The sequence below is a fragment of the Mus musculus genome, chromosome 10 (genome assembly GCF_000001635.26).
Source record: "Mus musculus strain C57BL/6J chromosome 10, GRCm38.p6 C57BL/6J".
NCBI classification, from domain to species: domain Eukaryota; kingdom Metazoa; phylum Chordata; class Mammalia; order Rodentia; family Muridae; genus Mus; species Mus musculus.
In genome coordinates, this window is record NC_000076.6 from 24,123,362 (window position 1) to 24,614,737 (window position 491,376).

The window sequence follows — 491,376 nt, forward strand, 5'->3', positions numbered from 1 at the left end:
ACTGTGGCTTGTCCCTCCTGCAAGTCTGTGTGTCAGTACTCCTGTGAGATCAGTTGTCTCTGGGAGGAATTTGGGTATGGAGAGCTGTGTCACAGGGTCAGCTCCAGGGTGCAGATGGAAACCAGAAGGATCCTCTTTCTGAATGTTCTTAATATGCAAAGATGCAAGTGGATGCATGCGCAGAACCTGCAGGGGTGATCCAAGCATTGTTACTGAGAGATCTTCACATCTGCTAGCACATGATGCGCCATGTCCACAGTGACAAGACAGACCTGACGTTCAATGTTATAGTGTGGCTTTCCCACTAGACCTCTGAGTTGTGGGATCTTTATTGACTCTTACCTAATCAATAACAGGTTCTACTGCCTGAGGCTGTTTCCCAAGCAAGCTCTTCTACTTCAAAACAGCCTTGATGATATGGATGAAAAAATGATTAAAATTCCAGAACAAGTCCTAATATTCTATCCTAGATGAACTACTGGAGGAGTAAGTATGTATAATCTGAAGGAGACAGAATCTCCAGTTGGAAATACTGAATTATTGATTTCAAGATGGCCAGCAAAGAGATGAACAGATTCATATGTATTCCAAATACAAGACAGATTTATTTAGAAACCATATTCTCTCTTTGCCCCTTACCCTCTCTCCTCTCTCCTTTTTCTCCCTTTTTCTCTCCTTTTCCCTCTCCCTCTCTCTCTCCTCCCCTTTCTCTCTTCTCTCCCTCCTCTCTCTCCCCCTCTCTTTCTTCCTCTCTAGAGAAAGTAGATTTAATTGATATGGTGGTGTTTGGAACAGGCACAGATAAAATTGTTAAATGACAAGAAGTTTTCATTTGTAATATACATGGGCTTTAGACTTAAATAGAGGAGGGAATGAGGTCATAGGCAAGGGACGTACATGTGTAATTATGTGGTCTGTGTTAAAGTATGATCTAGTTCTTTAGGATGGTTCTAAGAAGTAGTTATTGCTCAAAGACACACCAGTTGCTATAAGATAATGTTCTTGCTTAGGAATGATCTCATCACAGGGAGATCTGTCTGGGAGTCTCTGCTGTTACGGAAATCCAAGGTGACATCAGGTTTTGAGTAATGGCTAGTCTTTTGGACCCAGATTTGGGTTGTCTAGAAGTTTACGTCATAATGATTCTCAGTAAAATGTGGAGGCTATCATTCTGTATGTCGGAATTAATCACCCAGGTACTAAGAATGAGAATAGGGTAATTCATAATGAACCTTCACTTTCTGTCACTGTAAGATAATGAAAATGCCAGGTCACATGGAAACAGATTAGTGACTTTACAGTTCTGCACTATGACCTGAGAAAAATGTTACCCAAAAGTTTGTTATTTGGGACACTGAACAAGGTAAGCATGGTAAGAAACTTCAGGAAGATTTAGTTGGTGAGCATGTCTAGGATGTCTAGGGTGCGGTGGGGTGGGGCAGTGGGGCGGTGGAATGCCAGCGTAGCTCCAGAAGTTCTCAGGAGGGATGGCTTGACAGAGCCAGCTAGAGAAACCAGCAGGATCTTGGAGCTAAGTCCTGAGGAGCCACGGTACCAGGCAAAGAGACTGGACAAGGAGCAAGTGTGCTTTTGAAAATTACACACAACATATTATAGTGAAGTTTGTTTGCTGGAGATGAGTTACGGGTGGGTGGGTGGGTTGTATTCTTTGTTGGTTTTGTATGTTTTGCACATCTGGAGTGGTTTATATTTTAATTTTAACTTCTCCCTCTTCTATTTGGTTGTTTTGGTTTTGGTGACACATTTGGTGATATGTATATCATCTTAGCTTTAGATACCGGTCAAACTTGATGCTTATTGTCAAGTGTGGTTGCTAAGGTTATACCGACTTGGCTATCTGCCAATTTGGCCAAATTTCAAGCCTAACCATAAAGCACCAAGGCAACCAGGAGTGTAAAATCCTGAATCATTCTTTGGAATCTGTTAACCTGCTGCAGGCATAGTACTATCAGACCCACTAATGTCTGTCTACTACTGTTCAGAGTGAGGCAGAGCTGTACTTAGAACCACAGGTCTGAAGTAACCTCTCAGACCACAGGAACATCGACTCCCAGTGCTACACTGACTATGCAGACCCCAAAAGTAAAATCTCCAGAGCCATACTTTACCACTGCTATAGCCAAAGCCCAAGTCTTTCAGGAGATCCTGGGCAAGTGCACCTGGATTTCCACCTTGCACTGAGTAGGGGCCACTGGGGCTACAGGCACGGTCATAGAAAAATCAGAGATCTAGACATGGCGTTGTCTTCTCTCGATGGAGCTGAAGGCCTTGTCCTGCTTTCTGATTCCATGAAAGCCAGAAATCTGATACTCAGTATTCTTTGGTCCAATAGAAATGGAAACCTTCTATTGAATACAAGAATACATTTAGTAAGTAATGATTCAAAAAGTTCAATATCAAAGGATGGAAAACAATTTACCAAGAAAATGGAAACCATAAATAGACAGGTGGAAAGGAATTTAATCTAATAACGTGGCTGCTCTGGCAAGAATCACATCCAAAGATAAGATCTGGCTGGAATGCAGACATGCCACGCACCCTTAACCCCTCTGGCTGGAGTACGTACCTTCAATCACAAACAGTAACATCTAATTGAGGCACGGACAGAGTAAAGAATCAGAGAAAGATTTGAGAGAATGAGACAGAAATGGGATATGCCAAACACTCACGAGAATAGACAGGAAAAGAGGCTACTTAAGAGCAGTGCAGGGACAGAGAGTTCAATTACATTCAGTTCAGTTTGGTGCAGTCAGTTGGGTGTCATTGTGCGCAGTTCAGTTCAGAGGAGAGCAGTTGAGTTCATTACTGCTCAGCTTGAAGAGGAGTTTGAGCCAGAACAGCTGAGTTGAACCAGCCAGGCAGAGTTCAGAAAGAAGTAGAAAGATTGAGTTTATTTAGCAGTAAGTTTCAGGGGCTGAAACATTCTAGGCCTAGGTCAGCAGATGGAGGCTGGAAGCTGAAGCCTTCAAGGTCCAGACTTGCAGAAGATCAGGATGGAAACACTCTGGGCTCAACCCAAGCTGTTTGCACAGCTCTGGAGTGGCTCTCATCTCATCTCTTCATCTGAGGAAATAAAAGTGACATTTACATTTACAAACAGACATGAGAGTCATTGTGTCAGATAGACACCAAGTCAAAGCTAGTTAGAGACAATAAAAGGGTATGCTGGCATTATATATTATAAATGGAGCAATTCACCAAGATAACGTGAAAATTGTAAACATTTATGCACTAAAAATCAGTGTCTAATTTCATCAAACTAATACTAAAGGCCACATACATCTTGACACAATATTAGGGATGGGACTTCAATACCCCTCCTCATATTTAGCTAGGGCTTACAAACCAAAAATAACCAAAGAAACATTGGAGCTAAAATACAGTGTGGGTGAACTAGACTTGTCAGATACAGAGAAATGTTACCAGCAGTTAGGGAATATTCATTTTCTCAGGAGAATGCATCCTTCAAAGTTGATCAAGTTATGAGACACAAGTCAAACATTCACAGATTTAAAAATCGAGATAACTCTTTGTGCTCTATCATATTAAAATGGAATAAAAGTTAAAAAAAATAACAAAAGAAACTACAGAAAGACTTGGAGACTTATCTTTGAACAATGGTTCATTCAAAAGAAATCATAAAGAAAATTCTAAAAGTTCTTAGAGACAGTGAAAATAAAAAAGACAGTTTCTCAGAACATCTGGGGCACAACCAAGGCAGCCCTAGAGGAATCCTTATGGCAATGAGTGCCCCACTCAAATATCTGAGGAATCCCAGATAAATCCCCTAAGGATGAGCCTAGGGAAAACAGCAAGCAGCCACTCACAAGCCCAACAGACAGCAAAGGATAGCAAGAATTAAGAAAGTAACGGAGCCTAAAATAACCAGTCATTTTTGTAAAAGTCAGACTGACAAACTCTTAGCCAACCTAAGTAAGAAAAAACAGAAATTAACGTTAGAGCTGAAAAAGAGATTATTAAAACAAACAACAATGAAATATAGAACATTATTGAAAAATCTATACTCTCAAATGCTGGAAAAAAAGAAGAAATAGGTAAATTCTAAATCCGTATCACCTACCAAAGTGAAAAGCCAGAGGGCCCAACCATTTAACAGACTCATAACATGCTGTGAGGTTGAAGCTAGGTTAAAAAGCCTCCCTTCAAGCTGGGCGGTGGTGGCGCACGCCTTTAATCCCAGCACTCGGGAGGCAGAGGCAGGCGGATTTCTGAGTTTGAGGCCAGCCTGGTCTACAAAGTGAGTTCCAGGACAGCCAGGGCTATACAGAGAAACCCTGTCTTGAAAAAAAAAAAAGAACAAAAAACCAAGAAACCAACAAACCAAAAAGCCCCCCTTCAAAGAAAAGCCCAGGGTCAGATGGATTCACAGCTGAATTTACTAAGCTTTTTAAGAAAGAGCTGGTGTTAAGTCTTCATTTTCAAAATACAAAGTGAAGGAACACTATCCAGTTCATTACACAAAGGCAGATTATTATGATACAAAAACCAGGTAAAGACCAATTTTTCTTGAACACAGACACAGAAATTCTAAAAAAAAATACTTACAAATTAAATTCAGAAACACATTAAGATCACACAAAATACTTAAAACAATAAATGCAACAATATATATATATATATATATATATATATATATATATATATATATATATATATATATATATATATATAACTTGAGGACAGAAGCTACCTAACCGTTTCTTTTAGTGCCAAAAAGGCACTTGGCAAAATTTAATATCCCTTCATGATAAAAGTCCTGGAGATATTAGGAATGACTGGAGAATATCTCAAAATAATAAAACCAAAGCAACTGTGGTGGTTTGAATGAGAGTGGTCCCCACAGGCTCCTATATTTGAAAGCTTGGTCTCCAGCGAGTAGGGCTGTTTGAGCAGAACTGGGAGGTGTGGGTTTGTTGGAAGAGGTGTATCACTAGGTGTGTGCTCTAAGGTTTCGAAAGCTGACGTTAGGCACAGTCTCTCTATGTCCACAACTTATGAATCAAATGCCCCAGTTACTGCTCCAGCACTATGTCTGCATGCCACCATGTTCCCTGCCATGATGTTCATGAACTAACCCCCTAAACCTGTAAGCAAGCCCCCAGCTAAATACTTCCGTTTATAAGTTGTTTTGGTCATAGTGTCTCCTCACAGCAATAGGTTGATAACTAAGATGTCGACCTTATAGCAAACAAAGACAAGTGGATATTCTCTACGATCTGGAAAGAGGTAAGCATGCCTGCTCTCTTTCTTGTTCAATATAGGACCCGAAGCTTTAGCTATAGCAATCAGAAAGATATGAATAAATCAAAATAGGAAAGTAGGAAGCCAAACTATCCGTATTTGCAGATGCCATGATTCTACACTTAAAAGACTCTTTAGGATCTACTAGAAAATGTTTTGATTTGATGAACATTTAAAGTTGCGTAATCCAAACTCAAGGAAAACTGGAGGCCCCATATTTGAATTTCCATATTGAAACAAATAATGTGCTCTCAGAGAAAAAGAATTAAGAAAAATATCCCAGCCAGGCGTGGTGGAGCACACCTTTAGTCCCAGCACTCGGGAGGCAGAGGCAGGCAGATTTCTGAGTTCGAGGACAGCCTGGTCTACAAAGTGATTTCCAGGACAGCCAGGGCTACACAGAGAAACCCTGTCTCAAAAAACTAAAAAAAAAAAAAAAAAATTCCTTTATGGTGTTATAAAAAGTTACAAACACATGTAAACAAAAACTTCAAGGCAGTAGAAAAGGAGGTCAAACAAGATAGTAAAGAATATAGGAAGCTTCCACCCTCCTGGACTGGCGGAATTAATCATGTAAAAATTGCTGTAACCGTGTACAGCCTAAACTCATGTGACCATCGTTTATTTGAACTGGCTTAACGCTCATAATGCCCTCAGAATATAAATTGTCTGATACTCAGAATAAAGTTGGCTATTGCATGAGACTTTAGTCCACCTCAGTTTTTGGCTCCATTCTTCCAGGTTCAGGCCACCAACTAGAGCAATAAAAATATATAACCATGAATAACCCAAACAGTCATAAGATGCAAAATCATAGCTAGTGGTAGCATAATACCTGACCTCAAACTATACTCCAAAGCTATAGTGACAAAGACAACCTGGATCCAGCATAAAAATAGACAGGAAGGCTAATGGGACAGAATATAAGACCTGGAAATAAACAGACAAAGTATGGTCACTTAATTTTTGACAAAGGGGTAAAAAACATGCACTAGAAACAAAGCCCCTTCAATAAAGCATGCTTGCAAAATTAGATAGTCACCTGCAGAATAACGGAATTAGACTAATAACTCTCACTTTGTATGAATAAATCAATAAAAAAATGGACCAAAGTCCTTGTAGAAGTGGATGGGGAGGAAGAGGGAGGCGACAAGGGAGGGAAGGACAAGGAGCAGAGGAACGGGAAACTGCAGTCAGGATGTAAAATAAATAAATAAAATAATAAAACAATATTTTAAAATCTTGAAATGCTAAGACTATCAGATAAAAGCCTAAAAAATAGTCTCCAAGGTGCTGGGGAAGGCAAGAATTTTCTGCATAGCATAGGAACTAGCCTAAGTATCAATAGTGAGTCTACATGGAAGCAAGGCATTTCTGCACACACAGCAAAGGAAACAGTCAGCGTCATGCGCAGACAGCCCACGGGAAGGGAGAAAAATCTCTGTATGCTTCACACAGGGACCTCCAAAAGCTGAGGAAATTAAATACCAAGTGATAAGACTGCCGATCAGCAAACCGGCTAGAGTACAGAGCAGACATTTTTCAAAGAAAGACCAAATGGACAAAAGCCGTTTAACAAAATGTTCAACATCTCCAGTCCTTCTTGTCTTTGTTTTTTAAAACTACTTTGAGGTAGATACCACCTCACCCTAGTCAGAATGGCTACCATCAAGAAAACTGGCAATGGAGAAGATGTGGAGAAAGATCTTTATTCCCTGCTGTTGGTAGTTCAAATTAATGTGACCATCATGGATATCAGGGTGGCGGGTCTTCAGAAACTTAAGTCTAAAACTGCTATGGTGGTTTGAATGAGAGCGGCCCCCATAGACTCATAGATTTAAATGTTTGGCCTCCAGCACTATATGAAAGGATTAAGAGGTGTGGCCCAGTTGGAGGAGGTGTGTCACTGAGGGTGGGTTTTGAGGTTTAAAAAAAAAAACCAAGCCAGCACCGTGTCTGCATACGCACTGCCGTGTTCCCACCATCAGGACAATGGACTGAACCTCTGAAACTGTCACAAACCTCAGTTAAATGACCCCCCTTTGTAAGAGTTCCTGTGGCTGTGGATTCTCTTCACAGCAACACAACAATGACTACAACCCCTACCACATGACCCAGTGATTCCACTCCATATCCTACACAGAGACATTTTTGCACATCCGAGTAGAATTCTGTTCTGTGTACTATAGCAAGGAAACGTTAACAACTTAGATGCCTGTCAACAAATGGATGGATAAAGAAACCCTAGTACATATATAAAATGGAATATTATTCATCTATGAAGAAGAATGAGATCAGAATTTCCCAGGAAACTGAACTCAGAATGAATACTATTCCGGGGGTGGGGGGCGGGGGGGCGGTACACACAACTTCAGAAAGAGAAAACGTGCTTGCTTATTCTCTCTCACATGCAGATTCCAGCATATAGCATAGACATGTATTTATGGAAACATTTAAGTGTAAGCATAGCATAATATTTACAATGGAGACCCCAAAAGGGTCCTCTTAGGTGACAGGGCAGGACAGAAAGCAGGCAAAAGGACACAGAAGCTGTGAAAAGGGAACAAAAAACTACTTGGTTTTCTAATTTCAACTCTGGAGTGTTTGTTCTTGTTTTTATTTTTGTTTTATTTTTTATAATTGATAATTAATGTGTAAAACCCCAAGGGAAGACCCACGGCTTCAGAATGACCATTCTAACCATGCAGTGTCATATTTTTATTTGAGTTTGTTGCAGTATGATTTTCACTAAGAAAGAAAGAAAGAAAGAAGATGTTTTCTAAAAGACAATAAAACAAAACCATGTATCCAGGCACTATTGTTTCATTCCTGAGGGAACTCCTCTAATAACTTAGAAATAATGTACATAACGACAGTATGAACTAAGTTTGAGAACAATAGCTAAAAGTGGATTAGGACATGAGTCTTTTTTAAAGGCTGTTTCAAGCTTATTGCATACATAAGGACCTCTACTTCTGCTGTAATTTGCTGCCCCCTAGTGGTCAATTTGAACAACCGTAAACTGATCAAAAGGAACCGAAAGCAAGAGAAACCTGGGCTATTTCTTTCAAAGGTACGAAAACTTTGGCTCTAACAAGATGGACTCCAGGGTGAGAACAGACAAGATCTCAAGAAGAAGCCATATTGGGTCCTGAATTCCGGGAACAGCTCCCCCCCACCCCCACCCCCACCCCACCCCCAGTGTTACTCCTGTCTAGTTTTACGTCCCAATTCCTGATTGCCCATGGATTTGTGTGTTAAACTACAGTAATTGTAACCATACCTCTGGGCACCATTAAAAAAAAAAATCTTTAAAAGAAATTAGACCTCTCCTCCACCCTGATCCTGCAACAAAACACTTTGAAAATGTGCCAGAATAAATAACACTTAAAAATATTAGTGGACTCTAGAATCATGTCATTGAACTCGAAACGACTCTCCCTTCACCTGCTGTGACTAGCTGTCCTGAGCTAAAGCATCTGCAGGCCAGTCGCCAGCTAAAGTGTACCAGCCCACAGCTCCAAGGTCCTCTCTCTGCCAAAAAAAAATCATAATCATAATGTCTTCATAAAAATGAGCTAAGAGTTTGAAACTCTTCTCTTCATCAGAATCACATTAGTCTTCACTAAGGGTACCTGCTTCAGATCTCCTGGTGTTCTGCAGACATTTCCCTCTTGAATCTAAACTGGATCCTGAGTAAGCTTTTCTCAACAGCTTTTCCATGGGATCCTGACACGGTTTTAAAGGAGAAGTCTCAACAAGGACTTAGGAAAGTCAGGTAACATCCACTGAGACAAGCTTGCTAAGCACTTTAGAGGCCAGGCGTCCTTCCGCGCAGGTGCTAAGAATGCAGGGAGCAGCTGAATAAGTTCAGAGTCTACTTAGGGAGGGGCCAAGTAAACAATAGTTTCCTTCAGGCTAGAGAGCAGCAAGGGCACCCGGGAGCTGGAGAGACTGGCCTTGGGGAGAGCCTGGTTGAAGACATTGGGGGTTTTTTGTTTTGTTTTTGTCTTGATTTTGTTTTTGTTTTTTGAGTGCCTCCTATCAAAGAGGCTCCTGAGTAAACTGTAAGAAATGGCATTCCTCTTCCAATCTGTGTGACCCCGCACCTTTAAAAGGCTAAATGTGAACTTATATTTGCTTGGTTGTTTGGAGGATTTTCACTGTCGCTGGATGGTTAGTCACAGACTTTACCGAGTTTGTAACTGTTATCAGAGCTGACTCTGTAATGCTGCTCACAAACTTTTTGCTAGTCAACGTGGGACTATAAGAGTCCAAATGGAGAACTGTGTTTGGTAATGTGAGGGGGCTGTGAGAGCCACAAATGGAAACAGAGTATTTAAAAGGGAAAAGTGATGGAAAGACAAAGAAAGGGCCGCAAGGAACAAGAGAAAGTATGTTTCTAAATGGCTACCTCCTTGTTTGGGTATTCTGCTGCTGCCGCCAGATATTTGTTCTCTCTCTCTCTCTCTCTCTCTCTCTCTCTCTCTCTCTCTCTCTCTCTCTCTCTCTCTCTCTCTCTCTCCCTCCCTCCCTCCCTCCCTCCCTCCCTCCCTCCCTCCCTCCCTCCCTCCTTCCCCTCCCCTCTCTCTCATCTCCTCACTTCTCACTTCTTTCTTCCTCCTCTCCCTCCCCACTCCCTCCTGCAGTATCTGTCACTTCCCCATTCTCTTTCTGAGTCTGTCCACTTCCTGTGGTCCTTCCGGAAGCAACACTCACACCCACACGCAGTGCCATACCTTGCCTATCACTCTAGAAAGCAGGAAGTTTTAAGAAAAACTGGAGCCAACTGGTCATGAGCAGAAATATCCAAGTGCAGTTTCAATTGGCTATCTCCTAACCTTTAAATTGAGGGTTAGCTTACTATCACAGGCAGTCCTCCATGTTAAAAAAAATATTTAAGACTTAAATAATAAACTCAAGGGGGACCTGGGAAAGCTCTTTTTGTTAAGAGGACCCAAACTGGGTTTCCATGACCACCCTAGTAGCTCCCGTTCCAGAAGATCTGATGTCTGCTTCTGGCCTTAGCAGTCTCTGCACACATTTAGCATACAGACATACATGCAGAAAAGAGCACACTATACATAAACAAAAATAGATAACATTGGAAAAACATTAATGAACATAGAATAATTTCACTGCACCTCATTCAATTTCTGTGACCAGAGAGTGATTCTCTCAGGACCACGTCATCCTGAGCCATTTCCAGGACACCATTCTCTCAGAGTCTACATGGTTCATTTGCTTTCAAATAAACAGACTTGTTCTTCCTCATGTATCTCACTTAAAGGGAAAAAAATTCAGAAGCAAATAGAAAAAAAAATTAACCATAAGGATGTTTATAAGTATATTCTTCCAGATTTTGACTCCCTGCCTGAGTGTGTGTATGTGTGTGTGTGTGTGTGTGTGTGTCTGTGTGTCTGTATGTCCATGCTTTATAAAATAAAATCATAACACACTGATAATATTAGTTATTTTCTTGAATTTATACTGGTGATCATCACAGAGAACCTTTGAAATATCTTTGTCTCTATTTCCTGGGTGAGGAAACAGGAGTTTGAGAGATTAAGTATATTAGCCAAGCCTCCTTTTTGTGAATTCCAGAGCTGTTTGAACGGGCCCTCTGGCTCAGTGAGCACTCTGTTATCTACAGTCTTGTGTGTTTATCTGTGCCCCTGGCTAGGTGTCTTAAATATGTAAAAAACGCCCTTTAAAATCCCCTTGGGCAGGCTTCTACACTCTTCACAAATGTCCTGAGGTTTATTTTGTTTTACTTTTTAACTTTTATTTGTTTGGGGGAGGGGGGCATCTGCACCTTGACGTTTGTGTGGCGGTCAGAGGACAATGTTATGGACAAAGTTCTCTCCTATGGTGTGAGTGCTGGAAGTCAAAGTTAAAGAGCCAGACGTGGTGGAAGGAGTTCCTTACTACCAAGCCATCCCTCAGGTCCTGTTGGGTTTTTAAAGTATGTGACACGTCCTTTCAGCGTGCTTTTCCAACTGGGGCTGGGCAGAGGACTTGGTTGACTACGGCTATAGCTTCCATACACTTGCAGAAAGGCTACACTTACCACAGGGCTACAGTACTGTACACAGCTGGTCCCCAGTACCCAGACCTGTCAATACAAATCGCATGCTTTATCATGTGGCTGTTTTTGGGCTATTTCACCTGGGCCCCCTGGCCCCTCAAAACAGTAGTGTTTAGGAACCTCTGTCCTGTTCTATTCTGTGTTCTAGAAAAGACAGCCCCTACACGGCTGAGACAATGTTCTCCATCTTTTCCTGTATTACACTTGGTACAAAGAAAGTGCCTCACCCTGACCCCCAACCCCTGCGCACACCATTTATAGTTAGCTCAACTTCAACTTCAGCTCTCCACTGACCAACAAGAACAAAACTTGTATTAATGAACCTCAGTGGGGACTTTGTTCTCCAAGTCCTAAATTTCAGTCTAGTGGCCTGTGCCAGCTAACAGAGCTTTCTGAGAACAAGAAGGCCTGGGGTTAGGCATTATCTGATCAGTTACTCCCATTCATCCCATTTCTCCACACCCAGTCTTCTCTGGCCCCGTTTCTATACAAGGAAACTCCTTTGTGTGAGAATCAGGGCTCAAGATTTTGAAAACCAAGAAACTTCCTACTTGCAATAGTCCCTACCCTGCTGTGATAACTTCTTTTTGTTTGTTTTTATTTTATTTAAAAGTTATTTTGTTTTTTTAATTTGATATTTTATTTGTTTACATTTCAAATTTTATCCCCTTTCTGAATTTCCCCTCTGCAAACCCCCTATCCCATCCCCCCCCCTTACCCTGCTTCTATGAGGGTGCTCCCCCACCCACGTACCCACTCCACCCTCACTACCCTAGCATTCCTCTACACTGGGGCATCAAGCCTTCACAGGACCAAGGGCCTCCCCTTCCATTGATGCCAGATAAGGCCCCTTTAGCTCCTTCAGTCCTTCCCCTAACTCCTCCCCTGGGGTCCCTGTGCTCAGTCCAATGGTTGGCTGCAAGCATCTGTACCTGTATTGATCAGGATCTGACAGAGCCTCTCAGGAGACAGCTGTATCAGGCTTCTGTCAGCAAGCACTTCTTGGCATCAGCAGTAGTGTCTGGGTTTGGTGTCTGCAAGTGGGATAGATCCCCAGTCTCTGGATGGCCTTTCCTTCAGTCTCTGCTTCATTCTTTGTCCATGTATTTCCTTTAGACAAGAGCAATTCTAGGTTAAAATTTTGGAGATGGGTGGGTGGTCCCATCCCTCAAGTGGGGGTAGGCTGGGGAGGGGGAGGGCATGTCTAATCTCTGGATATGATCTCAACAGGTTCTCCCTCCCCTTTGTGGGGTATTTCAGCTAAAGTCATCTCCATGGGGTCCTGGGAGGCTCTTGCTTTCCTGGCATCTGGGACTTTCTGGTTGCTACCCCCAGTTCCCCATCCCCCATTGCTATACACCTCTGTTCAATTTCCTGACCCTTCTCCATGTACATCTCCTCCATGTCCTCCGATACCTGATTATTCTCCTCTTTTCCCCTCCCCCTCCTCCTTTCCTCCCAAGTCTCTCCCACCCTCTACTTCCTTTGATTATATTGTTCCCCATACTAATAGAACTGAAGTATCCAATTTTTCGTCTTCCTTCCTCTTGAGCTTCATGCGGTCCATGAGTTTTATCATGGGTATTCCATGCTATTTGCCTAATATCCACTTATCAGTGAGTACATACCATGTGTGTTCTTTTGTGACTGAGTTACTTCACTCAGAATGATATTTTCTAGATCCATTCATTTGCCTGCGAATTTTGTGAAGTCATCATTTTTAATAGCTGAGTATACTCCATTGTAAGTGTACCACATTTTCTCTACCAGTTCCTCTGGTGAGGGACATCTGGGTTGTTTCCAGCGTCTGGCTATTATAAATATGGCTGCTATGAACATAGTGGAGTATGTGTCCTTATTACATGTTGGAGCATCTTCTGGGTGTATGCCCAGGAATATTGCTGGGTCCTCAGATAGCACTATGTCCAATTTTCTGAGGAACCACCAGACTAATTTCCAGAGTGGTTGTACCAGCTTGCAATCCCACCAGTAATGGATAAGTGTTCCTCTTTCTCCACATCCTCACCAGCATCTGTTGCCATCTGAATTTTTGATCTTAGCCATTCTGACTGGTGTGAGGTGGAATCTCAGGGTCATTTTGATTTGCATTTCCCTGATGACCAAAGATGTTGAACATTTCTTTAGGTGCTTCTTGGCCATTCTAGTTTCCTCAGTTGAGAATTCTCTGTTTAGCTCTGTTCTCCAATTGATAGGGTTGTTTGGTTCTCTGGAGTCTAACTTCCTGAGTTCTTTGTATATATTTGATATTAGTCTCCTATCTGATGTAGGGTTGGTAAAGATCCTTTTCCAATCTGTTGGCTGCCATTTTGTCCTATTGGCAGTGTCCTTTGCCTTACAAAAGCTTTGCAATTTTATGAGGTCCCATTTATGAATTCTTGATCTAAGAGCATAAGCTCTGTTCTGTTTAGGGAATTTTCCCCTGTGTCCATGTGCTCAAGGTTCCTTCCCACTTTCTCTTCTATTAGATTTAGTGTCTCTGGTTTTATGTGGAGGTCCTTGATGCACTTGGACTTTGCACAAGTTGATAAGAATGCATCAATTTGCATTTTTCTACATGCTGACTGCCAGGTGAACCAGTACCCTTTGTTGAATATGCTGTCCTTTTTCCACTGGATGGTTTTAGCTTCTTTGTCAAAGATCAAGTGACCATATGTGTGTGGGTTCATTTCTGGCTCTTCAATTCTATTCCATTGATCTACCTGTCTATCTCTGTACCAATACCATTCAGTTTTTATCATGATTGCTCTGTAGTACAGCTTGAGGTCAGGGATGGTGATTCCCCCAGATGTTCCTTTATTGTGGAGAATAGTTTTTGATATCCTGGGTTTTTTGTTATTCCAAATGAATTTGAGAATTTCTCTTTTTACTCTATGAAGAATTGAGTTGGAATATTGATGGGGATTGTGCTGTATCTGTAGATTGCTTTTGACAAGATGGGCATTTTTACTATATATACATATATATATATATATATATATATACATCGCCATACATATACACACACACATATCATAATTAAAACTCCAGTGCTGAAGAAATTCAAAGAATAAAAAAAATTAGTAAAGATTCAAATTTTAAATTTCTTTTTTTACCAGAAACATCTTATTATCCACTAATTTCCATAATCAAACCCCAGGGGTATTCTTTGATTTCACAAGCACCAAGGAAAGGAAGGGACAGGGTGCAATGGTAACCCCCACCCACCCATTCTCACATGCTTCTGGATTCTGTCTCCAGTTTGCTGATTTAATAACCCTAATCTAGGTGCCCCAGGTGGCTGCGCATGGATTTGGAGGGGCTCTACCACGATGTGTCCTTTCCTTCTTTCTATTCTGGCCTCTGTCCCCTTCACCCTTTTCCTCTTCCCCTGGGAGTACTGTAAAATCTTAGCATGCCTGTTTTCTTAGGCTCTTATGTTTAAGAAAGGTGCACTAACACTTCTCTGGGTTGTCTGTTCTCAGATTTTGGTAATTTTTCTAGTGTAGCCCTTAAATTGTCTTTTTTCTAAAGACTAAAGTGAGAAAAGAATTTGGAAGAATGTGCAGAGGAGACCCAGGCCAGGGAAAGTTGGATATTAAAAAAGAAAAGAAAGAAAAGAAAACAACAACAACAACAGAAAACAAAACAGCTAAGACAGCATCCTCGGGGGCTGGTCAGAGGGATAAGTGGGTAACAGGGCTTGCTGCAAGGATCTCAGTTCAGAACCACAGCACCCACATCACAAACCACTCACAGCTATGTGCCCCTTCACCCCAGCATTGGGGACGTAGAGACACATCGATTCCCCCCACCCCACCCTAGGGTTCACTGATCAGCCAGTATAGCAAATGGTGAGTACCAGGTTTAGTGAGATATTGCCTCAAAAAATAAAGTGAAGAGCAATTGAAAGAGGACAAGTGGATGTCAACCTTTATCTTATACACATGCCCTCATGGACGCTCTCATGGGCAGGCACACCACACACACACACACACACACACACACACACACACACACACACACTCCACAGATACCCCACACAGAATCCAGGTACAGCTGGAGACTAGTTTTGGCCAAAACCCAGAGACTCTCTGGAGCATGAACAGAGCCACAGAATTAGCCCAGCTGTAAGCCTGGGATCTGATGTTAACCAATTCAAATAAAGAGAAATAAGTTACTAGAAGATTTGGCAATCCTATGTGTGTATTCACTCTGTCAAGCATATTCAAAACACCTGAGGTAGATCTCAAGAGATCAAGAAGGGAAGTGAAGTATATTCTGACTGACACAGAAGGAAAAGTAGAGAAAATCTGCAATTAGCTGGAGACTTTGACCCTTGTTTCTTAGTAACTGATGCGAGGAGTAGGTAGGAAACTCAGTGAATTCCTCAAATACTTGACCCACCTTGAGCTCACTCATGTTTGTAAACCACTCCTTTTAATGGCAATTGGTTTTTTACTTTAAAGTTTTATTTTTATGTGTGTGTGTACCATTCAATCCCTCAATCCCATTTCTAGATAATTAATCAAATTTAAAAAAAAAAAACCCTCCTGTTGTTAAAAAAATGAATTCTGGTATTTATAGACATTTTATTGATAACAAGTGTAAACTACTAGTAGCCATCTGGCAATAATAATAAGCTATGTCATACCCAGACAGTCAGCCAGAAAAGAGCACAGTATTGATTCCTACAACAATGTGGAAACATCTTAAGTGCATTGTGCTAAGTAAAACACGATAGTCTAAGGGTGAGATCGTGTACTCCAGCTCTGTACTGGTGCCATGCTGAGGGGTCAGATCCACCCTCGCACCCTGGGCAGCCTCAGGAGTAGCTTTAATACCTTAGGGAACTTGACTCAGGTCAAACTTGGATTTGTGGCTTCGATACAGAAAAGCGTTTCTGGCTAGCTAGTTTGAAATTGAGCTGAGGAGTTTAGAAAGAATATGAAGAAGCTTAGGGGAGGAGAAAAGTCTCGCCTGAGAGCATGCGCAGAGGCTTCTGGCTGAAATCACAGGGTAAGACATATCCTAGTGCGGGTGCTCGTTCCTGTAGGAGCTTTGAGACTCACTGTCTTAGTATATCACCATGTAGGGGGTCGGGGAGCTGGTTCTCAAGCTATATCTGAAAAGGTGCAAAGAACAAAGCCCCACCCCTTTAACATGTGACGTCTGTGGATCCCGAGATTCCTTGTATGGAATTATAATCTGATAAACTAAACCCAGGAACCACTAGTGTTGCACAAGGTGTTAGTACCATCATCTTTCTGTACATCGTGTTTCTGGGGAGATTCCTAGAAAACAGCGCATTTACTGCTAGGAAGGGAGAGAGACTTTGTGCAGTTGTTGATTGTGCTGGATGCTTGCTTCATTGATGCTAAATTCAACATGGTTCCTGGGTAATGAGTACCTTATTTTCAAGTGCCCATAAAGTGCCTTGTCTTTCTATCTGCCTTATCAGGAACAGAAGATATCATACCTGTCCAGGTTAGAGGAGAAAGCATATTGGTTTAAAAGGAGCAGAAGGAGATATTTAGGACAGTGGAATGTTCTGAACAGTACTGAAAGATTCACTGTGTGTTTGTCAACAATCCTTTTAATTATATATTACTATATGCCCTCTCTCTCCCTCTCCCTCTCCCTCTCCCTCTCCCTCCCCCTCTCCCTCTCCCCCCTCTCTCCCTCCCCCCCCTCTCCTCTTTGAAAATAAATCAATACCTCAGGAAGGAATGCAAACCTACAACAAGCAAACACTGCAGCAGGTAGGGGCAAAGAGCTAACCTAGATAAAATTTGGGAAGGTTGTTTTGACTTAAATTCTCTATGGCCCAAAAGAATTGTCTATGGGCACAATATTACAGATTTTACTTTTGTCACATGTGTATGAGCCAGCAACCCTGAAGCAACCTTTACATTACACAAACTGTAGCTCAAGCCAGATAGGTTCCCCCCTGTTAGAGAAAGAAGCCTACAAAATCCCAGGACAGCTCGGGTGAAGCATGGGTTGCCACCTTTCAGTAAAATAGACTGGCACAAACTCCTGTGCGCAGATGCAGAGAAAGGAGATGGAATTATAAATATGTGTCTATGGAGAAGCTTACAGAATATATTTGTTTCCTAGCTTTATCTCCAAGAGAATCCCTTACAATAACAATAGGCTCTCTGGTCTTGGTTTCTAAGTACTTTTTAATAATAATAAAAAAGAACAGATATTTATATTAAAATGAACAGGCATAGAGTTGACCTAAAAATAAAAGTTAAACAACTGTGAAGTAAAATTAGAAGACCTGGCAAATGGACAAAGTAGCCAATAGAAGAGAATTCTCAGTGGGCTGGGGTGATCGCAAGCTCAGGCAGTAGAGTGCTTGCCACACAAGTGGGACGGACTGAGTTTGACTCTTCAGCACGAGCACCTGCGAAGAAAGGCAGGTGGCACAGCAGCCCATGTTTGTCCTCAGCGCTGACGAGGATCCCTGGAGCATGCTGGTCACCATCCTAGCTGGACCAAGGTGCTGTCGGCTCAATAAGAGACATTGTCTCAAAGCAGAACAATCAAGAAAGATACCCAAGAATGACTTCTCTCTGCACATAAATACACATATATGGGCATGCACAAGTAGCCCCCATGAACATGTATATACAGAGAAATCCAAAATGATGCAGCAATGAAGAGATAACTGAATTAAAAGGACAAAGAATAAAATAAAGGTCCATAAAGCTATGCTTATATAATAGATGATTAAAAAATAAATCTGGGGGTAGTGACAAAGTCCTCCTTATATATGCATAGACAGAAATAGAAAGCCAGCTCTAGGAAAATAATCACAAGAGTCTTGCTGGATGCTGCTCAAAATTCACTGATAAATTTTTAATGGATTTACAAAACATTAAGGAAATATAAAATACCTGTACTATCTCAAAATGTTTCTCCCCAATGATTGGCTACTTAGTGTTATGTTTTCAGTTTAGTCCCATGAACTTTTGTTACTCTTGTTCACAATGGTGTTTGAGACATTGCTTCACTATGTACTCCAAGCTGGCCTCAAACTCACAGCAATTCTCCTGCCTCACCCTCCCAGGTACTGAGATTTCATGTATATGCCCAGGCCATAAGCTTAATGTTCTAAATATGGAGTTCAAATCTACTCCTCTTGTGTTTGAGAAGACATGGGATGCTTCTGTACTTTTACATGGAAATTAAAACAGTCTTTTGCCCTTGGGACAGACACACCACCATAACTTAGAGATTGAAGCTGCCATCACTAACAACAGGTCATGCCCATGTCCCCTCCATCTGAGGTGACATAACATGAAGAGAAGGCCACTTTCTCTGTGGCTTGCTTTCCAAACACCTCTGATCCTGTCCATTTGCATAACCCATCAGAGAAAGGTAAGCTGAGATATAGTATGCAGAACTCTTGACTTAAAAAGTATCAAGGTCCTGACAAAGAAAACCAGAAATAGTCACAGATGGGAGGAGACATAAGGAATCACTGTAAAAACACGGTGAGGACTCCTAGGTTGGTTCCCAGAACAAGCAGACCAGACGTTAGTATAACGGTTGAACTGAAGTCAGTAGTTTAATTGATGCTACAGTACAGAGATTCACTGCTTATTCCCAACAAATGTCATACTAGTTGCTACCTTTAAGCATCTGAATGAGCTTCACATGTGAAATCTGCAGAATCTTCAGGCAGCCTTCTAAACGTCTGTCTACATCGTTTACTTATTGTGTGTGCATCGGGCATACATGAGTTTAGAAGGCATGGGAGTCACTTCTCTTCTTGTACCAGGTGAAAACTGGGGATTGAACTCACATTGCCAGGCTTGATGGCACATGCCATTACTTATAAAACCTATTCCCTGCCTCTGGCGAATCTGTCTGTCTGTCTATCAGTTGAGTGCAAGGCCTCACTCCATAGCTCATTCTGGTCTCTAGCTTTCTATGTAGGTCAACTGGGTCTCAAATTCACAGCAATCTTGCCCCAACCTCCAGAGTTCTGGGATTTCAGGCATGAGGTATCATGCTCAACTTGTCATTTTCCTATGTCTAAAATTATTCTAAAATTAAAAATAAACACAGAAATATTAAAATGAGGAAGTAGGAACAGGAGATGATAGTTAAAGATAACTCTGTGAGCCAAGGGCAGAAATAAGAAAGCCGCCAGTGTGTGGCCATGCTGTTGCCAGGAGGGAGGGAGGAGCAGAGATTGAAGTTCCTTAAAGCAATGTGTTATAGTACACGGAGAGCCAGGATCGAAAGCATGTGATCCTTAGGTGTAATGTGACTCACCAATGTAGTGTCTGAACTGAGGTACCTTTAAGAGTGAATGGGTTGTTCAGCAGACAGGATACTGGGATCAAAACTTAAAGTGGGACTGTCTGAAGCAAAGTAGACATGATCAACCCTGTTCTGTAAGCAAAAGAAGCTTAGAGATAATGTTGGAAGTTTACCACAATAAAAGGTTTAGATTTGGGAGCGGTGTTTTCTATAATGCACATTGAAAGCTCTTTTAAGAGTTTCTATTGTTGTGAAGATAAAACAATATTACCAAAAGCAGGTTGGCCAGATTGGGAAAGGATCTTTACCAATCCTAAATCCGATAGGGGACTAATATCCAATATATATATAAAGAACTCAAGAAGTTGGACTCCAGAAAAACCAAATAACCCTATTTTAAAAATGGGGTACAGAGCTAAACAAAGAATTCTCAACTGAGGAATACGGAATGGCTGAGAAGCACCTAAAAAATGTTCAACATCCTTAATCATCAGGGAAATGCAAATCAAAACAACCCTGAGATTCCACCTCACACCAGTGAGAATGGCTAAGATCAAAACCTCAGGTGACAGCAGATGCTGGCGAGGATGTGGAAAAAGAGGAACACTCCTCCATTGCTGGTGGGATTGCAAGCTGGTACAACCACTCTGGAAATCAGTTTGGCGGTTCCTCAGAAAATGGGACATAGTACTACCAGAAGATCCAGCAATACCACTCCTAGGCATAATATGCCCAGAAGATGTTCCAACATGTAATAAGGACACATGCTCCACTATGTTCATAGCAGCCTTATTTATAATAGCCAGAAGCTGGAAAGAACCCAGATGTCCCTCAGCAGAGGAATGGATACAGAAAATGTGGTACATTTACACAGTAGAGTACTACACAGCTATTAAAAACAATGAATTTGTGGTGTATGCCTTTAATCCCAGCACTTGGGAGTCAGAAGCAGGAATTTCTGAGTTCGAGGCCAGCCTGGTTTACAAAGTGAGTTCCAGGACAGCCAGGGCTACACAGAGAAACCCTGTCTCAAAAAACAAAACAAAACAAAACAAAACAAAACAAAGCAAAACAAAAAACCCAAAACAAAACAAACAAACAAAAAAACAATGAATTTATGAAATTCTTAGGCAAATGGATGGATCTGGAGGATATCATCCTATGTGAGGTAACCCAATCACAAAAGAACACACATGATATGCACTCACTGATAAGTGGATATTAACCCAGATGCTCAGAATACCGAAGATCCAATTTGCAAAACACATGAAACTCAAGAAGAAGGAATACCAAAGTGTGGACACTTCAATCCTTCTTAGAAGGGGGAACAAAATACCCATGTAAGGAGTTACAGAGACAAAGTTCAGAGTAGAGACTGAGGCATGACCATTTAGAAATTTCCCCACTTGGGAATCCATCCCATAAACAGCTGCCAAACCCAGATACTATTGCAGATGCCAACAAAAGCTTGCTAACAGGTGCCTGATATAGCTGTCTCCTGAGAGGCTCTGCCAGTGTTTGGCAAATACAGAAGTGGATGCTCACAATCATCCATAGGACAGAGCACAATGTCCCCATTGAAGGAGCTAGAGAACTTATCCAAGGAGCAGAAGGGGTTTGCAGCCCCCTTGGAGAAACAACAATATGCACTAACCAGTAACCCCAAAGCTCCCTGGGACTAAACCACCAATCAAAGAAAACACAAGGAGGGACTCATGGCTCCAGCTGCATATGTAGCAGAGGATGGCCTAGTTGGTCATCAATGAGAGGAGAGGCCCTAATTCCTGTGAAGGCACTATGCCCCAGTATAGGGGAATGCCAGGTCTGGGAAGCAGGAGTGGGTGGGTTGGTGAGCAGGGGAAGGGGATAAGGGATAGGAGATTTTTGGAGAGAAAATTAGGAAAGGGGATAACATTTGAGATGTAAATAAAGAAAATACAACAACAACAACAACAACAATAATAATAATAGCAGGTTGGCAGGGGAAGGGTTTACTTCATCTCATAACTTTTACTCCATAATCCAAGGAAGTCAGGGTAGAGACTCAAGGCAGGAACTTGGAGGCAGAAACTGAAGCAGAGGCCACGGAGCAATGCTGTGTCCTGCCTTGCTCCTCATGGCTCGCTCACCCTGCGCCCTAATACAATCCAGTATCACCAGCCCAGATGTGACACCATCCACAGTGAGCTCTGCCTTCCCCACATCAATGACTAATCAAAGACATGCCCCACAGGCTGGCCCTCAATCCAGTCTGATGGGGGCGTTTTCTCAATTGATGTTTCCTTTCCCCAAACAACTCCAGCTTTTCTAAAGGTGACATAAAGCTAGCCAGCGTAAATGTATTCTCCAATATTAAATGTAAAATTATTGATAATGGAATATTTTTAGAAATGTGGGATCAAATAAAGCCACACCTGCTTCTTTACTGAGCTACTCTGACATATGCATGTGCAATGTGCTCTTTCATCCTCAAACTGTCATCTGTTGCTCAAGCATTTCTCTGTAGACCAAGTCCCAGCTTCTTTCATCTACTCTTTTATTTTTTAATTTATTTTATGTATGCAAGTGCACTGTAGCTGTGTTCAGACACACCAGAAGAGGGCATTGGATCCTATTACAGAAGATGGTTGTGAGCCACCATGTGGTTGCGGGGAATTGAACTCAGGACCTCTGGAAGAGCAGTCAGTGCTCTTAACCGCTGAGCCACCTCTCCAGCCCCCCTTTCATCTACTCTTAAAGCTCCACCCTCTCACTGCTGGGCATTTCCATCCTGAAGTGGCTTACTTTGGGGTTTATGGCAATCAGCGTCATGGAGTGCTGGTTTCGGGGTCAGGCTTCCAGTGCGTGAGTAGCTGCTATGGTGGTAAGAAAATGGAGCAGAACTGAATTGACCACTTTCATTGCTACTAAAACAGACAGGGAATAGACAATGAGACAAGTAGAAGAGGCCCGTGGAAACTGTTTAAAAAGTAATGACAAAACAAAAAACAAAAACAAAAAAACCAGGTAGCTATGTTTGCTGTGTCTCCTAAGGTTTATGTGTTAAAGATGGAATTCCCAGTTCATACACGCCATGGCTAATCTCAACTATCAATTTAGTGAAATTGAGAATCACCTTGTAATAGGCCTTTGAGCATGCCTGTGGGAGACTGTCTTGATTTGATTAAGGGAGGTGGGAAGACCTGTCCACTATGGGTAACACCATTCCCTAAGCTGAAATCCTGGACCGGAGAGGTGAAAGTGAGGAGGGCACAGGCATTTGACAGTCCTTGCCACTACTGCCACTAGACATAATGTGACCAGCTGCTTCATGTTCCTGCTGCTGCTACGTCTTTGTCATGATAGATTGTAACTCAAAAATGTGAGTCAAAATAAAACCCTCCTTTAATTTGCTTTTGCCACAGTATTCATAGAGTCACAGGAAAAATAACTAAGATAATATGCTAACATTACTTAAAGGGTACCTAGGGAGTTACCTGGGATTAGGAACAATCATGAGGACATTAGCAGCTTTGAAGATTGCTGTCTTGTTATATGCTTCTTTAAACCTCAAAATGTCATATGTTTCATATTAAGTATAAAAACAGTCATAATGAAATATATTCAGAAATGTTGGATCAAATTAAGTCATGCTCATTTCTTTACTGAGCCATTAAATAGCCACTAAATAATAAAATACAGTACTACAATTGTCAGGAATGTCTTTGGGATCCATTTACTCTCTGAGCCTCTACGTTTAGCCGAGTATTATACTTAATTTTTCTCTTTGAATTAAAATGACTAGGAAGGAATCCAATTATTATACTTTTTAAAAAATGACAACTTGGAGCAATCTCAAAATTTGATTTGGAATGCCCAGCTTTGGCCCCAGTATAGCCAGTGACTAGTAGGACAACCTAGAGGTCTCTGAGTTCCAGGGCCCTCTCTACCCAGCCCAAGATTCCAGCAAGAGTGGTAGGGAAGGGCGTATGGAAAGCACGCTAGATATCAGGTCCATGTCACAAATCCTCTCTTTAGCTCTCCATACCCAGCTGTTGTACAAGTCTTCTTAAATATTTGTCACATTAACCTCACCCCTTCTCCATCTTATTTGCCTTAGTGGGGCCCTTCAACCTCTCCAGCCCTGATGAAGTTTTTTATGGAGGCCTGCTATTGTTACATTATGGGTATAGTATTGTTACATTATGGGCACGGTATTGTTACATTATGGGCATGATATTGTTACATTATTGCCTTTCTTCTTTGTAGTATTTCCCTTTAATTTTCTTCTCCCAGACTTTCCTATGTGGCAGGGAGTAAGAGAACTTAGTACCTTTCCTCAATATCTTGTAGTAGCTCAACTCCCATCAGTCATTTAACGTGGGACAGAGGCTATTTGCTTTAAGAATCTCATTTGCATTTTTAGGGTCTTGACTTTTGAGTTCACGCAACATGCTTTATCCAAATAAAGTAAACATTTACACATTATAAATTATACACATGAAAATAAACATGCACACTTCTTCTTTGGCTGAGATGTTCCTTTCCATGTTGTCTTCCAGTGAAACTTTTATATAACTTTTAAAAATTTCGTTCCTGTTTTTACTTCAAAAACCACTACTGACACTACAGCGAGGCAGTCATCTTTTGGGTTACCGCTAGGCTCTGTATAAATCTCCATCTCAGCATGTGGTGTCATGTGGAGGGTACCACTGCCAGATAGGAAAACACCATATTCTACTCAATTTGAAATCTGTAGTGCAAGGCTTGATAGTTGCTTCAGAATAGACTCTCAGCAGATATTAGTTGTCTGGATCCGGTGGCAGGAAGGATTCAAGAGTCTGGACAGGACACTTAAGGCTTTGTTGTTCCTAATTACCTGTGTGACTTAGAAGTGTTTGGTGTTTCAGGTTCCTTAATCTGTATTATGAGGAAACAGAACCAGATTTTCTAAAAGGGACTCTGTAGCTTTAACAGCTAACATGACTTTCTATTAGAGGTTATTGCCTTGTCAAAGAATGATTTTTAAAAATAAAACAATTTTGAAAAAGGGAGAGATTTCAAAGAAAAACTTGAATTTCCTCTGTATCTTGGAAAACATACAATGTCACTATGATGGACTAATACTTCTAAAAGTTCACAGTGGAGATGATAGGTAGAACTCAGGGGTAGATCAACTACCTGAAATGTGAGGCCTTGGGTTTGATCCCTCATTCCTCAAAACAAAACCACAAACAACCCGGGACAATGATACAGGTCTGTACTCTGAACGATGAGGCAGGTTGCAAGTTCAAGGTCTACCTGGATTACAGAGTGAGTTCAAGGTTAATATCTGGGTAACCTGTGTAGACTTTGTTTCAAAAACAACAACAACAACAACAAAAACCACTGGAGATAGAGGACAGAGTGAAGGCCTCTCATGTCCAAGGACCTTGGTTCAATTTCCAGTGCTGGACAAAACAGCAAACCTCAACAGTTCACCATGGCCCGAGCTGAATCACATGACTTTAAATGAGTACATGTTCTTTGATCCACTGGGTGGATCCTACTGAGAAGACGCTGTGTTTGAGTCTGACCTAAGTCATCTACGTATGCTTGCAGGTGTAAAACCAACCAACATACAGTTTGCTCTGTGGTTCTGATTCACAATAGTATGGATTCCCCCTACCTCCACTTGAAGTCTATCGAACTTTTGGTATCATGTGTTTTCATGCTCTTTCCAGAAATAACACCATCTTAATTATAGGCAAATCCAAGGCAATCTATTCTAATTAATTTGGCAAAGTATTTCTTTCACATGAACAACTGATGTTTCTCATCCGAGAGGTCACATGCTTGAAGAGTTATTGTTGGAACAGTGTGTGCTCTTAAAGCCTGGGAAAACCACATCCTGTATTTCAAGGATGCGATACCAACTATGAGCCAGGAAAACATCTTTATCAAGTGGGCATTAGGAGATTATCTTTCATTTATCCTTCCGGGGCTTTAGCTAGGATTGCCTTGACATTTTTGCAGTGACATTTTAAAAATGGAGTTGTCAAGTCTACCACAGAGCTGAGGGTTAGGAAACAGAACCTTTAAAAGCTGAGAGTGCTCCCTCAGTCCAGGGAGTCTGGCGCCTCCGAATAAAGAACCCAGCTCTTCTCTATTGTATTGCTTCCTCTTCTGTTGCCCATAGACATCACTTTGTCACCCATCAGAGCTTGGCTCCCCAGCAATTTTGCCAGTCCCTCCAAGCTTCAGCTGTCACTGGCCAATGGGAGAGACGCAAGCCCCGCCTCCTCCTTCCTGGGGCTGTGCCCCGAGCATGCGCAGTGGGCGTGCTTGTGCCGCCGCCCATCAGCTGAGACCGGCTGCGCCAGGCAGTGGGCCCCCGGGTGACAGCGGCTGGAGGTGGCCGAGGAAGCCGGCGAGGTCAGGGTAAGAGGAGACTGCAGAGGCGGGGGAGAGGGGGGCGGGAGGGACACCTCAGAACTGCAGCTCGCTAGTGGTTGCTTTGGGGTGCGCAGAGCGGGGCTCCCCAGGGCGCAGGGCCGGCGCCTCCCTCTCGGGCTCCCACGCCCCGCTCCGGACTCCGGGACGCGACGTGCGAGCACCGGGGCGCGCGGCAATGGAGCCTTGGGGACCGGATACTACCGCCAGATCCTGGCAGGCTACGACCGTGTTCCCATTCTCTGTCAACTTCTCCTCCGAAGAACAGAAAGGGAAACGCGATGGGCCCTGGTCATCTGGCCACAGGTTCGTTCCGCGGCCCAGGGCCTTTGCTTGGCTGTTGGCCTTACTCACACAAGCTAACTTTCTTTGACCTACCTTGTGCTCGTTTCAATTGATTTATGCAAGACACATAACAAGGTAACAAGGTATTTCGAGAATTCGCATATGTGTTTTCTAGGTTAAATTCAGACCAAAAAAAAAAAAAAAGCTTGGACGAGGGTGGGAAGAGGAAGGAAGCTTTACAGTCAAATGCTAATTTTTCCTTATAGCTGTTAAAATTTTGCTTGCATTTTATATGCATATATCAATTTTTGATTGCGTCAGATCTCGTATTTTGTCAGGAATTATTATTTACAAGTTTTCCACAATCAGGAAAATAAAAGGAATTAACTGTGAAACACTGGTTTGGTCCTGTTGGAGGTAGGCATTTCTTTTAGGTGTACTCTGAGCCGCAGTGAACAGAGATTGATAACACTGTTAAATTGTGCCTTGTGGTGCCGATGGGTCTTCGGCTTTGCAAGCTGCTTTCGAAGTTGGCCCCCAGGCTTGTGACTAGTTAAGAACGAGGCTGTAGTTTCCCAGTGTCTGGGGAAGTTAATAGAACACAGTATTAACTCACTGACCTCTGGGTTCTTTTCCTTCAGCTAGCTCACTTCTTATGCTGCTCCTGATTAACAGTCGTTTCTAATTCTGATTATTATCCCAAGTTCATCCATACGCTGCTGGTGGAAAATTATGAATAATTATGTTGAGCTATATGCCACTAAATGGTGTGTGCACAAGGCCCTGGTTCAGTCCCCAGTACTGCAGGGAAATATTACCTCTATGTCTACTAGTACTGCTAGATAAAACTCCCACAGTTAAGTCTGTGTGGATTTTTCTCTGGTTCAGTGTAACTTGAAATATTAATGTGTGAAACTGTGGAGGAAAAAAAATCTTGGTTAATTAAGCTGAAACCAAACAGTGTAGCGTTTGGATTGATGAAGGAGCTGGGCAAAGATGCACTTGTGGACCGAATACTCATATGGAAGATTGAGCACCCTCATGATTGATTGTCTCCTATGATTCCTCTCCTGTTTGTTTTAGGAATTGAAAACAAAGAGTGTGAATGCTCCCATCTTCTAAGTATGATGCATCGCTTGAAGTAGAAGTTACATTGATAGAGACTTCTCATTTCAGACCTGGCATCTTTAGTGTGTGATAACACCTTACTGAGACAAAGAGCTAGTCCTCAAAGGGGCTGGGTGTGTATCATGGAAAGGGCCATCTACAGATAGAAAGGGACACTGAGAAAAGCCCAGGTAGCAATAAGCCTGAAACAGTATTTTAGAAATGTTTATATTTACTCTTAGGCTGGGCATGTGTTCATAGGAAATCGGTACACTTGTTCATTCAGACTTACAACATTTATTCAGGATCTACTTTGTAGCCAAGTACTTAGAGAATAGACTAAGTCCAAGATTTACACTCCCCCACACACCACACATACACACACACACAAACACACACATACACACAGCACACACACACACCATACACACACTCCACACGTACACACCACACCCCACACACACATATACACCACACACGCAATACACTGCACACACATACCACACACACTCACACACCATACACACACATCATACACACCACACACACACACACACACACACACACACACACACACACACACAAAAATTAAAACCTGGGGAACAAAGGAGGAAACTCATATTTTATGCTGGGCTTCATGATTAAGAAAGTGAAACTGACCATTTGATTTGAGCAGGCTAAATTTTAAGCCAGTGTCTGCTCAGAGGAAGTCTTCAAGATTCTACAGTATGTCCATTAGTAACTACAGGGTAGTGTTTTACATTCAAGACTCTGTATCAAAATCCCCTTTGTTCATTTTTAAATTGCCCTTTCCACACAGTCTTGAGACAGCGCTCACTATAGGTGTTACTGTTTGACTCTCCCGTCTCCTCTTTCACCTTAGTGTTTATCTTCATAAAAAGATAATTACTGAGCTGTTGAGTTGAACCCTGCCCAGTAGTACTTTCTGTGGGGGATGAAGGGAATATGTGAGCTGTCCCAGCTGCTGGCCACTGGCCACATACAGTTTCTTAGCACTTGAAAGGTGGCCGAGGTGGCCTTCTTCTACCTTAGTTCATTTTGATAGTTGTGTGCAGGCAGTGCAGGTGCACATGAGGAGTGATGTAATTATTTTGAGCAAAGACACTAGGACACAAATGCTTTGAGTATTGCAGCTCAAGCTAGGCAATGCAGATGGTTATAGAGTACAAACATTTTATAAGCATAGAGTTAATTAGCTCACATGTAAAAACAGACTTCAGAGCCATTTGTCAATAACTGTCTATAAACATAAGTGTTTATTTCTTTCCAACAAAGGTAACCACTGTCCTGGTTGTTCTGTGTTTTATCTGAAGAGCCAACTCTTATCTTTTAAACGTCATCATAGCCTAACAGGACAGAAAGGGAGAGTGCCACTCAGAAGTGTTACCTCCATCCAGGCTTGTTTCCTTGATGTGAAGAAATTACCCCTGGGCCTGCAGCAAGGTAGCAAGTTTGGTTGTGTAGTTGCCCAGGTCCACCTGTGCTAAGTTGTTCTACAGAAGCAATGGGGTTTAGTCTAGTGTTTGTGACAATGTGAGCTTCCAGATTTACTTTCAGAGTTTAAATCCTCTGTTCATCTCAGCAATGCCTCCATTTCTTTGTGAAAAACTACAGTAGCAGTTATGCCTCCTGCAGAGCCTTTCGACATTGAGGGACACAGCCATAAAAGTCACCACATACAGGAAATTCCTTTCTCAAATTCCTGTTCACCACTCGAGACAGAACCGGGGTGGTCATCTCCATACCCCTTCTCTAGGTAGGTAAGCTACACATAGATGAAAAGGGGAAGCTCTTAGAATGGGTGAAGCCCACATGTCTCACCAACAGCCGCATCCTCTAGTTTGCTTGGGTACAGAGATGAGAACAGCTGGCTGTGCATGTGACTGTCTGACTTAAATTATGGGAAGAAAAAAAACCCTTTAAAGGAAAACACTGAGAAGCTTTGGACTATATGTGTATGAATTTTGAGAAGAGAAAGCTGGAATCCTTTGCAAGAATTAACGGTATTCTGACATTAGTCTCTGTGTGAGGGGTGTAGGTTCAGGGCAGTTTATGGCTGCATGCCTCTGATGAGAGCCCACAGGTGCAGGAGCACATCAGACCTGTCCTCTGTGTACAGTAACAAAGCACTTGGTCCCATTATCTTATTTTGATCTTGGCAGGAGGCCCAGATGCTAAGGATCTTGCCCAAGGTAGAGATTTCTGGTTGCCAGTTATCCTGGCAACTGAACAGTCAGGTGATGAGTTCTAGTAACTTCAAAGATATAGGAGAGAGGGAGGGAGGAAGGGAAGGAGAGGGAGAGGGAGGGGAAGGGGGAGGGGGAGGGAGAGAGGGAGGGAGAGGGAGGGGAGAGAGAGAGAGAGAGAGAGAGAGAGAGAGAGAGAGAGAGAGAGAAAACATTAAAGGTGTCTTTTGTAGGTAGAGATGTGAGACTTATTCGTGCCCATGGTTACAGGAGAAGTTACTCACAGGGTGTTGGTGTAAACTGAGAGCACTTTTAGAAGCCTGATGATGCCACTGATCCAAGAGAAAATTGTCTTTATCCATTTAGTATATTATTTGTCAATAAAAGGCATTGAGATACTCACAGATCCTACAAGGATCTTGAAAATACATAGAAGACAAACAAGTCAGTCACAGAGAAAACACACACACACACACACACACACACACACATACATATATAAAACATTCCACTCATGTGAAACATCTAGAATACAAAAACATACCAAGTGGATTAATGGTTCTAATGGCTGAAAGGTTGGGCACAAACAGGAGATGAAAAATGATGGGAAAGAACTTTCTTCTCAGAGTAATATGCATTATAAAAGTCACACATTGATTATCACAGACCTTTGTTATCACATTAAAACCATTGGATTATATGATCTGAATGGTTACAGTTGTATATGAATTATATCTTAATAAAGACCTGTTTTAAAAGGATGGGATTAGCAAAATGGCTCAGCAGGTAAGGGCACTTGTTCCTCAGCCTGATGACCTGAGGTTAGTCTCCAGGGCACACATGGTGGGAGGGGAGAAACAGCTCTGGAAAGTTGTTCTTTGGATGTGATAGGGTGTTTCCCAGAGGGAGGGAAACCGGGATAACATTTGAAATGTAAATAAAGAAAATAGCCAAGAAAAAAAAAAAAAGAAATTGTTCTTTGGTCTTGATGCACTCACAGTAGCATGTGTGTCACACACACACACACACACACACACACAATGTAAAGATATAATTGATTTGTAGACTGCATAGAACGTTGCCAGGGAAGTTGATGCTGCAGGCTAAAGCTTGAGTTTGAGATTGAGCACAAGCTAAGTGGCTCCTGTGCTGGGATTGCAGGTATAGAACATGACACCTAGCTTTTCAGAACTGCCCTACTCAGTTTCGCCCAGCTCTTTCCATGGCTGCAGTCCTAACTCAATGCTTCCCAGAAGGCAGCTTATTCCTGCTACACTGCCATCGGGGGCCAGCTGTTAGTTACGTTTTTGACTTTGCTTTTAAGTTGGTTGAGTCTATATCCTCGACCTGGTTTGTGTAGAGCAAGGACGGAGAGTGGAGAAGACACCAGAGCTCCTGAGACTGTCTGATGTCCAGGGACATCCCATGATGCGCAGAGCCTGCTGTACCAGCTCGGCTACTCTGTTTCCTCCCAGCACTGTCCCCCTGTGCCTTCCCTGCACTCGGGTTCTTTGTAGATTCAACCCAGCATTGCATCAAAAATGTCATTTAATTGTATCATGGTAGAACATTCATACATGTTTCTCTTTTTAGCATATTCCCTAAACAGTGCATTATAACAACTATGTACATAGCCTGAGACTTGAGCATAGTCAGAGGTTAGTAACTCTATACCCTTATCTGTTGGAAATCTCGTGGTTTTTTTTTTATTGGATTATGGTCAGGCTAGACCTGGAAACCAAGACATGTGCTGGAGGTGTTTATTCCCAGTGTTAGCCAGCATGGGTAACTTGGGCATCTGAACCCTGGGCTGAGACCTCACCTGCATCAGTTGATAGTTTTCTTCCTTGGGATCATTGTAAGCCACAGTCCGCTCAAAAGAACAGAAGAGGGGGACTTTAAAGAGGAGGTTGTGAGGTTACGTTATACAGCCAGTGTGAAGTATTTCCATTTCACTTCCGCTTCCTTTGATAAATAATATTTACCTTTTCCACATGGTCTAGATCTGTCGGATTTGTCTTCCCATCTAAGCCTTTGTTCTCCATCTTAATCATACCTAAATATACAAAGTGTATGTTTGTTTTATAAATGCTTTCTAGAAAATAGCAGTAATAATTTTCCTTTTTCAACCGTATAATATCCCAGGTGTACAATTTGGGAAATGTACATGAATAACTTTTAAGAATGTAATTGTACAACATTTATGTTCTTTTAGGTGACTCCTAGAAATCCACATAGCCTACCTGCATCTGATGAAATCAGCCAGCCAGCCAACCAGCCATGTCTTACACTCCGGGGATTGGTGGGGACTCTGCGCAGCTAGCACAACGCATCTCCTCTAACATCCAAAAGATCACACAATGCTGTGAGTTCAGTTTCAAATTGACTTCATTGCTGTTCTCAATTCTTACTCGAAGTTGTTGGTAGTTGATAAACCTCGAGCAATTAAGGGAAGAGGGAAGGGGGAGCATTATAAGAACACAATTGAAGTAGCTAGAAGGCGTCAGAGTAAATATGGAGGGAGTTTAATAGAAATGCAGAGTGCTACCAAGGCCTGAGTTGCACTGTTTTTTAGTGAGATAAAGATCACAGGTCGGTGTTTACATTTCCTCTAAGGCCGTCTGGATATTGATGGTGAGGTCTGCTGGCTCAGTCTCATAGCTTAAGATGCAGTGAGCTCTGCTCAGAGCTCAAAAGATTGATATCTGTTAGGAATAAAATCGGAATAGATTGTGCTCAGATTAATTTTGTACTTATGAATATACAGTATGAAATTAAAAGAGGCAGGAAAGACAGAAGCAGGTGTTTAAGGTTTTGGTTGTTACTGTTGTTGCTGTAACAAAATACACACAGATGGATAGGCTATAAAGGAATACGTTATTTAGCCACAGTTTTGGAGACAGGAGCACAGCTCAGCATCTTGGCTTCCGGTGATGACCTCTGGACACGAAATATCACCTGGTGGGAAGGGAAGCTGGTGAGGGGAGGTAGCAACACTCACCATAATGACTGTCACCTTCATGAAGACCAGTCTAGTTCCAAGACCTAGAAATGTACTGATGACCTTTCAGGGGCATCCTAACACCCTGACCCTGACCAACTCTAACCCTAACGCACTTGGGAATCAAGCCTCAGCATAGCATTCAAACTGTGGCAGGATGAGACACTTTAATCTGTGGAGAAACGTATTCTAGAAGATGGTGTAGATTCCCCAAGACTTTCCCTTATTACAGAGACAGCCAACCAAAAGAGCCAATGTGACGTTTACCCCTCAGCACATACACATGTGCATGTGTATTCATATGCATACAGATTTAGGTTTTTAATTCCTGAATTACAGATAAACACACACTCTAGAATACTGTAGCCATCTTTTTGTTGGTGCTTTGACTTTAAAACATTGCCAGATTCTATTTTTTTTTCTTTTGGAGATAGGGTCTCACTAAGTATAACTGGTCCAGAACTTGCTATGCAGACCAGGCTGACCTCGAACTCACAGAGATCTACCTGTATCTGCCTCTGGAGTGCTGGGAATAAAGGCACCACTGTATGTGCCACCAGAACTTCTTGACGGCATGTTAATTCTCTTTATTCATCATCAACCTTACCAGTACGCTAACACACTACCAAAATGCAGAATGTTTTCAAATGATCTTACCATATTTTAAATTTAATCGTTGGCCTCTCAATGATAGTCTACCCAAGTGATTTAAATGAGATGCCACTGTACATTGAAGGTAGAGGAAATAAAGCTACAGCTTTATTTCTAATATAGATGGTTCTAGAAGGTGCTGGTGTCTACTCTGATTTGGAGTAGTGTTTTCTCTGGCTACAGTCTGGAGAGCCCAGAAAGGGTAGCATTGAGCGTCATGCCGTTCATGGCCGACAGCTGAGAGTGCTACATCAAGACAGTGATTCCGGCATCTTGTCCTCTTGGATGCAGATTGCTCTCATCTCTCCATGGCTCCCTTGCTGCTGGTTGTCTGTGTGTTGCTGATTGGCCTCGGCTGAGTGTGGTCACTTGTGTGGAATATAAGGAACTTATGTTCAGTTTACACATGTGGAAATCCAGTTGTTTTCCAAGAAAAGATGCCAAAGTAGACTAGGTCTCTTGGTTTCTATTTTTAAACAGTGCCAGGAGTTCAGGAGGCTGAGGAGTGACTGTACCACTGTGAGATTAGAGATGTGGTAAGCAGCAGACACAATAGACGAGACAGTGGCAGCGTGGAGTGGAAGGGCCAGTTTAAATCAAGCCGTGCTTACTAAGAGAGAGATTGGTTGATTCAGCCAGAAAAGACGTGATAAACTGAGCCAGGCTTCAATACTACAGTGTGGATGACAGCTAAATAAACAACCTAATAACCTATATAACCTATAGCAATATTGGATTGTGTATAGGGCTTCCCCCAACTATCCCATGTCCAGGATTCTTAAAATGGGACCAAGCTGAGCCTCGTTGTTCAGGCCTTTAATTCCTGATACTCAGAAGGCTAAGGCAAGAAGATTACAAGTTCAAGGCTTGCCTGGGCTACTGAGGAACTTTAAGGCCAGCTTGTGTAACTTAGTGAGATCCCTGTCTCAAAATAAAAAGCAAAAAGAGGGCTAGAGATATAGTTCAGTAATAGGACCCTTGGCTAACATGTGCATGGCCCTAGCTTCAATATAATTAAAATATTTTTTAATGAAGACTGAGGTCATTAAGGAAAGGTCCAGTCACTGTCTTCAGCTATGCAAAGTACTGTCCATTGGGGCCACCACACAAGTTCAAAGCTACTGGGAGTTAGGCCCCAAGCTAAAGTGGGGAGGGGGTATTGTTGACTAGAAATAGTGGTCAGATGATTCCCAAGTCATTTATTCAGAAATTTACATATTGTGAGGATAGTTCAGACAAAGTGCCTTTTAATTGTGGTATTCTGTGTGCATGTATTACATATTAGATTCCTTTTCAGAGGATATGAACGTAGCCCTAAATAAATCTATAGGGTCCTGTCTTCATGTGGTTTACCGTTGAAAGTGAAAGAAAATGAGATTTTTGTATCTTGTGATTCATGTAAAAGAGTTGTCTATGAGCTGGAGGCCTGGGGCCGAGAACAAAGCAGAACAGACAGGGCTGTTGTTAAGACATTCCTAAGAACAGCTTGATTGTACAAGCAGGGCTATCTTGTCTGGGTCAACACCACCTGGCCGGAACCTCCCCTCTGTCTACTGCCCCTTGACGCCGGGTAAAGTCATACATCAACTGGTTGCTATGTGAACAAGATAAGCCCCCAGCCCACAGGAACAAAGTCCTGATGCCCTTTTGCTAACATATAATCTTTCTGTTAATGTTTAAATAAGCCAATAGTGTGTCGCTATGCTGAATTCCACACCCCTAAGCCCCTTACCCCATAAAAACCCCTGGCTTTCGAGCCTCGTGGCCGACATCCGTTATCTCCTGTGTGGGATGCATGTTGGTCCGGAGCTCCGTCATTAAATGTCCTCATGTAATTACATCAAGAGATGGTCCTTCGTGATTTTTTGGGTGCACACTGAATCGGGAATTGGGTGGGGGTTTCCCCACTAGGTCTAACAAAAGCAGTGTGTGGTATGACAGTTAAAAGCAACACAGCCTCCCGTGAGGAGACAGACTGAAAGTGATGTGGGAGCAGCTGGGTGCTTTGTTGCTTAGATGGGCCCTGGATACAGGAGGAGAAAGGCCTGGTAGAGAGAGCTACCAGGGCAAGTCACATGAAGGTGATCGCAGCAGTAAACACCCCAAAGCAGTCTAGAGCTTGAGTTGCTCAGAAGAGGAGAACAAAGAAGCCTCATGTCTAATGCACAGTACTTGAGACTAGAGTAGCCAGAGGGGAATTCAGGGGGGGGGGGGGGCTAGAGGTTTGTCTGTGCTGTGGAGAGTTCAGATTTCACTGTACAAGGCAGTGGAAATCACCGAACGCTTAAGAAGAGACACAGTCAGATCTGCGCTTTGAGAGGATCACTCGGTTGCTATTTAGAGAACAGACATTAGGAGAGTGAGGGGCATATGTTGCTCTTGGCAGAGGTCTGTTGAGAGAGACTTTGTCATGTATCAGTGGGAAAGAGAGATGTGACTAGAGCCAGAGCCAGGAGGACTTGCAGGTGCATGTGGGTGGGCCTGGAAGGGAAGGGGCGGAGCCTGTGCACACAGTGCGGGAGCAGGTGGTTGCAAGTATGAACTGGGTGAGACAGACTATGCCCAGGACTAGTTGGGGAGGATTTTGTTTCCTTCAGGTAAATGTTTTTATTTTTACAAGAGTTCCAGCGTAAAGTACATCACCCCTGGATCACTTCACCTTTAGTCAAGTAAAATTTGAAATGTCACTGGGGCATCTACATGGAGATACCAGGCAGTTGAGATACATGGAAGTCGGGATCCGTATCACAGTTTGGGATTTGGGATCATAGCACAACTGGTACTTAGAACCTTGAATCTGAGTTAAGCCCAAAAGATTAGTAGACGGGGATTGGGATGTAGAAACTCTGGACATCAAGAAGAAAGAAGCATGGAGAGTTTGAGTGACCAGAGAAGGAAGAACAAAATCCAGAGGGAGATAAGATACATATTTATCTTCAAGACAGGGTTTCTTTGTATCCTGAAACTTGCTCTGTAGACTGGGTTTGAACTCACAGAGATCTTCCTGCTTCTGCAACCTGAGCACTAGGATTAAAAGTGTGCGCCACCCCCACCAGCAGCAGCCCTGGCTCTCTCTTTTCACTTTCAGTGTCTGTCTGACCTCGGGTCCTTCCCTGGATAAACAAAACAAGTCACTTTCCCTGCCTTCTCCTGGCTCATTGCCCAGGATTCAAGACGTGAGTCCCCACCACTGGCGAAAGATTATGTATGGTCTCAGAAGGAGCTGCAATTTTCTCCTCGAAAAGGGAAAACTCTAAAATTGTATAGTTGTAAAAGAAAAGTCTTTCAAGGTCAGAGGGGACTGGAAATGTACAATTTAGAGCAGCGGTTCTCGACATGTGGCCCGTGACCCTTTGAGGGGTCAAACAAACCTTTCACAGGAATTGTCTAAGAGTATTGAAAAACGCAGATATGTGGATTCGGATTTATAACAGTAGCAAAAATTCCAGCAATGAATTAGCAATGAAATAATGTTATAGCTGGGAGTTACCCCCACGAGTGTATTAAACGTTGCAGTGTTGGGGAAGTTGAGAACCACTGCTCTAGAGAACAGCTTGCCTTTCATCTACTCTGCAAGGCAAGGCAAATGTGTTGTGGGGACTGGGCTGTGTGCAGTCTGCTTCTGAGTATGTCTGCCTTTAAGTGCAATATGAAAGAAACGCATCAGATAAGGAAAGGGAGGGAAGAGACTCGTGGGTATGGCTTGAACAGTTGATATAGCAATGTGCCATCCAGGAGGAGGTTTAGTTGGTTGATGCAAGCTTGACTTTGTGACCAGCAGTGCTGTGCATGTTTCCTGATTCTAGCGTTCAGTGTCTGAATGAAAAGAGGTTTAGAGAGAAACCAAGTGGCTGGTAGAAATGTAGCCTACCACTCTGATACGAGCTGCATCGAAACCTGTGGAAATGAAAGACAGAAGTGCGAAATCTCACTTCTCTTTTCCCGGTCTGAAGATGCTATTAATATAGAAGGGTGGACAGAATAGGGCTCTGCACCGTAGGTAAGTCCTTCCTTTGAAGTCTGTGATCTAGCAGAAGACCTGGTTTTATAAATGGGTCTAGGGAGGGTAAGTAAGGTAGCTACGTGGTAAGGTCTTGATCAAGCAGAACTCAAGGCTTCCTGGGACTGCAAGGAGAAAGGTTTGCATTCCTGCTAGTCTTGATCAGATAAATAAAGGCCTGAATGAATATTAACTCTTGCAGTTTATTTTGTGCCAAAACAGAAAACAACAGTTTGGTTTTTTTGTTTGTTTGTTTTATTTATTTATTTTTTAATTAGAGGAAGTCAAGAATAACGAATAGCAAGAATATAAATTTGTCTTCTTTTACCAGTATTCTGACCCTTCTATTGTGCAAAGCCTAAGAGAGATGAAACTTTTTTCCCCTGAGGTAGTGGGTGTTGAATTGAGGACCTCATTCCTGTGAGGCAAGTGCCCTGCCACTGAACTGTGTCTCCAGAACCCTTGGCTCTGAAACAGTAGTTTAAACTTCAGTGGATTTGCTGTTAAATCACGTCTTACTGAAGGGGATCTACACTGTTATAAATCTGCTTCAATAGTAACTATCGTCAAGTATACTATGACAGTTATAGAATATTTAGGTAAGTGTTTACATACGTGTAACAGGTATGTGCTGCATATTGTAGATGCTTACTTTTAACATCGCAGCAGCAATCTCACAAGTCAAGATGGAGCAAACTAGAACTTGATGGATCTCCTTGTGAATCCAATACGGAACGTTAAAACGACGTAGCTGATCTTTTAATCCCTTGGTGTAAGCTGCTGGTTGTTAGCAGAGCTGGTACAACATCTGTGCTGCCAGCCCTCCTTCCTGTGCCTGTGTGCTAAGGCCATGCTTTCTGTCCCGGGCCTGATAGCCTGATAGTGTCTAGTCCTTCTTAGCTCAAGCTTTCTGACTGCTGTTCCCAGAAGGTCTCCTAGGACGAGGTCTCAGCATGCATCTCAGAAATAATATTCTCTCAAAGCTTGAGTTCATGTTCAAAAGTAGCATTTTTATTAAAATATCTGGAATTGGGCTATCCAGCCATTACCTCCTGCCGTCCTTAGTCAAGTCCTACCTGTGATACGGGAGGTCAGTGTTTGTGGACTGACTAGAGAAGGACATTTTTGCATGCACACACACACACACACACACACACACACACACACACACAGAGAGAGAGAGAGAGAGAGAGAGAGAGAGAGAGAGAACTTGTATTTTTGAAGAGCCAAAGAAACATACTGAGATCTTCAGCGTAACGTTTTGTATCCTTAAAAGCTGGCTTACGTTTATTACTAAGGAGTGCATGTGAGGAGTGTGCAGCCCAGCCACAGTCCGCCAGATACTGTGCAGGTCACAGAGCGCATTCTGAGCCCAGAGCCCTTCACCAGCTTAGGCTTCCTCCATGCCCATCACTGTGCATTTTCAGTACCACTAATCAATTTACCTGATTCTTAAGCTTCATCTGATCGAGTCAATAACGTGGGGGTTTTGTGTGTGTTGAGCTATACTCTCGACTCTGTGGACTCATCTATGTGGAAATGGTGGTTCATTTTCCTTTGAAGTAAGTAGTCCTTATTCAGACATGTATACCAGTTTACTTTAACACTGTTGGCAAACATTCAAAGTCTTTTCCAGTTTATTGTTTTGTTTTGTTTTGTTTCTGTGCTTTTCTGTTGATGCTGCTTCTGTTCCTGGGTTGGTGGATCTTAGGATTTGTGAGTAGTCTGCATTGGTAGAAACAAGAAGAGCTTCCTGAAGTGCTTGCTTCCTCCAGCCAGAGCTGACCTAGCTCCAAATCCTTGCCAACAAGAACAGCCTAAAGTTTAATCCATTTCAGCCACATTCTTATCTCATAGTGGCTTAATTTGCATTTCTAATTTGAGTCAGGTTTTTGTGAACATAGCTCTTAAGAAATTCAGTGAACATAGAACATTCTGTAATTCAGCAAGCTCTGTGTGTGTGTGTGTGTGTTTGTGTGTGTGTGTGTGTGTGCGCACACGCATGCACACTGGATTAATCTCTTCCAACTTTATAAAGTTAAATCTCAGCCAGAGTTTCAAGGACTCCTGAAAACTCTCCTATCATGTGCAGGTTTTAGTGTTAAGAGGCCATTTGTCATGGGACTTATACATTATTTACAGATTCTCATAATGGAAGCAGCCATTTGTAAGAGCTACTAGAGCAGTGATCGTCAACCTTCCGAACACTGTGACCCTTTAATACAGTTCCTCTTGTTGTGGTGACCCCCCAGCCATAAAATGACTTCACTGCTATTTGATAACTGTAATTTTGCTACTGTTATGAATCATAATGTAAATATCTGATATGCAGGATATCTGATCTGTCACCCCCACACAGGGGTGACACCCGCAGGTTGAGAAGCACTAGGCTAGAGTACCACCAGGATTAGGAGGTATTTTCTGATACTAGAAGATGGGAGTTATTGACATAAATGTTTCAAGAGTGAGCCATGCAGTGAATTAACTGAATTAAGAATTGAAGAAAATTAATAAATAGAATTTAGAACAGTTAACTGTGAAACAGTATTTGACTAAAAAAAAAAAAAATCCATACATAGTTGTTCTAGTGAACTCTCTGCCATTAATGGGTAGTTACAAACCCAGGGTCAAACAGATGGGCCTAGTTACATTCTGTGGGACCAAACAAAAAGGAATGGGTGTGGGAAGATTTGTAAAGAAGTGTGGCTGGCAAGGCAGAGGGAAGGGGAAGGGGAAGAGAGAGCAGCCATAGTCATTACATACAAGTGTGAGATTGCCAAAGAATAACATTTCCAATAAGAAAATTCTGGCATTTAAGTATTCTTTGTTTTTAAGGAGACTCTAAGGTGGCTAAGAACTTTCTGTAAACAAACTAATCATATACATTGGTAACAAAATCTTCTTGTTGTGGGGCTGGAGAGGTTGCTTGCAGAGAGTGGGATTTAGTCCCCAGCATCTACAAGGTGACTTACAAACATCTGTAACTCCAGTTCCAAGGGATGTGACACCCTCATCTGCCCACCCTGGGCACATGGTACACATACATACCTGCATACATACATACATACATACATACATACATATATACACACACACATATAGGCTAAACATTCGTGCACACAAAATAAACAGCAAATAACTAGAAAAAGAAAAAAAATCTTCCCATCAGAATTTGAGTGTAGACATTTCTGCTAAAGCTTGTATAATAATATTAAATGTGCTTTTCTGTGTATGTTTTCTGGAGCTCTCTGGGAAGATACTCGGTAAAAGCTTGAGCCTTTGCTATAAATGTTAGAAGAAGATAACAGAAGCATGTTTTATGTTGAATCATCTGTCTGTCTGTCTAAAAGACCCACATTGTCTCCATGCAGTGCAGTAACTGTTCTTACTTCACACTCACTGTCCCTGTTTGTTAATAAGAATCTCTGTTTAGCTCTGGGCCTGCAAGGTTCTGAGGGGGTTCTTAAGTTGGTTCTGGGAGGAACTGAGGGAGTGAGTCTAGTCAAAATTTATTGTCTGAAATCCTCAAAGGATCAATAAAAATAGTTTTTAAACTATAGGTCATCTTGTTGTTCTGGGGGGAAGTGCGTTCTGGTCTAGTGAAGAGACGTCCATTTTTGCCTCTGAACACATGAGTGCACAAAAGGGAAGCGAGTATTTGGACTTTTCTCTTTGGCATCACAGCAGGCTTTTCTGTAAAAAGGACTCCAGTCCCCAGAAGTGAGCAGATCTGCTGTCACATCTGAAAATAGATGGCTGACATTATTTACCCCCTGGAGTACCCACAGTTCTGGTATTATAATTTTCTCATGTCCAACTGTTGACGCAGTCCAGATACAGGTAGGAGAGAGAGTATTTCTCCTGGGGGAATCTCAGTGAGAAGGGCAGTTCTGGTTTCTATGGTGACTTGCCCTATGGGGTAGAGTGTCTGCTCTTGGCGGTGGGAGTATACTCTTCTCACTTCATACACCAGTCTTAATCAGTGGCCGAGGTGCTTCCTGGAACTCTCTCTCTTGCCTGTGTGTGAATCATCTGCCGGCTCATGCCCTGAGCGTGAACTCTCTTCCCTTTGGTTCCTGTCCTGCCTTGTGATCTGGGAAACTCCCCTGCCTGGATCCAGTCGAAGTGCACAGAAGTGCACAGCCCGCTGGTCCCTTCTCTCCTTTTGTGGCCACCGGGTCCACACTGTTCTTACTACTTCAGATGACAGCAGCCTCCACATTGTCCTCTCTGCCCCCTTTCTTGCCCTCTTATCTTCTCCACAGTGACAACAAGGCAGATTTTTAATGCATGAGCACACGTCACACCCAGATTTCAATTCATCTGTGACTCTCTTGGCCCTTGCAAGGAAGTGTGAGCCTTGTGCTGTTCACACCCGCATCCAACCTGCCTCCCCCACTGCCCACCTCAGGTTCTTCCTGAGGCTTCTTGGGCTGACCCTTTCACACCTCAGGGCCTTGGAACCCGCTTCCCACCTGTGCCTGCAGAAAGGTAACACTGAGTTCTCCGTAAACAGGCTCAGTAGGACTTTCCGAATGGCTCTCCCACTCCTAAGGGGAGAACAATGGTTCATGGGCTGCAAGCAGCCGCATGTGTATTACCCTTTTGTGTATTCAGGTGACCTCAGTACATTTATCTAAGGGATGTCTTACTTGGCTATTCTTTATAATCATTTTCTCATCATCTTGCTTTCATTTTATAATGCCTTTTATCAGAAAAATAAAAATTTAATTACGATTTCCGCCCTGTGTTCCCCCATTAAAATGTTAATCTTTGAGAGAAAGGTTTGAATGCCTCAGTCACCAAAGTATTAAAAAAAAAATTAAGAGCATGAGGTTATAATATGCAAAGGGTATTTTTTATGATTTACCTTTTCTCCTGCACCTGCTAGCTTCATGTATTCCATTAGTGGGTGTTAACATCAATATATTCACCACCCTTTATTCATGAAAATTTTATCTGAAGACTGAATGTTTGTTTATGAGCCGGGGATCTTGGCACCTATCCTGTTTCCAGAATGCATGCTTAGAGATCTACATGGATAAAGTGATGCAGTCCATATGCCAGCATCCCCATGTGAACACAGCAGGCTACATTCAGATAAATAATCACAGTTACTTTTAGCCTTATTTACCATGAACAAAATCTATGCACAGGGATTGGTTGGATCACAGTGTTGCTTCCCTTTTATGAAATTACAGTTTGTGGTTAGTTGGGCAATGGTCCTACATGTATTTGGTTGCTTGAAGCTGACTAGTTTTTGTTTCCTGGAATTATTTTGACAATACATCTCTTTGAGTTCTTTATGAAATCCCTTGCCTGTTTGTTCTGTAGCCATTCCTGAGCAGCACTTTTCATTACAGAGTAACTGCCCTGCATGTGTATACCAGAGTTCCTTTTTTAAAAGTAGTTGATACTTTTAGTTACTTTGGAAGAATTCACATAGGACATGAACTGTGTTCTGCTTTGGTGTGTTTATTGTCTATAGTCTTCCCTCAATATTACTGTTACCAAGATCGGTGAAGAAACCACGGCTGAGGTAGTAATGTGTTTGTGATCAGAGTTGTGACCATTTAACTTCTGCGGGGGAGGGTTGTCTTCATCCCCTTTGAAGTCAAAGAGAACACCCACAGACATCACCGAGGGCTGGCTGGCTGCAGCTGCTTGCAGCCCATGAACCATTGTTCTCCGCTTAGGAGTGAGAGAGCCATTCGGAAAGTCCTGTTTACTGAGAACTCAGTGTTACCTTTCTGCAGGCACAGGTGGGAAGCAGCTCTGCAGGAAACATCCCCGTGATCTTAGTTACATTGTCTTTCTGGAAGGTACCTAAACTCTTTCGGTGTTTGTGATTCCTGCTGTATGGCCTTTGTTGGTCTTGAATTTGTAATCCATCAGCCTCCAGAGTGCTAAGAGCACATGCAATTATAGCACATGCAATTGTGACTGCTGTCTTAATCGAGTATTTTATTTTTTAATTTTTAAAATTTTGTGTGTGCATGATATGTATATGATTGTGTGTGTATGTGTGTGTCTTTATTTATGTATGTATGTACAGTCATATGTCCCATAGCGTAGAAGTCAAAGGACAACAACCTCAGAAACCAGTCCTTGCCACCTTCCAGCTAGTTCACTTAGGACAGTGTTTATGCTGTGTTATGTAGCTGCCCAGTGAACTTGTGTGGAGCCTCCTGTCTCAGCCTCCCACCCTGGCATGGGAGCAACGGGAATATAGATGCATGGATACGGTGCTTGCTGTGCATGCATGTGTTCTAGCGATCTGAATTCAGGGTCTCAAGCCTGTGTGGCAAACATTCTACCCACCGAGCCATCTCCCTAACGTTAACCTAGAAAGTTGTAGCTCTCTCTTTAAAACTGAATATTCTGGTTCTGTAGGAGGACCAGAAGTCTCAATTAATCTGGACCCCCGAGATCTCTCAAACAGTAGACCGCCAAACAGACAGCATACACCAGCTGATATGAGGCCCCCCAACACACATACAGTAGAGAACTGCAGGGTCTGTGTCCATTCAGAGATGATGCACCGAACCCTCAAGAGACTGGAGGCCCCAGGGAGTTTAGAGGTCAGGAGGGATGGGGGTTGGGAGCGTCCACGTGGAGACGGGGTAGGGTTGGGAGGAGGTGTGGGATGTGGAGCAGTCAGTGTGGATGGGGAGGGGCGGGGAATGGAATATGGAGTGTAAAAAATGAATTACACATAAAATTAAATTAAAATAAATAAATATAAAAACAAAAATAAATAAAATTGTATATTCTCTACCTAAAATTAACCATTGTGTATTTTTTAAAATGTTCTTATCAGATTTTGTCATCGAGTCTATCAGATGAAAATTTAGTTTTGGAATGCTTAAGTCACTTGCCCAAGTTTATACAGTTGGGTGAGGTTTGTGTCAGATCTCCGAAGACTCTGATTCATATAATAGTATGCATTTAGATTATGTCATATTGTATGAGAGTGTAACTTGTGTGTCTGTGCAACTTGCCCCAATTTATGAAGTATCTGTGGTGTGCTAGAGAGTCTGGATGCTAGAATCCTGCCAGTGAGTACAACACAACGGCAATGTTTGCATCTGTAGAGTCAACCTTAGAGAGAAAAGGATATGGTGAAAGTGAGTTAAAAGGAAAGACTGAGTTGACCAAACAACAAAAGCATGCTGTGAGCTGGAGAGGGATGGCCCGTACAAGGGGGTACCTGAGGGCCAGGGAGGCACGCTGAGGACTTCGTGGCTGAGATGATAGTTGAACTCATCACTGAAAGGATTTGTAGAATGAGCCTTGCAGTATCTGGGAATGTTTTGAATGGGGAAAGCCATAGGGTGAGCTGTTCAGATGGCAGCTCCCTTGAGTTATTAGAGACGAGGAGGGGGCCAGTCCCAGTATAGACAGCCCTTTACCATGGTTAGAACAAGGTTTGGGGCAGAGGTTCACAGTGGCAGTGCAGAGGCAGAGGGAGCATGGTCGGAGATGTGTCAGAGATAGTTAAGCTGGCGGATGTGTGCAAGAGAGAGCAGATACAGTGACAGACGGTGGAGTGTGCATTCCGTCAGGTGGTCACGGAAGAGGAAGGTGAGAAGAGGCAGGGCTGATGCCGAGGAGGCACATGAAGTCAGCATGCTAGGGGGAGGTGGACGCACAGGATGGCTGTAAGTGAGGAGCCTGGCACAGCGCTGGAGCTATGGAGGAGGCACAATGGCACACTTGTGTGTTGAAATCAACAGGAATTAAGACAGGAGTCTGGGCAAGCAAGATAAGAGTCAGCCAAGAAATATGGATATCAAAAGAGGCGAGTGTGGCAGAGACACCAGAATATGCCAAGCCACTCTGGATGGAGGAGATGATTTTGGCACTTCCTGCACATTGGTTCTTTCTGGTACCCCAGCCGCCCCCAGACCTCATTTTAGAATTTGCCGCTTCCCTTGTTCCCCCAGTGGCTATCACCTTAACCTTTTTAGTGTTTATTACTTGGCTAGCTCTCCTAGTCCTCTTGTGACCTTCCTTTTCATGTGTAGGATCTTATGTGTAATCAAAGTGCTTCTTCGACATTCTGTGGGGTGAATTTGATTTTCCAGGCAGCAGGTTGGCCTGTGGAAAAGAAAGTGACCATGTCCCCACCCTGCTCAAGAACTTTGTTCTAGTTTGTGCCTATGTCCCGGATGCTTAAGTCCCTCCTCCTTTGCTTCTCAGGATTAGAGGATTTTCCTCAGTCTTGATCACTCTGTCATATATAAGGGTCCCAAGATACTAGACAGCTCTTTCCAAGCTGCCTCTCTCCCTTTAGGGAATACTTTGCCATCCATTTATGTTCAGATCTCCTCTACCCTCCTGCCTTGGCCACTTGCCCAGGACTTTAACTGCCCAGCAAGATCCAGCAAGTCTGGATCTCCCTCTTTCTTCCTCTTCCTCTTTCAGGTTGAAACTTAATTGTGTTGCATGTCTACCTTGAACCTGTGGGCTAAAGACAGTGTATACAATGGTTCCAGAGTGACTTTGTACAGGAAAAATTCATAGCATGCAGCTTTCTGCCGTGTCACTATGTAGATGCTCAAAAGTTTTCAATTTGGAACATTTTTTGTTTTGTTTTGGATTATGGATTACGAGTGCTCCATTCATAGCAAAGTTCTGTGAGTGACATTCACAGCTCTGCTTCCCTTACCTGACTGGGCATTCTCTGTGGTTGCCCACCTGGCTTATTCCTGTTTCTTTCATTCACGGCTACCCAATCTTACAGGATTTTTAATAGCTCTGAAAATATAATCTATACAAAATCTCCAAGTCTCGGCCCCATGCCCCGGTTCTGTGCATCACACATGTGGAGGGGAGGGAGGAAAGGACTCCAAGTCAAGCTTCTGCTGCCTGCTTAAAGAAACCACACGTCTATCGTTAGTGACTCTCATGAGTGGTGTTTTGGCAGTGAGCACAGATCAGAAGTTGGAACAGAGGTAAAGGAGTGTTTGGAAACCATTGCCATAAATACTTGAGTTCATATGGCTTGTCCCCTGCTACCTTCAAGCAGAATGACTGGTGTGTGTGTGTGTGTGTGTGTGTATGTATGTATGTGTGTGTGTGTGTTTGTATGTGTGTGTGTGTGTGTTGTGGCAGGGGGAGGTAAAGAGGAGAGAGAAGCTGGAGATATGATATCATGAGCAATCAGATATCAGGAGCTCTGGGCTACTTCAAGGTGTAGGACAGCCCCGCCCCACTCCAGCCCAGTCCAACTCTGTTGATTTGAAGTTCCACTCTGCAGAGACCAGGACCTCACAGAACAACTCAGCAGTCCACCCGAGAACAGAGCAGCCCGGCAGTGCATGTATTAAAGTGGGGACACAGAGTGTCTTAGTCAGGGTTTCTATTCCTGTACAAACATCATGACCAAAAAGCAAGTTGGGGAGGAAAGGGTTTATTCAGCTTACACTTCCATACTGCTGTTCATCACCAAGGAAGTCAGGACTGGAACTCAAGCAGATCAGGAAGCAGGAGCTGATGCAGATCCATGGAGGGATGTTCTTTACTGGCTTGCTTCCCCTGGCTTGCTTAGCCTGCTCTCTTATAGAACCCAAAACTACCAGCCCCGAGATGGTCCCATCCACAAGGGGCCTTTCCCCCTTGATCACTAATTGAGAAAATGCCTTACAGTTGTATCTCATGGAGGCATTTCCTCAACTGAAGCTCCTTTCTCTGTGATAACTCCAGCTGTGTCAAGTTGACACAAAACTAGCCAGTACAATTGACCCCTTGTCAACTTGACTCACAATCACATCACTGGTAAGCTTCAACCCTTAATTTCTTATTCATCCCCAAGATCTAAATAACTTTAAAAGTCCCACAGTCTTTACATATTAAAAGTCAATCCCTTTAAAATGTCCAATATCTTTTAAAATCCAAAGTCTTTTTACAATTAAAAGTCTCTTAACTGTGGGCTCCACTAAAATAGTTTCTTCCTTCAAGAGGGAAAATATCAGGGCACAGTCACAATTAAAAGCAAAAATCAATCTCTAACCATCCAATGTCTGGGACACAACTCACAATCTTCTGGGCTCCTCCAAGGGCTTGGGTCACTTCTCTAGCCATGCCCTTTGTAGCACATACGTCGTCTTCTAGGCTCCAGATGCCTGTACTCCACTGCTGCTACTCTTGGTGGTCATCTTATGGTATTGGCATCTCCAAAACACTGCATGACCCCTTCAGTCCTAGGCCATCAATTGCAACTGAGGCTGCACCTTCACCAATGGCCTTCCATAGTCTCTCACAGTGCCGAGCCTCAGCTGCTCTGCGTGAATGGCCTTCCATAGTCTCTCACAGTGCCGAGCCTCAGCTGCTCTGCATGACCCCTTCATGCCTTCAAAACCAGTACCACCTGGGTGACTCTTACACATTACCAAGTCCCGCTGCAGCAGGAGTACAACCTTGGCTATCTCTGGAACACAGCCTCTTTGTGCTTTCAGAAAACACTTCCCAGAAGATGTCACCTCAACGATGCTTGTCTCTTCTTAATCACCGCTAATTTCTTAGCTCCAGCTAACCAGCATCAATAGTCCCAGTAATGCAAAAGTTTCACTTTAGTAGTTCTGGTATCTTGTTAATCACAGCAGATTCCTCACCCCAGCTAACCAAAACCACAGAATCTTCCCAATCAGAATAGCAATGGCCCTGAAAAGAGTCTTTAATTTTCCCTCTGAAATTTACAAGCCAGACCTCCATCTTCTGCACTGTTCTCAACATTATCTTCCAAGCTCCTACACAACATCTGACAGAGCTCTTAACAATTAATGGATCTTCAAGCCCAAAGTTCCAAAGTCCTTCCACAGTCCTCCCCAAAACATGGTCAGGTTGTCACAGGAATACCCCACTATGCTGGTACCAATTTGTCTTAGTCAGGGTTTCTATTCCTGCACAAACATCATGACCAAAAAGCAAGTTGGGGAGGAAAGGGTTTATTCAGCTTACACTTCCATACTGCTGTTCATCACCAAGGAAGTCAGGACTGGAACTCAAGCAGGGCAGGAAGCAGGAGCTGATGCAGAGGCCATGGAGGGATGTTCTTTACTGGCTTGCTTCCCCTGGCTTGCTTAGCCTGCTGTCTTATAGAACCCAAAACTACCAGCCCCGAGATGGTCCCACCCACAAGGGGCCTTTCCCCCTTGATCACTAATTGAGAAAATGCCTTACAGTTGGATCTCATGGAGGCATTTCCTCAACTGAAGCTCCTTTCTCTGTGATAACTCCAGCTGTGTCAAGTTGACACAAACTAGCCGGTACACAGAGCATCCCTAATAAGAGGCACTGCCTGTCTTGTTCCGCTCACCTGGAAATCCAGTCGAAGAGGGCACTTTTCTGTGCGTTATGGTTAAGAACAGAACTACCCTCTATTATTCTAGTGTAGCAGTAAGCTGCTACTTTGGTGACTTAATGCTGATGAGAAACCTAGACATGTTCTAGACCCAATTGCTTTACAGACAAAGGGTGATCTGTCTGGGCAGCAGAGTGCTGGCAGCTAGGGACTGGGCCATCTCTCTCCACTCCCCCAGAAAATGGTCTCTATAGTGTACTCAGGGCTTGAATTGTCCCAGAAGATAAACTCTTTTCTGCTGAAGTCACAAGACAGGACAAGAGATAAAACACTTCAAAAAGAGGCCACTGTTTTCAGCAGCTGGTTTTGTGGTCTCCAGAAGACTTTTCTATTTGAAGCCAGAGTACAGTTTTATTGATATTAAATAGGCCAAGTTCACTTGACTTTTTCCCTTAAGGCTAACAGGACTTTAAGTGAGCATTCCCTGTTCTCTGCACCTCATGCTCCACACTGAGTCTGCTTTCGGCTCCCAAACTTACTAGTACTTGTTATGCATCATTCTAGAGGACCCAGGCCACTTCCAGAGTCCTTTCTTTCAAATATTCTAAACTACTCTGTAACTCAGGAAGGAACTGATAGGTGAGGGAAGATTCAAGTCTTTAAACATTCAACCTTTGTCTCCTCCTGTTTCAATCTTGTCTCTAGTATGCAGCTGCAATGTCCATGCCACTGGTAGGCACTAGCCGAGTCTTGGCTCTTCTAATTAAGATGTAACTCTCGTGCTATCGTTATCATTACTGCCGACTCAGGCAGTACATTGTAGACTGTTGTCTTAGTTAAGGTAAGCATTGCTGTGACAAAACACCATGACCAAAGGCAGCTCGGAGAAGAAAGGCTGTATTGATTTACATGTCCTGGGTCACCGTCCATTTTGGAAAGCCAAGGTAGAAACTCAAACCAGGCGGGAACCCGCAGGCTGGAGCTGATGGAGAGGCCGTGGAGGAGCGCTGTTTACTGGCTTTCTCCTCATGACTTGCTCAGCCTGCTTTCATATGGAGCACAGGACCAACTAGCACATTAAATACTGTTGCACCATGTGCTTGCATACAGCCTGAACTTATGAAGGCATTTTCTCAATCGAGAGTCCCTCTTCCCAAGTCCTTCTAGGTTGTGTCAAATTGATATGAAACTAGCGAGGACATTGCTACTACTGAATTCTTCTTAAACATGAGTCACAACAGTTTATAAGGATATTCTTACTGTTTACTCGTAAGAGAAAAAAACAAACTGCTTGCTTCTGTTTGCCCATTTGATGGCTTACACTGTCCCCAGTTCAAGCCACTTCCCGCTAAGTTAATGACAACTGGGAATTAGGTGGTTTCTGTGTGAGAGACTGTCAGGCAGCTGTGGCTGGAGCAGTGCTGTAAATGCAGAGTAAGCAGCAGGAAGTGGAATCGAGTTTCCAAGCCTGGCTGACTCAGTGCCCTTGCTGGCGTCCTTTCCTGGTAGGCACTGACTTGCTTGTCCTCTGGGAGTGAAGCCTGAGTCGGAGCACTAGCATCGCACCAGGGTCTCACCAGTCGTTTTATCTCTGACACACTGCCACTCTGTTATTGCAGATTCAGTGACAGAAAATTTTTCTGCTAAAAGATGGTAGCGAATTCTTCCTTTGGCTGTTTGGGAAGTTAATTGAAGGTGCTTTATGTGGGCTAGGGCCGGTTCTGTGCTCCCCAACGGCCTGATGCACTCACTTGTCAAACATTTGCAAGAATTCCACAGTCCCTGAGCTGCAACTCTATATAGGCCCCATCCAGTGTACCTGCAATCCTATGACTAAAAAGTACATACACTATTCATGCCCCAGTCCACTAGAGGGCAGCATACACACACTTACTTAGCAGGAAAAGACTGCAAAAACTAACTTTTTGATGGAAGAGAAAGCCCTTTGGGGTGGATGTGTTGAAAATACTGTCATATTTTTGTTAAAAATTATATTTCATAAATCCCCATCCCTGAAGTTAATGATGCAACAGTAAAAGTTGGCCAATGATAGCGAAAGCAGCTTATGTATTTCATTCTCATAGAAGTCTTGACTTACGCTTTCCTCTGTGTAGTAAATTAGAAATTTCTAGAATTCCTTTTGAAAGTTGAAAAGTATTAGTTAATATTTATGCATCATGTTTTTCTTTAGTTGAAGTTCTTCCAGTTGAAATAGAATATGACTGTCCTGTGAGCTCAGAACACCTTCCAGACTATAAACTGAAATGGAGCCCAGCAGGGATGGGGCAGATTATCAAAGAGTGACTGTAATCCAGCTCCTAGCTTACAGTAAGGACTTAGAATAACCTGCTCAAGCCTGACTTCTCAAGCCCTGGTAACACACACCTTCTGAAACTACAGGAACCCAGCTTGGCGCTCAGGCAGCATCTGTGGAAAGGCAGCAGCACTGTTGAGTATTTATTCCAAGCAGACATAGTTACCTAGGAGTTCTTAGCACCTCAGGGCTGAGTGGGCTTTCGAATTCAGAGTTTAGTAATATTTAATAATTCACAGCAGGGATAAGTCAGCTTTTTCATTAAAGCCTCAAATAGCAAATACTTTGGAGGCAATGCAGGAGTTCCTGTAAACCCCTCACCTTGTGGTTTGTGTTTAATCTGTATTTAATACCCGTAATGGTACAGCTCCAGATCCTGGCCTCATCAGGCCATGGATGGCCTTGGTACAGGGTGGTAGTGATGGTGATACGTAAAGTCATGTCTCTAGAAGTTTGTTAGGTTCACAGCACCTTAGGGAACAATAGCAGGCCAGTTTCACCTGCATGGAGCGGGCTTCAGCACCCCGTACTCAGAGTGCTGGGTGCACACGGCCTCCACCTAGCCTCTTTCCATAGCTTCTTGACTTTTGTCCCTGTTGGTCACACACTCAAAACATGAAATCACCTTTTTCAGTGTGCTACCACACTGAAAGAATAACTGTTTTGAAAGCCAGGAAATCACTCTTTTAGTCCTAGCACCTTTATTAAATAGAGTTTCTTAGACTTCAGTTACTCCCTGTGGCTGTCAACATCTTTGTAAAATGGGGTTGACTCAATTTCGATAGATGGATGGGGAGGTGGATGGATGGATGGATAGATAGATAGATAGATGGATAGATAGATAGATAGATAGATAGATAGAAATGGACTTGGTAATTTCAGATTTATGTATCCCTAGCCCTTTATCCAATACTCAGTGATTTATTTGATCTTCAAGTACACACCTACTCGAGTAAAAGAACATTGCAGAAATGATATTCATGTCCAAAACCTCCTACTGTGTCTGGCCCTCAGTAGATGGCCAGTAATTACTGAATGGGTGAATTAATTACAATTGAGCACTTAGCTACTTTAAACTCACCTTCTGCTTTGGCCTTATGTTTTATAAATGCATGCAATTTATTATATAAATGTTTTATCTCTCTAGGGCTTTAAAAAAAGTTGTTGTGCTATAGAGAGATCTACTGAATGTCAGCAATAACAGTATGGTAAATCTTGTGTGCACAACAATGGATACAGAATAGTTCTGGTCCTTGGCTGTGAAGGGCTTACTTTCTGCTTGTAGTGTCTAGTGGGTAAACTGGTCATTTAACTCTGTTTCTAAGTATGGAATTAGAAATCCAAGTCTCCAAAGTGACAGCACACAGCCAGACAAGGCCAGTAGCTTAGCAAAGCATAAATGAGAGATGGTCAGAGGGGACTTCAGTATCTCCTAACCAGGTGGGTAGCCAATGGACAGGGCATGGTCATCAATCTGGTTGGGCCAGGGGATACGCATAGTGTGTTCTGGCTCTCAATTGCTATTGATAGCCTCGAGAAGTCACCAGTCTCAACGGGTACCCCAGCCTTTGTGCACTCTGCCATAGCCACGTAAAAACTCTAGAAAAGGAGGCTCAAAGGCCTCCTCCTCTCTCCGAAGCCTCTCTTGCTTTCTCCTTAATTTCTTACTTGTCTGTTTTCTCTTTAATAAAGTGAGTTTCCATTTCGCATACTCCCAGGAGTGTATATCTTCAGTCTACATCAGAATAAGGCAAGGAGCAGTCTTTGGTGACCACAGTGTCTGAACCCCTGGGTCCTTGGTCCCACTGGGCTGTGAAAGGTCTCATCACGTGAAGTCAGTGTATCACTGCCAGTTTTACAAGTCCAGACTGGTTGTCTTGTAGATAATCCCACTGTCTAGATTGGTCCAGTTCTTCCTCATGATTTTAAACTCAGGTGAAACATTTTGGAAGTAAACTATGTAAGGACTGTAGGGACTTTTCATCCACACCGTGCCATACACTTCCTAATGCCACTTTGTCCCATGTTGGCGCTGACTTTGAGTTTTTAATCAATGGAAACATTGTCTCTTAAACATTGTCTCCCAGGAATACCTTGAGATTTTGACATATTTTAATTAACTGTCCCTTGCAAATTGAATCGGGGTTAATAACAGAGGCGGAAAGTAAATCCTCGAACTTGGAGGAAAGGTTCTAACAGCTTATTTATTCATAACAGCAATAACCAAGTAAATGGCGAAATGGGACCTCACTCGTGTACACACACACACACACACACACACACACACGCAACATGCTTTCTATGGTTTGGTGTTCATAGTTATCCAGGGCCGTGGGCACGGTCCGGGTCCGCAGCAGCAGGTAGCTTTGCAGCGCCAGGAAAGTGCCTTCTGGGGCCATGTGTTCCTTACACCGTCTCTTGTCGGTTCTCTCACAGATGACTGAACATAATTTTTCTAATTCTGATATGCATTTCTCATCTAAAGCTGTATCGTGTGCTTTATATTAAAACAAAATATATGATTTCCACAGCTATTTATTGTTCAATAACTTTTATGCCAGTAGACTCAAGTACATTTTCTATGTATTACTTATATCACAGTCCTTGTAGCATAGGAAAGAGACGGCCATTTTGGGTCATGAGCGCAGTTTCACAGGTCAACTTTCCACACGGTTTGCTCTTGGAAAAATCAGTCTGTCAATTAGACATTAATAAACCATTTACTTTTTCTTTCTTTTTTTCCAGATATTGTTATTATCCCCACAGTTTTGTTTTTCTTTCTTTTACTCATGTAATTACCTAATTGATTCTAGTGTAGCATTTTATGTGGCTATAGCTTTTATAACAGTTATTCGTTAATTTCTTATTATGATAGCCGTGGAAATACAAAGGACTCTGAATCAACTTGGAACACCTCAAGACTCACCGGAACTGAGGCAACAGCTGTAAGTCATTGTTTCCTACGACAGAGAGAAGAGCAGCCATGCAGACTTCTCTGCTGCATCCGTAGTGGCTTTCTATTGGAAACATTGATGGAAATGTAGTGAGCTTTCTCTGGTACCAGTGCCCTGCTATATGAAACTTGGCTGATCTAGTGTACACAGGTGGTAGGTTTCTCCTTTAAGAATCTGGCTCACTCTATCAAGGCAAAATTATGTATTTTACATTCCTATTAGTTTTAAAATAGATTTTCGGTGGCTTTTGAAGATTTGGACTTAGAGCTTCATATATATATATGATTTATTTCTTGCTTTTTTGTTGGTTTCAACCCAGTATATGTTCAATGTTATGAACTATCCTCCTCAAACAAAACAGAACTAAACCAGAAAATGTGCACAGTGAGAACTTCAGAAAGCAAGTAGCAGCTGCTTAGCGTGTGTGCAAAGTGAAGCAGTGCACATATGGCAGCTCATGACGGCAACTCCAGGGCCGTAGCTGAGAGGTGGAGTAAGTTCCAGACCAGCCTGTGCTACTCGGCAAGACTTTGTCTCACAATTTCCAGTCATGCATGCATGGTCACATACACATGTACACACTCATGCATACACACACTAAACATCATGAACATATTGCAATTCACTAAAACAAAAGTACAAAAAGATATGAAAAGTTATGCCAAAACTCACGGTTTTTAGAAGTACCATTTGAAGTATTTGTAGTTACCTGTGGTTTATATTTTATTTTTCTATAATAAAAGAGATGCTTTTAAATCATAGTTACTACACCGTCACTCATTGAAATACAATTCAATGCAAGTTCGTAATAAGTAGCGACATTATTTTGGTAGAATTAATGCTGGAAGTTCTGAATTCGCAGACATGATCATGCAGGTTCCCTTTTGAGAACTTTGAGAGTTAGGAAAGCCTGTCTAAGCAGGGGCATGTGCTGTGTAGAGCTGTGAGCTGGTTCTTAGTTTCCTCACTAGCTCTATATAGACATCTCCATCTGAGCACTTTGTTACTGTGAGTCCCACTGACTGTCCACGTGTGCAGTAAGAAGTGTACAGGGGAGGCCTGGTGTCATTTCTAAGCATTCCTCTAATTCAAGATTATATTGTTGAATATTCAGTTTTTTATTGAAATTTGTATATTTTTCTCTGTATCTAGGAAAACTCAGGTATAGGTTTAATTTACCCCCTTTTTTTGTATTCAGATCTATTTATAAGGAAGTCCTGTTAGGTTTCCCACTTCACGTTTAACTACTGGCTAGTCTGTACTACTGGCCTTCCCTTCCATATTTGTAAGTGTTTGAGAGTGTAAGTGTTCACATAAGGAAATACGGCCTGCATATATACCTCAGGCCTGAGGACTGGACAAAGACAAATAGTCTTTCCTTCTCGGATGTCCTCCCAGAGGAGACACAGATAACAGCTGTCCATACTTTCAGTCCCTTGGATATAAAGGAACAGCCAGCCAGCGCTATCCTGAGCACAGCCCTTCTCACTCCAGCCCTCTACATGTATAGCTGATGACGTTGACTGATAGGTAACACCAATTCGTATTCATTTCTCTAGGCTTGGGTACTCTGGGTGAATGAAGACCCTCCTATGTCATATTTCTTAGTATCTTCCAAAACCTAGAACCTAAAGATTTGGTTTAGCAGAAGAACTTGACAGCCAGTTCAAAAAACTATGAGTACTTTTACAGTTTGTTGTTGAAATAAATACTTCGACGAAACTAGCTTTTCTGCAACCATTTACCAGGGTTGGTACAGGTGGTGTAGAGCTTTTCTTTGGCTATACACACCTTTGCTTTCTGATTTTGCTTTATTATTATTATTATTATTATTATTATTATTATTATTATTATTTTCCCTTTTCACTTTAGGCAGCAGAAGCAGCAGTATACTAACCAACTTGCGAAAGAAACCGATAAGTACATTAAAGAGTTTGGCTCTCTGCCCACCACCCCCAGTGAGCAGGTATGCAGTTTCAGGTGTGAGTCTTGATGTACTGGATGTGAGAGAAATTAAATGCATGGTCGGATCTTTGAACTGGGATTCTACAAAGGAAGTGAGGCAGCCAAAAAAATGATTGTATTTGAGATTAGTTACAGTACACAAAACTATATTTAGTGGTTCAGGTAGTATCATGTGCTTCCATAAAGCAGAAATTATTTCCATGTCGTTGCCCTGACCCATAATTAAGTGTACGCTGAGAAAATGCCTCCTGTGTAATTGCTTCCTGGCTTTGCAGGACTGCTCCCCCACTCTCCTACCCCTCACCCCCACCTTCCCCACCCTCACCCCCACCTCCGCACCCCCACCCAAGCATGCACACACTCACGATGCTCCTGGGAACACAGTTATCTGCTTGCTTACTTACTACAAGTTATGAGGTATAGGTTTTATTTTCCTAAAAATGGTATTACTTAAAATTAACCTTAACACCACAACCGACTTATCAGCAGCTAAGAAAGCCTAAGGCAGAGGTCCTGCAGAGTTGGCCTTCTGTCTTACGATCAAAATACAAGTGCCAGGAAATGTGCGTGAGAGGCCATCCGAGGGTTACTGTGGCTGGAGAGTGAGTGACAGTTTTCAGGGCCCAATGGAGTCAGACAGTGAAGCAAGCACTGTGGGTTCTAGCAAGCTTCTCAGGCTGATTTACTTCCGCCACGCTTCTCTCTCGTCCGTCTAGCGTCAGAGAAAGATACAGAAAGACCGATTAGTGGCAGAGTTCACCACATCGCTGACAAACTTCCAGAAGGCCCAGAGGCAGGCTGCTGAGAGAGAGAAAGAGTTCGTTGCTCGAGTGCGAGCCAGCTCCAGGGTATCGGTAGGTACTGAGAATGGCTGAAAGCACGGTTCTCGCAGCATCCCGATGTGTGATGTCGTAGAGCCCGGTAGCGCTCTTAAATCTGTGACTGTTTTTAATGATCTCTCCTTGGGTTTTAAGAAGCCCATTGTTGTGTATTAAGTGTATTGTTGTGTATTGCTGTCGTTACCCCTCATGCAACAGTAGCAGAGCACAGACTCCATAAACACAGAAAACCCTGGAACGGATCAGGGAATGGATGCTCTAATGTGGACTTGAGTTAATCCAGTTTTAAGTCTCTCAGGAGTTGCCACTAGTTGATGTTTCATTCTTTAATGCTCAGGTCCCACAATGACATTAAGTATGAGCTGAATGGTAATTATTATTTGGGGCCTTGTAAATAGTGAATCAGTGAATTCCCTCCTTGTCAGCCTAAGATATTATTTTGACATTGCATTTGCAGTTGACCTTGAAAATTAGAACAAGGACTTAGTTTCCCCTGCTCCCATTGCACATGTGTGCATACACCCATATGTATTCACACACACACATGTATACCCATATATGCATACACGTGCACACACCCATACATATGCTCAAATACACACACCCAAATATATGTACATGTACATACACATGCTCACATGCACATATATACACCCAAATGTATGCACATGCACATAGGTATGCACACACTTGTATGCACACACACCTGAACACATATATAAAACACAGATAGGCTGTCTTCAGGGAAAATGTGAGTGTTTTGTTACTTTTTCTTATTCTTGCTTTCTTTCTGTCCTCCAACTAAATTATTCAGGGTGGTTTTCCTGAAGACAGCTCAAAAGAAAAGAATCTTGTATCCTGGGAAAGGTAAGAAATAAGAAAACTGCCTTGTAAATCAAACATAACTTTTGAGGTTTTACATATTATAGTCCATGATGCAGAATGAAACCTTTTATTATAGCATGAGTAGTCTATTATTTATAAGTGAAATAGTAGATTTGTGGAAATGTAAATATTTATAAACTATTTATTATGTAATATATAAATAGATCCTGTTAATAAACTTATTTTCTTACTTTTAAGAACAAAATATTCTTATATGAATTTACCAAGTATGACTTTTAATAAGTAAATCAAAAGCAATATAAGCTGAAACCATGAGTAGAATGAAAATAGAGTAAATTTGGATAAAATGTCTATTTATACCTAGAAGTTTTTCTTTATTTATTGAGGCTTTTTGGAGATGGGATCTCACTGTGTTATCCCGGCTAGCCTGGGATTCACCATGTAGCCAGGACTGGTGTTAAGTTCCTTACCCAATGAGAACTGGGATTATAGGCACGTACCACCATGGCTACTTATTTTAGCACCTTTATAAATGAACAATATTCTGATCTTAAAGATCAAACTATCCAGTTTTCGTAAGAGTGTCTTTAGTAAGTAAGTTTTATTTCTGTTTGTTTTTATAGCCAAACACAGCCTCAAGTGCAGGTCCAAGATGAAGAAATCACAGAGGATGACCTCCGACTCATTCATGAGAGAGAGTCTTCAATCAGGCAGCTGGAAGTAAGCCTTAGAAGGCCGTGCCAGTTCACATACCTGGAGAACGCTAGAGAAGAAAACTCTATAAACATCTGGCAGTTTGGTGAAGTTTCTAGTGTAGAATTTAGAATAACTCCTGTGTAAGAAATGATGCTGTTGGTACTAGAATGAGAAGAAGCCATTCCTCCCACATTGTTAATCACCCAGAGTTCTCTTTAGTATTGAGAAAGCTCCACTCTAGAAATAAATGCCCTCCTAAAGAGCCTGGGCAGCATCCTGAAATATATCCACACCATCCCTCCACGAGGGGGACTTTGGCAGTAGCATTAAGAGAACTGTAATTTTCTTAGTGTGTCTACCACCTCACAGAGATGAAGGATTAGTTAAATTGTAGTTCTGTTGAACTGACCCTGCTCCTAAAAGTGGGCTAGTGATAGCTACCAGTGACTATAGTTGACCGACGGTCTTCCATGTGACAAGGCACCGTGATAACTGAATTTGTTTATTCCTTCCTCACAAAAGCTCTTTAAACTTACTAAATATGTCATTATCATTGACATTTTACAGATGGGGAAGCTAAGGCCATGATAGATATACAAACATCCTTACACACTTGCAAAAAAGAGTCTTTAGTCAGGGAATAGGTATATATTGAGGAAAATAAAGTTACAATTTCTTTATCCAGTAAATTTGTAATCTGTTTACACATTAATGATATTTATAGTTTCACTATGATCTACTAGATATTCAAATTTATTAATACAAGGCTTTAAATTTATACAGGTTTTATTCATTGTAATTGTCAAGCTGATGGGTAGATTTTTATTGAAATACAGGAATATACATATTCTTCTAGCCAAGTATTGATTATGACAAGAGAAATTGTCAGGTCGACCTTAGCACTGCATGGCCTTCCTCAGTTTCTGTCACTTGAGGTAGTGGATGTCACAGATTTACTTTGGACAACTAGAAGCCATCCAGAGGATGTTAGGTTAGAATTGTTTACAGTAGTGTATTTTTCAGATATTCCTAAAATGTATATATTACTTCTAAATGCATGCTTATATATGTGTGAGGGTGTAAATTTGTTTGTTTCTTTTCTTTTGAATTTCCCCATTGGAGGAATGGGGGCCATGTTTCTAACAATACATAATAATGTGTGTGTTTTTTTGTCTTAGGCTGATATTATGGACATTAATGAAATATTTAAAGACTTGGGGATGATGATTCATGAACAAGGCGATATGATTGGTATGTACGGCTGCTGTGGCCTGTGAGGTGGGAGTAAGCGACCTGCAGTTCACCTGCAGCAGCTTTCTCCATCAAGAGTACCCTCTTGCTTTCCGTTTCTGTAGTCTGCAGCTGGCAGGCTGCTACCCTTGCCTCTGTTCGCATTCCTGCTGATGGAAGGACGCTCTGCTTGCTTCAGAAGCTCTGAGTGTAGTCAGTGGCTCCTCATGGTGGAACATAAGGCCCCACGTGGCATCGCAACCTACTTCCAGTGCTGGCTTTTCATTTTTATCCAAATAGGACTGGAGGATCTCATGATATTTGTAATTGTGTGTGCACTGTCTTGTTTTGTGGGAAATAGCTATTTTCCTGGTCATTTGTTCTACCAATTACCAAATAGTTTTTGATAGATTAATATAGCTCATTTAGGTGCTAAAGGATTGAGACCTGTGGCATTAAAGCTTTAGGTTTGGAATGTGACTGTGGAAGTGTGTAATAGATGAGATCATTAAAAAGTAAAAGTATGGGAGCTGGAGGGAGAGTGCAGTGGGTAAGAGCTCTTGTTGTGTAAGCTGAGGCTGAGATCAGACACCTGGGAAAAGAGAGCTGGCCGTGGCAACACGTGTTCCTAACCCCAGAACTATCAAGTGCCAAGACTAGATCTTTGAGGTTTGTTCCTTGCCTGGCATCAGGTCCACAGAGACCATGTCTCAAAGGAATAAAGTAGAGAGTAGTGAATCAGGACACCTGGCATCCTCCTGTGGCCTCTGTGCACACAGATGCAGGTACCCAAATAACACATGTGCACATACACCACACATACATATGCCATAGTCATACATATTTGCACATCCACAGTGCATACATGTGCATGTACACAACTTGCACACACACACACACACACACACACACACACACACACACACACACACACACACTATGGTAGGGCTGGAGAGATGCCTCAGTTAATAAAACAGGTTGATACACAAGCTATGAGGACCTGAGTTCAGATCTCTAGCATCTCCATAAAAAGACTGAGTGTGGGCACATGCTACCCTCGGCCTAATCGGAGAACTGAAGAGGCAGAAGCACAGGTATCCCTGGAGCTCACTAGCCGATTAGTCTCGCTGAATTAATGAGCTCTAGATTCAGTGAGAGGCTCGGTGTCAAAAAGTAGTGAGGAAGACATCTAAGGAAGACACCTGATGTCAACTTCAACCTCCACACGCGTGTTTACAAGTATGTGCACATCAGACATGTGTGGTCAGTTTATAGAAAGACCAAGGTGTAGTTAGAAGGTTCTGCTACTGCAGAATGCAGACACCAGCTCTGACACCTAGAGAAGTGTAGAAAAGACCATCGCTGCGTCAGGAGCCAAGATAGCCAAGAAATGAAGAAGCCATGAGATCTTTGAGTGTCTGCTGCAGAGGAAGGATTGATTGGCAACTGTGACACAGTGGCCTTTGAGAGTCTGCAGGGAGGAGGAAGAGATGAGATCTCTGGTCCTGTAAACCAGTGTCAGTTCTACCCTCAGGTTAGAACAGAGTGGAAAGGAGGGCTGCAAAGGCCTGTGGGCCCTGGGTGAGGTTTACACCTCTCTGTAGCTAGAAGAAGGAAGAAACCAGAATGCTACCAGATTCTTACAGTGAAGTTGACCACTGCACCACGCAAAGTAGGTAGCACACTGCATGTATGTGAATGACTGGAGGGAAGCTGCCCTTACAGAAATACACACAAAGCCGACAGACCCCTAGGACTGGCAGGACATTTTGATTAAATCAACATAGGAAGGACCAAGGTTGAGTGGGCTCATCCATTGCTCTTGGGGAGACGCCATTTTTGAGAAGCTGAGGTGGGTTTTTTTCGATGTGATGATGAAAGCCTTTGGGACTGGGCAGAAGGGGCTCAGTTTGTTTTGCACTTTGATCTTGAGACAGTGAAACCTCTGTGGTTAGAAAGCGGCAGGTGCTTGTGCTGCCGCTGATTCAGTAGCTGCAAAGTGACAGGACTGTGTTGTGTCCAGGTAGAACTGGAGAAGGTCTATATATTCGTATATTGGTTGGGTTGTGTCTTTTCCTTAAATGTCTGCTGCATGAAGTTTAGTGATTTATTACCAGAGCATCAAATGTGTTTAACAGTGCTGTGTGCGTGCATTTTATTTTAAAGACAGCATAGAAGCCAATGTAGAAAGTGCGGAAGTTCACGTTCAACAGGCAAACCAGCAGCTGTCAAGAGCGGCAGACTATCAGGTAACATGAACAGTAATACAGTTCCTTATCACTTGGAGTTTTGACTTAAGATACAAGTATATAACCAGTTTGAAGTAGCTGTGTATGCTACTGTTAGAATTATGTGGAAAGTTAGTAGTGGCAGTGGTCAGAAACAAGCCAGTCAATTTGAACTGCCAGTCAGTCTGTTTTCTCAGGGTGATCCACAGAGATAGAAAGTCATGAAGCTTGCAAGAGATTACTACTACAGGCTTTACTTCTTGTGGGGGTTCCTGCAAGCATCGTAGCTGGTAAGGAAGCTATATGGATAAGCTAAAAGTGGAACTTGAGTCAGCACGACATGGCCATGGCTGATGCTGGGTCAAAAACTTCTGCAGTCTGACACCAAGCAATGTGTTCTTCATATATTTAGATACAGTAAAAATGGACAGCATTTGGATAAAAGTGATTCCTTGGACAGTTATCTCAACAGAGCTTTAGGCGTGGCTACACTGAAGAGCATCTCTTTAGCAAAGCACGTGTGACCTTTACATGAATAAGCATGGGTTCTCTTGACAGATGAGCAGAGCTCAGGACAAGGGCCTAGGGAGGGAGGGTTTAATGAGCATAAAGATGGATTCTATGGACTGAGGTACAATGCTCGGGATTCTGGAGGATTCAATGAGGGCTGGCTTTACAGAATAGCAGAGATCACTAGGTATTGACACATACGATCCCAGATGTATGGATGGCAACCAGTGCCCGTGTCTTTCATTGGAAAACAAATCCACGCGTTTAAGAATTCTAGTGTTCCTCTGCATCCATGATGGTTTATGATGTGACAGCACATGGAGAGACCTCTTGAGTGGTCTGTTCCCCTCCATTTCCCTTCCTTCCCTGTGACTTTTCTTTTTTAAATGGTTTTTCAAAACAGTATCTACACAGCCCTGGCTCTCCTGGAACTCACCATGTAGACCATGCTAGCATCAAACTCAGAAACCTATCTGCCCCGGTTGCCCAAGTGCAGGCATTAAAGGGGTGCCTCACCATCACCCAGCCCACTTTCTCTTTCCTCTTGCCAGGCTGACGTAACAAAGGTCCTCACACTAGAAATGTCTCTTCAAAGTCTCTGAAACTACATTATCTGGGAGTGTCATTAATCACTGCATAGTATGTCAACATGTAGCAGACCCTTCAGTCGATACAAATTTATTTCTCAAGGGAATGTCATTAATGTGTGGAGACTCTATATATCTGTGAAGTATGAGTCATGCTTCAGGTACTATACAGATGTTACGGCTGTGAATTACTAATGATTGCACGGTGTGCAGACCTTTGCTCAGTAAGAGCAAGGTTAGACTCTTTTGAAGATTCTGAACATCATAACACATCATTTGATTCCCCTCTAAAAACATCGGATTTTGTTGTCCTTCATAATTACCACTGTCTTGAATCTTGACTACAATCCTGTAACTTCTTAGATATTTTTCAGCTGCTTTTTACTTTCATGTTAGCGCCATTCATCAGGTGAGCCACTGTGCACTTGGCAGCTTGTAACACTGACACTTTATGGGGCTATTCTTTGTTTCATTTCTAGGTATTCTCAGTCTACCACATAGCTGGTAACTTTTATTTCTTTCTGTCTTCCTTTGCATTATTGGGGATTGAGGGAGAACAGGGAATCTAACCCAGGACCTTGCATACCAGCAAATGCTTTGCCACTGAACAATAGATATACCTAACACAGTTTCTTCTTTCTTTTCTAAACATTTTTATTTACTTATTTTATGTGTGTGTCTGCTCTAAAGGTAGTTAGACCTGGAAGAATAGAGCTTAAGCATGAGACAGACTCATAAAATCTCATGCAGTAGCCAACTTTATTCAGAGCATCAGACAATTTATACTCAGGGTTAAGAAGAGTCACATGAGTAAAGTGTACAGTCTCAAGGAGAAGCCAAATGTAAACATGCGTTTTTCCATAGTAGCACACAAACAAATAACAATACCTAGTTGTAATGAATAATCTAAGGTAAACTCACTCCTATCCACTCTACCTGGGAGGGGCACAGAAACACATTCCAAGAACAACTAGTTGCGTGTTTTTGAAGCAACTGAGGTTCTTGTTTTCTTGGCATTTTCTCGAAAGCACTCCGAGTTCCCCTGACATGGCTCCATTCCTGCACCATGTCCCGACAGTGTGTATTGGCGTTTGTCTGTGTACCACATGCTTGAGCTACAGGAAGGTGTGAGCTGCCATTCGGGTACAGGGAATTGAGCCTGGGTCCTCTGGAAGAGTGTAGTCAGTGCTCTCAACCACTGAGCCATCTCTCCAGCCACTGATTTCTTCTTTCTCAAGTTCAACCATACTCCCAGGAGAACTACCAGCAATTAAAACATTGCCCCTTGAATTATAGCATTACTTCAAGAAAAATATTTTTTGAAAAAACACCACCGTGTGTGTTGTAAAGGTTTTTTAGAAGAAGAATCTCAGCCCCAAATATGAGGTCTCCAAATTGTTCCCCAAGTTCACTGGGTGGTGTTCAGCTGCTGTGGCATCCCCTCACTGACGTACTCACCGTGTCGTCTTCTTGCTTCCGCAGCGCAAATCCAGGAAAACTCTCTGCATTATCATTTTTATCCTCGTGGTCGGAATCGTGATCATCTGTCTCATCGTATGGGGACTGAAAGGCTGAGCCCCGAGGGCGTGGACGACTGCATGATGCTGTCTGAGCGATGCAGGCAGATTCTTGCGATCACTTTCTCTTATCGTTATCTTGAGGCTGTTGTGTAAAATGATGGTTCCATACTTTGCCATTTTTACTAGGGTGGGGGGATTCTTTTTGGATTCAGTCTGATATTTTCTAATACCCAAGGCTTTTCTAAACACCCTTACTGGCACAGCTTCCCTGCTTTTTAGTTCAACAACTGTTAGGTTTTGCTCACGTTGTATATGCCTTTCATTTGTAATTTATTTATTGTAACTTTTTGACTGAGTTTTGGGAATTATTTGATTGGCGTGTATACTCTGCCTGCACCTCTGTAACTGTGTAACATGTGTAACATGATTGCATTATCTTATTTAAAAAGAAAGCCCAAGTTTAAATTTCATTTGTCCAGTAAATGTTCTCAATAGGAAACCCTTAACATAACTGTTTGTGGGATGTTTTATCCGCTGTGGTCCACAGCAGTGCAGATCGTTATTGCTCTTTCATTATTGGATTGTTGTTTTCGTCTCTGAATAAAATCAGTGAATCTTTTCCTGATGTGTATGTATATATGCATTTGCTGTGGATTACCTAGTAAAGACAGTAAGGATAGGTTGTTTTTAACATTATGGACTGTTTAATCCAATGCATACTAAAGAAAGCTTAGTTACTGTATTGTTCAGTGAAAGTTGGAGGAAGTGGCTGAAAGGTCCATACCTGCATCTATTCTGTTCAGATGCTAAAGATTCCAGTCTCTTACTGCACTGAACCACTTTCACCATATGGTCTGGCTTTGTGGCCATTATACCTTCCCTCGTGCGCCATGGAACACTTCTTAGGCCTGTATCTTTGGGTCCTGTCTTCACAAAGTAATGTTCCCATAGTTACAGATTTGGGATTTCATTTTATATTTAGTTTTTGACACTTAAGTTTTAGAGTTTATTTAGATGCCATTTTTTTATTATTCTTCATTCAAATAGGAATCAGACGTCTGCCAATGAACACACTTGTCTTTTTTGAATCAATGTTTTAATGCACTAATATGAATGCTGTAAGAGGGGTTATCTTAGTTTATCATTTGTGTTTTATAATGTTCTTACACAGCAGTTTGCTAATGATGGCACTGTTTAATGTGGCTCTGAAACCTTTAAATGGGAACAAGTGAAATATTAACAAAATAATTGTATCTTTGCAAGCAGAATAAAGATGATTCTGGAGATGTCTGCTAATTCTGAGTCCCAAGAACTCTTTCCCTGGAGCCCAGGCTTCCCAGACATTTGCTGCTGACTATGCACCATGGTGGGACATTCCACATATTTCTGCTGGGAGGTTTTGTTTTTTGTTTTTTTTGTTTTTTTTTAAATATTATTTCTTAGAGTTCCTCTTCCTCCTCCTCTTCTTCTTCTTCTTTTTCTTCTTCTCTTCCTTCTCCTCCTCCTCCTCCTTCTTCTTCTCCTTCTCCTTCTCCTTCTCCTCCTCCTCCTTCTCCTTTTTCTCCTCCTTCTCCTTCTTCTCCTCCTTCTCCTTCTCCTTCTTCTCCTCCTCCTCCTTCTCCTCCTCCTCCTCCTTCTTCTTCTCCTTCTCCTTCTCCTCCTCCTCCTTCTCCTTTTTCTCCTCCTTCTTCTCCTTCTTCTCCTCCTTCTCCTTCTCCTTCTTCTCCTCCTCCTCCTCCTCCTCCTCCTTCTTCTTCTTCTTTTAAGATATATATACATATACACATTGTAGCTGTCTTCAGACCAGAAGAGGACACTAGAACCCATTACAGATGGTTGTGAGCCACCATGTGGTTGCTGGGAATTGAACTCAGAACCTCTGGAAGAGTAGTCGGTGCTCTTGACCGCCGAGCCATCTCTCTAGCCCCCACATATTTCTGGATCACTGGTTAACATGTTTAATTTTAGAGTGACGAATGGGTTGTTCTCACAGAAACCATTTTTGTGGGGGTCTGGAACACTGAAGTTTTCTGGTGCCCGGCTCCTACTGTTTTCATGGGTGGTCAGGAGCAATGTATACACATGCTTCCAGATGAGTGCCAGCCTGCCAGGCCGGCTCCCACAAGGTCTTCTCTTCCACCTGCCCCTGTAGCTTGTGTGTCAAACAGTGTGCTGCCATCTCCTAGCTGGAGGAGAGTCTCAGTGGCATCTGTTAAATGGCTCTGTGCTCCCAAGGCAGTTAATCCTCGTGGGACCACACCCATTTGTTCCTGTTCTCTTCATAGTGGATGCCCCACAACAGCAGAGCTCTTTCAAAAATCGGGGCGTAACTTAGCAACTTTACTTAAAATTGGAACTTAAATTATTATTTTGCCTGGTCCACTGGCCATTGATCTATGACAGGAACTTTAGTTGCTGTATTCTTTTAAAAAGCTTTAATTTGAGGAAATGTTCACAAAGATATTTAGAACATGAAACTGACTTTTATTGACAATATTTAAATGTAAAACAAGGGAATTGCTAAATGAGAAAAATAAAGCTTAAGCTTTTCCTCAATTCAGTTTTAGAATTGCTCTGAAATGTTTTAAATTTTTCTTTAATATTGAGAATATCACGCACTGGACAATGAACTGTGATCATATTTACCCTTTATCACCTTCTCTGACTCTTCCCACATCCTCTTCCACAATTCCTTCCCAACTTTATGGGTTTTTTTTATTATTCATTTTAGGTTTTTTTATAGCTCACTAAGATTAGTTAGTGCTGTTTATATGTGCTTGGGTGTGAAGCTACCTGTGAGGGCATGGGAATTCTACCCATGACCACATCCTTAAAGTGATTACCCCCACCCCAAGCAACTATAACCTGCCACTAGCTTCTCAGTAAGAGGCAGGAGGTGGCGCTCCTCCACTGCACCCGTGCCAGAAGTTCGGCCGGTGTGATCTCATGCAGACGTTCCCGGGAACTGGGAGTTCATGAGTGTGATGTGCGTTTCATATCCAGAAGACAGCATTGTGCATGGCATTCCTCTTCATCCTCCAGCTCTTACACATCATATCTCTGCACTGGAAAATGAAACAGGAAGCTTTTTTGACTATGTCTGCATCTGGTTCAAACCAAAGGAATCCCCTCACCGAGTGCCTTGTGTTCTCAGACAGGACTGAGATTAACTGGCCTCTTAGATTGAACGGTAGTCTTAACATTAGGCACGTAGGTTATTAAAATATGGCAAAGATACGGTTTTGCAGAACAGTTGATAGTCTGAGTAACTGTTCCCTCTGGTTATAGGGAAGTGTTTCCCAGAGAGAATGGGCATCTTCTGCTATAGATATGGGCACAGACAGGGCCCAGGATAGAGCAGCAAGCCATGTGCACTGTCTGAAGGCACCCGCGTGAGCATGCCAAGGGCCACAGCAGCACCTATGGCAGGCACCACTTGCACCACACCTTGAAGATGTTAGCACTGGGACTGTGAGCATCCTCCCTGCTTTGGATAACAGTGTCCGGGTGCTTTTATATCCATAATACTTTGAACACTAGCCTGTTTAGGTAAATCTATAGTGAAAGCAGGTTGACTCAGTTCATGTGGGACCCAAGAAACAGGTACATGATTTTAGCAAAAGCAAACACACAAAAACCACTCGCAATACTTTGGAGTTTGTGTACTGTTTGTTTCTTTGTGCAGAAAAGTGGAGTTCATGGTGGAAAAATAAGAACTTGAGAGAGAAAGAGTCGCTGTCACATCTGAGAAATACATTTGACGTGGTTTTCACTGGACACTGAGTAGTCTGCTCCTGGGGGCTGTCCTCACTGGACAAGGGTAGTGGCTTTCCACCAAACCCAACGAGACGTTTTCTTATTAGGACAGCAGCATCCAGAAGTTTCTTCCTGCTTCACTTCCTTGTTTCTACCCTATTTCCATCCCATAATAGTTCCTCAATACATACTTGACCATTTGGAGTCAGCTTTTTCCCAGGGTACTACAGGTCTGGGCATAAAGATTATGAACGAGCCAAATGAATGTAGGTCTTCTCACAGAGAGCATTTATCCTGACATTTGACATATAAAAAGTGCTTACTATCACGCCAGGCAATGTAGCTCAGTTTGGCAGTATGCTACGTCAGAACTCTGGGAATTAAGGCAGGATGGTCAGAAGTTCAAGGCCATGTTCAACCACAGTGAGTCTAAGGCAAGCCTGGGCTGTACTTTATTCATCATAAGAAAATGCAGCGTGGAAAAGGAGGAAGTGTACAAGGATGAATTCACTTTGGGACCACTGGGCGCTTCAGCAGTTGGCCAGACTCTAAGGACCACTCTCTCCTGTTGATCTTTTTTCCTTCTGAAAGTGACAGAAATTAATTTTTTAGAAATCAAGTTTTCTGGAAATAATCAGTTTTGATAGCCTATCTAAGCTATCACCAAGTGGAGTTGTTGTGGTGGTTGTGACTGGGATTCAGGGTATCTTGGATACCAAGGTCCTGTGTTTGGAAGACATTCACAGAAGGCTGCTGCTTCCAGTAGAGGGCAGAGATACATAAAGAAGGGAGGGAGTAAGGGGAATTTGCAACATAACAGCCTCAAACAAATACATTGAGTATCCTCTGTACAAAATGTATCACAGAATGTATATATTTAGCCTTACCCCACCCCGCAGCAGTTGTTCTTGTTTGTTATTTTGTCTTTAATGAAAAGGGAGTGTAGAAGGAAACCCTGCTGCAGGCGGTAATCTACCCTTGAAATCCCAGCACTTAGGAAGGGAAGGCAGGAGGATCAGGGATTGCGTATCTGATCAGCTTCCACTGGCTACCCAGCAAGAGCCCAGGCCGGTTTGAGATCCCTGTGACCCTGTCTTCAAATGAAGCGAAGTGGAGAGGAAGGGGATCGAGGCAAGGGAGGAGCAAGAGAAAGAACAAATGAAGATTAAGCTGATGGCTGATGCCAGTCTAATTTCCTGTAATTCCGATGCATGCCTCAACATGCTGATCTTAACGCCTTGTCTTGGTGATCAGTTTGATTGACGCAAAAAACGTTAACCAGGAAGCATTATTATCCCAATAGTCCTCTCAAACACTGAAATTGAGCCGAGGAGCCAACACTGTTGCTTCTTGCAGGGTTTTAAGAAGTCTGTCACCTACTTACTCCCAGTGGGTTCCTGGAGGTTGTGAAATATTGGGATTTTTTTTTTTTCCTGAGCGTGGTGGAAGGCAAAACCAGATTTCCTGTGTGGGCCCTGCATGCATAACACCTCTACTTGTTTTCAGGGGAGTCTTCTAGAACTGAACCAAGGAGTCTTTAAATAACCTTGAAAGAGCATTAATTCCCACTTGGGCCAACCCAAAGTACAAAATTTTAAGTGTTTACTGTAAGTACCGTTACACAGTAGTTGCTCACTCTGAAAGCTTTAGACGTGGGCAGACGGCTGAGCAATGAACTCACTTAGCCCCAGCTAAGGCGCACTGATTCCAGCTTTCCCTTCAGAATGCTTGCTTTGTATCAGTGCTGTAACAGGAGAATGGAAATACTGACCTCACCGAAGGAAAAATAGTACTAGAAATTAGGGATCTACCCCAAATAATGTGAAAAATTTATTCTTTTTAAAATTTTGTATCACTAAAGGCTTAATGGTGAAGACTTCCAGGTCCAAGCTAGTCTTCCTGTCAGTCGACCCAGGAAGCACAAGGCGTGTTTTGGTGATGAGCATGTTATGGCTTAGTCCATTTTCCAGTGTTACATAACCAGAGCTATATAGCTTGTAGCTTTTATGGTGGACATTTTAAATCTCAGTTCTTAGGAGAGTCACCCCAGTGTGTGTGTGTGTGTGTGTGTGTGTGTGTGTGTGTGTGTGTGTGTGTGTGTGTATACACACACACACACACACACACACACACACACACACATATAGTCAGCTAGCATTTTCTTTGTAATGTGAGTATGGTTTCATAGTGTGGGCTTTACCCTGGCACATTTACTTGCTGAGGAATATCTGACCAGTCCTGTGTTAATATGGTTGAAATAGGCATAAGCATTCATGTGTAAGTTTTATAATAATATATTTTTTCTTTTTATGGGATAAATGTCCCACAGTGCAATTGTTAGGTCACATGCTAGTTGAATAGTTTTTTTTTTTTAACTCTTATTATCTTTTAGGTGAATGTGTGCTTTGCTTGCATGTATGTCTGTGTACCACATACATGCCTAATGCCCATGGAAGACAAAATATGGTGTTAGAGCCCCTGGAACTGAAGTTACAGATGTTTGTGAGACACCATGTGGGTGCTGGGAACTAAATCTGGGTCCTCTGGAAGGGCAGTTGGCATATTAAACAATGAGCCACTTTTCTGGCCCCTGAATAGATAATTTTACAGAAAATGTGAAAATCACTGGTTGCCACAGTTTATATTTGCAAGATAGTCCTTCACTGGATGTATGGCTTGTACTGGCTGGTTTACTGTCAACTTAACTCAAGCTGGAGCCATCTGAGAGGAAGGAACCTCAGTTGAGGAAATGCCTCCATGAGATCCAGCTGTAAGGCATTTTCTCTGTTAGTGATCAATAGAGTGTGTTTGATGCCATCCCTGGACTTGGGGTCCTGCATTCTATACAAAAGCAGGCTGAGCAAGTCAGGGGGAACAAGATAGTAACTAGTACCCCTCCATGGCCTCGGCATTAGCTCCCACTTCCAGGATCCTGCCCTGTTTGGATGTCCGTCCTGACTTTGATGATGAATAGCAATGTGGAACGGGTAAGCCAAATAAACCTTTTCTTCCCCAACCTGCCTTTTGGCCATGATGCTTTGCTGCAGCACTAGAAACCCTAAGATGCAGCTCATGGATTTTTTCCCCCAGTCAGTGGCTTACCCTCTAAACCTCTCATCTGCGGCTTTTGCAGAGTGAAAGATTTTAATCCCTCTTATCCATGTTTATTTACTGCTCAAGTTTCTGGTACTAAGAATTCTTTGCCTAGCCCTAGGTTCCAAAAGTTTTCTCCTTTGTGTCTATTAGTAATGTATCTCTATATCACCTTTAAATAAAGAGGCATTTTAAGTTAATTCTGCATAAAGTCAGACTTGGATCTAGATTCATTTCTTTGCCGTGTTTCATTGCTGTGTTTGTTTAAAATGTTTTCTTTCCCCTGTCCACTGGGTTAGTTTTCCTTCTCCACCAAAATCGGTTAGTCAAGTGAGGTAGAGGACACAGTTGATTTGGAGATGTGGGTGGGGATGTGAAAGGAGTCCACTTCTTGGTTATCTGCTGTGATCCACTGAGCTGCCACTGTGCATGTGTTCCAATGCCAGCCGTCTTGGGTACTGCAAATAAGAAGTCTTGAAATGGGCGAGAGGGAGGGCTCAGCGTTTAAAAGCAATAACTGCTCTAGTTCTAGAAACCATGTATAATGGGATCTGATACCCTCCGCTGTCATGCAGGCATACATGCAAATAGAGTATCAATCAGTCAGTCAGTCAATCAATCAATACATACATAATTTTCAAAAGTTTTGAAATTAAAGGGAGGCATTATTTCTGCTTTATTCTTCCTTTCTGAGACTAGCCACTCTTTTTTTGTTTGTTTTGTTTTGTTTTGTTTTGTTTTCGAAAACAGAGTTTCTCTGTATAGCCCTGGCTGTCCTGGAACTCACTTTGTAGACAAGGCTGGCCTTGAACTCAGAAATCCACCTGCCTCTGCCTCCCGAGTGCTAGGATTAAAGGCATGCGCCACCATGCCCAGCAAGACTGGCCACTCTTATTTTCAGTGTCTCGTCATTTGACTATTTTCATGGCAGCTCTGTCTTTCAAATTTTAAGTGTCTAACTCTAGATATCTGTAGTGTCTCCACTTTGCCACCTGGAGTCATGAACAGTCATTGAACTCTCATTTATGTCTCCTATTATTTCCTATGTCTGTTATAAGTATTCCCTCAGTACACATTCAGAACCATACTTAAGGTCATAGTTATAAAAGTATCTTTTGTTGCCTGATCTAATTGTGGTCTCCAAGGCTTACTGCTGAAGCTTCCAGCCTCCATACAATCTTGTCTAGGCCTAGAATGTTTTCAGCCTCTCGAGACTTTCTGCCGAATAAACTAACCCTTTCTAACTCTTTCTGAACTCTGTCTGGCTGATCAACTCAGCTGTTCTGGCTCAAAACTCCTCTCCACACTGATTAAATCTTGCTTCTCTCTCAGTCTCTCCTGCTCTGCTTGGCCTCATACTTAACTTTGGCAGTCTGTCCTAATCTTCTGGCCCCTTCTCATTTTCTGGATCATTCTGTCTTCACCTATGTCTAGCTTGCTCTCTATTCAACCTTTCTCTGTAAAACTCCCCCAGTACCAGTAAAACTGCCTTGTTCCTTTTTTCTGCACTGCCTCTCAAGTAGCTTCTCTTTCCTCTCTCTTCTCATGAGAGTTGGTCAGATCTTTTTTTTTTTTTAAAGATTTATTTATTTATTATATGTAAGTACATTGTAACTGTCTTCAGATACACCAGAAGAGGGAGTGAGATCTCATTATGAATGGTTGTAAGCCACCATGTGGTTGCTGGGAATTGAACTCAGGACCTTCAGAAGAGCAGTCAGTGCTCTTAACCTCTGAGCCATCTCTCCAGCTCCCTGTTGGTCAGATCTTATTCTGTCAAATCTTTCCCTGATTCGTCACTTTGTCTGCCACTCAATTAGACGTCACTTTCAAATGTGGTGCTTCTTCTACCAACTAACTTTGCCTTCATTGCTTGGGATTAAAGGTGCATACTAAGGGTGAGCCACATGACAACTCGAAACAACTTTCTCCAGTAAATAACACAATCTCGGGGTTCCCAGTGTGATCAAATATCCCGAAACACATAGTTGTTATTTAACCTCTGAACACAGGTTAGAAGCCTTTTCAAAAGCAAGGGTGTGAGGATGGTTCCTCATACTCTCCGTGTTGGGTTCATTTCTTCCTGATAGCCCAAACGTCTGTGGTTATCATTACATTTCTGTGTGACAGGCTTCCTTTGACCTATACTAGTTACTGTCATTGCGGCTCTGTTAACATTCAGTTCTGTCAGCTCTTTTTCATTGCCGTCTGCATTTTCCCTTTATCTTTGAAAGACCCATCCTTTTCCCTAGACATAGAATTCAAGGTTAGTAATTCCTGAATGCCAGCACTTGGCAAAGTTTGACCCTCTCCTTTCATTTTCTAGCTTCCATGGCTCCTCCTATGAAATGCACCCGTTTTCAAATTTTCTTCTATAGGCATGGTATCTAACTGTTTTTTTATTTCATTCTTTTGTCTTCAGTTTCCTTTTCTTTTCTCTTTTTTTTTTTTTTTTGTCTTCAGTTTTCAAATGCTTAAACCTGAACATGGTTGTGGGAATTGGTGGCACTTTGGAACTTGCAATGTTTGAGAATTTTCAACTTATCTGTGTATTTATGTCTTTGGAAAAATTGGGCAAATTTAGGGTCATCATTTCTTCAAGTCCTTTCAAAATGGACCCTTTTCCTCTCCTGGGCACTCCCATATGAATGCCAGTCCTCTAACTGTAGTCTCTTGGGTCTCCAAGGTCTGTTGGAGTTGCTGCCCATCTTTTACCTGTTGTTTGAGTGGGAATTAATATTTATTGTTTTATCTTAAAATATATTGCTTTTTTCCCCCTCTGTATCTTTTATTTTGAATTCATCAATTTGATGAATAGTATTAGGATGCTGGAGTAGATATCTCAATGAAGAGTCAGATTTCATCATTTTAAACAGATTAGAAAAATTAATATAACTACAGAGGAAACCAGAGAAGCCTCTTACTTTAAAACCCTCCTTCCAGTTTTAGCTCAAACATCAAAATACAATATAAGTGTATAAAGTAGTAGTGTGTTCCTGTGTTGTCTCTCATGTGAACTGCAGACTCTTAACTGTTAAACACGTATACCTCGGTGAGGTTGAATGTGAATGGAAAGCAGCTGACTAGAAAGGGGCCCTTGAGACTGTGATGGAGGCTGGACAGGACAGGGTGGGGACAAGAGAGCAAAGTGGAAGTGAGAATGACAAAGGACGGGGACAGGGAGATGGAGATGTCAACAATAAATAAACAAAGAGCCACAGTGACCAGACTTGACTCGATTAATTCATAAAGATGCACATTCTCTGAAATGAAAGAATGCTCATTTCCTTAAAGCTTGTGTGGAAGGCTTAAGTGCAGTGTGTGCACATCCCTCTGCTTTCAGAAAGATTTCCTTAAACATATGCAAAACCAGCAAACATCATCTACATAAAACCATTTTTCTTAAAATTTTGGTGTAAGTAATGTTAATTGGTTAAATAGCAACCTAGTCAGTTAATCAACACTCTCTTAATCTAAAGCATTTATTTTACACAATGGATACCACAGTGTCTTAGAGTCCCTTCTTTAAAACAAAAATGTGGTGTAAAATGTCATAGTGTTGCTTTTAGTATTTTGTTCTTACCAACATGAAGGAGATTTTCTTTACTACTTAAGAAATGTGGGATTTTTTTCTTATTCATATCACATCCTTAATTTCACATTGAGTCATACTAAATATACCAAATTATACTGTATTATTGGTGGCCCAACCAGCACCCACAGGACACTTGTCCACTCTGTTTCACTTACATGTATGAGTGTTCTCACATGTGTGAGTGCATGGCTATGTATGAGTGTCCACACATGTGTGAGTGCATGGCTATGTATGAGTGTCCTTGCATGTGTGAGTTCATGGCTATGTATTAGTATCCACACATCTGTGAGTGCATGGCTATGTATGAGTGTCCACACATCTGTGAGTGCATGGCTATGTATGAGTGTCCACGCATATGTGAGTGCATGTGCACATGGATGCATGTGCCTGTGGCGGCCAGAAGTCAACGCTGTGTATCTCCCTTGCTCTTTTACCACCTGTGTATTGAGGCAGAGCCCCTCAGTACCCAGAGTTCTCTGATTGGGCTAATCTGGCTAGCCAGCTTGCTCTTGGGAATCACCAGTCTCTCCCTCTAGAGCACTAGGCTTGTAGGCTGCCACCATGCATCATGCCTGCCTGTAGTACTCACAAGGGTGTTGGGATACAAATTCCAACCTCATGTTTCTGGGTCAAGCGATTTACTCACTAAGCGGTCTCCTCAGCTTGTCAGTTCTTATTGGTGCTCAGGCTTCTTTCTGAAACTATCTTTCCTTTTGGTGAGTAGATTCTTTAATCTGGAAGGCTGTAGGTGGAGTTGACGTTGTTCTAATGGCCAAGATTGGCGATGCTGCTTTACCACTTATTTTGTGTCAGTGATGGTTTAGAGATAGGCAGAAACCCAGTCTCAGTGGTCCATCAGCATACACCGTTTCCTTTAACCTCTGATGTAAACTGGGAGAGATGCAGAGCAGCATTCTCGGATGGGGAAGCCAGACCCTAAAGAGACGTTTCCATTTTATGATGAAAAGACATCTGCCAAAAAGGCATGAATGGGAAGAGCCCTTCCTTGCTTTATTCATCCAGAAAGCATTTGCTGGGTTCTTCTTGAATGCTGGGCCCTCAGAGCAAAGTCTCATTCACTAGTTTCTAACACTGGCAGTAATAAAATAATCGGTAGTTTTCCATACTTAATTAGAAACAAAAGAGTATCTCCCAAAGTTTCATCGTTGTATCTAGGAAGACTTGTTTTTCCAGGCAGGAATTTTAGTTCCAATAAGGAGAATAAGACAATGAGAACAACGCATAAAAAGTTCTTTTCAAACGTCTCCAACCAACAGTCTTCCTGCTCGCCTCACCACGGTGCAGAGAGGCCTCGGAAACACAAACAACGCTGTGTTCAGACAGAGTACTTGACCCGGGGAAGATGAATGACCAGACCTAGTCACCATATGATTATAAGGGTCAGGTAGTTTAAAAAGAAATTACAATCTGAATCGAAGCAAGGATGAACAGCGCTGCTATTGATCAGGGTTGCTACGGATCAGCAAATAAGCATAACCCCGTGAAGAAAGGCTGGTGTTAGGGAAACTGCGTGTTCCTGGAGATGGGCAAAGCTTGTGTAGGGGAGCTAGCTTTTGTCTGTGATGCCTTTGCCCTCTTGGTTAAAGCTGTTTTGGGTCTATGTTGAGAATTTTAGAAATCCCAAACATTATGATGATGGCTCCACTTATAATTCAAAAGCAAACTTTCTTTCTTTTTTTTTTTTTTTTTCAAAATGGTCTAAACTCACATGGATACTGGCATTCAAATGGTCCTCCATTATTTCAAAATAATGAGTAAGCGTTTCTCGGCCATTTCTCCGCGCTCCGTTTTGTGGGTGCCCTGAATGATTACTTAGTCTGTTGACTAATTCAACACTGATTGCATTTCAACCAATTATAGTCTTTCTATAATTTTGTAAAATCTACATAGAGAGGAATGCTATTATTTAGACAGGAATTTGATCACTATCTTAGTTATTCGATACTGCTGTGAAGAGATTCCATGACCAAGGCAACCTCACAAAGGACAACATTTCATTGGGGCTGGCTTACAGTCTCAGAGGTTTAGTCCATTATCATCACGGTGGGAAGCATGGTGGTGTGCAGGCAGACATGGTGCTGGAGAAGGAGCGGGGAGTTCTACATCCTGATCCACAGACAGCAGAAGGAGACTATGCCACACTGCCTGTGGCTTAATCATATGAAGCTTCAAAGCCCACCCCTGCAGCAAGGCCACACCTACTCCAACAAGGCCACCACCTCCGAATAGTGTTACTCTCTATGGGCCTATGGGGCCCAATTACATTCAAATTACCACAATTACTCATAGGAAGCCATATGTTTTGTCTTGGGCTCCTCTAGGCTAATTGTATTGAATGGCATGCATATACAGTGGAATGTTTTTCAGCTATAAAGAAAACGTGAAATGCTTGTAACTTGAAAAGATCATACTGAGTGAGGCACCATGAGGGGGCGGGTGGGCAGGGCGGGCAGTAGCTGGCATTAATGCTGTCCTAAAAAAATGTGATCACCCCTGCAGTCCTTTCATGACATTTGATTGCAGTCTACCCCAATCTGAATCAGTGCAGGAAAAAGCAAACACAGTTTTTAAAAAATCTACTTGAATAAAAAAATGTCTTTATGAAACCCATCTCTATGTGCAACGAATATATGCCAACAATTTTTTAAGTCTCTTATGCCATAGGGTAAAAATCTACTTCAAAGATGTCTTTTGTTTTTAATTTGTTAAAATACTTGGGAAATTTATATAACTTCCCGAAAAGAAACTTTTCTTTTGTCCCCACTGAGTCTTTTATTAAACAATACTGATTTTAAGATAATTCTAATTTGTTCTTTTAGGTATAGTTTTCTCTATGAAAAGGTTACTATTAATTAGCTGTTATAGTAAAACAAATAGATTATCAGGAAGAAACCTCTAGTGTTGATTTTTCACATGTATCATTTACATTTTAGGGACATGAAAAATTAATAAAAAGCATTAAAAAAATCAAGATAATGCCAGTGTTGCATGCCTGTATCCCATCCAGCAATTGGGAAGCTGAAGCAGGAAGATTCCAGCAAGTTTGAAGTTAGCCTGAGCTACATGATAAGCAAGTTACACAATAAGACCTTACCTGAAACAAAAGAAGCAATCAATACATATGTCCAGGTGTGAGGGTGCATACTGTTGCAGTAGGTGAGCTTCCACTAGGGGTACCACCCACCGCAAAGTACAAGTGCAGATTCTCCTTCACTAAGATCTGCTGTCTGCGGGCTCACATCCAGCAAACATCCGTGACTTGGGGAACTAAGCGGCTGGTTACAGATCAGATTTCTCCACCTCTCTTTGAATACCTAGAGCAGCCCTTAATTTGATTCCTGAGATGAGAAGATGAGATGCGTTGAGCTTTTCCACTCCCTACTTCCCCCAAACACATTGCCTTTCATGCTCTCTGCCTGAGGCCACACTGCTCCTACTGCTCTCCTGTAAGACAGAAACAAGGTCTATGCTCATTTCCGGTTCCATCTGTACATTTTGAGGACATTCAAGTGTTAACACCTGTCTCATGCTTGAGTCTTCATGGATCACAAGAGTCCATCATCTCCCTTAAAATGACAGTGTAACAACTTTTGCAAGGGGTTTATTGGACCAGTGATAGTCTCTGCTCCAATAAAGATCCAATGTGTCGTTGGATCTTCCATTTCCTGGACTGCCTGGTTGGACTGCACTCCTCAGTGGGAGAGGAGTGCTCAGTTCTGCTGGGTATCCTAGGGTAGGGTGTTACCCAAGGTGGGTTCTGTTCTCTAAGGAGAAGAGGAGGGTGCAATGAGAGGAAGGATTTTATAAGGGTGGGACTGGGAGGAGAGAAGGGAGGGGCTGCAATTGGGATGTAATGAGAATAAAAAAATAACAAAATTATGGGGGGAAAGATGGCAGCAATTCATAAGACCTAAGGTATGGGAATGATGTAGCTGTTTGCCAACAGCTGAATGCATAAAGGAATACAGTTACGATGAATTCATTGGAAGATGTGTGTCATTAGGGGTTGGCTTTGAAAAACCTATGCTATGTGCAGTCTCTCTCTCTCTCTCTCTCTCTCTCTCTCTCTCTCTCTCTCTCTCTCTCTCTCTCCTTCCCGGCCCCCCTCTGCCTGTGGATCAGGATATATGTTTCAATCACTGCTCCAGTGCCTGCCTGCCTGCAGCCATGCTCCCCATCATGATGATAATGGATAAAACCTTTGAAACTGTAAGCCAGCCCTCAACTAAATCTTTCTTTCCTAAGAATTACCTTGGTTGTGGAGACTCTTCACAGCAATAGAAGAGTGACTAAAACATGGATGGAACTGGAGATCATGTTAATAAAAATAAATTGGGCCCAGACAAACATATTTTCTCTCCTAAATGGAATGTAGTCATAAGGTATAAATATTATTATGAGGGGGGAAAAGGGCTAACAAAAGGGGGACCAAGAAAGGGAAAGAGGAACAGAAATTCATATTACTTCTCAAGTGAAATCTAGAGGGGTATGTGTGTGTGTGTCTATGTGTGTGCCTATGCATGTGAGTGTGCATATCCGTGTCTCTCTGTGTGTATATATGTGTGCACATGTGTGTTTGTGTGTCTCTGTTTATGCACATGTATGAATGTGTGTATTTGTGTTTGCACATGTGTATGTGTGTATGCATGTGTATGTTTGTGTATCTCTGTGTATGCATGGATGTGTACATTTGTGTGTCTATGTGTGTGTGTGCGCACGCGCATGTGACACAAAAGCAGACAGAGAACTATTTGGAAGAAGGAAGTGGGGGCAGGGAGAGAGTGAGAAGAATGTGGAGGCACAATGAAGGGAGATGAATAGACACATAATACAATCATTTATATATGAGCATGTCATGCCATACTGAAACACACTATTTTGCACAATAACATTTTTTGTTTTCTCATGTTTGTATTTTATAATTTTTATTAATTATTTTATTTATTTACATCCCAAGTGTTGCCTCCCTCTTGGTCTCCTCTCCCAAAGTACTTCCCCTTCCTCCCTTCCCCTTTGCCTCTGAGAGGGTTCCCCCCTTCCTCGGGCATCAAGTCTCTACTCACTCCCATCTGAGTATCCTCTCCCTCTGAGGCCAGAGAAGGCAGTCTTCTGCTACATATGCCCCAGGGCCTCAGACCAGCCTGTGTATGCTCTTTGGTTGGTGGCTCAGTCTCTGGGAGCTCCCTGGGGTCCAGGTTAGTTGACACTGTTGGTCTTTTCATAGGGTTGCCATCCCCTTCAGTTCCTTCAATCCTTCCCCTAACTCTTCCATAGGGGTCCCCAAGCTTAGGCCAATGCTTGGCTGTGAGTATCTGCATCTGTCTCAGTCAGCTGCTGGTGGAGCCTCTCAGAGGACAGCCATGCCAGGGTCCTCTCTGCAAGCACAACATAGCATCAGTAGTAATGTCAGGGATTGGTCCCAAGTTGGCCCTTTAAAAGTCTAACTCGACAGCTTGATCAGAATGGAGCATGTAGTTCCCTTTGCTTCAAAACAGGATCTCCCTCTGTAGAACAAGCTCTCCCGCGTGACAGAAGGCCTGACGCTGGTCATAGGCAAGGATCACTCCCTTTTCTGAGACTGGAGGAGAGCCCACTATCACTAAATGATGATGAGTTCAAGAGGAAGTATCTGCAGGTGTGTGGCTCCTCTTCCTCCCGTCTGAAGGGCCATGAGTGATGTCAGTAGATCAGGTCATATGTCACACTGGCTATGTTCGTTTCAGTCCCATACAGGGTGGCTTTTGGATGCCATGGATGTACATGGCTCTAGAAACATTTAGTCATGCTTGCGGAGATTTTTTCTTTTTACAATCTTAGGGGTAGCATCTGAGAAAACTTGCTTTAACCTGTTTGTAGTTTTGAGGGTGTTTGCATGGTATTATTATTCTTAAACATTCATGTTTGAAGGATGGATAACTCTGAAGAGTTTCAAGTATCATACGACAAGTTCTCTCTAAGACAGCGCTTGGAAGATAGAATGATGTTTGCTTCTTCTCAGTTAGGAAACTTACTGTTTAAAAATTGAATAGTCCACATTACTTGGCATCTCATTTGAATCAGTTGACTCAAGGTAAAATGAGCATAGGTACCCAAGATATTACACAGGGGGGGAATCAGTGAGATTAATCAAGTGAGTTACACATCTAGTCTCATTTAAGATTGTCACCAATAAATGACAGAGATGTTTACTACTTATAGAAACCCAAACATTAGATGCTACAAACTATTAAATGTTTCTATAGTTTAGAAATAAGAGAGAAAATGAGGTGTTCATTGTTTCCAGCCCCATACATTGTTTAAAATAATTGTGTTTAAGGGCAGCTACTCATTCACTTGTTTCTGTTTAAATGAAGAACATTCTAGCAACTTTTGACATTTAAAAATTAACTGTTTACATGGAGATAATCTGCTAGAATGTTTTCTCCCATGAATTTAAAGAGATTGATAAACACTTGGGTAAATTGTGTTGCATGTTCATATTACTGCCTTTCAATTATATTTTCCTATAACTATATACAGTAAAAATGAAGCCATCTGTCCATGGCAGGCAATGGTTATCATTCTTGTTTATTTTATTCTTAAGCTTAAAGCATTTCTTCAGCTGAAAGATAATTTTAGAAATTAAGACAAAGGTAAAAAAGATACTGGATTCATAGTAATGAAGAAAGTTATGAACTGAGTAACCAGTTGAAAATGTATATCCAGGACATTCAAAGAAAGCAAGTGTGTGCAGTTTACTTGACTAAGCTATTGAATTTCCAACACGAAACAAGGCATTAAATATGTGCAACAGAACACATTATGTATGGGCATATTTTACCATTTTGATCATAGAATGTTTCAAAGGTTAAACAGAGTGAGAATTATTCCAGTTAGTGTTTGGATTTCATGCTCATGTTTTGCAGTTTTTCCCTTGGCTTTTTACAGTCTCTCAAATCTTTGAGTTGGCAATTTGCAGTTGGTTGATATATCTCTATATCTCTATATCTATGTATCTATATATATCCAAACATTGGATGTTATATATATATATATATATATATATATATATATATATATATACACACATATATTCAGTTTTAAGAGAATAGATTGGGTATTTTAGTCAACAAATGCATGTCTTGGGTAACCATATCTAGGATTTCCATATTAGTTACTTTTCTCTTTTTCATGATAACATTCCTGCCTACAACCATTTAAGGGAGGAAGGACTTACTTAGGCTCACAGTTTGAAGAATACAGTCTGCCCACCACAGTGGAGAAGACATGGTCAGCAGGTGGCTTCATGGTAGCAGGAGAATGCAGCTACAATGTTCTACCTCCTCACTTGTTGGCAGAACAGGAAACAAAGACAAGAAAGGAAGTGGGACTCGGCTATACATCTCAAGGCTTCAGTGATTAACCTCCTCCCTTGAAGCTCCAGTACCTGAAGTTTCCACAGCATCTGAGAACCAAGCACCTGCATCAAGATCATGAGCCCATGAGACAGATTTCTTATTCAAATCGTAATAAGTCCCAACTGGGACGTGGGGACAGAGCTTGTGTCAATGGGATCCATATATGAATAAGCATAAGGACCCTTTAGGCCCTGGGGAGAGCATCAACTTCCTTTTCTTGTACTGAAAAAAAAAAAAAAACAACTCACGAGAAGAAGACCTCTTGAGCTTCTCTCAGGATTATGCTTGGTCGGAGGAGTTCAGAAAGTTAAATATCAGGTATTTTCATGTAAGCACTTGGGGTTCCACTTGAATCTGGTCCTGTCCTATAGCCATTCCCACATTCAGTGCAGTTCACTGCCCCTTATCAAACTGGTATCCAATGGCCTAATAATTAGCACTGAGACGTGAATCTTTGATTTCTCACCAGCTGTCATCTCTGTGATCCCAAAGCAATCACTGACTAATATCTCTATATATATTTTTAATATTTCCCCATGCTAAATCAATATAGTTTTGATTTCCCAGCATACCTACTGAAATAGCATATGTGGTCACAAATGACCTGGCTTTTCCAGGGTGGTTACACATCCATACGTTTTGTACAACCTCACTGAAAGTATTCAATGTACTGTAGGAAATGGGGGCCTAACAGCTCAAACCCAGGGCAGCAAAGATGTGATGGAGGGAAAGTGTTCCCCTCTGAATTATCTCTTTAGTTGCAAGCACAGTCACAGACATGTTCCTATTTGCTGCTGCAGACACTTCAGAAATCTCTGGGAAGTTGGGGACACTCCAGAATCTTTCAGAGTTCATTGTCACAAAATAGCAGGACCGATGCACAAAAGGAAAAAAAAATCATTTTGTATATTTTGTATGTAATCATGAATAGTTAAAATGTATCACTGATTCCATTCATTTTGATGGCAATGGTTGGTTATCTCCTCTTTAGATTATACTGTGGGAAACTGGCTAATATTCTCTCCCTAAATTTCCTTATGACCATGGCAAATCCCCAGGGAACCGTCTCCAATGTTGGTAGATACACAACTGATTTCGATTGGTTTTTCATCCTCCTACCGTGGTGCTCCGTCTCTGTGACCGCTAAACCAACCTCAAAACAGTGAACATTCCACGTGTAATTGGCTTGGTTCATTTGCCATGTGGAGATCTGACTTTAGCCAGCAGAAGGGCAGTCTTATGGTATACTTCAAACATCCAGATGTTCTAAGAACCAGAAATAGCTTCCCACCCATATTCTACCCAAGTAAATATTTCCTAGTAGTATTTCTAAGAGAATTGTTGCTTAAGTTGAAACAACTGTTCCTTTGTATTGCTCTTAGTGGCAAAGTGGCAAGCTTTGATCATGTTCTGCTGGCACAACAGAACTTGGCTAGGGGAGGCTGAAGAGTGAGCCTAATTAGGTTACATTCTTATTTGGTAACCCACATTCTTCTATTCCTCAATATTTATAATGACAATCCTAGCTTTTCTGCCTTCTTTGTTGTTGTTGAAGAACAACCAAATTGACATACTTTTTTTGTGGTATTTATGCCAAAACAAAAAAGATCATCTCAGAGTGCAAGGAGGTATAAAATTCTCAAAATTATTTATACTCATTTTTCTTCCTGGAATTTTTCATTGTTATTTTGCACAGATGTTTTAAGAAATTGAATATCTTGAACACTGGGGTTCCTACTGTCTATATTTAAATTTTTGGAAGTTTATGAAAAAATGCTGAACCCTGATAAATGTTATGTGAATGAGTCACCCCCTTTCCTATGCAGAGATCTGAAGAGGGTTGACTCTTACATATGAACAAGATCTAAGAGGCATCAAAGATGTTATCAAGCAAGCAATAGAGAAATAGGAAAGTCAGGGAAACTAAAATAGCTGGTTGTTTTTGGTGACTGAGACCCAGATGAGGAGTATAGGTCTTGAGAGGGGTTGAAAGGAACATGAGAGAGAGCACGGTGCACACACCCCTATATCTGTAAGGCTTCACACTTGATCTTCTTGGAAATCTTTGGGGATAGATCAGAGTTCTCAGGAGAGACATTTATCAATGTAGCCTGAATGAGGCTCATGTTAGCATTTCTCCTGATTTCTTACTGGTCTAGACACAATTACTGGATACTTACCATTTTTCCAGGAATAGGTTTTATATTACAAAGCATAGCAATAACTTATCAGGCCCAAATCTGCACCTCTGGAATGTATATGTTCTAGTAACGTATAGACAAGTTAAAGCTATTGGTATCTTTAATAGTGATAAGTACCTGGGCGGAGAGTGTGGAGGTCAGGGATGGAGGTTAAAAGAAAGAAATATTAAAATTTTAGAAACAGAAGCACAAAAGCCAAGCAGAAGCAAAGCTGTAAGATGACCTAGCTTGGAAATCAGACTGTTGTTTCCACATTACCCATAGGTCAGCCATTCAAAGTGGAGGGGGGCAAGCAGCACAAGAGCTGAGTACCAGCAGGCAGAGAACACCAATATTGCCTTCAGAGCCAAACATGGCGCTGATGCTCAGATGGCAGGCTCCTGAGAAAGAAGCAAATAAAAGTAGGAAAATACGTTAGTAAAAACATCATGGAATTGGTCCTTACCATCTCCTGGGTCTAAAGCACACTGAGCTCAAAGATAGCAGAACTTATTTAATAATCCCAGAAAGACAAAATCAGAAACATGTCACACAGTGTGAGGAAAACCTAAAAATGCTGAATTTGTAGGAAGATGAAGACAAGAAGCACATGATAACCAAGAGGACCACAAAAAGATCATAGTGACATGTCGTCTCTACTGCCCTGTGTGCTGGTGGAAGAATGCTCCAGACGGGCTTGTACTCACTAGACTTACACATAACTCTGGGGTTGTGAAACCCCACTTCCTGAAGAACCTCAAAACCCGAAACTGAAAAATATAGTCCAGAGCCAGTAGCTTTGAGATACATGGAGGCGTCAATTGTGTATTTTATCAGTACCATGGCTGCTGCTGTGAGAAAATATCACGAGACGCAACTAATGGAAGGAGGAGTTTATTTTGGCTTGTAGCTTCATATGGGGTGACCTATTATGGTGGTAGGCATGGCAATAAGTGGTAAGCTTGGTCGTACACTTACAGAGCTGAGAGATCACATCATTACCCATACGTGTGGAAGCAGAGAAAATGACTTAAAAATGGGGTGAAGCTATAAACTCTCAACGTCCTCCCTCACTGATGCACCTCCAGCAAGAATGGCCTCCGGAGCCTTCCCAACAGTCCTACTGAGCTGTTCAAATACACAAGCCCATGGAGCATTTCTCAAACCACCACACAGAGCAGCAAGTCTTCGGTTACGGCTTCCGTGATTCCTCGTGGTAAACCTGAGAACACGTTACAAAGTTATAAAACACTCCGACAAATAAGGCATTCTGGGTGAGAATCACAGGAATAATAAACAACAGAACCAAACACTAATACATTGGAATTAGCATGTTAAATTAATAATGAAACTGTATAAAATAGTAAAAGAAAGTACATATAAAAATCACTCCGCTTTCCAAAACCATGAACACGAAGAACAAAACACTAGTATAAATAATATAACCAATATGGTCATATAATGGGGGAGGGGGGTGAGAAAATATTTTTTTTTTCTGAAGGTAGACAGAGCATCTGATCTAGCTAGATGCGGTATTTTCCTGAAGCAGCAGCAATGGCACTAACATACTTCTTTAGATATGATTTACAACCAATGCTTTCCATGTAGAAACACATTTGACAAGACCAGTACTCACGTATGATAAAATATCTCAATGAGACAGAGATAAGAGGAAGAGATAATATGCACCCATGAAAATATCTAAGGAGCATCCTATGCAGCTGAATGACTGGATATTTCTTCTTGAAAATCACCTTCAAGGCATAGAAAGCTACTGGTGTTCCTTTATTCAACACTGTGATGGAGGCCTCTGCCAATAAATAAAACAATCATTTGCTCCCCTTCCTTTTATTAGTTTTGCTGTTGTTTTGGTCTCTGGCTTTCCTTTGGGGTAGCTGGCTTTCCTACAATACTCGTAGGATGTGCACTTTTCCGCTCTGAGAGCTGGGGCCCGGAAAGAGCAAACACTGAGACTTAGTGGGACTTGCATTGTGCTGGAGAGGCCAAGGTGGCAGTTTCAGTAAGAAGCCCTAAATCCAGGCCTCAGGCTGAGTGGGTCTTCTAACAAAGAAGGTTCTGGCTCCCAGCCTCAAAGTTACAGCCCACTCCCAAAAATCTAGACACAAATTTGTAAAACGCAAGACCTCACTTACTCTCCTCTTCCTTCCCTCACAGATTCCTTTGGCCTCATCAGTCTCTCTGACACTCTTTCTGAAGAGTAGCCTTTCAGTATGGGGCTTCAGTAGACACAGGTCTATAGGTACAGTTGAATGGGATTGATCAGTTGGGCTTTGGTTGTGTTTTCTCTAAATTTCCTCTGTCCTATTTTGATGGATGTCTCTGCTCCCCATCTCTTGAGGAAATGCCTGGAATCCCTGAAGCTGATGAATCATTTGGAGAATGCACGATTGATTTAAGAAGTCACCCACTCCTGGGTAAAGTTGTTCCCCAAATGTGGTAAGCACGTGAGCATTGGTCTGTTCCCGACCCAGTTGCCCCGAGAGTGTTGCTCTTTCTTTTCTTTCTAGTCTTCTTCCTGGGTTTCAGGCTCTGCAGAGTGAAACAGCTGAGGCTTGGGAGGGATCCAGGTAAGTCTAGACTAAAGGTGACTCAGCTTGCCAGCTCCACTCAGTGGCATTTCCCTATTCTGCACATATTTTCACATGCCGGGAAGTTTCTGCAGTTTAAATTAGTTCATTGAAAACCTCTCATGCTTAGAAATAGATAAAGTCAGGGTGAGCCCAATGATCACCTTTGCTTGTCGAAGCACATCTCAGTCTCTGGTATGGCCCCATAAGAAGTCCCTTCTCCTGTCATACAAAAAAAAAAAAAAAATCACACTTCTGGTATTGGAAACCTATTGTTCTTTCCTTGGCAAATGTAAATAAAAACACTTATCTTACCCTACATCTTCACATTTGACAATTCCTTTGGCTTATTTATTTTTGAAAGTGTAAGACACAGAATAGTGACTTATGAATTCAGCAATAAACAAATCAACAATGCACATTCTAAACTCTCAGGATTGCTGCCTAGCTCCGGATGACTTACTTAGACTTGGGTTTTCGCTTCCTTACAAATGAATGGCTATTTCAGAATTCCCAGGAACTAGATCTTTCCATTTGGTCAAAGGTCAACTTGATGCAGCTCATAGAGGGTGAGTGTTTTGTGAGTGATGTCAAAGCCCTCAGGGGAGTCTGCCAGTCTGAGAGGACCTTATTCAAGGATCTCACACAGCAGTCTCATGGCTCATGAGACATCTGCTGTCTAACTTCAAGAATTTCTTAGTTGGTCCGTAGCAGTTACATTTAATAAAGCCTCTTGCGTGCTTATGGGGCAGGGCTGGTGAAAAAATCCACACTTAGCATCAAAGCTGAAGGTTTGGTTAGTACACTGGAAAATCTAGTTGGTCCAGGGGGAATGGGTGGGCCCGTTGGCCTCTTACACTTTCCCTTTGCCTTTGATGCTATTCACGATGTAACTCTTCATCCTGTATTTATAGCTAATGACTCAGGAAAGGGCCCATGTCTCTCCCAGCCGTGTGATGGGAGGCAGGCAAGGTTAACAAGGCTCATTAGATGCTTTTAATCGAAGCATTTGTAAATATTTTTTCTTGCTTCACTGCCTGTATTTGAAGGGCACTTATGCTGCATTCATCTTTCAATCCACCTAATTTCTGAAGAGCCCCTGCCTCTCCGTAATTGCTGCTGCAATGGGAGCAGTAGGCCCTTTATAGAACTTGTATGTGCATATATGAATTCAATGGGTGAAAAGAAATAACTTTAGATTGTTTAAACAATGCATTTGTTGTGTAAGGACAGGATTAATGTGGGAGGGTCAATGGAAAAAATCTGGTGTCTTCCCAAACTTTCCATGCCTCTGTGCTAGGGAAACTATTTCCAGGAGTGAAGATGAATTTTGTCTTTAGTGTTATTCTTTAATTTTATTAACTACATGCTTGCACATTATTTCCCAGTGCCAAACTCTGAGGATTTGGAAGATGAGTCTACTTTTTCCTAACAGTCCCTGTGATAGGTAATTATTATCACCTACATTTTACAAAGCAGAAAAATGAAGCACAGAGAAACTAATTGAAGCTGCAGATTGTAGGTGGCGAGGCTGAGACCCAATTGCATGAATTCACCCCGTGTACCAACATCCATGTTCGACCTAACCTAAACTCTGAACGGATGCCGTATTGTCACCTATAGCCGTATTGTCACCTACAGCCCTATTGTCACCTACAGCTTTACCTGCTTACAGAACTCAGAGAAGGAAGGCAAGGAAGAAAGAAAGAAAGAAAGAAAGAAAGAAAGAAAGAAAGAAAGAAAGAAAGAAAGAAAGAAAGAAAGAAAGAAAGAAGGAAAGAAAGAGGAAAGAACAGGAGAAGGAGGGGCAGGGAAAATAGGGAGAGAAGAATAAAAAAATGGAGGGGTGAGGGAGATCACAAGTGGTAATCATCTGTCTCTGTCATCACTCACACACACACACACAGACACCATATATAACATATAAAACATATAAAATATATATGATCAATGCATATTGATCAGAACAGAAGGAAAAGTTTAAGTTTCAGCATTTTTCCTAAATGCAGGATTCCGCTTTAAACTGCAGACCCAATAACTGAGGTTTATCTCTTGCAAAATTGGACTAAATTGACTTTAGCCAGATGTTGTAGATGTGTGTGTTTTCCAGGAAGATTCGGCTATTCTGTAAAGCGCGCTGTTTGTGTGCGGGCTCAGTCTGCAGTGGGATGGAGGCTGCACAGGAAATGAGGTCGGGAAAGGCAGCTTAAACACTGAGTCTTATAGAAGGAATGCTCACCATGACTGTGTGCTACCATCAAATAAACACAGGGGAGAAGCTGAGGCCACTTTTATTTCCACAATAACTAATGATAAAGTGATTTACATATATGCAAACAATTAATTGCTCAGCAGAATTTGCTTCCTAATGAATTAACTCGATAAATAGCTATATTTTGAGAAACTATCACACTCACTCACACACACACACACACCTGACTTTGGTGAGCTAAAACCTTACCCAGAATGACACTTTCTATTTGTCCCCTTAGAGCCCGAGTGCATGACATTTTGCTGGTTAAAACTTTGTGTCTTGCTCCATGCAGAGTATCTTGATGCAGTTTTATTTTATGTAAATATTCTTCTCCACAGTTTTTGTTTTGTTTTAGTTCTAATACTACTTACCACATGGACAAAACAATTCAAGTTTTATTTAGGAGAACGAAGGCCTTGTTTTGGACTTTTACTTTGTAGCACTCAAAATAAAGAAAGTAGGTCAGCTGAATTAGAAGACAAGTAGAAATATAGGTAGATGATGGGCAGGTAGAGAGAGAGAAAGAGATAGAGGGAGGAAGGGAGGGAGGGAGAAATGGAGAGAAAGACAGAAAATGAGAGTGAGATAGAGATGTGTGTGTGTGTGTGTGTGTGTGAGAGAGAGAGAGAGAGAGAGAGAGAGAGAGAGAGAGAGAGAGAGAGGACAGACAGATTTCATGTGTTCCAAACTGACTTAAGTTGGCTACATAGCTAAGGCTAGCCTTGTGCACCTGGTTCTCCTGCCCATATCTCCTAAATGAATCATCACTCCCAGCTATAATAGATAATATCTTAAAAATTATTTAATGTTAATAAAAATGTATTTCACATTCACTTTAAAGGGGTAGTTGTCAGGTCTGTGACCAGCTATATTTATTTGTTCCAATACAGGCTTCAAACTGGCAGTTCAGGAGACTAGGCCCGTATCTCTGTCTCCAAGAACTGGGCAAGTTCAAACAAGTCCAGGTCTCAGAAGCTGCCCTGCCACCTGGCCTGAGGCAAGGCCTGGTGTAAGACTCTGGCGAGACCCTCTGAGTGAACAACTCGGACCCGGAATCAATGCAAAAGCAAGAGGGATTTTATTGTTCCAACATTCTGGGATCACTGCACATAAAAAGAGAGAATGACCACATGAAGCTCACTCAGCGAGTTTTTAATTCAGTTTTCAGAGCACATTAGGCAAATGTGATTGGCAGAACCGTGTGACTTTTAAACTGATTGGTCTCTAGGGAATGAGGTGGCAAGGACTTCCCTTGTCTGTAGGTGACCAATGGTTGGTCCACCTTGTGGAATGTGTCTACATGCTCTGGGCCTCCCCCACCCACAGGTGTCCAATAATCGCCCCCCCCATCCCCTTGGGGTCTGAGGAATGTAATTAAGCCTCTCCCTTCTGGAGGGGAGGGGTGCCTACGTGTTCCATGACCTTTCTCTCCCAGGAGGGGAGGGGTCTGGTGGAATTTTCCAAAGGTCCTGAGCTGACCTCCTCACTGAGGGCTCCCTTGGGCATCTCCCTCATTCTTTGCTTTTACTTACAATTCCAGGATATGAGTCTTCGGGCGGATCGTGGACTTGTATAATAGTAGTAAACATTTGTCTGACATTGTCACCTTGAAGTAGCATGCAGCTCTGGGGCTAATTTCTCAGGTTCACCATGTGTTAAAGAGTCAAGTTTAATGTTCTTTATCCTAAACAACTTACGATTTTCACAGGACCCAGACGATGCACACATCTCTGCATGATCATGATGAGTTTTAAAGTAGAAGGAAGGTTGGGACCAGGACCTGGTTTGACTGTGTAAAATTTTTGACTTCTTTGTCAGACACAGAAAAAAAAACAGTTTCCAAAAATCATCTCCAGGTTCCTCCCCCGAATAGTTATACATTCAAGCTTCTTTAAATGGCTAAATCTCACAAAAGTTTCTTATTTTTCACATCAGTCTTCGTTCTGCTAGGGAAGCAAAGACGCTCTTTAATAGTACTGGAGATATAAAATTAATGTGGATTTCCTGCATTCTACCCCAGGGGAGAGTTCTTTCCCTGCTTTGGGTTTGTTGGTTTTTCTTAGTTATTCGTCCTGACATGTAAATATCAATAATGAAACCTTATCAGTCAGGTCCATTAATGAATTTTTTTTCTTTTTAGATTATATGTTCAAAATGACAAGAATTTAGCAGACAAAGATAATAGAGTAGGGAGGAAGGAGAAAACCTGGCAAGAGAAATGGGTAGCGGGTCAGTATGGTAGAAATAGGGCATGTGCACATCAAAAAACATACAGAGAAACCCAGTGATCTGCATAGTAATTATACTGCAATAGAATGTCAAAACTGTAGCCAGTGATGGGTTAAGGGATAGTTGCAGTTATGGTCTGAATGATCTACATGCCTTTGCTTTCAGATGCTGCTGCAGGTCACAAGATAAACACATAATTTAAAACATTTGATCCTGGCAATTTTCTCCATAATGTTTTTGTGCTATGAATTCTAAGCAGTTATTACATACCTGGATTTCTTTTGTTTCTAAAGTTGTATGTTTCAAGATATCCTCTCCCAGTCTATGCTACACGAAGTTTACATTTTCAACTTGCGCATTCTTAACAGCTAAAAGAAAATAGATTCAATAGTAGCATGCCCCTTTAAAAGAATAGCTGAATTAATTATCACTGGTGTGTGTGTGTGTGTGTGTGTGTTCTCTGTGACTGACTTGTTTTTCCTCCATGTATATTCAAGATCCTTGTAGAATCTGTGAGTACTTCAAGGCCTTTTATTGACGAATAATATGCTAAATGGATAAAACCAATTTTCTCTTTGCACAGTGGTATCTTTCTATCACACACAAAGAGAGGGAAATGATTCTTTTTGAAAACCAAACTATAGTTATATGAAGACAGCTATATAGTTTGGATCTTAAAAAGTAGACGTTTCTAAAAATAATTGAGAGTAGAGGTTAGATTTAGTTATGAAATAAAATCATACAGCAAATAAATAGGCACACACAGTTTCCCTCTTTATCCCCATGCTGACCAGCGTGCTTCAAAGCCTTAGCCCTCAGCCCCAAATATGCCCGATATCTGTCACTTTCCATACAAAGATAAATGCTTGACTCTAGATTTTTCCTCTTCAGAGGAAACTTTATTCGTTATTTGTTATTCTTTGTAATGGCCATAATGACTTCAGTTAAGATCTTGGATATTAAAATTTAGTTTTATATTTCTGGTCTTCATGTTCTTTTATTACAATACAGATTATAGTCTGTTATTTCAGTATAGTATAGATTTCACTAAATTTCCCCAAACAACGTGTGGAATTCTGGAGTCAAGTGAGTTACCCTAGACCTGCCTGTCAAATGTGGTGTTAAATTTGCCTTCAACTTTGAATTGAAATCATTATCCTATTTTGATAGAAGGCATGCTTTCTTTAAGTTGATGGCTACAGAAATATAAGAGATCAAAATATTAAGTGCCAAGTCTGGCAGAGAGGATGATGAGTGGAGAGATATAGGCTTGGGTGAGGAAAGTGTCTTCCCCCCTCTACTCTCGACTCCACATCTCTTCCAATCTGTGAAATCACTGCAAGGGGAGAGGCTAGTCTAGTCTCCTCTGAGAGGAGGACATGGAAGAGATAATATTGATTGTGTTGGGCAACCCATTTTCCTGCTTATTTAATTTAAAATCTGTATTCTGGATCAGTTCGCTTTTCCATAGGCCTCATTTCCTTTATCTGCAAGATGATAATATGGAAATTTCTTTTAAGGTTCTTTACAACCATAGTCCTTTGGTCACCCCCTCCTCTCTCTTCCTGCGGTCTCTGACCGCTCAGGTTGTCTGGTCCCCTCAGAAGTTAGATCTAACGAGACACGAGAATATGGCGTTCTAAGGTTAAGGATCGGTCGGGTAAGAGCACAGCCCCGAGGCCTGGCCTCACCGGCCCACAGGCATCTTTTAGACATGGCTCCATGGTAACACAGCTGCGCACTGGGAATACGTTGCTGATGCCCCGCTGCTTCCTTGCAACGAAGAATTCTACCAAGCAGCATCATTAGTAGAAAAAAAAAAAATTTTTGCTTCCCCACCCCACAACCCCAACCTTTTAAAGTTCAAGCTGCTGACTTTCAGAGCATGGCTCACTAGCAACACGGAAGAATATGTCTTGACTGAAGTGGTTTGCTTGCTGTGAGTCCCAACAGGCAGAGCCCAAGAGTGGTTTTCATTGTCAAGTCGCACCCATTTCAAAGCCACCTCTAGACTCACGGTAGTAGAAGCAAATCCACTTGATCCTCATCCTTTTCCTTACCTATCTCTACTGTCACTCACAGCAGCAGTGACCTCAGTGAGGAGCACACAACAACCCACATGGTCCACAGCACCTCCTGCCGGACCCACATGGTCCACAGCACCTCCTGCCTAACCCACATGGTCCACAGCACCTCCTGCCTAACCCACATGGTCCACAGCACCTCCTGCCGGACCCACATGATCCACAGCACCTCCTGCCTGACCCACATGGTCCACAGCACCTCCTGCCTGACCCACATGGCCCACAGCACCTCCTGCCTAACCCACATGGTCCACAGCACCTCCTGCCTAACCCACATGGTCCACAGCACCTCCTGCCGGACCCACATGGTCCACAGCACCTCCTGCCTGACTCGTGGGGAACCGACCAGCCCTACCAGTAGAATGCTCCAAGGCAAAGACCAGTGACTTTAAATGTTATCACTGCTTTTACTGGAGATGAACTGAGAGCTGGAGAAAGGATATTTCAGGAAGACATCTCATTTCTGCTTCAGTCTTTTCTGTCACTGACTTGGGGATGAATTTGAACTAGAACACTTACCCACCAATGCAGACTGGTTATAAAGTGAGAAAATGCTTCAAGTTTCCTATTCTAGAGTTGAAGAACGGCTGATCACTTACATAAATATTTTTCTTTGTGCTCCCTAGAAAACAGAAACTTTATAAATATTTAGTATTATTGTTACTCCTTAGGTACAGAGAAACAGGGAAATTATGATCGTCTCAAGAAGTACACTCTTTCAGACCTCCTAGTGTGCACCCAATGACTTTGTTTTGACTTACCCCACTTGCCAGTCTGCTGGCTTTCCTATTCTCCATCCTGCAACCAGCCCTGTGTAACTGACTAACATAACAAAATAAATAAACTTTAGCAATAGAGGTTTGGGGTGGGGATGAGGAAGCTCAGCTTGGGTACTGTCACCCCAGCTGATGTCCAGCTGTGTATCATCACAGGATGAGTATCAACATAAATATTAAGTTTTGAATTCCTGAATGAAAGCTCTGAGAATTGATCTGGCTGAATGTGAGATCCCACACAATTCTAGTTCTCTCCCCACCTCCTGCCTTCCCTCCTTCCTTCCTCTTTCTTTTCTTTTATCTTCTCCCACAGCCCGATCTAGCCTTGTGTTCCGAGGACATGGAAAGAAAATGAGCCCTATCCAAGGGTTCCAGTCACTCTGTTTATTTCAAGTGGCGTCTTCACAAAATTAATTCACTTGTCGGCACATTCTTGCCCAGCAGGCTGTCCTGGGATATTTCAGTGCAAGCAGGTCCTGGAAATGGTCCAGAAATGCACAGAGTTATCTTTGGAGGACAGATTTTCAGGGTTTTTTCAAGTTTACTTCCTTAACTCTGCTTTTCAGAGTTTCCTGGCTGTCACATTTCATTTTTACAAAATCAATAGCATAAAAGATGACCGTGAACTCTCTCTACCTTCAATCCCATTCTTTCCTCTGCTATTCACCAAGTTTTAATGCACCTTCCTCTTTCCTCCCTTACCTTTTTTCCCCCATTGCTAAAGACCAGATCTTCTTAACCACACTATACAACTACTGAGCCACACACTAGGTCCCCTTCTGATTTCCTTATACATTTAAGACAGGCATTAGTGCAGTAACCTCTTTCTAAATGAGTTGACAAGAGTGGTTTGACCTAGGAATCTCAGGTAATTACAAGGGGAACATAAGACAATTTTTCCATTTTACCTTAAGTACTTGGCTACTTCAAAGCAAAGTAGAGTAAGTAGAGTGTCTCTCCTGAGCAGGCACTGTGCCGATCGACCTTTGTGCTCAATTAAGCTCAAGATGAACACATTAGTGTTACTGCTTCTCGAGCCCCCAGAAGACTGAGTCATAACACCAATCATGATAGACAAAATACAGTAATTTCTTTTTATAAAAAATTTTGTGTCACCAAACTGACCTTTCCATGAAATATGTAGATCACTGTATCAATCAGCACGGTTGGTGGGAGCTGCTCTGTTGATTGACACATACACACAAACCCAATGTTGTTTAAGTGAGTATTAAATACATACAACTTTAAATTGTTATCTTCTTGTCTATGGATTATTTGTGAAACTATTTTATGTATTTTTCAACAGCTTATATATGTAATTTTTTTTTCGAGACAGGGTTTCTCTGTGTAGGTCTGGCTGTCCTGGAACTCACTTTATGGACCAGGCTGGCCTCGAACTCAGAAATCTGCCTGCCTCTGCCTCCCAAGTGCTGGGATTAAAAGAGTGCACTACCACCAACCACCCGGCTACATATGTAATTTTAACTTCATCATATTAATGATATTGACATGTAATGTTATCATTAAAATCTATTTTCTTCTTGGAAAAAGAGAAACAAAAACTTCATGCTCCTTGATCTTCATGAATCCAACTTACAGCTCTCTCTGTTGTGTATTCATGTGTGGTCTCTTTTATTTTGTCCTAGTTTGGTCAGGGTTCCTATTGCTGTAATGAGACTCAGTGACCACAGCAAGTCTTATAAAGGAAAATGTTTAATTGGGGCTGGTTTAGAATTCAAAGGTTTAGTCCACTAGCATCATGGTAGGAGTCATGGCAGCAAACAGGCAGACCTGGTGCTGGAGAGGTAGCCGAGAGTTCTGAATTCTGATCAGTAAGCAGCAGGAAGAGAATGAAACATATGTCTTCCAACAAGGCCACACCTACTCCAACAAGGCCACACCTCCTAAGAATGCCACTCCCTATAAGCTATGGGGCTATTTCTTTCCAAACCATTACAATACCCATGTAAATTACAGCATTCGATCACAGTACTAACGCTTGCCCTCTCTAGCCCACTTAGTTCAGGACTCTTAGAGGATAACCTAGAGATGTTTGGACTTGGTTTTCCTGCAGATACTCATTAAGTATCCATCCTCTGCCTGTCTGTTCGCTAGGCAATGGGGCAGGTAAGAGACCAAGCATGCACACAGACTACACATGCACTAAAGTGTTCTGGGTGATATAGGACACCTGAAACTGTTCATGCACTGCCAATGAGGAATTGATACCACTTGAATGAGACATGTACAAAGAGGCTCAGGAAATATTTCCAAGAACAGAGGAGAGAAAGGACAATCCTGGCAGAGCAAGCAATCTGTAAAGGTGTTGGAACATGAGCCAACACCTCTGTCGGCTGAGAGTGGTAGGCTGTGGGGCAAGTGGGACAGTGTCACCAGACAAAAACCAAGAACCTTGAGTGGATTCGGAAACCCCGCCCGGTAACTCTCATATCTGAGAATGGTTGGCATTTCATCTACTCCTAACTCGGTTCCTGTCCTGGAGCATGTGACCATGACACCCCACATGAGGATCATGACAGCTAGTCACATAGCATAGAGCCCGGAGTTCTCCATCCTAATGTGGTAACTAGGTTGGCCGACTCCCAGTGTTTAGCCAATAAGATTACCTTCCCAGACATCCCTTCCTACAAAAGGTATTTAACCACCGGTCCACCCTGATGAAGTTGTATTCACACATTTTCCATGATGAACAATGAATAAACAGTTTGGGCAAGCAAGGACTGTCTCTCTTCTCAAGAACCGCAGTGGGGGGAAGCCTTTGTCATACAGAGCCACCTAAGTCTCCCACAGAAGGTCCCTCTGTGCTCTGTATACTCACCCTTGAACTAACCCAACCCCCCCCCCCCACCCTTGCCCAGTGCCTACCACCCTCTTTGTGGTTTCCAGCGGCATCTGGGTGTCCTGGAGTTTGGGAACCCCAACTTTAGGCCCAGCTTGTGTCATTTCTTACCTGCGCTGGGACCCCCATCTTAGGCTACTGTCCGCTGGGAACCCGGCATCCCGAGGATGAAATGGAATGTAGCACCTTCTTGTTTTGTCTGGCAGAAAACAGACCCACACTAGAGGCAGTGTTCATGTACCCAGAGCCAATGGTTAAGTGGGGCAAGCAATGGGATGAAATCTTATAAGGTGTGGCATCATTGTGTGACAAGACAGAAAATGTCCTGGCAGATGTGAATTTGGAATTTTAATGGGAATGCACAAGAAGCACATATAACTGATGTGTTCATTTCCAGGGTAACAAAACGGTTACAAAACAGAAAGCTTAGCTTTCATTATTCTGACATCCCTGCCATTGAGGGCACAGGATACTCAATATAGGAAGCTTGCCTCCGGTGACATAGCAGCCCATTTCTCTTGTCTCCATCGTTGGCTTTCTTACTCTTTCTAACGACATCACTCCTTCTTCCCGGTGGAATCCAGCAACATCAGCCAAAGCCTGGTAGATGGTTGAAGTTGGAAGGCTGCCACCATCTGTTGCTGTCCTCAGTACCTCCCCAGAGTTGCACTGGGGCTCTGTTCCCTTTGCTCCACTTCTCTCAATACTCTGCTAGCTCTAACTTGACCCAAGATCCTCACATCCCTCTTTTCTCATGCTGTCCTGTTGTCACCGGCTAACCTTGTGAACAGTGGCCCCTTCTTATCTGGGAACAAATTATTTCTCCAGACAGCTGCCCAAATCCTTCAGGAGGCAGTTCCATCTCAAAATTGCCTTCAGAAAAGACTATATTTATATATAATGTACATATTAATATAAAACTTAATTGACATCATTGTGGCTATTTTAGGAATAATAAACTGGAAAACTAGAACAATAAACATTTCTCTTCATAGAGAAAGTGGCAGATTTGGGGCATACTTGAGAAATAGATCAGAAGGTTTTGAAGTACTCTAGTCAACACAGGTAAAAAGGAGTTAAGTGTGTATAGTTATTTCCCGTGTTGCAAGATTTTACTTCATCTTTAAATCAGAGCTCTAACTTCAATATTTTGAAATTTTCTACAACATCAGCTCCACACTAAATAGTTAACTTCATATAAATATAAATTGGTTTTCAGAAAGAATTAAGCTTGATACCTTCTAACAGAGTTTAAAGATATACAGGTTTTGCACAGATACATACATATATACATGCATACACACATATGTACACAAAATATACATACACAAACATACACACACATACAAACCTACATACACAAACATACACACACCACACACACATGCACAGATACATACAAACATACACATATACCCCACACACACAAGCACACATACTACACACACACACACAAACACACACACCACGAACTCTCTCTCTTTCTCTTTCTTTCACACACACACACACACACACACACACACACACACACACACACACACACACACTGTGTTTGTTTGAAGCTTTGTGTCAACTTGACACAAGCTAAAGTCATCTGAGAGGAGGGAACTTACTTCAGTTAAGAAAATGCCTCCATCAGATGGGGCTGTAGGCAAGCCTGGAAGCCATTATCTTAATTAGTTATTAATAAGGGAGGGCCCAACCCGTTGTGGGTGGTGCCATCCCTGGGCTGGTGGTCTTGGGTTCTATAAGAAAGCAGGCCAAGAGGAGCAAGCTAGCAAGCAGCACCCTTCCGTGGCCTCTAATATCAGCTCCTGCATCCAGGTTTCTTTCCTGCTTGACTTTCTGCCCTGACTTTCTACATGATGAACAGCAATAAGTCCAATAAACCCTTTTATTTTTCCAGCTTGCTTTGTCGTGGTTTCGATTGAAGCAATAGAAACCTTAAGCAATAGAAACATGCGTGCGTGCGTGTGCACGCACGCACGCGCACACACACATCCTATACTGACATCTACATACACTTGGATAGAAATAGTACAGAGAGCAACAGTGTGCTTTATCTATATTCTTATCGGTATTTTGGTCTGTCCTCCCGGTATTTGTTATCCTATTTGGTTTTTGTTTTTGTTTTGTTTGTTTTGTTTTGTTTTTTTTTTAAATCAGACAAGAGTTTGCTTCTGAAATATGGTAAAGTGTATATAAACTAATGAGGAATCTAATGTGCCCTCAGTATGAGTACTGAGCATCTGGAATACAGGAGTGCTGTGTTCAAAGACCAACAAGCCAAGCAAGACTTGAGACTAACAAGACCATGGCCAGAACTTAAAAGGATCAGTGGCGGCAGCGGCTGGAGAGTGAGGGATAAAGGGACTCAGAGGAAAGCTGACCTTGACCTAATCCTCTTCTGTATAGGCAGAAATCATTCCTTCACCACCAAACTGAAGAAATCAAAACCCGACGGAAAGCTAAATCAGCAGGAGAACTAAGAATTGCACCCCCCCCCCTCCCCAGCCCTGCCTCCTCCCAGAAGAGGAAAGACTGAAAGAAGGGAGAAGAAGATGAGGGTGTGCCTTCCTTGCTGGATGAGCAGGCATCACTACGAGCTCCAGTGAGGAAAGTCAAAAGTCAAAAGTTTGCCAGGGATGCAAACTGCGCAGTTTCCATCTGGGGGGTGGGGGTGCTTTCCCTTTCTCTCCTCCGCACCCCAGATTTTCCCAGCTGTCTCTTCCCTCCCATGGTCCCGAGAGGGATGCTTTTCTATCCCATCACTTTCCAATTCCTTTCCTAGGTCCCTCCCAGTCTGCACATCGATTCCTTTTTTTCCCTCCTTTCTTCTACCCGGCTGGGTCCCCTTTTCTCCGCCTCTTCCAGGAAGCTCCTTGCCTTCTTGCCCTCTTAACCCAGACTTCAGGGACAAAATAGGATACACGGTGGCAGCAGGTGGATGCCTGGGGAGAGGCTGGGGAGTCTCCTGGTAGGACCCAGAACCAGCGGGGGCGGGGACAGCGGGCGGGCGCGGCCAGCCCCGGGGCGGTCCCAAGTTGGGCTCCCTGGTCTTCGCCCCCCAGTGGCTGCAGCCCAGGTGCGGCGCGGGACAGGAGGATGTGCGGCTGGCCACTGCTTGTGCTGTGGGCGCTGCTCCCCGCGACGGCTGCGGGAAGCCCGGGCCGCTCGTACCCGCACCGCGTGGTCCTCGATCCCGAAGGCAAGTACTGGCTGCACTGGGGCCGGCAGGGCGAGAGGCTGGCCTTCCGTCTGGAGGTACGCACGAACGGCTACGTGGGCTTCGGCTTCTCGCCCACCGGGAGCATGGCCGCGGCAGACATCGTGGTAGGCGGAGTGGCCCACGGGCGGCCCTACCTCCAGGTAAGCTCGGGTCCCTTCGGGGAGCTCCCTGCGCTGGGATCGCCCTAGAAGGGCGATGGGCAGCGCAGTCCACCCAAAGGTGAGGCTGATACGGGCTCCGTGCAGCAGAGTCCATCTCACCTCCTTTGCCACTTTTTGCCCCAGGGTCATCCGAGCCTGCCCTGGGGTCCCTGCCTGTGTCATTTGCAGTCTTCGCCCGGGGAAGTTTACCTCTTCGGGAAGCTCGCATCCTGGTGCCCCACTTCACCGACCATTGTGCACAGACCACACATTCCCCTCCATCCACCCCATCAAAAAAAAAAAAAAAAAAAAAAACCCACAGCTTTTGAGACCTAACTGGTCGGACCTGTGTGCACTTGCCTGTCTAAGGTTGGGAATCGCAGTCTCCAGTGGTTGGCTTTGGGGGCATCCCAGGAGCAGCACCAACATTTACTAGAGCATGCACGAGATGAATGAAGGGCCCTGAAAACTTGCTTAAGGAAGTTTTGTTATTAACAGCTCTCGAGGAAGCCAGGTTTAGCGACCCATGCACAACCTAGAGTCTCCAAGCAGAGCCCTCTATTCAGGGATAGGTTTTCCGCTTTAATAGGCGACAAATTCATCTGATTCGCTCCCTGCCCATTAGCTCTAGGGGAGAGAGTTCTGGTAGATGCTACCTGATCCAGGCATCTTTATGTGTAGGGAAACGAACAGAATTCTGTAGCTCGACTTCCTGGGTACTGAACTTCATATGGGTCATAGTGGATATACACACTTTCTTACGGGCCAACTCCCATGCAAGAATGCAAACCTTAGCTAAGAAGCCTCAGGAAAACTTCTGAGCAGCATAAGAATGCCCCTTGTGAATTTCAGCGTGTATAGCTCAATACTTCCTCCAGTCTTCTAAGATGGAATTTCACAGCATTCTGACTGAGGGGCTATCGTATTATAGCTTCGGTTCTGACGCTGAAATGTTTGGCTGGAAACAAATTGACAGCAATTCGAATTTTCAAGCCACCCTGCCGTGTGTGTTTACTTCTCCCCAAGTCATCACTTCCTTGCTATCCCCTGTAAGCGCTGTGCACCTCTGCTAGAGTGCAGCCTGCTGACCTCCCTTACATGAGCCTTTCTGATGCTGCATCATCTCTGATATGGGATTTGATGGCTGAGAATTTGATCCCAGGCCTCACTAGCCAACTAGCTTACTCTACCAGGATCTGAGTAAGATGCGACCTTATTTTAATACCTATTGCAACCAAAGGGGGGGAAAATAAAGCTGTTTTTGTAGAGTATCATGATCCCAGCACAGCCTATAGAAGTGGGCATGAGGCATCTTGCTGTGTAACAGCGATCTGGTACACTTTAAAATTCAACGTGATACTACTTTTGTCCAAACAGCAGCATTTCTAGAAAGCCCATACAATTAGTTATCAAATGAAAGTCCAAGGGAAGGATCCTGACCCAACTGCTGCTAATGCGCCCATCACAAACATCTTGCTAAACCAAAGAGTATTTGCTTTTTATTTTTGTACGAATCAAGTGTTTTTTCAGATTGATTTAGAAACTCTGAACTCTTCTTAAAGCAGTAGTTATATATTAACGTGAGACGCATTAAGAATGGACAACTGTATGTGCAATGGATGGGAAATCGCCCTTTCTATTTTCCGGTGCTTCAGAAATACACTCTTTGATTTCATATATGAGCTACACAGCTTCTTATTTGCCTGACTTCCTTTACCATTTCATTTAATTAGCGATTCTTCTGATTTTAGGGCACACATTAAGTAGTTAGGTGGCAAGAGAGCCTATTTGAAACCTCTCTAATAAGGTAAAATATTAATAATATCAATAAAAAAGTTCTGATTACAGCTGGCAATCTAAAGTGGGAGATTTTATTTTCTAATCCTTAAAGCCTTTTTTCCTCCCTAGATATTTATTTAAGATTTCTCATACAGTGGTATGATAGGTGTGCCTTAGTTAACTATGCTCAAACCAATGCTTCTTTAATGGGACATATGATTTTATTAGTAGACTTTGTATTTCATGCAATTTTGCTTCCAGTGAGAAGAGACTTTGCATAGAACAGTGACACAAAAAGCATCGGTTCCTTGGGGCGTTAGTGTTAAGTACAGCATGCACCAAGAGCTGGACAACAGTATCAGGCTGTGTGATTTAACCCAAGCTGACATCTCAGTCACTCCCCTTTATAGCTCAGCCCTTTCCATGGAATTTTGAACTTAAATTTTCATGTTTTTAATATTTTGATTTTATTTTTAAAAATTACCTCTAAACACTCCTTTGCAAATGGGTATGACTATGGGTGATTGCTAAGCAAAAAGGAAGAGGATTTTTGGCTCCATGGATGCCACAAAGCCAAATGCCTGGAGAAATCAAGAGGGCAGGCAAAGCGGGGCATGGCCTGAGGAGAAGAGGTGAGATGCAAGAGCAGCTGGAGCGTGTGGGATAGCCAGGCTTTGTCAGTTATGCTTTCAGGGGAGCACAAATTCACCATTGCCAGATATTTTGTTTGTATTGTTTTAGAGAGAACACAGAAATTCAGTGTGTGTGTGTGTGTGTGTGTATGTGTATGTGTGTGTGTGTGTGTGTGTGTGTGTGTGTGTGTGTGTATGTATGTATGTGTGTGTGTTTGCTGCTATTCACTCAAGTCTACACACAGTGCACACATGTATATTTTCTACTGGGGTCTAGCTGACAGATGATGTAATCTTGGACCAAAAAGGAAAAAAAACTTAAGTTGAATCAACTGTTAACATAAATCAGGAAGGTCCATGGGACAACGAAAGGCAAGTCTTAACTTCCTTCCAGGGTGATTTTTCTATGCCAGGAGATGATTGCAGTATCTGGGAGTCTTGGCCATTATCTGGACTAGTGACTCTTATGGTTAAAAAAAAATTACCACAAACATAGTATTTTAGCATATGACCTTTATTTTACTCAGACATATATGATTTGAGCAGGGCTTGGTAGAAGCAACTGCACTCCTCCATTCTGGGTCAGCTCTAAGAGGAGCGGTTGGCAGTATCTGAAGACTTACTCACCTTTCTGTCTGTCTGTCTGTCTGGGACTGAGGTTGACCAGTGACTGGGCCCTCACTCAGCCAGCTCTGTAGTGTGACTGTGGCCTTTCCACCTGGCTGCTTGGCTTCCTCACAGCAGAGTCGCTGCTCTCAGACTGATCATCCCCAGAGGCCACGGGAGAAACTCAGTGTAGCCATCTGTGATCTTCCTTCCATCTGAGTCAGTCACTGATGGAGTTTTGCTGTTGTCACAGACTCATAGACTCATATAGGAGCAGACCTTATCTTGATAGCGGAGTGTATCAGTGTAGCCATTTTTGTAAAGTGGGTCCCACCACCCCTCTCTCCTTTCACCATGCCTCTGGTCACTCTAAACACCGATGTATGATTGTGTACTCTATTTTGACATTGCTTACATCAGTAGACAATGTTCATTCATTGACCAGTCCTCTCCTTCTAATGGTATTCGCCCCACCCCCACCTCCTGTTTAGCCACTCAGTTCCCTCTCTGTGAACCTTGGCAAACTTGTCTTTTTTAGTGATTCCCAATCACTTGTTCAGGTTAGACCCACGGGAACTACCTGTAGATGACACTGAAACATTTGCTGGCTGGCTTACAGAGGGACTGTGTTTATATGTATATACATATATAATATTAATATATAATATATAGAAAATATATTATATATGACATATAGTATGTATAATATATAATCATTATATCATATATAACATATAATCATTATATATCATATATAATATATGTTGTAAATATATTGTATACAATATTTTGTATATGGAATATATACACACACACACACACACACACACACACACACACACACATGGATTTCCATGAATCATCAAGGCAAATGGCTTAGTTAGTTTTAAATATATATTTGGGGCTCCACATGGTGGCATACACATGTAATTCCTGCACTAGAGAGACTGAGGCAGGAGCATGCTGAGGTTGAGACCAACCTGGGATACATAATAAGATGCTGTTTCAAAGCAAACAAGTGAATGAACAGCACAAAGACCGAAGGGCCTGTTAATTCTGGAAGTTCAATTTGCCTATTTGGGGATCTTTTGGCCTTCTGAGAGCTATCATCATCTGTACTGCTCCAGCTATAGTCAAAATGGGAAGGAAGAGGGGAAGGGATTGCTATAAAGGGAAGCCTGCCTCTAGGAAATCTACAGGATAAAGTATGAAGGATAAAAAGGGCTTTACACTTACAGAATTACAGTCCATCTGGGGTGCTGGACAGGTCATTTTCTAGTCTGTCTTTAACAGCAGGACCCGGGTCGGGTGGGAAACACTCTGTCCTGTACAACTGGCTTCTCAGAACCACAGTAAAAATACTTGTCTCTTGCATCAGCCAGACTTTCAATCCTCCTGCCCTTCCCCTGTTCTTTGCCCCTTTGACACAACTCCACCCCCATCGGGATCCTTTAGCAACTGTGAGTGCCCATTCGAGGCTAGTAATCCCGTATATGAATGCCCAGTTTGTGTGAGCGAGAGAAGAGGGCATCATTGTCAGATGTGCTCTTGATTTGCACAAAAATGGATTCACCCCTTCCTATGGGGGGTAGACATCCCCAGTGAATGGAGTCTGACACATGTGTCATCATTTGTGGTAACCTTGCTCGTTGGCCCATTCAAAAACTGAAGCTTTTCTGTGTGGAGCAGTGTGGAGCATCTGGGTCATTGCTGTCAGGCCTCTCACTGAGGAAATTCCTGCAAGAGATCTGAAATCACAGAAAACAGGGAGCATTCTTCTTGGCTAACGATGTGCTTCTTTTTAAGCACACCCCAGCCAACTGCAGCAAAACAACATTGGCAAAGCACCCTGAGAGGGTGCAAGGCTGACCCAGCTCAGCTCAGCTTCGCTAAGAGATAGTTATAAATCTGAGATGATGCCCCCGACTGCCAGATGAGGGAGGGACCTTTCCAAGCTTCTTGCTCTCAGCACTGCTCAACAAGGAGACAAGTCCAACTGTTCAAATGCACGATGGTGGTGCTCAGATGTAAGCTGTGTGTCTCTCCTGGCAGGAGCAGGAGGTTTCATAATTAGCCTGGAGAAACAAGCCAGTCTCAGAGCCAAGGAAACAACGCACCTGAATTGACAAGCAGAGTTCAAGGCTTTGGGCTTCCAGAGGCAGATTATGGCAATCTTGGAAGGAGAAGCCAGAGTCCACTTCAAAGGAAATGAATGGCGCTTGATTGATTGATAGTTTGTAAAGGAGTGTTGTTGAAGTTGCTCACGAAAGAGATGACTTCATTACCCAGTACTGTGTTCCTGGGAATGTTAGAGCCATGTATAGCAACAACAATAATAAAGCAGTGCACACTGATGCCTCACAGTGCTTTGCTGTAGTAGAAATTAATCACTAGTGAAGAACTTTTAAATAGAAAGATCCTTCAAGTAGGAACAACGGATTTCTTTAGGAAGCTTCTTCCAAATTTTTCCCTCTTTGTCTCTGTCTCTGTCTCTGTCTCTGTCTCTGTCTCTGTCTCTCTCTCTCTCTCTCTCTCTCTCTCTCTCTCTCTGTGTGTGTGTGTGTGTGTGTGTGTGTGTGTGTGTGTTAACTACCTTGTTCCAAACCTGAGAGAAGTGAATCACAGAATGGGTTACATATAACATGACTAAAAAAAAAAAAAATAAGGTGACACATAAAGCATAGCTTCTTTCCCATCCAGAATTTTGTTTGTTTTGCTTTTTGAGACAGGGTCTCTCTATGTAGTCCTGGCTGTACTGTAATTCACTATGTAGATCAGGCTGGCTTTGAACTCACATAGACCCACTTGCCTCTGCCTTTCAAGGGCTGGGATTAAAGGAGTGGACCACCATACCCAGCTTCAAACTTGGATTTTTTTTTAACTTGCTAAACTCTAGGGTAAAAATAAGTGTTTAAAAGACAGCATAGAGCAAGCCTATGAGAAAAGGCTGTAATTGTAGGATGCTGCTCAGTACACAGCTTGAGGACCTGCGTTTAGTGTCTGGAAGCTGCGTGGAGGCAAGATAACTAGCTCTGGAAAGTTGTCCTCTGGTCTCTCCATGTGTGCACTCACCTCACACACCTCTCCTCCCTCCCAGGAAAACAGTAACAAAAAAGGTATAACTTTACTAACGGTTCTGGGATCATCAATTTGACTGCTATATAAAGAAATGGTTTATGAAGAAGGCATTGTTTGTTCACCGATGAGCCTAAGAGTAATGGGGTCTTTCTGCTGCTTTTGCAGGCTAAATGTTAGTGGTTTGTGTATTTAATCATTACCCCATCAGAGTTTGATGGCTTCCTTTCAAACTTCTTACTCCTATTTTGCTCTCCTCGTGTTGTAGGTGAGGAATAGGCCTTAGGTAACTGTTAAGTGGCTTTTTGGTGCCTTACAGATAGAGCCAAAGCTACAATCATTCCCTCTGAATCCTGATTTGGTGCCACTTAGACTTCTGTAAGAAGCCTCCATAAAAACATACTCTAGTTTCCTTTCTAAATAACAAGAGTGCATGTACACTGTGAATTATGTTTCTTACTATATTTATCCTACTATAAATGTCACAGACATGTACCCCTCATTTTGTTAAGTCTTTTAGATGTGCTGATCATGCAACTCTCAAACGGCCTATCTGAGACCAATATCTTAGGTGGAAACTCTGGGCTCTGGGTTCTTCATCATGGAAGCCACCCGTGGTTTCCATACCGTGGCTTCAGTGAAGGCCTCACCTATAGGCAGAAGATGCTGGGATGCTTGATCTTACATTCAGGCAATATTGATTGACAGTTCTAGATGCTGAGGGGGGGTGGGGGGCAGATCCTAGAACCAGAGGGCATCAGAAGTCTTATAAGCCTATATTATAGTATAGAGGTTTCCATAAGCAAATAATTGTAAAAAAAAAAAAAGTATCAGGAAGTGATAACTGTTGAGCGAAGAGCTCAAATGAAGGGATGTGAGAAGGTGTGGTGGCCTGACTAACTCACACAAGCAGGAGGAAAGCAAGTGCCCTCGGGGGTGAGGATTGTCTTTGGCGGTTGACTATAGTGTTACCAACCCAGTGTGTCATATACTAGGAAGAAGGTGGTGTTGTCTGTGAATAAATGACTCTGAAGACCTTGAATGCAGGAAACTATTTAGCTGGAGAAAAGGTAATGAATTGCCCTTTGTTGTAAAGAATTTCTGAACCACACGGGCTCTTTCTCCATCTCAGTGTTGGGTGCCATGATGGCCCATAACAAAGAGGATTCATGTAATGGCAGACTACAGAGCTGTGATAAGATGCCAGATAGCTGAGAATCAGGAAGGATATCGTCTAGCTCAACCTCAAAAAGTAAGTGATTTGATCTTCTTTTAAAAAGTTCCCCCAGCAACTGGGAATATTATCATTTGGAAAAGTAGTTGCTTTGCCAGCAGAAGGACTTGAGCCTGTTGCTCAGAACCCACGTGAAAAAGCCAAGCATGGTGTCAAACGTGTAACCCACTGCTCTGGAGTAATGGAAAAAGAAATGGTCCCCGAGGTTTGCTGGCCGGTCAGCCTAGCCTACCCTGTGAGCACTAGCCTCCACTGTAAGAGCTTGTCTCAGAACTGAGGTGGACACTCTTGAGAAATGATGATTGAGACTTTCCTCTGGCCTCCATACACATGTGCACACTCTTGCAAAGGCATTTCTGCCACAGTTTCCAAATCCTCATTACCCACCCATGACTGAAGAAGACCACATATGGATACAGGGAAGCCATATTTCAGGTTCCTACGGTAAGTCTAGTATGAAGGCAAGTCTGCTCGTTATTGATTTTCTGTGGTCAGGCTCTGTGATGGAAATCATGGGTCTTAACCTGCAGTGGCCTGGAAGATTCCAGGGAAAGAAGTTCATAGAAAGTCATTTCACAGTGTCCATGTGATGGGGTGATACCTGTGTGGTTGTTCAACAGTATGTTTTAAAATGGAAACACAAGGTCGTTGTTCTTAGCATGCATTTAATAAATTTGCATATAGTTCTAAGCATTTCCCCAAATTCCTATGCTGTGACCGTAGCAGCAGCTTTTACCCTCTGAGTATAAGTGTGTTTCAGAGTATGCCTAGCAAGAGGTCTTTCTCTCCTCCCCATAACCCTCTTTATAACTACACACCTTATGCAGGCTTGTACTAGTAGTATTTCTAAGCAAGAGTAATATCTACCCACACAGAGTGTAAAAGGTAACAGTTATGTGTTGCCACAGGCTACCTTATTTTTTTTCATTATTAACTGAAGGTCCCAGGCCCTAGGTTATACCTAGTCTATAATTTCACCAAGATGAGGGTTCTGATTAGAAACTTTTGATTAGAGCTAACAGTAAATGCTTTCTTTTATATTTGAACATACTCTCTAGTGTTTTTCAATACATAAATAGACAACCTTTACCTCCCTCACCCATCCTGCAAGATGGCTAATAAGCTTAAAAATACCCTCAGGTTATCCTTGCAGAGCGAGACAGAGAAGAGGCATAGGAGTGGTAGATAATTAGTATCTTATTAGGGCCTGGATGGAACACTGTAGGTTGATGACTGTGTCAGCGCTGCCAAACCTCCCTCAAGGTAGCAGGAACAATTCCATGTGCTTGGCAGGATCTCAAGAGAGACGGTTGGGTAACTGGTGTGGATAAGACCAGGAGTCTCCTAGGCTGGGTATGAACCTCACCAACACTTGTGCTTAATTCTTGTGTGGCCCTTGGCAAACCCTTAACCCTCCCTAAGTGGCAGCTTCCTTTTGTGCAGGAGGGAGATCATGTTCTTTAGCTCGTGGGTTTTGCCAGGATTAAACAAAATAGGCATTAAAGCTCTTAGCAGAACTTTATAATTGAGAGCTATGGCTGTAATGATTCCGTAGTGAATTATGGGAACTTCCCAGCTTTTGAAAAGGCATTCACTAAGTATAGAGATAGGGGGCTTAAAAATGTGAGGAAGTCTGGGGACAAAGTGCAGGCAGTTGGGTGGTGATTGTTTCGATCATTAACAACTGGAGGCCAGCTTATTTCCATAAACATAATTTATAGGATGTGACTGGGTTTTCCTTTGCTTTTGAATTGTTCTTTTAGGTTAAGGCCTTAAAGAAAAGGTGCACTCGAATAACACAGCAAAGCATCTGGTTTAGGTTGAATAAAACTAACTGTATATGCACAACCTTGTAAAATTGTACTAAATCTGCTTCATGTGGTAAAGGCCTTCGTGACATTAGTAGGTAGATTCCAGTTCACTGTAATGGGGCTGCTAAACAGAGGTTGAATTAGCTAGTGATCCAAGCTGTTCGCATCAAAGGATTCAGCAGTGACTATATGACTAGTGACTAGTGTACTATATCTCAGGAGGTTTACACCAAAAGGCCTTTTCTAGGAATAGCATTTTCAAAGGACAGGTGGGTAAAGGACAGCATTCTGAAGGCCACTGAAACTTCTGGAAATCTGGATGCCCAAAGAGCTGACAGTGTTTTCACAGAGAAAGAATAATCATTATTATCATGTGGTGGACAGACTTCCTCCGGAAACATGGAGGAAACATCACTTGTAATACTCCAGTTGGCACACCATAGGGGTGGAAGAATACTGTAGCTTAGCATCAGTGTCTGTGTCCGAGATGCTAACCTGGAATGGTTGGCCCTGTGAGGTTGTAAGATCCTGAACTTCATGCTTCAAGTGTTCATCACTGTGTGCTTATATCTTAGAGCCATCTCCATGGACCTGGAGCGAAGGACAGACTAGGTAATGAAGTGCTTGCTGCACACGCAGGAGGCCTGGTGTTTGGATCTCCAGAACCAAATAAACAGCTGGGGAGGTGGAAGTTGGAGGGGTGGGGCTGCAAGCCAGTCGAGTCACTCTGGAGAGCTTTAGCGGTGGATGGCATCTGCGGAAGGACACTGTAGCACATGCGCACTCCATTCCCAGTCACAAATGCATGCTCAAACACGTGCTAGGAACGCTTTTGGGAGAAAACGTGCTTGGTGCCAGCCAAGATTAGGTTTACCTCAGAATTAGTTTCCAGCTATAACCCAGTGCTGAAGACACCTACGCGTGCTCTCAGATAATCCAAGAAATGAGCAGAGGAAGATTTAACCATTAGAAAAATCCATGAAATGTATCAAAAGATGGCCTAGTCAGCCATCACTGGAAAGAGAGGCCCATTGGACACATAAACTTTATATGCCCCAGTACAGGAGAACGCCAGGGCCAAAAAATGGGAATGAGTGGGTAGGGAAGTGGGGGGGAGGGTATGGGGGACTTCTGGGATAGCATTGGAAATGTAATTGAGGAAAATACGTAATAAAAAAATCCATGAAGTTTTAAAAATGACAGTTTTTCCTGTTTATTTTTAAAAGTGTGTGTGTGTTTGTGTGTGTGTGTGATAGTTATGTATTGTGTTTTTACAGTGTTATGAAAGCACCTCATCTCCAGCCTTTTAATAAAATTCAGTATATTTAACAATATGTAGTGGATCTGTTCATCTTTAAATCTGAAAAACATAAAAATAAGAATATCTCTTGGAGGGCCTCCAGAGCAAAGCTGTTGAGTTTCCGAGGCCTGTCCCCAATTGCCTCGTTGCTTTCACCTTTCTTGAAATACTTCCTGCCTCCTGACCTGCCCACAGAGTACAGATACTACGCTCAAACCAGTCTCCTTGCCAGCCTTTCCTATCTCAGTAAGTGGCAGCTTTTGCTAGCTACAGTTAAAAAGTAGGAGCAACTGTTTTTTCTTCCCTTTCCTTTATCCATGGTCGAAACCCTATCTTCAGGTCCTCATGTCTTTCCTACCAGAATCTAAAATCCTCCAATTCTCTTCGGCTAACCTAAAACCAGTGGGATTACTGAGAGATTTTTGTATCTCTGGGTCGCAGTCTACCTCCCTCCTCCTCTTCCATTTCAACACAGTAGCCACAGTAGTCTGTGAATACTTTATTCATAGGCACACACACACACACACACACACACACACACACACGTGCACACACACATGTGCACACACACATGTGCACACACACATGTGCACACACACATGCATGTGCACAAACACATACACATGCACACTTGCATGAGAGGAAGCAAGGAGAGAAAGGGCAGTAGAAATGGAAAGGGAGAAGATAGAAAAAGAGGGGACAGGAGCTTAAAACAAAGAAAAAAAACCTGCTGTTCTAAAGATTCTCATTACTGTTTGGATACAATAAACCTAGGTTCTTAAATGAAGTCCTCTAAACTTTTTTTTTTTAATTAAAAGATAGGTTAGGACAGAAGGAAAATAATGTTACTTTAATGATTACAACAGATATCTTTCCCCCAAAGCATATGGTTAGAATTGAAGGGTCTAACAATTAACTTTATTAAATATGTCTCGTAATTCTATAGATGACTTTACATGCAAGCTGAAATGACTGACCTCGTGCAACACTGTCAGAAAGTCATGCTCCTCAGGTGGCACCTTAAAGAAGCACAGGTTCATATTTTGCAATCCCGATAGGTATTTAGTGACTCTCAGGAGACCGAGGGAGAAGCCTGCCTGATACTGTTTCCTAAGCACAGTCAAGGTCGATTTTGAGACTTCATTTTGATTTCTTAGTGACGAACTTCCTTTTGAAAGTTAATGAGACGTGAAGATTTTGTTCATGCCGCCAGCCAGAACAGCTTCGTGCAGCCTCCTGATCACATAGGATCGCAGGTGCTTCTTAACTCAACAGTATTTATCACACTGTGAATATTATAACACGGCTTTAACAGCATCGCAGAAGTTGACATCATAAACAGAAATGTGGGGTGCGATAGGCTTCTGGGTATTGGGAACAGAAGAGGAACTGCAGGCACCTGTTGCAGGAGATGTTGACAGATGAACACGCTTTTCTCAAGACCTCCTTGCAGCTGTGCTTACATCCAGCGCCCCAAGCTGAAGCAGTCTATTCATAGCTTTTATTACACCCACCAGAGTTGCTGCTTCATCCTGTTTAACGCAGCGGCCGTCAAAGCCCTATTCTATAGCAGAGATTTCATTTCCGAGAGGAGGAAAGAGACTGACGATGAGCGAGAAGCAACTGAACATCTGTGTGATCATGTTTCTGAACAAGAGACCTTAGCAATCCTGACAGCAAAGCTAGCTTTTGGGGACATTTTCTTACTTTTGGAAATGGCAGCCAGGGTTCACGGTACCCTGTGAAATAAATACTGCCAGCTCCCTGCCAACGGCTGGTGGGGGCAGCTCGCTTTATTGTTGCTGCACAACATTTTAAAGCCTCAATTACACACTTCATGGCATCTTTTTTTCAAAGTTTAAGTGTTGCAGAGGGGAAATATCGTGTGAGAACACGCTTCTGCAGAGAGACGTTCTGGAGCACAGCTAAGGAAGATCTTCATTGTTGGGTTTAATTAACTCATTTTTGGATGATATCTTATTAGGAAAATAGGAACAAGGTCAGTGTATGATTTACTAATAAATAATAATAATAATGATTTACTAATAAATAATAATAAAATAATCCACAATCAAAATAATGTGAGTCCATCTGGAAGCTGGGCTGAGTGTCTGTGGCAGGATCAATGGAGACCCACACAAAACAAGCAAAGAGGAGGGAGAGCCATGCTTTGTACCTGTTCTGAAGCTGACTGAGCACAGCCAAGCCTGGCTTCTGTATGTCAGCACTTCTGCTGGCATTGTTTAGTGACTTCTGCAGAATCCCAGTCATAAACTATTCCAACTTTCGTGAAATTATGCTTCTCTTTATCCTCACTAGCTCCCTCGTGCTGCAAGATCCTATTTTAATGAATCAATGAAAAGTGTGGGTCTCTTTGTGTGTGTTTGTGTATGTATGTGTGTGTGTATGTGTGTGTATGTAGTCAGTATGGGTATGCACATATGGGTGTGTGTGTTTGTATACATGTGTGTATGTATGTATGTGTGTGTGTGAGTGTGTAGTGTGTATGTCTGTGAGTGTGTGTGTGATTGTGTGAGAGTGTGTAGTATGTGTGTATGAATGAGTTTGTGAGTGTGTGTTTCAGTGTGTGAGTGTGTACTATGTGTGTTTGTTGTATGAGTACCTGTGTGTAATATGGATGTGCATCTGAGTGAGTGTGTGTATAAACGTGTAATGTGGGTGTATTGTATGTGTGTAGATTGGGCATGTGAATTTGTGAGTGAGTGTGTTTATGTTAGTGTGTAGTTCATGTGTGAGTATGTAGTATGAGTGTGTATGAGTGTGTGTCTTTGTGTGTATAAGTGTGTAATGTGAGTGGGTGTGTAATGTTGTAGTATGGGTGTGTGAGTGAGCATGTTTGTGTTAGTGTGTATTATGAGTATGTGTGTAGTACCAGTGTATATGAGCGTGTGCTTGTAGTATGAGTATGTGGTGAGTGTGTAGTATACATGTATATAATGTGTTTGTGTGTGTGTGTGTGTGTGTGTGTGTGTGTGTGTGTGTGTGTGTGTAGTATGGATGTGTGTGGTGGTGGTGGTGTTTGTATAGAGGCCAGAGATGGACATCAGGTATCTTGAGTCGGCTCCCCTTTTTTATTTTGTTAACTGTTATTAAGAGTCTCTCACCGACTCTAACTCTAATGCTCACTGATTCTGCTGGGCTGGCTAGCCAATGAATGTAAGGGAGCTGCTTATCTCTGCCCCTCTCCACTCATGGTGTTGGAGTTACAAATGCACACTACCATGCCTGGCTTTTTTCACAGGTGTTAAGGATCCAAACCCAGGCCCTCATCTTGGGCAGCAGACACTTAATGATTGAGCATCTCTCTAGCCACTCACTTGTAATTCATCTTAATTGGAAGTTTTATTTGTCACTATTTACGTGATATTTAGAATAGATGCACTTAATGCATAGAGGGTACAATTAAAATGTTATAACAGCTTCAGCATTCTACCATGGCAGTACCTGTGTACTGTGAGCCACACTCCTGTACTTATTTGAGGTCTCAGACCATCATGTACTACAGGAAGATGCCTGAGTAATTACTCCTCTTGCATGTGCAGTGCAGGTGTGTGTGTGTGTGTGTGTGTGTGTGTGTGTGTGTGTGTGTGTGTGTGTGTGTAGATCAGGGAGTGGCCAGGGCATCATTTGGTTTAACTATCAAGAAAGAAATAAGATACAGTGAAAACAAGCTGGGAAATTTAATATCACAAGTATTATACAGTATCATTTTATCAATATCAACCTGTAGGTTATTTTACCCATATTTGAATTCTCAATTGGTTAATGTTTGAGTATTCTAGTGTCATTTTCTTCTCTCTAGAGGACAATAATGCTCCTTTGATTGGCAACCCCTACCCCCAAACAGCACTTTGTCCTGTTCTTACTAAGCTGTCAGTAAACAAACTCTTTTAAAAACAGATTAACTAATCTAACTCTCAGCACTGTGTTAGCTTTCTTCCTCTTTTTCCTTTGTTTTTCCTAGTAAGAATGTCTGAAGGGCATGAAGTTTGAGATGGCTTTGTCCTCTTTTTTCCCTTTTCCCTCCCTTAATTGCATCTGAAGATTTTCCAATGTGCCATTTATGCTGTGCAGCACCACACTACGAAGTCTGGGCTTGGCTCTTGTCCACACACTTTCTTGTGTTCCCGTTAGTTCAACTTTTCCACTCCTACAAAGACACACACACCAGATGTGTCTTTTTCTTTGTTCTTATTTCAAATGTCCTCATTGTGTAGAGTAGTCACCTCATAGACTCCCCCTGCTAGATTGTGATAGTTCAGACTCCCAAGATACTTTTCATCTAAAGGCTGAAAGATCATGACAGCATTTCAGAGTGTCACAGAAAGCTGAGCTTCCCAGGGGCTAATCTATTCCAGCATCTTCCACACCAGGTCATAAAGATGTAATTGACAGGATGGATCAACATAATATATTAGATCACCTTTGGGTGGTTCCATTTAAAATATGGCCCAACCATTTTAAATGTAGAAATATATAATTTGATTAAAAGGATTAGTTGTCCATCTCTTGGCAGTTGCCTCTGGCTTGAGATGGTTTTGCAGTTTCTAGAAAGTATTACTTGTTACGTAGGAATGCAAGGAGGGAACTAGAGATTCAGAATGGTAGCAAACTCTTTCCGCTGGGATGACCAGTGTAAACTGTAAAGAGAAATAGAACTATGAGTTTTGAAGCAAAGAGCAAGCTTCCGCAGGTGATGTTCGTGGAGAGGATCTCAGTTACAGAGACTAGAAGATAGAGAGAAAGAGTGTAACCAAGGCAAAGGTGGATATTTAAATATTTGAAAGAAATAATACAGAGCAAGCATGTATTATTATTAATCATAACAACTGTAGAAAGCTAGGTTAGGCTAAGTTTGAGGGAAACAAGGAAACTGTAACCTAGATTTTAGCATGTCATAGTGCATGCAGTTGGATAAAGTGCATTGGCATACTGAGAGCAATGCTGTGACATCTCCCAGCAAACCTTGATAGAACCGTTTAATTGATAGGGTCAGAACTGAGTTGTTGAAACGAAATAAAACAAAACCTTTCAAAATCTGACTTCATAGGAGGAGAAGCTGTCTGTACAGAGAGGAGCCAGGGGAAAAAGTAAAAACAATGAAAGCTTGAATTTGGGTAGTTGGAAGAGTGTCAGATTATTAAAAACATTCTGGAAAACACATGCACACATTGGGCATGGAAATACAAGATTGGAGTTGGATTCGTTGCACTTGAAGTAACAGCAAGACTTGCAAGTCAAAGGGGCTTTGGTGATATAGATTAAAAGATGACAATCTGAAGCCATTCCTTAGAGGATGGGAGGACTCAATAGGACCAGAGAGCAATGCGGGGATAGACTAGGACTCTAATAGTGTCTCAACCTTGGGCAGGAGGATGATTTTGTCCCTTATCATTAACTATAGCTATATCATTGGTGACCCTTCTATGGTTGAAAGTTGAAAGTACTACCCTTCTACTGCATGGTTATTGAGAGGTTGTGAATAATCTCTTCTAGTGACTTGAAGGCTTTTCTTGAAATATGAATCTTCTTGGTTAGACCTTTTATAGGACACTTAGATGACTGTTTCTCTGTTTTTGATTAAAGTCTCTATATACATGATATATTATTTGTATATTGCAGCAATGGTTTTCTAATTATTTCTGTCTTTACTTTTATTAACATAAATACCTAGTTCTATGAGAGATATCAGGTTGCAATTTTTAATAATGTCTTTCACATTGGTATCAGGGTAATACTAGAGATTTAAAAGTATGACTTATAAACTATTCTCTTATTTTCTAGGAAAGCTTAAGAGGGCTTGGTACCCATGTTAGGTGCCACCTGTAGGCTTATATTTTTAAATCTACTTTAATAAGGGTTCTTAAGTGCTTTAACCTCCCTTCTAGGCTATTACCCACCAGAAGTACTGGAAAGTTAAGTAAAAGGATGAAGGATGGTGTGGACATCTTTAGAAATAGTTCTTTGAAGCAAATCCAATCTTCATTGTCAGGATTTCAGCAATTCAGTTCGCACACGTCAGCAATGGTTGCTCAGTCCACTCACAAACAGCATTGACAAATCAGCAAGGGCTGTTTTATCCAGAAAAAAAAACCTCAAGTCTCTGCCAATCAGTTAAGTCCACAGAAGTGGCAAGAAGCCATCAGAATATCACGAGAAGTTCTTTGGTGCGTTTCTGTCTACAAAGTCAGTGAACGAAAGGTGAACCAATGCTACAGAATCATCCGTGAAGACCAGTGTCAGCAGAGCCCAATGAAGACCATCAAAGACTGGCAAGGTGAACCAATGCCACAGAATCATCCGTGAAGACCAGTGTCAGCAGAGCCCAATGAAGACCATCAAAGAGTGGCAAGGTGAACCAATGCCACAGCATTGTCCACTGTCTGTTGGGTTATACTTATACCGTTTCCTCAAGTGCCTGCTCCAGCATAACACGCAAGCCCCTTTTCCAGGTACCTTCCAGAAAACATCACATGGCTGTTTTCAGCAAAACATCCTCTCATAAGACAGTGTCCAGTAAAACATCACATGTCACAACTTAGAAAACAGAAATCTGTATTGGTTTCCTTAAGATACTTGATAAAATCTCAAGTGAAATCATGATAGCCTGGACTTCTTTTGTAGGAAGGCATTTCACTTATGAGACCACTTTGATTGTCTGTTCTCCTGAATGACTTTTTTGGCTTATGACTTCTTATTTTCGTCTAAATTTTTCCATCTTTTCATTAAGAAGTGCATGTCATAAATGTTGGATGTCTGTATAATCTGAAGTGATTTTTTTCCTTGTATTTCATTTATATTCATTTTCATCCCACCTGTTCTATATACTTCTCTTAGATGTAGTACATTTTAGGATTTATGTAAGTTGGTATTTTCTAGGATAGAAAGAAGGTGAGGAAAGAGCCTTCAAGTGTTATGGCTGAGATTTTCACTACGAGAAAGAAGGCACAAAGGGTAAAGGTAGGGAAATGTTGACATCTTGTAAAGATGCCTGTGGTTGGGAGGCCTGAAGTCATGTAGACCTTCAGTCTTTGATGATCTGAACTAAATATATATGTGGTAACACCATTTGGACACCTGATAAATAAGGTTCTAAAAAGGGGTAAATGGGGAAAAACCATTATGTGGTTCAATTATTTTACATATCAATATTTAATTTTATATAAAATTTAATTTAGTTTTAATAACATGCAGCCATATTTTGGTCCACTAATGTTGTGATTATCAGCCTTTGTTAGACAGTGTTGCTTAGGTCCTGAAATCCTCAAGAATCTTCCGGTCTCATTCTTCTGCATGCTGGCCCCACAGATGAATGCCATCACACAAAAGTTCACTCCAACATTAAAGTCTGCATAAGACCTACAATTCTAGCTTCTTGAGGAGCTGAGGCAGGCAGACTGCAACTTCAGATTCAATACCATCCTGGGCTACAGAATAAATTCAAACCCACCCTTGGCAGTAAAGCTCTGTTGCAAAAATAGAAAGAAAGAAAAAAGGGGAAAAGAGTACTGGGGACATGCCTTCATATTAGAGCACTTGCCTGGCACATGGTACCACAAAATCCATCATACGTACATATATACACACTTCTTATTGATTTATCTGTGACAGAATGAAAGGATCTACAGTGGTAGCAAAGGGAGTCTTCTCCTCCTCTTTCATAGCTAATTTTTCTGAGAAGTCAGAGAAAAGTAGATAATAGGAGTTAGTCTCTGGAGAGCAGGAATGAGATGAATGTAATCTTGGCAACCAAGATGGATATTTTCTACAACTATAGGTTTGGAAAACATTTGCAAGATCAGGATAATTGTTCTACCCTTTGAACTGATTATGGTTTGCGTTGTACTGATTTTGTTCACAAGATGAATTATATAAGGAACATTACAAATATGAGCCAGTGTAAAGGCACAACTGGCTCCCAGTCCCTTCTTTCTACAGGCACTGGGGTGTCACTGTAGGGCTCAAATCTATGTGATTGAAACCAGTAGGTACAAAATCATCATCCCAGGAGATGTGTTTTAAATCACTTTCATGTTCACAACATTAGTTCTCAGAATGAACAGTCAGCCCTCATCTTTAGCACAAATAGGGAATATTTTATATAAAACCTAATATAATAAGTTTCTACAGGCAGGGAAAATAAAATTAATGAATCCATCACATTCCAGCAGTGGGCATTACAGAGAAGGACACAGACTGTGAGCTCTGGCTGACAGCATCTGAATGTTTTCAGTTGGATGCACCTTGCTTCCTGTGCACCTTGCTTCACTATTGTTTGCAAACGGGAAAAATGGTTCTGTCTCATCAATTTGTTGTACATATAGCACACTGCAGCAGACCCTGGAGTATAGTGTACATACAGGTTGCAGTTGTTACCCACTACTGGAATGTGACATAAATAAAGGCAGTTAGACTCTGTTGTTAGTTATCTGAGGCATTCTTGAATTACAAGACCTTGTGTATCTAGACCTTGGATGTCAACTTCTACACAATTGGTAATTATGTTAAAGTGTACTCAGAATAAATTTGCCAAGCGTCAAGCAAGTGCCACTCTCAAATGTAAAGGCTTTTCTTGTGTTGAGTTTTCTGAGTCTGGCACAGCAATCAATTCTTCAGATGTAATTTAATGTCATTATAGTCATCAAAGTTATATTATTCTTTTTTTATTGAATATTTTATTATTTACATTTTAAATGTTATCCTCTTTCCTGGTTTCCCCTCCAGAAGCCTCCTATCCCATCCTCCCTCCCCCTGCTTCTGTGAGGGTGTTCCCCCAACCCACACACCCACTTCCACTTCTCAGCCCTGGCATTCCCTTACTCTGGGACATCAAGCCATCACAGGTCCAAGGGCCTCTTCTCCCATTGATGCCTGACAAGGTCATCCTCTGCTACATATGCAGCTGGGGCCTTGGGTCACTCCATGTAGACTCTTTGGTTGGTGGTTTAGTCCCTGGCAGCTCTGGGGGGTCTGGTTGGTTGATGTTGTTGTTCTTTGGTATGTATATTCTCACACAACATGATTTTTTTTCAAAAATGGAATACATTAGAATTTGAAACACATAAACTATATAGAAAACTATATTTTTGTTAAGCAATAGAAATCAACACCTTTATTTTGATCCTTTTTAGTATGGTAAGCTGTATACTATTTCTTAATCTACAACATAAATACACGCTACCCCTACTTTGCTATCTTTCAAAGATCTCAGAATTTTGACTTCTAATACCCTCCAAAGCCATTCACCAGGACCGCTGGGCATCAAATTAAGGTCATTTGGCTTCAAGCCCATTGTTCCTGTCTGCATCCCAGAAATAATCCACAAAACTAAATTTTTTTCAGTTGTCAATACCTCATAATTTAGTAATTTATTTTCTTTGTATATTTTGCATTTCATCATAATGAGCATGTGTCCTCACAGCTTATTTTGAAATTACCCATGGCTCCCCTCCATGCTCGGGCTATGACTGATGGGATGCTGCAGGAGGTCTAAGAGCAGAGAGGGCTGAACTTGGGGTTGGCTTTGGCTTTGCTGCTGAGTCTTGATGGTGGGGATAAGCCATTACACACTGTCTGTCTCCCCCTTTTCATTTGTACACCAGAAGAAATCCACACAGTGACCTCAAATAGGCACTCATTTCTAATGCTTTGTGGGTACCATGAACCTCTACTGCTTGTCCACAAAAGGCCAGTTCTTTAAATGTAGACTGGTTTCCTAGATAATCAACTCTCAATGTGTAATAATCCAACCCATTAGGAAGTCCCAGGATTCATAAAGTAGGATTACATAAAGGGTATTATCATAAACGAACCAGGAATGGACTTTGAACAGTCCTTTAAACTCTTTCAAACTATTTTCATATTTAAGAGTACGTATTTTAAATATCCTGATTTTCTATTCCGGTTTTCCACAGGACTATTTCACAAACGCAGACAGAGAGTTGGAAAAAGATGCCCAGCAAGATTACCACCTAGATTACGCCATGGAGAACAGCACACACACAGTGATCGAGTTTAGCAGGGAGCTGCACACGTGCGATGTCAATGACAAGAGTCTCACGGTAAGACACGTGAGAGTGACGACGCTCACAGGCAGTGTGTGTTCACACGTGGGGGGAAGTGCTTGCTACAACTCGAAGAGGAGCTCCTGAAAAACAGGATCACCAGAGTCACACACTTCTCAGGCATCTCTTGAGCTCTCTACAAACTTGACAAACACCCACAATTTTAAAACTGTAATTTTCATTCTTTGAATTTATACGCAAAGTTAACATTTTAAAAATCTCTTTGAAGGTTGTCGATTTAAAAGAAATAAATATACGCCTTAGCTTTTTCCCTATAAAAGTTGAAAATGGATAATAAAGGTTGAAGAACTGTACTACACAAAAGATAATCATGCTGCCGGGTGGGAGGGGATAATTCCTCTGATCTGTAACCGATTTGGCTTTGTAAATTTCTAAAATCCAGATGAATAGTCAGTTGATTATAATCACCTATTGGCATGCTATATGAGGTTTCTTATTTTCAGATTTGATACAAAATTATATTCATGAATATGCAAATAAATATCTAGAAGAGACACATTCCTGTGACACTTTCAATGGGTTGCATGTGCCATTTCATTTTCATAGAACGATAACATTTTTTATTTAATTCACTAGAGCTTCAAAAAAGATAATATAAAAATCTGAAGTAATTCTGATTTCCCTTCAACCTAAGAGCCAAAGAGGAAAAGAACGTACATGAACGGGCTGGCTTTGCTTTTCATGTAACACATAGAATAATTACAGTTCAGTTGGAAAACTTATAAGCATCACACAGTAGAGCAAAGAGAACACCTAAAACAAGTAGCTTTCTCTTTATTATGCATTCTCAGAGTTTTCACTGTAAGGAGATGGCAACCACCCTTACTGCAGAAGGAAGGAAGAAAGAAAGGAAGGAAGGGAGGGAAGGAGAGAGGGAGGGAGAGAGGGAGGGAGAGAGAGAGGGAGGGAGGGAGGAAGGAAGGAAGGACTAAGTCATTTTCCCACTCTCCTGCAAACTTTTCCCTTCCCACCCCAGAGCCCCTCAGGCAGTTTCTCTCCTCGGTTCAATCAAAACCAGTTTCACTTGCTTCCCCTTGGAAATTCCCGGAATTCATATACTCAGTACAGATTTGAGATGTGAAGTAAACAAGCTTGAACATACAACTGTCTTCTTCTGTATTGGTACTTCCTGTAAATCCATTGTAGAAAACAGTCTTAGGGTAATTTAATGTCTTTTAAAAGTATCTTTTATGCTAAAATTACTTTTAAGTTAGTGTACAAAGTAGTAGATTTAGTTGTAACATTTTCATACAAATATGTTGTTATATTTTGTTGTTTGCCCCCCTTCCCTGCTGCCTCCCCCATTGCCCTCCCCCACTGCCCTCCTCCACTGCTTCCCCCATTGCCCTCCTCCACTGCCCTCCCCCACTGCCTCGCCCATTGCCCTCCTACACTGCCCTTCCCTGCTGCCTTCCCCCACTGCCCTCCTTTCTGCATCCAGCTCTTTCTGGCTCATTCCTTTCTTTCTCTTGAATAGTTTTTTTTTTTTTTTCTTTGTTTTCTGTCTTTCCCTTGTCTTGGAAGATCTCATCCAGCTCTCTCATGATGCCCAGTCTAGTCTTTTCAAGTCCGCAAACACACACACATATATAATTTAAACTCTAGTTCTACTTACTACAGAGAACATAGAGATGATTTCTGAGTCTGGTTCATTTTGTTTAACATGGCGATTTTCAGTTGCATCCGTTTTCCTAAAAATATCAGTTTCCTTTCAGAACAGCTATGTAATGTTCTATTGTATGTAATACAACATTTTCATTCTCCACTCATCAGTTGGACATCTAAGCTGATTTCATCTCCTAGCTTCTTAGAATAGACTAGAAATGAGCATCTATAGGCAAGTGTCTCTGTAGCAGGATAAAGAGTCCTCTGAGGGATGCCCAGGAGTGGAATAGCTGGGTCATATGATTCTGTTTTTCTGCTTTTTGAGCAAACTCTATGCCAACTTTCAAGATGAAAGTTGAATTAAGGGCTGAATTTTCTCACACCCTCACCTATAGTTGTTGTCCTTGGTTTTCTTGGTGATGGCTGTTCTGACTGAGAAATAGAATCTCAAGACTAGAAGGGAAAGAAGAGAGGGGTAAGGGAAGAAAGATGGGGAGGGACAATTAGCATTAAGAGCCATTGGGGGCCATAGGGACTGTAGACATCTTAAGTCACTAAGTAAAACCACCATTGTCAGGATTGGCTTACATATAGTAAATTCCTTAATCAAGGTGGCATCAAGGAAACCCCCAAAGATCTCAAAGTTTAATTTGAAATTCTCTAATGGCAAGGGATTTGAAACTCCTGTTTCAAGTATTTGTTGGTCATTTGCATTTATTCTGAGACTAGTCTATTCTATCCAATAGCTGATTTGTTGTTTGGCTGATTTGGAAACTTGATAGTTAATTTTCATAGTTCTTTATGTAGTCTTTTACCAAAGACACTATTCCCCTTTCTGATGAGTCGCTCCTTAAGGCTTTTTCCATTATAAAGTCAGGCAGTCACTTTGCCCTGACAATTGTTTCTTTCAATGTGCAGGTACTGTCTGATTTCCTGTCATCCCATTTCAATTTTGGAATCATTTCCAGTTCTATTTAAAAACAGTCCTTGCCTAAACCTAGATTGTGAAATGCTTTACTCGTGTTTTCCCATAGCAGTTTCAAAATTTCAGGTCTTACATTAGGACAATATTTGATCCATTCTGAATCAATTTTCTGTTCCAGATGAACTATTAATTTTTTTCATCACGTGGAAATCCAGCTTCTCTTATCTGTTTCTTAAGGATGTTGTATCTTCTGCAGTGCGTGCTTTGAGGACACTGTTGAAAAGTGGCTATCAGTAGCTTTGTAGATTTATTTCTAAGTGCTCTACTATATTGGCCTACATGTCTGCTTAATATTAATTTATATACATGCCAATCTATGAGTATGGAAGGTCTTTGCATCTTCCAATGACTTTCTCAATTTCTTTCTTTAGTGGCTTAAAGTTTTGACTGTAGAGGTCTTCCACCTCCTTGCTTAGTTTTATTCCTAGGTATTTTTTATGTTTGAAGCCATTGCAAATGATGTTTTTCCTTAAATTCATACTCAACAAATTTATTCTTGACATAGATAAAAGCTAGTGATAATTGTGTATGGATTTTATATTCTACTACTTTGCCCTTTGTGTTTATCAGGTATAAGAATTTCCTGATGGAATCTTCAGTGTCTTTATAATATAAGAACATGTCATCAGCAATACCAACATTTTGCTTATTTATCTCTTACTTGTGTAATGTTGTTTCCTTCTCAGTGCTCTATCTAAGGCTTCAATGCTACAGCAAATAAAGGTCAAGTGGGCACACTTATCTCTCAGAACTTTAGAGAATGTTCTCAGTTTTCTTTTATATTTTGCGTGGGTTATAGTTTTGTCCTATACAACCTTTATTTGGCTGAGATAATGTTCCTTCCATTTCTGGCAGCTTCTGACATGAAGGGATATTGAACTTTATGGAAGGCCTATTCTGAACTGATTGGTATGCTTAGATGATTTCTGTTCTTACATCTATGGTCTATATGATGTTTACTGGCTTGTGTATATTGCACCAACCTCACAACCTGTGTATTAGGGTTCTCTAGAGTCACAGTAATTATGGAATATTGTAGTGACTGCAGTCTGCAGTCCAGCTAACCCAACAATGGGCAGCTGTGAATGGGAAGTCCAAGAATCTAGTAGTTTCTCAGTCCCACAAGGCTAGTTATTTCAGTTGGTCTTCTGTATAAGCTGGAATCCTGAAGAAGTAGGTTCCAAAAGATGAGCTGGTAAGCAAGTACAAGCAGGCAAAGAACTGTGTAACTTCCTTCTTCTAATGTCCTTATTGTAGGCCTCCAGCAAAAAGGTGTGACCCAGATTAAAGGTGGCCCAAATTAAAGAGTACACCTGGATCTGGAACTTGCTTTGTCCCTGGCTGACCTTGAACTCAGAGATCTGCTTGCCTCAGTCTTTGGGGATTAAAGGCAAGTACTACCTTGCCTGAGCCTAAGCTTTTCATGGCCAGTATGCTTCAAGATCCAGGTCATAAACCTGTGTTTTCCAGTCTCAAGATCTGGATCCCAGCTGTGGCCTCCATTTATTCCTTCCTTTCTTTCTCTTTTCTTTCTTTCTTTCTTTCTTTCTTTCTTTCTTTCTTTCTTTCTTTCTTTCTTTCTTTCTTTCTTTCTTTCTTTCTTTCTTCCTTTCTCTCTCTCTTCCTTCCTTTCTCTCTCTCTCTCTTCCTTTCTCTCTCTTTCTTTCTTTCTTTCTTTCTTTTTTTCTTTCTTTCTTTCTTTCTTTTTTATTAGATATTTTCTTCATTTACATTTCAAATGCTATCCCCAAAGCCCCCTATACCCTCCCCCAACCCTGCTCCCCAACCCACCCATTCCCGGTTCCTGGCCCTGGCATTCACCTGTACTGGGCATATGATCTTGACAAGACCAAGGGCCTCTCCTCCCATTGATGGCTGACTAGGCCATCTTCTGCTACATATGCAACTAGAGATACAGCTCTGGGGAGTACTGGTTAGTTCATATTGTTGTTCATCCTATAGCGTTGCAGACCCCTTTAACTCCTTGGGTACTTTCTCTAGCTCTTTCATTGAGGGCCCTCTGTTCCATCCAATAGATGACTGCGAGCATCCACTTCTGTATTTGCCAGGCACTGGTATAGCCTCACAAGAAAGACCTATGTCAGAGTCCTGTTGGCATAATCTTGCTGGCATATGCAATAGTGTTTGGGTCTGGTGGTTGTATATGGAATGGATCCACAGGTGGGGCAGTCTCTGGATGGTCCTTCCTTGTGTCTCAGCTCTGAACTTTGTCTCTGTAACTCCTTACATGGGTATTTTGTTCCTCATTTTAAGAAGGAGCGAAGTATCCACACTTTGGTCTTTCTTCTTGCATTTCATGTGTTTTGCAAATTGTATCTTGGATATTCTAAGCTTCTGGGCTAATATCCACTTATCAGTGAGTGCATATCATGTGTGTTCTTTTGTGATTGGGTTACCTCACTCAGGATGATATCCTCCAGATCCATCCATTTGCCTAAGAATTTCATGAGTTCATTTTTTTTAATAGCTGAGTAGTACTCCATTGTGTAAATGTACCACATTTTCTGTATCCATTCCTCTGTTGAGGGACATCTGGGTTCTTTCCAGCTTCTGGCTATTATAAATAAGGCTGCTATGAACATAGTGGAGCATGTGTCCTTATTACAGGTTGGAACATCTTCTGGGTATATGCCCAGGAGAGGAATTACTGCATCTTCCAGTAGTACTATGTACAGCTTTCTCAGGAACCACCAGACTGATTTCCAGAGTGGTTGTACAAGCTTGCAATCCTACCAACAATGGAGGAGTGTCCCACTTACTCCACATACTCACCAGCATCTGCTGTCACCTGAATTTTTGATCTTAGTCATTCTGACTGGTGTGAGGTGGAATCTCAGGGTTGTTTTGATTTGCATTTCCCTGATGATTAAGGATGTTGAACATTTTTTCAGGTGCATTCAGTATTCCTCAGTTAAGAATTCTCTGTTTAGCTGTGTATCTGTACCCCATTTTTAATGGGGTTATTGGATTTTCTGGAGTCCATCTTCTTGAGTTCTTTGTATATATTGGATATTATTCCCCTGTCCAACTTAGGATTGGTAAAGATCCTTTCCCAATCTGTTGGAGGCCTTTTTGTCTTATTGGCAGTGTCTTTTGCCTTACAGAAGCTTTGTAATTTTATGAGGTCCCATTTGTCAATTCTCAATCTTACATCACAAGCCATTGCTGTTCTGTTCAGGAATTTTTCCCCTGTGCCCATATCTTAGAGGCTTTTGCCCACTTTCTCCTCTATAAGTTTCACTGTCTCTGGTTTTATGTGGAGTTCCTTAATCCACTTAGATTTGAGCTTAGTACAAGGAGATTAAAAAAGCAAAAAACAAAAATCAAAAAACAAACAAAACAATAAGCCCTAAAACCTCACTGGACTCCTCTCAGAAAAAAAAAAAGAATAATAATAAAAAAGAATAGATCAATTCATATTCTTCTACATGATAATCGCCAGTTGTGCCAGCACCATTTGTTGAAAATGCTGTCTTTTTTTCCCACTGGATGGTTTTAGCTCCCTTGTCAAAGATCAAGTAACCATAGGTGTGTGGGTTCTTTTTTGGGTCATCAATTCTATTCCATTGATCTATCTGTCTGTTGCTATACCAGTACCATGCAGTTTTTATCACAATTGCTCTGTAGTACAGCTTTAGGTCAGGCATGGTGATTCCACCAGAGGTTCTTTTATTGTTGAGAATAGCTTTCGTTATCCTAGGTTTTTTGTTATTTCAGATGAATTTGCAAATTTCCCTTTCTAACTCAGTGAAGAATCTAGTGGGAATTTTGATGGGGATTGCATTGAATCTGTAGATTGCTTTTGGCAAGATAGCCATTTTTACTATATTGATCCTGCTAGTCCATGAGCATGGGAGATCTTTCCATCTTCTGAGATCTTTGATTTCTTTCTTTAGAAACTTGAAGTTCTTATTATACAGATCCTTCACTTCCTTAGAGTCACACCAAGGCATTTTATATTATTTGTGACTATTGTGAAGGGTGTTGTTTTCCTAATTTCTTTCTCAGCCTGTTTATCCTTTGAGTAGAGAAAGACCACTGATTTGTTTGAGTTATTTTAATATCCAGCTACTTCACCGAAGCTGTTTATCAGGCTTAGGAGTTCTCTGGTGGAACTTTTATGATCACTGTGACCTCCATTTCTAGATTGTAGTTCATTCCAGATGTAGTGAAGTTGACAACCAGGAATAGCCATCACAACCTGGGAATAAGTAGACTTAATCATGAAGTATGGTCTTTGTAATGTGTTTTTGAGTTTGGTTTGATAGAATTTTCATGAGAATTTTTGTCTATATTTAATATGGAAAATGGTTTGGTAGAATTTGACAATGAATCCATATAGTCACAAGCTTTTCTTTGTTGTGTTATTATTTAAATCTTGTTGGTGGTTATACATATATTTAAACAATGTATATCCTCTTAGTTTAGTATGGGTTGGTCATCTTATTGTGCAACATTATCCATGAGTACGCATGAACAAGCATGTACTTACCTGGCAAGGAACTAACAATGGATTAAAGATAGTACCAAAGTTAAACTTGGTGAACCAATGCATTTCACTGGAATTATGAACAGGAATATAGATCAGAAGGTACTTAGAGGGACTGAATTGCTCAGGCAGGTACATTAGTAAAAACTGACCTCAGCATATGTCATAACTTACTTGGAGTACACTGGACAATTTGCAGGCAGTTCAACAGTTTGGACTCTTTCTTTTAATCATCTCAGCTGGTCTCTGCTTCTTTCAGATGTATGGGCAGATGGGGTCTGAGCCTTTTCTAGACAGCTCAGCTTGTCTAAGCCTTTAAGTGGTTCAGCAGATTAGAAAGTATTCTCAGAAGCCCCTCTTGTCTGAGTGTGCCTCTTAGAAGTCCTTAGAGCTTACATACATTTGGGAATGAGGAACCCACAGTATCTGGTCAGTTTTAGGAACTTCATGAGATTGTAGAGTTTTTTACCTCTGGAATTTAAGGAAATTACTTCCAGGATAGAATGTTTCACCACACTTAGTGCATCCTGTACTTTATAAAATGTCCCTCAAAGATGGAAGGTTTTATTCTAAATGAAATTGCTACACAACACATGTATTTCTAGAAATTTATCATTTCTTCTAAATTTTCCATTTTTTGAATACCAATCTTCAAGGTATTCTTTAATGAGTTTCTGGATTCTATTTTGATAACATTCTCTCTTTTAATCACCAATTTTATTAATTTGAGTATTCTTATTCTTTATTTTGGTTAGTTTCACTAGTGATTTGTCAATTTGGGGTTTTTTTGGTGGGGAGGAAGAGGGTAAGAATCAACTCCCTGGGTATTCTAAATATATTTATTCTCATTTCTTCATTCCTATGTGCTGCTTTAAAGAGAATTCTTTAAGTGTAAGTTAATGGCAAGGAAAGTGCTGTTATGAGACATAACATACCCATGTATGATTACTAGGATAGCACCGTGAGAGTTATCTGGGCCTACCACCATGACGATCCCGGAGAATCTGGTCCCAAGTACCATGACTTAAATAGGGGCACAAGGAGTCTACGGTTACTGAATCCTGAGAAAGCCAATGTGGTGTCTACAGTCTTACCGTACTTTGATCTGGTAAATCAAAACGTAAGTTCCCTCTTCCTTTCTTTCTTTCTTTCTTTCTTTCTTTCTTTCTTTCTTTCTTTCTTTCTTCCTTCCTTCCTTCCTTCCTTCCTTCCTTCCTTCCTTCCTTCCTCTCTCCCTTTCTTTCTTTTTCTTTCTCTCTTTCTCTCTCTCTTTGTTTTTTTCTTCTTCTTGTCCTTTTCTGTTTTTAAACAAAAAGGTGGGTTAACCAAAAGTGTATAAGACTGCTTGCTTATGTTATTGAATTTATTGTCATCTCAACCAAATGTGACTTTTTATTTTCTTCCCCTTTTTCTTAAGACAGGTTCCCATTCCAAACAAAGGCACAACATACTGGTGCCAAATGTTTAAGATTCCTACATTCCAAGAAAAACATCATGTGATAAAGGTATGTGACTGTCATGTGGGTCAAACTTCAACGATATGAGTGGAAAAAATCTTAAAAAAAATGAAAATAGTAAATATACAGAAATGATTTCTAAGTAAATGAGAGTATTTGATAGAGAAGAAACAGTCTTTAGAGACCGAAAGCTTGTAGTATTCCATCTATCTTCTAACTTTATACATCTAAGGTAATTAGGCACTATTTCTGTAATAGGAATTGCTATTTTAAATAGTATATTACATATTAATAAATCCTATGCGGGAGAGTGACACTTCTCACATTGTTTGAGACTATCTGATTCATTGAAAATACTAGATCTTGTCATTTAAGAAAATGCTGTTGCGTTTTCTTGAAGATAGGAAAAAAGATTAGTGAATTTCTATCAAATTGTGAAAATGAAAACTTATACAAGCTCAAAATGAATGAGCTCAAATTGCCCCTGACATGCAGTTCTCTTTTCTTGTTCCCTGGGATTGGATCTCCCCAGATTCTTACATCTAATTAATGAATGAACTCTCCTCTGGCCCTGGTTGTTATTGGCAGTACCAAAGAGATTGAACATTATGCCATATGCTCTCCAAAACCTCACTGGGTATTGTAGAATAAGACAGAGTTAAATATTGCCAGCTGAATGATGCGGACCCTTAGGAAGCCTGATGTTGCTACATTTGTCTTGGCACCCAGAGTGAGTAATGAAACAGTGTGGATGTAAGAGAGGAGCAAATGGTTAGACTGTGGCATCAAGATGGCTCCTGCGTCTGAATCAGTGTTCTCCCATTCATTAGCATTGGTCTCCCAGGTAAAGGACTCTGAATACAGTTGTAGCTACAGTTCTCTCTGCTGTAAACATCTCAGCCTTAACATTCACTCTACCAAGCTCACAGTATTTAACCTGAGGTAGAAACACTCATAACTCAGAGTGACTAAAACATGTGGATTTCAAATATATTCATCCAGGTGTCCAGATCGGTCTCTGTTTTGGGAGGCTCCACAGCTGTGTAGGATACAGAGCATGTATGAGTTACTAGATGGTCCCAAACTTTTACCGCATATATTTTGCCAACAGATGTCTTAGCAACGATATAACTGTGAATACATTGCTTGCCTCTACAAAAAGTTTTTTTTTCTTCATGTAAATAGAAAGTGAATGCAAATCTATGTACTTAATGCAGGGTCAAAGTTCTTCAATTATATCAGTAAAATCTTTCCCAGAAAATAGAATATTCATAAACACTATGTGCCATTTACCAGTAATTTTACAAGCTTCTGGCTTAAGAAACAAGTATAAAACCAGGTTCCAAAATGAAAACACGCATTTCACAAAATAGGCCCTTTATTCACTTTAAACTTTGATAGATGGTAAAATGCATAACTGCTTCCACTCACATGTTTTATCATTATAATTACTAATGCAAAAGATGGAGTTGAATGAAATAAAGATAATTGTGTCGTCTGTGAGATGCCAGTATGGATTTCCTTTGCCTGAAACCTCATCAAGAATTCCTAGCTAGCTTTTTTTGTCACAAGCATATCACAACACACAGACAAAGAAGCCCTTGGATAGGTACTTTGTAATCCGTTTATGTCTTTACTATATGTTTGTAGCAAGCAGAATTAGTGGCATGTAAGACTTTTGCAGTATTTGCAGTCCTACCAAAACCCAAGAGATCTTTACGTTGAGGAAGACAGGCTCTGAAAGAGGGTCACCAAGTTGAAGGAGGTTTCTGTCATATTTTGTGAGAGGGGAGAGTTTTGGTGACTAACACCTTAAAATTGAATTATTTAGATGAAAATATCTCTCACAGGATAGATTTCTGCTCTTATCTCTAAGCCCCCAAAGTAAAGTTTACTTAATATTATGAAACACCATCCTCCAAGAAAGACAGCATACAAAGAATCAAACCCTGCCAGGAACAGGGTCAAAGAAAATATTAGTGTTGTACAAGTTGTTAGAGTCCATATTTCAAAAGATGGTTTACTTTTTGATAAATGATACAGTAAAATTCTAGGAAGTTTATGAAGAAGAATTTTTAGATCTAGAGCTCTCCTGGAGATATCTTGTTTCCAGTCTCTTTGTCCTAGAAGAGATGATATCTACTACTTTATGGGCAATATGTTATCTTCCCATACAAAAAGACTCATGGTTTGAAAAGCTATGGGTCAGATGTTTGTCATTCCCTCCAGGTGCTTGCCCAACAATGTGCTAACACTGTGTGGAAAGGGCTCCACTCGGCTGGAGAGATGTCCTTTCAGGACATTGACGTTGACATTTTAGCATTGGCTGGGAAGCCTTACAAACCTGAAACACAGGGTGAAAAGAGATAGTCAGCTCCCACAAGTTGTCCTTCCATTTCTATACATGAGGTTCAATACCTCCTACTTTTGCATATTTCTGCAGTGCCTGCACATACCTCCTAACAGACATGCAATAAATAAACAAAAAATATTTAAAAAGTAGGCCTCAGTCCTTCTCTGATACAAAGTACTTTAAAGGAAGATTGTTTTTGAACTATCAAGTATGTGATTTTGAGTGAACTTCAACAATGTTGATTATAGAATATTTTTTGTAAGATTTAAATTTTACTGTAATTCAAAGAGAGTTCCTATTTGTGGCATAAATGTTAATGCTATCTATTTTATGGCTGTAAACAATAACAAAACTAAACAGATAAAACATATCAGTCATCCAATCATGACTTTATTTAATTGGAATACTTAAAGTTAATGATACTAGGTTAAGTCTTAAATTTTAATTTTACTCATGTAAACATGATTCAAAATTAGGGTTATGCTGCAATGAGGTAAATATTGAATTACTAAGATCACAAAATAAATAATTTATCTGGAGGAATATAGGATTACAATAAAAGTTATTAGTTGTTCAAATCCTCTGGTGACTCTAATATATTGACTTCTATTTGATTGTGGAAACAACTGGCTGAGTTGTAAGTGGGAGGCTGGTATAGTGGCATCCCTGTATTCCAAGTACTCAGGAAGCTAAGGCTGGAGGAGTGTCACTTCAAGGTCAGCCTGGGCTACTTTCAAGACACAGTCTGAAAAGAAAATATTGTGAGTTTGAAAATGTGTGTGTTAGATGTTGGCATTTCATTCTTACAAATTAATGTGTAAATTGTAGACAGCTTATGGTAGTTTCTATTACACCCACTCTCCTCATCTTGGATCATCTGTTTGGATCACCTGCTCTGCCTACTGGCAGCCCACACTCAGCCCACATTATCTCAGGCCACATTACCTCAGGCCAACATGGCTTTTCTTTATTTAGCCTTCTCATGCTGTGTCTTTACCTTCAGCTTGGAATTTATTTTAATAGATGATTCCTTCAGCTGGTGCACTCAACAATGATGGAATTGTCAGGACTAATAATACTTAAACATGCTGCCTTCGAAATTCGGGTTATTACTTGGTTTAATACAGTTTCTTTTAAGGGTTGTTTTGTTTTGTTTTTATCACCAGAGAATTCTCTTCCCAGAAAATCCATACCATGAGTTTATCTGTTTAAACAAGACATATCATTGGCCTAACAAATACTCAGTGATAGCTGGATATTTTAGAGAAGAAAATACTCACCATGTAACCCAGCATAATCATGGTCCCCCCATCTTCTTGGAAAATTACTTTCCTGGTTACCAATAGGGAGCTGAACGCATCTCTGAACTTGAATCCTTTTACCATGATTTGCTCGTCAAGTTTAAGGGAAAGTTGTAAGCCATTCCTTAGTCTTCTTTATTAAGTGGAAATAATACCTTCCTTGGGAGGTTTTTAGACTAAGGGATAAACAAGATTTTGAGTGGTTTGGGGTTTTGTTTTGTTTTGTTTGTTTGTTTGTTTTTAATTTTTGTTTTTCTCAATACAGCAGACTCAGAAACTCTTTGACAACATGACAGCTGCTGTTGGGCAGTTTCATTGATTCTCATAGAATGACTTTTCTCTGAAAACTACATTTTCCCGAAAGCCTAGGAAAGAACAGATTACTGGGCTAAAAGTTCAGTCAGATCTGAGTCTCGTTTAGGGCTGCTTTGACTAATTATAAACTGTTTGCCTTTGTATGCTAATTTCCCCTCCTAAAAACTGGAGAAATCGATCATACTTTACTGACTTAATTAACTTTGAGCATAGGCGTTACTAGGACTTATGAGTGAATCAAAAGAGGTTAATATTTAGTACCATGGCCAAACTGACACATTTAATAAGCTGATAGATTATTTGCAACATATAGTTGCAATTTTATATATTGTCCATCTTGTTCAGTGTCTGGGATACTGAAGGGTTTCCCATCAGCCTTTTTAGATGTTCAGGGATTTAAATAAAAGCTACGTTGTGAAGTTGGGGAGAAAGCTCCCTGAGTAACACACTTGCTGAGCAGACATGAGTAAAGAGTTTGCTCTCCAGCATCCGTGTAAAATGCCTGTAGCTTCATTTCTGGGGAGACCGAGACAGGAAGAGCCAGTCTTGCTGACTAGACAGTCTAGCTGAAAACTTCAGGTTCAGTGTTAGATCTTGTCTAAAAACCAATAAAGTTGAGAGCCATTGAGGAAGCCTGTTAATGGTGACCTCCACATGACCTCTGTGCGAACACATATACCACACAACAGAGACATCTACATTATCAGTCACATCACCTAGGGAGATCACCTTGAAAAATAAATGCTTTAGTGAATCCACAAAAGAAACATCGAAGTAAAACAAAGCACTGTAATCTTTAATACACACTGGAAGAGAAATGCTATGCTTTATGTGTGTCCCTGAATATATGTATTTATTTCCATGAGATCAGACTTTATTGCTGCTAAATCTCAATGATGGATTGTAGAAGATGCTTCCTAGGGAAACCCAGGCATAACTGCTCTTAAATAGGCATGAAGGGTCCTTGAAACCTGAATACTGTATGACCATAAAATAGTTACTGGACACTTGATTCCTTGTTATAGGCATAGAGTAAATGTTTCTGTCATTATATCATAGATTAAATAGATTTGGCTGTGTTCATTCATTTCTTAGAATGAAAGGACATTGTTGAGTGGAGAACTTCATCATTAAAGCATGTCACAGAACATCAAATGTCCTAATAGGTTACTATTTTAAGAGAGTAAACGGAGTCGATTTTCATAATCATGGGAATTTGACCCTGACTGATATAAAACTACTCGATCCTCTGAGGATCAGAGTTAGCTTTTCTCTCTCAGTGTATCTCACTCCTGTCTTCCTCCTGAAGTGGCATCTTCACTGATGCTGACTGCCTTCCCTCCCCATGGCGATGCTTGTTGGTCTTGTCTTCAGGGTGTGTGCCCACACTGTTATCAGTCTTTGCCATGTGCTCACGTTACCATGTGGGAACAAGATGTTTGCTGTCGACTGACTCGGTGGTCCAGTGTGCTTTTTCCAGATCTGCTCTGACCACGGGGAATGGCTTTTGCTCACCACTGTCTAGCTTTCATCCCTGGCTCTCTTACTGTACTCCCTGGAGGCAGATCTTTGGATCTGTCGATGGATCTGTTTAACAAGTTGAGACAAATGCATTTTCACAATAAGCCTCATGTTAAGCCATGTTCCACTTCTTCTAAAAACTTTGCAATACTCATGATTCCAGTAAAAGTTCATGCTGTAAATAGAAAAGTTTCAACAATCCACATTTTAGTAATTTGTGCTACATAGAGAATCAGTGACAAATAATTATATCCCTTATATTTAAAGCATCTGATTTTATACACGCACACACACACACACACAAATATATACAGATACATACACACATATATATGAAAAGATGAGAAGCCCAGGGTATTTGTGCTGGCTAAACCTAAGCTTTTGGTTGGAGAGATATTAGTAGGAACATCAACCTTACTGGTAATGATGTGACTTAGAGAAGCAAATTTTAAAGATTGCTGATACAGGCAGGGTAATCAATGTTGAAGACTGCTCAGTATCCTCCTGGGCTACATCTATGTCAGATATATCAGGGGTTTGTCTATCTACCTGGGTGTTCTTTATAGTCACATAAACTACAAAGGGATTGAATTCACTCTGAATGCATGTCTATTCATGACCGTGATTTATTGCCCCGATAATTAGCTTGCTGACCCTAGAGAAAGCACTTAACCTTGCCTGCTCCTCAAATTCCAGCCCAGTCAGATAAAGAGATTTCACCGCATGATTTCAGTGGGTTCTTTCTGCCTCTAAATATCTGTGACTTGCTGAAAACTATGACTGAAGTCTGTGTTAGAGATCACATGTCCTATGGTCTGAGTTTCCCACACTCTGATTTCTCACAGGTCTATGGCAGGTTCAGAGTGAAATGTGCCCCTTTCCCCAAGAGGCCTTCATAGGGGCTTCATAAGCATAGATTTTGATGCATCTCCGCCCTCTCTAGGGCATGCCACCAAGAGAACCTGGGAAGTCTATACACAGTCGTAATAGCTCAGTATGTTAACAGACTCAAGTTTTAAAAGAGAGACCAGGAGACTTTATTCTGCCTGGGCTATAAACTGTTCAGTTTAATCCTTACACCCACAATTGACTGAGCTTGTTGCTATTATTATTCGATGACTATTACATTTCTATAAAATTTGGGAACGCATAAAGAATTTACATTAAACTAAACAATAAAATCACACATGTTCAGTCTCTTTATTGTGTAGTGGCTCAAGCACAGTCTATGATGTAGGACGTCACGATTCAAATCTTGACTCCTCAGCCAATAGATGTTGATTCCAAGCGAGTTCCTCACTTAATTAAGTCTTAGGCTACCATTTGTAAACACGGCTAATAAAAGTACTTGTTCCAATTGTTAGCTGTCATTACCAAATGAGTGTTTACGTGTTTAGCATGTATTGGCTTAATAAGGACTAAGCCATGTTACCAATTTACATGGTTTTCAAACCTCTTAAATCTTGGGATAAGACAGAGGCAAGGCTTTACTGAAATAGGCTAGAACAGAGCACACTGGTATATCCTGACTCTGCTTTTCATTAGCTAAGTACCCTTGGGCAAAGAAAACTCTCAGAGCTGGCCTCTTCAGTCGTAAAGTAGGAAAAGTAATTCTTGGTGAAGATTAAATGAAGACAAGCAGGAACACCTGTTGCATAACAGGCTCGTAATTGCTTGTTTTCTTCTCTTGAAGGGGATTATAGAGACGGATGACTAAAAGTTCTAGTATTTTCTCATATAGGCTTGCCATATAGGATTTTCTTAAAGGCTTCGCAGAGGTCATGGTAAGCAGTAAGTCACTATATTATTTTGAAAGCTTCCTTAGGAGTTAGATTTCATTGCTTGCTTCCATTACTCTAAACCAAATGAAATGTAAGCTGCTTCTCCAATGCTATTTTCTAAGTAAGGACAAAGACCAGCTGGTGACTCTCCCTTGGGACATTCTTGGACATTCTTAGAGCTCCCATTAGTCTTGCATTTGGTGACTTTAAATAAGGACATTTTTCAGCAGACACTGGATATTTATTTTCCTTAGCTTTTCTTCTACCACCCAACCCTTCTGCCTCCATCTAGTGTATCATTTTCAATTGTGCAGAAGGTCAGATGAGAACACACTAAAGCATTAGCACATATGATGGGAGTTAATGGCTGTAAAATTCTCAAGTAACTTAATCATCACTTCTGTTGACAGAATACAAAAAATGTTTATATTAAATTCTAGGTGTGGGTGGTACCGTCACGTTAGTAGAAATGGTGACGCCGAGGTATGAGTGACTTTAGTTTGTGACACTGGGAAGTATTAAGTAAAACTTCTGTTTATTTTTGCTACTTAGATATATCATCTCATCAGGATTTCACAGTTTCTCAAGATAAAACCAACTTTCTAGAACTTTCTGGAGTCAGGCAAGGTCAAAGTAACTTATACAACCTCATACAATTCATCAGAAACAGGACCGAGATTTGAGCATAGATCCTCTGAGAAAAACTAACAGACTGTTGTCTGTATGGTCTTACTAACTCAAGCCTTCTGCCTCCCCCACCTCCAAAGATATTTGTGGTAAAATGAGAAAAAAGATCCACTCGAAAAATGTCAGATAGCACAGATTCAGCGTTGAGTCTTTTCAGTAGACTTCTGAGAGCACAAGCTACTTTTGTTTTTGTTCTGACAGCTTTACTGAGACTCGTGATATATAAAGAACTGCGTGTGTTTAATGTGTACTACTTGGTGAGTTTGAACACATGTGCGCACCCCTGACCTTGTTCCCAAGCCGAGGGAAAGGACATCTGCACCACCTCCCAAAGCTTGTTAATGTTCCTTTTCCTCTGTTTTAGTAAGAACACTCAACATGGGTTGTGCCATTTTAACAAACTTTGAAGTATACAGAACCATTTTGGGCAAGGTTGCTTCTGAGTCCCATAGAATGTGAACATACTTCATGGGCTACATAAGGCAACCCTACCAGAACCTTCCGAGACTTTGGGTTAAAAGTCCTGCAAGCTGACAGACTTTACGTGGCATCCGAATACACAGAAGCCCAGAATTTTACTGCTTTGCTAAAAAATAAACACATTTATCAATAATGATACATAGAAAACCTCATGAGTGATTTAGGAAATGACTTAAGGTCAGAGTTCAGATGTTCAAGCTAAAGATTATGCATATGTTTCTAGAAAGGGGCAGAATGCTGAGCCTGAGATGATAGTGCAAGGAAAAGAATTAAATGAGAAGGAGGCCATGGGCTCTAACTCACGGAGCATGTGCTGTAGCATAAGGCCTAGCTCTAACTAACTGAGCATGTGCAGTAGAATAAAGGATCCTGGGAAACAGGCCAGCAGCTTTTTGGTGGAGTTTAAAAAAAAAAAATCTTCCTTGGAAATGAAAACACCGTTATTGGGTCAGTTCATCCCCATTCCAACAATGGTCTACATAAAGGGACCCATGAGATGAAACACTAACGTTTTCATTTGGTCTTAAGTTTGTGGCAAAATGCCTGTAGTGCCATAAAACAAGAAAAGACACGTTGGGAAGAAAGCTAGAGAGACTGGCTGCCTAAGACCCACTGGTAGCACAGATTTCAGTCCTACTCCAACCACTGGCAACATGAAAACTAATACCATGATTCCTCCAGGAGATTAAATTCACATTACCCAAACCACTGGAAAACTAAATCTGAGAAACTGAGAGGTGATGAACAATCCTTAAGAATGTTGTTTCTTCATTCATGAAATATTGGAATTCCGAAAGCTGAGGATTTATAAACTCATTAATTTATAAGTACTTCTTTGCATTTATTGGTAAATTAAGTTATAATGCAAAATTATAATTACAAAAATAATGCAGATAGCTTTGTGTGTTCCTAAAGAGGATTATATTACAATTTTCTGTTTTAAAAAATCATATTAGTATACAACCAGGATGGCATCATAGAATTGACACAATTGAGGTAACAACAAAAATTATTATAGTTTTTATGAATGGAACTTTTGTCACGCTTGAAGTGAAAACTGACTTGTAATAAAAGAGATGTTTGCAATTTAAGTTTGTATAACTCATGAGTTGAATATATTTCACAGCTTTCTACTTGGCATTCTCAATGCTGAATTTACACATTATTAAGCTATTATCAAAATAGCTTAATAATACAACATAATACAACTATTTTAGAAAGGGGAATTATAGCAAATTTAAAAGTATTATGGATTTGTCTTGCTCTGGTGAGTCACTATTGTTCTGCTTGGTTCATATCCTTAGGGTACAGCTTAAAAATTATCTAAGTTAAATCTCTTAAGTAGGGTGCCAACCCCTGTGTGAAGGGGTGGTTGTTGAAATTCTTTGGAAAAGTTCTACAATTAATCCTGATGCCAACCTATTGTTTGAGAACCACTGCTTTGTTCTTATTTAAAATTCCCAGATGGCTCTTATAACTTTTTTTTTCAAACCTTATTTTTAATGATGGTTCTTAAATGCTCTAACCACCCTTGTAGCCCACCACCCAGCAGAGGTAGTAGAAAAGAAAGGATACTGGGTGTGGGGGACAAGTATGGACTTGTTTAGAAAGGTTCTATGGAGCAACTCCCATCTGTGTGATCTGGAAATGAGCAGTTCAGTTCACAGATTAGCAGTCAGCGGCAGCTTGATCCACTTGCAAATAGTTCACGGATACACCAGCAGTCCAGTTCGGCAGGGGCCGGTTAGAAGCAGAGGTGACACTACCAGGCAGAGACAGTCAGGCCTCAGCCTCAGCTCGAGTCAGCAGGGAGGAACACCAGGAGAAGTTCTTGGCTGTGCTTCTCTAAGGGAAGCAAAGATCAGTGAAGACAGGAGACCCACAAGCATTGCACAGCTCACTGTACCAGCAAGCCAAGCTCTGTCTCTTGCTCCATGGAGTCCTATTTATACCCTCCAAACATCAAGTGTCCTCCACAGGCCTTTCCTCGGCGTGGTTTTGCCTCAGCAAGTGCATCCAATCAGCCCAAGTCTGCAGAAGTGGGAAGAAACTGCAGCACACCACCAGAGGTCTTTTTGGTGTGTTTCTCTTTATGGAGTCCCAACAAATGCAGCTCCATGCTACAATGTAAGGCAGAGCAATTCATGCGTGCTCTTAGTAAAGAATCCCTCATCACGTGTCCTTTCACATGCTTGTTTTAGCAGAACATCCTCTCTTCTGTGTCTGCTTCAGCAAAATGTTCCTTCACGAGTTGGCCTTAGCCTTTCACACCTGTGTCCACTTTAACAAAATGTTCCTTCATGTGTTTGCCCCAGCAAAACACCATCCAATGAACTTTCCAAAGAACCCTTAAGTTTCAGGCTTTTGCTATATATTTTATAGAACACAGTACAATGTTTTTCATAGTAGAATTAATACTCTCTTTTATAATATGTCTCAACACATACTGAAGGTTGAACAAACACTGAGCATCTACTATCAGAATGTGGTACTGTGCCCATGAAGAAGAACCCAGGTCACTAGAGCAATGGCTTAGTGATTAAGTGTACCTACTACTTTTAGAAAGGACTCAGGACTGATGTCCAGAATCTACAATGGTGGCTTCCGGTGCCATGCAACTGCAGCTCTAGGCCTCTGTGGGATGCTGCAACGTGGGATACAGTACACCTGAACTTAGGCAGACACGGCCATGCCCATAGCATTATTAAGAACAAATCTTTATAATTCAACAATTATGGTGTTGACATCACTTATTCCTTGGTGCATTGTGTATTTATTTGTAGAAATAGAGACACCGAAAACCCAGCTACTTCCTGGAGCTACAGCTTCTGGTTTCCGTTATAAAACTTGTGAGCTAGAGGATGCTTTCTTCATGTAGGGAAAAATTCATGTTCTCGTGAAACTGGTGCACCACAGTTATATCTGTACATTAATGTTTACAATATAAGGGCAGGTTAGAAACAATACTGAAGGCTATTTAGCTGGCTTTTAAAAGAATGTCTTTAAGTCATTTTGTTGCCAAATTTTAAGGAAATCATTTCCTCATTGAAACCAAATTCTCATTGAATCTCACTGTATCAATATTTTAAATGGTGAGTAAAAGCAAGACCATGTAGATAGCTTTTAGCATGCGCCAGATATCTATTGCTTCTCAGCCTGAAGAATCGTGAAAACACAGCAGCGCTAGCCGACAGTGCCAGAGTCTCGGTGTGTGCTCTGCCCACTGTGTATTTAACTGCCTGGCACCAGCCTTTCATCCACACCTCTGAATGCAAAGGACAAGAGAGTATCTGCCTGAGACAGTATTCAGTGCTGTCCGGGCCTTTCATCACGTAAAGTGATGCCTGTAATGTCAAATCTGAATGCCCACTGACTTCTTTTTTTTTTTTTTTTTTTAAAGATTGATTTATTTATTATATGTAAGTACACTGTAGCTGTCTTCAGACACACCAGAAGAGGACATCAGATCAGATTACAGATGGTTGTGAGCCACCATGTGGTTGCTGGGATTTGAACTCAGGACCTTTGGAAGAGCAGTCAGTGCTCTTAACTGCTGAGCCATCTCTCCAGCCCCCGCCCACTGACTTCTTGTAAGGAAAACCATTTTCCTTAAAACCACTGACTGCCTCAACCATACCAAGACTCCTATTGTGAGATATCGAAAGGGAACTGTAGCCTTTTACGCCTACATGGGATTACAGTTTTGTCTTAAATGGTAACAGTGTGTGAGGTTAACACCATCCTTTAGTCTTAAAACTTTGGCAGATTGCATCACACTTTCCAAAAGAGAAATCAAGGCTGCCTCTTAATTACATGTATATGCACATGGGTGTCAGAAGGGAAGCTGTGACTGTTCCTACAATTCTGCTTTTGACCCTTCAGTTCTTGTGAAATAAGGGAATCTTCTTTAGGGACTATAACTTGAGTTTATTGGAATATTCAAATAATGTCTGTTCCCATGTCAAGGCTGTTCAACCTTTCCTAATAGTTTAAATGTACATGATATGCATGGGCTTCTTTAGAGATGTATGTATATATATGTGTGTGTGTGTGTGTGTATGTATATGTATATATGTATATATATATATGTGTGTGTGTGTGTATGTATACATCTTTATTTATGGACTTAGCTTTCCATTTGATGACATATATACGAGCTGGTTTTGTGTGTTAATTTGACACAAGCTATAGGCATCAGAAGGGATGCCTCACTTGAGATGTCTCCATGAGACACAATTGTCAGGCATTTTCTCAAGTAGTGATCAGCCCAGCCAATGGTCAGTGGTGCCATCCCTGGGCTGGTGGTCCTGAGTTCTATAAGAAATCAGGCTGAACAAGCCATGAGAAGCAAGCCAATAAGCACCATCTCTCCATGGCCTCTGCATCAGCTCCTGCCTCAGGTTCCAATCCAATTTAAGTTCCTGTCCTGGCTTCCTTCAGCAATGGACTATGGTGTGGAAATATATGCTAAATAAACCCTTTCCTTTCCAACTTTTTGGTCCTAGTGTTTCTCACAGCAATAGGAACCCAAATTGCGGCAATATACAAACCTAAAATGATGTCAAGATTATTTATTTGCTTATTGTCCACATTTAAGAAGCATATTCCTCCAAGCAGGCACACTACTAGCTACTACACATTTATAACTCAGGACTCCAGAGGTGGCGGCTGGAGGATCATGGCTTTGAGGGCAGCCTGAGGTATTATAGCAAAATTCTGCTTCAAAGATGAAAAAGAAGAGATTGCACCTTAAATCCACCCAGCTAAAAGTACCTTTGGTTCTCTTGACTATTAAACTCTTCATGTAATTTTGTTGTTCCATGTATGCATAACTGTGTGGTATATGTAAGCATATACCATGTGTATATGTACAAGCTCCTCAACACAACTGTGGCTATGACAGCCATGAGCAAAGATCTGTCTTAGCTTTTTCCTTTAACTGCCATGATCTTGGTATCAGCATGTATATCCACGTGTAAGTGTAAATGCTTCGTAAGTGTCACGTTTTAGACAACACACGCTGACAGATTGCTTAATGTATGCCAGACACTGCTTCACTTAACAGTCATGCCATTTCCCAGAAGAGCAAACCAAGGCTCAGGAAGGACGGATATCTTCTTCAAAGCCACAGAGCTGGAGGTGAGATAGGATGGCTGTTGGAGTCTTGATACCCTGGTCTCCATGACTGCTGTATACATAGGTAATATGAACAAAATGAACCACAAGAATAGGATGATTTAATTTTATTTAGTTAACTGAAGTTGAAGGGCCTTTTCTTTCAGCTCTCAGAAAAGCTTTCAAATACTTGGCTCACCCTTGACCTATAATAACTTCTCTGAATCTTGTTTTTTTGGGTTTTTTTTTTGTTTGTTTTTTTTTTTTTTTTTGTATTGGCAAAACAGATATAGTACATGTTTACAAATGACCCTGGAACTTATTTGAAAATGCTTAGCAAGCACTTGAGGCCGAGAAATGCAAGAGCATTGTTACCTTATTGTCTTTTTTCTTCTCTGACAGTCTGGACTAGCTGTCTGATTTTGTCAACATTTTATTTTATGGATGTTAGAAAATGAAATCTAGTGAAAAAAAATCTCATTATCAATTAAACCAGAATTTAAATTTAAGTCATAAATTGCTGTTATTTATCTACCTCTTCGTTTTAACATGTAAAAATTGAAAAGAATCTCCATATGTATATATAATTAAAGAATTTTCTATAATTAAAGAATTTTCAGAGCTTTTGAAAAAGCTCTAATTACTTGAATGCAATTACCCAATAATTCAAAGAAATTCACTTTGATTTTGTTGATCCTTTCAAGATATTCCAGAGTAGAAAGTTGAAATGTATTTGTTTATAGCTGACTGGATTCGCTGAGGTATATCAATTCCTTTATATTTTGGCATTCAATACTTTGACCATTTTTTGCTTTAGATTTCTATGTTCTAAGCAGGTAGGAGATTGCTACCAAACACACCTTGTTGTGCAAGCTCCCTTCTACTGAGGTTCGGTTTGTAAGATTTACAGCCACTGAAGTTACAAGGTCAGAGAGCTAAGCTCTTCTGTGCAGTGCTACATAGGGAACAGTAGCTTTCTGAGTAATGATTTCCACGTATACAACAATGAAAATTTTCCAACATTTTTTTGATGTGATTACATATTTTCCAAATACTATTTATTGGAGTGCTAAGATTACCGTTATGGGATAATTTACATCTTCAGCTTGAGGTAGTCATAATAGGAGATTCCATTGTCAGGCCTTGTTCCCTGCACTGGAGGTCTTGACAGGAAGTCACAACAGCTGCATTCTTGACCCCTCCCCCTGGGAGGATGAGGGACAATGGCCTCAGCTCTGTCTCTTAAGACAATGCTCTTATGTTCCAACAGGAGACTGCATTCCTGTTGCTTCCTTGCCAACATAATAGTACTGGTTTTTATTTTAATGCCTCAAATATTTTTCTCGTTTATTCTTTAATTTCATTGATTTTATCATTAAAAATCTTGCAAATAAAAAATTACACACCAAAATTACTTACACCCAAAGTCTACCTAACTTCTAAACAAGTAGGAGTGAAACACATTAAAAAAAATTTTTTTAAATGAGTGATGCCTCTCTCTAAGTTAACAAATGGTGACGTATATCTATAGTCTATATTTTTACGCTCAAAGAAATACTTATAATATTACATAGGTTTTTATTGGTTTAATTTACCTTCTTTTTAAAGTTACTTTGAAAATCATTTAGTAATTTTATCAAATTACCACACTTTTTTTGCAGGTTAAAATATAGTAAGCATTTAGTTCCTAATTCAGTCCTCTGCTTTGTATAAGCCCATTTTTTTGTGGTCATCTTCCACTGATGAGCGTTCAAAGTGACTTGAGGACTTTGCTCATCAGTTATAAGGTTATAAGCATAACCTTAATTATTGATAGTTCCACTGATGGTTGGATTACAAGATGCTGGTCAAGGGTATAGATATTATGCATTTTAATATACTTACCAGGTTAGTTTCTAAACATGTATCTCACATCACCACTGATGTGAGATTATCTTTTCAGTATCCTTTTAGCACTAGGAAGGTTGGTCATTGCCACCTGATGGCTAAAAACATAGATGGTTGTAAGGGATACCTTGTTACCTTCTGTCAGAAGCTCAAGTATTAAGTGGTCCAACTTTGTTTCGTCAGATTTGGGCTTTAGAAGTTTATAAGTGCATGACCAAAGGGTTGGAGGCAAAGATAGTGCTGGGGGTCTTTGAAGGGCTCATGAAAGGACCAGAAAAGTCATGCAAGGTAGGCCACTAAATAAGGTCTGGATTTTTTTAAAAGCATCTTTATGTGTGTTTTTCTTCCCCTTCTTTTTTCCTCATCCCCGTTCCTGTATGTGTGTGTACATTTAGATTTGTGGGTGTGTATGTCCCTGTGAATATATACAGAAGACCAAGCAGGACATTGGGTGTCCTCCCGTATGCCTCTTTTATGCTGGGGTTATAGGTACACTCAGCAATGTCTAGCTTTTTACATGCGTGGTGGGATTCAAGTTCTGCCCCTCATGCTTGCAGAAGCATATTTACCTACCAAGACATCTCCCTAGTCCCTGAAATGAACTGTTTTTTTTATTTGTTATTCTTTTTTCAGCAGAAACAAAGCACATATATATGTGAGTACATGTGTGTATGAGTACATGTGTACATGTGTATGTGAGCACGTGTATGTGAGCACAAATGTATGTGAGTACAAGTGTATGTGAGCACATGTGTATGTGAGCACATGTGTATGTGAGCACATGTGTATGTGAACACATGTGTATGTGAGCACATGTGTTTGTGAGCACATGTGTATGTGAGCACATGTGTATGTGAGCACAAGTGTATGTGAGCACAAGTGTATGTGAGCACAAGTGTATGTGAGCACAAGTGTATGTGAGCACATGTGTATGTGAGTCCATGTCTATGTGAGTACATCTGTATGTGAGCACAAGTGTATGTGAGCACAAGTGTATGTGAGCACATGTGTATGTGAGCACATGTGTATGTGAGCACAAGTGTATGTGAGCACAAGTGTATGTGAGCACATGTGTATGTGAACACAAGTGTATGTGAGCACAAGTGTATGTGAGCACATGTGTATGAGAGCACATGTATATGTGGGCACATGTGTATATGAGTCCATGTCTATGTGAGCACATGTGTACAAGCATGTGATTTTAGAAGTGAAACTTCAACAGGGGATGTCCATTGTTTCTCCATCTGATTTTTGAGACAGGGTCTCTCTTTAAACCTAGTGCTCAGTAATTTGTCCAGACTGCCAGGCCAGTAAGCCCGGGAATCCTCCTGCTGGCCTTAGGTTATGGGCATGCACGACTGCATCCAGATTTTTCTTGGGCACTGAGTATTAGACTTTGATTTTCATCCTGGGGAGACAAGTGCTTCCAGCACTGCCTTTGGAGAAATGGAATGGTCTGCTGTAGAATTTAGAAATCGGCTCACTGGAGCTAGGAGTTCTGCCGTGGGTATTTGGACAGGGTAGGGTGGGAGGAAAGGCAGCTGCTGCTGGGGGGAATGACCTTGGCAAGGGGCTCAGAGGGTCATGAGAGCTGCTGCAGAGGACGAAGCTCACATGCTCATTCATTTGATGTTAGGCATTGGGATCATAATAACATCTAAAAGAAACTGATGGTTCAAAGCTCAGAGGGTATGGCAAGTTCTTCCTTAGAACCATGGTTATAACTCAGTTTATCATCTCTTCAGATCTCTTCTTCATCTGCCAAGAAGAGAGCTCTACCATAGTTCTAAGATTGGAAGCCTTTTCTCTGAGCACCTAAGGAGAGTGAGTTACAAAGTTAAATGTAGTTTTGCTTTTATATGCCTGGGAAAATACCCAAATATAGAATAAATCACCAACGAGTTTTATGTTTCATTTGTAAGTAGACCCATTTTTCAATGTAATTTTTATGGCTCACAGCCTAAGAATATTTAAATTCTAGCAAACTATTGCATTTGTTTTGTTTAAAAGGAAGTGACATGTTTAGGGAAAAATAGAAAAACAAAACAAAAATAACAGAAGACAAATAATAACAACAATGAAACAAAACCAGGTTAAGTCTATTGAGACTAAAAATCTCCAGTTTGTGCTTGAGACTGACCTGGAGCATCTGAGGGGATGCACTGAGTTCCACTGGAAGGCTAAGATGAGTGGCAAATGTTACACAGCCTGAATTCATGGGATAGTTCTTATGTAGAGAATGCTAAAGTGTTTTCCCTATGCTTTAATTTATTCAATAAAACACAAGCAAACATCTGCAAAGACTAAGAAGACATTGACCTGAGAGGACTGAGTCAGTCAGAGCCAGGCTGACTCCATGACGGGCTACAAACTGGTAGTTTGGGAGACCAGGCCTAAATTTCTGTTTCCCAGAACTGGAAAAGTCCAAAGCAAGTCAACACCTCTGTCTTCCATCCTGATGTGTGGTGAAATCCTGCATGCAGTTTCTCTGCAGAATAAATGCTCCCTGCTGTTACCCGAGTCTGGGGAAATTATCTTTGTGAATCACAAACCCTAACATACCTAGGTCTCTGAGTGTTGACATCTGTGGGAGAAGAGTAACTTCAGCACATATCTGGAAGGCATCAGGAGCCTTCCAAGGTTTGAGAAGGCAAATGCAGTGTAGAGCCATTTATGAAGACGACAAACTTACTAGAGTAGGAGTTAGTTACCTCTGCAGACAGGAGACTCACCCATAGACAGTAACAGCAGTGTTTAATCCGTCAGGTCCTGATATTCCTAAGACTGTGTTATGCCATCTTTGAGCTTCAGCACTGCTCGCAGATCCCAAGAGCTCAGTAAGTCTTTGTAGAATCTATGAGTGGAGGAGGGAGAACTGGTGAATTGTTACAGTGTTCAACCCATCTGTTTTCTCTCTGTCTCGGACAAATGAACTTTAAAAGGCTGCCCTATATCTGAGGAGTCTGTGTTTAACTGAAAGGCGAGGCTGCTGAGCTCGGTTGCACAGCTGAAACCAAAAGTCAGGAAGCAGACAACTATTGCATAAGCTGGATGGTTATCAGGTCAAAAGCAAGTTTATTTGGGATCTTAGAGAATAAAACAACATCAGTATCTCCTGCCTTTGTTACTGAAAAGGAGAATTTACTTTGCAGGCCTTTAAGTGAGTAATGAATTCTGGGCTTCTGGATAGAGTCTGGAACAGACTTTTCCAGGAAGCAATGTTGCTAATTTGTATTGTGTGAAATTAGATCTCATTTTTAGATTATGTCTGAAGATATAAAGACAGCCATAGTCTCATTTCCTTCCTCTCAGAAGTAAAAACAAGACACCTCATTTATTGAGTTCCTCTAGCAAATAAACCTTTAAATTATGATGAATAAATGCTAAAAGAGTGTGCTTTGTTTAGTATTACCAAATTATTATGATAAATTATACTTAATATAGGCAATCGAAGTTTGAAAATGAGTTTCTATGTTTTCTTACAAAGGAGGTAAGAGTCAAAACATGAAGAATTTAATTGATATGTTTAACTTGTTTTTTTTTTTTGAAAGTCATATTGGATTGGATGAAAAAATTTTCCACTTCTAATTTGGGGCTGTGACATTTTATTCTGAGAGCCATCTGTTGGTAATTAAGTTCTGTCCTGTCCTGTTGGCATTAAGACCCTGAAATCATACATTTAAAAAAATAATAAATGGGACACATAAGAAAGACAAACAGGATGAGCCCATCAGGAAGATCTTCCAAGGAGACCTGGAATGGAACTAAAACTTAGAGAGTAGGAAATACTCAACTCAGAATCCAGGAGAGACTGTGGTACACTTGTGGCATCCTCCTGCAAGGGGATGAAGCTGTCAAGGGATCCACACATTTGATCTGCGAAGGTTTTACAGCAGCTTTCAGTAATAAAACCATGTTGGTGAAATTAAGAGATGAATGCCTCAGGGGCCATAATTGAGTTTTCAAATGGAGTATATACACTGTTTGACAAAACCTATCATAGTTAATAAACTAAATATAAAATTTAAAAACAAATTACAAGAAGAGATTAATTGTGTTGTATTAACTCAGTATTTGGAAACTAAACATCTATAACATTTAAATTAGAAAGTTTCCCTGATATATAAAAACCTAGAAAGGGTGTATATGTGAGCACTCTATAATGACCTAGATTCATATACATGTTTGAATAATGTTTAAATCAATACATGTATGCCTGCCTTCTCAAACACTGTTCATTTCGTTATGTTGAAAACATTTTAAATCTTTTCTTCTACATTCGTGAGAAATACAATGCACACTATTTCCTGTAGTGTTTCTCCTGGGCCATAGCCTGTCAGAACCTGCATGGATCTAACTGTAATTCAGCATGCAGAGGGTTGATTGATAGAAGTAAATACTTTGAAGGTTGGTGCGAACTCTTGCTAATTAACTATGATGGCCCATAAGAAATATAGTTTAATTTTTCAAAGAAATAGAAAGTTATGGAGAGAAATTGAGCATCGATATTGGGTTGTTGCTCTCTAATGTGGGGGTTTCTATGGCAACATGTCCTCGTGAGCATCTCAATGATGGGAAGTGGAGGCCAGAATGTTAAATAACTTCTTAGAGGCCATTTATTGATAAAATAAGAATTTTAAATATATATTGTGAATTAATGTTTTCTTCACAGCAAAACAAATCAAGCATACAGAATTATTAAATGAATAGCAAACTGCTCTGGATTCTAAAGTCAGAACTTTATTTTTCTGCAAATTCACACACACACACACACACACACATACACACACACACACACACACACACACACATGAGAGAGAGAGAGAGAGAGATGCATGCACACACACGTGTATATAAAATGCTACTTCCAATTCTTTCTTTTGTTGCATTTAGTTTTCTTCTCTGGGATGGAGGAGCGGGACACATAATAAAGTTGGGACACGAGTGCACCTCATTCCATAGCTATGTCTTCTCTGTCACTTTCTGATGTGTGGTTGTGTAAAAGGTTCCCTGTTTCTGCAGCGCTCATGCCCCGTATAGCTAGTTCACCCATGTCTGTCTATCCATCCTGAGTAGACTTGTCATAAATCTAGCTATACTATCTCATTGACATAACGGCTGCACTGAAGACCATACCCTGGTTAAAAATAAACCTGTTTAAATATTTTCTAAACCATTTTTCTATTATATGAAAGATATATATGAGCCGTATACACACTTGACTCTATAAATTTCCAGAATTTGAAATGTACCAAACAAAAATCTATCTTTCAAAGACAATGCATATTTAAATGGACACCAGCATTGCCATGTCAGAGAATATACAGTGTGCCCATGTGTGTGTGTGTGTGTGTGTGTCTGTGTGTTGCACATACTTATTAGTGTAGATGTGTGTACATGTATGTGCAGGAGTTGGTCTTTATATTTCATTAACTCTCTTACAAGTGTATGCACTGAACACACAAACACACACACATACACACAGGTGTGCACACACACGCTCTCACAAGATTCTGAAAACCTTTGCTGTATGTAGCAAATTGGCAGCATGAGAAAATCAATGAGTTGCTCCTCAAAGTTGGGGAAAACACAGGTAAAACAATGGCGTTCAATGAAAACTGTAAATATCCACTAAGTTGGGCTGAACTTAGTACAACTTCACTAGTGTTTACTGTAAGCTTTGCACTGTGTGAGAGCTTTATTTTTTTTTTATAAGAGACGAAGATTTGATTTGAATATCCACTCATTAATAAGAAAACTAACTTTGGCCAAGGTAGAGAAAGGGACATCAGGAGCCAAAGCTCACAAAGGGCAGATGTAGGATTCAAAACCCAGACGTGGGCATCAGGCTATGCACAGCACTGCATCCTGAGGAAAACAGAGAGATAAGATGTGCATGAGCCAGAATCAGAGGAGGCAGCCAAAGAAACAAAAATGGCTCTCAAACATGAGGAAGATGTTATTAAGTAAGGTTTGATCAAGAAGACTGATGGATGAGATGGGCAGATGAACGAGTTAGATGACGGTGGTAAGAATGAACATGTGTGAGAAGAAACTGGAGTCTCATGCCTGAGACGTCGTGTTAACAGAACTGTGAGGGTACTGGGCAGCTGGTAAAGGAGAGAAGGCCGTGACTGTTGGAGAGGAATGTTCATCTGATCAGCTGCCGTACATGGCTCAGCATTACTGGTCGGGATGCCAGTGTACACAAAACATTGTCTTGGGGAGCCCAGTTGGTACCCGGAGTGTCCTTCTCCTAACATTTTCCTCAGATTGCTTTTGTTGCTATAAAAATACTTCAGACCTTGGAATGTATAAAATGTAGAAGTTTACTTATAATTCTGGACTGTGGAAAGTCCAAAGTAAAGACACTAAAATGAAGATCTGGAAGATTGACCCCGGATGAGTCCAAACACAACAATAAAGAAGGAGGACTTGCTAATCCCCTTGATTTGATCAGTGTTGTGCACATGAGTTGGAACATCACACCAAACCTCCAAGACACATACCATCAATACAGCAAAGTTTTATTTAAAAAACAAACAACATCCCTCAAAAGACCATGAGCATTGATAACTACTGCAGCTGCTCTCTGTAAGCAGTGGGTCCTTCCTCCATGTATGCATGAAAAGTGTGAGACAGGATTAATTGTCTGAGGAGTAACATCATGAAAGACCTTTTGAAGATGTCTCTTAGTGTATCCTCAATACTCAATTTTTAAAATAATGTTTTTAAATTCATTTCAGATATAAATTTGTTACCTTTCATAAGGGAGTTTGCATGTTCATCAAGTAAAATACCTTGGTGGAGAAATGCAGCAGTCGATGAGCAGGAGAGAAAAATGTAGACACTAGAGGCAGTATTTTATTCTCTCTCTCTCTCTCTCTCTCTCTCTCTCTCTCTCTCTCTCTCTCTCTCTCTCTCTCTTTGTCTCTCTCTCTCTTTATCTCTCTCTCTCTCTCTCTCTCTCTCTCTCTCTCTCTCTCTCTCTCTCTCTCTCACACACACACACACACCCTACACACACATATGGCTCTTAACAGGAAATTTACTGAAATGACTGAAACCCTTCCCAGGTCCAGTTAAAACAGTATAAGAACAACTTTAGGTGGCAATGTTTCTGAGATAAGAAAAAAGGCAAACTTCAGGTGGTGTGTGTTCAGGAAACACAGATGAACTGGTGACCTGTGGTTTTGTTTGATAGCTTTCTATCGCCAGAAAGAAGGTGGCGGGGGAAGAAGGTGAACCAGCTTGGGAGGAAAAGATGACTAAATCTCAGAATGGCAAGAAAGGACTGATAGAGAAACCTTGGATGGAAAAGCTCCCCTGGGTCTGGGTCTTCTCTGTGCTGTCTTTGTGGAGCCCACTGTACCAGGTCATCAACATGTCACTTGTGACATCTGCTGACCTCCTACTATGGCCTTTCAGGGGCAGTGAAATATTTCTTAGAGTTTAAGAAACCCAAGGACAGCTTGATAGGCTGGGTACTCATCCCTGAGCTCGTCAGTTGTGGTGCGTATAGGACAATGATTCTCATGAGAATTCTAGATTACAGTAAAGGGGGATGGTTTCCAAGGATTCTCATCTCCACTCCCACTCCTGGTTTTTTTTTTTTTTTCATTTTTTTTTCTTTTCCATTTCTTCCCTAGTTCAGTCTCCTATTGTCACCTCCCTTAGATGCCAAATTCATTCTTGTTGATTTTTAAATGTCACATCAAGACATGCTTCATTCTCATTCCTGACTTGTTCTCAGAGTGGAATATTTATGGGATGAAGTCTCCATTCCACACTCAGTCAGGTTGAACGTATTGTTAGTCTCATGCCATCCACTTCAGAGATGAGGGTGAGGCCAGGCTGTTAAGGGGTGAGGGCAGACATTTCTCCTACCGTCTTCTCAGGAGCATGTCAACAGAATCGTACAGAGACCAGCCTAAGTGCTAGTTCCAGCTCTTCCCTGCTTCCTCCCATCTCCCCTCCCTTTGTTTTACGTTTTGATTTATTGAAGTGCACGTTGTTTTTGGAGAGCTCCTTTCCACTCCTCCACTCATGTTCCAACAAGCAAGGAAGCACATCTTAGGCAGATAACTTGGAAGGACAAGAAAACAGAAACTGTTCCAAAGAATTCTAGTCACCGGTTCCCTGCGGTTGGAGAGGACAAGAAAGTTCCTTCTCCCCTCTTTACTACCACATTAGAGGAAAGCAAAATACACCAAGATTTACTCTGAGATAAAGATGGTATTAATCACAGCGGACACATGTAGCCATGTGTTTTCTGTGTAAACAATTGCAGGGGCAGTCATGACCTCCATATAAATGTACAGATCTGAAAATTGTTAATTTATGGTACAAAATTCAGAACAGGTGATACATCAGCTCTCTAAGATGCTATAATAAATAGGTGCAAGCAGGACATCCTGAAACCACAAAGACATTCTAACCCAGCTCAAGGTGGGGCAGGGCTAGACTGCTCGCTGCCTTCTCTTTTCTCTTTCTCTCTCCCGCTTCTTTTATGTTTCAAGGGTCGCTGCTTCTTCCAAACTACTCTTCATTTCCTTTCTCAATCAGTACCCAGGTCTGTATCAAGTCTCCTGTCTGCCTTATAAGTAGTTTCCTCTTCAAAAAAAAAATTTGTTTTTTCCTTTTAGGTTTTGCCCTCCTCAATTTGTAATCTATAAATGGAGTTATAATCAGATTCTCCACGAAGCTCTGGCAGGTTCACTGGAGACACGCTGTCTTCTGTCCTCTTTAAGGAAAGAACATAGTAACAGTAACATAGAACATAATAAGGACTTGGGTAGTGAGGAGATCAGTCATCCCCAGCACCGGACTTCCAACCTGATGCCGCTTCTCCAATGGTAGCTTTGTGTGCTTGTGGTTTCCCAAAGAACCTCCTGGCGTTAACCTGTGACGCCGTTTCTCTTGCACCAGCTGTCTCCAGTTACCTCAGCCTTTCATCTCTCTCCTGCTGGTAGTGGCTTGTAGCATTGGTGACTTTCCAACACACCTTCCTGCCACAGCACATTCTCATCAGAAGAGCTGTCAGAGTCAGAACAGTCCGGTTTCTCATCTCTGTCCCCTTCTCCATAAGTATCTGTGACCTGTTTGTTGCCTAATCTCTGTGAATCTCTCTTTATATGATGGAGACAGTAACACTTAGCCAATAGCTATGCCGTTAATATTAAGTATGTAGACCAGATATAGAAATAAAGAATGACATTGAGGTTGGGACATGGGGGTTGCTGGATAAAGGATAGGTATTATTATTCCAAGAACGCATTGTAATCTGGAGGCTTTAAATATTCATTTCAATATTTCTCAGGACAACAAAAATTTGCTCTTAATTTTTTAAAGTAGTATTTGAGCTTCCCTAAACTCAACCACCCCACAGTATCACAGACTCTTAGCTCCCTCTCACTATGCCATGACCAAGCTGTCTTGGCAACACCCGCTCTTTTCTTGTTCTGTGGCTCCTTTCTGAGTTCTGTTTTGCAGAATTCAGTGCAAACTTGGAACTCTTCCAAGGCATAGAACAAAACCCTCACATGGCTTTGAACATCTGCCTGTTGAGATCTTCGTTTTGTTTTGTCTCTGGGGGTGAACAGAAGCACTCAAGTAAGTCTATAACATTATAGGACAGCACAAACTATATATGAAAACAAAATTTTGATAGAAGGTCTGAATTAGAGTTCTGTGTAATCACGGCTAATTTTATAATCACGTTTGAACCATCACCACCATTTTCAAACAAATGAAAAACAGTCTCTGCCTTCAGGCTTGTGACCTTTTAAAGATAAGCACAAACAACGCCACGTGCTTCCTTATTTCCATAAATGGGGGTCCGAAATGTACAAGTGGATAATACAGAACTGAATTTACAAAGTTGAATCTCTAAGCAGCCCACTTCAGACCTCTACCTACTACATCCCTGTGCTTGGATTTTTTCCTACCAAAAAGAAAATTCACAGAAGTTACAAATGCAATGTCCTAGGAGAAAACGGCTGAAGATGCTGCATCTATGTCCACAGTCCGACGTAGAGAGCAAGCAAGGGTTTCTGAGTGTAGTGCCTGCGAAAGCAGAAGCATTGCTGAGCTCCGAGAATGCGGGGACTGCAGCAGCATCATGAGGACCTCTTTAACCGAGGCTCATACCCACGGCCCAAACTCCCATTTCATCTGGGTGCAGAATACATGTCTGGAATGGTGACGCTCTTGGTACATTCTGGGTTCACATGTTCCTGACTAAAATAGACAAGTGCTGAGAAGGAGAATTGCAAAGAATTCAATAGAAAAGGGTGGGCTCACATGGGCCTTTAGTACTTATTGACTTTTCCTGTCTTAATTGGCTTCAGACTCCCCCTCACATTTCAAGAAGTGACATAATCATCCATCACCAATAGTTGTTGTTTTTTTTTTAAACTCTCAATTTAATCTGTCATTAAAATGTGACCTTATTAAAATAAAAATACCCATTATTGATCCCTACTTTATGCCCCACTCACATATATATAAGTGACTAAGACATGATCTGTCACCTCCAGTAGGGTAAGAAAAGAAGAAGACAGAGAGTTTGTGCTGGTATCCTTGATTTGAATTTTCTATATGCAGGGACAATGCATATAATAACAATGCATTGTGAAGGCCTTGGGAAAGAGGGGGGGCATTGCAGAATGGATGAGGGAAGCAGACATGAGTTATACATGCAAAGAGAAAGTTGGTGAAGTTCTGCAACTCTTGAAGTAGATAGTTGTCTCATCGTTGTTGTTACCCTCTGTCCGCTATCATCATCATCATCGATAACTTCAGAACAACTCATGTTTGGATCTCAGTGCCTTTTATATGGCAGAGAAGGCTATGCCTTTGAAGACTGAACAATCTCTGCTGCTGTTTCCATGCACACTGTAGGATGCAGGAAGGCTCTCTTATTTATGATACTCTCCCTGTTATTTGTATTTGTGTAGGTGGAGCCAATAATAGAGAGAGGCCATGAGAACCTGGTCCATCACATCCTGGTCTATCAATGCAGCAGCAACTTTAATGACAGCGTTCTGGACTTTGGCCATGAGTGCTATCACCCGAACATGCCCGATGCCTTCCTCACCTGCGAAACTGTGATTCTCGCCTGGGGCATTGGTGGGGAGGTGAGGCTATTGATGGTGACCAACCCATAGACAGTTATTTGATTGTGCTTCTCTCATATGGATGGAAACATGTAGTAGAAACACACTGCTCTTACACAAAAATACATAAAGATTTACTCATATTTCTACTTTCATAGGAAAGTCTTCTTCCCTTCATTAACTGCATTATCTGTGTTTAATGAGTGATGGTGTTCCAGAAGCTGAAGGGTCTTGAAGGGATGGTTGGGTTTGAGCACCGGAACTCTTAGGGACTTCCACAAGTCGCTGTCTCCTGAAATTGTTTTTCCCCATGCTTAGGGCTTTACCTATCCACCTCACGTTGGCTTATCCCTCGGCATGCCACTGGATCCTCGTTATGTGCTTTTAGAGGTCCACTACGATAATCCCGCACGGAGGAAAGGTAAGTTCCTTATTTTACCTACCAACTTCAAAATGTCTTTGTAACGATTGTCTGTCCATAGCATAGTTGAAGTGAAATAGGAAATGTATTAGAAAATGTTAACTTCTAAGTCCAAAGTAGGATGCTTGTAATAGCAAAGCAGGTTACTACTCAGAATCACACTGGGACAGTATCTGTGAACCAGAAGCATCCGTGCACATGGGTATCTAGGGTCAACAGATCCTAAGAATACATTCTCCTATTTGATGCCAGAAACTAGGAAAGCAGGCAGCTCCTTTGTCATATAAATTAGTTCCAAATACATGTGTTTAAAAGACTCTCTCTCTCTCTCTCTCTCTCTCTCTCTCTCCCTCTCTCTCTCTCTGGTGTATATGTGTGTAGATTAGATGTGAAATCACCAATGACAGCAATCTTAATTATTTTACTATGTAACTATTAAGTAAACATTAAACATGAACTACATCATTATTCTGGGCTTGAAGAGTAATATGAGTGGAAAAGGCACTTTCTCATCCATGGAAGTTATAGTCATGGCTATGTACAATGGTGAATGCTTGTAATCCCAACACTTGGGGTCCAACAGCAAAGGACTGCCTGTGTGAGGCCATCTTGGTCTACATAGTAAGATCCTGAGTCAAAATAAAACAAAATGAAACAAACAAAATTTATAGTCTAGTAGGAAAGAGAAACAATTAAAATAAAATGACATGTTTCTGCCAGTTGATACAACAGGGGTGTACCTGACAGTGTGAAAGTATTTAATTGTTGACCTAATTAATCCTGGAGGATGTGATGGTGGTCTATAAAACTTTCCTTGTAAAAACAGAGTCTTCGTAGATCTGCGTCTAGGTACCTGTGGGAAAGATTTCAATTAATTAAAATTAATTACAGGTTTATAGTATCTGGGTCACATATTCTCCCTCCCTTTAGTAACATGTCATAGCAAAGAATGTGTTATTTGTCTTTTAACCCTGTAATGCTCACTACATATCAACTCTCAATCACTGTCTAATGACTTTGTTGAGGAGTAAAATGATGCTAATAACCTGTACAGAGTTTAGCTTTAGTAGCTCTCTGTATCGGTAGCTTAATTGTTTTTTAAGTAAGATTTGAAGTCACCCCAAAACAATATAAAATAAAACTTCTAGGGTTCTCAATCTTATAATGAATGACTTTAATTTTGTTGTTATTGTTGTTCTGTCATTGTGTTAGATAACAATGAAATATGTCTGCTAGATAACTCAAGCATATCCTCCATGGCATGTTGTGTGGGTGTATAGTGGATATAGACAGTACGGTGATTTGTGTTCTAGTTTCTGTTCACAGAGGTAATGTTTGCCTTCCATTCATTTCTGCTTGCATTCCTTTTCCTCATGAGATTTTTTAACAGAAATGAATGATCCATTTCAAATGAATGTGAAAACATTTTGGGAGTACTCAAATCCTCCCTTCCTTATGTGTTCTTGTTACAGGCTTAATAGACAGTTCGGGGCTGAGGGTTTTCCATACTACAGATATAAGGAGATATGACGCAGGGGTGATTGAGGCTGGCCTCTGGGTGAGCCTCTTCCACACAATTCCCCCAGGGATGCCCGAGTTCCATTCTGAGGGTCACTGCACTCTGGAGTGCCTAGAGGAGGTAGGTAGTGTCCCAGTCCACAACCGGACATCTCCAGATTAGCCCCTGCTCTCAGACGCGGTGTTGTGAAAGTTTCATGTTTATGATGTGTTCAGCGATGGCTTCTTGCAAAGCCATTGATGTCATTTGGGCAGGACCTTTGGCTGCCCATTCAGCATGAAGAAGGATGTAAGAGAAGAATTAGGGGGGCAGAATGACCTGTGAGATGATTTCTTCCTTGGCTATTTTTCTTCCTACTTCCTTTGGACATTTTATGAGTTTTCTTCATTTGTGTGATTTCCTTCTCCTTTTACCTGTCATCTCTGTACTTTTTCATGACTCACAATGTTTTTTTCTGTTTTTCTCTGCTTTATAGTTTTATTTTTTTTAAAAAGAAGAAATGTGAAAAACACCATGCACAAGGGAAGCAGTAATCTGCAGGCTTTTCACTACTACCCCCATTAACAGATTTTTCTCTTGAATCAAAGTGTTTCAATATGGGTCGTGTTATTTATGAAATATGGGATTCTGTGACCGTACAATGGTGAAGTGGAAAGAACATGTTCTGCTCAGTCATTTAGACCCTGATTCAAATTACCATGACAACACATAGAGGCTGCAGAACCAGGGCAAATCACTTAATTCCACTCGGAAAGATGCTTTCTTTTATAGGGGAAAGTGGGACCAGGTTTTCTTTTGGGGAGTTTGCATTTAGCAGTTATTGACCTGCTGTTGTAATCTTTTCACTGGGGCCATTGTCTGACTTTTCATCGCCCAGAGGAAGGGGAGAGAAAACTAAGTCAGTGTGGCTTGTTACCTTTCCGGTCCTTCTTCTGGAATGCTGGTCACAGAGAAGTCAACAATCCAAATTCAAGGTGTTTGGCACCTTGGGGTTTCACTTAAGTTGCTTCATCTTTTTGTTCATTGTACCTCAAGTATGCCTGAATTGTCTGAGCATGCCCTCCAGTAGCTAATCAGGTCTTCCTCCCTGTCCTGCAGGCCCTGGGAGCTGAGAAACCAAGTGGAATCCACGTGTTTGCGGTCCTTCTCCATGCTCACCTGGCAGGCAAAGGCATCAGGCTGCGTCATTTTCGAAAAGGAGAGGAAATGAAGTTGCTGGCTTATGATGACGATTATGACTTTAATTTCCAGGAGTTTCAGTATCTGAGGGAAGAACAAACAATCTTACCAGTACGCATGTGTGTTCCTCTCTAGAGGCTGTCATGAAGTTTAGCTTCCAAGATGCAGTAGGGCTCCTGCTAGCCAAGAGAATTGCTCACTCATAGTCTTAAAGCCACCCACTGTGGGTGTTGCTTACATCAGAGTCGGGAATGTGTTTGATCTGCTTCCCAAACTAGAAACTTGCTTTTCTTACCATTCCCGGGGCAATGCAAGTTCTTGATGAAAGAAAGAAAGAAAGAAAGAAAGAAAGAAAGAAAGAAAGAAAGAAAGAAAGAAAGAAAGAAAGAAAGGAAGGAAGGAAGGAAGGAAGGAAGGAAGGAAGGAAGGAAGGAAGGAAAAAAGATCAACTGAAGAGTGCAGATTCAGATCACTGGCTTGGGAGCCTTTAAGTTGCAATTATGATAATGGGAAGATTGCCCTTTATGATGTGCCATCTTGAAGAGGGGACACATTTTATTAGTTTTCTTAGAGTGAATGATGAACCTAGGATAAGTCTTCCAGAAGAGCAGAGCTGGAGAAATGGCTCAGTGGGTAAGAGAGCTTGCTCTGCCAACATGAGGGCTTGAGTTCAAATCTTCAGCAACCTTGTAGGAACTGGACATAGTTCTGAGTCTATGACCTGTGTGTTGGGGGAAAAAGCTGTGAGGGTCAGTCACCACCAACACATGCATGTGTGTGTGTGTGTGTGTGTGTGTGTGTGTGTGTGTGTGCATTCCTTTTTGTGTTGTGAGTCAAGTTGTATCAATACTTAGGGTTAGGGTGGAAGATAAGAATTTTATGTCTTACAATAATGGAAGTTTTCATTTTCCCTTTAACTTTATAAGGCATTGTCTCCCTTCTATGCCCACCAGGCTCAGTAGTCATACAAATTCCTATCCTTAGACTATTAAAAGTTAGATGTTCACACAGTTTGTTAGATGATCATGACACACAAGGCTTGCTGTAGAGTTTTTTAGAAGTTATGAGCTGTCAGGAAGAAGACAATCTTTTGGAGGACACTGGAAAAAACAGAAGTAACTAATGGAGAAAGAGGGACCTATGTGTTTTATTAATTAATCATACTTTACTCGTAACTTGTACACTTTTATAACTTGTATACCTCAGCAGGCATAAGATGCTTTGAGAAGGAATACTTCGTTGCAATTCCCTCCACACTCTCCTTTCACTCCTTGTGTTGATCTCCCTCCTAGGCCATCTCTTCCTAACTGTGATGTATACTTATGCTGGGCTCAGGGCTGGGCAAGCTGAGAAACTTCAGGTGCAATGCAGAAAACCCAGGGTCTGGGGCCAGAGATGCCTACCTCCGGCCCTTGTACTTACAGGGTTCTTCTTTTTCTCCTTGTATCACGTAGGCCCTAAGAATCAGACTTGATAGCAAGAGTTTTAATCCACTGAACCATCTTCTCACTGGCCCTTTAAGTCTGCTCTCCAAAGTGAAATGATAACCAGCAGAAATATCTTATCTACATGGTGGAAAGCTATATAAAAAAATCATTTTTTAATGTCTGCTGTAATGCTCAAAAAGTTGGAAAGCACTAAAACAATAAATTACCCTTAATGTCTAAGGAAGTAAGACTGTAACTAAAGAGCTTTAAGGATGTTAATGGATGTGTATGTAAGCGCAGTACAATTGTGCCTAATATTTTGCTAAATAATTTTCTCCACTAAAGTCTAAATACTAATTATGACATCAAGTGTTCTCATAACAGCTGTGTAAAGTAAGTGCTATTTTACTCACTGTCCTCAGATACACAAATTGTATCCAGATTTTTTAGTTTCTTATCTAGTTGTCAATCTGGAATACTGAAGAGTCTGGTCTGAACTTGGAGGGTCCTCTTGTTTGCTTGCTTTCTGAGTGTATTAACAAACAAGTTAAGCAGGGCAGAGTCTTTGAATCTATCTGCTTCATGTTCTCCTTCACACCGTAAACATACATTGTTTGTCTAAGGATGGCTTAGATAAGCAAAGTGGTCTAAAACCCTGACCTGAAGGCTCTTGCTTTTGTTCCAGGGTGATAACCTGATCACTGAATGCCGGTATAACACCAAGGACCGAGCTGTGATGACTTGGGTAAGAAAATGTTAGTCTTAGAATTCATTTTAAGACGGGAAGAAATAACATTTGATTGTAAAAGAAGTAAAATAAAAAGCAAAGTCCGTTCCTATCTTGAGACAAAACCCTGAACTACTTCAGCTTGAAGCATCATTAGGTGAAGTAAGAACTCTGTTAGTGCTTTATCAGGCTTCAAAACCCCAGTGGCACCGCGGCAATAACCGCGGTGTAATTTACTGGTGCTTTGCGGAAGCTTCCCTTCTTTATCTTTTACTTTGTCCCCATCAAAGAGACAAGGCATTAGCTCATCTCTGTATCAGTTGGGCCTACTTGGGTGTTTATTTAGATAAATCCGGACTTCTAAAAGAAGAAGGGAGCATATGAACTCGGAGCTTCTGGCCCAAAGAGAAATGTAGTTCCCCACAGATTTATTGGGGACTTCTGGCAAGCTTTCACGAAATGAATATTCTTGCCTTGCTCAGTCCCTTCTAGGAACACAAGTAGAGGTCATCTCTCTCCAGCTTGTTCTATGAAGGCAAAATCTTCGATCTAAAGCTATATACTAAGGCATGAGCCAGGGCAATGCATACCTCTGGCAAAATATTGACAGATTGCATCCTGTTTTACGTATAAATCTACAGTTATAACTGGTTTGGGTTTAGATAAAGAATATATAAAATCGAATTAAATCAGAAAATATATCCTGCCATCCCATGTTAAGTGACTGAAAGAAGAAGATATGATTTCTCCAAAAGAGGCAGAGAAAAACTTCCTAAAACTTAAGCCTATCCCAGGGGGATGAAAAGGTCATAGCCAGGGATAGGAGAGAACTGCCTGACTCAGAGCAAAGGTGACTCCGATCAAATCTGCTGTCAATGTTAAATTAAAAATATTTGCTCACAATTGTAAAAAATGCAAGGACAACAAACCTACAATCCTACATTTGTGAATGTGGGTGAGGGTTCACGAGGCATTTGGATAAGTGAGGCATTGTGGGGGTTTTTGATTTAAGTTTGGCGGCATGATTGAAGAATGCCCATAGTAAGAAAAATAAATGTGCCTTTTTACAAGTTTCTTTCCTAGGTCATAGCAAATGTGCTGTTGAGTGCTTTCCATGGGTGTTTCCATGGACCTTCCCGTGGACAGTCCGTGGAGTGGACGTCCCATGGGTGTTCCTGTGGGCACTCATAGGGACAGTTTACTCCATTTTGTACTTTCAGAGCTTGACGTCCCACCTTTTGGGTTTTCTCTTTCCAGTGGCGCTTCTGAAGTCTTCTCTCATTTTGACCGTATTTGCCTTCAATTACTTGGCCTTTGACAACTCTAACATCTGTATCGTCTTTCAGTGTGTGACTAATGACTTCTTTGTCTTGAGTAAATATCACAGTTCACCGATTCTTTAATAATTTTTGGTTGAAAACTGGACAATAGAAAATGTTGAGGTACCTCCCGGTTCCTCAGATAGCTGAAGTTTTGACTAAAACAAGGTGGAATATCACGTGTTGCCTGTCACCACTGTGGCACATGGTTGCTGATAATAATATACATAATTGATATATACATAATAATAATATCACAGAAAATTCAGTTCAGCTAAGAAACCACTCCAACAGTACATGGGAGGAAGATGCAGGAGGGTAAGAAATTCAAAGGAGCCGGACCTTCACAGGACCCTCTCTCTCCCTCAAAACCCTGAATAATTCCATCAAAGGGATTTCTTAACATGGGCACATCACCAGGAACCTCTGAGATCTCTACTGTGGCCTGGTTTATATCAGAGCAATAGAACTCTTAAGGGCTTTAATAGGTTATCTAGGAAGGGGACCCCTTAAAGAGTTAGAAATAATACTAATATTTAATGTTTCAATATATTTTGAAAGTTAAGAATTTTGTTAATTAACAATTTTCAAGCCAGCTATTTAGAGGCAGAGGTAAATTGTAGGCTCATGGACAACCTGAGAAACTTAGTGAAACCCGGTGTTAAAACATGTTAGAAAGAGGCTGGATCAAGAGCTTAGTAGTAGCGGTTTGTCCAGCAACTCTGAGGCCCAGATTTGACCCTCAGTACCACAAGAAATAACAAAAACAAGCCTCTCCTTGCAAATGATAACGATTGAATGCATTTCAGAATTGAGTGGATCTGTGTGACACTGTCACCTTTGTCTTCTGTGTCTGAGAACTCTGCAAAATAAAATATCTCATTTTTCAGGGAGGACTAAGCACCAGGAATGAAATGTGTCTCTCATACCTTCTTTATTATCCAAGAGTTAACCTGACCCGGTGCTCCAGCATCCCAGACATCATGGAACAGCTGCAGTTCATCGGCGTGAAGGAGATCTACAGACCTGTCACGTGAGTGGTGTTGGACTATGGGCTTCCAAGAGGGCTCCTGTCTTCATACTGGACAACTACTATATTATAACCATTTTATGTGCTGCCCCTTTGGATTGCTTGGCACTCAGGAGACCAAGTAAACTTGGTTGCCATGTCCAGGGTCCTACAAAACAGCCTTGCAATCAGCAGTTGCTAGGAAGACCTAAGCCATTAGCTGAACTCCTGGGTAAGTTATTACAAGGAAATGATACAAAGGAAAAGCAAAGTTCAGAGCAGCCAAACTAGCAGCAACCTCTCTGGGTTGCCACACAGTGCACAGCCAATTGAGATAATGTCTCTGAATTAGGGTCTCTTAGAAAAGCTCTGTAGAGCAGCTGTGCCAGGCCTTATTCTTGGGATGCTCCCTGTAGTGCAGTCTGCCTAATGTGTGCCCAATTTGCTGACTTGATAATAGAAAGCAAGCATTCAGCACAAAGCACATCGACTATAGTGCCGAGGTATGCTGAGCCTTCTGATAACTTATATCACCTTAGGGAATTCCCAATTATTTAAGTTCCTAGGCAACAGCCAAAAACGAGCCTTTCAAGCAGGTTTTCCCACTTTAGATAGGGCCTTCCTACAGGACTTGGGTTGGCTTCAAATGTGTGATCCTCTTAGCTCTGCCTCCCAGGTTCTGGGATTCTGGTTGTGTGCTTCCATATGCAGGTAAGATCATGATTAGGAAGGCATCAGATTCAGGCCTGCTCCATAAACACTGTGCGTTCATATCAGAGAAACTCGTATGATTAAATACAAAGATTATTCTTTTCTTCTTAAGGTTATATTCTAGACTTTGGGAGGGATATAAGAGACAAAATGGATGGACATTACATTTGAAATAGTAGTAGATGTATTAAAATGGTGAGAAGAAGGAAGGGAGAGAGTAACTGGCCAGCAGAAGAGTCAGAAACTTTCATGGAAGATGGTATTTGATCAGGACACTGCAGGTCGAGGAGCCAGCAACAGGAAGATAGTCAAGGGCATTGGATGCAGAGAGAAAAGAGAACAGTGTGTGTGTGTGTGTGTGTGTGTGTGTGTGTGTGTGTGTGTGTGTGTGTGTGTGTGTGATGAGTCTGAATGTTTGAGCAAGAGGGTGTCTTTGGCTAGCACAGAGTGAAGTACGGCAGAGACTGTAAAGAGGCAAGGTTAGGAGTAGACTGGGCCACAGAGACCACTATATAGTAGTACAAAAAGAAGCCAACATGGCTATGACCCTTTGGCTAGGCCTGCACTGGCTCTCACTCTTCCTAATGCTGCCACCCTTTAATACAGTTCCTCATGTCATGATAACACCCAACCATAAAGTTATTTTGTTGTTACATCATAACTGCATTTTGTGACTCTTGTGGATTATAATGTAAATATCTGATATACAACCTCCAAGGGGGTTGTGACTTAAAGATTGAGAACCACTGGGCTAAGGTGACAAGAAAAGACTGTAGAAGGATAAGATGGAAAAGAGCGAGTCAAAAATTTACTGTGATTGGTCCCTGAAAGCCAAGAGCACCTCGGGCCTAGGTGGTGACACTAGTTTTGACAGGAGAAATGTTGCTACATTCAGGTGTCCAGTTGAAAGTGGCCTCCGCATGGCTAGTTAGCTGAGTGCATCTGAGGGAGCAGCAGGAGGAAGAGGAAGAAGAGCTCAAGGAGCGGCAGCAGGACATCCAGCATGGTGGAATGATGCCAAGGATACATTACAGGAGATGCTAAAAAGGAGTCTGTATTCTCTAAGACATCAGCACAAAGCAGGAGGATGGTTGATGGGAATTTAGAGGCAATGTAATTTGTCTTAACAAGAAGATCTTTCTGATAATTAAAACCTTTGAAAATGAGAAAGACTTATGCAAGTTAGAGAAAACTATGCACAGACTTCTGAGAGGTTTTTAAAGAACAGGATAAAAATAAAAAACACTCAATGAAGACATGATGAAATACAGAAAATATAAACACAATCTAATTTATGTTCCAAATAACACAAGGATCAGAAACTGTGAACTAAGTACTTTATTGTTGATCATGTATAGACATGTTTTCTTCTGTTCCTTTCCGAGCTATGCTGTGACCATGAGAGCATAAGGCATATTCTAGTGATCACAAAACATTTGTATTTGTTACTTAGTAACAGTAGTTACTAAGTATGCTCACATACATGGCTTAATTTAACCTCTGTTGGCAACAGGACTTGGAACAGCTCTGTAGAGGAGAGGACAGAAACTAAGATTAAGAGACTACTCACTACCACAGAGTAGGTCATAAAAGAAAGAGTGTTCCCAGTCTGTACCAGGAAGAACTTTCTGAATGTTTAAACCTTTCAAAATGAAAGATTATGATATAATTTCACAAAGGTACATAGGATCAATAAGATATTAATAGATGTTAGAGCAACACACAAAATATGATTCTGAGATAACACTGAGATAGGGAACAATGAGAAGACTTGGTGGGAACAAGCACTTGCCACCAGGTCTAAGAACCTACATCCAACCCCTGGACGTGTAAGGGCAGGATTTGTTTAAATATTTTGATTGTTGGGTTTTGGCATGTGTGTGTGTGTGTGTGTGTGTGTGTGTGTGTGTGCATGTGTACATGTTGGGTGTGTTGCAATGCTAAAGATCAAATCCCAAGGCTGGCATAGGTAGGCAAGTGCTGTGCCATTGTTTTACATCTCCAGCTTCCCAAATATTGGTGTCGTATTGTTTTTCAATTTAAGTAGATTTTTTTTCTCTTTACTTTTTAGACACTAAACAGGAAATGTGTGTGTGTGCCTGTGTGTGTATGTGCCTGTGTGTGCCTGAGTGTGTGTGTGTGCGTGTGTGTGTGTGTGTGTGTGTGTGTGTGCCTGTGTGTGTGCCTGTGTGTGTGTGCCTGTGTGTGTGCCTGTGTGTGTATATGTGCCTGTGTGTGTGTGTGCATGTGTGTTTAACAAAGACAGAAAAACCAAATGGTCATAGATTTAAAAATGAACGGATGCTTCTTTTTCTTTTTCATTTTTTCTTTTATTGGATACTTGCTTTATTTACATTTCAAATGTTATCCCCTTTCCAGTTCTCCCCTCCACAACTCCCTATCCCATCCCCCCTCCCTCTGCCGCTATGAGGGTGCTCCCCCATCCATCCACCCAATCCCACCTCCCCACCCTGGCATTCCCGTACACTGGGGCATCGAACCCCCTCAGGCCAAAGGGCCGCTCCTCCCACTTATGTCCAACAAAGGACATCCTCTGCCATATATTTGGTCTGAGCCATGGGTCCCTCCATGTGTACTCTTTGCTTGGTGGTCCAGTCCCCAGGAGCTCCGGGGGGTTGGCCAGCTGACGCTGTTGCTTCCCCCATGGGGCTGCAAACCCCCTCAGATCCTTCAGTCCCTTCTCCATTCATGCAGTCCAATGGTTGGCTGCAACCATCCACCTCTGTATTTGTCAGGCTCTGGCAGAGACTATCGGGAGACAACCATATCAGACTCTGTCATCAAGCACTTCCAAGCATCCACAATAGCATCCAGGTTTGGTGACTGTATATGGGATGGATCCCCAAGTGGGGAAGTCCCTGGATGGCCTTTCCTTCAGTCTCTGCTCCACACTTTATTTCCATATTTCCTCCTGTGAGTAATTTGTTCCCCTTCTAAGAAGCACTGAAGCATCCACACTTTGATCTTCCATCATCTTGAGCCTCATATGGTCTGTGAATTGTATCTTGGGTATTCTGAACTTTTGGGCTAATGTGCACTTATCAGTGAGTGCATACCACGTGTGTTCTTTTGTGACTGGGTTACCTCACTCAGGATGATACATTTACACAATGGAGTACTACTCAGCTATTAAAAGCAATGAAATTTTCAGGCAAATGGATGGAACTTAAATGGATGCTTCTTGCTTCATCCTCTATGCTCACCTTGGAGCATCTCCACAGACTCTCTCATTGCCTGATGGGCTTTGCCAATACCCCTAATTTCTATCTTCCCAGGAAATGGATTTTTACCACTTGGAACAGCAGGGAGAATTGCCTTGCAAAACAAGGCTAGCGGGGTGGGCTATCATTACCCAGAAAAATAACATTTTATTTTATGTTCAAATTTATTTTTAAAACAATGAGAAGAGGACCTCTATTCTAAAATGAGATGTTTCAATTTTAATAAACATTTTTTCACTGAGTCCGTCATCATTCAGACATAAGTAATAGTGAAGGCAAAACCAACTAAGTGCAGGATTACAGTCCAGAAGGTAGGACACGGGTTAGATGCCTTGTGATCGCTACTTTGATTAAAATGATGCACTAATAACTCTTTAGGATCCAGTGCTAGAAAAAGAGTACACTCCATCATGTTGCCCCAACTCCTCTCCTCTGTGCTTTTAATATCTTGATGGACTAGACAGGATGTTCTTTGTAAACATTTTGTAGCAATCTTGAGACTTAGATGGTGGTTTGATATCAAAGTTGAAGCATTTACATCTTGACTCGTTTTACTGTTTATTCGAGGGTGGGGGGAAGATGCAGTTTCTTTTTGCCTTCTACAGAGCTGGCAAAGCACAAGGAAAATCAAAGCACTCACAATGATAAGATCAAGAGTAGATGATAAAAGTGCACGGTCTGTGGTCCCACACCCCAGCTTTACATATGTACTGCGGGGAGGCTGTGACCGGAAATGAGGGGAGGCTGTGACCGGCAATGAGGGGAGGTTTGGCAGGAAATGAGGGGAGGCTGTGGCCAGAAATGTGGGAAGGCTTTATCTGGAAATGAAAGAAGGTTGTGATCGGAAAGGTGAAGAAGCTATGAAAGGAAATGTGGAGAGGCAGTGACCAAAACTTCCCTAGATTGTCAGTTCTGGAATCGAGAGGCATTTATAGGTGGTTAGAGGCTTGAACTCACACAAACTTCCTATAAAGAACCAAGCATGGCAGAGCATTTGTTTCAAAAGAAGGCCGAAGCAATCAGCTCAACTCTTGTCCCAAATAAACAATTCGGGCATCACCTGTATGTTACTACAGATTCTTTGTTATATGGATACCGATATGAAGATGAGTAGATTAAATTTAAAAGTGACAGTTTGAGCACTTCTCAAACAAAAGCTAACTGGTTATAATTTTGTTTCCATCTATCTGAACAAAGAAGCTGAATTAAAATAGAACTTTGTTGAATCAAATATATTTTGCTGTTGTTCTAACTCTGAGATGTTATTAGATAAAGGGGATTGAAGCAATCCTAGAGACATTAAGGTATCACAACGAAATTTTGTCACAAGTTTCACTTTTAGGACATACAAAGTGATAATGTACCTTCTATGGTCTCGTTTCTCACACCTTATGTCTATAATTTACAACTTTTGTATTTTCAAGATGTTTAATTTTCCATTTAATAGTGAAACAAACATTGCTACAATAGTTACCATGTGTATTTAAACCAATCCAGTGATTTGTTTTTTATTATTTTAAATTATGTGTATGGGGGAGGTTATGTACACATGAATGTAGATGGTCACACAGGGCAGAGGCATCAGCTCCCCCTGAGCTGAGTTAGAGGCAGTTGTGCACTGTGAGACTTGGATGCTGGGAATACAACTTGGGTCTTCTGAAGAGCAATACATACTCTCAACCACTGAGCCATCTCTCCCCCACTTTCCTGTAGGGTGTAAGTTGTACCACATGGTTTTCTTTAGCCTTGCGGTTTCAAGGTTCCCATCTCTTTTCTTGCTTATTCTGAGGGCTCTGCCCAAAACCTCATCAAACAGATTTGAACCTAGGCTTTCTTCTCACCATACCACAGCTGAAGGGTTAGATGACTCATTTTCTGTACACATACTTTCATATTTTGAGGGGAAAGGGTTGTGGAGTGGGACTGGATGCTCCCCAGTTCAATGTGTACATTGTTTCTGTCTTGGCTTCATTACCACTGTTGGAAGCTACCTTAACTTTGATGGGCTGAATCACTTTCATGGGGAACATGTCAGCTTTGGACCGGGTTGTCCAGTCTCTTGCCACTCTGGAGCCTGCCTCCTGTCTGGGAGACTCCCGCTGGCGGAGTTCTTTCCAGTCATTCACAAGAACATATGAGCAGATTAGGAGACACTACTGAGACTATTTTGCCATCTTTCTCCATTAAGATCAGCTTGTGACGGTCATGGCGTGGTGTCCCATCTTGGTTTTGTTTTCTGCTTCATGACCTGCTTCCAGCTGCCGTGTTTATCTTTTATGTCAATCGCTTGAGGCATCATTTAAAAATCAAGGTGTGCCAATTTTAAATGCAATCTTAGAAAATGTCGTCGATGTCATACCCATCCTATCTAATTAGAACATGAAGAGGTTTGGCAATCCTACCTCCTCCATAAAGTTCTGGGAAGCTGAATGTGTGTGTGTGTAAATTTGTTATTTCCTGTATTTTTTATGCAAGTACAGTTATGGCATGTGCTTCTGTGTCTGGCTCCTTTATGAAGAATGCTTCTGAGATTTGTCCCTGTTTGTGGCGGTATCAGTCAGTGCCTTTTCCTTACTGAGTAATATTCCCAGAGTGGATTCATCCCCTACATGCCTGTCACTATGGAAACACAGTTCCAGTGAGCTGTAAACGTTCACGCCACATCAAGGGCTACTGGGACCACTGCACCCCTTCCCAGCCAGCCTGCATGTCCCTTGTTTGGTATGTTGCATCCCCAGACCATTCTGCAGCTAATCTTCAGAAGTACAGCAAGAAAGGTCGTTCCCTGGAGTCATTTGTGAGTCTGTGAGATTCCTTTTTGCTTTTTGATACATGTTTTGTATATTGTCCGATTGGACTGTTTGTTTTCTTATTGAATTATAAGTGCTCTTTATATTGTGGATACTCATCGTTAGATACTGAGCCACAGGTCATTTCTCTATATATTCCATTCTATCTATGGTTTCATTTTCATTGTTTCACTGTGATTGTCAAGGTTCTGTCTGTCATTTTGTGTCTCGTTTTGACTTTTGTAATCACCTCCATGCAATCTTTGTAAACTGTACATCATTTTCCTCTCTGAAACTTTATAGTTTACCTTTCACATTTCGACAGATGATTCATTTTGATTATATTTTTCTTATAGAATAAGGCAAATTTAAAGCTCGTTGGTTTTCAAAGAACCATTTTGTATCTTTAAGTTTTTCAAACCCTACTTTCAATGATGGTTCTTAAATGTTTTAATCTTCATGTAACCCACCACCCACCAGAGGTTGTGGAAAAGAAAGGATACAGGGTGGGGGAAGTGGACCTGTTTAGAAACGTTCTCAGCAACTCAACTTCCATCAATGTTGTCTGGGAATTGGCAGTTCAGTTCACAGGTTTGCAGGTGGCAGAGCTCAACTCACTCTCAAACAGCTCACAGGTACACCAGCAATCCAGTTCGGTAGAGTCTGGTTAGCAACAGTGGTGGCACTGCCTAGCAGAGACAGCCGGACCTCAGCCTTTGGCTCAAGTCAGCAGGAGGGACCAGAGAGGAACACCAAGAGAAGCTTTTGGCTGTGAATGGTCAGTGAAGAAGAGAGTCCCACAAGCAACAAGCATTGCACAGCTAGCTGTACCAGCAAGCCAAGCTCTGTCTCTATTGCTCCATAGAGTCCCATTATAGCATCACGTGTGCCTTGTCTCAGCACGGGTCTTGCCCCAGCAAGTGCATCCAATCAGCCCAAGTCCTTGGAAACAGCAACAAACTGCAGCACACCACCAGAAGTTTTTTGGTGCGTTTCTCTCTAGGCCTCCCGACAAATGTAGCTCAACTACACAATGTAAGGCAGAGCATACTCGTGTGGTTAGCAAAGAATCCTTCATCAGGTGTCCTTTCACGCGCTCGCTTTAGCAGAACATCCTCTCTCCTGTGTCTGCTTCAGCGAAATGATCCTTATGAATTTGCCTTAGCCTTTCACACCTGTGTCCACTTTAACAAAATATTCCTTCATGTGTTCGCCCAGCAAAACACCATCCAACTGACTTTCCAAAGAACCCTTAAGTTTCTGTTTTACTATTTAGTGAAAGAAAACTGCCTTTAAGGTATTTTTCAGTGTGTGTGTGTGTGTGTGTGTGTGTGTGTGTGTGTATGTGTGTGTGTGTGTGTAGGACAATGTGCAGGGGTTAGTTATTTCCTTCCACCTTGTGAGCCCCAGGTATAGAATTTACACTGTAAGGCTTGGTGACAGGCATGTGTGCCCTGAACCATCTTGGAGTCCTGAAACCCACCTTTTTACCATGAAATTTGGAATTTTAGTTATTTGATGATACGTTGACTCTGGAAGGGACTCTATTTCATGGCTGTGTATGTATGATACTTCAGTACCACACTTGACTATTATAGATTTAAGTAGGAAAATAAAGTCTGTAAACTCCTATTTGTTGTTACCCTTTCCCAAATTAATTTGATACTCTAGGTTCATTATATTTTTATAGAGATGATTAAGACAATCTGTTAGTTTCTTAAAACAAATAACCAAACAAAAACCTACAAACCCTACTTGGATGTGCTATAGAAATCTCAGGACATGCAGAAGGAAATGACTAGCCACCAAATAAAGACTAGACATCCCCAATTAGCAATCTAACATCCCCTGTTTCCAACCCTGGACAAGAAGTTTAAGAAACAAAGAAGCAAGCAAGCATTAGAGACCAGTGGGGATCCATGCGGTGTATGGAGCCCTCTGCGAACATGAAGTGCTGCACTCATTCAAGCACTTTCTCGCTTTCCTCAGTTCTGTTTTATAGTTTCTAGTGTAAATGTCCTTCACCTGTTTTGTAAATAATATTTTAATACCTTCCTGTGCTAATCATTAAGCTGACTGCAATTTTCAAAGCTTGGTATTTCTCTAAATTGTCTATAGATTAAGCTTATCTTTATGTAGTTGTTCACATGCTTAATAATTTCAGACTGTCTCTAACTCTTTAATATCCTTGTCAGTGTGACTGGTCAGGATGTTTAGGACCATGCATGCAGCTTGACTACTGAGGCCTGACCCGGTCGCAGGTGTCTGAGTTGGATCCCTGAATACCTGACCTGTGTCATCAGCAAATACCTCCACTCTTACTAGTTGGAACTTAAAAAATCTACCAGCTCTGGGAGCTCTCCAATTTTTTTAAAAATATTTCCCTAGTTCCTCTTTGTCTATCTTGTGCGATTTCATCCCGCACTTAGTTGTCCCTAATATGGACTTAAAGAGCAATCTGTATGCCAGGCCCCCTGTTCTCTACATGGAAACTCGTCACCTCTGACTCCCTTAACTCTGATTTTTGTCTCTTGAATTCCTTGCGATGGTCATTTTATTGTTGGAAATTCTCCTTTCTGTATTGTGATCCAAGGAGTGCTCACAGGCAGAGCTCTGGAATGAACACAGCGTTCAGACGTGACATGTCTTCATTTCCTCTGGGTCAGAGTTTTCTCATGCCTGTTTTCCAGTCTCCTAAGCAGGCACTCTGTACCGCTCTGTTCATGTGTGTTGGCTTTTTCCCCCCTGCACAGTAAGCTGGTGTTAGTTGCTCCATGTGGCCAGGAGTGAAAGTCTATTAATGAACATTCTGTTTGTTTTACTAATTTTTGACCATATGTTTATTTGTGCTATAGAAGGCAGTCTGTAGTGCTATTCATTCGGCTGTATGGACCCGGGGCTGCTTCTTGGCTGGGTTAACCCACTTCCCTTCCTTCTCCCCACACCTCTTCCTGCTCCTAAGAACGACTCCAGCGGGAAGACCTTTAAAAGAACAGTGTGGTTCCAGGCAGATAAGAAGTCTAACAACTTACACATACAGGATATTTTCTTCCATCTGGTTTTATATTACATGGAGCAGGAAAGCCATGTCTAAAGTCATTAAATTTTAAATGCTTCCCTGAGTCAACTGAATTTACAAATAAAATTGTTAATGTTATGCAGAAAAAAATTAAAATACAAAATTAAAATATTGTGTGTTGCTGTAAATTTTGCTGTGTTATAAGACAAGCATACCTCAGAGTTTAAACTCAAGTTACAAAGGAAAATGATCCATCAGTACTAAAGTATAGTATTAACACAATTTTTTCAAATCAACTACAGTGATTATTGGTATTGTTTACTTACTTATAAGTGTGTCTAGGTAGACACACCCTGTACTTACTCGGGTGTTTTAGTTTCTGTAAGATTCTCCCTTCTTCTAACTTGACCCTACCCCAGTGATAGCAGGCTCATACATTATTCTTCATTTGTTTATTTGTTTTTTGTTTCCAAGATAGAGTAGCCCTGTGTAGCCCTGGTTTGCTCTGTAGACCAGGTTGGCCTCGAACTCAACTCCAAAGTGCCGGAAAAACAGGCAAGATCCACCAAACCCCGTCGGTACTTGTTACTTTCAGGGTGAATGTTTCTGCTAGAAGGCATAGACTTTTTTTTTCCCAAGCAAATAATTAGCATATTTGCTTTTGTTAAGGCTTCTCTCCTTCTCTCATGGTTCTGTAGGGATTTGAATTGCACTCTTAGAGAAGCTGGAAAGGTTAGAGGTGACAAAAAGGACATTTATTACCAGGGGTGGAGAGAGACAAAGTATGTGGCAAAGAGGCTCAGGGAGACTGGTACTGCGTTTTCAGATTCCCAGTCTTCAAGCCTCATCTCCAAGGCATGAACCATTGGGTTTGCTCCCGTCCTCTGGTTGTCCTACCAGCTCATGTAACTTCCACTCTTTTCTTTCTGTGAACTCTCCATAAACATTAACTTAATGTTTTTTTTTTTTTATAGAATCAAAGATTTTAAAGTCATCTCTGCAGAATGCTTACAGTGTTCACTTTGGCCAGCAAAGCTGCACAAAAGTCAATTTTAGAACTTTAATCACATCAAATGCCTTAGTAAAAGTTCAGGCGTCCCCTTGTGGTCTTTCCTGGGATTGCAGGCAGATACTTCCAGTGCCCATCCTGCAATTCCTGTATTCCATTTACATACATAGTTTAAAATTTTTTTGCAACATATACATCTTCTCCCTTCAAAGGTAAATGTTATTATAATATTTAATATCAAATTAACTTATAATAAGTAAAATAAATAATAAATATCATTAAATAAAACTAGGAGCAAATTTTAAATGCAGAATATGCAAATTTAACAGGCTTCTTTCCAATCAAGGTCTGCTCTACCGCAATTCTTGGTTATATGTCACCAGAATTTGCTGAGAAAATGCTATAGGTCTGAGAAAACTGTGTGATATATTTAATGTAGAGAGATGCAGATTATTCCTAAGTTACTGGACTCAATTTTAAAGACAGTGTGAAGTAATGCATTTAAGACTCTACAAAGAAATTTTTACTTTAGTTGGGGGTGGGGGAGGTGAGGGCTGAAGGATATAACCCTGCTCAAATCCTACCCACTCTTCTCATGGTCTCGCTTCTTAGACTAGAGAAAAAGAATGTTCAAATTTGACCTGAAAATATTACTTTTATAATCCCTCCCCTCAGATCCATTGCACTGGCCTAGCTTATTTAAAATGGTGACACCCACTGTGCCTCAGGTTAGACAACAAATGGTCAGAGTGTCTTGGCCATGTGTTTAGACTGGATTCCTCCTCAGCAGGCAGGAATCTGTGATTACCAACAATCACCAAATCACCCTGCGGGCTATCACAAGTCTGACACCTAGTGGTCACTCATGGCAAGCTCATGTAACAGCTGTAGGTTAGTTAAGGGAAAGTTTTGGCTGCATAACTTATGCTTTTCTTTATCCAGAAGCCAATAGTATACAATATTGACAGGAAGCAGTCTCCTGAATAGCCTTTCAAGGAGGCTAAAACCCTCTTGTGTTACCTTTTCATTCTTTGCCATTTAAAACCAATGTGCCTGTTTTTAGGGTGTCTGTGGAAGCAGAGTATATTGTGTGTGAAGTATAATTTTCTCAGTATATGTATATATTTTTGACACAGGGTCACATGTGGCCCAAGGCTGGTCTTGAACTCTCTGTGTAGTGAAGGTTAGACTTGAACTATTTATCCACCTTCTGTCTGGATGCTGGGGTTACAGGCAGAGGCCACCACAGATAGCTTCCATGCTTTTAATGCTGATTCAGAACTAACTCTTTTGTACTGGTTTTCTCAAGCAGCCAAAGCAGGAGATCTGCTGCTGAGGCACCCATCCCCACTGGGTATTCTACACTTTGTACCCGGTACAGTAACGTTCAAGAACGTAGACTGTTCTTAATTATATCATTAGAACAACATCCTGTTTAGACATTACCTCTTATGTTAGGGTGTTCAGTGGAATTCTCAAACCCTGGGAAAGCTTTCTGAAGAAAATTAATCTGCCTAAAAGTTAAAATTCCCATGCTCTGATGGAGGGCACTATATCCACCTACATAGGCAGAGCACTAACTAGATTTAGTGGATTATAAACAAGGGAAAGAAAAAGGCATGAAGTTGGGAGGGGTGTGCTGGGGATGAGGGTGGAGAGGTGAAATGGATATAAAGGTATAGATAGTTATATGTTGTTTTGTTGTATATATGTATGAAATTTTCAAGAGTAAAGAAAATTTGAACAAAAAGAATTTCTCTAAAAACAAAAGGATGCAAAAACAAAACACCGAGCAACAAAATTTGATCGAGCAACAAAATTTAATCAACGTGTGTAACTGAAAATTACAAATAAAAATTACATATGATTTCACCTAAAATAGTAAAAACAAGAAATAGAAACTTGTGTCTAAGGAAAAATCATTCTTTTAGAAGCCTCCGTATTTGTTCACTAGAGAGATCGTTCAACAGTTAAGAGGGAACCATGTTCATTTCTCAGCATCCAAATGTCGGCTCATCACCACTTGGTTCACATCCATACATGCAGACAAAGCACTCATACACTTAAAATAAATAAGTGTAAAAGGGAAAAAAATTCCAACTTTATTTGGACTGGATTTCTCCTAACAACTAGTGATTCCCTAAGTGTTTATATGGGGTTATTTTTATATGTGAAAAGTGAACATGCATAAAGTCTATGTTAAAATGATAAAACACTTCAGGAAATATAATGTAATGCAATTGTGATCATTTAATTTCAGGACATGGCCTTTCATTATCAAAAGCCCTAAGCAGTACAGAAACCTTTCTTTCATGGATGCAATGAACAAGTTCAAATGGACAAAAAAGGAAGGGCTGTCCTTCAACAAGCTCGTTCTTAGCCTGCCTGTGAATGTGAGATGTTCTAAGACAGACAACGCAGAGTGGTCGGTAAGCCCAGCTTTTCATCCTCTGGGAACCTGGTTGTCACAGTTTACCTGATTCCCAAAAATGAAAATTTAAGCTTCAGACATTTATCTATAAACTAGTGGTCGGGGTGTCCTTTGATGTTTGATTATGTAATTTGTTCAGCGATCATTTGAGGTGACAGACAACCTCTGATTCCCGAGAGCTCCCTTTGAAGAGAGATGTTTATTCTGAAACTTTAGTTGTGAAATGGTCATGCATGGGGCAGCTTTAGATACCATGGGGACCAGCCTGCCTGGGACAGCTTTAGACTCCATGAGGACCTGCCTGTAGCTCTTTCCAAGGACTCTTGGCTCCTTTTACTCCACCCCCTCCCTGCCAGGCCTAGAGTTTCTGCATCCTTTGATGCTTGGCTTCTTCAGCAAACACAGCCTATCCCCTAATCTCCAGCAGAAGTGGAGGTGACCAGGCAGGATCTTGCTATGATAAGATGATGTGACTATGACAACATACAGAACAACAGTTCTCAGCCTGTGGGTCACAATCCCTTTGGATATTCTGCATGTATTTATATTATGATTCATAACAGTAGTAACATTAGAGGTATGATGTATCAATGAAATAATTTTATGGTTGGGGGTCACCACAACATGAGGAATCATATTAAAGGATCTCAGAAGGTTGATAATCACTGATACAGAAGAGTTTTTTCGGAGGCTTACAGTTTCAGAGGGTTAAACCCTGACTATTATAACGAGGAACCTGGCAGGTATGGTGCTGGAGCGGCAGATGAGAGATTACATTCTTATCTAAGTAGAAGTGGGAAGGAGAGAGGGAGGGAGGGAGAGAGAGAGATGGAGGGAGGGGGAGAGAGAGATGGAGGGGGGGAGAGAGATGGAGGGAGGGGAGAGAGAGAGAGAGAGAAAGAGAGAGAGAGAGAGAACTGACCGAAACCTCAAAGCCCACTCGCAGTGACACATGTACTCCAACAAAGAAAAATAAGCCACACCTTTTGATCCTTTTCAAACAGTTTCACCAACCAAGGATGAAGTATTCAAATATATGAGTGTTGGAGTCCCTTCTGATTCAGACTGATGAAGGAAGCTAGGCCACAGCCCTGCTCTTATATGGCTGCTCACAAGAATGGCCTTTTTTCTTTTTCAGATTCAAGGCATGACAGCAATACCTCCTGATATCAAAAGGCCTTATGAAGCAGAACCTCTGGTGTGCGAGAAAGCAGCTTCCCCACCTCTACACGGCATTTTCTCCCTCCGCTTGCTCACGTGCGCTCTGCTTCTTGGAAGTATGCTGAGCAGCCAGGGCTTGTGACTTCTGTCATACTCGAGTCTGGAATATGTGACTGTCCCTTAAAGTCAGGTTAAAGACCATGTTTATGTGAGGCCTGGAGAGATGGGTGGGTACGAAGAGCCTGGACACTTAAATTTCTGCACACACAAGTTCTTTCTGTTTTCCTTCCCAGGCTACCTAAGCCATGTCACTGTGGTTCTCTGGGTTTCTCGACCAAAGTTGATGTTCCGTGTATATGATTAGTAGAATAAAAATGGACCTGGTTTATCCACTTAGCAAGCCAGCACATCAAGTGGAAAGCAAAGAGTCTTTAATTTTTCAGAATTCCATGTGATTTCAACATGACACTCAACATCCTTCTCACAAACATGCTGACCTTAATAACACTAGTGGACTTACTCTCCGATCCCATTTGCTCTTCATCCTTTCTGGGTGTAACTCGCCAGGGTGAGCATAGCCCTCTCTTCGACAGGTCCCAGTCCCTGTGGTTTCTCTGATTTTACTCATGGTCCTCTGACCTCAGTGTTTATCTCTGCATCTTTGGCTTCCTCCATCCACCAAGTCTGTTGATACCCAAGCCCACATCAAAGTATTTCCCAGTCTTTCTAGCACTGTCCAGCCGAATGTGTTTCTTACTCTACAACTCTCTTAAAGAAGAGAGATGTGAGTAAGTGTGGGGATGATGGGGGCTGATTGTTAACTGGGGAAGAAAATGGAGAGCAGTGAAGGGTTCTAGATGGGGTGAGATCCCCAAGACAGGAGGCAGGGCCACAGGGTCTGTAAGGTTCCTCACCACTCAGTGCTACCCTCTGGGTCGATCTGAGTCCCATGTCCTATAACAGATTCATTTTTATATTAGTTAATAAACTGACTTCCAATACAAAACTGCCACCAACTGAAGGTCTTATTCTTTTGGTTCTCTTTGTATTATCTGCCTAAATCTTGTTTTATGTCCTATCTTCATCCATTAAGCTGAATGTCTGGATCAAATTCACAAGCTTAAAGGAATAAAGGTTTTATATGGTGTCTTATGTGATTCATGAGAGAATCAAGTTGTTGTGTACTGATGTCAATAAAATCAGCCGAGAAACTGTATTTTTCCACTTTAAGCCCTTTCTGTCTTACAAATATCATCTATATTGTCATTTAAATAAATATTCTGCTTTAGAGTCTTCACTTCTTGATTCAAAGAATTTTTACACTTGAGGAAATATCGACCTATTTTGTGTCTAATTTTACTTATTTTTATTTGTATGTATGGTCTGTATCAGATTCTATGATTTTTTTCCTATATATTTTTTCATTTGACTGTTTGCCTGAGGAATATGATCACCTCAGACACACCTATTTGAAATTTCATGTTTATTTCTACTTCAGAATGTCTGGGATCTGAAGTATCAAAACCAAATGGCTTCTGTTGGGAGTGATTCAGTACTGTGTTTAGTCATTGTTATTTATTATAACTTACTTCTTGTTATCGTGCTTGGTAAGTGAGGTGAGCACTGTAAGCATGAAGCACTTCAGAAGTGTGCATGAGGAGCCAGCCCAGGAGACCTCTTCCCACTGCCATTGCGGGGCACAAAGCTGGAGCTATGTTCTCCTAGTCCTTGTGACTATATAGCCCACATATAGAGTGGGATTAGGAGAGATTAGGCCGTGAGAATACCATGCAGTACTCACATCCCGTGATGCTAAGTAGAGCCTCTGAAACTGCCTGTGCTTACTCTTTTTCACAGTCTTTGCGATGCTGCCTTGGTCAACATTAGCTGCTTCCTAAGACTGTCTGTCATGGAAGCCTGACACCTGAGGAAGAAGAGAATCCAAACAGATGAGATGACCTCTGTTTTGATCCTCACCTACAGGGCCTGTGAGGGAGACATGAAATTCAGAATTCATCCTGGTGGTGGGGACCTTGAATGGTAACACTCTTCTGAACATGTTCAGGGACCTAGCAGTGAGAAGAGCGATGATGCAGTTAGCTGAGACAGAAATGGCGCAGCTTTGATGTGACCCTGATTCTAATGGCTGCAGAGACCAAGGGAAGGACACTTGGAAGCAGGAATAAACACATTATACAGTTTGTTTAATCAAACTCGCTACTGAGCATGAGGGATATTTCTGGCTTTCTATGTGCTGAGCATCATTTCACGTTCTTATAAGAAAAAAAATTAATAGTCTGAGTATCTCTGTAGAACTGGTTCAGTATAAGAGGAATCAGGGAAACAATCACATCATGTCCATGAACTCTGGTGAATATTGATAGCTGTCCATCAGCTTTTCTTCACATTCTGAAACATTTTTTATTTATTCACTTTACATCTCAATATCAGCTCCCCTTCTCCCTCTTGTCCTTTGGGAAGGGAGAGATACCTCTCTAGGTATCGCCCCCACACCAACTATAGCCCTTCACCACCCCACCCCACCCTTGACCTTGTGGGATGATGAAACATCTTCTGGGTATATGTAGAGGAGTGGTATAGTTGGGTCTTGAGGTAGAACTGTTCTCAAATTTCTGAGAAACCATCAAACTGACTTCCAGAGTGGTTTTACAACTTAGCACTTCCACCAGCAATGCAGGAGTGTTTCCCTTGCCCCACATCCTCACCAGCATGTGCTAGCACTTGAGTTTTTGATCTTAGCCATTCTGCTGGGTATAAGATAGAATCTCAGGGTCATTTGGATGAACATTTCCCTGATGACGAAGGATGTTGAGCATTTCTTTAGGTGCTTCTCAGCCATTCAAGATTCCTCTCTTGAGAATTTTCTGTTTATCTCTGTATCCCATTTTTGCTGGTGTCCAACTTCTTGAGTTCTTTATATATTTTGGATATTATCCTTCTATCAGGTGTAGAGTTGGTTAAAATCTTTTCCCAACCTGTTGGCTGCCATTTTGTCCTATTGGCAGTGTCCTTTGACTTACAGAAGCTTTTCAGTTTCATGAGGTCCTATTTATCAATTCTTGACCTTGGAGCCTGAGCCATTGGTGTTCTGTTCAGGAAGCTGTCTCCTGTGCTGCTGAGTTCAAGGTTATTCCCATCTTTCTGTTCTATTAGATTTAGTGTGTCTAGTTTTACATTGGGGTCTTTGATCCCTTTGAAGTTGAGTTTTGTGCAGGTGATAAATATGGATATATTTGCGTTTTTCTACATGCAGATGGCCAGTTTGACCAGCACCATTTTTGAAGATGCTCTTTGTGTTCCATTCTTCGGTTTTGGCTTCTTTGTCAAAAATCAAGTGTCCATAGGTGTGTGGGTTTATTTGGGTGTCTTGATTCGAATCCACTGATTAACCTGTCTGTAGGCAGTTTTTATTACCATTGCTCTGTAGTACGGCTTGAAGTCACACTTCTTTTACTGTTCAGGATTGTTTTAATAATCCTAGGTTTTTTATCATATGAAGTTGAGAATTGAGTTCTTTCAAGGTCTAAAAGAGTTGTTTTGGAATTTTGATGGTTTCCATTGCATCTGTAGATTGCTTTGGTAAGATGGCCATTTTCACTATGTTAATCCTACTGGTCCATGAGCATGGCAGGTCTTTCTACTTTCTGATATCTTTCTCAATTTCTTCCTTCAAATACTTGAACTTCTTGTCATACAGGTCTTTTACTTGTTTGGTTAGAGTTACACCAAGATATTTTATACTACTTATGACTATTGTGAAGGGTATTGCCTTCCTAACTTCTTTCTTAGCCCATTTATTGTTTGTATAAAGGAGGACAACTGATTTCTTTAATATATTTTTTTATCCAGCCACTTTCCTAAAGGTGTTCAACAGTTGTGTGAGTTTTCTGGAAGAATTTTTTGGTGTCACTTATGTATTCTATCATATCATCTTTGAATAGAGATAATTTGACTTTTTCCTTTCCAGTCTGTCTCCCCTTGATCTCTTTTAGTTGTCTTATTGCTCTAGCAAGAATTTTAAGTACTATATTGAATAGGAAGAGAGTGAACAGCCTTATCCCTGATTTTAATGGAACTCATTTAAGTTTCTCTCCATTTAAGTTGATGTTAACCATTGGCTTGCTATATATTGGCTTTATTGTATTTAGATATGTATCTAGAATTCCTGATCTCTCCAAGACTTTTAACATGAAGGGGTGTTGGATTTTGTCAAAGGCTTCTTTAGCATCTAATGGGTTAATCATGTGGGTTTTTTCTTTTAGTTTGCTTACATGGTGGATTAAGTTGATGAACTTTTGAATATTTAATCATCCCTGAATTCCTGGGATGAAGCCTACTTGATTATAGTATATGATGTCTTTTTGGATTCAGTTTGCAAGGATTTGATTATTTTTTTCATTAATGTTCATAAGTGAAATTGGTCTGAAATTCTCTTTATATCTTGATTCTTAGTGGTTTAGGGATCAGGGTGACTGTGGCCTCATTGAATGAGTTTGGCAGTGTTCCTTCTGTTTCCATTTTGTGTAATAGTTTGAGAAGTATTGGCATCAGCTCTTTTTCGAAAATCTCATAGAATTCTACATCTGGCCCTGGGCTATTTTTGGCTGGGAGATTTTAATGACTGTTTCTATTTCTTAGGGGTTATAGAGCTGTTTAAATAGTTTATCTGATCTTGACTTAGCTTTGGTAATTGGTATCTGTCTAGAAAAATCACCCATTCACTTATATTTTTCAATTTTGTGAAGTATAGGTTTTTGATATAAGATCTAATCATTCTTTGAATTTCCTCAGTGTCAGAAATGAAAATATCTCCTTTTTCATTTCTGATTTTGTTAATTTTGGGTACTTTTGCTCTACCATTTAGTTAGTTTGTCTAAAGATTTTTCTATATCATTGATTTTTCTCTAAGAACCAGCTCTTGGTTTCATCGATTCTTTTTATTGTTCTCTTGGTTTCTCATTTATTGAGTTCAGCCCTGATTGTGATTATGGCCTGCCATCTATTCCTCCTGGGTGTGTTTACTGCTACTGCTTCTGCTTCTCCTTCTCTTTCTCCTCCTCCTATTCTTCCTCCTCCTTTTTCTTTCTAGACCCTTCAGGTGTATTCCTTTTTTTATTGGTTATTTTATTTATTTACATTTCAAATGTAATCCCCCTTCCCAGTTTCCCCTCCATAAACCTCCTACCCCACTCCCCTCTGCCCCTACTATTATGAGGGTGCTCCCCTATGCACCTGCCCACTCCTGCCTCACTGCCCTAACATTCCACTACACTGGGGCATTGAGGCTCCACAGTACCAAGGGCCTCCCCTCCCATTGATGCCTTCAGTTCTTCCTGTAACTCCTCCATTGGGGTCCCTCTGCTCAATCTGATGGTGGACTGCAAACATCTGCATCTGTATTGGTCAAGCTCTGGCAGAGACTCTCAGAAGACAGCCATACCAGGCTCCTGTCAGCAAGTACTTCTTGCCATCAGCAATAGTGTCTGGGTTTGGTGTCTGCAGATGAGATGGGTCCCTAGGTGAGGCAGTCTCTGGATGGCCTTTCCTTCAGTCTCTGCTTCACTCTTTGTCCCTGCATTTCCTTTAGACAGGAGCAATTCTGTGTTAATATTTCTGAGATGGGTAGGTGGCTCCATCCCTCAACTGGGGGCCATGCCTAACCTCTGGATATGGTCTCTACACATTCTCTCTCTCCTTTGTTGGGTATTTCAGCTAATGTTATCCCCACTGGGTCCTGGGACCCTCTTGCTTTCCTGTCATCTGTGGCTTTCTAGTGGTTACCCCCAGTTCCCAATCTCCCACTGCTACACCCCTGAGATGTACAAGAGGGTCAGGTGTACTCTTAATTAATTTGTATGAGAACTCTCCAATTTCCTTATGAAGGCACTAGTGCTATGAACTTTCCTCTTAGCACTGATTGCCTTGTGTCCCCATAGGTTTAAATATGTTGTGCCTTCATTTTCATTGATTTCTAGAAAGTCTTCCATTTCTTTACTTCTTCCCTGATCCATTTGCTTAGCAAACCTACTTCCTGCCTGTCTATCTTTGTTACTGAGCTGTGTTTCGTGTATACAGAAGAATGATGGATTTTATTCACACATACACTCTGTTAGTGTGTGTCTTTTTACTGGGGAATTGAGTCCATTGATGTTGAGAGATATTAATGTCCAATGGTTGTTACTTTCTGCTATTTTGATATTGGTTGTGCTAGTGTGTGTGTGTGTTTCTCTTCTATTGATTTTAATGGTATGAAATTATTTATTTCTTGTGTTATCTTGAGTGTAGTTAGCTTCATTGGGCTGGAGTTCTAGTATCCTCTGTACGGCCGAATTAGTGGAAAGATATGGTTTAAATTTCTTCTTGTCATGGAATATTCTGGTTTCTCCATCTATAGTGGTTGAAAGTTTTGCTGGCATAGTAGTTTGGGCTGACATGTGTGGTCTCTTAGGGTCTGCAGGACTAATACCCGGGCCCTTCTAGCTTTTGAGAGTCTCAAGTGAGGAATTGATGTAATACTGATAGGATTGCCTTTATATGTTACTTGGCCTTTTCCCTTTGCTGCTTCTAAATTTTTTCTTTGATCTGAATATTTTGTGTTTTGATTGTTATGTGGCAGGAGAATTTTCTTTTCTGGTCCAACCTGTTTGGTGTTCTGTAAGCTTCTTGTACATTTATAGGCATCTTTTTCTTTAGGTTGGGGAATTTTTCTTCTATGATTTTGTTGAGAATATTTTCTGGGCCTTTGAGCTGTGAATCTTCTTCTATTCTTATTATTCTTAGGTATGTGGTCCTTTCATACCCCTCCAAATTTCCTGGATTTTTTGTGTCATGAACTTTTTAGATTTTTGGATTTTCTTTGATCAACATAATGATTTTCTTCTATTGTATCATCTGTAGCTGAGATTCTTTCTTCCATATCCTGAATTCTGTTGGTGATGTTCGCATCTGTAGTTTTTTTCTCTTTCCTAGGTTTTCCATCTTCAGGATTGCTTTGGTTTCTGTTTTCTTTATTGCTTCTATTACCCTTTTCAGGTCTTGGACAATTTTATTCATGTCCTTTATCTGTTTGATTGTATTTTCCTATATTTCTTTATAATTATTTGTTCTTCTTTTAATGCCTCTACCCATTGGAATGTATTTTTCATGTATTTGAATGTCTTTCGTGTATCTATTCATTTCCTCTTTTAAGGCTTCTATCATCTTTATAGGGTTGGATTTAAGATCCTCTTCTTGTGCTTCAGTTTTATTAGGATAGCCAGGGTTTGCTGAAGCAGGATAGCTGGGTATTGTCCTAGGTCTTGTTGATTGAGTTCTTATGCTATCCTTCAGGCATCTGGGTTTCCCTGATATTTGCTGGATGATCCTGATGGCAGCAGTACTTCTTGGGAAGATGGGGGAAACCGTGGACCAGACAATGAGGTCAGGGTACCCAACTTGGCTGGCTGTGCCTCAGGCTGATCTTACTGCCAAGGGATTGGTGGGGCAACATTCCAAGCTGATAGTTCTTGGGGTCTCCACAGGCCTCCATGGGGAATCAGGACACTCTTGAGGTCTTACAAGGCTCCTCAGAACCAGAGAGTAAGCCCAGAGCCGGATAATGGAGTTCAGGGAGTTCAGGGGATCTCATGAAACTCACCTCTCCAGGCTGTGTCCTGGGTGGCCCTAACTGGGATGGGATTAGTAGAGCAGGAATCCAAGCTGCTTAGTCCTGGGCTCTCGAAGACGTCCACCTTCTTCACATTTTTTACATCAACCTATTTATCTATTTACAGAGAGTAAATTATTTAAGTGTGATCAAAGAATAACAATCATGGAACCAGGATGAAGGGTGCAAGCATTCGTTGGATTATTCCCCGCAATTATTTTGTCTGGAAGTATTTCAAAATGAGAGGTTACAAATGCTAAATAGAGAACAAAACAGCCAATGTTGACCTGATCCAAGGCCCATGCAGTGAAGAGGGCCCTGCCCTATGTAGTGTCCCCACATTTGTGGATGACAAAGAAAGTGGCTGTACAGTTTGCTTAACAGGACTCACTGCTGATCATGAAGGCTTTGTCACAAGATGCACACGGAAGTAGAAGAGCTGATTTCTGATGTCTAGTTTTTTCCTTGTCACTAAGTGAATGTGTTAGCATCCAGAAAAGAAGGGGTGAATAATCAAGAGAGGGGCAGAACTGAAATTGTTCTATCAAGAAATGGAACTGCTTCTTGTTTGTTTGTTTTTATGGGACAGAATCTCACTATGTTGCTCCGGCTGGCCGGGAACTCAGTATGTAGAATAGGCTGGCCTTGAACTTACAGAGATCCTCTTGTCTCTGCCTCCAGAATATTGGGATTAAAGGCATGGACCATGATGCCTGGCAGGACCACTTTTTCAAGAGCAAAACCTATCCTTTTTCATGGTTGTATGGATGAATCACGATTAACGTATTTTCTTTCTGTTAAGAGTTTGAACACACAGGAGACTAAGGACAGTGTGGAAATCCACATTGTTGCGCCCACTGGAATCTGCACAGGATCTGGCAAAGAGTACAAAGTTAAAATGATAACAGCTTCTCATTTCATTTCAACCTTTAATGTTAGGTCATTTCTAGGGGGAATGTTGTCTAGAAGTTACAGACCGTTTTTAATGAGTTGGGAAAATAAAACAAAACCAAAAGTTGCAAGGTCTCTTTAAATGTGTAGTTGTGTGGCTGGTTTTGTGTGGCAACTTGACATAAGCTAGAGTCATCAGAGAGGAAGGAGCCTCAGTGGAGGAAATGCTTGCATGAGATCCAGCTATAAGGCCTTTTCTTAATTAGTGATTGATGGGGAAGGCTCAGCCCATGGTGGGTGTTTTCATCCCTGGGCTGGTGGTCCTGGGCTCTATTTAAAAAACAAACAAACAAACAAACAAACAAACAAACCAGACTGTCTTAGTTAGGGTTTTACTGCTGTGAACAGACAACATGACCAAGGCAAGTCTTATAAAAAAACAACATTTAATTGGGGCTGGCTTACAGGTTCAGAGGTTCAGTCCATTATCATCAAGGTGGGAGCATGGCAGTATCCAGGCAGGCATGGCGCAGGAGGTGAGAGTTCTATGTCTTCATCCAAAGGCTGCTAGTGGAAGACTGACTTCCAGGCAACTAGGGTGAGGATGTTATGCCTACACCCACAGTGACACACTCATTCCAACCATGTCACACCTATTCCAACAAGGCCACACCTCCAGATGGTGCCACTTCCTGGTCCAAGGATATACAAACCATCACACAGACTGAGCAAGCCCTTAGTAGAAAGTCAGCAAGCAGCACCCTCCATGGTCTCTCCATCTGCTCCCGACCCCATGCTTTTGCCCTGCTTGAATTCCTGTCCTAATTTTCTTTGCTGATGAACAGCAATGTGGAAGAGTAAGCCAAATGAATCCTTTCCTCCACAACTTGCTTTTCTGTCATGGTGTTTTGTGGCAGCAATAGAAACCCTGAGACTTCCTCAGAAAATTGGACATAGTACTACCGGAGGATCCCGCAATACCTCTTCTGGGCATATATACAGAAGATGTTCCAACTGGTAAGAAGGACACATGCTCCACTATGTTCAAAGCAGCCTTATTTATAATAGCCAGAAGCTGGAAAGAACCCAGATGCCCCTCAACAGAGGAATGGATACAGAAAATGTGGTACATTTACACATTGGAGTACTACTCAGCTATTAAAAGGAATGAACTTATGAAATTCCTAGGCAAATGGTTGGACCTGGAGGGCATCATCCTGAGTGAGGTAACACAATCACAAAAGAACTCAAATGATATGTACTCACTGATAAATGGATATTAGCCCAGAAACTTAGTATACCTGAGATATAAGATACAATTTGCAAAACACATGAAACTGAAGAAGAATGAAGACCAAAGTGTGAACACTTTGCCCCGTCTTAGAATTGGGAACAGAACACCCATGGAAGGAGTTACAGAGACAAAGTTTGGAGCTGAGACAAAATGATGGACCATCTAGAGACATACACTAGCAAGAGTTTGCTGAAAGGACCCTGATATAGCTGTCTCTTGTGAGACTAGGCCCGGGCCTAGCAAACACATAAGTGGATGCTCACAGTCAGCTATTGGATGGATCACAGGGCCCCCAATGGAGGAGCTAGAGAAAGTATCCAAGGAGCTAAAGAGATCTGCAACCCTGTAGGTGCAACAACATTATGAACTAACCAGTACCCCAGAGCTCTTGACTCTAGCTGCATATGTATCAAAAGATGTCTTAGTCGGCCATCACTGGAAAGCGAGGCCCATTGGACAAGCAAACTTTATATGCCCCAGTACAGGGGAACGCCGGGCCAAAAAGTGGGAGTGGGTGGGTAGGGAAGTGGGGGGGAGGGTATGGGGGACTTTTGGGATAGCATTGGAAATGTAATTGAGTTAAATACGTAATAAAAAAAAATTAAATGAAAAAGAAAAGAAACCCTGAGACTAAAAGCATTTTTAAAAAAGAAAAGAAGAGAAGAGGAAAAAAAGAAAAGAAAAGAGAAGAAAAGAAAAGAAAAGGAAAGGAAAGGAAATAAAAGAAAAGGAAAGAGAAGAGAAGAGAAGAGAAGAGAAGAGAAGAGAAGAGAAGAGAAGAGAAGAGAAGAGAAGAGAAGAGAAGAGAAGAGAAGAGAAGAAAAGAAAAGAAGTATTCTGTTTTCAAACTGAGAGTTTGGAGGCAGGCTAGGGAAGAGAGAGCTCTGGCTCTTTGCTGCAATGCAGCTGTAATTGTGGAACAGGCGCCATCGTGTGGCACAGACGAAAAATGATTCTGTTGCCCGAGCTTCACGTTCACATTCTTGCTGTTAGAACTCCTGAGCTAGCTCAAAACGAATTCTCCAGTTTCAAAAACATCTCAGTACAAGATACAGGCATAAGAAGTTTGTTTTCTGTTTGTTTTGCTCTGTTTCGTTTTTTGTTGTTTTTTTTTTTTTTCAAACACTTGAAACTTTCTGGAACAATCCAGAATGGCTCTAAGCTAGTGAGAATTTAGGTTTGTTTTTGAGTAAACGATGAGCACAGCGCCCTCTTGTGGTTCATATGTTACTTTTCAGACAGAAAGATAAATTTGTGGAATCAATCCCAACTTTAGAAAGGGAAGACCTGATTAAAGGGTTGTAGGAAGAAGAGAGGAAGAAGCAAGAGTTTCTGGTGCGCTATTGCAAAAATAGGGAGATTTCAGATAATGTACTGTACATCTTTAAAACACAAGAAAGGATTTGAGAAGTTTCACGACAAATTAGAATGTAGTATGACCAGCTGCCTTAAGCTCCTGTCTGTCTGTCTACTAGCTATCTATCTACCTATCATCTCTATATATCTATATATTTATCTCTCAGCTATCTCTCTAATATCTACGTACCATCTATAATCTATCATCTATCTGACTATCTGTACCTATCTATTATCTGTCTATATATCTATATTTCTATCTATCTCATCAAACTAGCAAAGTAGCCAAGACTGGCCTTGATCCTCTGTGTCCAAGCCCTCAGTGACATGATTATAGGCATATACCCCCATGCATGGTTTAACTGAAATTTTAAACTTCCCGTTATTCTGTCATAAGACAAAAGATAAACGTCATTTTATACACTTCTTGAAAGAAATTTTGTGCAAACCTGTAGTGACTAGTTTTGTGACACTTGACACAAGCTAAAGTCATCTGAGAGGAGGACACTTCGATTTAAAAAATGCCTCGGTAAATTTGGGCTGCAGGCAAGCTTGTAAGTCATTTTCTTAGTTAGCAATTTATGGGGGATGACTCAACCCACTGTGAGTGTTGTCGCCCCTGGGAAAGCAGTCCTGGGTTCTATACGAAAGCAGGCCGAGAAAGCCAGTAAGCAGCATCCCTCCATGACCTCTGATTTGGCTCCTGCCTCCATGTTCCTGCCCTTTGGTGATGAGCAGCACTGTGGAAGTGTAACCGCTATCCTCCTCAACTTACTCTTTGGTTATTTGGTACTGGCTGACTCTCTGTGTGTTGACACAAGCTAGAACCATCCATCACAGAGAAAGGAGCCTCAGCTGAGGAAGTACCTCCATAAAATCCAGTTATAGGGTATTTTCTCGATTAGCTATCACAAAAGTCATTGCAATAATAAGCATTGTGTTATTAGCCCGGTGCCAAATGGCGTGTACAGCATAATTAATTCTTCCTTGAGAAGTAGTTCGGTCTTTCACAGGTTAAAAGCAAAGGATCAGGTTGAAGATGTAAGACTACCGCGCAAAAACCGGGCGTGGTGGCGCACGCCTTTAATCCCAGCACTCGGGAGGCAGAGGCAGGCGGATTTCTGAGTTCAAGGCTGGCCTGGTCTACAAAGTGAGTTCCAGAACAGCCAAGGCTACACAGAGAAACCCTGTCTCGAAAAACCAAAAAAACTACCTCCCAAGCAATGATAAGCTGCCACGCCCCCTTCTTTAGGCCGTGCCCACCCCACACACTGCTCTGTAATGCTCTGGTCCAGTGTCCTGCTCTTGAGGAGGTAGAGTCTTGCTCTGAAGGATCCAGGGAGTCAGTAAAAACTGAGACGAGGATCTGGAATGTGGCTCTGTAGATGACAGGCTGCACTTCGTTTTCTGGTCGGCCTGTCTGTCAAGAATGGGAATAGGAAGTGATTCAGAATAGCTGCACTTTACCGCCATAGCATGAGCTGTTCCGGTACCAAGGCATTTCTAGTGTGTTAATAGTTTAATATGATTAAATAATAAGAAAAACGATTATTTTTCTTATTTAGAAACTGTAGGGGGAAAAGACCCAATAGCTGGTTATATGACTATAGTTTGGATCAGGAAAGTTCCTAAAAGACCATTGTTCAAGACTTGATTCTCAATGTGGCACCGTTGGAAGGCAGTGATGGCCTGGCCTAGATGATGCGGGGTCCCTGTGAGAGCTATTGCCATAGAGGAGGAAAGGAGGAATTCCTTTGGAGTAAGTAGACCCGACCTCTTTTTTTTGTCTTTTCTGGCTATAGGGTATGCAATTTCGGACTATTCACACTCCCACAGTATACTGCCTTGCCCTAAACCCAAAAAGCAATGGTGTAACCTGTTGCGGGGAATATTAAAAAATGATGGAACCGCACGTTCCCCCACTTTTGCCTCTAGCCCAGCATTCTGGCCAACCATGCACTGGTGTGCAACCTATTTTTATCTTGTGGAGATTCTGACTCTGAACTCCACAATCTCTCCACACAGTTCGCTAGGTTCCCACTGGCGAGTCGCTACCATGCCAACCCTGTGCTTCAAATCCCCCACGGCCTTTGTGGAGCACCTTAGGCAAACCCACGCTTGGCCACTGTACCTTTCTCTCTTGAACCCCGAGGAGCCGCCACGTGAAGGAAAACACAACACAACCAGTCATGCACCAGGATCTCTAAAATCATGAGCTGAGTTAACCTCTTTTTCTTATTAATATTATCAAGATTATTACTATAACTATAAGATTATTATTACAATTATCTATTCCTTATTAAGGTTATTCCTCTCTAATATTATTATCTTGATTTTGGATGGGATACTGATTAATACAAGAGATTGATGCCTATAAGTGAGGTCATTGACTATAGCTATATCCCTGGTAGTGAGGAGATGGCTTTCAAATAAAGCCATGAAAGTGAATTAGAAAAATTGCACAGAGCAGGTTAGAAAAAGTTCAGAATGCTGTTTCTGGTTGGGCCATTCTTGTGGAGTCTCAGAATGCCAGGTTGCTGGTAGAATTGTGGGCAGTAAAGGTGATGCCGATTAAGCTTCAGATGGGAATGAAGGCTTAAAGAGTATGTGGCTGAAAGCCAGGTGGTGGTGGCGCACACCTTTAATCCCAGCACTTGGGAGGCAGAGACAGGCGAATTTCTGAGTTCGAAGCCAACCTGGTCCACAAAGTGAGTTCCAGGACAGCAAGGGCTACACAGAGTAACCCTGTCTTGAAAAACTAAGAAAAGAAAAGGAAAAAAAAAAAAAAAAAAGCATGTGGCTGAGACTACGGCTGTGTTCTGTCTGAGCCTTTTGCTGGAAGCTTTGAAGGGCAATGCTTCGGTCATGTGTATGGCAGAGCAAAGTTCTAGGCAGTACAGCTCTCTGGCTGAAGCATGGAAATTGCCACCAGCCTTTAACCAGTGTTGCCATGAGAACAGGAAGTAAACAGTAGAGGGATGCCATGGGCATGACACCCACGTGGAGGTGCACATCGGCAACATACAGTGCCAGCTTTGGTAAAGGCTCCCAAGGATTTGGCAAAGGACACAAATGATAAGACAGAACGAGTGTTAAGATTCCCGAAATTTTATTCCCATATGATATAATGGGAAGGTATTGCCAATAAACGGGTTTTTAGGAAAATATAAATTCTATTCATTTGCATAAGCACATCCTGTACTTAATTATAAATGAGTAGTTTGTCTACTGATGTAGTCAAAATGGAAAATATCTTTTCATCACTAGACCTTCATATAAAGTCAGCTCTCACCACTGAATGCAATGTGAACATCAATAGCTGATAACCAAGTGTCTGGAATGATCAGAACTCTGATTGGATGGTGACATCACTTCCTTCCTAACTAGGCTCTTCCACCAGGAGTGAAATGTCACATTTAGGAAAAAATGCTTATTATATCTACTGTTCTCAGAAACTATGCTTTTGGAAGCCAAACACCAGGGTTTTTTGTTTGTTTGTTTGCTTGCTTGCTTTTTTTTTTTTTAACCTTAAAAGTTGTAAACTAATTTTGGCCCCAGATTCAACATTTCTTCCAGCTCCTCTGTGCTTCAAGGAGCACCATGGAAGGACAACAGGAAACAACGTGGGGAGGAGAGCAGTCGGGTGCTGTGCTCTGGATATAGCATGGACATAATGATCATGAGCTCGTGAGGAGCCACTATCTGTATGGGTCCGAACAAAGAAATGGGGAAGGGCTTAAAGCAAAACGGGAAGAGAAAGAACCAGACGAACATGAGAAGGGGAGGACAGAAGGTCATAGGAGTGAGTGTAATCCCAGTGCACTGTATACAAGGGTGGGAATGCAGAGAAATTAACATTCTTAATCACACACATACCACATATACATACCACATGTAACACATACAACATGAACACATAACACACAATACACATACATAACATGCACATACAACACACAACTACATGTACACATACCACACACACAACACACATACACACACCACACAACATACATACACACACACCTCTCCCACATAACACAATACACAACACACACATACACACACATATAACACATACATACAACATACATACAACACCACACACACACACACACACACACACACACACACACACACTGTGCCACAAAGAAAGTAATAGTCACCCATGCCCTTAGAAATCCAGGTCTGTGTAGGAAAGCATGTGAGTGTGCACATGTGTAGGTGTACATATGTGTGAGTGGGCACATATGTGTTTTCACTTGAATAAGAGCTACTTCCATTAATATTCAAAAGGAAAACCTTGACATTTCACTCATAGGAGCTTTCAGAAATACCAAAGTGGTATAATATCCTACAATCATAATTCCTATTTAGCTTTAAAAGTCCACCCAAGTTCTGTATTGGTGGCCCCCACCCTACTCCACATGGTCTCTAATGAAAGACTAAGCGTAGGCAGTTGGACCCTAATCTTGGAAAGGTTTTTTAAAAAGGCTGAGTAAGGACAGAAAGACTGGAGGCCGCTGGTCAGCTGTGTTTACCCATAGTGAGCCAATAAGCCTGGTGTAGGACCAGTTCCGACTGTGGCGCAGTGCCAGCTGCCGTGGGACAAAGGACGAACTCACTGACACGGGAAGAAGATAGCCCAGTATTTGCTCTCGAGATCTGGCTGCTACAACAATTTACGCAAATCACACAGGGCTGAGTAAAGGCGGCCAGCATCCATCCGGAGCTGTAGCATGGGAGGGAGACTGTCTCAGAAGAGGGAGGGAGAGTTTTCACATCCTGTTCAACTTGGGGCTGGCATTATTTTCTGCAGCAGGTCTATGGAAAATACTGGAAGGTCTGGGCAGGCAGTTTGAAAACACACACACAGACACACACAAAATTGTGCTGCTTGTAACTGGAGGTGCGCCTCCTTGCCAGCGTCTGTGGATGTGAGGCGGTCCAGGCTTACTCCCTCCGCTCCAGTGCCCATTTGGAATGACTGATTCTTAAAGGTCACCCAGACTGCCTGCCAGCACATTCTTATAGGAGGAGTCCAGCTTTCTGTTTTGACGTGAGTCGGATGCGTATGTGGCACCTAAGGAATAAGGAGGAGACCCGGGAGAATCAGAGTCTCATCTGGCTCCAACAGTGTCAACATGGAAACACACGTCTGGGACCTTATTTGACCTAGATACTTCCAACCCTATCAAAATACTCCGAGACATTTTAATAATATTTTCTTTACCACAGTCTCAAATTTTAATATTGACTTCCTCCCATTTTCCCCCTTTCCCATTTCCCCTATGTCTAATTCCCTTCTCAAACTCTTCCTAGATTCTTACTCTCAATGTCAGGTTGGTGCAGGTGTGCTTGACTCTCAGAAAAAAATGACTAGCAAGCAATCAACTGTGCAAATGCTGTTGGAAGGGCCGTTGTATCCCGGGCAATGACCTAGAAAGCATTAAAGTATACTTTAGATACTAAAGTTATAGAATTCACCTTCAGATCAGCCTGCCTATCTGAATAGCAACCTTTACTTTGTTACTGAAACCCTTATTTATTATAGTTTTTATAATAAAACTCCCATGACTGGCTCACGTCAACCAACATGTGTTGAATGTTGATTGGGTGTTAGGTGAGCACTAAGATGTGGAGGCTATAAAACTGAATTGGAAAGTCCCTTTACTAAAAAGCACATAGGATTATAGATTAGAGAATTTATCTTATTTATTTCATTTTACGTATTCATGTGTGTGCATGCAGAGGTCAGAGGACAATTCCTAGGAGCCAGTTCTCTCTCATCACTGTGTAATTCTAGGGCTGAAATTCAGGCTGTCAGACTTTAATAGCAAGTGTCTTTACCCAGAAGCCATCTCCAGTTCAATGAGGCAGAGATCTGAATCAATGTTGTAATTCAGGCGGTAAATTCTAGACCGTTTGTGGGATGCACTACAGAAACAGATTGTGAGAAAGTTTCCATTCCGCTGATAGATTCTCAGGGAGACAGATGGTCAGATGAAATCACCAAGATTTGTGCTAATGTTTGAAAATAGTTAAGCAAGACTTCACAAGTGCAATGTTCATTTCAGATTTTACCAAAGTTTAGGTAAAATATTGTAAGGTATCACAATGAGTGGCTGCACACCTATTTAATATTTCCCATTCTTTATTTTAAGGTCTTTGGGTCACCCTAATAATTTTGGCTACACTATGCAACCCCCTCTCCTTTCTTTACCCTTCTCTTACCTTACCCCGTGCCTCCACTTTCTGACCCATGCCCTTATGCTGTCTTAAACTCCACACACTTATCCTATGAGTAGGGTCTATTCATGTCCATAGACCCTATGAATTTGCACCACCCAACAAAGAGCTGTCTCTGAGTATCTTGCATGGATCAGACCTTTGAAAATGTAGTAAGTTTCCTTATCCATCAGAAGACACATTGTTCTACTACTGATTATACAAATAGCTATGGGAGTGACCAGAATCAACCTTGGTTTTAATGATGTTTAACCATTAAAAGTTCCCGTGAATCACTCATGACTCCTGGCCTCCTTATATTCTAGGTGTTCACTTGTTACTATTTCAACGTGTCCCCATAACGTAGCATAAATACGACTACTACACATCCTTCCATTACATCCTGTATCCACCACTCCTACTAGAGACACTATACAATTAGGATTTCACTGCTGATCTCCCAATGCTTCAAATCAGAGTGACCCTCAAGGGATTAACCGAATCTTTGTGGCTAATGTCATCTAGGATATCAATACTAGTTTAGGTCGTGGAGTTCTAGCTATGAATTCCTCAAGGGAGTTTGCTCTTTAGAATAGACTGAACTAAAGAAAGTCAGCTGTGCATGAATTCCGAGAAGCAAGTTAAGTACATTTTTAGGGAGTCTGCTTTTTTTGACCTTTTGCTTAAATTGTCTCTTTGAACATAGAGGATGTTCTGGCTTTTGAGAAAAGGTATGTTCTTGGAACAACTGTGTAAAACTAAAAATGCTGGTAATTGAACCTAAGAATGCCCAAAGCAGGGAAGCCAAAACTGTAGATTCTGGTTACTATATTTAACTAAAACCACCTTTATAGGGAAGAGAACAAAACCCTAATCCAATTGGTATAATTTAAAAAGCGGCTGTCTTTTATGGTGCAGAAGTTATTTCCCTTAAAAAATGACCCATTTCATTTCATTAATTTTTCTTAGTTCTCAGAAACTCAATTCAATTGGCTTCAGGTATTGGATGTTATTGTTGAATATCTAAATTTAGTTTTATAATCATGAAGTAAAAGTTATAATGTACTTCTGCAGACTGGGGTTTAATCAACCTCGTGTTATTCTTTTCTTTTCATCTTTTTTTAAGTCTAGTTTTCTTCTCAGTGTCTAGCTGCCATTCTCCTCATGAACGGAAGCTTCAGGTGAGTAAGTCATTTGGCACCTGAGAGTAATGGATGATCCGTCTAAACCCAGTGCTGTGCTGCTCTGGAACTCAACATTTGGATATTAAGAAGATAATAACATATTTTCTATCTATTTTGGGCAACACTTGTTCAATCGTTGCTTTAAGGTTAGGTTCCTGAAGGTATTTTTTAAAGCTCTTCAATCTAAACTCAGTCTTTCATTGCAACAATAAGTGACATTTGCTAAGTATCTAACTTCAAATACCCAACCAACCCATCATTTGGCATGCATGTTAGCAGAGTAGCGGCAGAATGGATGGCCCCAGTTTGCTTTCTGAAGAGCCTCTGAGCCTACAAAAACAAGTGCTTTCTCTGTGTGGTAGCAAATAGGCTTTATTGGTTCTTGGAAATAGAGCGTGATATTTGACCTAGAATTTCAAAATATTTTGCACATCCTTTTGATGAGGGGCTTGTCAATTGTGTGACAGAAAGAGCACTTTTTTTTTAAGTAACTCGTCAGTCTGTATCTATGCTCTAATCCTCTCTCACCAACATCTGCCCAGTAATTGGATGGTGCCTTACTTTTGAAAAGCATATAATATTTACATTTTGGATAGCTTTGAAGTTGATGCTAAAGGCAGTATCAATTAACATGTGTTGGTGGTAGACTCCGCAGCAAGACTTTGTGGTTCTGTGGATTAATAGGAGCCTGAGATTCTGGTAAAGTTAAGAGAATACTGTCAACATAGCCAAAGTGCTAACTCGAGGGGTTGGAGAAACTTAAAGTGTGTCATCATAGCCAGAACGAGTGCTTTAGAAAAAGTCTGAGTGATGTGCTACGTATATTATTTAAAAAGTAATTATTTCTTTGAGCAATTTTAGTGTTGGTGATAAAGCATACTTTTTGAAAACTATTTTATGGATACTCTTTGCTCCTGGGACACACCTATTATAATATTCTTTCTCCTGTGATCTGAAGTTAGGGGCAATAACTAATCTAAGTAGAGAGAATTCTTATCTGACTCTTACTTTATTCCTGTGAAAGAGGCAGGTGACACACTCACTTACCACATATTTACTAAATATCAACATAATCAATTAGTTTATTGAATATATCTTAATTGAGAGCACAGACAGTATCAGAAAAAAAATTCTCAAAGTTAGAGATATCGAGGTTCTGCTTTAAGAAGAGCTGTGTGATCCCATAAACAAACCCAGACACTATTGCATATGCCAGCAAGATTTTCCTGACAAGACCCTGATATAGCTGTCTCTTGTGAGGCTATGCCAGTGCCTGGCAAATACAGAAATGGGTGCTTACAGTTATCTATTGGATGGAACAGAGGGCCCCCAGCGAAGGAGCTAGAGAAAGTACCCTAGGAGCTAAAGGGGTCTGCAACCCTATAGGAGGAACAACAATATGAACTAACCAGTACCCCCCAGAGCTTGTGTCTCTAGTTGCATATGTAGCAGAGGATGGCCTAGTTGGCCATCAATGGGAGGAGAGGCCCTTGGTCTTGCAAAGATTTTATGCCCCAGTACAGGGGAATGCCAGGGCCAGGAAGCGGGAGTGGGTGGGTTGGGGAGCAGGGCAGGGAGAGGGTATAGGGGATTTTCAGAGAGGGAGCTAGGAAAGGGCATTTGAAATGTAAATGAAGAAAATATCTAAGAAAAAAAGAAAAAAAAGAAGAGCTATATATGTAATGTCTGGTAACAGAAGACATGTAATAGAATTAAAAGAAATCGCTCTATTGGCCCCTATAGTTTAAAAGTGTTAATATGGTTGAAATGGGAATAGCTTTTCCTCCAGATCTGTATATTTAAGGTTTTCATAAAATTTTAGCATTGGGAGGAATTTAACCTGGGTCGAAGACGCTGTCACTAACTCCCATGTCTTCCACTGTTTTCATGCATTCTTATCTGACAGTAATGCAGAGGAAAGAAAGGGAGACAGTGCCAGGGCTGACAGCTCACTGGATGTGAGGGGTGGGGAAGACTACAGTACGCAGAATTTGGAGGTGATCCCCAAACTCTTCACCCTTAGTGTTACATTCCTGACATTATGGTTCAGTATGTTGTTGTATTACTTTATATTATGTCATGTTTTGTGTCATGCAGCAAGGGAGGTTATCTAGGTGGCCTAATTTACCACACAGCCCTAGGAAAGCAGTTGTTTGTAGCTGGGAGCAGGGAAAGAAGTATATTTGTAGCATGAGGAACATTCAACATAATCACGTGACCATCTTGACGTCACAGCTGGAGGTGGAGTGGCTACGCTGAGGAGTTCCTGGAAAGCTGGAGAAGACACACAGCTGACTTCCAGCAAGAAGACAGAGATCTTGGTCCTCTCTAAGTGCTGGAACACTGAGTTCAGAGAACCCGAATGTGACTGGAGAACGATTCTTTCCTAAAGCTCAACCTAGCTGGCATCTTGCTTCCAATCTCCTGAAACTGAGCAGGACAGCTTGTCTGGGACTCAGAGCTGTAGAATTGTGACAACCAGTTGGTGTTGCTCTCGGGTACAGGTTCTATGTGATAACTTTTACTGACTGTGATAGAAAGGACTATTGAATCATCAGTCAGTCACCTCAGAGACTACAGACATGCAAGCATCTTTAATAAAAAAAAATGACTATCAAAATCAGATTTAAAAAGGAATGGGTGAATTTAGCTTCTGACTAGTCTTCATGAATACTTACATGGGTCCAGTAACACTTGACATATAACACTTGACTTCATGCTAGGCATTGGGTATATCTTAAAGATGCTGATAAAACTGATCTGGATTCAGTGACTGGCAGATTGTGAGCAATCAATACATGTTGAATTGAGTCAAACTTTACTAAACGCCCTTGAGAAGCCGCATCTTGTGCATTAACGTTTTTTAAAGCTCTAAAGAGAATAAATGCCTGTGTCTTCATAGTTCCCCACCCCCACACGATCATGGTCTCGTTTGGTTACCGTTTTTCCTTGTGTGCTGCCTGAGTACACGCACTTACACGATTTACTTCTGAACACATGCATATCAACGTTCATTGCTGCACAAATTAAATATTGTACAGTGTGTGTTTAGAAATTTACCAAATACCATTTTCATTATCCATTAAATTGACAGACTGGCATGTCTGGTGCCTCCATCTGCAGGTCATTCCTCTACCTGAAATCCTCAGCAGGTGTTTGGCACTGACTTTGTCCACTGACTTTCACCATATGTGCCAGCCAGGCACAGTGTGCTGGTCAGGAGATGGTCTTTCGTTACCCTTTCTCATTTTACTTCTCAGACTCTCTACAAGACCTGACTTGGACATCTATTTCAGCATTTGATGTGTGTATGTATATCTGTTACAGTGAGTGAACCAAGAGATTCTAGATTACCCATGCATTCTATTTTTGAGTCATAAATTTCCCTTTAAGCACTTTTTTTTTTTCCTGGCAAAATCTATGGCCATGACCATTTAAAATTCCGGGGGAAGAAGGTGTGTTCACTGCCCCTAACATTCTTGGTCTGCTTGTCTTCCTCCAGCCTCTCTTGAATTGGTTTTGTACCAATATTTTCATCAGATTTTCATTAGATGAATGGAATTTCTTAAGAGCAAATGAAAACTTTTCATTTCCAATTTTTCCCTAGAATTATAAATACATAAGGATATAATGGGATTTTTAAATATCAGCTACAATCTTGATATAAAATATCATTATTAGTGGTTTAAAAGGAACTAAGAATTAGGAATATGCCTTAATGTTTATATAGGACATTTATGATTAATTGTAGTAATTAGGTACAAAGGTCTTATAAATTGATAGACACCATTGAAAAATAGTAATTTTGAATGTACGCGTGTAATACATGGCTAGGTCTTGTGCTGAGGTTTCATCACTGTAGAAGATGCTTGATGAGAAAGAGCAACTTTAAAGGAAGAGTTTTGACCCACAGTTTTGAAGATTTCGGTCAATGCCAAGTTCCCATCGCTGGTGTTTGTGGTGAGGGAGAATATTACAGCAGGAGCACCTGAGGAAGTGAGTATGCTTGTCCAGTGGTGGAAAAAAAGAGGTGAGGGAGAGAGCTGCACATGCCCAAGGCCCTCCAGGGCACACCTTCAATAGCCTAACTTCCCTCACTAACTCCTGCCTCCTAATGATGCCACTACCTTCCAACACCACCCCAGACCGACATGGCCCTTTGTAGGATACTGAGGATCCAAACCATAATAGATAATTTCATATCCTTTTTGCAAAGAATTATCCAGAGAGAAAAATAGTTTTCTCTGAACGTTTTCACAACTTCTTATCTCTCAGGGGAGATTCCCTAGTTAGTCCTGGGAAAGTGCTGGGATCCTTTTGTGTTCTAAGTCCCACTTTTCATCATATCTCCTATTTTATGTTCCCCGTAAGTTCTCAAAAGCTGAAAAGATCATATTATATCCTAGAATATAGTGTTTCTTCTCTGTTTCCCCAAGGAAATCTGCAGTTCTTTCTAACTCATAGCAATAGCAACAATAACTAATACTTAAGCATCCAGTTCCAATAATTATATGTGCATGTGTGAACTTGCTGATCAAATATGGTGTAAAAACTATGAATAAAGAACTAAGATAGAGCCGGGCATGGTGGCGCATGCCTTTAATCCCAGCACTCGGGAGGCAGAGGCAGGCAAATTTCTGAGTTCAAGGCCAGCCTGGTCTACAGAGTGAGTTCCAGGAAAGCCAGCTACACAGAGAAACCCTGTCTCGAAAAACCAAAAAAAAAAAAAAAAAAAAAAAAAAAAACCAAAAAGAAGAAGAAGAAGAAGAAGAAGAAGAAGAAGAAGAAGAAGAAGAAGAAGAAGAAGAAGAAGAAGAACAACTAAGATAGGCTATTTCAATTTACTTCTCTTAAGGTGAAATCAATTTGTACTATTTGTAGTTAGTTTGTTGATCCATCCATCCACCCATCCATCCACCCACCCACCCACCCATCCATCCATCCATCCATCCATCCACCCACCCACCCATCCATCCATCCATCCATCCATCCATCCATCCATCCTCCCCCCACACATCCATTCACCTATTCACCTACCTCCCCACCCATCTATGAATCCGTCCACCTCCCTACCCACTGACTCAAACATCCATCTACCCACCCACCACCCACACATCTACCCACTCACCCACCCACCTACCTATCCACCCATCCATGCACACATCCACCTACCTACTCACCCACCCAAGCAGCTATCCACCTACCTACCCACCCACCCACGTACTCATCTACACATTCACTCATCCATCCACCTACCCAGCCACCCAGCCACCTACCCATCTACCCACCCATCCATCTACCCATCTATCCATCCATCCATGATCTACATATTCTTCTTCAGAGCACCAATTAAACGTAGATACTTTTTCTCTTTTTCACTTATTGGCAGTTGTGCTTTTTAAAAGTATGGTTTCAAGGTGGAATCAATTTGTGCTATTTGTAATTAGTTTGCTTATCCACCCATCTATCTGCTCACCCACCTATCCTCTAGGCAAAGAACTTTCCTGGCCCATTAGTTTAAGTAATGCAGCTGGCCCCATCTATTTAACTCATAAAAAAAACTAAATGACGTATTTTCTGATAAAGTATTTTTAAATTATGAGGTGCTCTGTATCACTGAGGTATTATTACAGTCAACAAGATTGTTACTAGGAATGACCATATGTATATGGTCATATTCACTCCTACAGTTCTCAAGAAGTCTGCATAGAACTCATAGAAACATCGAGAACTCAGCATTTTGAAGGTATAGGAACTTTCCATGGTTTATGCACGTCTCACTTTTCCACAATATATATATATATATATATATATAATGGATCAGTTGCATGGAAAAAGTTGTTGTGTCCGGCCAGCAGACCACAACCTGGGTTCTAGCCTGGAAAGGCATTTTGGAAACCTGGAAGAGAAGAGGGGCTAGGTGGCGAGAGAAAAGAATGTAGCCAAGACAGTTACTCTGATCAAGGCTCAAATTTTATTGTTGCGACACTAGTTATGAAGGAAGGGGGAGGGGACCCGATTCCCGCCGAATAATCTCGGGTCCAGTAGAAAGGTGCACGTGTGTGGCTCCTCAGGTTCCAGCAGTGGGCGTGGCAGAACGAATGAGCAGGAAGCTCCACCCCGAGCAAGCAGGTTTCAGGCTGGGGGAGGGGAGACTACATCTCCTCCCTTTTATTAACAAAATTTAAAAAAAGAAAAAGCTGGCCTGAGGGGGGAAAAATTATCTATGCTCAATAGTTCTGCCTGGAATCTAGGGCTAAAGAAAAAACTTGCTTCACTGGGATTCTTTAACTTTTCTTATGGTAAACTGTATCTGGCTTAAGACTGCCCTTTCTTATCTTAGTGAACAACTAACTGAAAAGCCTGGAGCTGTAGGCTCTGACTTTATAATGCTAATTAGTACTTGGTAGGTAACTTTCTAGTTGAATTTTAAGTAGGGCGTTGGAACTTTGGCTAAGTTTGACTGAACAAATGTGAAATACACTATAATAACACTAAGTTGATATTTCTCCGCTTTTTTGGATGATAGGTGGGAAACAGGGAGAAGGAGTTCGACCGGCTCTTGTAGTACAAGGCCAATTGGCTTTTTTATTTGGGTGGGAGACAGTGAAGGGCTTGCCCTTTCAATAGTACGTCTCCAATCTCTCTCCCCCCTATTAATTAAGTTAAATAAGGCAACGCTTAACTGAGGTGATCAAATGATTTTCTCATCCGTAGATGAGTGGGCTTTTAACCTTGGCTTGGGTGGACATGGACCCGATTCCTCCCGTGGGTACTGGTAAAACCCACACATGTGGCTCTCGGTATCTTTTGGGGAGGCGAGGTAGAGCCAGAAAATATTTTTTATTTTTAACCAAAATATGATACCAACCTCTTTTAAACCGGGTTTATCTCACAGGAAACTCAGAAATGGTCAAGCTGGACCTTCCCTTGCAGTACTTCTGCACCAAGCGGTGCCCATACTGAATTTGTACAATCACAAACCAGTATGCACAGTTCTGAGTGCTGTGCAGCTCCTAAAGGAGAATTATCAACCTCAGAATTAGCAAAGCCTAAGCAAGAATTATGTCGTTAGTAACACCACGATTTGTGGCTAAAATAGGAGCTGGAAGTCGTTCCTCCTCATCCCTGTTTTTTCCACAGCCTAAGGACACCTTGCAGTAACAGCAAGGGTGAAAAGCCAGAGGTCAGCTAAGGGACTAAGCCTGTCTATCAAAATAAAAACCAATCTTTATTAATATAGAAATATCTACTTTTCTAGCCCTCTTGGTAAACCTAATTTTTAACTCAGACTGAAAGCCACATGCTGGAAAAGTCCTTGGAAAGGAGATAACAGCAGCCACCTGTGTGCTCTAGGGGGGCGGGGATGCCGCTGGTCCGCCTCGAGAATGTTGATTTACCTGCTTGAAAGACAAAATCTCGGACAGTGAGAAAGTAGGAAAGCAGAACTTCTTTTGGGGAAGTCTAGGTACTTTATTCAAATGCAAATTGTAAAGCTGAGGCTAGTCTCCGGCCTCCTGTCGGGGAGCTGGCTCAGAGAGTAGCTTTTTCGGAGCCTGAGTCCTCAAGCCGGCTTTTAAGCAAAAGAGGAATTTTAGTCCTCAAGGTGATACTTTAGAAGATTTAGAATCTGTGTTCATCTAACAAATTAATTTATCTGGCAGCCACTGCGCTCTATCTTCATCTCGTGAAAAAACACAAACTGAGTCCCTACCCCAAATTAGAACTGGATCTGGACCCTTCTATTCATTAGTCAGGGGGTCCTTCCATTTTACTAATGTATTAAGTGAACAATTGCTCTTTAATAGCTTTTTCTACTAGCTGTAAGGCCAGCAATCCTTCTGAGGTTAGGGATCTAGGGGAAGTGGGGGATGTGCTCTGAATTAACTTTGCTAGGTAATTTAGAATATAGGAATCTCTAACATTGGACTGAATATTAGACCAGTCTGAGATTGAGTTAGAATGGCTGGTCACACTGAAGAAAGGAGAAAAATCATTATGACTCTATTAAATGACTAATTTTACTAAGTCTGAATATACAGTCTCTGATGTACTATTGCCATAAAGTTAAAAGGCTAGAAGCTAGTCTAAACTGGAAAAATGACAAGTAAGGATGGATCTAAAACATGAATTTAATTTAGTTTTTTAGTCAATTTAATTAGGACATGAGTCAACTTACCTACCAGCTCGTCACACGAATTTACTAATATGCTTCTGCAGCGTTCTGTGGAGAAAACCTGTTTTTCCCTTGTCTAATAAGGTAGTTGTTTTAGGATTAATCTATAAGCCAATAAGTAGATCCCTTTAAGATACTATAAAGCATTTATTAAACTCTTTGACATTAAAATATTAGATTTTGAAAACAAAGGTAAGACTTAAATAGTGTGCATGGGAATGCACTAAATAGTATGCACGGAGATACAATTTCTCTCTTTTTTGTCTTTTAAGAAGTTAAAGTTTTAAAATTTTACAATACCTAAACCTTTGAATTAATAACTAGTTGACAAAACATTTTAAATACTTGGCTGTAAAGGGGCAGTGACTAATTGCACTTTTAATCAATTTTCTTAAGGAGCAGTTGTAACTAGAAGGCTTGCAAAGTTATTAAGAGTTACATGTGCATAATTTATTTATTTATTAACTAGAAATATGCATAAGCAATTGTAAATTTGAGAATTAATAGTATCTGAGGGATGAACAATTTAAGCAATTGCGAGCTCAGAGATATGGCATTGACTATTAATAGACAAATTAAGGTTTGATTGTTCAGCATTTTAAAACACCATCTACAGCACACAACTAGATCATCTGTGCTGGAACAGGGGAAACTGTGTCTTAAGACTCCGCCCCACAGAAGCTAGTTGGGCCCACGTGGGCCAACGATTGGCTGGGAGGATGAGAAAAATGACTTTACAATAATGTTTTCTTTTTGGCCAAAGAATTGTTTTGGGCACAACCAATTTTTAATTACCAATTAATAACAATTATAAAAGCTTTATTTTTTGTAGAAACTTTTGTAGTCAACTAAAACCCTAAGTAATAAAAGGATATTGTCTCTGAATCTTTTGGGTGAGAGCAAGGATTTAAGGTAAACTTTAAGAAGCATTAGTTAATAAAATACCTTTTACTTAGGAAACAATATACACTGAAAGATTAAAACTCTTGGCTTCTTGTATAGAAGCAGAAACAATAAAATTTTTTCTTACATAATGTAAAGTTACATTAGCCATACCTAGAGGCAAAATTTTCTAGTGATTACAGTTCGCTAGAAGCAAAACTCTTTGAATTTAAGCATTATTTTAAACATCTGAATAGATCTGCAACACTGTTAAAAAGAATTTCTCTTGAACACAGGGAAAAATCTTTCTCAGGCACTGTTTGTAAAACAAAAGAAAGGCCACAAGCTGCTCTGGGGCTGCCCAGAGCCCTGCATTGACTCAAACGTAAAATACTTTTTAATCTGAGCATCTTGGCCCTCCTGTAATAAGGACCGATTCTAGAGAAACAATATAACTGTCTACGCCTCCAAATTTTGATACTCTTTCTTAAGATGACTTACAGTTAAAACGTTCTTCACAACTTTAGTGTTGTGAAAAAATTGCCCGTACTGCAGTTTCCTGCCAGGCAGCAACTATAACCAAACTGTTTGTCTAATCTATTTACAAAGACAAACATAACTAGATAACTCTGTCACAGTTTTGTATGAAGTGAGCTGTATGAGCGCTCTCATAAGATGATTACTCTTGTAATTATCTTAATTACAGTATACAGGTGAATTAAAGATCTTAAATTTGAAGTCAAACTGCAAGCTGCAGTCAATGGAACAATGGCAGTTTTAACCATAATTTTTAAGTTTTTTGTGCAAGGTTAGGATAATACCTGTAACCTTGGGAAAGCAAAACCCAAGTTTAAAACAATTTATTATCTTTAAAATCAATATTAGAAGCATTACTATCATATTACGAAGTTTGGATGTCAATTAATACCTATGAATACCTATTAAAGCAAGCTTTAATGCTTTAATAAAGAGACATTGCTTTAAATCTTATTTTAAATTTTACTATTTAGGATACGAACCACATTAATTATTACCTAAACTAGAAATATCTTTAGAGACCCAGCCTCTTGGGCTGCCTTATGCCATGTGTCGGAAGGACTCTAAACTTGAGTTATCAAATTTAACACTAACCATCTGTAGCAATGTAACAATTATTAATCTTAACCAACAACTTATGAGCTGATTGTGAAAACACTCAGAGCACATTATCAATAAAAAAGAACCAAATAAAGCAGTTACATCTAGACCAATCAGAGAATAATAATTTTTGTAGCTACAATCATAGAATAAAAAACACTTTACCATTGTCAAACACATTAATCATAAACCATTTATTAGCTTTTTTACTCCGAAACTTAGAGGCTGTGCACTCGCCCTTATTTCCTAAAACGAACAGTTTTTCCAGCAGGGGCCCTCCCGCCACGTGTCTGATTCCTGGCTGAAACACGTGGCAGCTCTCGGCTTTGCAGATAAAGTTTTTTATACCATCTTTATTATCCAACACAAAACATAGAACATTCATTCATACAGACTGGACACGAACATACATGAATTGAACACGAGAACAGATTGGTGCACCGGACATTAGACAAGACACAAAAGGGAACAGAGTACTCCTGCTATAAGGCCCAGAGAGATATTTCTCTCTGCTTTTTGGGACATTTTCCTCCCTTATGATGCATTTTTTATTAACTGGGGCAATCCGCCTATTCCTTTTAATAAACCCTTTCTTTTCTCACACCTCATGTAGCTTCGGAGAGCTACGGCCTACCGCCTATTACCCAGCTCCTCACTGCTGAACCTAAGTGAACCAGCGCTCGGGTTTAACGCTGTCTCAGCTTAGCCCATACCTTCTCCGGTATGAATTTCCCTTATCCTTTATTTTATGGAGCTCCGAACCAGCAGCGTCTCTTCCAAAAATCCTTTGCCGTTTCTCAGTCCCGCGTTGGTTCGCCAATTGTTGTGTCCGGCCAGCAGACCACAACCTGGGTTCTAGCCTGGAAAGGCATTTTGGAAACCTGGAAGAGAAGAGGGGCTAGGTGGCGAGAGAAAAGAATGTAGCCAAGACAGTTACTCTGATCAAGGCTCAAATTTTATTGTTGCGACACTAGTTATGAAGGAAGGGGGAGGGGACCCGATTCCCGCCGAATAATCTCTGGTCCAGTAGAAAGGTGCACGTGTGTGGCTCCTCAGGTTCCAGCAGTGGGCGTGGCAGAACGAATGAGCAGGAAGCTCCACCCCGAGCAAGCAGGTTTCAGGCTGGGGGAGGGGAGACTACAAAAGTAATCATGCTTTTAAAAATCTGGGAAATGTTTCCAAGCATGTCAAGCCTGAGCCTGTAGCAATCCCTTCTTTGACATCACACAGCTATAGATGTTCCAGCATGTCTACCTCAGTTCTGATCAGCAAGAGAGATGTGGACCATGGATACCACATGCTGCAGAAATGTGCATTCCAGATGCTGGTGAGCCTTTCTCATGATATACCCTTCAAGTACAGATTGAACCATGTAAAGATGGTAAGAATCCAAATGAGACAGTATTTTTATTTATACCATGACAAGAAGGAAAGTCTATTAGCTCAGTATGATAAAAATCAGATGTGATCTTTATTCACAGAGTTTCCATTGACATCCGTGACCAAGAATGGTCACAGACTTGCACTGTTGCAACGAAGACCTGACGAGACGACTATTCACCAAGCATCTCATTCTGTGCCTCTCCCAGGAGTTTCTTTTGCACACTAGAGGAGCAAGTGTGCAATTGCTACAAGCTCAGGACTAATGCAGGTTCAGGACCCATGTCACTGGTGTTTAGGTTTAGGGTGAGAATCTGCTGAAATCTATTCCCATGACCTGTAAAAAATCCAAAAGTAACCCTCATCAGTCCATTCCCAGACTGTCTGCAAGAGCTGGGCACGTGGTCATCCTACTGTGATGACAGATAAGAACACTTGGTCTACCAACATCTTTTCGTCTTACGTAGAACTGTATACATTAATAACTGAAATTTCCCTTTAAACCAAAAAAAAAAAAAAAACTATTTTCTTTATAGTTGACTAATCTATTTGTCCATGACTCCCTCCATGACTTTGGTTATTTATTTGCATCTCTTTTCAGCCTTGAACTCGATCTAAGTGCTGTGGATCCTTCAAATCCTTTCTTTTGCCTCTAAGATTCACTGTGCACTTTTCAGGTCTCTGAGTCTCTAGAAGCAGAGTAGATTCTGGGAGATCCCAGTGCCTGTACAGGGAAGGGCGAACAGTACACAGCGATGCCTGTGTACTGCATGAGGAGGGAGGCCACTGAACAAGAAGCAGTTTTTCACGTACTTCCTGGTGACGAGTAAAGACAAAGTTCAGCGATCACGATCACAAGTGGAATTACCACTTTGAACCCCCAATACCATCTCCCCAAAATGGGGAAAAATCATTTAACCTGAAGGGAAGTAGTTACATGAGGAATAAAGACTTGGGAGATAGCAGCCTTTTAAGAAGACCTGGACTCCAGGGAGCTCCCAGAGACTGAACCACCAACTAGGAGCATACAGGGGCCAGTCTGAGACTCCTGGCACTTATATAGCAGAGGTCTGCTGGTGTGGCCTCAGTGGGGGAAGATGCACTTAGTCCTGGAAAGACTTGAGGCCCCAGGGAAGTGGAAAGGTCTGGAGGGAACCCCTATCAGAGGCGGGGGGTGGGGGGGGGGCAATGGGATGAGGAATTGTGGGAAGGGGGACAACAGACTGGAATGTAAATAAATAATTAAAAAGACAAAAAAAAATGATGTTTCTCATACATGGCCACAAGGTGGCATGAGGAGTCCATTTAGCTTGGTTGTCCTGTACCCAGTAGGAGCTAATGGGGAATAATGGGCAAGCTGCCCCGGGAAGGGGTTGGGGGGCAGAGAACAGGACAGCATGGCTGAGGAGTAGGGCAAGAAGTAGGGGTGTTTGCAAGTTGGGAAGTCCGGGGATGGCTTTCCTTACAGACTTTAGTCCCCTCTCTCTTCCAAATGCTCCCCTTCTTGTCTCTCATCTCTCTTACTCTACACCAACCCTGCTTTCTCTTTCAGTTGCCTCAGAGACCGGGTTTCTCTTTAGAAAAATCACCACCCCACCTCGGTACCTATTTTCTCAGCCATGAAATGTTTACTAAGAGTCCATGTCTAGTGTAGAATGCAACCACCAAGTCCTAAAGTCTATGCTCAGCGATCCATCCAGTCTAATTGCCACTGCTGAGCACAGTACATCCAATTCTTCCCTTATTCAGCTGGAGAATATGGAAACGTGGAATGATATCAAAAGAATATTCCACCAGCTTCAGCTGCTTGGAAGAACATGCCTGTCAGTGCTTCAACATTTTCCATCTGGCCTGTCAACACAGGCTGCCAGAGCTGGCCAGTGTTGGTGGAAAGCAACCTGGAAAACCCCCTGCAGGGTACCGCTTTGCCCTTTCCCAGAGAAAGGCCTGGGCATGAAAGGAGAGGCTTGCTGTGACTACCTACCGGGAGAGCTACATTCTTTGGAGACATTGTTTTTTCTACTGGTTTACAGATCTGAGATTCAGCAGTCCAAAAAGGCACTTAGAAAACTTTATTTTCCTAGTAAACATTATCCGCCCCTAGGACAAGTTCTTCTCTGTCAGGCTGCCATTACTCAGCCACGTTCTTCTAGAGCTACCTCATGGGCATCTGAAAAAGCTTCCTGATACACTAATAAGCTTCTCTCTCGACTCAAAGTTGCTTTCTTGTTCCTAATGGGGGCTGAGCCTACAGATCTTCTCTCTACAGAGCTGCTGTTCTCTATGGAGATGAGTCAGTAGCCCCATGACTGAGCTTGCAAGTCCTTCCACACCCAAGGAAGAGGAGATGATGTTCCCCCTGATAGTTTAAAGAGACTATGGATTGCTTTTAGAAGAGGCCTTGACAGGAAGCAGAAATAGAAACGATTGTAAGTATTCAGCAGAGGTAGTGGCTCCATTTCAAGGAGAGGAGCCTTGGTCCTAGAGTTCTGAGGAGAGCACTGATAAAACCAAGCTTCATTGAGTCTTTAGTAAGTGCTATGCATGGTGCTTAGTCTTTCCAGTGGCTCCATGAGTTGTCTTATGTTACCTGCACTTTATGGCTAAAACAAACATGGCACACACAAGTTGTCTAAAATTATATAGCTTTTCAGTGGCTGAGGGAGGATTTGTAAAAAGTAAGACCAGTTGACAGGACCCAAGTCATTCTCTCAAGTATAACATAATATGTGTTCTGAATATGTGTTCATAATATGTGCTCTAAACAAAAGCAATTGTTCTGAAAAAAAAAATGAGACCAGCTCATTTCTTTAGCACTTCATCTTTGGGGGCTGTCCATTTGAAAATTTTATGGATTTGTGATACTATTCTAAATCGGAAAGGAAAAACCAAGTAGAGTGAGCAACAAAATAGACCCAAATCAAGGCTTTAAAGCAGTGGTCCTCAATCTTTGGGTTGTGACCCCCAAAGACCATCCGAAAGCTCGGATATTATATATTATGCATAACAGTACTATATTACAGGTATTAAGTAGCAACAAAATAATCTTATGGTTGGGAGTATCTTAGTTAGGGTTTCTATTGGTGTAAAGAGAATATGCCCAAAGCAGCTCTTATGAAGGCAAACATTTAATGGGGGCTGGCTTACAGTTTCAGAGGTTTAGTTCACTATCATGGTATAAAGCAGGGCAGCCTCCAGACAGACATGGCGCTGGAGAAAGAGCTGAGAGTTCTACATTTTGTTCCACAGGCAGTAGAAGGGGACTGTGTGACACACTGGGTGTAGTTTGGGCATAGGAGACCTCAAGTCCACCTTTATAGTGACAAACTTCCTCCAACAAGGCCACATTTCCTACTAGTGCTACTCCCTATGGGCTAAGTATTCAAACACATGAATCTATGGATGTCCTTCCTATGCAAACCACCACTGGGGGTGGGGGGGGGAAGTGTGAGGTCATCACCACAACATGAGAAACTGCATTAAAGAGTCCACCGTTCTGAAGGTTGAGAACCACTGCTCTTAAGCCATTGCTGGCCCTCCGTGCTGATACATGGCCTGTTACTACTTGCCTATTCTGCATATTTGGTGTTACCACCACACACACCTTATCCACTGCGACTGCAAGCACAGTTTCCTAAGACAAATGATCCAAAATGGCTGTCATTGACATCTACATCCAGAGTAGGAATGAGACAGGAAAGAACAGAAAGCCTGTCTTAATAGACAGCTCCTTACGTGACAAAGAGACATCTATAAGAATGTACAAGGATTTGGTCTTAATTTCAAAAATCACATCAAACTTTATTTGACTCTTATTTGGGATGAAAAGAGACATGGAGTTAGGTTCAAATTAGGTAATGCTTTTTGAAAATCAAAATTGTAATATTTTTTATTTTGAAAAGATGGCAAGGCTTCTGAAGAGAAGATCCTGAATGCCAAACCGATGGCCATGTGGTGAAGGTACTTTCTGAACTCAGAGCTCCATCCTATAGGCTTGGGGCAGGAAGGGCCCTGCAGAGTAGCCACGATCCAGAGGCAGGGACAACAGCTATCAGTGTTTCTTCTGGTAGAATTTCAAAGTAGCTTGTTTTATCATGACAGGAAAATAGAAGTATTGATTATGACTCATAATATTAGGAAATGCTGGCATAAAAACTGTTGTTGTTTTTCTCACGACTCAGCCTAAGACTGTCTTGCGAATACCCAGTGAATTTTTAAGTTACGAACTAGGGTTCCTCAAGATGACTCCATAGATGAAGGAATGAAGGAGCTAGCTATTTAAGCCCAATCACCGGGGTTCAATCTCTGGGACTCACATGGTGGAACAGGAGAACTTAGTCCTACAGGTTCTGACCTTTATTGTGCACACATATGTGTGTGAGCACATGCCCTCAGAGAGAGAGAGAGAGAGAGAGAGAGAGAGAGAGAGAGAGAGAGAGAGAGAGAGAGAGAGAGAGAGAAAGTACATGAAAAATTAAGATTATAAACTACTGTAAGACCTGTGCTACAAACCCACGATAACTTTCCCTTTGTTACATTAAAAACATCACCCCCACCTTCTACAGAACGGATGGTTTTAGTACTTTATCTGCCACAAAATACTGCACCTAGCATTTTGTTTTATTTTGAATATTAAATTTGATATATACTCTGGTTTGGGAATTAAGCACTTCTTGACTAGTTCCATTAATTGTGTTAAAATCTGTTTTCTCCTGCTTTTTTTCCCCCACCATAATTTCCGCTAGTTAAAAAAAAATAGCAGCAGTTAAATGATGTCATTCCTGGAAGCTTACAAGTAAGATGAAAATTAGAAGGGAAACTTCCTCTAAATGTGTCTGGTCTTCTATGATGGGAGAAAACTTTTCTATCAAGGTCAATATTAAGCATGAAATACACAGAATTCTTTTATATCTGGAGAAGACATCCAAGTCAACAAACAGCAAGACCCTGGAGTTCGTCCACTCTTGCCCTGGTGCTAGAAAACTCAGTAGGGAAGGTAAGAGAAAGACGGGGGACATGGTTAGAGTTTATGTCTCCAATGCCTCCCCTACCCCTTATGAGTGGACAGTAAGGTCCTAGGACAGCAGTGGGCTCTGAGAGCACAGTGACTTATACTGGAGTTCACAGGTGACTGGAATAGTTAGTGATAGAAACTAAGGAGAAGAATGAGTTAGAATAAATAAATGACAGAAGGAAAACCCTTCAACTAAGTGCCTTCCTCGGCCTTTTCCTCTCTCCCCTGTGCTTTGCTTGCTGGATGCATGTGATTAGCAGCTTTGTAGCCCCCATATGTTCCCTGCACAATGCTCTGCATTGCTGCAAACAGAGACAGTACGCCTTGGACAACTTAAGCTCTGTGTACCCTTCCTGTGGGAGTAAGGATAGCTCCTTCCCCTTGGGTTGCTTAGAGTATTTACATGAGATCATGTATGGAAAGTAGTACTTCCATGCCAGCCAGCAGCTGCCCTGACAGATGTTAGTGAGACTTAAAGAACGAGGTCGCTGGGAGGGTGATGCTGCAGATGAAGAGACTCCTGGGTTTGGCTGGACAGCAGCGAGATGCCAAGCTTATCTATCATCTGTCAGAAACAAAGGCGTCACAAAGGCAACAGTAAATCACTTAGTGATGCACAAGACACTTTGATGTGCTAAGCAGGTGACATAAACTATCCCTAAGCCTTATACATGCTCAAAGATTTCATCTCCAGTTCTGCAGTTACAGAAATGAAGATTCAACATGAGTCAGAAAACCAACAAACAAAACCCAACTATGGGGCAGGAATTATGAGGTAGTTCCTCTCATTCTTGTTAAACACGGGATCTTACTCCCAGCTCTCATTATTTTCTCCTTCAGTGAGGTAACTCGCTGGCTTTACTTCTTCCCCTTTTCCTCTATTAATTTGCGTGGTGAGCACATGTACGCATGTGCCTGGATTGGGGCACTGAGACTGGCAGTGGGAGTCTCCATCTTTGTTCTTTGAGGCAGGGTCTCTCAGCTGAGCACAGAGCTAGAAGGTAGAACTCATCTAGTCTAGCTCGCCCCATGCATCCCGTCTGTCGTTTGTCTTTTGAGTGCTGGAATTATGGGCAGCCTACCTTGATCACTGGGCACTTCCAGGGATTGTAGGGATCAAATTGTTGAGTCGTCCTTCTTGGTCAACAAGTACTTAATCCACTGAACCCCTAGAACTTTTCTTACGTCAATAAGTACTCTGTTCCATCATCCGTGACCTCTCCGGGATCTGGCCACACTCTCCCGGTGGCTGTCAAATAGTCTTCATTATGACCATACCAACCTGTGGGAAAACTCTAAGGCCTTGGATTTTCAGATGGTAGTCAGCAGTCAGATACAAAGCTACTGACTGGTGTCTATTCAATGCTAACATCGCTGAATAATGCTGTAATGGTTTTTGTGACAGAAGCCTTGGGGTCCAAGCAAACTGAAGCAACTGCAAAGCATTAAGTCACACAAATAAACTGCATCTTTACAATGGCCAGCAGGAAGGCTCATGCTAATTGGGCTGTTAAAATTCGGAGCAGTCACAAGAGTATACTTAATCTGCAAATTAATACAATGAAGTCATTACTTTCTTCACAAAGCATCCTAAGATTCCACTGAAGTAGCCAAGCCACTTATGACATTAAGAAAGAACATATGAATTACAAGGACTAGAGAGTTTGTATTCCTGTGATGGGGGGATTTTATTCATCTAAGCATAAAATAAGATAAGAATAAAGTCCCTATTAAAATTAGGATTTCTAAATCTTGCTTATGGAAACTGCATGACTAATTAACTCCTTTTCTCTGATCCAGGAGGCATGGTCTCTTAGCACCCGTGAAATGGCAGCAGGAAGAATTGTTAATTTACACATAGGGTCTAGACCTGCTATAGTTCTTGATGTTTTCTACACTTGAGTAGTTATCCAAGTGGGCCTAGGTATGCACAGATTTCTTTATTGGAACCAGAACCTCCCCCCTCTCCCTCTCCTTCTCTTTCCTCCTGTCCCTTTTCAGGACTTAGGATTGAATGCTGGCCTTGTGAATGTCAGCCACATGTTCTACTTCAGAACTGAATCTCCATTCATCACTTTACTTTTTAAAATTTTAAAACAGGCTCTAAGCTGCCCAAATGGCCTTAAGCTCACTATATAGTCCAGGCTGGTCTTGAACTTGTAGCCTTCCTCCCTTAACTTCATGAGTAGCTTTGATGGTTCTCCATTTTTTTCCCTGAACTCTCATTCTTGTAGCTTCTCTGTGGTCCCTCTTAGTGTTACCAATCTCCTTTTTCTTTCTGTTTTTACAGTAGTCTTCAATGCTCCTACTTAAATATTTCTAACGTAAATAGTATAGACGAGTCTCCCGGTAGACTCTTGCTTTGGCTCCCCCAAGAAGGTTGTGTTGTCAGCATAAGTTTAATAGGGTGATATTAAAGTTCTCACAAATCTTCTTCGTACATAATTCTTTCACCTTAACTCCCAGTAGCCCTAAGCAGCATACTGAACTTCAACCTTAGAGAACTCTGCACTCTTCAGATTCTCAAAGCCTGTCTGTATTCACGTCTTTATCTTTACGTATGCTGAAACACCAACACCTCCCCACTGTATTCTTAGTAGATCTGCTCCATCATTGAGAACTTACCAGAAATTCTCTTCTTTAAAAACTGAGCCTGACAACTCAACTCTCCCTGACTCAGAGAAGCATTCTTGCTTCTATTGCTCCCTGAGCATCTTTCTATCAGCTGCAGTTGTGATATTGATTTCTTTGCCCATCTTTCTTTTCTGCCAAGTGTGAAGATCATGTCTTCACATGCCTTGGATCTTCTGTGTCTCGCAGTGCCCCAGAATGCCTGAGTGAGATAGAAGTTAAGATCTTTCTTAAGTCTGAAGCCATGAGGCTCTTGGTGAATTTTCTGCCTGAATGCACAGATTGTAGGTTGGTTTTTCCCTATCTGTTGTTTATTATAATCACCAACCCCTCTACACACAAGATCATTATAAAATATCAATGAATTAGCCATTCAATAATTCCTCGGGTTCTGTTGACACAGCTGGCCTGGGCTGATGTTATTAACTTTGCGCCAGTTGGTTTGAAAACAGTTAAAACAGCGATTGCAACAACTTTGCATGAATGGGTCCAAGTTTAATAGTGAAAACAGGACCTTCCCGAGTTACACTTGAGGGAAACCTGAGACTGCGTCTGGGAAAGATATCGACAAAAACACCCCGATTCTGCTTCCAGTTTGCTCCAGAGAAATGTTTCCTGTCAGAAAGAGGGAGCACCTTGGCGGCTCCCTAATGGCCCTGAACACAGCTCTCTTCCACCGGACGGTGGACCCAGTGTTCTTACAGAGACACTCTAAGAGAGTAGGAGTCTGTCTTCTCTGAGGCAGGATGGCTAAGGAGGAAAGAGAAGAACTCAAAACTGGAGAAAGTCAGAGCTTTGGGTCCCAGAGGAACAACACATGCCACCTTTCCCCACCTCTCTCTCCTGCTTCTCTTTTCATGGCCTCTCAGTTTCAGTTCGTTGGCAGCTCTTGGAACCAGGACCAAGTGGAAAGGTGTGACTGGGTAAAGAACCATGCAAAGGGACTGTTTGAGCTCACTGGTTTTACCTAAGCGTCAACTTCACTCGCCTCCAAACTCCAGATCATTACAGATAACATCCCACAGGCACACACTGCATGGTACCCTCCAAGCCTGGCACCAGCAGGAACCTGGGATTATCTTGTGTCACCTCATCAAAGAGCAAAGGAAAGAGGCTGGCATCAGGCACTCAACAGAGGGAAATCCAACCAGGGCTCCTACCTGAGACCAAAGGCCTTTTTTCCAGAGCAGAGGTGGACATGGGGACAGACGCGCTCTTTGAGGAGGCTTTGAAGCCACCCTTTAGTAAACATGTTTTTTGTCCAAGCTCTTAGCACACAAACTATGCTGCCACCCACAATGCTCCCTCTACCACCCAGTAGAAAACCCCCAGGTGGGTGACTTTCCCTCATACCAAACATGTGGAGGAGGCCCATGGGGATGCCCATAACCACCCAGAACTGGGCTCTGGGGACCACATGGCTGGTTTCCCATCACCACAGAGCTGCTATGCTAAAGGGGTCTGCACTGAGTTTGAACTGGCATATTTGAAAAGTCTCTTTTTTCCTCTTCAAATAAAATATTTATGGCAGGAAATCAGGTTAGACATTCCTGAAACTAGCAAGGGTTTAAGAACACACTGTCCTACCTTCTCCTGACATGTAACAGCAGTTTAAGTTTTGAAGGAAGACCCTTTACATTTAACCTGAGCCCTTGGAGGAATGCAAACACCGCCTTTGGAGCCAGGCCTGTGGTAAAAGATTACCATATGTGAACCACATAAGGAAATTCCTCCTGGAAGCCAGAATTTATACTGCCCAGTGAGCTATGAATAGAAAGTTTGTGTCTGGTGATGAATATGGATAAAATACATCACTCATAGTCCAGGGCATGGCAAGCCAAATTGAAAACACATATTTTGGATCAGAGAATATTTTCAAAAATATATTTCAAAGAAAATAAACAGATCGCGTGTTCATTGCTTGAGGTTCTCGGCAGGAGAGAGATATTAGTAGTCTTTCTTTACAAATAATTTCTTCTCCCCTGTACTTCTCAGGCCAGAGGCAGACCCTCTGGGAAAGAGCAGGCGTCCCCCAGAGTGCAGCCTGAGTGGTTTTACTGGCAGGCATCATACCCTCTTCCTGTGAAAGACAAGGAGTTGAGTCTTTGAGTATGTGCAGAGAGGACCACGTGGCTTGGGCAGATATGTCCTATTAGGCGTGCTTTCCCATCAACCCAGAAAGATTCTGCAGGCTTCTGCATTCTTATGCTCTTGGTCTTTTCCCTTGCTAGATAATTCACAAACATCACAATTACATCTGTGTTACCAATTATCAGGATGAAAAGTGAAAATGCTTCATTCAGAGGTCTGGCCTGCCACCAAAACATAAAGAATTACATAGAAGACGTGAGTTCGAATACACTGTGTTTTGACAGTTAACATGCAATTATAATTCCTCCCTCTTCCTTCATGAACTCAATTCTCCATTGTTATCAATATATTCCCAAGGACTCATTCACTCACCTAACTCCTAACTCTTCCTTCCCTAGCTTGGACAGCTTATCGATCTGTCCCTATCCCTTTCTTTTCGGTGTCAACTGCATAGCTGTCCTTCTCATTGCCAGGGGACACTGAGCATCAGTACAGATGTGTCATTAACTTGATATACAATGAGCAGTCTGCAGCCAGGTCCTGGTCACAAATTCCATGTAATATGGACACTCTGTGTTTTTAATCCACTCTCCTGCTCACTTCTCATCCTGAACTGCTTTCTGTGCAGAGTGTAACTCAAGCAACACACACTATGGAATGCGCTATGATAGTGGGTTGGCTTCTGTACGAATGTGGGACCTAAATAATATTCTAGAATTTAATCAGCACTCTGGAACATCGTCTCATACAAACTGCTGCTGAAGTATACGTATGTCGTGTCTGTTTTGTTTTTAGGAATTCTATACGGTGAGCCCACTGAATGCCACCATCTAAATTGAGGAGCCCATAAAGTGGGAAAAACGACAAGGGGGCTTTGTGTGCCCACTTCTAAGATTTGTTTCATACACGTCTTCTCTATGCATTGTTCTCTGGCTTCAATTATCTCGACTCAATGAATGATTCCTCTTGGACACTGATTAGCACAGAACATATTCGGAGTTGGGTCTTTATCCCAGCAAGGAATCTTATTTGGGCCAAATTTTGGCAGGGCTGCAGCAGAAGGGGTCAATGGAGGACCAGAGAATAATTGGAAATTGTACGAAAAAAGTCCATGGCAGATTTACAGTAAATAAAAGTTTGCACATGATTCAGCACCAGCAGTTTTCAACCTTCCTGATGCAGCAGCCTTAAATACACGTCCTTGTACTATGGGGCCCCAATCATAGAATTATTTGTGCTGCTACTCCCTAATTAATTTTGCCACTGTTAGAAATCCTAATATAAATGCCTGCATTTTTCAATGGTCCTAGGTGGTCCCTGTGAAAGGCCCATTTGACCTCCAAAGGGTCACAACCTACAGGCTGAACCACTGCTCTACACGATTATCAGCTTCTTGTCACTTCTATAATCATAACACCACACTCTATATTACCAGTTGCTGATTATTATGAATGAACACATACAACATAAATGTGTGTACACACATATATCCAAGTATGTGCCTAACTAGGACTATGATTACATTGTTTTATAAATGGATTATTGCATATGGTAATGTGTTATTTTATAATATTGTGAACTGTATTTTAAGTAGTAGCTCTTCTTCAGCAAACATATTCGATGTCCCTTTGTAGACTTGGTGCCAGTTTCACCTATGCCAGATAGCTTGCAGTACATAGATAATATCTTTCAGCTTCTTTTGTGTTTTATGTAGCTAGTGGATATTTATAAAGGCCATTGAATGTGCTCACACCAATGCTAAGTGTCATGCGTCATGCTGGCTGCTGCTGAATTTGAAACGGAAGATGTGTGCCCTGGAGTTACGGCACATCAGTGCCCAAGGAACTATCTGTTTATTTTCTGTCTCCCTACTGGAAAGTAAGATGGATGTGAACAGAAGATTTTACTGCCAACTCCCAAATTCCGGGAACAGCATATTTAATGTAGTGGACAGTTAATAAATATTTGTTGAATGAATGAACCCTTAAAGATTAAAAAAGGGAAAGGAAGGGAAAAAAAAAAACCTTTGAAGAGGAAGTAATTTCCTCATTTATATCTGTGTGTCCGTGTTTGGTCTACTGCAAACAAAGTGCTTTTCTCTCTGCTGGCCTAGATCCACTCTTTCTTGACATTAGTCTGTGACTGTGTTACCCAGACTCTCATGAATGGTTGACCTACTTGGTACAATATTATTTTTTTGATAATGTGGTATTTTTGGAAGTCGTACATACCTGATAATATTTCTTATCCCTGACACTGATGTGGTGACTTAAAAAAAAAACACCCCAAATATATACTCTTGTTGCTGAGGAATTTGCCAGTGTTTGGCTAGGAAGCAAAGGAGGATGTTTTGGTGGATTTAGGAGAGACGGTGAAGTAAATCATCCATGCTCCTCTCTCAGCTCGGCCATGTTCTCTTACATATAACAACCATGTACATGTGTTCACATATGTGCACATGCATTCAGTGTGTATAAATAGGCATTTAACCGTGGAAAACTATGGCATGTACCTCGGCTCATGAAGGATAAAGTTTCCACCAAACTTTTAGGAAAATTAATTAAGGAGCAAGTATCTTCCAAATTGCCTCAGGGTGCCATGGAAAATAACCTCCATATGAACAATGGCTGCGCAGCTGGATGCAGATCTGTCTCCTCTGAGCTCTGTTTTTATGGGAGGAGAAGCCTGTCTAGGGGACCCTAGAGAAGGCTTTCACTTCTTGCTCACCATTATTTATACTTGAAAGGACATTTTGTGAAAAACACTCCTTGTTTTGTAAACCGCTGTAAATGCTACTTACTTTGTAGTGGTTCCAGAAATGTCATGGGCACATTTAGGATCAGAATGACAACCAAGCAGCCACCTTGCTAATACCATTGTCTCCTCCCTGGCTTGAGAGAGCACTTGAAATCAGGAGTGCTGACTTAGACTGAAGAAGGTTCCTAAGCCAGTCACAGTCATCAAATATGCATAGATTGTGTATTGATAGAGTCCATCTCCCATTCTCTCTTCTTCAACATCTCTCTTCCCCCACAATCCTTTTTTTCCAACTTTTTTGTATGTGGTGTTTGGTATGTGTGTGTGTGTGGTATCTGTGTGTATACACATGTGTATACTTGTGTGTACATGTGTGTTTATTGTGTATGCATATATGTACTTGTATGTGTATATGTGTGTATGTATGCATGTGTATGTATGTGTGTTGTGTGTGTGGCATATATGTATACATGTGTATATATAATGTGTGTATGTATGTATGTGTGTATGTATGTGTGGTGTGTGGCATATGTCATATATATACATATATGTATATGTATGTATGTGTAGATATGTATACACACACACACATATATTTGTGTGTGTGTGTATGTATGTTTGTGTGTGTGTGTGTATAATACACCCTGAGTCTACTTAGTGCAGTTTGCTTGCACATAGATTCAGGACCATCCACTGGTTCATGAATAGTCCCTTAGACACCACAACCTTGAGGAGAGCTGGCTCTACCTCTCCCAGCTGCTAACATTTGCCGATGGCTCCTCCTCTAGGGTTATGGATTTTCTTCACCTCCCATCTTCATGCTGGCATTTTTGTCTGGTGTCCAATCTTGTTCAGGTTTCATGCTTGCTATCACAACTATTGTGAGTTCATGTGTACTTGCCCACTTGTGTCCTGAAAAAAAATGTTTTGTTGTAGTCATCCATCTGCCAACAATCCCTTATCTTCGAGAGTTTGGGAAGCAGCTGTGTTACTGAGCCCTCTAAGTCTTTTATTCTCTGCATGTAGACCAGTTGTGGGTCTTTGTGCTAACCATCATCATGCTAAACAAACAAATAAATACACAAAGCATTTCCATCATGATCAAGAGGAAGGACATCAATGCCCACTGTCAGCTGCCTTGTTCATTACAGTGGCCGAAGGCTTAGCTAGAACACCACGTGAAGGAAATAAAGGGGAAACAAAGAGGAAAGGAAGAGAATGAAGTATCCTTGTTTACTTCTTGCAGTATAAATTGCCTTGTCTATGGCAGTGAATAGTTATAGTACCACATGGCTTGATCAAAAATGTCTTTTAGCATCAAAAGATGTCAATATTTCACCAATTATGAAAATAATGTTAGGTGATATTTGGATTATGTAGTTGAAGAAAGTAGGATTTTCCTTTAAAAAAAAAAAGTCAAAATATCTAGTCCAAAATGTGTTTTGTGTAGGTACCACAAGGTTTGTGACATTGGAACTCAGTCATTCCATCAAGTATGCTTTTTAGGTACAGAAAAAAAAAATGGCTGCTTGCCAGATAACTCAGACTATATAAGCTACTCACTGCATTTGCCATGCCATCGCATCTGTCTCCTGTCAGGAGCAAAACTATCCCAGAAGGAGGCACTTTTGCCCTTGGCTTCGGCTATCATATCATTTAGACAGTGGGTCCAAGGAACTGGGCCTCCTTTGTAAGAGTTGCATACTGCAGGGATGCAGACTGGAGCTCCAATGGCGCTCTCAAAGGGAGCTTATGTCTGAGGAAGACACTCCACATCACTCTGACAAGTTTTCACACTTTGTTAGATTGGGGAGAAAATAGTGATGGTCCATTGAAGTGTGGGGCTGTATCTTAACCAAGGTTGCTTAGTTATCAGTGTCTGTGGCCTCTATTTAAATCTAACCCCTTGACAGGATTCCAGACGTGGATGTGGGAACCTTTGAGCCTCTCTATCTGCTCCTTTCTCAATGTGACACATGCAGTAAACCTCCTCTTTCGTCCTGCCACATTGCTTACCACTCTAGTTGGTATATTAAAGATGAGTGGCAGAGCATCACTTGCAGGGATCACCAGGGCTCAGACTCTAAAGCTAACTCTCCAGTCATCTCGTGCTTCCCTTATATTCCCTGTGCTTTTCCCTCTGGGAAATTCTCTTCTGTGTTTAGAAATAGATTATGTCATCAAGCTAATTGAAATTAGAGCATTCAAATGGGACATTTTGAAAATGATTTATCATTTTATAAACTTAAAGATAAATTTTAAATGTTTTTGTATAAGAAAATCAAGACCCCCCACCCCCCAAATAGCCACTAAACTGTAAACATCAAAGCAGCAGGAAGAGTGGGAATCTTGTCTGTCTCATATTATCTAGGGTTCCACATAATGCCCGGCATGAAGGAGTTGTGGGACAAATGCATTCTAATAGACAGGAACATAAGGGATATGTCGTAACAGAAAAGTTAGTTCAGGGAGGCACCATAGCCATGAGGCATGCCAAACTCAAGCTGTGTTAACCAGGCACATTACCCTTCAAGGAAATGATGTAAGGCGCGCGTGCGCGCGCGCGCGCGCGCGCACACACACACACACATGCATATACACACACACACACATAGACACACAATCCCTAGATGAAAACCCCACCCCAAATTCTACATGTATATTAGATGTCCACATGAGTTGAAGGCATTTACAAATCAGAACTCAATACTCTGAATCAGATGCAGCCCACATGGTTGCTTTGAGCCTTTTAAATGTGCAAAACAAACACAATTCTCCTCCTTGGGATCTGGAAAAGACCTGAAGAATCTGCTTCATTTCAGGGGCTATTTTTTATGTATTACTCTCAAGTAACAGTATTGAAAATAGTGTCCACAGGTAGGACAAGATTACACACAAATCCAGAAATCCCACACACAAAGCAAGCTTACCTACTGTGCAGGAAGCTCTCACACAGATGCCCCAAGTTGATACATAAATTAATATGTAGATGAAAAAGCAGAAACTGGTACAAAATGGATCATTTTTAGAGTTGTCTTAGTTAGGGTAATTATTGCCGTGGTTAAACTCAATGACCAAAAACAACCTAGAGGAAAGGGTAATTTTTGTTTACATGCCTACAACACTGACCATTATGGCAAGACGTGAGGACAGGAACTCAAACATGGCAGGAACCTGGAGCGGGAGCAATGAAGAGGCCATGGGGGAGTGCTGCTTACACTGGCTTGCTTCCCATGGCTTGCTCATCCTGCTTTCTTATAGAACTCAGGACCACCAGCCCAGGGGTGACCCTACTAACTACAATAGGCTATCCCAACTGCAAATATTCCACCAGAGAACTCCTAAACCTGATAAACAACTTCAGCAAAGTGGCTGGATATAAATTTAATTTAAACAAATCAGTAGCCTTCCTCTACTCAAAGGATAAACAGGCTGAGAAAGAAATTAGGGAAACAACACCCTTCACAATAGTCACAAATAATATAAAATGCTTTGGTGTGATTCTAACCAAGTAAGTGAAAGATCTGTATGACAAGAACTTCAAGTCTCTGAAGAAAGAAATTGAAGAAGATCTCTGAAGATGGAAAGATCTTCATGCTCGTGGACTGGCAAGAATAATATAGTAAAAACAGCCATCTTGCTGAAAGCAATCTACAGATTCAATGCAATCCCCATCAAAATTCCAACTCAATTCTTCATAGAGTTAGAAATAGCAATTTGCAAATTCATCTGGAATAACAAAAAAAAAAAAAAAGAAGGATAGCAAAAACTATTCTCAACAATAAAAGAACTTGGGGGAATCACCATTCTTGACCTCAAGCTGTATTACAGAGCAATAGTGATACAACTGTATGGTATTAGTACAGAGACAGGAGGTAGATTAATGGAAAAGAATTGAAGACCCAGAAATGAACCTTATGGCCATCTTGCTGAAAGCAATCTACAGATTCAATATAATCCCATCAAAATTCGAACTTGCACCTATGGTCACTTGATTTTTGATAACAGAGCTAAAACTATCCAATGAAAAAATACAGCATTTCCAACAAATAGTGCTGGTTCAACTGGAAGTCAACATATAGAAGAATTCAGATCAACACATTCTTATCTCCTTGTACAAAGCTCAAGTCCAAGTGGATCAAGGACCTTCACATAAAACCAGAGACACTGAAACTAATAGAAGAAAAAGTTGGGGAAGATCCATGAGTACATGGGCACAGGGGAAATTTTCCTGAACAGAACATCAATGGCTCATGCTCTAAGATCACCAATGGACAAATGGGACCTCATAAAATTGCAAAGCTTCTGTAAGGCAAAGGACACTGTCAGTAACACAAAACGGAAACCAGTAGATTGGGAAAAAACCTTTACCAATCCTACATCTGATAGAGGGTTATTATCCAATATATACAAAGAACTCAAGAAGGTAGATTCCAGAGAACCAAATAACCCTATTAAAAATGGGGAACAGAGCTAAACAAAGAATTCTCAACTATGGAATATCAAATGGCCAAGAAGCACCTAACGAAACGTTCAACATCTTTAGTCATCAGGAAAAAGTCACAAATCAAAAGAACCCTGAGATTCCACCTAACACCGATTAGAATGGCTAAGATCGAATCCTCAGGTGGCAGCAGATGTTGGAGAGGATGTGGAGAAAAAGGAACACTCCTCCATTGTTGGTAAGATTGCAAACTGGTACAAACACTCTGGAAATCAGTCTAGAGGTTTCTTAGAAAATTAGAAATAGATCTACCTAAAGACCCAGCTATACCACTCTTGTGAATATACCGAAAATATGCCCCACCATGCCACAGGGGCACGTGTTCCACTATGTTCATAGCAGCCTTATTTGTGATAGACAGAAGCTGGAAACAACTTAGATGTCAACGATAGAAGAATGGATACAGAAAATGTGGTTCATTTACACAATGGAATACTACTCAGCTATTAAGAACGAGGGCATCCTGAGTTTTGCAGGCAAATGGATGGAACTAGGAAATATCGTCCTAAGTGAGGTAACTCAGATCCAAAAGGGCATGCATGGTGTGTACTCACTCATAAGTGGATGTTAGCCAAAATAAATAAATAAATAAATAAATAAATAAATAAATAAATAAAAGTACAGAATATTCAAGATACAGTCCTCAGAACTCAAAAAGGTCAACAAGCTGATGTGCCCAAGTGAGGACACCTCAGTCCCACTCAGGAGAGAGAAGAAAGCTATCACAAGTTGGGAGGAAAGGAGGGACCTGGGAAGGAAAGTGGGTGGAGGCGGGGAGTGAAAGGGAGAAGGAAACCTGATCTGGTACTGGGTGAGGGAAAAGGTCTGAAGTCCTGAGGGCCAGCAGAAAGAATGGAAACAGGTAACCTCTGGAAATAGGAGGTTGGGAGAACCCTTCAGAATGCATCAGAGACCTTGGAGGTCAGAGACTCTCAGGACTCAAAGGAAGGGGACCTTAGATGAAATGCCCTTCAGTAGGGAGAGGGAACTTATAGAGTCCATATTCATCAGGAAGACCGGGCATCAAGTGAGGAATGGGGTTGCCATCCTACAGTCACAATTCTGACCCTTAATTGTTCCTGTCTGAAAGAATTACAGGGATGTAAATGGAGAAAAATAAGGTCCAGTGACAGGCCCAAAGTGTAATCCAGCTCAAGGGGAGGTCCCAAGGTCTGACAGTATTACTGAGGCTATGGAGCGCTCACAAAGGGGACCTATCATGACTGCCCTCCAAAAGACCCAACAAGCAGCTCAAAGAGTCAGATGCAAATCTGTGCACCCAACCAATGGACAGAAGCAGCTGACCCCTGTTGTTGAATTAGGGAAGGCTAAAAGAAGCTGAGGAGAAGGGCAATCCTGTAGGAGGACCAGCAGTCTCAATTAACTTGGACCCCCGAGGTCTCTCAGATACTGGAACACCAACAGGGCAGCATACACCAGCTGATATGAGGTCCCCAACACACATACAGTAGAGGACTGCTGGGTCTGTGTTCATTCAGAGATGATGCATCTAACCCTCAAGAGACTGGAGGCCCAGGGAGTTTAGAGGTCAGGTGAGGTGGGAGGTGGGGACATCCATGTGGAAACAGATGGGTGGGGAGGAGGTATGGGATATGGAACAGTCAGAGGGTGGATGGGAGGGATAAAATATGGAGTGTAAAAAATAAATTAATTAATAAAAAAGGTTGCTGTATAATGGAAACCAGATGTGTGCTTCAAAGTGAAATCAAAACTGTGAACTAGGGAATATAGAACATTCTCTTTGGACATAGAGAACTAAGGTTTAATTTTCAAACAATATTGATTCTTTGGTAGTTTTAAGCAATCAGTGGGAGGTGGATTGGGGCAGAATTCAGAATAGATAAGGAAGGAGGATCATATAACACCCCTCTTTTTTAGCTTTAAGAGGCTAGTACCTAAGAGACTTCCAGGAACCCTGTACTGGCTAGTTTTGTGTCAACTTGACACAGCTGGAGTTATCACAGAAAAAGGAGCTTCAGGTGAGGAAATGCCTCCATGAGATCCAACTCTAAGGCATTTTCTCAATTAGTGATCAAGGGGGAAAGGCCCCTTGTGGGTGGAACCATCTCTGGGCTGGTAGTCTTGGTTCTATAAGAGAGCAGGCTGAGCAAGCCAGGGGAGGCAAGCCAGTAAGGAACATCCCTCCATGGCCTCTGCATCAGCTCCTGCTTTCTGACCTGCTTGAGTTCCAGTCCTGACTTCCTTGGTGATGAACAGCAGTATGGAAGTGTAAGCTGAATAAACCCTTTCCTCCCCAACTTGCTTCTTGGTCATGGTGTTTGTGCAGGAATAGAAACCCTGACTAAAACAAACCCTTTCAGAATTCCCTCTTCTCTTCCTGAGAGAAGTGTAGTGAGTTTATGTCTATTGTTCCTTGAGTCTGGACAAGGGCATGTGATAACCCAAATCAACATAGTTCCTGGGGATGATGAAGTACTGCTTCAGAGGCTAACTCATCAGGACTGGCTTGTCCACTAAGCATGCTTGCACTCAGAACTCTGCCTCTAGAAATGGAAAGGACACATCGAGAGGTTGCATGTCATTCTGGCTGATAACTTCTGCTAACCAATGAGCAGAAAACAGGTTTCATATAACAGATGCATGAGTGAAAGGGCCACACACTCTTTGGTTTTTCAAGTCCCAGAATTGTGGAAAATGTCTTTCTGCATTGTGAAAATTCAGGAACAACAGAGATTGAGAGAGGTAATAAATACTGTTATTAACTCAGTATTTTTCAACCTGTAGGTTGCAGCCCATTTGGCAAACTTTTGTCTCCAAAAATATTTAGATTATGATGCATAACTGTAGCAAAATTACAATTATGAAGTAGCAAAGAACATAATTTTATTGTTGGAGGTCAACACAACATGAGGAACTGTATCCAAGGGTTGCAGAATTGGGAAGGTTAAGAATCTTTAAATCGTGTCTTGCTGTAATTGTTTTCATGCAATGCTGGGAATTAATATGTTACTTTGTAACTAGTTTCTCTTACCTTTCAATGCATTCTTTAGTTCTATGAATGGATTTATGCTTGACCTTTACATCTGAAATATATTCTGAAATATATTTTCCATTTGAGTTCATATTTGTGAGATATTCATGTTTCTACCTAGCTGAATTAATCTATTTTCACAGGTAGCCTCCTGTTTGGAGAGATAAATTTGATTGATTGATTTTTAAATTTGATAAAAGTTTATTTTTCATAACACTGATGTTAAAAACAGCAGCAACTCTTTATGGTACAGATCTTATCAATAATCAGTAGAGCAACTCTTTGACACTGGAAAACTTCGATTTAAGATGCAGTATGTGGTTAGTTTTTAGACATTTTTACAAACTATAGTTATTCTCTATGTGCCGCGTGTCACAATACCATAACTTTTCTCTTGGTAGTATTACTCAAATAGATTTCTGCTGACTTTTGTCCTGTTGCCAACCATGGAAAGGGATGTTCTCAAATCCTTTGTTCTTTGGAAAAAACATCTCTTTTCCTCAAACATCTGGTGTTTCTTGGAAAATGTCTCACTTGGTTAAATTTAGTTTGGTATTAACATGTCTTCTTTATTAATTGATTCCGCTTGTCTTATTCAATAAATACCCTCAGACCCATATTATCTGATGTATTAAAGTAGCTTCTATATGTTTATTTAAAACAATTTTTATTAGACATTTCCTTCATTTACATTTCAAATGCTATCCTGAAGTTCCTTTATACACTCTCTGCACCCTGCTCCCCAACCCACCCACTCCCACTTCTTGACCCTGGTGTGCCCCTGTACTGGGGCATATAATCTTTGCAAGACCAAGGGCCTCTCCTCCCAATGATGGTCAACTAGGCCATCCTCTGCTACATATGCAGCAGCTAGAGACACAGCTCTGGGGGTACTGGTTAGTTCATATTGTTGTTCCACCTATAGGGTTGCAGACCCCTTCAGCTCCTTGGGTACTTTCTCTAGCTCCTCCATTGGGGGCCCTGTGTTCCATCCAATAGATGACTGTGAGCATCCACTTCTGTATTTGCCAGGCACTGGCATAGCCTCACAAGAGACAGCTATATCAGGGTCCTTTCAGCAAAATCTTGCTGGCATATGCATAGTGTCTGCATTTAGTGGCTGATTATGGGATGGATCCCTGGGTGGGGCAGTCTCTGGATGGTCCTTCCTTCAGTCTCAGCTCCAAACTTTGTCTCTGTAACTCCTTCCATGGGTATTTTGTTCCTCATTCTAAGGAGAAATGAAGTATCTGCACTTTGGTCTTCCTTCTCGAGTTTCATGTGTTTTGTAAATTGTATCTTGGGTATTTTAAGTTCCATATGTTTATTTAATCATTATTTTCCAATATATATTTTATTTTCTTGTGAGTTTTAATCTTTGTGTGTAGATTACAGCTGTAGTTACCAGATACAGCTAGATTTACTTAAATAAAAATAAAAATTTATCTCTATATTGGAAAATTACTCAGTTTTAATCTGTATTATAAATTTAGGTTTATGTCTACTTTATTATTTATATTTTATACCTCTTTATAGCATGTCATATATTTATCTGTCATTTTTTTAACTAAAGCTTGTTATAAATGTTTTATGTAGTGAATCGGTTTAAAACTTTTTAAACACTTTTTTATTTATTTTTGTCTGTATTCAATTCTCTGTATTTACATATAGTCTCATGAGCCACAGCATATCTGTGGATGTCAGAGGATAGCCTGCTGGAGTCTGTAATCTTCTTCCAAAATGTTGTCCTAAGGTTGAACTGAGATGGCAAACCTCTTTACCCCTCTGAGCCATCTCACTAAGTTACTTCTGAAAGGCTTATAACTTTATCCTGATATTTATTTTCTTAAACACCTGTTGCATTTTGTTGAACTTTTCCAAATCCTAACTGTGTTATTTCTCCCAATGAGCTCTGGTAATTCAGTTGTTGTACAGGTTTTCTTGATGCATTTTATAATCTGTACCAAATTTTAAAAATAAACTTCATTGGAGGACACTTTATATAGTTACTATAGTCTTGCATATTGTTGAAATGGATACTTAAGGGCTCTTTGGAAAATCAGTTCGATGGTGTTTTGCTGGGGCAACCTCATACAGTGGACACAGGTGAAAGACTAAGGCAGACCGGTGAAGGAATGTTTCCCTGAGCAGACACAGGAGAGAGGATGTTCTGCTAAAGCAGGCACGTGAAAGGACACGTGATGAAGGATTCTTTACTAACAACATGCATGTATTTGTCCACCTTACACTGCATAGTTGAGCTGCATTTGCCAGGACTCCAAAGAAAGAAATACACCAAAAAAACTTCTGGTGGTGTGCTGCAGTTTGTTACTGCTTCCAATGACTCAGGCTGATTGGATGCACTTGCTGAGGCTAGACCCGTGCTGAAGCAAGGCGTGTGTAGGACACATGATGTTTGGAGGGTATAAATAGGTCTCCATGGAGTGACAGAGACAGAGCTTGGCTTGCTGGTACAGCTAGCTGTGCAACACATGTGGGTCTCTCCTCTCTGCAGATCTTCCCTTCCCTTAGAGAAACACAGCAGAGAACTTCTGTGCCACCACGCACTCTGGTCGAGTCAGCTTGACAGGCTGAGGCTTGGAAGCTACTCACGAGGCAGAAGAGTTTCATGGAAACTCACTCCTGGAGTCTGGCGTTCTCTCTAACCCATACATTAATTTTCCATTCCCGCGTTAGTCTAGTGTATGGATCCACGTGCTCTCTTTTAGTATTATCCTATTATAAGTGCCTTTTAAGATTGAATTCTGACATAGCTAAAGCCTTCGCCAGTGTTCCAACAGTCCTAGAAAGTCCTTGAGCAGACCATGGGCTTGGAATTCAGTAAGAATGTTGCTATTCAGTGACATTCAGAATTACACTATCATTTTGAATAAAAGCTAGGTCACTGCCCTACACAGGAATTTACCATCACGTAGGAAGAAGGAAGTTTCAGACCTAAGGAGAAACCAGAATAGAGACTTAGAACTATAGCTGAGTTACACCCATACACACGTATTTACAATGGCCTAGGAGGAAGGTGGACTATACAATAGACTAAAATAGGAACTATGGCAAGGGCAAGAAGCCCTTGACCCTGGCTTCTAAGATTAAGTAAATCTTAGGTGGAGCCCTTTTTAATCCCAGTTGTTAATAATGAATTCTATCCCAGGTGGTTCCTGTTAGACCTTCTGTGTTTGCATTCCTCTGTTTTATGTAAGAATCGAGTAACCTCTTTGTTCCTTGTGGGTATGTCACCCAACTTCCCTATTGTCTTCTGTATAAAAAGTTTGATGCTTGATTTGACAAATTACATTCAGATTCTACACAACATCTCCTGCGTGCATCTGTCTGTCAATTCCATCCGACGCTTTGCCCACCTGCGACTAGAGACACGGTCCACGCAGACAAAGGGGCCCAGAGGGTCTGCGGCACTTCTGCTGTTCCAGCTGGTCCTTCATGCTGACTAGAGCTGAGGCTACGGCTTGGCTGTCTGTGCTAGGTTGTGCCACCACTGCTGATTCGTGTTTGTTATCCCAACTCTACTGAACTGGACTGCTGGCGTATCTGTGAAGTGTTTGTGAGTGAATGGAGCTCCCACTGCTAACCTGTGAACTGAACTGCTGATTTCCCTACAGCACAGATGGGAGTTGCCCCAAAGAGCCTTTCTAAACAGGTCCACTTTCCCTGTATTCTTTCTTTTCCACTACTTCTGGTGGGCAGTGGGCTACAAGGGAGGTTAAAGTGTTTAAGAACCATCATTGATAATAAGGATTAAAGTTACATATTATTTATATATTATTTGCATATATTATATGCAACATATTAATAAACTTTTGCAATATGATAAAGCTTACCTACTGCAAGTACATGGTTATCTCTTCTTTTGATTCTTCCTTTGCCAACATAATATTTTTATTGACTGTTTACCTTGATTCCTTTTTTATGCTTTATTGATATTTAATGGTTATATCTAGGTGAGGTTTTCTTTTAATTTATCATAAATGGGATCCAACTGGATGCTTAAGTCCCGAGTTATTATTTTTCAGTTTCAGAAAAGTAAGAACTCTTTTATCTCCTCAGGAAAACTGATTCTGGGTCACTAGGTCTAACGGATGCTAAGTTTTTTTTTATCTTCCATGCCTCTGAAATCTTCCCTCAATGGTTCTAGTTCTTGAGTCCATACTTGATTTTCAGGATTTTGTTTTTCAGATTTATATTCTACTGAATGAAAGATCGCTTTAGCTTTAGTATTTACTGTTGACAGCTTACAGCCATTCCTTTATTGTTTTCTAGACACTACATCTTTACCTTTGGAAATTGTGCTTAGTAGTTCTTTCATCCTTCCTCAAATTCTATATATATATATAATTTTCAAAGGAGAAAGTACATTCTTTCATATTTAGTCTATAACGTTACCAGATAAAAGCCTGGTGTCATAGTGGCAGGCTGCTCTCTCACTCTGTACTGTATTCTGTTTTACTGGTTTTGACTACAATTTTTTGGAGTGTTACCTAGGGAATTGAGCTCTAGCTTTTGGATTTCCTCCAGAGACGATTGTGGATTTGTTGCTAGGGATACAGTTAGCCCATTGCCATCTTAGGGTCTTGGTTTGAAAACTCCTCGGGGGACCTACACAGTAGAAAACTGACTTGGGAGGCTGCACGGTATAGAACCTTTCATACAACCTCCCAAGACACAGCTCTCTACCCACAAGGAGCACTAAGGCTCGTGAGCTGCATCTCTTTGCAGCCTCAGAATACATGGAAGCACTTTCCCTTCTAGTTCCCTATTCCCCTGAAAGTACAGCATGTATTTTTATATGTTGACAATGTTGATTAGCCTGTGAGTTTTATATCCTGCTTTTTTGCGCCATGAAGCTACAGAAGCAAGTACAAAGTCCAGATTTTACTGAGGACACTTAAGCCCCAATCCGAATTCAGCTCGCCACTCTAGTTCTGTCTCATCCAGAAGCTGACGTTTGCTCACGACTGGCTTTACTGTCTGGTTATTTGAACCTTTGTCTTATCCATCCTTTAGGGTTTTCAGTAGGAAGCCCGTAAGAAGTTAGCTTAGTCCACCATACTGCCATAATCAATAGTTTGTTCTATAGATATTTTTTTCCATCTAAAACATGAGCTGTGACCTCAGAAAGATATGTAACTACTTTCATTATCCCTGTCAGCTTAGGCGTCAGTACTTCCTGTATGCATTTGCTTCGTGCAGGAGGCAAGTTACTTAACCTTTGTTTCTTCTTTAATGTGAAAATCATCCCAGTGTCTAAGTCATATGGTGGTTGTGGCATTTGAGTGAATGAATCTACATAAAATATCAATGTGCATGGCATGATGCTAAGTACTAACAGGAGACTAGCTGCTGTCATTTTTTATTCCCTGCCCAGGAAAGGGCACATGCAGCTAGTAAGCTCTTTATCAAGGGCTAGTCATACTCCACTTAATGATTGGAATTATTCGAAATAACCAAAAGTGCAAATATCATTGGAAAGATATTTGTGTATACTAAAAAAAAAAAATGTCAACAACCTCTACAAGTCATTTAAGGAAGATGACAAATGCATGCATAGTATGCATCCAAAAATCAGTAGAAACAGTAAACAATAGCTATAGTTCATATTTTCTGAAAGTTGAACTAAAGAACTAATGCTGGAGAGTTAACATCTTATACTGAGCAGTGGTACCCAAAATCTCTGGACATCTATAAGTCCTATATAAACAACTAGTGTGTGTGTGTGTGTGTGTGTGTGTGTGTGTGTGTAGCATTTTCTTTCTTAAGGTTTTAAGTGAATCTTTAATGGATGAGAGGTGATTTAGGGGCTGTATCTCTGAGAGCAGAGAGCTGTTCATTTGCAGGCCTGGGACAAACTTGTGTGGCTTGAATTTTCATGTTCCCACAGTGTTATGGGAACACAAATTAGCCTTAGCCTGGAAAAATGACTCTCTGTCATTCTCTGGACCTGTGCATCTTCAGGACATGGGCAGCCAGCACAAACAGGCATCATCAGATTCCTTTCCATCACCCATGAAAGAGTGGCCTCATTGAGGATGGCTCTCCAACTCTGAGAAAGGCTTCATTCACCCATCACTGCCTCGGCCTCCTGCTGACTTCTTGCTTTGACCTTGCAAGGGCTGCAGACAATCAGCAAAGGAATGTGTTTGTAAACATGGCTTTCAGACGGTCCTTCTTTGGTGAAAAACGACCTTTTGGACCCTTCCTCTGGCTTAGGGGAGTTGTAGAAGGTGGCATTTAAAATGTCATCTACCTTTCCCCCCATTAATTAATTAATTAGTTTATTCACTTTACACCCCCATCTCAGCCCCCCAGGTTCCCTCTCACAGAGTCCCTCTCCTCCCCCTCCCCTTCATATCTAAGAAGTGGGAGGCCTCCCTGGTTACCAACCCACCCTGGCAACTCAAGTCACTGCAGGACCAGGCATATCCTTTCCCACTGAGGCCAGACAAGACAGTTCAGTTATGATCCGCAAGCAGAAAACAGGGTCAGGGTAAGCCCCTGCTCCAGTTGCTGGAGAACCAGCATAAAGACCAAGATGCACATCTGTTACACACACACACACACATGCACACACACAGTCATCTGCTGTAACATAAGGCTTTCTTAAATTTACTTACATATGCAATCATATTCAACCTATGGTGTTCATTAACATGAGCTCAGATCTATCTTTTTAATAAGAGATGCCACAATGTTAAGAGATGAGAAAGGTCTGAGATTAATTGATCTCTCTCTTCATACAAAGTGTGCCTTATTTATGATCCCATGAGTCATAAATCAGTAACAGAATGTTTATAATGTGAAACTACTTGAATATTTTCATAACTGATTACATTATCCAACTCTTCTGAAGACATTTCTTTTAAAGAATAATGAGATCAAGTGACCTGTTAGCTATTATAAAGAGAAATTTACAATAAAGAATATAGAATGTGAGACAAATCAGAACTTAGGGAAATAAAAATATATTATTAACATTATTATGAATGTTAAAAAATTTATAGATTTAGGGTATGTAAAATGTGAAGTAACATAATTTTAGCAAGAAAAAACTCTGCATGTTCTCTCTTAATTAGCCAATAACGTGTGTGTGTGTGTGTGAGTAAATGAATATGTGTGTACAATATAACATGTAGAGAAGAGAATAAAAATGCTGAAGATTAAGGGACGAGGAAGGACTCAGTGCAGTTTATGGACATGAGTTATGAAAGAAGGTATAAAATCATTGTTTTTCTAGTCCCAATTGTCCTGGAGTTTCCATTCTCGGTGGTGGGCAAGGGCATGAATATATTCAGCAGTACAAACATAACATGTATATGAAGCTGCATGCTTGTATTCTGAGTGTCTGCTCTGATTGTATAAGAATTCACTGAAATGAATATGCTTCGGATGTGGTTAATTCCAGTGGTAATAACTTTCTTAAACCTTGAAAAAAATATAAAGATAAAAAAGTATATGATTAAGAATTTAAGGAAAATTAAGTATAGCTTAGGTACACAATAAAGTATAATATTACTTATTCAGTATACTATAAAACATAATAATATATATTATTTTGCTTGACTTACCATTTTACACTAGCATGATAGAAGCTGTTATATCTCATTATGGTTGGAGTTTCAAACTTGGTATCTTGAAGGCCAGGAGAGAGGTACCCGTGGAGATGCGAGCACTCCCTCAGAGGTGTGTGATGTAGTCTCAGTCAGAGGACTGGATGGATGGTGCATAATGTTTTTATTTTATTACTTTTACTTTAAATTTATGTGAATATGCATACATGTGTGTTTGTGCATGTCTCTCTCTCTCTGTCTCTCTCTCTCACTCTCTCTTTGTGTGTGTGTGTGTGTGTGTGTGTGTGTGTGTGTATGTGTGTATCTCTGTGTTTACTTGCAGAGCCAGAAAAGGTCATCAGACCTCCCTGGAGATGAAGTTACAGGTGGTTGTGAGCTACCTGACATGTAGAGCAAGCTTTCTTAACCAGTGAGCCATGTCTCCAGTTCCAAACCATAATGGAACTTTATATAAATTAATAGATTGCATAGCACATGTTAATAGGTTAAAAGTACAATCAAGAATGGTTGGGCTCAATCATACAGAAGGGATGGAGTCAAGCTAAGGTATGGGGGAGCTATTTTATTTTTATTCCATTTAACCTTGTTATTAGCGTAAAGAAACCTCTAGGATGAAATAACAGAAATAGTTTTATTCTGGACCATTTCACTAAAGGGAATGGCTGGCAAAGGAGTAATGTGGGTTGTAGACTACACACTACTGGTTAGTTGGATCTCTGGTCCCTAAGTTTAGGCTCTGTCTCCTAAGTCTAAATATAGCACTTATTAGAAAGAAATGCAAGTTTACAAATATTGACACAATAGTGAAGAAAACATTATCAGAGTTAGTACTTCATAGCAACCTAGCTATGTAACTGTTGAAATCTCTTGTCCAGAAGAGGGAAGAGACTCAGTTGGTAGAGTCCTTGTCTAACACACAAACAAGCTCTGAATGTGATGTAATCCCTCGCACCATGTCAATCACATGTGATGACACACACCCGTAATTCCTTTCCTCAGCAAATGGAGGCAGGAGGATCAGCAGTTCAAGGCCATTCTTGGCTAGTTAGTGAGGTGGAGGTTAACCTGGACGACATGAGACTGTCTCTCAAGAATGTAAAAGTACACTTCTCATCATAAGTGAGCAGGCAGGGAAAAAGTCTCAAAACTCTGATGCTATGACAACAGGAAGGTCAAACCCATACTCCCAGAGCAAGCACTCTTGGCTGAGATTCCTCTGTTCAGTGACCTCCATGGTATTTAGGGGCCAGCACTGCCTACCTCATCAGGCAAAGATGGTGGTAAAATTCTACTACACATGTGCAATTGTGCATAAACCAGTGCTCTGGCCACTCTTGTTCTATTAGTAATTTAACCCAAGAAAATTGTATTCAACACTTTTTATGAGGTGAAAATGTATATAATTTACTGAAATTATGACAATTTTACACTAACTCATATGTAACTTACATATAAATAACAATTCTATTTATAGAACATGTATATGTATGATTTAAATAGCATATAAATCTAAAGCACACATACACACAGACATCAGAATCATATAAATCTATTTATAGCATACACAGAAATATTGACTTAAGCACATCTTAAAGATATTTTTGTAATAGAGTTCTTCATTAAAACAAACACTTTTTATAAATTGACTACTGTTTCAAGGTTTAGAAGAAATCTCTAATTTGCCTTGTAAGTGAGTTGGACAAGGTTTAACTATCACCGAGTATTTCCTGAGGTTCGAGTGACCTCAACAACAAGTCTGTGGGCAATAACACAGATGTACATGGATCAGGTGGGCATGAGTCTGCTTTCATAGCCTTCAAGGGATCTTCTATTTTAATTATCTCTGTGAATGAAAGAGATTTGTGTTAAGGGTTTCAAACAATTGCTTTACAACTTTAAAGGTTTATGATGACGCTTTTCATTACATACACACGTTTGTTTCTGCCTGTCTGTACAAGCACACGAGTGAAAGGTCCTTGGAGAGACCAGGGGTGCTGGATCCCAGAGAGCTGGGGTTACAGGCAGTTGTGAGCCACCAGCTGTGGGTCCTGGGAACTGGACTCCTGTCTTCTGGAAAAACAGTCCATGTCTTTAAACAACTGAGACATCTTCCAACGCTCTTTACAACTTTAAATGCAAGCAAAGATGTGCACACTCTACATACAGTCCAGAGGAGAGTATTGGTGGAAGGTGTTGTTTGCCTGGGGAGGGGAAATAACAACCCTATGTCCACCAGAAGTCTGCAGACTTGTTTGTAGTTGATCAATGACTTATTTGAAAAGGAACTGTTTCTGGGACCAGCACTATGGCTGAGGTCCAATTTAGGAAAAGATCTCGCCCAGATGAACATTTACACTTCAGGGAATAGTTGACTCACTTGGCTTCAAAACTTCAAATTATTTCATCACTAGCCATTTTGAAAAGGATTTACAGACACTGCAAGAATTACGGTTCAATAATTTTTACTTTCTGACCCCAAACACAAGTTTATAATAAGATACAGTCTCGAAAAAGATCTCTGATTCTGAAATTGCAAGGAATATTGCAGCATTTTGAAGCTTTAAAAATATTTGAGTGATATGCAAAACATGTATTCAATTCAAATATTAGTAAAAGAAATGAATATTGCCTTATAATAAATACATTTTTAATTCTCTCTCTCTTTCTCTCTCTCTCTCTCTCTCTCTCTCTCTCTCTCTCTCTCTCTCTCTCTCTCTCACACACACACACACACACACACACACATTGCTTTTTGAGATAAAGTCTCACTATGTAACCTAGGCTAGACTTAAACTCACTATGTAGCCCAGGTTGACCCTGACATGTGGTGTTCATCCTGGCTTAACCTCCTAAACTCTCTAATTTCAAGTGTGTGCCACCATGCCCAGCTTAAACGGGTTTTGTACTTTTAAAAATAAGTATCCTAAAAGTTCATTTAACAGTCTTCTCAACTTTTCAAAGCTTTAAAAGGGTTTTACTTTCAAATTCCCATTTGTTTATATGTAGCTGGTAAATCCTTGAGAAAATATCTAATGTTTGCGGACAAAGTTTAAGGCAAGAAGACAGGGTCTTTTCTAATGGAGTTCATATCATGAGCACACACTAGCTGTAACTGACACTTAATTTGCTTATTTCTTTCAAGGACATAAAAATCAAAGAAGAGAAATGATTTTCAGTTATACAAAATCCTCTTTTAGACATTCTGGGAAACATATTATTAAAAAGCTCTTTAACATAAAACCTTTTCTCTCTGTTTTGTCAAAATTCAAAAATAAATGAATGATACACCAATGTGCACCTGTCTACAAGACATTCGTAACTTGTCCTTTGACCTCAACATCTAGGCCTGCCCTTTGCCTGTATTTATCCCTTTATCAATCATTCTTATTTACAAGTTGCTGTTTTTGTCGGCTTAGCTCAGAGGCATATTACATTTTCTAGTGATTTATTCAATAATTCTGGGAAATCATCAGTTGTTTTGATTGTTAGATGGGGCAACTAATTAATTGCTCACTTAACAGATTGCCTCAGACTGTGTTAGCAAATCAGAGTATATTTAATCTTATTTATGCAAATGTTGAGGCACCAGGCTAAAGTTGCCCCTTTAAAAAACGAATTATTCATCACTGTGCTATTTGTTAACAGGGAAGAAGGATTCCTGAAGAAGTCAATCCCCAAAACCATACAGAGGTTGGAGGTCAAACGAGATGGAGTGTCAATTTATACATAGGAATTACAGCTGGGTGTCTCTATTACATCTATGGGACAACATGGTGGCCATGGTCACACTAGATTGAAAAGTGAAAGGAGCCATAGTATGACCCATACCTTGTCATTAGGACAAGTTAAAAGCCAATGTTACAGTTTGTACTTCGTCTTCTATTGGTTCTGGAATAAGCTGTCTTTGAAGTTATCCACTCATGCCATAGAATGAACTAACTCTTACACATGACCAAATCTCAGACAGAATTTTCATACACCTTACTTTGATGCACAGTTACCACCAAGTTGTCACATATATAGTTGTTTGACCATTGAAGAACATGCCTGTTTGACATGAGGAATATGTGGGTATTCCAGAGATATTGAGTTACTCTCAGAACCAAGCAACAAATGCTAAATATCCCTGTAATTTGGATAGTCCCAGTGAATAATATAGTCTACGTCTCAAAGCTAATCCAATAATCAGCAGCCTATCTAAGTAGGTGTTGGCTTAGTGGCTGAGAACATGAACAATCCTGGGTTCCATCAAAACCCAGCCACCCACTAGCAATCTGCCTTAGGCAAGGTATTTGCTCCTGTCTGCCATTCATCAGTGAAATGCTTATAAAGTTATGGTGTAGGTTTACAGACTAAAAAGTAAACGGCAATAGTCATTGGGTTGGCACTCAAAAGGAACTGGAACTCATTCGTAATCATTTTAGGTACAGTTATATCTAGATGTTAGCTGTCAGTTCCAGAGCAGACGATATCTATAGGAGTGTATTTAAACTCCCAACTCATGTCCTGAAACAGCCAGTACAATTCTACTTATAATTTAAATTAGTTAAAGGAGACTTGAACGGAGCACACTGAAAGGCTCTACGTGAAATAGGCAAGAGCAATAGCGACTGCATAAGAACTTTGTCCCAGATTGTCTGGAACTTGACACAAGGAGTACTTATTATCCTGTTTATTTATTTGCACGTTTTGCGTGTACTTATGTAGTTTATGTTTGTGCATCCATTCAGGTATGTTCACACGTGTGTGCTCATATATGTAGAGTTCGGAGGCTGACATCCTGTGCCTTTGGCTAGCACTTTCTGCTCTTCACATTTCATTTTGAGACAGTTTCTCACTGAAAGGGAGCTCGCTGAATGGCAAAATGGCTGGCCAGTGGTCTCTGAGGATCCACCTAACTCGGTTCCTCTTCTACAGAGCTAGGGTCGCAGAAGTGTAGGACCAGGCCTTAGCCTTTTATGAGAGTGCTGGGCATCCAAATTCAGGTCCTGGTGCTTACACAGCCAGTGTTTTACCAACTGTGCCATTGCTTCCACCCCATACAGTGTGTGTCTCAGTGATGCTGATACCCTGAATAACCAGAGAGCCAGAGTTCTAAAGTCCAATCTTAATCAAGTAGGCTTAGTAGAAACTGTACTTAGTGGAAGGAGAACATCATGCAAAAATTACTAAGTAGCCTGGGACTTCCTTATTTTGGTATAAGTGCATTAAATTTGTTAGTAATTTAGTGACTAAAATTTGTGGACAAGGCAGTTTACAGGACTATCAGGTTATAAGGCTTTACATTAGCGAATGGTTTTACAAAGTGCGTTCCAGTAGAATCAGATATCTTCTACCAAATGCAGGTTCATGAGAAGAAGGCATTGAGACATAATCACATTATGTATGCAGGGCAATTTTAACAAGGCTGAGTAGGCAAAAATCACACTATAATCACTAGTTTAAAAAAAAACAAAAACAAAAACAAAATGAAAAAGAACAAATCAACTCTTCCGGATGTTACCTGTAACAAATTGTCTCTTTTAACTGTCCTCTGGTGGGCTTATGGTAACTGTATCAAGCAGGAAAGCAGATTCCTAATGGAGTTCTTAAAACCTGCTGTGTAAACAGTCTCAGAAACTAAAGAAAACAGTTCATGAATATAGGGACCTGATTCTTCCTCTTTCCCCAGCCCCAGGGAATTAAGGTCTCACATAACACAGGTTGCACTTGCTGTTTGCTGCTACAGCAGAAGTTTTCTTTGTAAGCCTTCTGCAAGCAACATTCCGAAGGGGAAGGGAGCTCACTGGTGTTCAGAACTCTGTTGTTTTTCTCCCTAGATGGTTCAAATATATTAACTTGGGTTTCAACTCCTCCTTCCCACAGAAAGAGCAGGGGAAAGTGCTTGTTTTCTTCTGGCCTGGGCTGCGATGTTTTCCTTTCAGCTACAGAGAAGTCTAGAGGGCATATGTCTGGGTCAGAGACAGATGTCAGCTGTGTTTTCAGTATGCAGGTAGGTGGTCTCAGACTCCTTGGCAAAGTAGCCTTATAATGAAATGACTGCAGGGACAAAGTACCTTTGTCAACGTGCCATCACAAGCTGTGCTGCTGTCCCCACTGATAGACTTATCTTAAAGGTTACAGACCACCAGAAAAACTCAAACTCTGCACAGACAGTCGCCTTCAATGAATCTCCCTTTGAAACATAAAATAAAGATCCTCGAGGCATGCGCAGACCACATCAGTTATGCACAGACCACATTTGAGTCGCATAAATACCTTGTGAGCAACACAAGAACCACCTCATTGACCCAAAGCCATGGTGGACAGCTGCCAAGAGACTCACAGTGCAACCACAGAAAATATATCTAAAACCCTAGAAACAACTGAGAGTAAGTGCTGCCAATGAAGCCATGGCAACCTCGTGATCAATTAAATCAAGTAGACCATACTTCTTTGCAGAAACATCTTAGTTTATATTACCTCTGTCCTTTATGTCTATTATTTTTATCTCGATCACGTTCTCCCTGCCTAACTATATAAGCACATTCCTAATTTTGCAGTCTGGTTATTGACCTGTTAAGGCTTCCATGAAGGTACTTGGGAGTCATAGATAGTTCTACAGGCAACAACAATTGATTAGTGTTTGTGGTTTGTGAGTGTGCGCGTGCGCGCACATATCTATTGTTCATACTGATTACTTTAGCTCCATCCTTCTGTACTTCTTTCATAGACATCAAAAAGAAGCAGGAAGTTAAACAGACACTGAATGTCCAGTTCTTTAGGAACTGTGTGATCATTAAAATTTATAAAAGAACTGACTGAGAACCTGAGATTCACATGTGAGAGATTTCCATTTCCAAAGCCTAGGAAGGGAGACGTACTGAAAAATGTCATAGGATAGTGTTAAGCCTTTACGTAGAAGTGTGTTCACTACGTATATTTGTCACAGAGGCAGCTGTATTCTGATTGATGGAAGTTACTTGGTGAAGTAATGCTAAGAGCACAGATGATGTCGTTTGCGGCTTTGGTTTTAAGCATGAGGTCAGTTTTCATGCATTGCAACCGTATAGCACATCATTGCTCTTACCAACATCTTCAAAGTTTAGTTTTACTTCTACAATCGACTTCAATTTCAGTCATCTTGGGACTAAGCTTGGTTCTTTCAATCATTCAAATTTAAATACATCCTAGATGTTTGTTAATATTACCATCTATACATACTACTTTCTTAAATGTCAACATGGTTTGACAGATGGTGGCACAAATAGAATAAAATTGATTGAACTTGATTGAACTTCATCCAATCTCTGGGCTATCCATCACCAAGGTCAAATGAAGCAGCCCATCTAAGCCTGTCGCCCACAGTAGATTAGGAACCAGTGCTGAACATACCCCTGGGATTTGGGTTTGAAGACAGTAGGTTATCAAATGAACATTTTCTTTACATTTCAATAACTACTTTTAAAAACTTGATGGGTCCAAGAAACAAAGACCCAAACCTATTGCCGATTTTAAGAAAAACAGTTTTAGATAGGAAAGAAAAATATAGTATTATGTGGGTCTCTTAGAGTCTGAGGATTTAGGGACGAGGTGGACTTTTGTCCCTCTGTCATTGCTGCTTTTACTGTTCAGTATTCGGTATGTTTCTCAAAGGTTCCAGCAGTGACAGTGCCCTTTGCTCCTCTTGAAGGGGATTCCTCAACCCGAAAGGTCTCATCAATAGGAAGCTCATTCCCATGCGGTTCCTGTGTTTTTCACCAGACATTTTTGAGGTCCTGATGAAGTCCAACTATTTCTGTGTGGACCACATAAATTTTACGCGAGTCATTCCATTTATTTTTATTTAGGGAGGAACCTGTCAGGAATTTGCTTTACCACAGAACAGACACTTTCTGTGATTATTATTTGTTCTTTGTAGAGTACTGGTGGGGGTTTTGAAGTGTGAGATGTCCAACAGAGCTGAGAATTTAAAGGTCATGCTTATGGGAGAGAAACCTTTCTCTCTTGGCACGTGGTAAAAACGAGTGGTTATAATTATGAGTTTGGTCTTGGCTCTTTACACAGCTGCTTCAATTATTTCAAATCTATTGTCAGGTTTTGTTTTAAAAAGTGAATCAGGCCAGTGAGATTATTCATACCAATGACCTCATCTTGTGGGCATGTGCCCATCATTTGAGTGACTTCTATTTTACTGTGTATCATTGTCTTTGACATATTAACAATAAGATTTAGTCTATCGTGGTGAGAAAATGTCAGATGCAAATGAAAAAAATTCTGCTTGTGGTTTGAGTGTAGGAACACACATGCTCACATCTCAGACACGAAATGTCATTGGTGGCTCTTCTTGTGGGCGCACAAGACTAATGTGCAAGAGTCTGTGTCATTCCTTTCGTTTCCTCATGAGGAGGAGGGAAGAAAGGGGCACAGCTTTGGAATCAATCTCTCTCCTCACAACTTTGTAAATGTGCCTCTATAGGAACTGTGCTCATACCAGCTCTTCTTGCAGAGCTGCAAATGTCATGTTTGTTTCCCTTTATCTCTTCTGGGTTCTCACTTTGGACCTCCCTCTTCCTTCCTTCCTTCCTTCCTTCCTTCCTTCCTTCCTTCCTTCCTTCCTTCCTTCCTTCCTTCCTTTCTCTCTCTCTCTCTCTCTCTCTCTTTCTTTCTTTCTTTCTTTCTTTCTTTCTTACTTTCTTTGTTAGTTATATATTATTATATATACTATATTATATATAATATAAAATGTATATACACCAATATATGTATTATATTAGTGTACTCATATAATATATATTTATATATACTATATACTACATAATGCATAATATACTACATACTATATATGATATATAAATTAATACATACTGCATAATATATAATATACAGTATATAGTATAATGTATGATATATAATACAACATTTATAATGTAATATATGTAATAGGTAATAGATAATAATATGTAATATGTAATATAATATACAATATGATGTGCAATATATGATATGTACTGTATAATATATAATATGTATACATATAATATAGTTTATATAATATGATACATAATACATGATGCATAATACATGATACATAGTAATACATAATATATAATAATATGTGTGTAAGTGTGTTTTGTGTGTGTGTTTGAGTTTGAGTGTGTGCACACATCTGTGTCTGTGGTGTGTGTGTGTCTGAGAATGAGTGTGTGACACTGTGTGTGTATGCCTGTATGTGTATGCGTTCACATACATTTGGAGGTCAGAAGTTGACACTGGAAGTCTTTCTTAATGGCTATTCACTGTGTATGCTGACATGGGGTCTCTCTCTCTCACTTGAAGCCAGGGCTAACCAGTTCAGCAGTCTAGCTAGCCAGCTTCTTCCAAGGATGCCCGGCCTCTGTTTCCTGAATGCTAGTGCTGCAGTTATAGGCAGGGAGGTAGGCACCTTGTGTAACACCTATTGACTGCTGGGCATCAGAATGCTGTACACAGCAAGTGCACTACCCACTTAGCTACCTGCAAGGAAATTTATTCCTGGACAAAAATGGACTGAATGGAGAGATGTAATGGCAGAAAAGGTATTAGACATTAGCTCACCAGGGTCCACTTTAGCTTCCCAGCTGAGCTACTTGCCCAGTGCCAGGCAAAGCCTCTTATCCTTTCTTTCTGTCTTCTCGCCCCTTCCCATGCCAGCCCTTTCCCTTCCTATTTCTGTTGCTACCTGAAAATATCACATACGTGTTCTTTTTTTCACTGAAGTGAGAGAACAAACTTCCTTGTAACATAGCTCTCATCAATCATTCTATTCTTGGTTAAATTTTTTCCCATCTTCTCACCCTGGATGGAAACAGAATGTTACACTTATCTGGGAGAGATACATATTAAAGGAAAATGTGGCTGTTCTTGGCTGCTGTTATTTGAGAACACTTCAAAAAAAAAATATGGGTATCTAGAAAACAAATAACCCAATTTAAAAATGGGGTACAGACCTAAACAGAGAATTCAAAAGAGGAAAAACTCAAAAGATTGTGAAACACTTAAATATTCAACATCCTTAGCCATCAGGGGAATGCGGGTCAAAATTGCTTTGAGATTCCATGTTATATCTATCAGAATGCCTAGGATCACAAGTGACAGCTGATGCTGGTGACAATGAAGAGTAAGGGCAGCACTCCTTCACTGCTGGTCAAAGTGCAAACTTGCACAGCCACTCCAGACGTCAGTGTGCTGCTTCTTCAGGAGGATGGGAATTGATCTACCTACCTCAAGATCCAACTATACTATTCTTGGGCACATATCCAAAGGATTCTATATGCTATACAGAGACACTTGCTCAGCCAAGCTCATTGCTGCTCACAATAGCCAGAAATGCAAACAAGCCACATGTCTGCCAGTACATGAATGGATAAAGAAAATGTCATCCATTTGCACAGTGAAGGACTCACACAACCATTAAAAAATGAAGTCATGATATTTTCAGGTAAATGGATGGAACTAGAGAAAAATTATCCTTAGTGGTCTACTGACTGACATTGTGTGTCAACTTGACACGAGCCAGAGTCATCAGAAAGAAAAAAAAAATGCCTCTATGAGATCTAGCTGGAAGACATTTTCTCAATTAATGATCAGTGGGGGAGGGTCCAGCCCATGGTGGGTGGGGCCATCTCTGCTCTGGGTTCTATAAGAAAGCAGGCTGAGCAAGCCAGGGAAAGCAAGCCAGTAAGCAGCACCCCTCCATAGCCTCTGCATCAGCTCCTAACTTCAGGTTCTTGTTATTTTTGAGTTCCTGTCCTGATTTCCATGAATGATGAACAGCAATGTGGAAGTGTAAGCCAAATAAACCCTTTCCTCCCCAACTTGCTTTTGGTCATAGTGTTTTGTTGCATCAGTGGAAACCTTAACTAAAATAGCGAGGGATCCCTGATCTAGAAAGACAGAATATATACATATACATATATGTATATGTATATGTATGTGTATATATGTATGTATATACATGTGTGTATATGTGTATATGTGTGTGTATATACATACATACATATACACACATATATACATACATACATACATACATACATGTATATACATGTGTGTATATGTGTATATATGTGTGTGTATATATACATACATACATACACACACATACACACACACACATATATATATATATTTATACACACATACATATGCAGTGATTTGTATAGAAAGCCTTTATGTCTGGCTTTAAATGAAATGTATAATAAAGCCTATGTATCTGGCTTTGAGAGAAATGTCTCAGCAAAGCCTCTGCAATGTTTTGGTCAATCAGCAGGACCTGAGAAATTATTATGAGATTGTTTGAACCTTGATAAAATGTTGTCTCTCTGGAAGGTCTGTTCTTGGTGCTATGTGAGAGCTTGCAGCTAAACTAATCTTGGTCTTAAGACCCTCAGGGCAATCCTGGAGTTTAAACTTTTGATTATGGCTAGCCATGGTTAAAAGGGACTGAGATTTGTATGTCTGCTCTCATGAGCACCAAAGGGCAAGATAACTTTGGTAGCTAGAAACTTTCCCAGCCCCAATTAACCTTGTAAGGTGTTTGAATAAAGCAACTAGTATGTGCTGGCTGTCAGTCTTCCCCACAAGGCTGTACTCCTCTGCTCCTTCAGAAAATGAAGGCTTAGCATCTTGGTGAGTGTGATGGTTTGTATATGATTGGCTCAGGGAGTGGCACCATTAGGAGGTGTGGCCTTGTTGGAATAGTTGTGACCTTGTTGGGTAGGTGTGTCACTGTGGGCATGGACTTTAAGACCCTCATCCTAGCTGCCTTTGAAAAAGTTAGAACTCTTAGTTCCTCCAGCCTCATGACTACCTGGATACTGCCATGCTCCCACTGATGATTATGGACTGAACCTCTGAACCCGTAGGCCAGCCCCAATTAAATGTCCTTCATAAAAGTTACTGTGGCCATGATGTCTCTTCACAGCAATGAAACCCTAACAATGACAGTGAGCTTTTCTTTCTATTGCAGTATCTATGACTAACATCAATCAGTATGCATATTAGCTTTTAAGTCAGTGAAAACCAAGATACAAGCAATAAAACCACATAGGTTAAATGTAGGAAAATGGAATGGGGGTGGGGGTGGGGTAACAGATAGATTACCAGGGAAAGGTATATAGAATAGATACTTATAGTTGGACAAATGGAGGGTAGAATGAGAGGATCAAGTAGGGGAAGGAAGAGGTTCTCACTCTCTTGAACAAGGGAGGGAATATAGGGAGAGACAGATAAGATTAAGATTCATTTGAAGGGTAGTATGGAATCCTAATATAGTAGAAGCTTCCTAAAATATATTCAAATGTGAAGATTGTGTAAATCTCCACCACATAATGGGGGAGAAAAATCCTGGACAACTCTTGTTACTAAATGAAACTTCCGCTACCAGAAATGGGTGATACCTAATTGAGTTGTTAGCCAAAGGGGTTCCATGAGAATCCCTAAACAACCCAGGCTCTTGCCCAGCCTATGGCTTTTGTCCCACCAACTAATAACAAGGCCCCATAGCTGAAGACAAGACCTACACAACTCACTGAACATGGGGAAGTCAAGCTGGTTCCTATATAAAGCCTTCACCCCTTCCTGCTAGCATCTTTGGTCCAGGAAGGAAGGTATATTGAACTCTACCAAAGAAAACAGGTAAACACCAACCCAGCTACAAACCCTTAGCTCTATAATCCTGCATAAAACATGCTAATGCAATGGTGGCACAATGTTTGTGGCAATAACCAGCCAATGTATGATTTGACTTAAGGCCCACTCACAAGATGGAACCCATATCTGATGCTGTTTGGGTGAACAAGAACTTGAGACTAGATAGCTCAGGGGTCTAGGGTAAAACAGAATGCTGCAGTTCTACTAAAGTAACAGCAATAAAATTATCCCTGGTGACATTCTGCTATACTCATAGATCAATGACCTGCTCAGCCATCATCAGAGACACTTCCTCCTGTAGTAGATGGGAACAAATACAGAGATTCACAGTCAGAAAATGTGCAGAGAGTGAGCGATCTCGAAACACTCAGCCCTAAACAGGATGCGCCCTCAGGGCTCAGAGAACAAGGCAGAAGAGGAGGCAGGAAAGGTGCAAGAGCCTGAGTGATGGCTGACATCAATGAAACCATGGCTTCCAGACAAAACAGACAAACATACGAACAGAGACTGGTCTGCACCAGATGGGGTCCTAGAGCAGAAAGACAAAGTGAACACATAGCCTCATCCCTGACCTAGAAGAAGGTATCTAATTGATAACCACTAGCAAATGAAAACAGTTTTCTACAAGGAAGTCTCACTTGGGAAACAAACTTTTCCTTTTTTTTTCCCCTTGATTTTTTGAGACAGGGTTTCTCTGTGTAGCCCTGGCTGTCCTGGAACTCACTTTGCAGACCAGGCTGGCCTCAAACTCAGAAATCCATCTGCCTCTGCCTCCCAAGTGCTGGGATTAAAGGCGCCACCACTGCCTGGCAAAACAAACTATTCTTAAGGGTAGATCACATGACATCCAGTAGATGGCCAACAGAAAACTCACTCAGCGGTATCTTTGAAGGTTCTTAGTCTCACAATGTCATATCAGGGCTGCTGCTTTTTCTGATACTTTTCTCCTTCTCCTCCTCCTCCTCCTCCTCCTCCTCCTCCTCCTCCTCCTCCTCCTCCTTCCTCTCCCTCTCCTTCTCCTTCTATCTTCTTTCTCCTCCTCCTCTTCTTCCTCTTCCTCCTCTCCTTCCTCCTCTTTTTCATTCACATTTCATTTTTCTCTCTTTTTAATCCTACAGGTCCTTTGCGGATATTATGACATTTGCTTTTGAATTTTTATGGGATTCCTGAGGGTAGGAATGAGTGGGTCTTTGTAGCTATATCTGTCTCTTGTGCCTCTTCTCAGACTCTTTTCCTTTTGTCTGTTTGTTTGTTTTATCCAATTCTGATGCATTTGTTTTTGTTTACTCTTTATTATTACCCACTAGAGCCCTGTTTGTTTCTAATGAGAGACCGAAAGGGGGTGGCCAGGAGGAGTAGGGGAAGGGAAATCATAATCATGATACATGAAAAACTATTTCCACTACAAGAAAAAAATTATTGCTGTGTCACTTAGAGAGAAAATCAAATCTTTTGAGAAGTATCCCACCTCCTCCCCTCAAACGTATTTATCTGGATCAGAGCACTTACAAAGCATGTTGTTTGTCTCTGCTCAGTGTGATCTGGGTGTTTAGCTGAGTCCCGATGAGTAATTGTTTGAACCGCAAATGAACTCATAAGAAATGTAAGCCGATAATCCCCACATCGGCGCCACCTCAGCTAACTTAGCAGGAAGTTATAATCTCACACTCATCACAAAATTTGAAATAGAGAAAAATGAGACTGCTGTGTATGGCGGGCTGTGTCCCTAAGCTCAACATTCAGGAGGCTGGGAATGAAGATCTCTGTGAGTTCAAGCCCTGCCTGGGCTGCACAAAGCCACTGTCTTTCCAGGACACCTACTTAATGAGACAGTGTGAAAATACAAACCAAAATGAACAACAGAAGACAGGACAACTGTGTGTGAAACATCCTTGATTTACTGAGTAGTACTTCTTTTCTCATTTGAGTCAAATTATCTCACCCTTAAGCAAAATTGAATAATAACACATGACTCCAAGAGGGATTTCCTTCCTGGGTGATGGTGGATAAACTTTAAATGATACAACATGAAAGTGACACTCTAAATGATAAAACGCAAATAGAAAAATAAATTATTATGACACAAAGATAACATGTTTTCTCATATAGTAGGAAAAAATGCAATTACTCATGTTGGCCCAGTGCCCATTCTGAACCTTGCTTTGACAGGAAATGCTTGGTCCTGAGCGTGTTGTAGGAAACACGGAGCTTTGACGAGGACGTCAGAGGGTTGGCATTTCATTCTCTACAGAATACCGCAGGGAAAACACTCTGTGGGACTGCTGCTATGTGAGGGGGAACCCAAGGGGCTCCCCACTCATGCTTGGCCATCAGAAGAGCAGACAATTAGAAGTTGTAAATAACAGGCAAGAGTAGGGAGCTGAACTGAAGTTCCTACCTGTGACAGCTGAAGCCTGGGCCTGAGAAAACTCTCAGCCTTTTCCTAGGTGACTCCCCAGTGTAGGTTAGAAACCTCTAGAATGTATTCCTTTGTGGGAATTTACAAAGAAACATAAGGTTTGTGTGTGCTTGTGTGTTCATACCCCCACAAACACAATGTGCATGTGCGTTCATACCCCCATGTGCGTGTGCGTGTGCGTGTGCGTGTGTGTGTGTGTGTGTGTGTGTGTGTGTGTTTGGATCCTCTATTTGTTTTATAAAAATTCCATCTTTTGGGTCACTTGGCCCAACTTGTTGCCTTCCATGACATCTGCCTCCTGTAAAACTTTCCTAGTTGTATATTTTCAGTATAAACGTGTTCTTGACAGTTTTACTGTTATGAAATGAACTTGTTTGTGGGAACATTTGCCAATTCACAGATGTCTTATTTATAGTCCGCGGGAAAGCATTTTTCTCCATTTATAAAGCAGACTTTCTATATGTGGATCTTCATAGTCTTAATATTCTTCTTAACCATAGAAGTTGTAAGGTCAGCACTAATCTGAGATCACTCAACTTTGATTAATGAAAGTTAAAACAAAAACAAAAATGGAGCCAATTGAATATTTAAAGGTAAGTTCTTATTTCCATAGTGGTTTTCTACTCCTTTTTCTTTTATTTTCTTTTCCTTCTCCTCTTTTCTCCCCTCTCCTCTCCTTCTTCTCTCCTCTTCCTTCTTTCCTTTTTCTTCTCCCTACCGTCTATGCTTAGGATACTATCACTAGGCTATACTTCTTGACACATAATTATTTCTTAATCCTCCAAATACATTGTACCTTAGGTGGCTAAATGGATTAGGCAACACCTGCTGCCCTTACACTTTACTGAAATGCATCGTATCTAGCTGACTTTATTATAAGATGACCATTTAACAGGCAAGGGGTTTCTGGGTAGTGCAATCAGAGATTAAAGTTTGGTCACATAGAAACAGGTATAGAAATTCAGTGGTTTATTGATTACACACAATCTACAAGATGCTACTAGTTCAGAAAGCATAGTGAGAAACAATTCAGATATAGTCTTTGCCATCATTAAGACTGTCACAGACAAGAATAAGCACATATAAAATCCTAATATAATAAATGAGCCTCGAAGCCTCTAGGCCACTTTATACAGGGAATAGCTAACCCAGGTTGTGGCATCAGGAAAGAAAAAACATAAAAATGGTAGTACATCAAAAATTTCAAAGTGAGGAGATGGAAAGTTAGGGCTCTATTGAGCCATTGCTCCATGACAGATGATTCTTTAGCATAGTGGCCTAAAGCACCCATTGTACTGCATCTTAAAGTCAGATATGAGTTAGGAACTAGGGCAGGGATTGGCTGGGAGAGCTCTGCTTCATTTGACTTGTACACAATTGATGGTATTCCACACTGTAGATTCCACTTGACAGGAAACTCTCATGAGTTGTAATTGCTGTGACTGCCTCTAGCTATCCTGGATTAGATTTCCATGCACAGACACCTTACATTGTGTAAACTAATAAAACAGTTAGAATGAGATGCAGAACTTCACAACCAGACCCTGATGAAGGTTTCTGAGAGCCTTGATATTAACATGAGATAAAATAGAACCAACTTGAATCAGATGAAGCCACTTTCGTCCTGACCACTATATATTCCTTCTGAGTCAAATCATGGAGCTCTAGAGGTCTTTCTATGTCTGGGACCCTGCTTCTGTCATTAAGTCGTCGTCGTTGTCCCGTCCCCCCCCCCCCCCCCACACACACACTGCCTTAGTTACTTCTCCATGGCTGTGACAAAACACCATGACCAAGGAAACTTATAAAAGAAAATATTTAATGTTGGGCTCACACTTCCATAAGATTGGAGTCTGTGACCATCATGCCAGGGAACACAGCAGCAGGCAGGCATCGTGCTTACAGTAGCTGAGAGCTCACATCTGATCCACAAGCACAGTAATGAGGTAGACAGAGCTACTTGGAAAATGGACAGAACTTTTGAAACCTCAAAACCCACACCAAGTGATACAACTCTCTCAACAAGGTCTTCTAGTCCTTCTCAAATAGTTCCACTAACTGGGGACCAAGTATTTAAAGCTATGAGCCAAAGAGGGGCCATCCTGATTTAAACCACCACATTCCATTCCCTGCCCCCCCACAGGCTTTTGACCATAACATAATAGAAAATATATTTTCTATTATTCAACTTCAGTGGTCCTCATAGATATTCACAGTCTGAACCCAGTATAAAATTTCAAAATCTTTTCTGAGATTCAAGGCAATGTCATAATTGTAATGTCCTATAAAATAGAAGGGCAAATTACATGCTTCCAAATAGCACTGAATACATGTGACCATCCCAAAAGCAAGGAAGGCAGCCAAAACTGAAAAACTCTACAGCGTAAATTCTAAATCCTCTGACTCCAACTCTGTCTCAGGTCAAGGGCTCCATCCTTCCATCCCTGTCTGCAGACCTCCCTGCCATACATCCCAGGGCTCCTCCAACATCTTCAGGTCTCCGACACAATCCAAGCTTCATGTTCCCAGCTTGGTGCACTGGGATGCAGGGACTCCCTGGAAACACTGCTGACCTTAGTGACTCTCAACCCCAGACAAAGATCCCATAACCCCTTTACTCTTGTATTCCTCAGAACTCTAGAGCCAAACCCATGTGTTGATTCTGCTAAGTTAGGCCACTCACTTGAGATGGAGCAAGGACGCCCTCTTTGAACTATATTTGCATAAATTTTTACTTTTGTGAACAGAGAAGGCCTTAGGACTTTTGCCTTTTATAAGTTGGAACCCTGGCTGGGTGTGGCCTTGCATGGGGGACACTACTTCCTGGGTTCCATTTCACACTAGACCTTTCCTATCTCTTTCAGCACAAGCTTTAGCCCCAGTGTTAAATTTCCTGGTGCTCTTTTTCTCCTCAAACTGTACATTTTGTGTTTCTTTTTGTCCTACTTGCTCCTTTTCACTGCAGACCTGAATGAGAGTGACTATGAATAATAACACAACACTGTCAGGATTAGCCAATGAAATTAGTCCAAAACCTTTCAGTTTTTCTTCAGAAAGATTCTTAGAGCAAGATCCAGTCACATTCTTTGCCAAATTATCACAAATGTAGTCTCTAGCCAAGTTGCTAATATTGGTCCAGTCTGAAATCTCTTGAGCTGCGACCTCCATAGAACACATTGATCTCAGCACTACTGTTTTCCAAGGACCTACTTGGATGGTTTCTTTTTTTATTATTAGATATTTTCTTTATTTACATTTTAAATGTTATCCCCTTTCCTAGTTTACCCTCCGAAAATCCCCTATCCCTCTCCCACCCCTCCTTCCCAGCCCACCCACTCCCATTCCTGGCCCTGGCATTCCCCTATAGTGGAGCCTAGAACCCTCACAGGACCTAGGGCCTCTCTTCCCATTGATAACCGAGTAGGCCATTCTCTGCTATATATGCGCAGCTAGAACCACAAGTCCTACCATATGTTTTCTTTGATTGGTGGTTTAGTCCCAAGGAGCTCTGGGTACACTGGTAAGTTCATATTGATGTTCCTCCTATGGGGCTGCAAACCCCTTCAGCTCCTTGGGTCCTTTCTCTAGCTCCTTCATTGGGGACCTTAAGCTCTGTCCAATGAATGACTATGAGCATCCACTTTTGTATTTGCTAGGCACTGGCAGAGTCTTGCAGGAGACAGCTATATCAGACTCCTGTTTTGTTAAGGCCTATGTAGAGTGTTTAAACTTTCTCAGTCTAAAGTCCTAAAGTCTTTTACTTTCTAAAAAACAAAACAAAACAAAACAAAACAAAACAAAACAAAACAAAACAGCATGTTCAAGTTTGTCACAAGTTTCCCACTTCCTGGTACCAAGTTCTGTCTTAGTTACTTTTCTATTGCTATGAAAAAGAACACCATGACCAAGGCAGCTTATGAAAGAAAGCATTTAGTTTGAGACTCATGACCATCACTGCAGCAGGCAAGCAGGCAGGCAGACAGGCAGGCGGGCATGGTGTTATACAGAAACTAAGAGCTTATATATGATCCACAGGCACTGTAATGAGGCAGAGAGTGATAACTGAGAAGTGGCTTGAGCTTTTGAAACACCATAGTCTTTCCCCAAAATGATATGCATGCTACAACAAAACCATACATTCTAATCCTCCCCAAATGGTTCCATCAACTGAGGACCAAGTAGTCAACCTATGAGACTGGGAGACTATTCTCATTCAAACTATCATACCCATCAATCAAAGTCTGCATGGTTCTGGATCCATCTGCCTCTTTCTTTATTCTCATAGTACCCAGGGGTCAAAACCCATACACTGAGACAGAGATGTTCTGGAACAGTCTTCCCTTCATAGTAGCCCACACTTTCCAAATGGTACTTCATGAGAGGCAGCAGAAACCCCTGGCCCCTCAGTATATTTATCTCAGTGTCACACCTTCAGCTCTCTTTTGGTTCCAAGTGAGCCTTAAGGAAATTCCAGATCAGAGGAAGAGGCATAGGATATTGTAAAAAACAAAACAAAACAAGACAAGACAAAACAAAACAAAACAAAACAAAAAACAGGGGCAATGTACTTGATGAGCCATTTATATTCAAGCTATTCTACCAGAAAAAAGGTAAAGGAAAAATCACACCTTCAATATTAGGGTTTGGGGGAGGGGTCGGTAATGAAATGCCCATATTTCCCTCATTTTCTTCCTATCTGGAATGAGCTCTGCCCGTCCTTCGGCAATGGCTGTTGAGAATTTTCTGGATACACCCAGCCACTTTTCTCTTAAGAACCCCGCACAGCTTAAGAATTTTCCAGCCAAAGGGAGAAACTGTGGAAGTCAACGGCCACGATCAGATGCCCTCTGGCCCTCGAAGTCAATGGTCATCATTGGATGTTGTCTGGCCGTTGTCCTAGTGGCTCAGGGCACCTCTGGTTTTTCACACTCAGTATTTCATGCCAGCTTTAGCTTATAGGGTAAATACTTGATGCTATGGCACACAAAGCCCCATGTGGTCTCCATGTGACACCCTCGCCAACGTAAGGAGTTAATATCAACTAGTGTTGGTTATCACTGCACGCGATGTTACTTTTGTAAAGTCTTGTTCTGAGCTTCTGGCAAGCCTCCAATCTTAGCCATTCATTCTGCTGAGTAATCTCCTGTTTATTTGCCCTGGCAATCAGGGCCAAGAGAAATTTGGCCAACAATCTGAGGAGGGTCAAGCTGGTGTGGGGGAGAGATACCCCGAACATTACAACTAAAGAAAAAATTAAATCACACTTAATCTGGAATAATTTATGTGAGATTACCTACTTTTACTGCCAATGAAAGTGAAGGCTCAGTATTGCTTTCATTTTTAATATTCTGAATCTTTTGTCTGGGTATAAAATGGCCCTTTGCCACAGATTTTAGGCCTTCAAGCCAAGCAATTTATAGGCTACAAATAAAATTGTTATTGTGCCATAAACAGCCTCATAGACAACAAACAATTTTTTGCCTGTCTCTCTAGTCTGAGTAGACTTCTACTGTGAGTTGCTTATACATTAAGCATAAACATGTAAACACACATATACATAGAGATACATACACAGACATACACATAAACACACACAAATATAGACACACAGACACGTATATAGACATACATACACACACATACATATATATAGACATACATAGACATACAAACATACACATAGACATACACAGAGAGACACACACATACACACATACACATGGTTTATATTAGAAACAATTTTTCTTCTGCTTAATGAATCTTTGAAAGCTTGATCATGAAGTTGTAAAATCCTGAGGTCCGAATGGCAGATTTGCTCCCCCGAGTTCTGAGTTTCCTGTGAAACTGAGCATCTGAACTGAACAAAAATGTCCTTTTCTCAACCAAAAATGGGATGCCAGAGGCCTTTGGGGTGAGTTTAGAGATCATGTGCAGGAAAGGTCTGTGTGGTTTCTTCTGCCTGTTCTTCTGGCAGAAGAACCCAGCTGCTGGTGTTCAGCTAGTCTGAGTGGCTCTAACCTACATTTCTCATTCTTTCTTCCATCCCTTCCAATCTGCAGTGACATCTACTTCATTCACAAATTTTAGGGTTGAAGCTGTCCTTTTTTGGTAAATTTTAATGTTTTGTTTAGTCACTGAAATTTTTCTTCTGCCCTACATCAGAATGAGAACTGTTTAGTGGGAGTTGACAGCAGGCTGTGTTTTATGCCTAGGCTGCCCTATCAGAGCATAGACATATCACAGGATCGCAGATGCTCACACACAAATAGTTTGGAGAATGTGAAAGTTCAGGAGATGAATGCAGAAAGCAGGGGAGGGGCTTTGTACTTTTACAGTCAATGTGCAGACTCATCTTCCTAAGACACAAGTGGGGAGGGGATCATCTAGGCAGCTTTGAAGATGAAAAGAAATGCAAGCAACCCATAAAACTTGCAGATTCGGACATCTTCCAAATGGAGAGGTGATGCTGACAACACTGACAAGAATGTGATTTGTAGTCTTATAGCAAACATAACAAACAAGAAAAGAGGGGGTGGAGAAAGGAAGAAAGAAGTCCTTATCAAAACTAGCCCATTTTACAAAGAAAATACCAGATATATTAATAAAGCCAGATCTCAGTAGGCCCTGAGACCGTACTGACACTGTGACAAAGTACCATTCAGGCTGTAAAACTCTGCACGTAAGCAGTACCACCTGCCAAAACTAAAACAAAGGCCCAATTCATCCAAGTCCATAGTTCTGGGAAAGGCTCAAAAGGTACTAATCTTGATTTCTGGTTTCTGCAGTTCTGCTCTAGCTAACTGTTCTTGTTAACTGAAGTATGTCTGCCAGAACATGTTTTCTATGCTTAAAAGCTCACCCTGAAAAAGGCTCATGGCTACACTGGGATCCTGAGCATCCAGTGTGGTTGCCTACTGACTAATAAAGACTGTCTATTGGCTTAAACCTATGTCCAAGCACTTTTCCCTGGCGAATACCCCACAACAATATCATAAAAATATCAATTAAAATTAATCTCACAGATAATTATTAATTAATTCACTTAGTAAGTGAATTAATCCAGTTGATAATTTAACTAGTAATTAATTAATCCAGTTGATAATTTACTAATTAATTAGTTAACCCAATTGGTGAGTGGTATTTTAATTCAAACAGGTATGGTCTCCTTTGCTAGGCCCCCTCTATCATGAGCCTTTAATGCTCAATGTTCTTTTACTTGTAGTTGTTCAAATGAAGTGCTTACTCACATAACAAGGCCAATATTCAATGTATCTTTCCTTATAAACCATGAACAAAGCTGGGGGCGGGGTTGCTGGCACACACCATTAATCCCAGCACACAGGAGGCAAATGCAGGTGGATCTCTGAGAACTTGAGGTCATCCTGGTCTACAAACCAAGTTTCAGAACAGCCAGGACTACATAGAGAAACCCTTTCTCAAAACAAACAAAAACTAACCAAACAAACAAAAACCATGAAAGAGACACCTGAACAGCTATGAAATTGCATGTTAAGCAATTCTGGCCATCCTGTAGAAGAGAAAGCTTCATGGAATTTTGGAATTGCATTCAAACTGATGAATCTATTTCAATATATATGCATATATATGTACATATGATTATCTATTTGTCAAGTTTTGATAGACAATGGCATGTTTAATACACTTAGGGAAATAAAGCACACAGTTTTATTTCACCGTCATAGCTATAGTACTCCACCCTGACCACTAGGTGGCCACCCGGGCCCCTGTCTTCTGCCAAGACTTTTCTCCAGAAGCAAAGAACCCTGCAACAGGATTTAAGTTAAGGAAGGGCCGGGCTTTCAGAATTACAGCACTGTTTTTATAATCGCTTTTATTGACCTCCAGGCCAGAAGCTGAGCCTTGAGGGATGTGCATGTGTTCATGTGTTCAAAGAATTTTCAACAACACAATGTGTAATCGTTTTCAGTAAATTCACAATTAGCAGATTTTGTTTGTTTCATTGAGATACTATAAAAGGTAATTTTTATGGATGGTCAGGAGTTTTTCTGACATATTCTTGAAAGAGAGAGTGTGTGTGTGTGTATGTGTGTGTGTGTGTGTGTGTGTGTGTGTGCATGTGTGTGCTTGTGCATACTTATTTCATTCTTGTCTGGGTACATATGTGTCTATAGTTGCTTATGCACCAGTATGCATACATGTTTGGAGAGGCTAGAGAACAACTTAGAACCTCTTTCCTCAGATAGCATGCAGCTTGGTTTTTGAGACAAGATGTCTCACTGATCTGCATCTACTGGTTAGACCCAGTGGCTCCCAAGTCCCACGTATTGCAAGCCCATCTCTTCTTCTCCAGCCCTGCGTGCCACCATGCATGGCCTTCTATGTATGTTTTAGGAATTAAACTCAGGTTCTAATGCTTGCAATTGCTTTGCCTTTCAAGCCATCCCTGCAGCCATATTACATTCCTAAGAGAACATGGGACACTGAATCTCACGAAAGTCCTTTCTTTGGCAAGAAGATAAATCAAGTATTTACAAAACTTAAGAAATTCATGTTCCACACTTGAAGTAATATTTCATCATGAAACCAGAATTGATCCAATAGGATGAAGACTTTGGGCAGCTCTGTGGAGATAACCATAACCTTTACCCTGATTCGTAGCGATTTGTAGAAAATGCCCTCCTTTCATCCCATTTAAACTGGATACCAACTCTTTTCCTCTTTGTTTAAAAGAATCTTTCTTCTTCCTTTTACATTTCTTTTTACATTTTATTGTAAATGTATGGGGGTTTGCCTGAGTGTATATCTGCCCAGCATGTTGATGCCTGGCACCTAAGGAATTTAGGGGACGATGTTAGATCCCCTGGGACTAGAGCTAAGCATGATTGTGGGTGCTGGGAACTGAGTCCAGGCTCCTCTGCAAGAGCAGCCATTGCTCTTAAGTGTGGAGCCATCTCCCAGGCCTGTGTTTTCATCACTTAGGAAGAAAGAATTTTTCAGCACACAATGTAAAAAGGCATGAAATACTGTCTCGGAATAGATTCATTCCTGATTCAATATCCCAGTGACTCTGAAATTATAGGAGAGCAAATCTTACCATCATCATCCATGCTATGGACGTGCAGCTGAGTTTTCCAGTTTAAGTTATTTTCTTTATGTTGAACACATATTTTTGTGTTTTTCTCCACATTATTTGCTTCAAATGTTGTTATATTCCTTCTTCATGCTTGAATGTTGTGATGACTGATCTCACTTGCCAATTTGTTCGGATCTGGAATGACTTGAAAGATGAGCTCCTGGTTCTGGGAAACAAATTTATGTTGTTTATAAGTTGTTGGGTTTGTAGTATTTATTTGTTATTATAACAATTTGAACAGACAAAGAAGTGTACTATGGATGATCCCCAACTTAACCGCGGTTAGATTCTGTGAGTATCTTTACGATGATACGAAAGCAAGAGCTTTCATTTGAAAGAATGCTTTGAATTCTGGCCTGGTCTTTGACTTGCAACATTCAATATGGTTCTTGTTTGAGACGGTGAGCAGAAGCAGCTCTGAGCATTCAGAGGATAGAATGTTCAGTCTTCATGACGACCCTGTGAACCACTGATATTCATCATGGGATCAAGGAAACTGAAGCACAGAGCAGTTAATACAGTAACCAAGGGGTACACAGTTAGGAAATATAGTCAGGACTCAACCCAGACAGCTCGGAACCAGAGTCCACATTCTTAATTATTGCCATATGTGTTTGAAAGAAAAAGTTTAAACCCCAAACCATATTAGAACAACAGAGAAGGGAGCTTTCACTAACTAAAACTGTGGGAAAAACTTGAAAGTTGGAAAACAAATAGAAACAGAGAAGCACTTGGTAAACAATGAGAGCAGGAGGCAGAGATGAGGTGGGTGGGGAGGAGACAGGAGCCATGGAAACCCTTAGGGTAATTGACAGGACACAGTAGCCAGAGTAACTAAGAGGCTGACTCTTGCTACACCACTTCTTGGCCAGTCAGGGTGTCTGCATCCTGGAGGCCCCAGTATGTGGGGGCTTGGGTCAGGGACTAAGACATTTGAGTGGTTGGCAAGATCAGAAGCGGGTGGGTGTTCTGTAGACCAGCCGGCGCTGCCTTCCATTCAGTGCAGGCCCCTGCCTCATCCAGGATATCTCTGCAAATGCTTTTCTGCAGACTTTTCAGTAAATGGTCACAGACCTTAAACCTTGCTTGTGGGATGCAACCATGTGGCAAGTAATCGAATCAAACCAAACCAAATTTTGAAAAGCCTGACGAGACAACCATTATCAATTATTTCAGATTACAGTAAAAGGGAGCATGTATATTTAAGTTAAAATACTTACATATGAGAAACTCAGAAAAGCTGGAAATGAATATCAATGCTATTAAAAATAACTCAACAAATGATGATTATTAAACTTCAGCCAAGTAGTTGCTTGCAAATGAAGCAAAACTGGCCATGTATTAAATAGTTGCTGAAGATGATTTCTTTATTGATACATGGGATCATTAATTTTCACTCTATTTACAAATATTTAGGAGTTTCCTATGACAAAGATTAAAGTGCATCATCAGGAGGTGCAGACATGATGGCCCACAAAGAGCACAGAGATAATAGACTGGTTTTCTGGACATCTGGAGGCTGAGGGCTTGGAACCCATGGACCCACAGTGTGGCTGTCAAGGAGAGAGTAGGGTTCACTAACAGCTCTGGAGCCTGCGTTGTCCTGCCCTGTCCTGCCCTGTCCTGTCCTGTGAACTGTTGCGTATTCTCAGAGAACATCTGGGACAGGTATGGTACAGCAATGGACAAGAGCACTAAGTCTCAAGCACTGAGCCGGGCGGTGGTGGCACATACCTTTAATCCCAGCACTCAGGAGGCAGAGGCAGGTGGGTTTCTGAGTTCGAGGCCAGCCTGGTCTACAGAGTGAGGACAGCCAGGGCTACACAGAGAAACTCTGTCTTGAAAAAACCATATATATATATATATATATATATATATATATATATATATATATGTCTCAAGCAGTGTTCTAACAAAATAGCTTTGAGTAAAGGCCTTGCTGTCCGTAGACCTGTCAGTGCCACAAGCATGATATGACAGAAATGACACAAATATCTATGATCTTTTCATGTCATCAGTATTTATTTAGCAACAGTAAACCCACAAAGTTGGGTTGGCAGTAATTTCCAAGTGACTCTAAGTCACGTGATAGCAGGCCAAGGCAAACATGGGCCCTTAGGTTCTGTTCTTAAACACTAATACTTCCTCTCAGATCACATATTACACACAGCACAGTCCCTCTGTGTCTGTATGATGGCTAATCTTGGTTGCCCATTGATTAGCTTTAGATTTGACTAAGAAACCTATCTCTGAGAAACCCTGTATTTCTTAGATGAGGGGAAGAACTTTCCCTAGAGGAGGAAGCATTTTTTGTGGCAGCCATATGTAAAGAGATGTAATGGGAAGGCAGGGCTAGTTTTGTCTATATGGTTTTGATCTGCTGATGAGTGCATCTATTCCACCGCGGCTGCCACTGCTGCTGCCACCGCCTCCGCCCCACCGCTGCCATTACTGCTGCCACTACCATCTTTCTCTAATAACAGAACCCTGTTTATTCAGTCTTTCAACATGAACTGAAAACTCCAGGAATTCTTTATGACTTCAACACCATAACCATATTGGAATCGATGAGTGGATCATCCAGTCTTGTGGACTAAACTGTATTCTGAGCCTTCAAGTATGCACACAGTCACTGTCGGACTACTCAGCCCGTACCATGCAAATCACTTTATTTTATTTTATTTTATTTTATTTTATTTTATTTTATTTTATTTTATTTTATATATGAGTACATTGTAGTGATCTTCAGGCACACCAGAAGAGGGCATCAGATCCCATTACAGATGGTTGTGAGCCACCATGTGGTTGCAAGGATTTGAACTCAGGACCTCTGGAAGAGCAATCAGGCTCTTAACCGCTGAGCCATCTCTCCAGCCCATGTAAGTCATTCTAATACGTTCCTCTCAAAGTATCTTTTACATTCCCTTTGCCCATCCCATTCCTCTGGAGAATTTTGATTTCTCAGCTACCTTTGTACTGCTCTTATAAAGTACCATGACAAGGCAACTTATGGAAGAAATAGTTTATTGGAGTCTTGCATGGCAGCAGGCATACGGGCATGACAGTGAAAAGAAAGAACTAACTAGGGATGGATGGGATTTTGAAACCTCATATCCTCTTCCCATAAAGCCACACCTTTGAATGCTTCCTAAATAGTCCCAACAAAGGACCAACTATTTAAATATATGAGCCTGTGGGGACATCCTAATCCAAGCGATCACACCTGACTAATGCAGAAGGTTACAGAATGGTGACAAAAGATTAAGGAGTGTGCAGTAGAGTTCAAGGAGCTCCAAACAGACCTGACTGAGAAGCAAGGGAGTCTATGTGGGACAGGAGGAAGGGAAAAAGAAAATAAGTGTAGCTGGGGCGTTTGCTGGAGTCTCCTCTCAGTCAGGCTGCAGGGCCACAGGGTTGATCACATGGCTGAAAAGTGGTGTCAAGGTGCAGAAGTGAGGTATGGGTCTGTGGATGCAAGACCAGATCTCTATGGATGGATGGACAAATGGACAGATAGCAATTCCAGTAGGGCGTGTCAATCCTGGGCATCCAGCTGAGCTGAAGCCTACACGGTAGGTGGTCATCTGACAGATCCAAGGAGATTATTGTTCTGTGTTGACCTGCCCTGTAAGGATGCTTCAACCTTTCCTAGGTCTAATGTGTTCTGTAAGTTGTGGGGAGCCTAGTTTTTTTTTTTTTTTTTTTTTGGTATGATTTTAATAGGCCTTTGTGTTCATATAGTCCCAATTTACTTTGATAAATTTATGGAGTGGCCTCTTTTTTACTTTTAGGAAGAAGTCATTGTTCAGCCTGTGCCTTATAGCTAATGTTGGAGAGATGGTGTTTATGTGCCTAGTAAGATACACGGTCAAAAATGTTGCTTGTAAAATGAAGTCTCTAAGGGCAAGGCACAGCCAGAAAAAAATAGAAAACATGCATTATACAATATGGAGTAACACAGAGCAGGGCACAGACTGTTGTAACACCAGTTTTTCAGCAATAAGCATTCAATAATCATGGGTTATCAGAGCCTCTGGACAATGTGAACATCAAGACAAGGCAAAACTGAAAGTCGGTATAAGAAATTTCATGGGATTCCAATCTAAGAAAATGTATGTTCTTGTTTGGAACCAAGACACTGTGAATGTGTGTGTGTGTGTGTGTGTGTGTGTGTGTGTGTGTGTGTGTGTGTGTGTCTGTGTGTGTGTGTGTGTGTGTGTGTGTGAGAGAGAGAGAGAGAGAGAGAGAGAGAAAGAGAGACAGAGACAGAGGCAGACAGAGACAGACAGACAGAGAGACAGACAGAGAGAGAGACACACACACAGACAGACACACAGACAGACACACAGAGACAGAGAGAGACAGAGACAGAGAGAGACAGAGACAGTCAGACAGACACACAGACAGACAGACAGACAGACACACAGACAGACACACAGACAGACACACAGACAGACACACAGACAGACACACAGAGACAGAGAGACAGAAAGAGAGTCTTATGATTGTCAAAAATGTTTGTATTGCTTTTTTTAAAACTGGCCATTTTCCATATTTATTCTTTGTGGCAAGGGTGGGCCACATGCCAGAGTGCCTGAGTGGGGTCAGAAGCTGCTTGCTGAGACCCCTTTGCCTATCTCATGAACAGTTATCTCAGTGGTAAGTAGCTTTACCCATTGAGCCACATTGCCTGCCCATGGGCTGCTTTTCCTTCCAAAAGCTAATTCTGGAGAAGACTTTTAAAGGCCTCTTCATCGTCTCATTTGAGCATTTTGTTTTCTTCTTTTCTGGGCATGGTTAAGAAATTGAAGAGCCTGTTTCCTTTCCAAAGCCTAGCATCATTGCCTTAGGGACTGTTGTGGGAAAGGTCTAAGAGAGTTAGTTCTGCTGTCCCCCAGTGAGAGTATTCAGAGTAAACAAGCCTGCCACCTACTCCCTCCGCAGCAGATGACTACAGCATTCCTTCCCAGCTGCTGTCCCCTGGGCTGACCAGCTTGGATGCCCTGATAGCAAATCTCTAGCCTATGAAGCAATGAAGTAATGTTGCCCTTAACACACTGCATACCAACTGAATTTTCTTCCTTGTAAGGTCCTTTTGAGGTCAAGACAGCAAAATACAGAAAGGAAGGGAGGTTAGATTGGTCAGTGAGACGTTGGTTTAAGCCTGTACATATTTGTTCACTTCTACCACTGTAATGCAATGAAGGCTGGTCATGTAGTTCATTGATAGAGTGCTTGCCTACCGTGCAAGCTTTGGACTTCATCTCCAGTATAGTATGCATCAGATGTAATGCTGCAGGCTGTCTTTCCAATGTTAGGAAGGTGGAATTGGGAAGGTGAGAAATGTTAGGTCATATTCCACTACAGAGAATTTAAGACTAGCCAGGGCCTGTTAAGACCCTGTCTGAAAAAATAATAAAATAAAATAAAATAAAATAAAATAAAATAAAATAAAATAGAATTCTCTAAACTAATAACACCTGGAACGCCAATACTTTTCAGCATGGAAAAGTGTATATCATAAAGTTTAAAATTACTAAATTGCTTAATTGGGCTTTATCTGAGGTATTTCTAGCTTTGTAGGGATGGAAGTGGTTGTGAGTGACTCGGGGTCCCCTTTTAAGTGACTTTGAACAACAGGAGGATGGCGTTTGGGATGATAAATGGTTTGGAAATATAAACATCTCATGCTGAGACCCTGATCTCATAATCTGGGCTTTGAGGGTTAAGGTTTTTAACTACAAAATATTTCAGAAACATTGGGCCAGGAAGGTTAATAAACAGGATAATGGGTAGCCTACATATCATGATGGTATAGCATAATTTAAAAATTTAACCTTGTTTTTAGTTTTAAAGGTAGTTGATCTTTAGAAATTGTCTGAAAATGTTCACTTATAAATATTTCACACATTTGTGTATTGTATATTATATACATTATATATTATTATATATGTATATTATACACATCAATTGACAGAAAGAATAGAAGGAATGCAAACTTGAATGTGATTAAGACTCTAGAGTCTAGTAACAATTTACAAGAAATTAAGAGAATAAAGCCCATATAAGCTGATGTTATAAGTATGCACCAGTGAAACCCACACAATTAGAAATTTTATTGGGTAAAGAATTTTGTTTCTTAGACACATAAAAGTAGTAACAGAGAGACACTTTAATAAAAAGACAACTAAAAGACATAGTGTCCTAACAGTGACCTTCTGTGTAAAATGCATGTGTGTGTGTGTGTGTGTGTGTGTGTGTGTGTGTGTGTGTGATGTGTGAAGCAGAGAAATGTGGACAGCCCTATGGTGTGAAGAGTGAATGCCAGCACACAAAACACAGAACTGTCCACACCGTGGTGGCTGTGCTAATGTGCTTATTCATTCTCTTAAACTGTTTGCTTAACATTACTGTATGTTTGAAAACATCTGCAATAAAACCGTGTACAAGCTCATTGAAAAGTGAACGGCGACCTTCAAGAGGCACGGAAGCATGCGTGTGTTACATACAGCCACATCTCCACAAGGAAGAGTCAGTGTGTAACGTGATGCCTCAAGAAACGTTTGGAGAATTTGCCTGTACATTCTGAATTTGCCCTGTGAATTGGAAAAGTTACAGTTGTAGGAAAGTAACTCTTAGGAGTCTTTGAAGCATGAAGATCCTTGTTTCTTAACCCAGGGCTTTCGAGATAAACTCAGTCTCAGAACTAAGGAGATAGCTCAGCTGTTACAGCCCCTGCCATTAAGAATGAGGGCCCGTATCCAGAACCCAAGCACCCATGGAAAAAGCCAGATGCAGTGGACCATGGCTGTTACTCTAGCAGGAGAAACGTCATCAGAGACAGACAGCTCCCCAGAATGCATATCCGTGTACCCATCTGTGATGCCTGCTTCAGTGAGATAGCTTATCTCAAAAGTTAATGGAAATGGCAATAAATGTATAAGAAGTTAATTTATGGTTTCCATATGTAATATGAAACATGTCACATGTGCACATGCATACATACAACACAAATGTGAACATACATATACTATTTTACACACATACACCCAGAGAGAGGCAATAAACTTCGTATCCTAATTGTGTTTTATTTATGTTTCAGCCATACATTGGTTTAAATGATTCATTTGATCTCAGTGTGTGCCTTATTACTGTACTCTTTTTAAAAGTGATTTATTTATTTTATTTCATATGTATTGATATTTTGCCTGCACGTATGTCTATAAGAGGACATCAGATCCCCCTGTAACTGGAGTTACATACAGTTGTGAGCTGCCATGTGGGTGCTGGGAATGGAACCCAGGTAGTCTGGAAGAGCAGCCAGTGCTCTTAACCACTGAGCTATCTCTCCAGCCCCTATACTCCATTCTAATGACTCTCCAAAATCCCAGAGTTATGTAAAACACTTAAGAGTTATATATATATATATATATATATATATATATATATATATATATATGTATGTGTGTGTGTATATATATATATATATATATATATATATATATATATATATATATATACACACTTTGGAAATTTTATTTTAAACTTCTCTGGAGGTTTTATATAGATATTTGAAACTCTCAGCAACTCAGTTGAATAAATTTTGTTTAAAGATTCAATGTGAGTGACACTTGATATCTGCCGAGATTATAATAAGTCTTTGGTGTTCGTGAAACTAAGCTCTATGAGTTAGGGGCAAAGTTCAGTCAGTCCAATGCCTGCCACATAACACTCTGTACTCTGCACCTTCGTAAGAAGCCAGGCACGATGGTGTATGCATGCCTGCAATCGCAGTGTGGGGTAGGCAGCTACAGGAGACCCTGAGAGAGTGCCTGGCCAGAAAGCCTAGCCTACTCAACAAGCTTCAGGTCTTTGTGAAAGATACTGTCTCAAAACGGTGAGGTAGGCTCCTGGAGAATGACAGCTGAGGTTGGCCTCTGCCCTCCACACGTGTGCATGTAAACACAGGCGGCCCACACAAAGCAGTTAAGCACTACAATGTACAAGATGGTCCTTTTCTAGTAAGCCATGCCTGCAGATAGGGATCTGCCGCTTGTGGATCTGCTTCTCCACTTTCGGTTACTACTGTCTTAAAGTCAGAGAGGTTAAACGGGAGCAGGAAGACTGGCTGATGGAGTCTGTGGCTGCATTCGTATTCCTGAACCCCAAGGCAGATTATCTGGTATGTGTGAGGGTTTTATACAAGGCATCACCCTAGATCCGGCTCACTCCTTTATTAAGTACCCGGTTTGCTGATAGACAGTTGGTCTCATTCTCCACAGACGTATGTGGTTCTAGCTACTCAGTGACCATTACCACTCTAGTATCTTTCTTAATGGTTTTGATCTTGATTTACATGTGGCTTTTCCTCCACTGTGCTAGGCAGATTCTAAATCAGGACACACTTCTGACGAATCATTTGGAAAATGCCCTTCATTTTGTCAAAGGTTTAGTCTGGGCTTTTGCCGTCTTATTACTACCAACATTTCTCTAGAATCCAACTTTAAAAAAAAATGAAACTTACAACATAGCAATTATCCTTGAAATATTAAAAAAGGGAAAAAAAATCCAAAACCCAAGAATGTGATTATGAGTTGTTCTAGCCATGAGTATTCACGACTCCAACCCCCACAAAAGACAAGCTTTTATGAGTGTACAGTTTGTGCTGTATGCTCTGACAGTTCATGCTCTCATGTCCCAAAAATGTACTTTTTAAAGTTGGATAAGTAATTAAAAGTCACCCAATGACTAAGGCTGTCTTATGTCTGATTTCCACTGGGTGGCTGCATGACTTCTGGAAACATGTGACCCAGACCAAAAAAGGGCAGAAGTCTAGCAGCTGTCGATCCTACCCAGACGCTTGGGTGATTGGACTCCCTCTTCTGCTGATCATCCCTGCACCCTATTTTCCACTCTGCTGTCCAGCTGACTATTTTATACTTTACCACACTTCACTTTTACATATATGTGGGGTGGTTTTGACAGTGGCACCTTGATAAGACTTTAAGATAATAACATGAAGTTAATATATTACAAATATATAAAGATACAATGGGCATCTAGATGTTCAGTACCATGCCCAGCGAGGACCTCAGCAAGCACAGTGCCTGCTGCACACACGGGAGGGCCTGATTTCAGATCCCAGCTTCTGCAGAAACGCTGGACATGGTGGTGTGTCCCTGTATGTCTAGTACAAGGTGAGCAGAGGCTGGCAGATATGGGGGCGTGGTGGGGGGTGATGCACTGGCCAGACTGGCTAGCTGAAACAGCCTGCTCCAGGTTTAGCCACAGACCCAGTTTAAAATATAGACAGACAGACAGACAGACAGACAGACAGACAGATAGTGATAAAGGAATCTACCTAGTGTCAACCATTGGTCTCTGCACATGTACCTAAGGGAAAGTGCACACGTGTGCGCGTGCGTGCGCGCTCCCTGCCCCCCCCCCCCCCCACACACACACATGCACACACTCTTAATTTGTCTCCAGAGACAATTTCTTCCTTAGTCCCTGGCAATTCATCCAAGCCAGCGAGTTCTGAACAAAACTCTCTTTTAAAAGCCACATTAATGCGAAATTCAATGGGAAAGCAAATGGCCAAGTTGTGTTGGTGATGCCATTACTTGAAACTAGGCAATATCACCATGTATCCATTTTCATCTTTCCAGAAGAATTTAAGTGAAATAGCATGCTGTTTGTAAAAAGCAGGCAACCCATAGGCCTTAGACACACATAACCAAACAGTCTTCAACAGGGACACACATGACCAGTCTTCAACAGGGACACACATGACCAGTCTTCAACAGGGGCAGGTGTGGATGGAGGAATCCTTATAACCGATTAGCTAAACTTCTCTATAATCTGATTTTTTTTTAAATTTCTAGAAGCTTCTTTCCTATGACTCTTTTCCTGTGCCAGTGTATAGACAGCAAGTGCCAATATCTCAGTCAAGCAAGTAAGAGGTATAAAACAAAGGTGCCGATACTCGTAGCAGGCGCCCATGGTTAAACAGAACTGTCAGGCATTTAGACTTATTGAAGTCAACTTCCTGTTTATACTGGGAATGAATCATGACCCCTGGATAGGGTCTGTTTACTCTCTCTCAAGGATCAATTTTTCACTAGCAAATATAAAGACATGATTTATATTTAATCCCACATTCTAAGCAAGCTTTTTTATTTACAAAATAAATATGGACTGAGATTATAATATTCTAGCCTCCACATGTTTTAACAAAACATGAGAACTACAGTTGATGAGGGAACATGACAACCTAAAAAACAGAATACACAATAAGTATGAAAAAGTTTCCTAAGACCGATATAAAAGGCAATTGTTATTTAATTAACTTTACAGAGTTCACATTCAAAGATTTACAAGTAATAACCTCATATAAGCACCGAAGTGAAGACTGGTGTTTCTTAAACTACTTTAGTTGAACGGACCTACAAAATCTCTGACCAATCATACTGACACCCAAGAAAATAAAAGACTCAGGGTATCATCTCTGAAGCTTCATGGTCTAGACTCAGTCCCCGAGCCCCAAGCACACTCAGGAAATCTTAATGCAGACGTTTTGACTGCTCACCCTCCTTTGTGTCAACATTGTCCTGTGGCAGGCCATTTTCATAAGCAGATCATGCTACAAAGGTCACTCTTTCACCTCTGGAAAGATTATATCCATAGACATTGTGTTAGATTCTATTCAGAGAGACACTGTCATGTGGGTCAAAAGCCCAGTGGCCTGCAGCAATAAAGTCCACAGCCATTATAAATGCTAAAGTTCTTAGGCTCTTCAGGACAATGTAGACTTGTTTGGAGTGTAAACTGTCTAATGCAGTTAAAGTAGAAGATATTTTATATTTTTATTATACATAATCACTATATTTCAATATGCTTAAGGGTTATACAATAGTCATTTACTACATAGGATAAAAATGATCAATCAAGTATATAACATGATTATTTTTCCAAGAGCCAATTGAGTGTCATTATCTGAAAATCACTGTCATAGATGGAGGTGACTTGTCGAACTGAAGACTAGCAAACATAATGGTTTTTCCTAATAGGGAAACAGGAAGCCTTTTGGGTCATACAGAATAGCTCTTCATCTGAACTTAGAAGTCAAAGTTCATATGCAAATAATTACATATGAAACAAGACTAGGTAAAAATTGAGATTATTAGAAAGAAACAGAAACAAAAATCTCTGAAAGTAGAGACAGTCTAGTCAAGCAAGAAGAGAAGAAGAAAGAGGAGAGGGGAGCAGATGGGGAGGACGAGGATAAGGAGGGTCTGGACTGAAGATGGAGGAGGGCAGGATCGCACTCCAGTGCTCTGTGAGAGAACTGCCTCGTTCATTTTGGAGGCTGGAATGTTTTACTAATGCATTTGTTTTCATATGCTTTAATCACATGGTGGTTAAGTTTCTACATAAATTGTTATTTGTAAATCTTGTTTTGCATTAATAGTTTGATACCTATAGTTGTTACATCTTTGCTTTTTGAGAGAAGTGTTTAGATTTTTAGGATTTGTAAAACTAGTGATTTTAAAATACTAAATAACTAAGCAAGAAGAAGGCCCTGGGAATGAAGCTAAGCTGGGCTTCTGATCTGACTTGCATTGTCTTGGGGTTCATCTTTATCTTCACAGCAAACTCTGGTGGTGCGTGGCCACCGTGCCAGCACTGGGGCTGCACATGATAGAGGCAGTAGATCAGGAGTTCTACATCATCATCAGTTACAAGGGGAGTTCGAGGCTACCCTTGGCAACCAGAGACTTTCATCTTGAAAAAATCAAAAGGAAAGAAAAAGACATTTAAAGGAAACCAACATTAAAATACCTTGTATTTTATGCTGGTATTTTCTATCCTCCTTTGTATAATTTCTACCAGTATAATGGACCCCCTAGGATTCTCTCCTATAACTAAAATTCTAGCGATGGTTTTTAGAGTTAGTTGTTATGCTATATATCCAACCTCTGTAGTATTGATAGAACCTAGTGGGGAAACCCCCACCCAAAACCCTTCATCCTATCACTGAAGGGTCTTAGGCAAGCAAATCTCTGTGAGCACAAGGCCAACATAGTCTACAGAGTGAGTTCCAGGCTATATGGACCTATGTAGTGGGACACTATCTCAAAAATAAGAAAGATTTTCATTACATTCTTCATTCTTAAAAAATTTAGATATAATAATCTAAATTTCAGATAGGCAGAGAATGGATATATATTATGAATAATTGAACATACAATATAAAATATTCATAGATTAAAATATAGATATTTATGACAATAATAAAGATTTCATAAACAGTCAATATGTTTTATTGTGTTAATATTAGCATACATTGAAAAAAAGATTGATTGTAAGGTTTTTATCTATTTTGATTCTTTGGGGAATTTTGGTGTGGTTGTTTGTTTGTTTGTTTGTTTGTTTGTTTTTGTTTTCTACTTACCAGTACTTTCTAAACTAGGAATTCAACACTTTAACTAGTAGAACAAAATAAAAACAAGAAGCATAGGTTAATATGTTCTGTGGAATATATAGGTATATTGGTTCTAATCTCCTAGATCTACCCTTCTGATAAGTAGAGTTAATCGGTTTCCTTGGATGAAAAGGCTTGCAGGCTGAGCACATTGGTAAGACTCGTGGCTCCAATTTGATGTAAGCCTTGTATTTAAGGTGAATCATCTCTCTGTGACTCCCCCGGATGTCTCCAGCTGCCTGCCCCCTTGCTTTCTTTGTGCGGTAAGTCAGAGGACAGTATGTACTGTACCTGGGCGGGACAACTTTATTATTTGTTAGAATTTTTCCTAGTGCTAGGTCATTTTGGGCAGGACTCCCTTGCCAACTAGAAAAAGACAGAAGGAAATAATGTCTTCTACAATGGGTGGCATTTGCAAGTTCCACATGACAGTGTTATTTTAACTCAGCGAGAGCAGGGTTTGGCGGTGGCAGCCACATCTACCCTTGGAGTGTGTCGCTGGAGAGAGACAGGTATTACTGAAGCCGCAAGCAAACTGTGCAATTAGGGTTAGGCAAAGGGATTAAGTAATCCAGCAACAGTCACAGTTATATAACAGGCAGATGCTGGCTGGGGAGCAGAGCCGTAACTGAATACTATAGCGGGAACTGCAAGTGTGGCTGCTGCCAAGGGTCACTGGCTGCTTCCATTAGGAGCTTAGTCTGTAGCCAGTTTATAACCCAGACAGTTTAATTCACATCAGGCTGCAACGTGGTATTCAAATCAGGAGCCGAGAGGAGCCTTTTTTTTTTTTTTTTTTTTTTTTTTTTTTTCAACCACAGAACAAATTTATCTAGAAAGGGCTAGAGATTTCAAATCACTTGGGTTTAAAAACCAAGATTCGGGTATACACAATAAGTGTAACGTATAGGATACCATATAGTTATATAGAAGAAGACCCAGATCTAGATTTTCCTGAGCTCCAGATTTAAGGAGGAGAAAAAGGAGGAACGGAGGAAGAAAAAGGAGGAAGAGGAAAAGCAAGGAAGAGGAGGAGGAGGAAGACGAGGAAGAAAAAGGAGTTGTTTCTCTGGACTTAGTAAACTTGTTTTTAATGTACAGAGGAGCAAGAAGACCATTAAGAACTCTGGACTCAGCACTGGGGACCCCTCTTCACCCTGAAGTGACTTGCCCAGGGAATTGTGGAATATTAGGTGGTACTGAAGGCACTGTGCCTCTGGGCTTCCCTGTGTGATTACCTTGGGTTTTAACATTCTTTCCCCCTCTTGTCTATCACTTGTTCATTCAATGAGTTCATTCATGAGCCCAGTGGGAATTATCGCTAAAACATTAACATGCGGGGCCTGAGCCTACTGCCTTTGCATGGCTCTCCAATGAGTCATAAACCAAACTGGAAAAGAAGGAAGGCTTTTGAAGCCAAGTCATGTCTCTATAAAACCACAACTGTTTGCAAAGTGAGTTCAATCAGTCAACCAAACCACCATTTTATCACCTTAATATCTGAAGAAAACTATTGTAGTGGGTTCTTTCTGAATGGTTAAAAATAAAGGTGTCCAGTTAATATTTGATAAAGTGAAAGGTTTTATATAGGCGGAGTTGATGGCATTTATTGATGTATTATATTCAGTTGGCAGGAACTCTGAAATGTATCCAGCCCTCTACTTCATGCACAGTTGTCCGGAAACTCAGGAAAAGCATCCTGCATCAATCAGACCATGGTTCGTTTGTCTCAGAGTGTCCTGCTCTCCTGGATCTGAAAGAATATCCCTCCTGGATAAAGAACAAGATTTTATAAAGTTCGAGATTTAGTTCTGGACCTGCAGACAGAACCTCCTCCTGCGATAATCTCTTAGACATCCCTAAATTCATTTCTTACAGTCCGGTCCGTTTCCTTGACTGAGTTTGAAATCCCTCTGAGTAGAGGGGCACACCCTGCTTCTTGGACTCTTCAATGTATCATACTGGGAACTGAGAAGTGATGTTTTTCTTCTGTCTTACATTCAGTAACAATGTATGCATTGGCAGTGTTGTTTAGGGATCCATGCACAATGTTTCCTAGTTGTCTTCTCCTACAGAATATTATCCTCACAACAAACCTAGGCGAGTTTAAGATGAGAGAAAGAAGAACAGGCAGGGCAACTTCAGATTTTGGCTTTTGTTTACAAGAATCCAGAGATGAGTGGAAACTTAGAAATTAGAATTTTGGGGGTAGCGTTTAAGAGAGATGCAAACAAGAATACTCATGTCTTGTCTCTCATGCACTCTCAGGCCTTCCATACTGTTCTTCTTCTTCCTCTCTGAATTCAAATGTTGCTCTAGTGTTGTGTCCTGTTTATGCTTACTCTTCCCGGTATTATCCTCTAAGTTCATGTCATCGACATATTGAAATTCCTATAAACCAGAAACTCCAAGCTGGGGAGGCAAGCATAATATGGAGAAAATTAGTCAGATGCTCTTGTAATAACTTGGCTTCATTCGGACATTCATTTGTTTTGCAGTTCTTGTCCAGGGTATTATAATATTATTGGAGATGATTTCATAGGTCAAGTGTCACTAAAAAGCCTCATATTTTTATTTAGCCTGGAGAGACCCAAACTTGCCAGAAAGTCAATATTTATCGGGGTCACTTCCTCTAATATTTTTATTTTCTCCATAGCCCAATCCCCATTTTGGGAGTCAAACTGTTGTGTTATCCTGATTTTGTCAGGAATGGTGTGTGACTCCAACTTGACTTCTGTTCACTACCAGTGGGATTTCAACTAAAATGGCTTTCCCCATGGTCTTTGTGGCTAAACTAATCTTGACATTTCTGTGTCGTTTCAGTGGTGTTTGGGGGCAATATTATACAAGTCTTTGGACCACCAACTGAGTATTTACACTTCTGAAAAGCATGTGTCTCTAAAGAAAAGCCATGTGCAGACACCCAAGTTGCATAACAATGAAAATCCAGAAGCATTCCAGGGAATTTGACATGCAAAGGAGAAGTGAACTATTCAGTTTCAAAACCACAGGAAAGGGACTTTGGGTCTAAATGAAATGAAAACTTAGCAGAATCCTTGTAAATCTAAACTTACATCAACTGTTAAGACACTGGAAAAACTGATCATGCTTCCCAAATGGCCATCGTCTGTCCCTTGTCTCCATGTACTCCCAAAGCATTTCCTCTTTGTAATCATGGAAGTCAAAATACATGAGAAACCCTGTGTTCACCATACTTCCAGCCTGTATACAACCCCACCTTATGATTTATCCTATCTACACAATATCTACATTATGTTCTATGAAAGAGAATACATTTGATGACATTACATAGCATATTTAGGCATGTAATATGCATTTATGAAAATACTCACATATTGATATGTGTAAGGTAAGTACATTTGCTTGGATGCTCTTTTCCTAAGGTTAGAATTATTCAATTTCCTACTGCATTTCACTGTTTAATTCTTTCACAGATATGCATTATATATCTAAAACTGTAGTGTGTTGTGTACAACATAATGCCTACTTGAATATCCAAATTGCTAGCACTTGCATCATCTAAAATTCACCTCTTTGCAATTTTACTTCTTGCTCTGAGACATGGATGAGGGGTTTGGGTACATGTGTGCTCACCGTGTGCATGTATGTGGAGGCCCAGAGTTGATGTCAATCACTTGCCCACCTTGAGTTTTGAGACATGGTTTCTTACTGAACTTGAAGCTTGCTGTTTCAGATACACTGGTGGGCCAGGAAATCAAGGGATCTTCCATCTTTAGTCCCCAGCTCTGAGGTTGCAAATGTGTAGCCATACCAAGCTTCTGTGTGAGTGCTAGGCATCTGTGTTGAGTACTGTGTGCCTGCACAGCAAGCACTTAATGCACAGAACCATCTCCCCAGCCCTGAAAATTACTTACATGCTTCTTCTGTTCAGATCAGCTGTGGGGCACCAGGCATGGGGAAATAAAGGGGTGGGAGAGACCCACATCCCACCAGAGCTTGGGGAGACTGCCACGGGAACCATCACGGAATGGGAGTCAGGCCTCACAGGCTGCGGGACCGCTCCGAGGAGTGGGGGTGGGGGGAAGGCGCGTCTCAGCTCCAACTCTCAGGCACCACAGACCACTGAGTACCAAAGAAGAGTTGACTCTGGGGTCTCTGGGCCTCATGGAGGCCAGAGACTGCAGGTTCTCAGTTTCAGACGTCCCAGACACTGCTGGATGTCACAGAAGAGCTGAGAACAAAGTGGGGGCACCAGGGGTGGCTCAATCAGCCCCAGGGAGAAGGGGCAAGGGGAGAAGGTGCTGGGTGGTTCCTTCTTGGGCGAAAGTCTTTGGTCTGGTCCGGTGGCTAGAAACGCTGGGAGACCTTCCTGTGGGAGATTAAATGTGGCTCTTTAGGAGAAGGTCTATTCCACTGTTCCTGCATAGAGACTGTCTGGTTTTAGAGCTTTATTATAGAAAAGGAAAGAGAGGGAGAGGGAGAGGGAGAGGGAGAGGGAGAGGGAGAGGGAGAGGGAGAGGGAGAGGGAGAGGGAGAGGGAGAGGGAGAGGGAGAGGGAGAGGGAGAGGGAGAGGGAGAGGGAGAGGGAGAGGGAGAGGGAAAGAGGCAGAGGGAAGCCATGGCCAAATGAAGAGAGGAGAGAAGGGAGGGGAAGAGAGGGAGCAAGAGGGCTAGAGAGAAAGCAAGAGATGCAAGAGAAGAGGAGGGGCCAAACAGCCCCTTTTATAGTGGGCGGGGCTATCTTGCTATTACAGGGTAACTGTGAGGGTGGAGCCTGGACAGCCTATGTGACTGAAGGCCACAGAATGATGGAGTTGAGTCCTTGTGTCAGGAGCCTATGTCTGGGAGCATGGCAAACGGGCCTTCTGTCCCTTGCAGATTAATTTGTTGGGTCTCTGGGGTTTGAACCTAGCTCGACCAGAAAACAGGTTGCCTTTCAGTCCCACAATCAGCTACTAGATCTACACAAGGCTAGTTACCTCTCATCAGTTTTATACATCTGACATCCTCAGAGTCCATGGAGCAAATCTTCTGCCTCTGACTATCTCCCAGAGTTCCAATCACTCACAATTACTTCCTGCCTTTTGCTAATAGACCATCAGATTTTTATGGACACATGACGCTTCCACACAGTGCATGAGAGATTATTTCTACACCAAACTGCAGGGGAGAGGAAGAGTCCTGGCACAGAAACGAGGGAGCCATCAAATTGAAGGTCATTGGCTTTTTAGATGCACCCACTTTAATTCTGCTCCACAGCTAGAATTTATATTAAAGAGATAAGGTTATATATTAGGATTGCATCAAAGAATATTCACCCTGATGATTACAAAGCAAGAAGAATGAGTGTAATATTGGAATTGGTGTGAAGGGTTGAAAGAAATGGGGGGTGGTGCAGTCTTTAGACATTGTCTTATTCTAAGTCTTTTAAAAGTCATACTTCTTTTATGTTATGTGTATGAGTGTGTTGCCTACACATATGTATATGCACTACATGCACATCTGGTGCCAGTGTAAGCCAGAAGAAGGTGCCAGATCTTCTGAAACTAGAGTTATAGATAGCCTTGAACTACTATTTCAGCACAGGGGACCAAGACCAGGTTCTCTGCATGAGTAGCAAGTCCTCTTAACCACTGAGCCATTTCTCTTGCCCTATATTAGAAGGTACTTACTATTCATGAATGAAATGTTTATATCATCTTATCAGCAAAAAGAGAAATCCCTAATAAGTTAAAATGTATGAACCTATTTAGAAAAAAAAAAAAACCCCGAGATGTATGTATATTCGGCATACATATGTAAGAAAAAGCAACAAAATTGTTTCTACTTTCAATATAATGTAAGTGTAAACATATACAATACATACATGAGTTTTAAAGAATCAAAATGAAATAAGCAATGACTATTTCCCAATTTCTTTATTTTTAGTTTATCTCCAGATTCTTATCACACACACACACACACACACACACACACACACACACACACACACACACACACACACTGTTGCTGTGGTGTATGTGCATGTGAATGTAGCAACTGGGGAGTCCAGCAAAGGGTCTCAGGTCCCCTAGATCTGGAATCACAGGCAGTTGTGTGTGTGTGGGGGGGCAAACACAGGTGATAGGAACTGAACTCTGATCCCTGCCAGAGCAGCAAGCCATCTCTATTGCTCATATCCCCAGATGGATGAACTATAATAAGCAGAACTAGGAGCTGCCTGCCATCATCCTCATCTTTCTATTTCATCTTCCTATAGCCAAGGGGAGCCCATACTCTGAATATTAGGCTTACGTTTTGTTGTTGTTGTTGTTGTTGTTGTTGTTGTTGTTGTTGTTAAATTTCACATACACTGCATCAAGGGTAAAGTTTGTAGCTCTCTTGCTTTGTGTCCGAAAATTGGCATATGCCACATGATGTTTCTGTAAGTACCTCGCCCCCTCACATGCGTGAACTCCAAGGCTGTGTCATTTTCACTGCTGTGCAATATTCCATTGCAGAACTACGCACTTGCTTTTTCATTGCATTTTCTGTTTACAGTCATTTCAGTTCAAACATTTTTTTGTATTAGACAGATTACAAAGTTACTGGGCCTGCTTCAAGTTCCAGAGTACATGTGAGGTTTCCCATCCCCTTTAGTTCCTTCAGTCCTTCCCCTAACTCTTCCATGGGGATCCGCGATCTCAGTCCAATGCTTATTACCAACATATGACACATGTGTCATTAGCTTTAGAAAATGTGTGTTTTTGATAAAGTCTTGTGTCTCCCACACTGGACTCTCTGGCTTGCTTTGGAGCTGAGAATAACCTTACACTGCTGGTCCTTCTGCCTGTACCTCCTGGGTGCTGAGATTACAAGCATGTGCCTTCAGGCCTGGTTTATGAAGTGCTAATAATCAAACCCAGGGTCTTCAGCAAGCTAAGCAGGCACTCCACCAACTGAGCCACAGCTCCAAATAGCTGTAATGTCCCTCCCCCCATGTTTATTGTCTTATGCTTCAATATTACGTTTTTATGAGAGTATCATTGATCTCATTATTATAATATCATTTCTTCCTTGTGGTATTTTTTTCTAGAAGATTCAGGTTTCTCTATATCTAAATATAAATTATTGTATTCTAATTTTTAAAATCTCTTTCTTTAGTTGCATTTCTTTCCTATCGCTATTCGTATTTGGCTATTTCTCCATTTTATGTTTCTTTAATAACTCACCAGTATTCTGCTTATTGGTGTGTATTCTCCCCAATTCCTTTGCTTCTATGCATCTTTGAACAATCTTTTGGGGTCACTTTCTCTTATGATGAAGTGTCAGGTCTTCTGGTCATGTGAATATTCAGTTCTTATGGACTGAATTACATCTATTACATAACAATTATATTTATTTTAAATTGTCACTGAAGAATTCAGCAAGTTGAACATTCAGAATTGATATTTTTATTATTGTCCTGTTCTGCTATTATCTCAGTTTGTTATTTCCAGCCGATTTATTTTCTTAACCTGCTGGTAAGAGCATTCTCTGTCTCTCTGGAGTTCTAAAGCTTTAATAGGTGGTAGGAAGTACATAATTGTTGGAATTATTGTTATTTTATCAATAAATAAACTGTTACTGATTTATATTGATTTAGTTATGAGTCCTGGAAAGGTTTTGTCATTAACTTTTCAAAGATTAGGTCTGCTCTGTGCTCTCTTTTCTTTGTAAATTGACAGACCAAGCTTCTGTTAGTGCACAGATAAGCCAACAGCCTCGCTTCCAAAACTCCTTAAAACTGCTCAGCAGGAAGCGGAGATGTGATTCAGCATTAAGAAATCAGGTTGCTCTTCTGGAAGATTCGGTTTCATTCCAAGCATCTATATGATAGCTCTATATGGACCTATAACCCCAGCTCCCGGAAACTTCAAGCCTATTCCAAACTGGACACAACAGGTACAGATATGCTTCATAGGCATTCCCGCAGGCAAAACATCCATACACTTTAAGTTTTGTTTTGTTTTTTAGTTTAGTAATTTTAATTTTCTTTCAGTTGCATTTTTCAATTAAAATATTATTTCATTTGTATATAGTATATGTGTGCTCATGTGTGCCGGGGCCCAAGGGTATGGAGATAAAGAGGACTTGAAGGGTCAGTTCTTTCCTTCCACCATGTAGGGCACAGAAATAGAACTTAGACTTTTCAGTCTGGGCAGAAACCAAGTTTACCTGCAAGTCCATTTTGTGGTCCTCTTTTGCATTTGTTGTTTAAGATTTCCATTTACTTACTGGCCCTTTGATCTGTGTTAATCTAATTACCCACTAAAGTTTTAATTTTATAATTTTAATCACTGAAAATTGTAGTTCATAGAAATATGCCTGATACTTAACATTTTTATCTTTTGTTATTTAAACATTTTATGCTCATATTTAACATCACATATTTTTGATGTCTAGTTCTTTAAATCTCTGACTAACATTTTTTGTTTTGGTTAACTTTCATCAAGTAAAGTGGGTGTCTTTTGGGTTGATATTCAGTCAGACCACATTTGACTGAGAAAGTATTTCAAGCTTCTAAGGCCCTGACAATCTTCCAGAGAAGATTAATACAAATATAAGACACGTTCTTGTCAAGAAGAAATGACTAAAAACTTATAGATAATGCTACGAAGTAGTGACTCTGATTTTTGTTAACCATATTGTGTTTTGGAATTGGGCAGGTTAAGTCGTGATCGTATGGCATCAATGTCATTGTTTAATATAAAGTAGATTCTATAGAAGATTTACCAAAGGCTTGTGGTGATTAGGATGCTACCAGCTCAAGCTATTTTCAGTGAAGTTATAATATTCAGTGGAACCTTAGAAAAGGTTAATCATTGCAAGAATGGTGGTTAACCACAATCCCACACAAGAAATACAGTACAAACTCGTGTATATATTTCTATAAGATCCAATCACAAAACTATTTTTAAAAAAAAAAGGTCACATATTTAAAATCACAATGAGAAGACTGAAATCTTTTAATTCCACAGAAAATCCCTTTGCTCTTTTTTTCTAAAGCAGCAAGCATACAGCTCTGTCCCAGTCTTAGTTCTATCCTGAACCTCAAAGGAGAGCTCGGTTGCTTGGAAACAGCTGTCTCAGCTCTGTGCCATTATACATAAGGCATCTAATTAAACACCTGTTATGTCCAGTAGGCTCCTCTTTCAGGTAACTTCCCCAGGAAAGTTACATCCACACTGTAGTGGATGCGTGATAGCATAATCCTGGAATCCCAGCACTTCGAGGCAGATGCAGGAGGATGACTTGAAGTTTGAGGCCAGTCTGGTCTGGATAGGGAGTTCTGCTGTAGTTCTGGCTACAAAGGGAGAAACCTGTTTCAAACCGAATTAACCAAACTGAAAGCACAAAAGGAAAAGGAAGCAGGTGTGAGAGGCCCAGGATAGATGTCCTTTCACAGCAGGAGGTAAGGCAGTCCTGGTAAACCTGTTTGGTATACTCATTTTTGATGTTTACTATTAGAACAAACTCGGAAAAATGCTTAAATTAAGCAAATTCACATTTAGTTCTAGAGAAAGGAAATTATCCAGAGGAAGTGTCACAGAGAAATCAGTGCACCAGGAATCACTGTGTTGTGTTTTGTTTTGTTACTAATTCACATCCGGATTACATCCCCCTCCTTTCTTTCCTCCTAGTCCCATTCTTACAAATCCCTACACCCATTGCCCCCTCCCTTATCCTCAGAGAAGTGGATTCCACACCTTGTGTACTACTCCACTCTGAGGGATCTAGTGGAAAAAAGAAAGCAGCTTCAATAAATGGTGATGGTCTAATAATTGGATGTCTGCGTGTAGAAGAATGGGAGTAGACCCATATTCACCACTCTGCACAAAACTCAAGTCCAAGTGGATCAAAGAGCTCAACATAAAACCACACACACTAAATCTAATAGAACACAAACCGTGGAATAACCCTGGACTCACTGGTACAGGACACAACTTCCTGAACAGAACACTCACAGCTCAGGCTCTAAGATCAACAACTGATAAATGGGACCTCATGAAAGCAAAAAAAAAAAAAAAAAACTCTGTAAGGCAAAGGAGAATGTCAATAGGACAAACAGAAAAATTGGGAAAGGATCTTCATTAACACTACATCTGACAGAGGGTTAATATTTAAAATGTATAAAAATTCAAGGATCGCTGGTCTTTAATAAAACTCTCACCTCTAAGGAAGGGACAGATTATGGCCCAATATATTTAAGTGTATTTGTGTATAGTATATGTCTGTGCTAAGGAACAGTTCACCAAAGCTCACTCACATTTTGGCCTATCTTGGGAGAAAAAACATTGACTGTCTTATCTGGACCACCTCATTGAGGATCTCTGTTTTTTAAGAAAATGAGTGAGAGATGGTGTTTCCCACTAGAACAAAAAGTCTGCCATGTTTGCTGCCTATTCACATAAAGTCAATGTCTCCCTCCAGGGGAAGGGAATAAAAGAAGAGATAGTGTTATTTTCTATTTAAAATTTATATTTTGCAGGCATAGAGATCTAGAAGGAAAACCACCTTGTATACTTGCTCCATCTGGACCCATCTTTGTCATTTCCTCAAGGTTTGGGGGACAAAGAAAAGTCTCAGAAGGAGGCTGGTGTCTGTGGCCTTCATTGGGCTACAGTAGTCTTTCAGCTTTCACTTAGTAGGCGCTCGTCATGCTTTGCATCGACAAAATGGTAGACTAGATTGTTAGCTTGCAGGATAGATAATCCTACTTGTCAACTTGCCAAACCTGGGAAGAAGAAACCTCAACTGAGATACTGTCTCCATCAGATTGTTCCGTGGGCGTGTCTATGGCAACAGTGACCTCTGATAATAAACAGGAAAATGGGGTCCTGCAGGCAAAACCAGGGCTGGCTTTAGAACAGCAATGGAGATTAAGAATGATAAACCTATTAAAGCTCTGGTTGAAAAAATAAATGTAGTTGCAAAATTATCAGATTATACAATCAAACAAACAAAAAAAGGAAGTGTCTAGCTTTTATTATTTATTATTCATGTCTTCTGAAATGCAATGCTATAACCAATAAATGTCCTAACAAGAAGATCTCCCTTCCATTTATGGAGACTCGGGAACTGATTCTCTCAGATCCCTTCCTGCACAGCCTTCAATCATTACCACACCAAACAGACAGACAGAGCTCACTGAAGGTATTGGTGGACTCTTACTGAAATAGCACTTTGAAGGGTCTGAGATGGGAACTCGGTGCTGCTATCATTGTACATCTTCCAGATGGTGAAGAATGTATTCAGGAGCAGCAGATTGAAGTAAATCATTTGGGGTCCTATGAAAATCTTTACTTTTGTAGGACTGTTCAATTACATAATGAATTGGGGGGCTGGCCCGGTGTTATTTCCTATCAATTTGCTTATTTCTGTCTTCTTTCCTTTCTTTAAATTAATTTTCTTTCTTCTTTTCTTTCTTTCTTTTCACTCTCTCTTTCTTTCTTTGTTCTTTCCTATCTCTTCATATATTTTTTAAAACAGCACCTTTTAAAACTGTTTCTCATCCTTGCTGTGGTTGCTAATGGCAACAGAAGGAATGTACTAGGGTATGATAATAATCCCCCATTAAATCTCTAGTGTTTAAAATTTAATGCTATAATTCAAGAGCTGACAAAAGCCCATTGAGTGTGTCCATAGGGAGGAAAGCCGGCCGCCCATTCTCTCAGTGGTGATGCTATAGCAACATGGAATGAATTTAGGGTCAAGGAACAACCCGTCTCCATGCTTTGTTTGCATTTCCTGGCTAAGAGTAAAATCCAAACTTATAAAGTTTGCCCAAATACCTAGTTATTTTGAGAATCAGGAAGATAACTCACCCTCTCACCATGTTGTATAACAAAAGCTGGGAGGCAGGTAAGGAAACCAGAAGCAAATGGGGAAAGACACACTAAGGAGAGCTCCAGGAAAGGATTGTCTGAGTGGCCTCATGAGGGACGCCTATGATCCACCACCCCTTCCCTGAAACTCAGCACTTCTTGCCTGGACAAATGGTGTTTTAGAACATGGAGAAGTATTACAATCTGCAAGATTCCTTTCTGAAAGGAGACAAAGGAGGACTGATGGGCAGTCCCTGTGTGTGACCCCTTATAGCGGTGCAAGACGTGGCAGAGCAGGGTGGGGTTGTTTTTTTGTCTAGCACTTTATAATGGCACTTTTGTTTCTATGGAATTTTCTGCCAGAATAAACAAGTACACCTGAATCACAATTGCCTATTGTGCAGCAGAAAGAAAAAGGAAGAATGAAGAAAAGCCCATTCCAAGAAGTTTATACCACCAACTTTTCTCTTTCGGGTTTGGTGACAAACATCCTCATATTGAGCCAGTGCTCAGGAATATAAAATAGTATATAAATAGTATATAAAATAGTATATGCTTAGGGTGTTTAGTTAGTAGAGTGTTCTAGTTAAAGACCACATTGATATGGTATCCAAAATACTAGGATGCTAGAGTTTCTAGTGCACAGCACTGGTGTAAGCATTTTAAGCAATGCAGCACAGTGGCTTTCGGACCTGCTAACTTTCATCCCCTCTTCCTGGTGCTCACGGATTCACACTTCACCAGTAAAACTCTTACCTTCCGATCATGTCAGCAAGAGCAGCACCCCAAACCTACAATTCTCCAAATCCTAATGGTAACTAGAGCTGTCTTTCAAAAACCGTACAATGTTTCTTCTCTCTTCAAAAGTCTGTGATGTCTAGAGAACCAACCTCACACTTCTCCACATGACTCTGCTCTTCCAGGGAATCCACAGTGTATACACGAGTTTTCATTTTACGGTGCTTACCACTGCCTCCCACTGTACCTAGGCAAAAGCCCCTGCCTAGAATTTTTGATTATTCTTTCCAAAGTTCAGGCCTAATTTAAATATTCCTGTTTCCATGAAAGCCTTTCATATGAATTCTTCCAGAAAATAATTCACTTTTGTTATTATTGCATTTGCTTATTATTAATTCATTGGTGTGTAAATTTGTCATCAAACTTACAAAGCAGATAAAAACAACATATAAAATGTATAAAAATACCATAAGGAAATCCACTATTTTGTACTTTGATATCACTACTAAAAATAGAAGATTAAAATTCTGTGACAGTGAATCATTGAATAATACATAGTAAATGAGCCAGCATTTGTGTGCAACAGAGGTATTAGAAAAAGAAGAGGGTGTAAGTAGAAAAAATTACTCAAAGAAATACAACTTGAACATGTCAGAGCTTTGTCTGCTCACCATTAAAAGGCTAGAACCAAATATAAAGAAAGTACAGAGGGGAACACCAGGCACATTATATTAAGCTGCTGGAAACTAAAGCTGGAGAGAACACACGTGAACCAAGAAGAAGAGGCATATGAGTTATTACCAGCCATGAGAAAGAAGGTAGACCTCTTAACAGACATGAAGAAGATGAGAAGATCGTGGAACGGTAGCTTTAAACCAACCTAAGTTCTTACTGTTTTGTCCACTGGCATGTATCCCCACCATGGACAGAAACTCGGGTACCATACCTTCCCCATCATAAAACTGAGCCAAAATAAATCCTCCCTAAACTTGCTTCTTGTCAGGCATTTAGTGACAGCCACAGGGAAAGTAGCACAGCCAGCAGCATTATCAAGCTTATATTCCCCCTGTGCCTCCATTAGCTGGTGACTATTTGAGTTTATTGTAGGATGCCATCGGGCCAGTGACACTGTCCCTATAAAGTGAGGATATAGTCAACTGGATGAAGAACCAACCTATCACATAAAAGAAAATGTTTATGAATTTTATAACTAATATACAAACAACTCAAAACAAATATGTTTTCAGTAAGTAAAGGACCAAAATGAACATTTTTTGAAGAGATATGTACAAATGGCCAACAGAGGGATGAGAAGCTGTTCATGACCATTAATCATTGGGGATTTGCAAATTGAAACCATAATGGCATCTTATCTGACACCTGTTATGACAGACATTATCCAGAAGTCGGGAGACAAATGTTGACAAGGTTTTGGAGAATAGGAAACCCTTGGGAATTGTTTGTGTGGGTAAAAATTACTGTGAACTTGTAGACAGCAGAGAAGTTCCTTATAGTTTACAGTTTTAGAACAGTGAGATACTGACGCTTGGGGCCATTCTTATTAGGAATGGTTCAGTGTTGGAAGATGCTTACTCACAACCCTGGCATCTAGCCACTAGATGTCAGTAGCATTCTCCCATGGTGTAAGGACATGGACCATGTCAGGAGGGTAGGTATCTAGGGTTCTGGAATGCCCCCTAACACTTTGCCTTATTCTGATCCAATTCTTTGACTCCTGTGCTGGTGGCATGGGCTATTTTTAATTCCATGGACAATTGTATAATCTGAGGCTCTTAAGTCAGGAAAAGTAAATCCATGTCTGGGATATTTGCCGGTTCAAATTTAATTAAAAGTCAATCGCTGCCTCTTACAGGACGGAGGAAGACCAATGCTCTCAGTTTGCTACCAGGTGGCTGGTTGGTGTCTTGAAGGAATGATGCTGTATTTGGAGTTCAGTGTCAGATTCTGTTGCCATCCTGGGTGTGTGACAGTAATAGAAATTGTACCAGCCTCAGTAAATGGAAGTTTGTGTGGTTGGGCCCCTGCAAACCCTCCATCCTCACACATGGTTACTCTGTTCATGTGCCCATTCAAACACTGGAGTCTCTGATGTCAGAGGATGGCTGACACTGACTGCTCAACTTGTCTACTCTAAAAGACTTCTTGTTTAGTGACTGTCCCAGAGTTGGTGTTCTTCCTTAGACATTAACATGAAACACAGACATCTTCATCCCATTTTTTTCCATCCTCATTCCATGACCTCAGAACTTCTGGCCCTTAATCTTTCCATCTACCTCTTGCCTAACTCTTGGTCACTTCATGGATTTGTGACGCAGATCATTTTTTTCTAAACAAAAAGAAATTCGTTGTGCTGCCACAAGAGAGACCCCCCCCACCTCTCATAGAGAGTTCATAGTGAGTTCTGTCCATCTTCATCTTGAGCTACAGCTTGCAGTCCACGCTTCCTCCTTTTCTCTCTCCATGCAGCAGATGTAGCAGAAGCATAGATAGCACTACCCACATGTTGTTGAGGAGATTCTGTGTAGTAAGTCGTGATGGCTGAGATGGCAGTGTGGGGCACCAGGATGTGCTGCTCGCTTAAGGCCTGGAATGATTGGGCTGAGCCCTGTGCATCACATACAGCTTGAATCTAATTTACTGGATTCAAATATATTTTTTCAACTTTTCATTCTTATTTTTACCATCCTAAAATGAGAGCTGGAAAACAAATCTCTTCTTCTTTTTCTTTTTTCTTTCATTTTTTTATTAGATCTTTTCTTTATTTATATTTCAAATATAATATCCCCTTTCCTGGTTTCCCCTCTGAAAACCCCCTATCCCCTCCCAGTCCCCCTGCTCACCAACCTACCCACTCCCGCTTCCTGGCCCTGGCATTCCCCTATACTGGGGCATAGAACCTTCACAGGACCAAGGGCCTCTCCTCCCATTGATAACCGACTAGGTCATCGGATCATGGGGTCCCCAATGAAGGAGCTAGAGAAAGTACCCAAGGAGCTGAAGGGGTCTGCAGCCCCATAGGAGGAACAACAATATGAACTAAACAGTACCTCCAGAGCTCCCTGGGACTAAACTACCAATCAAAGAAAACACATAGTGGGACTCATGGCTCTAGCTTCATTATGTAACAAATCTCTTCTATTTCTGCCATCCTTTGAATGTAAACCTGTTGTGGTAAATCTCCAACCCAAATAAGCCCAGGCAATAAAAACACAACTCAGTTAATATGAATACATGCTGTGCGCCTATATTGGGCAGATCTACTGCTACACTACCATCTTCCCCATATAAGAGACCCCTTATAACTTGCAGTTTCTCCAGGCCAGGTGCTTCTGCTCCACTTTCCTTCTTCCTCCTCCTCCATCATCTCTCTCTCTCTCTCTCTCTCTCTCTCTCTCTCTCTCTCTCTCTCTCTCTCTCTCTCTCTCTCTCTCCCTCCCTCCCCCTCTTTATCCACCCAATCACCAGCTCTCCAGCTCTAGCCTTTATTTATAAACTAAGGTGGGAAGCAGGTTTACAGGAAATCACCTGAGTGCTGACTCATTCCTTGTTCACAGCCCCTCACAGGAGAATGGAATTAACATCAAATATAATTAGCCCCAGGGATATCCACAACATAAACCTAATTTTGTAATTTGACTGCTACTGAATCCTGGCTTTAAGATTGAGAGATTTAGCAATAGTCTTATCCGTGAACAGCTCAAGAGACCTTTTATTACTACAGTGAACAATTGAGAAATCATTACACCCGGGTCTTCAAAGCCATAACAACCTCTCTGTAGTCACAAAGCAACGTTCTAGGCATTCTGCCTTCAGTTTCTTGTTCCAACTGGTTTCATGAAGTTTAATAAATTTCTAGTTGCTACATGTAAACTATAGGATAGAGGATTTCCACTAGAGCGTCCTTCTAAGTGAACCACCCAAGCTCTCTGGCCACACTGACAAAGAGAAACCCAAGCACATCCACACCACTTTCACTGACCACACTTGGAACCCCTAGTGTGCTCTGGTATGGTTAGGTATACAAGAAAGGAGAATCATGGCTGGGTTTTCCTAAAGCCAGACTCTGGAGTGAACTTTTCTGGTTTTGACATCTGATTAACTAAGGAAGAAAAGATTTCTGTCAAGGTATATTTGTACATGCTATGAGAGCAACTTGAGGTATTAGACATTTTGACTAGTAGTCATTACGTTTACCTGTACAATTGTCCTCATCACTATGGGTCTAACAGTTATTAGAAAAAGGAAAATTACTTTAAAAGATTTTAACAAGCTCAATCTTTGACAAAACACGTTTCTGTGTTCTTTATGATAAATGCAATTTATCTACCCCAATGCCTTTTAACTTTTATTAGAAAATTACAAATGTGGATATGGTTGTTGAAACTTCACTGTGGTATAGTGGAGGGGTGTGTGTAATAAGCAGGAAAGGCAAACCCTCTTCATGTCAAAACTCAGGAATCCACACTGAGCTGTATCTTCTAACTTACATCGCAGTCTCTAAAGCACCTGTTGTATTTCCTGATATGATGCTGAAATTGGGACATAGTAGACAACACTATATGTAACACTCTATAAACTGTTTTCCTTATTCAATGAGAGATTGTGAATATCCATCAGGTTTGTTTATTTGAACATGAATTATTTCTTAAGTGACTTAAGGCTACTAGAATTCCATCATTATTTCTAATTATGCATTATTATGAATGCTATGAATACACTTGATTATCTTTGTGCACAATCTCTGCTGCCTCAATTACTATAATGGGCACAACTGTGTCAAAGGATATGGAAGTCACAGATATTGATGAATGTTATATGTGTTTTGTATCATGTGCCTGTGGTGTATGTTCTTAGTACAGACATGTGCATGTGGGTGTATATGTTTTGGAGGCTTCAGATGATTGTCATGTGTCTTCCTCAACTGTTGGCTCTATGACTTTATTTTGAGGGGCAGAGTCTCTCACTGGTCCTCATGGATTTGTCTACACTGAATAGCCCACAGACTTCACATGCCTGTTAATTCCCAATCAATGCTGGGTTATAGGTATATGTATGTCATCATGCCTAGTTCTTTATATGAATTTTGGGGCTCTGCTCTCAAGTTGCATGTTGACAGCATGTTAGCTGTTTATTAACTGGGTCAGCTTCCCAGGATAAGAGCTTTTATATTTTTATGTTTCATGTCAAACTTTCCTTCCAAATAATCATTTCTAATTAGTGTTAGTGTTTACTGTGTGTACAACATCTTTTGCTACTGAAAGGAAATGTCACTTATCTCTTAATATGTCTAGATCTTATAAAATATTTTCAACTGAACATTCAGTATCATTTGACTACAGCTCAGCAATTTTTTTTGTTTGTTTGTTAGTTTTCGAGACAAGTTTTCTTTGTATAGCCCTAGCTGTTCTGGAACTCACTCTGGAGACCAGGCTGGCTCGAACTCAGAAATCTGCCTGCCTCTGCCTCCCAAGTGCTGGGATTAAAGGCATGCGCCACTACTGCTTGGTGTACTACATTTCTTAAGGGTTTCATTACAGAATCCAGACTAGCTTTAAACTCTTTATGTCTGTAGTCCAGGATAGGCTGGGACTCATACTCTCCCTTCCTGAGACGCTTGGATGCCACAATTACAAGCATGTGCCATGGCACCTGCCTTAACCTAGTAGGTTTTTATAGATTCACTGTGATATTACATATTGGTAATCCTGTCATGTACAAATATAGTTGTATTGTGTCTTAGGATCTAAATGTCTTTTCTTTCCATTTCTCTTCATATTATACTAACAAGGACTTTCAGCATTATTGGAGGAAGGCTTGTGAGAGCATACATACCTAGCATGTATCTGATGTTAATGGACAGAATTCAGTCTTCTGGCATTATGCACAATGTTAGCTGTGATGCTGTTTAGAGTGAGGAGGGTCCCCTCCAGTCCGAGATTTAAGAGAGAGATTTGATTTTGTATGGGTGTTACGTTTTTGGCATTTGCCATTTCTGCTTCAAGTTGATATCATGTGACTGCTCTTTTGCAGGCTGTTCATATGGCAGATTGTCCTCATGGATTTTCTAATACTGAATTAGAATTGTATCCCTGAAATAGACCCTGGCCTGTCATGGTGCATCATTCCTTTCATATCTTGCTGAATTCTATTTGTTGGTACTTTCTAAAGGAAATTTCAATCTACATTCATGAGAGATATTTGTCTGCAGTTTTTTCTCTTTCACTCTGTCCCCTCCACCCCCACCCCCACAGTATCTGGATAGTGTTAGCTTCATGAAATTGACTGGAAAAGAATTCACATACATGATGGTAATTTATTACATATTTGCATAAATGATTTTTAAATTATGAATTGAGTTGTTATTGCTTTTAGAATCAGTCATCTATTCCAACCTGTATAGATACCTGTGTTATAAATTAGCATATTACTTCTAAGTTACCACACTGTTGAGTGTAGCCGTGTCTATAACATTCCACTTTGAATCTTCTGACCATGTGTAAGTCTCTTTCATTTTAAGTATCAGTAATCTTTGAAGTCTCTTGATCTTGCCAGAAGAATCTGTCAACCAAATTGTTATTCACTTAATAACACTTAAGCTAAGCACTTATTCACTTAAGTTAAGCACTTCCAAAAGTCAGCCCTCTTTCTTTTCTCTTTTAAATTTTCTGATTTCTGTGCTTAATCTAGTTGCTTTGAGTTTATATTTTTCTTCTTTTTCTAGATATCAAGGTTTGAGTTTCACTTGTTTCTGCTATCAGAGTATAAGCATTTAGCATTATATTGCCTGCCTTGAAGCTGTTGTGCACATTTTTTATAGTATACCTTTAATCTAACTCCATTCAGTAAATGTTTTCTTTTTCTTAAGTCTCCTTACATCCCTGCAGCATTTAGAAATAGTGGTTCACTTTCCAACCAGATAGAAGAATCTTCTATTATCTTTCTCTTCCTGTAGCGGGGCTGGCTCAGTATGGATAAATAGCCAGTTTAATAGGATTTAATTTTGAAGTATTTTATTGGATATTTTATTTATTTACATTTCAAATGTTATCCCCTTTCCCAATTTCCCCTTTAGAAACTTCCTATCCCATCCGCCCTCCCCCTGCTTCTATGAGGGTGCTCACCACCAAGGCATTGAGCCTTCACAGAACCAAGTGCCTCACCTCCCATTGATGTCTTGGCAAGGCCATGCTCTGCTACCTATCCAGCTGAAGCCATGAGTCCCTCCATGTGAACTCATTGGTTGGTGTAGACCCTGGGAGCTCTGAGGGGTCTGGTTGGTTGATATTGTGGTTCTTCCTATGGGGCTGCAAACCCCTTCAACTCCTTCAGTTTTTTTCTCGAACTCCTCCATTGGGCATCTCGTACCTAGTCCAATGGTTGGCTTAGAGCATCCTCCTCTGTATTTGTCAGCTTCTGGCAGATCCTCTCAGAAGACAACTATATCAGGCTCCTGTCAGCAAGCACTTCTTGGCATCCAAAATAGTGTCTGGGTTTGGTGTCTGTATTTGGGATGGATTCATAGGTGGGGCAGTTTCTGGATGGCCTTTCCTTCAGTCTCTGCTCCACACTTTGTTTCTGTATTTCCTTCCGTGAATATTTTTCCCCCTTATAAAAAGGACTGAAACATTCACACTTTAGTCTTCCTTTATCTGGATCTTCATGTGGCCTATAAATTGTATCTTGGGTGTTAGCTTTGGGGATGATATCCACTTATCAGTGAGTGCATACCATCTGTGTTCTTTTGTGATTGGGTTACCTCACTCAGGATGATATCATCCAGATCCATCAATTTGTCTAAGAATTTCATAAATACATTGTTTTTAATTGCTGAGTAGTACTCCATTGTGTAAATATACCATATTTTCTGTATCCATTCCTCTGTTGAGGGATATCTGGGTTCTTTCCACGTTCTGGCTATTATAAATAAGGCTACTATGAACATAGTGGAGCATGTGTTCTTAATACCAGTTGGAACATCTTCTGGGTATATGCCCAGGAGCGTTATTGCTGGATCTTCTGGTAGTACTATGTCAAATTTTCTGAGGAACTGCCAAACTGATTTCCAGAGTGGTTATACCAGCTAGCAATCCCACCAGCAATGGAGGAGTGTTCCTCTTTCTCCATACCCTTGCCAGCATCTGCTGTCACCTGAGTTTTTTATCTTAGCCATTCTGACTGGTATGAGGTAGAATCTCAGGGTTGTTTTGATTTGCATTTCCCTGATGATTAAGGATGTTGAACATTTTTTCAGGTGCTTCTCAGCCATTCAGTATTCCTCAGTTGAGAATTCTTTGTTTAGCTCTGTACCCCATTTTTATAGGGTTATTTGGTTTTCTGGAGTCCATCTTCTTGAGTTCTTTATATATATTGGATATTAGTCCCCTATCTGATTTAGGATTGGTAAAGATCCTTTCCCAATCTGTTGGTGGCCTTTTTGTCTTATTGTCAGTGTCTTTTGCCTTACAGAAGCTTTGCAATTTTATGAGGTCCCATTTGTTGATTCTCAATCTTACAGCACAAGCCATTGCTGTTCTGTTCAGGAATTTTCCCCCTGTGCCCATATCTTCAAGGCTTTTCCCCACTTTCTCCTCTATAAGTTTCAATGTCTCTGGTTTTATGTGAAGTTCATTCTATGAAGCCACAATTACTATGATACCTAAACCACAGAAAGATCCAACAAAGAAAGAGAACTTCAGACCAATTTCCCTTATGAATATCGATGCCAAAATACTCAATAAAATCCTCGCAAAACGAATCCAAGAACTCATCAAAACGATCATCCATCGTGACCAAGTAGGCTTCATCCCAGGGATGCAGGGATGGTTTAATATACAGAAATCCATCAATGTAATCCAGTATATAAACAAACTCAAAGACAAAAAACACATGATCATCTAGTTAGATGCTGAGAAAGCATTTGACAAAATCCAACATCCCTTCATGATAAAAGTTTTGGAAAGTACTATTCACAGAAGATAGTTCCCTTCCTCCAATTGTGTTTTTAAATTATTAGTCATCTTTATGTATAAAAAGAAATGGAAGAACTTTGCAGCTTCTCTTAGATGAAAAATCCTTCATGGTTTGTGCTGACCTAGAAGTAGCAGTTGAAATGCCTGCAGGGGGTGTCCAGGATGAATATTCTGGAAAATTTCCCTTTTGAATATTAGGATTAAAATTGAGTATGAACATATAAAAAGTTGGGTTGAGGGAAAGTAGTTTTAGAAAATAAGGCATTTCTCATAGTGCTGCCTACTACAAGTTGGGCTTTAAAATAATGTACAATAGTTTCAGAGTAGAGACAGCATTGAGAAAACCTGTATAGAGGAAGCAAAAAAGGATGCTCTCCAAGCTACTCTTGCTTTCAGTATTTGCTCACTGGCTCATGCTTCCTCATTCTCTACATTCAAAGGAACCCCATATCATCTCCTGCTAGATTTGCCTCATATGGCACAAGGCAGGTGTTACTATCTAATCTGACATGTCACTTCAATGTGTATCATGTAGAATATGGAATCCACCAATACAGACAAATATCTAAGCATTTGCCTAGTTCCAACAGCATCTAACGGGTATTTAAAAAGTGAATTTTTCTATGAGTCACCAAATAAGGCACAAATGAGATATAACCTTAAGACTTGCACGATGGGATGTTACTCAGCTATTAAAAACAATGACATCATGAAATTTGCAGGCAAATGGATATAACTAGGAAAGATCATCCTGAATGAAGTAACCCAGACACAGAAAGACAAACATGACATGTACTCATTTATAAGAGGACACTAGCCATAAAGTACAGGATAATCATGACCCAGAGAATGTAAGTAACAAGAAGGACCCAAGGGGAAACACTTAAATCTCACTCAGAAGGAGACATAAAATAAACATTCGAGGTGGGTGGAGAGAGGGATCTAGATGGGAGATGGGATTGGGAGGGGAACAAGAGGGTTCAAGTCTGGTTAAGATGCAAAGAAAGAGAACGGGAATCAGAGGTGAGAGTTTTTCTGGGACAAGCTAGAAACCTATGACAATGGAAACTCTCAGGAATCTAGAAGGATGACCCTAGCTAAGAGTCCTAGAAATGGAGGATATGGAGTCTATCTACAAGATGTGCAGTGATCAAGATGGAATAGAAATTGAGCAAATGACCAATCAATGACCCACGCCATGAGAGGGAGAGAGAGCTAGTCTCTGCCATTATTCTGCTACCCTTGTAGACAAGTGCCTAGCATAAGTGTCATCTGAGAGGCTTCACCCAGAAGCTGATACAAGCAGATATAGACACCCATCTACAGAGCTCTGTGAATCCTGTGGAAGAGGGGGAGGAAGGATTGAGGAAGCCAGGGGTGTCAACAATACCACAAGAAAACCCACAGAATAAACTAACCTGGGCCCATCGGGGCTCACAGAGATTAAACCACCAATCAGAGAGTATGCATGGTATGAACCCAGGCCCCCTGCACAACAGACCTGCAGCTTGGTCTTCATGTGGGTCCCCTATCAGCAGAGGGGAGTGATATTCATCAGAGGCCTCTCTTTCTCTGAAGAGAAAGGGAAGGGGCATGGGAGACGGGAGGTAAGTGGGTGAGCGGATGAGGGGAAGCTGCTATCAGGAGGTAAGGTAAATATATAAATTAATTAATAGGGAAAACACATTAAACCAATTAAAGTTATCTCAGAAAAACGAAACAAATAGTATTTTAAACCATAAACATCTAAACATTATCACACTATAAAAGGTTAAAAAAAAAAAAAAGCAACGGAGCCCAGCTCTCAGTAAATTTGTCCTGCAAATATACTCCACTCAAACATAAATATCTAAATCAATAAACTTGTATTCCTCACAGAAGGTGAGAAAGATGAATGGACAGTTAAATGCCTTGCTTTTATCTGATTTTTCTACTCTCTTTTAAAATAAATCACAGTTATACAGATGGGGCATTGTATACGGTCTGATTCTGTTTCCCAGGACTATATAACAATCATAGCCCACAGTTTCCAAAACTCCTGCTAACATGCATGGGCACCATTCCATTGAATGAGGCTTCCCGGGCCTTACAAATACATGTCATTTTTGGTCTAATTGTGAAGTTTTTAGTGTCTCTGTTCTGCACTGGTACCTGAAAATGAAATTTTGACTTGTACCTCTGGGACTTTAGGAGCATAGTGTTCACTCGAGTTAAGCTCAGTCCTTCTCAAGAGTCATCTTAAGAGAAAGGTTTCCATGGCAAAATGTAAACATGCAGAGGGAGAGCTAGTGGTGGCCAGAAGATAGACTGATGAGATTGAAAACCCCAGAGCCAAGTAATAACACTTGGGTACTTGGGAGTTGTTCAAATATCAGATTTGAGAAAATCTTTAAGTTCATGCTTTTCACGGACTGTTTTGCCCCTGATTCTTTCTCCTTATGTGGAAGTTGCTGCACTAGTCAAAGTTTCAGAAGAAATGAAGACAAAACCTGAGGCAAAAATCAAATTCTATTTCTCAAATTATTTCTCAAATGTAGAAAAAAGCAAACCACACAGAAGTATCACACAGGGCAAGGGAGCTGGCAATACAAGTTCCCATGAAACAGGGAACACTTCAGATGATTCAAACATAAAACACGTGAACCATAAACAAGTTTGTAGTATCTATACAAGTAGATACAAAACATATGAACATGTACACATGCATGTTCACAGATGCATATACACACACACTTGCACACACACACACACACACACACACACACACACACACACACACACACACACATACACACACACGCCTCTGTTCTGTTCTCAGGAATATTTATCAGTGTGGTTTAAAAAGAGGTCTATTCATAATCCAGAAAAAGCATATGGAATTTTATATTTCTGTATATTTGTGTGGAAATTTTTGGTGTGACAAATACTGAGAATATTCTGTCAAAATAACAAAAGTATAGAGGTTCTGATAAAAATAATCAGGCGAGAAATAACAGCTCGACATTGAAAACAAATAAACTATTCATTAGCTCTTTCTCTGGGACCTAGAGTGAAAATATAGGTGTTTCTGTTGATAATTGCTTTTTCCTATTTTCTCTTATATGCTCGTTTACACACAGGACGAGATATTTTTTACTGTGTAGAACAGGTTTGAGAGAAAGACACCAGGAGATCATCTTTTTCTTGGAGGCAAATAATTAAACTAAAAGCTGTTGGGAGCCGCCCTCACATTTGCCATTATAAGATGGCGCTGACAGCTGTGTTCTAAGTGGTAAACATAATCTGCACACGTGCAGGGGCAGTTTTCCCGCCATGTGTTCTGCCTTTCTCGTGATGACAACTGGGCCGATGGGCTGCAGCCAATCAGGGAGTAATACGTCCTAGGCGGAGGATAATTCTCCTTAAAAGGGACGGGGTTTTGCCATTCTCTCTCTTGCTTTCTTGTTCTTGTTCTTTTTCTTGCTTTCTTGCTCTCTCTTGCTCTCTCGCTCTCTCGCTCTCTCGCTCTCTCGCTCTCTCGCTCTCTTGCTTTCTTGTTCTTGTTCTTTTTCTTGCTCTCTTGCTCTCTTGCTTTCTTGTTCTTGTTCTTTTTCCTGCACTCTTGCTCTTGCTCTCTGGCTCCTGAAGATGTAAGCAATAAAGCTTTTGCCGCAGAAGATTCCGGTTTGTTGCGTTCTTCCTGGCCGGCCGTGAATGCTTGTAAGAAAAAGCAAGGAATGACAGTACAGTGCTTTAATATAAATTGTGTCTCTGCAAAGTTTGGAGCTTTGACGAAAGGATGGACCATCTAGAGACTGCCATATCCAGGGATCCACCCCATAATCAGCTTCCAAACGCTGACACCATTGCATACACTAGCAAGATTTTGCTGAAAGGACCCAGATATAGCTGTCTCTTGTGAGACTATGCCAGACCCTAGCAAACACAGAAGTGGATGCTCACAGTCAGCTATTGGATGGATCACAGGGCTCCCAATGGAGGAGCTAGAGAAAGTACCCAAGGAGCTAAAGGGATCTGCAACCCTATAGGTGGAACAACAATATGAACTAACCAGTACCCTGGAGCTCTTGACTCTAGCTGCATATGTATCAAAAGATGGCCTAGTCGGCCATCACTGGAAAGAGAGGCCCATTGGACACACAAACTTTATATGCCCCAGTACAGGGGAACGCCAGGGCCAAAAAAATGGGAATGGGTGGGTAGGAAAGTGGGGAGGGAGGGTATGGGGGACTTTTGAGATAGCATTGGAAATGTAATTGAGGAAAATACATAATAAAAAATATTAAAAATTTAAAAAATTGTGTCTCTGAAGTTGTCATAATTTTTTAAAAATCTCCAGCTATGTATAAATTGTAGAGTGTTAGCAATGCACTCACTTTTTACAGTTTTTCAGATGGCTGAAAATATCTCTGGGCTATGCAACCTCCATTAGAAATATGCATAGCACAGTAAGGAAATTCTTTAAGGAAATAGTAACATATTTCCTAGCTTCCAGTGACTTCACACAAACACACTATGAGATCAGCACTGTTCATTTCTTCCTAGTTTATCTTATGCTTTATGTGTCTAGTTAGATGTCAGCAGTATGTGGAGACATGGGTGGGCATAAACTCAATCGTTACTTTGATAGGTCAGCATATAGTTTAAAAGATGATTCAACATTTTTATTTCTAAAAATATGGGAGGGAAGGGTTGTTCAGAGAAGCACTTCCAGAAAAACCATCAATAATACTAAATTTATTGTAGTAAAATAATGTATTTTTACATTATTTCTCCCTGAAAATAGATCATAACCAGCACTTTTTACATTATATTGTAATAGATGAATAACTCATTATACTAATGATGGTTACTAATCAACTCACTTGCAACAGAGATAATGGGAATCTTATGATATAATAAACGTTTATTATCACTCCCTCTAACTGTGAAAGACTTTCTCAGTCAGTTGATGTTGAACTTGACCATAGAACTAAACTTGGCTAATGGAAGGTTGCAGTTTCTGTAGAGATGTCAGTTTTGCTTATCCTAACTAGTTTGTCTCTAATGCTTTGACTACTCTTAGCCGTTGCTCTTACAGCATATGAGGTGCTAGGTTGAATCCAGATTTCACTCTGTAGCCAAACCCCACCAATGCTGAGTTATTCGGCTCTGCTTATCTGTGTCAGCCCCTTGGCTGTCATTCAGATTTGGGTGCTAATTACACGATGTGTATTTAAAGACAGATGTGTGTGTGTGTGTGTGTGTGTGTGTGTTTATATGCAGTAACTGATGGATACAACTGGGATTTGGCACAATGGTTGTTTTTCAGTCTGTCTAGGGAGGTTAGTGTCTTATGAAACATAGTACCATAGCTCTATAAAGGAGAGTCATATAAGGTCTGGCTTAATATTGTCACACACAGTGGAAAAAGTGTAGAAAATGAGTGTCAGTGGTATTCAGATACAAACAAACATGTATCATATCTCCTAACAGCTCAGGGAGCCTTGCAGAAATCTTTACAAGCCAGAGGTCAGGCAGGGCCAGAGAGGAAGGGTGTCTACTGAATACTACAGATTGATGCTTTCATGAGCTCACAGTGGCTGTGGTTGCCCATACATGGCCAAGCCATTCGACTTCTTGCTATAGGGAAAGAGGATTGTGGGCCCCCAAATCCTAACTGGGAAGCTACTGTTGGATAGTTGGCAGCTTCTGAAAGGACAGTCTCTTCTCTTCTCTTCTCTTCTCTTTCTCTTTCTCTTTCTCTTTCTCTTTCTCTTTCTCTTTCTCTTTCTCTTTCTCTTTCTCTTTCTCTTTCTCTCTCTCTCTCTCTTTTTCTCTTTCTCTTTCTCCTTCTCCTTCTCCTTCTCCTTCTCTTTCTCTTTCTCTTTCTCTTTCTCTTTCTCTTTCTCTTTCTCTTTCTCTTCTTTCTCTTCTCCTCTCCTCTCCTCTCCTCTCCTCTCCTCTCCTCTCCTCTCCTCTCCTCTCTTCTCTTCTCATCTCCCTTTCTTCCTTTCTTCCTTTCTTCCTTTCTTCCTTTCTTCCTTTCTTTCTTTCTTTCTTTCTTTCTTTCTTTCTTTCTTCCTTTCTTCCTTTCTTCCTTTCTTCCTTTCTTCCTTTCTCTCTTTCTTTTCCTTCCTTCCTTAAGATGTGGTCTATAGTGGGCTGACCAAACTCCGGTAAACCGTATCTGATTTAGTTATGTTTTCTATTGCTGTGATGAAACACCACAAGTAACAGGGTAAAAAGGGTTATCTCATGTAGTTTTCCATATCACAGTTCATCATCAAAGGTATTATGGTGGGAGCCTGTAGACAGGAGCTGATGCAGAAGCAATGGAGGAATGAAGCTTACTCAGTGTTTCATCATGGTTTGTTCAGCCCACTTTCTTATAACACCCAGGACCACCAGGCCAGGAATGGCACCACCGACAATGAGCTGGGCCCTCCATTGTTAATCACTAACTAAGAAAATGCCCTTCGGGTTTGGCTAGAGCTTGATCTTATGATCATATTTTCTCAGTTGGAGTTCTGTCCTCTTAGATGACTCTAGATTGTATCAAGCTATCATAAACACTCAGGAGTCTATGTGTAGCAGAAATTGGACTCTGTGGGTTATTGTTAAAACAACAACAACAACAACAAAACACAGAGGACATAAAGTTGGGGTAGGAAGGTGAGAGTGGACCAGGGAGGAGTTAGGTAGGGGGGTTGGGATGAATATGATCCAAGTATCTTTTATAAAACACTCAAAGAACCAATAAAATGTTATGCAAGAATAAATAAAACATTAGAATGGAGGACATGAAGTTGTATGTATGTGATGGGGTTTCTTTGGAAGAGTTGAGAGGGAAGATCAGAGATGGATATGTTCAACATGCATTGTATACATGTATAAAATTCTCTAAGAAGTAAAAACTTAAAAATAGTCACCCAGTGAATGTGCACAGCTATTAAATAGCAAAACCATAATTTTAGTCGTCTAATGCCAGAGTCCATGTTCTTATGAGAGGCTATACTGCTTACCAGTGGAATATGTACACTTTTTTTTTCAGTAAATTGTAAGTCTGATGCTTTATAATAGCATAGAATAGCTTTGACGGGAAACAACAGTATTTACTGTAGTGTCACTTTTCTTGCCATTTAAATGTTGGGCTGAAGTCATGTTACATGAGATACCAATCTGGCTTCATCTGTCATTTAAATCATCCTTGCTGGGTACAGTGGTTTTTTGTTTATTCATTTGTTTGTTTATTTTTTTTCTTTCCAAAACAGACATTAAACAAAGCTCTAATGTGTCATGGACATTTTAAGTTGAATACAAAAATGCACACTTTACTAAAACTTGCAATACTTGGTTCTTTTAAAAAATAAGTATCTTTTTGCATAATATCATCGTGGTTTTAACTACATTTCATGTACATGAGGATAGACAGCACTTGGAAGAAAATGACAGTGTTTTAAAGCTTAGCTTTTTGAATTAGGAAGCAGTTCACATCGTTCATGTTGGGCAGATTCAGAGTATACATCATTAGAAGTGACCATCACACAAGTTAATATCTTCAAAAAAACCCCATGCTCTACTTATGGTTGTAAATTAAACATTGATTTTGAAATGGTCTCCTAAAGACTAACAGTCAATAAGTCAGGTTAAAACAATGAATTTGACTACCTTCCTCAAATATCTAATTTGATATAATGCAAACCTCCACGGTGATTTAATTAGAATAATTTCAGTAGACCAAGTAGTTCAATCCTTGTGACCCATCTGCTAACTCACCTTTCTCACTGTGAGTTCCAGGGACACTGTTGCATAAACTGTTGCACTGTTGTCTGTGGTACTGAGTTCAATTTACAAACACAGCAGTTTCTTTGTCCAGCCTTCATGTTATCAGACTCTGGAATATGCATATCATATTTTGATTAATTGGAAGTTTCTTTGCGCACACAAACACCAAGTTAAGAAGTGAAATTGCAAATGTTTGTCTTCCAGAAGTGCAGACACACCTGTAAACACAGGTAAGACCACCACTTCTACTCTTAGAAACCCACTGGGAGACCTCAAGATGCAGGAACCAAGGAGCATCCTGGGACAGGATCCTTCCAGTTTGCATCTGTGCCAGAAGCTGACACTGTGCTACAGCACTCCATAATCAAATACCACCAGGAGAGAGCTGGTCTCCCAGGAGTACCAACACACCCGTGAGCACAGGTAAGACCATGACTTCTGCTCAAATTCCTGGCCCAAGAAGGACCTACCCAGAGCCATCAGAACACAGGAGCCAAGGAAGAGCTAAGGACAGGGTCCTTCCTGTTTATGTCTGCATCCTGGAGCTGACCCTGTGCTACAGCTTTCCATACCCAAATCCTGCCAGAAGAGAACTGGTCTCCCAGGAGTACTGACACACAGGTTTGGAGTAGGGACAAACCACTGTCAGAGACAGCAAGACCACCTAACACCAGAGGTAACCACATGGCTAGAGGCAAGGGCAGGAACATAAGCAACAAAAACCAAGGTTATTCCACATCATCAGAAACCAATTCTCTCGCCAAAGTGAGCCCTGGACTCACCAAGACTATCCAGGAGCTTAAAAATGGAAATAGAAACAATAAAGAAATCACAAAAGGAGACAACCCTTGAGATAGAAAACCTAGAAATGAGATCAGGAGTCATCACCAACACAATATAAGAGATAGAAAAAGAATCTCAGGGGCAGAAGATAACATAGAAAACATTGACACAACAGTCAAAGAAAACGCAAAATTAAACATACCAGAAAATACCCCAACATACCAGAAAAACAAGACTCATGATGATGATAGAGGACTTTTAAAAGGACATAAATAACTCCCTTAAAGAAATACAGGAGAACACAGGTAGATAGGTAGAAGCCCTTAAAGAGGAAACATAAAAATCCCTTAAAGAATTATAGGAAAACACAACCAAAAAGATGAAGGATTTGAACAAAACATTCCAGGAGCTAAAAATGGAAATAGAAACAATAAAGAAATCACAAAGGGAGACAACCCTTGAGATAGAAAACCTATAAAAAGAGATCAGGAGTCATCACCAACACAATATAAGAGATAGAAAAAGAATCTCAGGGGCAGAAGATAACATAGAAAACATTGACACAACAGTCAAAGAAAACGCAAAATTAAACATACCAGAAAATACCCCAACATACCAGAAAAACAAGACTCATGATGATGATAGAGGACTTTTAAAAGGACATAAATAACTCCCTTAAAGAAATACAGGAGAACACAGGTAGATAGGTAGAAGCCCTTAAAGAGGAAACATAAAAATCCCTTAAAGAATTATAGGAAAACACAACCAAAAAGATGAAGGATTTGAACAAAACATTCCAGGAGCTAAAAATGGAAATAGAAACAATAAAGAAATCACAAAGGGAGACAACCCTTGAGATAGAAAACCTATAAAAAGAGATCAGGAGTCATCGCCAACACAATATAAGAGATAGAAAAAGAATCTCAGGGGCAGAAGATAACATAGAAACATTGACACATCAGTCAAAGAAAATGCAAAATGCAAAAACCCAAGACACAATGAGAAGACCAAACCTAAAGATAATAGGTATATAAGAGAGTGAAGATTTCCAACTTAAGGGGCTAGTAAATATCTTCAACAAAATTAAAGAAGAAAACTTCCCTAACCCAAAGAAAGAGATGGACATAAACATACAAGAAGCCTACAGAACTCCAAATAGATTGGACCAGAAAAGAAATTCCTCCCATCACATAATACTCAAAACAAAACAAAACAAAAAAAGCACAAAACAAAGAAAGAATATTAAAGAATATTAAAAGCTGTAAAGGAAAAATGTCAAGTAACATAAAGGAAGACCTATCAGAATTACACCAGACTTCTCACCAGAGAATATGAAAGCTAGAAGTTCCAGGGTAGATGTTATACAGACCCTAAGAGAACACAAATGCTAGCCCAGGCTACCGTACCCATCAAGTCCAGCATTACAAGGGATAATAGATGGAAAACACCAATCCAAAGAGGGAAACTACACCCTAGAAAAAGCAAGAAAGTAATCTTCTTTCAACAAACCCAAAAGAAGATAGCCACACAAACATTAAAATAACATAAAAAATAACAGGAAGCAAAAATCACTACTCCTTAATATTTCTTAACATAAATTGACTCAATTCCCCAATAAAAAGACATAGACTAACAGACTGGATAAGTAAACAGGACCCAGTATTTTGCTGCATACACGAAACATACCTCAGTGTCAAAGAGAGACATTACCTCAGAGTAAAGTACTGGAAAACAATTTTCCAAGCAAGTGGTCCTAAGAAACAAGCTGGAGTAGTCATTCTAATATTGAAAAAAATCAACTTTCAACCAAAAGTTATCAAAAAGGATAAAGAAGGATACTTCATACTCATCAAAGGAAAAAAAATCTACCAAGAACTCTGAATTCTGAACATTTATGCTCCAAATGCAAGGGCACCCACATTCATAAAAGAAACTTTACTAAAGCTCAAAGCACACATTGTACCTCACGCAATAAAAGTGAGAGAATTCAACAACCTAAAACATAAACAGACACATTGAAACTAACAGAAGTTATGGACTAAATGGATTTAACAGATATCTATAGAACATTTCATCCTAAAACAAAAAAATATATACTTTATTCTCAACACCTCATGGTACCTTTTCTAAAATTGACCATATAATCAGTCACAAAACAGGCCTCAACAGATACAAGAAGATTGAAATAATCCCATGCATCCCATCAGATCACCATGGACTAAGGCTGGTCTTCAATAACAAGAAAAACAACAGAAAGCCAACATACATGTGGAACCTGAACAACACCTTACTCAATGATAACTTTGTCAGGGAAGAAAAAAAGAAAGAAAGAATTAAAGACTTTTTGGAATTTAATGAAAATGAAAACACAACATATCCAAACTTACAGGACACGGTGAAATCAGTGGTAAAAGGAAAACTCACAGCTCTGAGTGCCTCCAAAAAGAAACTGGAGAACGCATACACCAGCTGCCTGACAGCACACCTGAAAGCTCTAGAACAACAAGAAGCAAATTCACCCAAGAGGAGTAGACGGCAGGAAAGAATCAAACTCAGGGCTGAAATCAACTAAGTAGAAATAAAAGGAACTATAAAAATAATCAACACAACCAGAAGCTGGTTCTTTGAGAAAATAAACAAGATAAATAAACCATTAGCCAGATTAACCAGAGGACAGAAAGTCTGTACCTAAATTAACAAAATCAGAAATGAAAAGGGAGCTATAATATCAGATCCTACTACAAAAGCCTATACTCAACACAACTGGAAAACCTGGAAGAAATGGACAATTTTCTAGACAGATACCAAATACCTAAGTTAAATCAGTATCAGATAAACCATCTAAACAGTCCTATAACCCCCTAAAAAAAAAATAGAAGTAGCCATTAACATGTCAATACTGAGTTGCATGTTTTTAAAAAAATTTTATTAGTTTAATTAAAAAAAAAGAAATTAAATGAAATGAAATTGCAGACCTGCAAAGACCTCTTTAACAGACAAACTTGATGGATGAAGAGGTGACAAATACACCCAGATTTTCACATATTTAGATTACAGTCCATGCCTTTGCTTGCACACTTTAATAATAATGACATAGACAAGCAGGAACGTGAAGTGAGCTGGGAAAATGGAATGCTAGAAACTAGATACCAGAACTGCTGTCCATCTGGGTATTTCAAGCAATGGAGATGTACACAGGCTTTGGGCTGTGGCTGTGGCAGAAATACAGAATAAAGGTTGATGGAACAAAGCGAGCCTAGTTTAGATAGTATACGAAATTCTACTTTTGTTTGTGTATGTGAGTGCACACACTGAGGTCAAAGGGCAATTTCCAGTGTGTCTCGTCAGTTCACACCTTAGTTTTGTGAGACAGGCTATCTTACTTTAAACAGATTTCCTGCCAGCAAGCCTCCCATGCCCTCTCACGTCATCCTTCAGCTCTGAGGTCATGAGCACGTGCTGCTACACTGGACTTTTACATGGGTGCTGGAGATCCTAATTCCAGTCTTCATGTTTGCAGAATTGTAAGAAGTAATATAGGGAGAGTAAGTGGGCATTGTGCTTATGATGGGGGCAAGGGTGGAAGTCCTACCTTCCCGTTCAATACATAGCCTTATGAACACCAGACTGACTTTGTATGGGTTTCCCTATTCCACAGTAAGATTTTCTCAGCCCTCATGAGTGACACTAACTGGTATTGATGAACTAGGCGCTACAGTCTTCCCTTCAGACTCCTCATAACAGCAGTAGAGAGGGTTCAGTTGAGAAGACACCCCTGTCACCCCACTCTGATCCACTCCACATGTACTAGAGACATGTGGGGCCAGTATGGGATTTGTATATGTACCTTGCACCTCTTATAGGCAGCTCTGACTGAAGGGTGTCAACATGGCTCATGAACCAAATTTCTCTCTCCCTAAGAATTTCTCAGAAAGCCATTTTCCTCTTTGACCATTTCAGACCATGAATGCTTGTGGCATTTCCCAAAATGCCAGGGAGTCTCAGCTCTTCTTCTTCTACAGATTCTTAATGGGTAACATGTCATACTGCAGGCACTGATGAAATGCTACCAGACATTGCTCATTAAAAGACCATAGACCTGTCAAACACCTTTGTGCACTTCCAGGATCATTTTTGGATAATCGCTATTAGCTAGATGCAAAGTTAATCTACTGAAGTCAGCTAATTCTGAGATGACTCTTCTTCCACTTGGCGGACCATAATCACGTCCTGGCCTGGCATGAGGTCAGTGCTTTCACAGAATGTGAAGTTTTCTTTGGATTTCCTATACTGGTTACCATGTCATGTTCAATAAAGCATAAAATTGATACGATCTAGATTTAAAGTATTAATTATCATCCTGCAAATTCTCTCTCTCTCTCTCTCTCTCTCTCTCTCTCTCTCTCTCTCTCTCGTGTGTGTGTGTGTGTGTGTGTGTGTGTGTGTGTGTGTGTCTCCTACTGTTTATCTGGGAAAAGCCAGAAGTTTCAGTGTTTACAAAATGGTATTTAGTTTCTCCCTTATAATCCAGAGAAGTTGCTCTCATGACCAACCTAATGTAGCTAAAAGCCACATGACTAATCTCATCTGACATGATTTCATAAATAGATGAAGGGTGGAAAAATAAGTTGACTCCTAACAGCAATAAACTGACATCCACCCTCACATTCTTCCCATCTCACTCTGAAGATTTGCACTATGTTCTTCTACCCAGTAATCAAGCAGTAAGACAATGTTGGGCCTTAGTACGTTAGTACATTGAACTGCTCTGGCAGAGTATCAGTCTGGGGGAGATTACAAGAAAATAGATCCATCTCTTGTAATTCAAAAGGCTGGGAAGTCAAGATAAAAGAGTTATGCTTTGAGTAACTGGTGAGAGCCAACTCTTCACCTTGCAAATGGCCCCCTTCTTGGCAGGTATCTTCATATGGTGGTCAAGCAGTAGTTTCCTTAGATTCTCTTTCATAAGGGCATGGATCTCATTCAACAGGGCTTCACCCCTCACTGTTTTCACATCTCAAAACCATCACCCACGTTGATTGATTGAACTTCAACCTCCACTTCCCTTTTGTAAGGACTAGTGTTGGGGATAGAGCAGTGCACCTTAGACATGCTAGGCTAATGCTCTGACATTGACTGATCAGCCAGCCCTAGAATCCCACTCTACACAGGTCAGGGACCGAGCTGTGGTGTTGAGGTCAGGGATCTGAGAAAGGCAGGGCAGGGAGCAGAACTGAAGACTAAAGAAGAGGAAGCATGGAGGTGGGGTGGAGAAAGAATCAGCACTTCCTAAAAGCATCACCCACACTTGAATTACATGTCTATGGCGTTTCCCATACTACACATATGGATAAATGAAGACATTTACCAGAACCATTTGCCAAAGCCATGGAGCTATGAGCTGGAACACAAAGTCTGGTCTCACTGTTGCCAGAGCTCTGAGTTCTTAATAGCTACATTACTAACTCCTCTGGTTCCTGGGGCTTAAAAGAGGCCCTTTCTTTCTTTGAGGATGGACTAGAATGTTGGAAGGTAATGAAGAGCTATGCTCAAGCAAGCGCCTTTGGCTCTGGAGAGCTGAGGAACAGGAAAGCAGAGAACTGACTTGAGGCAAATTTCCATAGTAGCTTCCATTGCTTTCCAAGTTGTCCTGACAGTTAATTATGAAGGGGAAGAAAATTGGATTCAGAGTAGCTCTATGTAGCATAGAGATGTGCAATGGCCTCTTAGGAATTGTACTGTGGCGCAGAGTTCTCCAACATTGAGAATTCTTTATTCAACAAATCAGTCTCAATCATCTGACACTTATGATGATTTGGTAAGCTTAGATAACTTTATTTGTAGTCCGATTAGTACTATCTGTTAATGAACTCCTAATTCATTGCTACTACTTAAAGATCTAACTTAGGTACTGTTTGAAAATCCTTCATAGGTAGAGAATTGTACTTCTGTACCTTTTCCTCTGTGCAGCACACACACACACACACACACACACACACACACACACACACACACACATCGTTTATATAGCACTCATCTTCCTACCTCTCTATCAATAACTTCAGATCTAAAGATTCATTACATTTGTGGGGTTTCTTGGTTTAAGTGTGCGTGATTCTTTAGAAAACATCTTACTGCATAGCGCAGGCTGGCCTGAAACTCACAATCTTTCTGCCTCAACCTCCTCACTGAGAGGGTCACAATGTGTACTACCATGTCTGACTTTACAGTTATCGTTTGTTTGTGGCTGCGATTCTAGAAAGAAATAATGTAGAAGGTGCATTTTAAGCTACTATTTCTCCGATGTAGATCCCTCTACAGAAATAATCAGAATAGGCATTGGACCCCATTCTCAGCGACTTCACTGTGTACGACCTTAAACATTATGGCATCACTGAGTAGATTAGCACGGAAATGACCCCTTGAGCAGGTACATCATTAAGTACAACTACAGCTGCACAATCACTAGGATTCTGAGGTGCTTAGAAGAGTCATGATCATGAATGCTGTGCCTTTAATAATATAAACACAGGAACTTAAAAATAAATAAATAAATAAATAAGTAAGTAAGTAAATAAATAAATAAATGGAAGGTGTTTTTACTAGTTGCTGAACTGCCACAAAGGGAGTCCAGTTCTGTCTTTAACATTGAGCTGTTGATAGATTCTCCAGCAAAGGTTCTCATTTGCATAGAATTCTTGGCATAGACCCTGAATAAATACATCCCCAACTTTCAGTCCTAGACAGAGATTCAAGACTGTTACACACAAGAGTTTCAGATGTTACTGTCTGTGTTATTAAATACGATCTTCTTATGATGCAAATGTCTATCCAGTATACTTCAATAGGCCCTGAGGTTTTACATCTGTAGAGCTTGCTTCTGTAGCTGCTGCCTCCTGCATATCTTTGAGAAGCAAGATTCTCAAGGAGAGCTGACATATAATGCATCCTAGGAACATTCTTTTGGATTTTTAAAGGTGTGTTTCTTCATGGTGGGTTCATCCTAACATTTGAAACAGATGCTAGGGTACTTTGACGATAGGTTAAATTTTTTAATTTCCTTTATTGTGCCAAGCAATCCACATTTAAAGAAGAGGCAATTCTATGGTGGTAATAATCAACTCTTTATTATATCCGCACATTTCTTAATGTATTTTCTGGAGTTACTGAAGTAGAATCAGACTACTTTTTTGATGATATAGAAAGTACCTCTTTATCCCACATAGATGAGAACACACCAAAAACTAGAAATCTGAAAATCAATCTGTTTTTAATATCGATGTCTTCAATACATATTTAATTAAAACAAATAGAATTTTTTTCCTTTCTTTTAATCCACAGTCTGATAAGCAGCCGGTGCCATTTCTCTACAATAATCATAATAAAATAGAACACACATCCACAGGGGATTTTATGAGTACATCTAAATAATTTCAGTCATTTTCTGTATTTAATTGTTGTGTTGATTGACACTCATGCATGCACACAGAGTCATGTTCATAGCATAGTCATGCACACACACACACACACACACACACACACACACACACCATAGTATACATGAGATGTTTGTTATATAAGGATTCCAACATCAATACTTTTTTTTATGTCAGAGTCAAGTACATTGCAGATTTTAGACTTTTCAGTAGCACACTGATAGTGACTTAGACTTTGATAAGCTCCAAATTAAGATCTTCCAGGCACTGCCAATTGATCCCAGTATGCTGAGACAAAGTTGGTCCAACCAGAATGTGCTAAAGGATGGAGGTGGCTTCTATGCAGGGCATATTTCAGCTTTTTCCAAATAACATTCTTGTGGAGATTAGAGGATAATCTGGCAGCCAGACTCAGCCAATTAAAACAGTAATTGAAATGGCTGAAAATGTTTTCCTTGGCAAAATGATGTTAGCTTGCTTCATTTGGGTTCCCTTGAGTAACAAAAACTAGGGTCAGTCACAAGACTCCTAATTTATTTTGTTGGTTATCTTTTCTCATCCAACAGAGAAGAAACTGCTGTGGATCATAAATGAACTGAAGTCTGTGGTATAAAGTGGTATGAAGACAGGCAGGAGAAAAGATAGAACAATTCCCAAGCCAACACAAGTCCTCCCAGTCTGAGGCCAGGATGTGAGCACATTGGGTCAAGTGGTTAAGGACAAAATGAAAAGGGGGTGTAAAAAGAAAGAAACAAAAACACAGAATACACAGTCTTCTTTTTTTAGTTTCTTTTATTAAAATTTAATTAATTTATTTTTTACACTCCATATTTTCCCCCTACCCCTGATATACTCTCTGAGTGTTTCATATCCCATACCTCTTCCCCACCCCCTGTCTCCACGTGGATGTCCTAACCCCAACCCACACCCACACCACCTGACCTCTAAACTTCCTGCGGCCTCCAGTTTCTTGAGAGGTGCATCATTTCTGAATGAACACAGACCTGGCAGTCCTCTACTATATGTGTGTTGGAGCCTCATATCAGCTGGTGTATGCTGCCTGTTTGGTGGTCCAGTGTTTGAGAGATCTCGGGGGTCCAGAATAATTGAGACTTCTGGTCCTCTTACAGGATCACCCTTCTCCTCAGCTTCTTACAAGTCTTACCTTTCTCCTCAGCTTCTACACAGTCTTACTTTTGACTATGTATGGATATCTGTTCCTGCATATGCACACATGTGTTTACATGCTCAATTATATTGCTGCAGGTGCATGTGTCCATATGCAAGTAACTCTAAAGTTACCTTTGGGTGTCTCCTTCCGTCTCTCTCCTCTTACTTTACTGAGGTAGAGTCTCTCACAGAACTCAGAGTTCATCTGTTCTGTTCTCTAGTTTGTCAGGGGGATCTGAGAATTCCCAGTCTCTGCCTTTCACACGCCAGATTTACAGACAGCCATGAGTACTGTGTGGCTTTTCATGAGTTTGAGAGATACAAAGTCTGTTCCTTGAGATTCTGCAGCTAGCACACTGACCCATCTTTCCAGCCAATATTCTTGTAAAATGCATTTAATTTCCATCGGAATAATAGGTACTTGAAAGTTGAGACAAAATTTCAAACAGCATAAATTACTGAAAGGGGCATTGTGTATATTATAATACATTTTTTTTTCACTGAAACAAATTGTGTGATAGTAAAGACGTGTTTAATTAATTAATTAATTAATTAAATTAATGGAGGAGCTAGAGAAATTACCCAAGGAGCTATAGGGAACTGCAACCCTATAGGTGGAACAACAATATGAACTAACCAGTACCCGGGAGCTCTTGTCTTTAGCTGCATATGTATCAAAAGATGGCCTAGTCGGCCATCACTGCAAAGAGAGGCCCATTGGACACACAAACTTTATATGCCCCAGTACAGGGGAACGCCAGGGCCCTAAAGGGGGGGTGGGTGGGTAGGGGATGGGGGCGTGGGTATGGGGGACCTTTGGGATAGCATTGAAAATGTAAATGAGGAAAATACCTAATTAAAAAAAAAAGATGGCCTAGTCGGCCATCACTGGAAAGAGAGGCCCATTGGACACGCAAACTTTATATGCCCCAGTACAGGGGAACGCCAGGGCCAAAAAGGGGGAGTGGGTGGGTAGGGGAGTGGGGGTGGGTGGGTATGGGGGACTTTTGGTATAGCATTGGAAATGTAAATGAGCTAAATACCTAATAAAAAATGGAAAAAAAAAGAAAATATCTAATAATAATAAAAAAAAAAGAATTACCTGCTTGATAAGATAGAGACCAGTGCTCAGGATCTGCCAGTTTCTTTGGTATAAACATTTTCATCATGGCTAATTTCAATCCACCTCTGGCTTTGTTGATGGATACAAATTCAGTTTTCAAATCTCTGTGGGCTGGTTCAGTACATGAATAAGTAAAGTCACAATTTTACAGAAGGAAAGGGAGAAAGAGAGAATCTAGATGAATATCAAGCAAAAACTACTAATATCACTTATTCAAAGATGAGCATCTCAGAAATTAATTAATCTCCATTTTACTGGGAGGAATGACAATACTTGAGAAAATCCCAATCGTAAAATAAGTTCTAAAATAAACGCACTGTTCCATGTCAATCTATGCCTCTTTCCTTCAGTACCTTATTTTAAAGCTCCACTTCTCCATGAACATCATCTTAAAGAATATGAAATTACTTGCTGTATACAGTTCAGCATCCCTTTAGAACTGAGACAATTTAAGTCTCATATACTCAGAAGTCTAACACCATGTATTGGTCTCACTTGTAAGCTTTCAAATACTTCAGGGCTAATTTCTATCACCTTAGACTGAGTAAAATAGAATCTTTGAGATAAAGTCTTACATTGCTGATTTTGAAAAGCTCCTCAAGTCTTTGATTTGTAACCAGGATCTAGAACAAAACTTTGTATGTGTTATTTCTTTGTATTTTTGTTGAAAGAACTCTCAATATACCTTCTGATTGCTGTAATAAAAAACAGTATGCTCAAAAGCAACTGGGAAGAGAAGGGAGTTCATTTTAACTTGTGGCTCCTGAGGGATCAAATTTGTAGAGGTAGTGAAATCATGGTGACAGGAGTAGGAAGGAGAGAGAGCACATGTATGTATACACACACACACACACACACACACACACACACACACACACACAGAGGAAGAGAATGAGAACAGGAAGTGGGGTGAGGCTATAAACCGTCAAGACCTCCCTTCGTTGACCCACTCCTTCAAGCAAGGCTCTACCTCCCACAGTTTCCAAAACCTCCCTTGTGACATCAGCTGGGGACCAAGCATTCAAATACATAAGTTTATGGAGAACATTTCTCATTCAAACTACAATACTCATTACAAATCTGATTCAATCTATTTTTAATTCATGAGACTTATCTCCACTATGTTGATATGAATACTACTATGCAAAGCACTAAGTAGATATCTGCTTATAAATAATATACAAATATGTAGTAGTATGGGCAAGATATAAACTTCTCCCTAGAAGAACATACTATATATAATAGTATGTCATACAATTTTGTATAGTTAATTTACTTGCACAACTCTTACTGTGAAAAAAGTCAAGATATTTTAAAAATGATCCAGGCATACTTTCCAAATACACAACCGTCATCATTAATGGGGACATTGATCAAACGTCTATCTCCATATATTGGAAAAAAGTGTTTGTTGTGCAGAAATCTATGCCACCCTCAGGCAATCCCACAGAGCCAAGAATAGCAAGAAGCACAACAAATAGCAGCTGAGGCTTCATGCCTGTGTGGTACTACTTAGGCTAATGCCCAGGATATAATATCGTTTGTTCAAAGGGTGCAGCTGCACCATCTGGCTGACTGTTGAAGGCAGCAAAGATGCAGGAAGCAGAAACTGGCAGCATTCCTTATCCTTCCCCACACCCACACATGTTCTAGAAAGCACTTCTCCAGGTCAGGTTCACCAGGAGTCATTCCCAGCATTTGGGTAAAGTTTATGGAGCATACTCAGCTGAAGAGAAGGTTCCATCCCTTGGCATGTCACTGCCATATAATATCTTATGCAGAGTGTTGTGATTAATCTTCAGTGTCAGCTTGAAGGGGGTTAGAATACCTCAGAGGACACAGCTGAGTGTATCCATGAGGACATTCCCTTAGGGCTTTAGTGAAGGAGAGAAGGCCCCTCCTGAATGTGGACAGAACCACCCCAGGGGCTTTGGTACTGGAGTAAGTAAAAAGGAAACAATGAGTTGAGCATCAGCTGTCATTTCTCTGGGTATCCTGAATGGACACAATATGAGTAGCTACCACAGCCTCATTTCCATGCCTTCTCCCCAGCCCCTTTCCTCAGATATCTTAGTGCAGCAATGGGAGAAGGAAGCAGTAGGACAGATCCAAATGACACTGGCCAGATTCATACATTGCTACAGTATAAGTAGCTAGTAGCTGCTACAATGAACTTGGGACTTCAAACAGCAACCTTTTAGTCCTCACTTATGTGGAGAGGGTGGGTTTGGGATCAGTAGCGAGGCCATGCTTCTCAGTGACGTTCTGCAAGTTGACCATAGAAGCTCTAGCTTGGGGACATCCGTTTGCCAGCTAAAGAAAAAGGGTCCTGGGGCAACTCAGATGTGCTTGTGTGACAGCAGTGGCAGAGGGGCCCAAGAGGAAATGGACACAGCTTAAGTGTTTTTTAGGATTCACTCCTTTTGGTGTATTATGGTCCAAGATAAATTGCAACTCTGGATTCCAGCAAGAAAGAACCACATTCTTCATATGAAGACAGGGTGAATCTGAACAGTTTCAGGGACTTCCTGAAGCAGTTATGAGCCCCTTATCTTCCTGCTTAAGGAGCTTTCTTGCAGTATGGAATGTTTCAATCTAGGAGGAAACACAGTCCCAGAGAGACAGTCCATCATGGAAGGCAAGATACCACAATAAATAGAGAAGACTTGGTGTCAGGAGCAGAAGGCTGGCCTGTTAAGATATATTTGCACTCAGGAAAATGAGTGAACCAGAAGTGCGGTGTGGGAAGCCACATGTGCCGTTGCAGAGTGGCACTGACTACTGCTGGCCACCACGCATAAGTTTGGACAAACAACTAATGTGTACATATGCAGTAAAGTTTTTTGCAAAGACACTGCCTGGCCCGGGCATGATAATGAGGTTCTGTAAGGTATTGAGAGTATAACCAATCAGATGTGAGACATGCAAATGAGGTATGATAATGAGGTTCTGTAAGGTACTGAGAGAGAGTAACCAATCAGATGTGAGACATGCAAATGAGGTATGATAATGAGGCTCTGTGAGGTACAGAGAGAGAGTAGCCAATCAGATGAGGAACATGCAAATGAGGCGTAGTGCATAACCAATCCGGGTGTGAGACACGCCCCTCCTAGGCCTATAAAAGCAGCACCAGTTCTGGGCTCGGGGTCTTTTCGCCTCTACAATCAAGCTCTCCCAATAAACGTGTGCAGAAGGATCCTGTTGCAGCATCGTTCTTCCTGGCCAGTCGAGCGCGCGCAAGAGTGCAGTATCTTAATTGGGGTTTCTATTGTTGTAAAGAGACACCATGACCATGACAACTCTTATAAAGATAAATATTTCACTGAGGCTGGCTTACAGTTCAGGGGTTTATCATCATAGTATGAAACATGGCAACGTGCAGGTGCTAGAGAAGGAGCTGAGAGTTCTCCATCTTGACCAGCAAGCAACAGGGAAAGAACTGACTTGAGCTTCTGAGACCTCTAAGCCCACCCCCACAGTGACATACTTCCTCCAATAAGGCCACACCTCCTAAGAGTGCCACTCCCTATGAGCCAAACATTCAAACTTAGGAGTCTATAGGGGCCACACCGATCGAGACCACCACAAGGCATGATCTATCAAGCCTCCCAGTGACTTAGCTCTTCCAGTAAGACTTCACCTCCTGAGGATTCCACAACCTTCCCAAACAGTGCCACTGTCTGGGGGCCAAGTGTTCCTACGTGAGAGGGTCAGAGCACATTCCACATACAAACCACACTAGATGTGTGCACAAGAGTCAGATTGCCAGACGGCTTCCTATAGCACTAAGCGGGTTACATCTCCCTCCCTTGAAAGTACACAAAGGTTTCCCTTTCTGCTCATCTGTACCAATTCTTACTTTAATAGCAGTTATTCTCATTGCAGCTTTTTACCTACATTTCTCTGGTCACTCGTAATGTTGAGAATTCTTTTCAGATATTGCTTGGTCATCTGTAGGAAATAGATTCTTGAATTTATTTTTAAAATCTCTGTTGAAGTTTTTTTGAAATAGTGAAGAGTCACTATCGACAGGCTATTGTCTTGCCTGTTAAAAATACTAATTGAATACAGCAAACTTAAAAAGCAAAACAGAAATTCCCTCTGTATTTTTTGTGGACAATTATTCCAGGCTGTGCTTAGGTGTTGGGGGGGAGGGGGGAAGAAGAGAATATGATGTGCAAACAAGCTCTTGTTCTTGTGGCTTCAGCTTCAGACAGCAAGGGTGCTCAGCACAAGTGGAACAACCTTCAAAGACGAGATTTTGTGAGCATAAAATAGACATGCAATTCTGAAGTGTAAGTTTGCAATTTCAATAGCTTGGTCATGGCAGGTCCTATGAAGAAAGTGGTATGTAAGCGTAGATATAAACTGGACATGAAGTAAGACATGTGTGCAGATAATGTAACAAGATGTAGCCAAGCATCAGATATTAATTATTTTTGCAGAGAACTTTCATTAAAAGTGTGTCTGGCATATTCTGAGCAAGAACACAAAAATGCTTGCTTAAGGACTCAATACTTGTGAAGAGAAAAAAATATTGAAAATAAAGTTAACTAAATATCAACCAGGAAGATGGGTGTGTCCAGCTGTTTGACTCTTCTGTCTTTATTGCTTTGTCTTACTAGTTAATTCGCTGGATACAAGGGTAGATAGTAGGTGACTAGTTTTAAGAAAGTAATGTGCACATATCATATGAACTTTTACATTCTGCATGGTTCAAAGGCATATAAATATATGCCAGGAGAAGCAAGCCTTTTAGGTGCCCTGGCATGGTATCAATGCTCTCACCCCAGACGAAACAATGTCACCACCAGGTCGTCTATGTATCTTTCCAGAGACATCTCATGACTGCTAATATGCTCTCCCAGGTGAGGTAATCTGGAAAAGCAAAGTGAGTCTTTGAGACCTGGACAAAGTTTGCTTTCATAGATGCAAGTTCATCCCTGTCCTGTAATTACAGGCATCCAAAGAGTAGCCTCAAGCAAGCTCATCCCAGATGGGTGGAGTAGGGCCTATCTTATGATGTCACCAAGTCACCTCATGAAAAAGTTACCTTTGTGTGGTCCCCCCCCCTTTTTTTTCTGGGAGCTACTTGCATTCTCACATCCAGAGCTTTCTGTCATTTCTCCCAGAGACGAAGGGTGACTTCACCAAGCACTTGAAAACAGGTGTAATAAAGTTAAAACACAAGCTCTGGGTAACGTCAACAAACAAATAGAATGATACTGAAGGGAAAAATAAGTGGAAATCCCTGTGCTTCATCAATAGGTCCCAGTAGGAGACAGCAGGCTCTTTGTATGATGAACACGAAAGATGCACGTTTGACCTCTCAGTGCAGTGAAACTGTTGGTAACACACTCCAGGCTCCCAAACAGGAAGCCACAAGACCTTGACTCTTTAAAAAGATTTATTTTATTCATTTTATGTATGTGAGTACACTGTGGCTGCTTTCAGACACACCAGAAGAGGGCATCAGATCATGCTATAGATGGTTGTGAGCCACCATGTGAATGCTGGGAATTGAACTCAGGATCTCTGGAAGAGGAGCCAGTGCTCTAAACCACTGAGCATCTCTCGAGCCCTGGTTCCTTGATGTTATACCTGGTCTTCTATTTCATCAAGGGCTGAACATTAAAATCTTCACTATGAGATGTCTTGAATGATTTTCTCACAGAGTCACGACAGATGTCATACAGCTGTAACTTCTTCTCATTCTCACATTAAAGGGAAGGATGGACTTTTTTCCCCTCCCTTTCGAATGACTACTAGGACCTTGGTTTTATTACCACCCAAATTTTCTTACCTGAGATGATTTCAGAAACTACTAAGTCATCACCATCACCACCATTATCTCTAACATTATCTCTAACATGTAAACACAACCCAAGTTTCAGTGAAAAAGCCTTGACTAAACTGCCTCAAAGCTGCTCTGCAACTGCTCCCAGACTCCAGCTGAAGAGACAAGTATGGGTGAAAAGTTGAGAAAGGAGATTTCATTAAATGCACTGTGATGATGAACAAATAACGAATCTGGTAATTCCCTCACTCATCTTCAGGGTGTCAACTTGAGCTCATTACTGTGGTTTTTTCGAGAATGCCTGAAATCCCAGCCCTTGGGAGGCTAAGGTAGGAAGAGTGCCCAGACAATATAGTGAGTTCCAGGCTAGCCAGGGCCATAGAGTGAGAATAAAAATAAATTAGTAAATAAACAGAGGAGAGATTTGGGTAGGAGCAAAAGATATGCATAACTTTGAGTCTGCAGATAGTCTGATAAATTTTAAATCTTTTAGTTTATGTCACACTTGAGGGGACAAATCTGGTTCTTACAAGATGATCTGCCTCAGGGTGTAGCATCTACATCATAGACAACTATCCTCATCCTGGAAATGACCTTTCCTGTCTGTGAAGTCTTACTCTTCCTAGAATCCATGGTTGACACCAGACTTAGGATATAATTCTATGTCTTCAGCTTTAAAAGCCAATGAGGTATGCTAAGATCCTGGTTGGGAGATTACCAGGCCTATGCACATAAATAATCAAGGGATCCCAAATAAAGGAGACAAATGTGAAGCAGAGACATCCATGCCAGGCTTTCTCTTGTTCCCAGTTTTCTTGTGGCTTCATCTTGTTGTAAAATCTCATGAGAGAGGGTAGTAGCTAAGCTTGAAGCTGGGCTTACCCCATCTAGCATAGGCCATTCAGATCTCTAGGTCACAGTAGCCATGCACTTAACCAGTTCTCCATATTTCTATGGAGAAGTTTCCAAATGAAGATTAGTGTTTTGATCAGTGAATTTCGAATAAGGAGATGTTGCTTCATAACATGTCTAGCGGTCGGTCATCCAGACCACTGAGGATCTAAACGACTGACTTCTCCAATAAAAAGGTACTCTGCCTGCAGACCAACACATTGGCAGCTTATAGCTATTCAAATTTTAATTCTTTTCTGAACTCCAGAATAAGGGAAATGTGAGGAGCATGAGAGGGGAAGGAGGCTCTCCTCACAGAGCCTCATCAGAGCCATCAACAGCTAACAATCAACAATGCGGACACATCAGCATTAGCTTTAAAGGATACAGAAATAAAGTTGATATTCTGTTCATAGACAGACGACTTATGTTATATGGGTATAAGAGCTGGCTGTATATGACCATGGCTCAGACCTCATTCCTTCCCCTAGACATTTCTTGAGAATCTCAGACAAGCTGTTAGCTTTTGTTAATTAAGAACATCCTCCTTTCCAGTATCCCATGGGCGAGACTTTTGTCTTCGTATTTGTAAACTGTCTTCGATGCCTCTCCAGAACCACTCAGTAACATTCTACCAAAATTTTACATATGACTATTGTCCAAACACAGTAACTTGACTCCTGAGAAGCCTGCACCTGAGCCCTAGGGTATATTTAAGTCTCTTCTGATCTTTTCCTCTCTTAACTCTGTGCTTAAGCCTATGTTAGGATTCCTTTAGTAAACCATAGATGTGGCCACTCCTGAAATTATTCTGCTCATCAAAGCCATGGATCCCAGTTTGTCCTGAGCTGTGGTCCCTAAAAGTCTAGGGGGAACTCCTTGGCTTGCTGAGGGAGGGAGTGGGACCCCAACCAGCATGCACTGCAGCTGGGATGCTAATTTTCTATAATTATTGGAACTAATATCCACTTCTCAGTGAGTGCATACCATGTGTGTTCTTTTGTTATTGGGTTACCTCACTCCGGATGATATTTTCTAGTTCCATCCATTTGCCTAAGAATCTCATGAATTCATTGTTTTTAATAGCTGAAGCTCCTTCCTTCCCCTCCTCTGCCCACTTTCTCTACCATTCCTTTCCTCCTGTTTCTCAGAAATTGCATCTTCAGAGATACAATGAGATGTCCTGTCTCTGTGTAGGTCTTCTCTCTTTCATCTTCCGTATCTTGCTTGCATCCCTTATGCATGCATTCCATTATAAATTTTGAGTGCCAGCTCACTGGGATTTTTGCCTTTGTTTACTTATTATATTGCTCATGTATTATAGAAGGGCCTTCTGGCTTTAGCATAACCTCAGCTGAAGACATACATCTTGGCTCTAGATCCATGTGTTGATGCTAGCCAATTCATGGCAATGTAGACCTCTGAGAATAAAGTAAATAAGAATACTGGAGAAAGAAGTGACAGACACAGGGCCCAGAAGAGGGCAGGAGCAGCTGTGCTCCAGCAATGGTTCCCTTTGTCTCTCTGTCTCATACTCTTGTGCAAATACCACCACGTAGTGATTGTCAATCTCATCTTGTCCCCCAGTTGTCTGATCTACCTGGACATTTTTAGTTCACTATCAAAATGTTCTCCTTCTTAACATGCTGAGGTCCTGGATGTAACCTTATCAGGTTAACACTGAGGTATGTTGTCATCTACTGGCCAACTTTTCTAGAGAAAAAAAATCTTAGCCTTAACAATAGGGTACGTCAATGAGAATCCCAGTTCCTTTCTTATTAGAAGGAGTAACACTTTGGGGATAAGATGACCTTTGGAGCCTTGGGCCAGGAAAAATTCATTATGAAAATAATTATTCATGCTACCTGAGATTTGCTTATTAGGACAATATGGAGAGAGAGAGAGAGAGAGAGAGAGAGAGAGAGAGAGAGAGAGAGAGAGAGAATCTTTAAAAACATGGTAATGAATAAAAGTGCTGTTAATATCATTACTGTTAATGATATTAATATCAGCTTTTAATACATTAATATCAAGTTTAGATGAGGAATTCACCATTCAATGTAATTATTTTATCTCCCAGCTATGAATGCTGACTCCCTAAAGCCATAAATTTGGGAAGAGGAAGCTCTTTGAACACAAAATCCATAGAAAAAGCAGAGCCACTCTACTGCTTCATGTGCAAAAGGAACAGATTACCCTGCAAGACTGGAAAAAGTAAAGGGTGTGATTGTCTGTCACCATAGCATTTGAGAGGCTGGACGGGAGGACAGCCAAGTCCAGATCACTGTGGGTCACAGAGTGAGACTGTCTCAAAGACAAACAAACAAGAAAAAAGAAAGAAAGGGGCAGACTGGCCACAGAGTTGCAAGGAAAGTTTTCATCTGAAGTGAGTTACCTATGTCAGGAGTCATGAGACACAGTGAAGGCACAATTAAGTGCAAATTTTTATTTGTAGATTTGAGACAATGAAATAGAACTTTCTCTAAGAGAAGTTAACGAACTAAGTTTTCTATCAGAGACGTCTCTGTGGTGTGGTGATCTGTGTGGAGCTGCTGTTGCATGCCATCCTCCAGCGCCGGTCTGTTTAAAAGGCGCAGTGGCTGGGTCTTAAATGGAAGCTTCTAGCTTCTTTTATGAGTAGAAAATGAGCTCATGTCCCTAGCATTTCCTCTCTTACTCTTTGTCTAAACGATTCTTTCAGACTGATATCTAGCCACACCAGTCCCTGAGCTCATCATACTTCTGTCTCAGGACTGCCCCACTTAGTAAACAAAATTCTTACAAAAGCATCTCTAGAATTCAGTCTGCAGTGACAAAAAAAATAGAAGTGGAGCTCTGCCATGAACAGGTTTACATGCAGTGCAAAGCCTGGGAAAGAAGGCACAGAAAATGGGGAGTCGTGGTTGTGTGTGCCCTGGGCTCTGCTCTCCGCCATGGTCAATAACCTCTCAAATGCCTGCATGTGCTTCTGGTAGATCAAGAGAAATGGAATAAAGTTCTTCTCAGTTAGCTCCAACAAGGAGTGTGTGTGAGTGTGTGTGTGTGTGTGTGTGTGTGTGTGTGTGTGTGTGTGTGTGTTCATAAAGGTGGTTCATGTGTAGTCTGGTGAGTGTGCACATATATGGAGGCCAGAGGAAAACCTACTTGTTGGTTGGTTTGTTGGTTTGTTGGGTTTTTGTCTTGAGAAATAGTCTTTCACTGGCCTGAAATCTACCAGGTATGCTAAACTAAGTTGGTTTGCCAGTCAACTTCAGGGATCTACCCGTGTCTCCTTCTCCCAAGCACTGGCTTGTGCCAGCATGCAGGACATTTTGTTTTGTTTGTTTCCTTTCATTTCTCATGAGTTCTGGCAATTAGAGTCAAGTTCTCCTGCTTTTGAGACAAGCAATTTGCTTGGACAGTCAATGGACAATACTGTTCACAGCAGTGAGTAGTGTACACTCACTCTTTTGATAACTTATAGAGTTTCAAGTCTTGAAGAAAATAGAGCTTTGTCCCTGTCTTAGGACTACATCTGGACCACTCAGGTGAGTGCTTCTGGGACCAGCTCAACAGCTTTTCTCAATAGATTCTTTTCACAATTTCTGTTTATTCCTGATGTCAAAAGCTCTTCCTGGATAGCTTGCTTGAATTTCACTATTGGGTTTTTAAATTATTTTCCTTTATCCCACCCTCAGCTTAGAGGCAGTGTAAGCTGGATAGATCATCCAAACGCTATCTTCTATCAAGCTGAGCCATGGTAAATGTGCTTGGACTGAAGTGTCTGTGGTTTTACGTTGCATTCCAGTGAGGTGATAGAACCTGATCTCCCGGTGGAATGTTCTCTTTCAGGTCTTGCACGCCTGTGAGATAAAGGCTGACCCGCTGGCAGAAAAACTGAGCACTTCTTGATAGTGGCCACAAGAGAGGGCATTGTTTCTCTTAGAGCTAGTCCCCTCCCATCCTATCACAACTCATGACGTGTGCTCTCTGAGTTTAGAAATCCTAAGTTAATTCTTCTAAAACGAAACCTGGGCCTGAGTAATTGTGCCTATAACACCTGATATTCCAGTAGTGCCTCGTGCTTAATAGCAACAAGGAGCACTGATATAGGGTGACTTTCCACAGTCAACAGCTCTGAGTCCATGAGGGTTCACCAGTCCTGAAGTGGAGGAATTTAAAAGAATCTGTCTATACTGAACAAGTGTGACACCTTTTTCTTTCCACGACTCCCTAAAATATACCAGATAACACCTATTTACATGGTATTTATATTGTATCGATACTATGAGAGATCAAGAGATTATTAAAAGTATATGCACACCAGTTATATGCAAGTATTCCATGAGGAATGAGTGTACCATGCATTTTTTTGATTCATGAAGAGTCTGAGAACCAATTCTTGCAGATGTGCTGAGGTGGCTACAATAAAATCATCTACTAGGACACTCTTCCTTCCAAAAGGCAATCTCTTCTTAGAGACATTAAACAGCAACTTTATAACAGCAATTATGTTATAAGAAAATGTGTTCCATATAATTATGCCATAAGCAAGGGTTAGGGACATAAACTTGGTTTATGTTTGTCTCAGAAAGAACAGACAAGATTTTAAAAAGTGCAAGCACTCAGAAACTCCTGAGAAAGACCTCTCTCTGTGTTCACTTTGACCTCTTCTTCGAGGCATAGCTATCCAGTGAGAGGTGTGGAAGGGAAAAATCATTGAGCCCTGAGATGGGCTTTCCCAGCCTCCTGCAGAACGGTCTGTCCAGGTCTGTGAATCAGTGTCAGAACTGGGCAGGGCGAGGTTCCCCTATCCTGCAGCCTGTGATTAGGAAAGCATCCATCTGTCAACAGAGGCTCTCAGCTGCTTTTCCAGCCGGCTTCCACCTCCCTGACTCACTCAGTGATGCCACATCTAATGTTTATGACCTAACGCCTGATCACCATGGAACTAGCACAAACTGGAGACTGTTGAGGAGCAAAACCCACAGAGAGACTCTGGGCACTGCAGGAAACGAGAAAAAAGACCCTCATTCATGGAGACCACAGGAGAAGACAGAACATCCCATCCCTCATGTGGACACTTCCACCGGTTGCTAAAACGGATCCTTGGACGCTTTTGAGCTTCTTGAAGAACCCAAATAAGGACGTAGGGTGACCAAGGACAAACAAACACTGTGGCGTTTAGAAATGAAGACCAAGGAATGGGAGGGAATGTGTATGCGGCTATTTAATAAAGTTTGGATCACAAATTCAGCTTCCTTTCTTTTCTGCCAGCATGTGGCAATGGATGAAAAGAGAAAGGGCAGCGAGTGCCAGGAGAAAGTTCTCCCCAAACTGAACCTTGGGAACAGCCCCGAAGGTGTATTCTCCAACTGGGATGGTTGGTACAATGGTAAGCCCACACCTCCTTGTGAAACGGAAGGCCAGTGGGAAGGATCAAGTACTTTTCAGTAAAGATCTTCACAGTTAATGCTGTGAGCAGCGGCAAACTTTGGCACAGACACACGAGCCAGATGAGGACCCCAGTGGCATCAGCAAGGTGAAGTGTGTCTGACTTCCTGGCCTGCCATCCCCAAACTAATCAGGAGGGGCTGCTCTCCAGCCCTAAAGAGCCTGTATGAACAGAGTCTCCTGGAGTGCTTGCGGCTTCCAAGTAATGGGAGGATCTTTTTATAACCGTTGTGGTTTCATGTAAAAGGAAGCTTAGAATCAGTGGGAAAGGGAGGGGAACTTTTTGAGCTGCAGACCATCTGAAAGGGGGGAAATCATAAATACCAGAGTGTCTGATTATTTGAACGTCTCTTGAAGTCGAATAGTGAACCTTCTTCATGTTTGGCTTCCCCGCACTTGGCTCCCTCTGACAACTTTGCAGGCATCAGGGTCTGTCTGGAATTCATTCCAAGTTGGAGGGATATTTTTTCCCTTGACATTTTGCAGCTGAGGCGGCCCCAAGGAGGAAGCTGAAGAGCGTAACATTACCAAATATGTCCTTTCTCCTGCTTGTATATTTTATTTCCACAGGAAAAGAAGGCAGATTCAGGCCAAGAAGGGCTGGCCAAGAAGAACCGGGCCATCGCAGGCAGCTTCTGGCAGATGAAGACATTGATCAGTCGCCATAGTTCTCAAGAAAGGAAGCTGTTGGTGCCCACCAGTAGAAATCTGCTTTGCTTCAAGACAAATTCTGACAATTTTTTTTTACATGTTATCCCTCTGTTTCAGAAAAATTACCTGTCCTTGTGTTGGTCTCCTGTTCTTAAAAGCACTTGAGTGGGATTTAAAGCCAGTGTGTATTCCTTTAACTAAGCCTGTGTATTCTCCAACTGGGAGGGTCAGTCTACAGTGAGGTTTCAGAAGCCTCATCTATGAAATGAAGATGCAGGTTGCCCAAGTCACGTTAAATTCCCAAGACTGGTAACTCTAGCCTTATTTGATCACGTGCTTTAATCCCTTAAATTTCAGCACTCTTCCCAATATTTATGTATGCATGATTCAGAATTACTACAACTTGACTCCGTCTTACAAAACATATAATGGAATATGCCTATACACATATGCACACAAAATCAACGTTTAATATAGATGATTTATAAGAAATGAAAGGGAAGATGCTAGGCTAGGGATATGGTTCAGTTGGTAGAACTTGCCTACTACACACAAAGCCTTGGGTTCCATCTGTGACACTGCATGAAACAGACACAGGAGTACACAACTGTAATTCTAACAGGAGGCAAAAGTATTACAATTTCAAGGTCATTCTGTATCTAATATAGAGTTTGAGGCCTGCATGGGCTCATATGAGATATCTAAAAAGTCATAAATATGTATTTTAATGCTTTTCTTTTTAAATATCAGTGGTTTGTATTGGTATTGTTGTTGCTGTTGGCATTATTAGTATTGTTGTTGGCACATGGCATTATTCTATTGTCCAGACTGGTCTAGACCTCAGGCTTGTCTCTAACCCTCCATCTTTCTGTCTCATCTTCTCCATTATTGCAATTACATGTGACACCCACCACAGTTTAGTATCTTATCTTTAAGCACAACATGTAGCAACTCACCTCTCTTAAGTTAGTTCTTATAAAAGTATCTTTTATTCACCTGATGCAATTGTAGTCCTGAGGCTTATGTCCATCTGCTAACCTAGGCCTTGTCTTGGAAACATCTAGCCTCCGTATAATTTTATCTAGGCCTAGAATGTTTTCAGCCTCTGAGATTTACTGCTGAATAAGCTCACCCTTTCTAGCTCTTTCTGAACTCTGGCTAGCTAGTCAACTCAGGTATTCTGTTTAAAATTTTCCACACTGACTGATTCAAAGTGACTTCTCTCAGCTTCTCACTGAATTGCTCTGCTTGACCTCATACTATCTTTGGCAATCTGTTCTAATCTTCTGGCTCCTCATTCTCTGGGTCACTTCACCTGTTTCTAGCTTGTTCTATCTCTGCAACCTGTCTCTTTACAACTGTCCCAGTAAATCTTCCCTCTCTCCCTTTCTCTCTCTGTGCTGCTCTCTCTATAGAAACCTCTCCTTTTCTCTCTTTTCTCATGAGAGTTGAGCATACCCTTCTGTCAAATCTTTCCCTGATTCGTCACTTTGTCTGCCACTCAGTTAGACATCACTTTCAAACACGATGCTTCTTTCTATAAGCTAACTTTACCTTCATTGTTTGGGATTAAATGTGGGTGCTAAGGGCGTGTCTGTATTCCAGCCAGGGTAACCATGTTGCTGGATTGAAATTCATCTTTAAAAGTCACTTCAGCTCTGCCTTGCTTTTTTCTTACCATGTGAGCGCTTCAAGTGTGTCCTCACATACGCCAAGCAAGTGCTGTGCTACTGAGCTACATCTGCAGCCCAGCTCTGTTTTCCCCTGTGAGTATAAGACATTAATCTAACCTAGCACACCTGCAAGTACTGAGAAGAAACGCACAAGAAAAGAGGTACATAATGTACACCCTACACTCACAGTTACATATGTAAAACTCAGTTTTAAAGGCATAACATCCTTGGCTAATCATTTGCTGTATAACTTTTAAAAGAGAATGGTTACAGAAAAACATTTTTTATATTCGTGTGTATGTTCATAAGTGTGAGTACATGCGTGTATGTGCTCATGTGTATATGCATATATTCATGCAGAAGCCAGAGATCAAAGTCTGCTGTCTTCCTTCATTACTCTCCATTTTGTTTCTAATGACAGGGTCTCTACTGAACCAAGGGCTCACAGATTGGGTAGACAAGAAGGTGAGTAAGCCCAAGATCCTTTTATCTCTGTCTCCCACACCTCCACCCAGAATAAGGATTATAGAAAAACTCCATTACATCTGACTCTTTTTAGAAGATTTATTTATTTATTTACTTATTTTATTATGGGTACACTGTACCTGTACAGATGGTTGTGAGCCTTCATGTGGTTGTTGGGAATTGAATTATTTTAGGACTCCTGCTCTCTCTGGTCAACCCTGCTCGCTCCAGTCAGCCCCGCTCCCTCCGGCCCAAAGATTTATTTATTTATTATTATTCCTAAGTAAAGTATAGCTGTCTTCAGACACACTAGAAGAACGTGTCTGATCCCATCACAGATGGTTGTGAGCCACCATGTGGTTGTTGGGATTTGAACTCATGACCTTCGGAAGAGCAGTTAGTGCTCTTACCCGCTGAGCCATCTCACCAGCTCCTACATCTGACTTATTAAATGTATTCTGGGTATCAGAAGTCAGGTTGTCCTCTGGCCTGCATAGAGAAAACTGACAAATGAACCATCTCTTCAGACCCAGGAAAAACTGAACTAAACTAAGTAACTGTTACCCTTAGAGACTATGATTGAAATTTTGTCTTGAGTCAGGAAACATTGTGGCTTAGCAAGGATTGAGGTAACAGGGTGACAGAGAGCTCCTTGGCCCACAGGGGGGGCAAAAGCTGTTCTTTGCTGGTAGCTGCAACCACGGAACAGAGCTCTAGAGCTACTAAATGTGATTTCTCAAGAGAATAGGGACACCATTTTAATATAAAGTTAAGTTAATTTTACAAATTTTTGACATACAAATATTAATGCCAGGTGTTGAGTCTAAGCAGATGGCACTGCTGGCCATGCCCAGGCTGTGGGCAGCCCCTGGATGGTCCCTGACCTGACACCCTACTGAGTTAGCAAGGGTCATTTGTGACAATATTGGCTCTTGGTATTCATTCTAGCTCTAGCAGGCTGATTATGTGTGTAATGTTTTCTTAGTTTTATGACTCAGCATCTATCTCAGCAGCCTGATAGGGAGCCTTCAAAGGACTCAAGAAGTGGTCCCTTGGGTAAATTTAATGAGGAAAAAATACGGTGGAATTCTTTTCCACAGCGTTCTTAATAACATAATTTTATGCTTTTCTGTCCCACACACCCTCTTTAATAAAGAAAATAGAATGTAAACAATCAACTTCCTCTGGTTAGTTTACCACGCCTGACCTGATTTGTAGTGGACAATGGTTCAAATAGCTAAGACAATCAGGTGGGCAACAATTTAATTAACTTGATAATAATAATCAAGCTCTGGGTAGATCTATTGATCACCATCTGGGAGAAGACATGAAAAAAATGAGAAATTTGATGTGGACCTGGTGGAAAAGCCTGAGAGTCAAGTCTCTGAAAGCAATCGTGTGGATTACCAATGGCCAAAGACATGAGAAAACAATCAACTCTGGGAGAAAAAAACTTAGAAATGAAAACCCAGCCAAGCTTGGGGAAACTTCAGTAAATGGAAAGGTCTACCCATTGACAAAGATAATCACGATACATAAAGATTTAACATTTAAGAGTTAGAAAACCAAGGACTGCATATGACAGCCCAAGAGAAAGAGGAAGCAGGGCCCTTGATCTTGACCTTCCCAACCTCTGAACTACAAAACCAACTTTCATCATTTATCAGTCACCTACTCTGAGATGCCCTGTTATAGCGCCCAAATGAGTAGAGACCAATATATTACAATGAGTCCAGATTTTATTGTAGACAGGGTTTCATGCCACATAGCCCAAAATGACCTTGAACTTCTGAGCCACCTGCTCCTTCCTCCTAAGTGTGGGGATTTCTGGCTTTGTCTCTGTAATGCTCTCCATTGACTGAGCCGATTCTCCAGCCCATCAGTGCACCTGTGAAGTGACAGCGAGCACCTTTGTTAAACTTCATTTAAGCATATACAGTGGAGTTTTTTTATTTTTTGTACTTTTAAGAGATTTTGTTGATTTTTATTTTACATGTATGAGTGTTTTGCTTGAGTAGATAAAAGCACACCATATGTGTGCAGTGCCCACCTCAGGCTCCACAGGCTAGAAGAAGGTATCTGATCCCCTGAAACTGGAGTTACAGATGTTTGTGAGCTACCATGTGGGTGTTGAGAACTGAACCTGGGTCTTTTGAAAGAGTGGCAAGTGCTTTAACCACTGAGCTACCTCTCCAGCCCTAGAATGAGGTTCTTAAGACAAAGAGTTTTAAGAAATAATAAAAAAGTAAATGATACTGAGGCTGAGAGATGCAATCTCTGTTACACAGAGGATGATGTCTTAGACATTCTAGTCTGGGTTTTAAACACTTAAGGAAGAGTTATGCCTTATTATCTCTTGATGATGCTAACTTCTGCCAATGTTTTCCTAAAACATAACTCATTTTAAGCTATTTTCATAAATGATGGATATTATGAGTGAGAGGCATGTTAAATCCATCAAAGGTCTTACTTCATCATTTTAATAACACTATGTCTCATGCAACGTGTTTATGAAAACTAGGGGAGATTTAAAAGCCAAATGTTACAGTTTTCCCTCAGTATTTAGATATCATTATCCAAGTGATTTATTCTAAATCTCCTAAGGATATTAGGAATGAACAAAGAGTACATAGAAGCAATATCTCCAAGTGATGGCTTAAGGGCCAGGCTGATTAAGTTTATACAGAAAGCACTCTCTGAATTCTTGACTTGTTCTTAGAAAAAGGGACATAAGTCTCATTCTCGAGACTAGCTGAGAGATAACTGAGGGCGGGGGCAGGGGGGGGGGGATGAGAAACAGGGTAGCATCAAAGCGTGTTGTATATGTCTGCGGGCATGTCAGGGAACCCGGATAGAAAACCTTAGTGGAGAGGCCACAGTTTATCCCCTGGACCACTCCTTCCCAGACACAATGATTTCATGTGTAAAAGAAGGAAAAGAACAAGGCAGAAATTCACAACCCTGGCTCTTGGACTCTCCCCAACGGGAAGTACTATCTCTGTCATTTCCTTTAGAGACAATCTGCCAATTCCTTCCCTACTCCAGAGTTTCCAAGTGTAGTAAATGGCTTTTATTCAGGAAAATATTCTAGGTAGAAATACCAGCACTCAACACAGGTATAACATATTTTTCCTCTTTCATTTAGTTTCTTTATGATGTAAATTCCTTATAAATGTATATGCTTAATGTATATATTTATAAGTCATATGTACACAAATGAGTACAGACTTATTTCACATTTTAGTATACTCAAATGCAATTTAGAAAACAATAAAATAACATTCCATGAGATTCTGCCAAGTGACTGAGTGAGTACTAAATACATCTTATGGTAAAGAGTAGCCATTAACATCTGTGCATTTGTCTTTAACCCTTTGCTTCCAAGACTGGGCATTTTATTTATTCTGCACAGTACAAAAAAACATTGTAAGAGGCAGAACACAGAAATGACTGAGTTTTCCAGGAAACAAGTTTTCAGAAAGGAAACTACACACCACCAGAACACAAGGCATCCGGCAGTGTGAGAAGACTGCTGAAATTAAGTCTTGGTGAGCCAAGTTTCTCAATCCTGTTCACTTGGACAGCCCTGCAGTGAGTAGAGGGATGGGCCTGGGCCTTAGGACTGCACAGATCAACAACAAAAGTGAACTCTGAATCCATTGTCACATATGTCTTATTCTGTACGTTATAAATCATCCCTAGCCCTCTATAAAAGAATGCATGTATAATTTTCTTGCCTTTATATACATATTTTCAAAATAGAAAAATATACACACACATATAAATCTATAGGTTCTATAGGAATGAATACCAGCAAACTACACAGACAGGTGCAATTGTTTTTATAATATCTGGATGCTCTGTTGAAAGAAAGAACATACTATTTGGGTGGCTAACAATGAAAGAGGCAGCTAGAATTAAGAGGAATATGATTTTGTTAAAACATGCAGAATAGTGACACTTCACTGGTTTTAGGTGACAGTTCTGAAATCCCAAGCTCAAAGGAGGAGTAAGAAAACTTCTCTCTTAAGCAAGAAGTGTGCTGGATGCTGAGGAGAAACATTGTCTTCTTATGGAAGAGTGACTTGTATTTATATTCTATGACAACAAGAATCTGAAGCTACTTGATACATTGTTTTCCCTTCCCTAAGGCTTCTGCTATTCAAATCCTGTCTCTGCTCCAAAGGAGTTTGTCTTTTCAACATCACCAATGACATAAACATGATTGCTTTTTTCTAGGACACAGGGCATAGGACATGCATTGCCCTGAAGCATGGACAATGTAAGTCATAAGTGTAAAGTCTAGGGTTACAGGCTGTGTTCACAGTGAATAATGACCACATAGGGAGGGAACCAGCATATTCTTCCCTTTGATCATTTGCCATGCATTTTTTATCTACCCAGTCAATGGCTGCTACTATTTTCCATGTGAAGTCAGTTCTAAGTCTATGCTATTTCTCAAGTGTTGTGATTAATGTCCAAAATCCAAAAAGCTGAAGGCATAACCAGCTTCTATAGAAAAAAAATGTTCTTACTATGTTCAGCAGACTGAGAAATCTTACACAATTCTATACTCAATGGTGTTCTGTCAAGATAGGCATAGACACATGAGAATACAGCTGTAGGTTTGCTTACAGACACTGGATTAATTGGCTGTCTACATTTATATTAAGAATAATTCATTTAGTGAATCCTTCTGGTTTCCATCTGAGCCCGGAGCTAATCCTATGCCACAGTGCTCCATACGCAAATACCACCAGGAGAGAGCCGGTTTCCCAAGATTGCCAATGCACCTGTGAGCACAGGTAAGACCACCACTTCTGCTCAAATTCTTGGCACAGAAGGGACCCACCCAGAGCCATTAGGACACAGGAACAAAGGAAGAGCCAGGAACAGGATCCTTCCAGTTTCCACCTGACCCTGTGCCATAGCTCTCCATATTCAAATTCCCCCCAGAGAGAATTGGTCTTCAAGGAGTACTGACACACAGGCTTGCAGGAGGTACAAACCACAGTCAGAAACAGCAAGACAAGTTAACACCAGAGATAACCAGATGGCTAGAGGCAAGGGCAAGAACATAAGCAACAAAAACCAAGGTTACTTCACATCATCAGAAACTAGTTCTTTTAGCACAGCAAGCCCTGGATACCCCGAGACACCAGAAAGCATGACTCTCATTTAAAAATCACATCTCATGGTGATGATAGAGGACTTTAAGAAGGACATGAATAGCTCCCTTAACGAAATACAAGAGAACACAGATAAACAGGTAGAAGACCTTAAAGCGGGAACACAAAAATCCTTTAAAGAATTACAGGAAAACACAACCAAACAGCGAAGGAGTTGAACAAAACCATCCAGGATCTAAAAATGGAAATAAAAACAATAAAGAAATCACAAAGGAAGACAACCCTACAGATAGAAAACCTAGGAAAGAGATCAGGAGTCACAGATGCTAGCATCAGCAACAGAATACAAAAGATAGAAGAGAGAATCTCAGGGGCAGAAAATGCCATAGAAAACATTGACATAACATTCAAAGAAAATGCATAAAGCTCCTAACCCAAAACATCTGGGATATCCAGGACACAATGAGAAAAACCAAACCTAAGGATAATAGATATAGAAGAGATTTAAGATTCCCAACATAAAGGGCCAGTAAATATGTTCAACAAAATTATAAAAGAAAACTTCCCTAACCTAAAGAAAGAGATGCCCATGAACATACAAGAAACCTACAAAACTCCAAATAGTTTGAACCAGAAAAGAAATTCCTCCTGTCACATAATAATCACCAAAAGCACAAATCAAAGGAAGAATATTAAAAACAGTAAGGGAGAAAGGTCAAATAACATATAAAGGCAGACCTATCAGAATTACACCAGACTTCTCACCAGAGACTATGAAGATCCTAGGCAGATGTCATACAAACCGAAAGAGAGCACAGATGCCAGCCCAGGCTATTAAACGCAGCAAAACTCTCAATTAACATAGAGAAGCCAAGATATTCCATGAGAAAACCAAATTTACACAATATCTTTTCACAAAGCCAGTCCTACAAAGGATAGTTGATGGAAAACTCCAACAAAAGGAGGGAAGCTATACCCTTAAAAAAATCAAGAAAGTAATCTTCTTTCAACAAACCCAAAAGAAGATAAAGTTGCAAAGCTTCTAAAAAGCAAAGGACACTGTCAATAGGATAAAATGGCAATCAATAGATTGGGAAAAGATCTTTACCAATCCTACATCTGATAGAGGGCTAATAGCCAATATATACAAAGAATTCAAGAAGTTAGACTGTAGAAAACTAAACAACCCTATTAAGAAATGGGGAACAGAGCTAAACAGAGAATTCTCAACTGAGCAAACTCGAATGACCAAGAAGCACCTAAAGAAATGTTCAACATCCTTAGTCATCAGCGAAATGCAAAACCCTGAGATTCCACCTCACACCAGTCTAAGATCAAAAACTCAGGTGACAGAAGATGCTGGCAAGGATGTGGAGAAAGAGGTACATTCCTTCATTGCTGGTGGGATTACAAACTGGTACAACCACTCTGGAAATCAGTCTGGCAGTTCTTCAGAAAATTGAACATAGTACTACCTGAGGACCCAGCAATACTACTCCTGGGCATATACCCAGAAGATGCTCCAACATGAAATAAGGACACATGCTCCACTATGTTCATAGCAGCCATATTTATAATAACAAGAAGCTGGAAACAATCCAGATGTCCCTCAACAGAGGAATGGATACAGAAAATGTGGTACATTTACACAATGGAGTACTACTTAGCTATTAAAAAACAAAGACTTCATGGAATTCTTAGGCAAATGGATGGAACTTGAAAATATTATCCTGAGTGAGGTAACTCAGTCACAAAAGAACACACAGTAAGCACTCACTGATAAGTGGATATTAGCCCAAAAGTTTGTAATATCTAAGATTCAATTCACAGACCATATGAAGCGCAAGAAGGAAGACCAAAGTGTGGATGCTTCAGTGCTTCTTAGAAGTGTGAACAAAATACTCACGGGAAGAATTATAAAAAACAAAGTGTGGATCAGAGTCTGAAGGAAAGGCCATCCAGAGACTACCCCACTTGGGCATCCATCCCATATACAACCACCAAACCCGAACCTCATTGTGGATACCAGGAAGTGCTTGCTGACAGGAGCCTGATATAGCCTGATATAGCTGTCTCCTGAGAGGCTTTGCCAAAACCTGACAAGTACAGAGGAGGATGCTCGAAGCCAGCAATTGGACTGAGCACAGGGTCCCTAATGGAGGAACTGTAGAAGGGAGTGAAGGAGCTGAGGAGGTTTTCAGCCTCATCAGGGGAGCAACAGTATCAACAGGCCAGATCCTCAGAGCTCCTCGGGACTGGACCACCAGCCAAAGAGTATACATGGAGGGACCCATGGCTGTAGGCTGCATATGTGGCAGAGGATGGCTTTGTTGGACATCAGTAGGAGGAGTGGCCATTGGGCCTGAGGGTGTTTGATACCCCAGGGTAGGGAAATGCCAGGGTAGGAAGATGGGAGTTGTGGAGAAGTGCTCTCAGTTAGGGAGGGAGAGGGGGTAATGGGATAGGGCATTTCCAAAGGGGAGACCTGGAAAGGGGAAAACATTTGAAATGTAAATAAATAAAATATCCAATTTACGAAAAATAAAAGAGAGAGAGAAAGAAAGAAACAACAACAACAAAAGAAAGAATTCATTAACAACAGCAAAGTCCTCCACCATTATTTTTTTTTCTTTCCATTAGGTATGCTCAAGGCTGTGGCAGAGGAAATTTTCTGCAGTGTTTTGTTTCATTTTCTTATGAGAATTACTGATCCAATTGAATGTGGCACCTCCTTGGTTTTAACCCCTGTGCTCTTGCTCTAGTCATCTCTGTCCTTTCACCCCCAGAAACATCCTGCCACCACTGGTTTACTTCAGTTTAATTACAAACATTTTCATTTTCTGATCCATCAAGAAGTCTAGTCTTCGCTAAGCATGCACTGCTCACTCCAGACACATAACACTTAACAGGCACTGAACAATGGGGGCCTGTTCTCTCCTGTGAAGCTTCCAGAAACAGGCTTTAGGGAGCTGCCATGTGTTTATCTTTCTTAACACTCCAACAGGCACCCCTCCATGACTCACACACACAGAAAGCCAGGGGCCTTGAGTGGTTGTTTTTTTCTCTGCAGCTGGACAACCCTGCGCATGGCTCTCAGCAAGGGAGACAAGCTTTGGGGAGGTGCTCATGTAGTCCTGTAGATCAAACACAAACAAACCCTCAGGAGCTTGCAGTTTCCCCACATCCTTTAAGCAAGTTTAGAATTGACAAGAAAATCAGCTCAGCAAGCCATCTTTACTTCTTCTCACTTAGGTACAAATGAGAGAGGACAGTGGTGACCTTAAATGGCACAAATACAAAGAAGCTTGAGGTCATTTCCAAGAGTGTAGAATCAGTACTTATCCTGGAGAAGTGACTCTCTATGTCTATTTAACATAAGACTGCTGAAGACGTCGCTACATCCTCTTGCCCTGCTTGCTTTGGAGGATGAAACATGATGAATTTCCGGTGAGCTCTGAGGGTGGCCCAGCTGGTAGCTGCCCTGGCATCTGGTTGTTCTCCCCAGTCTTGTAGAGTTTTAACTTATGAGTTAATATTCAGAAGCAAGCACAAAGGGCCTGGTGTAAAAAGACTGAGGTCCTTCCCTCAGAACACTATTTTTTATCTTCAGATGTCTCTGCCTGCCTGAACCCTAGGCTCTAGCTCTTCTACTCTGCAAGACTACAGGGAGCCTATTGGTGTTCTTGCTCTCCGTGCATGGTGTTTAAGTGCCTTTATGTATCAAGCAAGGACATTCACTGGGCTCACATAAATAAATGCCCTCCTTTTGTACAACATAGATATGACTATTATTATTTCTGTAAGCCTCCATCTAGATTTCTAGCAGTATTGTGTGACTCTATTTCTGGGCAGTCATGAATAAATATCTACTCATCCCAGATAGGGAACAAAAGACTAAGTACAGCTACCACTAAATCCTTGATAAAGTATTAAGCTTGACTAGGTTATATACAGGATTAGTATACATACAGTATTGGTGAAGGGTTCCTTATAGGAGCAGAAATGACTCAAAGACAGGGAATCAACAGAAATACACCCAGAATCAGTGACAGACAACCCAAGAAAGCTAGAAACCTAGGGCACGCTGCCCAACTTGTAGGCTTCTCAACAGGCTGGAGAAAGTCCTTTCCAGGGAAATTAGTAAGTCTGAGCCATTATCAGGCAGCTCAGTCGATTGCTGCTTCCCTAGGCAGAGTTTTACAATTTATTTATAGCTAGGGAGGAGAGTCTAGCATAACTACTCAGTTTCAGGAACTTCCTGAGCTTATGGAGTTTTGCTGAACTGTGGGAAATTTCCAACTCCCCTTAGAACAATCCTGTGTTTAAGAAGCTTTACCCAAAGGCAGAAGGTTTTAGTGTTGGAGGAAATGCTGTACAAGATATACTTACAGTGCAAAGGCAAAGGAGCTGAAAGGTTTTTGTACTTCAACCTGACTTAGCAGCAGGCTCCCTCATAATAGTTTAGAGTCAACAGATTCCCACTGCTACAAACCCCTAGTTTTAAAAGTGCAGTTGTATTTAGAGTTTTTTGTAATCGCACTACTATTGTGACCCTCATGCCTGAGCTTCCTTGAATGCTGGGATTACAGGTATGTATGTATGAGTGTGTGTGTTTTGTACGTGTGTGTGTGTGTGTGTGTGTGTGTGTGTGTGTGTGTGTGTGTGTCGGAGTATAACATTCAGGAGTCAGTTTTCGCCTCCCAACATATAGATGCTAGGAAATGAACTCAGGTTAGGCTTGTCAGCAAGCACCTTTACCCACTGTGCCATCCTTCAGCCCAAATGTTTACTGACGTGCTTGCTTACTTTCTTACTTATTTATATTAAATAGGTACTTTCTCAGTAGCCCAGACTAGCCCCAAACTAATAATTCTCCTGCCTCTGCCTTCCTTTTGGTTGGATTACAGGCTTAGGCTACCATACCAGAGTTAGTAACATTTAAAAACATCACTTTTTTTGTTTGTGTTCTTTAAAGAGTTCTCATTTAAATATAACATTTCTAATAGTTACCAAGATGAGTGAAGGTCGTGCATTTATTTTTACTACATATACAGCTAACTTGCATATTTTACACAAAATGTTGAAGCTATATTAATTTCTCAAAAGGAATGGACAATATGTAATTATCACTTCAATTCTGTATGAACAAAACTGTGTTAGAATAAATCTATCATAATATTAACCTAAGAACATAATGCAAGTATATTAGAGGCTAGTTAATATTCTATTTGTATGTCTAATTTGTGAGCGTGAGTACATCAAAAATATGATGTGTGTGCAAATTACCGAGTCACAATTTGGGATTCACAGTACAATCCTGTGGCTTAGCAGATACGTTGAAGTTTGCAAAGACTGAGACCAGCAAGTCTTTTTCTACACATCTGAAGTAGACCTAGGCAATTATACACCTGTCTTCAAGGTTCAGCAAGGATATTCCTACTTCATGAACAACTGTTCTTCACAAGAAAGGAAGAAAAACAACACTGCCTACTTCAGAGAGGGACAACCCTTCACGAACATTCAGGAAAAACAAGATGGCTACAATGTGACAGTCTGTTTGATCCTCTCTCACACACAGGATAAGAGCATCCCCTTAATGGATTCTCCTTCTCAGGTTCTAGGCGCTCCTAGAGTAAATTACTTTTCATAGTAAATTACTCTTCAGAATTCTCTGTGTTTTGCATTGTTACAGACTGTTTCAATTTTGGATTTAACAATTCTCTTCCTCCACCACGTTTCTTGTTTGTAGGGACTAAGATTCCGAGGCTCTTTGGATACCTGATAAGAGTGTTAATAAGATACAAAGAAACAAAATTCTTTTTGTCTAACAGAACAAGTACAAACAACTACACTTCCAAAGTATTTAAAAATATATGTATATATTTTCAGAGGTATGAAGTTTTCTTAGATAAAGCCTTCTCGTTTTCTTCATATTAATTTCTGAAACAGTGGCTAAACTATCTCAAAAGGCTTCCCAAGAATGTTATCTTTTCCTCTCACCTGGAGTATTCATTCCCAATTAAAACCTCCCTTGGAGTTGTTGGTCAGGGGAGTCTGACAATTCCCCGAACACTATATATAGTCTATTGTACGGACCTTTCGTTGCCTAGCTGAGGTTGAAGGCAAGTGCATTTTGCTGAAGACATCACATCCTTTGGACAGTCAGCAATCCTACTCAGCTGTGATGCCTAAGAAGCACAATGATGACCTGAATGGTAAGTAAGATCCCCCTGAAGTATAGTGGTGCCACTTACATCTTGACGGTAGTCAACAGTTGTCTAATTGGAGTCAAGGCCCACTAACAGGCAGGAAATCATGCATCATACAATAAACAGAGCCTACGACACGTAGCTAGTAACATTGTGGATCTTACTGAAGCTACTATTGCCATTTCCCTAAACCAATGTAATATAGCATAACTGGAGTCTAACCTAACTCCAGTATAACCTGATTGCTGTCTAAATACTTGCCCCCACCTCCACAGATTAAGTGGAGCCTTTATTCACCTTTATTCACCAGCTTTCTTACTTTTTGTAGCAGGAGACAATTATAGAAAGGCATAACTAATCGAAATTCAGAGAACACCAAACTGTGAAATGTGCAGCTCCAGCAGAAGCATGTCAGCACCGAAGTCTCAGGAACTGTGGAAGAGAGAGCCAGAGGCGTAGGGAGCCTGCTGTGAGGTGACATGGGGGCTACACTGATGAAATCACAGCAACACAGCTGCCCAAACAAGATCGGAATGATGCTCACATAGATTGACAATGAAAGGTCAGTGGGAGAAGTCTCATAGGGTACCAGCCGTAAATGAACAGCTATGAGCTGTTATGAGCAACTAACAGCCACCGAGAGAGGGACAATTAGTCTTCCCCAAGGATGAAGCTTCCCCCACTGGCTATCCCATACCAAGCACTCAGCCCTGGCAACACTCCTGCAGGTGAAAATGAACACATTCAGTAGGGCACATCTATATATTTATTTGTTTATATGCACATATAACAACAACAACTGAAGAAGAGATCACGCATTGATTTGAAAGGGGTCATGGAAGAGACAGAATAGAGTTAAGGAGGAAATGATGTAATTATATTTTAATTGATTAATAATTTAAAACTGACAAGGTTTATTTTATAAAAGTCCCCTCTGCCTAACTATAATCCATTCATTAAAACAACCATGTGTTAATTTTCCACTTAGCCTACATGTGTTTCTTAAAGCTTCTCTGCTTTAGTTTATGTGCACTGAAAGTAAGACCTCTGCAAAGGAAACACCTCTCAATGAATAGCGCTTTTCCCTTTTATCTGTGTTCTGAGGCCTCCCCATAGATCCTTTGGTGTTATCAAAACCAATGAACATTTCACCACACTCTGATGTTTTATCAGATCATATCAACTCGTTTCCTGAAGCTTAAAGAAGCACTTCCATCCATCATCATTGGGAAGTCCTCAGGAACTCGCCAATTCTCTCTCCCCACCTGCATCACCCCAGGCAGAAGGGCTGAAGCGGTGCACTCTAACATCACATGGTAACACAGCTTCATCTGTCAACTCTTGGCTTCAGCATCCTGGGGAATTCTGATGTGGGGAAACATTTCAAAGCAATTGTCTTACCCTTTGGATAAAACCCAGTGCTAGCTGTTTTCAAGATAAGAAAATAAAGTTTCCCATTGGGTCTGTTAGCATATTGTCATTAAACATTTATTTTTTATTCAGTGAAGAGTTTTGGCTGGATCCTGATTATATAAATATTAGTTATATGAATTAGAGAGTTCCTCATCTCATGTATACCTATCTCACAAGCTGAGACATGGTGAAGATAGTTGCCTAGGCTGGGATATTATATGATCGTAGAGTCTTCTATCCCAGGCACTGGGTTGATCATGATGCTAAGGGAACTTAGAAGGAAGACAACTAGAGCTTTGGAGGTGCCTCTCTGAGTAAATAGCACATGTTAGTACAGCGATGAGCATGGAGTGAGGGCATTTGGGTAAGGAAGAGTATACTGAAAGCTAAAGGGATGTCGTTGTATGAAATGACATGGAAACATCAGTACCTACATGCAATTTGCCATTATCAGTGCCTACAATGCCAAGACTAGAGAACTGGTGGTAAAGTTGGAGTTCTTTGAAGGAGAAAGTTTCATGGAAAGAATTGGTTAGTACCAAGTCCTGTGAGATCCCCTGGCTGAAAGGACTTTGTCATTCTTCTCTAGAAAAGTGCCATAAACTCATTAGGCTAATTTTTAACTAGTATAGAATTTGGGCAAGAGATTTCTACCTTGTGTGGGTAAATAAAAGAGGTTTGACTTATGATGTGGAAACAAAGCAGAAGTCTAGCTTGATTGAAGACTGGGTTGTTTTCAGAGCTACAACACAGACACATATTTTAACATAGCAAATTTGCAGTGTTAACTAAACTATGTGTTGTGGATATCCAGTGTGTCTGAGGTTATGGCCTCTACCATGATTAACTTGAAAATGAGAACAATTTTATGAACTTAAATCTGACTTCTTGCTCACTTCAGTTCCATGTGTCTTTCTTAGATTCTGACTTTTAAGGCCAAAGCATCCCATGATGCTTTGGGTGAGGAGAGACAGAAAAGCATTGCTTTCCACTGCTTGTATTTCACTAATCCCTCTCTCTCTCGCTCCATGGGTCTGGAGTGAGGTCTGTTCTCCACTGTGCACTGCATACAAACTATTCCCAGTTGACCACATCCGCTGGCCAAACCTCACTTACCAGTCCCAAGGAATGTACAAACTCAGGTTCCAGAACACTGCCCGACTGATCAGTCTGGCTGTCTAAATTGGGAACTAATTAAATGTTTTTAACTTTGGCAGCCTTCTCTAGAAAAGTCTCTCCTCATTTAAGCAGGACAGGCAGCCATTCTGAAGCAAACATGCCAATGAAATCCTTTGGGGGTGGGAGGCACCCAGTCAGACAACAAGAAACAATTGCTTTTTTACATGGCTGTGGTCTGTTACTTTCTCTGTGAGTATACACAGACTGATACAGGATATGTGTATACCCATATGCAAATAGATATAACCACACAGAAAGAATTAGATTACATTTCTTTGATGTAAAGTAATCAAAAGTATTTTTTCCTTCTATTTAAGGTTTCAATTCAATCCACCAACATTGATAAAATACTGTATTTCTAGGCTACATGTTTCAAGTGGTACATAACGCATTCTGGATGCCATTTAGATGTGGGAAGAGTAGGAAGCTAAGGTGGTCAGTTCATTTCTACTCAAAAGTATACTAATCACAGAGGCCTGTGATCCAATTGCTTCAGAGTCTGAGGCTGGAAGGAGGAGGGTGAGTGTCAGCCTGGGCTCTATAGCAAGACTCTATCTAAACCAAACCAACAAACAAACACCTTATCTGATGATATGAGAGGTCTGGAGTCAGGCAGATTGGCTCCATGATTAAGAATCCTTGCTGCTATTCCAGAGGATCCAGTTCAATCTTCAGCACCCATACTGGGCAGCTCACAAGCCCCTGTAACTTCCTGCTCCTGGAACTCCCTGTTCTGACATCCACAGGCAGCTGTACTCCTGACCATACACCCACACAGATACACAAGCATAAATATTAAAACTTGGAGCACTGTTTAAAGATTCTCCTCTGCATACAGAAATATTCAAAGCAACAAAGCCCCAATGGTCGTCTAAGGAAACTTACCGCTTGTACCAACAGCCTATGAAACTTAGATTGGGTTTTGTGGAACTACGACCAAAATCCTATGAGAAGACTAAAAAAGAGGAAATTGCTTCCAAAGGAGATGACTTCACCTGGACTTCTGCAGGTCTTTGAAAGCCCAGGGATGTTTAGCATAAAAATCTATGTCACTGATCATTGAATACTGGATTTTCCCTGGATCCTGTCATTGAAGAGTGGCAACATCAGCTTCTTCAAACCTTCTAAGGGGGACAGGAAGTGAACTGGCCTAAGGGGCAGTTGGATTTAGGTTGGCTCGTGCACAGTGATTCAAGAAACCCTACCAGAAGCAGTGAGGTGAAGGAAGTTGCTGAGTTTCAACTTCAGGAAAAGACTCGCTTACCCGCCAGAGTCACCACCGAGCTCCAAGCATCACTTAGGATGACAGATCTACACCAAGGACTTGAAACCAGACTCTGGGCTTGTTTAGAGTCACCAGTGTGGCCTGGGCTCTCTCCTTCTGTGCTGGCATTAATTGTAAGCTATTGTCCCTTTCACTAAAAGCAGAACTTGAGACACTGAGGTACAGCTTGAGCCAGTGTTTCATTAGCTTCTCAGGAATGTTTACTGAGGTGTGGTGTTTTGAAAAGCCTTTAATAAATAGTACGCCATGTTCTCCGAACCTTTATTTTTCTAAATGTGTGGGGAGGACACTGTTTTTTGCTCCTTTGCCAGCATTCCAGAACATTCCTACTGCTGGGAATTCAGTGCCATTCTCTGAAAGTAGACACTGTGACCAGAGCTTTGTACTGTAATAATATATTCACATTTTTCAAAATAAGAAAGACCTGACTTCGTAGACAATCCCAGATAAAGAACCATCAAGGTGTAAAGCAGAAATCTTTTCCCAACGTGAATGGGAAGAATCACAATTCCTGTTTGCTTTCAGTGTGTTATGAGACAACAAATGGTAAATAGATCTTTCTTTAATATCTTTTTCATGCCATTTTGATCCATTCTGGAAATAATTATCAAATGACTCAGACCAAAAGCACTGTATGAGAGCCACATCTTGGCTAAATGATGTAAATATCTGTTTCCCGTATCTGGACATAGGACTCTTTCTAATTTACCAGTGTGGGGCAATATCCACAGAACCTGTCTCTGCTTGCAGAGTGTCTTTACTGGCTGCCTTTTTTTTTTTTTTTCTTTTCTCATGCCTGGGAAAATGTGGAGGAGATTTGCATCCAGTAGAGAAGTAAACTAGTGGGACCGGCTGGTGAAGGAAAACCATTATTTTTGTCTTTCAGCTTAGAAATAGAGGTTTACCAAGAACGCACACAGAAGACATTTTCCACCTAGTCAGAGACCAGTTTTAGACTTCACCAAAACACTTGCCAACCATGAAGGATGTGACCAATTCCCAACTCCGTGAACTGAAGGTGCCCTGTTTTAGGATGGATTTGTTTGGGTTTCTTTTTATTTGTAGTATTATTTCTTTTCAAAGTAGACTGCAATTACTTGATGTGTCATTTCCCAGAGCGCACCATCATGGAACATGCCATTTACTGTACAGCATCGGTTAGAGCATCACTGTGCCACAAATTGCTTTGGAAACTAAATGCTGGGCCTTGGTATTTTACAGGAGTGATATGAAGGAAAGTGAACAATGAACAATAAACTATAGAAAATGCCTCTGAAGATGAAGGTCTTAGCTTTAACCTTGAAATAGCAGAAAGTAAAGGAGTTATCTATGAAGAAATATCATGGAACATTTTTTTTCCAAAATTGAGGTGTTACAATAGAGATAGAAAATTTAGGAAAGTGGTTGGGGACACACATTAAATCTTGTATTGGTTAGAAAGGCAATTCATTTTAAATGTCTCCGATTTTAAGGCGTGTAAAAATGCACACTTAAAGTATTATCAAGGCCTTCTTATGCATTAGTCATTAAAGTAGAGTGACTATGAACTCTGAGGCTATTTAAGGTCTATAAAAAATATTGAAATGTGTGGGGAGGAATAGTGCCTCCAAACTACAGAATAAAGGTTCAAAGTGGAAATCAGTACATGATTAATTAAAAAATGTTAGGAAAATAACATATGATCAACTAATCAATAGCAACTCGACTCTCACAATTTTGACATATAATGTATTTGATGTGGGTTAAGGGTAGATTTTAATGTATAGATTATACATGTTGTGTGGCAAAAACTTAAGAGTAGAGGGTCCTGAGAACTGCCCTTAATAAGGTCAATAGCATCAATACAGAAATCTGTGCTTTCCTAGAGTCATTGGAAATTAGACAATAGAAAGGTAAGAATCCGAAAGGGCAGTAATAAACAGCAAAGCAGTGGGCTTGGGAAATTACCGCATCTCCCAAGAACAAGCAATGCTGGCTGAAACCAATACCGTTCTTCTAGATTAGGACCTACTATATAATAATGTCTCTTTGTTTTTTGTTTTTTTAACAACAATTTTATTTGTTGACACGCAGGTGTATTTTAGCATAGGTAAATATGCTAATAGCATCTCAATCAGGATCTGGTTATGCCCCTGTGGATACTTTCTTGACGATTGACATCATTGGTCAGGCTATTGGGTGTTGAGGCAATGGGGTGAATTTTAAAGGTAAATGAAGACCTGGTTCAGAGCAAGCCTGGTATTGGGAAGGTCTTGTACTTGCATGTGTTAGGTGGAGAAGTTTATATGAGGACCAGGCTTGGATTTAGATATGGTTGCCTAATCTCCCCTATTAAACGGAGCTATCCATTTCTCAGTCAACAAATAAAGCAGTACAGAAGATAGTACCCTGATCACAGTATAGTCTCCATTCTGTGGATACGATGGATGGAGAATGCCTCAAATGGTTTTCTGAAGACTATTTTCTGTTTGCCCCCCCCTCTCTTCTCTCTCTCCCTCTCTCATCCTCTCTCCCCCTCAAACCCCCTCTCTCTTTCTCTCTCCTCTCTCTCTCCCTCTCCCTCTCTCTCTGTCTCCCTGTCTTTTCTCTGTCTCACTCTTTCTGTCTTTCCCTCTCCCTGCCCCTCTGTCTCACACCAAAACTTAATATTCCCTCATTATTATGTTAATTAATGATGTTTACTTGTGATAAGGAGGCAAACAAGCAGCATTCCAGCTTATAACTAATAACTGTGTGGTTAGGGGCATGTAACACTATACAAATTGTCAGGGAAGAGATCATTGTTAGGCTTTTATTCATTGTTCATGAAACTGCTTCTGAATCTCTTACCCAGAGAGGTAAAAATAACATCAGGCCAGGAGGGAAGGGAGCTGCACACACAAAGCAGAAGTAGGGGAAAACAGAGAAGGAAGTTACTAAATTAATTTAACAAAACTAAGATTGACTCTCAATAACTTCTTGTTTAGCTTTTTATGTAACTACTCTAACTTGTAAGAACTCTGTTGATTTGGAGCAGAGTCAAGACTAAAGTTGAAAGGCAGTTTCTTTTTTATTTTTGCTTGTTTGGTTTCTTGGTTGGGTCTTTCCCATGCCCCATAGTTTTCAGAACCAGCTGCCTCGTTGGCTGCCATTTTGATTCCTGCATTCAGCTTTCTGAGGTAGGTTTACCCTCCGTAGCCCAGGCTAGACAGCTCTCTGAGATAGGCTTACACTATGTAGCTCAGATCAGACAGCTTTCCAAGATAGGTTTGTTTGCACTATGTAGTCCAGGGTAGCTCTGAGCTTACAACAATCCTCTCACCTCAGCTTCCATAATCCAGGGTCTACAGGCATGAGCCACCTCACGTGGCTGGAACTTTAGTTTAAATGTATCAGCATTCTTTCTGAATGAATGAAGCCTTATGTTTTTTACTAAGAAATCACTAAAAATCATAACTTCCCTTGTGTATTATTTTTTAAATCTAATTTAAAGTAGATGTGCGTCTATCTACTGCAGATGTTTAAATAGTACCTTAGGGAAGATATTACCCTGACTAACTTTCTCATCCTTTGTCAATCTTACCTTCTAGAGCAGTGGTTCTCAACATGTAGGTCACAACCCCCACACGGGTCACAAATCAAATAGCCTCCATATCAGATATTTACATTATGATTCATTACAGTAGCAAAGTTACAGTTATGAGTGACAACAAAATTATTTGACGGTTGTGGGTCACCACATAAGGAACTGTATTAAACAGTCACAGTATTAGGAAGGCTGAGAACCACTGCCTAGATGGATATTATCACATCTTTTTTTCTGAAACTTGTTTTCTGTTATGGTAGCAACACCAACTTCCACTGTAACAAAGGGCAACAGAGTCACAAAGGCAACAGAGTCACAACCTAAGCATAGAGGAGTGTTTTCTCATGACTTGATTTTTTTTCCTTCCAGCTGAGGGAAAGAATCTTTTTCTCAGGATGCTGAAGCACATCCTATAATAAGCAGTGTTTGTCTCTAGATAGTCTAACTCTCTGGTTGACTTCACAACTGGGAATCTTTCCCAGAAGAATTCTTCATCTGTGAAAGACTTGTGTGAGACAAGGCATCATTGTCTAAAACCCTGATCCGAGATGCACAGACAAAGACAAGGTGCATGTACACTAGGGAATTATTGAAAGAATGCAGATAATATGCATATGTAGACATGGAAATATATTCTGTGGAATGACAGAAACAGGAAAATATGATCTTGTAAATGCCTAGTTAATATATGTATATACATATATGCATATTATACTATACTTAATATGTATAGCATATGTAGACACAAGTGGGTTTATTTCATTATTGTTACTCACAAACTCTGTATGCATTTGCATACATATACAATAGAAGTGCAAATATGCTATAAAATGAATTCCAGGGAATGATTTAAATGTGTTTAACAGTAATACAGAAACTTCAATGGGCACATAGATAGAGATTACATTTTCGATGAACCCAAAGATGGCTTTTATCTTCTAGGATTCATTTAATATTTGAAAATTATTTACTTACTTATTTATGTTGTGTGCACATCCATGTACATGTGAGCAAGTGACTAAGCTGCCTGACCACCAAGGCCTCAAGCTCTTCCTGTCTCCGCCCTTCAACAACTATTTTTAGAAAGCCATCTTTAAGATGGAAGAACATTGGCAACAACAACAAAGAGTAGCCCAGAGAAGCAGACCCTTTAGGGCTCAGAGTTGAGTTTAATAGTAGAACAGGCAGGAGGACCTGGGCTCATCACTAGCACCCAAAACTGAGCACACAAACAAGCCCCTTACTCTCAGCGTTGATGCTGGATGCCTGTCCTCAGTTCCTGCGCAAAGTGTCTGCCCTTGAACAACCAAATCTCTCAAAATTAAAATTGACTTAAGCCAAACAAATAGGGAAAGGGCCAAGATAGATATGAGTTAGATTCACCATAAATTGTTTCTTCATCCCTTCATGGTTACTGACTTATGGCTTAACTGGTTATTTGTAAGCAGTAAGAGTGCCATGATGCATAAGGTACTGGGTTTCCTACAGGTCACTGTCCCCTATGACTAACCCCATCTTGAAGAGTAGAAATCTCTCTATATATGATCCTGGGATTCCTTTTAGTCATTTATTTCACAGTTACATAGTGTCACTCATTTCTTTGAAATCATGAATTTTTGTTTCTGATAAGATGGCAGGTATCAGGTCTATGAACCATCAATATTCTCACAAGCACACAATGCCAGAGAATGTATGTTCTGAAGAGTCTATACTTTTGTTATATATAGCTACAGATCAGATTTAGAAACTGAAGAACTACACTGTATTAAATTTGGAAATCGTATCCTTAGTCTAAGCTAAGATAGCCCTACTTACTCTTCTTATCTTGCCATAATTCTGAATGGAAACCATCTCAAATCTATCCAGGCTAGAAAACTAGTTGTACACCTACATCTAGTGAGGATGAATATCTACTGAGGAGGAAATTTCTCTTTATTCTTTTATACTTCAGTCTATCCCACAGTCTTAGACACCAAAATTAAGGGGTGCTGATTGTATACTCATTAAAAGATATTGGCACCCAGGTTGACACCACAACATTGAAATATATACAGCAATTTGGATTATAAGGAGTTCTAGACATGACATGGTAAAAGTTCAAAAGAACTCTTTGAGATTGAAGATTTGCAAGAAGAGAGAGGAGCTGCCATGTGGACGCACCTCCCTGTCTCTGCCTCTTATTCATTTCCCTGGCTAAGACCCAGGCATTTCACAAGCCCAATGATGACCTATGCCCTACTGTTCTAACAGATGTAGCAAAATTCCAGTGCCATGAAAAATGATTTAGTGAGCTAGCTTTCAACCTCACAACAAAAATCTGATCAATATCTTGATAAACATTGGGAAGTTTACATAAAACAAACGAAAAAAAATCTTTTAGTCATTTTATTGAGTTTTCTTAGCTTATCATCCTACTCTTTTTTATCATTAAATGATCTCACTAACGTATCTTTAAAATGCCTGTGACTTCCACAGGATCTTATTTTTCTATTCATAATCCCTTTCTAGGTCAAGCATTTTACACTGTCAAACACTTTAGATTGGAGGCAGGTATTTTAAAGGGGAGAGGGTGACTAAGAGTACCCCGTAAGTCAGTTCTGCACTTCTGGAAAAATGGAATAAGCATGTTGACTTTTGTTGTTTGTCTTTGCATTTTGGTCATTATCATAGCTCTAACATGGTATTTTGGAAAACAACCTCTTTCTTTTCAACAGCATTTAGTAAGTTATCAACATTCCATGAAAATACTAAAAATTAAATGTTCTCTCTCTGTGTCTCTATGTCTCTCTCTCTCTCTCTCTCTCTGTGTGTGTGTGTGTGTGTGTGTGTGATGTATGTGATGCTTATACTGTGTGCATGAGGGTGTGTACACAGAGACCAGAGAAGAGCATTTGATATTCTACCCTATATCTGTCCATCTTACTGCTTTAAAACAGGGTCTCACCAAGAATGGAGCAAAGGCTGAAGCTAGCAAGAGGCAGCATCCTTCTGTTTTTACCCACTATAGGACAGGGGTTAGATTCATGTGTGCATGAAGCACACCCAGCCTTCTTTTATTACAGGAGCACTGAGGATTTGAAGTAATGGGTTCATGTTGATGCAGCCAGAACTCATACTTACTGAAGCCACCTCTCCAGCTTCAAGCCAAACATTTTTTGTTTTGTGTTATAATGGCCCTGGTGCATTGAATGTATGCATAGGATGTTTATGTTGGTTTTTTAAAAGATCCAATCCTTAATAGTAGGAAAATGACTCTTACGTTGTCTTCTCAAATGATGTGCATCTTACTTTATTTTAATTCTAACTTAAAAGAGACTAAATTCTCTCCCTGGAGAGAGGCTTGCTGCCTACCATAAGCATCTTTCTTCTTTAGTCTTCATAGGGGGATCTTCACAAATCTCACAGTGAAGTTTAGGCTTCACTGGAAGGAGAAGACTGAAGTGAAGAATCACAAGAGACATGAGTCCAGTCACCCCGAATTCCTGAGTCCTCTTGGCTGTTGTCTTTCTCCAAGGTGTAGTAGCAAGGCTCCCACTATAACCCAGCTTGAGTGAGAACACTGTTTTAATTTGTTGTCTTCCCGTGAGGTCCATACTTACCCTGATGAGCAAAGGCACCCTGGGTGCGTGTTAGAGTCACTGGCCTCCCGGGAGCTGAGTTCAGAATCCATGGGCTTCTGTTTGCCTTGCCTACTCAGTCTGCCTCTTGGGGTTGTTCATTTTCTCTCAAGCAACAGGGCTTTTAGAAACCATGACAACATTATCAATGGATACACAGTGGTGAGAGATATAAACAGGTTTGATATTGTGGGTGGATTGTGGAAGGTGGTTTGGGGTGGGAGGTGATTACATGGGTCTAGAACATGACCAGCATTCATACTGCAAAATATAGGAAAGCATTTCAGGAAAACGAAGCAGAAAGAATCGCAGCCTAATACGAAGTCAGTTGGGAGAATGATTTTGGACCTTCTCTTTGAGATGTAGGGTGTCTAGACACGGGGCAAGTCTAAGATGAGGCTGTATAACAGCAAAGGTGGATAGCTGACTCAAAATACTTGTTAAGAATCTCCCCTTACCAAAGAAGGCAACTTCCTTATCTTTTGTGGGAAAACCGTCAAAGATTAAACAGAGAAAGGACAAATGAGAACTCCGGCATCATTGTTATCCCATGTTTGGGTTTTAGGGCTGCTATGATGGTTGCTATGCACAACAACTGCCTTAAGCAGAACAGTTGAGATATAAAGTGACCGATGGAGGTTTTGAGAATATTAGGCCAGAAACGGAGCCTGGTCTCGAAACAAAGAATGTTCTTTTCATTGGAGTCTGGGGATGTGTTCATGCCTTGGAGTTACAGTTTCCCACTGATATAGAAAGAAGTCAGGAACACCAGAATGAGGGTAGAGGCCTGGGGACTGTAGCTCAAGATCTAGACTAAGTAGGTAAGGCCAAACAAGATCCATCCATTCATAGAGTCTGTTTTCTACAATCTACCACATTCAGGAATCCATTCCCAACATATAGGGTTTTTTTGAGTGTGCTATTCCATTCATAGCAGCACATCTTCATGCTTGCATATCATGAAAGATTTCTTTCATGATACACGGGGTAGGTTTGACAGTGCACACCTGGCATTCTCCCGGAGGGTAAAATTCATTCCTGCTTTCCCCAGCTGTTCTCCGTTCACACTCAAAGAGAACAACTCATCAGATAACACTCACCTGCTAATTCTGTGAGTCATACCTATTAATTTTGCCTATCTAACAGGAGGCAAAATTAGCCTTTAATTTGAAATGAGATGTGCATTTTAAAAGACTTTTGAGAGATAAAGCAGCAAAGTCTTGGGAGCAAAGTACCCCAGGAAGATGTCTAAAGAGATGGTGCAAAACCTTTGACAACCTTATAGTTTGCAGTTTGGGAATTACTCCAAGCTCCTGGGCATTTAGAGAGTCTCTGTCTCTGCACCATTTGAGCTCTGATGAGGCCCATCTACTGGCATCAGGAGCCTGCAGAGGCTGGCTAGGTATCTCAAGAAAATAATCAGTGTGGAAAAAAACATGGCACTGTCAGCTTCTAAATGGGAAATTGGATCACATTTAGACACTAAGCTATAGAATAAATAGAAATTGGTGAGTGATATTCATTTGACATTTATCTAATATTGTCATGACTTGCAAACTTAAGCTGTTTTCCTTGTACAAATGCTGTTGTCTCATCAAAGTAGGACTGCTTTGGGGTGAATAGGAAGGCCTCTCTGAAGGCGATATAACCCCTGACAGCAAAATTGCAAATAGCATTAGTTCTAGGCAAACAGTATCCTACCTCGGAAATGAATATTTATTTTGCAAAAGTATCTAGTCTTCCTTAACTCATTTGGCTTTTACTCTAGCAAACTGTGGGCTAAAAATATAAGTCACTACTATATTAAAGTAAGATTTAGCAAAGTAAAGGGTTATCTCTAAGAAATAATTTCATTATCCAGATTTATTGTACTGTTTTAGATGATAAAGTATATGTTTTGGGTGGTATTTAGTGACTGTGTAGGCACCTAGAGTCCACTATCAGTTCTGAGTCTAAGGGGCCAGAGAGAGATGATTTATCCGTGTAGACTTGGTACCTGTGTAAGTAAAATGGGAGGAAGATAGCAAGAAGGGAAGGTGAAGAAAGTAGAGTCAGAACAGTCAGAGTTTCTTCAATATGAGTCCCAATGTATGCTCTGAACACATCCTATGCTCTCAGCCTCATGCTACAGGTGCCTTGAAGGGACAACCATGTTAGAAAGATTGACAGACATTCGACTGCAAACCCATACCACAGGAGCTTGATAAATCCAGATAAATCCAGAAGTTTTTGTTTTGTTTTCTGGGTTTGGTTTAGAGATGTAATCTAGTCAAGTAACCAAAGATGGCCTTGACATCCTTGTCCCCCGTGTCTGACTTCTGACTTCAAGTGTGTGTGACCTTGACTGGCTGGTATACACACGCCTTCGTACATCATCCTCACAGCAATCCGAGTACCTCATGTTGAGTAGGACCAGTATCTTAATATGTTCCTTTAGTCATATTGCTCCGCATTCGCTTTTTCTGCTTCTTTGCAAAATTTTTCAGTGGAATATGGTTCTCTTAAAAATGACCTTTCAATTGCATATGCACAACCATGTTTATATGAATTGTTAAGGGTTGAATCTGGAATGGTCCTAGAGGCTTATGTTTTAAATATTTGTGTCCCATTCTGTGGGAATATTTTAGAAGTCTCGGGTTTAGCCAATTTTTTTTTAATGCTGTGGTAAAACCATAGCTGAGGCAACTCACAGGGAGATGGATTTACTTGGGCTGTGGTTCTAGAGAGATGACTGCATTACCACTGGAGGGGGAAAGGGTAGTGCAGGCAGGAATAGGGACTAGAGCTGCAAGATAAGAGCTCATGTCTCAGATCTCAAGCAGGAAGCAGAGAGAGTGAACTAGGAATGATGTGTGGTTTTTAAAACTTCAAAGCCCACTTCTAGAAGCACAGTTTCTCCAACAAAGCCACACTACACAATCCTTCCCAAATAGTACCACCAATCAGGAGCTAAGCATCCAAATGCTGAGACTAGAGGGAATATCTCATCCAAACCACCACGCTCTGCAACCTTGAGGAGAAAGATCACTAAAGGCAGAGCCTGGAGACTCCGATGCTTATGTAGCTCCATGCGTTCTGGTCTTCCTGCTGTGAACAGTCTCTTCCACAGACTTCTGCTGTGTTTCCTGCCTCATGGACTGAAGCCCTCATCAGCCCTGGTCCAGAATGAAACTGTCTGTCTCCATTTACATTGTAAGCATTATAATCATAGGATCACAAAAGGAACTAATGTCCATTCTTTCAATATTTTAGAGTTTTTAAATAATATGTAAGCTTAATTTAGTTTTAACTTGATTCATACAGTGTAGAACTCACCCTTTTAAGGAATTCCACCAAATTCCTTTTAGTATTGTCAGAGTTGTGCAACCATCAACCATAACCAACCACAGCATAGTACAATTTTCCTGTGATTTGATTTATACTTGTCTCTTAAACAAATAATGCTAAATCTCAAAATAACCCTCTTTAAGAAAATAACAGAATTTCAGAGCCAGAAGCAAACTGTCACCTATACAGTCTAGAAATACAATTTACATAAATCCTGCAGCCAGGGTGTAACAGACTCATAATTCTAGGCCCTGAGACTAATACCAAAGATAACAGTCATCCATACAACTCGATAAGAGCCTATTTGTACTAGCTCCCTTCATAAAGAACACAGATCCATTTAAGTCTTCCAAAACTTCATTATGAAAAACAGATGCAGGAGCAGTGCCTCAGTCAGCGTTCCACTTGACTCACAGGAATGAAGCCCTGAGTTTCAGACTCTCGGGACCTATGTAAAAACCAGAGCGGTGCAGAACCTGTAACACCAGGCATGGCATTGACAACGGAGGTAGATATAGGCAAGTCCTGGAGTTCACTAGCCATCCAGCCTAGCCTATCTGGTGAAGTTCAGAACAATGGAAAACACTGCTTTAAACCAAGAGCAGAAGGAACCCCAGGAATGGCCTGTGCAATTGGTTTTTTGGCCCTTGCACATTCACACAGCTGCATCGGCAAATACAACAGGGGGGGAGGGGGAGGGGGAAAGAAGGGGAAGAGGGAGAGGAAAGGGAAGGGGGAGCGGGAGATACACAAGACCTAATAAGCTTAACATGTGACCAATAGAATTATAAAGTCATGCGTTAAAGTGTTTTGTTGGTGCAATGACAGAAATCAGCGTTATTTCAGGTAATAGAAGCCAATGGTCAAAAATATGTATTTTAGATTTGTATAGGTCTTTTAAAAGACTTACTTTTCACCTTTAAAATGGAAGTAATAGTATTTACACCTCTTAGAGGTTAGAGAGGATCCTCACGCTTCTATGCCTATTGTGGAGTCAGTTTGCAGCTGATGTAATACATTATGCAATTCATAACATGAAGCATCATTAGGGAAATTCATTCGCCTCCTTAGACATCTGAGCATTCTCACTTTTAACCCTAGTGAGCATCCTCAACTTAGTGATCAACTTTCTTGCTTGCTTCTGACAAGGTCTTTCTACATAGCCCCAGCCTGCTTGGCATTCACTACACAGTCTACATTTGAAACTCATTTAAGTATTTAAAGTAATATCTAATTCTATGACAATTGGAAGTACATTGAACCACGTCCATGTACATTATTTTGTTTGATATATTTAAGCATAAAGAAGAACCCCAAGTTTGATGGAGATTTCCCTTCCCCTTCCCGTCCTTTCCCTTCCCCTTCCCGTCCTTTCCCTTCCCTTTCCTTCGCTTCTCTTGCTATGCCAAAGACCTGACAAATGAGAGTAAAGAAAAGAACCTGAGGTCCCAACTTTATAACGAGCTGATATGAATCCAGGCACTAACTGCTTTCTAATGGCGGTCTGGTGTCTTCCCTGGGGTTAAATGAAAAAAGGGTCCCTTTCTCTTGTGTCTGGTGTAGATAGAGCCAGTGATGAGAACTATCTTGTACAGCAGTGTGTAGTCACACAGAGAGCTGCTGGGACATGGTTTCTTCTAAAGGAGAGCTCAACATGTCAATGGGAATGAAGACTTTTATAGAAAGAAAAAAGTATATTCTATATATCCTATTTCTGATAATAAGCCAAGTTCCAGATTTGTAAGAACAGGCTACTCTAATCAGGCCAGGTCTCATAGTATCAAATGTTTACAAAATTCAAGGAAAACCTTTCACTATTAAAGATTCCTGTAGTCTACCATTGTGCCTAAGCCAGTATGTTTGCCTATTGTATACAGCAGCACCATCATCCTTTTAAACTGAGAGAACCTTTTCTTTATTGTACTAAGGAGCCACTAAACCACCTAGCTCTCCCTAGCTGCTGCAGGAAACCCAGATCCAGCAGATGGAATGACCAGGACATTGGTACCATGGCACCAATACCATACCAACATTTCCCTTGTCATCTTTGCTTTTAATTGACATTTCTCAATGAAAGTTACCCTTGGGCCGGGAGACAGGAAGGCAGAAGAAACGGTTGTGTTGCTAGTATAAGTGTCCATGGTAGTAAGCAAGGTAGTTGCATTCTGTCTATGTTAGACAAGGTAACTTGATTATGTGCCTGACTCATTTCTCCTCCTAAAGAAGACTTTAAGTTGTGGACTTTGCTCTCTATGGCTGTTTGCTGAGGCTGAGTGTTGCTCTGAGGCCAAGGCTGGCTTCCAACTCTAGCTGATCCAGTGCTTCAGCCTTCTGAGCTCTGCAATTACTCACCTCTGTGTTCTGATCCCAGCCATCTGAAACATCATGATGTTCAGTGTGAACTCTCCTCTACCTTACCTCTTGAACAAGCAGAACAGTCTATCTGCACTCACACAAGGCTCAGACACTACTATGCCCCAGTAAGGATTTCTGAAGTCGGAGTGCTCAAGGGCTGAGAGGTAGCACACAAGAGCATTTAGAGCCCCTCAGGCACTTTTCCATGAACCCACAGCATGACAGTGTGATTCCAGCTCTGTTTACTCTTGGGGCACTGAAGTAAACCTGCCGAGTTCAGCGGCAACGCAAGGAAGACCATCTTTTTCACTTCACCATGTATGGTTTCCATCCCGCTCCTTCCATCTCTAGGCCACATGTTGTTCCTGAGATAGGTTCTCCCAGGCTTGCCACGGGGTCACCTCTACCCCGAAAGGGAATGCACACTTGTTGGGAAAAGGCACATAGAGATTCTACCCACTCGCTCTCGAGCAGCCTCGATTCTGAGTACCGCTCTGAAAGGTTGAATATCTCCTCTGCTGTTATAAATAGAGTCTGATGTCTGCCCTGGCGTTCACTGGGAAAGAATGCAAACAGTCCCAGGAATGAATTCTCAGGAAGGCTGCTCTGCCTGGTAAAGAGCTATTTTACTTTACATGACAACATCATCTTCCAGATACGGCGAAGACCTTACATTTTTAGCCTGTGAGTTTCTCACCCTTAGTAATGACGTTCCACATGAGGTTGGCGGGCAAGAGGGAGGGGGCGGGGGCACGTAGGCGGGAAGGGAAGAGTAAAAAAAATGTGCTGAACAATGCCTTTCTTCCTCAGTTGGTCTTTAAAGGAATACTCACCATTTTTTTAAATTTTTTATTAAATATTCTCTTTATTTACATTTCAAATGTTATCCCCTTTCCTAGTTTCCCCTCCAAAAATCCCCTATCCCCTCCCCTCTACCCCCTGCTAACCAACCCACCCACTCCCACTTCCTGGCCCTGGCATTTCCGTACACTGGGGCATAGAGCCTTCAAAGGACCAAGGGACTCTTCTCCCATTGATGACCGACTAGGCCAGTCTCTGCTACACATGCAGCTGGAGCCATGAGTTCCACCATGTGTTTTCTTTGATTGGTGGTTTAGTCCCAGGGAGCTCTGGGGGTACTGCCTTCTTGCTACATTCTCTAGCACCATATAACATTCATGTAAACTCTATTTTCACGTGAAGGTTATTATTCAAATAAATATCTATCATGTAAAGAATATCCAGGACCTTAACAGCACAAACCAAAATTCTGCTAGAGACACAGCACTGAGTCCAAAGATTCAAAAGACTCTTGGTTTTTGTGAACGTGTTCCTCTTCTGCCACACAAGGGAGCAAGGGAGTGAAGAAAGGTCTGCATGACTATGTAGACAGTCATTACTTTCAGTTGCAACAAGACAACTTTGGACATAAAACATGAAGATGACACAGCTGGAAAATGTGCAGCTTCCCATAAGATGTCAGTACATACAGAGGGGATTTTGAGATTTGGATTTCAGAACCCAGAAATATTTATCTTTCCTGTAACTAGATCAGAAGATACTGGGTCAGACATTAAGCTTCTTAATTGTGGTATCAAAACATGGCTCTCCAGGATTCCAGCAGCTTCAAAGTGGAGATAGCTTGAAATCCAGTGGCTTGTGACTGTGACCTCCCACTTCTGAGTGGCTGCACTTTGTTTATTCAACTGAATTCCTAGTGCTAGAATCGGAAAGCTGGATTCTGTGTGATTTCTGAATTAATATATGTAGTTATTCTAAATCCTTTGAATGGCAAAGAACTATGTTCAGAGACGTCCATCTACGGGCACGGAGAGTGTCATGATGCACATATGAGGACCCGAGTTCAGATCCCATCATCATCCATCTAAAACTCCAGGTGTGATAGCACCAGCTGCTGGGCTGAAGTGAGAGGAGCAGATGTGGGGTTCCCTGGGCAGACAGCATAGACAAAACATGAAGCCCCATGTGTCTCAAAAAGATGAAGTGAAATGATTGGTTCAGGAGACATCTGCCATCGATTTCTGTCTTCCATACCCAGATGCATTGGCAAGTGTATACACACACACACACACACACACACACACACACACACACACACACACACACTGAGAGAGAGAGAGCAATCTACAAAAAATGTCTAGACATAGAAAAAATGTGGCTAGGTGCTGTCTGTTTCAGGAGTATACTGTGAGGAACATTTTTTGTAGTCTGGCCCACATCTGTAATTAGAATAAGAGTTTTATATAGAGTAATAGAGTAATAACAACAACGAGTTTTCTAAACTCATGATAAGAAATGATCGGAACAGAGTATAGCTATGGAATCATAAAACATTCCAAGTGTTCCTACCAGCTTAACCCTTGACTGTGACAATCAAACCAAAGCTACTTGCATACATTTATTTAAGGCTCATAGAGTGTCTAAATATGTTTATTGTAAACTGAATCTTCTAAGCAACTTTTTCTTTTTTATGAGAATGTCTATACTTATGCTTAACTCTAATAGAGTTCAGTAGCTGTCCAAAGCAGCAGTTAAATGCCTTTTTAGTTGACCTTGCTCCTGTAAGAATATGTGCTAATATAGCTAAGCATCTTTAATCTCAATGTATTTTTCAAAGAATTCAAGGCTGATTTATTTCAACTCCTTAGCATTTTCCCGGATGCTTATAGATCCAGCCTCGGCCACCTTTCTCCTGGTAAGTCAATTACTCATCCAGGATATATCATCTACCACCAAAAACATATATAAAATAGAAATATGTTTTGTGCTGCCAGAGGGGCTTGTACACACTGGGCAAATGCTGGCCCATTGCCCTACACCTCTTCCATAGACAGATTCTGATAATAATGTGAATATCATGGCATCCATGGTGCTAACCTAACTGCCTAGCAAGTCTAAATACAAGAGAATTTAAAATTAAATGATCTTAACCCATTTTCTTTTGAAAGAGAACAAGACAGCTCAAATTGCAGAGAGTTCGAAACAGAACCTGAAGTTGGAGTTTGAAGTGGCCCGGAAACACTCTTGAGATTTAATCTACCTTTTGCCATGCTTTTGAAAAAAAAAAAAAAAAGAAATATTTTTGACATAGGTTTTCTTGTGAAAGGTAGGCAGGGATCATTTCAAACCTAAATAATGACTCTTCTAAAATTCTAAATCAGAGAACTAAATTTCCTCCAGATGGTACTTTCCTGGCAGATGGCTGCTGTGATGTGTCCCATCTGAAGGTGCAGTTTGAGGGCACACGGGGTCTCAAGACTACACTGACTTTCCAGTCAGTCCTGAACAGTATTACAGCTAAGCAGATTGGTCTCAGTGCTAATACCCATGTCACCAAGTTAAGAAGAAGTTGTGAAATTATGATCTCGGCCGCAGATACAGGCTTTTCAAATCACATAACCGCATACAGGGGCGTGCACCAGTAAAAAGTGGTCAAAAATTAGAAAATTGTCTTATAATTAGACTAATTCCGGCAGCTCAACTTACTTCATAGTTGAAAATGATGAGCTTTGATCTTAGCTTCAGTTAAAAACCACCCTCCTGGGTAGTATTTCCTTTTCTTCTGTAATTTAAGCCTTTAAAAAAAATCGATGTCAGCAATTTTACATCCTCTCTCTGCACCTGGCAAATTGCTGCTTCAGACTCACAAGTCACCCTGAGCTCTTTCTTGGCTCTCCTCAGCTCTCAGTTCTCAGAGAGCATTGTGGGCAACAGTCTCTGTGATGAAGATTGTCTTCCGAACACCCGTTGTTTATGTATTTCATGTGGCTTAAGTTGCCCCTAGCTGTGAGAACTGGGAAGGTCACAAGCTAAAGACTGACCTTCACATGAAGGAAAAGCTACAAGGGATGGTTTCAAAAGAAACACCCATGTCCTGGCCAGAATGGAAGGTAAGGTCCCCACACACACTGGGAGAGGAAGGTGGAATCTCAAGAATTCTGGATGTCCTATGATAAATACAGTTTTAAGTTGCTGATGGATCATAAAAGAATCTCAACGTAAGAATTTAAGTTTTGAGATCATGAAATAAGAGGAAACAGTGTGTAAAAAACCAATAAAGGAATCTGAAACCTGAAGCCTTCACCTCTATTTGGCTAGCACTCGAGTCATAGTGCTGAGCGCCTGTTCATATCCTTGGCTTTTTATTTAGTGTTTCGGGTGATACCAAAGCATTGTTGACAATATCATTTTCCTTGAAGCATTTATATTTAGGGAGAAATTCATGGAGACAGAGGAATAAATGGACTACAGTTGTATCGGCATCCCCACCCACTACCTCCACTGGAAAACCTGAGATAAAGAATAAGGAGGCAATTGAGTGTGGTCAGGGAACAGTCTGTGATGGGGGGAAGGTGATGGATGACTGAAGCATGTGGGGGGCAGGGTGGGATGCTTGCTATGCAGCACTGAGATGGATGGGGGAAGAGATGGAGAGACAGGACTGTAATGAGAAAAGGCCAGTGTGAGATGACAGATGCTGTATGTCTACAGAGAGACCATATGTTAGGACGTGTAAGCACATATAGGCTATTGGTGGCGTCCAAACAGTCTAATGGATAACAAGTTCACAGTCTACATAATGAAGGCCACATGCTTTCTTCTATCCAATTAAAGCATGAATAAGAAAAGCCTATTTGAAAATTTTTTGTGGTAATCTTAAAAATATTGCGGAAGCTTGAGCCTTAATTCTAAAAATCTTTTTTATTAAATGGTACAGATTTTACCTAATCTTTATTAATAGCATGGATGATGCTGCTAATATTATATGAAAATAATATTATCTAGTGTTTCATATAATATATTGGGTGGTTATTTTACAAATGTTTCAGTAGAGGTTACAGTTATTGGTTCAACACAATGTGATTCTGTCCTTTGTTTGTCCATGTTCTCTGAGCATTCTCTGCATGCCAAATACTCAACTGAACACTCAGGACACCAAGAGATAAGAAACTCTATGATTTCTGTGTCCAGTAGGAGGCAAGCATATGAATGGATTGTGACTCCAGCTCTGGCAGAAGTGTGGGCAATGTCTCCTTAATAAGGATGATGGTTTTGTTTTCAGCATCGTTTCATCAGAGATCATGATGATACAAGACGCATCAGTACTCCAGGATATGGCAAGAGCCATATATTCACAAAAGCGTCCCCATGATTTGTTTATCCAGATGTCATGGCGTGTGGCTGCACAGGTGATCTGACCTGTTCGAGTCTTGGAACTACGTGCTAATAAGGAGGAAAAAAGCTGTTACAGAAGTTCCTAGAACTGAAAAACATCTACAACAACTAATGGGTTTCTGGGAGCCTTGGTTTCATCTATCTGTCTGTGTTTGTTTACATGTCTGTCTCTTTCTGCCTCCCTCCCTCTCTCTCTCTCTCTCTCTCTCTCTCTCTCCCTCCTCCCCTTTCCATTCCCCATTCATTAGATGAAGTAATTTAAGAAGACATAGGAGGTATTTCAAGGGCCTCCCACCTTCCTTCTACTTTACAGCATAATTAGTAAATGATGGCATTTTAATGAGCTCGAATCCTTCCACTAGAGATACAATGAAAGACCTGAATGAAGATGTTGCTCAGACAACTGAGTCAGACTAAAAGTCATTCTCACTGACTTGAAGTGGAGTTAACGACAGCCATAGTAAATCAGACTAGCATCCTCTGTTTACAGAAAAGGGCAAGGTTAGAAAGCAGGGTCAAGAATGTGGAAACCAAAGGCTGTGAAGAGGAATACAAATGCTAGCAATTGAGAAAGAGCTCTGTGCACACAGAAAGGATCTCGTTAGCAAGCAGTGCACTGTGGACAGGTGGAGCTTACCGATGGGGTCAATCATGTCGTGCAATAGAAGTCACCCTCACTGTTCATTGTTGTACATATCTTATTCGACTTTTTACCAAAGCAGAGTTAAACCCTCAAGACTCTTTCCAGATGATGAACAGCAGAAAAAGGGTGGAAAGTACAATAAGAATCAGCTGGCTTCAAAACCTGCTCTATCCTCCTTTAGATGACAGGCTCTTCACGATGGAACCTTACCACTATGTATTTAAGCTCTCATCTGGAGTGAGCTGATATTGTAGCACCTCTTATGTGATGCTTGACAGAGACAATATAGTCATAAGAACTCCTTATGCCTAGAAAGTTCTACGTTCCTATCTGTTAAAATTATTTTGTGTAGGATTGAAAACTTCACACAAAGCCCCTGACTTGGCCTAACTTAGACAAAACTAGACATGATCTGGTAAAGGAAAAACTGAACGGGATAATTTCTTCTTTACATTGTGTACGATAGTCTATTGAAAATATTTTACACTTTTTGCAAGAGCCACAGATTATGACATAATTAGCACCTAACCCTGAGAAGATCACTGTAAATGTTTTTGCAATACCAAGAACATTTCTTGGTGTTCTCGAGAGGGAATGTAAGAGTTAAAGTTAACTGTAAACCCTACATGCCCAAGGGCATGGGAACTTCCTGGAAAACAGCAAGTCACGTGTCTCCTAAACAAGTTTCTTTAGGAGAGTGAGACTCCATACTCCATCTACATGTTGAGCAGAAAATACATCAAGATGTATGTTTGCCCCTGATTGGGCCTAATGGGATATAAAATGAACTGTGGGTTTTGTGTTCTTAAGGCCTAAAAATATAACTCATGGCCCCTTCCTGAGAACCTGAGGGTTTTTCCTGGCCAGTATTGAATTAAAGCTTGCTTCTGCTTTGGCTCAAAATTGTGGAATTGGTCTTTTGCAAATTTCAGGATTAACATTAGTCTTTTAAACATTTACATCACGATGTCTGAATGGGCAATGGTACTGAACAGGTGCCATGGCAACCCCGGGTCTCTTTGGTGCATGCTCCAGTTTCCAACATAAACTGTAGACAGGCTCCAGGAAAAGCATTTTAACGAAACAGAAGCATCACGAAGCTTCACATTGTTCAGCCTGCTCGATAAACCACTAACAAGGTGGCCAGTTCCCAGAGAATGACAATAACATTGCTTGCCCTAATTTGACAAGAACCAGGACATGAGCAGAAGCCCATTGCTCTGGTCACTGAAATAGTCACACAGCTGTTTTGTGAAGTTAGCCAGGGGCAGGATGTATAACCTCTGGTTCTCTGGCATTCTTCATGTGCCTTAGGAGTCTGAAAAGAATTGTACTTTCCGTTTACAGAACTCAGTTTTTAAATTTTATCCTCAAGGTATAAAATGGCTCCTCAGACTGATGCCATAGTGTTGATCTTTAATTAATGTCTCTGAACGTCCACAAGGGTCTTGTTAAACTTGTGCATTTGTATAAATATCATTTCACAGAATGCAGTTTTAAAAATGTTTATTTCTCTTATAATATATTAAATGATCATTTGGGAACATGTTACTTTGGGAAGACATGAGGAATACCCAAAAGAAATAAATCCAGTTCAGATGTAACATTCATATAACAAAATTATGACATCATGCTCCAAAAAGAAAAAAATGTTGTTTACAAACTTAAGGGTTTGCTAGTGCTTTCAAACTATCCTTATCGTGCCTCCCAGTGAGAAGCTTTGAGTATCTGCTCCCATTCTCTAGATGTTGCCCAATTCCTGGTGGAATTGTGCCAGGTATGCAGTATCTTTCTTTGGGCACATAAACATCCCTGGACACTTATCATCAGTCATGCCAAGAGACAAAATTGGACTAGTTTAATTACAGAGAAGTTAATTCATGCACATCATGTTGGCAGTGGCACAAATCTAAAAACAAATAATCTCTCTCTATGGAAACCAAATACAACAAGGAAATTCTAATTCAATCACATGTGGCAAATGGATTATGAGCCATAGTATCTTGAAGTGGGCACTTATTTTCCATCATTTGGTATGAATAAGGCATTGGATAACAGGGACATTCTAAAGACGTTTGCCTTCAAATTAAGTAAATTGAATTATTCAAGAATGTAAATTTTAGTTTTATAAGTAAAAAAAATTATTTTTAGAACCAAAAATGAGTTTTATCAGAAAACTACATGGTGTTTTATGGACAAAGGGTCGAGATGAACAGAGTTTCAACTCTTCTTTCATTAGCAGTCCCCATTATTCTGTCACTGAAGGAATATAATAGTAAAGAAATGAGGATTTTTAAAAAAAGTGGTTAAGAGAATGAGAAATGTTAAAGATTGCAGTAATTCACATTTAAAAAAAAAAAAAAACCTTAGCACTATGTCTGACTCTACTAAATATGCCTACCACATCAGGAAATCCTGTTAGCTCTGTCACTTATATGTATACACCTTTATTTGTGTTTATGCACATAAGTAAATACATGTATTTGTATACACACATTTACAGAACATAACCATTGAGCATCTTTCCAAAGCTGTCTGGAGTCAAAGTCACCATCATCTCCTGCCTCAGTGGCCCCACAATCTCCTCAGTGGTCTCACTCAGCCTAAGCACAGAGAAAGCATCTCCTCTTTTAATGCTCTCTCTACTCTTCAATATTAGTTAAGTTTAAGTACTTCTTTGGTCTTCTGCCTCATCCAGAGAAGCCTCATCTTCACAACCTTCTCTGTACCCCACTTTCCAACCTGGTCTTATCTTGCCCCCTCGCCCTTGCTACTCTCTTTAGGCCACTGGCTGCATCCCTGCATGGGTCTTGGTTGACTTCTGGCATCTGGCTACAGTAGCTCCTTCCGCCTAAAACATGCTTTACCCCCAAATGTATCCAACACAAGTGCTATTGTTTCATTTCTGTCCTTACACCCTTCCCAACACATCTAATGAATGTTCAGCTTGAGTTTTTAATATCTTGAGATTTTAAGAGACTATCAGTCATCCTAAAAAGTTTTCATTGTATTAAATACCAATTTTAAAAAATTGCTTAGTTTTCCTATGTAAAATATTTTGGAATAGATTTAAAGATATTGAAAAACTTTTTAAACAGTTGAAACCACAAGTAAATAAGAATGTTCAAGGGTAATTTTGACTTAAGATAGAAATGTTGAAAGTTTTATCACCAAACCTTTTCATCCCTGGAAGATAAAAGATGATTTCTTATTTCAAGTGATTTTGTTCTGTAGCTACATTGTATATGTAACTAAGATAATGCAGGCTATGAACACAGTCAGACAAGCTCAGATCATTAGCAACAAAACAAAATCATGAAGACCTCACAGGTTCAAATAGCCCTGACCCAGCAGCTGAGTTCTGCACTTCACAGCTGTTTGTACTTTTAATAAGCCTTGCTATCTTTGCAATGCATGGTTTTAGCCTCTTGTGTTGCATTGTGCGTATCTATGGTTATTCATGCTGAAAAAGGAACAGTTTATTAATGTTTATTCCTAGCATCTAAGCAACTTCACTGGAACTATTTTTTCCTCACTTTCTGTTAGGTCGGATGTCAGCAAGGTCAGTTGTCTTGGACGTAGGGTAAGTGCAGACAGAGAAGGCATCTGTGTTGAGAGACATTGTGTATTCATTCACAGCTCTTTAGTAGGTTTGTTTGGAGAAGTTATAAGCTCTATCAATGATTTAAGTTTTATTGATTGGCTCCTATTCTAAATAAACTCGACTTTTTTTTTAGCCATTTGTCTTCCCAGACCTTGATATAATTTTATAGTATCAAGAAGTTTCCCCAAACTCTATGATCTTATTAGAAAGGATCAGTATGATTGAACACTTTCAGTTATGAACCTTGACTCTATATTGCTCATATTTTTAGTGCTGAAAATAAACCAGTTTCCAAAGTATCAGACAATAGTGTTTTGCAAAATGCTAAATATGGAAAGTCCTATATAGTCTCAGGCATTGGAACACTCTGTTGGTGGCACCATTTAGATAGGTAGAGGAGATGTGGCCTTGATGGAAGAACTGTGTCTCTTGGGGCTTTGAGGTTTCAAAGCCTTGAACTATTCCAAGTACAGTGCTCGTGTGTGTGTGTGTGTGTGTGTGTGTGTGTGTGTGTGTGTGTTTGATCATATGAGTTAAGATGTGCATTCTAAACTGGTTGCTCCAGAAGCCATGGCAAACACTGCTGTGCTGGTCATCTTGATCTCTAACCCTCTAGAGCTGTAAGTACAAGAAACCCTTTCTTCCCTGAGTGTCTTGGTCACAGTGTATTTGTTACAGAAGGAAGGCAACCAACACACACGTTAAAACGACACAGAGAAGTTACCATCCACATCAGCTAAAGATTTATTCAACAGAATTAGAATTTACCTGCCAAGGGTAGATTTCTTTTACTATTTTCTGTTCAAGTTTACCCAAGTGGAAAAGTGTGAGATCCTTTGTGTGTGTGTGTGTGTGTGTGTGTGTGTGTGTGTGTGTGTAACTTTTGTATTTTGAGCTCACCTTCAGAACTCAGCTTATGATGATGAGCCCTGAACTAGGAGTACGTTTCTCTACATAGACGTGTATTTGCTTTAATGGTATCCTGGGATAACTCTAGAAACACTTTTATTCCTCATTTTGGACTTTCTTATATCCAACACACAGCTATAAGTGTGAACCCAAACCTGTACTTTGGTGAGTATCTGTCCCCTAAGTTAAAATGAAGACAAATTGACTTCCATTTTGCTTCTCTTTCCCAAATGGTGGGAGTGGCTATTATCTATCCACCTTCCCTCATAGCTTGTTGGGCAGGGTATACCATTAAGCCCAGAATCTCCATTATACACAACAATTTGCAGCTATTTAAGTTAGAACTTAGCTATTCCCCATCCCTGGAATCAGTCAAAATCCTCAGGGCAGCTTTGATTTCAGCCTTATTTCTCCCCCACTTGACTGTAATTAGCCTTTCTTCTCAGACACTGGAGACTTCCCCATTTTCTTTCTTGGCCAGCAATGCCTTTTCATTTGGAAAATATTTATTTAATGCAATATATACATGGAAAAATTGGTTTGTTATAAGCGTCCAGCTTAAGTCCCCACAAATTAAGCTTGTGTATGTTACTTCTGGTTGAATTAACTCAAGAACATTGTCAGAGTCCCGTGCCTTTCTCCTGTTCTCTAAAAGGCATTTCCTAGTTCCACCACACAGTCTCTCACCCGATTGACTGTTTTCTTTCAGAACTCTCCTTGTTTGCTTTTGTATTTTAGATAAATAGAATGATGTACCTTTGTTGTTCGTTTTCTCTAAAGGACAACCTTTCAGTATTCCATGAAGTTCACCATCAGTGGAACAACAATATGTCTAGTGTGCATGTGAATTATTTCAGCATCTATTTCTTTTAAAGACTTGTACTAAACGTATTATTTTTAGCTGCCCTGTTCCCATAAAGATGTGTTTTATACTTCCACCCCTAACCCTACAGCAGGACTGCCCAATGTCCTTACAGTTCCCAGTGACAGGAATCAGTTCCTCTCAAGACATAAGTCTTTTCCAGCTGTCTCCTACATCTCAGATCAGCTGATATTTAACATTTAATCTTGCTAAGGTCAAATGTTCTCAATTAGTTATCATTGTTTGTGTTTTTCAGCCTCCAAAGTATTCCGTCATTTGACAAGTGATTTTGTTTTGCTTTATATCTGGATTGCCAGATTTAGCAAATAAAGTTATGTAACAACAATACCAGTTAAATTGAAATTTCAGATAAACAATGACTTTTTGTTTAAAGTACCATACCAGTATCTTCTGTAAGAACAAATTACACATAATAAATGTTCTGATAAATGTGATAGAAAAGAAGAAATGTGTTAGTGGGAGTAAAGTTCATAGGGGATAAGGCTTCACTTCAGGCGAGAAGTGTAAGCCAAAGAAACCCTTTCTTCCCCAACTTGCTGTTTTGGTTGTGGTATTAATTCACAGCAATAGAAACCCTAATTAAGGCAGGGGTAATAAATGCTGACTCATGAAGATAACAGTGGATGTTGTTTCCTCTTTCTATAATTTGCCTTCAGTTCTTTCCCTATTATGAATGTGGAAATAGGGAAAAAAAAACCCTCAAAACTACACATACTGACTCGTGTCTGATGTCCCTTTGATTTTGATTTAATAAAGATAAATAAGTAAATAATAAAATATATGTATATATTAAATAATATTAGTAATGTCTTAATAAAACAGAAAACATTCAATAAATTACTTCTAAAACAGAACTAGAAGATCTGGAATGCAATGGTTTACAAAAATGAAGTGTTTTCAACTTGACAATGTTTTAAGCATTTTTTTATTAGTTTTTACATCATTCTTTTAACGATCTCTCATGCCTCGTGGACCTACTTTAGAAGACCTTCCAATTAAAATGTGGTCCAGCCCAATGTTCCTTCTAGATTCAGGAAGAGCACATAAGCTTTAATAGCAGCTGTACCTTCATCAAACGGCTCCATGTTTCTCATCCGGCCTGTCAGGGCCCTTGGTAGAACTTGAGAATGGGGAATAAGTTGCTGCCTCTGCCCATTTCTGTTTCCCAAGTATAAATAATTCCTCTTATAAACCAGAACCTTCCCTCAAGGCCTAGTAGAGATTTGACACTTCAAGAAGTTTTTTTCTTGATCTCTGAACTCAGTTCTCCAACACCAAGCCTGAGGTAATTGTTGTGTCTCAAAGCTCCCAGGGCCTTTGCTTTCCAATGAATAAAGAATAGAGTTCTTCAGAAAATACAGCAGCTCACAAAAGATGCGCAAGAATATCAGCCACAGATACAGCTCTCACATAGGAATACATGCTTGCACTGCAGAGTGGGCTACCCTTCTCTTCCACTGTGTGAAGATTCACATTGATGGGATTTATAAGAAAGCCTACAGCGCCTGTCACAATAGTTAATGAGTTTCTGTCTTGTCTTTTCCAACTAAAATCACTGCGGCATTAAGATTAGGTTTTCTTTTCTTTTTTTTTTTTTTAATATGATCAGTTGTAGTTAGAAACTGCAACCAGAAATGGTGATGATAGTGACTTCCACCATTGTTTTTATGTATCTCCTTTATGAATTCAACTCTTTGCTATCCTCTAACTACAGCAAGAGTCTTCCCTTGGGGACCTCTTGTGTAGTCTCTACAGTTTCCATGTATCTTCTTCCTGGTCCCTGCTTTTTTCTGAACCATTCCATCCCCCATAGCATTATTGCTCTTTCAATAAAGTAACGTCTTGGTATTCCTCAATCATGAGGCTGTGTTCCATTCCCTCATGGTAGCATAGCATGGCTACTTCCAAGACTTAATTTGCCCTATGTAGCCTTTAAGTTACAGTTAGAAAACCACATGGTTCTATGCATGTGTGGCAATCACAACTGCAATGGTCTGACCTAGAGTTTGTATACTTTAGTCACTTTAAAGGAAAGGGGATAAATGTCATAGCTGTGACTCATGCCTGTCTCAGAACAGGAGCATGGCCTGTACAGGGAGACCTGTGGAAGCTCTGCCTTCTTGGGGCGTGAGAGGAAAACTGGAAGCAGACAGAATGGCTTCCAAAGATGTCTTAACACTTAGAGAAACGGTCAAGTGGGTGCAGAAAACACTTATATCCCAAATCAGTAAGTTCTGGAAATGTTAAGATCTGTTTGTAAAATGCAGAACTCATGGGGAATTCATTTCCAACAGATTGCAGGATAGTTATGAACAGTCAGGAAAATAATTGATTACCATTGGAACAGGTTTTTTTTATAACTAATATTTGATCTTGCTTTCAAGTGGTCACTTTGAGATCTTCCATGAACTGCCTGTTTAAATAACCAACATACACTGTGCTCTTGCTTTCCCCACAAACCTCCATTTGTTTTTGTCCCTTAATCTTAACATCCATAGTTTTACACAGCACAGTCATAGTTTTACAAAGTGCACCACTCAAGAGTTACGAAAAATGAGCCGGGCATGGTAGCTCACACCTTTAATCCCAGCACTCGGGAGGCAGAGGCAGGCGGATTTCTGAGTTCGAGGCCAGCCTGGTCTACAAAGTGAGTTCCAGGACAGGTAGGGCTATACAGAGAAACCCTGTCTCAAAAAAAAAAAAAAAAAAAAAGAGTTACGAAAAATTACTCTGCCTCCAGGAAGGTCTATATCTGATCCCCACCAGATCAGACACCGAGCAATAAGAAATTACCATTGCTTAGAAATGTGATTTAGAACATGAAAAATTGCTCTCAATAAGCCTGTGGTAACTAAACCTACTGTCACCCAGCCTGGCTGATGACAAAACTATAAACTCTTGGCTCTACCTTCCTCAAATGTGTTTTCTGCTTGTCTCTCTACAGGAGTGTTCCCTGTAACACCAGGATAGCAGAAAAGAACTATTTTCTGATCAGCGTGTAGTACAGTTCTTGCTGCTATTTCTTAAAAAAAAAAAAGTATCAAAAATATCAATGACATGCATTTCTTTCAGATAGGGGGAAGTCTGTCTGTGGTTTAGCTAGAGGATTTATTGATAAATTTTCAAACAAAGGAGGTGAGAAAGGAAATAGGCCATCTAGAGCAGACCACATAATATATCTCAGTTCTTTTCATCCTCCTAACAACACAGTTATTACATTTAATACACAAGAAACCTAAGCGCCAAAGGACTCAAGCATCTTAGATGATTCACACAATGTCTAGGGAAAGGAGACTTTGACCTGAGCCTACATCGCCGCCTTCCCTTTAAATCTTCATTCCTTTCTCCAGGGTGGTCACAGACAAATTCTGCCCAAATTTAACCTAAGCCCTTGATCGTTTAAAGGTTAAAACCTGTCTCTGTTCAGGGAGTAAATCCCAGAAAAAGCCCTGCATGCCCAGTGCTAGCTGCATGTTTAACCTGGAGATTTGCTACAATAGCAGCCCCTCTGGAAACTGGCCAGGTCTTTAGCCTCCCTGGCACACAGCACAGTGACTCAGGTCAGACTACAGCCGCTCAGAACAAACCCTTCAAAACAGGACCTCAAAAATGTCAATGACTAAGGTACTATTGTTCTCAAATGACCTTGGTTAGGGGCAGAGACCACTCGTGTTCATAAAATAAAAAGCAATGCAAGATGAGAACGTTATGCTGATTGACTTCACTGTTTTCAAGATTTAAAAATAACATTTTTTGAAATTGTTTTGCTTTTGTTTTTGTTTTTATAGCGTTATCAGCTGATTATGGGATAGTCTGAGAAGTGGAAGTACTCCTTCAAATCTTGTTTCTTCCTCTTCTGAAGGACATAAAAGCTAAGCCTTCAGTGAAGTTGCCCTCTGAAGGCCAACGGGAAGTATTTGTTTTGTCTTATGTGTAAAACCGGAGTTAGCATCCAAAAGAACTAGATGTCCCCATGAAAAATGAAAAAGATCATGGTAAACAGCTGGAGAGAGCAGATAGCATGTTGCCCTGTGTGCATTCCTCACAGGCCCCTCACGCTGCTCCCTTCAGACGGAGAAAACATTTCCTGCCTCGGTGCATAGCAGAGGAAGACAAGAGGCCTGCAATGACCTCAGAAGGCTCTGGCAGTTTTCCAAAGGCCTTGAGCAGAATTATCTCAAAGCTTCTATCAATGCAGTGAGCCTTTTCGGTATGGTGTGGAACACTTCTGCACTCAACAGGATAGATAACAGTTGCTGTAGAGGGTCCTCTTTACAACCAATGGAAATATGTTCATCAGTGATGCAGAAGAGGGCATCATTATTAATAATACGTTTCTCTAACCTTCTTCACTCCTAGCCCACCATAATTTTTTAAAGGCAGACAGTAATTTAATAATGCCCATAATATGCTATAGAATATAATATATCCTGTCATTGAATGAATAATAGTAGTTGACATTATTCAAGCACGTGCTGCGCCTCTGGTACTGAGCTTAGAAATAGAGTACGAAGCATGCAAGTCAATGGAGCTGCTAGCCTATTCCTTATTCTGTGAGCCAGAACTTCTAGGGAAGCTCTAACACAGATCAGGGGTCAAACCTGCTCCCTCAGCATTTATAAGTCGATTGATTTAGATGTGTGTAGTACATATATAGCTAAGCTACTATAGAAGCATACAATAAAACTCAGAAATACACGAGAGTATGATAAAAAACTTAACATGTTGGGAAAGCAGGTATTTTTTAAAGGGCATGCAAGGCACACACAACCAAGACAGGGCTAAATAGTGTGCTTTAAATAATATTAAAGGGAATACAGAATTGAGAGGTAGAGAGAGCCATTTTTGAAGCCAGTCAGTGATGGTTCCTATGCAGCATGGCTTGCTGTGGCCTAAGGAAAAGAAAGCATCTAGGAAGACTGGATAAGAGAATGAGGACCACAGAAAGGAAGCACGCTGCCCATGCTGAGCAGTGAGCTTTTATTCCTGCACCCATTAGAGTGTTGTTAGAAGTCTACACAGAATCCACGTGAGCCATTAACCATTAGGTTATCTTTTGTTTGTTTGACTACTGTACTGGCTAGTTTTGTGTCAACTTGACACAGCTGGAGTTATCACAGAGAAAGGAGCTTCAGTTGAGGAAATGCCTCCATGAGATCCAACTGTAAGGCATTTTCTCAATTAGTGATCAAAGGGGAAAGGCTCCTTGTGGGTGGAACCATCTCTGGGCTGGTAGTCTTGGGTTCTATAAGAGAGCAGGCTGAGCAGGCCAGGGGAAGCAAGCCAGTAAAGAACATCCCTCCGTGGCCTCTGCATCAGCTCCGGCTTTCTGACCTGCTTGAGTTCCAGTCCTGACTTCCTTGGTGATGAATAGCAGTATGGAAGTGTAAGCTGAATAAACCCTTTCCTCCCCTACCTGCTTCTTGGTCATGACGTTTGTGCAGGAATAGAAACCCTGACTAAGACAACTACCAAGTTATTTCCTGAAGAAGGGCAAAGAGAAAGAAGAGGCCACATCTGTTACAAAATAATGAGAAAGTAGAAAAAGAAGATAAAATTAACAGGTACAGAATATTAAATGCATGCATGATGATACGATTACCAAAACCTAAAGGGGACTCATCTCCTGAAGCTTGGGAAAGAGAAAGGGAATTTCCAGCACCAAACATGGGGCTACCTTTGTTTTTCTACAGCTGATCCTCCCCATGGCACTTCCATCTAAGTCTCTTGCTCCCCAGTGACTAGAATTTACATTTATAGTCCCTATTCCTGTCTCTGGGCTCTACATGGAAAGCCCATTCTTTTTCTTTTGCATCTGCTCTCAGACCACACACACTCAAACACACACACTGACACACACAGATATTCACACACAGAGACACGCAGGCAGACACACACACTCACACACACATGCACTCACACACACACGTACACATGTGTGCCATTAACCATTAGGTAAAGTTTTGTTTGTTTGACAACTAAGTTATTTCCTAAGAAAGGGCAAAGAGAAGAAAGAGGTCACATGTGTTACAAAATAATGAAAAAGTAGAAAAAGAAGAGAAAAAATTCTTCATACTTTGGATTTACATACTTTGTAGATCCTTAAGCAACAACATGAGAATTTCCTCAAATTACATCATCTCTTTTATTTAAATATTTTGTATTAGATATTTTTGTTATTTACATTTCATATGTTATCTCCTTTCCTAGTTTCCCCTCCAAAAATCCTCTACCCCTTTCCTCCTCCCCCACTGCTCACCAACCCACCCACTCCTGCTTCCTGGCCCTGGCATTCCCCTATACTGTGTCATAGAACCTTCACAGGACCAAGGGCCTCTCCTTCCATTGATGACTGACTAGGCCATCCTCTGCTACATATGCAGCTAGAGCCATGAGTCCCACAATGTGTTTTCTTTGATTGGTGGTCTAGTCCCAGGGAGCTCTGGGGATACTGGTCAGTTCATATTGTTGTTCCTCCTATGGGGCTGCAAACTCCTTCAGCTCCTTAGGTACTTTTCTCTAGCTCATTCATTGGGGACCCTGTGCTCAATCCAATGGATGGCTGTGAGCATCCACCTCAGTATTTGTCAGGCACTGGCAGAGACTCTCAGGAAACAGCTATATTAGGCTCCTGTCAGCAAGCTTTGTTGACATCCACAATAATGTCTAGGTGTGGTGGTTGTTTATGAGATGGATCCCCAGGTGGGACAGTCATTGAATGGTCATGCCTTCAGTCTCTGCTCTGAAGTTTGTCTCTGTAACTCATTCCATGGGTATTTTGTCCCCCTTCTAAGAAGGATCAAAGTATGCACACTTTGGTCTTTCTTCTTCTTGAGTTTCATGTGTTTTGCAAATTGTATCTTGGGTATTCTGAGCTTCTGGGCTAATATCCACTTATCAGTGAGTATATATCATGTGTGTTCTTTTGTTATTGGGTTACCTCACTTAGGATGATATCCTCCAGATGCATCTATTTGTCTGAAAATTTCAAGAATTCATTGTTTTTAATAGCTGAGTAATACTCCATTGTGTAAATGTACCACATTTTCTGTATCCATTCCTCTGTTGAGGGACATCGGGGTTCTTTCTGGTTATTATAAATAAGGCTGCTATGAACATAGTAGAACATGTGTCCTTATTACAAGTTGGAACATCTTCTGGGTATATTCCCAGGAGAGGTATTGCTGGATCTCCTGATAATACTATGTCCACTTTTCTGAGAAACCAACAAACTGATTTCCAGAGTGGTTGTACCTGCTAACAATCCCACCAGCAATGGAGGAATGTTTCTCTTTCTCCACATCCTTGCCAGCATCTGCTGTCACATGAATTTTTGATCTTAGCCATTCTGATTGGTGTGAGGCGAAATCTCAGGGTTGTTTTGATTTGCATTTCCCTGATGATTAAGGATGTTAAACATTTTTAGGTGCTTCTCGGCCATTCGGTATTCCTTAGTTGAGAATTCTTTAGCAAGTCTCTGAAGAAAGAAATTGAAGATCTCAGAAGGTGAAAAGATCTCCCATGCTCATGGATTGGCAGGATTAATATAGTAAAAGTGGCCATCTTGCTGAATGCAATCTACAGGTTCAATGCAATCCCCATCAAAATTCCAACTCAATTCTTCATCGAGTTAGAAAGGGCAATTTGCAAATTTATCTGGAATATCAAAAAACCTAGGATAGCAAAAACTATTCTCAACAATAAAAGAACCTCTGGTAGAATCACCATCCCTGACCTCAAGCTGTACTATAGAGCAATTGTGATGAAAACTGCATGGTACTGGTATAATGACAGACAGGTAGATCAATAGAATAGAATTGAAGACCCAGAAATGAATTCACTTACCTATGGTCCCTTGATCTTTGACAAGGGAGCTAGAAGCATCCAGTGGAAAAAAGACAGAATTTTCAACAAATGGTGCTGGTTCAACTGGAGGTTAGCATGTAGAAGAGTGTGAATTGATCCATTCTTATCTCCTTGTACAAAGCTCAAGTCTAAGTGGATCAAGAACCTCAACATAAAACCAGAGACACTGAAACTTATACAGGAGAAAGTGGGGAAGAGCCTTGAGGATATGGGCACAAGGGAAAAATTCCTGAACAGAACACCAATGGCTTGTGCTGTAAGATCAAGATTTGACAAATGGGACCTCATAAAACTGCATAGCTCCTGTAAGGCAAAGAACACTGTCAATAAGACAAAAAGGCCACCAACAGATTGGGAAAGGGTCTTTTTCAATCCTAAATCTGATAGGGGGCTAATGTCCAATATATAAATATATACAAAAACAAAAACAAAACCCTCAACAAGTTAGACTCCAGAAAACCAAATAACCCTATTAAAAATGGGGTACAGAGTTAAACAAAGAATACATCATCTCTTAATTCATGAGAAAATGATCAACATTTGATGCTACAAAGCTGCTGCTCATCATTCAGGTGAAATCTGTACCTAATTGCAGTGCTCTACTCCAGGAAAGCCAGTCACTTGCAACCTTCCTGAACCCTGACTGATAACAGAGACTCTTAACCCCATGTTCCCAGGAAGAGAGAAAAGCTCTGCGGTTGTAGATGAATAATTGGAGCTCTGTACACCACACTCCAATGGGAACAGGAACTACGGATTCCAAAACTGACTTTACACAAGCTGTCAGCTTCCTTACCTGATAAGGCAAGAAAGGATCACTTATTTTTCTGGGAACTGGTGGTAATTTAAACTTTTTTTTTCCAGACTGTCCTGTAATTACCTCCCAGTTTTCATGAATTCTGAAACATGTTTTTATTATTTATAGCCTATTTTCCCTTTGCTATTCATAAACCAGTGAAAACACAGCTCTTACAAATGAGTAAAAAACCCAAAGACAGAACCTACTTGTTTGACTCAATATTTTGATTTGATTTTAAAATCAATAATTTATTTTAACTAAACGACAGACATTTCGTTCCTATGTACAAAGAACTCAGAAATTCCACCCTCCCTCCCACATCCCGTTTTGGTCACAAAGATAATGGCTGCATTGACGAGAACTGTTTCCAGTTCCTGTCAAGGGTCACTTCAGAAAGAGCTCAAGAAAAAAAAAAAGCCTCATGCTTACTTTTAATTTAAAACATTTGAAAATGAATAATTAGCTGTTGGCCTCAAGGGTCTTTTTGTTTTTTGGCAAATGGAAACCTTGGGAGGAAGGAGTTTATGCCAGTGTTGTCACAGCTGGCGCAGATGCAGAAAGACCAGGGACAAGAACCCAAACCTAGTCCAGTCCTCGGGAGCGCCAAGCTACACGGTGGCTCTGCTTGGTCTCCCTTTCTCAACTGCATAGTCTGTAAAGCTCCTTACACTGAGATCATATGTGTCTATAATTATGGCACGTGATACACAGATCTATGGGATGATGTCTCACTGAGTAGAGTGATGTCATGGTAGAGTGGTTATGACAGGTGCTTTGGAAGGACCCTTGACTTTGAATTCAAGCTCTGACATATAAAGTAGTTTGATCTTCCTGAATCATTTCCTTATCTATAACTGCAAGTTCAATGTCCCCCATTGCCAGTGCTACATACAAGTAGACAATAGAGGTATGCATATAACAGATCTGCTAAAAATACATCTCCTTGTCCCATCTCACCATTCATCCATATAACTAATATTTGCCTCTCATTGGATTAATTAATTCCAACCAATATTGTCTTCATATGTGAGGAGCACTTTGTAAGACCCAGTAAGTACACTGAATTATCTATAAGAAGATACATCCCTTCTCACCTTCTTCTCCTAAGAGTCTGGGAGTGAAGATTTAGCCACACACACTCTTGTAGTCACTCACTCTGACTCTAGGCAAGGACAGGAAGCAGAGCCAGACACCAGCAGTCCAAACACAGCTTTGTCTAGAGCAGTGGTTCTCAATCTTCCCAACTTTGTGACCTTTTAATACAGCAGTGACACCCAAACATAAAATTGTCTATGTTGCTACTTCATACCTGTAATTTTGCTACTCTTATGAATATAAATATCTGATATGCAAGATACATGACCCCTGTGAAAAGTTCATTACACACACACAGCCAACAAAGGGGCCACAACCCACAGGTTGAGAATCACTGCTGTAGAGCTTCCTAACATCACATTTTATGCTTTAATCACCAGTGAAGAGGCAACAAAGCTATGTTCAGTCTTCCAGTTTTCCAGTGAGCATATGATTAGCAGAATAGGCTAATCATATGATAATCAGAAGCCCTGACCCAGTGTGAGGGCCCAAATACACTGTAACATCCTCTTGAGGCCAATGTCTGCCAAGGACACTCAATAGGAAGTTGATGCTGAGATCAAGGAAAAGAAGTCCCTCACTGTTTAGTCCAATGAACAAGACTCCACAATTTCAAAGCTCACTCTAAGCTCATTCATACACGAGTCACAGTCTAGACTCTCCATTGATAAGAAGAAAGTTCTTTTCTATCCTGTGATAGATTTCAGGATAATCCAAGGAAAGGGTCAAACTAAAATAAAAGTAAAAAAATGTAAATAATTCAACCTATTTCTCCCTTAAACACAGTTCATTAATCTACTGTAGGGGGGATTACAGTAGGGCTTAGGGTCCCAATGGTTTCAAATATGTGAACCTTCTTGGATTGTCAGCTAATTGCCTTCATTTATTTATTTATTCATTTCTTTATATTACTCATTCATTTACATTTCAAATAATATCCCCCTTCCTGATTACTCCTCCACAAACCCCCATTCTGTCCCCCTCTTCCCTCCCCTTTGCCTCTATGAGGGTGTACCTCCACATACTCACCCACTCCTGCCTCACCGCTATAGCATCCCCCTACACTGGGGCATCAAGCCTCCATAGGATCAAGAGCCTCCCCTCCCACTGATGTCAGATAAGGACATCCTCAACTACATAAGTATCTAGAGCTCCCTCCATGTATACTCTTTAGTTGGTGGTTTAGTCCCTGGGAGCTCTTTGTGGTCGTTAGTTAATATTGTTCTTTGTATGGGGTTACAATAACATTTAACTCCTTCGGGGCTTCCCCTAGCTCTTCCATTGGGGTCCCCAGGCTCAGTCTGATGGTTGGCTGTGAGAATCTGCATCTGTATTGGTCAGGTGCTGGCAGAGCCTCTCAGGGGACAACTATTCCAGACTCCTATCAGCAAGTGTTTCTTCACGTCAGCAATACTGTGAGTGCTTGGTGTCTGCAGATAGAATGGATCCCTAGGTGAGGCAGTCTCTGAATGGCCTTTCCTTCAGTCTCTGTTCCACTTTTTGACCCTGTCTTTCCTTTGGACAGGAACATTTTGCCTTTATTTATTAACTTTCAATTTCCATATGCTCCTAAGACATTCTTAGGAAGAATCCCTAAACACACACAAACACACGCATGCATGCACACACATACACACACCCCATACCTGGTGAGATTTCTACAGTAGACCACTAAAAACAGTTAGATGAACCCTGTTTTATGAGACTGTGTCACCAGCTTGATGAAGTCAAGTCTTTGCTCTTTCAAATGATGCTAGTAAAGACCTGAAATGGAAATTCTGAGGTGAAACATTTACAAGTGAAAACACTACAAGGTAAAAGTTTCATGTGCCTAAATGAAGAAATTATCCCCTTTGGTTCATAGTTTCCATTTGTAAGGTTTTAAAAGTCTTGGATTCTCTAAGGTTGTACTGTAGATGTTAAAAATTTATGTCTAATAGAAAATTACTTTACCTTTTAATTCCTCTACATTTTACTATTGAAACAGAATTTATATCAAAAGGTATAGCAAAAGATTTTAAAAAGCACGACTCTCCAGGGGCTGGCCTTGAACTCTGCAGCACAGTGAGAATACTAAGCAAATTAACACACATTACACCCACTTAAAAGAGCTAAAATATACTTAGCAGGTCAGATGTTGTTAAATAATGCACCTTTTTTTTTAACCAGTGGAAATTTGGCCCAGGTCACAAGTCATTACTCTAAATAACAAGCACCAAAGGGCAAGTCTCCCCTAGAAGTAACAAGGGCTAAACCCAAGAGCAAAGTTGGGATGTTGGAAAAGAAGGAGCATAGATGTTTAGGTACCATGATTTCCTATGCTGAAACAATTCAGGAGAAAGACAATTTATTTGACATATTCCCTCTTTAAAAAACAAAAACTATCAATGAACCATTAAATAAAAAACAGGTGCCTCAAAGTATTAGATTTACTTTAGAAATTCTATCTTCATGTACTCTATACAAGAGGGAAGACCTTATTTGTAGGTCTTCTTAAAGGTTGACACAACCTTCTGCTTCACAAGGAAACACACAACCTTTTTGCAAACTATTTAACCAACGTTGTTTAGCGCACCAACTTCATGTAGCAATGGGAAATGAATTCAGCCAGACAGCTCTGTCAGAGATAGAATAACTCAGGTACTTGCAGTCAGTGCCTGAAGTGGCCAGATAGGATGAATGGTATCCCTCCAAGAGATGCCTTCACCCGAAGCTATGGAACCAGCAAGCATGCTATCTTACTTCACAAAGAGGAAAAAGATTGGAGCTGGAGTTATGGATGTACATTGCCTTCTTTTAAAAGTAAGATTACCAATCTTGTACACAAGGTCCTCAGAGACCAGTCTGTGCAGGAGAGCACACAGGCTGCAGAAGCAAGATAGCTTCTTAGACAGGGTTACTTCTGGACTTCATCTTCAGCCAGGAGGCAGAGGTGAGACCCAGACCTCTGCGAATCTTTCCTGCAAGAGAAGAGCTTGCATGAAGAGAGTGTTCTGACCACTGAGACTCAGGAGAGAGTAGGACTCCCAGGAAATCTGACAGAGGCTAACAGAATCACAGGAGAAACAAGCTCCAGCCAGAGACAGCTATAACAACTAACACCAGAGATTATCAGAAGGCGAAAGGCAAACATAAGAATCTTACTGACAGAAACCAAGACCACTCAGCATCATCAGAACCCAGCACTCCCACCACAGCGAGTCTTGGATACCCCAACACACCCAAAAAGCAAGATTCAGATTTAAAATCATATCTCATGATGCTGGTAAAGGACTTTAAGAAGAGCATTAATAACTCACTTAAAGAAATACAGGAGAACAATGCTAAACAGGTAAAAGCCCTTAAAGAAAAACCACAGAAATCCCTCAAGGAATTACAGGAAAACACTGTTAAACATGTAGAAAACCTTAAAGAGGAAACACAAAAATCCCTTAAAGAACTACAGGAAAACATAACCAAGCAGGTGATGGAATTGAACAAAACATCCGAGAACTAAAAATTGAAGTAAAAACAATGAAGAAAACCCAAAGAGAGACAACTCTGGAGATAGAAATGCTAGGAAAGAAATCAGGAACCATAGATGTGAGCATAAGCAACAGAATACAAGACATGGAAGAGAGAATCTCAGGTGCAGAAGATTCCATAGAGAACATGGACACATCAAAGAAAATGCAAAATGGAAAAAGATCCCAACTCAAAATATCCAGGAAATCCAGGACACAATGAGAAGACCAAACCTACGGATAATAGGAGTAGATGAGAATGAAGATTTTTCAACTTAAAGGGCCAGTAAATATCTTCAACAAAATTATAGAAGAAAACTTCAATAACCTACAGAAAGAGATGCCCATGAATATACAAGAAGCCTACAGAACTCGAAATAGACTGGACCAGAAAAGAAATTCCTCCCGAAACATAATAATCAGGAAAACAAATGCACTAAATAAAGATAGAATATTAAAAGCAGTAAGGGAAAAAGGGCAAGTAACGTATAAAGGCAGACTTATTAGAATTACACCAGATTTCTCACCAGAGACTATGAAAGTCAGAAGATCCTGGACAGATGTTATACAGACCCTAAGAGAACACAAATGCCAGCCCAGGCTACTATACCCAGCCAAACTCTCAATTACCATAGATGGAGAAACCAAAGTATTCTATGACAAGGCTAAATTCACAAAATATCTTTCCATGACTCTAGCCCATCAAAGGATCATAAAGGGAAAACTCCAACACAAGGACAGAAACTATGTCCTAGAAAAGGCAAGAAAGTAATCCTTCAACAAACCTAAAAGAAGACAGCCACAAGAACATAATCCCAACTCTAACAACAAAAAATAACAGGAAGCAACAGCTACTTTTCCATAGTATCTCTTAATATCAATGGACTCAATTCCCCAATAAAAAGACATAGACTAACAGACTGGCTACATAAACAGGACCCAACATTTTGCTGCCTACAAGAAACCTACCTCAGGGAAAAATACAGAGACTACCACAGAGTAAAAGGCTGGAAAAAAATTTTCCAAGCATATGGTCCAAAGAAAAAAGCTGGAGTAGCCATTCTAGTATCAAATAAAATTGACTCCCAACCCAAAGTTATAAAAAAAGACAAGGAGAGGCACTTCATAGACATCAAAGGTAAACTCTACCAAGATGAACTCTCAACTGTGAATATCTATGCTCCAAATCAAAGGGCATCCAAATTAATTAAAGAAACTATAGTAAAGCTCAAAGCACACATTGCACGTCACACAATAATACTGTGAGACTTCAACACCCCACTCTCATCAATGGACAGATCCTGGAAACAGAAACTAAACAGAGACACATTGAACCTAACAGAACTTATGAAAAAAAAAAGGGATTTAACAGATATCTACAGAACATTTTTATCCTAAAACAACAGGATATACCTTCTTCTCAGCACCTCATGGTACCTTCTCCAAAATAGACCATATAATTGGTCACAAAACAGACCTCAACAGATACAAAAATATTGAAATTGTCCCATGCATCCTATCAGACCAACATGGACTAAGGCTGATCTTTAATAACAACATAAATAATAGAAAGCCAACATTCATGTGGAAGCTGAAAAAAACTCTACTCAGTGATAACTTGGTCAAGGAAGAAATAAAAAAAGAAATTAAAGACTTTTTAAAGTTTAATGAAAATGAAGCCACAACATACCCAAACTTATGGGACATGATGAAAGCATTTCTAAGAGGGAAACTCATAGCTCTGAGGGCCTCCAAAAAGAAACTAGAGATAGCATACTCTAGCAGCTTGGAAGTACATCTAAAAGCTCTAGAAAAAAAGGAAGCAATTTCACCCAAGAGGAATAGAGGGCAGGAAAAAAAAAAAAAAAACTCAGGGCTGAAATCAACCAAGTGGAAACAAAATCAACTATACAAAGAATTAACCAATTTAGGAGCTGGTTCTTTGAGAAAATCAACAATATAGATAAACCCTTAGCCAACTAACTAGAGGACACAAGAACAGTATCCTAGTTAACAAAATCAAAAAATGAAAAGGGAGACATAACAACAGAACATGAGGAAATCCAAAACATCAGATCCTACTACAAAAGGCTACACTCAACAAAACTGGAAAACCTGGATGAAATGGACAGTTTTCTAGACAAGTACCAGGTACCAAAATTAAGTAAAGATCAGATTAATGATCTAAACAGTCCCATATTACCTAAAGAAATAGAAGCAATCATTAATAGTCTTCCAACCAAAAAAATTCCAGGACCAGATGGGTTTAGTGCAGAGTTCTATCAGACCTTCAAAGAAGACCTAATTCCAATTCTCCTCAAAATACTTCACAAAATAGAAACAGAAGGTACTCTATCCAATTCTTTTTATGAAGCCACAATTACTCTGATAACTAAACCACATAAAGACCCAACAAAGAAAGAGAACTTCAGACCAATTTCCCTTATGAATATTGATGCAAAAATACTCAATAAAATTCTCAATAACCAAATCCAAGAAGACATCAAAATGATCATCCATCATGATCAAGTAGGCTTCATTCCAGTGATGCAGGGATGATTTATATATGGAAATCCATCAACATAAGCCACTATATAAACAAACTCAAAGTAAAAACCACATGATCATCTCATTAGATGCTGAGAAAGCACTTAACAAAATCCAACACCCATTCATGATAAAAGTCTTGAAAAGATCAAGAATTCAAGGCCCATACTTAAACATAATAAAAGCAATATACAGCAGACCAGTAGCCAACATCAAACTAAACGGAGAGAAGCTTGAAGCAATCCCACTAAAATCAGGGACTAGACAAGGCTGCCCACTTTCTCCCTACCTATTCAATATAGTACTTGAAGTCCTAGCCAGAGAAATTACACAACAAAAGGAGGTCGAGGGGATACAAATTGGATAGGGAGAAGTCAAAATATCACTATTTGCATATGATATGATAGTATATATAAGTGACCCTAAAAATTCCACCAGAGAATTCCTAAACCTGATAAACAGCTTCAGTGCAGTAGCTGGATATAAAATTAGCTCAAACAAATCAGTGGCCTTTCTCTACACAAAGGATAAATAGACTGAGAAAGAAATTAAGGAAACAAAACTCTTCATAATAGTCACAAATAATATAAAATACCTTGGTGTGACTCTAATTAAGGAAGTGGAAGATCTGTATGATAAGAACTTCAAGTCTCTGAAGAAAGAAATCGAAGATCTCAGAAAATGGAAAGATCTCCCATGCTCATGGATTGGCAGGATTAATATAGTAGAAATGACTTTCTTGTCAAATGCAATCTACAAATTCAATGCAATCCCCATCAAAGTTCCAACTCAATTCTTCACCGAGTTAGAAAGGGCAATTTGCAAATTTATCTGGAATAACAAAGAACCTAGGATAGTGTATTAGGAATAGCCACTACAGATAGCAAAAACTATTCTCAACAATAAAAGGACCTCTGGTAGAATCACCATCCTTGATTTCAAGCTGTATTACAGAGTCATTGTGATAAAAACAGCATGGTACTGGTAGAGCGACAGACAAGTAGATCAATGGAATAGAATTGAAGACCCAGAAATGAACCCACATACCTATGGTCACTTGATCTTCGACAAGGGAGCTAAAACCATCTAGTAGAAAAAGGACAGCACTTTCAACAAATGGTGCTGGCACAACTGGCAGTTATCATGTAAAAGAATGAGAATTGATCCATTCTTATCTCCTTGTACAAAACTCAAGTCTAAGTGGATCAAGTAACTCTACATAAAACCAGAGACACTGAAACTTATAGAGGAGAAAATGCAGAAGAGCCTTGAGGATATGGGCACAGGGGGAAAATTTCTGAACAGAACAGCAATGTATTGTGCTGTAAGATCGAGAATCAACAAATGGGACCTCATAAGATTACAAAGTTTCTGTAAGGCAAAAGACACTATCAATAAGACAAAAAATCCACCAACAATTGAGAAAGGATCTTTAACAATTCTAAATCAGATAGGGGACTAATATCCAATATATATAAAGAACTCAAGAAGATGGACTCCAGAAAACCAAATAACCCTATTTAAAAATGGGGTACAGTGCTAAACAAAGAATTCTCAACTGAGGAATACTGAATGGCTGAGAAGCACCTGAAAAAATGTTCAACATCCTTAATCATCAGGGAAATGCAAATCAAAACAACCCTGAGATTCTACCTCACACCAGTCAGAATGGCTAAGATCAAAAATTCATGTGACAGCAGATGCTTGTGAGGATGTGGAGAAAGAGGGACACTCCTGCATTGCTGGTGGGATTGCTAGCTGGTACAACTACTCTGGAAACCAGTTTGTTGCTTCCTCAGAAAATTGGACATAGTACTACCAGAAGTTCCAGCAATAACTCTCCTGGGCATATACCCAGAAGATGTTCCAACTGGTAATAAGGACACATGCTCCACTATGTGCATAGCAGCCTTATTTATAATAGCCAGAAGCTGGAAAGAACCCAGATGTCCTTCAACAGAGGAATGGATACAGAAAATGTGGTACATTTACACAATGGAATACTACTCAGTTATTAAAAACAATGAATTTATGAAATTCTTAGGCAAATGGATGGATCGGGAGGATATCATCCTGAATGAGGTAACCCAATCACAAAAGAAAACACATGGTATGCACTCACTGATAGCGGATATTAACCCAGAAACTTAGAATACCCAAGATACAATTTACAAAACACATGAAAATCAAGAAGAGGGGTTGGGGATTTAGCTCAGTGGTAGAGCGCTTGCCTAGCAAGTGCAAGGCCCTGGGTTCAGTCCTCAGCTCTGGAAAAAAAAAAAAAAGACAAAATGAAAATCGAGAAGAAGGAAGACCAAAGTTTGGATACTTCGTTCCTTCTTAGAATGGGGAACAAAATACCATGGAAGGAGTTACAGAGACAAAGTTCAGAGCTGAGATGGAAGGAAAGACCATCCAGAGACTGCCCCACCCAGGGATCCATCTCATATACAACCATCAAACCCAGACACTATTCCATATGCCAGAAAGATTTTGCTGACAGAACCCTGATATAGCTTTCTCTTGTGAGCCTATGCCAATGCCTGGCAGATACAGAAGTGGATGCTCACAGTAATCTATTGGATGGAACACAGGGCCCCTAATGAAGGAGCTAGAGAAAGTACCCAAGGAGCTAAAGGGGTCTGCAACCCTATAGGAGGAACAATATGAACTAACCAGTATCCCCCCACCCCCGGAGCTGTGTCTCTAGTTGCATATGTAGCAGAGGATGGCCTAGTCAGCCATCAATGGGAGGAGAGGCCCTTGGTCTTGCCAAGATCATATGCCCCTTTACAGGGGAATGCCAGGGCCAGGAAGTGGGAGTGGGTGGGTTGGAGAGCAGGGCAAGGTGGAGCAGGGAGGGTATAGGGGACTTTCGGGATAGCATTTGAAATGTAAATGAAGAAAATATCTAATAAGAAACTATTTTTTAAAAAGGTAATATTACCAAGAACTATTGGAGTAGCCCAATGTAATCTCAGAGATCCATAGTTTGTAAAAGGTTATAGAAGCTCTCAGGGATGCAATGCCCAAAGGATTCCTCTTCCAGCTGTTGTTTAGAAGAGAAGAAGGGGATGGAGACAGACTGTAGAAACTAGCAAAAGTTCAGAAAGAATTCTCCTCCCAAAATGAACATTGACTTTAGTCTATGGGGTCTGTATTGGACTTTTGAGGATAAAGTGGTATTATGTTAAGTTATAAACTTGTAGTCTATTATAACAAAACCTAAGACCTGTGCATTTCACTTTCATAAGTTTTAATAACTAAGTTTACAGGTTTTCACAATGGAGACAAGCAAGTTAGATCTGTTAAGTGAAAGCAGTTCATCACACTTTAGAAACTGAGTTCACTCTCTAAGACCCCTGCGGTGGAAGGAGGGAATTCATGCTGAAAGTTATTGACTGGTCCATGTGCACCACACTGTTCATTTCATGCTTGGAGCATCTTGGACTCTACGGGATCTTTTACAAATGTGGAATATTCAGAGTGGGGAGTGGTTAGGTTATGTCAAAAAAAAACTCAAGGAAAGCTCCATGCAATTGCAAGATGATAGAATCCTGTCTATAAGTCCCTTCTCTAGCTCTGCTCCATTAAGGAAACCTCCTACCTTGCTTTCCCCTTCAAGGCCAATATGGAAATCCATTCCAATCAGACAGCCCTATTTTGGAGCTAACACAATGGCACTAATTAGAGCTTGTAACATCATTCCCTCCAAACTTCAGACTCCTCTTCATTACCTCCCTTTCTACTCAGCATTGTGATTTTACAAAGTTCAAATACAATGACATGCTAAGGCATTGTAAGTATTAGCTTTAAAAACAATTTTTTTTTCCTTTTAAAGTTATGTCCACCAAGGGAACGTGATGTTCTATATTTAAAAACAGACTCTTTTTAGATTTCCAAACACTAGTCGCTCACTGAAGATCTTTCCTCCAAAGAGAGTGAATGAGGTATAGGAAGAGATGGAGGAAACTCGAGGCAGACAGCAAGACTTCCCAAGAGATTTCTGATACTTCTAGAATCTTCCCTTTTGACATGATAAAAGAGAATAAAAATCATATTTTAAGTATCCAGTCAAAAAAGGTATAGTTACTTCCTTTTGGAGAACCTTGAGTGAAAAACAGATTTTGGACTAAATTGTATATTATATTTTGTGTTAAAGTCAGGCAGCATAGTAATCTCCTAAAGTTGGACAAACTACAATCAAAACCAAATACAGAAATGACAATTGGTATAAAAGGAAAGAATTCGAGGGTAATTGACTGATGTTGTAAGGGCTGATAGTTTTCCTGTCATGGTAGACAAATGTAAATACAGTTACATGATACCAGCATAGCTCATACTAAGTGAATCACTGCCTTCCCAAAAGGAACAAAAATATACAATTATTAGCTTCCCAGAAACTGGATTCAATGTTAGCAAATTCGATAAAATATTACTTTGTAAGGGTGTTACTTGATATTTCAAATACAGAAGCAATTGAAAACATTGTCTTTGGCCTTCAGCCCGTGGGGCTGGATATCATCTATGCATCTGGCAAATTACTAAGAAACAGCAATGATTGAGGATGTAGGGTGGGCTCCTGGGCTACCTGGGTACCTGGTCAGACAATCAATGTTGAAATGACTTGCTGTCTGGGTCTCTGAGGACTGCTGCAACCAAGTGCCACACACCTTAAGACAACAGAAATATATTGTCACAGCTCTACAGGCTTGGGAGCTCATCCCTACAATTTGAGCAGAACTATGTTCCCTCTAAAGTCTTCCAGGGACACTTTCCTAGCTTCTCCCTGGCTTCAAGAAATATGTGGTGGCAGAAACTCAGTGTGCCTGCTGTGCACGTTGTGGTCTTATCCTCCCACTTCCGCATCTGCAAGTGGCCATCTTCTTCAGGAGACTTTAGTAACATAGGACAAGAAGCCTTGTCTATTGAGTATCACTGTGGGAAGCCGCAAACACCATTACAAGATGGCGCTGGTTTCTATAAGCCGACGCCCATGAATATGGGTAAACAACCAATGTGTGCATGTGCATAAGAGTTTTTTGCTGAGTCACTGCCTGGCCCGAGGCATATTAATGAGGTACTGGTAGCATAACCAATCAGGTATGGACACGTCACTCCTAGGCCTATATAAGCAGCGCCATTTCTGGGGCTCGGGGTCTTTCGCCTATGCAGTCCATGCTCTCCCAATAAACGTGTTGCAGAAGGATCCTGTTGTGGCATCTTACTTGCTGGCAAGTCGGGCATCCCACAAAATGGTGCCGAAATCCGGGAAGTAACATCTTCAGGCACGAGCGAAGACCCCCTATTACAGGAAGGATTCAGAACTGCATCACGGGGATTGAGCGGTTGATGAAGTGTTCCCGTAAAGCAGTCTGTTGAGAAGGATTCAACTGCATGGATTCAGAACTCTTCAGCTGGGGAACAGTGGTACCAGTAAGGAAAAAGAAATTAATATAAGTCTCCGAGAGGTATGCTTTCCTACGCAGTAGATCCTGTAATTGTTGCTGGGGTTGTGTTGTTTGTTTTCTTTCTTGCCTTGATATTATGCTATTGCCTTAATTTTCATCGCCCTGGACATGAGTTTATCTGCTGGGAGTAGCTCGGCAGACACATAAGATCATAAAGCGAGTGTAGATAAACTTGAGGATCGATCTTGGGGATAAGAACCTCACGGAGATAAGTGAGTATCTAAAGGATGCTTCAGTCCAGGGTACCGGCCAGTCTATGCTGTTAGTGAGGCTGGTGCAAGCCCTGCTCAAAGAACGAGGTTTAAAGATTTCTGAAAGCACAGTGAGAGGGTTCTTAAAAGAAATAGACAGACTCGCTCCTTGGTTTGCCCCCACTGGGTCGCTGACACTACCTAGTTGGGAAAAGTTAGGGAGAGATATAGCGAGAGAGGAGGCAAAAGGAAAAGTGAAAGCAGGAACAAGGCCGTTATGGAAACTGATTAAGGCCAGTCTATCCAGGACAAGAAATGTGAGCCACCTGTTAAGGAAGGGCAGAGACTTTTGCAGGAGCACCAGGGAAGCATATTAGAAACAGAGAGAAGTGAAAAAGAAGGCGCGTGCAGAAAAATAAGTAAAATAAGAAATATAAAAAGAGAAAAAATGAAAATAAGCTATTTCAGAGCTCTCCTAGGGACAGAAGGAAAACGGGAGACATCCTGCTTCCTCTCTGGCTCCTATGGAAATATTCTTAGCTCTGGTTAGGATATCTGGGTCCCTTTGAGACACCAAGTTCTATTCCCTGTCTGTCTATTATCTGTTTTTGGTGCACCAAATTGTCCATTTGTCTGTCAATTCATGTTTGTTTTTGTTTTGTTGTTTGAATGATTGTTGTTCTGTGTTTCATGTTGAAAAATATAATTGGTTAAAACTTTATCTTCTGGCTGTCCATCCTTTAACTTGTTTAAAAAGCAGTCCCAATTTGCACTGCAGAAAGTGATAAGCACTGTGGCTGGGAGTCAAGTACAGCTGAAAAAGCCCTGCTGAGGGCCGATTGCAAATGGAGCTCTTAAAAGGGCAGGCAGCCTTTTGCTTGTAACAGAAAGTTAGCTTAAAATTGGGAACTCGGGGTTGGAATCATTCTAAACAACATGAACAAACACAAGAAAACAGGTCTTTAAGGATACTTCAAAATAGATATAATCTATGGGCCAGGACTCTGTCAGAATGTTCAGATTGAAAAAAGTTTGCATTTGGGTTGAGGCTGAGCTCGGAGGGGAGCAGCCTCAGCGCCTCTTGTGTGGCACTTCTTTTGTTTTGCAAACCGGGACTAGGGAAACCTGGAACTTCATCTCTCCCTCCCTTTCTTTTAGCTGAAAGAACCTTGTTACAGACCTAGCCAGATGTTGTTCTAAATAAAATTTAAATTCAACGTTTATAAAAGGTCAATCAGGCTGTGAAATTTATCAAGACATTGCAATTTGGCTTGCCTACTTTATATAAAGTTATAGTGTACAGAGTTTGCTTATATGTATAAGTGTCTTTTCCTTGTTCCAAACAGCCATTAATTTGGTTGTTGCAGAATATTGATGTTTGATCTATTGCATACCATCGTATTAAGTAAAATTGATAATCATTATCCTAAGATAGTTAAAAAAATTTATGCATGCTTGTAAATTCATGCATGCATGCATCCCATTTACTGGGTTTAAAAAAATAGCTTTTATATGGGAGAAAAGTGTATGTGAATTGAATCACATGCTTATCCTTTTGAGTTTCCTCCTGTTTCAGCACAGATAATTAAATTGTGTGCTGACGATGATGTTTAAAAATGTCAAACAATCAAACTTTAAGTTGTATATTAATAGTCAATATCATATCTCAGAGCTTGCAATTGCTTATGCAACTTATAAGAAAAAATACTGTTCCTTTAAGAAGATTGTTTTGGGGCAGTTAAGAAATTGTCCTGGGTTGCCTGGAAAAGACCCCCAGGATTTGCTTTTGTGTTATAGAGGTTTACATAAAGCTTTAATTGATAAAGATTACAGATAGCTTCTAAAAGCATACAGACTCAGGATCCTTATATTTATTTGGGTTTTAGACTTACTACTCAACTGTTTTTCCATAGAATATAGTTTTTTGCAGAGACAACTTAAAGACTTTCTCTTATTTCTGATTAATAAATAAATAAATTATACACATGTGACTATAATAACTTTTCAAGCATTTTAGTCACAATCTCTCTTCAAGAGAAACAATTGAAAGTGTAATTAGTCACTGTCCATGTTATATTAAAACTGACTAACCGTCCAGTATCTAAAATTTTGATGAAAATACAAGATTGTATTTTGATGCGTGAGCATCCATTTTATATTCAACATATTAGAGCACATACATCATTACCTGGCTCCTATTCAAGGGAGAAATTCCTAAGCTGAAGTTAGCCACTGGCAAGAAAGACTAAACAGATAAGTCCTGGCTGTTTATTTTGTAAATCTAAATAGTATATATGACTGACGCTTCCTAAAAGCTCTATGGTTTTGGGCTGGAAAGCCACCCTGGGAACAAATGTTCTGTTCTTGTTAGGGAGAAACATTCATGATTTACACCTGGAATCAAGGCAACCGACTCCCACAGGCTATGTCCTGGGGAGGACACGGAATGTATATGAAGGCCTCTATCTCAAACCGGTCATTAGGTAACTAGGAGAATTAAAACTTCTTTAAAAAACAAAAACAAATTCAACATTCCTATAGAAACAGCGCTTTGGAGTGACCAGTGTTAGGTGCTAGCATCAATTAATCACAGAACAGTACTTTCCTTCCCACTTAGTCTACCAAACAAACCAACACCATCACACATTATAAAGACCATCCTATAAGCTGCTTGGTTTCAGTCCAAAAGAAGCCACTGCTTTCCTAGGTGGTCCTTGAGTAAGAGACTGGCTCATGGGTCCTCTGAAGCCATGGCAGGGAGAGATGTGCTAGGTGGCTACGTGGGCAGGAGAAGAAATAGAAACAAATTCCCGGAGGATGTTTTTAGCCATCTCAATGTTGTTCTGGGCAATGACCAAAGCTTTCTGAATGTCCTGGTAGGAATAGCCCTGACTCATGAGGCGTTCAATCTCACTTGAGAGCTGTGGTGAGGGTGTTGTGGCCACAGGGTTAGCACACCTCTGCCTTGTTAATAGCTACTGGCTTTTCGTTCTGAGTTGATTACCTGTACCTATGGTGAAGGGAAATGCAATTGCTGATTCAGCCACCAGAGATATGGTTTTCCTATCACAAAGTTCTATAGAAGGTGCTAAGAATTTTCATCAACTTTATCATGTTCCTGCTTCTACACTGCGACAGAAGTTTAAGCTCACACAAACAGAAGCTTGAGATATTGTCCTGCAGTGTGGTAAATGTGTAGAAGTTATTAATGCACCTTCCGTGGGCATTAGTTCTCACGGATTGAGACCCCTAGATGTTTGGCAAATGGACGTCACGCATATCCCATCTTTTGGGAAATTACAATATGTACATGTATCCATCGATACCAGTTCTGGTGTCCTACATGCCTCTCCCTTGACAGGGGAAAAGGCAGTTCATGTCATATCCCACTGCTTAGAGGCGTGGGCTGCATGAGGCAAGCCCCTGGTGCTAAAAACAGATAATGGTCCTGCATATACTTCTTCTAAATTTAGTCAATTTTGCAAACAAATGCAAGTGAAACATATTACTGGATTGCCCTATAATCCACAGGGCCAAGGCATTATTGAAAGAGCTCATCGTACTTTGAAACAATACTTGCAAAAACAAAGAGGGGGAATAGAGGCTATGACGCCAAAGATGGCTCTATCCCTTTCAATATTTACTCTTAATTTCTTAAAATTGGATGATGCTGGGAGATCACCAGCTGAAAGGCACGGACAATGGCCTCAACCGCCCAATGAAATGTTCAAATGGAAAAATGTCCTTGATAATAAATGGTATGGCCCGGATCCCATATTAATCAGCTCCAGGGGAGCTATTTGTGTTTTTCCACAGGGTGAAGATAATCCACTTTGGGTTCCGACGCAACTGACAAGAACCGTGAAAGACCAAGAAGAATCCCAAGATGATCCTGTTATTCTTACTCCTGATGATTGAGACAGGGATAAGTATACCTTTGACTATGTGACTATTCCCAAAAGATCACGATGGCCTGTTGGTAATGCTACTGCTAAATGCAGCATGCCTTGGTGTCATCCAGACCTTGCATTTCCTATAGTTTTTTCACCTTGTCCATCAAAATTTTTTCCTCAGAAATAGCAAAGGGTTTTGTTTTGTCACCTCCATTGGATTTTGCCATAATGAATGATAAAGGAGCTGCTACAGGGAAAGAATATATTTGGCCATATCACCAATGGATTTTAAGTAATGAGGCAGGTGCTAGTACCAGTTTGTCAGCCTTTGCACATAATGTGACATCTAATAGAGTTATCAGAAATATGACTACTTCTCCAGTAGAAGTCTGTGTCAATCCTCCATTTTTCTTTATATTGGCTGGATTTCAAAATAATACAGAATGGTTAGATTGTACATATGTCACTTGTTTTTTGACGCAATGCTAGAATAAAACTAATTTCTTAGCCTTATTGGTACATTTACCAACCTTTGTCCCTGTGCTTGTTGAGGCAGATCCAGAGAACTTCCCAATCATGAGTCTTGTTCGGCAGAAGAGAGATTTTGGAATCACAGCTGCCATTGTTACTACTATTGCAGTGTCCGTCGCGTCAGTGGTTACCACAGGAATTGCTATGGCCAATCAAGTTAATACTGCTGACACCATAAATGAGATAGCAGAAAAAAACGTCTGAGGCATTTCTTACCCTGCAAAGGGCGGATTCTCATGTCACCTCAGGATTTATGTTAGTGAATCAAAGAGTAGATATTTTACAACATAACATGGAACAGATGATGGATGTCATACAAATGAGTTGTGTGGCATCAACCCCACATGTGTGCATTACTCCCATTAGGTATATTAACAATTCTTTCATTAAAAGTACAGATTTATCGAATTATCTGAAGGGGAACTGGTCACAGGAGCTGGAAAGGTTGCAGACGAAGCTGCAGATACAGATCCTGAACCTTAATGGAAACAGAGTGGAAACAGTGACCCTTGGAGACTTCACCTCTTGGCTTACCTCTGCATTTTCTTACTTTAAGGAATGGGTGGGAGTGATTTTGTTTTGTGCTGCCATATGCTGTGGACTGGTGTTCATGCTTTGGTTGGTTTGCAAATTCAGAACTCAACAAAAACGTGACAAGGTGATTATAACTCAGGCACTTTTAGCCATTGAAAACGGCGCCTCCCCCAAAGTTTGGTTATCTATGCCCAAGAATTAGTCGGCATCTGAGTTCTCTGCTCTTGCACCCCACGGATTTATGGATCCATTGCACTGGGATGAGAGAGACTCAACGATCATTGATCAGCCCTTGCACATCGCTGAGGTTTCCTCATTGCATGAGATAGGGTGATCATGATTTCTCCGCTAATTCATTCCTTAAAAAAACTTGGCTGGCCTCTTTTGTAGAGTTCGCCCTAGGTCATTTAGCAATAAGTGTCACACAGCATCGTGGTATCCAAGGATGGGCAACTTTCCTTATGCACAGACCAACCTAAGACATGGGGCCTGGTGGCGATAGGGTTACCCTATGACAGGTAAGGCTATGACCCAGAGGAATGACCTAAAACAGGAGCCATGACGGATGGACATAATTGCATAGGCCTAGTCCAGCATCATTTTATTAAAATAAAAAGGGGGAGATGTGGGAAGCCGCAAACACCATTACAAGATGGCGCTGGTTTCTATAAGCCGACGCCCATGATTATGGGTAAACAACCAATGTGCGCATGTGCATAAGAGTTTTTTGCCAAGTCACTGCCTGGCCCGAGGCATATTAATGAGGTACTGGTAGCATAACCAATCAGGTATGGACACATCACAACTAGACCTATATAAGCAGCGCCATTTCTGGGTCTCGGGGTCTTTCGCCTACGCAGTCCATGCTTCTCCCAATAAACGTGTTGCAGAAGGATCCTGTTGTGGCGTCTTACTTGCTGGCAAGTCGGGTGTCCCACATATCACCCCTTGCTGAGGAAGCACCTTTGTGAGGACCTCATTCCCACATTCAACTGTAGTTTCAATAATCATATGTGGCCCATAGATTTCATAAAGAACAATGAAAGTCTACAGTATCTCTTATCATTCCTCTGTCCTGTCTTTCAAGCCTCCCTAGGATGTCCTGGTCACCCCTCAGAACTCTCACGACACATGGGATACTAATTCTTCTCCTATTCCTTTTTATTTTTACCCACTCTGATGCTCTCTCAGGATCTGGCCAACCTAAAGAATAACTGAGATGCAAGGTGATGCTGGCTGAACATTTCTTATCCAAAATGCTTGGGACCAGAAAGGTTTGTGATTTCAGTCATTTCTCAGATTTTGAAATATGTAATTTACACATACATAACGAAGATATCTTAGAGTTAAGACTCAATACAAAACACAAGATTCCCTTACTTTCATATGCACCTCATTCACATAGCTTAAGGGTAATTTCAGGTTGATTTCTACAGTACCTACGTTTCCACAGTGACCCTCCATATCCATATGAAGGAAAATGTGGAATTTTCCCAATTGTGGTATCACAATTGTTGCTTAAAATGTTTTAGGTTTTGAAGCATTTCAGATATTTGTACATGCATGCATGTATACGTGCTTGCATGTGTATATGTGTATGTGCATACAAGCATGTATATACACATGCATGTGTGTGTTATACATGTGTGTATGTGTACATGTGTTACACATAGTCCAGAAGAGAACATCAAGTGTCCTGGGCTGTAACTGCCTTATTTCTTTGAGACGGGTTCTCTGACTGAACCTGGAGCTGAGCTGGTAACCAGAAATCCCCAGTGACACTCCTGACTCTGCCGACTATAGTACTGGGGCTAAAGGTATGCATGTAACTACCCCAGGCTTTCTTCATGGGTTCTACGGTCAAAGTAAGTTCCTTATACTTTCTTTGAAAGAGCTTTTATGAACTGTGCCATCTCTCCAGCTCTGAATTTTGTATTTTTTAGGTTAGGAATGCTCAACTTGTACTTGCTTTTAGGTATTAGGAATTTTGCCAAATTTTGTTATTACTTAAATTTCCTTAGAATTTTAATATATTAAAGAGACTATGAAGGCAGTAGATGAAGCCATTTTTGACAGGGTTATGAGACCTTCCAGACATACATCTCACCACATTGCCGAGGGTAAGCCCTTAGCTGAGCACAGTCATGTACGGAGGCATTGGGCTGAGCTTCTTAATTAGTTCCAATAGTTCTACTATCAATTCTTGAGGAACTTTCATAGGGTGATGTCAGCTCTCTATATAGACAGTTTGACTTCAGCCTTCCAACTTGCATGTGTTTCACCCTTCATCTATCTCACCAATCTCTGTAAGATTCCCGAACTCTAGCCCATGGTAGAAATGACACTTCTACCCTGTTGGAGATTTTTTATGAGCCAAGTTTCAGGTCTTTCACTATTGAATTTCAGGCACATAAATCTGCCAAAAGGCTACAAAATTATCATCTTTACAAGATGGTATCTTGCTAGCTGCTTATAAAACAAAAAACAAAAAACAAAAAACAAAAACAAAAACAAAAACAAAAACAAAAAACTAAATGCCAGTTTACCCCGCTGAGAAAGTTCTCTCATAGTCATATTTTTCTGAGAGAGCTCATAATAAAAGAGTGTTGGACCAGGTCAAGCTGAACTCCTTCCAGGTCATTAGCAGTTAACAGCAACTAGTATTGAGCTATTGCACAGTCAATCGTTTAATATGTGTTTGCAGAGTTAAACTTACCTGCAAACAACAAACACTAAAAACCTAGAATCACATGTCAAGGGACATTCTTTGAATAAATTACCCATAGGTATTTATTTTGAAAGGTTGGCTTCCCTCCCCACCTCTACACAAGCCATAAAGTTCATAAAATAATATAAATAATCAGTTACACTAAATAAAATTTAAATTTGGAAGAGACACCTGGGACTCTTAGTAAATAGAGTCGTCTAAGATCACTCCTGAAGTTTAACAGGCTTCATCAAAGGGAAGACTGGGAACACAAAGCCCCTGCCTAAGACCTTCTGTACAGATCTGCAGTCTCAGCAGCTTAGACAGAACATAAAAGTTTCCTCGACAGTTGATTTTGAATTTGAATATCACAGAGTTTCCTCTCATTAGGGCACTATATATATATATATATATATATATATATATATATATATATAGTCTATCAACATCAGAGTAACATTTTTCAGTGGGGCTCTGCGGCTTCCGCCAGAGGTCTATATTTTCCTCCTGGGCACATCTGTGGTCTATCTTGCCAGGTCTCATGGCCCCAGGTATGTTGTTTTCCTTTCAGGCATCTTAATTGGACCTTGCTGATGAAGAAAAAAAAAGGTCCACAAGGAACATGCAGTACAAAATAATATTTGTCTCTGATGTGGTAGAAATAGAAAATTACACAAACAATTTGGGAATTATAGGTTCATCGCCACTGGTGTAGAGTTATAGACCGTTTCTTACCCTCACTTATCGACTGGTTCCCCGTTGTGCTTGAGCCAAATACTTGGTTTCTTTGCATGTTTCTCTGACTTCCACTGCCCAAGACTGAAGGCTCAGGAATGCCAGCTGGGAGCGACCCTGGCCAGGTTTGTGGTGAATACCTTTGAGGGCAATAATATATGTTTACATGTAACTCATAATTAATCGCTAAACTTCCTTTTGGAAAATAAAAACACATTTCAGGGTATATTTTACTGTCTGGGGGGCAAGAAATGACAGGAAAAGAAGAGAAGCAAGCAAAGGTGGGGGGAATGATTGAAAACATTTGACTTGGCTTGAAATAAAAGTACATATTTCACACATATTTTTAAAGCAACCCCAGAAGACAGCCTGACTTCGAACACACTGAACAGGAGGGCATTTACTGTTGGAATGCTTGCTGGGCCCGTCCAAAACACACATTCTTAATACCCTGGGCTATTGAAAAAGAGTTAGGGTGAAAATATTTAATTTATATGTGCAATCTTGCTTCCTGTTTTATCCGTCCCCGCAACACATACAGAGAGAGAGAGAGAGAGAGAGAGAGAGAGAGAGAGAGAGCGCACTGTGTTTTTCAAACCTTGTGAAAAATGATAGGAAATGGTTTCATCCCCGTCCCCACTTTGTTGACCCAGAGGTATGTTTTACCTCAATTTATAGCTCACCTGGCTTGAAGACCAAAGGGGGAGGAAAAGGTAAAGATGGATGTTAAACACTCATGGTTGCTGTGGAATAAAGAAAAAAGAAAAAAATCTGGGTGGAGGCCAAGCCGGCTGGGTGTGCATATCAAGGGCATGAGGGTGTGGAACAGGGCCTACCTTGGCCTTCAAAATGTGTGCATTCAGTAGCAGGCATTCAAAGCAGGCACGGGGAGGGGTAGAAAGGGCAAGAAAGAATTCTCTCAACATCAGATAAGTGGCTAAAAACACCTGAATCCTAGAAAATTTCCAAAGAACAGTGCTAGTTCTTCTCAAGAGGAATTTTAAAGTATTTTAAAGGGAGGGGGAAAGTGATTTAAATAATTAGGATTCTAATCCAAGCACAAGTTTTCCCCCAAACTTTAACTACATTAGAGTGCTTCATAACTTGGCTTAACATGGAAGATATATCCTCCATATGAAATGAGTTCCAGGTGGGTATGCTTTCCATAGTATACCTGTCTCCTTGTTGAAATGTTTTGATTTCTTGAGAAAATGGAGTCAGTGATCAATAATAAGACATTTGAAAGACAACTTGAAGCCAAATGGAAATCCAGCAAGTTTGAAGTTCAGATTTCAAAACTCTTGAATCCAATCTAATTTTCCCAGAAAGTTGACCACACCCTATGGAAATCCACCTCAGGAAAGGCTTTGCAATTGAGTGGTTTGTTTTTAAAACTTAAGGAGAAAATCAGTAAATACCTCAACTCCAGTAAGTATTTCAACATTGAGCCTACAGCTACAAAGCTCTGTTTCAAGCTTTCCTCCCACATCAGAACAACACTCTGGGCAGAACGCTGTCCTTGGGCATTCTCTGTGCCAACAGGGGCTTTAATGTCTGGGGAACTCGTCTGCCCTGAACTTAAAGCAAGACAACATGCCACTGCGACCCTGCTGTGCAATCACTACCATGCTTTGGAACATGGTCTTTTGTCAGTGTCTTTTGTTAAACTAGCTCTCCCTCGTGTCCATTTTTACATTTCTGTTTGGGACCTCTTCTAATGCTGTGCAGACACAGATGGACAGCATGTTGACCCTAGTTCCTCCAGTCTTGCAGGAGTGCACATTATTAATTTTTATCCTTGCAACACATTATCACGGGGGATTCTCTCGGGAGAGGCCATGGGAGAGTAGATGGCTGATACATTTTAAGGTTAAACTGAGCAAATCATCTTTTCTGCAGCACAGTCCAAATTCCACTGTGGCCACCTGCAATCATGACTAAAACTGTTGTCTTGTCTGGCTCTTTGTCACTGTGTGATGACTCTGCTGTTCCGAGCCTACATCTCAGCCTAATAAGATGCTGGCGCCAGGTTCCTCCACTTTCACATGCATGTGCACACACCCACACCCACACAAATACATGTAATACTGATATACACACATACACCAATATACACACATATAAAATAATGTCTCGTCATTCTACTGAATTGCTTTTGCTGAAACTACTTCATGTGAAAGGTAAGTTCCTCCCAGTGCTCATTGTGTAATTGGCAAAAAGAAAAAAAAAATGAGAACAAATAATATCATAAAATGTTTTCATAATAAATGAGAATTGTCCAACTGAAGTTCGACTACTACAGACATCAGAGGACTGCCAAACAGTGACAATAGAGACTGAGAATTTGGCAGTACTGACTGATCCATGTGGGCTGGCGAGAGAGAAACTTAGTGGAAATGAGAATAAGAGAAAAGACTCAAATGGAAAGAGCATCGAGGGGCAGTGCTTAGGCGATGTTTCGTTGACTGTGCATTTCCCCAAACTATGGAGCCAACTGTAGAGATAGTCATACTTTCTCTTGTTTTGCACTTCTTTATCTTAGTAAGAGGAGCAGAAGTCTGTGCATGCATTGTACCTGTGTAACTCATTGGGCAACTTGTAGGAGTTAGTTGACACTCTTCAACACATGAGTCTTGTGGATCAAACGCAGGCCATCAGATCTGGTAGCAGGTGCCTTTACCCACTGAACCACCCTGCCAGCCCATGGTTACACTTCTTCACTGTATTCTCCATATGTGTAGATACTGTGTTTGGAAGTGAAGTGTCTGAGAGATAGTACAACCTTTTAGGAGATGGGATCAGATAATAGGAAGTGGGGCCACCACCCCTGTGACTGCTCTGTCTAGATGCCATGCTTCCCTCTCTTTCTCTTGCCCACTCCTCAGCTGACAGGAGGTGACCTCAGCTGATAGGAGGTGACCAGCTTTGTTGCATCACGTCTTCCCACAGTGATGCTATGCCTCATCTCATCTCTAAAACAACAAAGCCAAGCGATTCCCTGGAATCCAAAAGAGAAGGAACTTGTGTCTGTCACAGATTTTAAAATATCGGTTCACCTTGCAGTTGAGACTAGACTGAGACCATGGTAGACAGAACCTAACGTTGACTTAAATTATGTATATCTCTTCAACTGAAACCTTAGATCTAAATGAAACCTCAAGGCTAAATGTAGATTTTTGTCAAATATTTTGTCACGGAACTCTAATGGCAAAGAGCTGAGCACAGCCCATCTCACACATGTCCGACTCTTAACTAGGTACTCCATTCTCAAAGACTAAAGTGAAGAGTACCTCTTTTGAAGGTATTGAAGGGAATTATTTGAATCCAACAAGATGTGTTCAATGATAACATTCCTAAGAATTCCTAAGAAGTAGGCTTTCTTACACAGCACACGGGAGGGACATAGATAAAGAAAAGGAGAGAGATCAGCCTTCTATGCTCACTTCAGCATTGAGCCTGCTGGCTTAAACAATGTCAAAGTTTCTAGTCATATTCATCCACAAGCTACTGCATGGGCTGTCTCTCATAGTGTGCACTTCTGCATGACCAGGGACTGCTCTCTGTGCCTCTCAAGGTTTGAGGAATACCATGTGAGTATATTGCCACAGGAAATGGATCATTTAAATCTCCTGCTTGTGATCTGTTAGGAGAAAAGAATGACTGAAGAGGCAGGCATGGAAGGAAACTAGGTACTCCGAAACCGTGCATCACGTGCTTCCAAAATAAAAGGATATTTGTATACACTTAACAAATAGTTGAGAAGGTTCTTAAGTTTATAAAGAAAAGAAGGTGCCTTGGTGTGCTTTCTATCCCTGTGGTAGAGGTCATGACCAAAATTAACTGGGGATCAAAGGGTTTCTTCCAGCTTATTTTTCCACATCACAAGCCATCGCTGAGGGAAGCCATGGCAGGGACTAGAGGAGCCTTGTTATTGGCTTCTTAATAAGTGTTACAGTTTTCTTCATAACCGAGCTAGCTCCCAAATAATTGACACTGAACTATTATATTTATTTAACAAACTGTGGGGGCACAACAATTGAGTCGTATTACTCTATTTGAATCCTCTAAATCAATCTGGCCACCTCCCAGTTAAAACCCCAGTGATTTTAGTACTGATCTGGCTCTCTGGACCTCAAGTGTTTTCTCCTGGGTCTCCTGAACTCTCTCCATGAACTGAATCCCCACTTTCTCTCTCTCTCCCCTTCCCCTGGCTGGGAGGAAGTCCAGCCCTATACTCTCCTGCACAGCCATTGGCTGACCAGCTACTTTCTCGATTAATCAGGGAATAATTGGAGAGCAATAACATTGAGACAAAGAGATTCTTATAATAAGGATTGCAAGATATGGGGCACAGAAATCAACATTTGGGTAATGCAAGGATAATCTGTACACAATGCACAATAACATGCCTGCAGAGCCTAGGATCAGACACCAGAGACGAGGCTGTGGGGCTGCTGCTTCCTGGCTTGCTCTTCCTGGCTTGCTGTTCTTGGCTTGCTCTTCCTGGCTTGCTCAGTTTACTTCATTTTGTTCTGTTGCTTGTTTTGCTGAGTGGTGTGTGTGTGTGTGTGTGTGTGTGTGTGTGTGTGTGTGTGTGTGTGTGTGTGTGTGCATTTAGGGGAGGGGATTGTTTGTTTGTTTGTTTGAGACAGGGTCTCACTATGCAACCTTGGCTGGTTTGGAACTTGCTATGTCGATCAGGCTGACTTCAAATCATACACATTCACCTTTCTCTGCCTCCCAAATGCTGGGGTTTTAGGCTGCTGGTGCCTACAGCATGCTCTCTGAGCTTAGGTGTGCTGCTGGTGCCTACAGCATGCTCTCTGAGCTTAGGCGTGCTGCTGGTGCCTACAGCATGCTCTCTGAGCTTAGGCATGCTACTGGTGCCTACAGCATGCTCTCTGAGCTTAGGCGTGCTGCTGGTGCCTACAGCATGCTCTCTGAGCTTAGGCGTGCTGCTGGTGCCTACAGCATGCTCTCTGAGCTTAGGCATGCTGCTGGTGCCTACAGCATGCTCTCTGAGCTTAGGCATGCTACTGGTGCCTACAGCATGCTCTCTGAGCTTAGGCGTGCTGCTGGTGCCTACAGCATGCTCTCTGAGCTTAGGCGTGCTGCTGGTGCCTACAGCATGCTCTCTGAGCTTAGGCATGCTGCTGGTGCCTACAGCATGCTCTCTGAGCTTTAGGCGTGCTGCTGATGCATACAGCATGCTCTCTGAGTTTTTCACACACCTAAGGACCACCTTCCGAGGGTTGGCACTGCTCACGGTGCACTGGAACACTTCCGCATCGATCATCAGTCAGGGAGTGACCCACAGCCTCGCTTACATGCCAGCCTCATGAGGCATATTCTTAGCTGTGTTACCCTTTTCTCAGAAGACTCTAGGTTGTATCATGTTGGCAAAAAATCAGAGTCTTAAGTAATAAATGTTTCTATGAAAGTTACCCACTTTGGTGTGGTGGCATATGACTGTGATCCCACCACTTGGGAGGCAGAGAAAAAAGAATTGTGAGTCTGAAGACAGTTTGGATTATATAAGTTAGACTCTATCCTCAAAATGCCTAGGGGAAAGGAAAGAACATACAGAATTAGTCTTTGTCTCAAACAATGTCGCTGTGTACTTACATAAACTAGAGTTTAATAAAAACTTAGAAGAAAACAGGGTGAAGAAGTGATATAATTTGGTTTCTGTCATATAAAAGCTACAGAAAATGGTGCAGAGAAAGAGACCAGCAAACTTAGTTTTAAAAAGTAAATACATAGACCACAAAAGCACCTTTTTTTAAAATTTTGATTTAAGGAAAATAGCTGCCCCAAAATATACCAAATCACAAGTTGACACCCCAATATGCCAAGAATTTCTGCAAAGCAAAGGAAGTAAGTAGACAGTTTACCAAAAGGAAAAATGGATAAAATGTATTTTAAAAGACTTTTTAAAATAGTATTCCAAGAAATGCAAACTGAAGTTAAGATTTCTTGTAATTTTATTACTAAACATTGTAAGTGTGTGCTCCAAGTGCCATGACTAGCACTGTGAGGTAGGTAAGCCTGCAGCCTAAGATGGAAAGCGATCTCACCCCCTTTCTACTCTGTCCTGTAGTCACTTACTAAATTCCTTTGACTCTGTAGTTCCACGGCTGAAGACATTATCCTCAGGGCACAGGCTGGCAGATAAAAGAGCCACAGGGCTCAGGATGGAACCAATCAGCTTACTAACTAGGATGTGCAAAACACTGAGGCCAATGTCCAAAACTGGATGGATATGAACAACTTGAGTTTTATTGATCAAAATGGAAAACGGCCTACCACTGTACGAGCCATGCATAAGGCAAAGTGGTTCCTTTGCAACAGGCAGAGTTCTAAAGGCTTTGATGAATAGATGCAAACACGTCTCTTCTTCACGACAATCCTACCAACTCTATCTTCAATCTCATTTTAGCAGTGGGGTACAAAGATTAAGCAAAAACAAAAAGCCAGACAAAAGCACTTAACTGGAGAGCCACGGAGACCAATTTAAATTCTGGCAGTCTGACTGTGTCCCGTCTCTGAAGGTCTTGCATGCCTGACTGTACAATGGAATATCACCAGCGTTAGAATAATCTTAAACACTGATGATGTGATAATGGGCTTGTGCTGTAATTAGGGAAATATTAGCGATATAAAAATGCACCTATAACATTGTTCTGATGTTTCTAACAAGCAAAATACAGATGAATAGAAAGTAAAATCAGTAGGAAATAATGTACAAGGCTATCCTGGTCTACTTGGATGCTAAGCTTTCTTTTCTATATTTTTATGGACATTATAAAGTTCTAATGATGTGTCCTCATTTTTTTAAAGACAATTGCAATATTGTTAAAATACTTTGTAGCTATATGTACCAAAGTATAATCTAGGTGGCAAACTCCAGATTGATTTTAATGACCAGAGTTATCTATACCCTGCTTTGATAAACTTTGCTACACCCTGGCTTTCTCATTGCCTTCATTGGTGCTTCTGGTTGCTCTGCCCACACTGACAGCAGTATGAAGGTTGCTGACTTAGATACCTGCTGAGGTTATAGAAGGCCTTTCTTGCTCAGATACCCAAAGTGTTGCCTCCAGCATGATATGCAGAGCCCAGCTGAAGGCAGCCTTCAGGAGCACCATGCTATATCACTGCCTTACCAACCCCATCTATTGAGAGAAAGATTTACGAGGAGAAAATTAGTCTTTTCTTCCTTTTAAGATTTACTCTTGGCAAAGGTACTAAAACATTCCTTCCTATAGCCATTGCCCTGTTTCTTTTAACCAGAACCTATTACCGTGCTAAGGAAGCAAACTGGCCCTTCGGTTTCTTCCATGGAATTTAGATATAGTTTGAGTCTTGGAGCCAGTTGGAAAATGTTGTTGTGTAGATGTGTGTTTCTTTGAAGTCTGAAACCACTAAAGACAGACGAAGCATCTGTACATGTACACACAAACCACCTCTCTTTGCATAAAACTGAACGCATTTTTACACTATTCGACCCCATCCTACGAACATCCTTTGACATTACAAAAGATTGGAGTCCTTAGGACATGGAAAGAGCTTCAAAACAAGGTTAACTATGATTTACCTATAAACAAAAAGAGCCTGGAGTATTAAAGCTGATCACATACCGCAGAGTTTCGAAGGCTACAGCTGACCACGAGAAACAAAAGCAGTGTATGAGTGTAGGAGTGCAGGAATCAGGGTTAGGGGCGATTACTATTTGGGATCTGGCTGCAAGATCTACCATACGACACTGACAATGGTCAGATGATCCTCTTAGCCTGCTGAAGGAGATCTCATATGTTCTAAGTCCAACTATTCTGTCTTTTCCCAGTGTCTCTACATGTCTGTCCTGGCCAAATTTCATATCCACTGAATACAGCACTCTAGCTAGGTGTGGTGGCTCCTCCCTGTAATGCCAGATTTGATAGGCAGATTGTCTGTGTAACGGCATGAATACCAGACCCATTCTATAGAATGAGACCTTATCTCAAGCCTTTGGAGACTCCAGGTGACTTTACCATCTAGAGGGCCCCTATCTCCTCAAACCAAGACCGATGTAAGAATATTAATTTTAACTTCACACTGGATTTTGAATACAGCTCTTAAAAAGTCAGGTAGGCAGGTCAGAGAAAAATAACAGCTTTCTCACTTTACTGGGAACACAGAGGGCAGGGTTGGGGCTATACTCAGATCTCCATAATACTTCTGTTTGGTGAAGTATAAAGTTCTATCTACCCTGAAGGGTCTCCACAGCCTGGTTCTTTAATTCTTTCCCAAATCAAGCTACTACTGTCATAATTCCCAGAATGCATTCTGCTAGCCTTTGATCACGGCTCTGGATGGACACTTTCCTCCCATCCAAACAATCATTAAGAGCTAACCAGCTGAGCTTGGAGAGTCACTACCAGCACCTGATGGCTTCACTGAGCAGCTACTATGAGCTGCCAGGTGGTCTAAGTGCTTACCATGTGACCTTATGAGAGAGAATCTAAAAACCTTTCTGTTCTCTTCTTATTACTGCCATTCTTGTCACTGAAGACACAAATGAGAGCAAAAACCGAAGTTGAAAATGACCATTTTTTCGAACATCCATTTCACATTAATTTGGGGTGTTGCTTTGTTTGGTCCCGGTCATATTCATTTCATAATTGTTAGTGGTTACTGTCATACTATGTCCTGAAATGTTCTTGAAAAGGCAAAAATATTCTTTGGAATAGACAATAAAGGTCAGGGAAGAGGAGACAAAATAGATATTCAAATAAAATGCTGACCTGGCCTCCCTAGTTATAGAAATTGGAACAAAGCATCCATCAGGGTAACCTTTGGACCATCAACCCTCTAAACATAGGAGAATGTCTTCGCAGAATCCTTGCGAACAGCCCAGCTGATCCAGCTTGGTTTCCTGGACTTTATCATAAAGAGTTTAATGGAACACTTCAAAGAAAATAAGTAAAATTCTAATAATTTGACAAGTATATTGAGTTTAACCCATCTTAAGTGTTGTGGTTTTTTAATATTGTTTTTATTGTTATTATTCAACATGTACACACACATACACAACATTGTGTGTGTGTGTGTATGTGTGTGTGTGTGTGTTGATATGAATATGTGCATCACTTTGGAGTTACCTATAGAGGACAAAGGTCAGCACCCTTGAAGCTGGAGTTACATGAGGTCGTGAGCTATCAGATATGGTTTCTGGGAACCAAAGCTGGGTCCTCTGGAAGGGCAGAGAGTGCTCTTAACTGCTGAACCATCATTCTGCTCCTTAAATGTGGTCTTTTCTTTTTCCTTTTTTTTTTAAACCAATAAACCTGCACTGCTTTGGTTATTATTTTAAAATGTATTTTAGAAAAACGTTTACTGGAGGAACTTGGATGAAGAAAACATGGTGTGTATAAACAGTAAAGATTTATACATCCATGAAAATAGTAGGTTATATTGTTGGGAATAGATGCAAATAGAGTTCATATATTAATTAAGTGAGATGAGCCACACTCAGAAAGACAAATACTGCAAGGTTTCTCGCATTTGTGGACACTGGATTATACATAAACTCATAAACCATTTATATGAATGGTTTGAAAGCAAAAAGAAAACTAGTAAGAGGAGGGGAGGGAGGAGGAAGAAGCAGAAGAAGGAGAGGGAGAAGAGGGGGAGGAGGAGGAGGCAAAGGGGGAGGGGAAGGGAGTGGATAGAAAGGAGGGTTTGGGGATAAATATAGGGAAGCTACATGATATAATTAAAAAGAAAGTCTTTTAGGATGACTAGACACCAGCCAAAGGTCTTATTAAAACAAATTGCAATTTCTTAAGGAATACCCAAAACAACTGGGTTAATCTGCATTAATTATTTATAATCAATTAATTATTTTATTAATTAATTTACTATGAAAGTACCTGTTTAAACATATCTATTGTGTTTAAAGTAGAAATTGAAATCATGGTAATTGATGTTATCTTAGTACAAGTGGTTGTTAGTGCTCTGTGTGAAATAATATTATGAACCCTTCAGAAATTACAGGCTATCTTGCTGTTTTCTGACAAGTTGGGTTTGTATCTATTTGCCAAGGTTAGCCCCCACCCAGGGCTGTAACAGATGGTTGTAGCAGGGCGTAATACCCCCTATTCAATCTACATACAGCCATGTGTTCCACACTAAGGCAGTTCTCTAAGCTTTCCTTTGTATCTCAGCCCATTCTGTCCAAACGTTCTCATCTAAGTTCTCACCTGTAGGTGGGAACACATCACAGGCTCCTATAAAATCCACACGCCTAGAACATGTCAAGGTTTTATCTTATTCCTGCCCTTTCACCAAAGGAAATGTGACAAGCCAAGGGTTGTGAAGAGGTCAGCTCAGGAACTTTGGAAAATTCCACCAGACCCCTTCCCTCCAGAAGGAAAAGGCTAAATACCTTCCCCAGACCACAGGGGAGCATCGGACACCTGTCCATTCTGTGACCATTGGCCAGCTACAGACAAGGGAAGTCCTTGCCACCTCATTCCTTAAAGATCAATCAGTTTAAAAGTCACAGTGTTCTGCCAATCACATTGTGCCTAATGGCTGCTGCTCTGAAAATGGAATAAAAACTCACCAAATGGGCTGCGTGGGGTCGTTCTCTCTCTCCTTCATGTGCAGGGCGACTCCAGCTTACTGGAACAATAAAATTCCTCTTGCTTTTACATCCGTTCCCAACTCCAAGTTGTTCACTCAGGGGGTGTCCGTTAAGTTAAAGCTCACCAGAATCTTACAGTTGCATGACCTCTACCACCACCACCACCAACATCAACACCACCAACTACATCATCAACAACAACTACAAACACACACACACACACACAGAGAGAGAGAGAGAGAGAGAGAGAGAGAGAGAGAATATAAAAACTTTTTTTGTTTTTGGTTTTTTGTTGTTGTTGTTTTTTTTTTTTTTTTTTTTTTTTTTTTTTTTACTATTTATTGCCTTAATGAGTAATAAGTGTCCAAAGAGAAATTCATACAGTGACTTAGCAGAAAGGGTGCTATTCCTGAGAGCTCACCAAGTCCTATATATGACAATGAATGATTACTAAAATAATTTTTGAGGTATACTAAATTTTATGATCAGGTTGAGTTTTTCAAATTGTTGTTGGGGTTTTGGGTCTGTTTGGTTATTGGGTTTTGTTTGTTGTGTTGTTTGTTTGTTTGTTTGTTTGTTTTATTCTGTTTTTAAGCCTTCAGAGTTTGCCCTGATCTAGGTAGAAAAAACCCACACAATGCAAAAGTGGACACAAGCTAGGAAGTAGCTGGTGAAATGTGCTAAGACTGTTGTTACGAAGGCCCCAGCCACCTTCTGAAATGTACTGAGAAAGTTTGTACAACTAGCAATTGAGAGCACCAGTTGAGAGCACAGTAGGTGTCCCTTAGAGCCAGGTGGAGGGCACAAGGTACAAGCTCTGCTAGTGTTACCTTCATCCATTCTCAGGCCAGGCTTCCAGTCTATGCCTGACTTGCCTAATACCAATCCAAGTGACCTTGGAAAAGTTCATTAATCGTGTGCCTCTATTATTAAATGACCTGTGGGAAGTGGTACTTACTTGGTTCGGTTGTTGAAAAGGAACACGCCAGTGAACCCAGGAAGCACTTGGAAGTGTGCATCTCGACCGTGTGGAGAGCGCATAAGAAACACTAGCACTGGATTTCTACACAAACGTCCTTATAAACCACAACCTGTACACAAAGATGGGAACGCCTGTAAAATCTGTGACTAAAAACCTTTGGGATGTGTATCGAATAGAACAGGTTGTGTTCCATTCACAGTTAGAAAGTAGTAAAAATAAAATAAAATAAAGATCTAGAGTTTCTAGCACAAAATATAGTAGGGACCATAGGGTGGGTTCATTTCCAGAGTTACATATGCTAAGTCCTTGCAGATATCTTAAGAAAAGAACAACAAATTCTTTCCCTGGACATCTTAAAGGCAGACTAGTGACTGAGTGATTCTTAGGAGCTTCTTTGAGCCTTATTATCCTGTTGGAATATGGTTATTGTATTGGTGCTACACTTGATTGGTTTCTTAATAGGAAGACATTGTAGACCTCCTGTTTGAGACTTCAAGAATGAAGTCCTGATTTTAACTCACACCACCATCTGCCTAATAGGATGCTTTTTTTCAGGGAAAAGAGGAGTAGGTAGCGTTTCAATCCAAGAAATGATAGTTTCCAGGAATGCCTGAGGCTAACATTCTATCCTATAGTGGCCTGGGCCAGATACTATGACTAGATTGCAGAGAGACAGAGACTGTTGTATGATGGTAACTAAGATGCAGGTAGGCATCACATAGCAGTAGGCTCTGTAGAACAAGTGGGCCCTTCTTCCAACTGATTTATCCAGAAGGAAGGAGTCGGTTCATCCCATTGATAGGAGGAATGAAAAGGTGCCCATAGGTTTCTGGGAGCTGCAGTGATCCTTCAGTTGACCTGTTCTGGGCCGTATCAGAGACCATCAGGGGACCATCTTTGTATCCTTGTTATTCGGCCTACAGACCACTTACACTGAGATCAAATTATAGACGTGGGTGCTCCCACTCTGATCCTCCTGGTTATCCTCAGCATTGCGTGTTAAAACTGCCTTCACCATTTCAGTCTAACCAAACGTGTTCATTTAGGTTCAAAAACCAACTTTATGACGTCTCCATAAAACCTAAAAAAAAAAAAAAAATCCAGAAGACAACAGCTAGGAAGAGCAACCTTTGGAGCCTCTCACATCCAAAATTCCCTTGCGATGGGGAGTAGCTCAGCTTCTCCACTAACACCACACAAAGAACAGTCGGTTACCAGAAACCATGTTCTTCTTTTAATCTGAGGACATCTCTAAATTTCAAAGCTGTATTCTGCAACCATGGAAAAAGCCTTCCTCCACCAGGTCAGGTAATAAGTGTCAAGAACATGCCAAGTTCTCTGAAAGGCATAATACCCTTCTATACTTGCTACCGAGCTCACAATCCAACTGTAGCTGGCTGCAAGAGCTAGAAACTGTCACCTGAGCTTTTTCTACACTTGGAGAGGAGCCAATGAGGAAACCCTTGCCAGCATCAGCAATGCCTCCTTGGAACCGCCTTACCATGCCAGGGATAGAGTTAAGGGGATACAATACAGAAAAGGAAAAGAACAAACAAACAAACAAACAAACAAAATAATGGCATCCCCAGGACATTACAAATTCCAAGAAACTCAATCCATTGAAACTGCCTCTTCAGCCCTGCTCAGTCCTTTGGAAGCATTGAGGACCTTTAGCCATGTATGTCTCAGGAATGAACCTTTAAAAGGAAGCATTTTGTTTACAGTGCACAAGAAGACCTCAATTAAACTTCTATTGCGGCCCCGCATATAAAGCCTTAAGTCCTCCCCATGTTCTACCCACCAATCTCCTCTTTAAGCTGTGAGAACAGAAACAACGATAAAACACCTTTATTTCAGTATTATTTCATGTTTCCTCTCCCCATCCTACAAGTCTCAAAATGCTGGGGAACTCTGGCCTCAAAGGTGCTAATCTGTTGCTTTAGATACTGTTTCTTCATGAGGCACCGGATGGCAGAGAGCATGCCTTTACTGCATACCTTGACAACCATGCCTCTCTCTCAATGTCACTTCCATGAACGCAAGCCTTTCCCTGCCATCTGAATACGCCCACAGTTATAAACATTTTTTTTCCTGAGGAGAACCAGGGGATACACATTGCATCAATAAACCTCTTGAAGGACATACAAAGCTGCCCCAGATGCCGGGATGACTACAGTCCATTAGAGCTGATAAAACATCCAGCTGTCTCTGAAAGATTCAATGTATGTATCTTTAGGCTTTCTCAGACAGATGCATGAGTTAGGCTGGTGGGAGGGGGTGCAGGAGTTAGGGGGTAGGGAGTTAGGGGACCGGATCCCCAGAGGACATCGTTGTATGGGAGACCACTGAGACTGATCCAGGAATAAGCTGCTGGCCTGAGCGTGAAGGAGAGCCTGTTTGTTCTTCCACAGTCTTTCCTCACTGAGACCCCAGGCACAGATTCCTTCCCCTTGGTTTGAAAGTTGGCACTTACCCCACTCAAAGGTATTTTTATGTCCTTCATAGACAAACATTACAGACGAAATTCTTAACATATTTATAAGAACACAGTCTTTGTACTTCACTGGTGGTGCAAAGGGGAGGATATGACAAGGGCTTTACTGTGTTTTCCTCTAAACAAGGTTGCTATGAACTTGGAAATCAGTCGTCTCTGGCTTTCAACTCAGTATCCCAATATACTTATTACTCTTTAATGGAGATGGTATCATGCTTCGTTATAAAATACCTTAAATATGTGTCAGTTTCTCAGGTATGATATCTTTTACGTATCTGTATCATGTTCATTTTTAAACAGAAAGACAGAGACAAAGTGAATACATTTAAGCAGCATTTAAAATGATATAAATCAAGAAAAAAAATTCTCCCATGAGCCAAGATTTCTCACAGGAAGAGATGAGGGGAGAGAAGTCTCAGGTGGAAAGACAGGCGATGGTGTTGTCAGACATTGGTGTGTCTCAGTGTGACAGACATGGGCAGGGACGGGTTGTGAAAGAACAAAGGCGTGCTGGGTGTGCCGGTGTCAACAGTTTCCTGATTCTAACACTTAAGACAAGGCTTCTAAAAATCTAGCTGGAGAACAAAACGACTAAGGTGATAGCCAGGTAAAGTTGTATAAAATCCTATTCTGGCAAAAACCTTCCTGCAGTCACTTGATCAAATCTGTTTTTCTGATGTAACCTGGGCCCAAACTGGGAGGTTTTAAACACTGAAATCCTCTCTACATAACAAGAAGTAATTTCTCCCCTCTTCTTCAAAGAGAAATCTTTCTATTCAATGAAAGGTTTTGAATTGAACATTCAGTTATAGAATGTTCAATTTCAAGCTGTTCGGTTGACCCTCGGCTTTCTCTCCAAGTTCCCCTATGCCTTTTGCCTTTAAAAGTTCAGAATGTCTCCAACAGTAACTGTTCAATTCTGTCTTGCAAGCCTGGACTATGGACAGTGATCTAACCTCTTGGAAAAGACATGGAGTGCACCCAAAAACTGAGAGAGACATTCTCTCGTCCCAGCCGCCAGCTCACGGGTTTCAAAGTCCTGGGACACACATCATGAACAGCCTAGGGCTCTAGCATGTAAGTGGGCAGTGCCAACTCAAACACAGAAAGCACTTCTGCAGGTATAAACAGCAGGCCGGGCCCAGAAGGCAGGCAGCAAGGAGGCAGCCAGCCAGCCAGCCAGCCCGCCAGCCAGCCAGCCCGCCAGCCAGCCCGCCGGCCGACTTTTTGCCTGCGTCACTCTCCCGCAGTCCTCTCCACATGGAAAAAAGAAACTCCTCAGTTGGACTGCAAACTTGGGCTCAAAGAAAATGAATATAGAAATAACCTTAAAAGGATATCTCCCTTAAAAGGGAGAAAGGTCTTCCTGGTGGGTATCCGTGTTACTGATGTGTGGCAGTGTGCGTGGGTATACCGGGACGCACAGCCACATACACACACACACCCCTTGACAGTGGTGTGTCATCAGTAATTGTTTTAATTTTCCTAAAGCAGCACATTTGGCCTTATTTTGAGTATGTCAAAAAGAAAGTCACGTACTTCTCCTGTAGAAATTCGGCCATTTTCTGTGAGTAGCCTTAGTGTTCACAGTTTCCTAAGTATGTGTTAATCTTTAAACATACACCCGTCTTCCAATGTCTGAGCACCTATTGCTGACCTCGACAGTCAACGGGAACACAGATACTCATGTCGGTGGCTTCAGATCATGTGACTGAACAGCAGGGGAACAAAAGACTGTCTCCACCACTGAGAGTAAAAGAACCTGAGCTTACCACACTTAAAGACACTGAGTTTTCTCTGCCTGTGGAGTTGTAAAGGCCATCCCTAGAGACACAGTACATGGGCTCTTTCCCCCTAAGAGTGCTAGCTAATGGGTCTTACTATAAAGATAATTTTTTATACTTCCACTCCATTTTTTCTTTAGCTGAAGTTCATTTAGCAAACTCATTGTATTATTTTTCTTCATTATCCCTCAACTGTCATCTCATGAGCACCATTAAATGTATCATGATGAAATTGCAGACACAAGTAAATATGTCCCTACAGTCAAAAATATAACTCCTACTTGGAAAACTGGACTTTGAATTTATAAAGTTTATACAATGGTAGGTCCCTAAACAACTCCAATATTATTTTCACTAACTGTGCTAAAATATGCACACTATGTTCTGAGACCTACCCAGAATGTATGGGAGGACAATATACAGAAAGAATGGTCCCTGGTATAAATGTTCGCCTGGGGGTAGACTAAAAGAGTCTTTACATTTGAACTAAGAAATATGAACATGTTCTCCAAAGAGACAAAAGCTCACAATGACATAGGATGTTAAACATACCCAATACCATATGCACACATGTACTCTGCAGTCAGATCACAAAGGACCAGCTGAGACCTGCCCTGGAAAAATCATCTTGGGCTATCCAAACCCAGCTTGAACATTATCTCTGTTGGTAGCTAAGAAGAAGAAATAATTTTTCTCAAGTAACTGATGCTTCAGGTTTTCTGTTATGGAAATCCAAAAACCAAAGAAGTCCCTTGATAACAGGTTCGTTGGCTTCTGTGTAAAGCCTCTTGCCTTACCAGTAACGTGTCCTGTGCGTATCGCTAGTGCACCTTGTTTCTAAGGAAAGTGTCCTTTATAATTTTGAATGACTTAAATTTAGATGAAGTCATTTGCTTTTTAAAGCAGAAGGCTTAATGTAAAGAGATTCCTCCCCAGACACCAGAACTAATCAATTTTATAAAACCCTTGTATTTTTTCTTTATTTTTAAGTTAAGGAAATATCAGGCCTGATGGAGCACAGACTTGATATACTCATGACTGAGTTATCCTGTGAATCAAACCTCCCAGAGGCCACCGTATCTCATCTTAAGGAAACTGAAGACATTATGAACTATATACACTATGCAGTAGATACTGTGCACTTGGTGCTAATAAAGTTGAATGCAGTGGGAACCTATATAGTACATAATCGTGGCTGTGTTTTCAGTTAAGAGCAAGAGAACAGGGCAAGTGCAGTAGTTTCTTGCTGTTTTTACTCTGCTGTTGTTCACGTTCTCTGGGGTACTGGGAATGACCTAGGATATCTGAGACCAACTCTATAAAGCCACCACACATCTTACCTCATTTACTGGTCATCTGATCAACTTTATTTTTGTATGTGTTCATTTTCTATTTCAAATGCAAAGGTTTCATCGTCAGAGAGCGACTTCATTCTGAAGTTACTCTGCTAGTTAAATGATGGAGCCAGGATTCTCAGTTGGCTGCTCTAAGATCTCAGGTCTTCATAATATCGTGTGTGTGTGTGTGTGTGTGTGTGTGTGTGTGTGTGTGTTTCAATTCTTTCCCACAGAAAGTAACTATAAAGAAGCTTATTATGAACAGAACAAAGGCTTTATGAAAGAATAAAATACTAATGATTCACACAAAAAGAACTGAAAAAAAAATGGAGATATCAAATTTTGGGATAAAGCATCATGGACTGCGTCCTGTTAATCAATGAATTCAGTGTGTTGCCAACAGGATAGGTGATATCTGTTAAGCTTATTCTAAAATCTATAAAAGATAAAAAAATACATTTAAAATTTAAAGGTGTTAAAATACATTTTAAATCTAGACAATAATTTTAAAAGAAAATGGACTTTACATCCTTAGAAATGAAAATAGTGCATCACCACAGACAGAAGTAGTTTGGAAAATAGAGTGTAAGTAGAGCCATATATGGCCATATAAAAGTCACAGGATGGATTACAAATGGGAGCAACATGTAGGGAAGACTTTGTTTATTTAGTATAAAAATGGGGGAATTCTGATTATGAGATAGATAGATAGATAGATAGATAGATAGATAGATAGATAGATAGATGATAGATAGATAGATAGATAGATAGATAGATAGATAGATAGATAGATAGATAGAAACAAAATAAATTATTAGAGTAGCCTTAACATTTTCATACAAAAAACTTACAAGTCAGAAATTTTATGAAACTTAAAGAGAATAAAATCACAGAAGGAAAATCTACATATAACCTTGGGGTGAAGAAACCTCCTATCATGAGGCATATGTTAAAAAGCAATAAAGGAAGACTAGTCATTCTAGTTATATCAGCCATAAAGTTTCTATAGTGGAAAAAAAACTATACGGTGACAAAAGAGACTGGAGGAAGGGATCATTCTCAGCCACTTGCTTTGCATATAAAATATTAGAATTCAAAATATGAATGTATCCTCTGTGCCAAATCAATAAGAAAATCATTTGACATAAAGACAAAAGTAGATGAGTAAAAACTGACAACTGGATTTTCACAGATGTGAAAAGACACATGTTAAATGAATAAGTAAAAGCTGTTCAACCATACTATAGTAACAATTACCACAAGGAGCAAATATATTAAGAACAGCCATCCTCAGATTGTAAGAAGACAGGCAAATATTTACTTCCTTAATGTAAAATTCTACTGTCTTTGCGAATGATGATTTTACAGTAGCTTTAAATTTTAAATAGAAAAGTTAAATAATAGAACAATAACAAAATCAACACGGAAATTTCAGTAATTGTCTATGTATGCATAGTGCATTTGCTGAAAGGGGAATAATGAAAGCAATATTATTCTCATCCAAACAGCATCCCTGTAATGTTCAGATAAGGAGTCATATAAGGCTCTGAACAGCCAAAGCTGTTCTTCTTTGTTCTTTGAGTAAGAAGAACAAAGTCAAAGGCGTCGTGACCCTGATTTCGAGATGTATTGTAGAGCCACAGAAACCCAAGTAGAATGCTATTAGGCTAACAGCAGACACACTGACTGGTGGAACAGACTTGAGATACCAGGAACAAATCTGTACTTTGGTGACAGTGCTGGTTAATATTTTGTCAGATTGGTGCATGCTAGAGTCATCTGAGCAAAGGGACCTTCAGTGGAGAAAATACATCTATTAGATTATTTGTAAACAGGTTGGAAACATTTTCTTGATTAGTGATGTGAGTAGGTCCAGTTCACTGCGAGTGGTTCCATCCTTGGACAGCATGTCCTTAGGCTGTGTAAGAAAGCAAAGTGAGCAAGCCATGAAGAGCAAGTCAGTAAGCAGCATCCTTCCATGGTCTCTGCTACAGTTCCTGCCCTGCTGGAGTTTCTGCCATGGCTTCCCTCAATGAGAGCCTGTGATTTGGATGGATAAGCCAAATAAAATTCTTTTTCCCCCTTGTTGCTTTTGACCATTATGATTATCACAGAAATAGAAAGCAAACTAGGACAAATGACAAGTGACGCTCAGAAAAACTATCAAAATCATACATTGTAGAAAGATGCCTCTGCATGAATGCTGGGGAAATTGGACTTCCACATGCAAAAGACTAGAAAAAAATTAGATACCCAATGATGTCCAGTTATCACACTCTCAGATGTCAGGGCTCAGCAACTGCTATTGCTGTGGGTGGTTTGATAAAGTTGTTAAATTGTTGATACTTGTTTGATAAAGTTTATAAAGTCACTCTTCTTTCTCAGCATGTATACAAAGCCAAGGCAGGTGAAAGACTGGATTTAAGATCCAGAACCACTAGAAGAGAACAGGAAAAGCACTTCAAGACGTCCCTCTTGGAACTGATTTTCTGTGTCACACCCAAAACAACCCACAGGAAACCGACACAAAAAGTGACAAATGCCTATGATAACAAATCCAAATCAGGAAGCTACTGCACAGCAAAGGGACAGATGAGAGAGTGAAGAGACACCCTGCATAGCAGAAGACTGTCTGCCAACCACTTGTCACATCCAGAATATATGCAGACTACCTTTACTACAGTGGAGAGCATGTGTGGAGAGCATGAGTGTCAAATTACATCTGAACGGTAGATACTCCATACCTACAATTACCTCTAATTTAAACCCCCAAACTCCTGACAATGACATAACTCTGATCAGGCATTCACACTGACCCATTAAACATGTTTAGGGGCTGGAGTCACACTGAACCAAGATGATGGCTACCTCGCAATTCATGATGAGAGTGTGTTCATTTTTTTTTTTAACTAGCAAATTACCAAATAACTAAAAAAGAGCAGCGTCAGGCTGGAAAGCTAGCTAAGTAGCTAACCTGTTTTGTGGTACATGTGTGAAGAGTGGAGTTTGAATTCCTGGAACCCACTTACATCTGAACCATCCTCAACCATTTACATTTTTATCCAACTGTTAAAGATGCAAAGGTGTTCTTTAAATTATTTTGCCCTACTATCAGCCAATGCCATCTAGATAACAGAGTGTACAGTACTAAATGTTTTAGTATTCCTTTTATGAGCAAATGATGTCTCTACTTCTTGCCTTTTGGTAATACTAAATGGAAGCTTAATCTGTAGAATCTGAAAATAAAAACTTTATAAAGCAAGTAAGAAAACCATGGCAACAGCCCTTGCTGAGTACCGACATCTGAGCATATGATAGAGTAAGCTGGACATCGCTGGATACTTCTTTTTTACTTAATGGCTATATATGGACTTCTGACAGAACTGGTTTTCAATCTTGCCTAACCAGAAGAGAATGCTTTGAAGAGCTTGATTTCAAAATTATGTGGTCTAAACTATAAGATGTAAACAGTATTTATGTGTACACAAAGGGATTTGGGGGATTCTGTGGCCAAGAGAAATGTATTCCAACCCAAAATGTCTCTCCTCTTCTTCTTCTCTTTCTATTTTTGCCTTTGGTAAATGTCTTATACAGGAGATCGACTTCCCTTTAGCAGTCAAGCCTAAAAGGTCAGAAGCCTCTAGCAAGAAGGAGAAGAAAAGAAATATGGAAACATAAAACAAGCAAAGGACTTCACTGTGAGCATCTGTAGCCTGGCACCAGCTTTGGCAACAGGTGAATTGTCTTTGGAGGGATATTAATTTTGTAAGTCAAAGCTATTAAAATCGGGCTTCCTGTTTCCGTCTGGAAGACATAATGTGCAAGTCTCTAGTTCCAGCTCTCCCTAGAGGTTGTTTTTTATCCGAGTCCCACCCCTGCGTTGGCTCATATTTTAAGCCCAAAATGCACTGGAAAGACCATTCATTTAGCTTTGCCATGTACCATGCGGAAGTTTGTGTCATTGTTAATCTGATTTTCCCAAATAAGTGGCCCTGCTCCCACTACATGTTCTCCTCTCTTTCTTACACTCTGGTTTCATGCCATCCTGCACACTAGAGTTCAAAAACAAAACAAACCTACTGTCCACCTTTTAGAAGAGTTTCACTGATTCTAGCTCTCTCCCTGTTCTCTTTCCATCTCATGTCAGAGGCCCCCCCTAATATGCCAAAGAAACTCTAAGACAGAGTATCATGACTCCACATAGGTAAATCTAGAGCCATCCCTTAATCCCCCCACTGAATGAATCCGTTAGCTGCCAGCACAATGAATCATCCTTGCAAGGTGTTTTCTAACTCAATGTAGCTATAAGATGGAGTTCCTTCTGCCTTTCTCTTCCCATGTTTTCAGTTTCTTCTAAGTTTCCCTTTCTGGTTCCATCACATCCCTCAACTAGTATTTCCCTGGGACTCAGTCCACGATCTCTCGTTATCTGAGTTGACTCTCTCTCTGATTATCTCATCCATGCTTAGATTTTTCAGTGCTTCCTCTTTGATTAGCTCTCTCAGATTTCTATTCTGACCTGTTTCCTAGACTCTCGGGCTTATTTATATGACCCTTCTAAGAAAGACACCCAAAGTGTCACAGCTTTAACTTCATGAACTACCCCAAACTGTTCTTCTGTATTCTTTTCCACTGCAATAAATGTTGGTTTCATCTATTCACTGGCCCAGGACAACTCTTCCTGGAATCTTCCTTTAGTCCTCTCTGCCCTTCCCCCCACCCCCACCCCCCCACTTCATTTTGAGTCCATCGAAAAGTCCTTATGTTTGAAATGGGTCCAGATTCTGACTACTTGAAATAGTTGGCATTTACTAAATAGGTCAGTGGGAAACAGGTGCTGGTTGCTATAATCAGTACGATTTCACTGTCTTATCTTAGTCTTTGCCTCTCTGAGGTCATGATCTCCCGTTTGGGTAGCACTGAAAAAATATATTCTTTCTAGAAAATATTGCAGGTGAAATCTTATTCTTCAGACTATCTCATGGTGGCATTGCTGTATCCATAGTAGAACATCTGCCTGTTGGTACTGAGCAAACAGCTGGAGGCCATTACCCACCCCCACCCCACCCCCACTCCCGTACTTGGATGTGGCTCTATGACAGGACTCCTCCTGGACTTCCTATTCTACCGTTTAAACTTTAGTAAGGGTTTCTCTTTTCCTTTACTTTCTGGCTGGTTGTGGATAAGATGTAAAAAGTTGTGGTTCCTGATGTACCAAATTGCTAACATATCAGAACACCTCATTGTGAGCTGACATAAACTAGAAACACAGCTGTATTATTTGAGTCCACTGGCACTTTTTTTTTGCAGTAATCACTCTTATGCATCTTATATGAAATACAGCCAAAAACTGTGTCCCCATGGGTAACTGGTAAAGAATCCTAACTGAGATGTAGCCCCACCCAAGTATGTGACATAAATATACACAAAATAAACACAATAAGAAGAGTTGCCCTTGGTCTCTTTTACCCAGTAGCTACCACAGCATCATAAGAGGTAAATGAAATCTTCCCAGAGCTAAGGAATGGACTCACAAATAGAAATCAAAATGACCTGGAATGCAGTTATTTATTGAAAAATAACTTTTCTTCTTCAAAGCAAAGCTAAGCTGTATTTTCCATTTTTATTCCAAGTGGTAATAAATCTAATAAATATTTCAGAGCTTTTCTCCAATCAAAATGATCTTCTAAGAGTTCTCTGGATATCACCATCATCAGGATATATTTCCTCTGAAAGCTATAAAAATAAAACCATTTATACATACTTTGGCATACCCAATATATCCAAAGCAGAGATTAAAATCCTGTGGGTAGTAGAAAGGGAAAATATTAGGCACATACTGCTACCCCTGAAATTAACTCATAATTCAAACAATGTTTTTCATATTTCAATATATGTCTCTATTTCAATCAAGAAACATGGTTTGGCTGAGTGTGGTGGAGCATAGCTGTAATCCCAGAAACCAGGAGTCTACAGCAAGGGGTCAGTAGTTCACAGTCGCCCTCAGCTAGAGCAGCATGGGGCCAGCCTGGACTCTATGAGACCCTGACCCCAAAACAACATCAACAAAGGAAAGGAAAAGAGGACTTGGTAAAGAAGACCATGTATATGAGATGGGAAATGAATGGCAGAGACTAAAATCCAAAGAAATGAGCTAATGAAGGCAAGATGAGATGCTCTTGTGAGACTTCCCCTGGCTTTGAGCTATAGACATTTCTTACAATTGTGCAAGTATCACTTGGCTCTGTAGTTCCAAACATTGGAACACATTTCTAGATGTGTCTACAGTTGTTGAATTATACTCCAACCTGGAGGTTTCTTGGACCAAAGCTGAGCTTATAGGACTGATATCTAGAAATAAGTACATATGGTAGGAATACCACTGGGCTAGGTTCTGATGATGTATAACCTACACTGATAGCCTAAACTGACAGCCTAGAATGATGGCTTAGACTGATGGCTTAGAATGACGGCTTAGACTGATGGCCTAGACTGATGGCCTAGACTGGGTTATGGCTGATGAAGAACTCTGACCCAGGTTTTCTCAGATTACTGAGTTGAATTCCAGCCTCTGGTTCCTTTACAGCTACAATGGCATCATAAAGCAGAGGCTTGTGTCCTACACTACAGTAGGTAGGCTGTCTACATGTCATGTCAAAGTTTTAAGCCTCTGCCCTCATCTGTGAAATGGGCAGAACCACAAAATATTTCATGGGGTTGCTGTAAGAACTGAACTGGATAGTAAATGTGGAGGACTCAGCACAGCACTGGGAACACTGTGAGAATTCATAAGTGGTAGTGTTTCATTATTTCAAAACTTCTACACATAATATTCAAGGTTCGAAGAGGAAATCCTTGTGAAGGAATTGATGAGATTAAGCCTTGTTTTTTACCAGACTGGTCTTGAACACATGGGTTTAAAAACTCAATTTCTTGAGTGTATGGAACAACAGGTACGCACTACCATATCCAAGTAAATTTTACCTTCACCCAAAACTTAAGATTAACCAGAAAATAAAAATAAATACAATTCTTCTGATACATGAATAATGCCACTATAAACACTATCTGAGGAATGTTCTGAAAATACTTTCTGAAAAATGTTTCAAGGACTCAATAAAAGAGCTTCTTAAAGATTTCATTAAATGAGGCCTGGCAAGATGGCTCAGCAGGTAAAGGTGCTACCACCAAACCCAATGAGCAAGCACTCTTAAGTGTTGAGCCATATATGCAGATCCATCGAATTCTTTAGTATTTCTTATCTTCAACCCCACGTTGAACTTCCCATCTCAAGTTATTAGAAGTTACTGAAGTTACAAAGGCCAGGAGCTTACCCTCCCATTGCTGTTCATGCACAGGAATAGGAAGAAAGGCCACCTAAGCTTACACTCAATCCAATTGTTTGTGTAACAACATAAAACCTCTGTGAATCACGTATGTCAAATACATGTTAATAAACATGAAACAAAAGACAGCCTTCAAAAAGGTGACTACATTTCCTATAAACAGATAATTATATTTTATTATGTTCTAAATTAAAACAAGATGGCAGTCTACTGTCACTGAAATTTCAAGGAGAAAAATACCATTAGACCTTCTGTGAGCTGTTTTCATTCTCTGAGGGCTTTTGTTCTTCTTCTAAGTAAAGGCATAAAAGCAAGCAATTTTTGAAGTTTGCTCTAGATATATGCTGGAACGCTTTCTTGAAGCTGACATCATTCAGTTGTGATTCCTAAGAGATCTCAAGAAAAACTAAACTGTCTCCTATGCTGGAAACCCCATACAATGTCTGCAAAGTCATCTTTATTGACAGGAACTGGGGCCTCTCTTACCTCTCCTGCTAACCCAACACAGCTTCCACAGCTATTTCCAGGACTGAGTACTTCCTTGCCCTGAGCTAAAATACAGCAATGAATGTCTTCATAGAAGTTGTGTGTGTCCTTGTATGTTTGTGCATGCCTGTTTGTGTGCATGTGTGTTTGGCTCATATGATCACCAAAGATGAAAAATCCCAGTCTAGTATCTACAAGCTAAAGATTCCGCAGAGTTAAGTAGGTTCCAGTACCAGGACTGGAGATGGTGTGATATACAACAAACCGAAGATAGGAAGCCAGAGGGACAAATTCTCACATCCTTTATCTTTTTTTCATTCAGGCCCGGAAGAGAATAGTTGATGCCTTCTCCAGTCTACTTTATTGAGCCTACTGTAAACAAATGAAAATCCATCACAGACACCCCAAAATTGATGGGCATTTCATAACCCAGTTAAGTTAGGAAGTTAGCATGTAAATTCTATTTCTTAGTTTTGGTTTCATTGCTGTGAAGAGACATCGTGACCAAAGCTACTCAGAAAGGAAAACACTTCATTGGTGTTAGCTAACAGCGTTAGTTTCAGAGGTTCAGTTCATTATCATCATAGTGGGAAGCATGGCAGCAATCAGGTAGTCATGGTGCTAGAAGAGCTAAAAGTTCTACATCTTGATTTCCAGGCAGCAGAAGGGAGAAGGTCTTCAAAGGCAGCCAGGAGGAGGGTCTGGAAATTCCACACTGGAAGAAGCTTGACCATAAAGACCTCAGAGCCCAGCACACAGTGACACACTTCCTCCAACAAGTCGCCATCTAATAGCACCACTTCCCATGGGCCAACCTTGCATACACATGAGTCTATAGGGGCCATTCGTATTGAAACCACCACACTCTACCTCGATGAAATCTTTGAATGTAGACCAGGAGAAGGAATACCTTATGGAATGGGCCCCTCTTTGTTAGGATTTAAGTATTGAATTTAACAATTTGTATCTGGTACTGAGTGTCAATAAAGAATATAACTTTATAGCTCGAAAGAATATAACTAATATAGCTTGAACTTGAGTTACATGGTGTCTTAGAGTTTCTATTCCTGCACAAACGTCATGATCAAGAAGCAAGTTGGGGAGGAAAGGGTTTATTCAGCTTACACTTCCATACTGCTGTTCATCACCAAGGAAGTCAGGACTGGAACTCAAACAGGTCAGAAAGCAGGAGCTGATGCAGAGGCCATGGAGGGATGTTACATACCCGCTTGCTTCCCTTGGCTTGCTCAGCTTGCTCTCTTATAGAACCCAGGACTCCCAGCCCAGGGATGGCACCACCCACAAGGGGCCCTTCCCCCTTGATCACTAATTGAGAAAATGCCTTACAGTTGGATCTCATGGAGGCATTTCCTCAACTGAAGCTCCTTTCTCTGTGATAACTCCAGCTTGTGTCAAGTTGACGCAAAACCAGCCAGTACACATGGGTGTGATTTACTCTCTAATTTTATATCACACATTCTATATTGAGCTTCATCTCACTGAGTATAGCAACAATTATCCATAACCTCTAAGGTATATTCACATTTATCACATTGCCCTTCTTTGTGTGGGTTTTGTAGAGATGTGCTACATTTTGTCTTAAGCTGTGGTACTGGAACAAAACCCAAACAGGCTAAGCAGATATTCTACCACCAAGTTACATTCTTCTATCCCAAATACTTGAGTTAAGTAGGTTTCATGGCATATGTACAACTGTCAACTTTTCAGCCAGCCTGTGCAGACCTTGTCTGAGGACCTGAAAGAATGGAACGGACTATGGTCTGGCACTGCAGATAGCCTTACTTCAGTTTCAGAGTACCTTTATACACAAACGCAACAAAGAAAGCAATGATCCAAGGAAGGTTGTTTGAGTTCAGAAAAACATGTAAAGAAATGCCAGGAACCAGCCCTTTCCCAGAACTTTCTCAGGACAGAGCAATCGAAACCCAATTGTCTGGCACGTATTATAGATGATATCTGAAAAAGTACGAAAGCAAGGCAGAAGACCATATCCAGATTTAGGGTACACTGACCAAATTGGGTCCTACAGATACGATCTGGCATGCAACAAAAATAAACTTGTCTTACAAATTGAACATAAATGTTTATCACAGGAGGCACAAAATCATGTCCCAGAACAATTCGGGGAACAAAATGCACCTGAGGTAAAAGGCCCCCTGCCTTTTTTCCTGGTGCCTCTTTCACAGTGTCCACCACGGGCCATATTCCAACACATATAAGGGCTGAAATACTCAGAAAGGACCACCAGACAGATAACATAATATTACCACCTGGAACTTCTTAACATCTCTGAAATGTCAATACCTTAAAGTGTGGGAGCTCTTACAAACCAGGCATCATGCTAACGAGTCCCACTAGCTAAACTGTCTGGGTGGTAAGCTCTTCATCTTTGTTGATTTCAGTTTCCTTAACTATAGCTATTCAGAACACTCTAGAAATTTTGGAATTGAAACTCTCCTTCTTTTAATAATAAGCTCACCAATTTTCTAGGAATCTGGAGTATTCTGGTTTCTTCTATCTTTTCTAACTAATGCCAAGTCATCGTTTATTATAAAGCATGAAAGCAGAGGGTTGGTTAATGAGTATTTCCAAGAAAGTGTATAGAGTGAACACAGCAGCATGCATAGCTAGAAATTTAACATCTTCTCTTTGTCTTTAAAGGAAAGACCTGCACCTGCAGGCCTGGATGATGCTGGGAACTAAGAAGGGTTAAACTCCATTGTTTCAGAATAATCTTCATTTAAAATTAAATCAAGAAACTTAAAAGTGTGTATGAGTACCTATCAGGTAAAAACAAAAAACAAACAAACAAAAAAACCAAACCTCACTGTTGATCATCATGTTTCAGTTTTCTCACTTGTAAAATAAAAGTAACCACCGATCCAGTGTGACCATTAGAGGAGAGAAGAAAGAGTGCTATAGCTCTACAAAGATGACCATGTCAGTAGAACTACAGTTCTTCTTTCTGTTCATCTAAGTCTCCTTTTTCATATGAAGATTCACCTGTCTAACTCTTACCTTTAAGTACAAGCTAGGATGTTTTTTGAGGACAAAATTTCTCAAGACATTTTAGAATTTCTTGCTTGCTTACCCCTGGCTCAAAGTATTGCAAAAACATCACTCTTATAATCCTTTCTCACCTCTGCTTCCAATCCTGGCCAGACTTGCAAATACAAAAAAAGACGTGTTAGGAGTCGAGGTGGGGGGAAAAGTTCAGAGGCGGCTCCTGAACTTCCAGAGCAAACTTTGAACAAAAGTCAGTTTGCGTGTTCACTTTTTAGTAGCCTTGCTTACCTGCTGACAAACTCAATTTCTAGAACTTGAAGGAACATTTTAAAAGCTCATCATGACTCCTTTTTGTTCCCAATCCTAGTTTTCAAACCTAAAATGCCAAGCTGAGAAGTAACTCAGTAACTACAGGTTCTTATGCCCAGGCCTGGCCATCTAAGTTCAGTCTCTAGATCCCACAAAGTAGTGGGACAGACTGTCTCCTAAGAGGTGTGCTCTGAGCTCAGCATGTATGCACCTGTGCATACACACACACAGGCATATGTACAGACTCAAAAATATGCACACATACAGGCACATACAGACATACACATAGACATACATTTCCATAGTGTAGTGATAATCACATTAGCCTGACACATAGACATACACACACATATCTACAAACACAGACACACAGAGATAAAAAAACACAGGCAAACACAGACACAGACATACACACAAACACAGGCACACACACATAGGTACAAATACACAGACACACACAAAGCTAATAAATATACCTACTCTAGTAGGAATTCACAAGAAGCTTTAGAGAGTCTGATAGGAGCTGAGGATCAGTGTATTCTGACAGAATGAACTCAAGGTCAAACATTTTCCCTCCAGTTTGTAGTAACTTAAGAGTGAAGACGTCGCTGTCAATCTTCCTCAGCCGAGGAAAGCAGGGCTCGCTAAGATGTACAAAGGACAGGATGGAGACTTATGTCAGGAAAAATAAATTCTTACAGTGGAAAAGCGCCACACACAAAGTGGAAACTAATATTCAAGCAGGTTAATGTTCATGTGTTTGAATGGTGTCATTCACTTACGGGCCATGAGAAGTCACCAAGGTTAGAAGGGCTTAGGGGAATCAAACCCACACAATTACCAGGAAGTGCAAAGTATCGGCCTAGCACAGGGTCTCTTTAATAGTCATGGGAGCCAGGACTCCTCTCTCTCTCTCTCTCTCTCTCTCTCTCTCTCTCTCTCTCTCTCTCTCTCTCTTGCTCTCTCACTCTCTCACTCTCTCGCTCTCTCTCGCTTGTTCTCACTCACTCTCGCTCTCAACCTAAAAGAAGAAAAACAGCAATAAAACTAAAACCACCAAGTTCAACTCAAATGGCCAAATCCTAAAATTAGATCAGCCTCAACTCTTTTACAGAAAGAAATACAAGGTAGGAAAGAGAATCGTAGAATACAAATCAGTTTTGAACTGCTTCTCAAAGTAGTCTGAATGGATTGCCAAGTCTCCATGGTGGTCAGAGTTTGAGGGACCTCTTGTGAAGCTGTGTCAGGCTTTGCTTAGTCACCAGCAACTCAGCATACCAACCTGGAATATGAGAGGTAAAACAGTCCATGAGGACCAGACAGGCTCCGTTCGTTGTGCTATTCCTTAACTTGGGAATTCAATTACTACAGAAAATTAGTGACACCTTCAATCTCTAAATGTTTTGTCCACGTGCTCACACAGAAGGTGGTGGGAAGGGCTGAGACAGCTGGTGTTCCACATTCGGATTCAGATGTGTTCACTGGCCTCTCTACCTGTATCATGGATGCATTTGTATGCCATCTGCACAGACACAAACTGGAAATGCTTTTAGATTACAATCCAAAACTTTTCCCATTCCCACTTCATCATTCATAAATATCTAAATACCTAAATGTCTAGACCTGTGGGTCGCAACCCCTTTGAGGGTTTAATGACCCCTTCACAGGGGTCACCTAAGACATTCAGAAAACACAGATATTTATATTACAGTTTATAACTAGCAAAATAATAGTTATGAAGTCACAATGAAAATAATTTTATACTTTGTGGTTGACCTTACCACAACATGCGGAACTCTATTAAAGGGTCACAGCATCAAGAAGGTTGAGAAATCACTGCTGTAGAGTATCTTACAAGATTTTATTTGGAGTAAGTTTCCTAATAAAATGATTCGATCATAATTTTCTTGTCTGTGCGTGTATATATGTATATGTGTGCATGTTCATGTGAGTGCAAGTGTGGTTAGACATGTGCATGTGTTGCTTGCATACATATGTGCTAACATTTGTGTGTGTGTGTGTGTGTGTGTGTGTGTGTGTGTGTGTGTGTGTGTGTGTGTGTGAGACAGAGAGAAAGAGAGAGAGAGAGAGTGAGAGAGAGAGAGAGAGAGAGACATAGGACAATTTGAGTGTTGTTTCTCAGGTGCATCTTTGCATCTTTAATTTTAAAACAGAGCTTCTCATTTGGTTGGAACTTGCCAGGTAGGCTATGCTGCTCACTGTTTTCTTAATCTCCTGAGTTCCAGCTGCTTCTAACTCCCCTGTACTGGGATTACAAGTGCATCACCACACACGGGCTAGTCACAGGTTCATAAAGATGATACTTCTCCAAAGATCTACAAGAGAACGAAAATCTCAGTGTTCCCTGTGCAGATTCATCTGTTTAGCAAACATTTGGTGAACATCTTCATCAGGCCATGTCTCATCCTGGACAAGAAAATTAATCAGAACACGGGCATAGCATTATCCATAAAGGTGAATTAGTGGCACTCAGATGTTGTTAGTGACCAACAGCTCTGTAAGGTCCACTCAACAGGAGAGAAATCATGCCTGCCACTAGAAACCTAGCCAACTACCCAGAAATAGTGAGGTTTGGTATTTTAGAAGAGAATCTACTACTACAAGTTTACTAGACCAGCATAATTTCTAACTGCATTATAAAACTTATCTTTAGACCTAAGCATCTCTCTCATCCCTCATCAAAAAGAAGCCTCTCATTACAGCAGATGGAGACCATTACAGAATATCACAACTAGCTACAGTGAAAGAATCAATGCATTGTGAGGAGCCCAGCCCCAAATGGATACATCTATAACACAACTCTGGCCCCTAAGTTTCAGAGAGCATTATAGAAGAGAATCAGATCATAAGAGCCAGAAGACTAGGCAGTCTGCTGTGAGACCTTGTCACCTACAAACGACTGCCTCCGACAAGCCTGAGGAATGACAATATCAGTAGACATCCTAACATGGAGATGGGAAATTTTCAGGGATCCAACCCTTAGACCAGTGGTTCTCAACCTGTGGCTCATGACCTCTTTGATGGTCCCATATCAGATACACTAGATACCAGATTACTTTGTGATTACATTTTGTGTGTGTGTGATTACAATGTGATTTTTTTTGTGTGTGATTACATTGTGATTGGTAACAGTAGCAAAATTATAGTTATGAAATAGCAAAGAAATTACTTTATGGTTAGGGGTCATAATAACATAAGGAACTGTATTAAAGGGTCATAGCATTAGGAAGATTGAGAATCACTGCCCTAGACAAAAACAAACAAAACAAAATAAACAAACAAAATAAAGACAAGTATTCACCACTTAAAAAGAAATAATTCACCTCCCCCAAATATAAGCATCCTAATTGTTTATCCAATGCAAAATGGTCAACCCTGAAATCATACACACGTAAACAATAAAAATGGAAGAAAAATGAACTCTGTATAGTGTGTGTGTGTGTGTGTGTTAACAAAATAATCAAAAAAGAGGCCATTAGTTTGAGGGGTGGGGGATATGGGAGATTGAAGGAAGAAAAGGGAAGTGGGGGAATGATATGACTATATTTTTACTAAAATGCATGTTTGAAAAAGAACATGAGCTAGACAGATGCTCAGTGGTTTAAAGCATGTGTTGTTCTTATAGAGGACATAAGTTTGATTCTGAGCACTGACATGGTCGCTCACAACCATCCATAACAGCTCCAAGGAGTGTAGAAATACAGTAGTGGACACAGCTCAAAATAACTCGTGTATGTGCTTCGCTTGCTCCCTGCCATAGGATATCCCTTTAATGTGAGTGACAGCAGTCCACAATGGCCATGCCAGGTTAGACCCCCTCCAAATATGAAGCATCCAGAAAATTCAGTCCATCTGGTTTCACAAATACTAATCCAACAACAACAACAACAACAAACAACAACAAAAAACCAGCAAGCTTTCTCTCTGCCGTCTATGGTGTAGCTCCTGGCAAAGGGGATTAAATACACAGTAATCTACAAAGAGAAAGCATTGTGAGGAGGCAGATGAACGTAAGGTATCAAGTTGCTCAAAGGAACTCTGAGAATAAGGAAAGACTGCCTTTCCCTGGGAGTGGGTAATTGAACTGGGTTTCCATCGATGGGAAGAGACTCGGGAAAGAGTTCAGCTTTCACAGAACACATGAGGAGGGTTGTCAGGCTGAATAGTGGCCAGTTTGAGCTATGCTAAGACCTTGCACTATACTTTACTCTCCAGGGAAAGCCACTACAGGTATTTGAACAGGTATTTGAGCAAGTGAGCCAAATACACAAGCTGCATATATACTTACATAAAAGACGGCTTCAACAATACCTCCTTTCTCGGCAGTCAATAACTCTACCCTTACATTGGATATGCAATTGTGAGTCTCTCTGAATATTAAACAGCAATGGGAAAAACTCTAACGAGATGATATCTGGCTGTGTTGGGTAGCAAGAAAAGGTGGAGTGTAGGCAGCAGAGTTTGAACTTCAGAAGTATACAAAGAATTGCAAATTCAAGACATTAACAATGCTCTCTCTCTCTCTCTCTCTCTCTCTCTCTCTCTCTCAGCTCAGGGGTGAGGAAAATTTTCCCCTCATCTCTCCTGGCTTTGAAGGAGTTCTAGAAAGGCCTGACATTTTCTGGTTTGTAGACAACCACTCCAATCTCCATTTTCACAGAGCCACCACCATCACAAGAATGTCAGTACATTTAGGTCATGGTCCATTCTAGCCCAGTATGACTTCATCTTAAATTGATTACATCAGTTACATCTCCAAATAAGGTCATGTTAGCAAGCCTAGCACTTGAGCACATCTTGGTGGAAGTGAATACTACTTTGCTTGCATGTCCTTGAACATAAACTACTGTGTGTCTTCCACTATTTAATGAACGATCTCCTGTCCAACACAATTTGACCTCTTCTTGATAACTAAGTATCTACTGAGCCATGTCAGGGCAAAGCTCCAGATTATGACAGCACAAAGCCCTAGCAGTCCATGGAATACCAGCCTCCTACTTCTTTGTTGTCCTCTCTCCCTACTCCAAACTGTTCTGAGTTCAGAATTAATAAGAGAAAGGCATGCTCAGAAGCGATGAGCCACCTAAAAACCCTTAGGACCACCTGTCCTGCATCACACTCCTGATCAACTCCACCCTCAGGAGATCCTCTACCAGACTATACCAGAGAAGTCGAAAGCCTGTGCAGGAATGCATAGGTGAAGCTGAGTGGAGGGGATTGTGGGGGTGGGTATGGGGGACTTTTGGGATAGCATTGGAAATGTAAACGAGGAAAATACCTAATTTTAAAAAATGTTACAAAAAAAAATATATTCACCTTCAGGGGCTGGGGGATGGGTATCCCGAAGCTACTCATCCTGAAACAGCCAGAAGAAATTCACTAGAAGGCAGTGTTGGGCCTGTCCTGACTAGAACAAAATATTTTATTTTGTTAAACACAAAATATTTAAAAGTAAGAAGACCACTTTGAGTTTTCCTCTATATGTGGAGACCAAATTTTGCTGAGTCCTGACTTGCTAGTCCAGAATTAGAACCTCAGCATGTTAGATATAAGGGAAAGAGTATCGCAAGCACAGAGCTCGACTGTTTTTAGCATGTATGTTGACACTAATCAGGATCAACTGATGGGACTTATCACATTTGTGACTTATCCTTTCTTTTTTTCTTAAGTAAATTACAGTAACTTCTTTGTTAAGTAACTTGCAAATTTCTCTTTTTCAAGTTTTACTGAAGTCTACATTTGATGAAGAGAGGGCTTCAGTCTGATTTACCTTTTATATTCCTAGTAAAATACTCACCATAGAGTGGCAACTAGATAAGTACTAGGAAGACTTTTATGCAAAACAAATCAGGAAAGAAGATACTTACAAGGTGAAGTGTTACTGTAACAGAAAAAAAAAAAGAGAGAGAGAGAAAAAAAGTCCTGTGAGTCACTGTTAGGGTATGGATACTGTCATACTGTCGCTGCAGGAGTGTGAGTCACACAGTTAGCCCCCACTCGATTGCTGGGCTGGGACCTTCTTAGCCCTGAAGCTAAGAAAGCATCCAGCTGACCTGCTCTGTAGCACACTCAGGACCAAGGGGCCAAACCCAACACTGATTTAAGACATGAAAACTTACTCATCTCTTCAACTCAAACCCAGCATTCTTTTTCAGGGGAGAAAATATCTGTTGGTATGAAGTTACATAAAATCCCAGATTGCTAAAAGTCTAATACAACAAATTGCAAATGAATCTACTATACTTCAGAATAGCGTTTGTGAGTTGACAATGTTATTTCATTGTTTGTTTTAACTCTACTTAATAATTTCATAAACTTATTGCTACAAGGTTACTTTGAGACAAATATAATATGTAATAAATTAATGGTGCTATATACCATATCTGTCACCTGACTTTTTAAAAATACTTTGCAAGTATTTGCTGTGTCTCAAACACCACATCTTGTAATTAAGAGCCAAAGATTAATAGGTGCATGGTTGTTTATTAATTTTTCTCTCTGAAAGTTTTCATAACAATGCTTTCAATTGTTCGGTAGAGGGTTGGAAAGATGGCTCAGGAGTTAAGAGTACTGATTGCTCTTCCAGAAGACTGGAATCAATTCCCAGAACCCACATGGCAGCTCACAACTGTCTATAACTCCATTCACAGGGAATCCAACACATACATAGTATGCACATATAGGCAGAACACATATTCACATAAACTTAAAAATAAAGGTTATAAAACACTTTTAAAACTGTGTAAAGGTAAGAAAATAGGATATGGATTCTTAAAATCAATGTTTGAACAGACAAGGTATTTAATACACACATAGACACATACATACATATGCATATATATATATATATATATATAAATTTACAATCAAAATTACACACATATGTATTTTTTTAGACCTTAGAGTGTATTCTCCAACATATCATACATCCAAAGATACTTGCCCTAGTCAGCTTTGTAAACTTAACAGAACCCAGAGACATCTGAGAAAGAATCAATGAGGAATTGATTGTCCAGATCAGATAAGTCGATGGGCTTGTCTATGAACATTGTCTTGACTATTAATTGATCTTGGAAAGTCTAGTTCACTTGGGCAGGTGGGTTTTGACTATATGAGTCTACAAGTGAGTCGACGGGTCAGTAGCATCATCCAGGTAACTGTTCCACCTTCTTGTCTATGATGTGAGTTTTTTGGTCAGAGGTAATGATGTGTGGAATAACAAGAAAGTGCCTTCAAGGTCCAGACTGTGTCCCTGCCCTAACTTTCTTCAATAATGGACTATATATAACCTATGTGCTGAAATAAACCCCTTCCTCCCCACTAAGTTGACTTCTACCATGATATTTGTCACAGTAACAGGATAAATTAGAATAACATATAATCTCAAATACATACACATACATGTGAGATATATCCATTATATAATGGATATATACACATGTAATACATATCTTACATTTTTTAATTTATATGTGTGCATATGTATATACCCTATATTATATATACATATCATATGTGTATATATCATACGTATATACCCTATATCATATGTATATAATATATATGTATATCTCATATATACACATATATATATCAAAATGTAAGAAAGTAGGGATGTTTTGTAAAATAATAAATTAACAGCTTTGTTGTGGGAAGGATGTCTTCTTGCCTTGTTTCTAGCTGAGGTATATTTACTTGGCTAAAATATGTTTGAAACCCTAACTAGAATAATGGTTATGTAACAGAGACCTTTCCAAATTATCATATTCATTATATTTTAATATTTATTTGTAACTGTGTGTGTGTGTGTGTGTGTGTGAATCTAGGTGCCCTTCAAGGCAAGCAGCATTGAATCTGCTGTAGCTGGAGTTACAAGCAGTTATTGGGAATCGAACTTAGGTCCTCTGGAGTAGCATAAGCTCTTATTTGCTGGGTCATCTCTCCAGCCCCACCCAATTAGTATATTCTTATGCCATCATGCTGGCATTAGGTCAGACTTGTGTTAAAATAATATATTTAGAACTAAGGGTAACATATATAAAGCATTTCTGATGAAGTGAGTTTTATTCAGTTTTATGTGACGTGGCCTGGCATTTGTAATAGATCTGTAAACCATGAAGCGAAAGGGAATATGGGATAGCAACCGATGCTTTAGCCAACGCAGACCAAGGGAAAAGGGTGGGATGCATTTTTTTTCTAGCAGTTCCAAAGTAAGGTGTTTTCTCATTGGTCTCTTGTTCCTGCTGGCCATGAACTTTGGCATCTAGTGCATGAGTTTCTCTGACCAGGTGATGACTTCACATTGAAAACTGAAGCCATTAGTGATTTCAGGGGAGATGCCTTCACATCTGTTCACAGGTCAGCACAGTAGCTGGTAGCTAAGCAGAGCACAAAGTCCCAACCCTTAGACGTATATATTCAGAATCTTCATTTGTGTAAGATCCTGGCTGGTCTGAATACATGTCAGACAGAGAGAATCACTGCATGGATGTTTATTTAAATAAAGTGCAAAGTCCTTTGCTGTCCTTCAAGCCATAACATTCCAGACATTCATAGAAATGATGGGGAACGCCCAAAGAGATGGGCTTTAGCTTTCCTTTCCATCATTGTTATAAATACAGAAATGATATTTTATTATTATCTTTCCTGTTTTCAGAAACCTGGAAAACCAGGAGTTTCCAAACTTGGATAAAAGAAGCAAAAGCATCAGCTCTTTGGATGATGAAGGGTGAGCTAGGAGACACTGGGCACACTGCAGTAAGATGCTGACAAGCGACGCAAAGCCAACCACGTTTGGAGTCATTAGAGACTAGTCCCCTAGATACTGCTGTGATAAGTTCCTCAACAGGCCTGTCAGACCCAGCTGAACCAGAGAGCAGTTTGCCTGTACTGCCTCTGAAACCCTTCCCAGTGGAGTAACCTCCGTCTGTCTTCTAGATCAAAGCATTTGTCTCCTACGGTCTCCTTGTTTCTGTCTATTCCGTCTCTGGTGATAGTATGAGGAAATGCGTTATGCTAAATCTAACTACCACCTGCACCAATTCATTGTCTTCCTTTTGTTGTGGGGAAATAATAAAAACGAGCTGGCATATTCTTGCACTTGTGCCACCAACTCTCTGTCCTGGCTGCCTGGTCGGCCATGCACTGGCAGGCGATGGCCGACCTGTTTTTATCTCGTCATGAGTCTCTGGCCTGGAGCGCTCAAAATGTCTCCACCCAGCTCGCTAAGTTCCCACTGGCTGGTTGCTACCACACCAGCCCCATGCTTCAAATCCTCCACTGCCGTTGTGGCAAACTCATGCTTTCCCGCCATACCTTTCTCTCTTGAACCCAGATGAGCCACCACATGAAGAAAAATGTGACACAAATTTAGTTCAAAAACTATGGTAACTCAGTCTCTGGGTGCAACAACTAAAATCTAATTTTTTGTTGTTGTTTTGTTTTGTTTGTTATTATTTTTTATTAGATACTTTCTTCATTTACATTTCAAATGCTATCCCGAAAGTCCCCTATACCCTCCACCCCACCCCTACCCCCACCCCCCCTCCCTGACCCACCCACTCCCATTTCCTGACCCTGATAACCACCAAACCCAAACCACCAAAACCAAAACCAAAACACCAAAACCAGATACTATTGCATATGCCAGCAACATTTTGCTGACAGGACCCTGATATAGCTGTCTCTTGTGAGGCTATGCCAGTGCCTGGCAAACACAGAAGTGGGTGCTCACAGTCAGCTATTGGATGGAACACAGGGCCCCCAATGGAGGATCTAGAGAAAGTACTCAAGGAGCTAAAGGGGTCTGCAACCCTATAGGAGGAACAACAATATGAACTAACCAGTACTCCCCAGAGTTTGTGTCTCTAGTTGAACATGTAGCAGAGTTTGGCCTAGTAGGCCATCAATAGGAGGAGAGGCCCTTGGTCCTGCAAAGATTATAAAACCTAATTTTGTAAGCCTTATTAAAATCTGATTCCTTCAGAGGCAAATCCTTGTAAATCTGCCATGATACCGGGAAACTCTAGCAGCTACATCTTACCCTTATGCTGTCCTCATTCCAAAAGGACCTAACTCTCTCTTGCTTCCTCTCTTCCTCCATCCAACCCAGAAGTCCCGCCTACTCACCCAGTAATTGACTCCTTTATTCATTAGGGGATTGGTTCACAAGAAGCCACCTGAGTAAGTGACTCATTCCTCATTCCAGATAGCCTCTCCTGGGAGAGCAGAATTAACATAAAAATTAACATAAGAATTAACAAGCAACACAAAGCCATCCACAACATCCTTTCCCTTACACAGGCTGAGTTGACTCTAGGTGAACAAACCCCTGATTCCCACCCTTTGACGCTCATCCCTGACTATGGCCTGCCTCCTGGTCCCACTCTTCTTTCTTCTCCTCCTTCAGTCCCTGACTCTGATTTTTTTATGTTTGGCTCATTCTCACCTTTTCACCTTGTCTAAAGAGCATCCTCTTCTCATAGCCTGTCATCAGTCTGTCTGATGGCTTTCTAATAGGAAATGGTATAATCAATAATAACCTTTGCCCTAGTCCATTCAAACTGCTATAGCAAAATTCTGCCGTTTGCATTCCTTAAACAATGTGTCTTCTTTCCTTTCATCCCTCTTTTCCTCCTTCATTCCTTTCCTTCCTTCCTTCCTTTTATGGAGACCATCTAGTGATGTGGCACAGGCATATCTTAACTTTGCCTCAGCCTCCTACATACTGAATTAGAAGTGTAGGCCACCATGCCTAGCTCAGTGGACACTCATTTCTCATTGTTCTAGAAACTAGAAATCCAACAATGGTTTCAGGTGATCTCTCCCCACACCCCCACAAATAATGGAACTGGAGTGGCAGGCTGGCAAGGAAGGAGGGAGGGAGGGAGGGAGGGAGGGAGGGAGGGAGGGAGGGAGGGAGGGAGGAACTTTGAGTGTTTAAGGTAAGACCTTGTTAACAAGATAACTCTTATGGTGTTAGCTGTTCAATAGTGTAAAAAAAAAAAATACTGTTTAGGGCTGAAGATGAAGCTCATTGGTAAAGAATTCAGGCACCAGACTCTGGGTTTCACATAGTAATTGAGAAAAACAGAAACAAACAAAATCTTCCTTTTTGCAAAGAAATCTAGAAAGTTCTCCTAATGCCTGCATACTCAAATTACACACAATAATTCTTTTTAAACTGTACTTTGGCAGACATAATGAGAAAGATAGACATCATTTTTGGAAAAATAACCTTCTGAAACAGTATAGGAGTAATTTATCAACGCAGGACATGATCTCTAGTAAGGATCTGAGCTATTTAAATCACCCTCAAGAGTTTACAGAAATAGAGATGATTGCTGTGTGCATTGTCAAATCAGATCATAAACACACTCTCCCCCCCCCCCAAAAATTGCTAAGTAATCCACTGAACCTTAGAGTACTTTTTTCCACAGATATCAAGCTGATTTTCAAAACATAACTATCGTTCCTGGTTCTGAGCTTCTTAGAGGAAAAGGATAAAAATAGTCACTTACTGGGAACTCCATAAAGAGTTGTCCAGGGTCTGGAAAATGTTTCAGTAGGTAAAAGCACTTGCTGAGCAACCATGGGGGCCAGACTCCAGATCGCGGGCACCCATGTAGAAAAATGTAATAATGTATGTAACCACATTGAGTTCAAATCCTCTCTCTGACACTCAGTGGCTGAGTAACATAGGCAAGTAACATGATCTCATGGCTCTGTTCTCACACCTGTATGTGTGGATATTAATATCTCCTTGAAGGGCTCTTATAAGCTGAGGTATGTGGACCATGGTAAGCTCCCAACAATAGCCAAGAGCTTGTAATCCCACTGCTTTAAGTGTAGAGGCAGAAGGATTGTTAGGGCTTGTTACCCAGCAAATCTAGTCAAAACAACAAGCTTCAGGTTTTGTGAGAGACCCAGAAAATGATAGAACAGACACTTGAAATTCTCCTCTGGCTTACACGCATAAACGCATAGGAACATGCACCTACATATACATGTGTTTATACGCCACACACACATACACACACACACACACACACACACACACACACACACACACACACGAGTACGTAAGTAAATGGAAAATAATCACCCAGTGAATGACTCATCTTTAATTACTTCATTTGATTTATTTATTTTGAGTTTTTAAAGACAGGGTCACACGTCACCTAGGCTGGCCTTGACTTCTGACCTTCCTGTTTCTCTGCCTCCTGGGCCTGGGATTATAGGTGCTTGTCACACCCATGATTTCATTTTCATATAAACATCAACACATGCTTGCACGAAAATGAAATCATCTTTAGGAACAATTGCTACTAGCAAGGGTTTCCAAATTGTCTATTAGAAATCTCTCAAATTCAAAATAATAATATTCATTATTAGGAACTTACCATGGCCCATACACCTCAGCTTATAAAAGCCTGTCATTTAGTACCCACATGTTCAGGTGCAAGAACAGAGCCATGAGATCATGTCACTTGCCCGAGCTACCCAGCCACCGAATGTCAGAGGATTTGAACTCAATTTAGTTCAGACATTGCATTATTCCAGCTTAAGTTTGTTCATTTATTGTCTATAGCCACTAAAAGATACTTTTAATAAAAACTTTTCAAAAGAAATGCAGTCTTCATGTTATTATTGTCCCAACCGGCATATCTTAGGATAGTCTCTTAGGATAAGCTCTTGTAGCTTGTGGAGTTCACAGCTTGGTAAAGCTGTTAATGACTTTTCTCTACCCGAAGCCTGTGAAGAGCCTCTGGCACTACAGCAGCTAGCCAGCAGCAGAGGGAAGCATCCTGATCAGTACCAACTTCAGTTCTCCCTGTCCTGTGACGGAAATGGATATTGTCTTCAGCAATAGGGTGCTCTCATCTAGCCCTAGTGAGTAGCCAAGTACACAGGCAATGGCCTAGATTGTTTAGGGAGAGGGTCTTCTGGGACATACCTAATAAACAGGAGGGGGTCAGAGTCAGTTTTCTTTTTTTTTTCCATTTTTTATTAGGTATTTAGCTCATTTACATTTCCAATGCTATACCAAAAGTCCCCCATACCCACCCACCCCCACTCCCCTACCCACCCACTCCCCCTTTTTGGCCCTGGCATTCCCCTGTACTGGGGCATATAAAGTTTGTGTGTCCAATGGGCCTCTCTTTCCAGTGATGGCCGACTAGGCCATCTTTTGATACATATGCAGCTAGAGTCAAGAGCTCCGGGGTACTGGTTAGTTCATAATGTTGTTCCACCTATAGGGTTGCAGATCCCTTTAGCTCCTTGGGTACTTTCTCTAGATCCTCCATTGGGAGCCCTGTGATCCATCCATTAGCTGACTGTGGGCATCCACTTCTGTGTTTGCTAGGCCCCGGCATAGTCTCACAAGAGACAGCTACATCTGGGTCCTTTCGATAAAATCTTGCTAGTATATGCAATGGTGTCAGCGTTTGGATGCTGATTATGGGGTGGATCCCTGGATATGGCATTCTCTACATGGTCCATCCTTTCATCTCGGCTCCAAACTTTGTCTTTGTAACTCCTTCCATGGGTGTTTTGTTCCCAATTCTAAGGAGGGGCATAGTGTCCACACTTCAGTCTTCATTCTTCTTGAGTTTCATGTGTTTAGCAAATTGTATCTTGTATCTTGGGTATCCTAGGTTTGGGGCTAATATCCACTTATCAGTGAGTACATATTGTGTGAGTTCCTTTGTGAATGTGTTACCTCACTCAGGATGATGCCCTCCAGGTCCATCCATTTGGCTAGGAATTTCATAAATTCATTCTTTTTAATAGCTGAGTAGTACTCCATTGACCAGACGGGTTTAGTGCAGAGTTCTATCAGACCTTCAAAGAAGATCTAATTCCAGTTCTGCACAAACTATTTCACAAAATAGAAGTAGAAGGTACTCTACCCAACTCATTTTATGAAGCCACTATTACTCTGATACCTAAACCACAGAAAGACCCAACAAAGATAGAGAACTTCAGACCAATTTCTCTTATGAATATCGATGCAAAAATCCTCAATAAAATTCTCGCTAACCGAATCCAAGAACACATTAAAGCAATCATCCATACTGACCAAGTAGGTTTTATTCCAGGGATGCAGGGATGGTTTAATATACGAAAATCCATCAATGTAATCCATTATATAAACAAACTCAAAGACAAAAACCACATGATCATCTCGTTAGATGCAGAAAAAGCATTTGACAAGATCCAACACCCATTCATGATAAAAGTGTTGGAAAGATCAGGAATTCAAGGCCCATACCTAAACATGATAAAAGCAATCTACAGCAAACCAGTAGCCAACATCAAAGTAAATGGAGAGAAGCTGGAAGCAATCCCACTAAAATCGGGGACTAGACAAGGCTGCCCACTTTCTCCCTACCTTTTCAACATAGTACTTGAAGTATTAGCCAGAGCAATTCGACAACAAAAGGAGATCAAGGGGATACAAATTGGAAAAGAGGAAGTCAAAATATCACTTTTTGCAGATGATATGATAGTATATATAAGTGACCCTAAAAATTCTACCAGAGAACTCCTAAACCTGATAAACAGCTTCGGTGAAGTAGCTGGATATAAAATTAACTCAAACAAGTCAATGGCCTTTCTCTATACAAAGAATAAACAGGCTGAGAAAGAAATTAGGGAAACAACACCCTTCTCAATAGTCACAAATAATATAAAATATCTTGGCGTGACTCTAACTAAGGAAGTGAAAGATCTGTATGATAAAAACTTCAAATCTCTGAAGAAAGAAATTAAAGAAGATCTCAGAAGATGGAAAGATCTCCCATGCTCATGGATTGGCAGGATCAACATTGTAAAAATGGCTATCTTGCCAAAAGCAATCTACAGACTCAATGCAATCCCCATCAAAATTCCAACTCAATTCTTCAACGAATTAGAAGGAGCAATTTGCAAATTCATCTGGAATAACAAAAAACCTAGGATAGCAAAAAGTCTTCTCAAGGATAAAAGAACTTCTGGTGGAATCACCGTGCCTGACCTAAAGCTTTACTACAGAGCAATTGTGATAAAAACTGCATGGTACTGGTATAGAGACAGACAAGTAGACCAATGGAATAGAATTGAAGACCCAGAAATGAACCCACACACCTATGGTCACTTGATCTTCGACAAGGGAGCTAAAACCATCCAGTGGAAGAAAGACAGCATTTTCAACAATTGGTGCTGGCACAACTGGTTGTTATCGTGCAGAAGAATGCAAATCGATCCATACTTATCTCCTTGTACTAAGGTCAAATCTAAGTGGATCAAGGAACTTCACATAAAACCAGAGACACTGAAACTTATAGAGGAGAAAGTGGGGAAAAGCCTTGAAGATATGGGCACAGGGGAAAAATTCCAGAGTCAGTTTTCCTTAGTAGTGTGGACCACAGTAAACTTCCCATGCTCTGTCCGATGGTGCCTTTCACCCATGAGCACACAGGCATGGCAGATGGCCCCATATACCTACATGCAGATAGGCAGTGCTAGTTAGAGTCAGTACACTGCAACAAAAAGGATAAGAGGATGACCAGACACAAAGTTGAGAAGATGTGTAGGAAGCATAGCAAGCATCCAGAGAGAGAGCCAGTGGTGGGCATGATCTCAGGACGTTGTATTCAGTAGCTGCAGAGATGGCTCAGCAGTCAAAAGCATTGGCTACTCTTCCAGATGACCCAATGGCAGCTCACAACTACCTGTAATTTCAGCACCAGGGGATCCTATCCTGGCTCCCATGGGTACTAAATGCATGTGCTGCACAGATATACATGCAGGTAAAACATACATACATATAAAAGTAAGTTTAAAAGTAAAACTTTAGTACACATTGTATTCATGAACTAAAAATTATCTAATAAATAAAACTTTTCAAAGAAAAGGAAGGGGCAAGCAACGGTCTCTGATTTCCTCGCTGAAGATAAGAGGCATTCATTTCAAGTGCCTGTAATGGTACAGACTGAAGCCAAGATGGTGGGTTTTAATACAGCTGAGAAAGGGTGGGTTGCTTTCCCACTGAAATTGTGGACCAGATACTCTCCAACCTCAAAATTGTTCATGGTTTTTGATCTTGGACCAAAGGAAAAACTACAAATTCCTCTGTTTGGAACGCCCTCCGGAAGAGTTCAAGGAAGCCATCATTATGAGCGTGGTCCTCACCAGTACCGTGAGAGTCCAAGCTCTGTCAAGGTTTTCTTTATAATTTCCCCAGTAGGGCTTTCTCATTCATCCTGTGTTATTCAGCTAACCCATCTGAAATGTCAGATCTTAAAGTGTGACTGATATTATTCCAAGAACTAAGGAAGAAAGTGGGTATCAGGTGACCCCACGAAATAGCTAAGTGTTTGCTTTAAGCAGATTTGGATGAAGGTCTAGGGAGGGGTAAGGGTTGACCTGAAATAAGAGGTTGTTTCGTCACTTAACTATGAGCAGACCTGTTAAAAGTCACTATGTAATACAGAGTTGGACAAACTACTGAGAAATTTCCCCACTTTCTGAGTCTGCTCAAAGGCCTGGAAACTTATAAAGAGATTATTTTAAAGAACTTTGGGACTTTGCATTTAAGTCTAAACCATAAAAACCCAGATGCACAGCCATTTCTAACCCTGTCTAGTACATTCCTGCAGCACGGAAGCAACTAGAGACAGAAGAAAAAGAGCCTGAGAATCTCTCAGAACTTAGCAAACAGGGAATTTAATTCCCTTTTCAGTGCTCAACCTGAGGCTTGATACTCTTTTCAATTTGCTTCACTTGTCCCTACAGTCTGTATCCCTAAGGTTGTCCTTTCTCCATCTTCCTTCCTTAGAGGTGACTTGCCTTTAATGCAAAAACAAAGATGAAAAAAATCATATTTTATGACGGAAAGTGACATGCACTTATTTAACACAGTTAATGTTGGAATCTATACGACTTATATTGCTATTTGTCATGGGAAGGATGGATGATATTAGGTGACTAAATTAGAAGGCAGCCAATGAAAGCTGGGCACGGTGATGCAGGCTTTTATGTTAATTGAGAAGCTAGAGCCGGGGCATCTCCTAATTGAGGTCAGCCTGAGCTACATTGCAGATCTCTGCGGCACGGGGCGTAGGGGGAGAGATAAATTTAAAAATGTAAAAAGAAACAACTTGCTATGACAGATCTACACAACAATCGAATATATATATAAACAATGTCAAGGGAAATAATAATAGGATAAGCTGTTCAGGACTGCCTTCCTGCTGAGAATTACGTAAATGTAACCTTTTCTGGCTTCTCATTCGAATATGCCCAGTTAAGATTTTCACATTGATGCACCTAAAAAGAAAAGCTATGATAAATATGAGTGTCCGAGCATAAATTTCCACTCATCTCACAGGATCTACGGATACCCTGGGTAGTTACAAGAACACAGAGCAATTCGGGTTTACTTTCTAGGAGCACATACCATTCCTAACCAAGAATTAGCCACAAGTTTGGCTTTAACTTTATTTTAAATAGTGATTTTTGATCAAGTGTTCACTCAGTGAGTAGTGTTTCATAAGTAAAGTATCCAATAAACAAGTCAATGTATGAGACTATAATATTGATAGCTCGTGCCACTGTAAGAGTCTACACAATTACACAATTAGTACAACACAGCATTAAGTCAAAATGATTTCGAATCTAAAGTATTTATGTGTTAGCATAAGCTAAGGCCTCTTCTGTTTGTTTGTTTGTTTGTTTGTTTGTTTGTTTGTCTGTCTGTTTTAAGTCTTTTATTAACTACTTTAGAACAACTAAGGGCCACCTTGAAACAACAGAAACCACCTGCTCCCATTTTTTTTCTTTTACTGACTTTATTTTTGTTGTTTTGAAGCAGGGTCTCATGTAGCACACCAGGCAAGTGTGAGCTCACTGTGTAGCCCTTACTCCTCCCACTCTACCTCCCAGGTACGAGGATGGGTAGAAGTCACCACAGCCTGTCTCTCTTCCTCATGTTCTAACCACCAACAGGAACCTGGGCTCTGAAATCACACTTTCCGCAGGGCACAAGACACTGTGGCTATTGGTCCCATCTAAGCAGCAGGAAAACAGAGTATCATCTATGTGGACGATGCGCCCTGGGGATAGGACAGGGTTGTGAGCAGTACTTGGGTCATGGGACCCCATGCTGGAATGGTGCTATTGCTCTGCAGGCCCATGCCAGGCAGTTCCAGCCATCTGCAGGACCGCAGGGCTGGAGTGGCAGGAACAGACCTTTCTGTCCTCCTCGGACAATGGTATGGTGACTGTTGACAGATTAGGTGTGAGCACAGTATGTGAAGAAAACTCTTCCAGATGTTCTTATTAAAATCCTTTTTTTAAAGGTTCATTATTTTATGTGAAGGGATATTTTGGCTGCATATATGTCTTTACCACACGTATGTCTGTTGACCATGGAAGCCAGAAACCCATCAGATCCTCTGGAACTGGAGTTACAGATCGTTGTATGGCCATGTGAGTGCTGGGAACTGAACCTGGGTCCTCTGGAAGAGCAGCCGGCATGCTTAACCACTGAGCCATCTCTCGAGCCTTCCTATTAAATTCTTAAATGCTCAGAGCCATGGAAGATTGAAAAATTCTAAATTAAAAAAAAAATCAAACAAAACAAAACCAACAGCAAGGAGAGTAGAAGTTGTCAAAAACAGGACCGCTCTTATAGTCACTGACTGCTCTCTTTATCTCCAGGTTCATCTTAGCGTTCAAAAGAATTAAAGATGTGAAGCAGAGACATTAGACTTGTGGTAGGGATAGAAACTTCTGGTAATAGCTTTTGGTGACATCAATCACCGTGAGAAGAGTCCTGGACAGCTGGAGAAGACAATGAATGGGGGGATGACAGTTTCTAGAGGTAACACCGTATCGTCAAGAATTTTGCAGCAGTCTTTCAAGACACAATGGCGCCCAATCACACAGTTCTTCCCAGTGTGGACATAAGAACCAATCTGGAAGGATGGACCATGTAGAGACTGCCTTATCCAGGGATCCACCCTATAATCAGCATCCAAACGCTGACACCATTGCATACACTAGCAAGATTTTATCGAAAGGACCCAGATGTAGCTGTCTCTTGTGAGACTATGCCGGGGCCTAGCAAACACAGAAGTGGATGCCCACAGTCAGCTAATGGATGGATCACAGGGCTCCCAATGGAGGAGCTAGAGAAAGTACCCAAGGAGCTAAAGGGATCTGCAACCCTATAGGTGGAACAACATTTTGAACTAACCAGTACCCCGGAGCTCTTGACTCTAGCTGCATATGTATCAAAAGATGGCCTAGTCGGCCATCACTGGAAAGAGAGGCCCATTGGACACACAAACTTTATATGCCCCAGAACAGGGGAACGCCAGGGCCAAAAAGGGGGGGTGGGCGGGTAGGGGAGTGGGGGTGGGTGGGTATGGAGGACTTTTGGTATAGCATTGGAAATGTAAATGAGCTAAATACCTAATAAAAATGGAAAGAAAAAAAAAAAAGAACCAATCTGGGCAGCCTTGACCACACAGTCTTCCTCAATAAAGACACGATCCCCAATATGCAGGGGAAAGAATACAACACCTTTGCTGAATTGTTTTGAACAGCAGCCTTACGACACTACGGCTTTTCACAACACAGTGACGTCCAACTCCTACGTTTGCCAGGTCTCCTTGGATGATACAGTCATTCATTATAATGGTCTTGCCATTGAGAACAATGTTCTGGCTTCCACACAAACCAGACTGGAGACTAACTTTGTTCCCAGACACTGTCTCTATGTACTCGGAGTTGTTACACAGCAGTTCTCCCAACTCCATCACTGTCTCCTCTCTGAACCTCAGGATCCTGTCAGTCACTTGGGCTGACCTGGCCTCTTCTAAGTAGGAATTGTGCTAAAATCCTGAACTTAGACTTACTGTAAGAAGCCAGAAGTTCAGACACTCAAGCAAAGTTGGTCCAAACCTCTCAGGTTGGAAATATAACAAAATGAGGGTTATTTTTTCCAAGATATGACATGGCTTTTTTCCTGCTTTTACCTAACATGGAAATGGAATGGGCACAATACCCCTGTGGCATGTCACAGCTTCTACTTTTGGTTGGAAAACACCAACCGGTGACCATGAATATGACAAATCGAAAGAAAAAACTTAGAGTCCAGAGACATTCCAAGCTGAGGAAGGGAGTTGATGGGAACTCAATTTCCTAACCTGACCACCAGCTAACCATAGCTTGGATGCCCAGTGGCCTCTGAGTCAGTAACTCCTCATTCCAAAATAACACAAAAACATTTTGGACTAGAAGATCATTGCTAAGTATATTATTAATAATATTTCCAGAAAAAGTAAGGATAACTCCTTTGTGTATAAAGTGGTCCTCATGCAAATCCCTTTATCTAGGATAATCTGGAATGAGGCAGCGTGGGCAGTTTGCTCCCAGATCGGCTACAGCAGTTTTCATCAACTTCATTTAGAAACCGAGGACAAAAGTCAGAGCTAGCTTCAACAGAGTTGGTAACTCTTGACAGGAATTTGGAATTGTTAAGGGAAGGAAACACACTGAGTTTTCCCAAGCGTTTATAAATTGTGAACAGGAAGAGTATTTTAAATTTTGTGAAAGGCTATTTAATGGTGTCTCCAACTTAATTTCTTAAAAGAAAGTCCTTAAAAATGTTGTTTTGTACCCATAGTGGAACCCCCATCCTCACACTTACCAAAGACTCTAGCACTGATATTTGCTGTTTTTTAATTTCTGCTTTGTTTCAATCTGAAGGTCTCCCTGCATTGTCCTAAATAACCTAGACTTGTGATCCTCCTGCCTTAGGCTCTCAAGTAACTGAGCCTACGGGCACTGTGATGGTTTGAATGACAGTGTTCCCCATAGGCTCAGCTGTTTGACTACTTGGTCCCCAATTGGCAACAATGCTTGGGAATGCTTAAGAGATGTGACCCTGCTGGAGGAAGAATGTCACTGGGTGTGAGCTTTGGGTTTCAAAAGCCACACACCATTCCAGGTTTGTTCTCTCTGCTTCCTGCAGGTAGCTCCTGATGTGAGTTCTCAGCTTGCTATTCCAGCAGCCATCTCCGTGGCCTCTGTTCCTCTCACACTGCCAGAGATAGAGAAAGGAGAGACCTGACCTGCACTGCAATAGTGAAAGGTGCCTTCAACGCCACACCTCACCCAGTTGAACTTCCAATTTGTGAAAGAAAAGGGCCTAGGGAGTGTTCTGTTGCCACGGCAAATCATCATCCCGCTGCAAAGGTGACTTGAGGGGACAGGGGTAGCAGCAGAGTTTGGCAGTGTCTTCCAACTTTCGCAAAGATGCAGGAAGGAGTAAAAGAGCTGCGGAATCTTCTCCTGCAGTTTCACAGATGTGCCAAGGCCAGGTGTGGGGCAGGCTCCTACATGGAGGCCTTGAGGGGCTATGGAATAGAATTGTGGAAATAAAGCCTGCCTTGTGTTGGAAACCCCATATTTGGAGTGTCCAGAGCTGTGGGATGTCTGCCAAAGAAAGCTGTATGCAGGAAGTGGAACCAGCCCAAGGAAGAGATGTATATTATAGGCAACAAATCTGGGAGGGAAGAGCAAGCTAAGTCCTTTTGACACTGAACATGAAACAGCAGGATTTGATGTTTGTGCTGCTTGGCTCACTCTTGTTTTGGTCCAGTAGTTTTTCACTCCCTTTCAGACTGATAATGTATATTCTGCACCACTATACACTGGAAGTATGTGACTTGCCTTTTGATTTTACAGATGGCCATAGTTAAGAGACTGTCTTGAGTCTCCAAAGAGGATTTGGACTTCCGACTTCTAAACAGTGTCGAGAGTGAAAGATTATGGGGAAAATTCTGGAGTTGGACTAAATGAAACTGTACTATGATGTGGCCACAAGCCTACACAGCTGGGGGGTGTGATGTGGTGGTTTAAATGTGAATGCTCTGCACAGGCTCAGATGCTGGCACTCTTGGTCCCCAGCTGGCAGCTTGGGTACCTTTAGGATGTATGGCTTTGCTGGAGGAAGTACACCACTAGAGGTAGGCTTTGAGGTTTCAAAAGCCACACCTTATTCCTACTTGTTTCCTCTGCTTTCTGCATGTAAGTCAGGATGTGAGCTCTCAGCTTGCTGCTCCTGTGGCCGAGCCTGCAGTCTCTGCTCCATCATCATGGACTCTAATACTCTAGAACTGCAGTACCAAACAAACCATTTCTTCTAGACGTTTCTTTGGCCATGGTGTTTTATTACAACAATAGAAAAGTAACTGTTACAGGCACACACATGGAGTATGGTAAAAACCTTCTTAACTGATAAGTTCAAACCACCAATATTCTAGGACACTGCTAATGTTTTCGTGAGATCTCTACAGAATCGATTTCTACATATTTAGTTCAGAAACAGACACAGGAACCTGTGCTCATTTTCTATTTGTCTGCATTATGAATGGATAGCAGATTACAAAATCCTACGAGTCATTAATGAAAAATATAAGAATGTCCTCACCTATAACCTAGACATATCACTTGCCCTCTTATCCATAAATACCAAAGATGATTGCACACATTGATATTCCAAAATTAGGCAGAGGAAGCAAATACTTGAGATCTGTGTTCAAGCAAGCCTTTGTAGATGAATAGATGGAACCACGCTCAGCCCAGTTGGTGACTGGTTCTAGTTCTCCCAGTGACACCAGAGTCCTTGAATGGTCACATCTCTTATATAAGATGTCACCACAGACATACTTTAAACCACATCTGCATTACTTACAATACCTAATACAAAGCGAAGGCTATGGCAGATAGTTGGACTACTGTGCAGGGAATAATGATATGTTTTTTTTCAAGTCTGAACATGTTCAGTAAAGACACTGTTTGTTTGCTTGCTTGCTTGTTTGTTTATGGTTGTGGTCAAGCAGTTAAGGATTATTTTTTTAATCAGAGAAGAAATCAAAACCAAAGTCCACTCACTAGAGAAACTCACTAGAGAGAAAAAAAAAAGGACACTCACTAGAGAAAAGTAATGGTGCCCTAAATGCAGATGTATTTTCCCTTTAGTGTTTTCTAGCCCTTACTGGTTGAGTCTGGCTGCAGTACCTATGAACATGGAAGGCCAGCTATGTAGTGACACAAAAAAACTATGTGACTTGTTGAGATGAAGAGCAGAAAGGAACAGGATAATGACATGAGACAGGACTGAGACGTAACCTTCGTGTCGCTGACCTCCTGACCCATCTCTTTGTGGATGCTTGTTAGCCAAGGAGCCAGCCAAACTGACTAATGGTATTCCTGGAAGCCAAGAAACCTGTTGGTTGGTACAATAAGCTAAAAGAGTAGGAGTGTGTGTCACTCAGAACTGGCTCACAACCTATGGATCACAACCTATGTTCCACTATGATTGTGACTGTATTTCTAGGGTAATAGAGAACCTCCAGGATGTTACGGAAGAGCCTTGGCCTTCATAGAGGGTAATTCTGGATCGTGCTTTGGATGGGCAGGGTGAATGAGGACCGCCTTCAGTTATGCTGGTGTGTTCTTCCCCTGCTGCTCCAGCCACCACCTTTTTGCCACAGCTCTCACTCTAGGCTTTATACATTAATACTCCATATGAACACTACTTCTACATTATACTCAGGGCCTGAGGCATGCTTCCTATGAAAACGTTAATCAAGCACAAATACATGTCTTACAATTTGCTTTTATGAGTAGCTTCAAATTTTAGTTGATGGGTCTTTTTTAAAAAGTAATACTGCAGCTGCTATTTGATGACAATCAAGCTTTCCTTCTTCCAGACTGTTGGCAGACTGAAAAGGCATGTGGCATGCTGTTGGGAACACATTCAATGGGTGGGAAAGCCTAGGGTAGCACTGTTGAACTTGAAGCTGAAAACTATGGCTGTGTTTGTCAGGCCTTGAACATACAGAGAAAAAAAGCTGCTGGGCCTTTTGATGAAGATTTGCCTACTGAGGTAATTCTTGGACAGGAGTCAAATTACTCAGAAGAGAAATAAGTTCATGAAGAGCCAAATAAGTACATAGAGGGTTCTCCAAATTCATCAATTATACAACAATGAGCCCCTTAGAATGAGTTATTTCCCAGAGGCAAACTATGCGTTGTTTCATCTTTATTTCCAGAGTCCCAGGCACAGTGCCTGGTGTATGGTAGGCATTCTATAAACACTCATGCAACTGGGCTGAACCACACTGCTTCATGTCCCCTGCAATGGTCCCTTTCACCAGGTAACAGCCACACTTAACCTTGGCTGCTTGGTTATACAGGAGGAGCATCTCCAACCCCCACACCCCACTCCCCAACCTGATCCACTCCCCTAATTCTTATTCTATTGCTCACTCGCCTTCTCAGCCCCACACAAGCTGTAGTTGACACTTGCAGAGCTCACTGATATAAACAATACAGACCATAAACAATAAATTCCAGGGAGGGAAGGACTGTGGACTTTTGTTTTCCAGTCATGCGGTAAATATTGTTTTTGTTGGCTCTCAGTAAATATTTGTTAAAATACTGAGGCAGGAACCCATAATTTTCATGGTTTCCTCTCATGCTAATAATATTCAGAAGGTTTTAAATAATATGAAATAAATTATCCTTCGCATACTCACATAATAATGGGAACTAGAAAAGCAAAATGTTTTGTAAGGCAAGCCATGCAGGCAGGAAACACACTTGCAAGCAGGCACACACATACACATACACACCACACACAGAAACACATATATACACAGGCACATTCAGACACACATATACACACTCAGACACACATATACCTACATACACACATACCACACACACATACACAAAATATACACAAACCAGATAGACACATACCCTCTCACATACAAACACACCACACACACACATACATACACACTCACAAACACATACACACACAAGGCATACCATACACACACATACACCATACACACATATGCGCACATGCATATCATACACTCACACACATACCACACACATATACACACAAACATATACATATCACACACCCACACACAGATATTGACATGCAAACACACACACACCGTACACTCTCTCACACACATTCATTATAGACAGAAGTTACTCTTTATCCTGGAGACCACAGAGAAATGAAAATGTCTGTGGAGAACTATACTGATTTGTAGGCATTTCAAACACTTTCTTTAAAAAGAACAGACAACCCATTAAGTTTAACCTGAGGGAGTTTGTTTTTCTTATTGCTTTTTGTTTTTGACATAAAGTTAAAAACTCAAATACCATCAACTTCCTTATGCTTGACCCAATCACTCAGTCATCCGTAAACAGTTTCTCCTTGGCGCTGCTCTCTGCAGTCTTGGAATGAGAGAAAAAAGACCCCTGTTCTGATCTGAGCTGCAGTACTGGAGAGTAAAGAACGTGGTGAATAATGAGGCTCTTTTCTGGTTACAGAGAAAGAGCAGAAACTGAGACTGGTCACATTTAATCTAATACAGGAACATTTATAGCAAGCCAGAATACAGTATCCAGTTATTCAAGTCAACAACTTAATAAGCAAAATTCCAGAAGAATGATCAAGACAGCAGGGAGATCCAAGACAGTGATTGCTCTCATTCCGAGGGCCTTGTTTATGAAGTAACCACCTTGTTACAGAGCAGACACAGCACAAAACGATGCAAGAGAGACAGCCACAGCCCCTGCTGTCAACAATACACAAACAGGGATTCCCCAATCCAGCCCTGCACCCCCTCAGCCTGTACCAGAAACAGCAGCCCTGAGCAGAGCAATAAGGGCGCTCACTTTGACCCAAAAGGAATAACCCCACTTCATAATCAGGGTCCTTGGGGACCATGCTCTCTGCCAAGTTAGGTATCAATAAGTAAGAACAAATTAATAATCACTCCATTGATACAAAAGGGAGATCTGAAATGGTGGGTTAAGCACGGCACTGACGGCTTCCTTCCTTCCTTCCTTCCTTACTTCCTTCCTTCCTTCCTTTCTTTCTTTCTTTCTTTCTTTCTTTCTTATTTATTAATCATTTTATTCCTTTACATTTCAAATGATATCCCCCTTCTTAGTTTCCCCTCCACAACTCCCCATCCCATCTCCTCTCCGTTTTGCCTCTATGAGGTGCTCCTCCACCCACTCACCTACTCTTGCCTCACCATTTCTAGCATCCCCCTGCCAGGAGAATGATCAAGACAAGCAGAGACCTCCACAGGACCAAGGGTTTCCCTTCCCATTAATGCCAGACAAGGCCCTCCTCTGCTACATATGCAGCTGGAGCCATGGGTCCCTCCATGCGTGCAATTTGGCTGGTGTTTTTCTCCCTGGGATCTCTAGGTGGTTCAGTCCAGCCACCTAGCTCAAAATTTTTAACCCAGAATTGTTTCTGTCTAAAGGGAATGAAGGGACAAAAAATGGAGCAGAGACTGAAGGAAAGGCCACCCAGAGACCACTCTACCTAGGGATTCATCCCATCTGCAGACACCAAACTCAGACACTATTGTTGATGTCAAGAAGAGCTTCGTGGCAGGAGCCTAGTATGGCTGTACCCTTAGAGGCTCTGCCAGCACCTAACTAATACAGATGCAGATACTCACAGCACCATTGGGCTGAGCCCAGGGACCTCAATGGAAGAGTTAGGGGAAGGGCTGAAGGAACAGAAAGGGATTGCACCACCATAGTAAGAACAATACTATCAACTAACCGATGGCTTGCTCTCATTTCCCTTCCTCAGCTTTGATTGTTTAAGCTTTCAAGGCTGTCATTCCACTATGTATTACCCAGGGAATGTAATATGATTTTATATACAATTTAATCTAGCCTCATCCCAGAGCAAAACTGCAAACAAGAACAACAAATGAGCCGACAACAGCAAGGCACCTAGACAAAGGCTGAGGAAGGAGGGTCACCATAATTCGGAGGCATCAGAAGAAACTAGCCAACTCTCTGATTCAAATAGACAAGTTTCTGGGGGTTTACAAAGGAGAAGAGAGACCCATAGAAGAATAAGCAGGCTCTTACAAGCTGGACAAAGCTAAGATCCAAGTCCCAAGGGAATGAAATGTAAACACCAAAATGAACATCTGGGTCAGAGTCACATTTCCTTCTCTTGGTCCAATAGTACAAGCCTGAAGATCATCGTTATTATACAAGCCTGGGATCTCCGAGACCCTAAGGGCTACAGAAAGCTGCCCAGTCACTGAGAAGCATAAATTATACAAAAGATGAATTTGTATGTGTGCATGCATGCGCATATGTGCACATGTGTGTGCATGTGCCTGTGTTATTGGTTTATCATAATGAAAAGATAGAATATAAAAAGGTGTTTACCTTGCCCTTACCCAACATGAGCTGGAGGTGGGTTAGAAGGAAAAGTCTCCAAATCCAGCTTAGTTGTCACAGAGAGGCTAGGTTGCAAATGTGCTGTGCTCTACAACAGATGCAAAGGCAGTTAATGCCTCGGTCTGGAAGCCTTGACGCCGGGTTGCTCATCACTGATCATAAAGGGACTGAAGGCAACTAGAGTTATCCAAGAGTCCCCAAACTGTCTACGTATAATTTCCTGAGTGCTTTGACCAATTATCTATCTGGTCGCCACAGGCAGTGGTTCCTTGTAATGTCAGAATCATCCTGCCAGAAGTGTGAACTATGGCTTTAATCCCAGAACTTGGGGGGTAGAAGTTACAGACCTCTTTTGGGTTCAAGGTTGATCTAATCTATATAGAGTTCTACTTCAGCAAGGGCTGCATAATGAAACCCTGTCCCAAATAACAAACAAAAAAAGCTAAGGATGTATGGAGAGGCTCCCTGTAACAGTGGTTCTCAACCTTCCTAACATCTCTGGCTTACCTATGAGCTCTCTATGATCTTCTATGCCCAGGACCCAAACACAGAGAACGGTGCCACCCATGATGGGCTACGTCTTATCTAGCCAACCCACAGAGGCACATGCATAGACAAACCTGCTCTAGAGAGTTCTTCACTCAGACTCTCTTCCCTAGGAATTCTAGATCATTTCAGGTTAAATGTTAAAGCTAGCCATTCCACCTTCATAAGTAAATCTGCCATACTTCTAACCTTTCCTTAAGACCCCACGAGGCTGCAGCCATAGTGTATTCTTCCTTCCCAAAAGCATCAGGGTGGGCCTCCAGCCAATGTATAGGAATTCCATGCAATTTCAATTTCAATTTAAATCTATAACAAGATGTGTGGTAGCTGAAAAATAAGTCCCCATGTTTCAAATTACCAAGATACTGGGATTTTTTAAAATCTGATTTCTGCCTAACTTCCTACCATTGGAAAAGCTCAGGGACTTTTAATACAGCAGGAGGGCGGGAAAGTGAGTGTCAGCCAATCAAAGAACGGAAAGGAAAAAGGAGAAGAGAAGACAGGAGAAAGCGCAATGAGCAGAGACCTGCCCCTGAGTCAAGCAGCTCTGAAGTGAAAACCAGAACAAGAACAGACAGGGAACTAAACCATGACCCATCAGTGCTCTAGAAGTCTGCACTGTTTCCTTCAGGAGGAGAACTTGATCCAGGCAGTTCTCTCCTCCAGGATCCTGTTCTCCATTCTCTCTTCAACAGTTGTCAAGTTTAAGTGAAGAGCTTCAGTGTTTAAGGAAAGCATACTACCCTGTTAAATTTAAAGTTAAAATAATAAGCTCCCCATCTTCCAGATTGCCTTGAAAAGACAAATGTTTTGTACCTGTGCAGGAACTAACAGGGTCTGTGCCTGTTTGCCGACGTATCAAGTGGTCTGGACAGATGTGACTCACCAAGAGCAGTAGGGGCTCTCTTTCCAGAGAACCGTGGCCTTAGAGGTTGTGTGGTATACCGTGTACCTGTGGTGGGTAATGCTTTTTTTTTTTTTCATTCTGCTTCTATATTTTTTTGACCCATCTTATAGATCAAAACTTCTATATTCTGATGAACACAACCACATGTGCAAGATGTTCCAGATCTTTAATGCTAAGTAATCTAGCTCCATTCTAGAATATCTGCTTGATTATTTCAATGCTCTGAAGTTCTTCGTCTTGTGTACTTTTGTCCATTATTTTCTCTGTCTTCTTCTGTTAATCAGAGACATGATTAAGTCTTTATCTAAAAACCATCATATCTATGCCGTCTGTGGGATTGTTGTCTCTTTAAATCCAAGATTCTAGTCATGCCTTCCTGTTTTATAGCATATGTTGAAATTTTTAATTTAACATTAAATGACATGGGTATAAAGTCATGAGGCAATGAATAATATCTTCCTCATAAATATGGGGGCTAAGTTTTCTTCTGACAGAAAATATGTACTGTGACAACTTTAATTCCCCGTTCCCTAGGACCCACATGGTCCCTAGCCCTAGAACTTGCTAACATGGTCTTTACTGACAGCCTGCGGCTATATACCAATGCCATCTCCTTCAGCACTGCTGGAAGTCCTATGCCCTTCCCCAACACTATGTGGATGCAAAAGCCTCCAGTCAGCTTTTCTACAGTCCAGATAATGGTCTGTGCTCTGTGCTGGGTTTCTTGAGGTTTCTTGGCCTAAGAAATCTGCCTATGTGTACAGCCTCATGCTAATCAAAGTGGAGAAGGGAAGGTGGAAACTGAAGAGTCAAAGGCTAGAGTGTCATGCCTGATGGGGCGAGACGCAATCAGAAGAGAACAGCAGAGTGCTGGTGCAGCAACTGCTTCACCCACTTTCCACCTGGATCTACGCCTTTGCACAAAGCGCATCCTCCTAGGAAGCCGGCTTCCTCACACAGGAAGAAGAGCAGAGCTCCTGCTGCAGAGCCCTGGATACAATTCCAGGGTGCCGAATGCAGCCCCATTCCTCCTTACAACAACCTCAGCAGTGACTCTTAGTTCTTGAACAAGACGCCATCTGTACAGTAGGTACCATTGTTAGACATTTAGAAAGTGTCTACAACCCTAAAGACTTTGCCTGCCAACCTTTTACACAGACTCGGAAGTGAGAAGGCACCCATGACTACAAATGTCGGGGAGACATTTGAATGTGACTTCTCAAGCTCTTCACATGTGCTTAGTGAATCTGTGTCTTAAACTCACTTACTCAGAGTGGATCATGAGGAATGTCGCCTAAGAATCACTGTCATACTGTAAGGGCCTCTTACTTTATTCTTTAAAGTGTAATTGCTAAGTAATTTAATTACACCGATGTGTGTGTGTGGTTGTGTTAAATACTGTTATTTTCCTTTCTTTTCCATGATCCTTATCATAACCTAACAGTATGCATGGGAGGTCACAGGCACACTGTGATGCCTCTCCTAGGAAGTGAACTCATTCATTCATTCATTCATTCATTCACTCATTCATTCATTTCATCGACCCCCCAAGAGATCAGACTCCAAAACTGGGCATGGATCCTGAGTTAAGCATAAAATCAACGGCCAACTAACATGGCAGGAATGTGTCCAGCTAAGGTGTTCTGCTTCCTAAGCATAAAAACGCCAAGTCCGAATTCAACCCAATCTCCTCCATTTATTTCCCTCTTCTTCACAGGCTATTTCTCTAGGTAACTAAGACAAGAGTGTATAAAAGACACTGAAGAAGGGAGAAAAGGAATAGAGGGAAGAAAAGGGAAAGGGGAAGAGAAGAAGAAAAAGAGTCAGAAAACATCAAAGGAAGGGAGGAAAGGAAAAATGACCAGGGGGAAGGGCAGGGGGCAGGGCTAGGAGAAAAGAGAACATGGAAGACCAAAGCTCGGAAGTCAACAGACAGTGCAGGGACAGCTCAGCACTGCATTCTAAATATATACTTACACTGCATTTTAAATATATACTCCTAGAGTTAAAGGGAAAAAAAAACCCTAATTTTTCTAGATGGAAACTCAAAGGTGGCCATAATTTCTATTATACTGCCATAAACTGGGGTGAGGGGAGGGGCCAAGGAAAAGGAGAGAGATATTGTGGGGGGAGAGAGAGAGGGGGGGAGGGAGAGGGAGAGAGAGGGAGAGACAGACAGAGAGAGAGAGCACTAAGGCAGTTTAGAGCAGGTTCCTTGCAGCCGGCTTTTCCTGCAGATAGTAGCAGGGCAGACGTTGTGTCCTGTTTGACCCTTCTTCATAGCTCTCCAGCTTCCTGCAGACAGAGCACAGCAAATAACCTGCAGAGGCCACAGGGTCCGTGCTTAGAGGTACCAGTTAGGCCAGAGTGATGCTGCATGCCTTAACTGTAAGCATTCCAGACACAGAGAGACAGGCTGCGTGTTCAAAGCTGGCTTGCCTATGTAGGAAGGTCTCAAAAGCAGAGAAAAGAACTGCCCCAATCTGGGTCATGTAATTTCATTAATTTTATAGGACAGATACCTTAACTCTTGATCTAAAAAAAAAATGAATGAGACTAAAATGTGCAAATGTTTGTTTTTGCTGGCTATGTCCAATGAATATCTAGGTTACAGTATCTGAAACAGCAGGATCATTTCAGTCTGAGAGAGTTCCTGAATTTTTACAAGCATCCCTACCACCGCCGCACGTGTGTGTATGTGTGTGTGTGTGTGTGTGTGTGTGTGTGTGTGTGTGTTGCATATATGTGTGCTCACACATGTTCTCTTATGTGTATACATACAAAGGACAGAGGTTGATCTCATGCCTCTCCCTCAGTCTGTATTTTACTGAACCCAGGACTTGCCACTGCGGCAGAAATAGCTCACCAGCAAACCCAGGAATTTGCTTGTCTCTGCCCCCACAGGATTGGGTTACAATCCAGCACTATCAAGCCTGGATCTGAACCCAGGTCCATATGCTGGAGCAGCAATCACTTTACCCCCTGAGCCCAGCCCTGTTCCTTTCTTTCTTACCTTGAGGTTATCAGAGCAGGAAGCCACACCCCATCGGCGCTGTCTTCCACCTGAAACCCAAGTTCACAGTGTTACTTTCAAAATCAGAGAGAAAGCTCTCAACAATATGCTGTTAGTTTTTTGTGAGGAGAAGTGTGAGTTCAACTTTGTATTTTTTAATTATTATTTTTAAAATATGATTTAAATATTAGCCCGCAGATCAAATGAGTGGACAGTTAAAGGACAAGGACATCAATGCCAGTGAATTTTCAGTCTGCTTGGCTCTCAGTTTGATGTTCCCCACGTCCGTGAGTGCTTGTCATGAGTACACTGAACAGAGACTCTGTACTGTTTAACCCTTTCATCTTCTGTTTCAATTCTTGGTTCTCTCACTTCTTTGATGACAGCAACCCACCTTCCTGACACTGCACAGTTACAAGGGTCGCTCTCATAATATGCTCAGTGAAGGAACTCCACTGATTTCATGTATGTGTAAATACATCCGAAAAAAAGACAAGCTACTGGAGCCTGGACTATGTGGTGTGTTACAAAAAGGAAGTGAGACATTGTCCTGAAAACAAGGTGGAGAAGGAGAGCCAGCCTGGAAAATTGTCTACTGACCTCCACAGGCACACCTTGACTTTCATGCATAGCCCCAACTGATGGTGGTGATGATGATGGTGGTGGTGGTGATGGTGGTGGTGGTGGTGGTGGTGATGGTGATGATGGTGGTGGTGGTGATAATGATGATGATTTTTTAAATTTTTTTGTGATTTTATGATCAAACGATTCTACTAGCACTAAGCAGTGTACCTTAGTCTTTAAACTTACATATAACTTGTACTCTCACTATCTGGAGTTCGAGAAATAGATCTGATAGAGGTTGCTTTAATCTAAAGGAAGACACCGTTCTGTGTGTTAGAGGAAAGAAACTTTATATCCAAGATAAATTCCATGTATGCCAATTCATACTACCACTCAAAGCATATGATAGAGACATGGAGACAATAAGAACAACCCCAAGCTCAGCCTAAGGAGTTCTGGGAACTAAAAATAACTCATGGTATCTCTTGAGACAAACCCCAGTGTTCTGAGTCACTCGTCTCCTATCTCAGTTTTATATTTAACCCTCTTTCAAATGGCATTCCAGGGATGAGATGATGCCATTGCTGGCAGGATGTGATGATGTCATCGTTGCTGTTCCGTGAGGATGTGTTAGCTGCCTCCCCTTGTTGCACAATTGCTATGTAACCTTATATGTAAATTTGGGATATTCTGAAAAGTGTTGGAGGAGACTGAAAATTCATAATCAAGTAAATAAGATACTGCTGTAGCTTGTATTCTACTTGTTATGAACAACACAACTAAGGTCTGTATTGTGTGTGTGTATCTGTGTCTGTGTGTATGTTTCTCTGTGTGTATGTTTCTCTGTATGTATGTCTCTGTGTGTGTATGTATGTATGTGTATGTGTCTGCCCCTGTGTGTTGTATGCATGTAGAACATTCACATTAATGTGTGGATACATGCTGTCTGTGTACATGCAGAGACCAGAACAGAACACCCCATGTCTTCTGTCTCCCTCTCTTTATGCTTTAAGACACAGTCTCTCACTGTACTGCAAGCTTGTCCTTTGGGCAGACTGGGTCATGCAGCCATGCCTGGATGTAAGGTACCTGATCTGAGATCCTTGTGCCTGCCGAGCAAGTCTCCTACTCACTGAACCATTTATGTAGACCTGTGTTTTCAAAACAACTTATTTTTTTTAATGAATCAGTATTTATTTCAATTTCAAAAATAATGATCTACTACTTATTTTGTTCTGGGAATATCAGAAAATGTTTTCTTAGTTGAGCAAACTATCAGTTCACTATTATTTTATACTTTCAATGAGCCCTGTACCTTCATTAACATGAAGATTTAATTTGATTTTTAAACTTAGGCCTCCACCGTATGAATAATAAGGTAGTAACATTTGTATGGGTTTGGAGAAAGGAGAATATACATTATTAACTGGCAAAATTTCTTCCAAGTAAGCTTAGCCATCAAAAAATGTGATTTTATTATATGGTTAAACAAAAATGCACATTATACTGTGGCAACAATTGTTCCTGAGTTTAGGCTTTCTGCTTTATATTTTCCTAGCACTATAATTTACTATAAATGATAATAAATCTCTTGTGACAAGGCGCTATATTTTATTGTTTGCTTGAAGAATTGTGTGCTCATTCACATACTGGCTTATCAAAAACACTAAGTAGGTATTTAAATTTTCAGAAAATTCATGCTTTGTTCATCTTGACATACATATGCCCTAACAAATGAAGAGACAACCACATGGTCACTACTTTACACAGAGGGTCACTACTTTACACAGAGTGTCACAGTGTCTGGGAAGCCAATGAATTGGGGGTATGTAGAGGTCTGGAAAGATCCCCAGGGTCCACGCTCACCTGTTGTGTGATGTTTTCTCCACAGCCCTGACCCTGCATCTGTGAAAGGGAAGTAGCCTTGTGAGGTTGGGCAAAAGTCTCACAGTGAACCTATGCAGCCACTCTTGTGAGAGTGTCAGCCACTGCAAGCAGAGCATCTCCCAAGTTGTGAGACAAGGAAGGTTTCCAATTGGGAAAGTTCTGGAGTTAGACAGTTTCTGTTTCTCTTTTGATGTGCACCTCAGGCATAAGTCGCCTCTCAGCAACCTTAAACAGTGTTCTTGATAACCTTATGCATGAACTGCTTTCATGGTATGGAATTTTCCACTTGTTCCTACCATGTCAGTGCTTACCAATTTCAGGTTTGGCAGTACACTGGACTTGTGATTTTTCAGATCAGAGATGATTAACCTTCATCCTCACACAAATGAACACAACTCTTATAGGTTTCAGAGAGGCCGATGTTGTGGCCAATCCTGTCTTCCTCTAGAAGAGGTGGTCAAAGGGAAACATGAGTGTCTGTACTACATGAGGAAGCCAGCCACCAAGGGGGAGCAGCTGTTTCCTGAAGCTTACAGGGCTTCTGGGAAAGTTGTGGGATGTGGAAAGCTGTGGAAAGACTGTGGTCAGAGGCTCCCATGAGTCTGCGCACTGAGACCCACCCACCTTGTATACTCTGAAGGGGGTGGTCTCATGTTTCCGCTGAATGATCTCCAAGGTCCCTATGATCTGCTGTCTTCACACACAGTGCATATTGCACAGGGTTCTGAAAAACAAAACACTCAATAGAAAGCAAAGATCTGCCATTAAAAACAAGTACTCACAGTAGAAGTAGCTTAAAATGATAATATGCATTCTGACTTAGATTCGCCGGTGCATTTTTTACATTTTCAATTTTTACTTCCTTTTATGTCATCTTTTGTCTCTGAGCTGTTATAATTTTGGTGATTTTTTTTCCCACTTAACTTTCTGAGCACACTGTTAAAATGACTACTGGACTATTATTCAAAGCCAAGTGCCTGACCACACCATTATTGACGATGCATTTGCTCTACTGATACCCAAAACATGCTCATCAAGTGGCATCAATACACGCAGCACAGAGGTTCTTCCAGGGATAGTGGGAGGAGCAGCTCAGCTCTGCCCTTATTGGGTTCCAAGTAATGAGGCATAAAGACCAATGTCATCTGGCTACAGAAAAGCTCTGAGACGATCAGTCAGGAAGACACAGAAAGAGAGTACCTGGGAGCTGCAGAACAGATGAGGGTGGGCAGCTTGGCCAGCAACATAGAGATGGGAGGGAGATTTTAGTAGAAATCACCATTAGATAAACAGTCTTGCATTAATAAAGGGATGCACCTTTTACCGAGAGGAAGAATGAGCACAGGAATCTGTGGGACACTAATAACTTGAAGTATTCTGCTTAGATCTTAGACCTCATCACCTGGCAAGTACAGACACAGTACAGTCTCATTACTTTAGAAAAGGTACCATAGGGTCCTTGAAATCTATGAATCAGGCATGAGAGACCTGGTAAGAACACGGTGTCACCAGCGATCTGTCCTTGTGATGTGATCTCCATAGGTCATAGCCCCCGAATCAGAATGTTAAAATTCTCAGTATAAATTCTTTATAACTGTTGACATTTATTGAATACAACACATCACAGCAGGAGCTGTGAAGAACCATAAGGAATATGATGTCTTCCCTCAGGAATGTTATATTGGTTCAATATGTATTTGTTGTGCTTTGTGTTATTGTCCTAAACACATAGAATTTTGCAAATTATACAAAGAAAAATTATTAGATATCATTCACTTAATCAAGAAAAAAAACAAATAAACATTACTAGTCTGCATTGGAAATGTAACTGAAATAAATACCTTAAAAAAAAGTAGAAATAAAAATAATAATTTAAATAAATAAATAAATAAAATAAAGTTAAACACACACACAGGAATGTGCATATATATAGTGATTAAAGGACAGAAAATACCCTACCTAAATGAATTAAAAATGAAAGCAATAGCTCGGTGCACCTTTCCCACCAAAGGGATACAACTATCTCTTGTGAGGATATGCCAGTGCCTGGCAAATACAGAAGTGGATGCTCATAGTCATCTATTGGATGGAACACAGGGCCCCCAATGAAGGAGCTTGAAAAAGTACCTAAGGAGCTGAAGGGATCTGCAACCCTATAGGAGGAAGAACAATATGAACTAACCAGTATCCCCCAGAGCTCTTGTCTCTAGCTGCATATGTAGCACAGGATGGCCTAGTCAGCCATCAATGTGAGGAGAGGCTCTTGGTCTTGCAAAGATTATATGCCCCAGTACAGGGGAATGCCAGGAGTGGGTAGGTTGGGATCTGGGCGTGGGGAGGGTATAGGGGACTTTTGGAGAGGAAACTATGAAAGGGGATAACATTTGAAATATAAATGAAGAAAATATCCAATAAAAAATAGTATACAATGCGTTATAGTTGGAAAAAAACCAGTTTCAACACAGACGCTACAGAGAAAAAAAATAATTGATCTTGAATGTCTGAGTTTTCAACTCTGTGCTATTTTTTAAAAGTGTTTCTTTTATTAGACATATTAGCCTATATCATAACTGTGTTTTTACGAAGAAAACAAGAATGTTTTGCTCAATAGATGCCATGTTCTAAAAAAAAGAAAGAAAGAAGTAGATTGGACCTATAAATAGAAGGTAGAGTAAAAGCAGGGTTCATTTTCTGGCTCAGGTACCCCAGGCCCTTCCTCATGCTTCCCATAGGCTTCCATTCCTAAATCTTGGATGAGTGCTCTGCTTTCCATTCGTAAGGTCTGGGATGCGTGCTCTGCTTTCCATTTGTAATGTCTGGGATGCCTTCTCTGCTTCCCTCTTTCTCTTCCAGCAGCATCCATGAGGAACCCAGGTCAGCCAATTGTATGTTGGTCACTTCCCCATGGTCTCTCACCATGCACTCAGCTCTCTCCTCTCAGGTACCACATGCAGACACCCCCACTGACAGACAGTGAGTGCATAGTCCATGCATGGGAGCACTCAGCGCTCCATGTTCAGGCTCACGACCCATTCTACAGCATTGGTAAAATTCATTCAGAGCTTTCAGCGTTCTATGGCTCCCCAGCTCATACAACTATGAACGTCATTTATTTATTCTCAGAACACATTTCTGGCTTCTGCAAACACATCAGAGTCTTCTTGCAAGCAAGCTCCAGGTGACTGCTCATATTCCACCATATGTTAACACAACACTAGAAATAAACTGCCCAAAACACTGTGAATTATCTTTGTTATTCAGAGGTACACAAGAATAAATTTCTAGCTTTCCATTTGGTTCTTTGGAATGGGTTTAGCAATCTGAGAGAATTTCACACTGAAATATTCTTACACCTAAACCTTGAGGACCCTGACAATTATTTTTAAAAATTCCATCAGCCCGTCAGTCAGTCCGAAACTTTCCTTAAACATGTACTAGTGACATTATCCACTTTAGAACTAGTCACTTTGGTATGTGACAGCTTGAGTTACATAAGCACTGTGTTCTCCAGTGTTTGGAGAAGCACAAACTTACCAGGTGTGAACACAAAGCCCCCGAGACAGTTTATTTCATGCAATCGATCAATAAACACAAATGCCTCCAGACTGATATGTGGTGTTGCAAAGCACCATAGTTCCTAAGACCTTAAAGTATGTGTTCTTAGCCAGATATAGACTATTCATAGAATAATGTAAGGTTCAAGCTAGTTCCCAAACTTTATATAAGGAATGCACTGAGTGGTAGATTTGTTTATACTCAGTGCTATGTGAAACGTTATTCATAACTTCTCAGAAATCAGCTTCCAATAAATACCTTAAGTTATTTAAAAACTTTTCCAAAGGGCAGTGGTTTCTCAGGAAGCTCCTCTGTGGTCTTTCATATCTTGAAACTGATGAAAATTTTCTACCTGATTCCCTCCAAATCTTCAAAACTTTCAAAAAGATTTTGCCTCATAACGATCTTCTATATATCCCAGTCTGTTTAAAAACATCATAAAAGGCTGTTGGGTCATGTTTTATCCTAAAGCTACGCAGGAAGTTTTAAATGCTACAAGTATTATATCAGAATATCACAAAATATTGATGTGAATGAAAAATAGTACACATTGGCAAATGCTGGACCTGACAGAATGGTTTGTAATACAAAATAAGACAATAGATTTTACAAATGGGAGAGTGTGTGAAAACACATATATACAAAGACACACAGACACATGCACACATGACATGGACACTGACACTGACTGACACTGGTGACACACACACTCACCGCAGAACTGTCCAGCCACTAAGGGCAACTAGATTCTGCCACTTGGAAAACAATGGCTGATAATGATAATCGGGTGATAAAGATAATAGTATTAAGCTAAATAAGCCAGACTCATAAAAATAATGTGATATTTCTCTCACATACAGAATCTAGACTCATGGTAACTACTTAAAAAGAGGAAGGAACCATTAAAAGAGGATGAGATGGTGAGATTTTTTGGTTTTGTGGTACTGGGGCTTGATCCTGGGATTTTATGCTAGATGTCTTGGTTATTTTATTGTTGTGATAAGATACCACCATAAGGTAACCTACAAAAGAGTTTGTAGGGGCCTTGTGGCTTCAGAGGGTGAGTCCATGACCATCATGACAGGGATCAAGGCACCAGGTAAGCAGGGGTGGTACTGGGGCAATAGCTGAGAGCTTATATCTTGATATGGCAATCATAAAGCAGAGAGCTAAGAGAGAATCTTGGAAAGGTGTAAGGCTTTAACACATCTATTCCAACAAGACCACACCTCTTAATACTTCTCAAACAGTTCCACCAAACTGGGAACCAAGCATTCCAGTCTGTTAGCCTATGGGGGCCATTCTCATCCAAACCACCAGATAGGATAAGTGCTCTACCACTGAGTCTCATCTCCAGCCGATGGAGAAGCATTAAAAATGATAAGATTAAAAATCCACTACATATACAGTTACACTATCATAATGAAGCCCAGAGTTTTGTAAAGTGAGCATAGATTAGCAAAAATAACTAGATTAAAAATAATAGATAGCTGATAGACAGACAGACAGATAGACAGACAGACAGATAGATCTATGTAAGACATTCTGTACTGCTAAGAGCACACATGAACTAAGAAAAAGCAGGGAACCATCAACAATACAGCAGTTGGGGACTACAACTGAGGATGAAAAAACAAGCTCAGCAGAAGGACATGAGTGCACAGAGGGACCAAAGGAGAAGTCAGGGTTGGTGAACCTGAACTCTAATACCATCACAGTAGGATCAAGTCACCACAGATCTAAACAGACTGTGATGGGGTGGCTGTGGAGAGGTAGTTTGGTGGCAATTTGCAGTATGACAATGTAAACATGATTATTTGGAGATAGTAAATCTAAGGTCTCTCTGAGTACCTACATGTGTGTGCCACTGTGGTGTATGGTGTATGGATTTTAACAGCATCTAAATCAATGTTTCTCAACCTGTGAGACATGACCCTTTTGAAGGGTCTCATATCAGATGTTTATATTCATAACAGTAGCAAAATTACAGTTATGAAGTAGCAACAAAAATAATTTTATGGTGGGGGTCTGTGAAGAACTGTACTGAAGGGTCACAGTATTAGGAAGGTTGAGAACCACTGGTCTAAAGAAATGTGAGGACAAAAGAGAAGACAGCTTTGCTGGAGGGGTCTCTTTTAGGTAAGAGAGCATGCGTATGTCCATGAGTCAAAAAACAGCACCTAGTAGAGAAAGATGAATTAAGAAGCACGAGGGAAAGAACAAGCATCATTTTACAGGAGACAGGAGGATGCCCTATCCAAAGTACAAGGTGTCTGTGCGAAGTGTTCAGGATGGTAATTACTAGATACACGTGGCCACTGGGCAGTCATAGTGTAACTGAGGAAAGGAACGTTTCATTTTGATTCTTTAAAGTGTATTTATTTATTCATCAAGAGGTTTCACTGAGAAGTCCTGCCCTGGAAGTTGGTAGGCCCTGGATTCAATACATTGCTGCTACCTTGATGTTTCCTGAACTACACGTGTGTGTGTGTGTGTGTGTGTGTGTGTGTGTGTGTGTGAGAGAGAGAGAGAGAGAGAGAGAGAGAGAGAGAGGGAGGGAGAGAGGGAGAGGAAGGGAGGGAGGGAGAGGAAGGGAGGGAGGGAGAGACAGAGAGGGAGAGACAGAGAGAACCTAAGATTTCCCCGAACTCTTACCACTTACTGTGGACCAAAAAAAAAAAAAAAAAAAAAAAGGCTTCCAGATACCATTTCTGCTCAGCATAAGACCTTTTTCCTTTCTTGGAAAGTTGGCTGTAAAAGCATGAGCAAAGTAAGTGTTTGGAGCTCTGGAGTCCACTTGAGATTAAGACCAGGTTTTGGGGAGTAAAATGAGAACACATGAGAGACAGATGCTGTACCACCATCCTGTGTTCCCCCTTCTGACAACTACTTCAGAAGCTGGCCAGGAAAAATCGACTTGACTGGTATGGGAGGGACTGGCCTGGAAAGTGGTCAAAGCCAGAATGGGATCATTTGACTGCGGCAGTGCCCGGTCCTACTGCAAAGTAAGAGTGCTTCAATGTCTATCTGACGCTGGCAGGAAGTGTGCTTGCTCACCTAGTGGGTTGGAAACAAACTGATGGAAACCCAGGAATCAGCTACATATGGAAACAGCAGTACAAAATGGGATCAAGAAAAACCAGCATAGACGTGTTAAAAATGTGATGAAACCAGTCCAAGAGATCCGTTTGGGCAAAATTAGCATTTATTGTTTACATGGAAGAAAGACCTTCATGGTAGGATATGTTCAGACATTAGTAAGTCCACGATTAGATGAAATTTAATGCTACAGTTGTTAACTTCCTCACACAGGCATGAGTCACTGAGAAAATTCCCTTGTTATGAGCCTGCCATTCCTAGACGACACGCTCAAACCTTGCCACACACAGTTACCGCAGAGATCATTCCATTAACAACATGAACCGAGACATGGTTCAAAGCCAATCACTCCACACCCAAAGGGGAGCGGGCAGAAGCTTCGAAGTCAACTCTGCATTCAGGGTACCTAGTTTAAGGAAAGTGCATTTTCAACTAAGACAGGCTCATAAAATACACTTGGTAGCATCTATGACGACACCCTAAGGCTTGTCTATTGAGGGCCACTCACGACAAGCCCATGGTTACCGTGGGTATCACTTTGGTGTGGGTAGCCTGCTGCCCTCTTTCATATTTATTCATAATGGCAGCTTATCAGTGAATGGTTTTTTAAGAGCTTTTTACGATGTCTGTGGTTGGTCCCATTCTCAGCCTAAACAAGACAGCACAGTGTTGGGCATGGACCTTCCCAACGTGGGATAAAGCTGATGTCACAGCAGAGCACACCCTGACGTGAGCCTCTGGGACCCAGCCATCATCTTAAGTCATCTTAAGTCCTGGTTGAGGGCATTGGTTCATCTGTGGGTAAGAAGCAACATGTCATCCCAACCACACAACTTAACTGGTGACGATGGAAATAAATATATCTTTAAGTCCAAATTTCTCTTCTAATTTAGACCAGTAACCATTATCTTTTGACTTCACGTTTATCAGAGTATAATATCAGGAACAGAGTATCATGCTAGCGTGGCTGAGGTGTTTTACATGTCTCTCTGGAAGTGTGTTTCAAAAGTCTAAGAGAACCTGAGATAACTATCTAAAGGGCAGACACTGCATATAGAATGAGACGAAACGCAAGTCTGGAAGCAAAGACAAGGGTACTGTTTTTAGAAAAGCCAAATTCAACTTCACACATTCCTGTGCCACCTCTAGCTACAGTCACGTTATGTGAACATCCTTGCACCTTAATTCCCATCCCTATAAACTGGGAAGAATAATACCTCCTAGGATTACAGTGAAGCTGAAGTAAGAGGCTGTATGTAGAGAGCCAGGTGTTGGACTTCCCTATAACCATAGCACCTCTGGACCCTACAGCCAGAGGAGCCTGGGCTATGTAGCCAGCTTGGGCTACGTAACTAAACTAAATCAACAGTACAAGTAAAGAGCTTTGTGAATGTGTGACATCTAGTCCACGCACCTTGGAGCTTTAAGGAGTATTCTAGTTACGTTGATCAAATAAAATCTGAATCATGTGTTTGAATAACAAAAGAAACAAAGCACCAGGCAGCCCTTCCCTTGCTTAGCATCTGATATGCCTGTTTAAGCAGAAAGCTGTTTTCTTCTTTTCATATGGTAATAGCTTTGATCTAGGAGATAAGATACCTTCTCTGAAAGCCTTATTTAGTGTGCTCAGCTTTAAACTTGTGACTCCCCACAGGCATTCACACAAAGGGAATAGTCCCCTGGGCTGGTAAATGCCGGGTATAAGACACATACCTAATCCAGAGACCCCTAGCATTGCAAGTCCAGGGCTCAGACCACAGGCACGTTTCCAAGGGTGAACAGATGGGACTCTGCCTAAATTTATCCCACACCTCACCAAAATTCTGGGGTGTGTTCATGTATAGTTATCAGCTGTCTCCCACTACTTTCATTTACTTCCGTTCCTTGGAATAAACACTCCATCCCAATTTGTTCCTCCTAAACCTGTTGATTAGTCCCTCCAAAGTACACATTTTAATAAATGAGTATCTCCCTTCTAGATTTACATAACCTATCACATTTCATATTGCACTTAATTCAATTGGAAAACAGGGCCAGATTCTCCCTCATTCGCAATACTTTTGACTTGCCACCTGTAAGAGAAGGCTGGGGCCTTAGCAACACTTGTGCTCTCTATCGCCACCTGCTGTTAGCACAAGCCTAGAGTCAGCGGAGAGGACTAGCCCAGTTTAACTTGAGAGAATGTGTAGGGAGTACCTCATTAAGACAGAGTGTCCTCCCTCTCCTCCTCTACCCCAGACTACAGGTTCAAGCAAGGAAATGAGCAGGCAAATGTTAAACAAACCACACAGAGTAATTGCCTTCTGACCAATACCTTTGCGTCTGAAAATATCCTAAGAAAATTAGAGAATTCATTATAAAAGAAGAAAAAAGCAGGAAAGCAATGAATGTAATTTCCATAGCAAACATCCATGCTTCCTTCCAACTTCTAACTCCCTGTGAGAGGGCACACTCCTTAAAACTTCATCAGAAGCAAATAGGTCCAGGAAACCAAGCCACGGTCCCTGAGGGTTTTAGAAAAATATTTATTACTATTTTTCAAAAAGACTCTGGCATACGCCCCCTGCCCCGCTTTTCTGGGAGGGAGAGGGGTGGAATTCATTTACATGACTGAACCTAGGACACACCAGAAACACTGGGAAGCCAGTTCCCCAAGGATCCTAGGACAAATCTCCCCGTTTCCAGATGCCCTTATAGGGCTAGAGTCATACTTCCTATAATGCTGACAGCCCAGTGTATGTGTCGCACATGGGTTTTGGCTTTGAGTCACGTTCCACCAGTATGTTTCCCTGAGACTTTTGATTTCCTCTTTGAGGGCTGGCACTGACTTCCTGCTTGCTCTTATAAGAAAATGTCTACAACTGAAAACTGAAAATCTGCAAGATTCCTTCCTTAAGTACACAAACACTCCAAGTCTGGTCACTTTGCTATTGTTCTGCTGGATTCTCTCTCTGTCTTATCGCTGATCAAGTAACCTTTTTAGAGGGGGGGCAAAAAACATTGTACAAGACTCAAGCAAAAGAGCTGAGTACATCATCTCACCCATGCATACCGTAAGTGGCCACCTTAGTGAATTCCTCATCTACTGGGAGGGTTGGTTGGGGTAGAATGTTCTCTTGAAGTCACTAAGTAAACCCCTGTTTAGAAGTCAAAACAACAACTTCCTTCTCCATACAATTTCAAGGATTTGTTTCTCCCATGCTGTCAATCAAAAAGGTTGGGCTAGGGCAGAGTTGGCTGAAGTTGTAAGAAGCTGCTACGTTCGTTTTACTGCCCAGGTGCACACAAACATTTGCTGAGTCATTTATAAGGATGTAAGAAGTCAGGTCCCATGGCATGAACCAAGGCTGGTGTGTCAGTCTTTCCTTCTGGATTTCCTGGCACTTAATGACCTGCATCATAATAAAAACATACTTTCCAGTCTGTGAATGTCTTGAATGTCCTCTGTCACACACCCTTCTCCTTCTGTCCCATCTTGTCTGTATGATTTGTGGAGAGGTAGTCTTCTGTCTTCACCCTTTCAAGTGTTTTGATTATAAAGCTCCAAGCTACATTTCAAATGCACAGAATATTCTGAGATTTTCATGAGTTGGTTGTATATTTCAATAATCTAGTTCCTCTTAGTTAATTATTAAAAACCATCCATTTGGAACTAACTATGGAGTTACTGAGAATTTGAGGTGTGAATTTTATAGTAAAACCTAGTATTATAATGCTGACACTTTTTAACAGTAGTGCAGGATGATAATATACTCTAAATGGAAGGTGGAAGGGGGGAAAGGCAAAGGGAGAAAGGGAGAGGCAAGGGAAGGAAGAAGAGAGGTGAAAATTAAAGTTAAAACACAACGCATCTGTTTCCTGAGAAGTTAAAGGTGGTTAATCCTCACTGAGAGCAACGAAATCGAGACTTCTTATCTTCCTGTTCTGAGTGGGCGTCGGTCGGGCTTCTCTCTGTGACTTCCCTTAGCTTTATGAATGGCCGTTCTAAAAACACTGCCCAAGTTACTCAATTATAAAAAGCCCAACCACTTACCCCTGTGACTGAGCCTGCCCCCTGGATACAGCAAGCCATTGGTGGCTCTCAGGTGGACTTGTGGTTTCAGAGACTGCTCCAACTCTCCTGGCTCCCCTCATCACATTGCAGGCTAGAGAGCTCACCTCAGAGCCCACATCCCACCCCAGATGAGCCTCACCCTTCCCTTCCCTTCCCTTCCTCACTCATTCCACCTTTCTGACCATTGCTGGTAGATATAATTGGGAGTTTAAGACTTGAAAGATTTCACTGTGGCTTCCCACATAGTTTGGACTTTAAAAAAAAAAATATCATCAAAGAAGACAGCAAAAGTGCAAGGCCAAGTTGCCTATACTACACATGTGGCTACTCACATAACTTGCCATGTTCTTTCTTTAAATAGGAAGTCTCGGGCCTCTTCTCTTTGAGGAATGCTTGGAAAGAACATTGAATAACAATGTCAGAAATCCTTCCAGCACTGCAGAGGCTGCTCACACTTCAAGCCACTCACACCTTTCGCTGTTGACATGTAACTGCACTGTACAGCATGTGGCTGGCTTAACAAGGTAATTGTGTGCAGATGATGTGGTCAGCCACTTGAAGTGGCTAACTCCCTTACCCCCTCCCACCATCGCCCCCCGCCACCCCTGCTAATCATCCATGGATGGATTGAAAAAGTTTTAAAACTGGCCCACTTAAATGGGCTGTTTTCATGTTATAAATCTATAGTGTGTTGTCTCCAAAATTAGTCTTTGCCGATATACTCAGTTTAAACTTATAGTCAGAAACACCAACTATGAGAGGAAGCCAGTGACAAATGATGTAGCTTTAGGGAAAGCATGGGATGGTCCCAGAATCTTTCTATGTCCAATGAGAATTGGAGATAAACACACACACACATACACACACACACACACACACACACACACACACACACACACACACGCAAAGAGAGACAGAGAGAGAGAGAAAGAGAGACAGACAGAGAGCCAATAAACAACACAGGTCCTAAATGAATGCACAGTGTATAAAATTGGTCCTTACAGAAACTAAGTAGCAGTTCTAAGAAACAGAGACTAGCTTAGATACATTGTTTACTTTTAACATCAACACACGAGCAGGGGATAAAGCTGTGCTTTCCTTGATTTAACCTCCCTCCACGAGCCTGCAAGCTATTTGAGTAGCAAGAGGCTTCATCACTAATTGTAGACACTTGGGGAAGTCAGTAAAAATATATTATGCACTGATGCTTAGTTTATAGCCGGATTATAACTAGATACAACCGTCTATGGTTTTGCTGTTATGTAAACAAGTGCTTTACTTCAAAACAGAACAAACCCCAACAACATCGTTAGATTATGGGTTTTAGGATAAGTTAAAAAAAAAAAATCCAAGCCTGGACCTCAGTACAGCCATGTTTAAAATATCCCAACTGAACCCCTACTGGCCTCCTTATACCTCTTTCTTCTCCCACTATATTCCCTGACACTTAGCTTCTGAACACAGCCATTTGGTCTGAACTCATAAACTTATTTTTCTAGAAAAGCCATGCCCAGTCATTCCCCTTGCCTCCCTGGACCCTGAAGACAAGTTCTTACATAAAGAGTGCTGAAAATCTCCCTGGGAACCTACATCCTTGGCTTTCATATCTTTCAGCCATCAAAATGGTTATCTCCAGTGACCAAAGATCAAATGCCTGTATTTCAGATACAAAAGTTGCACATAGGAATTCTGGGAGGAGAGGAGGCATTTCAAATGGCTATAAGCACCCTTCTCCTCTCAGTAGAAGAACACCAAGAGACTACAGCCCCGTAAAGAAAAAAAAAAATCCAAAACAAAGAAAAATATTTTTTTTAATTTCTAGGGGCCCATGGTATTTGCCTCTTGAGCTATTTGAGTCTTGAGAAGTTTTTATGTCAGTAGCCAGAACTGGCAAAGAGATTTTTAAGAAGAAAAGATCAGAGAAATAATCGTTTATTTCTAAGTTATATTTCATCAGGAGGGGTGAGAAGATGATATGGAGAAAGTTTTACTTCTTGGTGTTGTGCTGGAAACACAGCGCCTTTTTTTTTTTTCCTGGCGAGCTAAAGTGTGCCAGCTTTTTCAGACGGAGGAATGTGGAGTGTCAAGGGGTCAGGATCAATCCGGTGTGAGTTGATGAGGCAGGAAGGTGGGGAGGAATGTGAGGAATGTCCCTGTTTGTGTAGGACTCCATTCAGTTCTTTGGCGAGCCGGCTCCCGGGAGCGTATAAAAGCCAGCGCCGCCCGCCTAGTCTCACACAGCTCTTCTCTCCAAGAAGACTCAGCCAGATCCACTCCAGCTCCGACCCCAGGAGACCGACCTCCTCCAGACGGCAGCAGCCCCAGCCCAGCCGACAACCCCAGACGCCACCGCCTGGAGCGTCCAGACACCAACCTCCGCCCCTGTCCGAATCCAGGCTCCGGCCGCGCCTCTCGTCGCCTCTGCACCCTGCTGTGCATCCTCCTACCGCGTCCCGATCATGCTCGCCTCCGTCGCAGGTCCCATCAGCCTCGCCTTGGTGCTCCTCGCTCTCTGCACCCGGGTAAGCCCCGGGACTGACGGAAGGGACGGAGGGAGGGCAGAGTGAGCTGCGATCACAGACTGACCTCCCTCCCCTTCCTCTCCGCAGCCTGCTATGGGCCAGGACTGCAGCGCGCAATGTCAGTGCGCAGCCGAAGCAGCGCCGCACTGCCCCGCCGGCGTGAGCCTGGTGCTGGACGGCTGCGGCTGCTGCCGCGTCTGCGCCAAGCAGCTGGGAGAACTGTGTACGGAGCGTGACCCCTGCGACCCACACAAGGGCCTCTTCTGCGATTTCGGCTCCCCCGCCAACCGCAAGATCGGAGTGTGCACTGGTAAGACCCTCAGCCCCATTCCAGCCCCCTTTGCAGAGGCCTCACCTTTTGGTGTTGGACCACCACCTCTCTCAAGTCCAGCGTGATACCCTCTAGAAAAAGAAAAGCCCCTATCCGCAGCTGCTTCCAACCGGCCCCCTGCAGTCCTGACCCTAGCTCGTCACCTTGACATGTACAGTGATATAGCTAGCTGTTCTGATCCCTGTGACCCTACGCCTGACCTACAACTTTGTCTTCCTCTCCCGCAGCCAAAGATGGTGCACCCTGTGTCTTCGGTGGGTCGGTGTACCGCAGCGGTGAGTCCTTCCAAAGCAGCTGCAAATACCAATGCACTTGCCTGGATGGGGCCGTGGGCTGCGTGCCCCTGTGCAGCATGGACGTGCGCCTGCCCAGCCCTGACTGCCCCTTCCCGAGAAGGGTCAAGCTGCCTGGGAAATGCTGCGAGGAGTGGGTGTGTGACGAGCCCAAGGACCGCACAGCAGTTGGCCCTGCCCTAGCTGGTGAGTTGTCACCTTCAAAGTTACTGTTATTCATTCTCCCCAACTTCAGGGCCAATGCCCAAGTCCACCAAATTAAGGGGAAATTGTCCTATCCGGATGTTTTACCTTGTGTTTGTGTGTTCTGCTCTCACAGCCTACCGACTGGAAGACACATTTGGCCCAGACCCAACTATGATGCGAGCCAACTGCCTGGTCCAGACCACAGAGTGGAGCGCCTGTTCTAAGACCTGTGGGATGGGCATCTCCACCCGAGTTACCAATGACAATACCTTCTGCAGACTGGAGAAGCAGAGCCGCCTCTGCATGGTCAGGCCCTGCGAAGCTGACCTGGAGGAAAACATTAAGGTACATCCTCTGCCCCTAGTCACTCCGTTTTACAGAATGACAGGGAAGAGAACCGAGCTGGCTGTCTCACCTCCCATGTTATTAGAGGCCTGTTGTCTCCAGAAATATCTAACCATGGAGCTGTCTGGCTAGAATGAGAGATGCTGTAACAACAGCTGCCAGTTTTCCACTACAAAATTCCCCGTGGTGCTAGTTAATTCAAGACACTCCAAATGAGGCCATGGCTATTTTTGGAAAACTGGCAAATGAAACTCCCAGTCTCTCCCCTCAGAATATAAACACAAGTCAGATGACATAGGGCTAGTCTACAAAGGCTTGAGGAAGGCCACTCCCGTTGTAGTAATTGCTGTTTCTCCTTCTGTCTTCCTTAGAAGGGCAAAAAGTGCATCCGGACACCTAAAATCGCCAAGCCTGTCAAGTTTGAGCTTTCTGGCTGCACCAGTGTGAAGACATACAGGGCTAAGTTCTGCGGGGTGTGCACAGACGGCCGCTGCTGCACACCGCACAGAACCACCACTCTGCCAGTGGAGTTCAAATGCCCCGATGGCGAGATCATGAAAAAGAATATGATGTTCATCAAGACCTGTGCCTGCCATTACAACTGTCCTGGGGACAATGACATCTTTGAGTCCCTGTACTACAGGAAGATGTACGGAGACATGGCGTAAAGCCAGGAAGTAAGGGACACGAACTCATTAGACTATAACTTGAACTGAGTTGCATCTCATTTTCTTCTGTAAAAACAATTACAGTAGCACATTAATTTAAATCTGTGTTTTTAACTACCGTGGGAGGAACTATCCCACCAAAGTGAGAACGTTATGTCATGGCCATACAAGTAGTCTGTCAACCTCAGACACTGGTTTCGAGACAGTTTACACTTGACAGTTGTTCATTAGCGCACAGTGCCAGAATGCACACTGAGGTGAGTCTCCTGGAACAGTGGAGATGCCAGGAGAAAGAAAGACAGGTACTAGCTGAGGTTATTTTAAAAGCAGCAGTGTGCCTACTTTTTGGAGTGTAACCGGGGAGGGAAATTATAGCATGCTTGCAGACAGACCTGCTCTAGCGAGAGCTGAGCATGTGTCCTCCACTAGATGAGGCTGAGTCCAGCTGTTCTTTAAGAACAGCAGTTTCAGCTCTGACCATTCTGATTCCAGTGACACTTGTCAGGAGTCAGAGCCTTGTCTGTTAGACTGGACAGCTTGTGGCAAGTAAGTTTGCCTGTAACAAGCCAGATTTTTATTGATATTGTAAATATTGTGGATATATATATATATATATATATATATATTTGTACAGTTATCTAAGTTAATTTAAAGTCATTTGTTTTTGTTTTAAGTGCTTTTGGGATTTTAAACTGATAGCCTCAAACTCCAAACACCATAGGTAGGACACGAAGCTTATCTGTGATTCAAAACAAAGGAGATACTGCAGTGGGAATTGTGACCTGAGTGACTCTCTGTCAGAACAAATGCTGTGCAGGTGATAAAGCTATGTATTGGAAGTCAGATTTCTAGTAGGAAATGTGGTCAAATCCCTGTTGGTGAACAAATGGCCTTTATTAAGAAATGGCTGGCTCAGGGTAAGGTCCGATTCCTACCAGGAAGTGCTTGCTGCTTCTTTGATTATGACTGGTTTGGGGTGGGGGGCAGTTTATTTGTTGAGAGTGTGACCAAAAGTTACATGTTTGCACCTTTCTAGTTGAAAATAAAGTATATATATATTTTTTATATGAAAGGCTTGGCTGTTCATTCTTGTAAACTTTTCTTGGTTTTCCCGGGTGTAAGCAAGAAGTTCATATTTATCTTAAGGTAATTCACTAGGAAGTTTACAAATACCTTTGATATGCATGAATCGCACGAAATCAATAGGATTGTGCGTAGCATCCCTTACAATGAATCAAGCAGACATGTGCATCAGCTGTCTAACATGGTTCAAGGAACGCTTTAAGTTCAGCTCTGTGTAGCTGACTCCAGCTTCCACCAACCCCCAGCATACTTCACTCAGCCACTTCTGCTTGGTACATCTGGACATTAAAGCTAATTTATAATCTTTCACATCACAGATTAATCTGTGCCTTACATGGAGAATATGTTTAAATATTAGCTTGTGTTTCACTGTAGCTCTGGTTCTGAACTCGAAAGCCTCACTGTTAAACGGGAAGCATAGACTAACATATACATTAAAATTAAGTCAGATTATAAGCTTTATTGTACAAATTTTATTTTTCTATTGCTATGACAACTCATGGCAAATATAAAGATAGCACAAGTCAATTTTCTATCGATTAATGTTAATTGAAAATGGTTTTTATTTGAAGGTGATTCCACACTATTGTCCCACATTACCAAAATGGTTTATAGGTGACAACATTAAATTCTTTAAGAACCCTGATATAGAAAAGATATAAGATATACCTGGCTGTTACTAGCCAGTGAAACAAACAGAATCACAAACACTCCAGACACATTTTTCTTTTCCTAGATGAGAACAGCTGTGGTTTCCAGAGAAAAACATACCACAGACAGACTAACCTGCCCTGGGATGGTTAGCAATCTTGTAGTCACTCAGAGAGACAAAAATACACCTGAAAGCAGAGACATGCTACAAACAGTGCCCACACCACAAACCAAATGAAAAACTTCCCATGAGAAAAGTATTTCTAGTCACAACACTGGGCTTTAGGGTACACCCTCACAGGTACATGGCAACACTGGTAGCAGCAGCTGCTACCTCAAATAAACCATACCCCAAATAAACACACCCAGGGTACACAAACAGTACATTGCTAGCTCCCTTTTCTTCTCTGTCAACCGATGTCCGGCCACAATCATAAAGAGCCATGGAGAAAGCATAACTCCTGAAAGGAATCAAAGAATTGTGGGGGGAAACAAAGTTGTAGGGAGGAAGAAGGGATTTGAGATGTTTCCAAATTCTGCACACAGAAACAGTAAGTAAATTGCATAACCAAACTCCCATGAGCAGTATGTAACAAAATTAGAAGACAAGACACCCTTGACCCCGAGATAGTAATGAAGACAAATTGCCAACCACCCGAAGGCCTGAGTTGTGTCAGCGGTTGGTCGTGGGAAAAAGGAAAAGAGGGGAGCATGTGATGTTTTGAGAACAAGAGAGATCTCAGGGAAGCAGCAAGTGCTGGCTAGAACTACAGCTGATTTGAGAACAGTTGTAGACATGGGTAGGGGGTTATACCCCTCCGGTACAACTTACATTTGGGGCTGCTTACTGAGACAAGATACAAACACGTAAGAACTGAGTCAAAATTGAGCCAGTCAGGGCAAGAGACATTGAGAGAGAAGACTGAGGTACAAATAGGAAGTTGAGCCTGTGACATGGGCCTGTGACCCCAGCAACTTGGGAGACTTGGGCACTTCCTTGTCTTGCTGCTGTAGCAAAATGCTTGACAAAGCAACGGAAGGAAGGAAGGAAGGAAGGAAGGAAGGAAGGAAGGAAGGAAGGAAGGAAGGAAGGAGGAAGGAAGGAAGGAAGGAAGGAAGGAAGGAAGGAAGGAAGGAAGGACAGAAGGAAGGAAGGAAGGAAGGACAGAAGGAAGGAAGGAAGGAAGGAAGGAAGGAAGGAAGGAAGGAAGGAAGGACGGACGGACGGAAGGAAGGAAGGAAGGAAGGAAGGAAGGAAGGATGGAAGGAAGGAAGGAAGGAAGGACGGAAGGATGGATGGAAGGAAGGACAGAAGGAAGGAAGGAAGGAAGGAAGGAAGGAAGGAAGGACGGACGGACGGAAGGAAGGAAGGAAGGAAGGATGGAAGGAAGGAAGGAAGGAAGGAAGGAAGGAAGGATGGAAGGAAGGAAGGAAGGAAGGAAGGACGGAAGGATGGACGGAAGGAAGGAAGGAAGGAAGGAAGGAAGGAAGGAAGGATGGAAGGAAGGAAGGAAGGAAGGAAGGAAGGAAGGATGGAAGGAAGGAAGGAAGGAAGGACGGAAGGATGGATGGAAGGAAGGAAGGAAGGACAGAAGGAAGGAAGGAAGGAAGGAAGGAAGGAAGGAAGGAAGGACGGAAGGAAGGAAGGAAGGAAGGAAGGAAGGATGGAAGGAAGGAAGGAAGGAAGGAAGGAAGGATGGAAGGAAGGAAGGAAGGAAGGACGGAAGGATGGATGGAAGGAAGGACAGAAGGAAGGAAGGAAGGAAGGAAGGAAGGAAGGAAGGAAGGAAGGAAGGATGGAAGGAAGGACGGACGGAAGGAAGGAAGGAAGGAAGGAAGGAAGGAAGGATGGAAGGAGGACAGAAGGAAGGAAGGAAGGAAGGAAGGAAGGAAGGAAGGAAGGAAGGAAGGAAAGAAGAAAAGGAGGAAAACAGAAAGGGTTTATTGTGACTTACAGTTGAAGGTCACAGTCTAGGGAGTGGGGGCAGAGTGCAGTAGTGAAGCTGATAGGAGATTCAGTGAGAGATGAATGCTAGAGCGGTCAGCTAGCACATTTGTGTTTATTCATTCTAGGACCAGACCATATCCCATGCAACAGTCCTGCCCACACCTGAGGTGGATCGTCCCATCTCATTTAACCCCATCTAGAAAACCTCTCTCAAACACACCCAGAGGCCTGTTGTTCCACTCTTCTTTCTTTGGTTCTAACAAAACACTGACCGAAAACAAGTTGGCTGGACAAAGTTTATTTCTGCTTACAGTATATGGCCCTATCATCGAAGGAAGTGGAGGCAGGGGATCAAGACAGGTGCCTGGAGGCAGGAACTTGAGCAGAGACCATGTGGAATGGGGTTGACTTTACTTGTGTCCCTGGGCTTGTTCATCTCTCTTTCCTACACAGCCCAGACCTACTGCCCAGAGGTGGTACCACCCACAGAGTCTGGGCCCTCTTAGATCAACTAGTTATCAAGCAATCCCCCCAACAATATGCTCACAGGCCAATGCAATGGAGGACACTCTTCAGGTGACGTTCCCCCTTCCCTGGTATGCCAAGTTGACAATTGAAACTATGGCAGTTGTCTTGATGAATCTAGATTCTGTTGTTAGGCCTCAAACCCAAGACAAATGACTGATGTGCTATTTAATATAACAAAGTGGACTTGGCTGCCTGCCAGCTTTGCCCAGAATCCCTCAGTCCTTACCTGTTACGGGGTCCTTCTGGCTAGCATACCCTACCTTCTGGTTTTGGCACCTGATGAATGGAAAAAAGAAAGGATATGACTGCTCCTAGGTATGGTAGAGAAGAAGGTTTATTGTAGATAAAAGGGGAGGGCATCTGGGAGAGCCCAGAGTGAGCCTGACCCTGAGCCATTCGAGGAGAGGGGAAAATAAGAGGGAAGACGGGAGAGGTGGGGGAGGGGGAATCAGGTACAGCAGCCAAGAGGACAAAAGGTGAAAAAGGCAGATAACCAAAATGTAATAAAAATATTATAATATAATCCAAAATATAATTCAAGGCTGCATTACATAGGGAAGAGCCTCTTGGCAGAAGAGTAGACTAAGTCAAGATGATAATCAATATTAGCCACCACAAGTTCATCATTTGTCAACTAGACATGCAAACATATCACACATAAGTCATACATAACCTTCAAGTCCTTGTCTCCGTGGCTCTCAGCCCTGTTGGCACTCAATACTATTACACTGAACTGAGAGTCCAAAAACATGATTAATCTGTCAAGGAAACAATATTAGACTTGTCTCAAATTTAGTTGCTTTGATTCAGCAATCCACAAAAGTGAAAAACAAAGATGCCAGATCCTCAGAGGATGGAGTCTGTTTCTGAGAAGAGAATGATGGAGCAGACAGATGAGTAAGCTCTGAGTTCTCCAGCTACAGAGAAATATTCTGGATTACACAAACAAGCTGGTGTGTCTTGGAACACAATGAAAGACTTCTATCAAAAAAAGAAAATAAGTAGAAGCAAAATACACAGAAAAACCTTTAAAAACATAGGAGAACTCAAGGCATACTGAGTCTATGAAACCTACGAAAGAAACGTCCTAGCGAGCAAGATAAAAACTGGTTTGAGATGCTTGCATAAGGACTTGTCAATCACACTGAATACAGCTTATCTCTTTTTAAAATTACTCTTAATGTACAGTCGTTGCACAAAATAATCGGTTTCATTTTGGTATCTTCATGTGTGCTATGTACTTTGCTCATTTCTGCCCACCACATTTTCCTTCTCCTTTATTTTGTACTTGTCTTTACATCTTCCCAAATATTTCCCCTTCCTGTTATCCGGTGTGAGTGTGGCCCACAAAGCTAAACACAGAGGAAGGGAGACAGAAAACCAGCCACAGTGTAACAGTGAACCATGTGACTCACCCACATGGCTGCTCATAAGTATCTGTAACTCTAGATTCAGGGCAAAAAAAGGCCCGCTCCTTGGTCTCCTCAAGTACCAGGCACACAGAAGCTGAAACTCATTCATGCATACAAACACTCATCCATATAAAATTCACACACACACACACACACACACACACACACACACACCTTCCTTTCTACATTGCCCATTGGGAAAGCTTCCAGAGAATAAGAACTTAGCCATGAAGAATCTCTAGACCCAGATTTTACTTTGAAATGTTGTCAGGATCCGACAAGTAGCAGCTAATAATTAGCAAGTGATCTTCCGGAGATGGGTCCACCTTAAATTATAAAATATGACGGATCGCTCCTGAAGGCAAGACAAAGGAGAAATCCATTTTAGGAAAGAGTCCTGCTGTTAATATGTTTTTTCTGCCATTATTAAATATATATAACAATCACTGGGTATTAGTCCACTCTTTTGACCAGATCTCTGCAGAACAACGAAGATGTGCTGTCTTGTAGTGATGCTATATAGACAAATATATGATTTCTTAATCCTTAATGTTGATCCTATGAGAATTTTATTAGTAATTACTAAGCTCTTTTATAGTGGGGCTGCTATGGGATTCTCTCTGATAATCAGAACTGCATTAAGAACTCTGCCAGTCTTTAGTGTCATGAGTGAATTGCTTTTGAGATAGCAAGCAGGCATCTACTAATCAGAACACATTCCAAGAGATTGTAAACCATTAACCAAAGGTTATAAAAAGGGAACTAATGATTTACTATAGATGCTAGAACAAAAGATAAAATATTGACTGAGTTTATCTATATAAAACTTGACTAATACTTTGGTCACAAAAGTTATGGTTTTTAACTCTCCATGAACCTGCAGAGTTAGTGACAGGTGATGAATGTTTAGCCCAATAATTACTCCATAATTACAATAATGGATGTATATGCATGTAACATTCTCTGTTGTAAGCCCCTTATTCGGTTTATAATTTGAATTTATGTGTAAATTGTGATGAACTTTTTACCATGTGATCATGTATTCTGAAAGATGTATAAGTACTGAGGACAAAGAGGAGAGCATTTCGCTTATTCAATTTTTTTCTTAGACAATCCTTATCCTCCGTGTCTTAGAGAGCTTCTATAGGAACCTTTTTAGAATTTAGAAATAAACGCTAAAATCACTTTTTAAAGTGTCCCCTTTCCTTCCTGCAACATCAACTAGCAGGCTGAAAGTTAGAGCGGTGCAATTCCTACAGAGATAGAACAAAGGCAACTTTACTTAATCTGATTTATGAAGAGGTGCTAAACAGTTTCTCACCTCAGGTCAGTTACTGAAGCACAGGGACTTGGACAGATGAACGTTTTATTAGTATCTAAATATCTCGTAAGAATAAATCTTACCCCCACCGACGCTCCTCCACCCCACCCTGCCCGCCCATTGCCTCAAAGAGAACCAGAGAAAGAAAGAAGAGCCGCCAGGGCTGGCCCCCAGGGAAAATGTAGATACTAAAACACCAAGGACTTTCTGGCAGTAATTGATTCTAGGTAGATGTACTAGAACTTTTGAAGGGTGAAGCCAAGAAACATATAAAAGGTAATTAAAGATGCTAATATCAAAAAGGGTCAGTGTGCTTCTTATGGAGCTAGTTATTTCGCACAAGAAGGAACGCTAGAAAAGAACGCAGCAAGCCCCGTGAATCCCTTTTGCTCCCACTCGCAGCTGTCAGTCATCTTCTTCCTGTTCATTGTTCATCCTCGGTTCCGCAGTGTGGCGGGAAGGTAAACCATGCAGGATGAGATTGGTCGGTCTTGGACATTCAGCTTCAACACTGTGCCAACCAGCCCCCTTTAAAGAAGAAAGCACCAAGTCTGGGAAGATGCCTCGGTGGATAGAGAACTGGCTGCTCTCCAGACCACTTGGGCTTAACTCTCAGTACCCACAAGGTGGCTCAGAGCCAGTTCCAGGGTATGCAATGCCCTTCTTTGAACTACAAGGATCCCAGGGATGCACATGCTACAATATACACAGATAGATAAAATACTCATACACATAAAATAAAATAAATCTAATTATTTAAAAAAAAATAGATCTCTGGCCTTAGGTCTTTTGTCACCACAGAAAATTGTGACAGTTACCTCCTGAAACCCATAAGGGACAGCATCTGAACACATACAATAAAAATTTTCTGTGAAATCATTTTTGGAGTATACATGTCTCATGTAGTACCTCAGAGAACATTAGCTCCTGATAAACCAAACCCAGATTTAACCCAGAAATAGCTTTGAAAAGGCAAATCTCTTAATTAATACTATTCATTTCATGATGTTCTATTTAAAGTACATTTGTGTCTTTTTTATCATCTTTAGTGTAGTTTTACAAATTTATGAAGTAAACAATCATTATTTTATAATAGGAGACACAAAATTTTAAAATAACAAAGAATATAACAGAATTGTTGGAGATTTGTGTGGTTTTGGATTTTGATAAACAGTTCACAAAAATAAATAAATAAATGGCTTAGCTGTTCAAGTTAGCCATTTTAATTAGCTTATGAGCTAAATGTATGGCTGACACAGACATTCTTTAAGAAACGCACATATTCATTGCATATCCAGTGTATCTGCTTATCCCGTGTCTCCAAGTGCTTCCATCCACAAGAATACAACTATTCTTTACTTCATGAATCATGCTGACTATCTATAGACTGTTACTAAGGACAAAGTAAGCAAACCAAAACATTCTTAAAATACTGAGTTCTAAATCTAAATATAGGACCCAAGATAAAAGACATGTAGATCCGTCTTCTGTATTAGATGTTTTTAAAATAGTCAAAATCAAAGATTCGTCGAGAGTTACATCTCAAGAATGTGTTTTTAACCTCAGAGATGGCTTTCTGCACTTACAGAAGACCCAGACTCAGGTCTCAATACTTATATGGCAACTCACAATCATTTGCAACTTCAGTGCCAGGGGTCTGATGGCCTCTCTGGCCTCTTTAGATACCAGGCACACACAGGTACATGTAAAACAATATAAATAAATCTTTCAAACTCAGCAATGCTGTAGCTAATGGGATTTAAATAAATAAATAAGTGCAAATTTTATTAAGACTTGTATTAGTCAACACATATTATCGCAATTTTGTCATCAAAGTTAACACTCATAATTTATGTAAAAGAAATGAACAAAAGATACGTATGAATGTTTCAAAGCAACTTTATTCATCTGCAGATTGAAAAAAATAATGTCCCTTAACAAAAGAATAGACAGAATAAGGGACATTTATTCTGTGGGATGCTACACAGTGACAGGAAAGGAACTATGCTATTCTGCGGGGGGGGGGGGGGGGGGGGGAAGCTGAGGACAAAATCATTTAAGCTGAATGTCTCCATCGATATGGGACTGAACAGGCAAATTTAATCAACAATGGTGGAAGTCAGAATTGTAGCTACTTAGGAGACAGAACTTGATCCAAATTGTTAAATGTATCCATTCTATTTTAAAAACTTAACAGTGATAAATTGATATTATTTATTAACATTGATAAATGAGGTAAAGAACTTTTAGTGATTTGCCATAACACTCAAAAGAACTGGAGTAAGTTTTTATCTTTATATTTTGTATTTTCTGATTTATCTACAAAAACAACTATTACTCTTCAGCCAGAAAAAAAAAATATTTCCTCTGCTTTCTTGAAAGATAGCATATAGTACACATAACAAGCTTTATAGTATAATTAACTACAACATTATAAGAATGGAAAATCAAACGTATTATTTAACAAGGGTACAACCTCTCACCCCAAAAACACCTTTGAGAAACTTCCCAAGACACATCGTGCTTACAGGAAAATTGCATCTGTTTAAAAATCTGATGGGCTCATGCCTGCTTTTACTTATATTTTACAGAACATGTCAACCCCCTCAGCATCTTTTTTCATATTTGCTTTATCAACCATGTTCCTGAAAACAAGAATTCAAAGATGAAGTGAAGAACGGCAGTTACACAATTGTACATGTGGTTTATACTCACGGGACTTGAAGAACTTCATTTAATTATAGAAGTCCTAAGGTTCTAAGGCTTCGAGTCTCATGTGGTAAATAGTTTCTTACTGTGTGCTGTCCACTTTAGAAATAGGAATTATCAACATACTATGTATTTGTGAATGTATTCCATCAGAATCCTGGTCGGAGAGCTGAGAGAAGATGGCACTTTTATGGAAAACAAAAATGATTCTCATCTACTTCTCCTTGACCTAACTTTTAAAATATCAAAAACTAATTGAGGAAAAGCTGGACGCATCCTGGAGCAGGAGCCAAACGAAGTGATGTTTTCAATCAACTGTACTCACATGCGGATAAACAAAATTATTAAAAAGTATTTTGTGTAAACATACTTTTATACAAGAAAACAGGTCCGAATGACTCACAGAGCGTCTAAGTCCTTCCTCTACACAGGCTGGGTAATAAAGAAACTCCAAAATGCTTCCAGTTTCCATCCAAGATGTTAAAAAAGACCAAGTTAGGGAGGAAAGCGGATTGAGTGGTATCTTTAGTCTTTATCCCATATTTTCATGCGACTTCAGAGCTGCATCACCCCATACAGTAACCCACAGAGCACTTCAACTTACCTGCCATTGTTCTGGGTGCGACACAAAGCAACTTGAACTTGGGAAACAGAGACAGATCTAATACAAACCATGTGTAGCCCAAGAATCTAAAAAGCTATTTGTATTGGAAAATTCTGATCCACATTTCAAACCTATAAATTTTTATCCTCCTTCTGCAATGTTGGCTTGTGCTCATTTTTAAAACCTAATGCATCTATCTGACTTACTCTATGTTTGAGACTAATCTCCTCTAAAACTGAGACATTCACCATAAAAAAATTAAAGATAAACTTCCATTGTTTTTATATTTTTTCAAAAAATATATTCTTTTATGTCATTCCAGAAGATTCTTTTATGTGACCAGACAAAACTTTCTTTTTTTTTTTTTTTTTAATCTGAGTTCTTTAGCTAAATTCTTCCCAGGATGTGTCAGCTTGGCTCAGTGTTTGTTATACCCTCTGCAGAGAGGCTATTGAGTACTGAGAGTGATGCTCAATCCAAGACCTTAGACAGACCTCTCAGCAACACTGACTGCTTCTTGGTTTACTTATTTATATTTTTAAACTGCTTAATTTATTTGGTCATCATCAACATGTGATAGATTGTGTGTGTGTGTGTGTGTGTGTGTGTGTGTGTGTGTGTGTGTGTGTGTGTGTGTGTGTGCTCAATTTGAAAGTCATTCAGTCATCTATTGGAGGGAACACAGGGTCCCTAATGAAAGAGCTAGAGAAAGTACCCAAGGAGCTGAAGAGGTCTGCAACCCTATAGGAGGAACAACAATATGAACTAACCTGTAACCCCACCCCCGCCAAAGCTGTGTCTCTAGCTGCATATGTAGCAGAAGATGGCCTAGTTGGCCATCAATGGGAGGAGAAGTCCTTGGTCTTGTGAAGATCATATGCCCCGGTACAGGGAATGCCAGGGCCAGGAAGCGGGAGTGGGTGGGTTGGGATCTGGGCGGGAGGAGGGCATAGGGGACTTTCAGGATAGCATTTGAAATGTAAATGAAGAAAATATCTAAGAAGAAGAAGAAGAAGAAGAAGAAGAAGAAGAAGAAGAAGAAGAAGAAGAAGAAGAAGAAGAAGAAGAAGAAGAAGAAGAAGAAGAAGAAAGTCATTCCTCTCTTTCCACTGTGGGCTCCTGGGATTGAACTCAGGTCATTGGGTCCTTTTACCATGTGAGCTGTCTCACCAGTCCCTTGTTTGTGTTTTTAAACTTAACCTATCATTTGGGCTGATGAATCTCAATGCAGAAATTATTTCTTGTCATTTATAATGCCCAAGCTAGGGTTATTGGGCAAGTTTACATATTTATATCAAGGGGCTCTGGGAGGTCTGGGGCATTTCCCAGAATACTATTGACGTAGATGCCACAATGTCAGGATGTGGTGAGAGAGAGAGAGCCATGCAGGGGACAGGCCAACACCACAGTTCCCTAAACTAGGATATTTGAGGGAAAGAATGACCAGCTTTCTCGTGTGACCTTAGGAGCTCAGTGTGTGGCATTGGGTTTGACCTTGGTGACTTAGCAAGCAACTAGAAATGTGACCCTGAATAATATCACATCCGTCCATTCATAACTTGTGTACACAGTTCTCAGGGACCTTCAAACCTGTTGTCAGGGCTATCTGTTTTCTATGTATTGTAATAATATTTAAGTACCTAGAACAGTGATTCTCAATGTTCCTAGTGTTCTGACCATCTAACACAGTTCCTCATGTTGTGGTGACCCCCAACCATAAAATTATTTTAGTTGCTATTTCAAAGCTGTAATTTTTGCTATTGCCAGGAATCATAATGTAAATATCTGTGTTTTCTGATAGTCTTAGGTAACCTCTGTTAAAGGACTGTTTGATTCCCAAAGGGGTCATGACCCACAGGTTGAGAACAACCAACATAGAGAAAACCATGATGATAAAAGATGCTTTAGACTGAAAGCCCAGGATCTGTGTGTAGAATCTATTAATGTTCCGGAGGTACAGGGGTCAGACGCTCATGTTGACCTTCTAGAAAAGTATCAACAGCAGAGAGCTGCTGAGAGGTACTATTGGTAACAATGTAGGCCAGTGGGCGTGGCCCCGGAAGCTACTGTTATGGTTACAACTGTTGGAAAGAAACTCGGAGAAGTTGTACTTGCCAGACGCTACAGCCAAAAGGTTCCTCTGGGAGTCCATTGACTGGAAGCATCAGTGGGCGTATCTAGCAAGGAACGAGGTCTGTGGACCAGCCGTAGAGAGAGTGTTTTTTTGGACAGAGGCTGTTTTTCTTTTAGTCATTATTTTGTTGAAACATGCTTAGGTGACTCACCCTTGATTTTAGAGAAAAGGAGAAAAACTGTTAGTCTTATTAGCATCGACACTAACCATCATAATTTCCTTCAAAACCAGCGTGCCCCTGTGTGCCTATTAATAGCAGTATTAATCTGTTTGCTCCTTATGGGGAAACTTTCCATTATTCTTGGTGCTTCTTCTGTCCTCACCCACAGGCAGATATTTTTAACTGTGCTTTGGAAACTCATCTATATAAACAGTGATCCAAAAGCCAGGAATCACCTGACCTTCCCAAAACACTTCAGAGAGCTTCACCCCCACCCCCCACCCCCCACCCCAGAGACTCTGCAGTGTCTTCAGAGTGAACACTAGAGAAAAATTAAACCCTAGATCCAGGGAGGGAGCAGGGGGAAGCAGTCATGTTAAAACCAACAAAACACGCTGTTGTGTTTTTCTTAACAAAGCTATGTACAGGAAAAAACCACTATATCTAGCAGGGCTACACCTGTTATGGCTCTATCAGATCCTAACCCATTTAAAGAGGGCTTTGTGTGGTCAACAGACGATTATGTCGTGTTTCTAATCTACCTCTGGCATTCTAATTAGTGTGCTGAGACAACTGACTTTTAAAGGGATTTTGACATAACTCAACTATTACCTATAATGTTTGTCACTGCTAGCGGTTGTCACTCGTGTTCTTTCCCCTACCTTGCCTTCTATGTAGCTTGTCTGCTGTGGTAGCTGATGTATATCGTTCAGTTTTCTCTCTTTCCTTGGAACACCTATTGTATCCTTAAACTGATTTTAGTGCTTGCTCTAGTCTTCCTTCAGATGGCATGTTTATAACTAACCCAGGTCTACTTTTACCAGCTCCATGGACACTGATTTTTAGTATCAGGGCACGTCTTTCCTTCCACATGTCTATTATCTCTATTTATTTCAGTTGCATATAAACACACCTATGCACTAATACTTACAAATATCCCCTAAAATAATTTAATCAATCAAAATCATGGCTCTAGGCTGTGGTGTCAACAAAGCAGCTGACAAGAGAAAAAAAGCCAACTGTCTCTGTATGAACATGCTCTTAACCCCTCAGCCCAGGGATGGGAGCACAGCCCTGCCTTCTTCTACAGCTAGTCACTGGGGCTGAAGGAAAATCTAGGAGAGTCACATTATACATCTGGGCCCATGTTAGTGGAAAGGACAATCACTTTGCTCTCTCTCTCTCTCTCTCTCTCTCTCTCTCTCTCTCTCTCTCTCTCTCTCTCTCTCTCTCTGCTGTTAGTGGCTACGCTGAGGTGGCCTTGGTATCCCTGGTTGGAGATCTGCACTAGCCCATCCTCTTCCATCACTGAGACACACCTCATAGTGCCTCCAGTGTGCTTCTTCTGTTCCCACCTGCCATCTTCATGACTCCATAAGTGTGATTACCCAGAGCTCTAAGCGGTCAGGCCTCTCTATCACTCCTGTGCACCTGCACCCTCTCACAGGTCTTAAGAGAGAACTGAAGGCACAGGGGGCCTCCTTCCATTTACTCAGAGGGCTTCCGAAGGCTGAGCTTGAGTTTTGTTGTTTCCTCATATTATTCAAAGGTGCCAAACTCTTTTCTAGTTCTAGTAGTGGAAGATGTTATAGCAAACCAACCTGTCTGCAGAAATTTCCAGAGAAGAAGCAAGTACCAATCCATATTCACTCATTCATTTAAAATCAGTCTTTCCTCAAGCAGATTTGTGTTCCCATATTTCCTGTTGTACGTTTCATCTTGTTTTACTACAATATTTGTAGAAGTCTATTAATTAATTTTCCTATTCAACTCCAACAAGTGCTGAGGTTCCCAGCTGGTGTCAGTACTCTCGTTCTCAGTACGGTAGACAAGATGGCCTTAAAGGACCTACACTGTGTTATTCCCCATTACTTCTGTGTAGAGGTTTTATGATCAGATCAAACTAAACTTACCCATATTCCCTGCAAAGAGTCCACATTTTACTTTTATTCCCTGTAGACCTCTGTCTGGGAACATTCTCTCTCTGATGCTTCCACTATATACAACTTTAGGGTGGTGTGTGCGTGTACATGTATGTGTATGTGCATATATGTGTTTGTAAAGGTACCTGCATGTATATGTATGTGTCTGTACATTCATGTGTATGCATGTGTGTGTACATGACTATACACAAGTGTGTGTATGTGTGTGTACATGTATGTATGCATGTGTATGTATGCATATGAGTATGTACATATCTGTGTACCTGTGTGCATATGTGTGTATGTATGAGTGTGTGCATATGTGATGTGTATGTATGCATGGATGTGTATATGTTTGTGTGTGTAGGCACACACATACCATCCTAATCCATCTTTTGCACTCTTCCTACAAGTTTCTCTTCTGAACCCTCCATCACACCAGCAGCCCTCTTCCTTTTAGAATGCTCTAACAAACACCTTCTTCATTCCTCCTATCTGGCCAGCTTTGGTCATATGCTCATGGTTTTGGAGCCATACCAGCTGTCTTAGTTAGGGTTTCCATTGCTGTGAAGAGACAACATTTAATTGGCTTACAGGTTCAGAGGTTCAGTTCATGATTATCATGGCAGGAAGCACGGCAGCATCCAGACAGACATGGTACTAGAGAACCTGACAGTTCTACATCTCGTTCCAATAGCCAGGAGAAATCTATCTTACAGAGGAAAGGACTCTCTTCTGTCCTAGGCAGAACTTTAGCACTAGGTGTCCCAAAAGCCCACCCTCACAATAACACATTTTCTCCAATAAGGCCACACCTATTCTAACAAGGACATGCCTCCTAGTAGTGCCACTCCCTGTTGGCCAAGCACTCAAACACCTAAGTCTATGGGGGGAAACCTATTAAAACTGCTACAATGGCTAATAAACAAATATGTAAAGTAAAATGTCAATGAATTTCAATAAAATTCAGTATAAAATTGAGTTTTCTCTGTCACACTAAATTTGTCACAGCATGAAGCTCATGGTCCAGTACAGGATAGCACGTGAAGAGAGCATTTTTACCATCACCGGAAGTTACACGTAGAGGCCCTGTTCCGATGCTCCATGATCTAGTCTTCTCCCTTCTTATCAGCTCAAAAGTTCTACAGCTCAGAAACTCATTTCAAATGTGGGAGATTTTCATAAATATCTGTTAAATCAAATTGAGTGTATTTATATCACAAGAACACAGAAGTAGTCTCTTTTTAAAAAAAAAATTATCTTCCAGATCTAATGATTTAAAGAATAAAAATATCTTACATAGTTGATGTCTGAAATGTATTCCTAAGTCACATATGTCAGTCAGAAAGATGATCAGGCATAGAGTACTTAAGTAGCTTACGAAGTAGACTGAGACTGGTGAACTAGAATACAGACCAAGCTTTATCTCCCACCATGTCCAATACCTAGATATTAAGCATGTTTTGATACATATTCAAATCCCATGTCTTAAATCATCCAGGAAACAGACCATAATTTTCAAGTTATTTTTGGTCATTACACTATTTTTATTTCAGATGTTTTAAAATCCAATCTAATCTAGCTCAAAATTTGGTCTTGCACAAGATATTTTCTCTTGCCTCAGTGCAGGGCGTGAAAAGGAGACTCCCGGGGAAGTGAAGCATTTCCTTCCGTTCTCTTTGCCCAGCTTCTTTTTGACAAGTCTTCAGTCAGCTTCCCAGGCCCCACGTAGTCACTTGATGGTCTTTTTTTTTTAAATAATTGCTGTGGTGCGTTGATGCACTGTGCTAGGGACCAGAAATGATGCACAGACAAGATGTGTTCTCTGCTCTTGCAGACTCGAGATATGCAGGCAAAAGTGCTTTCCATTAAATACCCATGAACTCAAGTACAATATGTTCAATACCTAGAGAGCTATGTAGGAGAAAAGTCCAATAGAAGGATGAGGGGCACCTTATGAAGAAGAACCACTTGAGGTTGAGATGTGTCAGAAAGCATTTGTAAACCAATATAATATATACACATATCCGTGTGGGTTCTGTTAAAATTTTTAGCAAGTTGATCTAACGGGCATAAGCAAGAAGATACTTATGGAGGAAAAGTAATTTTACAGGAAAGTCATGGAGGTTGTCTTCATCGACAGAGAGAGAGGGAGAGACAGAGACAGAGAGACAGAGACAGAGAGACAGAAAGACAGAGAGACAGAGAGACAGAGAGCAGAGAAGAGAGCTAAAACAGTCACCAGAATGTCCTTGTCTTTCCAGACTTCTGGTAACTTCAATCCAGAAACTGAGTGGAGCTTTCCATCCTGAGAAGGCCTCTGTCTTAGGGCGAACAAGCACCATGACCAAGGCAAGTCTTATAAAAACAACATTCAATTGAGCCTGGCATACAATTTCATAGGTTGAGTCCAGTATCATCAAGTTGGGAACAAGGCAGCATCCAGGCAGGTATGATACAGGAGGGGCTGACAGTTCTATATCGTCATCTGAAGGCTGTTAACAGAATACTGGCTCCCAGGCAGCTAGGACAAGGGTATTAAAGCCCACACCCACAAGGCCACACCTATTCTAACAAGGCCACATCTCCCAACAGACCCACTCCCTGGGCCAAGCATATACAAACCCTCACAGCTTCCCCCATGACCAGCAAGG

The 491,376-nt window shown here is 41.0% G+C and overlaps 3 protein-coding genes, 4 long non-coding RNA genes and 1 pseudogene across 11 annotated transcripts; 5 read left to right on the forward strand and 3 right to left on the reverse strand.

The window, feature by feature from the left end:
• Positions 1 to 2,461: 2,461 nt before the first annotated feature.
• On the reverse strand, positions 2,462 to 9,123 carry Gm40614 (predicted gene, 40614). The gene is made up of 2 exons (NR_168522.1): positions 8,919 to 9,123; positions 2,462 to 3,084 (listed from the first exon to the last, which is right to left on the reverse strand). It is a non-coding gene; the product is annotated as a predicted gene, 40614 (long non-coding RNA).
• A 16,804-nt stretch (positions 9,124 to 25,927) lies between these two features.
• Stx7 (syntaxin 7) lies at positions 25,928 to 65,600 on the forward strand. 3 transcript variants are annotated; one of them, NM_001358563.1, is made up of 10 exons: positions 25,928 to 26,047; positions 31,874 to 32,023; positions 53,805 to 53,874; positions 55,756 to 55,849; positions 56,565 to 56,702; positions 57,502 to 57,554; positions 58,157 to 58,253; positions 59,408 to 59,480; positions 61,626 to 61,708; positions 64,267 to 65,600. In NM_001358563.1, exons 2-10 carry the CDS (start codon positions 31,939 to 31,941, stop codon positions 64,357 to 64,359), a joined length of 786 nt encoding a protein of 261 aa, NP_001345492.1. In that variant the 5' UTR covers positions 25,928 to 26,047; positions 31,874 to 31,938; the 3' UTR covers positions 64,360 to 65,600. The 3 variants fall into 3 exon arrangements, with proteins under 3 accessions (NP_001345492.1, XP_006512864.1, NP_058077.2); XM_006512801.4 differs by having other exon boundaries at positions 25,929 to 26,041; NM_016797.5 differs by having other exon boundaries at positions 25,956 to 26,365.
• A 34,555-nt stretch (positions 65,601 to 100,155) lies between these two features.
• Positions 100,156 to 179,422, forward strand: Moxd1 (monooxygenase, DBH-like 1). Its single transcript, NM_021509.5, has 12 exons — positions 100,156 to 100,506; positions 120,879 to 121,025; positions 129,102 to 129,269; positions 129,571 to 129,654; positions 156,005 to 156,184; positions 156,482 to 156,584; positions 158,057 to 158,223; positions 159,202 to 159,393; positions 161,395 to 161,454; positions 163,646 to 163,788; positions 176,795 to 176,963; positions 178,104 to 179,422. Exons 1-12 carry the CDS (start codon positions 100,243 to 100,245, stop codon positions 178,266 to 178,268), a joined length of 1,842 nt encoding a protein of 613 aa, NP_067484.2. The 5' UTR covers positions 100,156 to 100,242; the 3' UTR covers positions 178,269 to 179,422.
• A 28,904-nt stretch (positions 179,423 to 208,326) lies between these two features.
• Positions 208,327 to 472,442, reverse strand: Gm15270 (predicted gene 15270). The gene is made up of 5 exons (NR_163910.1): positions 472,280 to 472,442; positions 459,822 to 459,921; positions 456,747 to 456,796; positions 260,096 to 260,300; positions 208,327 to 208,657 (listed from the first exon to the last, which is right to left on the reverse strand). It is a non-coding gene; the product is annotated as a predicted gene 15270 (long non-coding RNA).
• Positions 337,491 to 340,170, forward strand: Gm40615. Its single transcript, XR_871526.2, has 3 exons — positions 337,491 to 338,707; positions 339,030 to 339,263; positions 339,875 to 340,170. It is a non-coding gene; the product is annotated as a predicted gene, 40615 (long non-coding RNA).
• Positions 429,884 to 446,534, forward strand: Gm36089. Of its 3 annotated transcripts, XR_871524.2 has the most exons (4): positions 429,884 to 430,162; positions 433,622 to 433,693; positions 437,718 to 437,856; positions 445,991 to 446,534. It is a non-coding gene; the product is annotated as a predicted gene, 36089 (long non-coding RNA). The 3 variants fall into 3 exon arrangements; XR_380202.3 differs by lacking the exons at positions 437,718 to 437,856; positions 445,991 to 446,534 and adding an exon at positions 431,121 to 431,223 and having other exon boundaries at positions 433,622 to 434,077; XR_380201.3 differs by lacking the exons at positions 437,718 to 437,856; positions 445,991 to 446,534 and having other exon boundaries at positions 433,622 to 434,077.
• Positions 442,833 to 446,034, reverse strand: Gm6893 (annotated as a pseudogene).
• Ccn2 (cellular communication network factor 2) lies at positions 472,081 to 475,322 on the forward strand. The gene is made up of 5 exons (NM_010217.2): positions 472,081 to 472,427; positions 472,515 to 472,737; positions 472,986 to 473,237; positions 473,371 to 473,582; positions 473,954 to 475,322. The coding sequence occupies exons 1-5, from the start codon at positions 472,365 to 472,367 to the stop codon at positions 474,248 to 474,250; spliced, it is 1,047 nt and encodes a 348-aa protein (NP_034347.2). The 5' UTR covers positions 472,081 to 472,364; the 3' UTR covers positions 474,251 to 475,322.
• The last annotated feature ends 16,054 nt before the right edge of the window (positions 475,323 to 491,376 follow it).

Coding starts and splice junctions, on each gene's coding strand:
- Stx7 (NM_001358563.1), top strand. CDS start 31,939: ATGTCTTACACTCCGGGGATTGGTGGGGACTCTGCGCAGCTAGCACAA. Junction 55,850..56,564: donor CCACCACCCCCAGTGAGCAG/GTATGCAGTTTC, acceptor TCGTCCGTCTAG/CGTCAGAGAAAGATACAGAA. Junction 59,481..61,625: donor TGAACAAGGCGATATGATTG/GTATGTACGGCT, acceptor TTTATTTTAAAG/ACAGCATAGAAGCCAATGTA.
- Moxd1 (NM_021509.5), top strand. CDS start 100,243: ATGTGCGGCTGGCCACTGCTTGTGCTGTGGGCGCTGCTCCCCGCGACG. Junction 129,655..156,004: donor AAAAACATCATGTGATAAAG/GTATGTGACTGT, acceptor GTATTTGTGTAG/GTGGAGCCAATAATAGAGAG. Junction 161,455..163,645: donor ACCGAGCTGTGATGACTTGG/GTAAGAAAATGT, acceptor CTCATTTTTCAG/GGAGGACTAAGCACCAGGAA.
- Ccn2 (NM_010217.2), top strand. CDS start 472,365: ATGCTCGCCTCCGTCGCAGGTCCCATCAGCCTCGCCTTGGTGCTCCTC. Junction 472,738..472,985: donor CAAGATCGGAGTGTGCACTG/GTAAGACCCTCA, acceptor CCTCTCCCGCAG/CCAAAGATGGTGCACCCTGT. Junction 473,238..473,370: donor AGTTGGCCCTGCCCTAGCTG/GTGAGTTGTCAC, acceptor CTGCTCTCACAG/CCTACCGACTGGAAGACACA.